This window comes from Rhipicephalus sanguineus, chromosome 7 (assembly GCF_013339695.2).
Source record: "Rhipicephalus sanguineus isolate Rsan-2018 chromosome 7, BIME_Rsan_1.4, whole genome shotgun sequence".
NCBI classification, from domain to species: domain Eukaryota; kingdom Metazoa; phylum Arthropoda; class Arachnida; order Ixodida; family Ixodidae; genus Rhipicephalus; species Rhipicephalus sanguineus.
The window spans coordinates 133,546,246-134,114,036 of record NC_051182.1 but is presented as its reverse complement, the minus strand read 5'-3'; the positions used below and the strand labels follow the sequence as shown (position 1 = coordinate 134,114,036).

At 46.9% G+C, this 567,791-nt stretch overlaps 27 protein-coding genes across 32 annotated transcripts in view; 16 read left to right on the top strand and 11 right to left on the bottom strand.

Annotated features, from left to right (window-relative positions):
• Positions 1–165,883, top strand: part of LOC119399996 (SUMO-conjugating enzyme UBC9) — a 562,334-nt gene extending 396,451 nt beyond the window's left edge. Inside the window, exons 2-6 of the mRNA XM_037666902.2 lie at positions 159,670–159,724; positions 160,321–160,396; positions 161,210–161,293; positions 162,894–163,156; positions 165,629–165,883. Coding sequence (XP_037522830.1) covers positions 160,331–160,396; positions 161,210–161,293; positions 162,894–163,156; positions 165,629–165,695 — 480 coding nt within the window. The 5' untranslated portion in view covers positions 159,670–159,724; positions 160,321–160,330 and the 3' untranslated portion in view covers positions 165,696–165,883. The remainder of the gene's footprint in view (positions 1–159,669; positions 159,725–160,320; positions 160,397–161,209; positions 161,294–162,893; positions 163,157–165,628) is intronic.
• Positions 4,173–20,600, top strand: LOC119400003 (FAD-dependent oxidoreductase domain-containing protein 2). Its single transcript, XM_037666908.2, has 10 exons — positions 4,173–4,214; positions 5,459–5,663; positions 7,047–7,213; positions 8,523–8,935; positions 9,815–10,033; positions 11,371–11,537; positions 13,003–13,168; positions 15,614–15,864; positions 18,548–18,683; positions 20,364–20,600. Exons 1-10 carry the CDS (start codon positions 4,188–4,190, stop codon positions 20,548–20,550), a joined length of 1,938 nt encoding a protein of 645 aa, XP_037522836.1. The 5' UTR covers positions 4,173–4,187; the 3' UTR covers positions 20,551–20,600.
• Positions 21,788–22,519, top strand: LOC119399054 (tigger transposable element-derived protein 4-like). The gene has a single exon (XM_037665870.1). It carries the CDS (start codon positions 21,788–21,790, stop codon positions 22,517–22,519), a length of 732 nt encoding a protein of 243 aa, XP_037521798.1.
• LOC119400001 (tyrosine--tRNA ligase, mitochondrial) lies at positions 25,964–52,289 on the bottom strand. Its single transcript, XM_037666907.2, has 13 exons — positions 52,162–52,289; positions 51,591–51,707; positions 49,690–49,834; positions 48,073–48,257; positions 46,214–46,315; positions 42,763–42,877; positions 36,969–37,047; positions 35,688–35,797; positions 34,447–34,545; positions 31,868–31,934; positions 29,850–30,044; positions 27,503–27,628; positions 25,964–26,008 (listed from the first exon to the last, which is right to left on the bottom strand). Exons 1-13 carry the CDS (start codon positions 52,206–52,208, stop codon positions 25,971–25,973), a joined length of 1,425 nt encoding a protein of 474 aa, XP_037522835.1. The 5' UTR covers positions 52,209–52,289; the 3' UTR covers positions 25,964–25,970.
• LOC119399999 (uncharacterized) lies at positions 62,652–65,344 on the top strand. Its single transcript, XM_037666906.2, has 2 exons — positions 62,652–64,108; positions 65,015–65,344. The coding sequence occupies exons 1-2, from the start codon at positions 62,684–62,686 to the stop codon at positions 65,321–65,323; spliced, it is 1,734 nt and encodes a 577-aa protein (XP_037522834.1). The 5' UTR covers positions 62,652–62,683; the 3' UTR covers positions 65,324–65,344.
• LOC119399997 (guanine nucleotide-binding protein subunit alpha-12) lies at positions 101,112–114,983 on the bottom strand. Its single transcript, XM_037666903.2, has 4 exons — positions 114,253–114,983; positions 112,501–112,551; positions 111,431–111,631; positions 101,112–104,709 (listed from the first exon to the last, which is right to left on the bottom strand). Exons 1-4 carry the CDS (start codon positions 114,733–114,735, stop codon positions 104,335–104,337), a joined length of 1,110 nt encoding a protein of 369 aa, XP_037522831.1. The 5' UTR covers positions 114,736–114,983; the 3' UTR covers positions 101,112–104,334.
• LOC119400907 (uncharacterized) lies at positions 128,334–133,845 on the top strand. The gene is made up of 4 exons (XM_037667797.2): positions 128,334–128,543; positions 129,342–129,515; positions 132,268–132,537; positions 133,255–133,845. The coding sequence occupies exons 1-4, from the start codon at positions 128,377–128,379 to the stop codon at positions 133,535–133,537; spliced, it is 894 nt and encodes a 297-aa protein (XP_037523725.1). The 5' UTR covers positions 128,334–128,376; the 3' UTR covers positions 133,538–133,845.
• Positions 138,042–139,034, top strand: LOC119400906 (progestin and adipoQ receptor family member 3). Its single transcript, XM_037667795.2, has one exon. It carries the CDS (start codon positions 138,127–138,129, stop codon positions 139,012–139,014), a length of 888 nt encoding a protein of 295 aa, XP_037523723.1. The 5' UTR covers positions 138,042–138,126; the 3' UTR covers positions 139,015–139,034.
• LOC119399053 (progestin and adipoQ receptor family member 3) lies at positions 145,131–146,022 on the top strand. The gene has a single exon (XM_037665868.2). It carries the CDS (start codon positions 145,131–145,133, stop codon positions 146,016–146,018), a length of 888 nt encoding a protein of 295 aa, XP_037521796.1. The 3' UTR covers positions 146,019–146,022.
• On the bottom strand, positions 150,112–152,728 carry LOC119400905 (uncharacterized). Its single transcript, XM_037667794.2, has 2 exons — positions 152,503–152,728; positions 150,112–150,218 (listed from the first exon to the last, which is right to left on the bottom strand). Exons 1-2 carry the CDS (start codon positions 152,723–152,725, stop codon positions 150,112–150,114), a joined length of 330 nt encoding a protein of 109 aa, XP_037523722.1. The 5' UTR covers positions 152,726–152,728.
• A 998-nt stretch (positions 165,884–166,881) lies between the features above and the next one.
• LOC119399994 (protein BUD31 homolog) lies at positions 166,882–171,895 on the bottom strand. The gene is made up of 4 exons (XM_037666901.2): positions 171,650–171,895; positions 170,240–170,362; positions 169,021–169,187; positions 166,882–167,017 (listed from the first exon to the last, which is right to left on the bottom strand). Exons 1-4 carry the CDS (start codon positions 171,741–171,743, stop codon positions 166,967–166,969), a joined length of 435 nt encoding a protein of 144 aa, XP_037522829.1. The 5' UTR covers positions 171,744–171,895; the 3' UTR covers positions 166,882–166,966.
• Positions 171,896–172,169: 274 nt separating this feature from the next.
• LOC119399993 (uncharacterized) lies at positions 172,170–196,716 on the top strand. Its single transcript, XM_037666900.2, has 15 exons — positions 172,170–172,339; positions 173,514–173,680; positions 176,924–177,063; positions 178,634–178,702; positions 182,462–182,622; positions 184,078–184,179; positions 184,728–185,006; positions 186,377–186,520; positions 187,634–187,800; positions 188,517–188,597; positions 192,993–193,295; positions 193,805–193,880; positions 193,982–194,126; positions 195,875–195,948; positions 196,535–196,716. The coding sequence occupies exons 1-15, from the start codon at positions 172,242–172,244 to the stop codon at positions 196,683–196,685; spliced, it is 2,157 nt and encodes a 718-aa protein (XP_037522828.1). The 5' UTR covers positions 172,170–172,241; the 3' UTR covers positions 196,686–196,716.
• A 2,196-nt stretch (positions 196,717–198,912) lies between these two features.
• LOC119399992 (VPS35 endosomal protein-sorting factor-like) lies at positions 198,913–225,554 on the bottom strand. Its single transcript, XM_037666899.2, has 21 exons — positions 225,282–225,554; positions 223,466–223,562; positions 222,389–222,511; positions 221,707–221,872; positions 220,135–220,208; positions 219,261–219,389; positions 218,476–218,560; positions 216,911–216,988; positions 215,913–216,057; positions 214,989–215,082; positions 214,833–214,910; positions 213,718–213,999; positions 210,296–210,412; positions 209,351–209,404; positions 207,920–208,396; positions 206,150–206,227; positions 204,139–204,253; positions 203,109–203,438; positions 201,406–201,524; positions 200,499–200,645; positions 198,913–199,378 (listed from the first exon to the last, which is right to left on the bottom strand). The coding sequence occupies exons 1-21, from the start codon at positions 225,293–225,295 to the stop codon at positions 199,277–199,279; spliced, it is 2,904 nt and encodes a 967-aa protein (XP_037522827.1). The 5' UTR covers positions 225,296–225,554; the 3' UTR covers positions 198,913–199,276.
• A 431-nt stretch (positions 225,555–225,985) lies between these two features.
• Positions 225,986–229,055, top strand: LOC119399990 (mediator of RNA polymerase II transcription subunit 9). 2 transcript variants are annotated; one of them, XM_037666896.2, is made up of 2 exons: positions 225,986–226,083; positions 226,931–229,055. In XM_037666896.2, exon 2 carries the CDS (start codon positions 227,179–227,181, stop codon positions 228,892–228,894), a length of 1,716 nt encoding a protein of 571 aa, XP_037522824.1. In that variant the 5' UTR covers positions 225,986–226,083; positions 226,931–227,178; the 3' UTR covers positions 228,895–229,055. The 2 variants fall into 2 exon arrangements, with proteins under 2 accessions (XP_037522824.1, XP_049273872.1); XM_049417915.1 differs by having other exon boundaries at positions 226,931–227,405.
• A 3,734-nt stretch (positions 229,056–232,789) lies between these two features.
• LOC119399991 (NAD-dependent protein deacetylase sirtuin-7) lies at positions 232,790–246,252 on the bottom strand. The gene is made up of 6 exons (XM_037666898.2): positions 246,023–246,252; positions 245,788–245,925; positions 243,802–243,980; positions 241,975–242,383; positions 236,722–236,909; positions 232,790–236,343 (listed from the first exon to the last, which is right to left on the bottom strand). Exons 1-6 carry the CDS (start codon positions 246,116–246,118, stop codon positions 236,016–236,018), a joined length of 1,338 nt encoding a protein of 445 aa, XP_037522826.1. The 5' UTR covers positions 246,119–246,252; the 3' UTR covers positions 232,790–236,015.
• A 2,537-nt stretch (positions 246,253–248,789) lies between these two features.
• Positions 248,790–259,141, top strand: LOC119399989 (lysophosphatidylserine lipase ABHD12). The gene is made up of 4 exons (XM_037666895.2): positions 248,790–248,899; positions 252,564–252,838; positions 254,849–255,053; positions 256,243–259,141. The coding sequence occupies exons 2-4, from the start codon at positions 252,564–252,566 to the stop codon at positions 256,894–256,896; spliced, it is 1,134 nt and encodes a 377-aa protein (XP_037522823.1). The 5' UTR covers positions 248,790–248,899; the 3' UTR covers positions 256,897–259,141.
• Positions 259,142–262,446: 3,305 nt separating this feature from the next.
• Positions 262,447–308,211, top strand: LOC119399987 (histone deacetylase 6). Its single transcript, XM_037666892.2, has 30 exons — positions 262,447–262,749; positions 264,831–264,989; positions 265,488–265,528; positions 268,345–268,444; positions 269,584–269,655; positions 270,981–271,111; positions 272,061–272,129; positions 272,503–272,629; positions 277,298–277,363; positions 277,441–277,500; positions 281,482–281,571; positions 284,740–284,849; positions 286,022–286,348; positions 287,581–287,668; positions 292,073–292,113; positions 294,010–294,106; positions 295,532–295,603; positions 296,906–297,036; positions 297,472–297,540; positions 299,508–299,634; positions 300,307–300,372; positions 300,438–300,497; positions 301,588–301,677; positions 301,778–301,881; positions 302,776–302,843; positions 303,886–303,925; positions 304,360–304,420; positions 305,190–305,339; positions 307,206–307,334; positions 308,136–308,211. The coding sequence occupies exons 1-30, from the start codon at positions 262,693–262,695 to the stop codon at positions 308,199–308,201; spliced, it is 2,868 nt and encodes a 955-aa protein (XP_037522820.1). The 5' UTR covers positions 262,447–262,692; the 3' UTR covers positions 308,202–308,211.
• A 3,804-nt stretch (positions 308,212–312,015) lies between these two features.
• LOC119399988 (diphthine methyltransferase) lies at positions 312,016–321,620 on the bottom strand. Its single transcript, XM_037666893.2, has 7 exons — positions 321,362–321,620; positions 319,973–320,217; positions 319,673–319,827; positions 319,078–319,147; positions 317,303–317,368; positions 314,903–315,081; positions 312,016–312,938 (listed from the first exon to the last, which is right to left on the bottom strand). Exons 1-7 carry the CDS (start codon positions 321,473–321,475, stop codon positions 312,796–312,798), a joined length of 972 nt encoding a protein of 323 aa, XP_037522821.1. The 5' UTR covers positions 321,476–321,620; the 3' UTR covers positions 312,016–312,795.
• A 363-nt stretch (positions 321,621–321,983) lies between these two features.
• On the top strand, positions 321,984–323,181 carry LOC119399986 (ADP-ribosylation factor-like protein 4C). Its single transcript, XM_037666891.2, has one exon. It carries the CDS (start codon positions 322,142–322,144, stop codon positions 322,745–322,747), a length of 606 nt encoding a protein of 201 aa, XP_037522819.1. The 5' UTR covers positions 321,984–322,141; the 3' UTR covers positions 322,748–323,181.
• A 130-nt stretch (positions 323,182–323,311) lies between these two features.
• On the top strand, positions 323,312–344,818 carry LOC119399052 (uncharacterized; the record flags this gene model as incomplete). The annotated part of the gene is made up of 2 exons (XM_049417516.1): positions 323,312–323,459; positions 342,471–344,818. Coding segments are annotated over 2 exons (897 nt in total), but the record flags the coding sequence as incomplete, so codon positions are not given.
• Positions 344,819–346,952: 2,134 nt separating this feature from the next.
• Positions 346,953–352,764, bottom strand: LOC119399984 (peptidyl-tRNA hydrolase ICT1, mitochondrial). Its single transcript, XM_037666890.2, has 6 exons — positions 352,242–352,764; positions 351,453–351,498; positions 350,058–350,117; positions 349,762–349,844; positions 347,944–348,116; positions 346,953–347,265 (listed from the first exon to the last, which is right to left on the bottom strand). The coding sequence occupies exons 1-6, from the start codon at positions 352,386–352,388 to the stop codon at positions 347,178–347,180; spliced, it is 597 nt and encodes a 198-aa protein (XP_037522818.1). The 5' UTR covers positions 352,389–352,764; the 3' UTR covers positions 346,953–347,177.
• Positions 352,765–353,281: 517 nt separating this feature from the next.
• On the bottom strand, positions 353,282–357,954 carry LOC119399983 (18S rRNA aminocarboxypropyltransferase-like). Of its 2 annotated transcripts, none has more exons than XM_037666888.2 (6): positions 357,690–357,954; positions 357,020–357,209; positions 356,270–356,463; positions 354,548–354,718; positions 354,235–354,277; positions 353,282–353,404 (listed from the first exon to the last, which is right to left on the bottom strand). In XM_037666888.2, exons 1-6 carry the CDS (start codon positions 357,811–357,813, stop codon positions 353,290–353,292), a joined length of 837 nt encoding a protein of 278 aa, XP_037522816.1. In that variant the 5' UTR covers positions 357,814–357,954; the 3' UTR covers positions 353,282–353,289. The 2 variants fall into 2 exon arrangements, with proteins under 2 accessions (XP_037522816.1, XP_037522817.1); XM_037666889.2 differs by having other exon boundaries at positions 357,682–357,822.
• A 1,328-nt stretch (positions 357,955–359,282) lies between these two features.
• On the top strand, positions 359,283–367,599 carry LOC119399982 (40S ribosomal protein SA). Of its 2 annotated transcripts, none has more exons than XM_037666887.2 (7): positions 359,283–359,430; positions 361,258–361,424; positions 362,676–362,875; positions 363,822–364,115; positions 364,671–364,793; positions 366,167–366,388; positions 367,059–367,599. In XM_037666887.2, the coding sequence occupies exons 2-6, from the start codon at positions 361,292–361,294 to the stop codon at positions 366,356–366,358; spliced, it is 942 nt and encodes a 313-aa protein (XP_037522815.1). In that variant the 5' UTR covers positions 359,283–359,430; positions 361,258–361,291; the 3' UTR covers positions 366,359–366,388; positions 367,059–367,599. The 2 variants fall into 2 exon arrangements, with proteins under 2 accessions (XP_037522815.1, XP_049273873.1); XM_049417916.1 differs by lacking the exon at positions 359,283–359,430 and adding an exon at positions 359,993–360,011.
• A 6,916-nt stretch (positions 367,600–374,515) lies between these two features.
• On the top strand, positions 374,516–414,692 carry LOC119399981 (exportin-6). Its single transcript, XM_049417515.1, has 19 exons — positions 374,516–374,881; positions 377,505–377,618; positions 380,307–380,419; positions 382,071–382,259; positions 385,799–385,964; positions 387,673–387,845; positions 387,968–388,140; positions 388,895–389,018; positions 391,171–391,401; positions 392,765–392,928; positions 393,025–393,102; positions 394,219–394,327; positions 397,602–397,748; positions 399,114–399,267; positions 403,041–403,187; positions 405,321–405,586; positions 406,094–406,339; positions 409,092–409,367; positions 410,091–414,692. The coding sequence occupies exons 2-18, from the start codon at positions 377,516–377,518 to the stop codon at positions 409,359–409,361; spliced, it is 2,853 nt and encodes a 950-aa protein (XP_049273472.1). The 5' UTR covers positions 374,516–374,881; positions 377,505–377,515; the 3' UTR covers positions 409,362–409,367; positions 410,091–414,692.
• A 5,170-nt stretch (positions 414,693–419,862) lies between these two features.
• LOC119399980 (40S ribosomal protein SA) lies at positions 419,863–426,257 on the bottom strand. Its single transcript, XM_037666885.1, has 6 exons — positions 426,128–426,257; positions 425,525–425,689; positions 424,376–424,575; positions 423,205–423,498; positions 421,969–422,091; positions 419,863–420,115 (listed from the first exon to the last, which is right to left on the bottom strand). The coding sequence occupies exons 2-6, from the start codon at positions 425,655–425,657 to the stop codon at positions 419,918–419,920; spliced, it is 948 nt and encodes a 315-aa protein (XP_037522813.1). The 5' UTR covers positions 425,658–425,689; positions 426,128–426,257; the 3' UTR covers positions 419,863–419,917.
• A 186-nt stretch (positions 426,258–426,443) lies between these two features.
• LOC119399979 (protein N-terminal asparagine amidohydrolase) lies at positions 426,444–447,778 on the top strand. Of its 2 annotated transcripts, none has more exons than XM_037666884.2 (11): positions 426,444–426,602; positions 430,770–430,854; positions 431,332–431,434; positions 431,787–431,852; positions 434,393–434,501; positions 436,326–436,399; positions 436,920–436,973; positions 437,978–438,031; positions 438,371–438,471; positions 439,510–439,623; positions 447,749–447,778. In XM_037666884.2, the coding sequence occupies exons 2-11, from the start codon at positions 430,771–430,773 to the stop codon at positions 447,761–447,763; spliced, it is 774 nt and encodes a 257-aa protein (XP_037522812.1). In that variant the 5' UTR covers positions 426,444–426,602; position 430,770; the 3' UTR covers positions 447,764–447,778. The 2 variants fall into 2 exon arrangements, with proteins under 2 accessions (XP_037522812.1, XP_037522811.1); XM_037666883.2 differs by lacking the exon at positions 447,749–447,778 and adding an exon at positions 440,457–445,160 and having other exon boundaries at positions 426,445–426,602.
• LOC119399977 (voltage-dependent T-type calcium channel subunit alpha-1G) lies at positions 445,530–523,837 on the bottom strand. Of its 2 annotated transcripts, none has more exons than XM_037666879.2 (34): positions 523,589–523,837; positions 521,857–522,129; positions 512,863–513,148; positions 512,147–512,239; positions 511,328–511,536; positions 510,191–510,381; positions 507,280–507,501; positions 506,250–506,558; positions 504,516–504,931; positions 503,359–503,510; positions 502,402–502,587; positions 497,352–497,469; positions 489,581–489,736; positions 488,884–489,001; positions 488,187–488,302; positions 483,460–483,585; positions 482,355–482,555; positions 476,235–476,434; positions 473,871–474,247; positions 471,877–472,091; positions 471,051–471,139; positions 469,869–470,061; positions 468,277–468,461; positions 466,507–466,633; positions 464,866–464,991; positions 463,466–463,555; positions 462,514–462,858; positions 461,494–461,603; positions 460,584–460,714; positions 459,139–459,288; positions 458,914–459,035; positions 457,265–457,513; positions 455,376–455,478; positions 445,530–454,823 (listed from the first exon to the last, which is right to left on the bottom strand). In XM_037666879.2, the coding sequence occupies exons 1-34, from the start codon at positions 523,813–523,815 to the stop codon at positions 454,090–454,092; spliced, it is 6,945 nt and encodes a 2,314-aa protein (XP_037522807.2). In that variant the 5' UTR covers positions 523,816–523,837; the 3' UTR covers positions 445,530–454,089. The 2 variants fall into 2 exon arrangements, with proteins under 2 accessions (XP_037522807.2, XP_037522808.2); XM_037666880.2 differs by having other exon boundaries at positions 476,235–476,380; positions 523,589–523,829.
• Positions 523,838–567,791: the final 43,954 nt, after the last annotated feature.

Sequence of the window (567,791 nt, the reverse complement as noted above, 5' to 3'; positions counted from 1 at the left end):
AAAGAAAAGAAAGAAAGAATAAATAAGAAGAAAAAGAAAAGCAAGAAAGAAAGAGAAAGGAAAAGAAAGAAAGGAAAGAAAGAAAGAAAGAAAGAAAAAGAAAGAAAGAAAGAAAGAAAGAAAGAAAGAAAGAAAGAAAGAAAAGTAGTCGGTCAGACACGCACACGCAATTGATGCTTCGCTTTTTCCCAATATAGGGCAAGGGTCCTGCATTTTTGTTATACCTCTACCTTGAACCGCCTTGGCATAGGGCGATGACTTTTTTTTTTCTTTTTGTTCGCACTTTGACAAGTGCAACGACAACGCATTCATAAAAGATTCCGCGTAACGAACCCTCATGCCTAAGCGCGTTCGGCTATTCTTATACCACACGCGCGTTAAGATAAGTGTGTTTCGTATATAGATAATGCGATGCAAACCGTTAGCCGCCGCGCTGCAATATCAGAGCCGTTTGGGAGTCCATGGCATGGCGAGATGCCATCGTCCGATATAAGCCTATGTAATCCGATATATGATCCCCCGGAATACTCTGGTAGAGTGTACTAGAACAGGGGTGTGCTCGGAACAGCTTCGAAATGTGAAGCCCAAACAGGGTCAATCCGCTTGTATCGCTGCGATCGGTAGTCTGCAATGTGTCGTCGTTTAAGAGTTGCGCGTGGCTCCGCCGAAGTGGTGCAGGGGTAGAATTCCCGTTTCCCACTCAAAAGGCCCGGGTTCGAATCGCAGCTGTAGATGGTGGGTTTTTATTCGTCACCTTTTATAGCTGTATCGATTTTCCTTTGTTTCTTAAAACTAGCTTCAGCTTCTACGTGTTGCTTCAAAAAGTAACACAAGATGTGAAGTAAAATAGAAAAAAGTTTGCCAGTGAGCGTAGTTAATTGCAGCGCCACCGCCCGGGATTAAAAAAAAAACGTGAAGTATGGCCGCCGAGATTTTTGCGAATAGAGACTCGAAACGAGATTTCACATCTTGCGTGACATCTTGTACCAATGCGTAGCAACAGAAGCTAGCTTTAATAAGCAAAGGAAAATCAATACAGTTACGAAATGTGACACTAAGAATAGAAACCCACCATCTACAGCTGCGATACTAAACCTGGCCTTTTGAGCGGGAAGTGGGCATTCTACCCCTGCACCACTTTGGCGGAGCAGTAGCAATGCGTAGCAACAGAAGCTAGCTTTAAGAAACAAAGGAAAATCAATACAGCTATGAAATGTGACATTAAGAATAAAAACCCACCATCTACAGCTGCGATTTGAACCCGGACCTTTTGAGCGGGAAGCGGGCATTCTACCCCTGCACCGCTTTGGCGGAGCCGCGCGCAACTTTTAAACGACGACACATTGCAGACTACCGCTCGCAGCGCCCAGGGGCGTAGCCAAATTTTCAATTTTGCTTGTGTATATATACACACACATACATACACACGCACGAACATACACAAAGTATGGTTGACCCCTCCCCCCCCCCCCCCCCCACCTGAAAAAAATTTCTGGCTACGCCCCTGGCAGCTCCACAAGCGGATTGACCCTGTTTGGGCTTCACTTTCTGTACATTGGTGCTGCGGCCATTCCGAGCACTCCCCTGTTCTAGTACACTATAACTTTGGATAAACAATACCTTTAACGTTAAAAAAAATACCAATAAAGAGAGTGCTGGAGAGATCGATGCATTGTGCGAGGTCTCCGAACTCTCATGTACCCACCGTGCTTTTTTTTTTCTGTGCGGGGCCTGACGTATAAAATAGAGATACATTTCTGCGATTACTCGCTAACACAATAGATGAAGGACGGAAAAATAACACGTACGTAGCGAAGCGGTCGAGATTATCACCGACACCCCTCGCGAAGTTGCCGAGTCGGCAGTAGATATATAACAAAGCCCGAGTCCTACCGGGTTCCGCAGTCACATAACGAGCGAAACGAGCTACCAGTTACACCAGAAGAGGTCAAGTACGATTCTCTGACGACTCCCTTCGACGCCGCCGTGCCCAGCAAGTCGTCCTCGGCTTCTACGAGGTATGTGTTAACAGCATTGCGTCTTCTGTCGTGACCAGGCCGCCAGGGTGGTATAGTGGTGATCATGGCGCTCGACTGCTGACCCGAAGGTCGCGCGATCGAATCCCGGCCGCATTTCGATGGAGTCGAGATGCTAGACGCCCGTGTATACTTAGATTTAGGTGCGCGTTAAAAAAACACCAAATGGTCAAAATTTCCGAAGCCTTCCACTACGGCGTCCCTCGTGATCATATCGTGGTTTTGGGACGAAAAAAAAAATCCCCCAACAATTATTATGATCTTCTATGTGTATGACCTTTTTCTCAGAAGGCTCCCTGGGCGACGTCATAATCCTCCCAGGGCTGCAGTAAATAGGTGCGACCACTCCCAAAAATGCACTGCCGAGACCAGGCCTTTCTACTCCCGTGCCACAGTATAGAAAGGAGGCGTTTCTTCTCTCTTGTGATAACGGGCATACGTGCAACTACATACATTATCATATGCGTACTTAGGGCACGGCGATTTCGGGTCTCAATGCATTTCCGGTTTTGATGCATTTTAATGCGTAGCCTTATATGACGAAGATGGACTTTTACACCCTCCGTCACCGCCCGGTGCCAGCCTGGAACGAACCGGTTCTATCTAGTTGCCACCCGGTTCCATTCGGGGGCCAGCTTCGACCAGTTGGAAACCAGATGGAACCAGTTTACCCCACCACGTCTTTGCACTGAGTTCTGATCTAAACGCGTCAGTGGGAGGGGGTCGAAGGCGGTAGGGAGGAGGGCTGTGGTAGCACCTTCCCCTCACCCCCTCGGTAACTAAGAACGCTGCACAGGCCTATGTATACATCCAACAAGTTAACTTAACGACATAAGCGAGTGACAAGCCTACTGCATTTACCGCTACTCTTCGCTTCTATCCGTAAATATTTCGCGCGTCAAACAAAACAGGGGCGTAGCCAGAAATTTTTTTCCGGGGGGGGGGGGGGGGTTCAACCATACTTATGTATGTTCGTGCGTGCGTTTGTATGTGTGCGTGCCTATATACGCAAGCAAAACTGAAAAATTTCGGGGGGGGGTTTGAACCCCCCCAACCCCCCCCTTGGCTACGCCCCTGAAACAAAAGTATCAGGCATGGCGGAAACCCCGAAAGGGTTAGTTGTGTAAGCAGCGCGTTCACTCGTATAGAGCACGGCGCTAAGCCTCGTTCAGACGTCAGCGCTGGCTTAGCTCTCACGCAAAACGGGCCATCGAACATGCAGCGGAGGATTTGCGCTACCGATTAGAATATTTACGCCTTGGGATTACGCGTCTGTTGATCTCTATCCACCGTAATACCCGCCACCAACTAAGCTATTACACGGACGATTAGCGCATAATCAGACGTGCGGAAGCAGACGATCGGACAGCCGTGTGCATATGCTTCTGCTGTGCGTGTACGAAGCACCAATAGGGCGTGAGAAGTTGAGTCACGTGTCCTCGCCGCACCTAAGCCACGCGTTAAACTATGCACGATCCGCGAAGGGGGCCTTGTCTCTGAGTTCGCGATCGAATCTTGGGAGGAGCCGCGCACTTCACTGATGTGCCCGTGGCGCTGCAGACCCCACAAGCACATCTGCTCGTAGACGAAGCAGACATCGAAGTCAGCAGCGAAGGTAATGCGACGCGCTTACAGCCATACATCGATTAGCAACGTGAGCAAGCGACATCTCATTTGTGCTTTCATTCGTGCGAGTGATTTTAGAAATTTGCTGAGAAAAGCACAGCACGGGCGAACGACGTATAACGACCGAACTGTCCTATAATTCATGCGCTTCTACTGGTAAACCGTAAAGGCCCAAACTCGGACACATGCGCTCCTATTGGCTCGGCCGTCTGCTGACGTCACTTGGCGCAGATATGTCGAAGATATATATGACAATTCTGAAGTATACTTCCCTTGTTATTGGGGAGCTAGTGTTTATGGACAACAAGCAGGGAAGTCTCTTAAACCACTACATTGTCTCTATAGTTTCGCATTCGTTTGATCCACGCAAGTGTTAGCTTAAGTTTCTGGCAACTTCCGACCGAGGCTCCGGCAGAATTACACCCTCATTTTTGTATTCTTCGCTTGGTGCAGGTCCCAAACACTGTGGCCACTGAACAGTGAAGAGCAAAAAACCGCGGTGTGTTTTACTGACAACACACCGAGATGGCAAACCCCGCGCTGACGTCACGGGTAAGTTGACATCACTATTTCCTGCGTTCCTCGATTCTTGCAGGGAGGTGGAGAACTTATGCGTTGTGTTTTGACTACGTTCCCTCTTGGGGAGCGGAGGGTGGCACGCGCAAATATTAAGGGGGGGGGCAGCCCCCCCCCCCTGTCAATGCTCCTGCCGAACCTCGACGCTCGAGTACGTTCCCTCAATTACGAAACTATATGTGCAGCCGTCGATGTAACCTAGTGAGATAAGGATGATTATCACGAGAAGAGCTTATCTTCGCGTATAACCTCCCCTTCGGTTGATGGCGCGCGGTTGACGGCGCGTGCCTGTCGTAATTACTAACGTAAATATACCTTAAGTGGGTAGAAATAACCAAGAGGAGGTTATCTGATTGGTGGATAAAATCAAGGCAGGGGTGAAATTTAGCCCTTAACTACATAGAGTAAGTACTTCACTGAGTGTTACAGCTAGGTGGCGTGAGCCGCCGCCCGATCAAAAGGGTACAGCCTCATCCATCCATTCATTACCTACACGCCACCAGCACCGTTTCAACAGCCGAGTATTAGCTAATCTCGGCTAAACAAAGTGTTGGCTAATTTACCTTAAATGGCGAAAGGTGATTGCTACTAATGTTGGCTATAGCGTTACCGTATGTCTTGGCTAAATGATATCTATAGTCTTAGCTATCTTCTGTAACAAGGGCAACATCGTCTTACTGGACCAATGCCTTCTCTACAAAGATGCCTGCGACGTGAGCCGAAAAGCTGGTACCCTGCCCTCTCCTATTCTCCTCCTCTGCTTCACAAAGGGGTGCAGGCTGCGAGCGCTCGTTGCGGTGGCCACTCCAAAACTTTGTGCCTCCGAGGTAAAAGCAATGTCTATTGCTTTTACCGGAAGCAGCGTCCGGAAGCAGCGTCCGCCGTCCCGGAAGCAGCGTCCGCCGTAGATGCTGCGCCAGTGGTTGTGGTGGCGTCACTTCCGACGCTACCGGAGGTAGCGGCGGCTGCGAGCGCTCCTTGCGGAGATTACACTGCACTACGAGGGATCTCCCGCCCCAGTGCGAAAGCAAGCGACGTCGCAGGCATCTATAAATCGAACCTATTGATCGCAGCATCTATAAATCGAACCTATTAATCGCAGCATCTATAAATCGCAGGCATCGCAGTAAAGAAGGCATTGACTCGACGTAGCTCTGGCAGATACATAGCCAACAAGCCAAGTTGGTCCATGTCTGCAATTTTATTACGGTTTTCGACAGCACCGCCACCTGGCCGTCCTCCTGGTCGCGACAGTCCTGTCGCTTGCACTGGCCACCTCAGAACAGCAGCAACAACGAGGGTCTAAGGACAAGAAAAAGTTCGACTACTGCGTCATCGGAGCCGGGCCGTCTGGCCTGCAGATGGCCTACTACCTGAAGAAGGCCGGCAGGGACTACAGGGTCTTCGAGAAGAGCAACATGACAGGTATCGAATCAATCGAACCCTCCGAGCAGTTTTAAGAGCGCTAACCTATCGATATGATTACAAAAAAAAAGTGTGCAGCTTGCACTAGGTGCTCAAGGCTGAGTGACAACGGAGCTGGTGGTCTTGTAGTTCCGGCTTGGCTCAATCCCAATTACACCTAATTAGGATTAATTAGTATAATTAGGCCACATGAAACTCAAGTATGTCGGGCGGACTTGGTTCAGTCACGCAAAACCTAATTAGTCTTAATTATGTTGTCTTAATTAGCACCAATTAGATTTAGTTGGACTTAATTAGCTCGACTTGGTCAGTAGTAATTAGTATCTTCCTAAGCTTGGCTTCACTAGCCTCCCTGATAATTCGAATTGTATTGCCCGCTTTCTGTGGCTCATACCCGTTTCTGATGATGATAGTTTTCTGGTGACGCGAGCTGTCAACAGCTCCGCTGGAAAAACGTCAATGAGCGTCTGGATAACTTAACGTGCACCTAAATCAAAGTACACCGGTGTTCATTGATTTCACCTTCACTAAAGTGCGGCTGCGGTGGCCACGGGAATCGAACCCACGTCGTCTTCGAGCCTTGGCAGTGCAACACCATATGTGCCTGCGGGCGACGGGGGTGTAGGCAAGAGGCGCGCGCTCAGTGTGCCTTGCGACACGGCAGCGCGTGGCCGAACGAGCTCCAAGACTACGCACGACTTCTGCTATAGTACTTTCCGTACATCAGTGCTCTTTTATCGATTGGGCAGATGCTGTGCTCAAATTTGGAACAACGTTATCTCATTTCGGGAAATCATGTTCTCTCATTCGGGGAATACTGTTCTCTGAAACGCTGTTATCTCCTACGGGGAAATGCTCCTTTGTAATTTGGGAAAACGCTGTTTCATTCGGCAACCCATCTTCGCCATTTTGAGGAATCTTACTGTTTTCTCTTTAGAGGAAATGCCGCTAATTGGGAGAATGCTGTTTTCATTTGGCGAATAATGTTCTTCAATTTGGAATACTTAATTAGCTCTTCAGGGGAATGCTGTTCTCTTAAACGCTCTTTGCGTATGGGGCAAATGGTGTTCTATCATTTGGGGAAACGCTTTTTTAATCAGGCAAATGATATTCTCCAACTTTGGGAAACGCCTTTCTTTAATTTGGGAGAGCTACCTCATTTCGGGAATGTTGTCTTATTTGAGAAATTGTGGTCTCATTTGAGGAACGCTGTTCTCTGTGGTGAAATACTATTCCGCCATTTGATAAAATGCTACTCCCTCATTTGAAAAAAGAAATGTTTTCTCGCGTGGCCATCACCCCCAACAGAGAGAACAGGGAACCTCCTCCCTTCCCCCTGGATCCGCACGTGGCCGACACGGTAATTGATTTCTTTATGTGCAGGTTACTTCTTCGGCACGTACCCGAAGCACCGAAGGCTGATCAGCATCAACAAGGTACACACGGGTCAGCAGAACCCGGAGTACAACCTCAGGCACGACTGGAACTCCCTCCTCAGCGATGACCCGTCGCTGCTCTTCAAACACTACTCGAGGGACTACTTCCCGCAGGTGAGTCAAACTTGATTTCGGAGCTACGTCTAACAGACGTCTAATGGAAGAGCAATTTCTGATCAAGCACTCCTCCAAGCACTCCTCAAGCACTCCTCCAAGTTAGGACTATGCTTCCTTCACGTATGTCTGCGTGAACTTAACAGGATTGATTTCGTAGCAAGAGGAATAATAGACCTCTACTGGAAGACGAAATTCTGATGCATGTACGCTTACTAGAAGAGGAAATTCTGATATTCATGCGTTTGAGTGTAGATTTTCATAACTGTTGGTTTACGCCCTCATCGAGCACTTCTCCAGGGACTACTTCCTGCACGTATGACTGCGTGAACAAGCCTGATTTCACAACAAGAGGAATAACAGACGTCCACCGCGGAACAGCAAATTCTTATGTCTATACGTTTCTGAGTCAATGTAGATCGTTAGAACTGTTGGCTAACACTCTCGCCAAGCACTTTCCCGGGGACTACTTCCCGCACGGGAGTCAATCTTAATTGCGCAGCTACGTCTAATAGGCATCTACTGGGAGAGGAAGTTATGAAGTTTGTGCATTTGAGTGGAGATTTCTAGAACTGTTGGCTAACGCCCTCTTCAAACGCACTCCTCGAAGGACTGCTTTCTGCACGTATGTATGTGTGAACTTAGCAAGCTTGTTTTCGTGGCAGGAGGAATAGTAGACCTGTACACGAAGAGCAAGTTCTGATGTCTGTGCGTTTCCTTGTGGACGCAGACCGTTAGAATTGTTGGCTCGCCAAGCACATCTCGAAAGACGACTTCCCGCACGTATGTCTGCGTGAACTTTACAAGCCCGATTTCACAGCACAAGGAAGAACTCACAAGGTCCCTTTACATTCGCCTGCGATGACTTGAAGCAGAAAGCCAACGTTTCTTTCTTTTAATTCCCGAAAGATTTCCGCGATCGGCCCACCTTTTGCCAAGCGACAATGCCATGTTATGACGTCATATGACGTGATACCACGATGATGTCATGATGACGTCACTATATAATTTTGGCGATTTGTGGTATCGCAATGACGCTATATCATGACGTCGTCATATGATAGCGAAAACTCACGTCATCACATGATTTTTGCATCACTTCGCGCTTACGCCGCCGACGGACACTTTTCGCGTTTGATGAGGCACCTGAGGCTTTCGCCTTTAGAAGTGAACCAATCACACTTGGTCATTTCTCTGCCCCCTCGTGTTTTCACTGCGCTGCCTATCAAAAGTTTAGTCGTACGTGACCTCCTTTCCTCTCTCTCTCTCTTTACCTCCACGTGACCACCGCGTGCGCATGCGCGCTCAGGCGGACACCTTGGTCAAGTACCTCGACGAGTACCGGCGCAAGCTCGACCTCAGCGTCCAGTTCGACACCGAGGCGCGCAACATCCGGCGGCTTCCGAAGGAGACGCCCACGGGACACCGGTTCCAGTTCGAGGACCAGCGCGGGGAGACGTACTGGTGCAAGTACGCGCTCATGGCCAACGGCATGTCCAGGCCCAACGAGCCCTACTTCGAGGGCCACGCGATGACCGTGGGTTACGAGGACGTGTCCACGGACCAGGCCGACTTCGAGGCCAAGACGGTGCTCATCCTAGGCAGCGGCAATTCGGCCTTCGAGACGGCCAACCACGTGGCCGGCGTGGCCAACTACGTCCACCTGCTGGCCAGCTCGCCGCCGCGGTTCGCCTGGAGCACGCACTACGTGGGAGACCTGAGGTACGTGTACAAAGCCGCAAGCTCGACCCAGAGAGGACATACGTTGTTGCGAGTCAATTCACAACCACCCGTTTGTAGCACGAAGCCGTTATTGTGGTTATATACAATACAACGCATGTCCATTCTGGACATAAGTTGTATATAACTATACAATAACGTGCAAAGCTGGGATGGCTGGTCGATCTTCATGGCGAAAGCAGCGCAATAAGACGGCAACATGAGATGGCATGCACAGGACAGGCGCTTTCCTGTCGTTATTCGCCTCGTGTTGCCGTCTTCCTGCGCTACTTTTACCACGATGTATATAACTATATGATGAGTAACTTGGGGGACGAATTGCAAATCATGATTACTGAATTGTACAAAGACAGCAGAACGGTAGGTCTGAAAATATGCAGAAAACTGGAGTAATGTTCAACAGTTTCGGCAGAGAACAGCACTTTGCGATAGGTAGCGAGGCCGAGGCACTAGAAGTGGTAAAGGAGTACGTCTACTTAGTACAGGTATAATGACCGCAGAGCCGAACCATGAGACTAAATTAACTAGAAGGATAAGAATGGGGCGGAGCGCATTTGGCAGGCATTCTCAAATCATGAATGGTAGTTTACCACTATCACTAAAGAGGAAGGTGTATAACAGCTGCATCTAACCGGTACTTACCCACGGACAGAAACCTGGAGCTTACAGGCTTACGGAGAGCGTTCAACTTAAAGGACGACGCAGCGAGCCATGGGGAAAGAAATGATAGGGACGTCAGAGCTATGCTCTCGATAGAAGATGGCTTGCCACTAGACGTCAATTTCGCCACGCGCTCGCGTGCTCCGTATTATTTTGTGGCCGACTGTTTCTATGTCGTGTAACGCACGAAAAACCTTGCAGGGCTGTGAACAACGAGCTGCTGGACCACTACCAGCTTAAGTCGCTAGACGGCCTGCTCGAGGCCAATCTGAACATCCTGCAGTTAGTTCGCACCCAGTCCGGCAAGCTGGCGCTGCAGTTGCGCAACGACAGCTCCTTCAACTACGCGCCGCCTGATGACGAGTACGACGTGGTGATACGCTGCCTGGGCTTCACGTACAACGACGACATGTTTTCGCCGTGAGTACATACGACAGCACGACGACAAAGCTGACGTACATAGCACAGCGCTATAAGCTGCTCGGAACAATACTTTCTCTTCAGACGTGACATGTGAGAGAAGACATGGTATATTTTAGAGGGCCTCTAAACAGCCTTTAAAAATACAAAAAAAAAACGTGCGCGTTATTCTCTCCTGGTGTTTCTCCTTTTTTCGGCACACTTCTGACGCCAGAAGAGCGATTCACGTGACGTAATTAAGGAGGAATATCACTTGCGATATGCCTCCTACCCTGCTTTGCCATGCAGTCGCGCACCCGTTCTTCCTTGTTTTGCATGACTATCGTGTGCGACCAACTGATTTCATTTTGTCTTGTCCGTTTCCGACTGCGCAAGTTGAGATAACAGAGTGTAGCCGACAAGCACGTAATCCTGATAGGCTCAACGCTCAGTGCTGACATTGCCCACGTGCTTTATGAAGAAACTAGTGGCGAGGAGGTGATAAAGAAACAAATCTCTCGTACTCGGAGCGGTTTAATCAAGGTCTAAAATACTATAAACTACAGAAATAGCCAAGAGTTAAATCGCAATAATTTAAATAAAAATCGCGAAAAACGATTCCGAAACATCCGGCTGATACCCGCGCCGCGCAAGCGAGGGCGCCACCTCCTCGGCAAGCGCGCGATTGCCTAGGAAACCGCTGGGTTGCCCGTGCTACGCACTTCCTCAGGTTTTCACGGGGTAGTGGAGCTGCATTAGGCGCAGGATTTATATATACACCAAGACCTACACGAGAACGACAGTTAGCGCTACGTTAACCGCAGAATTAGCGCTACCTTAAGCGCTGGATTCAGAGTTTTTTTTTTTTTTTGTTATGCTAGATTGTTCGTTAAAGGACCACTAATAACCTCGATCAAACCACTGTCATCAAACTATAACTATTCGGTTGCTGTTGGCTAGATATTGCTTCAAATAGTAAGTGAATATCACGTATCATTTGTCGTAGCGCTGCATAAAGACTAATATTTGAGTAAGTTGTTATGTAAAATTTAATGCTGACAAGATTTACGATGGTTGAAACAAAAGCTGAAGTGTAATTGGGCGTACCTATTAAGAAAGCTGCTACGTAGCTGTTCTGTTGTGTTACTAGTGGTTCCACATTGCTTTCAATTTAATGTCTATTGACATAGGCTCTTGGATATCATGCATCATAAGTTCAAAAGTAATGAGCTTAGTGCCTTGAATATGGGGATCCATGCGGTGGTGAGATTTGTGGTTGCCACTGTGAGCATGCCTCGACATTCCGAATACACGAAGCTTAAAGAGACACGTGGCGTGTGATACACACTTGTGCGCAGGCGCACGAAGCCGGAGCGCGCTGCGGGACGAAGGTCCAAGTTCCCCCTAATCAACCGAGACTTCGAGTCGGCCAACGTGCCGGACCTGTACTTCGTGGGTTCCACGGCGCACTCCTTGGACTTCAGGGAGACCGCCGGTGGATTCATCCACGGATTCAGATACACCTGTACGTATACGTGCACCCTAACAACGATAATTTTGTCGAGATTTTTACTGCACTTCCGTCGCAACTATATTTCCGCACTCGAGATAGTGTCTGTTCAGATCCCATTGAATGTCTTTTTGTGCTCGTTAATGCTTTTTTTTTTTAGCTGGACTAGTTGGCACTGAATGAATGCTCCCCATAATGCTAGCGAACACGCACAATGACTACAAAGACCCTTTCTGTGTGTTCGCTACAATGATGAAACACAACATCAATGAGAACTACAGACAATCAAGCCTATAGGAAAGTATAGGGGATGTTATTTCTAGTAATTGTAATACAAAAGTAAAGAAATTAAAGTGGACGAAATGATAACTTGCCGCCTGCAGGGACCGGACCTGCAACCTTCGAATAACGCGTCCGATGCTCTATACCAATTGAGCTACCGCGGCGGCTATCACTCCTGTTCACTTTATCGGGTATACCGTTCACTTTATCAGATATACCGTACCAGATAAAGTGAACGGGAGGATGACCGCCGCCGTAGCTCAATTGTTAGAGCATAGGACGCGTTATTCAAAGGTTGCAGGTTCGGTCCCTGCAGGCGGCAACTTATCATTTCGTCCACTTTAATTTCTTTACTTTTGTATTACAATTACCAGAAATAACATCCCTTATACTTTTCTACGCTTGATTGTATGTTAGTTCTCATTAATGTTGTGTCTAACAAAGACAAACGAGCCCATAAAATTCCCCTTCTTTCGTTCATTCTAGTACTACGGAAATATATTCAGCCTTTTGTACCCCTGTTCTGGAAAAAATAATGTACCGGCTTTCAAGATAGCTTGAGATTGTTGAATATCCCACAGGAACACTAACAGGCGATGCTAAACGAGTTCGGACAGAAAAATTATTGCACGATATTTGTACTGTCATCAGTTTCGCCACCGTAGATTCATTATATAGGGCAAATATTCAGTGCAGGTGAGGGCTAATGTTCCATTTTCGAATTTCGCGCGGTGACTTCTGCACCTGAATGTCGGTGTCACGTCACAGACTTCAACGTCGTTTCTTCACATTTCGGCTACATAGGCTCAGCAAGATTTCCCGAAACGCCTCAGGTTACGTAGCTAACGCTTCTGGCTTCAGGGGCGTAGCCAGAAATTTTTTTCGGGGGGGGTTCAACCATACTTTATGTATGTTCGTGCGTGCGTTTGTATGTGTGCGTGCCTATATACGCAAGCAAAACTGAAAAATTTCGGGGGGGGGGGGGTTTGAACCCCCCCAACCCCCCCCTTGGCTACGCCCCTGTCTGGCTTCCTTAGAACACAATGCAACTAAGCTTTTGCCGATAGAGAATCATGTAGGCGCCACTGCACCCACGTCCTCTGCGTGAAGCATGGGGTTTCCTCCATCAAACAGGATGTACCTCTTCGCTATTCCTCTGGCTACTTGTCTGCAAGATAGGATGAACTAATACGTGCAGCGCGCGCCCTCCACCGGCTGCTGGAGTGGAAGAACCACGGCGTGCCCTGGCCGAGCGAGCGGCGGCCCCTGGCTCAGCTGATGGACGCCATCTTGACGCGGGTGAACGAGGCCTCGGGCATCTACCAGATGCACCACTTCCTCGGCGACGTCATCATCATTGACCGGTATGCGATGCGCGAATTGACTTTTTAAGGCCAAGCCTTAGATGCCTCATTAAGCGCCAAAAGTGAGCGTCGGCGTCGGCACGCGAGGGATGCAAAAAGTCATCACGAGCTGACTCCGCCATATAACGTCATCATGACGTCAGCGAAAGACACTGTTTGTGGCGTCATCATGAAACCATAGCGTGACGTCACATGATGACGTCATCACATGACATTGCCGCTTGGTCAAAGGTGGGCCGATACCAGAGGCACTGCAAAACCACGTGAGGTACAGAAAGCTTTCGGAGGGGGGGGGGGGGGGATATCAATACAAATGAAAACAGCCTTCGCCTTCGAGTCGTTTTAGGCAAATGCATAATGGACCATGTGACTTTTTTAATGATGCAATTACGTAGTGCCGGCAGAAGGTACGGCGTCAAAGTCAACGATCTACCCCAAATAAATGTGTCACACTGTTGCGCTTCGATTAACATTTCTGTTGACTCAACAGAAACTCATGTCGCGACATTGAACGTCGAGGGGCAAGTGAATCGCATGCAAGGATTCCGCTTCCTGCAGGGTTAGCTTGGGGTCAACCAAGTGTTACTGGCCGGCACACGATGCGCAAGCAAAGTTTTTGATGCAATACGATGTGCATGAATCGGTAGATCCGGTGTCAATTTATAACACTCGCTAGAATTTGTATTATTTCACCATACTGGGGCATTCTAGGATCGAGCTCTCAGACTCACAAGTCCATGAGGCTGGATGGATATTATGATAGGTGTCCCCTTCCAAACGATGTAGCGGCAGATGCTACCATATCAGCTTTAAGAAAACAGCCAAACAAAACGTGGGCAAAAGGGGAGTAGGGGAGCGACAACTCTGCGCTCGCCTCTTTAGATTTCCCTGTGCCCAATGTTTGTCCAAGTTTCATTGCGGCGCTGTTATTGCAATTGAAGCTATATGGAGTTCGTGTCGCACCCAAATAAAATGTTCACTCAACTGAAAACAACCATTTCGTTTAGTACACTCCTGCAAACTATAGTATGTCATTAGGACGTCACTCTTTCAGGCCAGTTGATAAGGCTTGGTAGCAAAAACTCGAGCGCAAATAATGGCGCAACAGAAAACGGAGGAAGAGTGCTGTCCTGTAGTCGTCAGTTGATGTCGATTAGTTCTGACTAAACAATTCTAATACATCAGTCATATCGATCAATCTCTTTCTCTCAGTCCTTGTGTACCAGTTCTCACCAATCTTCGTCAGTCGGTCCTACACATCAGTCCTATCAGTTCCCATCTGTCAGTCCTTCACATGGGTCGGCAAAATATGTGGAGCTCACTCAGATTCACTCATGAAATATGTTTGCCTTTAGGACTCACACTGACTCAGACTCACCAAAATGTTCCTCAATCGGACTCACTCGTACTCACTCACTGAAATTTGTTTTCAACCGGACTCACTCGGACTCAATCTCACCAAAATATTGCTCGCTCGGACTCACTGACTCAGACTCACGGCTCGATCTGAATCTGAGTGAGTCGACTCATGAGTCCATTAGAGCATAATTTACTTTTCCGACCATAGTGTCAATGCTCTTTAACATCAATATCTTATAAAACTGGCGTTCTACTTGGCACGTTTTCATCTCATACCTTCAAATACGAGTTATCAATGATTACATTGCCGTAAGGACATTTTATGAAGGACACGGGATATTTTATGAAGAACTTCCCATGAAAGATATTGCCAGAGGGAGGTCAAACCCCCCTTCCCTTGCCCCCCTCCGTAACTCGCACCTCTGATCAATAAATATTCAGATGGCATATGAACGCTAGTGCTTTGAAGTATGTGTGAGTAGACGTGAGTACAAACGCGAGTCCTCATAAGGATGATAGTAATGCTGAAGTTGAGTAGATAGGGCCATAGGTCGGAAAAAAAATGTGGAGCTCACTCAGACTCACTTATGAAATATATTTTGCCCTTAGGGCTCACTTGGACTCAGACTCACTAAAATTTGCCTCACTGGGACTCACTCGGACTCAGACTCACGAAAATATTACTCAGCCTGACTAACTCAGACTCACGGCTTGATCTGAGTCTGAGTGAGTTGACTCATGAGTGAGTTCACCGACCTAGGGTCCGTCATATAAGTTTTTGTCTACCAGTTCTCATCAAACCTCATCAATCAGTTCTATCAGTTCCCACCTATGAGTCCTTGTCTACTAGTTCTCATCAATCCTCATCAATCAGTCCTATCAGTTCCCATATATCAGCAGCTTGTCTACCAGTTCTCAATGATCCTCATCAATCAGTCCTACACATCAGTCCTATCACTTCCAATACATCAGTCATTAACATCAGTACTTGTCTATCCGTTTTCGTCAATCAGTCCCACCTATCTATCCTATCTATCAGTTCCTACCATACTGAATCGGTCTGGTCCTTTTACAAACCACTTCCAGGAACACACTGGAGTTTGAGTACCTGCAGGAGTTCCCACTGCCGCTGCTGCCCCAGTTTGAAGAGAAGACGGGCCACAAGGTCGAAGGCAAGGAGGTGATCGTGGTGGCGCTCCGCTACAACCCGGACTTCACGGGACCCCGGCTGGACACCTTCCACTCCGACCGGGCGGTCGAGGACGTCGAGAAGGCGCACCTGTCAAACTTCCTGCATCCCGTCATCTACTACTACAATCGGCTCATCCAAAAACCAGGTAAGAGATAAGGACCGTTAAGGGGATTGACAAAGGGCGAAGACGTCTGTGGAAATAAAAACACTGAATAATAGTGACACATTCGAAGCATCCTTTCTGTGATGTCAGTAAGGTTATATTTTTAGACTGTGTTTAAAAGTAACAGCAACAAAAAAAGAACCAGCGCTAATATGTTGCTCTTGTGTAGTTATTGGTGTAGTTCTAGAAAATCCTGCACTAAATGCAGCTCCACTACTATGAAACCTGACAACGTGTGTAGGTGTAGCATGGGGACCCAGCGATTCCCGTTGCGCGGTTGTTAGCCTCTGTCTATGAAAGATCCCTCGCAGGCATTCGTAACACTGACGCCGGTGAAGTACCGGTTGGAGGAGCAATCGGCCGCTTGGCGAGGCGGTGGCGCCTTCTCTTGCGCGGAGCGGGAGTAAGCCGCATGTTTCAGAAGCATTTGTAGCAATTTTAAGTTAATTACTGCGATTACTTCTTGGTTATTTCTGTTAATTATATTATTTTAGTCCTTGTTTGTTTATTTTACCCTGTTTTGAGCATGCTAGCCTTGCTTTAAGGCTGTAATGACCACCTGATTTTGAGCGTGTTCACGCCACATGAGATCTCTGGATGGACAAATGCACTATGGAGTCGTTCCGTTAGCTACATGTAGTCTAATGCTTTTGTGCGCACCATAACTAGTGCTTCATAATTAGTGCATAATGAGTGTGTGCATGTGTTATTATCCATCCCTGCTCTATTCTGCGCTTGCGTGTGAGGTAACACGCAGCAAACTGCAGCACACGAACGCGAATCACTGTCACGCCTGCCTCCCACTGTTTGCAGCACGTGCTGTCGCAGACTGAAAAATTTTCATTATAAATGTTTCACGATGTTTTACGCGTTACCATTCCATGATTAGACGCTCTGACTGGCAAGCTTCCCATTGCCCTAAAGAAAACAGGTACCATAAAAATTTGTTGTGGATTTTTTCCCCTGCAGTGACTGTGACAACTTACAATAAATATCCACTGGACATCCAAATTTAAATCACTGATATCCTGGGAATGTGTAATGAATACGTCTAGTGGGCATCCCCCGCAGAATTTGGCGCAGGACATACCGCATCCTGTGGACATTCTTTACATGTCGGTGAGGAACGTGCTTCGTACACTTCATGGACAGGTCACCGCATTTTCCACAGTGTTTGCTACGAGTAATGTCACGTTTACAGCTAGCAAAGAGCCCACACAGCAAGATCGGATACCTGTGTGCACACGTTTATGGAAGTGCAGCGTACGCTCTTGCAATTTTTTTAGTAACGAGATTTCACACATGATGCACAAGTGCAGAGAACACACTCGTGTGCGAGCACCGCCTGCTACGTTGTATGTTTGCCGGTGCATGCGCACACTCAGCCTTATCCGGACGATCACGTGTTTAGAAAGCCGGTGTGATGCTGATCGTTGTATCGCTGATCTCATTGCTTCTCGCCAATATCAGAAACTACTGTGTCCAAGGGTCAATGCTTGCAGGATATTATTTAGAAAATAGATGGACGTACTTCCGGTTCTATCTAGTCCTACACTTTCTAGCTGCTAGGGTCGGAGTGGTATTATTAACTGACCTAATGTTTCCAAAGCAAATTGCACTACACAACTCGCCAAGTATGACGCACGCGTGATATGCACATATACGATAGCCTCAGACGATAGGCAATTCGAACACATAAGAACTATAATAAAAATTGTTGGGGTTTTGTGTCCCAAAACCACAATACAATTATGAGGTATTTGCGCTACGAGAAAACTTGACGACAAGGGCCTTTCCGAGGTCAGCTGCATCTTTTCAAACAAACCAAGAAAGGTCCACGTTTGATATCCTTGAGACGTCCACCACTGAATGCCCGAAATTGGACGTCCTGTGGATATCCCATCAGTCTCTAAAAAATGTGCGCGAACATGATATGGATGTCCTGCAGACTACTAAGTATTTTTGCTTGGTTACCTCACAGCATCTTCATCTGGAGACACGACTTACCTTTGCCATTTCTGTGCACTATAGACAAGGGAGGGACCACAAACACTGAGCTAATAGTAAACCAAGCATTCTTACTGCCTAAAGTTCCTCCATATCACTCCTGGTTGAAATATTTTGCTGCACACGATCGCTTCGGAGAAGACAGTACTGTGCTTATTAATGAGACGTTTGATGTGGGGCATCTGAGCAGGAATTTCAAAATCTTTTTTATCTTTTTGGGAATGCTCGCTGTCAGCAGATAACTCTCATGTTTAACTTCAGTTGGTTGTTCTATGAAGTCGGTCTATGAAGAAACATAGCATGACTGCCTGTACAATGATTAGATAATTATTTACATTGTAATTACAATTAATTGCTGTAAAATACACTATACATAATTTATTCTAACACTTTCACTTGCTTTCAATTCGGTCTCCAGAACCTTGGCATCAAATAATGCACCCACTTATAGACACTCGAACATAATGTGTGGCAAAGGGTTACACTCTTTACACGATTCACACACCCTCAGTTGTAATGGCCTAGGTTAGGTCATGTGCGGTTAAGCAGCGTGTAAGCTCCTCCTTTTTCTGAGACGTATGAATGGCAATCTGCCAGCAGTAGAGCACGTATAGCATGTTTCTTCAAGACGAATGTGCGCAACGTTTTCAACGTGCAGCGGGCGAGCACGTAGAAGAGCTGGAGAACCGCCACGGCAACCCTAGCATTCCGGTGCCTGACAGGATCCACCACATGCTCGAAGACTTCCTGACGCGGTGGACCTCACCGCACCTGCACGTTGAGCCACTACGAAGGTAAGCATGGTCCCACAAACAGTAGAGATTCAAGAGGGGCAAGGAAAGACAGGGAGCTTGGTTCGCTACCCTACACAGGAGGAAAGGGATATAGGGGGCGAAAAGAGAAAGAGGAAGTTGGTTTATGGAATTTGACATCCAAAGGTGACGCAGGCTATGAGAGACATCGTAGTTGAGGGTTCCAGATAATTTCGACCACCTCGGGTTCTTTAACGTGAACTGAAATCACACAGCACATGAACCTCGAGCATTTCACTTCTGCCTGGTGTATTTGATCCCGACCGCAGCAGCTGGGATCAAACCCATGATATTTGGGTCAGCAGCCGAGCACCGTAACCACTGAGCCAACACGACAGCAAAAAAGGAAAAAAAATGGGACATAGCGAAAGAGCAGTATAAGTCACGCATGCATGAATCAAGGACAGTAAGCCTATGAATCGTCAAAGAGACTTGTTGACTTGATACCAAGGCGTTGGACTGGGCTAGTTGGACCATTGTCAAAATGGATAAAGAAATCAGAGAGGAAACACAGGGCACACCGAGAGGAAACGACCAGCCTGTCCCGTCGTTTCCTCTCACTGCGTCCTGTGTTTCTCGCTGGTTCTTTATCCATTTTGTTCACTTGAGTTCTTTTTTCTTCTTAGAACGTTCTCATTGCTTTCTGCTCCAGTGTAAGTAAAAAACTTACTGCATATGACCATGGCGCATGGCTCTTCGTAAACGAAGGTTCATGCACTATGACAAAAAAACGGTGGTTTTCACTTACAAGTCAAGCACTTCCCATGAAACCACATTGGACCTTTTTCCCTATGCATCAGCATTCCAAAGAAATAGTTCTCTAAGTATACCTATATCGAAAGATGTATGTTCGCAGACGTAGTGACATCAAGAAAACGAGCCAATTGTACCTAAATGGCTGAAGCGCTCATGTGGACTCTCTTTTGAGTAGGATAGGCATGTCTTGGCTGGACAGTTCATCCTGAATTCGAGTTCATAAAGCAACAGGAGCATTACAAAAAAAAGTCAGATGCGCCCGAAAGCCATTGATAGCAATAGCAATGCAGGGCATAAAGTGTCCCTATAATTGGCCGTCGCAACACATCACGCATTCAACCAAACAGCATTCTGGAGAATCTATTTTAGTAACAGGTGGTATGAGATTCAGCACTATCAATACGTTACTTAATAAAAAGAAGTGCTGGTCACGTGGGAGCTTTGTAGATGACTCTAGGGTCAATAAAAGTTTTTCTTCTTCTTCCGCCTCGCTCATCGTCTGCTACGTTGCTGCTCATTGCAGCCACCTGGCACGGCTGCCTACCTGAGTGCACAGTACACAGCAGTATTAAATGCTAAACCATGGCTTAAACGTTACATGGGTTGCACTTTTGCGATTCTTCCACATTTCTGCAAACACCTCGTAAGGATTCAAACTCGTGTAATCTCAATATATCTTCCACTTAATGCGTAAATGTGTGATGTACTGTGCAACAATGTCAATACATGAAATAACATCTCTCTGAAAGTTTGGGCTATACGTTAGCCGTGCTATGAGCTCTTGAATACTAATGAGCCAGTTTCTTGATAAAAAGTAGCTTACCCTGCACACGCGTAGTCGCTGCCACAACGTGTAGAAACGCAACGTGTGTGCAGAAATTCACATGCCCGCGAATTCTTGCACAGGTACCTCGAGTCGTGCCTGGGTGTGGATCTGCGCCGCTACCGAAGCACCGAGTGCTTCGCCAAGCTCCTGGACGGGGCGGCGGAGGACGTGGCATCACCACTTCCGCTGAGTTGTGTGCAGCGGCCCGAGTTCGAGACCAGCCACTTCTTGCACCCCGAGCATGGGCACACCTTTGCGCAGAACTAGGTTGACCTGTCTGCTGCCGATGCTGCACCCGCACAAAGCTAAAGCCCAGAACAGCTCTGTACAAATCACTGCTTCTCCACTTCCCCGTAACCATAAGTGCAGCAAGCGAGTTACAAATTCCCATGTTCGTTCTTGTTAAGCTGACATGGCCAGAGAATTCAGAAAAACATATTGAGAAGAAGATGCAGTGCAGGGTAGATCCTATTAGTACTTAAGTTCACCCATTCCTGTGTCCACCAGAGACGTATAATGTACATGTCATGTGACAAACCAAGTTGCTTTTCTGTATAAAGCAGTGTTGTTGTGACGAATTGGTGTGCGTTATTTCACTAGTACAGTAGAACCCCGCTGTTGCGTTCCCGGCTGTTACGTTTTCCTGGCTGTTACGTCGTTTTCGGCCGGTCCCGGCACAGCTCCCATAGGATCCAATGCATTGGGAACCCCGCTGCTGCGTCGCAACTGTGGGACCGTTCCCGCATCATACGTTGCGAAGTGCCACGACGCGCCGGCCCGAGCGGCCATGTTGTCTTTCACGTAGCTTGGCTTGGCGGCTTGACAATGGGATTGGCCGCCCAAAGTGCCGGGGGCAACACCTATGACGTATTTTCGGTTCATGCCAGCAAAAGCATGACCTTTGAGATCCGTATTTTGAGCCCGATTCAAAGGGTATAGCCCGATCGCCATCACCATCGCCCATGTGTGCCCGTGCTAAAGTCCCTAGATTTTCGAATGGTTCAAACAAGCCAGGGCCGCAGGAGTTAACTTCGACGTTACCATCCTGCGAGAGAAGGCACTCGAGATCGCCGACAAGCTCGGTATCGACGGTTTTTGTGCATCTAAGGGTTGGATCGACCGTTTCAAAAACAGACATGGATTACGCTACCGCACTGTCAACGGAGAGGCTGCAAGCGTGGTGTCTATCATAAAGGACTACGAGCCGAGAGACATATTCAATGCCGATGAAGCAGGCCTTTTTTTCAAGGTACAGCCCTCTAAGACGCTGAGCCTAAAAGGCGAGGCTTGCCACGGTGGAAAATGCAGTAAGGAACGACTAACGGTGCTGCTGTGCTGCAACTCCGATGGTTCGGAAATGATGAAACCGTGGGTGATAGGAAAGTTTCGAAACCCACGCTGCCTTAAAAATGTCCGTCACCTGCCCTGCCACTACAACAATAATACCAAGGCGTGGATGACGTGTTCACTTTTTGAGGAGTTCTTGAGATACATGGACTCTAAGATGGGCTGCCAGAACAGAAAAGTCGTTCTTTTTCTCGACAACTGCTCCGCACATCCCAAGGACACTGCGTCGCTGCGGAACGTAAAGGTAGTTTTTCTTCCTGCCAACACCACAAGCCACCTTCAGCCCTTGGACGCTGGAATAATAAAAAATGTAAAGCACTTCTACCGCAAGTGCATTGTAAAGCGGTCCCTGGCCAGCGTGGAGCGTGGGCAGCAGCCGGCAGGCGTCACCATCTTAGATGCCATGCATTATTTAGCATCGGCGTGGAGCGCCGTCACTGCTGCTACAGTTGAACACTGCTTCAACAAGTGTTTCGGTGTGCGCGCAGATGACACAACAGAAGCTGTTGGAGACGGTGCGTTCACAGACTGCGACGAACTGAACACTGCCATGGAGACTGTTGGTGCCAGTGGAATCGCGTACAGTGACTACGCTTCTGTTGACGACGCCGTTGTCACCTCCGCGATGTTATCCGTCGACGACATCGTGGCTGAGTGCGCCGATCCGTGCGCCAGTGACGAGGAAGTTGAGGAGGAGGTGGAGCGGATACCGGAGCCAACGTTCTCATCGGCCGTAGCGGCACTGGATTTATTGCGACGATATGTGCGCACCAGTGACGATGGCGAGAGCCACATGGCACTACAGGTGCTTGAAAAACGCCTTGTGCTTGTCGGGCGTGAGAAGATGCGCCAGGCAACGCTGCATGATTTTTTCAAGCGAAAGAATTAAAATAAAACTATGTGCAGTTCACCACTACTCTTATTTCTCAATTTTTCGCGTTTCTCGGCTCTTGCGTTTCCCGGCTCCTACGTTTTTTTTTTACGGTCCCGTGAAAAACGTATCAGCGGGGTTCTACTGTATAAATTGTCACATGGTTTTATGTAACCACTCTGTTACATTATTATCGGGTTTTGATGTTGTCCGTTTTATATTTGAAGTAATCGAAGCTCGTAATTTATTGTCAAAAAGGAGCTATGACAGCAGCCGCACTGAAAGGCTCCTATTAGTGGGCACCCACACTGTAGCACAAAAGCACTTTTGTGCCCCATCTGTAGCTGTGGTGACAAGGAGCCGAACGTACGATTAAAGGTGCCCTGCAACACTTTATCAGCATGGTCAGAAAACACTGCCGATTGGTAGTCGAAGCTCCTGAGAATGTGCGAGCCAAACACTATAGTGCAGCACGCAGCCTGGAATTTACAATTAGTTCTCAAAGTCAGCTAAAGATCGCTCACTCTTCTCTCGACGAATGATGCCATAAACCCAAATGACAGCGCCATAAACCCAAATTCCATGGCCATTGGCTGATTTGAGCATTGTGAGCTGCGTAGCTACCGTGGCCACCGCAGAATGCCGCCACGTGGCCGCGTGCTCGCTCGCGATCACACTAAGGTAAGCCACACATTCGAAGAAACAAAAGAAAAGAAAGCGCTCAAGGTCATATCGCGCGCTGGTGAATGGATTTAGCTTCTTGCCCCCTTGACATCCCCACATGCACAGCTTTCAGCGTGTTCGACAAATCCCTGTAACTCCGCTCGTACTTGATGGACTGTAAAAATTTTGGCGGCAGTCGATTCGTGAGGCAATAAACTCATTTAATGAACTCACTCTGTGATTACTTGTAAAAGTGTTGCAGGGCCCCTTTAAGCACTCAAGAACATAATGCCAGGGGCCAGTGAGGCATTACAGTGGGCCGAATCCGATCTTAGTATCAAAGAAGCCATACTAGCACCGGTGCCACACGGGCATTTTTGATCGAAATAAGGGCCGATCAGGGTTCGGTTCGACCCGGATTAGACGCTGCTACAAGGTCACTTTTAATGGCTATCAGGCCCGATCGCGATCTGTATATTGCGATCTGGCTCCCAGGTCGCGATTTGGCTGACGTCTGCACAAAACTCAATTCGGATCGGTTTGCACCGTGCAGTGATGACCACTGTTGACTGCGATCAAGAAATCCGAATGTGGATCGGTCCTGATCGCGATAAAAGGTGCCCGTGTGACACATAAGAATAATTGCTGGGGTTTGACGTCCCAAAACCACGATATGATTATGAGGGACGCCGTAGTGGAGGACTCCGGAAATTTCGATCACCTCGTGTTCTTCTAATGTGCACTTAAGTACACGGGTCACAAGCATTTTCGCCTCCCCCCACTGTGACGCAGGTATAAGAAACAGCCCCCTTTCCCACAACACAGCCATTGTGCATGGATCCTCAATCTCACAAGTATGAGACATTCCTTCATTTCATTGCAATTAGCGTTGGAGAGAAAAACTTGCCAACGTACAAAAGCGAATACTCGATCCGAATGTCGAGATAACCAGATCATGTCGTGACGAATCTGGTCTCTAAAGATAATGTTGCCTCTGATCTACGCGTTCGAGTCGAAATCATGCCAATATGACTGGAACAGGAGACTGTGAAAATGAAGGAATGTGTGTTACTTAGCCCTAAATTGTCCTGTTTCATTCCGTGAGTACTGTACATGTTAATGTTCGTTTGTACACGTCTACAATGTCACTGGCCTGGTGTACTGAGACGCAAAGAAGAGCTTTTCATAGACGAAGTATGTGCGGTTCGTTTTCATTCAGCACATTTAGAGGAACAACCAAAACCTCAATTGCTTTTAGTATGGGTTATTTTATGCCAGCAATAAGACTAGTTGGTCAGCACGGTGCTGCATTCTTGTGTACACGTACATTAAGCTTATTTCGCTCAATGATACATTAAATGGTACTGCATGCCAAAGCCAACATGGTGTCTATTGTTCAGCATTGACTTAACCTCCTTTAACCCCCCGAAGGGCCGACTTTTTTTCTCCGGGAAAGGTGGCAACCCTAGACCCACAATCACTAAAAAAAAAAGTGCAGATAGTTTGCGCCAACCACCAAGGGAGCACCAAGAACGAACGTCACTTAGTGGTTTTCAATGGCTTGTCAAATTTCTATTCAGCTTGAATTTTTCTAATAGGGTATTGCATAAGAGTAGCCTTCTGGCATATCAGTATTGCTGCTGAAAGTGCTACCTCACATCACACCATTTTAGACAATGATGATGATTATGACGAGTAAACTTTATTTTGGTCCAGAGAAGATGCAGGGGACCATGCTATCCTTTCTTTTTTTTTTTTTGTTGTGGTCCCGTAATAAACGTATCTACTGCATACGAAGAAGTTGGAAAAAAAAGAATTGCAGCTTCCTCTTTAAAATACTGCTTATGCAAATCACAGACTGCGAGTACCTGTGCAGAGTTGTACAATATCTTGCTTTATTTACACGTTTATTCTACAGTAACATAATCATGTTTCTAAAAATGTTCACCGGCTCACAACACCACAACACCGAAAAGTGGTCGCACACTACGCAAGCACGCTTCATTAAAAAAATTAATAATAAACAATTTCAGGGGTTTTACCAGCCAGAACTAAGATATAATTATGAGGCAGGCCATTTGATTAAAACGAGACGATTTAAGCTTTCCCTAAAAGGCCAACAATAGTTGCACGTGAATAGCGATTTTTCGAAACCAAATGAAGTACTACAAATCGAGCAGTACCAGAATTGAACCGAATATAAATTGAACAGCTTTCCAATGTAAAAAAGAGCTAATTCTTGCAACTGACAAACTGAATTAATTTAAACGACGTTCATATTGAAGTACAGTTCAACTCTCATAAGATGAATTATTGTATATATCTAGCAGTTGTAATATCCCCTTGAATACATTTTGGATATACATAAAATATTATGTACACTGATTTACGCAAATACATATATAGAACTTTTTTAAGATCCCCTTCGGATCTGATATATCAGGGCTCAACTGCATTCGTAATTCCAGCATTAAAAGCACGAACAGAATGTTGGGAAATAAGCAGATTCTTCACGCGAACAGAACTTGTCACTGAACGCGAACGATCATCACGTAGCCGCTAAAGTATGGCTCCCCAAATAACTTAGCTCTGCCACACTATGTAAACACTCGTGTTCCCAAAGTTTGTTTGACACGTCACTGCATGACGTCACGGGCCTGCTCACTTTTGCTGCTTCCCCCAAAGGCTCCAACAAGGGTGAGCATCTCGACGTCCCTTGACCCTCACGCAGCTTGCGGTGCAGTTGGCAGGCACCGCCAAGAAACAGTGCCGCATTCCAGGTTGCTCACGATCGGCACTTCGTTTGTCAAACGAGCCATTTGATGAGGTAGTAGTTTTTCTTGCCTGGAACAAACAAGTCAGCAAAGAAGACAGTCACATGCAACACATCTGTCAATAATCAGTTAAAACCACGGACGGAGTAAGATATACAGAAGTGCTGGCTCTGCTGCTGTGCAACGCGATTACTCGGGACAAACCGTGCAATGGGGTCACGGGGGCCTAACTCATTCTTTTATTTCTCTCCCTCCACTCCTCTACATGTTTTCGCACATGCTTCCTCTTTTCCTTGGACTCTAAGCCAACCATTCCCTTCGTGTAGCGCCTTCTATTGAGGAGTGTGAAAATTGTCCACCAACCTGCTTTCATGTGTGCATGCTCCGGTTGGCAGAAGTCGGCGGCACAGAGCGGACGACAAAATGGATAGGCAAGCATACGCGGGAACGCTGTCATGCACCACTGCTATAGTAAAGACACAAAGACCCATCCGTGGCTCTGCGCATTCAGAGTTCCAGCATCTCTCCTCCACAGCATTTTCTGATTCGTCGCGCCATCTGGCGAACACGCTGTGAAGTGAGAACCGGCATTGCGGAATGTGTCCCTTTCAGATGAGCGGAGCTGGCGCTCATGTCTTATGTTTCTCCGTGCTTAAACCAAAGAAAAAAAAATTCTTCATCCATAGAACCATTACAGTTCTTCTCAGCTACCTCTCTACAGTGCTAAATAGAACTTGAAGGATCGGGGAGTTATACATTGTCAACATCTGCCGACATTCCTGACATTTCGTGAACGTGACACACCGATAGCTATCGTAGTTAGTCACCTTGATTTTAGACACTGCAACAAGAGACACAATGCTTTCCTTTTCGTCAACCTCTGTCTGTCCCCCAGAAGTGAGCAGTGTAGGCATTCCGATTCAACTCTTGACTCCATTCGAAACCCACGAGGGAGCAGTGGGAAGCCACTGTGCTCAGAGATGGCCCCAGCCACCAGTAGTGGCTGGTGGAGAGAGCCAACAAGGCAGTAAGAGCCAGAGGACTGCTGCACTATACTCCGTTTCATACATCAAGTGTAACGCTCTGGAAGCTGTGCAAGGAGCTCAGTGAACAAAATGTGTAAATCCGTGCGTCTCCTGCTTGCATTTCGTCATTGAAAACGCTCATGTAAGCCAAGCACAAGCTCGCGCGTGAGGCGTCGCGACGGGCTGCAAATGAAACAACAAAATACGAAAACAAAGACACGCTAAGCGATCCGGAACAACTTATTGACAACTGCATAAATAGCGGGGTTTGTTTATTTCTAAAGCACAAAGGATCTTCGTGTATTAGCCTAAAAACAAAGAAAAATCACGTTACGGTTGGTGAAATCATCGAACTATTTCTTGGTGCGAACGCATCTACTGCAAGAAGTCTCGCTAGCTTCTATAGAGTTGATGTATGAAAAGGACCACAGGCAGCCCACCCACATGCTATAAGAAGACTCCGTGTAAATAATGTTTTCAATCAATCAATTCAATCCAGTTCTCTTTATCCGTCGTAAACATCCAAGTTGAGCACTCACCAACTCTCGCTAGTGTGTAGTTGCTGGGCAACACGTGGACACCGGGAACAATCACGTGGTCCGGCGTGCTCACGCGACACTGGTTGATGTAAAGCCCACCGGCTGTTATAATGCGGAGAGCGTCGTCTGTACAAAACGAAAAGGAACTGTTTACTTATAGAACAGAGGATTTATTTGCATAAGGGTAAATCATACACATGACCGTGTTCACACACTCCGTGTTCAAGAAGTTTCCATCTCTTCAAACTTCCATTTTCTCCTGAACTTCTCCCTTATTTGGAAGCCCATAAAAAGTTACAGAGGCACCCAAGTCTCCTTAATTGCAGTGAATGTGAAAAGACGGTGTGATGTAACATCATCACTTTGCTATGTGATGGCGCCATCCTCACGACGTCGTCGCTTGGTCGCATGACCTTTCTTACTATCGGGTGGTAATGCTGCTTGCCAGACAGGAGCCAGATTTCTTGCTACCTGGGGCATATAAAACTTCTGCATTAAATGTTGTGACAGCAGTTCCCAAGATCTACGATGATTATGAAAGCCAACAGCAGCACCCACCTTGCAACAGAGTCCTGAATTTTCACTTCAAAATGTAACTCACGTCATGTTCACTTAATCACTTTCTTTTCAAAAAAATTGATACACAGCAGTAAATACACAGTAGCTGCTGATGAACGCCATTTTGTTAAAGGGCTCCTGCAACACTTTTCCAAGTAACCACTGAATGGCTTTATTAAAGGAGCTTATTGCCTCATGGATTGACTGCCGCAAATATATTTAGAATCTGCCAAGTACGAGCAGAGTTGCAGAGATTTGTTGCACACTGTAACTGCTTTCTCTCTTCTCTCGTCTTGACAAGTGCGCAGGAAGCTAAGCAGGAAGGGATGGCACGGGGCAAAGAAGTTACGTCACGCGCGCTCCGTGACCTTGAGCACTTTTTCTTTTCTTTTTTTTTTCTTTGAACGCGTGGCTTACCTTTAGTGTGATCGCGAGTGGGCACGTGGCGGCCTCCCGCCATGGCCGTAGTAACTTACGCAGCTCATGTAGCTCAAATCAGCCAATGGTTGTGAAAGCGGGCACATGGCACGGTCATTTGGATATGCGGCATCATTTGTAGAAAGAAGACAGAATGATTTCTAGCTGACTTTGAGAAATAATTGTGAATTCCAGGCAGCGTGCTGCGCTATAACATTTGGCTCGTGTGTTCTTGGGAGCCTCGACTACCGAATGGCAGTGTTTTCTGAGCATGCTGAAAAAGTCTTGCAGGGCACTTTTAAGCCTGTGTAACTTCTTCCGTCACGTAAATGCATCTGTAATTGTGCATAATGATAATATTGCGCACGCAACACGAAGACACAGACGAAAAGTTCACAAGGACCAGCGCAGTACTATCAACTGACCTTTATTCAATAAGAAACAACAATATATACTCGCTACACGCACCTCATGATCACTGCGCATGAGCAGAATGGCATAGTGTATTCCTTTACATAAAGAAGAAAAAACATTTAACAGACACGTTGCACTATCACATCTTGTTTAGCAAGTCAATTTCGCTATCATTCAACGCTACGGATGCACGAACTGATGGCTGAACTTTTCGTCTGTCTCTTCGTGTTGCGTGCGCAATATTATCATTATGCAGCCAAACCAACTAGCCCGCCTCTCCGTTTCATTGTAATTGTGCAACAATCATTGCGCAACGATAACCTTATATACAAGTAATTTGTACATGGTCAAACCTTATTGCACAGAAGTTGCATGTCACACAAATGTACTAGTATCTGTTATTCATAAAAAATGTGTATGTGCTACACTATCACCATTGCAACACAATACCTCATGTGTGCTTCATGACAGCGATAATTAATTATATGAAGCGACTTGCTATACACAGTAATTCACGATATACAATAATTCGTTGTATCGAGATTTGGCTGTATTGAGATGAAGATTAAGCATTTCCTTCAGGTAGATGACGTCTCGCACTGAAACGGTGAACTGTTGTATGGTAAAAAAATGCAGCCAGTTCGACGCCGTTAAAACCGTCGGACAGGGAAGCTGTAAGTGCGCGAGATCATGTGCATTATCATATCAAGCATCATTGTCATTTCGTTTTATTTATTTCTTTATCGACTCCCCCCTCTGGTCGTGTGACTTGCCTGACACCTACAACTGCTATGTTACTACTGCTGCTAGTACTACTACTATTATTACTACTACTATTATTACTACTACTACTACTACTACCACTACTACTACTACTACTACTATGATGATGATGATGACGACGGTAGACTAAGACAGTTTTGCTGTAAAAAAGAGAAGAGGCAACCGAGGCACTCACTCATGGTTGGGAAGAGGCGGGCCTTCATGGCCATGTCCAGTATGGTCGTTCCCGCCTCGGATGCGAGCGTTGCGAAACTGGCGTCCCCGAAAATCAGGTGCAGCTCTTCCTCCTTCAGATGCTGCAGCGCTTCGGCCGCAGCGTCTCCACCGAAGAGCACTGCACTGGCACGTTTCGCCAGTTCTAAGCCCTTCTCTGCGTGGAAAAATGAAGCGTGGTCACATCCTCACCGCTATTCTCAAACCACTCTCGATAACGAGGTACAATAACCGCGACAGTTACGCAGCAGCTTTTTTAAAAGCGCAGCTTTTTAAAGCGCAGCTCTTCCGTGCCCATTCCTGCGTTGAGCAGCGTCGGTGTAATCAGTGGAGTGAACGAGGACGAAAGAGAGGGAACTCGGAGGATGAAAGACGGTGATAGTAAGGAGTGTGCGAGGAGGAGAGAACGACAGTGGCGAGGCGACAGGTTCCGCTGCCACCCGTGGTGCGACAGTAGTGCGCGTTGTTGTGTGATCGCCAATGACGTCATCACCAAGGTATGCGGCGAGGGCGTCCACCAATGCCATACATGGAAATGAGGCGCTGCATAAACGGAGGGAGGCCTGTCTGCGGTGGCTGTTGTGGAACGCACCCACGCACTGCAGTCCCTGATTAGCGAGGCAGTCGCGCGTCAACATATCGCAAAATCAAAACACCCAAACAGCTGTGCTCAGAATCTGCACTAAGCAGTATCATACACTCAAACCTTGATATAACGAACACAGATATATAATGAATTATCGGTTATAACGAAGTAAATGAAGACTAGTGTTGTCATATATACAGTGTTACAAATAAACGTTTATAACGAATTTTCGTATATAAAGAAGTTATTTTCGTGGCAGATGTGACTTTGCTATAATGAGGTTTCAATGTAATCGTCGGTGAATTTTTTTTCTTACTGCTCGGTCTGCAAGAAGTGTTGAACAAATTCGAGTATGAAAATATGAGTCAACTTACTTTGATCACTTTCCCTGTGGGAAGAAACGAAAGTATTAGTGTTATATTTTTGACATAGATCTCCAACCCATTGGGATCGTCACCATCATCAGCCTGTCTCATGGCCACAGCAGGATGAAGGCCTCTGCCAATGATCTCCAACCCACCCTGTACTGTGCGAGCTGGTTCTATTTTATTCCTGCAAATTTCTGAATTTCGTAGCTCCATGTAACCCTTTGCCGTTCACGACCGCTTCCCATCTGTTGGTATCCATTCTGATGTTCTAACTGACCATCTGTTATCTGTCCCTTTCATGACATGGCCGGCCCAGGTCCATTTTTTTTTCTATATCCACTAAGACATTGACTTTTAATGTCAACTAAGATAACAACTGCCCTTTTTTTCTATTCCGCTGTCTTCGAATCTCTTAAGGTCATCCCTGTCACTTTTCATTCAATGGCACGCTGGGTGGTCTTAACCCATATATGCCCAAACTCAGAAAGAATAACAAAACAAATATTTTTTTTTCACAAAAAGTGTACTTCTACCTTCAAAAGAAAGCACAAGTTCTTTAATTACTGCCAGGTAAACGTAACACTGTTTTTCAAGCCATCCTATACATATAGGACACTGGGCATTAGGGGTGCTATGTGCGGGTGTGGTAAGCCTCGAAACATTTCATGTGCATACCGACATTGCATTTCTTCAATTCCATAACGTATTTCACACAAAGCACGCATTTGCCCGGAGAAAGCGGTTGGCATTTGACGTGCACTTCTTCCTCTCCATGACATTTTTCACAGGAAGCACACGTCTGCCCAGAGAAAGCGGTCGGCACGTGGCAGCATGAAAAGCAAGTAATGTCAAGGCTTGCACACGTTGAGAATACAAATACGCCTACGAATGGCGCACCTTCGAGGGCGGCCTTTCTGTAAACTCGTCAGCACCAGGTTTTTTGTGTACGACATTGCCGCCACCACCACCAAAATCTGCAACTCATAACAAGCTTCGCTTGAAAAATTTGTAAAAATCTGTGCTCACCACCGTGAACAAGTAGCGTGAGGTCTTCGGCAAGCCGCTTCTGAGCCACTCGTTTCTCGGGAGTTCTCTGCATTAAATTTCAAAAGGTACGACAATGTAAACGGAGAAGATAGACCATAAACTTGCATTTGCATTGAAGTGAAAGACGCTAACACTAGCTCGAAAATGGACAATACTAAGCCTTTGACACTTGCACGGGCTGGTGAACAACACACAGCAAAGCCTCAGTGAATGGAAATCTCTTAAAGAAAATCACTGTTTAAATTGAACAACCACCGCTAACACGACTGTTTTCGTATTTGTATTCTGAACGCCTGTTCATCTCTCAGTAAACGAAGCTCCTGCTGAATGGAATACATTTTCCTGGTCCCTTCAGGTTCTAATTAACGAGAGTCCACTGTGTTCATTGTCAAAAGAACGGAAAATCGGGCGAGTTGGTTATGATTCACTGCAACGCATAACACGAACGATGCAGACTGAGAAGACACAGGTCATCTGTGCTGCCCATAGCAATAAATGTGCGTCGTTTTAACCCCGAACATTAGACCAAGAAAAAATATATTCCATTTAACAGGAGTTCCATTTACCGAGAGATGCACATGAGTGCAGAATTAAAGTGTGAACCCGATCATGTCAGAGGCGGTTGTTCCATTTAAGCAGCAATTCCGTTTAAGGGGGGACATGGCACCTGAAAATTTTTTTTTATTTCTTGATTGATGTTGATGAAACTTCCCGGGTTTATGTATGGTTGTAAGCTAATTTCAAATATGCAACTATTTTTGTAGTGTAATGTGCAGTTTTTAAAATACAAGACATTTCATGTGGCTTTTGGGGTGCAAGCTTTTTTCTACACTGAGTGAGTTACAAAGTAAATCAGCATATCACGATAATATAGAATCAGAACTGTGTGCAGTGCAACAAAAATGGATGTTTTAAACCCATTAGAACAAAAGTTATGGTATGTTGAACATTTGCGAGTGAAATTCCGGCTTGAAATTGACTTACCCGTAAATGTTCAGCATACCATACCAAATGGGTATGTTCAAATTGGTTTAGAACATCCATTTTTGATGCACTGCATACAGTTCTGATTCCAGATTATTTTGATACACTGATTTACTTTGCAACTCACTCAGTTTAGAAAAAATCTTGCTCCCCAAAAGGCACACGAAATATTTTGTATTTTAAAAACGACACATTATAGTAAAAAAATAACTGCATACACTCAAACCTCATTATAACAGTCGCATCTGCCATGAAAATAACTTCATTAGATCCGAAAATTCGTTATAAACGTTTATTTGTAACACTGTAGCTATGACAAGACTATTCTTCATTTACTTCGTTATAAACGATAATTCGTTATATCCGTGTTCGTTATAAAGAGGTTTGAGTGTATTTGAAATTCGTACACAAATATGCATAAAGTGACCAAGTTTCATCAAAATCGATCAAGAAATAAAGAATAATTTCGTTTACTGTTTCTGTTACTGAGAGCCTACTGTAAATAATAATTATCATAATAAATAACAGACAGCCTGTATCTTGTATGTTCGTAATTAATAACAATTATCCTAATGAGTAATGGCACGGAGAGTCTACTGGAGAGTTGGGTGCCTGTTGTTGTGGTGTTGTGAGCTGCCCTTTTCAAAACAAAAGCCACTGCAGGATGATGCGAAGGTTTGTGTCGATTTGAAAAGAAAAGAAAGCATGGCAACTCTGACATTTTTTCGGGACTTTCGAGTGAGACTGACTTCGATCTCGCCGCTGACGACAGCAGTATGCTAGTCAGTCTAGTACCCGTGTCACACGGGCGTTTGGAAGGCCTTCCAATCGATAGTCTATTGACTCAATGGTCAAGCACAAGCTGCTACAAGGGACGTTTCAAAGGCCGTCGAGTCAATAGTCTATCGAGTCAATGGAGCGCCCAACAACTCTATCGAAACTTCGATGGCCACTGAACAACGGAAGCGGAAACAACGCGAACGTGCCCCCTTGTTCACAGTGCGCTCGTACTCACGATTAGAATAGAAGATCTAACCAGTATGCTTTAAAAGCAGTATACCGTATGTAAGCGTTATAAATTATTTAATAAAGTATTTTTGGCACTTAAGATTAGCAAACTGCACATACTCTCGACAACAGCAGCGTGCTTGTCTTCATTGTGCCGTCTTGCCATGTATCACTCGCAACAGCTTCACTGCTCAACAGCTTTAAAATTAAATATGTATTCATAACTACGAACACTTTATTAAAGTGTCTAAACAAAAACAACAGACATATATGTGTTTTTAAGTGGATTTAGATTATTTAACTTTTGGTGCCAGGAATAAGAAAATAAAGATCTGCAGTGCCACGCAATTTTTGCGAGAAACACCCAAACCACTTAACGGCCGTTCAAAACTGCCATGTAGCAGCGCGACTACTCCATCGAGTCAATAGAGTTATGGCGTTTCGACGCCTATCGCCTAGGTGGACTAACAACCCCCATGGAGATTGGGTTATGAGAAACGCTTCCCATTCCGAAGCCAAGGTATCAGAAGCGACACAGTTTAATGAGATGTTGTCACAACACTCACCATTTGTGCTTCGATGAGGGCGTCCAGCTCCCGCAGATCCGCAAAGAGAAACAGCTTCAGGAGCTGCACTGCCTCAGCGTCTTTCAAGCGCAGGAAAAACTGGCAGGGAAGGACAAAAAAAGAAAAGAATAAGAAAGCACAGTTAGCACACGACCCACTGCTAACACGTGCCATGCACTAAGAAACAACTAACAAGAATTCGAATGCGTCACGGTAGTGCTAAGGCTTCACTACATTAATGATGCCATTACTACCTTTGCAAGCTACTCAGCGAACCGAGCACATTTGCGTAAATATTAATTTATCACAGGGCAGAGATCGGTACGCGAATGACCCTTGGCATACTACTTTGCAAAAGGGATAGGGAAGGGTTGTCAGAAGATTCCGAAAAAGAGTGGGACAGAAAATACAACAAAGTGGCAATTTCACACAGTGTCAACAGCAAAAGTCAAAAGAGCTAAAAAAAAGTCTCATAGTGACACTGACCTTTACTGCAATTAAAATTCGAGCAATACAGCCAGAACCACCACTGTCGACTCTGGTTGTGGCGGTAGTGACACTGGCAAAATAGTGAGAACCACGAAGCAGCCCGGCGTAGGCTACTGGCCCACCAGTGACTCGGGCCAATCACTGACACTGGCAAAAAAGCGACATTTGTGCGATGCCCAGCAGAACCTTTTCCCTTACATTCTAAGTCTGGCAGTAGTACGATGCCGTACGTGACCATACGTGCACCGAAAGAATTTTATGGGTAGCAATTCATGCTGTGACGGGTGTCATCCCTAGCTAGGTATGCTGACAAAACCTGATGAGAAACCAGTGCAACCGTGGGGACCATTCGAGGTAGCATATGCTAGCATTGCTTCTTCATTATAGTTTCTGCACACTCATGAACTGCCACTTTTCCCCCCAGCTAGCCATGCACAGGTTCGCCGTAAGAGAGAACATGTGGCATTTGTTTTCAAATTTTCATCCCTTTCACACCGTCCAGTTGTTTTATTTTACGCAGACACGATCGCCGCAGAATGGTCTGCAAACCATGCTTGCTCGTTCGCAATGCCCAAAGTTGGTAAGAGGCCTTCTACATTTCTTGTAGTTGAGTTCAGGTACCGATACCTCCAGGTACTTTTGATGCACAAGACCCTTCACTGTAATTGTGTCCGTCTACATAAGTTTTAACAAAAGACAGGAATACAGCCAAAACTGAAAATCAATGTTTTACAATCTACAGTTTGTCGCACCTGGTAGAAATCGTACGGCGACGTCTTGCGTGGGTCCAGCCACACCGCGTTGCCGGACGACTTTCCGTACTTGTCGCCGGACTCTGCTGTAATGAGCGGAACCAGCAGGCCTGCAAGGGGGCAAGAGGGAGAAGAGGACATGCTCCAGGAAAGCGAGAGAGAAAGAAGTCACAGTTTCGCCGCAAGGGTGAAGCACTGAATGCGATAGCAACAAACTGGAATGTGATGCAAACAAAAGACAGCAGCTGACTCCTTTAACCAACATGGATGCTGCAGCGAGCTATGTGACCTTCGTGGTGTCTACGGCTTTGACACAAACTTTGCAATGAGAGCACAACATGTACAAAGCTGTGAGCCATGTGCTGACACCTCTAGAAATGCCATGTGCTGACACCTCCTCTAGAAATAAATGCGCAATCGCACCCTGTAAGCAGAAGTAAGCAATTCCTCCTTGAGACACGCAGTCACCCCTCCACCTCCTATCTCTATGTGCCTTTCGTGCAACGAAAGATGGGCGGGGCTCTTTTAAGCCCTAGTAGCGATCGATAGCAGCCCCCTTGCACCTGTAATGGGATACATGTGCACTTTATTAATGACAAGAGCCAGATGAGTGTGGGCACGAATGAAAGAAAATCATAGTTTCACCGCAAGAGTGAGGCATGAATGCGATAGCAACAAATTGTAATGTAATACAAAGTAAGGCTAGCAGCTAGCTCTTTTGGATCTGATCTTGCGTAACTCTACAAAACGCTGGTGTAAGCGGATGCGGCCGCTCCAGAGAGAGAAGCGGTTTTCGTGCTGTCTGTCATCTAAATGCGAAGTGATGAAAGCACAGCACGCAGACGAGCCATTTCCTGATGTCTGCCGAAATAGCGCACGCGCTAGTGCTTGCGACTGTGTCCTTATTATGAAAGTTTGCAGTTGCAGCTCGAGCAACGCAGCCCCCCTTTTCCCCAGGTGTCCCTTCATGCTCCTTCACCTGACAAAACATGGGCGGGGCATTTCCTCTCTGCTTGAGAAACAATCGACGGCAGGCCTTGCATGTGTAGTGATGTTATCGCATGTACCTTCTGTGCGACGGAAATAGCCAGCTCGTTTCATCTCTTGTTCAGCTGAATTTGTCCCCAGCGCTCGCGCACTTTTACTCGTGGGTATACCATACTATTCGCGAGGCGATGTTATCGATTTGGATTTTACACGGTAAATGACGGCGACAGCAAAAACCCGTTGAGAGTGTCCATGTAATTGTTACCACTATAAGAGACAGAGGGAGGTTCTCACCATAGGCCACATCCGACCTTGTTTTCTTGATCAGGTCATGGCCCGAATCGATGTTGCCGAGCTGGTCACCACCTCCTATCTGTGATGAAAAAGTACAGTCTTACAGCGTCTGACTGAGTGATTTTGCATCACAACCACAAGGACTGCTATGAGGAACACTTTTGAAAATGCGATGCTGTGAGCACAGCGAAGGTGAGCGAACAATCACAGCAGCTGCACAGGCGTTCATGAAACACTAGTAACTTTGTTCTTACAGTGTTTCTTCAAGAGTTACCGAGGCACTCAAGTTCCCTAATGCACACTGAAGCTCACGGAGACATACAGAGCAGGTTGGCATGGCCGGTGAGGCGAGGGAGTGTCTGGGCGTGCCAGCCATGAGTCATGTGACCTATAGTCTGACACAACTTAAGAAGTCCGGATAGGGAGCTCCGCCCAGACAACCAAAGTGCAGCAACCAATCCCCTCTGTGACTAAAGAAATAGTCTCGCTCATGCAATGCGAAGGTGGGGTCACCAGCCGTCCGTCTTGTGATGTCAGTCAGGAGTGCGCACCCATTGGTGCAGGCTTATGTGCATATATGCCTTTGAGGAGAAAGTTGCATTCGACTGCAGTCTCGTGACACAATGTCTACAACACTGTGTGATAATGTCTCATTACGAAGTGGCATCATATGACAGTCACATGATGTCATCACTTCATCATGTGACCTTGCGTCCTAAGGGGTCAGGAACCACCCCTCGAGTTTGGCGAGAAAAAAACATCCCGCGGATAGCAGACACTGCTACGAACCACTCAGCCAAATCTTACAGCAGTGCACGGCAAGGAGAGTTTAGAAGCGAAGCGCAAAGTTAGCACTTTCTCAGGTGCCTTCTTTTCCCACAGAGGCCTGTGCTCACTCTCTTCAGAGTTGCCGGTGGCTGCTGCTTGGCGTTAAAGAACAGGCAGCATGCTATTGATCAATAGCAGACATAAATCAAGAGTGGCGTTTGGATCAGATGTGCTTGTTGTCGTGGGGTACTGCCACAAGCCCACGCCACTCTCCGTAGTCTGCTAACGTTACACAGTGAGCTACACTCATGCACAGGAATCACAATGGAGAGAGCAATCACGATTCATTACGCATGCTCAAGGTGATGACGCACGCTGACGTAGCTTTCTTCCCCCGTGCCATTCCTTACTGTGCAGCTTCTAGCATGCTCATTGAGATGAGATAAGAATGACAGCACTTAGAGTGCATGACAAATCCCTGTAAATGCACTAGTTCTTGACAGACTCGAGAAATTTATATCTGGCAAACGATTCGTGAGACAATAAACACCGATACTAAGGTCGTTCGATGATTTCTCAGAAAAGTTGTTCTCAACCCCTTTGAGGTTCTTACTTGGCCACATGCTCGAACTGCGTGAAGCCGGTAAAGGACCATGTCAGCTGTGAACACGGGTTGAATGATGCATTGGATCGGGTGCCAAAACCCACGTTTGTCAAGACAAGTGTTATAGCGCAAACTCACGACAACGACAAAAAATACACGAAGACAAACACTCATCTTCGTGTATCTTTTGTTTTTGTCCCGAGTTCGCGCTATAACACTTGTCATGAGCTACCAACTAGCCCAAGTCGCCACCCTATTTTGGTTTGTCGTTACTAGAGGTTGGATTTTCAAGCATTAAAAAAGCGCAATTTAGGTGCCAAAAATAGGCAGGCAAAGCAACGTTTTAGGCCTCCAACATCGTAAAGATAGAGTACAATAAATTTTTTCATAAATACAAATAACTTAAAACGAAGACGCGCGCCACGTGTATCTACGACAGGAAAACAAAGATGTTATTGTTTATGATGGCACAAAGGCACCAACAGTTGAACACGGCTGTGCAATTAATCGTCCCTGGTCCCACAGGGTTCGCATGTTGAGTCAAGTGTCCACTGTCCAATCAACACACTACTGGGTGTCCTTATTTTTGGCGTGGCTGAGAAGGGCACAGCAAGAACAGATAGCTATACCGCTAACGGATCAGAAGGGAAGAAAGCCTCCTATTGGCCGGGTTAAATTGCGTACAGCCAAGTCTTCCCCTGGCAGTGAATACCTTAAAAGCTAAAGTAAAAACAATACAAAAGCCATGTGCACATCACATTTTTCCTTCTTCTTTTGCTATTCACTCCCCTTTCCCCTGACGGCTCTCCGTGGTTTCGCATTCGCCAACCACCCGCGCCATGTCATTGTGGCGGCGTATGCCGATTGTTGTGTCCCACTTCACTGCTGCTAGTGGTTGTTTTCTGGGAGTTGGTTGAACTAGAGCACTATAGTCGGGTACAACTTTAGAAAAAAGCGGCATTTGCACCTCAAAGGCGGATGCACACGCGCTTCCACCAATGGGCGCGCGCTCTAGACTGACGTCACGAGCCGGACGGCCGGTGGCTCCGCTCAAGGAGAAGAAGCGGGACTATTTCTTTGCCGCGGAGGCAATCTGCTGCCGCGCTTCGGTCATATGGGCGGGGCCTCTCCTTTTTTCTAAAGTTGTACCCGACTATAGGTTTAACCCCACAGAGCTCCGAACAGTCAACGTTGCCCGGTAACATGAACAGTCTCAAACTGCTCCCAAAAGTGAAACTTGAGGCTAAACAGTATTCATACAAGCGCCAAATTTGAAAAATAGGCATTCATAGGAATTTGTAGGCATTTAGGCACAAATGCTAAAATAGGCATTTATAGGTGCTATAAAAACACTGTAAAAGCCCTTCTTAACCTCATGCTCATGCTTAAACTCATGCTCATATACGAGGGCGGTCCGATAAGTACTTAGCCTTCAAAAGAAAAAACGAAAATTTTGGAATGGTGTCGATTTATTTCTCAACGTAGTCCCCTTTCAACTCTATACACTTGATCCAGCGATCCTCCAACTTCTCGATCCCGTCAGAAAAATGCGTTTTCTCCTGAGCTGCAAAGTAGGCTTCTGTGGCGGCGATAACTTCTTCATTCAACTCACATTTTTGTCCGGCGAGTGATTTTTTCAAGTTGGGAAACAAGAAGAAATCACTCGGGGTCAAATCTGGAAAATACGCTGGATGGGGCACCATTTCGAAGCCTAGTTCGAACAACTTAGCCATGGCGACGGCGCAGCTGTGAGCTGGCGCATTGTCATGGTGGAAGAGCACCTTTTTCTTCACCAAATGTCGCCGTTTTTTTTCGCAATTCGGCGTCGAATCAGCCCAGTAATTCAGCGTAGTAGGGTCCTGTCACCGTTTTGCCCTTCTCAAGGTAGTTGACGAAGATCCCACCTTGAGAATCCCAGAAAATGGTGGCCATCACCTTTCCGGCCAATGCGACAGTCTTCGCCTTGTTCGGAGCAGGTTTTCCGTGTGCAGTCCACTGTTTCGACTGTTCTTTGGTCTCTGGTGTGTACCAGTGGATCCATGTTTCATCGACGCGCACAAAACGACGCAAGAACTCCTTCGGATTATGCTTAAACAGCTTCAAACACTGCTCTGAAGTGGTCTCACGGACGCGCTTGTTGTCCGGAGTGAGCAAATGCGGCACCCATCGCGCCGACAGCTTTCTCATGCCCAAAATTTCATGCAGGATATGACCCACGCGGTCTTTTGAGATGCCTACTGTCTCAGCTATCTCGCGCACCTTCAGTCGGCGGTCTGCCAATAAGAGGTCGTGGATTTTTGCCACGTTATCGGCCGTGGTAGCCGTTTGCGGGGCCCCTGGGCGAAGCTCATCAAAAACCGACGTGCGACCATGTTTAAACTCATCGAACCAATTTTTTACGGTTGCCATCGAAGGAGAAGACTCACCGTAGACGGCATCCAGTTGCTCTTTGATTTCGCTGCACGATTTCCCTTCCAAAAACAAAAATTGAATCACCGACCGATATTGCTCTTTTTCCATTTTTAACGGACACACGAACATCACCTGCTTCCTCAAGCGGCCAAAACAAAAGCGCGAGCCCGATTCAACTGGACCTTCGCATGTGTCCCTCTAAGAGAGCGTACTTAACGTCAGTATATGTCTCATGCGATAGAGTCGCGCTCTCGCGGTGAGGCTAAGTACTTATCGGACCGCCCTCGTAACAAAGTGGGGCAACAGGAGCGCAAGGAACAAAATAGGCATTAGCCTAAATTTTGGTCTTTAGTCATCACTCGGTCATGTGAGTCTCCTGGCCATTGGATGTTAAAGACACCAGATGCTGGTTTTTCTGTTTCATTGGGCATATACCGTATTTACCCGCATAATTTGCGCCCTCGCATAATTTGCGCACCCCTAATATTTAGCCAGCTTTGCTAAAAAAAAATATTTACTCGCATATTTTGCGCTCCCCGCCCCGCTCGAGCCAGCTCGCCGGCGCGCGCGCACGGGGCGAACTTTGGACGGCCGCGCCGCCGCGCCCCGCGGCCCTCACCGAGCAGGCGAGCGCAGTCATACACAAGACAGGCTGCGAGTGCGAAGTCCCTTCTTCCGATTACTTCGTTCTATTCTCTGGAAACCGCCGAGACCGTACCAACCGTTAATTTGTTCACCGGTTGTCGGAACTGTTCGAACGTTCTCCCGCCGTGAGAATGCATGCACGCGACACGGCACGGACTACTTTCTGCATCGGAGGCGTGCGAGGGCCAGTCGCGCCAACATTTTCCCTCGCTGACCCTCCTCCTCTGCGTCCGCGCTGCGACGCAGCCTTCGTTGATTTCGGAAGTTCAGGTTTCGCTGGTTTCGCGATCAGCCAGTTGCGTTTTCACTGTTCTCTTGCGCTGAGCTACAATACCTATTCGGCAAAATTCAAGCTCACTGTTATAGAATTTGCCTAAGGAAACGGGAACCGTGCCGCAGAAGAATTCGCTTTTTAATACAAGACCGGGAAGGAGACCGTTCCGAGGACCGAAGCATGGAAAGTTTCCTGCCGTTGGAGAATACCTTTTCAAATATGTGCGAGAGCTTAGGCCCACCGGTATCGCCGTGCCGTGGCACCTCGTTACTCCCAGAATTGTCGCGAAGAGCTTCAACAAGACGCCTCAACGCACTCGACGGAACCAAGGACGACGCGCTTTGGGAAAGCGGTGACAGCGGCCGCGGCGATGATTCTCAGTCGGACTTCTCAACCAGTGATTCTGACTAGACCGCGCATGACCGAATCTGGCTGGTTAAAGTACGTGCTAATTCTGTTAAAAACCCTTCGTTTGCGCTATAATTTATTTTCTTCTTTAATGTATTATATCGTGCGTGTTAGGACTATATATTGTGCGTTATTTCAGAAATCTCCGCGTAATTTGCGCACCCCCTTTTCGGAGCTCCAAATTCGCGAAAAAAAGTGCGCAAATTATGCGAGTAAATACGGTAATGCTTCCACAGTAAGAAATTCCTACAGCTGTATATTCATTGGAGGATGGTAAGCAGCTGCCACAAAATAATGAATTTTGAGCAATGCCTAGTCATGGGGTCTTTATCATGCACCCATTTATAAGTACATGAGCATTTTGATTTTTTGTTGCCGTTCACTTGTGCTGCAATGCGAGTGCTGTGACTGGGAATCAAACAGACAACCCCTCACGCAGTGGCAGAGCGCCATTGTTGCCAAACTCGCATGCCATGTTTGTCTAGCGTGGGTTTCCCAAATGGGCTTTTGTACTGGCACAAACCCCCAAACCAGTTCGCTCCATCATTGGCAGACTTCGCTAACAATGGGGATGCAATACAGTGTAGAATGCCCGTGGCAGTTGCACTCTTCCGACCATCGTGGGCCGCGTAAAACAACTGCAGTTTTAAAACGAAGGAAAATAACAAATACCCGCGGGTTACCTGAAATCGACACTTGTAGTTGTCGTACAGGTGCAGCCAGTCGTATGCCTGGAAGACCTGGTACGAGAATTCAGCCAGGCTGATGCCCTCACTAGAGTTTAGACGTTGCTGTACACTGGAAAAAAAAAAAGAAAAACGAAAGGAAAAGAAAATGATGAAGCAAAAGTAAAAATTGTTTAGATGTAAAGGAGTGATATCCGGTCATGTACACTCAAACCTCGATGTAAGGAATACAGATATAACAAATTATCGGTTATAATGAAGTAAATGAAAAATAGTATTGTGACACATAGTGTTACGAATATACGTTTATATTGAATTTTCGGTTATAGGAAAGACTCGCTCAAGTTTGCCCGCCGACGCCAGCGCTTGCCATTCCCCTGCCGGAAAAAGCGTACACTAGTAGCGTGTTACGACCCTTCCGCTCCCTTTGGCTCCCATACATTTGCGAAGCGCACGCTGCACGTGAAACGCCCCTCGTTCCGCGATTTCACCCCGACAGAAAGGGGGGAACTATTGGTGCGTCGTCAACTGTCACAATGGCCATGCAAACACGAAGGGGTCGGCTCCACCAGTGAAATTCTACCGATTCCCAAACAGATGGCACGAAAAAAGCAGACGACAGGCATGGATGCGAAGCTCACGCTTGAGTGGGTACGACCACGACAACTACGAAAAAAAAAAAAGCATTAGCCGTTGTTGCATGTCCATTGGTTTTTTTTGGCAGATACAGTGAACTATTGTTACTGAGTGTGCAGGTACAACTCGTACAACACGGTGCACTTTCAATAGTGACCAAGATAAAATGCCTTCTAAACAGACAGGGCGTGCAAACACGGACACAAGAAAGAAGTCAGGACACCACAAACGCCGTTTGTGGTGTCCTGACTTCTTTCTCGTGTCCGTGTTTGCACGCCCTGTCTTTTTAGAATGAATACTTACCAACTAGCTCAGCACTCTGTTATTATAAAATGCCTTGACAGCAATTGGCTCTTCCCCCGCAGATTGCACACAAAAAAAAGTTTTTCTGAAAGCTGGGCGCTCGTCATTTCCCTATTAATAATGCTATGTCATGTTGATAGTACGCACGCTGTTCGTGAACTCAGTACCGGCTATGAGAACGGCGATAATGCAAGAAAGGACACGCGAGATAGATGCCAATTTTTGTTGCGGGAAAGAAAGAAGCCCAAAATAGACCATTTATTTTTGGAGTGTTGCGTACCGCACGATAACTCAAATGGTTGCTAGTAAATTAACCCAACTAATAGCAGTCACAGCGCCAGGGCCGCTTAACCTAAAGCATGAGAAGCAGCCTTACCCATGCATCGAGTAACAAACATAGTGAGTGTGTGGTACACACAGCAAACCAAATAAAACAGGTACATAATTATGAACGTACAGAACATTGCGCTAACTTCATGTCGTAAACAGCGTCGTCCTTCACTTGCGAAATGCACTTCGCTCGGACGAGGGCGGCGTCGTCTGCCATCACTTGTTCCGCATCTGCTACGTGGCTGAGCAGACGCTCACCTTTCACCAAATTGCTGCGACACGGACAGAAGCGTGCACATCCTAACTGCGCACGACGCGAAATTGTCAAAAACACATGCAGAACGCGTTCAGCATGCGAGCAAAGCAACATATTTTCAAGGCAGCTTGAAGGGGACAGCGCAGGGGTCAACACTCGAGTAACCAGTTTTCTCCCCACATTGACTGACAGCGCCAGGCACCGCAGCTCCTCCCATGGCGTGGGTCTCCCCTATAACGAAGTTATGTTCGTGTGAGATGAGACTTCACTATAATGAGGTTTGTGTACTATTTTGCCACAAGTACACGACTCAATTTATTTTAAAATTCCTAGCCCATGGCCCCCTTCAGCAAGTCGAGATCATCGGCAAAGTGTGTGTGTGGGGGGCAAAATTCAAGATGGCGGCAGCAAAGTTTTCCTGCCAGAAAAAAAAACCAAGTGTGCATGGACTTCTTCAGAAGTCTTCAGGCCAGTGGAACGGCGCATTGCAATGACAATTCACACACAAAAGAAACTCATAGGAAATGTGATCAGACCATGGGAAGCATGTCATGGAAGCACCTGTGATGATGAGCGCACGCCAATGCAAGAGCTGTGAGTAACAGACACAAATCACAGAGGCCTTACACTTGATAAGTATGTGTGCCATAATTTAAAATACGTCATAGGTACCGCCTTCAAATTGCAAGTATACACATCTCAAAGAGCATGCTTTTGCTTGCGGGATCCTGGAAATCGTCATGGGTGTCGTGCACCATGTGTGGCGTATGATCATTATGTGGTAAAGAAAAAAACATCAAAATTTGATGACAAATTTTAGGCGCAGCCACTTAGAGATTCGGATTCAAGCAGGCCAGTGTCGCCTGAAGGTGCTGTGTGATCAGGGTGCTGAGCAGATGGGAGGGGAGTGGGGGAGTTGCTTTCCCGGAACGGCGTGGAAATTTTAAATTAGCAGTAATGTTGTAGGGGGTGCTCGTTCAGGTGGGAGCACTTGCCCGGAATTTTACGGTAATCGTTTTACAAAAGGACTGAACATTGCTCAATGCCCACTTTAGCCACTTTCTTCAAAACGTGGCAACGTATCTCTCTTTCCTCAGCACCACGATTGTGACTGGCATTGGCAAATACTCCCACAGCTACATCTGGCAGATATATACAAGGATATCTGGCATTTAACAAACTGCAAGTTAAATTGCGCACCAGAAAGTAAAAGTTCTCATCACCTGAACATGGCACGAAGCTCCAATTCTGTAGTAGGCAGCTCAATTACTAAGGCACAGCATGCGTAACGCAGCAGTTGTTGAACGAAATAAAGGATATATTTTTTAGGGGCTCGTTTCTTTGCCGTGCACAACCAAATTTATCTAACATTTTAATTTATGTTTTTATCACTGCCCCACAGTTAAAAACGTTAATAATTAATAGCCGCTAGCCACTGTGCTTTCCCTGGTGCAATTGTCTGTTGCATTCAACTGGTTGTGTATAACAACGTAACAAGCTCATAAAAAAATTTCAATTTATGACACTATTATTACACTACAGTTAAAAAAGTTAACAATTAATGGCCCCTATGCCTTTCCTAGTCTGACTGTCTGTTGCATTTAACTGGCTGTCCATGGCAGTTGTTGGTTAGACTGCTACTGTTTCATTTTCCTGGTTTATTGTAACAGGCAATACCCGTCAGTCTCCCTTATTCTTTTTATAAAGCATTTTAAATGTCTGTTACTAGGTAGCATTGTAAATTATTTTAACTGCAAGTTGTAAACAGCTGCTACTTGCAACCCAATTGTAATACATTTCAAGTGCACTTTAATCAGTTTTAAACAGCTCCAATGAAACCTGTTGCTGTCTGTCCACGATAACGACGAAGACGTCACCAAATTTCAAAATGTCAATTAAAGTAATAACGACAAAGACAATCACCTCGTTCTCGACATCATCTTTCCCAGCCTGAAGTTCCGGCCGACAGTACCGAGGAAGCCTATGACGTCGTGGCCGAGGTACCACTCCGAATTCCGGACTATCCTGCGCAGAACAACACCGCCGGCATCTGTTAACACTTCTTGTTCGTGATTGCGAAAGAAAGGCATTGTGTACGTTTTTATAAAATGACATTTCAACTGAATGAAGGACTCGGTGACAAACTTCAGCACCTTAAGAGGACACCAAAGACATTAAGAGGAGTTATATGTGGCTAACTTAATTGTTCTGCAAAAGTACCACAGTGACACTTTTACTAAGAACAGAAGTGTTTCGTTAGGGAGCTGATTACATGACTGGTAACATCGCTGAAAAGGCACGCAACAAAGTCCTTTTGCATATGTTGTAAATCGTAGCAGCTAAAAAGCAGTCGCTGAAAGGTAACCATCTGTCATCTAACATACAGGCAAACACAGTTTCGTCAGTTCCACTGCCAAAACCGTGCTTGCCCCAAACCACAGCTCACATCCTCAAAGCCTTGTACCAATGCTCAAGTAAGTATAGCGACATGCATTTTCCTTTATATATGGTTTTGTCCTTACTGCCAATCAGTTCGTCGGAAAACTTGCAGAAAGATCACGTCGTACAGTGCGAGATGCTCAAAGAAATATCTGGCACAGTAACTTGCCTGGTTTCTAGCAACAAAAACACGAGAAGTTGCTTTCGTCTGTTGGAAAGCTAGCAGTTGCCTAGGTGGCACCAGCATTTGCTTGCATCAGCAACTGCCTGCAATCGTTTCGGGTTAAGCTGTCCCTTGTACCAAAGGAGTGGAAAACCTGCAGAAGCTATCCCGGAACAGCTGCCTCATGCAGCGTCCAACAGAGTGGTGATGCAACCATGCATTAGCCTTCCTTCTACCCTTTCCCTCATGAGTCTGAGCGCACCCACCATGGTGGTCTAGTGGTTATGGTGCTTTACTGCTGACCCGCAGGTCGCGAGATCAAATCCCGGCTGCGGCGGCCGCATTCCGATGAAGGCGAAATGCTAGAGGTCGGTGTGCTTAGATTTCAGTGCATGTTAAAGAACCACAGGTGGTCGAAATTTCCAGAGCCCTGCACTACGGCGTCACTCTTAATCATATCGTGGTTTTGGGATGTCAAACCCTAAGAATTACTATATTATCACAAGTCCGAGAGTATCTTCCTGTCCACACAGAATCTCCAACTAATCGTCTCTGTGGCCGCTTACAGAGGGCACTTTGTATGTCAAATGACATGACCAATTTGTGCCACAGGCCAAACGAGATCGACGCTGATTTTGCCATACGTCTCACATCTATGGGCTACAAAAGTGACACTCAGCAGGCTGTTAGTTTCATCAGCTGGTCTTCTCAAAGAGGTCAAGTATGCGGCAATTTATTGCAAGACCTTTCAATAATTTACGCTATCCCTCACTGTAATGCAATAATTGTTGGGGTTTTACATCCAAAAACCCCAATATGATTATGAGGGACACCGTAGTAGAGGACTCCAGAGACATTGATCATATGGTGTAGTTTAACATGCACCTAAATCTAAGTACATGGGCCTCTGGCATATCGCCTCGATCGAAATGCGGCCACCGTGGTCGGGATTCGATACCGCGAACTTCGGGACAGCAGTCGAGCACCGTAACCACTAGACCACCGAGGCAGGTTTCACAGTAGCGTGTTCATTTCCCTTCTGCTCTTGCTTACAGTCCTCATTGTGAAAACCTTGCTTTTACATCATTTGTACCTCTTACAAACCCTGCTTTTTAGTCATTATTTTTTTGTTTTGTTTTGTTTCTCGGCACAAAGCTTGCAACCCCTATCGTCACGTCACCTCAGAGGGCTCAGGGTCTTGTTGGGTTTGCTCGGTTTCCAAAAGTGGGTTGCGTGGTTCGTAAACACCGTCTCCAGGTTGTAGCGAAGACCGGCAACGTTCTTTTCGATGACGTCCTCGGCCATTTTGTCGCGCTCCGTGAGCCGACCGCTGGGATCGCCAACTTGAGCCGTTGAGTCGCCAATCTGCGAAAAACGGCCCCCCCCGTAACGAAGCGCTCAAGACTTTGAAAAGACCTACACTCGGTTGCGACCTAAGAAAAAATGTAGGCTTCGCCCACAGAACCACGGTGCCTGCCCTTCACCTGTGAAAGATAGTCGTGCTTGTTGGCTTCCGCTTGAACCGTAAGTACACTACGAATATTAAGAGTTTAAGGCTGGTTGTTACTACCTAAAATGTTACGTTCGGCTTAGCAGCGATGTCAGAATTCCCGACGAAATTTACTAGGATATTCAAGTTTCCGACATACCGTATTTACTCGAATCTGGGCCGGCCCCGATTCTAAGCCGACCCCCGAAATTCGCAAGGCCAGAAAACAAAAAAAACTTAATCATTGTACTCGAATTTAAGCCGGCCCCCCCACTTTCGCACATCATTTTTTCAAAAAAAAAAACATCGCCTCAGGTTCGAATAAATGCGGTGAAACCAGCAAACACGTACGTCTCTCTGTATGGGAAAGTGTAAAATCTGAAACACTCAAGAAGTGCTTGATGTCACGAAAATGAGCCAATGCTACTGGATATAGCCTTTATGCAAATTATTTGTGGGAGATTTATACAAACACCAAACCTTCGTAAACGAAGGTTGTGGGTTCAGATCCCGTCAACAGAAAGGGTGATTTTCCGTCCACTTTAGTTCTTTCCAATTTAGGTAAAAAACCATTACACTACAGTTTAAAAAACAACAAAGACGTCATATTTTTAGCGCAAACAGGAAGAAAAAGAATGAACTGGCTGAGAAGAGGAGAGGCAGAGAAGAAGACAGTGCACAGGGCATTAGCGCTTGCCCTGTGCACTGTCTTCTTCTCTGCCTTTCGTCGTCTCAACCAGTTTGTTCTTTTTCTTCCTGTTTGCGCTAAAAATATGACGTCTGGGATACAACACCAACTAGCCTGAGAAGAATTTTTATTGACGTCCCCCATACTTTCCTTGGCTTAATTGTTTGTTGGTTTCATTACCCAATGAAACCAACAGATCATGAGGCTAAGAAAGGTGCTATAGGGACATTATTTCCAAGTTTTAACAGTAGCATAGTAATTACGACATCAATGGAAAGGAATGAAAGTGGATGAAAAATCAACTTGCCACAGGTAGGGACTGGGCAGACAAGCTTTGAACATGCAACCTTTGGTAGAGCATCGGATGCGTTATCTGAAGGTAGTTGGTTCGGTCGCTACCTGCGGCAAGTTGATTTTACATCCACTTTAATTTGCTTCCATTTATGTCATAATTACTATACTGCAGTTAGAACATACGAGTAATGTCCCCTATGTCCTTAGCTTCATTGTCTGTTAATTTCATTAGGTTGTGCGTAACAAAGAAATGAGCCCTCGATCAATCCCCCGTTTTGCTGCTTTCATTGGTTGTACGTGGCTCAAGTAACCATGGAAACACTTACCACGGCAATGACGTCATGGCCCATTCTCTGCATGTGCAGCATCAACACGATGGCCAAAAGGTTGCCAACATGAAGAGAGTCGGCCGTCGGATCGAAACCGCAGTAGACGCACTGCTTCGTGCACAACAGCTCGGCAACTTTATCGCTGTCGAACGGGAAGAACGAAAAACAGTTGCACTTCAGATGTAAATCAGAGCTAAGCCACGGGTGTGAGCAAAGCGACTTGCAACTCCTTGCGCGACAGCACTGGAACGCGCATGTAACAACACGAAATGTCAGTGCTAAATGGAAGTGAAACTAACGCTTGTTTCTTCAATATCATGCCAAAGATATTTGCTATCCAATGAGTTTACACAATATGCACAGCATTTTGTAGTCTAGTTTCCCATTACATAAGTTTTTAGCTGCACACTGCTACGAGTTTTTATAAAAAAATGGTACTTGCATATGCCATGCGTGTGATTTGCAACACTGGTTTTCTTTTCCTATTGTCCCTTTCACAGACATTTCCACTATGTGTTATTTCTGAAACAGCGCTATCTGTGAATAAATCTGAGTGCTCTCCTTTGTTCGGGTTCCAAAACAATAGAGATGTCATGAATGCCGTGATCACTAAATCAGCTAAAGAACTACCTGCCTTTGAGTTAATCCGGCCTACAGCATCCAATGCACCACACTACAAAGCTACTAACACACGATTCTTAGGAGGACTTGTTCTTGGGCAAGCTAGTGTTTGCTGAATGCTATAGTGTAGTGCAAATACAAAGTCAAAGAAACATACAACACAGACGTCTGCATTGTATGTCTCCGTGTCTTTGTATCTTTGTGTAATGCTACGACGTTTATATGATTCTCCATGTCACCTAAAGTTATGCCAGCAAACGGGGCATTCATATTTTGACAATGAACATAGCAGGAACGGTGCACAACTTCGAAAAGTGCTCTTTCGATTGTTTCGCAGCTTTCCGATCATTGTCGCTGCCATGTTTCAACCACGGTATCACATTCGCCACGTTTTTCAACTCTGATTGGCTGACAAGATGGCACGCTCACGCTGATCGGCTGAAAACATTGCCAGGAGTTTGACACAATATGGCGGAAGTTAGGGGTAAAAAATAACACCAGCGCCGCACCTAATGTAAATGGAAGGGTGAAGGAGCGTAACCAGAAATATTTTACATGGAAAGGTGTTATGAGAACACAACAGCTGATTTTGTTGGCGTAGTTGTCCGCCACCGCCGCCAGCATCCATAGCAGCTAACGCGCACATTGAGAGAAAGAAAAGCAGGGTTCAAGCGGGATTTGAACCCAGGAACTCTGCGTGGCAGTCGAGTATTCTACTATAGAGCAACACCAGTGCTTGAAACTTCTTCACAAAGAGAGCCTATATACAGGCGTCATGTCGGGCAAGGAATCACTTTGACAGATGTAATATAGCGTGCTAGAAGAGTAAAATAACATCAGGGGTCATCACACAATGAGAATTGCGCAACAAGTGGGTGGTTTAATGCTTCCCATCCATTACAAAGGGATCGGACATAATTCATCATCGTCATCAGCTCCTACTTCACAAAATTATGATGATTTGTGACGTAATGGGTACCTTGCAATTGTACTTAAAGTAGAAGCCCCTAGAGAGTCTACAACGAGCTCTAGAAAGGCCGCTCGTCCATGGTTTCGCTATGACTGTGCTGCATGTTCCGCACAGGCTTGGAGTTTTTTTTTTGTTTTTGTTTTTCTTTTTCAGCAAAGGAGGCGACCCCCTTTACGTGCGTATGCCTGTATGTGTGCGCGTGCGTATGCACACAAAAATGTAAAGACTTCGAGGGGTTGGGGGTTGAACACGCCCCAAATCAACCCCCCCCACCCCTGGCTACAACACTGGAAGGGTCTGTACTAACTTTTCGGGTGGATGAACTTCCTGGATGATAGCTCGTTGTAGAAGCTGTTTGAACGCTTCCTTGGTGCCGTGGTTTCGTGTTAGACATGGCCGCGCAAGAGAAGCGCGCTTGAAAAACCTGGAAAGAAGAAAAATTGGACGCGGTCATGACGATTCGACTATGGATTGTCCGTTAGCTGATGTCTCCAGCAAGAACAGTCTTTTCTCGCTGAGGTTAGCGCGGACTGGTTTACAAGAGCACTGTCAAATAAACTTAAGCGTTCGGTTAACCAGTATGCCAGCCACGCAACGATCTGAAACTAAAACCCTCCGAGCTTAATCGGAACGTATCAGAAAAAAATACCAAGTTTGTCGTTCTTCGCCCTTCAGGACAAGTATCAACATCACACTGTACTACGGAATATGCGATTAAAGCAAGGAAAAGAATCGTACACGTGACAAAAAGCAGGGGAAGGTACCACGACAGCTGACGATGAGAGCCCCCACCGAACGTGCACACTTGGATGGTAAGCTGGCCATAACAGAGAATAGGCGACTGCCAGGTGCTTCGAAATACATCTCAGGGAGTTTACCTGAATGTCGACTTCGGGAAAGGTACGATGAGTTTTGTAGTAAACATGGGGACACAACGAGGGAGAAATGTACCGCTCCGTCTCGTCCGAAGTCGGCGATTTCACGCCACACGTGAAGTGCGTAAAGCACGCCGGCTGTTGTTGTGAACAATGTTGACGGACCAAGTTCGGAAAACGTCCGTAACCGCTGCCACAAGTGTCGGATAATGGTAGATTCGCAGTGTCCCGCCACATGCAGAGAACTGGAAAATGACCCAGTTTTTCTAGTGAAGTGCAAAATCAAGTGATTTTTTGCCACGAGACGCCCACACTACGGAAATATGAACATGTTACGCGTAGGCCTACTACTGTGATCACGTTCTGGCCGTCTCCACACTCTGCTCCGAATAAAAGCCTCATGGCCTCATGTCTTAGAGGGCCCCTGACAGCCCATTTCTTGTTTGTGACATTTATGTTGTAATAAGCAGGTCTATGTCTTGTAATCACGGAATGACACCGTAAATGCTCCTACGTCATGTCTAAATAATCCTAGCAGCGTTAATTGTGGTCATTTTTAGTGTACGTTCAAAACGCGCGCTGAAAGAGGATAAGAAACTAGCGCCGCGCCGCGGCGGTCGTGCCTCGGGGCACGCGTGATGACGTGCGCTCAGTATTCGGTGACGTCAGCCACGCGCTTGTTGAACTGCCAGTTGGAGAACACACACACGGAGAGTTCACGCTGCCTGCCGACACGTATCGAAGAAGGAGAAGGTGGGAAAGCAAACATGCTTCGCAATATACCACAGTGCATGCACCGCGCATATTTCTGTCGGTGACGTCGACAACACTTGCTTTACCTCTGCAACGTCACAAGGGGCCTACGTCTACGTCATGCTAGTGGTTATGTTGATAGGAGTTCAAAATTCAGATGAGCGCTCAGGCTTACTTTAAAACCAAATTAAAATATCTTAAAGGCAACGCTCGTCACTCGTAATCGGTCAGAAGTGCCCCCGCATGCAGGACTATCAAACAACACAAGCATCTCGAGTTTCCAAATTCGGTGTCAGGGGTCCTTTAGAGGTGGTGGTCGGGGTCGGGGTCTGTTGTTCCGTTTGGGTTTGTCATTGAACAACTCTGGCCTCAACTGAAGTCCCTATATTTTTCACTGATAGAGAAAAAAAAAAGGCTAGAGACTTTGCTAGAAATCATTAGCGTAGCCAGAACTTTTTTCGGTGGAGAACGGGGGGATCATACATTACTTTATGTATGTTCGTGCGTGTGTTTGTATGTGCGTATGGTTACCAACTCTTCAATGAAGAGAGTCGGAACGAGGGGGGGGGGGGGGGAGGGAGTACACTGACATAGAGAGTCAGTGAAATCAGTTTTCTTTATTGTGGTACCTTCCAGACAAATCCATTGTTTGGCTACGTGCTGCTCGCAACACTTCCTCTTGCTGGAGAATACACTCGTAAAAGTTTTGGCACTTCAAGCGGAAGTTCAGCTAAAGTGGCTAAAGACCCTCGCATCCACCGCAACATTGCTTCGTTGTTCCGAACATTGACGCGCGTTGTTGGGCGTGCTTTGGATAACACGAAAAATTTGTAACTGGGTGGTCCAGAACAAATACGGGACATAAGAGCTGCGTGGACAGGGACGGCGCGGTACTCGGGACGATGTATGAATTGTTGGGACAGTCCCGCAACATCCTGGATGGTTGGTAACCTGCAAGTGTGCCTGTATATATGCATATGCAAAATTGAAAATTTTCGGGTGGGTGGAAAGGGGTTTTAAACTCCCCCTCCCCTGGCGTACGCCCTAGAGACAGGGGCGTAGCAAAGGGGGGGGGGGGGGTGTTCAACCGCCCCCCCCTAAAATATTCAATGCTGCTTGCGTATACATGCACGCACACATACAAACGAACGCACGAACATACATAAAGTATGGTTGGACCCCCCCTCTAACCCCCCCCCCCCCCGAAAAAAAATTCTGGCTACGCTCTAGACATAGCGGGTCGCGTTCAGCACCAAAACTCTGCATAACTACGCATTATACAAGGCCATTCATCCACTACATCTGTGTCAAGCTATTGACGCTATGGTCAAGCATGCGATCTTTCGGCCGTTGCAGGCGCGAGCTGCCGCACTATACGTACCGCGAGTTGCACACGATCGCGTCAGCGACCTTCAGCCTTTGCTGTCCTGAAAAAAAAAAAAAATATCTATCTACCTATATCTTTCATTCTAACGGGTTCACATGACAGGTACGTATAAGACTGGCGGATGCAAAAAAAAAAATCTAAAATAGACTGACATATCAGGAAAAAAATATTGCTCAGATACTCAAGCACGAGTGCACCTCTTAATTTCCAAGAAAACAGGTGTGTGAGCGGTTGAGGTCCTTTCATTCATTCATTCATTCATTCATTCATTCATTCATTCATTCATTCATTCATTCATTCATTCATTCACAAAACTTTATTAACAAGAGTCAGTCCTGAAGCCCGGTCTTTCCAGACCGAGGCGGGCCGCGTCCACGGCGGCACCGTTAGGCCGAGCCTTAGGGCACCATCGTGGACCCTCTGGTGGACAGCCCGTAGTTGATCTTGATATGAAGAGCTTGATACCATCTTCTGCCAGTAAAGCCATTTTTCTTCGGGGTCGGCGAGAGTCGCGGGACAGCCCGCCAGCATATGTGCCCGATTTCAATGATGCCATCGCATGCGTCCCATTCTTTTCTTATTTCACTTTCGGTGTGAATTTTATTTACAATATATGGAGTGGGGTACGTGCCGGTTTGCAGTAAACGTAGCGTGACTACCTGAGCCCTGTTCAATCTTAATTGGTCCGCTATAATTTTATTTCTCCTGCTAAGATGGTGCGCGGTTGGTTGTATTGCGCGAGGAAACGATGATTCCCGTTTTTTTTTTTTTTTTTTTGGCGAGTAGTGGATGAATTCTTCCGATATTTCCTGTATTCTACAATTCCTAGATGCGCTCGCTAATTAACCATTAATTTGAAGTGCCAGTCATCAGTAATTAAATATTTATTGTCCGCAAAATTAAGCAAGAGATTCTTTTACTCGCAATGATATATATATTGCTGAACGGCAAAGAAAACATCCCTGTAGCTGTATCTCAGAGTAGTGGCCCCAAAAGAAAGAAGAACGGGTGCCGATAATTCCAGGCCCCGTTTTCGAAGAGGTGGTGCGAGTATTCTTTTCCTGAATGTATTGTTTGTTGTAAACTGTTGTAAACTCTCATGAGGCAACTAATACAAGTACACTTGCAGGTACCCTCTACGCCATAAATCATCATAATTTTTGTGAAGTAGGGAAGCACCCACAACGCCATTATTCGTTATTCTGCCGGGAAGCGTGGTAATTAATGTAACAACCAGCTAGCGTATCACACAATGCGAATTGCGCAACAAGTGGTTCGTTGAATTCTTCCAACCCATTGCAAAGGGCTCAGCCGTAATTCTTCTTCGTGATCGGGTACACCACTGCGCCATAAATCATCATAATTTTTATGAAGTAGGGAAGCCCCCACTATGCCAATTTTCGTCATTCTGTGCGTGGCACCCGCTACACATCTGTAAAGCATATATATGTGCACTTTGTGCTGCGGCTGATGACGATGAAGAATTATGGCTGAGCCTAGCTTTGCAATGGGTCGGACAAATTCAACGACCCATGCACTCGTTGCGCAATTCAGATTGTGTGGCGCCAGGTTGCTATTTTACTCTCCTATCACGCTAATATACTGCACACGTTAACGACCCGCCACGGTGGTGTAGTGGTTATGGTGCTCGACTGCTGACCCGCAGGTCGCGGGATCGAACCCAGGCCGCGGCGGCCGCATTTTCGATGGAGGTGAAAATGCTTGAGGCCCGTGTACTTAGATTTAGGTGCACGTTAGAGAACACCAGGTGGTCGAAATTTCCGGAGCCCTCCACTACGGCGTCTCACATAATCAAATCGTTGTTTTGGGATTATTACATACGCTAACGCGATTCCTGGCCAGACATGACGTCTGTATAGGGTCTTTTTGAGATGGAGTTTCAAGCACCGGCGTAGCTCTGTGGTAGAATACTTGACTGCCACGCAGAGGGCGTCGGGTTCAAATACCATCCGATCCTGAATAGCGTTTTTCTGATTTTATTTTTACAGCGAAAGCTGTTATCAGATCACAACGGCAGTGGGGTAGTGGATTCTCGGCCACGGATGCACTAATTTGCACGGGGGCGCTTTGTACACTATCGTCCATGTACTTACGCATCTTGGTGCACGTTAAAAAACCCCAGGCATATGTCAAAATTAATCCGGAGTCCGTGACTATATACCTCGTGCCTCATAATCATTTCGCGGTTTTTGACGTAAAACCTAAAAGGTGGTGGTGCTATCAACGTTGCTTGACTAAAATCCCCTGTCCGGCGCCCCAGGGTGGCTCTGGTGGCTCCACGCGGGAAGCGACTCTTTCGGCCCAGGAAACGATGGCCAACTGTTTCTCCCGTTCAGGAGTTCTGACGAATTCATCCCACGTTAATTTTAAGGAAGCCGGTAGGAGCGATTTTGGAGGGGGGGGGGGGGGGGCGCATTCCCACAAGATGTGATCTTGGGTAGCTAGTTCATTTGAACTACAATTTCGACAGTTTGGATTGAATTCTCCGTTCGTGATAATTGAACGTCTGTGAGGACTGGTTAAAAAGTGCGTTTGTGTAATCTGGTGGAGGGTAAAGCCTCCGTTCGTTCTTGCACTGATTCGTGACGTCGTAAGAAATCAATGCCTCACGGGAGAAAGCCGGGCCCGACGGGCGCACCTCCCGGGTTTCGAGCTTGTGTGGGTGTCTGCCCAGTCGGGGAACCCGGGGAATGAGGAGGCGCACCGTGCGTCCCGTAGTAAAACGTAAGAAGTCATCGCGATTGAGACTTTGCCAACGACGAACTAAGTTAAGGAAAATTTTAAACTGCGCAGAGGTGGAAGGACGCAAAAAAGGAACACAGATGCACACAAGTCTGGGCTCCTGTTTTCGCCCTGCCTCGCCACGGTGGTCTAGTGGTTAGGGCGCTCGACTGCTGACCCGAAGGTCGCGGGATCGAATCCCGGCCGCGGCGGCTGCGTTTTCGATAGAGGCGAAAATGTTTGAGGCCCGTGCACCTAGATTTAGGTGCACGTTAAAGAACCCCAGGTGGTCGAAATTTCCGGAGCCCTCCACTACGGCGTCCCTCATAATCATACATGTCGTGGTTTTGGGACGTTAAACCCCAGATATTATTATGCTGTTTTCGCCCTGTCTTCTTTGCGCAGGTTAACATTTTGCTGAATCTGTGAACTGACTAGCCCAACAACATGCCTCGCTTTAGACGAACTACGGCTGGACATGGCAATAGGCCGTTTTACAAGGCTATAGTGTGTGAATATTGATATCATTATAGTCCTTTCTTGTACCTGGCTAAATATTCCCAACAAACCTGCGTGACGTGTTTGACTGCACATGCGCGAACAAAAGCGCATCTAGTATTGAAGACCGCGTCACGTGAGTTTGTGACGAGCAGCGAAGAATTTTGATCACCTTTTACCCTTATGGCGCCAGCGCTGAGACAGTCCATTGTCACTGCCTTCGAAACCGATTATACGTTTCGATTTGCCACCTGCGTGCGTTTCACCATTCTTGAATAGTTCGCTTGGCAAACGAATGTTTACTGTCCCTGTCTGTGTGTCACTGTCTAACTCGTTGTCATAGCTACTAGCGCTTCTCCTATCCCGCGAAATAGAAATAGTGTTTTTGGCACAAGATTACTGTATTTTTCTGACGCGCAGAAGACTTGTATTCAGACAGTGCACCGAATCTGCGCCAAGATGTATACCGACCACGAAAGAGCATTCGCGTGAATGACGTAGTGTTATTTGCTTGCGTTTTCGCATCATCCGATACAGCATCGACGTTTAATTTTATCAAGCTGATCACTTGTCCCGTATGATAAATCTTAAGACTGCAGTACACACAAGCGTTTAGAAGGTAGAGTTGACACGATTGACCATTGCGCATAACTCCACGCACCGGAGACGGTGGCTGCAGTACACACTTCACGCATCGGCACCACAGCGAGCGCTTCAGCTGTAGTACTTGCCCGAAGCACGGCATCCCATGGAGGACGAAGCTACCCTTGCTGAGGTCCTCAGCGTAACGTGCACGCAGGGCGAGAGCAGCGTCTGCGAACTGGTGCGACACCTGTCAGCCTGCAACCAGTTGCTGTGGAACGCGGCCCTTCAACTCCGAGAAGACTTTCGCGACAAGCTCGGGGACCTAAGTGTCCGGAGAGTGCCGGGGATTTGCCGAAATTTTCGCCTCTGCAACGATTGCGCCCACAACGAAAAAGTCGCGTGGGATCTTTTGCAATGGCTGCTCCAATCGCATCGATGCGTCGTCGCAGTAGAGGCGGACTACGACGTCTTGAAGAGGAGCGCGCTGGTCGAAGCACTCGCGTCAGCGACAAGGCTTACAAGGCTCACCGTATACGGCATGGCGAGCGACGAAGGGGAAGTCCTCCAGGAGAGTGTAGACACCGGACTCGGAATCCAGTTGCCGCAGGAGGACTACGCGGAAACGGCGGCCGTATTCGAAATTCCAGTCCGCTTGCTGGAAAAAGACGGTACCGTACTCTTTTCACTGGACTTGACCGCGCTGGAATTGAGTCCTCCCATGGCTAACAAGCTGAACGACGCTCTTCGAAAGAACTGCACCATCAAGGAACTGGCCGTCGGAGCCAACATCTTCTTTTCCAACTTTCGGACGTCCAACTCGTTCGTGCAATACCTGGAGAAGAGGAACCCGACGCTCCAAACGCTGATCCTTAGAGGTTCTCTATTTGTGTTTGATTCTGCGGCTTTGCCGACACTAGCCCGAGCCATCTGCCGAGTGAGGACGTTAACAGATTTAACGCTGGATGGTGATGCATCGCGGCGGAAATGCGCCCAGTTGCTCGCGGAGCTATTGAAAAGCGAATACCTGCTTAGTCTGAGTTTCCTGCTCAAGCCGAGTCGCTCTCTTGTCCACGATTTTCCTCCATGTGAACACTCGCCTGTTCCATCCTGGGTCTCGGCACTGGCTAAAAATGGAAAGCTACAAAAGCTGGAGCTCGACGTCTCGTGGTCCTTCCGAACCGACTGTGGCCAGTTGCTCGAAGTGCTTCCGAGTGAGCACGGTCTTCGAAGTTTGACCTTGCGTGGGTTTCGAATTGACGGTGATCTGACGAATGCTTGTCGCACTATTCGGAAACGCGACCTGGGCGGCAGAGTGCGCATCCACGATTACATCGTACAACCCAATTATGACTTGACCCTTTCTGAGTATGAAGCAGTGAAATCCATCGTGCTCAGTTCCCTCCCCTTCTGGGCAGATTCAATTGCTTTGCGCAACTTATTTGGCGCCATGGCTTCTTGGGTCCACGTCACGTCACTACGGGTGCATCTTGTTTTGTTCGACGAAGATGTTTTCTTGTCGCTGGCCGCTTACACTAAGGGAGTAACTTCTCTGAAGGAAATCGAGCTCAGAATCGATGTCGATGTCTCTGACGACGAGGAAGGCGCCATAGATGTGGACGACGCCGACTCCCCGACACTCCGATCTATATCCAAATTGTGCGACGCACTGTCCTCGAATGTCGGCACAGCCGTGATCCGGCTGCACTCGACGATCGAAATAGGCGACAGCAGTTGTGGAGCGCTCGCGGACGCCGCATTGAACCCACATCATCACGAACTCTCTGTTGAAGGCGTGAAAGATACTTCCGTCCCGGTCTTCCTGGATCGTCTCCTGTCTCGACTTGGAGAGAACTTCAACCTACTTCTGTTGGATATTCCAGTCTGCGTTAAGCCTAACGAACGGATGCGTGAAGCCCAGGACTTCGTGCGGCGTAACCGCGACATCGCCGACCGAGCTACCAGATTCCTGATGGAAGACCGGAGCCCCTGCTGCGCACGCGCCTTCGAGGTAGTCTCCGAGGAGCCGGTGCTCGTCCACAGTGCTCGACGCAAGTTGAGTGAAGATGCCCTGGAAGCGATACGTAGAGCCCAGAAGTTTCTTCGCAGCGTCGACGTGCACACGTACATGAGACTTGCCGGAGTCGTCCAGGAGCGCGTGGTATGCAACGCCCGCGAGGACGGGGCCCGGCAGTTGGACCGGCTGTACTACGACGCGTGGTTGTCCGTTCTTCACTACCTCAGGTTAGACGACGTGGTGCTCCCTTGACGGTCTCTCTCACGAGGTCGTCCTCAGAACCCCTTACTCGTGTTTTAGCACTCTGAATGACCCGTGGTCGCCCCGCCTTCTCCAGAACAAAGAGTTGCTGCGCTGCTCTGAATGCACTGTGGAATATCACAGAGGACGGTGTGCGAGCCGTCCACTGTACTGATTGGATGTACGAGAGGTGTGTAGGGTTGTTCACTGCGCAGGGTAATTGAGCCAATAGTGGCGAATGCCTTTCTGCCATGTTGTCCCTTCACGCAGGATTTACTCTCGGTTTGTTGGACTTATTCCACAACGGCACTGTTTACTGAACTTGGTCTACACAAATTCTTGGTGGCAAGTTTTCTTAAGCCGAAAATGTATGACTTGAGCTGGTTCGCACTGTTTTTGTAATTGATAAAATGATTGTCAAATAAAGTGATTAATTGTTTCATGTAAAACTCTCGCTCGTGTGGAAGTAATCTCTACAACTGGAAATGGACGAGTTGCAAAAGTTACAAGGTAGCAGGGCCGTAACTAAGGGGGGGGGGGGGTTCTGACACCCCCCGAAAATGCTTTAACGTTTTCGGGTGGTACTAAAATACTTTCACGCCTATTGCAGCGACTACTAGTTGCCAAAGTTAGCCGTTCTACACACAAACACCCCCCCCCCCCCGGAAAAAATTCCTGGGTACGGCCCTCCAAGGTAGCTTTCCAGCACAGTCAAAATTCATGCATATTGGCGGTGCGTTCCGTCCTTCCAGTGTAGCATTTTGCAGAGAAATATCCGGACTAAAGGGCGTACGCGGCGCACGCGAATGAGAGCGCGCGTTCCTCCCAGCAAGTCTCTGAGGGGCACGAAGTTTCAGAGAGCCACTTCGAATCTGCAGTGCGTCGCTTGTTGCAACGTGCGGCTGCATGAAAACTTCGCGTACAACATGTTGGAACCGCATTTTCTTATCGTATTTACCGGGCAATAAGGTAGAAGCTTAGGGAGAGGTGGAAGCTGTAGAAAAATCCTTGAAAGTCGGGGTGTCGTTCGACAAGCGGTGTTGTCTTCTTCGAGGCAGCAATTCCCTACAACCTTGGCACGTGTATATCCTTCGTACTTTTCTCCCCAACCAAAACATGAAGACGTAGATGTAATGTAGTATAGCGCAAAGTTCGTAAGAGAAAGGAAACAGAAGGAGGGGATGAAAGAAATTAAGACAGGCTCTACACTCACGACTATTTATTCAGAAGGAAGACTTATTATATACATGCACAATGCGAACAGGTATAGAGTACACCTGTAGCTTTTTCCGCCCCAAACAAACTGCCCCGTCTCTGCCCCCAAGTCACGGGTGGCCTTCCGAGCGGTTTCACGTTAAACGTTACGTGCAATGCTCCGCTGGAGCGGTGTACAAGATTCCGCTCGGCTGTTACAAGTGTTACATCGGCCACACTGGCCGATGCGTTAAGAAACGAATCGGAGAGCGTGCCCATATTTTAAAGAAAGATGCGAGTGCGCTCCTGTCTGCGCATTGCAGGTCTTGTCCTTGTGAACCGTGATTTTCTGACGTCAGGAGGCAGAAGCAAGAACAAAACCGCGCGTGAATTGTTAGAGGCCTATCGCGCAACTAAGATTGTTGACCATTTGAGGGTGGTGACATGTGTATATATATTGCCTGTTTGGCCCCGTTGTCTGGTTTTTATGTGTCTGCGCATGCAGATGTTTGTATGTATTCCAACTGAATGAACAGTTGTGAGTGTAACGCCTGTCTGTCTTTCCTCTCTTTCTTCTGTTTCACTTCTTTTATGAACTTTGCGCTACTACATTACGTTTACTAAAAACCAACTTCGCCCAAGAAGAAGTTATCCAGAAGACGTGGAGGTAGGGCAGGCCAAATGCGAAAACGGGGTAGCGGTTGGGATGTGAGAAGGAAGGGAAAGACAGGGCAGGGGTGGTGGGGATATTGAGATAGGCCGGCGTGCCGAATTTGGCGAGTAAACAGAAGCACATATGTAAAAAAAACAAAGAGTGACAAAACAGGAAGATTTTCTCTCTCCCGTGAAAATGGTAGGTATGTGTAAACGTCTATAGGCCTTTAAATGGGAAAAGGTGTACAGCGATGCCCGTAAGGCAGAGCGAAATCATTTTTTTTTTTGATCACGTCGCAATGTGACGACAGCGCCGCGGCACGTACGTGACGTCACGTTATGTCGCTCACGCGCGCACATATATATCGCGTCTACAGCGAGCATCACCTGTCTCAGTCTTCAACAGCTCAAGACTCTCCCAGAACGAGCGCGGTACCGTTCGCAGGACCACCAGCGAAATGATCGTACGTCTGCCTGCAAACGATACGGTGGACAGCCTGGCCAGATATGTGAACCATCTTAAGCGTGACTACGGGCCAACGGCAGTCAGCGAATTGGACCTCACGAATTGCATTCTTCTCGAGGCCGGCAAACTGACGTCGCTCATCGCCAAATGCAGCTGTCTCACATCCCTGCGGTGCCTGGGCTGCGGTTTCGAGCCGACCGAAATAATCTCGTTGCTGTGGCGGCTTCGCCTTCTCGTCGAAGTCGAGTTTTCACTCATGCTGAAGAGGGACGTGGAGTCGGAGTTACGGCGCATAGGCGACGCCGCAGCGCAGTACGGCGGCGACCCAATAGCTTCCGGCCTTCGTCGCATGTACGTCGAAGTGGGCGATGACCACATCAAATTTCTGCCGGTGCTTCTGCATCACTGCCCTTACCTGCACAATCTGCACGTGCATTTCTCGTGCGGCAATTTATTGAACGCTCTTCGGCAGTGCCACGATGCCGTCCTTGCAGAAGACGTCTCCGTGGAAACCTTCACGTTCACCTCCGAGGTATCGGCGCCCGTACAACGAGAGCACAGGGCGCCGATGGACTTCACGAGCTGTGCTACCATCTGCGCCAACGTCAGCTACACGAAGTCGACCGGCTCGTTTAGTTGCGTCCGGCTGTTCGACCTGGTAGAGGACAAAATTCGGGGTCGGCCGCCCCGAATTCTGCCCGTGCAGGTGATCCTGGTCGCCGTTGAAAACGCCCAAGAAGGCCTTTTCGAGAAATCGATTCTTGTGGCAAATCATGCGCACAACTGGGAGCACGTGCGCCAACTGTGTCTGCTGCTTCTACCGCCGGAGCCTGCTTGCGTCCGGCATCCGACGGCCGGCGTCACGTACCGCGACGTCCTTCGCTTCTTCTTCTCCACGGCGCTCATGCACATCGTCGAGCTTAACGTCAGCTCATTCCATTTCGGCCCTGACCTCGACTTCGGGGACCTCCTCCAGGACGGGTCGCTTGCGTGCCTTCACTCGCTCTCGGCGTCGCTCTGCGGGCTTCGGCGCCCTTCGGTCCTGCGCCGTCTTGCGCAGAGCTGCCCCGAGTTCAAGGACCTGGACGTGCGAATTCTGGAGAGGTGCCGCGACGGTGTCGTCCGGTGTGACGGGTGTGTGGCAGAGTTCCGCCACGACACCGCCGAAGCGCGAGACGACGCCTGGCGCCCCTTGTTTGGCAACGGGCTTCGTAGGCTGAACTTGACAGACGTGCACGATACTGCGTGGCTATCGTGGTTCATCGAGAGCTGCTGCCCGACGGCTACTGTGATGCTCTGCGACTCCCCCTCGAAGCCTGACTACGCGAGTTTGACCCAAGCGCTGGTCAACAGAAGCGTGCCGGCGACCCTCGTTCTTCGACACGACGACTTGCAGTTGAACGACACGTCTGTGCTGGTGAGTTAAGATTGCCTCGTTAAATGTGCATTGAAAAATTCCGCTAGTTATCCGCCGCGGTGGTGTAGTGGTTACGGCGCTCGACATCTGACCGCGCAGTTCGCGGGATCAAGTCCCTGTCGATGGCGGCCACATTTCGATGGAGGCAAAAGGATAGAGGCCGTGTGCTTATAGGTTTGGGTACATGTTAGGGAAACCATGGTGGTCGAAATTTGCGCTCTCCTCTACAGCGTTTCTCATAACTGTATCGTGGTTTTGGGACGTGAAACCTCAACAATTATTGTTCCACTAGCGAGTGCTTCCCTCGCCAGTTCGTTATTTTAATCGTGTCCATGACTTTGGAAGTGTTAGATTTCGAGCTGTTCCTTTCTTTTCTTTGCATAGTTGCTTCAGATAGCAAGTACAGTTACGTCCAGGAGTGGCGTCGTAAGGCGGCATAACCTAAACCAATTCCTGGCGTTGTTTCGATAAGGATTTATCGCCTCTTGTGAGTGTTATAGTATCACATACTTTAGCGCAAGTAAACGCCAGGACGGAAAAGAGGACACGAGGGCACAGCGCTACTACCAGTTGTTAGTAGCGGTTATTAGCGCATGTGTCTTCGTGTCTTTATCGTGCTCGTGTTACCTTGCGCTAAAACATGATATGCGGTACCAACTAGCCCAACAGTCTGTTTTATTGAGTATTCTAGTAATGATCCCCCTGGTAGAACACACGAACAGCTGACTTACTTGAAGCTTGTTGTTTTACTGTGGTCCTTTACTGGGTGCACCGCTATTTGTTCACCTTACTAGAGACGATATCGCCAAGACACCAACTTGACTTGTTTCTGTAATGCATCCCTTGCCATTACCCTATACCCCGAAACACTTACCCCATCGGAGTCTGCGTCTTCTTCGATTGCAGGACGACCTTGGGAAGATCGTCAGCCTCCAGTACTTGAACCTTACCTCGGCGGTGTGCCTTCCAGATGACGCGGTACTGCAGTCCGTGCGAGCGCTGCATGCCAGCCTGCCTCGCCTACTCTGCTTACACGTCCACTACCGAGAGAGCCCCGACGCCCTCGACAAGCGAGTCACGTGGATGAGGGCGCCCGACCACGATGTCCACCAAGACGTCCTGATACTAAACGGTCCTTGCTTCCAGTCCTGTTCGAGAGCAACCTTCATAGGTCTTGCCAAGCCGCTGTACCATGACGTGCAGCCGATGTTTTAAGGTCTCTGCGACATTGACACGACCGCAGTTTTTGTGTTACCGGTGCCGGCGTTCTGCACGTGTAGTAATGCAGTGGACACTTAGCCTTTATTTCTTTATTGGCATATCATCCTTTATTTCTCGTGACTGTCTGTGTTGTACAGGCCCCCGACATCCGAAGATAACACCGTAGCCATAACACAGCGGTGAATTCGGCTAGGTTCATATCCAATTGCCATGCGCGCGTAAACGATGCATGTACAGGCGCGTTCAAAAGTATACGGACCACGGGATCGCGTGGCAGAATGCATCGACGCGCCATCTACCGACGCTGCGCCTGCTGTCGAGAGCACCACTGAAGCAGCGGTGCGCATGCGCGTCCCTACATATCAGACGGCCTCTCATGTCGCTCTGTCTGACGTGGTTATGGCGCTCGTAGACAAAACGTCAACTGGGTGTCGCTTTCGTTGCTCCATCTAATCTGCGCCGTTGTTTTACGAAGCGGCTGCGGCGGGACCGGCTCAAGCGCCGTGCGCGCGTCGCTTTTTACACCGGTCAATCAGCCTAACTAAGCATCGTAGAACCTAGTGAAGTCAAGCATACATGATTAAGTTTCTCAACCCAGCTCGTCTCTGTCGCATTAAGCCATGTTAAGCTTAGATGTGCCTAGTTAAGCCAAAGTAAGTGTAAGCGAAACTGATTAAACCTAGTTGAGCATGGTATCTCGTAATAAAACCAAGCATAAGTAAGTTCATTTAAGCAAATCCCAATTAAGCTTAGCCCAGCTTGCCGTTTTCATGTTAGGCCAAGTTGACCTTACATGAGCGCAGTTGAGTCGAGGAAAGTATAGCCAAATCTAATTAAGCATACTTTATCATTGTTTCACCCGATATAGCCAAGCATATTAAGCATAAACAAGGCAAGCCTACTTGTGACCAATTAAGCCAAGTCGATTACCCCATCAGCCCAATGAAGCCAAGCTCAGAAGGATTACCTTTGACCAAGCTGAGACTAACTAGGATCATTAAAGACTAATTAGCGTTAATTATGACACTAATTAGGCATATATCAAACCAAGCACACCCTAGATACCCGAGTTTCACGTGGCCTATTTCCTCAACGTTAATTAAAGTAATTAACCTAATTAAGCGGTGTCAAGATATGTAGATATGAATCTCATTAGGCATAGTTGAGCATGGCACTTCCAAATTAGATCAGAGCGTAATTAGCTTTAATTAAGCAAATCAAATTAATCGTGTTATTTTCAAGCAATCGAAGCTGATTCTATGTGAGCCCCTTGCAGCCAAGCTCAGGAGCATTACCGCTAACCAAGCTGAAGCTAATAAAGCTCAGTTAATCCTAAGTAGCGGTAATTAGGAAAAGGTTCAATTACGTCTCCTTGTGTTGTGTGAGATCGAACCAAGCTCACCCGCGACACTCGTGTCATGTGACATAACTTCTCTAATTACGCCTAACTCAGCATGGTATTGAAACTTCTTTGCCGCATAGGACGCTCTCGGCAGAGAAGGTGTTTCATATAGATTAATCACGTAAATTTACACAGCACAAACAGGCTGCAAAAGTGTACCGTGCTCACCAGATTCAAACAAGACACCAAATTTTCCACTATAATGACTGGTATTCGCTACTGCTTGAGATAACCACGTCACGTCGCAATGAATGTGGTCCTTCAGGATGATTTTTTGCTCATTTACCAGTTCGAGTTGAATTTACACCGATATAACCCGAACTGAGGACGGTGGAAATGAAGGTATCTTGGATACTTAGCCCTAAAGTGTCCTGTTTCGACTTTTTTGTCTGAAAATATGCATTTGGTTAGGTTACGAAAATCAAAAACATAGCAAATAATGCGCCATCAGGAGACGGCAACTAAATCCTGAGTTTGCGTGTGCACCTTTTGCGACAGCTTCCATCGACAAAAAAGCTGTCCGTTGGGCGCCAGCGCGTATATAGATTGCGCTTTAGGTCTGAGTTTATTCCGCCTGATAATTTCACCCATGAATGACGGGGTTTCCCAGCCACAAATTAGAGGTATATTTTGAAGCCTTCAGCCGCATATGACGTAACAATTCCTTTATTGAACTGCGTGGTCATTTTTCGCACGCTTAGCCCGACGCCCTATCTTCGTGATCACTGGAAGCGATGAGCGCAGACGATAACTTTCATCGACACGCGCTGCAAATAGCTCTTAAGATCGTCTGAATCACAGTTTTGAAGTAGTAGACTGTGAAAGTGGCGTCAGTAGTGGAGCTTCATCAGTAATGGCGCCATACATACCTTGCAGGAAAGAAGACGCATTGCGGAGCTTGACACCGCTTAATTAGGTTAATTAATTTAATTAACGTTGAGGAAATATGCCACGTAAAACTCGAGTATCTAGGGTGTGTTTGGTTTGATATAGGCCTAATTAGTGGCATAATTAACGCTGATTAGGCTTTATTGATCCTAATTAGTCTCAGCTTGGTCAAGGGTAATCCTCCTGAGCTTGGCTTCATTGGGCTGATGGGGAATTCGACTTGGCTTAATTGGTCACAAGTTGGCTTGCCTTGTTTATGCTTAATATGCTTGGCTATATCGGGTGAAACCATGATAAACTATGCTTAATTAGATTTGGCTATACTTTCCTCGACTCAACTGCGCTCATGTAAGGTCAGCTTGGCCTAACATGAAAACGGCAAGCTGGGCTAAGCTTAATTGGGATTTGCTTAAATGAACTTACTTATGCTTGGTTTTATTACGAGATACCATGCTCAACTAGGTTTAATCAGTTTTGCTTACACTTACTTTGGCTTAGCTAGGCACATCTAAGCTTAACATGGCTTAATGCGACAGAGACGAGCTGGGTTGAGAAACTTAATCATGTATGCTTGACTTCACTAGGTTCTACGATGCTTATAGTTAGGCTGATTGACCGGTGTAAAAAGCGACGCGCGCACGGCGCCTGAGCCGGCCCCGCCGCAGCCGCTTCGTAAAACAACGGCGCAGATTAGATGGAGCAACGAAAGCGACACCCAGTTGACGTTTTGTCTACGAGCGCCATAACCACGTCAGACAGAGCGACATGAGAGGCCGTCTGATATGTAGGGACGCGCATGCGCACCGCTGCTTCAGTGTTGCTCTCGACAGCAGGCGCAGCGTCGGTAGATGGCGCGTCGATGCATTCTGCCACGCGATCCCGTGGTCCGTATACTTTTGAACGCGCCTGTATGTGGCGATCGACAGTATGACCTTGTGTGTAACTTCGTCGCGCGTATGCTAGTTTTTTTTTTTTCTTTTTACCTCTGACGCGGTTTCTTGGGCTAAGAAAGTTGATCGTGTTGTCGCTCGTAGCCAGCACTGCATTGACGTATCGGAACCATGTCTAAATATCTTCGATAATACTTACGGAAATGCATGTTCCCGTTGTGCAGCACATTATGGAACATACGTGAACGCCTGCAGAGATTATGCTGGAATGTTCGCCGACCTGCGTATAAACAGCAGACTCATTGTAACCATATAGATCAGATTCCGGTAGTGGTGCTGGCAGCTATAGCGTTTTACATCGAATGTAACTTGGAATTTGTTGGGCACAAATACGTCCAATAAAGAGTTTGATCTTTGACGTTTTGGCTGGTGCGTCTTTACCGTCGGGACAACGTGACAATATAAAGTGCACCTCCCCGCTGTGAATATGATGAGACTATAGATACTCCTTCGGAATGTCAACTAAGATAGCCGCGAGCCGATGGAACGATGGCGTCTCCTTCTCTCGTGTAGGGGCAATAATTTTAATTCAGAAATGTCGTTAGAACTGACTCCCAAAATAGACGTTTAACTGATATAGGGTACCCGATTAAATGGCCTTCCGTTGCTATACGTGGCTACTGGACCTTTATTACAGCAAGTTACTCGGGGTTCACCAGCGAACTCTCGCCAGAATTTAAACATAAGTCGGCGCATTGTGTGACGACGCGACCAAATGCATGCTGCTGACTACTCCATGCAATAAATCACACTATCATTTGTGTTCTAATTAATTGCTTAAATACGCAATATTAACCAACTATATTAACCTCGAAGACCAGGAGTGGGCCGTCCAGCGGGCCAGGGCCGTCGCCGAGGACCTCGGAAGATGTTCCTCGAATGGTGGATCCCTGGAAGCCTAGCCCCGGGCACAATAACAACCGCTGGACAAATAAAGGTTATTTAAGCAACTTTCGAAGAAACGAAGATGGGCAGAAAATTTCAATTAAAAAGTCAGACTGGTTCGCAGAAACGTCAGATTCGACAGTGTCTAACTATGTATTTAATTGTTGGTGTTTTTCTGCTTACTAAAGGCGACGGCGAAATTTAAAAAAATACGAAAACAAAAACTTATTTTTCCTTGCTTTCTATCGCTCTGCGCAATGCTCCGTCCTAACTTTTCCTTACCCAATGCCAGGAATTGGACCTTCACGTAACAGGCAACGGCGTCGCGGTCATATTCAGGCAACAATGAAGTGTGGCAACATGAATTGACGAGTGCCCTCGATAAAAGATCGGATTGCCAGGTCAGAAAAAGCTGATCGCCGCCAAGCTCACGATCGTGAGAGCATCAATTTTTGGGAAACGGCGCATACAAATACGCACCTCCGAGGACCGCATTTCTGTACGCTCGCCGGCGCCGGGTTTTTCGCGTATATAGAAGGCTGAAATGTGTGGGTAGAAAAACTTCGCTGAAAAGCTTTATTTCGTTAGAAAGCTTTATTTCATCGTGCGGACGACTCCGTGTTAGGTGGCCATCAATCCAAGGTTGACGGCGATCTGGGTGAACCACTCTACGACCCTTGTTTGGACGACTGGGTCTGAGCTGGACAACACTGCGTCCCGCTGCTCGACAGAGCCGTCACGCATATTATCCGCCGGCCCCTTACTACAGCCCCACACGATAGGGTCGTAGAAAGGACATGCTCCAACTGTCGCATGTCCTGTCGTCTTTGGCGTCCTGTCTTGCAGGCGTCATTTATAACAGTTCAGCATCCCTGTCGAATCGAAGTCGTCGAGTGTGGACTGTATACCTAGACCCAACGTTTATACACAAGGAGACTTCGAGGAAAAAATTTTGGACGCCTAAGCACCACCAGAAGAAAGACTAAGCACCAGAAACGAGCGTCACTCGCAACTGATTTTATTCTCAGGAGAACAGCAGAATATATATAGGCCGTGCCACCTCGCATACCCGTGCATGTCTTGTTGGTCAGCTGTCCGCTCGATGAAGGTTCACGTGCTGCGTGACGCCATCTGGAACAAACAAACAGTGTTCGACAGTCGCCGCCATAGCTAGGAGCGACGCTGACTGACACTGCACATAATTACCTGATAAGTGGACGAGGGGACAACCGCCGCTGTTGCTCACTTGGTAAGCGCATCGGGCGCGTAATCCGAAGGTCGTAGATTAGGTCCCATGCCGGCGGCAGGTTGTCTTTTCGTCTACTTTACATTCTTCACGTCTATATCCCAATTGTTACGACACACATAAAACAGCACAATTCACGGCCCCTATAACCTTCCGTGGATTCATTATCTGCTGGTTTTCTTATTTGGTGTAATACGCGAAACGAGATGAGTTACAACACTGCGACAAAATGGGCTACGCAATGATAAATCCTTGAAAATGGGTTGTGTCACTGGAGCCAAGGTTTCCACAAATGATTTTGTCTTCTTCAAGGCAGTTGCTGCCTCGAATACAGGACCATTTGTCGAACCGTGGGCTCCAGCGAGACTCCGTGTTCATGGCAGTGGCGCAGGCAGAAATTTTTTTCGGGGGGGGGAGGGGGGTGAGGCACGCCCTTGATCCGACATGGGGTCCGGTCAGGTAAGTGTGGTCGAGTGTCATTTTGTGCTCTGTATACCATGACAAAAAAATCGGGGGGGGGGGGGGGGGGCGGTGTGCCCCCTCCCTGTACACGCCCCTGGTTCACGAAATTCTCATTCCTTCAAGCCTTAATCTTCTCCCGAATTTCCCCCTTATTTGTGCTACACATTGACACAAAGTCAATGACCGCAAGCATTATTCTTCACGAAGTGTAATATTAAGCATGGCGACATAGTATCCAAGCTCAAAGGCCAGCGACGCGAAGACCTCGTCGTCGAAGAATTCGAGACGCACGCGCAGCGACGTGACGTGGCTGCAAGGAGCGATGACGTCGAATGCGCCGCTCAGAGCGGCCAGATCTTGCGCGCATTAACGAGAGCAGACCACCATGGCTCTCACCGGCTCGCACGCAGAAAGCGTCGAGTCATTATCCTCGGGACGAACGGCGTAGCCTTCGGTGCGCACTTTTGAGGCAAGGCTGAATTTCTCTATAGTGTCGCAAACACCCTGCAGACCGCCGTCTATGGGAAAGCTACGCAGGGTCATGCTTTCAAAACTGCGCTTGGTCTTAAGCGCCTTGAGCAACTCGCAGCAGTGTCCGCTGGAGCACCACGAGACGTCCAACTCCAGCTTTTGCAGCTTCTCCTTTTCAGCCAGCGCGGAGGAGCAGGCCGAAACGCCGGAGTCTTCGCACGGAGGCGAGTTTATGACGTCTTCGACGCTCACCCCGAGCAGAAAGCTCAACTTGAGCACGTGCGGGCTTCGGAATACATCCGTGAGAAACGCTGCCCTCCAACGTTAGGTCTTGCAACGTCGTCACTGCGCCGACGTTTCGGGCTAGTGCCAGCAACTCGGCACTACGAATCTCGAAAATGAAGGCACCAGAATGAGGCTTCGGAGCGCCGGGTTTTTCTTGGCCAGGTACTGCATGAATGACCCCAAGACGGGGCTGGAAACGAAGACGTCGGCCCCGAGGGCCAGTTTCTGTACGGTGCCGTTCTCGAGTAGAGCTTCCGCCAGCTTCTTCGCCGTCTCACGACTGATGTACAGCGCCGCCAGGTCCAGCGAAACGAGTCGGGCTTCGTCTCGTACCAGTAAGCACACGGGAACTTCCAGTAGGGGCACGACCTCCTCGAAATCGAAGGGCAGCCGTAGTCCGTTCCCCAAGTCTAGGAACATCCGGCGCACCACAGGTTCGTCCGTCGCGCTGCCGAGGACGGCGAGCCTCGAGCACCCCGTCGACGATGGGAGGGCTTCGAGAAGCAATCCCGAGTTCACGACGCTATAGTTGGCCTCGAACGAGACGACGCAGCGGTGCGACTCGAGCAGCCAGTGTAACAACTCCATCGCCGTGCTTTCGTTGCGCGCGCAGTGCTGACAGTAGGGAAACACACGGCACATGCCCGGCGCTGCGCAGACGCTTAGGTCCCTGTGTTCGTCACGAATATCGTGCCTGAGCTGAACGCCTGTGTGCCACAGCCAGTTCACAAGCGCTGCTCTCGCTTTGTGCACGTTACGTTGAGTAACTCAGCGAGGATGGCCTCGTCATCCATTACAACGGGCTCTAGAAACGCCGCTCTTCCAGCTTTCGCTGTGACTGTACTGCGGTTTCATGGCGTTTTTTAGGAGCTTGCTCGCCAAGCTTCTTATGCTCGCGCCTTGTCTGCCTTGTCCACACCGCTGTGACCGTCGGCTCCCCACTTCTCATGGGTCCCGCCAGGAGCGCAGCTGCGCTCTCTCCGGTGATTTCAAGAATGCTCCCTAGATGGCGCGCCACCGCCAGCCAAGTCCACTGCAGCCCCCTGCTTCCCCGGCAGTCCTACCGGGAGGCCTTTCCAAGGGTACTATCCAGGAATGGTGCAGGCTCCACCGGGGTACAGCCACCAGCACGGCGGAGTTCCACTGCCTTACTCGCGAGTGCACCCTCCGCAGGAGTAACCAAGAATGATGATAGCGCACAGCCCGATACCTTGCCAACAGACATATATGCCTCCCTCACCGGCAGCGCAGCAGGCCAAGTCGTTGCACCCCAGGGCTCGCGGCGACATATATCAAATTGTGGGGGACATGGTCCGTCAACACATGCTAACGTACGGAATGGTGCGGAACTTGGACCGCCCCAACTAAAAGGGGTGCGACGCATACGGAAACACCGAAAGCACCAGCAACTTTGTAGAGTGGGCTTCCTAAATATGAACGGTGCACGTCATATGCTGAAGTGGGAAGAGCTATACCGCACTATGACCGCAGAGCACATCCTGCTCTATGCTGTAGCTGAAACCCATCTCCGCGAGCTCGAGGAGCCACCTATTCATGCCGACTGGAGATGGGAGGGCAAAAACAGAGCTGGTCATGGTCGAAAGGGAGGGGGTGTGGGCTTCCTGTGGAGACGTGAACAGAAATGGCAGCGAGAGGACAGGGACTGTGCTGACCATTTGTGGATGACGGGCGACTTGATGGGGATACCAGTGCCAGTGTGTGTGGTGTATTTCGCCGTCAAGGGTGTGCATTATGAGGAATATGAGCGACTGTTGGAGTGTGTCCTTGGAGACGCGGAGCGTCTGGCGGGCTGCAGGGAAGTGCTCATCTTGGGAGACTCCAATGGACATATCTCTGAGCTAGATGGCTATACAGATGCGAATGGCAAACTGCTCACTCAACTGGCAGAACGGCTTCAGCTGGAAATCCTCAACACTGCTTCACGTTGTGAGGGACAAACAACTTGGTGTGCTAGGGGAAGCGGCACGTCTATCGACTACGCCCTGGCGTCCGATGGCCTGGTGAAAGCCCTCCGACGACTTCACATAGATGAGGAGGGAATGCATAGCATCGGGAGTGACCACAATCGACTTAGGCTGGATTTCTCCAAAGCCCAACACCGAGAGCCAGACTATAAACGCAGATTGACCCCTAATAGGTATCTGCCAGTGAACTCACTTGAAAAAGTGGCGGAGCAATTCGAAAGGAGCCCAGGGAGAGAGAACGCGAAGACATACGAAGAGTATGTGTCAGTACTATGTCACATCATGGAGAGGCATAAATTCACTATTGGCACAAGACCAGCTCGCTACGACCGAAAACCCTGGTGGGACAAGGAAGTTGCCGAAGCATGGCATGCACGGTGGGAAGCAAATCGCTCCCATCGTCGAGCAGTCAAAACGAAAGACGCAGTGCAAACCGACGTCACATGGCAGCGCTACCTTCAACTCAAGCGCGACATGCAGGCTCTTGTGCAAGTGAAACTTTCTAAGTCCAGTGTGCTGTTCCTGCAAAAGTTGAAATCAGAAGGCAGGAACGCGGCCCAGAAAGTCTGGAACTATGTTCGAACATTGGACCGGAGGGAGCAGTCTGTTCAGTTCATTGTAGACAACACTGGCAACCCTGCCCTAGACATGAAGGAGGCCTTGACAAAGCACCTGAAGACTCTGTATGGGCCACTTGGGTGTACGAGGGACCTCCAGTTCGATGACAGGAACTCCCAAGGTGTAGAAGAAAGGATCGTGCAGGGTTCCCCGGAGGAAGAGGCCCCAAAATGGGAATTCAGACGCATCTCTCTGGACCGTGCTCTTTCCCGTCTCCGAGCCCACACAGCCTCAGGGCCAGATGGCATCCCGGCACGCTTGCTTAAGTGCTTTGGACAAGAAGCGAAAGAGCAGTTAGCTGGCCTGTTCAGCAACATCGTTGCGGGAGCGGACATTCCAGCCGACTGGCAACGAGGCAGAGTCGCCCTCATTCTCAAACGTGGAGGCAAGGCAGGGAACCTCCGGGACTACCGGCCACTCACAGTCACCAGCACTATGTACAGGCTTTTTACCCAGGTGCTTAAGGGCTGGATCAGTGGATGGGCTGAATATAAAGGGCAGCTTACAGAGCTACAGAACGGTTTTCGAAAGGGGCGGCGAATTGAGGACAACCTTTTTGTTCTCACACAGTGTGTGGAGATCGCCAGGAAAGAAGGGCGTACGTTGTTATGCTGCTTCATGGATGTCGAAAAAGCCTACGACAATGTCCCACATGACATCTTGTTCACACGTCTAGCCGCACTGGGCATGCCGTAAAAGCTATTGGCGACAGTCAGGCGTCTTTACGCCAACAATAGCATCATTGCCCACTTCGCCAATGTGAAGAGTCGGCCGGTAGGCGTCTGCAGGGGTCTCCGACAGGGATGTCCGCTTTCGCCGATTCTTTACCTGATATACGTGTCAGGCATGGAACGAGCACTGCTCGAGTCCAGTCTTGGATTCCTTCTGAAGTATAGCACAAGCGGCATCGATGAAAATCGGCGGCTGCCTGGCTTTTGCGGATGACGTAGTACTAATGGCTGAGAGCAAAGCAGAGCTGCAGGCACTCCTGGACATCTGTGCCACAGAAATGACCTCGCTGGGTTTACGCTTCAACGCCAAAAAGACCAAGGTAGTGCCATTTGCTGGAAACATGGCTGAAGCTGTAGACCTCAAGCTGGGAAGTGAGAGCATCGCCCTGGAGACTACATATAGGTACTTGGGCGTGCTACTCTGCTCTGAGGCCAGTATATACAACCAGCAGGAAGCCCATATCCGCCAAGCCTCACTGCGGGCTCAGTGCATTCTTCGGCGCCGCATCTTGCGGGGGTGCAACCGCTTCATCATGGTGCGGGACATATGGAAACTTGTGCACGTTCCCTGCCTTACATTTGCCAACGCAGTAGTCTGCATGACAGCGGCCACCAGAGAATGGCTGGAGCGGCGGCAACGAGAAGTTGGCCGCACGGCGTTTGCGTGCCATGGAAGAGTGGCGAACGAGGCAGTCCAAGGGGACCTAGGCTGGTCTTGTTTTGAGGCTCGCGAGGCCTCCAGCAAGTTAGTGTACCGGGGTCGCCTTCAATTCATGTGCAGAGAGCGCTGGGCAAGGCAGGTATTTGAATACCTCGCGGCAACGCGCATACGTACATCTTGGGTGAATCGGGTGTATACCGGCTGGAAAAGAAGCATGTAACTTTCACAGAGCCGGTACAGGCTGAAACTGCAAGGGTCTATACCAAGCAGGTGCGTAAACGGGTGCGCGACAAGGAGGAGGAACTGTGGCAACAAGCAATGAGTGGAAAAATTACCCTCGAACTTTACCGCAGCAGTAAAGGCACCATAGGCTCAGTTCGCATGTACGATAACAGCACCGGGAGCTCACTTCTGTTCGAGGCTCGAGCTGGCGCGCTTCAAACCCTTACGTACAAGAGAACGGTCGACAGGGAGATGGCTTCGGTGCTGTGTCGCGCCTGTGGAAGTGCGGACGAGACAATTGCACATCTTGTGATTGAGTGCGGACAGATAGGCCCCCCCTCGCACGGAGTCATTGCGCACCGCGCTGGGCTTTGCGGGGGAAGATGGAGAAGCTGATCTACAGGCAGCGAGAGTGTCGATGCGGCGCCTTGAACGCTGGAGGGCAGTGGTTGTTGCGCAGCGGTTGAGGACACAGGGTGGCGCAGTGTAGTGACAACATAGTGGCAGTGCAGTGTCAAAGGGCGGGTGTGTTAGCAAGCGTGAACCGAGCGTGCCCTTGTGCTTTCTTCTACTGTGCCCCACTAGTTCTTTTCTGTTTGCTCGGTTTTCTTCCCCCTTGCTGGGCCCGTCCATTGGGAGGGTTTTTTTTTATTCATATCCGTGAGCTAGGGTGTCATTACAGCCATAATTACACCCGCCCGTTAAAAAGGGAACAGCAGCAAATCATCATCATCATCATCTCAAGGCGGCGCACACCACGCTCGGCGCAAGTGGCGCAAGCACTAGTTAGGTGACTCTTCTAGGATACATCTCCGCTTGGATACATCTCCGCAGTATGAACACCCCAGCCAAGGCAGCAGCGTGACGGGCTCGACGCCAAGACCCTGCGGTGAGAGCCCGGGAAGCCGAAGCGAAGAGGGCGCGCCGTCAAGCAAACCCGGAGGTGTGGGCCAGCGACGCGCGCCCGAAGTGCGGGCGCGGGATGCCGCGGCTAAGCGTCAAAAGCGGTTGCTACCTCAAAGTGTATATACTGCATCCAACCGTACATTAATAAACATTGCGTATGTAATGCATATATAAAAACGTTGTCACGTCTATATGTGATGGCAGAGGAATGTGTACGAGCATTCGCGGGTTACCCGATCACCTCCGAGCAAGCTCCTCTAACATCATTCACTTCGTGGATATGGCGGGGAATTTTTAAACGTACTGTAACCGGTGTAGTGCCATCTTGAGCTAATCGTAAGGCGCGTTATCTGCGAGATAAAACGTCGACAGCGGCTGGACGAGGAGACGCGAAATAAGCTATATAGCAAACTGATAACGCTACGTCGTTCACGCAAGTGTTTGTTTGGTAGTCATGACATCTTGGCGCGATATCGGCGCATGCGCCGGCTCTAAACCAGCCTTCTGCGCGTCAGCGACTTCCGATAATCTCGCGCTAAAAGAAATAATGTTTCTATTTCGTGGGATAGGGGAGATGTAAGCAGATAGTAAAATTCACCAAGACATGGAAGAATAGAGTTTTGGGCGAGTTGGTGAGTTGGGCGAGTTGGATTATGAGAGCAACTGCGCAAAAAAAAAAAAAAAAAAACGTGGACAAAGGGAGAACAGAACGGCACTCACAATCGTTGAGACAAGTAGAAGGGTGGACAGTTGGGGTAGTTCGAGGGTAGTCGCTAGACAAGTACTCACGGACGATGAGCGTAAGCACTGGCTTATCAAGTAAATTGTTAAGCCTTGTGACACGCACGCAAGGAAGGTGAAGGGGGGTGGGACGTATAGTGCGTGCGACCACTGGCGTAACCAGGCGTGTGTTCCACTCCCCCTCGAAATCTTTCATGTTTGCCTGTGTGATAAAATGTGGCCCCCTTTCACCCGTTAAAAATTTCTGTCTTACGGCCCTGCACTTGATACCGGTGGTAGTTGGCTGTCACAACACTATGTAGGCATTGCGTCATAGTGCCTGTTCGGTATTCTGGTAGCGACATTTGCTCCGTGCGAAAGCACCTCTACCAATCATGCCTTTGTTTGGGCGAGTTCGTTCACCTTTACAGAGTACATAAAAAGTGCTACCGACGATTACGAAAGAAGAAAAAACTTATTGACCCCAAAGTCATCTATAAAAGAAGTTAGTATCCAAGTTATCGCGTAAGAAGGTATCGCGTTAGGATTTCCGAAGTCTATTAATCACTGAGCCGGGGTTAATTTACATTAACTGAGAAAGAACTGTGGCGCGGGCCGTGTTACGCGGCTATGTGCCACACGTGACTTGCGGAAAGGGTTTCACGACGTTTGCGATAGGCAAGTCACTTTATTCATGTCATGACCGGTGTGACGCGTTCATCATACACTCATGTCTTCCCGTGCTAATTTTGGCAACCACGAGAGCGCACAGACGTAGGCGGCTAGATAAATTTATAGAAACCGTCAAAGCGCTTTGGTTCGCTAAGAAGTGCTTCACATTTTATACAACAGCAGGGTGTGATACAAAACAAAGAATACAAAGGAAGCAACACGTTGTTTACCATGGTCAGTTGAAGGACGGGGACGCGTTCTTGACATGAACGTCCATGAGTTTCCTCGCCAATACAGGACTCACTTCAAGCGCCCTCAAGCCCTTGGAAACGATTCCGGCATCATCCAGCAAGCCAGGGGACGGGCATTTCCATTCTGGCCGCGGAATGCACGAAACCTTTCTGGAACAGCATACCGCGCTCGTGGTCCAACAATCCCTGCGATAACTTCCGGCGAGTACGTCCATCGAGATGCCGGAAGTAGCTGATCGAGCCCTTCCGAGACTCGTCGAAGAAGCAAGATGCCCAAACTGCGTACTCATCCACCGAGGCAGTGCTTAGGTCGGAACTTCCACCGAGACGATGCACCGGTGCAATCTGAGCAGCGTGTGCAGCAGTTCCATTGCCAGTTTCCCGTCGCAACCACAACTTTCATGGTCGGCCGATGAATCGCGGCAGGCACCTGGAACTCTCACGACGCTGAGGTCGCCGGCTTCGCTTCGAGAATCCTCTCTGAGCTGAAAGCCCGCGTGGCGCAGTACTTCGTTGCATAGATCCGCGTGTGCCAGCAGTTGACAGACGCCGGACCGCGACTGAGTGCACCTCAGACGAAGCAGGAAAGGCATGCAAGCCTCGGCATCCACAGGGATCATTTGTCCAGCTGAATGGGCTCCAAAAGCTTTCACCAAAGTGCCAAGGTGCGCGGTGTAATAAGGCCATATATGTCTTGCAGCCATGCGATATGGCCACGGCAATGACGATTGCTTATTATATGCAGGAGCGATCTTGATCTAATCTTAAGCCGTGCGCATGCAGCTGGTCGGAACGTTGGTAATGGACCGTCTTACAGAACATGGTACCCAAAGCTTCGGCAACGCAATCGCCTCGTGTTGCCACCGCTGCGCATGCGCCTTACGTTAACCACTTTTTACAGCGAAGGTCGTCTCTGCACAGTTGACATCGTGGCCTAAAGGCTGGTCACGTGAACTCAGTGGCTCGGCGGAAAGGGCCGAGCCACTCCTGGGGAGGCCTGGCGGAATAGAGGTAGGACAGTGACTTGCCTAGAAGGGCGAGAGTGAGGATCGGCGGCAAAGGCGGGAACCAACTGTGCGCGAAAAGTAGATCCGTGAGGTCAGTAGGCCATTTCTTTGGTGTTTCAGCACCAATGAAATCTGATTAAATAAAGACAGATCTTTTTGGCAATGCATTAATTCTTGTATTAATGTCTCGCTTAAGTGTTACGCCATTAATCTGAAATGAAGAAGAAACGAGTGGCCATGACCGGGTTAGGTCATTGCTCGTCCTCATCCTTGTGCCCTTGACCGTTGCCTCCTTGAACGAGGAGCCTGACACGGAGTTGCACGCTAGTGCCAGCAACATCGGTCACGTGGCTGTACCGGTGAACAAGTGAGCTGCAGAACCTTTAAGTGACTCGCGTCGATCTGGCATAATTCACGAATTCTGGCAGTATCGCCACGGCCGATCAATGACGCTCGTTATCGATCATCACTCTTTACTTAGAAGGCCAATCTTCGACGTCGTTTCGGACAACTTGAGGAATAATGTCGGTTCCGTCAGCCACTGTCGCCTGGTGGTTACACCCGTCTGCTGACCCGAAAGCTTAGACAAATATCTACTACCCACAATTACCATGCTGGCTGAAGCGCCGTTAGTTTCAGCTCCCACAGACACATTTCCTATAGTACGTGTATCATTATGAAACTCGATGGAACACACCCTGTCACGGGTGTACGTCCAGCCACAATGCACACACCGAAGACACCAGCGGTGCACTCTCAGTTAGTCTTAAGCATGCCAGAATTGCCCCCCCCCCCTTCCACCCGGAGCTGCAAACTGATGGCGAATAATGTGACAGAAAAGAGTACGCACTAGTCGTGCGAAGACTGAGGAAAGAGCGGGGCTGGTGGCCTTCCGCTCCAATTCACCCTCCTCCTCACCTTCACTTCCCTTTCCCACCCCTTGCTATACTATACACTACTATGATATGCTTTACCCTCTCCCCCCTCCTTTACCTCCTTATTCCCTTTCCCCCTCTCCCCCCAGTGATGTGTTTAACTCCCCCAGGCCTCCTCCTCCACTCTAACTCTAACTTCTCCTATACTTTTCTCCCCTTTCCCCCCAGGTGTCGCGGTTGTGGTGTCCTCGCCTGAGTTACTGCGTCATTTACCCCCACTATTCACCTAATTTTCCCAAATAAAGAATCTCCTTCTCGCATCACTCCTCCTTATGCTCACTTTTCTTTACCACCACCTTGATATGCTATACCATACAAGGCCATACAAGGCAAAAAAAAATTTTTTTTGTGATGCTTGAGCTTCGCCTTCGAGAGTAGAACGCGATGGCGTAATCGGGCCCCGTGCGCACCGCCTTCTCAATTGCTAGTCTGGCATCGGTTCTCGGTGCATGCATCAACCGTGCCGTAAGGAAACGAACAATTGTTTAAGTTCCCACTACGCCATGATTATTCCTTTTGCGAATCAGCGAATCAGTGCCCACTACGCGACCGTAAAGCAACACGCGAATAACCTATACGCAACTGCTAACTTTGTTGATGCTGTTGTAGCTGATGACAATTAGATATGTCTGAGCGCTTTGAAATGGGTCGGACTTTAAAACACCCACTCGCTGGGCAATTCACATGTTTTCACGCCTGGCGCGAGTCTACGTTTCTGCCAAGCAACACTACATGCGTTGAGGAGACTCCTTCAACTGACATTCATATAAAGCTTTTTTTTTTTCTGGGACAGTTTCAAGCAATAGCGTGCTCTGTGGTAGAACACCTGCTTTCCACGCAAACTGCCGGGGTTCGATTCTCACTCGAACCCAAGAATGTAATATTTATTTTATTTGCATATTTCTTGATTTTTCGGTCACGGACAACATGATGATTTTTCGCTCATCACGAAAGCCCAAGCCTTGCGTTCAAGATCCCGCTCTGCGGAGCGGGCTCTTGAACGCTATCGCGTTAAAATCACGAAGGAAACACAGGAGAGCCGAAGCTCTACTATTTCTGCAGATTTCACATTGGTTGGAAATGGGGTGAGTATTTTTTCCCTTCATGCATGGGTTTGAAACCGAAATTGCGAGTTGAAATGTGCGATTGCAGTTCGGTGTTGTGACTGACTATCCATATTGAGCTATCTATACCCTTAGTTACACTGACAAACTGAGGTCCGTAAGATGAACAAGTATTGAGGGACTATGGATGAACATATCATAGTCCCTCGCAACTCGACGTCCTCGTAGCCGCCATCTCGGCTTACTACAACATCGAGAAGCAGCGTAAGCGCGTGAAAAGTAAGCGTAGATGCGTGACAGCACGTTTTACTACGGGAGACAAGAAGCGATAACCCATCCAGAAGCTAGTGGCATATCAAGCCCAACGCGAGATAGGACTGTGATATTGCGTACTGGCGTCGACTTGGGTACTATATACGGCTACCAGCACGATAAGAAGCTGCTTCCGTGACGTAACGTGCATCTGTCTGTTTCAGTTAACGCATGTCACTAAGTACCGTGAAAAAAGCAGCTCGTATAACAATATCAAATGGTCAAAGGGGACGCTTGGCGATATGGAATCCGTTGAAGGCGAGTGTCCCGCCGCGGCTCGGCCGCTCTGGTGGAAGAACTGTTCACGTTTTCCGGCAGTTATTCATACCAGAAACGCAACCAGAGCGGTGACATATTGAACAAGGGAGCCGAGAATACCAATCATCATCGATCTTTTATCCCGTGTAACTGATTGACGTCATGGCAGAGTGTGTCTTCGGCCCTGCACTCGTACGAAATCAAATGGTCTTCGAAACCGCCAGAAAGTGTTACAGCATCGCCCGCAGGCTCGTGCCGCCCTGCGCTCAAAGCTCTGATTGCCCGTGCGGCTTTACGGAGAGTGCTGTCGAAGACTGCAACAAAGCACTGTGGTGCGTGGGCCTTCAGATTCAGCATTACGTAGGCGACTTACGCGGCAACCCACGCGACACCCGCGTGGCAGTCGACGTAGTCCGTAAACTACGCAGCGGATTTCTGAGGCAACATTACATGACTAAATCGGGGCTCGTGGCGCTGGCTCTGCTGCGCTTTCTGTTCCAGAAGCACCACTGCCTCGTCTCCCTCGAGTTGTTCGACGTGATTGCCAAACACAGCACCGTGTTCGTCGGCCTAGAGCGCATGCCAACTTTCAAGAGGCCTACTATCGTCGTGGACCCGGACGAGCGGCCGTTCGGCATCGGTGTAATGGTCGAGTACAGCGGTGAGCACTGTTAGGGTGAACACGCGAGCGCGTGGACGACGGCACTATCAGCGCCGCGTAACAGCCATCGTTGGAAACATTGCACATGCGCAGCATGTGCTTTGCGATACACTCTTTCCACCACGCGCACTGCGTCATAGATATGCTTGTTGGGGATACGCTTGTGTGCGCGCGGTGGAAAGAGTATTTCGTAGAACGCATGATGCGCATGCGCAATGTTTCCACCGATGACCGTTACGCGGCGCCGACATTACCTCAAGCGGGTGGTCGTCGACGCTGGAGTGGAGCTGCGATTCATCGACGGCGTCTAACGTCTGAATGTCGAGGCGTCGCTTCTGCTCGCCCTCCTGGAACAGCGGGAATTCAGAATTACGGCTCTCGACCTCACAGGCTTGGCTGTAGAAGCAGCGGTCGCCGAAGCGATAGTCGATGCGCTACCGAAGAACAAAACCCTCACCGACTTGGCGGTGGCTTCCTACATATTCGCATCGGGTCCCGAGTTCACGTCGTCCGAGCACTTTGCCTGGTATCTGATGCAAAAGGAGTCACCGATGAGAAGATTGCACCTCGACGCGTACGACATGAACGATGAATGCGATAGTTGGGAGCTGTTGGCCACCTTGCTTAAAGGAGTACTGACACGATTTTGAAGTGCAGCAAAACGGACGTTTTTGGTTTCCTTGGCATGTAGTGTTAACGCTGTTCCCACACCGCATCCGGGAAACACGTATAAATATTTAAGTTTGATTTTAAAGTTTTCATCTCCCAGCATCTGCAAGGCAGCTTCACCGCATGGAGAGCCCTATGACGTTTCAAGTCAGCTTACTTGGTTTGCGAAATCTGGGTTCTGCATGCAGCCTAAATCACAGAAATCGCTGTCGGAGGCACTGGACGACAGTTCACTCATCATGAACCACGTTCGACTGACAGCAAAAGACAGCAGGTGCATATTTCGTGGGTTGCAGTCTGCCCGTGACGTCACGGGCAGACTTGACAGGTCACTATGAAGCCGCCCTCTCGAAACCGAAACCGAAACTGCTCATTGAAAGAAGCGGTATTAAAAATATATGCAATGCCTCCCCAGGCACCACGACACTCTTTTTAGGGTTCTCGACACCCGTGCTTTCATTTCGAGCAACAACCCGAAAAATTTTTAAATTCATGTCAGTACTCCTTTAAGGCCATTTGCGAAATGACATCGCTGGAGGAACTCGAGGCGAGATGGCTGCGCAGGACTGCGGACATCGGGCTCTTCGGCAGAGTCCTCGGCTCGAATGCCAGCCTGCGCGTTCTGGACGTGCGGTGCCGGCCCTGCTGCGACCAAGGGGCTCACCAGCCGCACCTGCTGGCCTCGGAGGCGAGCGTAATGGCATCGTGGGCTTCGGGCTTGAAAAGGCACTGCTACTTGCGGAGGCTCGCCGTTGGCCTCTCGCTCTGCCCCCTCGAGGACTGCCGCCTGTTCATCGGCGCGATAGCGAACGCTCCTGTCGATGCAGTGACGGTGCGGAACGTCGCCGACGACGGCTGTCTTCAGGCGCTCTATGCCACCATACGGCAACACGACCCCTCACGCAAAGTGATCGTCGAAGACCACCACGTGGGACCCGCGGACGTGAAATTACTTCGGTCGTACCCGGAGGCCAGTGTCGTCACGATCAGTTCTTCGCACTTTCACGACCTGCCGTCCCTCTGCGGAGCCATCCGAGAACTGGCCGTGTGCTGTCACATCACTTCGCTTACGGTTCGACAGTTACGACGAGGCCCTGTACAGCGCCACTGCCGACGTCATGTTGGTACTCGCCCCAACGGTGCGCGACATGGAGCTGTACGTGAAGGACTCCCACGAGGAAGAAGACGAGAGCCGCGTCGCGTGTCAGAACCGGCTTATCAAAGCAGTGACGTCGAATCGTAACTTGACCAGGCTGAAGCTGCACGTGGAGTACTTGAACGCCACCTGTTGCCAGTTCATCGCCGATTCTGTGCTGGACAGCTGGGTGCTCTGCGAGCTGTCTATGGAAGCACTGGAGAGCTCGTCTTACTCGATGCTTCTGTGGTGCCTGTGTCCCGGAGTGACGCGCAACCACAGCCTGCTCGTCGTGACTCTACCGGACCGTGATGCCAAACTGGACTTCGAGACGGCCACACTACACGACGTCACCCGTCGCAACAGACATTACGTGATGCTGGCGAGCCGTTTCGTGATCCTATACCCCGGTGGCGACCCGTACGGCAGAGACGTGCTACCGCTTGTTGCCAAACACCCCAAGCTGGCGAAGACGATTGCGCTGGAAGCGGGGGTTACGGAGACGGTGGCCGAATCTATGATAGCAGACGCATTGCAGCTTGCTGCACCCTGCCCGAACGCGTGAAGCATATCTTAGTTATATGGATCTCGTGTGGTGTGTTCAAACTATTCCGGACTGCGCGTCCTGCAGCTGAGCAATAAAGGTGACGATATGTACTTAAAGACAGAAATTTGTAATCTTTTTTTGCCCGATAGCTCGTGAGCGTCGACAGCACGGCATGGGCCTCTTGTGACAACCTGAATGAATGAATGAATGAATGAATGAATGAATGAATGAATGAATGAATGAATGAAACCTTCATTTCAGGCAACAGGGCGGCTCTCGGTCATATTCGGGATTAGGTGTGGAATGGCTCGAGAATAGAGAATCGTTGGATGGACAGAAACTCCAGCGTTAGTCATTATTTCATCATATTCGTATAGTTGTATCCGTTTTCGGTAAAACTTCAATGCAGTCGCTATCGCGCGTGATGGTCGACCTCTTTTAGACCACTCGAAAAGGGGCCACTTTGACTAACATAATTCGCGAGTGCTTTATTATGTTTCATTATTAGGCTGTAGCAAATTTCTTAAAGTTCTAATGTAGTCGTGCTAAAGCTGTTAGATGTTCCACGTTCCTTACGAGAAAGCTGATGATGTGAAGAATCGCGGACATGCGAAGAATCGCATGTCTGCCTCCGATCCATTTGTAAAGTACAAGCGGTGGGTGTGCTGCATTGGCCATGACCTTGTTCAGAATATTCTCTTGCTGGCCGATTATCTGGTCGATTTTCAGCTTCCAAAGATCGTGCAGGGGGCGCTGCCGCGCGCGCGTTTGGCCACCAATCATGCAAAAACCGGTCGCTGAGCCACCCGCCCCCCTCCTGCACGCGCTGTGGACTGGTCGCCGTACACGTGCAGCCTAACGTGTCGCTCCCTCTGAAGGTTCAAAAAGATATCAGAGATGGAAAAAACATTTTCACGGTTTCAATCTGACCAGATGTGAGCGGTTGATAGACCACCTTTGCGGGACCGAGCAGGTCGTCATGGGCGATGGTGTCTCTGCGCGCGCTGCGTGCATGTCTGTAATTATGTTCTGAAATTATGTTACCGGAAAAACGCACCTTCCTTCCGGCCGTCGTGTCTGCTCGGAGCTGTCAGCAAACAACCACAACGCTTTCGCGTGCGTTTGTATCGCGCTCGAGTTTCGATTGCCTGGATGCCAAGTTTGTCGTGAGGCTTTAAACTTATTATGAGCTCGGTGTGAAGAACACGAATTTACGTCTGCCCTGCAAAATCGCTGGCAGCATTGCAATGCGCAGTGTACAGTCTCATGGGAGTTTCACTTTTGCCGAGATTTGTATCGGATGAATAACGTCTGAGATCGCAAGTTTAATGCCACCTTGGATTTTTTACAGCCTCTTTTAACAGCATGATGGGCGCAAAAAAATGCTTCATGCCCACTTCGACCATGCATGTTTCCTGCAGCGGCGTGTCTCAATTTCGAGAGTATTGAAGCCTGATCACTCAACGTGTTCGCTGATTCGAATGTCACTTCGGTTGTTTTGACAGCTCGCTTGGTGAGCATCATACTTTACAATGCCAATGAGTTCAGTGCCACGAAAGCTTCGCTAATTCGAGTGGATGAAAACATTGAATGCTATGGGTACCTACCCGTGAATGGAAATGTCTTCGTTAGATCGGGAAATTCGTAAAATCGGGGTTCGTTAGACCCAGTTTTGAGTGCATAGAGCATTCTAGACACAATAATAATGAGGACTAACACAGAATAATGCCAAGGAAAGTATAGGTGATGTTGTTTCTAAATGTCGTGATATAAATGTGGAGAAAGTAAAGCGGACGAAAAGATAAATTGCCGCTGGCAGGGACCGAACCTGCAACCTTCGAATGTTCGGTCCCTGCCAGCGGCAAGTTCTCTTTCCGTCCACTTTACTTTCTTTACATTTACAACATGATTTTTAGAAATAACATTAATTATAATTTACTTGGCATTATTGTCTGTTCGTTCGCAATATTGCACCTAACAAAGAAAAACAAACCCTCGAAATTTGCCTTCGTCCCATCATTCATATCTAAGAGTATTCTAGGTCAATCTAGCGGAACTACTGGTCGCCGTCACATGCGGCAAAGTCACGTGATCTGAGCTGAAACGTCACGCATGACGTCTTGCCAGCGCCAGCATTTCAATGCAAAGGAAAGCTTCCAGCCTGGCGTTGCATAAGCATCGCCCTTTTGCCAGTGCCAGTGCTTGACCCGTTTCACTGACGGGTTCCAGTGAGCTACGACGTCCATCTCGAAAAGTTTGCTGAACATATGGAGGATAATTTTTCTGGTAACATCACTCTCGACGCATGGCATCCGAATGGCCAGGAAGGGTGGTGTGCCATAACTACTCAGCATATTTTCAAAGTGCCTGTCTGGCCGTGAACGCGTAAAGACGATGTTCTGGTCAAAGACTAGCACTAGACCTTACCGCAAGTTTTGCATGGGCATCCTTCAAGAGACCGTAAGCAACCTGTGAAAATACAAATGAGCGCTTTATTCTGTCCTGGCATTTCCCGTCTTTTCGGCGTAACTCTTGACGCCAGCAGGCTGTATACGTGACGTCATGAGGAACTAAGCTCTCGATTGGTCATATAACAAGAGATATCAGTCGTGAATTTTCTGGAACCTTGCTTTGCGGTACAGTCGCACTGCCGTTCTTTCATGCATCGTATGACTGACGTGCGCCATCAACTGATTTACACTTCGTCTGACACGTTTTAGACGGCGCATGCGGATATTACAGTGTGTAGCCGAGAAGTGCGAAATACTGATAGCCTAAACGCTTAGTGCTGCCATTTTCCACGCGTTTTTGAAGAAATAAGTGGCGAGGGGTAGATAGCGCGTGTAGGACGGGTAATGAAGGCGAGTGGGCAACCGCTCTCTCCTCTTTGAACTCGGAGTTGTTTAGGGGCCCTATAAACTGCAGCGCCCCGCATCATGTGCGTCCAGATTGCTATTAACGGAGCGCGTCGACTTGGAACGCAATGTCGCCTGCAAACACTTCTGTGCTCACGCGCGGGATACACATTAGGTGGGACAACGTTTCAAAATGCAGTCATCAGCGCTTTCAATAGTACAGTCTGCGCATGCGTATAAAGGATCAACGAGCGAGGGAGTGGCAACTCGAGATACCCATATCAATGATCCACGGCCAAGCCATCAGTTCTCAAGCTGCAACCATGGCGGGAGCATCGGCAGTCCTGGCCAGGTCTTCGTTTTCCACTGACGACTATGGCGCTTGCCTCGAGGCCATCCTTCTCAAGTGCACGCGGGGCCAGACGCGAGTATGTCACCTGCTGAGCTACCTCACAGACTTCAACGCAGCCCTGTGGAACATTGGCCTGCAGCTCAGGGAAGACGACGATCGCAAGCAGCCCGGGAACTTGGTCGTCGTGACAGTACCGGGAACCTGCGCCGAGTTTCCGCTTTGCGACGTATGCGCTCACAACGAAGAACTCGCCGTCTCCTATTTGCGCTGCCTGCTTCGAGTGCACCGGTGCATCTTCTCCGCAGAGATGAACTGCGGCGTGGCCAATTCGGCCATGGTGATCGAAGCCCTCGCATCTTCGTCGAGTCTCCGACGGCTAACCGTCCGAGGCACCGAGCTTCAGGACGAACGGGAGGCGCGCCTACGTGGGCCGGTGTCGGTCGGGCACCTGGCCTCCGGTTACGTCTACCCGAACGACAGTTTGGCCACACCCGTAATTTCGCTCTTGTTGCAAAGAGATAGTGACACTGCATTAACGTCGCTGGACGTCGCTGAGCTTGCAATGACCCCCTCGGGCGTCGATATGCTGATCACAGCCCTTATGGAGAACGAGACGGTCGCCGAACTGGTCGTCGGTTACGATGTCTTTGCCAGGCGCCCCAGAGACGATCCGTATGCGTTCCCGTTTGAGCGATATCTTAAGAAGAAAAATGCAACGCTTAAAAAGCTCGCTCTGAAAACGTCCATCCCCTTGTTCTGTATCAGTCACATGCGGGCTCTGGCCCAAGCAATATCTTCGATCTCGACGCTGGAAGAACTGCACGCGCAGTGGCCATCGACGCCGCAACTGTGCGCGGTGTTCGCGACCGCGGTGTTCCAAAGCAGGTCCCTTCGCAGCGTGAGACTGCTACTTCGTGACGTCGGTTACGGAACGGTCGTCTTCACCGCATCCGACGAAAGTGGGCGGCCCACACTTCAATCGTGGCCTTCCGTGCTGCGGCACAACCGCGTACTACGCAACTTGGACCTCGACGTGTCCTGGTGCCTCACCGAACACTGTCTCCGCCTTCTCAACGCACTGGCGCTAAACCGCGGCAGCCTTCAAACCGTGTCCTTAAGAAACCTTCTAGACGAGGGTTGCCTGAAGGCGGTTTGCGAAACCATCCGCAACCGGGGCCTCGGTGACCGGGTCTGCATCAATGACCACTTGGTCGCATTCGGACACGCCCCGATACTTCCTCTCTGTCCCGAAGTGACGGCCGTCACGGTTAGTTCTCGATATCTTAGCCAAATCGTGCGTGTTCTGCGAAACGTCTTCAAAGCCCTGGCGACTTGCCATCACGTGACGTCACTCCAGTTACTACTTCACTCTTCTACATCGCGCACTTTCCGTTTGTTGGCCACTTATATAAGAGGCGCCTCTACGCTCAAGGAAATCAAGCTGAGAATCTACACTGGTTCCATACATGAGCCTGACGACGAAGAGGTCGCAATGGACGTCGGTGACGTCGACGCGTCCGTAACCCAAGCTTTACAGCTGTTGTACAAAGCGCTGTGTTCGAATCTCTACATCACCAAGCTCCATCTGTTCTCGAGGATAACGTTATCCGAAGACGACTGCCGAATGTTCGCGGAGTACGCAACTCTGAACAACGGACGCCTTTACGAACTGTCCATGAAGCACGTCAGTTTTCCGGGACACTTCGCGCGGCGACTTGTGCCTCCGTTCAGGAGGAACTACAGCCTACTCTTCCTGGAAGTTCCGGTCTGCCTGAAGCCCGACCCCGACATGTACGGCGCACAGGACGTCGTCCGTCGAAACTGCGGCCTCGTCGAGAGTGCGACCAAGTTCGTGATGGGCGAGCGCGACCGCTACGGCGCCTCCGCCCTGGAGTTCGTTTCGGAGCACCCCAAGCTGGTCGAGAATGTCCGACGCGAAGCGGCGCTGCCCGGAGATGCCGAAGCCAGGAACAAGATCACAGACGTCTCGCGGCTTCTGCGTCGGATCGACATGCACGAGTTCATGAGGATGACAGGTGTCGTCGAGCGACAGGTCGTGTGCGACTACCGAGAGCAAGACGACGACACGCAGTTCGACAAACTGAACTTTTACTGTTGGACGCACATTCGCCAGTACCTCAAGTTGAGAGACGTGGTGTTAGACTGGGATCTCGTTTGACCGGGCGTTGCGCTACGCACCACCACGGTGTCGAATACCACGCCGTGCCCCATTACAGGTGTACCCGGTCGTTAGATACCCACTTATTATTACTTAGTATAAGAAACATTATTTGCCGCAGTTTTGGTTTTCCTTTTCGTACATACCGGAGGGACCTGTTTGTTGCCGACAGTGGCCAGCACAAGAGCGCAATTTCGCAATCGAGTGTAATGCATCGGGTTGCGCAAGTGCGCTGAACAGGGACGGCTGTCAGTGAATGCGAAAACGCGCTTGCGTGAAATTTCACAGATTTTGCGGATGTGGCGTCCAAATGGGAATGTTCTATTTGTGGACTATGCTGTAGAGCTGTTCTGCCTCCACTTCCATTGCGTTCAATTAATGCCACGCAATAATGTCCTCTTTTCTCAAGTGCTGGCCACGGCACAACGCGAGGGGGCCATCCTCTAAACTTTTATGGAAGAAATTCATTTTGCCCGCCCGTCCATCTTCGCAAGTGGCTTGTCTTTCCGCATGGAAGGAGCGCAAGCTTATCTGCACCGAATGGTTTTATCGTCATCGTCATGTTTCATCCCCTGCATGCTTCAGCGGCTTCATCGACAAAGCTTGGAATAAGCTGCTAGTAATGCCTGAAGGGACAGGCCGCACTTTACAAGTTTTAATAAAATATCCGTTTTCTCTATTATTGATATACAGTCTTCTTGAATATATTTATACACGGCTGGCGCCATGAGCTGCAAAACTGAGCTGTCGTACGACAACCTTGGTTTTACCGCCCACCACCACAGCAGTTGCCGTATTATACAGAAAACCACGTATATCCACCAGCCAATACAGATATTAAGTTGGCCAGATAGCTTTCGCTGGCTAGTTCCTTGTCGATCATAATACGTTCGAACAGCGTGACTGAACTCTCACGGTAAACAAACGTTGCGGTAAACAACATGCGCGCTGACATTCAACTGAAAATGTTTATTTCCATGGGCACGTGACTTACTGTATGAACACGCGAACACGTGAAAATAAAACAAGTAAGGTGGTAGATAAAGACGCAGGCAAGGACCCAAAATCTTTCTTGTTTTATTTTCACCTGTTCACGTATACATTTATATTTGATTACACGAAAATAAGCCATTCCCAGGTTAAAGTCAGCCTGTGTGTGTACGTGTTTTTTTCCCGTCCGCGTTCAGCCCCGCTGTTCGAACTTAAGATTTAAAATGTTGTAGGTATGCAGCGCTACGAACACGGATATAAGTGGTGAAGCATTCAATGCTTCATCATGCCGTCGCAAATTCTGAGTTTCCGTTACGTGCTTTCAAATGTCCCTGCCTCACGAAAGGGAGAAACTGTGCTTACACGACGAGGACAGCGAAGTAACGACACACGATGCATGCGCTGTTCCTGCAACTACACGCCTGTGTGCCGTTTGTCTCTGTTGACCTTTTTTTTATTGATTGTAAATTCTAGCTACAGCTGATGCATTATCAAGACTGTTTTACTTATCCACCACTTCTGGACAAGACAAATAGAGATGACGAAATTTCGGTGGATGCCACGCACTGTGGGAATAGATTTCAAGCGACGACCTGCTTACGCCCCACTACGAGTCTCTGTGTATCTTGAGTAGAACTATGGAAGTGCTACCGCCCAAATATGCACTGCCAAGGCAGTGACGTCAGCCATAGGCGTGAGCAGGGTTCCCCGTCAGGGGGAGGAATGTTTAATCTCGGCGACCCCCACGCCGCATTGGTCGAGTCCAAAGGACAACATGCTTCACAACGGATTTTTAAAAATTTAAATGAAGCGATGCCGTGCTTCTCACAATTGCCTGCCTTGGGTCCCTGCATGGTTTTCTTGAAATAAACATGGGAAGTAAACAGTTCTTGTACAGACACATCAATTGTCTTTGGCCGCCATTATCGTCAAAAAAGAGCTGCATGGCCATAACCCTGCCCTTGATACACTGATGGGACAGGTCCTACTGATTTAACGTATTGGGAAGACCGCCCCCCCCCCCCTTAGGTGATTAGAGGAAGAACACCCCCTTCTGCCCCCCTCGTACCCACAGAAACCACTCTCTTTGAATTCGCAGTGGTTAAGGCGCCCTTTGACGCTACAGCGTAGTTGCCCAGATCATGTCGGTCCAGATTACGGTTGACGGAGCGCATCGAATCGAACGTGCGCACATCCAGTGCGCATATTCGCTCTTCAGTGCACACACCCAGAGAACACACGAAGTGGGACAACGTTTCGAACTATAGCCATCAACGCTCCCGAGATCATGGTCTGCGCATGCGTGTAAAGGCCCAACGAGCGAAGGAGCGGCAGATGCCTATATCAACTGTATCAACCATCCACAGCCTGGACTCACTTATTTCGTGGCTGCCATGGCGGGAACATCGGCAGCTCCGCCGAGCTATTTGTTTTCTACCGACGACGACGGCCCTTGTGCCGAGGTCATCCTGTTCTCGTGCACGCGGGGCCAGACGCGAGTCTGTCACCTGCTGAGTCACCTGACGGACCTCAACCACGTCCTGTGGAACGTGGGCCTGCAGCTCAGAGAACTCGACGCTGGCGAGCAGCTTGGGGACTTGGTCGTCGCCACAGTGCCGGGAACCTGCCAAAAGTATCGGCAATGCAACGTGTGTGCCCACAACGAAGAACTCGCTGTCTCCTATTTGCGCTGCCTGCTTCGAGTGCACCGGTGCATCGTCTCCGCAGAGATGAACTGCGGCGTGGCCAATTCGGCCATGGTGATCGAAGCACTCGAATCGTCGTCGAGTCTCCGACAGCTAACCGTCCGAGGCACCGAACTTCAGGACGAACGAGAGGCGCACCCCCATTGGCCGGCGCAGGCCTCGGTCGGGGTCCCCGGTTATATTTTTCCAAACGACTTATTAGACACGCCCATAATCCCGCGCTTGTTACTAAGAGGCAGTGGCGCTACGTTAACGTCGCTGGATGTCGCCGAGCTTGTAATGACCCCATCGGGTGTCAACATGCTGAGCACAGCCCTTTTGGAGAACGAGACAGTCACTGAACTGGCCGTCGGACACGACGTCTTTGCCTGGAGCCCCGGAGACGACCCGTACGTGTTCCCGTTTGAGCGATATCTTAGGAAGAAAAATGCCACGCTTAAAAAGCTCGCTCTTAGAACGTTCGTCCCATTGTGCGGTATCGGTCGCTTGCGGTCCCTGGCCGGAACAATATCCTCGATGACGACGCTGGAAGAACTGTACGTGCAGTGGCCGTCGAGAAAAGAACTGTGCGCGATGTTCGCGACGATCGTGTTTCAGAGCGGGTCCCTTCGCACTGTGAGCTTGCTACTCCGGCACATCCATGGCGAAACGGATGTCCTCCCCCCGTTCGAGGAAGGCGAGGTGCCCAGACTTCGCTCGTGGCGTTCGGTGCTGCGGGAAAACCGCGTACTACGCAACTTGGACCTGGACGTGTCCTGGTGCCGCACCAAACACTGCATCCGCCTTCTGGTCGCGCTCGCGCGAAACGATGTCACTCTTGTAGCCCTTTCCTTGCGAAACCTTCTCGACGACGGATGTCTGAAGGCGGCTTGCGAAGCCATCCGCAACAGGGGCCTCGGTGACCGGGTCTGCATCAAGGACCACATGGTCGAATTTGGAGACCCCTTGATACTTCCTCTCTGTCCCGAAGTGACGGCCGTCACGGTCAGTTCGCAGTTTCTTATCCAAATCGAGAGTGTTCTGCGAAACGTCTTCGAAACCCTGGCGACTTGCCACAACGTGACGTCACTCCGGTTGCTACTTCATACCTGCAACTCGCCCACTTTCGATTCGTTGGCCGCTTATATAGAAGGCGCCTCTACGCTCAAGGAAATCAAGCTGAGAATCGAGACTGGTTCCTCGTATGACTCTGACGACGAACAGGTCGCAATGGACGACGATGACATCGACGAGTCCGTGACCCAAGCTTTACAGCTGTTGTACAAAGCGCTATGTTCTAATCTCTACATAACCAAGCTCCAGCTGTTCTCGAGGATAACGTTATCCGACGATGACTGCAGAATGTTCGCCGAGTACGCCACCTTGAACAGCCGATGCCTTTACGAACTATCTCTCAAGCACGTCAGTTCCCCGGGACACTTCGCGCGTCGACTTGGGCCTCCGTTCAGGAGGAACTACAGCCTACTCCTCCTGGAAGTTCCGGTCTGCGTGAAGCCTGACCCCGACATGTGCGGAGCCCAGGACGTCGTCCGTCGCAACTGCGGCCTCGTCGATAGGGCAAGCAGGTTCGTGATGGGCGAGCGCGACCGCTACGGCGCTTCCGCCCTGGAGTTCGTTTCGAAGCACCCCAAGCTGGTCGAGAACGTTCAACGGGACGCGGCGCTGCCCGGAGACGCCGAAGCCAGGAACAAGATCGCAGGCGTCACGCGGCATCTGCGCTGCATCGACTTGCACGAGTTCATGAGGATGACTGGCGTCGTCAAGCGAGAGGTCGTCTGGGACTACCGAGAGGAAGACGACCGCACGCAGATGGACAAACTGAACTACTACTGCTGGAAGCACGTTCGTCAGTACCTCAAGTTGACGGACGTGATGGCGGGCTGGGACCCCGTTTAACCCGCGGTGCCCTCCGCAGCGCCACGTCGTCGAATGTCGCCGTGCTCCGTTACAAGTATACGCAGTCGTCAGATACGAACTACGGTTAGACACATTACTTGCCGTAGTTTTGGTTTTCCCTGTTGCTGACAGTGGCCAGCACAATAGCTCGATTTCGCCATCGATTGTTATGCTTCGGGCTGCATATGTGCGCTGAACAAGGACTGCCGTGAATGGATATGAAAATGCGCTTCCATGAATGTTCACTGCGATTTTGCGGATGTGGCGTTCGAACGGGGGCATTCTTCTTTGTGGACTATTGTTCTGTCCCCACTTTCATTACAGTCGATGCCATCCAATGTCCCATTTTCTCATGTTCATTCGCAGGCCACGACATGATGCAATGGATCATATATTTTGTCTGTCGGCCCATCTTCGTAAGTTCGTCGTCTTTTCGTATTGGGAAGGAGCGGGCTAGCTTATAATAACACCGTGGCTTTTATCTTTTATCACCATGTTTCATTCCGTGCATGCTTCAGTCGCTTCATCGACAAAGCTTTAAACAAGCTGCAAGTAATACCTGAAGGAACTCAGGCCGCGATTTAGAAATTTTAATAAAAGATACTTTTGTCCGAATTATTAGTCTCCTGCGTGGTGTTGAGTGAATTTGGGCATGGCTGGCGCCTGCTCCAGCCACTCGAAGGGCTCTATATCCGGCACTATAGTCGAGGGCATGACGGAATCCCGTCTGGCCGGGATTCCGTCATGCATTTTTTTACAATTCCGGCACGATAGTGTCAATGCATGGTGACGTAAACGGCAACGTCGATTCGACGGGCGTGGTCACGCGCGCGCACTTCTACCAAAAGCTAGCGTGACTTTCGCGGAGCGATTGCTTCAGTTTCCCCATAATAAAGCCTACCTGCCAAACAGATTACCGCGTGTGACCACGTGGTATTGTCACCAACAACAGCAATTTTTTTTTTCGGCCATGGTCGACGGCATGTATCCTGGAGGACCACCATTTTACGTCGGAACGGCTATTATGAGACGAACAGTTGCCCTGCGCTGCGACGTGAACTGTCCCCACATCGCATCGATGACCTCAGCAAACCCCACAAAGACTTTGAACGATAATGATCATAAGAATAATATTAATATCTGGGTTTTTTTTTTTACCTCTCAAAACCACGATATGATTATGAGAGAGGCCAATTAGTGGAAGGCTCCGGAAATTTTGACCATGTGGTGTTCTTTAACGTGCACTTCATCGCACAGCACACGGACCTCTGTACCATTTCGCCTCCATCGAGATAAGACTTTGAACGAATTGAGGGGAATTGATCGAGGGCACGCGCGTTTCTTTGTTATGTAAAAGCAGAGGAGGCACTGGTAAAAGCTAATGAACCCAACAGACCATATGCGTCAGAGGCGTAGCCAAGGGGAGGTCCAACCCCCTCCCCCCCCCCCCCGAAATTTTTCAATTTTGCTTGCGTATATATACACGCACACATACAAATTCACGCACAAACATACATAAAGCATGGCTGAACCCCCCCTCCCCCGAAAAAATTCTGACTACGCCCCTAATAGGCGTGCGCAGGATACTCCCCATCAGGGGAGCAAAGGTTCATCGCAGCGATCCCCCACCCTACTAAATCAATGTACGGAGCAGATTTTTCGCGCCCCCCCCCCTCTTAGATGATTAGGGGCAGCCCCCCCCCCCCCCCTGGCCCCCCTGTGCGCACGCCTATGCAACAGACGATAAAGACTTTGGCGTCATGCAGCAAGTCAGTGGTGCATAGGGGACCATCAGATGGCACAGGTGTGGCTGTTGAACCTGTCTGTGCGTCAGCAAAAGTGTATGTACCACACAATTTGGGAAACCTCAGCGACGGTCCACCAAAGGCGAAGGGAACACACGGGCGCCAAACACCAATTAAGATATCGACGAAAAGGCTGCAAGAAGCCAGGCAAGACGAGGCGTGTCTGCGAAACGGAGAATGCGGCAGAAAGACGCGAGTACCATGCTGCTGAAATGGAATGTTTTAAAGGAGTGTACGCTAGATTCAAAAGGCACTATATATACAGTTTCTGGACAGACATTTCGGTTGTAGTTGCAGCGTGTGTGACCGGCTACGGTTGGAAATCCTGTGTCAGCTCTGTGTCATGTTCTAAAAAAAAAATCGGGGAGGAGCGAAGCACGTATACGGTGTTTCAGTTCCACTAACGTGAAACCTGTGCAGGGGCGAAGCATGCAATTTGCGCTGGTGTTTCCCACAGCAAAATCACTGCTAATGGGCAGTGAGTGTCAGAAGAAAGATTAGACACAGAGACCCGCAGTGCGCTTTTAGTTAACGTGCACGCTGCGAATCTTTATTGTTCAACTACGCACAAGAGAAATTTCCCACCGGCACTAGATTGCAGGTCAAGATTTAGTGCGATATATATGCGGTGGCCGGTGAACGGTTCTGCAGCGCGAGCAGTCGGTTTTTTTTTCTTTTTTTTAATCAAGAAACTCGCTAGCAGACGCTGCCTGCGTCGGCGTTGTCTCTCGCAGGCGAGGGCGCTTTCTCGTTTCTTCCGAGGTGGTAGTTCAGATTGCAGAAAGAGCGTTTCCATAGTAAACGCGCGCCGTTCGCGCTCTCTCTCGTCACATGGCGGGCGCTGAGGCGGTTGCGCCCTCTCTTGCGCTCAAGGAAATGGACCGTCACGACAGGACACGACGAGCACGCCGAGACCCTAAGGTGCTTCGCCCCTAAAAGAAGAGAGCATGAGCGTCGGTACCGGGTCAGGGAAACGGGTCAGGAAAACGGTACCGGGTCAGGGAGGACGCTTGGCTTCGCCTTCAAGAGTAGAACGCGATAGCGTAATCAGGCCCTGTGCGCATCGCCTTCTTAACTGCTAGCCTAGCTTTGGTTCTTGGTGAATGCCTCAACCGTGCCGCAAGGAAACGAACGTCTGTGCGCATAACATTGGCCGTTTCAAACCAACCTAAATTCCTACCGCAAGTACTGTTGCGAGGTGCCCGCTACGCTGATTCCCTTTGCGAATCAGCGAAGGGTCCACTACGCGTCCGTATGGCAACACGCGAACCTACGCATATAGGACTCTGCAGCTACTAACTTTGTTGATGATTTTGCTGCTGATGATGATCAAATGTGTATCTACGCTTTGTAATGAGTGGCCCTTTCATAAAACACCCACTCGTTGCGCAATTAACGTTTTGACGCCTGGCGCGATTCCACGCTTCTGCCACGCAATATTACATGCTTTGCGTAGACCATTCCCACTACATGAGATTCATATAGCAGTGATGCTACCGAGGACTGCCGATTTGGAGCAATATTTGGAGCAGCAAGATTTTCATTTTCGAGCACTTTGGAGCAGCAAAAATTTCCATCTTGGAGCACTTTCGAGCAGGCAATTTTGCATCTGGGAGCACTCTGGAGCAGCTAATTTCACATCCTGGAGTACACTTGAGAAGCCAGTTGCGTTTACATTCAAGCACCTGAATAATTATGGGGCTCTCATGAAGAGTTGGAAATATTTCGATTCATTGGAAATCTCATGGAGCAAATCACCTCAGGAGCACTCCGTATTTCACTCGATAATGCAAAAATAAGGGCGTCGTACGGTTAAGTGTTCTGGAATAACCTCGTCAGCGATTATTTTCGACACTAGCAAATTAACATAATATTATAGTGGATCAATAAAATTGTAATTTATGAAAAGCACTCTGAATACATATAAGTGGTTATCATCAGACGTGGTAGACAAATGCCGTGACGTAGTACAACAGTGCCTGAATGCTAGAGTCACACTGTCCTTAATGCATTCGCCTAAGACGACTCCAAGACGAAAGCCAGGTTCTTTTTTCTTCTCGATCGATTGTATTGCTAGGCGCGACATGACGTCACATAACGCCACGTACCTGGGGTGCACTGAGAACGCACAGTACGACGGCCTCTTGCATTTCGCCTCCTGTTTTGTTAACAGGTTTTATCGATGTCGTGAAAAAAAAAGACTAATTGGTGAAGCTTGCACTAAGCCGTGCGAGGCTTGAAACAGCGAAACTGGACGATTCTGAAGACTAGTCTGGTTGCTTCTAGGTTGTTTCGATGCAGGTTTTTCCTAGGTTGCTTCTAAATCGAGGCTTTAGCCAGGTGATGCTAGCTTGTTTCTACGTTGATTCTCAGCGCAGAGAGGTTCGAGTTAAATCACAGACAGCCACAAACACGACACAGTTGTCCTAACGCAAGAGACAGAAACTCGCGCTGAAACCAAACGCTTGCACCTCTCATAGGTGTACGAGCATGTCGTCGTTAGCGTAGGCCTTGCATCGCTTCGGGATCTTCTCGCCGTTGCCTTTCCCATTCCCTAGTATTCTTTCGTTGTACGTACTCGGGTCTTCGGCTCTCAGCCTTCGCTTTGCAGCCACTTGTTGGGCTAACTGTTGCCTTCCGTTCATTTTTAGTGGACCTGTGTTGAGTAGTGGAATCTACCCAATTTCTGTGGCGCATACCCGTTTCACATTGGCGCATACCCGTCAAGATATGATGATAATTTTCTATGATCGACTCACAAGGAACGATTTGCTAAACAGCTTGGCTGTCAAAACATAACTAAAAAGCAACATTATGTGCTGCATGCTTCAGTGCATCAAGCAAGCTGTGAAGGATGTTTGAGCTCTGTTTTTGAACACAGCGCTCGCATCCTACAAGTTCAGCAGGACTGTGTAGGAAATTAGAGGGTGTTGAGGTACTCTATTACAAATCCAATAAAATTGTGTGGATACTGAGGTTCAACATATAACGCAGCTGCTGTTTTTGTGTTAGTGGCAGACAAAACGTCAGAAAACAAAATATCCGGATGACACGCTGAAGCGCGTTTTCAACTCTCCTGGTCGCCTGGCTCATCGCATCGGAGCATAACAAGGAGCCTACCTTGAACACACGATCTTCGTACTTTTTCAGGCTTAAACGTAAAACATAGCACTCAAGCCACGGTGTTCGTCCTAGATACGTCTTCGCGTCGCCGCAAAAATCCTTTAGATAAGGTAAAGCGTGTCATTCGCATCAATTCCTATCGCATAGCGGTGTCTCGGATCGTCTGTATGCTTACTATTTTGATTGCAAAAGGCATAAAAAAACATTGCTGTTCATTCCATGCATAAGTACGCCTGTCTAGCTATGACACTATTTGAAGTTATGCGACGAAACACATGAGGAGGTCCGGAAGGACAACATTATCAGCATCAGGTGAGTTGCACGACCACCCGTCCGTCACCTGCATCAGCCAGGAGAGTAGTCGCAAGGTTTTGAACAGTGAAAATACAACGCTCAATGACGAATGCTGCTCCATTTATTTCGAGATTTGACTCCTCAAAGGGGCGCCAAAGCGCAGGAATGCAGCTAAATGCACCGCGATGTATTCGGGGTGTTGGATTCATCCTATGTGAATAAGCCCGTAATTCCAATCGGTTTGCAAAAACTAGAATGCATCAGGCTTCCTCCAACACAGTATGCCATGCACACCAAAAAATTATTTAACGTGTCATGAGAAACGGAAGGGAACAATCAACAAGTTTTCCATGTACACGCACGACCAGAGTGGCAACTACAGCTACCCATCGCAAAAAGAGCCACGTTTTCGGCGCCAGACGGCACACTACCCCATTCCAGTACACCATAAGGGCGCGAAAGCGTGTTGTACAACACTATGATGGCTAGAACAACACATTTTGACAAATGTGCGACGCCACGCCGCTTTCATTATCCACAGCGTATGGATGGCATAACAGCAGTAAAACTGGGGGGGTATAGGACAGAACGTCAACCTAGTTGGTAAGGAGCAGCCAAGGAGCAACAGACATGGCATAGTAGCATTTCCACATTTATTTTTCCAAAACTTCTTAAAACTTAAAATAACTGCATTCTGTTTGTTTTGCATGAGTAACTCCACTCCTGCACACACCGCACAAAAAAGAAGGGAAAACTGGACCTTCGTTCGAACGGCCACCCATCTGAGCACACACACACTTCGTACATTCATTTCACCAGAAACTGTTGTGGCAATGCCATTTCACAAATAGCAAGTGCAGGAAAAGCAGAAAAAAGGACTCGCTTTTCCAGCTTGAAACAGAAATAACGACAAAGCGTGTTTTATATCAATAACACAGAGGGGCAGTATGACTTGTCAATGACAAATACCCATGAGGTCATACAGGCTTGTCCCCACTTGTAAGGCACAGCAGCAAAAAAGAAAAAAAAAGCTTAGAGGGCAAAATACACATTTAACTGCACACATCACCAGTACTGTACTGTAGAAACGTACAGTACTGGTGATGCGTGCATCACCAGCGTCCACTAAAAATACTGTCAACACGGAGAACAGATTGCCTGGACTACCCCTCCCTGAGTGAAGCCTCCAACAGTCACCAGTGACACCTCTGCCAAAGTGAACAGTTTCGAATGCTCGTCTCTGCATGTGACAATCACGGGACAATGGAGCTGTAAGGCACGTGCAACTCCTCTCGTCTTCGTGCAAGGTCCAGACAGTTCGCATACGTACTGTACTGAGGCGGTACATCCGTGAAGGTTTAACACAGAGACAACCTAATGCGTCAATCGACCGGTGCATCTGAGGTCACCCGGCCGAAAATGCAGAATGTGTTGTAGCCCGGCAACACCAAATCTCTTTTCCTACTCCACACACAATGAACACTCCACCGAGTAAAAAAAGGACGTGTTTTATCTTTACAGTAATATGAAAGGGGGCAACAAAGAAGGTAGCAACGTCACACTTCACAGGGACATACCACCATTTTTGCAACGAGCTACTGCAAGTAGCACCAGTCCTTGAATGAGTGATCATTATAAAGCGAGGTTGTACGAGCTGCCCTGTCAAAATTTGTTCAGCTGCGCGAGGAATTTATAAAAAGGACAGGAAACCTCCAGCACAGACACAACAGATGTTACATAACAAAACGACAGACATGTAAGCACAGTCGTGACGTAAGCTCTTTGTGGTGTAGCACACTGCAGAACATGTGAGGTGAAGAAATAGTATATATAATATATATATATATAGTTTTTTAGGACAGAGTTAGGCATGTTCAGAAAACAAAATAAAACACCCACATCTGAGAAAAATACAAGAAGGTTTCTGGCAAAAGTCGGTTGTCAGCCTTACGCTGGCATATGAGGTGAAAGCTCGACCAGCCGTGCCTGTGGATTTGATTGCACTGTTAGAGCATGTAGGAGAGTTGCGAAGACGTCCAATGCATGCGAGACGAGGCACAGGAACTTGCAAAACACTTTTCTCACATCAGAAGCCGCAACGGCATGCCGCTGCTGTTGCTTCGTAGAAACACCCACTTTGTTCCCATTTTCACACATTACGGTAATATAGCGTTTGTTCAACATCATATATAATATGAGGCGGTAGCTGCCATCAACAGCTCATGCAGACAGGCAGGCATTTTTACAATGCAAACAACAAAGATTCCCAAACTAGCAGAACCGTTAACATCCAATATGTGACGATGAAACTGTAGGGCTTGAACAGAAAAACAATTAGGTGTAGCTCCCTGGTGTGGGGAGGAACTACCACTATACAACTTGGCACACGAAACTGCATTTGGCAAGACAGACACGCAGAAAACGGCAAGAAAACAGAATTGAGTATGAGACCATTACTTGCATGAATCCCAAAATGCGGCCACGGGACGCAGCACCATAAAATCTCCTCAGAACTTGTGCCAAACTTAAATTGTTAACAGCTCTTAACGTAAAAAGCCAGTGAGTACCTATAATCAAAAACACCAATCTTCCAAACTGAGCATCTTTGAGTATTTTTCTAATTAATAAGAAACGTAGTACACAATGTAACAACACCTGTGGAAATTCGGCACAGTCTTGGAAATACGCGTCTCCTCTAAGCTCTAGGTTCGATGTTAGCGAATCACAGCTTGAATAGCATGTCCACGGGTACCCCAGAACAAGAGGATACGCAGTAAGCACCACATTGCATCAGAAATGAACTGACACTAGGCTCTTCCCCACATTGGTTCTCTCTTCTAACCACACATATGACATCCAGCACACAATCAAGAGCATGAGGCAACATTGGGATGTTGGTTTTGCCAACAGTGACACTGCCCAACAAAAGCAGCGTCGTTTCCACTGGCTGCAAACACTTCAAAGTGTATCAATGAAACCATCATGTCTTGTTCTAGCTCACTGTTCATGCGCACATTCTAGTGAATGTCTGCGAAACTGCCGGCGTGTACAAAACCCCAGAAAAAAAGAACGATGTCGCATGCGAGCTCTGCTGGCTGTCAAGAATCTCTTCAACGCTAATTTCCTTTCCGTAGTTTAAATTTGCCTCTTCCCATCGACGTGGAACCAGTCCACATAAACGCCTTGGCAGACACAGCATCGAGTCACTGGCATGTTACACTACGCTGACTCGAAGAAGGTTGAGGCACTTGGTACGTTTATTTACAGTATGTACACTGATGGTTACCATTTGTACTCCCAGACATGCCCCTGATTGAGGCGAGGTTCGTGCCCCAAAAAACAAATAATGTTCAGAGCTGCACTTCACGACTAGAGCAGTGAAGGCACTGCCATAAGAGTGCAGCTCGGTGGGCAGCTGCACAAGCACCGTGCAAAGGCGCCTTCGTTGCAGTGATCTGCATTGCAAGTTTCGCGAACATATGCAAGACCAAAGAAGCTAAACCCACCTTACAGTCAACGCAATCCCTCGCAACTTAAGAGACTATTCCCCTTACCGTGATCAATTACTCATTTTAGAAAGTTTGTTGGTCGTTGCTTAGCTGTTGTTTCGACGGTCAAACTGTCGCAGCAACGAGACGCTACGCATTGAACGCGTAGTCTTACACAACTTATCAGAATCACACGATAGGTTCTTTAAGGCTGGCCTAGTACGACGCGCTAAATCTTTGCTGCCGCGACCAGTTACACCAATCAGACCGGTGCGAGGGCAGTCGACGTTGCAATTTCCGACATAACCTGCCCGATGGATAACCACAGCCACAAACATCCACGCAGACACACGAGGGGGAGTCCGGCCCAACGCTCACTGCAGCATCAGCTGTGTGATGTTTTTCTGCAGAATGGTGTCGCGGACTGCATTGAACACAACCTTGATGTTCTCGGTGTCTACGGCAGTGGTAAAGTGGTGAAACAGCGGCTTGTGTTGGCTGCGGCGGGCCTCGTAGAACCAGTTAACGAGGAAGCGCTGCACATCGATGAGGTTGTGTGGGTCGCCTTTGAAGCCGTCGATGTAGTCGGCAATGCTGGTGGCCCGCGAGGCGAGCTTCTCGCGCAGCAAGTCCGTCTTGTTGAAAAACAGGATGATCGACACCTCGGCAAAGCACCGGTTGTTCACTATGGTCTCAAAGATGCTGCGGGACTCCACCAGTCGGTTGGTGCTGCGATCCTCCAGCAGCGCCTGCACAGTGGTCGTTTTGCACTCAGTATGTTTTTTACGCAGAACTGCAGTCAAGGCCAGATATCTCGCACTTGATATCTTTCACTCGTGAATTTCTTCACAGCCTTTTACTTGATCAATCTATTCAACTGCTGTTTTTTGATCACTTACGTCATTTTCTTGGCCAACTCCTTCACAATTGTAAATTTCATAAGTTGTCATCGCTGTCTTAATGCAAAAAAATGGGGTGCACAAACAGGGACAGAAGAAGAGAAAAAATGATGACACATGTGCACACTCACAACTGGAAGTTTACTAAAGAAGCAGCACATACAGTAAAACCTTGGTGGTATGAATCTCGTGGGGTTACCAAAAATATTCGTATCATCCGAAATTCATATCACCAGAAAACATGGAAAATTAGTATGGGACAAAAGAAAGTTGGCATACATTTTGGTGTAGTGTTTCTCAGGGCCGCAGCGAGGTCATGAACAGCTCTGAATGATTGGCAGCAAAGTTTTTAGACGTCAACACTGATACCTGAACTCGTAAATATACAGTGCATGCATGCGTGTGTGTAAATAATGAACAAGATGTGTTGTTGCCCGTGACCGCTAGTAGCCCCTTCCTAATCTTACTACGCTTTTCTGCATGACACCAGAGTACAGCGGCGAAAGTGACTTAAGAAGCGCTTTGCACACGATAGATGGAGGCCAAGTTCCTTCGCCAAGACCGTCGGCTTCGTCTCTTGGGGTCTTCGTCCACCTTTAATGGGACTTCATGACGGACTTGCAGCCCAAGTTTCAGCCTTGTTTCATAGAACGTCTGATTGCGGGGACATGGCTTGCATTGACGTGCTAACACAGTACAAAGACACTGCTGCGTCGAGCATAGGACCACGTTGTCAACGTGTCAGAAAAAAAAAGCTCGACGTCAACATCATCTGTATTCTAAACGCAAAGGCGCCTAAAGGCCTCCAAGATTCGTGCACAGTATCTCGGAGGCAACGAGGCACCGCTGATGGTCACGCAGCGCGCATGTCCGCGCCTGCGCATGACTGTCACGTCTTCTGCGACAGCGCGGGCAGCACCTGTTCATACCTGTGCGCTAGCGTACGTTCATATCAAATGTCACGGGATGCAAATCGGTTCGCAACAACCATACTCCAATACATTGCAAGCTAGTGGGCCTTGGCCGAGACCACAGAAAAATTCGTATCACCCTGAAATTCGTATGAGCCGTGATCGTATCACCGAGATTTTACTGTATACAGATGATTTTATGTAAGACACATGGGCGCCGTTACCTTAGGCTTTTAAACGAATGTTTTCTTATTTTTGTATACCGCAACGTGAATTTTAATGTCATCAAACATCGAATGCACCAACCCAACCATTTTCATGTGTATACGTGCGCCGTTACGGCGGACGTATACACATGATGCTACCGAGGACTTCTGATTTGGAGTGATTTTCGGAGCAGGAAAAATTTTCATTTTAGAGAACTTCGTAGCAACAAAAATTTCCATCTTGGAGCACTTCGGAGCAGGTAATTTTGCATCTGGGAGCACTCTTCTAGAGCAGCTAATGTCACATCCTAGAGTACACTGGAGAAGCAAGTTGCAGTTGCAGTCAAGCACATGAATTATTATTATGGGGCCCTTATGAAGAGCTAGAAATATTTCGATTCACTGCAAATCTCATGGAAAAAATCATCTCAGGAGAACTCCATATTTCACTCGATAATGCAAAAACAAGGGCGTCAAGCAGTTCAGTGTTCTGGAATAACCTCTTCAGTGATTATTTTCGACACTAGCAAATGAACAGAATACTGGATTAATGAAACTGTACTTTATGAAATACATCTATGTGGTTATCAGCAGGCGTGGTAGACAAATGCAGTGACGTACAACAGTGTCTCAAGGCCAAAGATTCGAAGTGTTCCTAATGCATTTCCCTAAGACAACTCCAAGGTGCAACATGACGTCGCTTAGCTAGCCTCAAAAAGCCAACCTCCTCCGACACTCCCTTCCCTCTCTCCAAGGCCCCTCTGCGCTGCAGGAAGAGCATTCTCGCAATGCTTCCAGAATGACGTTTGCGCATGCGCCGGCTTGCCTGGATGATGGATATCCTCTTCAAGTTGAGCTTCTGTAGAAGTGTCCGAAAGTGCATTCAACAGGGGAACACATGAGATAAGAAACATAGTCTTCCTTTTACGGCGAAGCTGTGAATGCCTAGGACATTCTGTTTGTACGTGGAAAACCCCCTAGTGCACTCTGGGGAGCAGTGCAAAAAAAAAAAAAAAAAAAACTCACAGGGTCCCCTATGCATTCGCATAAGACGATCGGAAGGCAAAAGCCATCTTCATCTTTTTCTTCTCACTCGATGTATTGATCCTCCCCAACCCCCTCTGAAAGCATGCTGCACCTAATATGGTTTTGCACCGCCTCCAGGATCAGAGGCATTGCAAACTTTCTGCACCTCACCTGGTTTTGCACTGCGTCCATGATCGGCACACTGATCACGAAAGCAGTGCAAAGAGACGATTTCGTGTGATGACGTCAGCACGTGATGATTGTTTTTTGCATCAATCGTATTGACGCCGCTGATGGTCAATTTTAGTCTTTGATGAGGCATCTGAGGCTTTTGCATTAATATTGCGTAGTGAACATTAAGAGCCTGGCCATTAAAGGGACACTAAAGGGAAGTGTTAGGTCGATGTTGATTGCTGAAATAGCGTTCCAGAAGTCTTGTAGTGCTTGTTTCGTGCCAAGGAAATGCTTATTTTGAAAGAAAAAGCATTTTAGTGGTCCCCACAGCGTTAACGCACTTCAAATCGCCCGCCTGAAAAGGGCCTCCGGATGTAGCATTTCCCTTGACCAACATTGCTCGTCTTTACTGCCCAACAGCCGACGCTGCGGTTTCTGCCCTGAAGGGCATATTACAAGCCTTGCCCAAGTTGCGGTTGATCTCGTAATCCTCTGCACCAAAGTGCAGTGAGCACAAACGCAGATTTCTTGGTTGTTTAGCACACTGTCGCAGAGGCACGACAATCAGCCACTTCAGCGTGGGTTTATTTGTTGCCCCCATTGGAAAGTCATAACGGTTTCTTTGATGCAGCTTCTGTTGCTCAAGCGGCACACATCACTCAGGCGCCCGGCAACATAACAGAACACGGAATTTACTGAACATTGCTTTCATTACGTGCCATGCAACACTTGAAATGAGCTTTCAGCAGCGTTCCTGGAACACACGACATTCGTCGATGAATCACCGCCACACTTTCACGCTACCGATTGGCCTAGACGTCAGAGCCTCTGCGGAGAGTGCGTTTTGTCATTGAGCCGACTTGCACAACAGAAGCTGCATAGGAATCGTGCATGGTGTCGTCGCTTCCTCGGGACGCATGCGCGAGCACTGTTTATTCAGCGGAATAATTCTTGGTACGTGGTTGCGACTTTGGTGGCTCCAAGATCAAGCTGCACATTTTTGACGCGCCAGTGGTGTGATGTCCGGTGATTGACGCCCCCAAACCCGAGACTCTGGCACAGTATGGCGCAATTTCCGTCGGTATTATCAGGATGGTGCAGTAAATCCAATTTGGCGCACTTTGGCACAGGACTGGAATCACCCTGTTCGTTTAATTGTCAATGATACAAAACGGGAACGTTAACTGCCCAATATGGCGGCACTAAAACCCATTCATAAAGTAGTCTATACTTTAAACATTAAGCATGTGGCAAGGTTTCTCTCACCTAGAAACAGAATGACTTTCCACATAAGACAAATTCTTGTGAAGGCACATGCGTCAAAAACGAAAAAAGGGGGAAGTTAGCGCAGCGTGCTGACCAAATAGAACTACTCCTTCTACGTTAAGGCAACAGATGGGCAGCTGACGCATCAATCCCCACATCTCCTAATGTGAAAAGCTTCGATTAATTAGGCAAGAGAAGCCTTACCACGTGCATAATGAGTAAACTATACGGGGTGTTTTTTTTTAGACAATACAGATTTTTGATAAAAATGCTATGATAGTGAGGCCCCTGTCGTCTTTGCAAACGAACTCTACGCCAACACGGAAAAGCTTAGCCGCACCTAAAGTTGCATTCAAATGAGCAATTAACAAGAATTCACTAATTACCTTTTTTTAATTATGAAATTCAGGGCTGCTGTTTACATGGAAGAGTTGTAGGACGTAAAAATTTATGACATGCCCATTTTTTTTTAAATTGCAAAAAGCACACGTAACTTCAGATGATAATCACCCAAAATTCAAGACCCAATCAAGGCGATACCGAAACTGGGCGCACAGGGCGCGCAGGAAATCAGTCAGCCCAGTTACGTCAGACCGGAAGCTCACGTGACAATTTTTGAAAAAATGCTCATCGCAGCACAATATGCTCCGCAATGATGGCAAATCATCCCAAACACCCTAATGGACTGCGTATTCTTTGCATTTTGTGTGTAGTCCTTATCCATTTCTTTGTTAAAGTTGAAAGACCTCATGTGCTTGTCTGTGAGCAGTAGTGCTGCAGAGGCTGCCACCTAGTTTTAAGCTGTACAGTGAAAAAGTGGAAATGGTGGTTTTCTTAGGTACAGCGCAAAACAAACAGGTAAGCACTACACACCAAACACAGAGAATAAGCGGTCCATCTGGTATTTGGGATGGTTTTCAGTTTTTGCAGAGCATATTCTGCTTTCAAAAACTGTCCCGTGAGCTTCCAGTCTGACGTCACCAGGCTGAGGGATTTCCTGCACACCCGGTGAGCTCAGTTTCGGTACTATCACCTTGACCGGGGTCGTGAATTTCGGTGATTATCATCTCAAATTACGCGTGCTTTTTGCAATTTTTAAAAAATGGGCATGTCATAAATTGTCATGCCCTACAACTCTTCCACATAAACAACGAACCTAAAGAGAGATAAATAGTTAATTAACGAATTTTTAAAATTACTTAATTCAATGCAAATTTAGGTGTGGTAAAGTTATTCCACCTTGACGTAGAGTTCGTTTGCGAAGACAACAGGGGCCTCACTATCATAGCATTTTTATTAAAAATCTGCATTGTCCAAAAAAAAAAACACCCTGTATATGTGTTGCTTCTTCAATAAACTTCCAGTTGTGAGTGTGCGCCTGTGTCATTTTTTTTTCTCTTCTATCCTTGTTTTGTAGTGCGCCCCACTTTGCGTATTAAGATGAGCAAATACCAACAAGCCCAAATGAGATTTTTGCTGTATCACTGTCAGTTTCAGTAATTCTTATCACGCATAAGAGGTTTCATTTCAGTATCCAACTATGGCACCGCCTTCTATAAGATACATCTTTCACAATTCTCACCATTTTATAGACCAAGAAGTCAACTCATTGTAGCAGCGAGCACCTCTTATTTGGCAGTCTCAATGCCACCAGGAAACTGCCAACGCGTTTATTCGACATCCACCTGCTGCCAAGTTCACACGCTATATGCGACACCTGCGGATGACAGGGTGTTCCACCAATGCAGCAACGGCTGAGAATGGTGACAGCTAGCAGTTCACGTGCTGACATTTGCCCTGCTAGCTTTAAGACACCGCAGGTGTACTGAACACAACTTGGGTTCAGCAGGCTGTATTTTCATCTACGTTAGTTTCCCGTTATATAATTTGCATTCCAGTTCTGAACTTCCCCTGCATTTTCTCTGGCCCCATTACCCTCTCTGTGCATACTCAGATGCCCGAGAGCCTTCAAAATTTCAAGGCGTCCTTAGTTTATATGATGGGTAGCGTGATACGGGTTATGTTTAACCTGTCCCACCTACCAATATAGCTACATATATGTAACATTAACGTAACAAGGTACACCAAATGTCCATTAGTGGCTAACATAACAGAAGCCAGTGTACTGCAATGGATGAATGAATGAATGAATGCAGGTTCTTGCCCAACAATCACTCTCCAGCATTTCTCTCAAATCGCTGCCCTCGTCGGCACAGACAAGGGCTTAGTTAACAACCTGCTTGATGATACTGACCGACTAAAATTCGCAGTACAGTTCAAATAAGTCACTAAGAGTCGCGTCCAGTTTAAAACACATGCAAAAGGATGCTGGAAGTGAGAGGCTAGCAAGAACAAATCACAGGCATGGCATTTAGAACCAAACAGCTTAGCCAAGGTTAATCCCATACTTCGGGTGTGGCTGTTGGTTACTCGATCAGCTAGGCTTTGCTAGTTCAGTCTTGGTACATCATCACCCCCACAACGCAGTTTTTCCCCCCCAAGAAAAAAATAATAAAATAAATATATGGTAGGGCCCAGACCACGCATGTATACCATGCTTAAAGGCAACTATGAAGTGAATGAGAAAGAGTTGCTGTACAGAAACCTAAAGGAAATTCGCCACAAAAAAGCCAACCAAAAGACAACATTCAGAGGCATCACAAACCATGTGCTGTCAACGTGGCTGACAACCATGAGGGCGCTGTATCAAAAATAAAGATACTGCTTTTTCTGCTAGATTCGTAGTCAACTTAGCTGATGGTCGTTCAGAGAGGGTCTGAAGTGTATGCTCACTGTAAAGAGTCTGAAATTTTGGACAATCTTTTCCTCTTATTCCTAGAGCCCATTGGCAGTGCCGCGACGTTGCTTTGATAATTAAGCATGTCCGAATTATCCATCGACAATTTTACTTGGAAGCAGCACGTCGATTGCAGCGTGTCTTCGCTTAATCTCAAAAGTGACAGCGTGAGTAGGTAAGAAAACACCCACCTGATCAAATTCGCTGGACGACACCAGGAAGAGGATGGAGGTGACGCTGTCGAAGCATCGAAACCACTTCTGACGCTGCGACCTCTGGCCACCCACGTCGACGAAACGAAAGGGTACACCATTGACTGGCACCACGAACTCCGTGATGCTCTTGGTAGCCTTTCGCGCATGCAGAATGTCCTGGTTGGTGGGTATGAACTCCTGCACAGAGAATGCCACAGAAGTGACGATGGTCAAGTCTTCATTCTTACAGCTAGCAACTACACTGTGCGGGCATGTTCGTATGACATGACTGAAGCTTAAAGCACACAACAAGATGAACTTGAGCTCAGAGCATTAAAGAGGACTGAAATGTGGATCAAAGATGCCCTGCGTTAGTCTATTTTCACTGTAGACCATCCAGCGTGTACATTTCTGGGAACCAAACCTGCGATATGATGAAGCCCGGTAATAACAAATCAGCTTGTTTCTCTGAATAGCTTGATATGCCCAAGCCTAGGTACAATGACTCGTGATGAACACATTACATATAACTAACAGATGGGCCAGTTGATAAGCATCCACTTATAAACGGTAAATTGGACGAAAACCACCTGAAAAAACGCAAGCATCGTACTGTCAAATTAAGTTCATATGTGCAACGCATTCATATACCCATATGTGGTTACACCAAACAAGGAAATGAAAACAACAAAAACTTTAGCCCCTCAGACACACAATTTCTTTTGCTGCAATGTGACAGAGGGACAACTGATTCCCAATTCTCCTTTAAAATGAATGTGTAATGCGTCGACAACATCCTCAGTTGTCTGGTCATGATCCTGCCGACAATTTTGGCTTGGCATAACTCAGGTGCGCAGTAGCGCTCCTCACAGCCCACTGGAAAAAAAGTTTGCCATCAGCTATGTTGCAGAGAAAAAGAAATTGCGTACTTGAAATGCTAAACGTATTGCTTCTTTAGTGGAAATCTAATTGCAGGGCGAATGACCTCCTGGCTCGTATTCTACGGGCCTGTGCATTTCCGTCTGGCGCGTCGAGTGCATTCAAATGTAAATGCCAACTATACTTGCCTTGGTAGCGATTCGGTCCAAGTGGTCGAAAAAGTAGCGAACCCCGTCGCCCTGCGGCAAAGAGGTAACGTGAACACAAGAGCGCAAAAATTTTGCACGACATTTGAGCGCGGTGGCAGCAACCAACAGGCAGGTGTGAGCAAACACTGGAAAATGATTCCTGGGATAAAAAACGCGAGCATCATTCCCCGTTAACGAAAACTGATACAACTTGATCACATGCACGTCTGCAAGAGTGGATGAACAGGCTAGTATTGCAGGAGACCCACAGCGTGACAGTCGACATAAGTCTTAGAAGCAACAGGAAGGGTGCTGACACAGAACAAATTTTACTGTGCACAAGAGTTGCCTTAAAGAGCGGGCCGCTGCACAGAGAAAGGCTAGAAGCCGAGTTTCGATCACGTGTTAACTTCGCGTATCTTCTAACAGCACCACAAAAGCCGTTGCAATCCAGCGCTCTTTCCCGTCGCTTCACAGCCTTCCTTTTCGTAAATTGTTGCGCTGTAGATCTAGGAGTTATTCCTGGTCATAAAGAGTGAATTCATACCAAAGAATGAAGTGTTATTTCAGTTCGTGTGATATTATTAGTTAGCAATTCCTTTGCTGAAATATGCATAGCTGAAACTTCACTCCGGCATGTATAAAACAAAAATTAAGTAAAACTACTATGACCTTTGCGTTTCGACAGCTTTAAGTGAACTGGACTTGTCTCTTGCATTTCTCCAATAAACTTCAGTTGCAAGTCAGCGCTTCATCTGTTGTGTAAGCTTCTCTTCGTTGTGTCATTTCTGCGTTGTCACCTTTTGATATGAATCGCCAAACTTTCCCAAAGAATTGTTGTTTTTAGATGAGTTTTTGGGTGATGAAGCAGCACAATGAACGTGAAACGTTGGTCCCTCTTAACATTGGCATTTCAAAAAGGGGTTCAACCCCCCCCCCCCCCAAATTTTGCAGTTTTGCGTGTATATACACACGTACACGCACAAATGCCCGCATTAACATAAACATAAAGGGTTGGTGAACTATGGAAGCAATCGGCCGTAAGAGACAAGTACTTCAAACTATGATGAAGAAACGCTATCGAATGTCTCAAGGCACCAAAGACCTAAGAGGATAAAAGATAAAACTCCAAGTGTTCATGTCGCGATATTGAGGGCAGCCCCGCGATAAATAATCTCTACACAGTCTACGCAGCTGCTACTCGGTCCATTCTGTCGCAGTAGATCCAGAAACTTCTTTTTGTAACGCGTCAAAAGAGAAGAATGCGGCTCGACTAAATAGAGGGCCCCCCTACAACGTCAATCGTTTCCCGCAGCCAAGCAAACGCGCCGTGTACGCTATGATCGCACCCGTTTATCGCGCCCTTGCCCGGAGGAAAAGAGTAGCGTTTCGTTATCGCGCCCGATAACAAAAACAAGAAAGTAGAAAAACTCTCATTCGGGTCGGCCGGGCAATACACTACGCCGGCGGGGTGCCAGCCGCGCGTCTCCCAGGTGAAAACACCTGTCAAAAGTTTCACGAGCTCTGGCAACACACATTAGCAGCTAGCACGCAATCGCACACCCCGTATCGTAATAGAGATAACGATTAGAATAGCAGAGCTGAGCTAATTGGTAGGTGTTCATGTTGAAAAGACAGGGCGTGCAACTGACACAAGATAGAAGTCAAAGACAAGTCAAGTTTTGGTGTTTCGACTTCTCTACTTGCGTCCGCGTTTGCACGCCCTGTCAAAGAGACATTTACTACACTGACCAGTTGGAACTCGATACGACGCTCGAATGCGGCCCGGATACCGGAGTCTTGCCACAGGACCCGCACCGAAGGCGCGTACCGTCCGAAGGTCTCGGCGTCGGCGGGTTCGAACGCCGAGTCGTATCCCAAGAGTCGCTGCGCGTGGACTTCGTTGTCGGGGTTTTGCCAGGGAATGTCGAGCTTCTGTCGGGCGTCGGCCAGCACCTTCATGCCCCTAAGTACGTTCTGAAATACAACCGAGCGGTACTCCACAAGCTGTTCGGGCTCGAAGCTGTAGTTGTGGATGATGCGCATCTGTTTGAGGAAAGTACTCTTGCCGCTTTCGCCGGCTCCTAGAAGCAACAGCTTGACCTGCCTCCGGATCACCTGCTTGTCCTTTTGGATCATCTTGTCGATCTTGTGGCTGCGTTGCAGTGACTCGAGTTCTTCAGGACCGTAGCGCAGCCCGTAGAGGCAGCCGCACTGCGCCAGCAACCTATCCATGACAGTTGTTGGTGAGGGGAGGGAGGGACAGCTAGTCAGCACCGCTTTTCGGTCGCGGCCCTCTTTCTCCCACTTCGTTGCGGATCTAGCGGGCTCAAAAACATGCCACACCGTGCGAGCGGTTTTCGGTGGTGCTCTCAAAAAGCAGAGTTCGCTGGCCCGCCGTAGCGATGACACACAAACAAGACAGCGGCATCCACAGCCAGGGAAGCCCCACACACGCCTTCCTTCCTTCCTTCAACAACACACGCTTCGGAACAAACCGGAAACCACGTGACCAGAAGTTGCATTTGCGCGTGAGAGGGCGCTGAGATCGGAAGGGCTGTTTAAAATGAGTAGTGGGCCAACGTTGTAGTGGGCTGACCTGCTGGTAGTAGAGGAGTTTCTCACAATAAATTAATAATACATAGAGGGAAATCAAGCGCCACCATCTATGCGAATTTCTTAGAAAGACGTAATGGCGCCCCAAAGCTCGGAGGCCGCAACATGATGGGCGTAGTTGCAGTTGCGGCCGCTCGGGTACCTCGGGAGCCACGGAGCGGAGACTGGCGGGATGGGCAAAAAAATCGCGCCAAATGCAAACAACACGACTCTATCCAATAATAAAAGTACTCTAAATTTTGCTAACGGTGATCCGACTCAATTGCTTTAATCTGTTTTCTTGATCTCTGTGTCTCATCTTTTGGTAAGTTGTTTAGATTTCTCTGAGATCGCTCCGGCATTTTCCAGCAGAAAATCATTGGCACTGTTCATCTGAAACATGAAGAAATACACGCTTATATTGCTTGTAAACGCAAAATGTCTCAAAAAACGTACTTTGAAATTTTATCTCTACACGACCGGGAGTATAATACTTTATTTCATTCGATTAGGAAACAATTCTAGCGGCGAACATTACAGAGATCGCTGACGCGAGAAATAATATACTTGGCGGCAGTGGCACACCGGGCCCGGCTCCCCCGAATTTTTTATTTATTATCAATTTTTCGCCATGGCATACAGAGCACAAAAATGACACTCGATCACATTATGCCTCCCCGGCCCTCCAACTTCAGATCAAAAAGAGGTGCCCCCCCCCCGTTGAAAAAAAATTTCTGCCTACGCCCCTGGAATTAATCTCGGTATGTATCAAAGGAGGATTAAAAAACAATGCCCATCAGTGGAAGCTATCGTACGAAAGTAACCTATCGAGATGAGTATCGATGACTTGATTTCCAAGTTAAATTTGCCCAGACATGAGGACTTCTTAAGGCAGCTTCTAACACAAAGGCGCACGTCCAGCCCTCTTTGTCCCAAACGATTACCCACATTCAACTAGTACGGCATATGAGTAAAACGCTGCGTTTTCTTCGCTACAGGCAACACCCCCGAGATTCCTAAGGCATTTCCGATGGTTGCGTGACATCACCCCATTTCGGGGGGGGGGGGGGGGGGGGGGGGGGGTCGAAATTTTTATGATACAAGGTATTTTACCAAAAATAAAGAAAATAGGCGTTTTTCCCAAATAGTCAAGGCTTTAAGCAAGTGCCCCCCCCCCCCCCCCCCCGAAAAAAATTCCTGGCTACGGGCCTGTATGGGTGCAAAATACTATGTCATGTCTAAGAAATTTCTTGCACACAAGTAATGCACGTAGTTTTACTCTCGTAAGAAGAAACCATGCGACATGGAAGTCGTTAAAAAAAAAGAAAAAAAAAACACGGCACAGTGATACGCTTAGTGTAGCAATCAAACGTAGCTTTTTTTTTTTTTTTTTTTTTTTTTTACGCGACACTATGAAGTTTGAGATCCATGGGCTGGGCAAGTACTGCGCCTAGGATTCTTCGTTTAAAAAATAAAGAAAGCAAGAAAAGGAAAAGTAAAACCACCTTCGGAGGAAGGTTTCTACATCTGCGATGAAAGAAAATTACATTTTTGTTTTTGACTACTTATGTTTTATTTCTTGCATCGCATCATGAGAAAGCCATTTTTATTGTCGCAATAACTTGCTACATAACACGCTTGGCATCGGAGGATGGTTGCACACATCAATATGCAGAAAACAAAACACAGAGACCGATCGAACCAGGCGTACTTTATGGCAGTATGAGCAAAATAGAAGTTATTTTAACTATACTGTGAGAAGGATATCCTTCTTAGCACTGTTCATTTACAAATGCACCCCACTGCTCATTGAATATTCACGAGAAATGCATGCTTCTTCATCGTTGCGTTGAAGTATTCTCATTATGTACGAAAAGAGTATTCCCTTTCGACAATTACAGCTGTTGCAGCTAAGAACGAAGATTCGCACGCTCGATATAAAGCAATGTTACAATTCCTTACCTTCGAATGCACTGTTCGCGTGATATCCTTCCGTGGGATAGCTCGAAGCCACGCTTTTTTTCTGCGCGTTATCACTTGGGAATGAATACACGCGCACTTTTGGCCCACCGTCATAGTTTCCGCGGCACCCAGGAGCACAACACCGGCCTATGTTGCGTGCACGAACTTGCACTCGTTGCGATGCTACGCAATTCGCGCCAAACGTCACGCCGTGCATTAACACGTGTACGCCGAACACACGCACTGACTTGCCTGGGTATTCTAGCCACCCTACCTGGGTGCTGCCAACCTGCAGAGCAACTTTTTCCTTCTCCGGAGTAAAGAAATTCCCTAGATTTCCCTAGCTTTTCGTGGAGAGTGGTTTTTTGAAGACTAATATGTGTTTGTGCTGAGGAAAGCGACTTCGAAGTTCACTTTTATGACATAATATGGTGCATTCGTTTGAAAATATTCACTGAAATCACCTTGATGAAGCTGAAAAAATGTGTCAGTACAAATTGCAAGGCTTTAAACAACATTTTATTCCATGAAATCACAAAGGTAAAGCGGTCATCACATCGGAGGGGGGGGGGGACATGTATTATCGCAGTATTTTATACAAATCGCCAAGAAAGAAGCAGTCATTCCGTCTACACACAACCATACAACACTTCAAGAAACAGTGCATATATGCATTGCATATAAGCCGAAGAAGGGATAAATTATCAAAATATTTGAGGACACTGCTAGCTGTTCAATGCAAAACACGGAAATCTTGCACTACGATACAGTGCACTTGTAATAGCATGCAAGTGACATAATAATAATAATAATAATAATAATAACAATAATAATAATAATAATAATAATAATAATAATAATAATAATAATAATAATAATAATAATAATAATAATAATAATAATAATATAATAATAATAATAATAATAATAATAATAATAATAATAATAATAATAATAATAATAATAATCACCAGAACGAGCATATAATGCGCAGTACATGAGATATTCCGGTGAGCGCAGAAATAATCAGGCGAACGACCCATTTGCTGCTTGAGCAACTCTGCTGCCGCGAATGTTTTTTTTTTTTCCTGTGCACACGAAACAATGTTAAAAACAACAAAAGATTCGCAGTACAAGATTTCATCTTGTACAGAGCTATAGCTCTATTTCATCTTGTAACGCTATAATTCTAGCACCCAGCGACCCACTGTTTAAAAAAATATAAGATAATCAAAGGGAATGACCTATATCAATACAGACTACTACGAGAGTACTGTCTCAGCTGCAAACGCTCAAACTCCTTGTTTACGGAGATGGCGAATCTTTGCTTAAAAGAAATACAGAAATGTGGAACGTTCCTTACTTTCGTACTAATTATGGTTTTCAGATGCTTCGATGTACTCGTCCGCGAATTCTAAATAATTACATTAGCAAAGGTATACGTTTAAGTGTCGCAGAATTAGCGGCTCTTTTTGTTGTATAAACTATGTAGCAATTTATTTAGGTACAGAAGATTGCAGCAGGTTTCTTTGTTGTATAAGCTATGTATAAACCACCTTTTCAGTTTTCCTTTATGACATGATCTTTACGCAAAACAATGTGACAGTTTAAAAAAGTGTATGATATTGTGATGTCCTTCAGCTGCTGCCATTGTTCACAAAGGGGGCGGAGGATCCCTCCAGCCGTCATTACGGCTTTTCCCTCCGCCTCCTGTTACACTGTTCTGTGACGAAGCAAATAAAGCAATCAATCAATCTGTTTCGTGCGAATCATTCCTTCCTGCAAAAATGTTGTGAATGCAAGAAAACAACGTACCTGACTTCAAGTATACGTGCATTAAAATTATTGCTGTTTTTTGGCTGTCATCTGATAACGCCGTGCATTGTGATTCTTTCAACCTAATGTAAGGGGCTGATGACAAGAAAATCATCGACATATCGGAAGGTTCTTACAACACGCGTGCCCGATAGCCTCTCGTTCCACTCAACAAACATGGATGTCAGGTACAAGTACAGGAGGTCAATGAAAGCTCCTGCATTAACTCCTGCCTTGTTTTGAAAACCCAATTCGCCAAAGTCCTTGATACTCTCCTGAACGCGGGGTCGTCTACAGTATCTCTTTGTCGTGTGGCAGGGGCGTAGCCAGAACTTTTTTTCCGGGGGGGGGGGGGGGGGGGTTCATCCATACTTTATGTATGTTCGTGCGTGCGTTTGTATGTGTGCGTGTATATATACGCAAGCAAAATTGAAAAATTTCGGGGGGGGGGGGGGTTGAACAACCCCCCCCCCCCTTGGCTACGCCCCTGTCGTGTGGAGCCTGCTACATCGGCCAGACAGGCAGGTGTCTCAATCAACGTCTCCGCGAGCACGCCGACAATGTCCGAAACAAGACCGACGGCTTTCTGGCTATTCATTGTGACCGGTGCGGCTGCCGCCCCGAGTTTGACAGCACCACAGTTCTGTGGTTCTGTACCGACACAGAGACGAACAAGGAGGTTTAAAAGAAAGAACTCGGGTCATTGTAGAAGCGGCTCACATGAAACGTGAAGGTCGCCCCTGCGTGAGCAAGCCCTCAGTTTTACTTTGTGATAAGGAGCTTGCGTTCTTGGAAGGGGCGGGTATGCGCACACGGTGATTCCCCTTCCCGGTATTTCTTAGCGGGTGAGGAGGGGGGGGGGCAGCATGGTGAGAGGGTAGCACTTCTTCTTGTGTTACTCTCACAGTCGTCTAGACAACTTTCTTTCGTTTCCCAATAAATGTTCAGTTGAAAGTTAGCGCTCGTCCACGTCCGTCTCTGTGTGTTTCTTGTGGTTTAGTGCGCTATCGCCCCCTTGCACCCCCCGGAACCGCTACTGGGCATGGCACAGCGCCTTTGGGTAAGTGTAGAGGGGGTGTAAAAGAGAAAAGGAGGAAGAAGCAAAAAAAAAAAAGGTTGTGGGCGGGAGGTCCCTCCGTCGATCTGCTTGCTTCACGTGGACGCGAAAAATTTCCCTAGATGTTGACAAATTTCCCTTTTCCCCCAAGTACAACCAAGATCCCCTAGATCTAGAGAAATTTCCCTAGAGTAAGGGCAAGCACGCCGAGAACACACGTGTAGCCAGACTACAGTGTAACCAGACGTTTTTCCGGTTTTTCTGTCGCACATTTGGAGTGACGTAGCACGCGGGGAAAGGAGGACGCGAAGAGCCCTGAAGAATTTTTAGAGGGTGTTGCTGCAGGCCAACGTTGTATGGCGGATTCTTGGCTTCAAATTCGAGGCGAAACTTCCACTCCAGCAATTTTTTTAATCATCCTTAGTACCAAGACAATGCAGGAAAATTCCAGGGAAAGATTTTCCCCTCTCTTCCCCCGCCTAGCCTTGAACTTACAAAACATGTGCTGCCTAGAACAAACGCGCGCTCATTAAAAAAAAGGACCGTCGATTATCGTCCAATCAAAACGCATACGAAAAATAATAAACTCTCCAGCCACTTATAGTCCAAAGTTGCTAAAGTTAAACTTTAAAAACTATAAACTGACCCTACGATGGAATTCGATAGAACCGGCGATTCAATTCACCGTGGAACGTGAAAAAAACAACGTTCTTCCTTTTCTGGATGTGCTAGTGAAACGGCAGAAAACGGGGCTGGAAGGACGTTTGAGCTTCTCGGTGTAACGAAAACCTACGCACACCGGACGATATCTGCAGTTCAGTTCTAATCGCCCGACCACCCACAAAACATCGGTGGTCAACACACTCCTGAGTCGCGCAGAGGCCGTCTGCAGCTCCAAAGAAATACGGAGAAAAGAAGAAAAAGCGATCACCACCGACCTCCTGGACAATGGAGACCCAAAGAGCTTTATTCGCCGAGTACGCCAGCGACGCCGGGAAAGCGTCCCCCTCCTGCATTCTTCTGCAATGGGTGACACTAACAATGAGGCCTCCCCCAAACGTTCCTACTAAAGCCCCTCCATGAGTTTAGACGTGATGGAGGGGCTTTAGTTCCTACCGCATCTCGGTCGCATACGTTCCGGGAATCAGTGAGCAACTGTCCAGGGTGCTGGGGAGGGAGGGCGTCCAGGTAGCGCACAAGCGCGTGTCAACAATCGGGCGACTCCTGCTACGGCCAAAAGACCGGTTGCTAAAAGAAAGATGCCCCGGGTTGGTCTACGAGGTTCCATGCACGGACTGTGACGCCACTTACATCGGTGAGACAAAAAACTTCCCCGAAAGGATACGGCAACATCGAAACGACGTGCGTAGCTTCAACGCTGCGCGAAACGTCCTCGTAGAACACAGCGAAAAGATGGACCATCGCATCAGTTTTGACGACGCCCGGGTCATCGACACGGAAAGCAGCCACACAAAAAGACAGTTCTTAGAATCCTGGCATATCCAAACAACACCGGGAAATGTTAACCGCTCAACTGGAACCTTACCGCCGAATGTGTACGTGCACGGTCTACGGAACCAGTGGAAGAAACACCACAGCAACAAGAACGGTGGGAAGAAGGACGATGGAGAGGAGGACACCACCAAAGAAAGTCGCTAGCTTCGGAGCCGGCCGAATCGGTCCCGAAACGTCGACAGTTTTTAAAGTTTAACTTTAGCAACTTTGGACTATAAGTGGCTGGAGAATTTATTATTTTTCGTTTGAATTTTCACCCAGCCAGACAGATCTCTGTCGAATATGTTCACATTTAAATCAAAACGCAGTATGAAGACTATGTAGGGAAATTTCAGGGAATAATTTTTCCCGTCTCTTCCCCGCCTAGGCTTCACCGTGCAAAATGTGTGGCACCTAGAACAATCGCGCGTTACGGGAGAAAGAGGATTATCTCTATCGTGCATTTAAAACGCAGCTCCTGGGTGGGAAAACAGACGTACGACCTGGACGCCATCTGGAGAAGACGTACAGCAGCAGGTGAGATCTTCCTCTCCCAAGTTTGATCTGCGGAAGTCTAGCAGTGTGCCCACGCTTAATTAAAGCAGGTTGACAGCGGTCGAGGCTTTGACGGGGCGGTCTTGATTATAGTGGTCCTCGGCTGCAGTTGCACGGCCCAGTCCTGGAGATCGGCGGCTGTCTCGCGTCAACTCTGCCAATGGTCGACGCGTAGTCCCGTGGATCGCGCGCCTTCCACGGGACTCCAAAAATCAGCCTTCCGCGCGGTAGGCTGATTTCTGGCAACAACTTTTCGGAACTGCTGTCTACTCTGCCGGCAACAGGGCTCCAAAAATCTCTCCACGACTTCGTCGCACCGAAGGTGACTCGACGACGTTTGAGACTTCGTGGCCACGGCCGTTTTTTTTTTCTTTTGTTGAGATAGCCAGCTTCGATAGTTTAGCTTGACTGGCTACTTGCTTTATTTCTGCATCTTCCCGGGCGCTCAACCTCTAGTTGCTTGATTACTGTAGCCAGAGGTCTGCATTTAGCCATGTATTAGAGTGTTGGAACATTTTTTTGTACAAACTAATAAATTTTATTCAAAAGTGCCAGGTTTTTTCTTTTTTTTGTCGGCGACTCTTCGGCGGCCCGATCTCTTTAGCAGTCGGACCTCCTATATGTCCTATGCTGTACGTGAGACCTATAACTGGCCGTATACAGATCGAGTGCTCTCTTTAATCACTGGTTGGCTTGATATGTTATCCTGCTGTGACAAGTGCGCCCTTCTACAAATTGATTGTTAGAAGAATCCAATTTTCGTTGTGTGTAGTTGCAAGCAAAAAGTTTTCCACGAGCTAAAAAAAGCCATTCGTGGTATAACGGAGTGCGCCACCGCCGCCAACTCGTCGACGTTATAATTTTAGTTTATTTATTCATTTAGAATATACTGCAAATCTACATGGGCCCAGGCAGGAGGGGTAAAATTATAAAACACAGAATTCCAAAAGGGGAAAAATAAACAAACACTATTTACATCCCAGTTACAAAGTTAATTAACATATAAAAAATTAATCAGGTCAGTCAAGTCATAATGGTAGTACGTTCCACTCGCCAATAGTGCGACGAGAAAAAAAAATCACACCATCTCCCGCTAAAGAGGACCCTGAGGAGATGCGAAGCAGCGTTTCGGCATGTCGAGCCCGCGTTTCAGAGGGGGAAAGGGAGAGGGGGGAGTGGAGAGGGGAAGTAGATATGGAGAGGGGTAAAAGAGAGAGGGGAAGTTGAGAGCGGAAGTGGGGAGGGGGAGTGGCAGTATGTGGAGAGGGTTTGCACATGCGCCGTAAGGGCGGTCACGCCGCACACCACCGGTTTGAACTCCGCCATAAGATGCTTCGCATGTAAAAAAAGTTAAAGGTGTTAGTTCTTGTTCGATATGGAGTTAAGGATTCAGCGTGATGATTTCTGTTTAGTTCCGAATCCTGCGCTTAGTGCAGCTCCACTATCGTGTAACCTGAAGAAGTACGTAGCGCGGGCAACCCAGCGATTAGAGCTGTGCACGGGCCGTATTTCCGAGCCCGAGCCCGGCCTGGGCCCGCTGACTTTGTCGAAGGCCCGCCCGTGCCCGACGGCAAAGAGCTGCGAGCCCGCCCGGCCCGGCCCGACGTACGGAAACACAATCTCGGGCCCGGCCCGGCCCGGCCCGGCTTTTTGAAGGTTCGCTGCGAAAACAAACATCGTTTTCCGGTAATTTGGCATTTTATTGAGCATATCAAATATGATCAAACGACACACGACGAACAGTCTATTACACATATTACAAATTACAAGTAGACGGCCTCATGCCAGCAACAATGGAGTTCGCCCGCCAAAGCCGTCACGTGTATGGAGTATGCCCATGCAAGCGTCACCTTGCACGAAGGCGATCTACGTCGGGTCGCTCGTCGCTGTCGCGTGCATTTTCACTCATATGGGATTTGGCCTCAAATCCAACGCGAACAAGTCGCGTGGCGCCGTCACTAGCTCAGGTGGTGTTACTTCTCTGTTTGTCGGAGTGCAACAGAGGCAGTGCTTTACCTGCTCCCCTTTTGTTTAAAGTAGTGAATGGAAAGGAAAAGCGGTAAAGGGCGGTCGCGGAAAAGGCGCTGTATGTGTGCTGGAAAACAATTCCCGCTCATTCTCTATTGCGGGCTTGAGTCGGGCTTTGCACCAGGCCCTAGCCCGGCCCGATAAAACTCCAAGTAGCCCGAGCCCGGCCCGGGCCCGAGGTGGAAACGCGTCGGCCCGCCCGAGCCCGGCCCGCGGGCCGGGTCGGGCTCGGGCTTTCGGGCTACCCGGAGCCCGTGCACACCTCTACCAGCGATTATCTTAGCAATCGCTCGCTTGGCGAAGCGGTGGCGCCCTCTCTTGCTCATCGCGGGTATCAGTCGGATGTTTCAGAAGCGTTTTTCGCGATTTTAGGTAAGTTACTGCGATTAATGCTTGGTTGTTTCTGCAGTCTATATTATTTTAGACCTTACTAGTTTATTTTGCACTGGCTTTGAGCATTGTTAACCTTGTTTTAGGCTTGTGTTGGCTGTATGTATTGACCAAAATGCGGAATGAGACGGTGGATGGAAGCCGGGCCCCTAAAGTGCTACGCACTTACGCACTTAGATCCTTAGATATGAAGACAAGCACGTCAGCGCGCGCGCTGCGGCGCGTCTAGTTCGTCCACGTGCATTGTCCACGTGAGCAGCACGCAGCAGCTCCGTGAAGGCGCTCATCGCGTGTCGTAGCGGCGCCGGCTAAAGAGTTTCAGCGAAACGAGAGTCGCGCCGAAGAAAAAGCGCTCTCACATGCGTGTCCGCAAGCAGGAACGACGTGCAGCTGCGCGTGAGACGTGCTGCAACCTAAACGCCGGAGGACAGGATCCCGCAGTTGCTGAGCACAAAGCAGAAGCACATCGCCCCTAATACTGCTAATCTTTCGTATAGTATTCAAGTGTGTTGCTATCGCATCAATTGCTTTGCCCGAGCTCCGCACCTTATGCGCTCGGGCTGTCGGCGTCTCCTGTCGTCGTAGCCCGTCAGGGCGTCTCCTGTCGTGGCCCGTCACGCTAAAGCAAGTGGCAAATAAGATGGCGCGTTCGCTCAGGAACAGCTCTGTTTCTGCGATGGGCGCTAGGGGCGCTGTCTGCGACGCCGTCTGTCGCAATGAAGTGATGCTGTCCTCTCATTGCTATTGACGCGTCCCTATGGGAAACACCGGTGCTTCGCACCTCCCCATGTGTCACGTCAGTGAAGCTGTCTTTTATAGCAGCAAGAGGTGAGAAAGGGAAGTAAGGGTGAGGAGGAGAATCGATCCCCAGTTCACCGATCATCTTTTTTTCAACAGATCTAGCGCAAATTATAGCTAGCCAGAGCGCAAGGGGCGTAGCCGGAAATCTTTTCGGCGGAATGGGGGGGGGGGGGGGTAGGATTCAACCGTTCTTTACGTATGTTCGTGCGTGTGTTCGTATGTGTAAAAATTTTCGAGGGCATTGAACCCTCAACCCCCTTCCTCCGCCCCCTGGCTACGCGAGTGCCAGAGCGGAACCTAAAAAAAATGGAAGTTCTTAAATGGGAATATTTAGGCCACGAGAAAGTGTTTAAATGAGCATAGAAAGCTCACGTACTGGTGATCGATCCTTGAAGTCAGTGTCACCGACAGTAGATAGTCAGACATCAAATGTTATTTTAAAAATTAAATTTCGCTTTGTTTTCTTGTGTATTAACATAATTTCCTTGTTCGATCCTCCCCGAAAATTTTGTCATCTACATATCCTCCACTATTTTTCATTCGTAAGGGCCACTCCCCTCAGGGGTTTTAGGCATGTCTCAAAGAGAACCTGAAATATCATCATATATATCTTATTATTTTATTCGTTCGTTTGTTTATTTTATTGCTATCATTTTTGTAATTCAATACAGTTTAGTCAACACAGGTTTAACTCGTTTCTTATTTACAAAGAAACCGAAATCACCACGCTATATATGGAGCCAAATCGAATAGATACATAAATTGCTAACAATTTTTGTCCTCCTGCCACAATGATTTTCTTGTTTCTTTTATATGTTACGCAACGTGGTTTATGTAGTAGTCTAAAATGGGATTAATTAACAACAACTCTTCTTTCTAACTGACACAGTAACTTGTAGTGGGATTTGAAAATTTTGCAGCAGCTTCACTGACTTAACGCCGCGAAACTGGTTTAACAGCAGAGCTGGATTGTCATCTCATAGCTCGACTTTGCTCTATAGCAGTTTTGCCACCATCTGCACAGTTTAACCAGTCTTCGCGACGTTAAGTCATTGAAGCTGCTTCAAATTTCAAATTCACAACGTTTAGTGAACCGGAGATGAGTGTAGTGGGACTTGCCCAATTCCTGTGGCACGTATACACTCGCTTGGAGCTGCTTGGCACATACCCGCCCGCCAGGTTTGCTATAGACAGCTTCTTAACTTTTATTGGACGGGAGGTGAGTAGTGAAGCTTGCCTAAGTTCTGTGGGCCACACCAGCTAGGAGCTGCGTTACACTCCGCAGGGATTAAGCTTGTGGGAAGACGTGAGGCGTTTACTTTCCCACATATTTTATTGCTGCTTGCTCTCCGATGGGCAACCACAGCCGCTGCCGTTCTTGCGTGCGTCTTCTTCTCTCGCGCTAGGCTCGAACGTGCGGAGCAACTGAGGCGCAACTTCGTCGTCTTCCCTCGCGCTGACGGCTCGCCATAGGGCCCCCCCTCTAGCGAGGTAGCCAGTGCGCGAGTGAGTGAGTCAGAACTTTAATTTGGTCCAAAAGTGGCAGAAGCTGAACGCGACTGGAGGTCCCGCTGGCTCAGCCAGGTTGCTCCACCCAGGAAGGTGCCGGAAGCTGGAGCCTCTCGGCGATGTCCCGGGCCCTCTGGACTGCCAGGAGTTGTTTGTTGAGTTCCATGCTGCGCATGGCAGCCTCCCAGGAGGGTTAGCCAGTGCGCGAAGGAGCGATCCTTATGAGTAGCTGGTAGTTTTTGCTGTTGCGAAGCGCGTTCGTTTGGTGTTGGCGGATGGCTTGTCGTCTGCGAGGACGGCGTCGGTGTCGAGGAAGGCCGGCTTAATGCAGATAATGGAGACACTGTCTTCGCGTCCATCGAGCAGCAGGACAAAATGCTTGGGGCAATTCTTGATGACTTTAAAGGGTTCGTCGTAAGGTGGTTATAGTGGTGGTCTGATTGCATCGTGCCGTACGAAGACGTGTGCAATCCCGGAGAGCACGACTGACGAAACTTGGGCGTGAGAGTTGACGTGGTGGGATAGGAGACACGTCTTTCATGGCGTTCCTGAGGCGACTGGCATAATCAGCAACGTCCAATGGTGATACCGGAGACGCGTCGAAATACTGGCCAGAAAGCCTTAAGGTCGTGCCAAAAACGAGCTCATGCCAGGGGCGTAGGCAGAAATTTTTTTCGGGGGGTGCACCTCCTTGATCTGTAGTGGGGACGAGCAGGCAGATGTGGTCGAGTGTCATTTTCTGCTCTGTATGCTACGGCAAAAAAAAATTTCGGGGGGGGGGGGGGGGGGGCACGGGCCCGGGGTGCCCTAACGTGGCTACGCCCCTGGCTCATGCTGAGGAGCAGGACGCGTCCGTGCGTATCGTGCTGCGAAGGGCGAGGGGGACGAGTGGCAGTCGCTCCGTCCAGGGTGTCAAAGATCGTGAGACCATGAGCGAGGCTTTGAGTTGGCGGTAAAACCGCTCAACCATGCCATTCGACATAGGGTGGTAGGCTGTCGTCTTGATGTGGTTGACACCAAGCATGCGGGACAAAGTCCGGAAAAGCGCGGAGTCAAAGTGACGGCCTCGATCCGTTGTGATGGTCTTGGGTTGCCCATCGGAGAGCAAGCAGCAATAAAATATGTGGGAAAGTGAACGCCTCACGTCTTCCCACAAGCTCGACCTTAAACAGCTGCGCTGTTAAAAAAATTAGGACCATATGATCCCCTCGTGGAAGACCTGAGGCCCGGTCGGCAAAAGTGCTGCAGAAATATCAATAAAGTTGTTACCAAACAAATATGATCCCACAGACTATTGGCCGATTCCCCTGAGTGGGTAGGTGTCAATCATCTCCGGAGCACCATCATCATCAGGCAGGCCATCGGCTGAGGATAAGAAGCCAGCGGGGCGGCACTCAGCTGTCTGGTCGGATCAAAATTGTAATTAATGTAATTATCCTCCATAGGCTATAATACATTTTGTAATTTGATTGCTCTTTATCTTCACGTTTTTTTTTCTACTTTACTAATAGGGAGGTAAAAATTAATGTAGTTATCATCCATAGCATACCATAATTTTTCTTGGCCAATCCCCCAGAGTGGGTATGTGCCAATATTGAAAGGCTTCAATCAATCAATCAAAGGCAGGCTGGTGTCCGTATGCCCCAGGAGAAGAGGAGGATGATGGAGCCATGGACTTGATTCTGGGCGTCATGGACGAGGGCTACCACCTTGGCTCCGCGGTGGCGGCCCTCGTGGTCATCGCCCACACCGTCTACCTGGGCCTTGACAGCGCCGACGAAGTGACCAGCCTCGTCCAGAAGTGTCTCCTGCTCCACTTCCACGTGGTGCGGCTCAGGTGAGCTGCGTGCCGTTCACACTATGGCGGTTTCGCAGAATCGCCCGAAAAAATCACGAACGCGACAAGGAGTGCAGGATACAGACGTGAATTCAGTATGTGTGGATCAATCTGCGTCAATGTACCTTTAGCTGTGACGTATATTGATGGTGTTATGTCAGCCGGACCAGGCGGCCGAACGGACGGACCACGCGACCAAAGTCCAACGCAGACGAGAGCGAACGCCTTTATTCAAACATGTCAAACATGTGACAGTTGTGGTGCCACCTATATATATTTGCAATCCAAGTAGTTACAGCTCGTGATGACACCTAGTGTTAGCGTGCGACGCTACAGATGGCTTGCACGGTTCTTAATGTACCGGTACTCTGCGTCGCCTTTGCAGCAACTGCGAACTTTGATCGAAAGGACGCGGTCATACGCGAATTGGCGCGCGCTATCTAGACAGACGTCAGTATAGATGGCTCCTATACCCTTGTACGTTTTGTCACAGCGGCCGTGGATCCACGCTCTCACTGCTTACTTCGCGTTCAGGTGAAATACGTACTGTACAAAAACCGCTTTGCTCCCTGGTACGGCCGTATTCCCTTACGTCAGCGTGTTCTACAGTTACGCGAGATAGGATCTAAAAGAGTTAGCTGCTAGCCTTATACTTCGCATAACATTCCAATTTATTGCTATCGCATTCACTGCTTCGCCCTTGCGACGAAACGGACTTTTTCGAGCAGTCGCCGACGCGATCGCACACGTCCGAGAACTGCCGGTCTTACAGCAAATGACCCCCTTGTGACGTCACAGGCCCGGCTCCGGCGTGCTGCTCGAGGTGGCCGTCTGGCTTCTGGACATGGCCTTCCACCTGTGGTTCCTCCTGGTGGATTGCACGCGGGTCGTGTCCAGCCTCTATTTCAACAGCAAGCCGCTGCAGGTGCTGCACTGCGCCATCCTCTTTCTCTTCCACCTGCAGATACTCAGGTGGGCTCCCGTTCTCCTGGAATCATTACCTCAGTGATGTACAGCGGCGTGCGCAGCGGCGGAGATCTTCGACGCCGTACAATGCAGCTGCGTTTCCGTGTTCTTGCAGTGTACATGTAGCAACGAAATCATTGAACGCGTGTTCTTGTTATATAAAGTCTAGCTATTGGCCTCGTGGTCGAACATAGTCGGCACCTAGCGGCGAGCGGACGAAACTCCGTAGTGTGGATGGCTGCTTGCGTCGTCTGCCAGCCGGACGTGCACCGTGTTCGCATGTGTGCGAGCGTCATGCACGTCCTCAGAGGGCAGCTGATTCCTTTGTGTTAGCACAATATCAAATACTTGTACGTATGCTTACACGATATACAGAGGCATTTCACCTTCCGAGGCTTGTACGCACTCTAATGAGTGAGTGCATGCACGTGTCGCTATGGCGCTAGGTGTAACCATCCGTACCGTCCATTCGCCGAAGTCATGTCAAGGTGGGTGCCACTTTGTCGTTCAAACACAACACACAGTGCATTTGCCGTCATCCTAAACGAAAGAAGTACTAAATGCTGAAGTGCCGAATTTCAGCGACACCATCTCGTGAAGTGTTGGCGGTTTCAAAATTCTTGTGATTTTGAAACCGCCAAAACTTCACGCCAACACTTGGTGAGGCCAGCACCCCAGTGATTGGCAGATTGCGCTTCTCCCACACATAACAGGAATGTTACGCCTGCGTGGGGCATTAATGTGGCAATGGAGGGCGTATATATCACTATAGACTATAAACCGCTCACAGCGAAGCGCTGCTGTGTACATTTGGACGCTAGCCGCTGACCGGCTATCCACACTAACGCGGCGACGGTGCTGCCACCTGTAGCCCGATCTCGCGGCAAATAGTCGGTTACAACCCAAGTACAAAAATGTTGGCTCCACCCAGAGAACCGCGGCGCGCCTGCCTTTCACATGTGAAAGACAGTTATGCTAGCTGGTTTGCGCTCGAACCGTAAGTATGTTTTCTCGGCTAATGTAAAAAAAAAAAAACACTATGCGTATTAAGTTCCTCGTTACTACCTAAAACATTACCCTTGACTGAGTAGCGATGTCAGATTCCCTGACAGAATTTGGCAGGACGTTCAAGTTTCCCACATAAATCCAGCTACAGAAAGTCTACTATCTGAAACATTAGAGAAGTGCCTGACGTCACGAAAATGAGTAAGCACTATTGGATGGAGCATTTACGCAATTTATCCGTTGGAGGGACAGTGATAGCTGTGGGCGGATGTTACTTTTTTTTCTTACGTTGTAATAGACAATATCGTGTGAACCCCTACACATATGTGCCCTCTGGGCCAACTCTCTGAGATATTGCTCTGGGGCGTATCGATCTTCTCACCAAGCGATAACCGTTATCTGTCCTGCTGACGTTTCATTTCCTGAAAACACAGGGCGAGTATTTTCCTGTCGAGAGTTGTACTTCGTTCTGACAGCGCGCATGCTGGTTATCTGAAAGTACCGTGTGAGCAGCTTTAGAGGTAACAATTGCACTCGTTTAAGGTAAATCACCATTATAGATAAGCCCCAAAGGACACAATCTTCCTTTAATAAAGGACAACCAAAACGCAAACGAATCTTACCGTGGAGACATCTTCGTGAAACAATATATGCCAGGAATAATATGGCGACGAGGATGATGATAGATGAAACGATCATAGGCGTGCGCACAGGGGGGGGGGGGGGCGGGGGTGCGCCCCCCCCCTAATCACCTGAGAGGTGGGGAGGGGGGCGCAAAATTTCCCCATACATTGACTTGGGTGGGGCGCTGTGATGAACCTTCGCCCCCCCCCCCCCCTGATGGGGAACCCTGCGCACGCCTATTAAGACGATCATGAAAAGGGCTCCATCCCAACTAGTGGGTCGGGGAACTTGTTGGACTTACTCAGACTCGCTGTGAGTCTGAGTGAGTCCGTCCGGTTAAAATTTGGTGAGTCTGAGTCCGAGTGAACCCGCGTCTGCCTATAGTATTTGTTTTCAGTGCGGGCTTGTCGGATCGAGCAGGATTTCAGTATTTTGGTGATTCAGTGTCTGATTCAGTGGCTGTGCAGAATTTCGGCATGTTTGAATCCCAGTAAACAACTCTGAAAATGTGTAACTGCATGGGAATCTAACTCGTGTGCTGATTGGGATCAATTGGTCCTTGTTGGAGGTCAACTGGTCCCTGCAATGGAAGCAGCTGGTTACAGTTACAAGCCGACTGGTAACCAGCTGGTACCATCACTATAGTTGTACTGGAAGAAACTGAGCCCCCTTGGGATCCAACTGGAACCTCAACCAGCTCCGCTGGAAGCAAGTGGTTCAAATTGAGGTTCAACTGGTACTTTGACTAGTTGTGTGGTGGGTACCAGCTGGTACCAGTTGGTGTGCAATAGTAATATTTTGGTATGAATCCGCACGAGCTCGCAGCACAAATATCAATTTAAATGAGTGCGAGTGAGTTCTATTTCGGCGAGTCGACCTATGCGATTCGTCCACATGTAAGGTGAACACCTCATTGGTATTCAAGACCTCACATAAGCTGATGTTTAATACATAATTCGTAAAATTCTTACTGTGTTTATCGACACGATGACTAGACATCATGTAACGGACATTTCGCTCTTGAAGAAGCATAAACGTTCTAGCTTCACCGGCTTGAATACTGACGACGTTTTCACCTAAGATATGGTCGACCATGTACACGCGTACCAACGTGTAAGCCTGGATGCAGGCGCTATTGCATGGGCATCCACGTCACGGTGGACAACGCGATCGCCGAGGACGCCAACGCTCAGCAGCAGCAGCAGATACAGGCCGACGAGGTCGTCGAGGTGCCCGCGCCCGTCGCGGCCGCGGCCGCTGTCGCGGCACGACGTGTAGACGTGGACGCCGGCGAGTCGTCGCTGCTTCCCGGCTCGCAGTCGTCGGCCACCAAGCTCACCTCGCAGTTGGCGCCCGCGGCCTTCAGCCACGACGAGCTGTTGTCGCTGGACTTTACCAGGTTCGTGCCGCGGCTTGCTTCGGAACGCTGACGCTTCGCCACAAGCGTTGCGTTGAACAAGCATTGCTGCTCAGCGAAATCAAGCGGAATTAGAGAGCTTTAGGGGCCCCGGCACTAAAGCTCGCTAAAGTACAGTTATCGAGCGTACGTACGTAAGAGCTCCGGCTCTACGTTTACGTTCTGTGCATGCGCAGTGTGTAGCACGCAACGCCAAAGCTACATCCTTGCGTTTGCTGCTTTCCGCTATACTAAAACTCTCTAATCTCATCTCGCGCGCATGGTGCTGTCCACAAGAACACGCTTGTGGACAAGTGCGTCTTGTAAGTATCTTTATGGAGAATAGGCGGCCTGCCGCCGACGTAGGCGTAGCTTGTATACGGCTCGCTTAAGTAGCATACACAGTCTTTTTGTCCCACAACAATAATCGTCATTTATTTTGCCTTCCTTTCCTTGCATTATCGCCGCGCGCCCGGCACTTTCTGGTCACGAACGGCATGTTCGCTATCAGCGTGACATAGCATTTTTGGTAGGAAAGTGGCCAGTGCCGAGTTTTCAAGAAAGGAAACGCAAGCACGCCAGATGACGATTATCGTTGTGAGACTCCCTTTTTACTCTACCTTTTCTGTGAGTGTAGGCGTAGCCATTGGGGATGTTCGTAGAGAATGCCTGGGCAAAGTAAAGAGTCAAAACGCCGCTTTCTATGGTTTTCTATTGCAGGGCTGAGTCGGAGAGCTCGAGTCCCGCATGCCGCTGCTTCCGCCAGCACGCCCTAGACGGCGCCTCGTTGCAGGCGGACGACATGAACCCGTGCCGCGTCGGCTGCGGCTGGTCGCTGGACCGCAGTGCGCAGACCGAATCCGAAGTAGGACCGACGGCCAACAAGCCACTGCCGACGTCTCTGGACGCGGCCATGTTCCTCGAGGGAACGCCGGCCTTGCGGCGGCGCAAGAGCGTCCAACTCGAGTCGCAGCCGCAGCCACAGCCACAGCAGGCCAGCTAGGTGGCGCCACGCGACACTGACGCACGACGCCCTCTACCCGCAGATTAGTGTGCCCCCTTTTTGCGCCCCCTACAAAATTCGGACATCCAGCCGCCGCCCCCCATGAGAAAGTTTCTCGCAACGGACGATCGTGATTGGATGATTAGAAAAAAAAAAAAGGCGTGCCCCAATATTTCAGTGCCCCATGCACGATTCGGCATAACAGCCGAAGCGCGATTGTGTCAAACGGCCGCAGCTAAACACGTTAGCGAAACGCGATGCTATCATGTTCGTAATCCCAAATTGATAGCGATGGAATGTGAAGATTAAATTTTAGATAAGCAACACCGTCGTTTTTGAAGCGGATATATCGTACGGCTTGTGAAGCCAAATTTGATGTCGCTTTCTGTGCCCTCTCTCAATGCACCTGAGGTGGCGCCCTTCGATAAACGTAAGGACGTGGCATAATAGAAATTTCACTTTCCATTGGGCGATGTAGTCCAAACGAGCTGGTGGTATATGCTTCTTGATGTATACAGCTGCAAGAAAACGATTAGACGTACATCTCGGCGACTGCCTTCGAATCGTTTCAATGCCCCTAGATGAGTGAACTGTTGACCAGCGTAAGAAACTGACAAAAAATAAATTCTAGCCAGTTCCAACTTCCACGCATTGAAAACCTTCGGACAGTGAAGCGGCCGCCCCATTTGTCAGGCATTACATTTTCCCCTTAAGATGCGTCAAAGTTTTCACTAAGGATTTCTTTGTTGTTTATTTGTTCATCAGGTTTAGCCACGCGGATCCCGCTTGACGATGTGCTCATTCAGGGCCACGCTGGTGAGCTACGATAACGTCCCAGTGCGGCCGTGACCTATTCCACCCGCCCAAAACGCGTGTTACTATGCTATCACGTCTGCGCGGAACGAAAGCAGCGTCATCATCATCATTTCGAGCATCATCATTCAGTATCAACATCATCATTTTATTTATTTATTCACTCCCCCTCTGGTCACGTGACCTGAGTGACGTCTACTACTACTACACTGTAAGAAAAAAAAAGAGTCCTTTGACTCTTTTCGGAGAGTTCTGACTTGCCACGTATATGACTCTCTTTAAAGAGTCAGTCTTTGGGGGTCATTATACTCTCTTCGGAGAGTCGTGTCACCCACAAGAGAGTTAACGTGACTCTTCAAAGAGAGTCATATACGTGGCAAGTCGGGACTCTCCGAAAAGAGTCAAAGGACTTAGCCTCACCGCGAGAGCGCGACTCTATCGCATGATACATATACTGACGTTAAGTACGCTCCCTTAGAGGGACACATGCGAAGGTCCAGTCGAATCGGGCTCGCGGTTTTATTTTGGCCGCTTGAGGAAGCAGGTGATGTTCATGTGTCCGTTAAAAATGGAAAAAGAGCAATATCGGTCGGTGATTCAATTTTTGTTTTTGGAAGGGAAATCGTGCAGCGAAATCAAAGAGCAACTGGATGCCGTCTACGGTGAGTCTTCTCCTTCGATGGCAACCGTAAAAAATTGGTTCGATGAGTTTAAACATGGTCGCACGTCGGTTTTTGATGAGCCTCGCCCAGGGGCCCCACAAACGGCTACCACGGCCGATAACGTGGCAAAAATCCACGACCTCGTATTGGCAGACCGCCGACTCAAGGTGTGCGAGATAGCTGAGACAGTAGGCATCTCAAAAGACCTCGTGGGTCATATCCTGCATGAAATTTTGGGCATGAGAAAGCTGTCGGCGCGATGGGTGCCGCATTTGCTCACTCCGGACAACAAGCGAGTCCGTGAGACCACTTCAGAGCAGTGTTTGAAGCTGTTTAAGCATAATCCGAAGGAGTTCTTGCGTCGTTTTGTGAGCGTCGACGAAACATGGATCCACTGGTACACACCAGAGACCAAAGAACAGTCGAAACAGTGGACTGCACACGGAAAACCTGCTCCGAAGAAGGCGAAGACTGTCGCATTGGCCGGAAAGGTGATGACCACCATTTTCTGGGTTTCTCAAGGTGGGATCTTTGTCAACTACCTTGAGAAGGGCAAAACGGTGACAGGACCCTACTACGCTGAATTACTGGGCTGATTCGACGCCGAATTGCGAAAAAAACGGCGACATTTGGTGAAGAAAAAGGTGCTCTTCCACCATGACAATGCGCAAGCTCACACCTGCGCCGTCGCCATGGCTAAGTTGGTCGAACTAGGCTTCGAAATGGTGCCCCATCCAGCGTATTTTTCAGATTTGGCCCCGAGTGATTTCTTCTTGTTTCCCAACTTGAAAAAATCACTCGCCGGACAAAAATTTGAGTCGAATGAAGAAGTTATCGCCCCCACAGAAGCCTACTTTGCAGCTCAGGAGAAAACGTATTTTTCTGACGGGATCAAGAAGTTGGAGGATCGCTGGATCAAGTGTATAGAGCTGAAAGGGGACTATGTTGAGAAATAAATCGACACCATTCCAAAATTTTCGTTTTTATTTTGAAGGCTAAGTACTTATCGGACCGCCCTCGTAGGAGTACAAATTAACGTTAATTTCAAGTTAATCAACGTACACTAAATCGAATCGAGACTGATTCAACGTACATTAAAGCGAATGAAATAAGAATCGAGTCTTTTAAATGTGAGTCAAGAACGAGTCGAGTGACTTAATTGTGAGTCAACCAGGGGCGTAGCCAGAAATTTTTTTCGGGGGAGTTCAACCATACTTTATGTATGTTCGTGCGTGCGTTTGTATGTGTGCTTGCCTATATACGCAAGCAAAATCGAAAAATTTCGGGGGGGGTTGAACCCCCCCAACCCCCCCGCCCCCCCTTGGCTACGCCCCTGGAGACAACGTACATAAAGCAAATTAAGATCAAATCAAGTGATCTTAATTGGTATGAATCGAGAGTGAATCAAATAACTTAGGTGTAAACCGAGAGTGAATCAGGTGATTTAAGCGTGAACGAAGAATGAATATCAAGTGCTTTAATTAAATGTGGATGAACGTACGTAAAAGGAATTAAGCCATGCGACTTAAATGTGAATCACGGGGTGAATCAAGTGGCTTAGGTGTGAATAAAATAATGACAAGGGACTTAAATGTGAATGAAGAGCGATTGAATTAAGTGACTTAGATGTGAATCAAGAGTGAATCAGGTGACAAGTTTGAATAAAAAAAAAACAAGTGTTTCAATTAAGTGTGAATCAACTTGCATATAACTAAAGGGAATTAAGCACGAATCAAGTCATGACTTAAATGTGAATTAAGAATCAATCAACTGCCTAAATGTGAATGAAGAGCGACTCAAGTGACTTAGGTCTGAATAAACAATGAATCAAGTGGTTCAATTAAGTGTGAATAAACTTGCGTATAAAGGGAATTAAGTGCGAATCAATTCAATTGACTTAAATGTGAATCAAGAACGAATCAATGGACTTAAATATGAGTGAAAAGCGACTCAAGTGACTTAGTTGTGTACCAAGGGTGAATCAGGTGACCTATAGTTGTAAATCAAGAATGAAGAACGTGGTATATTTAATTGTGAATCAATGTAGATAAAGGTAATTTAGTGCGAATCAAGTCAAGTGACTTAAACATGAATCGAGAGCGAATCAAACGCATTTGGAGGGACTCAAGAATGTAACAAGTGAATTAAAGAGAATCTCGTAGAGCATAGACCTTCGCCTGTGATCTAATTAGCGTTAGATAATGAAACACGGTGGCTTTTATTATCACACTGAAAGACAACGCGGCTATTTTCAGCGGCGGATAGCGACATGGGCCATCAGTATAACGATCACTAGATTTAGTTAACAGCTAGCCGGAAGTGCCGCAGTTGTACGCGCGCAAACACGGCACTTAAAGGTCACCCCCTGCCGTTACATAGAGAGTGTGAAACAGGTTTTTGAAGCCACTAAAAGTGCACTCAGTTGCTTTCACGCGGCCGACCACGCAAGAGATTACGCTAAACGCACGCCGATTCTCAAATCGGGTGACGACGACCTAAGTATATTGTTGTTGTTGTCGCCTATAAAAAACAACCTAAGTATATGAATATGCACCGTCGCCATCTTCGTCTTCATTCACGGCCAATTCATTCGCGCACCAAATGTCACGACCTCCCGCGAACCGCCTGCGGCGATCGCCTTCGTCTTTTGCCTGACCCTGATCCACGTACACATGCGGTAGTGCATAGCAGGTAACGTCGGCCGGTTTCGTAATCGTTCGCCGGAACTGCGAGCGCGCGATAATATGCAAACGCCTCCGAAAAAAAAATGCGATAAAATCGGGATAGAGTCCGCGATTGCTATCAGGGTCACGCAAAACGCTTCGCTTCCCGCATGGCAGTGAGCCTTAGACCTTGCTGCATATGCCGTACACAGCTGATCGATACTGTATACAAGGGAAAAAATGGAGGAGGACGACGACTGATGAGAATCAGTGCGGCTCGCTCACTCGCGCAGATCTCGCGCTTTGAGGGCCTTGGCCAAGGCCGTCGCCAGCAGCAGCAGCAGCAGTAGCAGCTCCTCCACGACCAAGGCAGGAACCCCCGGCAGGAGCGGTGAACGCCGAGGGTTAGCTGCGCAGCACAGCTGTAGAAGCTGCGCACACCGTACGAGCCATGGAGCTCCTGTTCGCGCACGCCCGCTCGCTACGACTGTGGTGGTCTTCGAGTCGCTTCCCGTTATCCCTGCGCTCGGGAACAGGCGGCCAACTGTGCCGCCTCGAAGACCTGTCTCCCGAGCAGCGCCACAACACTCACATCCTGACCGGATACCGGCGCTGCCGCAGCCACTACGAGTGCCTCTTGAGCCTGCTGCAATGGCACAACGAGACGGTGAACATCTGGAGCAACCTGCTAGCGCTCGCGTTCCTCCTCGCGCTCCTGGTCCAAGACCACGCCGGGGGACGCTTCGCGCGTCTGGGCGTGGGACTCGGGCAGCGAGCCTTGGTCACCGCCATGACACTCTCGTACGCCGCCATGTTGCTACTGTCGTCCGTCTACCACACGCTCAACTGCACGGCCGAGGCCCGCGGCTGGTACCGGCTCGACTTCGCCGGCGTCTGGCTTAGCGTCGTCGCCTACGTCGTGGGATTCACGGCGCTCCAGTTTCGTGGCTCCTGGCGCGTGGCGCACGTCGTGGGCGCCGTCTTCGCCGCCGCCCCGTCGTTCGTGCTTGCCGCGTCGTCCCGCTACGTACACCACCGTCACGACGCGGCCAGGGTGAGAGCCATGGGATGGTTCGCGCTCTACAGTCTGCTCCCTCTGGCGCACTACGCCCTTTTCTACGGCGACCCGGCACTCGTGGCTCGCACGCTGCCCGGTCACGTGACGGTGCTGTTGCTCCTGGCCCTCTCCCTGTGCGTATTCGTGACGAAGTTTCCCGAGCGGAGGTGGCCGGGCAAAGTGGACTACCTGGGCTCGAGCCATCAGATTTGGCACGTGGGCGTCGGCATCTGCGTGCTCCTGGCGTACAGGATACAGTTAGCCTACGTGACGCCACTCTAGCCAACACGCCGTGACTGCCGCTTCGACGTACGGTGTTCATTGGCATGTGCGTGAGAGAGAGTTCGCTGTAGACATGATCGTGCTCTCCTGTGCATGTGCGAACCCTGCGTACCCCAGCTGTTCGGCCGAAGATAGTCCATTTTGCTTCCAAGCCCAGTGCTGGAGGCGATGATAATGACTCTCCTTCGGCAACAGCTGTATAGCGGTGTCTAGATCGTTTTATATGTAACTGGCTTTGCAACGAACAATTAGCTTAGAGTCACTCATTTTTTAAATATATATCTTATAAATCATTTTTGATGCGGTACTGGGTCTCATGTCCACCTGTAATTTCGCGACTTAATTTCTAACTATAGACGCGTCGGAATGGCAGGTTGACTACAAACCCTCAATTGCTACATCTCTCATGGATTAAGAGAAATTTGCGAACGACATAGATTGAGTTAATCAAGTGTATCGCGTATAAATACGTGGCGTTGAAGATATTTCAAATCCGTCCTGCGGAATAACACAGGGTAGCGGAAGAGTTAAAGGAAAGTTGACAACCATCCGTTTGTAGCACGAAGCCACAAGGAAATCCATACGGATTCTTCAGAAAGGAAGGTTCTTAGTTGCCGCGAATTCGCCCTTCTCCGGGGATCGACCCCAGGAGAGGCGTTGATCCTGGGTTCGATCTCCGGACGAGGACGAATTTTTCGGCAGCTTAGAAGCTACAAACCGGCGGTAGTCAATTTCCCTTTCTTGCTGAAGATGTTGCTGTACAGTGTTGTCCTGCACTGACTTCATTGAAAACGGGATCAACTCGGCTGTATAGGAGTTGGTATGTGCAAGGCAAGTTTGTGCCGCAGAGTTGTGACCCCATACCGTCTGGGATAGTTCACAGTACGGTTTTCCTGTCGCGGCGTCTCACTGTGATAAATCCGTGGCTTCAACCACGGCTTCGCGAATTCAAGTGCGCTATTATTTCTCTTCTTTTCTTGATGATCGTCTCGAGAAAGAAGAACTTTTAAACTATAACTCATGTGCATCTTTCAGACGCTCACTTCGCATTTGTTCTCCGTTGGTGACACCGCTGCCTCGTAAGTCTTTTTAATTGCTATATAAAATTTGAGATGGAACACTTGCACAAGCTTGTTGTCGGTGATTCGGCGCTGAAATCGTTTCAGTTGTGGTTTAAAGCTGCCCACTCATTACAAAGACATCAGCCATAATTCATCATCATCGCCATCAACAGCATCAACCAACGTTACTAGGTATCTAGTAACGTTGAGCATCAACAAGGTGTGCAGCCACGTAAGTGCGATCTGATTACTTCGTTACTAAATACGTTTCAGTAGCCATAGTTGGTTTTTTAAAGCTGCGCACCAATTGCAAAGGTCTCCAGCATAGTTTATCATCATCAGTCTGAGCATCAACAAAGTGTGCTCAGACTGATGATGGTTCAAATAATGCCTCATAGACGTGCAGTCTGTACTTAGTTACTTGGCAAAGTGATGATGAATTACGCCGTAGGGGGTACTTCGCAACTGCATTACCCACACCTGAACTCTCCAGTTTTCGCTGACTTTTAAACACAAGTTTCATTGACGTTTTCAAATCGTAATAACTTTTTTTCAAATCGTAATAACGTACAATTTCCACGTTATCGCAGACTTGAAAGTAATGAAATTAAGGTAATTAAATTACTTTTTGTCGTAATCAGTAATGTAATAAATTATTTCAAGCGGGTGATTTGCAGAAAATTACTCATTGTTTTCGCAGTTACCTTTGAGTGAGATATAGCTAGGGCTCCGTGTTTTCGGAGTTTATTTTTCTTGAAATTCGGAGGGTGCTTTTCAGATATTATTTTATTTTTTTTTTAGAAAATTTGGCGTTTATCGGAGTTTATTTCTCGTAAATCTCCAATTCTCCGAAATTCGGTGTTTAATTTCGCATTATAAGTTTTTGCAATGTGTTGTTATTAATTTCATTTCCAATGAAAATATGCGTTGCGCTGTTGCTGATAATCTTGTATTCCCATTCCTTCTTTTTTTCTCACTTCCTGTTCATTTAATTACCCTGTTAATAAGGCTGTTGGTGTGCACTGCTGTAGACTCGTCAAAGTGCATTTTTGGGGGGAGCAGGAGCTAGTCAAGCTGCCTCTCAGCTTTTTCTCCCAGCCTCCCTCATCTTCTTGATGAAAAATAAAGGACCTATTATTATTATTATTATTCTCAATACTCTGAAATCTTAGATGAAACTATATCTGAACACGAAAACATGTGAACATACTTAGTGTATTTTAGATTTCTGGAAGGTTTAAACACGCAAACGCATATACATACAAGCACAAATACTTGAATACAAAACACCTACGTTTGTTCGTATTACAGCCTTAAAGCTTGCTGTAAAAGACGCAAACATACTTTACGATGTTGCTGCCGCTAATGGAGCTGCGCTCCTTTCGACTGATGATTGTTAGCTCTTAAAATGCCATTTGAACGTTTGAAATGCCCTAAAATCGGAGCTTATCGGAGAAATCCGAGTTGTCAAAAATTTTACAGGCGGATGTTTATCGCATTTTTTTCGAATTTATCCGAAAACACGAAGATATAGCATGTATTCAACGTTTGAATTGGAAACTACTTTTATTTAAACGCGACGGGGTCCTGCACCAGGCTCAATCAGTCTCACGTATAGGACCGTTTATGCCATAAATCATTGACCAGAATAAGAAAGAAAAGTGACAAACGCAAGTTAATCTGAGTGTCAAACCTCAAGCGCAGGACGTCAGTAACGATCTCTGAGAGTTCGGTGTATACATATGTGCTGTCAATAAAGTGTACATGAGTTGTTCGTAAACGATGAACTTTTGTTATAAGAATATCAGAATCATTTCATTACATTTCAAAAGTAATAGTACTGTAATGTCACTACTCTCGGCGAGCTGTGATTTGTAGTGTAATTACATATGAAAACTTTGGTATAGTCATTAGTGATGTAATTTGATTACTTGTTAGAAGTAATTTTGCCATCTCTGTCATATCCCTTGCAAAAAACGCCTGCAGGAATTCAATTCAGGCTGTACTGACTTTTCTCCATAGAATGCACTGTGGTTAAATTAAGCGCTTATTGACTTTTTCTGATGAGTTTCAGAAGGATATTGCCACCGTGTTTTTTTTTTAATCTTCTTTTGCATGTCAATTAAACGTGTTTTGTGCGAGTAAAAATTAATTATTGACTAGCTATTGACCGCGTTTAATCGGTTTCAATTTAAACATTTTAGGGGACTGGATATTCAACATTTATTGTATTCAGTCAGAAGCATTTGGTATGCAAGCGTCTTTCGAAATTGTCAAAAATGGTGACTAAATTCCTGCGCTAACGGAGGCTATTGGCGACATTTAATGAAACATGCCACTTAAATAGTGTGTTTTAGAAGCGGTACCCAATTTATATGTATTAACTGCTATCAATGCATTCTATAAGCACTTGCCAGCCATAATGTTGATCATTCGAATTTACTTTGCAGAACTTGAATGAAATTATGTATACCGGCTTCAAGACTTGCCATAGCGATAATTTTTCGTTGCGTGCCCTGATGTTTCATTTCTTCAAAACACATTCAATCCTACGAACAAGGTAAAAAATTCACAGCATATCCACGGGTGAATGATGAAGAGCTTGGGCGAAGCTCCTGAAGCAATCATGGTTACACCGTGAAATCTGCAGTGGTTTCGCCCAGCAGTAATCAAAGTACATCCTCAACGTGACAAACACTGCATATATTTATACAAGAAATTTTATTATTCGTAAGTGGTAGCTAGACGTGGCTTCCGTTCCCCCTTCATTATAACGGCTTTATGGTCGGTGAAGTAATGGATCGGTGATGGATCGTAGTGGGATGTTTGCAAAGACGAAGTAGTGGGCAGTTTGCAAAGGATCGGTGATGGGTCGTAGTGGGATGTTTGCAAAGACGAAGTAGTGGGCACTTTGCAAAGGTGGTTATGTCGGACAACGGAGACGTGACAAGGTTAGACTAAGAGGAGCTTCGCCCCTAAAACTTGGCGAGAAGTGCCAAACTGGGACACGGGCAAACAAGTCACATGAATGACACCCCACATGCACATACACAGTGACGCAGGTTGCCAACAGGTTTTAATTCAGTTTGTAAGTTTCACATGATCTTCGGTGTTCTATCAAGTGTTCAAGCAAAAAAGGAAAGCGTGAATCTATTAATATAATCTTATTTTTTACGAAAACGCCAATAAAGACGAATGCCATTGCCATCTTAGTTGGTGTAGCGCCTATTTCCGAATAACTAGGACGAGTCCTACCTGGAATAAACACAAAAAAGAAAATTTTGTTATAAAAATAAAATAGCTAGAAAACAGGACGGCTTAAACACGTAAACCCCAATAATTACGCAGTTTCGTATTCATAAAACATGCGACGCACAGTGCTTTTTTCAGTTTTCATATTATTTGAAATACAACGTGCCAAGGCAATGAAAATAGTAAACTTGCCTTCAAAATTAACAAAGGCGCGTGGCCTGCAGAGACAGCAAATCCAGAAAATGTTGATCACACCTGAAGGTGACTGCGTCCGTCCCAGCAGCTTTGCCGAAAGGAAGCTGCGAAGGAGTCTTACATGTAAGCTGAGGTGTCCATTTCCGCAGGAAAGTTGCGAGTGCTGGGCCCAATGAACAGCCTGGAAGTTTGTTCTGCAGAAACAAACTTCCATGTGCGTCCACAAGTCCAGCACACGTAGCGATGTTCTAAACAGCTGCGTTGGTAGTCTAGTCGCGCCCACGCTCAACGTTTATAGATACGTTGCCCACGCTGACCACGAAATAAGAACAAGAGATATCATAAAGGGGCATTCAGACGGGGGAGAAATGCTCGGGGAAGACGGGGGGATTGCGGATCACGTGACCGCGATGTCACGGGTTAGCGAGTGGGCGTGACCCCCCCGCGCCTCCTCGGGGGAGACGGGGACCTTTTCCCCGACAGGACAAACGATCCTCCGGCGGTGAGGGATATAGCGAAATTTCAGGCTCTTGTTTGGCCACATTGTTGCACTTGCTCCTGCAGAGAGCGGCAGCGGGTGTACAGTCTGCAGCTCCATGCTCGTCTGCAGCTCGTCAAACGGGTGGTGCAAGCCGCCAGAGTAGTCTAGTAACACTGGTCTCCCCCTCCGTTCGCCTCGTCCGTGTGAGTGGGGTGCATTTGTGGAGACTTCTCGCGAGCTGACGTCACTAGGCTCCGCCTTTATCCCCCGAGCATGCGGAACGGAAGGATACACAATATACTTCACTGAAACGTCCGTCAGGTTATTGCTGAAATAAGTTTCAAATCTTCATAATTGATGACGCAGTATTAACACCCTACAAATTAATCTTTTCTCGCGTTATTTTCTCGTGTAAACAAGGAAAATAGGAGGAGGACGAGGAATGATGAGAATGAGCATAAGCTCCATTATCCTAAAGTTCTATAACATTTTATAAAGCCACTCAATTATTGGCCACTCCCCACAGTGGGTGTGAGCCACAGTTAGAGGTAACCAAAAGCAAGTACGAATGACGCACGCTCGCTCGCGCCGATCTCGAGCTGTAGGAGCCAGTCACAGGAAAAAACATTTCGAATATTTATTCAGAAATTTGAACATTCCTCTAGATTCTGCAAATATTCTTTCCCTTGGGGCGTCTTCTCTGGGCCACAGCAATAGGAACGTTTGCATAGCTGTCTGCGAATTTCTTCGAGACACAAGAAGAGTTCCTTATTAAGTTATTTCCTATTGCAATTTGATATTTTATAATTCTTTTCTCTAATTGATTATTTTCAATATTAAGGTTCTTTTCTCATTCTATTGGCACATAACCAAAGATTCTTATTTTATTTTCAATACTCCCTTGTAGTCCGATTAATTCAATTACTTTTGTCTAAATTCTAAATTTCCATGTAATGTTTACCGCCGGTTTCATGGCCAATCCCCCTTTGTGGGTAAGAGCCAGTAGAAGAGGTTCAAGCAAGCAAGCAAGCAAGCATTGGCAAAAGCGGTCACCAGCGCAGCCGCAATAGCAGCTCCTCGAAGCACAAGGCAGGACTCACGCCGTGCGAGCGCACACCGTACGAGCCATGGAGTTACTGCTCGCGCGTGCTCGCTCGCTACGTCTGCGGTGGGCTTCGAGTCGCTTCCCGCTGTCCCTGCGCTCGGGAACGGGTGGCCACCTGTGCCGTCTCGAAGATGTGCCTCCCGAGCAGCGCAGCAACCCTCACATCCTAACCGGATACCGGCGCTGCCGCAGCCGCTACGAATGCTTCCTGAGCCTGCTGCAATGGCACAACGAGACGGTGAACATCTGGAGCAACCTGCTGGCGCTCGCGTTCCTCCTCGCGCTCCTAGTCCAAGACTACGCCGGGGGCCGCTTCGCGCGTCTTGGCGCGGGACTCGGTCAACGAGCCCTGGTCACCGCCATGACGCTCTCGAACGCCGCCATGTTGCTACTGTCGTCCGTCTACCACACGCTCAACTGCACGGCCGAGGCCCGCGCCTGGTACCGGCTCGACTTCGCCGGCGCCTGGCTCAGCGTCGTCACCTACGTCGTGGGATTCACGGCGCTCCAGTTTCGCGGCCTCTGGCGCGTGGCGCACGTCGTGGGCGCCGTCTTCGCCGCCGCCCCGTCGTTCGTGCTCGCCGCGTCGTCCCGCTACGTACACCAGCGCCACGACGCGGCCAGGGTCAGAGCCGTGGGCTGGTTCGCGCTCTACAGCCTGCTGCCACTGACGCACTACGCCTTTCTCTACGGCAACCCTGAGCTCGTGGCCCGCACGCTGCCCGGTCACGTGGCCGTGCTCTTGGTTCTGGCCTTCTCGCTGTGCGTCTTCGTGACGAAGTTTCCCGAGCGGAGGTGGCCGGGCAAAGTGGACTACCTGGGCTCGAGCCATCAGATTTGGCACGTGGGCGTCGGCATCTGCGTACTCCTGGCGCACAAGATACAGTTAGCCTACGTGACGCCACTCTAGCCAACCTGCCGTAACCGCCACTTCGACGAACGGCGTTTTCTCGGCGCATGCGTGCATGGAGGAATCTCCATGCATGCTTGTGAGAGCGGTCGCGGTAGACATTTTGTGATCTCCTACGTATGCGCGAACTCTCCTACGTATGCGCGAAGTGCTCCGTTTTGCTTGGAAGGCCAGAGCAGGAGGCGATGATGCTGACTCTCCTTCGGCAAAAACTGTATAGCAGCGTCTAGATTGTTGCGTACGTCACGGCCCCGCAATGAACAATTAGCTTACTGTCACTAACTTGTTTCAAATATATATATATGAGCAATAGTCTTTCAAGCGATACTGAATATCAAAGCACGTCCACCTGTTATTCCGAGACTAACTCGACGTATCGGACTGGCAGGTTGACTTCAAATCTTTTAACGGCTACATATATATTATGGATAATCTAACAGAAATTCTTAATGATATATATTGAGTTGCTCCACCAATATCTCGGGTATATATTAATACAGCGCGTTGCTGAAGATTCTGGCAGTACACTGTTGTCCTGCCCTGACTTCAAGAAAACTGGATCAGTTCGGCTGTATGAAAGTTAGCATGTGCAAAATGCCGATAGGGTCGGTTAACACTCATGAAACACAAAACCTCTATAAAACGTCTTTGAAACGTTTCAAATGCTCTATATAACACGTTTTACAGAGGTTTTGTGTTTCATGGGCAGTGTGACTTTTCTTTCGCGGTTACTCACTGTGATATATCCGTGGCTTCAACCACGTCCTCGCGGAATTTCAAGTGTGCGATTCCTCCTTTTCTTTTACAGCAGAGCTGTTAAGGTCGAAGATGGCCGGGTGTGGTTGATAGAAAATGATCATCATCATGAACCGGCACGCGCCATCTTCGTCCTCTCCTTCATCACCTTCCTTTTCTGCTTCGCTACCGGATGACGTGGGCCGATTTGTCCGGCGAGTGATGCGATGTACTTCATGGTCGAGAGAGCGAGTACAGAGTGAAAGGAATAAATAGAAGGAAAGAGTGAGAAATTCTTGGCGAAAAAAAATTTAGCCGAGGCGAGGTTCGAACCCGCGTATCCACGATCCGAGGGCGAGCGTCCTAACCACTCGGTTATCCAGGCACCTTTTTTTTTCTTTATATTTAGAGACATTGGCTATCCAGGCACGCTGGAAGAGCAGAGCCTAGTATAGTATAGTGCAGCAAGGTGATGGGAAAGGGACGTGAGGGTGAGGAGGTGAGATTAGAGCGTTGCGAGGAGGAAAAGGAGGATGGGAGAACAAGTACAGAGGGAGAGATAGAAAGAAATAAGCAGCATACCCAGAAATTTGTTTCGAGGAGGGGGTGTACATAAAATGTGCACAACTCATGTACATAAAATATACATGAGTCGTATAGGAATGATGAACTTTTGTTAAATGGATTTCAAGATCATTTCATTGCTTTTCAAAAGTAATAGTAGAGTTATCAAAGTGATCTAATGTCATTACTTTCCACCAGCTGCAATTTGTAACGTAATGTAACTATGCACTTAGATTTTATTCAATTAATAACGTAATTTAATTACTTTTCAAGAGTAATTTTGCCACCTCTGTCATGTCTTAATTCCCAAGCTACCTCTTGTCCACATAAAACTCTATAATTTTAAAGCTGTGATTTTTCTCCTGTTCTTTATACCGCTTCAGTTCTCAATTCGAGGGACAATTGGGGCTTCCCGCGTCATTTAAACTTTTCATCGGTTCTGAACATCGCGAAGTATCGCCTATCCCCATCTTTCATAAGTTTATTCGTATAAAATAAGCCGTGAAGCACTGTTGTCGATACCTCATTTTTATTTCCCTTCTTCTGGCATGTGGTTCACCAGCGGGACAACCATTCAGTAAAAGGTGCTGATGATGAAAATAACGTACAATTTCGTGAACAGGTATGACGGAGAAGGAAGCACTGCGTTCATCGATTACATCGCTTTTTATTCAACTTTCTTTTCACCTACGTCTTTTCCGCAGTCACCTGCGTCCCTCGGAAAACGGTGAACCTTAAATTTGAACACTTCCTGGAGGTTGTAGGCGACATTGTCGATCTTATTGTGTGCATACATTGGTAAAATACTGTCCCGCTTAAGATTACGACAACTTTCACAAAGTGTTCTGCATACACACTTTCTAATCGCGTGGCGTCATGGGTGCGGGTTATTAACGTACACGGTGCTCCAATATGGCGGCTTTGATGACGTCAAGGCCGCATAACCACGTGGCTGTAAACCTGCTTCAACGAGATAACGACGCCCGCCCCTGCAACGTTATTGGGTTCTGTGCCTAGATAACGAAAGAACCTGCATGTGACGTACTGATAGCGCCAACGTGACGTCACAAGCTTCGCGTCCCGCCATGTTGGTGCCCCAACGTTGCTGTCAACGTTACTAGTAACGTTGGTTGCTGTTTCAGTGAGATCAGTGAAAGCCATCTACAGGCTCTTCACAGCAGATGGAGGTGACCTCACGATCTCTGGCAGTATACACCATTTATGCAGGAATGCAAATTATACGATGGCACAGGCGTCCCGATACAGCGCACGATATAGTTTGTTTGGCACTAATACACTGCTGGCAGAGGGCACTGTCGCTCCAGTCTTTTTGTAACATATAAACGCCACTGCCACCACCTGGTGCTGGAGTTCATGAGTGTTTCAGAAGATGAATTACTGTTATGAGGAACACGACTGCACAGAGAATGTACGGTGGACCTGCTGACCGTGCTTTGAGCGTTACAGGGACACGAGCGAAGGAAATGGTCTAAAGAATATTAGTCGGAGGACACGTCCCACTACATTATCTGTGTTGAGGGCATGATGCACAACTAGTGGCTATATAGGTTAGCGTAGAGTTAGAGCCCAGATTGCCCTATGGACCGAGAGATGCGGCAAGTTGGACAGTAGCCGCGGCTACTAGGTCGATATAAGCGCACGCAGTTTTTCTAGTGGCACAAAGCGTAATTGCGATTGTTTGGAATGTCAAAAAAAATGATTATGCGATAAATAGTTAGTGGCCGTCGACAACGTGCAAGAGCCCGCTGCTATATATAGTGCTGTCCTTCTTTATCGCAGCCTGATCAGCGTTTGTTGTGACGTACCTCGATCAGGCTCTATATAGCCCAAAAACGTGGACTCCAAGATAACAGGTAGACCTCGATGCTCCTACTAACCGAAGGGGGAGTATATGGCAGGATAAGAGCTGATATGGTGTAGCGCGCAGCCCAAAGAAAGAGAATGACAATTCCTATCGAAAACGTTTATACGTGAATGCTTCGCTACTTCGCAGCTTAAAAAACGTATCGGTCTAAACAGCTTAAACCGAATTAACCATTCAAATGCAGTATTGTTGACAAGCTATACACACTGCACTGCACTTAGCAAGAACTACTGGCCACTGCCCAAGTCGTGCGTGCCTCCTGGATCGACGCTATATGTGGGTGTCAAGGACAGATCTTGCGATTGAGGTCTTGCGCGTTCTATATATATAAACTCAAACAGCGAGTTGGAGTTGTGTGCAGTGTTTAATATATCTGTGTACCGATTAAACCTTTACGACGTATTCTGAAAATATGAAACTACAGGCTCTTGGCAATGCATGCATTGTCACGTCGTTCACCTAGAAGCACCCTCAGTGGTGCACTAAATCATTCACATTAATAATATTAGTTAAATTAAACTAAAGGTGTTTCTCCACATACTCTGGCCCCGCATCTGTCTGTGTCAAATTACCCATAACTTCAAAAGCAACGTTGAGAGAATGCAGCGCATATATCTCTTTAAAAAATGAGTCTGTCTATAGTTTACGTATTCTTGCGCGGCTTTCTTGCAAGCTACGGCGCGAACACGTGACGTGCTGCACGCGCGAAAATGCCCATTATAGTCAAACAGCATGTCAGTATACGTCACGGTTCCTGCAGGTTGAGTTGATGATGAAGTCCGCGGGATAGCTGGTTAGGCGGCGTGTAGAGTTGTGCGAGGTGCTGTGTTGCGGCTATTTTGTCAACCGGGTGGTACTACGTGTGGTGCGCGCGTGTGGCATTGATGACTTCTTAGTTGAGGGCGTGCGTCAGGCGCTTGGCGTCGCTGAGGGCGCCGATGGAACGTCGGGAACGTCCGTGCCGTCCACGTCGTCGGCCGGTGATGGAGGCCCCCGTACTACGCCGTCCACTGAACCTGCGATACGTATAGATGCAACCACGATAAGAGGAAGTCCGGTTGAGCGCCGACATCATAACACAGGACCGTGGTTCCGTAATTTTATGGCCTTGATCCATCGCGTCAAAGCGCCTCTTTCGTTACTTTCGCTGCAGTACTCCGGTGTCATGGAAAAAAAGCATACTAAAATTTGGAAGGAGCTACTGCTGTGCACCACACGATAGTTCATCATCATCAATTCTACACTTACTATTTTAAACAATCGCGAAATATAGAACGACGACACAAGCATAGAGGGGCGAAGATGTAATAATAATAATAATAATAATAATATCAGGGGTTTTACGTGCCGAAACCACAATATGATTATGAGCCACACTGTGGTGGAGGGCTCCGGAAATTTTTACCATCTGGTGTTCTTTAACGTGCACTGACATCACGCACTACACGGGCCCCTAGCATTTCGCCTCCATCGAAATGTTACCCCCGCGGCGGGAATCGAACCAGTAACTTTCGGGTCAACAGCCGAGTATACCGTAACCATTGTACCACCGATGCGGACGAATGAAGATGCAGTGTTCAGATGATTGACTGAAGAAAATTTATTTCGGTGACAAACTCGGTTACCTAAAATTAGAACATATGCGGCAACATGTGTCCAAAAATATATATGGTGTTGACAGGCATATGGCGCGGTTGTCAACATACTATAGAAGACAATAACGACACCTGAAATTAAAGAGAGTAATGAACATAATTTCTAAAAAAAGTTATGTCGATGGCTGAGCTCCTGCTTCGGTCATGCACCTGACTCGCTAAGGTGGAAAGCCAACCGCGAATTCGTGATTGGCTATCATTCTAAACAGATTTCCTTTTTAAGTCGCAATGAAAAATTACACGGCCAGCGGTGTTGCCCTGTATAGGTGGCAATACACAATGCTTTTCAATTGGCATCACGTACACAGCTTGCAGTCGTTTGTACGTTCAGTTTTGAATATATGTGACAAGACACCTGCGATCTCGCTGGGAGCGCGCGTGAGCTGCTATTGTACGCACCTTTTGCGTACACACTTTTTGTGTCAGTGGTGCATACTTTTATTTTGTACACCCTGCATTAGTATACACTCTAAGAAAAAAGAAGAAGTACCTGCGAATCTTTTTGGGTGAGTATTGACTTACCACATATATAACTCCCTTTACAGATATACGTTAACTCCCTCTTGGGAGAGTCGCGTCTCCCGGCACTCTCCAAAAAAAAGTATAGTGATCTTCAAAAGAGAGTTAGCGTCTATCTTTAAAAGGAGTTATATATGTGGCATGTCAGAACTCACCAAAAGTAGCAACAAGTACTCTTCTCTTTTTTTAAAGGGACACTAAAAAGCAAAGCGATTTTTCTCATATTAGTAAAGTACTCTTCGCGATACCAAAAACACCACGCTTGCGGCGAGAAGACGCTTAGTAAGCGAGAAAACGCGCAAAAGCAAAATATGCGTGGCGACGCCACCTTGAAGTTTCCGCACCATTGCCCGTGACGTCACATGTTTTGACGGCGCCTACTAGGGACTACGTAGTTCCTAATCGGTAAAAATGAAGTACATTGTCCTCTGAGGTGCTGAGCCAATGGCGCCAAAATGCGATAAGTACGCTTAGAATAACAGAGAGCTGAGCTAGTTGGTAAGTATTCATTCTAAAAAGACAGGGCGTGCAAACAAGGACACAAGAAAGAAGTCAGGACACCACAAACGCCGACTAACAACTGAAGAGACGCACAACGGCTGAAAAGAAAGAAGGCACGAAAACTTATCTCCTTAACTTAACTTCGCCTGTTGCATGGGCATGCGCAGATAAGTTTTCGTGCCTTCTTTCTTTTCAGCCGTTGTGCGTCTCTTCAGTTGTTAGTCGGCGTTTGTGGTGTCCTGACTTCTTTCTTGTGTCCTTGTTTGCACGCCCTGTCTTTTTAGAATGCGATAAGTACGCTTTGAAATCCGTGACGTCACGCGAGGAGATTTCGGCGTGAAATTTAAAAATGAAACATTGAAATTGATTTTCTCCTCTATTAATACCTATGATGGCGATGTTAACGGCATTAGAGTTCTCAGAGCACAATTTATCGATCTAAACCAATTGTTTCTCTTTAGCGTCCCTTTAAGATTGTACGGGTGGTGCGTTCGACACTGAAGGACATCAGCAGACACTCGGTAAGTGGTACGGTATAGTGGCAGCAAAAAAAAGCAGTGTTAACTGAACCTAAACACACCCTATATGTAGTAGAGAGGGTGCAAAAGTGCGCATATACACCCACCTCCGGACAGTAATAGTGACGCCTGGTCCTCGCAGTAGCTTGGCCTGCTGCAGGTGTAGTAGCACTTGCGGCGGTTGCAGTTGTCCAGGAAGCAGATGTAGTTGCAGTCGCGACCATTGCCGCCAGGCCGTCCGGGCGGCGGGTACTGTTGCGCCGACGAAAGCGCCACCACCAGGAGAACCACCACCAACAGAGCCGCGGCGAGGGAAGTTCTGGACGTCATTTCGTTTTCCCCTTTCTGCACGATCGAGTTACCGTAACCATGGTGAATACACAATACCGTGACGTCAACGCTTCATCAGTTAACGTCGAGTGTGTACCAGGGCCGTACCCAGGAATTTTTTTCGGGGGCTGTTTGCGTGTAGAACGGCTAACTTTGTTAGCTCGGTCGCTGTGAGGGTGTGCAAGTATTTTAGTGTCACCCGAAAAGTTAAAGCACGAAAAAATTTCGGGGGGTGTCAGAACCCCCTCAACCACCCCTTAGTTACGGCCCTGGTGTGTACTGTCGTCAGCTTTTCACACCGTTGGGGGACATAACTGTTGTTTTTTCCAAGTCGCTTATGTATAAGTGAAATGCTATGTAAGACCGTAGGTGCACGCAAACATGCGTAGCCATGACCCTGAGCACCAAAAAAATAACGTGAAAGGTCCGAGTACTGAGTAATAGAGCACTGCACGGGCCCGGGCCGGCCCGAAAGCCCGGGCCCGGCCCGGCCCGAGGGCCGTCCGAAGCGTTTTCCGGCGGGCCCGGGCTGGGCTCGGGCTTGAAAGTGCGGGCCCGGGCTTGAAGCCGCGGGCCTGGGCCGGGCCCGGGCTTGAGGCTGCGGGCCGGGCCGGACTCGGACCCGCTCATTAAAAGGCGTAAGTCGGGCCTTCGAGCACACGCGAATGTTATGCATTCCATGGTCTAAGGTATACTGTGCCAAGCTGAAGTGACACGTGTATATATATATATATATATATATATATATATATATATATATATATATATATATATATATATATATATATATATATATATATATATATATATATATATATATATATATATTAACAGCACTAACAATGGGCCAGATCCAGATCACGGTTGTTCCCATGGGAGGCATAGAGATTTCGGTCTTGTATTCGAGGTTGACACATACGATACATTTCATTTATATTCCTTGGTATTATGTGCCAAAACCACGATATGTTTACGACGCACGCCGTAGTGGCACCGGATTAATTTCGACCACCTTGAGTTCTCTAACGTGCACCTAAAGATAAGTATATAGACGGGTGTTCTTGGATTTCGCCCCCACCAAATTGCGGCCGCCGCGGCCGCGGGAATCGCACCCGCGTCCTAGGACTTAACAGCGAAACAGCTTAACCGCTGAGCTACCACCGTGGGCAAAGCAACATTTCGATGCATGTACACACCGGATTTTCCGTCCGATCGTCCGCTACAAAGCGCACGGCATCATTAATAATCATCATCAACAACTAATATCCTCTAGCGGGCCCGGGTTGGGACTGGTCATGAACAAGCGCGCCCTGGATTAGTTTAATAATGAACGCCCGGGCCGGGCCCGGGCTTCGAACGACGGGCCCGGGCCGGGCTCGGGCTGGGTACGGTCAATTACGCCCGGGCCCGGGCCGGGCTCGGGCTGGGTTCGGTCATGTACGCCCGGGCCCGGGCCGGGCCCGCGCTTGGAACCACGGGCCCGGGCTGGGCTCGGGCTTCATAAAGCGGGCCCGGGCCGGGCCCGGGCCGTAAAATCCGGCCCGTGCAGTGCTCTACTGAGTAAACTAATGGGGCAGAATTAGCGCCCCCTTTTAGATATCTCCCCCCCCCCCCCCCCTGCGCGCACGCCTATGTGCCATATGCGTGTTCATTCATGGGACGATAGAGGCTTGAAATTATGAAAAAATCGTTTCGCAGAACATGTGCCCACGTCTATGATTGCTCGAGCTATACGATTTAAAAAGGCAGTTCACTCGCGCTTTACGTTCGCGTCTACGTGGGACAATGTGTACGAAATTGGTCGAATTTTTGTAAGAGCTGACTCGAATAATAATACAGAATCACTTCGAACTGCTAAATCACGTTAACAGGAGAATAATTATGAAACCTCGGTGTTTATCGCCGAGATGAAAGCGCTTTTGGTACAGTCGGCGTCAAACATTTAAATACTGCTATTGGTCTGAGGAAACTTAGAATTCCCCAGCAACCAATGGCTGTATTCGGTCGAAATGCACAGTACTTGTTGTTAGCGTGTCTTAGAGTAGGCCGGAAATCAAAATTCAAGGCTGCCTGCTGTAGCAGCGGCAATATTCAACTTCTTCTTGCGTCTCGTGGTCTCTTAAACTTCTGACGCCGACTGCACATGCAAAATCATTTTGTCCTCTCCACTGCCCGCTCTTCTGCATGCAAAAAAATTCTTTCTCAACATTCTATAAAAAAAAAATCGCGTTCAGTTTCCATAGCACTTCGTCGTGCTTCTAGAAAAAGAAAAGTATCGCAATTTCCGTTGAATAGATTTGTGAGGATCCCGCCTGTAAGAGACGACCTTCAGTCATACCGAGGCAAGCTCACCTGTTGCCCCCTCCGGAGTTGTGCACTGGGATGGTGACCGAACGCTGGTGAGCTCAGCTATAAATAGCTCACCTCTTCTCTAACCTCCTCCTCCTCCATCCTTTCTCCCTCCCTCACTGACCAGTCGCATTGCCCGGGCAGCGGTCGAGGCGAAATTTAAAACGATAAAAGAAGAGCAGCGGCGATGGACGCTTCAAGATGCGGAGAGGAGACGGACTCGCAAGTCCCTTGGCAGGAAAGTGGCCGCGCCGCTGCTCCCTGCTCGTCCGGCAGAGCTTTGACATCAGACGTCGCAGTGACCCCTTCAGCTATCGGACAGCGCTTCCGGCTATGCATCTCCAGAGAGAAAGACCGGTTCCCACCCCTTCGCGGCCGGACTCCATGGGATGGTGCAGGGGGGGGGGGGGGGTAGTTAAGGCCGCTGCCCCTGCCAGGAAGGGGTTTCTGTGTACTACGCTACAAATACTTTCAAATTCTCGCGGTGGCGGAAACTTTCTCTGATACGCGGTCGCCCAACAGGACCGCCCTTCCCACACCTCGTATTGGCTGATATACGTCGAAAGATGCGCGTGGATAATTGCAGATACGTACAGCGTCCCGCATACTAGAGGAGTTGTGCGGCAGCCTTGGGCCGTGTCGGCATGTTGCGTATATCTAAACCGACGGTCACGTCTCCGCCGCCCAGAGTTCGTCCTCCTCCGTTTGCATTCAGGACGCAGACTGGAAGCAAAGGCGTTGTCTTTTTTTCTATTTCTTTTTTTTACTCTAAAAGTTCGCTTGGTCTCATACGTGATGAAGGGAACGTATACACATTACCACGTGTTTGTTTACTGTTTATAACTGAGAAGTGCCCAGCCGATCGCGGCCGCATGAACGTTAGTCGAGGAGCGTCGGTTACATGTACTGTTCGGTGGTGACCTACACATCTGCAAGAGAGTACCTTGTAGGGAACAAGGGATAGTGCCTATCACTCTGCCATCGATTCTTGGAATCGTGGCTACAATTTTGGCGAAACGTTATCGGTGCAGCAAATTGGCAGACTGTCGCGAAAATCGCTACGAAAATCTTGTTGTCTTTGAAGTGAATTTGCCTATCCGAAGTGGTGGCCTTGTAGTTATGGTGCTCGAATGCTGACCCGAAGGTCGCGGGATCGAATCCCGGCAGTGGCGGCCGTATTTCGACGGAGATACGGAGTCCTCCTTTCGACGGAGTCCTCCACTACGGCATCCCTCATAATTGTATCGTGGTTTTGGGACGTAAAACCCCAGATATTATTATTATTATAGAATAAAATTTTCTGGCTGCTGTATCGTTTGTCATGTACACACACTTTCTCACTTGGATGTTAGAGCTGTCAAGCCTGTACAGTAGTTGAGGCGATATATACACACCGACTTGGGTCATACGTCAACGTGTCGTGCATGCGAATTGATTTCTTTACCGCAAAAAGACTCAGATGAGCTCAGTCGACAGTTAGCCCATCACTTTCCTCAAGACCCATTTCTTTCTACAGACTTGTCTTTTTAGCTGTGCTGATTCTACGCACAGTACAACAGCAAAGAAATTGATGACAGATCCATTCCCTCTGTCATCTACTACATGACCAATGATATTGTGGACTAAAACACAATGATGGTAGACCGCGTGGTAGGGGCGTAGCCAAGGGGGGGGGGTGTTCAACCCTCCTCTCCCCGAAATTTTTCAATTTTGCATGTGTATATATACACACACGCATAAAAACGCACGCACGAACATACATAAAGTATGGTTGAAGCCCCCCGAAAAAAATTTCTGGCTACGCCCCTGCAGCGTGGGGATTGTGCAGAGACGCGATAATGACAGAATACAGACGGGGCAGGTCACAGACATTATGAAAACAAAAGCATGACAGTTTGTAGGTATCAAAATGACAGTCGAAGAATATACGGAGAGAATGACGACGCACAATTAATATGTTAGATGTGATGACAAACAACACACACATGGGACGCTGGACGTAGAATACTATGCAAACATGATGATATGAAAACGAAGTGTAGACGTAACATATGACAGACAGAAGGAGTTGTGTGCGCAGAAATTTAGTCATAAGTTAATCAAGTTATTAATTAGGTTCTAAATAAAACAACAAACTATGCCCTGCCGGCCGCATAGAAGTATTGCAGGCTACCGAGCAGAAATTTAAAGTCGGTCCCTCCGTCATAGGAATCAGTATAACACGAAAGTGAAACATATCTTTACAAAAGTATTGCAATGTTCATTGTACATTGATAAATGAGATGTTGCACAATGTGTGTGTGGACGCACCTACGTTGGTCCTAGCAGCACATATCCATCCCGATGACTAACGTCAGTGATCGATCATGATGAAACCTTTGTAGTAGCTGAAGTAGTTAACATAAACCCGGACACAGCGTGTGGCGAATCCCGCGCAAAGGTGGCATCCACAAGCACATAATCAATTAATAGTACTCGATATGCGCTCATGGAAAGCGTCGTCATTTGAGGAGAAAAACGGTATGGTGTGCGCTCTCCAGGGATTGGGTGACTTACACTTTTGCTCATGCATACACATAGGCGTGCGCAAGGAGGGGCGGCCGCCCCCCCCCCTATAAGGGGGGGGGGCGCAAAGTCAGCCCTACACATTGACATAATAGGGAGGGGGCCGCTGCGACTCGGGGGGGGGGGCGCAATGTCACGCCATACATTGACATAATTAGGGGGGGGGGGTGCGCTGCGACAAACCTTCGCCCCCCTCTCCCCCCGTGAAGGGGAACCCTGCGCACGCCGATGTGCATACGCTACCACGTACCTGTGGCGTATACCCGCATAACATGAACTGTGGGACTGAGGGAAAGGATTTCATCACGTACGCGACAGGCATTTTGCGTTATTCATGTCACGACCAGTTAATCATGTTCGTCATACACTGATCCGCTGCTATGCCAATTTATGTTTTCTACTTGTTATGGAGACGACCAGGAGAGCGCCCAGACTAGGTGGATAGATAGATAGATAGATAGATAGATAGATAGATAGATAGATAGATAGATAGATAGATAGATAGATAGATAGATAGATAGATAGATAGATAGATAGATAGATAGATAGATAGATAGATAGATAGATAGATAGATAGATAGATAGATAGAAACGGCCAAAATGCCTGAGGTTCGCTAAGAAATGCTTCGCATTTAAAAAAAAGAATTTTTATGCATCATAAGCACTTGCAGTTACATATATGTATATTCTATCACACAATATGAAGCGTTATATTATTTTCTTTCTGTATGTTTAAGTGATAGGGTAGTCCAAAACGCATCGTTCTAGACCTCGGTAGTTCAACCCATATTTCAGAGCTCCCTATATTAGGTGTTTTATGTCTTGGCCCTAAATTATAAATACGCTTTAGGGTGTCGTTGTTTTTTGAATACTGGTTTTATAACTTCTTTTTAATATATTTTCGTAAATGTTGGCCATATGTAGCAAATTCAGTTTTTCGGATAGAGGACTAGCTGGCGTTAAGTAAGGGGCAACAACGCACGGCTTTTTCCTTCAGCAGGCACATTCTATAGCAGTAGTAGTAGTAGTAGTAGTAGTAGTAGTAGTAGTAGTAGTAGTAGTAGCAGTGGTGGTAGTAGTAGTAGTAGTAGTAGTAAAAGCAACAAACCGCCATACAGTTTAGGTTATTTGTTTCCTTCATGGATGTACATAAATATGGTGGTCTTATTTTACGTTTTCATACGCTTAATTTTACATAGTGTCCCTAGTGTTTCGCAAAATTCGGTGGCCTTGGCTTCGAGGGAAATTTAAGTGCGGTTTTCGTTAATGTCTTGCGGTTTGCGTTGCTCATGTGACAACCCGTTTGTGCCCCTCAGGGGACACTTTAAAGATAACAAAATGCGGCCTGCCCGCTACAGGTAGGAACGAAGCATGACAAGATTTAAAATTTTCGAAATTGTTGCTGATCGCTGGCACTAGCAAACAGCAGACGACAAACGCTACGCACGCAGCGCCACTGCCGGCCTTCTGTGAAATCAAGCACAAGCGTTTGTTATTAACAAAAAGAAAACAACTTAAGTCGCACATTTATCGACGACGTGTACGTTCAGATTCCATAAATTTGTATCATTGCTATCCGAGCTAGATATTCTAGAGTAGGTTTACACAACTGCTCTTCTCAAAGGTCATGCTTTTTGGGTAGTGTACGCCATGAGGTTAGCGACTGCCAACGTTGGCGACTGCATATCTAAAAGCATGGCCTTTGAGATTTGTGCTAATAGTAACTCAGAGCAAATCATCGCTGGGATCACAGTTCGATCACCGAACGCAATTCACGGTGCATTTTTGCTTCCACGCGCATCCCCACTTAGCAGCATCTCAGTGATACACGTGAGCGTGCACATTTTTTTTTTTTTTTTTTGCCGCGCTTCCAGTCAGCCCCTAACGATAGCGCTACGAGCGTTTGAAACGGTATTTTGTCATTATTTTGGGCCGCGGTACTCCGGTCGCCTTCTTGGTGGCTGGCTGTATTTTTTTTACGCCACAGCGCCCGCGTTAGCCACCTTACCCGCGTCCCTCGACCTACGAGGCTACGAGCTGGAGGGTTTTCGGCGCAAACTGAGCTGAGCTTGTTCTCGGTCCGCGGTAAGTGTTCTCTCCTTGTCCTATTGAGCCTCCTGAATTGTTTTTTTCAATTCCGAGCGGACCACGTAAGTGTGTTGGTGCGCTTTTTCACGTTCACGGTGCCACCGCTGCCCTTCGCTGAATCACGTCTCGCAGCGGCTAGGGTTAGCGTTTACCGTCAGCATTGGATGGAGCGGTTTCAAGTATGACAGCTGAGAGCATGGGCGCTAAAAAAACCAGGAAAATAATTTTATTGCGACATTTAAAAAAGCTGGCGGGTTTTGCTTCCTTCTACGGTGCCTGTAGCGTGCGACTACTGCTAAGTATGGTTGTTGTGCGGCTGAACAAAAAATAAAGTGGGCCTGTTCCGTCGACGAAGTCTTTCGCCGATGTGCTTGCGCCTTGCACGAGTTGACCGCCATGCATTGCTAATCGTTTGTGCTTTTTTGTGCGCGTGAAGCTTGTCGTGGCCTGACACCTGAGGTTGACGCGAATACCTCCAACGTCGGAATTCGTCCCGTTGTTTCGATATTTGTAACCACTGCTGCGTGATTTTTCCGTACCCGTCCCGCCAACGCACGGCGCTCGATTGTTTATTTTTTTTTTTTTAATTACAGAGGAACTAACATGTCTGGAATCGCCATCGCTAGACTCTCGGAAGAGCGAAAGGCGTGGAGGAAAGACCACCCGTTCGTGAGTAAACGTTTTAAGACGATTTTACACAACCGCGTTTTTGTTTGCTTTTGTGTCCTTCGTGGTGTTTCGGTGTTCGCTGTTTTTTTTTTTTTTTTGCTCGTGAACGTTCCAGCAGTGTTTAGAAGACAGCCAAACCAGCCGCCGCAGTACAATTAACGAACATTTAGACGTGTTTTACCGCTTAGTATTTATGCTCAGGCTGCCGTTCGGAAAGTGACCGAATGCATTGTTTTGCGCAAGGGCGCCGGCGCTGTTGTCGTCTAAAGCGCTAATCGTGAACGCCGCACGAATCGAAAGCCATCGAAGCGGTGCAGATTCTATGAAACAGGACCAGCCTTTGTATGTTCTAGAAACACCTTAGTGAAGTCAGCGCTCCTTGCGTTGGCCGGTGTCCTTGATATCGATGGCGGCCGGACTGCGATGGGAAGTACGAGTTCACGGCAGTACGCGATAGCGCTGGCGGCAGCCCTTGAGAAAACGCAGTGCCTATTCTGTGGACCAGACCACAATCTTGCCATTCGTGACAGAAAACTGACGTCAAGAGAGGTGGGCTGTTCTGGTCTACTACAGCACAGTGTGGTCCACAAAATAAATCTGAACTTTGTCTTGTGGTCTGGTCCAGGAAAATAGACACTGTGAAAAGAGAAACCTTTTGAATGTTTCAGAGGGTGCTGGAGATTGGTTCGTAAGAGCCAACAAGTTGGCCATCCGCATGTTCAACAAAATGCTACGCATGTTCGTTTACTGTTTTGGATTTCTGAGGCATTCGTGGTGGTTTTGACATTGTTCGGTGTTTCAACGGTTTCGTAGGGATTTGTCGCCCGGCCAACCAAGAACTTGGATGGAACGTTAAACCTGCTCAACTGGGAGTGTGCCATCCCTGGAAAACAGGGGGTAAGTTTCGGATGCCCTCTTGTGCTTTCTGCCACTTGTGCAACCGGCAGTTGGTCACGTGTACCACTTAATTGTTAGGACTGGAGATTGCAGTTTTATGTCATATGCAATTGTGGTGACGTCTCGTTCAAACAAGGCAACGCCCAAGCAAGCTGGGTAAACATTGATAATCCACGACTGCTTTTTACGCATAGACAACACATGAATGCTATACGACATCTTGATTTTAGTGCCAAAATCAAGATGTTGTCGAGTATTCACGAACTCTGCGAGCAACAAGTTCTTATTAAACATGAGCGCTAGCTTTTAACATGATGAGTGCTTGTGTTAACCTTGGTGTTAGGACCTTACTTTCCTTGGTGTCATCTTGTTCGAATGAGATGATAGCATAAGTAGGTTCATGACAACAAATGACATGTCACTGCAACAATTGCTAATTGTCACGCATGACAAACTAATGGTTGCTCAAGAAACCTTGTGGGTTTCTTACCCACAAGGTTGTCTGCCAGCAAGTGGAGCTTCGGACACTTGTGGGCAGTTGTCCACTGGATCTCCATACAAACCTTGCCTGTTTTACAATGTCTTGGTCCTGTTGTAACGACAAAGCTAACATGAATGAGTGAAGAGAACAGGCAGTATTGGAGTTTGTGTGGATAGTTTCTGTACCTCGTCTGCACTTTGTTGATGCTTTATTAGTACTTTTCTGACCTGAGTATGAAGCAGTAGTTTCATGCTGACAACCTCTTCATTTAAATAAATCTTGTTTTTCCTTAACTTGCTGCCGAAATGTTATCGGTGAGGCTGCCTGCATTCATTCTTTTGTGTTGTAAAAGCAGTTCTTGTTACCTTACAAGGTTCTTTTAAGCGAAGCTTCTACGAATTACAGATTTCTGTGGCAGTGGCAGCACAATTCACAATAAATCCAGGGACCATACAGAAATGCAGGTGTACACCAATAGGCTCTCGAAAGTGTGCCAGTCGCATGCGTATTCGTATGCGACGTTTTCCAATAACTGATGCTCTCTCAATCATAGGCTTGTTGGAGGTCAGCCATTTCTGATATGCAAATCTGGTCTAGTATCAAGGTCACTTGTCATTTCATGTTGCCGCATTCGATTGTTGCATTTCATTGTTTCAAGCATGAATGTAGTTGTCTTTAGCTACAGGACAACCGGTATTGCCAGAAGGAAAGCCTCAGAGATCAAGGGGCGTTTCGTAACTTTTCCACTAGGGGAAGGGTGTTTGCGCCATGGCATCATGAAAGGGGCGGATTTTTTTTTCCCCACAAACTTTCATCACTTAGGATGACTTGTTCTTTGGCTAGTTAGTTAATACGGCGGTAATCCTAGTACAGAATGAAATGGACATAGCAGTGTGATTGTGGTGTACGGTACAGCATTCCTTGTGTTGGTTTGATTTTGCACCACAGCGGCTTCACCTAATTTCGTTACTTGCATGCACCAGTAGCTGCTTTGTGTGGTGCAGTCATGTGAGACTGGCTAATCTGTCGAAATGTACATCTTGAAGTTGTGCAAGTTAAGTACGTTGATCTGATTGGTGCATGGTTGACTTAGCTATTATTGATACATTCACGACACAGACGCCCTGGGAAGGAGGCCTGTACAAGTTGCGCATGGTCTTCAAGGATGACTACCCCTCGACGCCGCCGAAGTGCAAGTTCGAGCCCCCCCTGTTCCACCCGAACGTGTACCCGTCGGGTACGGTGTGTTTGTCCCTGCTCGACGAGGAGAAGGACTGGAGACCTGCGATCACCATCAAGCAGATCCTGCTGGGCGTTCAAGACTTGCTCAACGAGCCCAACGTCAAGGACCCGGCGCAGGCGGAGGCATACACCATTTATTGGTGAGTCGGCTCAATTTTTTAAAGGGGCCATGACACGGTCGCCCAGAGATTTGTGGTTGTCGGCGAAAACTAGAAGTAGAGGGTCTATTATGCCTATACAGATGTCAAAAGTGGGCCGTGAAAGAACATTTCAGTGCAAAACAAGCCCTAGAAGTCGCCGGCTGTAAACGCCGCCCACCGCCGGCGACCGCCATTTTGCAATGGCGCGTGTGACGTCATGTGCAGCACGGAACAGAGCCGTCGTCTTCTACCAAAGTTTCAGCCGCTGCAAATCGTTTGATTTCAGTGCCAAGCTGAAGAAAGCTAAAATTTCTCGATATCACGTCCAGCTGACCACGGAACAACATCGTTCGCCGCAATGCAAACGCTTGCACAGCTATAGCTGCTTGTTACGTCACGGCTCGCGAGTGCACCAGTGTTGCCTGACTTTCGGGCCGTTTGCGTGTTTATAAAAATATTCGATTCTAAATTAAATGCTCGACGAAATGCGCTAAAATTTCGCCAGATTATTCGTTAATGCACAAGGATTAATCTACATAACACAGATTATGATCGAAAATTGGGTGTCATGGCCCCTTTAACACAAAAGGGTTCTACGGCCAGCTCCACGCGTACACCAAGAATCAACTTAAGTGGTCTCCATTGCCCAACTGACATCAATAAAAGGGCACGCAGGTAGCTCAGAAATTCAGAAAAAAAAAAAACTGGCTGAGTTACCCAAACGGAGAATCGAAGCTCCGATTCCACGGCTTTTGAGCCCAAATTTCGGACGTGTTATGTATGCTTTGTGGGGATCTTTCGCACACTCGAACACCGGACACGGTACACACCGGGGTGCAACAAACACATGGGCATTTATTAGCACCTTTTACGGAACAGCAAGCCCCTCCAGGCAAACCACACAAACAACAAAGGTAACACGACAAATAACACAAGAGAATGTAAATATAAAACTCACAAAACTATGTAACACGCGATACAACTCTGCCATAGATTTAGATGGGATAATGGCCTGAGAACTTTTGACCACCCTATAGAAGTCTTGTCATGCTTGCCCAATGGCAGCACATCTTGCGATTTCTATTTCGCCCGACAGAGCTGCAACTACTACCATGGAGAAACTTCTTTCTTTCATGTTACAATTTCTACTGGCCTGATTTGAAACTTGTTACAGAGCGATGAAAGAAGTGCTCCTTTTGTGGCCCGCTTTGCCATTTCCCCCTTACCATGACTACACTGCGACAAGTTTCAAAATGGAACACCAGCTCGCTTGATCTTCAACACTCGGTGGCTTTCCTTGGCCTCTTCCGCCGAGGTCTCTCTTCATTCCGGACACGCACTATCAGCTTTATCCGTGCGATATGTGTTGAGAAAGCCGGTGCGACGCTGATGGTCATATCACTGATTTTATTGTAGCCGATATTAGAAAGCACCATATCCTGGGGCCAATGCTCGTGCAGTATTGTTGGACAATTGCGAGGGTGTGCATACAGAGGGTGCCCGAGCTATCTCTAGCCAGAGTTTCAAAAATATGACACAAACAAATGCATGTTGCAGACTATTGAATGGAGTAAGTCGCACTATTTCTTGTTTTCTCTTTAATTGTCTAATTATGCATTTTTAATTAACCAACTCCTAAACACCGAAGCTGGGCAATAAATTCCAATCAGAAAGTTGATCGGTTAGCAAAATGTTCGATTAGAAAGTTTCTAGCCCTCTATTTATTAAGTATTAGCATTTTTCTGCTTACTACAGATACCCACGGAGTACAAAATAAAATACCATGTGACAAGCCCGCCAGTGTGCCTGTGCGCGCTGGGATTGCGTGCTCCTTTACATTCTGCGTACAAATGATATGCTTCCGTCACGGTGGTTCGTGACAGCGATAAGCAGGCGCAGCAGTTATCGCTTGTTTCCGCCAGCAAAACGTGCGTCATTGCACAGCCGCCTCCATCGTCCTGTCGAGGCAGCACCCCCTGGCGAAATGTTATGGTCATTTGCATGCGGAACGTTGGAGAGCACTGCAATCACGGCGCGCTAGCGGGCATGTTACACATTATTTTTTTGTATTTCGTGGGCATCTGTAGTAACCAGAAAAATGCTAACACAGAAAGTTAGAAACTTTCTAATGTTTTGCAAACCAATCTACGACTTTTTCATCGAAATCTTTTGCCCGGCTTTGCTGCTTCAAAAGTTATTCAATTTAAAATACCTAGACAATTGAAAAGAAATAGTGTGATAACTCTATGCAATAGTCGGAACATGCATTTAGTCGCGTCGTCATAGAGTGCATCGGCATATTTTTAAACTCTGGCTAGAGATAGCTGGGGCACCCTGTATAATACATGTATGCCTCTGCCCAACTCCATTATATGCTTCTCGCATGTTGTCTTATAGGAAATTTGCAGAGAGTTTAAATTCTTTTTCTGTTTGCTCTAATTCAATGCTTCACTTTTTTTTTTTATCTCGCAGCCAAAATGCCCTGGAGTACGAGAAGCGCATCCGAGCACAAGCGAAACAGATGGCATCGTCAGAGTGAAGGAGATGAAGAAGAGCCTGCCCTCACTTTTCCACCCCAGCGGCCTCTACAATTTCGTCGGCCGCCACTTGCAGAGCTTTGCGATTGGGCCACCCTGCACAACCCAACCTTGCCACTGGTTCCAACCGACATCGATTGGCTCTCTTTATATCTTAAGTTCTGTAAATAAAGTCTTCTCTTTTTTTTTACCATAATCATTCAACACATCGTGCTACGTTGCTGTGCATTGTGCCTGATTCGACGAGGTACTGTTGTGACGCGCCGTGCTAGCCTAGCGGCTAAACAGTCTTCCTGGCCACAGCTGGTGCGTTTCAGTGGGGTCGAAGTACAAAAAACTTGGGAGGACACTCTAAGCTTCACCTTTAAGAGTGAAGCACAATAGCATTATCAGGCCATGTATGCATCGCCTTCTCATTCACATGCCACGCTTCTAGATGAACACCTGAAACAGTGCCGTGAGGAAAGGAACATCTGTGCACGACATTGGCAGTTGTAAATTCTTCTAGGGCACCTACCGCAAGTTCAGGCAATGCAAGCACCTAAGTGACTGCACACACTGTTGATGCTGTGGCTAATAATTATGGTGAACTATGGCTGAACACTTTTTCATTAGTAGGCCTACCACTCAACTCGTTACGCAATTTTCAGGGTGAGATTAAACTATTCGCCCGACTTCATGGCTGCATATTATCTTTTTCCGAAGCATTTGCAAGCACTAGCCTAGCTCTGTGCTAGAATACTACTTGATTGGCACGCAGAAGGCCAGGGTTTGATTCCGGCTCATTGCCAAGTAAAGGTGTCCACGATTATAAACAACACGTCGCACTAACATGAGCACTGTATTTCTATTTCTTTTGCATTGTATTTCTTCCCAACACTGTGCCTTGCACTCTAATGCAGTCTTTGTTGCCGAGGCATTACACAGGCGCTAGCAACTTGATGCTATCTGTTGGCATCGAGTAGCGCTGTGCAGTGTGGTCGCGTAACGTGCACTGCTTCATAAAACTAGATTATTGTGGACGCAATATGCAGTTGGCATTCCAGTGGCGATACCAAGGCCAGTTAAGATTTGCAGCCGTGTTCTGTTGATGGTCAGAATCAACAAAAAAACTTTGACCAAGATCTCGGCCCGCAAGTGCCAGACCTATGCAAGGCTGGCCGGAAACACATTGCTGTACACCCAACCTTTGGCTGTACAAAGAGAACATTTTTTATTCAGCGACACTGTTGATGAACTTCCCTGGAAACGATGGAAATGGGACGGCAATTCTTCATCCCGAACACCCTCTGCATCCGCAGTGGACACACTCGACTATCTTGCCCTGTAAGTAAGGGAAAAAAAAGGTGTCGTTATCAATATACACTAACGAATGTACGTGACGCCAGCGCTTCCTTGCAGATAATGCACTCCACCCTAAAACGTATGAAGGTTTCCCCGGAAACAGGCACGTAAAATATTTGTCCTGGATCTAAAGCTTTGTGGAACCAGTATTGTATGAAAACAGTTTTCACGGGACGCTAAGAGATCAACTGTTTCTCGTGTGTTAGTAAATTACCCTACTGTACCACTCTTGTCGTGAGTAGACGTTTGGTAAGCCACAAAAAACGCAAAAGAAAAATAGGGATAACGACACCACCACACTGGCTCGTGGCGACATCGTAGATGTTGAACACTGAACAAGTTGGTACGGCTGCATACTTGGCCATTTCAGACACCACCTATGTAGAACTGTCTGAAAATGCATCAAATTGATGCAACATTATTTGAAGGCACTCAATATTTTATTTTAACAAAAAACAATGTATGGTATGTTGATTTGTGTGTGTTATAGTAATTAATCCTCATTAAATACTATCTATTCGTCCAAGTCATTCACGCTCTGTTCTTGCACGAGCAGAATCAAATCTCGGGGTAGAAATACAGAGTGAATTCTTTTTCGGTTATGCTCATTGTGAGCAAAGAAAAATTATACTTTTGTCGCGGCTCACGGGAAGTGGCATGTCGAACTATTCGTTGAACATGGAGCAAAGTGACTATACAAAATGAAGTTGAATGAAGACACAGTTATTGCTCGGGTTCAATTCATCAAAATGTGAATGTGTCTTGCGCTTTCTTAGCCACTAGGCGACACAACTAGCAAAAACAAGCGGTGCACACAATTGTGTACAAAGCGTCTCAAAGGGTTAATGTGGGTTCAATCAAGACTAATATCAACTGCCCAAATTCCATTTTTGTGGCTGAAGAAAAAAATCGAGGGAGATGTCAATTAGAGCACTGCACGGGCCGGATTTTACTGCCCGGGCCCGGCCCAGGCCCGCTTTATGAAGCCCGAGCCCAGCCCGGGCCCGTGGTTCCAAGCCCGGGCCCAGGCGTACATGACCGAACCCAGCCCGAGCCCGGCCCGGGCCCGTCGTTCCAAGCCCGGGCCCGGCCCGGGCCCGGGCGTTCATTACTTAACTATTCCAGGGCGCGCTTGTTCATGACGAGGCCCGACCCGGGCCCGCTAGAGGATATTAGTTGTTGATGATGATTATTAATGATGCCGTGCGCTTTGTAGCGGGCGATCGGACGGAAAATCCGGTGTGTACATGCATCGAAATGCTGCTTTGCCCACGGTGGTAGCTCAGCGGTTAAGCTGTTTCGCTGTTAAGTCCTAGGACGCGGGTGCGATTCCCGCGGCCAGGACGGCCGCAATTTGGTGGGGGCGAAATGCAAGAACACCCGTGTATATACTTATCTTTAGGTGCACGTTAGAGAACTCGAGGTGGTCGAAATTGATCCGCTGCCACTACGGCGTGCCTAGTAATCATATCGTGGTTTTGGCACGTAATACCAAGGAATATAAATGAAATGTATCGTATCTGTCAACCTCGAATAAAAGACCGAAATCTTTATGCCTCCCATGGGAACAACCGTGATCTGGCCCATTGTTAGTGCTGTTAATATATATATATATATATATATATATATATATATATATATATATATATATATATATATATATATATATATATATATATATATATACGTGTCACTTCAGCTTGGCACAGTATACCTTAGACCATGCAATGCATAACATTCGCGTGTGCTCGAAGGCCCGACTTACGCCTTTTAATGAGCGGGTCCGAGTCCGGCCCGGCCCGCAGCCTCAAGCCCGGGCCCGGCCCAGGCCCGCGGCTTCAAGCCCGGGCCCGGCCCGGGCCCGCACTTTCAAGCCCGAGCCCAGCCCGGGCCCGCCGGAAAACGCTTAGGACGGCCCGGCCCGCGGGCCGGGCCCGGGCTTTCGGGCCGGCCCGGGCCCGTGCAGTGCTCTAATGTCAATACCTCCTCGAGCTTCGCCTTGGGGACGCGGCAGATGCAGTTGGTGCCGAAGTTGGTGTCCCTGGTCTGGATGCAACGCAGGCAGCACAGGTTCTCGTAGCCCTGCTTCTTCCACTTGGCCATCAGGTTGCGGTCAGCAAGACCCTCGCGGATGCAGTATTCGAAGAGCTCTGCACGTACATGCGTCACGTGAACATCAACAGGACTCTCTACAGTCGAATCTCGTCATAACAAAGTCTCGCGGAACGTAGAAATATTGTTGTTCTATATTAATCGTAAATGCACGTATTAGTCATAAGTCAGGAAAAAAATCGCTAAACAAGGAATGTCGCAGGAGCCAACGTTTCAACATTAGGGCTTGTCTTCGTCAGGGTATCAACTGCCCTCCTAACAGCGCGTCCATGTAGGGTGCTCACAGATTGAAATTTTTCAGAATAACAACTCATACGTGTGATATCTCAAGATAACCGTGTCTTCTTGCTGCGAATCTGGCAACTAAAGGTAATGGTGGCTCTGATGTAAGCGTTCCAAGTCTAAATTTTGCTGACATGACACGAACTAAAGACAGTGGAAACAAAAGTACATGAATTACTTTGCCCTACTTCTCATCCTTTCAAGGATGAAAAGCAGCGAATTGCCGATGAATAGCACACGGATGAAAAGAACACGGGTACTAACAGGAAAGGTCATTCCTGTCGGTACCTGTGTTCTTTTCATCGGTGTACTTGTTCATCACCAATTCTCAGATCTTCATCCTTGAACTGTCACATATACTGGGCCAATGGCTCATGCTTCCCCTGCAAATTTATGTTTCCTCAGTAATGTGATGCAGTCATGGTACAGTAGGTAGTCGGGCGAGTCGGTGCACAGCAGGGAAAAACTATTTCCTGATGCATGTAACCGTTAATCACCTGTATCTTTTGTCATGCTTCTCGTGTTTTTTTTTGCACCCTGGCGAATGGGAGGCTTGATGCGGTGGAGTACACATGCGTGATTTTTTCCATATATATATATATATATGGTTTGCATGAATAAATCTTTAGTCATGACTTAGCACTTGTGTTTCGTTTCTTTCTCTAGTGTCTCATTATTTCCTTCGCGTTGTGTGTAAAGATGCAGTCATTGCAACAGATAAAAAAAAAAAAAAAATTATGCACATATAGTAGTCTGAGCAAAAAGGGAAGTAGAAGAAAGGAGGCGCGCATTAAGAAGCAGCACGCACCTTTACTGATGGCCTTTCGCTTGTGGAAGAGGTCAAACACGTATCGGGACTTCTGGTGGTGGATCTTGAAGATGGGCCACAGCGACTCGACCTTGCGCTTGCCCTCGTGAGACTCCGTCTCGCCTGCAACCAAACGGCTTTCTTAAGGCTCGTTCCACATTTTCGACTAGCACCAACTGCGCGACTATTGGTGACTGGCGACAAAGTAGCAGCTCAAAGCGGCCGATTTGCACAGTGGCTAATGCGACCTACCCGTCGATACAACTAATTCGCGTCTGCTCGCACTCTTCATCACCTCGTAGAATAAGCACACATCCTGTTCCTGCACATCAAATTGGTTCAGAGGTTTGCGACTACAGTCACACACTGAAAAATTGAGCAGCGAGCAACTGAGCCAAAGCAGTCGCTGTTCGACCAAAGCAGCCATTTGCCAATTTGGACAACTTAACCCATTGTCTAGGTAAGGTTAGTCACTTTGCAGAAGCCATACCGTCACGTTTGTTTCTTTCTCTCTTATCACTGTGACGCAGTAAAGGTCACTATGCTTTGAACGGCAGCCGAATGAAAGGTCTGAGCCGTAAGCCAATGTTTTTACAAGAGAATACGCCTTTGTCAGGTTGTCGCTCAGATAAAATGAAGTGCCTCTGTAAGAAGGAATATTGGCTTCAGACTAAGCATTCTTTTGATCGCCCGCTGTTGATTACCTCAAATATCCATCTTCCTGCGAACCCATCTCTCTCTTTTTTTAATTCTGCTCTGAAGCAACACAACTGATCCATTCGACAGGAAATAAATTCATCGAGCAAGCTAACTATGCCAAGATTTCTTTTTTTTTTTTGCGTTTTCTGTGCCTTGATAAGGAAGCTCTCGATAAATACGTCATTTCCGCACGCAGCCTTCGAACGACCAGCACACCGCTAATTTTGTAGCGTCACGTTTACGCATGAAGCCGAGTTCGAGCTTTTCCTAAAGCACCTATAGAGTGCGCATTGCTATAACCTCCGTCATTTAGTCAGGTGATAAGTTTTAGTTCCTTTATGCCCCACTTCCCTAGGAAGCGCGAAGGTATCTATCCTCGATCAAGTGGTGTCAGGTAACTAAACAACGCAAAGACGATTTTTCTTGCGTGTCTGTAACTTGCCACTGAAAAGGCGCGATCGATCTTCTCGCGACATAACTAAACCAATCAACTGTTGAGGGAAAATTCGCGTAGCACAACGCAATCAAAGACACAGCCCCCAGTATGACTACGGTCCGTTACTAGTTGCGTTACTTTCTTACGTGGCTCGTCAGAAAAGCATCAAACGCATTAATGATCGCGAGAGAAACCAATTCAAGCTGCGTCACACTGACGCCGCCGGCCCAACCCTCCCGCAACACAGTAAACAAGCAAACAAGTAAAGTGCTCACATTCGCGCATTTTCTGCTCCAGTTCGTCCAGAGTGGGCTCGATCAATTCCCAACCCTCGGGAGGGGGCTTCTTGCTTCGTCTAACTTTGCCCATGTCTCACTCGGGTTACACAAGCCGCTGCTTTTCTTCGATCGCCAAAAAGACGCACTACTAGCAAAGCTGACCTATTACGCGTCAAAACAACACAAATCGCACTGCCTTCGTAGCTCACGAGCTTGTTACGATCTCAGATGGCAGCTACGGATCGCTATGGCTGCAGAATGGCTATTATTAGCTACAATGCAGAACGGCTATTAATGGCTAAATGTGTATGTGGCTCTATGAGCTTCCAAGATTGTATTCGGCCGTGAAGCACGTAAAAGCATTGCCTCTGAGACTAATAATCAGTGCTCGGCCTGTCATGCGGCTTAAGGCGTGAGTTCGAAACCCCACCTATTTAACATTACCTGATCCACAAGCATCTATACACCCATTCCGTAGCTTCAATAAACAATTACGACCTGTAGACAAGAAGTTAACCGTCACTTTGTGTTCAGCGAGATCACTCGGAAGTTGCAACTTGCCGCAACTTGCCGGCCTCAAACTCAAAACATGGCCGCTCTCATGTGGTCTTCGCGCAGAGCCTTGACCGCGGCAGCGCGGCGATTTGGCGTCGTTGGATCGCAGAAACGGCACAAGTACATCGTCCTGTAAGTGTCCGTGGGTCTTATAACGCAACCCAACCTTGTGCACTGAAGTGAACCGCTGACCTGAGCGTCAGTGCACCGCGAGAGAGATGAAAAACCAACGCAGTTTCGTGCGTCTCTACAGAGAAAGCGAAAACGATACATAGCGCCGCTTTCAGCGAAACCCTTCGTGTGTTAATCGTTGTGCGGAATAGATTACCTCGTTGCAAGTTCTAAGTTGAGCTCGCTTCTCTGATGAACTCGCTCAAAATGTCCGGGCCCTGAAGGAAGGACAACTGTTGAAACCTTGGATGGATCCACCGAAAGTTCTTCACAAACGCTCGCTTGCCGGACTTGCTTAGTCGTTGCTATGATTTTAGCTTTATTGTCTCTATAAGCATTGCCTAATGGACTGCTGGGTATGTTGGGTGAACGTTTTTCACGCTGTCTTACGGGATGTATTGATTAGGCAGTGCGACACGGTGACTTTAGTAACGGTGTCGCGATTTATCGAGGGTGAAGCAAGAACGTACACCAGACAATGCGGTCGGTACTAGCAACAGTTCCATAAAACCACGCCGTGCACGACCTTCAAGTAGTCATCATCGCGAGCTGGCGCACTGCCAACTCGGTGTTTAGAGATATATCCCATGTATAATCCCTATCGAAAAATTTCGCATGCGGATCGCAGATACGGAATGATTCGAACATGGAGGGCCGAATCACCGCATCGTATGGACATCCATATAATGCGATAATACGAACATCCATGTGAGTCCGCAGATATGGATGAACATGTGGATGATACGATGCTATAAGGTCGGTAAAGTGTTCCACAGTTTCGCAGCAATATAAGAAAAATTAATATAATCACAGTATCACATGGACATCCATGTCATGCGGTGATATGAACATCTGTATGAATCCGCACATATGGATGAGCATGTGGATGATGTGATGCTAAAGTATTCCACAGTTTCGCAGCAATATAAGAAAATTAATATAATCGAGGCGGCACCAACACCGTTTTTCTTTATGTGATTTTTCTGGCTTATCGAACAGTCTCTCGAGGCAAGAGTGGTGGTTCTTTTCTTTTTCTTTTTTGGTACTGCACAAAAGGATAGTTTACTGGTACCTGCGGGAAATCGTCTTTCTCAATTTTGTCTCCTTAACGTATCTCTGGCTACCTGCCGCGCAGGGTTCCTGAGGTGCCCGAGGATACAGCCGACACCAACCCTCTGCTGCGGTTCACAGCCGAGCCACCAGAGTATGCACACCTCACGGGAGCACAGTGCTACAATGCCGTTGGCAAGTTGCTCGTGGAGTTCGAGGCCGGCGTGTCGCAGCTGGAGGAGCAACTGCAAGGTGAGGAGCAACTGCAAGGCTCCATTAGCTCACCGCTCCGAGATCAAAGCTTGGGAGATTCGAGTGTGACCTAAAGGGGTCGGTGACGATCCACTTTTAAAGGGCCCCCAAACAACCTCAGAAAAGAACTAGCACACTATTCTTTGCTGGCATTTCTCTTATTTTCGACAAAATCCGTGGCTTCGGCAGTCTGTTCACGGGACATCATGAGGAAATAAGTCCTCACTTGGTCCGCATACAACGGATATCAGTTGTGAATTGTCTCATACCCTGCTTTGCCATGCAATCACACACCCATTCTGCCATGTCTCGCATGACTATTGTGCGCCATCAACCAATCCGCCTCTTTCATTTTCCTGCGCTGCCCTCTGCCGTTTTGGTTAGGGTTTGGTAGGGGCCGGGACAACCGGTATAGACCTTATGCAAAATTACTGCCATCTAACGGCCGCCGTGCGCGTTTCCGCCATGTTGAAGGCTAAGCGCGCTCCGCATGTGCACACACGGAGCGTGCGTATCAACGTGTGGCGACTGATAAGAGCGGCAATGCCGCCATATTTTCTTGTGCCGTGTTGCTCAGATTGAGGAAATTGCGGAGCTGAAAAAAAGGTTTTCAGGAAACTAACCTTCATATTATTAGATTTCCTCACGGCCGACGACAATAAGCAGATCGTTTCGTTGCTCCGGCTGCTGCTTATGACTAACGCCGTGTTTATGCTCGCCGTTCTTAATATATGCGGTATGTGACAGCATCGGCACTCATCAGAGAACACTCTTTCATGTCATGCCAGAACGAGACAGTTTTCGCGCCGTGTGCTAGGCACAGACAAACCCGCTTCGTGTACGAGCTTCAAAGCCGCATCGTGGCTACTCGCGCATGCCTGCACTGCTGTTGACATTACCTTGTTCATTGCATTGCGATAGCAATTACATGTTAGACAAGTAGCTCGTGCGCGTCATTGATTCTCAGCGAACGGACCGATTGTGCTGCAGCGTGTTGTTTGTAGTTTGTTTTCGATTGTGGAGTTTAACAAGGTAGCGTTTGGTGGGATGCTTAGCGCGCGTATTGCTTCACTATGCGTATTTTTCAAGCATTTAATGTGGTATCACTGCCCGATTCAGACGGGTGGCCCGGATATCCTGACCGCCCCGCACCCCTTACTTTTTTTTGTTTAATTTATACCCCCAGAAGAACACATCAGTTGCTCCCAAAAGCTGATCACCCTTCGGAAAAGTCCTGTATCCACCCCCGTGTGCTAGGAAATTTTAACAGGTGCTTCAAGTGCATGGTACTTTTCTTATGAAACTAAAAAAATGCCATTCCGGGAAATGTGCTGAATTCGACCGTGGGTGCGCTACCGCTGGTGGTTTCGCAGGCGTTCATTCGGCGACGCAAAACTCCCTTGCCGCTACTGGTTGACATTGTAAGGCACCAGTAGGCCCCGAAAGCGACGATGTGCACGTGATTTTGGCGTATCGTGTTATATAGGAACACATGTCGGAATGATATTCAATAAAACACCAGCTGATCGCCATCTGCACTGCTTGGAGACACAACACTTTTCATGTTCACTTTTTACGTGCGTGAGATGTGCAAATCTCTTACATTTTAATCGTGCAGTAATTTTATACATAACATACGTCGGTGACTAAAGCTGCGAAATAATTTTTATTTAAAAAATAAAAAGGAGGACCACGCCTTTAATTTAAAGTTAGATGCACAATACATCATCTCGACATAGGCTGTCCCTTACGAAATACGTTTTAAATTGGGTCTACAGCACTTTCTTTCCGTCATCGCTGTGCCTAGCCGTGTCGCACGTTAACGCTTCTTCCCATCCATCCTATACTACACGCATGATATTCAGATAGCTAACAACGCTTTATTCGCTACATTGAAAACAGACAGACCAAATTTGTAACCTAGCGCGAAGTTTCATTCTCGACGACGGCGGGCCTACATGTGACTCGCGGTGTCAAACTTGTATTTTCTTCTCGCTTTGAGGCAGTTCTTTACACCTAATTACCGTCATTGTAATAACTAGGAAATACCGGTAACGTGTACAGGCCCTTACACACTCGTCTGACGTTTTTATGCCCCGATTTCCCACTATCAAAGCAGATACAAGCAAGAAGTTATAGCAGCGACAGCAATATGATTCGGACACAAGCCTCCAACATGGCGCCGAATGGGTAGCTTCGTGAAACCTCCGACAGATGGCAGCAATTTTGCATAAGGTCTATTGCCAAAAGCAAAGCCTCCGAGATGGGGAGACCTTTTGCGACTTTTCTGCTAGGGGAGAGCGCATGTGCATGGGCATCCTGAAAAAGGCAGATTTCGCTTCGTTTTGTACGTTTTCAACTGCGCGAGTGCAGGTAACAGCGTGTAGTCGAAAAGTGCAAAATCCTGATAGGCTTAACACAGTGCTGACATTGCCCACATATCTTATAAAGAAATAAGCATCGAGGAGGAGATAGCGCCTGTAGGAAGGGTAGTAAAGGCGAGGAAGAAACCATTCTATCATCATTGAATTCAGGTGGTTTAGGGGCCCTTTAAAGACTGCACTTAAAGAGTCGACTGTGACAACATTTTAGACTGCATGCAAAGCCCAGTGCTAGATTGTTTGGATGAAAAGGAGCCGCCCTACAGACATTTACGTTTAAAATGCCCAGTGCCCACGGATTGCAACGTGACATTGAAACCTTTAACATTATGACAAGTATGTGCAATTGCTCGAGATAATGGCGTCATGTCGCTACGAATCTGGCCACTTATTGGTGGCTCTGATGTAAGTGTTCGAGTTGTAAATACCCTGATATGACACAAACTGAAGATGGTGAAAAATGAAAGCACGTGCATTACTTAGCCCTAAATTGCCATGCTTCAATGCTTGAGTAACCTGTGGTCTTGCTAAAATTGTGCCGGTGGTGTATGCTATACTCACTCATAACAAATTTAGGCAAAGCAAAATGTCATTAAAATTGGCCTTAAATTATTATTCAAACTAATCTTAATTTGGTCGTGTCTAACAAAGAAAAACAAGCCCTTAACTTCCCCTTCTTTCGTTTATTCAAACTACTATCACTCGAGTGTATCAATTTCGTCAAAAAGAGAAAGACCTCATGTAGTCTGTTGAATGCACCTTCGCGTATAGCAACTTGACCCAAGCGGGAAGGCGCATCCGTACTAACCGAAATTTACAAATAATTTGCACTAAGGTAATCCTGATTATCTTTCCGCTCCAGATGGAGCCTATGTGAAGACCTTCAAGTCCGTCATGGAGCCCCTGGAGAGGTTGGCTGCCCCCTTGGAGTCGGCTTGGAGCGTGCTCCGCCTCATGTACCTGGTCAATCAGACGGAACAGATCGCCCAGGCGTACGAAAGGGTTAGTTCAATCTGCACGTGTTGCCTAACTAACTTTGTAACATGGCTCCTCTGGCAGATCCAGTAAGGGTAAACCCATTCCCCGTCCGCCCTCCATCCCTCTCCGTTTCGTTTTTTGCCTGCCTCTACCAACTTGCCAGAAGTAACGGCATTTTGGCAGTCGCTTGATCATCTGTTATGCTGCTGCACCAGGCGATACTGTAACGTATTGCGAAAGGGGAAGCACAAAGACTAGTTTACCCCTTGCGACACGACGTACTCATGAGGAGACTCAACCTACTTTTGTCACTTCTGTGCTCCATTGGCAAGCAGGAGACCGCAAAAACTGAGCTCATGGTGATTTAAACATTCCTGTTACCTGAAGTTCCTTTATATCACTTCTTGGGTGAAATATTTTGCTACGCACGATCACTTTTAATGAAGGCAGTACCGTGTTTAACGAGACGTGAGGCGTTTCGGCAGGAATTTTAAAGTACTTTTTTACCTCTTTAGGAACGCTCCTTGCTGCAGATAACTGTCACATGCAGTTTGAGTGGGTCGTTGAATTCAGTTTATGTAAGAAAGATAGCAAGGCTGACTGTACAATAATGAGATAATTATTTACATTGTAATTACACTTAGTTGCTGTAGTATACACTATAACTTATTCTAAAACTCGCACATGGTTTTAATTTGGTCTCCAGAACCTTGACATCAAATGTAAATTTCATACATTTATAGGCAGTCTATCATAATGCGTGCCTCAAAGGGCTATTGTGGGCGAACTTGTGCCCAGAAAAGTAGTTGCAATAGGAAGGTGTCCGCTAGAACGTTCTGCGCACAAGTGTCTCTTCTCCAAACACACCTCTTCCGAAGCCTCAATGGCCGATGCTAACTGTCTTGTGCGAGTGACGCACAAGAGGCATGCATAGCGCTGCCACAAGAATGTGTACTCTCAAGCAAGCACGAAACATTGCAGATGCTCTTCTAACACAGCAACTCGCTGGCTCTCATGGTAGAAGACTTACGGGGAGCAGTTTCTGTGGCATTACAGGGAGAGATGCGATTTTCGCACAGTCTCTTTGCGTTGAGAGCATGGCACATAGAAGGGCATACGAGCCGTGTGCTGATGCCTGCCGAGATAGCACGCGCACCAGTGATCGCGACCACACCCTTAGAATCAAAGTTCACAGTTGCTGCTCGCACAACACATCCTTGCCCCCCGTGTTCCTTCATGTGCCTTGAAGACGGGCGGGGTGTTTCCTCACTGCTTGAGAAGCATTCAACGACAGGCCTCGCAAGCGGGTGATATTATCGCATGCGCTGTCTGTGTAACGGAGATTGGGTCGGCTCGTTTCATTTCTGCTCCAGCCGCGTTCGTCGCCCCTGCTCACACGCTTTTACCCGTGGGTAGAACATACGATGCGCAGGGGGATGTTATCGATTTAGACTTTATACGGAACGTGACGGCGACGCTGACAGCAAGAACCTGTCGAGTGTCCATATAATTGCTATTGCAATAAAATACATCCTTCCAGTTTGTGAAGTCTACACCTGATTCTAAACGAAGGTCGGGTCACTGTCTTTTGCAGCTACAGGCACGGGTGCACCGAGCACTGTCCAGGCAGTACCAGAGCCTTCCCATCTACCACGCTGTCAAGGTGAGCCTTCATTCTCGAGTGTGCCTTGCACTCGTGTCACAAGAGGTTTAGTACAATCAGACATCATTATAGGGAAGTAGCAACGTAAACAAAAATGGTTTTGTCGCATCATAACCGTGTATTTGTTACAGTTGAAGCTCGTTATAGCGAACACTGATATATAACGAATTATTGGTCGTAGGGAACTAAATACGAACTTTCGTTGGCTATACTTCATTTCAGTGGCTTAAATTATTATTATAACGAAACCAAGAACGTGAGCAGCACCACAATGTTCGCTATAACGAACATATACAGTAGAACCCCGCTGATACGTTTTTGAAGGGACCGTAAGAAATAAACGTAAGAGACGAGAAACGCAAGAGCCGAAAAACAGGAAAAACGTCAAAATATTTATAAATATATAGTACAGAATTTTATTTCAATGCTTACGAGCAGCACGAAAATTGGCGCGCTCAGCCGCGATCTAGTCGACGGATAGAAACGCGGAGCTGGGGACGGCCTCATCCATAGAAATGTAATCAACGTATGTGATTTTTTTTAACACCAATAGCTGTAGGCATGAAAGAACTAGGCACACGCAATCACGACCAGCACGGCGAGTCCGACCGCGAACCGCGCGCACGACCATGCGAGCTCTAACCAGCTCGAACTCCTCCCGTCCTCCCACAAATAACGATGATGAGTCTACGCCAACGCGATGGCAGAAGTGAATGCCAATCTCGAAGGCCTTGCTTTCGCGGGCAATTACATCATAGACGCCATGTTTGTGCAATCCAAATCTCAAAGGCTATGCTTTTGTTAATAATAAATGCCAATCTCGAAGGCCTTGCTTTCGCCAGCAACTACGTCATAGACGCCATCTTTGCAATGCGAATCTCGAAGGCGATGCTTTTGTTTGCATCAATCGAAAGATCCTGTTGCTTGCGCCTCTAATGCGGCTAATGTTACGGTCAAACCAGGAAAAACTGCGAGAAAATGCGCCATGGCCGCTCTCTTCGGTAGTCACTTGCTCGGCTCCGAGCGCACTTCGCGACGTATCATACGGGAACGGTCCGACAGTTACGACGTAACAGCGGGGTTCCCAATACATTGTATCCTATGGGAGCTATGCCGGGACCGGCGGAAAACGATGTAACAGCCGGGAAAACGCAGCAGTGAGGAACGTAACAGCGGGGTTCTACTGTATTTAGTTTGCCCGATGCTTAAAACTCAAAAGGTAGCATAAAAAGCAAAATAATTATTGAAAGACAGTTCACAACCACATTTCTTTTAAAAAATGTTGTGACGTTAAAAATTTGGCTAAAAATGTGGTCTCATCCTTCTTGAAATAAATGTGAATTCAGGCCTGTTTTGCAAACAAACTTTGTTCTGTTTTAATTTTACCTTCTCGTGTTTCGGTCAATCTAGGTTGAAATGCCGTAAGGAGACAAATATAACCCCTTCAGCGGTGGTGTGTACGATTGTACTCATCAAATATAGAGGCCTGTCACGCACCGCATGTCACTTCACCTGGCTTGAAAAGCAGTGTGCACATTTGTACACACTTCCCGAGTGGATAACTAGCGCTCATTCAACTTAATTTTGCTACTTATTGCTGCAAAGGATCACTTTGCTGAAGACACTAACATGTTCAATGAGCTATTTGATGGCACTCTCATTGTTGTTGCTCGAAATGGATGCAGCCAAAAAGAAATTGTGGGCATTTTGAGCTTAAGATTTCATTCTTTTTATGGGAAAATGGAACATGACTGACTGCAGAATAAAAGGATATTTAATTACATGCTAATTACAGTTAATTGCTGCAACTTGCACAAAACAACATATTACCTTGTTTTGTTTCTAGAAATATAGAGTGCCTTGGAATAATGGTGTGTAAATTTGACACATTTGCAGACAGTCTATTATAATTGGCGCCTGAAGGGGATAAGTGGGATTGAAGTCTTTGTGCAGTTGAAGTTTATAGTGGGGTTGAAGCATAGAATAATTCGTGTTTGTATCTAGGATTTTCTCACGAGCCAGATTGCCAATTTTTTTGTGCCAATTTCTAGGTACTGTTACAACGAATATCGGATATAAGGAACTAAAGGCTCGACTGATCGCAAATGGCCGTTTTGGTCGCAAAGTGACTGCTTTGGCTCAGTCGCTCGCTGCTTGATTTTTCAGTCGCACGACTGCAGTCGCAAAGCTCCGAGCCAATCACATGCGCAGGAACAGGACGTCACCTTATTTTACGGGGCAATGGCAATGCGAGCTATATACGAGCAGATGTGAATTTTATGTGGCGACATATATAGGTCGCATGCAGGTGTGAACATCGCTCACTTTGAGTCGCTTTTTGACCGCCAGTCGCAAACGGTCGCGCGACCATTGCTAGTCGCCGGTGTGAACGAGCCTTAATTTATGGCCCCCGTGCTACTTTATTATAACGAGGTCCCACTGTATGCACTAATGCCAGTATGAAATATTGTGGGGTTTACTTCATGACATCCTCGCTTATTCTGCTATCATTCCCACGGTGTCTGAACGCTCACAGTCCCAGAGTTCGCTCTAATAGTCTTAGTGGGAAACTGTGCAAATCGGCTATACCAGACTTCCCGATACAGTGCACACATGCCTAGGCCTGGCAATCTCATTGGCATCATTTGTTTCGCACTTCACCAGATTGCCAGATTGGGTACGCAGTGCCTAAGTGTGCCATCTGTTGCACTGGGAGAAAAAGAACTTGAATTTTTGCGCCTTGCACATTACCGACACACATGATGTATGCTAATGGTAGATATTAACAGCAAAGATGTTCTTAGTCGAGGTTTCTGTGTTCGTTGATGGCGTAGCGCTGGTCACGTGGCCTCGCGATGTGGCGAGAGTGGAAGTCGGTAAGAAAGGGAAGGGCTGCGCCGCGCCGAGGTGGGTGAGGCTCGGTGGAAAGGGTTAACAAATTAGAGGCGCGCCAAGAGGAGGAGTGTCGAGGCTAAGCAGAGATGGGTGAGGCTCGGTGGAAAGGGTCAACAAATTAGAGGCGCGCCAAGAAGAGTGTCGAGGCTCAGCGGAGACAGGTGAGGCTTGGTGGAAAGGGTCAACAAATTAGAGGCGCGCCAACAGGAGTGTCGAGGCTTAGCGGAGATGGGTGAGGCTTGGTGGGAAGGGTTAACTAATTAGATGCGCGCCAAGAAGAGTGTCGAGGCTCATCGGAGATGGGTGAGGCTCGGTGGAAAGGGTTAACAAATTAGAGGCGCGCCAAGAAGAGTGTCGAGGCTCAGTGGAAAGAGTCAGCAAATTAAGGCGCGCCAAGAGGAGGAGTGTCGAGGCTCAGCGGAGATGGGTGAGGCTCAGTGGAAAGGGTTAACAAATTAGAGGCGCGCCAAGAGGGGGAGTGTCGAGGCTCAGCGGAAAGGGCGAACCAGTGAGAGGCGCACCAAAGGTGGGCGAGGGTGAGCCTGACGAAGGAGGGCATCAGCTTCGCTGTTTCGATGGTGTTCACAAGTGGAGCTGGCCGCATATTTTTTCCTATCATATCTTGTGACATTTTTTGCCTTTTTTATTTTTGTCATGACGTCACGTCTCCTTTACATTCCGTTGCATTTCTTCAATATAAATGCCAGCTGTAAGTCAGCGCTCTGCCAGTCATCTTCATTCTACCTTTGTCTGTGTTTTTTGTGCGCTGCAAGCCATGCTCAGGACGACAAGTTGGAATGACGGCTGCACCGTGGGAGGAAGTTATCGATACGAGTGGACTCGCCACGTCTTTTTTTGTTGCAGGAGTTGATTGAGGACGAGAAGCGGTACACGGAGGAGGAGCAGCGCATCGTGCAGCGCCACTGCCTCGAGGCCCGGCTCATGGGCATCGACCTCCCGACACCTCAGCAGTCGCTGCTGGGGCAGGCCGTGAGCCGCATCGAGAAGGAGGCACAGACCTTCCGGTCAGTGCTCGCTGCCGAAATGGAAAAACCTACCTTTTTCAGATTCGCGTTTCTGCCATTGAAACCTGAGAATCCTGCGGGTGGGTAAACGCCCACAAAGTTTCGATTAACGTAGGGCACAACGCCATATTTTTGATAAAAGAAGGTAGGCGCGCAAACGCGGGTGCAGGAGAAGAAATCAAGACAACGTGAGCGCCGGCATTTTTGTGCATTTCGTGTGTGTGAACAAAAGTATTTTGTTAAATTATTATGACATGTTGGCATACTCAATCCAATTCGGCAGCAACATTAACCCCCATAGTTGAATTTCCTTTGAGGCAGCAGCGAATATTTTAAAAAGACTGAAAAAGTTCTGACGGTTTTTATCAAGTCTCTCTACAGTGTTTGACTTGTCTACAAAACCTTTTTCCTTAACATTTTTGCAGTTAAATTTTTAGGAGATGGGTAAATTTCCACTGTGCTTTTCTCAGCTACATTGTCTGTTAGCCCCACGTGGTCAGTAGCCAGCAAAATATTGAGCCTGTTGGTTCCCTTGGTTCTTGTCACTCACTATAGACGAAGAGGTCATCGGGTGTTTTTTTTCCCTTTCACTTTCATGATGGCTCAGGCAAGTTTCTCATTGTGTGTGTACGATAGAAGAGGAATTTTTTTCAATCTGCCCGTTTCTTCGTCAGACACCACCAAACGAATCCAACCGACAATTAGGCCAGGGAAAGCATAGGGGAAGTTAATTGTTGCCTTTAACTGTAGTGTAGTAATATGACATAAATTGAAATTAATTAATGTGGACAAAAAATCACATTTTCTATCTGTGGGATCCAAATCAACAACCGTAATTCGAAGACTTAATGCCTTCGGTTAGCATGCGAGGTTTTATTGCCCAGCTGCCACCTCGTGCAAAGGTCACGTGCCACATGACATTTTTTTGGCAAAAGGAGTGTTCCACACTCTCCGCCATGGCTACGAGTGGCACTGGCTAACAATCCCAGGGATTACACGTACATAAATACCTAAAATACCTACGGGGAAGTGCCTTCGGTCGTAGCTTAATTGGTAGACCATCGAACATGCCATTCGCGTAAATTCCATGGCCACCGACGGAAAGGGTGACTTTTCGTCCACTTTAATTCAGTTTAAGTCATCATTACTACTCTGCAGTTACAGACAACAATTATTGTCCCCTGTGCTTTTACCTGGCCTAACTGCCCATTGGATTCATTTGGTTTTGTCTGACAGTTGCAGTAAGGCAGAGGGTGGGCAAGCACTCGTACTGTGTAGTCTTGTGTCTCCGTCGTGTTCGCACCGATTTTTCAGGTATGTGTAACAATGTGTCTATGTGACTGGATCTGGTGCACTGTCCCTGCTGGTACACCGGCACCAGCATTGTGGGACGTAACACACCGGTCCGGTTAGATGCACTGGCTGCGAATTCACCGGCCAGTCTGTCTGGTGCAGGCAAAATGTGGCAGCGTCCACCAACGAATTCAAGCACCGTGTCGACGGAGACCTGGTGAAGCACTTGCCCCAGGATCTGGTCAGGAGGATGGCGGTCGACAAGTGAGCCACGTTTGCTTTCGTTCAGACACAAATCGAATGGCGCAACTAAATCGATGACGAAAACTCACAGGGTCTCTTACGCAGTCACCTAAGACGACTCAAAAGCAAAAGCCGTCTTCTTTTTCTTCTCAACCGATCTATTGATCCCCCCCCCCGAAAGCTTTCTGCACCTAACACGATATTGCGCTGCCTCCAGGATTGGAGGCATTGCAGGCCTTCTGTGCCACACCTAGCTTTGCACTGCCTCTGTGATCGGCCCACTATGGTGACGTCACAAATTTTGGCAATCTGTGACGTCATGATAACATAGTCATGTGTTGATTTTTTGCATCAGTTGTGTTGATGCTGACAGTCAATTTTCACATTTGATAACTTATTTCGGCTTTCACCCTAATAAATTTTTGTAAAATTGGTATCTATGAACGAGGACTATCTGATTCAAAAGACAAATCAAATAGGGCGGTGCTGAATTTGTTGTTCGAAAGTTTCAAACATTCCTGCACCATTATGGAGAAGGCAAGGGGCACAAACACAGCACGCTCTTGCAGGAGCCAACCGTCAACGGGTCCCTGGCTGGCCACCCTGGAGGAGGAGACGTACCGGGGTTTCCTGCAGCACTGCGGGGACCGGTTACAGCGGTGGAACATCTGGCAGGCGTACCACTCGCGGGGCACCACAGGAAAACACAAGAACAGCCTCCCCATCGAGGAGATTCGCTCTCAGCGGCAGGCGCAGGCCAAGGTGCTTGGGTACCCGCACTTCGCCGCCCTCTCCATGGAGACCAAGATGGCCGGCAGCACGGAGAGGGTCAACACGTTCCTCGACAGGTGGGTGTCAACGCTTAAGCGTGTGACAGTGTTCTGCAACGTGTTTGTTTTGGGTGTCGCAGTTTGTGTGTTCTCCCGGGCTCGAAGAACAAGGGACACAGTACACAGCAGTGCCACGAAACAGAGCATTCATTGCACCTTCCATACAGCATCGTTTACTATCGCAACATTCTTAAAGAATTGAGAAAAAAAGGTATCACCCGTGAAAGAAGCGTTTCCTTAAAATGTCACCCAAACCTGATATTGATCAACACGCAAGAAAAGTTACAAAATTCATGGATTCTTTTGGGGCTTCTGTGATGCATACTGGCGCAGCGTGCACAGTGCTCGCGGAACGAAATGTGCCAATTTGGGGATAAGTGATGCACTTACATTTGTTGCTACAGTCTTCGGTTTGTGTCACTTTGGTGTAATGTTGGCTCGTGCACTTATGCCAAACACAATCTCACCTCTAATAGCGAGATTTATACTGACACCAACATGTTCATGTCAAGCAGTTGAGCTTACTCTAACAGAAAGCTGAGCTAGTTGGTAAGTATTCATTCTAAAAAGACAGGGCGTGCAAACACGGACACAAGAAAGAAGTCAGGACACCACAAACGCCGACTAACAACTGAAGAGACGCACAACAGCGGAAAGAAAAGACGGCACGAAAACTTATCTGCACATTCCCATGCAACAGGCGAACCTATCAATCCAGCACGCGTGGGAGTCTACGTGAAAGATAACTGTTAAGGCGTTTGATTTCATCTATATGGAAATTAATCGACGGTTGGCTCACGCATTCGCTACCACTACACTGAAACCTCATTATAACAAAGTCACATCTGCCACGAAAATAACTTCGTTATATCCAAAAATTCGTTATAAACCTTTATTTGTAACACTGTAGCTATGACAAGACTATTCTTCATTTACTTCGTTATAACCGATTATTCGTTATATCCGAGTTCGTTATATCGAGGTTTGAGTGTATTCTCAATATGCCATGCCTCAATCATCAGGCGCATTTCTTCATTCCTATACCGGTACAAAACTGCACATTCATCAAATTTCGGCGAATAAGCACTTTTACTGGTGTCACATTATCCATGCTCTGAGGAAATGCGTTGCTGGATGGTTCGCACGCAACATTTTCATGCACGTCGAACAATCGCCACATTTCAATCGGCATCACTTTGCAGCATCACGTTTCGCCCTACCGAAGACGGGTTGTGGTCGGAAACTCGGCCTGTAATCTCGGTTTCGGTGACTGTCAATGCAGTGCCCGGCGTCTGGTGCACCTTTCCCCTTCTAGTAAATTTAGTGCTTCTGTTCAGTGTCCCTTTAATTAAGTCTCGCAAGTCAGCCAATCTCTTTCTCTCTCCCAGTTTAGCGGAGCAGGTGCGGCCAAAGGCGCAGGAAGAGCTCCAGACACTCACAGGTTTCTGTCAGGAGCGGGGATTCCGAGACCAGTTGCAACTGTGGGACGTGCCCTACTGGCGTCGTAAGCAGCGCCAAGCCCTGCTGGCCAGGTGAGGACCGCTCTTGCCTGGCGTCACCGCGTAGCCTGCTGTGGCTTTATAACGGCACGGCAACCATAACACTCCATTGGTGTGTCGTAAGTTGAGAGCTTTCAAAATGGTGCAGAATCACTGGCAAAACTGTGCACAGGGTCTGATATAACTTCACAACACTTCTACGTTGAGAACAGTGTGTTGTCAGAGCTGTGCAGCTATCGTCCTACTTGTCAATGCTCAGATTTAGACTTGTTCAAGAACATTTGCTGTGCTGCGCACAGGCCATCACAAAACTTCTATGTCACGTATAAGCGGCGGGGAGTGACAGAGCTGCTAACTTGCCACACTGGCATGACAGCTATGCCATTGCACTACCATGTGTGAAATCGTGGGTTAAGTTCCCGGCCACGGTGCCCACATTTCAGTGCGAGTGAAAACCATAAACGCCTATGCATGTAGATTCTAGGGAATGTTGAAAGAACCCCAGGTGGACAAAATTCATCTGCAATGCCCCATTACAGCATGCCTCATGATAGAGAACTTTTGTTTGTCCTCAGACAATGTTCTTACGGTTTACTGGAGAAATGTATGTGACTTGCAATGCTGGTAGCGACACCTGGTGACACAGCGCCTAACCAGAGACCCACAAGACTAACACAGCAGCGGCTTACCCACTCTACTGACTCTGTGTGAAGCATTGACAGTGAGATGATCAACTAACAGTACTCTCATTATTTTCTTTAGACACACTGACGCGACTGAAAAAAAAAAATTAAAGTGTACTGTAGTTGGACAAAACACCACAAGACGCCGCTACCATCTCTGCTGCTGCCATCAATGGCTCCAGCGACCAGGTATCCACAAACGTTAAGACACTTAAGGACGAAGTAAAAAATTCTCTGATCATTGTAATTTGGACTCGTCAAAACCATAATTTAATTAGGGTGCATCCATTGAGCTACTTCCTGCTTTTGCATGCGTAAGTTTGCCCAATTAAGGGCTTTTAAAGTTGATTAATTGCATTGCTGTCACCTCGTTTGTACACTGTGTGATAATACTGTCGCTTGCTTCTGCCTGCACGGTTTACACCCGGGACCCTCACGAAGTACACTGCTATTGCATGTGCAGGTTCGACGAAGCAGCGGTGCGGGAACACTTCCCACTGCCGGCTGTGCTGGAGAGCCTCTGGCAGGTGCTGCACGACCTGCTAGGCATTACCGTCGGGGAGTCGTCGCAGCTGGCAGCCAAGGCGTGGCACTCTGATGTGCGGGCTTTTGAAATCCTGCATCCTTCAGGTGGGTGTGGCATGGAGAACCCAGTGCCAGACGTGCTTCGCTCGGTGCATCATGCTTTTCACTTGCGTAATCTGCATTCCATATTTTAAAGAAAAAGTCGCGTGGTCCCTTATGCATTTCCCCAAGGTGACCGGAAGGCAAAAGCCATCTTCTTTTTCTTCTCAATAGATTGTATTGGCATCCCCCTTACCGCCCCAAAGCTTTCTGTATCTCACGTGGTTTTGTAGTGCCTTTGGGATCGGCCCACCTTTGACCAAGTGACGCCGTCATGTGATGATATCGTGTGACGCCACGTTACATGGCATCATAGTGATGTCATCATGAAGTTGCAAATATTGGCGACCTGTGACGTCATGACGACCTTATAGGGTGATAGGGTGACTTCATCACCTGATGATGATTTTTTGCATCACACATGTTGACGCAGACAGTCACTTTTTGAGTTTGATGAGGCATCTAAGGCTTTTGTCGTAAAATTTAGGAACAAGGTGTAAGGTCGGGCAGTCCGCGAATTTCGCCTCCAACTTTACTGCGCCGCGGCAGTATATTCTTGCGTTGCCCCAAAGCACAAGTTATGCACTGAATGTTGCAGTCGGATTTTTACCTCCTGGCAGTGCCGCTCAAGTTGTTTTAATCATCCTGCTGAAATGCAACTGGAAGCAAGGCATGCTCTGGTACGAATAATTATTTTTTTTTATCTGGCCGCGTGCTTGCAGGTGAGCTAGCGGGCAGCTTCTTCCTGGACCCGTACGCACGAGCAGGCAAGCACATGGGAAGCTGGACGGAGCCAGCCAGGGGTGAGTGGAAGTCTGGCACATTCGGCGCATTCACTTTGGGATCCCAGTTTTGATCATGCTACTGGACGTAGCGGCTTGCGTTATCTTAAAGATGTGAGAAGCAACTTGGTGCCTTAGGTCACTTCTGTTTGCACTGTTTGTCACGCCATTGTCACACAAACCAGTATTTGTGGCCGTTGCGTGAGTTACATATAGGTCTGCCTCAACATAACACTCGTTTTAATAATTAGTTCACGAACGTACACTTCAATATAGAAGGCCAGTAAAACTACGTGCCTTACCCTGTGTAGGTGTTGAATGCATTGCCTCAGTGCTTCGCCTTTCAGGTGAGACAGCAATCTTTTTTTTGTTTTTTGTCTCTCTTTTAGAGTGTAGGCATTTCTTTTGACACCTTTGTTCAGGGCGTAACACCCTGCTATGCAGTGTGCCAGTGATGCCTTTGACGCTTCTTTGACACCCCTTCAGGGTGCAACACCTTGCTGGGGCAGCCTGCCATTGACATTCGTGACATTTCTGTGACGCCCCTGCCAGGCATAGCACCTTGCCTGACGGACACTTCCTTCACTTCGATGCCTCTTGTGCAGGTCGCAGTGTCCTGCCGGGCAGCCTGTCGGTGGCCAATGTACTGCTGAGCGATACCTTTGATGCTTCTTTGCGCCCCTACAGTGTACTACCAAGGGGGGTTAAGCGCTAAAAGGATGACATGGACTAGGGCAGACAAGCGCCTGTCGTTTGTCCACCCTAGTCCACGTTGGCGTTTTGGCACTTACCGTATTTATTCGAATCTAGGCCGATGGTTTTTTCGGAATTTCTTTGTATCAAACTCCAGGGTCGGCTTAGATTCGAGGATTTTGAAAAAGGCGCCATTTTTCATTGAGAAAAGTGTTGCAAAACTAGCGCCACCTAGACAGTATTGTAGCCGTTAGTAGCCGAGCCAACACCTGGCTTAAGTACGCACGCGAGGCCGCCATTTTTATCTTTGTGGCGAGTGTTGAGGCGAGCCGTTCGTCAGTTCGAGTCTCGCTTCGAGTGGGCTGTGTGTGGCGTAGCTCAATGGCGCCAAACGAGCGTAGTCATTATAGCAGGGTTGCCAATGGTGGCTACTTTTCGCCAAATTGGCGAATTTGAGAGGCCCGTGGCGACCTAAAATTATGAATGGCGACATGGCGAATTTTTGGTGATTTTCAGCTTAGGTCTCCACTGAGTTATGCATCCTAAGCTCAGTGCCTTCTCAATGAATGAGCGACACTATTCTCTGTAATTTTCTGGGTTTTGAGGTGCACATTACGTGCCGTTCTGTATGTCCGTCCTGTAACTCGTGTGTATCTCCTCAATTCATCTAGATGCTTCTAACTCAATTCATCTAGATTCATCTAGATGCTTCAGAGCTTCGCTAAAGTTTCGCTTCTGAAAGGGCTAGATGACGGGTTGGTCGTGTGTTCCGGCCATTTGTTCCGCCAAAGCTCTTAACTACTCTGAATAGCTTGGCGACCTATTCACCGCTGCGGTATCCCCTAATCGAGCTCGTATAGCAAAGATGGGCGGATACGCGGGTGTTCGTGCAAGAGAGAGAGAGAGAGAGAGAAGAAACTTTATTAGCACTTGGCCGGCAGTTTGGTCTTGGTGGCCTCAGATGGCGGCGCTGAGTCCCTGCACTCGGGCGGCATCTTCCGCCTGCCGGACCGCCCAGAGCTGGTCGTTGAGCTCAACGACCAGCTAAAAAATTTATTTATTCAAGCATTTTCTACTGTTCTCGGTGAGTGTGTGCAATGAAAACAATTGCTATATAACATTTTACAATATCTACCTGTTCAATTATAACGCACTGGATTGACGTGGGTAGATATAAGTGATTATATGTATATGAAAGGGACAGTGGCGTCCGGTATTATATTAGTTCACACTGAAAGGTATAAGACTCACTAATGAATGATACCTGTAAGATATCTGTCTTACTACTTTCAATAAACCTGTTAATCCTTTTTTTTTTCATATGAGGGGATGTAAAGCTGTCTACAAACAACGCCTTCGCGGCTTTCGCCCAAGGTTTACCACACTTTTACCTTTGAAACGAGCGGACAGGGATGGAAGGATATCATGAGCGTTTTATCCTTTCATACTTGCGCCTCCGCGCACATCTTGCGGCTAGTCGGAGAACCAGGTGCACCAAGCACTCCCATGGTGAAGGGGCGATGCGCCTGGCATTGAGAAATGTCAAGATACTTTAAGGGCTTTGAATGGCACTGTATTCTACGGGGCTATACATCAGTGAAAATTCCTATTACTAGGATATGCCGCACACACCTAGAATGGCGACGTTTTTGGCGAAATTTCTAAAAAAAGTGGCGACTTTTGGCGACTTTCTGCTCGTTTTTTGGCGACATTTACTCGAACGTCAGTGGCAACCCTGCATTATAGTGCGGCGTATAAAAGAAAAGTTGTGCTAGCCGCGGAGTCGTCCTCCAACGTTCAAGCCGGGCGGGATTTTGGAGTGGACGAAAAGAATGTTTGTCGCTGGAGGGGCCAACGGGAGAAGCTCTTCGCGTGCGCCGTAACGAGGATGGCTTTTACTGGTCCACGGAAAGGCGGTCACCCTGAAATGGAGACGGCATTGGCCAACTTCGTTCGGACGCAGCGAGCAGCTGCCCTTCCAGTGACAACGGAAGTGCTCCAGGTGACGGCGAGGGTGCTTTCAAGGGAGCAAGGTGTTTCGGTGGCAGACTGGTTAAGCACCGAGGACCACCAGCTGACGCCGACGAGCCGCATCAAGCGGGCATCACTGTCTCAGTTGGCAGGCTGGGTGGCTGCAGCGTGGGACGACATCCCAGGAACTTTGATCATGCGCTCTTTCAAGAAGTGCGGCATATCAAATGCGCTTGATGGCACCGAGGATTGCGCACTGTTTGAGGACAGCGACAAAGAGATCAGCGACGACGACTCGGAATGAGCGCGGCATCTTGATGATAAACCAACTGCTCCGTTTCATTTTCATATTTTCAATAAATGTTTTCTAGAGCTGTGCGAATAGCAAAATTTTGGGTGCGAAGCGAATTCGAATAATAAAGATTGAATGCGAATCGAATCGAATAATTTTCGAATAATTTTCGAATATTTGTCAAACATTTTTCGAATACTTCAAAGTGAAATTACAGAAAAAAGTTGCAGAGAATCTCTAAGCATATTCTTGTGAGATAGCAACATGAAAGTGTTTCTTTTTGCTAGGTTGATGAAGCGCTGGCGGGGTGGTGTTTCATAGTTGTCTTATCAAGAATGAGGCAATGTAGAGGCCGAATCGTATTTATGTTCATGATTTGGTGCAACCAAAGTGTTGCCGACAACACTTTACACGTGATAGGCAAAGATGCCATTTTCTCAGCCTCTCCTTCTCTTTCAACTTCTGTGGAAGCCCAACTGATGTGGCGGACAAGGGTGTGCTCTCTTCAAGTCCAGGGTTCCAAATCTGCCTTGTAGACATTGATATATAAGAATATCTGAATTTTTGGATGCTAAAAAGCTTCGGCGTCCGATTTTTTGGACTTTCAGCCCAAATTTCAGGTCTAAAACAGCATTAATTGAGCCCCCACCTCTGCCACATCTTTCATCTCCATGTTAGAACCAGCGTTTTCTTGAGTTAATACATTTGCGACCGTAGGGTGTGATGAGGTGAAGCGTATTGAAAATCTAGGGACCACTTCCAATCAGACGTTGACTCTTTTGGCCAAGTTCGACCGTAAGGGAGCTTGAAAGGTAGCTTTGCCGCAATACGGGGGTGTGATGAGGTGAAGCATATTGAAAAATCTAGGGACTACTTGCAATCGGATGTTGACCGTGTCTTGGCTAAGTTCGACCGTAACGGAGCTTGAAAGGCAGCTTTGCCGCAATACGAGAGTGTAATGAGGTGAAGCATATTGAAAAATCTGAAGTGGTCACTCTCAATCAGACGGCGACTGTATTTGTTTTTGGGAAGTTCGAATAGTTCGAATAGTAAAATTTCAGTGCGAATCGAATCGAATAGCAAACACTATTCGAAAAATATTCGAAATTTCGAATATTCGCACACCCCTAATGTTTTCTCTTTGTGAATTTTACCCGGCCTACATTCGAGGTAAGTTTTTTTTTTTTTTTCGGGCGTCGGACTTTAGGGGGTCGGCTTAGAATCGGGGTCGGCCTAGATTCGAGTAATTACGGTAACCCCCTCGGTAATAATGCAACACCAAATAGCCCAAACTACCACCCTACAGGGTATTGCGAATCAGTTCTCCAGAATCCCAGTTCTGTGCCTTTCAGGGTGTTCTTCGGCACCGCTTCAGGGTACAACACTTCGTTGGGGCAGCCTGCACATGACATTCGTGACACTGCTGTGACGCCCCTGACACTTCAACACCTCTCACACAGGGCGCAGCGTCCTACTGGGCAGCCTGCCGGTGGCCAACGTAGTGCTGAGCGTGCCGGGACCACCTGTGGCCGGTCTGTCGTACGGGGAGCTGGGCCTGCTGGTGGACCAGATGGGCCACGTGCTGCAGAACTGCCTGAGCCGGTCGACGCACGGCCACATGTCGGGAAGCCGGGGCATCGAGTGGGACCGGGTGCAGGTGTGCAGCAACGTGCTGCGCCTGTTGCTGTTGGGGCAGCACCAGTTTGCCGCACGCCTGGCTGCCCAACCCCTGTCCACCGAAATGCATGACGCCCTGAAGGCAGGTACGACATTGAAGATGCTACTACACTGGCGAACTACATACTACAGTCGAACCCGGATATATCGAATCTGAAGGGGATTGCAAAAGAGTTCTGTACTATATATTGAAAATATATTCAAGAGGATTTTACAACTGTTCGATACACACAATAATTCATTATATGTGGGTTCGATATATGCGGGCTCGACTGTATATCTTGTGCTCAGACATGAGGGGCGAGTATGCCGCAAACAACTATACTGACCTGATTCTAATCAGTTTAGCAAACATTGCAGTCAGTGGCTATCAAGGTTTGGGTTGTGGCTACCCAGTGTGACGTGGTCGAAACACATATGCTAATAAATGTCATATGTGTTTGTTACACTACGGTGTAGACAGCATCCGCTTGCTTCATGCGTCCATATGGTTGATTAGAGGTGTTCCCGTTAAGTTGTCGAGTGAGATGCGTAACCCTCGAACTGACTTGCATCCTTTTTTTTTGCTCCACGTGGCTTCCTTTGCCTTTGACAGCTGACAGGCACCTTGTGGCGTGGGACCTCTGTTGGCAGCTCTACTACTCCAAGTTGGACTTGGAACTCCATTCCCGGTGAGTGCAGTCCAATTCGTGACTTGCTCAGGCAAATGCAGGTCCGTTTGCACCGCCACTCCCACCTCACAGTGCAAACGTCTTATCGGCATGACTCGCAGGGGCGACTTCTGGGGCGACCTGAGTCGAAACCTGTGGCCGCAATTCCTACCAGTGGCAAACGACACGGTTGCCGAGAAGCGCCTCTGCTCGATGAGCAGCTTCCTCACGGCACCGGCCGCTCAATTCTGCCCCCTCTGGGCTCAGGTGAGCTTTACAGTGGAACTGTATATGGCTAGGGTTCCGTGTCTTTTTCTTGTCCGTCAACAAAAACGTCCGCGCTCCGGTCACGTGCTTCGCTGGTTTCCTTCGGCTCCCTGAGGTGGCTGTAGTCATCCATGCTGGAGCACAATGAAATAAATGAAACCAGCAGCTCCCGAGTAGCATACCATTTGTGTTCTGCACTTGCTGTGGTTAGGCCACGTATAGTTGGGTCTCCCAAAGAGTGTATGAGTGAGGGGGCTGAGTGGAATTCTTACAAGTTTGAATGGGAGTCTGGCTGAGTAATATTGTTGTGAGTCTGAGACCACGTGACTTCGGCTTTGTAGAATTTCAGTGGATCTGAGTGTCGAGTGAGCCTGAGATAAACCAATTTGTTGTTCAAATTATAAACCTGGATATAACGAAATTGACAAATTCCCGTAAAAATTTTTTATAAACAGGCTTTCGTTATATCCAGTTTTAGCACGAAAATTCGGAAAACAAACACAAATTAAACACAAGAGGAACTGAAGGTAGAGCTCACCCAAAACATTTATTTGGCAGCAAAAAACTGCGTTATGTTGCTCTGTTGCTTGTTTGTGAGGGATGACAATACTGAACATTCGTAGGACATCAATACGACGCTGCTCCTCATTGTCTAGCCGTGGCTTCCAACATTGGCTCCGGCAACACGACGGCACATTGCCGGAGCCAATCTCTGAGGTCACGGTTTCACAAATCCGCTGCGCGGCGTGAGACAGCCAAGCGCATGACGACAGTGACGAGTCGACCTCCGAAGATCAGTCATCGTCACCGTGGTCGCGGACACTCTGACATCTCTTCGGTAGTGACAACACAGTTGTCAGCATTAAAAAAAATCACAAAAGCTGCACATCGTCAGGGGCTGCTCCATGCGCACACAGTGAAACCACGCACGCGCTCACGGTGTCGAAAACGAATAGCGAACTCCATATGCGGCGCGAACTTGAAACGTAGCGACACGGAGCAAGGATTTTTTTTTTTTTAGTGGCGTCACCTTAACGAAGAGCAGTTCAGAGACTACTGCAACAACCTAATAGTGGTGCTGCCAACACAAAAGCCAATCTTTTTTTTTTTTTTTTTTTTTTGAGAAAGCCGGCTTGGTTAGCTGGTGACACCCATGAGTGGCTGGATGAGGATTGAAGAAACCTCATCCAGCAGGGGGTGGGCACGCCTGCGCCTGCGTCTGCAGCGGCAAGAAAGTTAGCTCAAAAAGCGCAGGCCTCGCCTGCCCGCCTCGCGCGCACCCGCATGCACAAACGAGTGCTCGTTCTCGCCGCGCAGTCGCCCGGGGCTGCATTCTCGGGCGACTGCGACCGTTGATTCGCATTCTCGTCGGCGGGGCAACCACAGAAGATGCATGCGTCTCCTGCTCGTGCTGAAATGACAAAATTCAGGGCAAAATCCCTAGGTTATCGGCGGCGAAAATTCTTTATATCAAGGGTGTCTCCCGCTGCCACTTTCTTACATAGAGGTCGCAAATACGTGTGCTTCTATGGAGTAATGGCGGGGAATACAAAACTTCACAACATCGAGGAATTAGTTGTATGGAGGTTTGTTATAGACAGGTTTAACTGTATACAAATTAAATTTGTTCCAGCAGTAGGAACAATCATCCACCTGTGTTATCACCAGGGTTGGTTAGTTTTGAGGGAGGTTAGTCTTGTCACTTATAATGAATTCCGTCTCATTCGTCTTGTTGTCCTATGCCACAGATGATAGCCGCAGATGTGCTCGGTGAGTTCCAAAAGGCCGAGACCTCATCTGACGTCAGCAGTGTAGGAAAAAGGTAAGTCTGCTTGGTGCAGTCAACGTGCAGTTTCACACCTTTAGCGTCAAACAGCACCAACTCAATATATGGAAACAAAACGTGCACTTTGTCTCGGAACAACTGTCAAATGCCAGGTGTGCTGTAGTAACAGCATTGTTAACCGAGGTGTGAAGTATAGTGTCGGCACGCGGCACCACTGAGGACGACGAATGCACTCAAACCCGTGCGACGCAAGCACTACTTTATTCCGGCATGCACTCGCACATATATACAGTAAGAGGTGGCGCCATCTCTTGATTACCGACGAACACAATTAAAGTCACCTAGTGTCGACGTTCGACACTACATCTGTCCTCTGAAAATGCATATGGATGGAAACAACTTTATTGATGAAAATGCATACCACAATGTTAGACCGTGAAATGAGTGTCGGATGATGAGTATCTGCACAGTGAGAGAACACAAAGCCTATCATGACACACACAAATATTGATTTAAATGACCGAATTACGGACAGCACCAATTTGCAGTGCGGATTACTGGGATTTCCACCGCAAAAGAGTTCACATGGATGGCGTGCTGGACATTGACACACTGTGCGCAGGTTCCGGGAGACCTTTCTGGAGCTCGGAGGCATGGTCAGCGGCAGCGAGGTGTTCCGGCGGTTTCTAGGTCGCGACCCCTCGTCGGACTCACTTTTGGCGGTGTACGGCTTGCAAGAAGAGCAGAGACAGCATACAAAAGATCAATCGTAGTGTAGAACAATAAATATGTATTCTAGGAAAACAGTTGTCTTTCTGAACGTGCTGGAGGTTTTCAAGTTATCAAACGTACTTGAATAAAAGTTCACTAGGTGTTACGCTCTTGTAACACAAAAAGGCGAAAGCCTTGTTGCACTCTTGTAAGACAAGGTGAGCTGCATTGAGCAGTACATGTACTGGGCATTAAAGTGGACCCTTTAAATTGCTCGTGCGAGTCCCTTTTTCGGGTTGTGTAGGTATTTGCATCTTGCGCTCGTTGCACCCGCCGTTCCGCTTCTCACTTCCGCAGTTCGGGATCTCCTTGTCTTCGGCATCATGCTCATGCAGGCATGGAACCACAAGCAGCAACACACTTTTTTCCGCTGTGGCATACTTGTGCAGCTGTCCCCTGCTAGCGCCGCTGGCAACAGCCGATGCCACAGCAACTGCGCCTAGTTTGGCATACACTCAAACCTCATTATAACAAAGTCACATCTCCCACGAAAATAACTGCATTATATCTGAAAATTTGTTATAGACGCTTGTTTCTAGTACTGTATCTATGACAAGACTATTATTCATTTACTTCGTTATAACCGATAATTCGTTATATCCATGTTTCCTATATAGAGGTTTGAGTGTATATTCGCAGTCCACGCACCCACTTTTATGCGCAACATCACCTGTTACTCTTCAGACTAAAGTCAAGAGGTGTCGGCTGCACGTGTGTACATTTTTTTTTTCACTCAATCACAGCTGTTCCCACACGTATCCACATAGAAAATTTTTTTTTCACAACACATTTCACGTTAAGCTATCTGAGGGGACTTCCAACATAGACACTGAAGGCTTTCACCTTAACCTTTTGCGGGTCTGTTGCCGTGCCCCTCCCGACAACACAAAATGGCTGCAGCGGTCTGTAGTCGGGCACTGCTCGTCAAGTTCTTACGTGGTTGATTCGTGCGCATATTTTCTCACTGCATTATGTGCCATCTCTAAAAGAGTGAGTAAACTTCTTTTACCTGAGTTTTTCTTTGCTTAGTTTTAGACTGGAACAGACGGAAGGTGGGGAAAGGTTTCAGACCGCAAAAGGTAACCAAACTTGTCATGGTACTTTAAACCTCTGCCACATGGTCACTTCAGATTGCAATCAGGCCTGATCCAGATCAAATTTGTCAGTAGCCTCCAAAAACTGTTGCTGCTGTGTGGCCAAACAATGTGTACCACGTGCAGTTAGTGCGTCCAAAGCACTTATCAAATTTGCTTAATGTCCTGCAAAAAGCATATTGTAAGCACACGCTTTTTTCTCTGAAGAAAATATTTCATTTGTCATTAGGAACTGCTAATCATCTGCAACCACACATCTTGGAAACGGAATTAATTGCGTGTGCCAACATCAGTCAGATCGTGTTCAAGAAGCTTGATTCATGTCAAACTGAATTCAGATCAGGCCCGATCACGATTGACTTGACACATTACTTGCAAACGCGTGTGCAAGAAACTTTATCTTCAGTACCAGTTGGCACGTGTCCTAAGCTTAATATCCACCCTGTTTGCCTTGTAGGAGTTCACATTGTGACAGTTGCTCTAATAACAGACTCAAAAAGTAAGAGTCCTTTTAGTTCACGCTAAGTAGAGCACAAGCGATAGTGTATACCTTTGTGAAACACTCAGTCACTTCAATGTTCTTAGTCGACTGCACTGTACCCGTCCCCTCTGAAATTTTCAGCACCTCATTCAGTGTTGCACAAGCCCCGGGATTGGCCTATGACAGTGTTGTGATTACATCAGCGGATGACATCACAACATAGTGATTGACGATGTTATAACATGACATCGCGTGAAATCTTGCTTTTGGCATCATGTGATGTGTGTGTGTGAGGTCATGTGACTTTCGGTACTGTTCGTGTTCACGCCGCTGACTGTCGCCAACGCTGTATACCGTATCCTTTTTACTCGCGACCTGTCAAAACTCTTGCGCCGCGCTTGGCATAAAATGTAAGGTTCTCAATATTGCTCAAATATTGCTCAAGTATTCTAAATATTGCTCCAATACTTTTAAATAGAAGTGGGATGCTTCACTTAGCATCGAAGTGCTGCCCCTGTTTAGGCATGCTAACCTGCTTTTCACTTTTTTTTATGCTTATGTCTGAAATGCAAGCAAGTCGCTCATCTTTTCATCTCGTTGCAAGAGTATTACAGAGTTCACACCTTGAACGACACAAGAAACCAAGTAGGTCTGTTGTACACGTTTATTTTCCAATCTCCTGCCAAAACGCCACCAATGTGGCCACAGCAGTTCATAGACTTCGTACAACAGAAACCTCGTTCCCAATTTATTTCTGGGATCGTACGATCGAAGTGAACAACGTCACGATCTCTCCGTTTCGATTGTACGTCTTTCAGGACAACACATTATCTTCGCGTTTCTGTCTTTAGACGCTTTTTTATATAAGCAGGGGGGTTTCTACTATGGTTCATGCGAAACTCTCCTTGCTCAAGCTGCGGGAGGATGACTCATTTGCCGTGAGTAGCTTCGACCTCGCCGGGTCTGCAGAGACTGCACAATTGGCTCTGAAAGCAGAATGCGGAGATGGGGCGGGGGCTCAGACTGGCGAAGGGATCTGCAACTTGATGGCTAGCTCAGCGTAAGGGCCCTTGTTTCCAGCCCTGCTGGCTCGCTTCTTGACAAACTCCAGACAGCGCACCTGAAACAAGAGAGGGCATTAATTGGATGGTGGATTCTGACATTTTTACGAGGTACAGTGAGAGATGCTGCTGAACATTGATTTTAACACTTTATCAGACAAACAAGGCGAACACGCTTGCATGCACATGTTATGCATTTAACCTTACAACAAATACCATATTTGCATGATTTTACTGCGCCCCCTATTGTAACATACAGTTATATTACCGCACAGATATCCAGAAAATGTAGCTTGGTGCCAATTCTATCACACCTACGAAGTAACGAAACAGAAGTCGACACGAGCCGTGTTGAAATGATTTTATGGAACAGACACACATGCATGCACACAGCTGTATCTTAGTGGCTAGTCACTATCAGAGTCTGACATCCCCTATTCACTTTGTATTGACTGCGGAACGTGATCTTAAATTCCATCTAATGCTAGAGGAATGCCACACATGCAGCAAACTAGAAACTGGCAAACAAGCTAAGGCAGAAAAAAAAAAGACATTTTATAGCGGAGAGTAACACTATTGTGGGCCATCCTCTCGGGCACTGGGTCTGTCCCTACCGTGCAGTGCTCATGGATGCCGCTTGTGCTCAGAGTCCGTGAATTGAGCCGTTGGTTGAGCTACCAGTTGATTCTTGCGCCAGCGTCCAATAAAGGCCTTTACAATCCGTTCGATGGCAGTGTGGATAGCTATCTTGCATCGAAGCTTTTACATTTTGGTAAGAATCGCTTTTGTTCTTGATTTTGAGTGGAATTAGGTATGATTGTAATGCCCGTGCAAATATGAACACACTTTTTATTCATAAAAGGTGTGCATTAGAATCATGTACATACGGAATTTTATACAGCGAACATAATTTCATGTCAGATGCAACACTCTTATAAACGAGGCTCAAAAAGCCAATTGCAACAGAACTTTGTACCACACAGAAAGCCTGCATTTGGAGATTGCAGACAACGTGGACGTGATAGTTTATATAACTGCAGCTAGCCAAGATTTATAAAATCTACACAGCGTTGCAGCCATCTGAAACACGTGATCAACGCGAGGCATTGCAGACAACGTTGCACTACATTAGCGATAACACGATGAGAAAGCAAATGTCGACGGAAAGTTGGCACTGACTGAAGCGCGGTGATCAAGGGCAGCATTTCGGTGGGCCAGGCCCCACAGGCTGACCGCCAGGGAGAACAGGGGCCGTCTCTCCAAGTTTGCTCCGATCACCAGCCTCTGCAGAAGTTCCAGGGCCAGACGCGCTTGCCGCTCCACGTGCTGTAAGAGCGTTAGACTCCACACTGTTTCAAACTGCAAGGGTGTGAACAAGCGTACTCTCAAACGTGGGAGCTGTGACTAAATTGAAACACCAGTGCCCTCTAGCAGCCTCAAGTGGAAGCTAGAAACTGTATCATGCTAGCCAGATGAGAAATCGTTCAACAAAGAATTATTATTATTGATTATTTTGTTACATACTGCCGGCCTACTTTGGAGGCCTTAGGCAGGAACGGGAGCAGAAATACAGCACAACACAAGCTCAGTACACCAATGTAAAACTAATTAGAGGACATGCGTAAACACATAGACTCAAAGCAAAAAACAATAGCATAGTAAAGGTCACAAGTGACGTAATGAATACCGCTAAACATAAATAAAAACAAAAGAACATGAAGCAACAGTCTGCAAAGCAATGGCATTGGTAATATATATAAACAAAGACACTGAAGCCAACATTTCGACATGAAGACTTGTCTTTGTTGGGGCAGCATCCAATGAAAACAAGTCCTCTTCTCAAAACATTGGCTCCAGCGACAGTTCTATGTCGACTTTTATATCACTTCTGTCTTGTTTTCATGCATGCTGGCTGTCATTCATGGCCATTTCATAGCATGATCTGTTTCTTTAACCATGAATTTGTGTGTCATTTGCAGTTTGTGTGGCTTGACACTCGCAATGCGTGAGTTTTAAGGCTAACGCACTTCACGAGACATCCGGTAAATTTACGAAACCCGGTCCAACAAAGATACGGAGCACTCACCCCAGATTCACCAAGTGCACGCAGGTGTGAGAGCAGCTGATCCAGCACACTGGTGCACAGCTGCTCCAACTGAGCCCGGAACTTTGGGTCGCCACCGTACAGTGCGTCGTTGGAGTCCACTGCGAAGTTGAGTGTAGGGGGCATGCAAGATGCACCAGACGTTAGAGAGCTTGTTCGCGCACACTGGTAGACAACACACTCACTCACTCACACACACACATTCAACTCATTTGCACAGTTAACAGCAACTCACAAACGCACCGACTCGTTCGGCAGCTTGTGCGTTCGCCCGCTCGAATCACAGTGGAACCGCGTTCACTAAACAATGCTTATACGTCCACATATATGCGTATACTAGAGTGTACTAGAATGGGGGAGTGGGTACACTGGAGCCAGGGGCAAGGTGCGAGAGTGAAGCGAAGAACACTGAAAATTTGTGATGGCGCTGCAGCCACCTTCACCTGAAGCTCCGGTCTGCTCCAGTGGTTGGGTGCGTGGAGCTCTGGTGAGGGCGTCAAACTATCGTCTGCTCAACACGGCATCGTCTTTTCGACGCACTGCTACTCAAGCATTGTTTTTACCATTTGTTCACTAGCTTCTTTCTTTTAACTTTGTTAGTGCGAAAAACCAATGAAACGGAATAAAGGTAATACCCCTGTCACACGGCGCATGTAATGTCATTCGCAGCGAATGTCATTAGGTGTTAATGCCATTTTTTGTTGCTGCTACACGGGCATAGCGAATGACGTTCACACCTAATGGCATTCGCCCGTTGAATGAGTTCACCGAACTCATTCAGGCGCGACATGTGTACTCTCGTCAACAGACGCTTGGCAAAAGATTGCGACATCGACATCTTAAAGCATGTTAAAGCAACATATAAATGATGTTAACGTTATTGTTAAAGGTTGTTGTTAACTTTTCGGTAACTTTTTTACGTACAACGCGATGTTGGAAACAATTTGTGCAGCTATATTCTTTTTCCCACACTCCGACTTGACGCTAGCGCCACCTCCTGTCAGCCATGTTGCAATGTTTACAAACGCTCAATGTTGTTTTTGTGAAGCGACGCCGCGGTAGCCGTAGCGATAGTAGCACGCACGTGTTGGATACTTATCTGCGAGCCATGGATGCGAATCCCGGAAGCAATAAAAAATATGTAAATTAAGAGCACAATTTGTTGTCGCCTGCCGATAAACATTGACATCAATTGCGAATGTCATTTCATATGGCCGTGTAGACCCGGAACGCAAGATCGCAATGACATTCGTTTTGAATGTCATTCGCAGCGAATGACATTACATGTGCCGTGTGACAGGGGTATAACACAGTCGTTATTAGCTATGAGCAGGGCATTTAGCAAGATAAACGTGTTGCCTTCCTTTAGTCGAATTATTCCTGAAACGCGATGTGACGCTGTCCACGGTCTTGAATGAATGCTGCAGCAATACTGTGCGGCTATGCTTGACACAGGACTTTCAGGCTGCTGCCAGCGGCCATAACCATGGCAACCAACAGCGGTAACTATGGTAACCTTCAAGTTAAAGGGAGAGTGGTGTCGGCTAGATTTTCATTTAGGAAATGCCCCAGCGCTGAGCTTTCTGTGGACCCACTCCCTCATTCCAGTACACATTACATATACGTCCACATATTGGTGCATATAAGCCCACATATACGCACATACGTCCACATACACGACGCACCTTTGTCCAAGTGATAGAGGTAGTGCTCCTGCCCCAGCGCCACGAGTAGGTTGAGTGCATTGAGGAAGATGCGTGCCCGTCCGTCGCCCCCCGAGCTGGTCCACGTGGAGGCCGGCCGCTCGTGCAGCACCTGCAGCAGTCCACGCAGCAGCCGCAGTGGCTCGTGCTCCGGATGGTCCGGCACCACCAGCAGCGTCGACAGCAGGCTGCTTGCGTACGACACGAGGAACGGCTCGGTGCTGGTCCGCTGCACCACCGTGCCACCCTCGGGCTCCACAAAGGGCGGCAGCTCCGGAAGGAGCTCGATGGCCGCTTGCAGGAACGCATCGCCTGCAAGGATATCGCTAACATCAGCCCATTTCACATACGCTGTCACCGTGGGACTAAGGTCTCTTCCAACGATCTTCAACGTTAAAAATATTGGTTTATGTCAGATCCAAAGATGCTATACTCCGTTTCATACATCAGGTGCAATGCTGTGGAAGCTATGCAAGAAGTTCAGTCAGCAAAATGTGCCAGTCCATGCGTCTCGCATTTGGATTTTGTCATTCTAAGCGTAGCCTCTGCGACTGGCTCCAGCTGGGCGCTACCGAAACTAATCATGGAATCTACGATAAAACAACAGGACACTAAGCAATCCAGAACAACCTATGGACAACCGTATAAATAGTGGGGTTTGTTTATTTCTAAGGCACAAAGCACCTTCATTTATTACTCTGTCTAAAAAGGAAGAAAAAACATCACAGTACGGGTGGTAAAATATTTGAACTCTTTCTTGGTGCAAACGCATCTACTGCAACAAGTCTCGCTAGCTTCGATAGCATTGCACCTGAAGTATGAAACGGAGTATAATCCCTCGAATGAAAGAACTCGCCACCCAAAATGTGAACTTGCCATCCCCTTGACTGACACTTCTGGTCATCATACACGGCCCCATACAGCTGGTGGAAGGGGCCCAAGACGACAGTCTTTGAAGAAAACGTCAAAAGTGAAAAAATGTCATACAGCTTGTAAGAAAAAGTCTGGTCACCTTGCGAGAGGCACTGGTTGAGATACGCTGTCTGTCCCGACAGCAGGTAGAGCTCGAGCCGTGACTGTACGCTGCTCAGGGACGGGATGGTGATGAAGCAGTAGGCTGCACACGCCTGCGGGTGTGAGCAGGGCAGTGAGGCTAAGTGCAAGAGCAGTAATAGTACAAATGACAAGGCTGAAACCTCTCCCTAATGCTTCACCTCGACACCAGAAAAATCAACTGCGGCAACACCCAACGGCCGAGGTGGCCACTTCGCACGAGTGATAGTCGGCAGAAATTCTTGGGAAGTGCAGTGTTGTTTTCAGTTGAACAGCAGCGCTGTGCTCGACTTGGTCGAGTGAGAAATGAAGTCGAGGCTTGTTTGAGAATAAGTGTTTTTCTGAAAGACAGGCCTTGGGGCGATACCACAGAGCGATGCCTTTTTCGATGCTAATGCCTTTTATGCTTTTTGTGCTTGCTCATTGGCCAGACTGACAGGTAGACCGTCAGCGTGACCCAGTGAGCAAGCACAAAAAGCACAGCACTGGATAAGGCATCACTCCACGACAACACTCCGGACGACTGACGTTTTCCTCAAAATGCTCCGCATTTTTTTTCCTCAGACACAGGAACATGCATATTTCACCTAAACGTGTTTTTAAAAATATTTTGCACTTACTGCTCGACTGCTCTTGTACAAATTCAACAGGGAGGTAGAATTTATTGTCTCGCTAGTTTAATGTAATACTCGCACTATTATTTGCCTAGTGTTTCGGAAATATATTGAAAAGTTGATTTCGTTTGTGGGGAATCTATTTACTGCCAAGATACTGTTAGCATAAACAAATTTATGCAATTAACGTCAACTTTTTTTTGGCGTTTGCCAGCAGGAGCCTTTCCAGAAGGTTTCGCCACGTGTCCTTCTCTTCTTGTGTCTCCGTCGTTTTCATGTTGACTTTTCCTAGTATGCATCGTTTCCAACTCGCCCGCCTCTCTACCTTACTGCAATGTGTTCTACAGCTGCATGCAACACAAGTGGCGTTTACCACATCATCATACGGTGGACTTTTCTTTTGCAAGTCGCACGATTTAAGCACGCATGTTTTCCCACTACAGATGACAAGCCTGCTTGAATTCTCATTTCATGATCGATTTTTATGATACTTGGTGAGTGTATGTATATTTGTGTGCTGATTTCAAATATGCAATTGTCTTTCTGGTATAACCGGTAGTTTTTAAAATACAATATATTTCATGTGCCTTTTGGGGAGGAAGATTTTTCTTCAACAGAGAGAGTTACAAAGTAAATCAGCATATCACAATAACCTGTAATCAGAACTGAGTGCAATGAAACAAAAACTGATGTTCTAAGCCTATTAGAACAAAAGTTATGGTATGTTGAACATTCGCGAAGGAAATCGCAGCTTGAAATTGACGCACTCGTGAATGTTCAACATATTGTAACTTTTGTTCTAATGGGGTTAGAACATCTATTTTTGTTGCATTGCACTCAGTTCTGATTACAGGTTATTGTGATATGCTGATTTACTTTGTAACTCTCTCTGTTGAAGAAAAATCTTCCTCCCCAAAAGGCACATGAAATATATTGTATTTTAAAAACTACTGGTTATACTAGAAAAACAATTGCATATTTGAAATCAGCACACAAATATACATAAACTCACCAAGTATCATCAAAATCGATCAAGAAATGAGCAAAAAATTTTAAGAGCAGTGTCCCCCCTTACCACGTAACTTCATGGTACCTTCATTTGGATATGTTAACTACTTCACGAATCAAACTACTGTTACTAGACAAACCAGCTAGTTCATCATGATACCAGATTTAGATGTGCTTCATTCTAAGACACAAATACTTCCCATCTGTTAATTGCCTTTGTGAGCTGCTCCATCATGTCCCTTTCCCAACTTAGCAGGCTGATATGTTCAGCTTGTCAGCAATGGTAAATGTACCTTGTGAGCCGGGCACACACACAAAAAAACAATAGACCAAGAGAGAGTGTCGCACCCGAACAAAGGCAGCCGTCTTGCGGGTGTGATGGCCCTTGACAACTTGGCGGGTGCGCATGGCCAGCAGGTTTACGTCCTGCACAAGTCGATTCAATTCCGGGTTGTTAACGTGCCAAAAGACACTGACTGATAGATAACACGGTGTCAGGAAACTGCAAGTTACTTCTAACTACCTGAATTTACTTAACGTGGATACAAATCTAAACACGTACAAACATTCTTGCATTTCGTTCCAACAATAAAAAATGCGGCCACCTTGTCACCGATGGTAATTATTGCTTTCTTTTCTAGCATCCCTTGTTAATACTGATGTGCATACTGGTGACTATGCTCTCCAGGTTTTCACTGTTATGAGGTACAAGGTGTGCCTATTGTGTCCAAAATTTCTTGATCATTGTGATCAATCTTACAGCAAAAGAGACATGCATAATCGGCACATGCTATGAACATTGTTGTAAATTCTTGAGCCTACAGTGACTGCAACAGTTAGTTTGGAATGCACAGTGACCCACACACATGTACATATCATACTATAGGACAAAATGACGTTTTAATTAGATTTGACAGCGAACATAGACATCAAATCTAATTTACAAATCATATTTCTTGCCAGTATGACACTGGTGCCACGTACAAATTCACTTAGTAAAAAACATGGCTGATCCTTCAGTCATAGGAATCGGTATAACACAAAAATGAAACGTGTCTTCACAGACGTAGTTGAGCATTTGTTGTGCATTGTTTCACCACGAGGATGAAGGAATGAATGCTACAGCAACAAATTGTAATGTCACGCGAAGAACGGCAAGCAGCTGGAAACTTGCAACGCGCTGCTCAAGCAGAAAGGAAGCACGGAAAGAACACACACAGGATGAGCACAAACTAACAACTGTCACAGCTCGATGCTTAAAGCACGCTGCTCAAACACAAAGGAGGACAAAATATTTTCCTATCCCCAGTGAGCGCCCATAGAATTCAATGCATCTCACATTTCTCACCAACAAAATGTTGCTAACCCCCAATCTCGCAACAACAAGAATTTACAGGGCATTTCCCCACACATTATCTGCTCACTCAAGGTCAGCATACTCTGAAATGCGGTCAGATCTCTTTGCATCACACTTAAGCTGCATAAAGTACTACAATATTGAGCTTGCATGGACGTTGCCATCTTTGTTTACAAAATCGGCCCAGTGCTGGAAGCAGCCAAGTGCCTCGGAATGCACAGAACACAATGCGACATCACTATGGACAACTTGCTGCGTTGCAAAAGAAGATATATGCGTTTTCTACATGGCAAGGGTTGACAAGGCAAGCTAATTGACCTTTGGCAGTAAAATTTAGTTTTTCTGATCGTTTCCCTGTTTGTACTGCATTAGTGTGCGATAAGGCAATCCTCGCGATAACGAAATTTTTTAGTTTCCCTGCTGATTTTGTTATTGCAGGGTTCAACTGTAGTGCCATGTGACAAAGGATGCCCCAAAAGGCCGCAACTGTCTTTAGAGCATCGACTTTACTTGAGGCGTGTTTACACTAGAGCGACAGGACACCGATTTCGGTCTGCCGACTGTCGCCGGGAGTGTCTTTTGTCGTGTTGTTGTCCTATTTACACTGCAGTGACGCCAACAGTCGGCCGACTGTTGGCGTCGTTGCAGTGTAAATAGGATGACGACACGACAAAAGACACTCTCGGCGACAGTCGGCAGACTGGAATCTGTGTCGTGTCGCTCTAGTGTAAACGCGCCTTTATGATGGGCAAAACAAGTACCTGCACCAACTGCACAAGCACGGGGTCAAGCGCACTGAACGCGGCCCGGGCGTCCACGTAGAAGGCCAGCTGCTGCTCGAAGTCTCGGCCGAAGCCGACCCTCTGCAGGAATCCGCAGAGAAGCTGGCCGATGTGGCGCCGCTCGTCCTCCAGGGCGAGCGCGTTGAGCGAGGCGTGCAGGGCCTGCCCTACGTGCATCAGCGCGTGCAGCACGAGGGGGTCGCGGGTGGGCTCCTTCTGTTGGGCCAGGAAGGCGGCCATGACGGCCTTGCAGCCGCGGACCCGGGCGTCCCCCTCGCGGGGCAGCAGGTCCAGCAGGGGCAGGAAGTGCTCCATGGCGCAGAGCCGGCCGAAGTCGGTGACGTGCTGCAGCAGACGCTCGACCACGCGAGCCAGCTGCTGGGGGTGCTGCTCGTACGCTCGGTCGGGCACGAGCTGGCGTACCAAGGCGCCCAGCAGAGCGTCCACCTCGCGCACCTGGTTAGCATTTAAGATGCACTGTTTTACATGCCAACACCACGATAGGATTACGAGGCACACTAGTGAGGAACTCTGAATTAATTTGGACCACCTCAGAATTTTCAAACGCAAGCCTAAACCTATACGTACATGCGTGTTCTTGCATTTCATCCCGATCGTGACATTTCATCCCCACTTTGTGACCACCTCAGCCACTACGCTACCACGTCATGTGCACAACAGGGTTGACTGTCAGATAGAGCTCATGACATAGGGGCAGTGTCCTCGACCATTGAGCTTGAAGGTAACACACTTCATTGTTGTGACATTTAACCCTTTGCAGCCCGTTGTAGGGCCCTGCCGGACAACACAACACGGCCGCAGCGGTCCGTGGTTGGGCACTGCTGGACAAGTTCTTTCGCAGCTTATTCACACACGCGTTTTCTCACTACGTTATGCGCCATCTGTAAAAGAGCGAGAAAACTTCTTTTACTTGAGCTTTCAGTCTTTTAGTTTCAGACCAGAACGAGCAGAAGATGAATAAAGGTTTTAGACCGCAAAGGGCTAACATGAATTTTCAAAAAGTTAAAAAAAACTAAGCCAGTTCCACGCCGTAAAAACCGTCGGACATGCGCAAGTGTATGTGATTGGCTAGCGAGGTCACGTGCATCGTCGTCATCATCATAATGAATGCCCCTAGTGGTGAGGCGGGGAACCTGCCCCAGCGTGACACCAGACAGGCATGCAGACGACGCAGGCTAGTCTTAGAACAGCTGCATTGTTAATACGTTACACAGGGCATTCTGTTATACTTTTGAAGCTTGTTCTACACAGATCCAATTGCATTCCAGCCTACTCCACTGATTTCAATTGTGCTCACATGTGCTGAGAAGTGCCCAAGCTTTCCTAAGCTGAGTGACAAGAAGGCTAAGTGACCATCAAAACAGTGTTTCCAAAACTGTGCACGCTCACCGTGAAGTGTTTGCAGGGGAACTCGATCCAGACCTCCACGCAGCTCAGATAGTCCTGCAATCAAATGTCACTCTCGTCAACACATGGCAGCAGTAGAAGCATGGTTTGGTATTTTTTATTAAAACAGCCAGGGCACCTAATAATTGTAATTTAGATTGAAACTTCTAGGTCCCTGACAAGTTTCTCAATTAGTAGTGTTCTTGGATGACCCTCTTTTGTCTCTTTCTGTGCACACCAAAGGGCATAGTTCACACTTAGTCCCTGAATTGCCACCTGCAGATAACGTAAAGGAGAGTGACAACGCCTCCAGGATCACAGCACAGAGTTTTCTACGATGAATGTTGACATGAAAATTTGTGGCACTGCCTTTGTTGAAAATTTGAGAAGACTAAATTGTACGTGCAAGAAGCCCGTTTTCATTAAACCTGATTTTATGGTTTGTGTGATCGAAAAAATGTTGGGGTGTTGTGTGTAATGCAGGTAGTCCTCATCAAAAGTCACAAGGCTGCTCTGTGAGTGATGACTAGCTTGACTGCTAGACTCTAAGGTGGAGTTCCTGTAAATGACTCATGCAGACACTGAAGTAAAGACCGGAAGTGACGACGACAAAAGTTCAACAGGAACCTCAGCAAAGACCAAGCAGCAAAGCATGTAGTCGCTTTAAAATTTCCTATTAGAACTGTGCATGGCACAGTAGGACTTCATTGTTAAGTTTCTTAGGAGACCACAGAAAATAACACATGCTCTGGGAGAACATGACATCATCTCATAACAATTGTTGGAAATCAGTCCGAAATGGGATTGGCATCTCAAAGTGCAGGCACTGAGAAAACATAGTGAACAGGAAACATATCAAAAAAGTTTTTGTGTATCGTGCCAATAACGTAATGACGATGAAGCAGTCAGTGCGGAAGATACACGTTGGCGCCGGTGCCGACAACTTACGGCAGGGCTGCGCAGCTTGGCGATGGCCTTCCATGCCTGGCTGAGCACTTGTCGTCGCTGGTCCTCGGGTGGGTTGGCCAACACTAGGCACAGCCCCAGCGTGCGCAGAAGCACATGCTGCCAACATGAAAAGAATGCACGATTAAGGTCAAATGGGGCTAAATTTTATTTTGGCTGAACTGGTTAACTTATGGTACAGATAAACCTCGTAACAGTCACGTCTGACACAAATGTACACTCGTTATATCCAAGAATTGGTTATAAATGCATGTTTGGAGCAGTGTGTTAATGTCAGGACTATTCCTAACTTACTTCATTGTAACCAATAATTTGTTATACACTATAACCTCATTATAACAAAGTCGCATCTGACACGAAAATACGTAATACAGCTCAGACCACTTATAACGTAACCGCTTACAGTGCAGTACCGGCTATAATGCGGTTTTTTCTGACTCCCGTTTACTCTCCCATAGAACTCCATGTATACGCATACCGCTTATTGTGCAGACCCCCGAGATGAAAGACCGGTTATAATGCGGCTGCCGGAACATTCTCAGAGATGCGAGGGTGCGAGCATGCTTCTCAGCGGAGATGCGCCGGCGGGGGAGAGAGCGGCGACGGCATTACAAAGGAGAAGGGGACGCCGAATGAATACGCATACCGCTTATTGTGAAGACCCCCGAGATGAAAGACCGGTTATAATGCGGCTGCCGGAACATTCTCAGAGATGCGAGGGTGCGAGCGTGCTTCTCAGCGGAGATGCGCCGGCGGGGGAGAGAGCGGCGACGGCATTACAAAGGAGGAGGGGACGCCGAATGAACGAACAAGGAGCGGGGGAAGAAAAAAAAAAAAGGGATGGCTGTGGGGGACAGCGGCCCGGCGCAGGTGCGTGGTGTGAGGAGGGGGAGCGGTTGCGCGGCCGACGGAGAAGCCTTTGCCCCCTTCGGCCGCTTGACATGCGCGCTTCGTCGTTGCTTCGTCGTAGAGCGCAGATATCGCGCGTGCAACCTCGATTCCCCCGCAAGTAACAATGCTTTGAGACGCGATTGAGCTTTCGCCTTTGCCACCAACAGGCGGACTTACAAGCTTGAGAGACTTTTTCGGGATAGTTGCCGCGGCTGTTCTCCCGATCGCGAACCGAAACTTCGTTTCACGCGTGATGCCCTCGGTTTAGCTCGCGAGTGCGATCTCTTCTACTCCCGATCTCCGTGTTGCCTAGGGCAAGCTTCTCGCGGTGGCATGCCAAGTTGCAACGCGCACGCTAGGCCTAACGAGCGCTAGCTGCCATGTCGGCGGCCGCGGACTACAGAAGTTGCGGTTTGGTGCCGAGTCAATGAAACATTTTGCAATTGTTGCATTTAGAAGGGGTGACTTACATCTTTTACGAAAACGCGGGCGTGCGTGTGAAACACTCGAGTGGTGGTTTGTGGTCGCCACCGTTTTCGACATCGCGGACGCGCAGTGTGTTACCGCGGCGACTTCCCGTGACGGCGCATTTTTTCCGCGTTCGTTATGTCGGCACCGCAGGTCCGCGGACGCTAACAGTTCAACATTTTCAAATGTAAGCAGATGCAAACTTACGCCCCAGTCGCATGCCGCGATAGTCGGAATCGCGCGCCTGCCTGTTGGTCATGTTTTGTACACGTGCAACCTTTCAAAAATGTTGTTTTGGTTATAGTGCGGTACCGCTTATAGTGCGGATATTCGCGACTCCGGCGACTTACGTTATAAGCGGTCTATGCTGTATCCGAAAATTTGTTTTAAACATGCATTCAAAACACTGTATCTAATGACAGGACTATTTTTCCTTTACTTCGTTATAACCGATAATTCGTTATATCCAGGTTTGAGTGTATGAGTATGCTTTATGTTGAGGTTTTACCATGTAAATGTAAATGAGCAGAAAAAGCATGCTACTACTGAACAGATGCTACTGGCGAAGTAGCAGTGTTCGTTGTCAAACTTTATAATTAAGAGACTTCAAACAGCATCTAAGCAGAAAGCACGAGCGTCTGGTGATCGGCGCAACACCAGCAGCCATGAGCATTGCTAATCTCAGAGGTCACAATGGGGAGATTTTGCCTTCGAGGCATCCTAGGCGAATGCATAGGGACCCTGCGAGTCTTTACAGATACGGATGACCAGCCGTCATGTTACGGTTGTCGTCTCGACACATTCAGACAGTCTTGAGCATAGAGCACGAAATGTGGCTTTGGCTAGAATGCACGTATGAAAGGCCTTCACACACTGTACGGGAGTTAAAGGGGTACTGACATGAAAATTTTCCTTTGTCGTTTTTTTTGCACCTAATGAAAGGCAAAGCCCTCATATGAGCCTAGAAAATCTGCTGAAGATGGGTGTGCCCTGAAAAATTAATTACAACATGTTTTTAAAAGCTAGTTTTGGTTCCTACCGTACCCTGACGTCACGACACGATATGAGCGTTGTTATGCCAGGGCTCCCAACCCAAACTTCCTTGCTTCGACAAGGCATTCAAGCTGGTAGAACGTCTGACGCAACCAGCGTCAACATCCGCTGATGCAACGAGGCGGGAGTCTTACGCAATCCCCGGCAACTCCGGCAATGCGGCTGACGCAACCAGCGTCAACACCAGCTGATGCAACGAGGCGGGAGTCTTACGCAATCCCCGGCGATGCCGCTGACGCAACCGACGGAAATTTCTCTCGCAACGTGCGGCAGGCCCTCTCCCCCGCGGATCCGGTTCGAGCCAGCGACCAACGGCGGTTCCTGATTGGAGGCTTCGAACTACTGGCTGATGCAAGGGCTCGGCCAGGGCTATAAAAGAACCAAGCTGCGCGGAGAGAGACAGCGAACGAAGAAATGCCAGGTCATCGTCGCACCTCTGTGCGAGCCCAATAAGCTGTTGGCCCAAGCGCCAAATATGTAACGCCTCTGTTTATATGTACATAAACTTTGCCTTAACTCATCGTCGCCTTGATCGCTCCGTCTATCAGCTCTGCGCAGAAGCAGTCGCAAGATGAGACACCTGTTACCCAACAGCTTCTCATGACGTGCTTGCCCAAGACATCCTGACGTTTCTACGGCCGCTCCACTCCGTGGCTGCACTGGTGATGCACAAGCGCACCATTTTGTATGTTTTGGTACCTGACACCATCGGAACTAGCCATAGTGATGCGTAGTCACCAGAATTGGTACTGTAGCATGGAGACACGCTAGTGTCGATGTCAGTAGGCACACCATGAGAAAGTCGACTTTCATATCAAAATAAAATATCTTATCAGCATTTACTGAGCTTCACACTTGCTCAGAGTCATCTCTGTATACAAGAGATTTGTACGGTGGAGTAAACTCGGCTTCGAAGACCGGTGGCACCCCTTCAACAGAAACCTATTCCAGTATCAAAAAGAAAACACAGGGAGCGGCGCAGACCTACACACCTTGGGGAACGAGGCGTCGTCGCAGTCCCTCATGAGGCTGACAAACTCGAGGGCCCGATTGGCCACAAACTCGGGCCGGAAGGCGGTCATGATGGAGTTGAGCAGCAGGGCACTGTTGCACTGTGCCTTGCATCTTGCCAGCACTTGGTCCAGTAGGTTCTCGGATGCACCGTGGGCAACGCACTGCAGAATCCAGTCCAGGGCCGGGCAGTACAGGGTCAGGTAGGTGGACAAGTCCAGCTTCTGCTGCCGCAGCAGCTGCTGCACCACCGGACGCTCAAGCTGCGCAAGGAAGCAGTGTTGCCAGGATCAAACAGAGTGTCGCGATTAGTTTTCACAAGTACTCTATCAAAGTGCACTTTTGTTTCAAGATACAACTACAACTAAAGGGAACATACCGAAACTTTTGCAGTACAGCTTCATTCAAACTCGTTATTGTTAATAATGAGAAAAGATTTTATGAACTGTTCGGACTTTACAGACTTTCATTAACACAATCATGTAGACTTCACACATTAATTCATTTATTCATTCATTTATTCAATCATTTATTTATTCATTCGTTCATTCATTCATGCTGTACCATTGCCTATTAGTCTTTGCTATCTATACAATACCACTGCTCCAGTCTACTGGCACATTCAAAGATCATTTTTCTTGCCATTTTTGGCAAGAGATTCCTGTTGCTTTAAAAACCCTCAAGCAAGGGCTACACTCCTCTGCTTTCGAGTTTCTCTCTTTCCAGGCAGAAATTACCAACAGCAACACACGTGCCACCGCTGGACATGACGTCACCACTAACCCCTTAAAACTAACACGCCAGGGATGACAAGGCGCCTTTGACAAAGATAGGTCCCCTATCGAAACATCGGCCAGCCTTTTGTGAGGCACTTTCTCCTGTTTGAAACCTATCCCACTCCGTGTATCCATCTGTCAGCTCCCTTCTTGATTTTCAACAATTACTTGGAGTACGTAGACTGAAACTTCTATTCGCGAATTTTGTTCTCAGTTGAAATTCTATAGTCATTCACCGAACTTCAAACTGCCACATTGGGCATGTGGCCCTCACACAAGCCTCTATGTCACATGCTTCTGAAATGAAACCACCGTCTTACCTGAGGATATGTGAGGAGGAATTGCCAAAAATTCTCGAGCACATGTTCCTGGACCTCCGGGGCGACCGACATGCCAACCTGAGTGAAAAACCATAAAGATGCATTAAAAAAAATCCATCTTGAGCCAGAGACAAAGCCACAGACTCGGCAACATACCCTGCAGAGATAGCACCGTGCGTAAGCGGCAACAAGGGGATCGCCGATGCCACAGATGGTGCCCGTCAACCGAAGCAGCACCCCTGAATATTCCCTGGAAAGAAAGGAACCACAGCACTTACGACACAAACCTGTCGTTCAATACACGGGGCGCAGACGTTATTCGAGATGATTCGACATGAGAGGTGGACGAGGGCAGGTGTACAATCATCACGGACTGAAACGCAACAATTTAAAGCTAAGTAATGCATATACTTTCATTTCCACCATGTCGAGTTTGTGTCATACTGGCGTAATTTTTACTCGAACACCTACATCAGAACCAACACTTTAGCGGCCAAATTTGTAGCGATATGACGCAGTTATCTCAAGCAACTGCACATACCAGTTCGTTGTGCTAAAAGTTTTGAAGTTGTGTTTCAATCCGTGAGCACTCTACCGTGTACCATACACTTGAACACGTTTGTCTCACCTGTTTCAATTTTATTTTCATGCTTCAAACCCGCCCCTTGATTGCAGTTTGCCTAAGGGCCATGCACATTAAAGAGTATAAAAGGATGTAACCCAGTCTTTTGTTTGAATGTTGCTGTGTACTCAAAAGAAAAGAGAACAATTTCACGCTATGAGAAACAGTGGCATTCCATCATTTCTGCAAGACATGCCCCCTCACCCAAAACGATCATCAATTATGCAAACCCTTGCCAGAGGTCAGGAGAACTAAACCTGCCTCACTACTAATACTTTAAGAGACGCACATCTAAATGAATATGGGATATAGTGAAGGTATTTGTATATGACTCCGTTATAACAATATTCAACTGCATAGCAATCAAAGCAACAACATAGAATGTTGTAGTAGAGAAGTGGCGATGAGATCGGGATTTCGTTTTCCAGCAGAAGTGTCCGCATGAGGCGAAGACTGACCTTCGGGTGAGGAAGCTGCAGCAGCGGAGGATGGCCGTCTCGACGTAGAAGCGAGGTATGAGCTCCCGCACCGAGGCTATCTTGAAGAACCAGTTGCGGCACGTCTCCTTGGCAGACTCGGGCACCTGGTCTGGCGTGAAGTCCGCTGCGAGCGAGTGCCACTCTTAAAGGCCGAGTAGAATGAAGTTTCACTTGGGCTGAACTAACTGTGGGTGAGTATAGTATATAGTGTCATTGACGCAATCTCAGCAAGTCTGCAAAGCTGGGGATGATATGCCTCTTCTGTTGTCAACGTTCAAGCAGCACCTTAACAGATGACCTGTGCATTTTGTTGTTATCACATAGCTTCAGGCACGCCACTTTCAAGGTGTTTCAACGTCCCCTCGACTTGGAAGCCATGCCGCGAATCCGTGTGCCACTACGGGCCAGCAGTAATGGCGCGTATTTTTTTCAGTTTCGGTGTCAAAATCAGCTATTCTTGCGAACTTTTCACAACAACTCCACGTAGATTCTAAAATTTCAGTTTTGCTCTTAGGAACTTTTTCATGCTCGCAGGGATAAAATATATCACAAGTGCGCACAAATTTAGTGTTTATTTGGGAGCACAAACATTTCAAATTATTTTCAAGTTGTTTCAAAAATATTAACATTCACGAATTCTGGCCATTCGATTCGGTCTTCGAACTAAACAGAACACCATTTGCTTCAACTCTGCGCAGATTCTAAACATTCAGTTTCACTCTTAGGCACTTTATCATGCTTGCAGGGATAAAATATATCATAAGTGCGCACAAATTTAGTGTTGATTTGGGCGCACGAACATTTCAAATTACTTGCAAGCTGTTTGAAAAATATCAACGTTTACAAATTGTGGCCACTCGATTCGGTCTTCGAACTGAACAGAACACCACTCGCTTCTATATATCGAAATTTTCAAATAATTACGCACCTCTATTGGAAAAGCATCGAAGCCGCGAACAAAAGACAGTGTCACTAACCGGGAAGGGGGACGGGCACCTTGCTCCCAGGCTTGAGGTACTCAGCCTTGGAGTGGATTCGCTGATACACCAGCTGGCCTGTACGTGAAATACCAACCAAGCACAACATCTTACATGTCTTTCAATAGTAATATACTGCTCTGAGAGCTAACAGCGCCACCTGGTGAGAGTACAGAGGGCCAGGAGTACAGGAACACTCTGGCTGCAATTTAAACTGTTGTAGTTGGTACCTGCTGTACATTTACTGCTGTGTACGAACAATAAAACTTCAGTTGTTGGTCAGCATCTGTGCTTAGCGTTCCTTGTGTCTGCCTTCGTGAAGTGTGCACTGTTTTTGCCTTGAAGCAATTTAGACGATGCCTTTAATGCAACAGCATCACTGGGCTCTTGCCGAGGTTGTGGTCATCATTTGTCTGTCAGCTAGCCGAAAACTCGACAGTGAGCCAAAAAGGCTACATTCACAGCACAGCATATGCCCCGTTGGTTATCTGAGCTACCTGGATGTTTGAACTACCCCACCTGGGCTACCTCGACATATGCTCTGGTTTCCAGCTTTGTTCTCTGCGCAGCTACAGTGTTCTCCACACAGATACACGTCACAGTGTGAGAAATACACTGAAACCTCGATATAACGAACACGGATATAACAAATTACCGGTTATAACGAAGTAAATGAAGAATAGTCTTGTCACAGACACAGTGTTACAAATAAACGTTTATAACGAATTTTCGGATATAACGAAGTTATTTTCGTGAGAGATTTGACTTTGTTATAATGAGGTTTGAGTGTACACGTCATCAAGCTGCTATAATAAAGAGTACAGCTCCTTTGCTGGGATTTCTGCTTTGGTGTTCTTACTCGGTCGGTCCCTACGGTAAAGTTTCGGTTCACCATTGCAATACCTCCAAAACTGGCTTTTTATTGTCGGCGTGCCAATCATGCAGAGAGTGTGACAGCGAAGTAGGCCTGACACTGAAGACAATTCTGTATATTTAACAAGAAATGCTATCGCATCACATCCACAGCATTTGGAGACAAACTGTGCCTGAATGTTTTTTTTTTCTGAAGCAAATTTCAGCTGAGCACTTGCTGCGAAGTGCAGTTCTTTGTGCATACAGATTACTTTAGCAATCCGACATTGGTTATTTCCACCTGCAAATTCCCGTCTGACGGCGTTTGTAAGTTTGCAAGTCTTTGGACACATTTTTTAAGTGCCAAGGAACACTGGCCAATTTTTATGTTGGCCGATCAGTTACAATGCAACAAAAAAATCAAATACAGCAAAACCTTGACATAGCATACACAGATATAAATAATTATAGCATATAACAAATAACAAATCAAACATAAAAACCTCTCTTGCTGCTATTACAGTGTAATGAATATATATTTATAATAACTGTCAGATATAAGAAAGTTATTTTTCTGGGAGGTGCGACTTTTTTCAATAAAATTTGAAACCATTGCGTATCTAAAATTCCTGACTCGGTGACCTTAAATAATCAGGTGCTGACAGAGAAAAAACACTAATCATGGGCTATGGTGCTGCGTCACCAGGGCTCACCAAAGTTGTCCAGTATGTCAGTGATGAGGACAAACTTGCTCGGGTAGAACTGCACCACCGACGTGTCCACCAGAAGTTTGGAGCACTGCGTCAATATGCACATACATAGGCATACTGTTTGCTTTTGACACCCCGGTGCATATGTATAATTGAACACAGGTATATACTTCAGCACAACATTTGAATGCACAATGCGAGACTAGCACCTCGTACCAGCTTTCCGCTGCACGCAGAATGAGTACTTCACAAAATCTCAATAGCAATATAGCCATGTTCATGTGGTAATACCACACTTAATAATGGTATACTTGAATGTATAGAGCTACCATGAGGCGAGCAAATTTGGGATCACATTCACAAAACTTCTTTCCCGTCTCATCTGCAAGCTGGCCAGGTGAACACAGACCTATCTGCAGCGGTCACATGATGCTCAAAAGCAATTTGGCCAGTTTCGCGTCGTAAAAACCATTGAACAGGGAAGCTGTAAGCGCACGAGTATGTGATGGGCAAGCGAGATCATGTGGCGTTGCAAATTCACTGCTAGATTTGAAATACGCACACTTACATATTTTGAGCAGCATCATTGTCATCATTTGTTTGTTATATGCACTCCCCCCTCTGGTCACGTGACTTACTACTACTACTACTACTACTACTACTACTACTACTACTACTACTACTACTACTACTACTACTACTACTACTGCTACTGCTACTGCTACTACGACAACGACGACAGCACAGGGTAAACTAAAGAAGCTGTAAGAGCCTTCAAACCACATCACCTGAATGGCAATCTTCAGTGCACGCACACGCTGGTCTTGGTCCCACGCCTGGCGTAGGGCCTGGTGCAGCTCCTCGATGCGAGTGGTGTACTCCTGCTGCGACAGGTTCAACATCTCCCGCACCGAGCCCTGCGTCGAGCGAGAACCTTCAGGGCAAAACGGCGACGCTTTGACGCCTCCACACTTTAGATCGCATCTCCATGTGGCTTGCTATGAGACGTGGAATCACCCGAAAACAACCACATCCGTCGAGACAGCTCACACAGTGATAAGCTACCCTGGCATCACGCTTCCTAACACATGTGCCTGCTTCGCCTGAAATTAGAAAGGCAGTTAAGGGAACCCAAAAGTACAAGGACGTACGGAGGCATTTGGTGCGTGTTACTGAAACCAGCGTTCAATGTTTCCCTTTGTTCAAGGGAGAGCCTAACATTGCTCGGGTGGTGCCCCAGTCCACATGGGCTGCTATTATGTATGTATGTATGTATGTATGTATGTATGTATGTATGTATGTATGTATGTATGTATGTATGTATGTATGTATGTATGTATGTATGTATGTATGTATGTATGTATGCACATATGTGTGTGTGTGTGTGTGTATGTATGTATGTAAAAAAGCTTCTATGTCTAAAAAAAGAAACAAGCTCCACATCAGGATGCAGCACCACTTTTTTTACAATCTACACAAACTGGCTCACGGTTGCCGCAAGAAAACTAGGGGGCATTCCCGGCTTTAAAAATTTTTTTCTTTCTACAAAAGTACGAAAAACCTGTTGGGACTGCGCCAAATGTACACTCTGAGGTCAAAGCTCGTATTGGTGCCAACATCGGGGGTGTGGACTAGCACACATTTGCGATACGAGAGACTCACTTCTTCGAAGTCGTCCAGCTGTTCGAGCCGGTTCTTGACCTTGTCCGTCACGGAACTCTGTGTCTTCACCACCACTGCACAGACACAGTCAGACACAGCTCAGAGACAGGGAGAGGGATGAGATAACGTGACAGAATGGTTACTGTATGAAGAGAGGATATCTCCATTTCGATATATGCAAAAAAGTTAAAGAAAAAGGTGGCAAGAAGGAACAGAGGCTATCCGTGTGGGTCGGTGTCCCGCACTGTCGCTGTCACACACGGAGATGTGCGGTGTCGCACAGTCACAACGTGTCAGGCAATCCAGTGCACTACAATAAAGCTGTTAACCAGAGAACCCATAATGGTTTTCATACAGAGGTGACTAAGAGTAATTACATAATTAGTATCACACATCGATCAAAAGACATCAAGCAATGCACCCTGCATCGAAGTTTCAAAACAGGTGTATAATGCCAACGATAGGTTATTGCTAACTACTGTTACTACTACTGGATATGCCACGCCAAAATGCCCCGTTTTACTAGAACAGCCAGGAATGCAGACCTACCAAGCTGTCAAAACACATACGCGGCGAGATGCCATGTCAATACAGCCAGCACATTACAATGTACGGGAACGTGTACTGCTTATAATGCAGACAGTGTTGGTACTAAGCTTGAATATAGTGAAGCATTCGAAAAGGCTTGGGTGCAGCAAGAGAAGTGCCTTTGAAGCCTCTACAAAGTACTACATGTGGTCTTTGGTCAGTTGCAAAGGACACTATTAAGGCATCATGAGGGTGAGAGAATTTCCTTGTATGCCTTCATGATCTCTGATGCATGAGTTTCTCAGAGCGGGAAGCGAATGTGAAAGTTTTTTTTAGGGAGTACTCACCCCAGCAACTAATGGGCATCGAAGGGGGGTGCGAAAGGGGCACTTGACCCCCCTCAAGCTACACCAGCGCTCTCCCCCACCCCCATCTGCGGTGCAACACGGGCTTGCACCTCCCAAGACAAAATCCTGCCGAAGCCCATGAACAGAAGTCTTGTGACCAACCACGACCGGCAACCAAGAAGCATCTCACGGTGACTGAAGTACACACCAGTATGTGCGGGCTACCACCTTTCGCACCAAAACAACTTGCGGGACTGGTGGCAACTGAGATAACTGATATTTATTCTCCAACCAAAGTTACGAAAACACGCAAAAACCCGACGTTTCGGAACCAGCTCGGTTCCTTCCTCAGGGGGGACTGCGGCGGCTTGGCAGCGGCCTCTTTAAGGCACTCTCGCGGCGGTTAACGATCCCACGCATTACCACGGAGCGTAGCCCACGCGCATACACCAGCACGGAATCCCTGCCTTCGTGTGGTATTTCAACATCCCATGCAGCTGACCGGCTCAGTACGATTCAAGCCACGGAACTAAAAAAAAACAGGGCAGCACGGGACTGATTTGGAACATTCACTTTTTTGACTAATCGGAGCAGTCATTCCCAACCAACCTTGTTTTGTGACCTTTACGACTCGCAAGTGACGCAGAGCAGCACACATACATCGCGGATTGCGACGTAGACTGGACAGCACAATTACCTTTCTCGCCACCGGAGAGGAAGCTTGTGGCAATGGAAAGCTTCTCGGCAGTCGAGTACTTGGCCAGAATGCCAGCCTTCTTGTTCTCCCAGGGCTCGAAGCGCGGCGAGACCACCTGCCGGCTACGACCCTCCTCGGCAACAGAGGAACTTGGCACGTCCAGATCCTGCACGGCATTAACAAAATTTCAATTAAATTAATGGGGTTTACGTGCCTTTTATTATAGTATACAAATATACAAAAGAATAACCGTGAAATCCTTAACGTCACATACGGATACTAATGTTCTGACTTAGACCTTAGGAAATCAAACCTCGACATTTGTTTTCCCTTCTGATAATAAATCTCTCGCTGTGAAACTCCTGAAAATAGAATTTTTATTTTATTTATTCATTTCGAAATACTGCAAACCAATGATTTGGCTCAGGCAGAAGGGGCTTCATGTACAATACAAAAGGTTAGAAACAAACAATGCAAGAGATGGACACAGGAAACAAAACATATGCTAAAGAACATTTTGAATTGACAAGTCATCAGTTTAAGCTGGTTAAATATTTTGCTTTGGCATCCCTTTAAGAGACATTTTAAAACTGTTTCAACAAACAGAAAAGAAGTCTTGTATGCCTTGAGACTTGAGAGCATGCAAGAGACTGCAACTAGGAGCAGTGCTTTGTTTATGTACCGGCTGTTCGCTGGCCATGGCAGAAAGCGGATCAGCTCCCTCGCTGATGGACAGAGGGTCGGGGCCGCTCCATGACGTGGTGGGCAGACGCAATCGCTCTGTCGAAGACTGGCGTCGCTGCTCCTGCAAATGCCACAAGGCATATGCGAAACCACAGTTAATATATTTTAAAAACTGCGTTGTCTGCGTTGCCGTCTGGCGACACTATGTTGCCTGCTTTGACTAAACATTGCATACACGAATCTTTACCGCAATGGTCAGAGCACAAGTGTCCATGATAGAACAACTTCAGTGGCATAGACATTGTAGAGCTTTGGTGTTTTTTTCCTAGTGACAAGCATGTCTTCACAAACACAAACTTGCTTCAATGCCCAGCATATAAATATGAGCAATGTAAACATCAAGAGAACAAACAAGAGCTCGATCAAGGCTTGTTGAGCCTGACACAACTGCTGGGCCCCTGGCCTTGCCCACTGAATAGAGGAAACAAGTGGCCGATTCATCTGTTCACTCGTCCTGTTGCCTGCACTGTTTTGGCGCTTTAGCATTAGAAGTGTCAAAGTGAGGAAAAAAAAATGTATGAGCACATGTGAAGCCTACTGCAATCGCTCGAACAACACCGGGATTGCTTGCTAATGTATTATTAACAATTTCTGGGATTTTACATGCCGAAACCACAATATGATCCTGAGGCACGCCATAGTGGACGGCTCCAGGAACTTCAACCAACTGGGCTTCTTTGACTTGCACCTAAATCTAAGCACACGAGCCTCTAGCATTTCACCTCCATCGTAATGTGACCGCTGCGGAGATCGAACCTGCATCTTTCCAGTCAACAGCCCAGCACCATAACCACTGTACCACCACGACAGCTTTGCTTGCTAATGCAGGCTAGAAATTTAGTTAAAGGTAACCGGAGGTAACTAAAGGTAATACTATTGCATTTCTCTCGCGTTTACTGCAAAATCACCACCGATCTTTCTCCCGATAACGAATGCAAACGACATGGCCTGTGTCACAGCCCTTGTGCATTTGTGACAACCGTGGCAAGTTCACTGAGGAAAATGCGCATCTTACTGTGACGACATTGGTCCTCAGTGGGTGGTCCGTAACCTCTTCCAGAGTTCCTCGACGTTCCTTGCGCTCCGTCTCATAGTTGATGACTCTGCTCTCCCTAAAGAAGAAGAGCGTTAGGTGTCGGTGAAATCGTACCAATATCCAGCAATTATTATTGTTATTCCATGTGAAAACTCATACCGAAGTGAAACGTGTTTCATAACAAAGTGCGCAGAACATGCCCCATATGTGCGAAAATCCACATGCATCGACGGGTCTCCTTCGTCACAGCGACAAGCGACAAAACAGGCCATTTGCATGACGTGTCACTTGGTCAAAATCACTCGGTCGCTCGATTTTAGAATTCTAGAATTTCTTGCTCGTTGCCCGGATGTGCCGTGTGTGATAAGCAGCAAGAAGCCAGAGCTACTTGTACCACTGGTTGTCCTCCAAGTCACTCAATGATACGTGAACAGAAAACCAAATGCTGATGCACGTCAGATGAAAAAAAAATTGATGCAAGACCTTCAGAAATATTATCATTCACTTCGTACAACAAAACACATTGCTTTACATTGCATAATGCAGGCATCACACCTGTTTCGGCACAAAGCAGCCACCCGGGCCTCATGCCAGCAGCACAGGAGATCTGTCGTAAAGCTGTCATGTGAATAGAGTTTGGCTGTCTGAGTGATGTCTTGAGTGACGGTGATCTCCGTTGCATGTGTTTTCATGCGTATGAGGCTTTTGCTTTATGCAGGATCCAAGTTAAAGTGGAGGCGTGAAGCCATGAGAAATCGCTGGAAGGGGGAATGCCGCCGGAGCCAACATTTAAAAAAAAAAAAGAAAGACTCGCAGCCCTGACAAAGACAAGTCCTCTCATCGAAACATTGGCTCCATCAACATTTCCTGTTCAATTATTTCTTGTCACTTTGTTGTACAGCTCACTTTGCTATGAGGATCGCACACCGTAACGCTCATAATATAGCTGGGACACAAGGAAGGCTTTGTGGTACGTGTGATATCATTGCAGAGGTGTTCAACTGTGTGATGGACAGGGAGGGAAATGGGAAGAAGTCTGGCAGCTCTTGCCAAGAGGGGCAAAATGCCTGCCTTTGTTAGGAAGTCCATTAAAAAATGCTCTGAACGCTGCACCTTTCCAAACACATCACCCAGAACGAGTTTCACTTTGTGGGGTAATGTACACACACACACACACACATCATATAGCATACGTGATTTTATACAAGATAACACACACTACTTGGTTTGAAGTTCTCCATATAATGGTATATCCTGGTATATTTGTGCTTACTGGATGTTTGCAGTTGCGATCAAACTGACACTAGTTAAAGCCAGTAGAAACCAGCTTGCGTCCAAGTTACATGTTTGGTTTCGGGTGAATTAAACCACACATATCAGCAATAACGGCTTCATACATCGTACGATTGACTTATCGTGAACACTTAAACCAAACTTTAGTGAAGGGTACGGTGAACTGGCCGGCTGTATGTCCTCTCGACGTCTTGAAGTGGCGACACCGGGCTTTGAAGGTATCAATGCGTGGCTGAGAGCAACAGGTGCTTACACAGAAGAGATGGGCCATATGCTACCATTTATACAGGAGAGTAACCAATGGTTACACACAGGCGCCTTCAAGTTACTGCTTGTTCTGCTAGCGCCGCATCTCAGCTCGGATATTACGATCACCGGTATAATACGAACGACTGCAGTCGGTCTGAGTTGTGCGATCGAAATAAGAAACTTCGACGGCTGTACTAACACGTGTAGTACAGAGGCGTAAAAGCAGATCAACTCTGACGCAATAAAAACTTACCAAGTTATTGTCATAGCCGTGCGAAAAACCGATGAAGCGCCGCACACATCGACACTTCAGCAGCGCCCTGCCACTGCGCTGGGAGAGATCGGCTTCGTCTAAAAGGCTGCGCTCTCTTCGTCCAGAAAATCCGCTCGCCGTTGAACAGGTTGATGAACGCCGAATCGCCCGAGCAAGCGACAATCTCGGCAAGTAGTTTACCGGCTTCGAACGTTGCACGCAAACAGAAACCACTTCAGCACACAGAGAGGCGCACCTCCCCCTCAATCGCGCGCATAAGCGATGGTAGCGCCGCTTGAGGTTTAGCATGTGTCTTGAAATGAGCGCATAGGTGGCACTACACGCGTTACTCATAGCCTATGAGATTTGTGGCTAAAAGACTCAGGTGACTCAGGCACAAAGAAACTCTATGGACTCAGGGACGTGGACTGAACATCACTGCCGCATCGGTTTGGCGTTTGGCTACCGCAAAGGCCACCGTAAAGCTTGCGTAACGTATTATTTTTGTGCTATCTTCTCGTCTCAATGCGTGCACTTGCTGCGCCTGGAAAGCACTGCTAAAGGCAACGTTACTGAATGGCTAAAAACGTAGCCTCCGCGATTAGCTTTAATAACACGCCGTTGCGAGCCAATCGCGGAGGCCACGCTAAAGGTTAGCCGTGGCTTTGACGACGTACCCGATCGGCCTGAGCATGATCACCATCGACATCGCGATGAAAATGTGCTAAAGTGTGGCGACAATGGCAACGATTGAAGAAGTAAGCAGCGAGATCTTGCACCTTATTTACGACGTTATCAGAAGGTGAGATTTCCGCGCACTCCTTTTTTTCGCGACGAAGCTGGTAAGAGCTCTGCAACATTGTTTCGTACAGCGTTGATAATAAGAAATGCGAGTACAACCAGCGCAACGCAACTGGTACCGCAGTCCATTGAACTTGTTTTTTCACTTGGCGTCGCATGGTTGGCGCCGGCTCACTTGTCTTTCTTTATTCGTTTCCGCTTTCGTTTGACGCAACGTGCCATTGTTAGGCAGTACATTGGCGGCGCTTCTAAGACACTTAACCGAAAGTTTAAGCGGGACACCCAGAGATCAAACTTGGGACACTACTGTGATTTGCCGGTTTGCCAAAGTCGCCTGTCCTTAGGTCCATGATAGCGGACATGTGGTTGTCGTTTTTTTTTTTTTTTTGGAATGCTACGTCTCTCTTAGCTTCTTTCTCCGCTCAGACAAAGTGCAAAAGTATGCATAACAGTCGCACCGTAGTTTTCGTCTTAGTTTCTTTAGCATCTAATGTTTCTTGTTTTCTAATTCGTTGTCAAAGTGTGCGAACAAAACGCAATTTCCCGGTTTTCGTAAGCACATGGCGACATCACAAAAGTTAGCTGCGCGTGGTGTGTCATCTCTCGTCCTGTACATACCGTTCTCTAATTCTGTTGTTTTAAAAACCCCGAGAAAATGTTACTCCATCAAAGTGGCGGGACTCGCCGCTAGGGGCCCGAGGCTCCCGCTGACATCACTGAAAAGTGCTGTCCACGTGACACACGTCCTGGAAGCGTTATGTTCTGTTATGCTGAAAGCATTATGTTAGGTTGAAAGGCTGTTATGTTAGACTGAAAGCGTTGTGTCCTTGTGTACCTTGCCTTCGCAGTATCGAGAAGGACTCTCACGACCCGTCGCAGAAGAGGGACAGCTACGACAGCGCCGCCAAGATTCAGGAGCTGCGCGGCAAGCTACAGCTGTGCCGTGACATGATCAACAAGCTGCCGGGCATCGAGCTCACGCGTGAGGAGCAGCTGCGTCGGGTGGACGCACTACGGCGCCAGCTGGTGCGAAAGCGCGAACTGCTGGTGAAGTACAAGAGCATGTGCCACTTCGACATGAAGTAGTGTTAACACCATGACAAGACTAGTCCTGTGCCACTTGCTACGACTGCGCCCCCTGGTTTTGGGCATCACCGTTGCCACCCCTCGCTGCTGCCACAGCTATGTGAGAGACCACTACTTCGGGTTCTTTCGGGAAAGCGGTGCCTATCACAGGACCGTAGCGACAACCGGTGCACAGCTGGAGCCTGCGCCAACGGAGACATCCACCCTCTCCGCTCTCGGTGATGACCAGTTAGTTGGTGCTGTACTATCTTGCGGCTCTTTGTCGGCGAGAGGAGGACATGTTCATGCCTTAGAAAGGGAGTGCTGCCGTAGAGTAGGCAAACTAGCACCTGAACTTGCAATTCGTGTCATGGATGCCTGGGCCGCTGGTTCACGTCATTGTGGAAGCACGTACGTGCAACAACTTCCACGTGCTGTTGATGTAAAGCAACTACCCTGGCCGCATCTGGTTCACTTGCTATACCTTTTGGCGCTCAAGAAATGCAGTGTTCCACCTGACTTTGCGAGTGCCGTCGAGGAGCGACTGCCGGAGTTCCAGCGAGAAGGGGATTTCAGAGAACTGGCCGTGCTGTGTAGTAGTCTGTTCAAGTTGAAAATCAGGGTTTCCAATGACGCCTTTCTGCACGTCGTCTCCCAGCGTACAGCTCACGTCTTGGCATCGCACGCAGACAGGTTTGACATTGTGGCGGCGTTGAAATTCTTGCGGCTCTGCGAACACTACAGCGCCGAGCTTCTCGAAAACCTGGCAAGCTACGTCACCGGTTGCAGCCAAGAACTGGTTGTCACCGAATGTGGCCACATGCTTGCTGCCTTCGCCAGCGTTGCTGCGTACGACAGAGGCACATTCGAACGCCTCGAGGACAGAGTTGCTGCCTTACTTCACGAATGTACCTCGAGCAAACGCAATTCGTCTAGGCTTCACCCTTCCTTACGTCCACGACTGAAGGACGTGGCCAAGGTTCTGTGGGCGTTCGCAGCTGTGAACCACAGTGCCGGGAGAGAGAGCCTGCAAGTGGCAGTCCAGTTTCTCGAGCAGAACTTTACGTCGAACAAAGATCTTTACCACATTCTAGATGCCTTGCAGTCGCTCATTTGCCTAGACTGCTACCCGTGGGATCTTATCGACAGGGCGACTTCGCCAAGCGCGGAGCACGCAGTCTCTCTCGACGGCAAGAAGAAGGCATTTCTGCGGCTGGTATTCGTCGCTGCGTCCGCACAGTTGGCGAGGGGCACTCCACTGACCGTGAAGCTGACCAGCAGCAGAGAGCAGCTCCCGCAGCGTGACGGCTTTGGAGAACTGGTGGCCGTGTTTGGGGAGCGTCGGTTGCGAGCCAGCTGCATCTTGCCGCACATCCGTATCGCCGGCGTGGCCTTCACCGTGTGTCCGCGCTCATTGCGCGCGAGCCTTGTGCTGGACGTGGCAGAGCTGAAGCGACAGAAGACGGCTGCTGGAAACCACGAGGCTCGTTTCGTCAGTGTAGAGCTCCTGGACGACAGCGTGTTGGTGCGAGACAGTGGGGGTTGCCTCCGTGGTGTCATGGCAGTTAAGGTGCGCCAACTTCAAGCGTTGGGTGTGCGCGTGATTGGGGTGTCGCCGGAGGAGATCGCACGGCTCGCCGCACTCTCGGACAGGCGGCAGTGGTGGGACACCTTTGTGCGAGCGTGTGCCCTAGAAGAACCTCTCCCCGTGGGTTTTAAAACTGTGCTAGTGAGTGAACCTGCTTGACGCCATCATCTTTAACCGTCTTATCAGTGTTCCTCGACCTTTAGTTACAGGGCATGAATGTAACAAATTGTTTCATCTAATGAAGTAAACCTAAACTTTTGATAACTTTCTTTTAGCGAGTATTCTAGTACTTATAATAAAACCAAAAATGCAAGATCTAAGACAGCGTGTGTCACAACAAACAATATTTGTTCACTTTCAAATTAATATATGTACACCAAGAGCCTCTCGATATGACAAACCTAACAGCACCTGCGCATCTTGGCCAGCGGCACGGCTTGGTAAGCCACTGCCCTGATCATGTATGACCATGCCGTTTGCATATCGATGTTTCAAAGTGCATTTGTTATCCAGTTTTGTGTGCTGGACACGTATCACAAGAGGTCATCATAATTCAAAAGAGTCCATTTGTTACATATTTAATTTGCAGCATTCTCATAACCCCAAAAGCATTTTTCTTACCCTCCAAAATTGGCAACTACACTTTGTTGCAAACAAGCATTGCACAATTTCACTGAATAAACTACGTGGAGAGAGATGGCCGCTCACCTTACTCCTAAAAAGTCGTCATCGTCGGGTGTAGGAATATCGTCACAAAGGAGCAAGCCTAAGAAATTGTACTGCAGCGTGAGTTGGGTAGTGGTTGCATAAACTTTTAGTGCTACTGCTACGAGTCTCCCACAAGATCGTTGAAATGGAAGCATGCTTTTTGTTTTTACGTGCGTGTGTGTTTCTTTTCAAGGTATATAGTGAATTTTATAAGAATTCACGGGCATTTGCAATTGTGCAGAAAATATTTTGTCTGTCTGGTTCTGTTGAAAAGTTATGGTCTTTTTCGTGACTGCACTCAAACCAAAAATGACTTGTTCAGGAAACTCGCTTCTTCTTGTTCCCAAAACCTGACTCACTTTTTTTTGTGGCGCAAAAGCTTGTAACTTTTGAACAAAATATCTTCCAGTGAAGCTTTTCGTGCTTTTTGCTTAGGCGTTAATCTGTGCAATGAACTAGGATAATTGAAAATGATTGAAGGGGTGGTGTCATCAAATTTGTGGCTTGCGCTTTCTTTGTTGCAAACGTTTCTTATTGCTCCAGGAAGCATGATACGCACTCTTGATTCATGTATTCTCGCTAAATAATTTAATATTGCCTTATTTGGTTTCTGGGCGCCGAGTCGGACACTGACGTCACTGTCAGTGTGCAGCTTGAACACGTGGGCCCACAAAGCTGTGATGCACGTTGTGCGCCATCGTCTGCTCTCGCACACACACGCGAGCAACCGTCCAGATGCCTTAAACACTTGCTAAAATTCTCTAATGCAAAATATAAGCGTGTATAGTATTCCAATATACACACAGATGTTTCTGGAGTACCGGGTTACCAGACAATGGTATCGACATATTGCGACGCTTCGTGCAGCCACAATTATAGGTGCGTTTCTTTGTTTTCGCTGAGTGACTGTGGCAAAAAGATGTTTTAAAAGGCAACGAATTTGGAACTACGCCGTTGCCGAGCTATCACACCAGCAGAGAAGTAGAATACATTAAGTTTTGGAACAGCAATTGTGTGCTTGCCTGGTGCATTTTAGCGCCACCAGGTGTCCCCACCTATCCAGCCTTTCACGTTTAAGGCTACGGCAACCGGGTATTCTAAAGCAAAGAAGTGTGCGAATGAACTAAACTTCTCTAATGTCACCTTCTCAGGTTTGCATGACAGTGCGAAGCACTTTGCAAAATACGAGCAAGTTTGGAGACTTCGGCTAGAAGCTTAGAAACAATGAGGGTAGTTCTTCGCCGATGCTCTCTTGGCTTGCCCGGTGCAGCGGATGTGTGGGTCACCGCACATTGCACGTCACTCTAACGTGATCTGATATACCCCAAACATTCGCTGCACTTCCTGCACAGTGACGTCAGTGTCAGTCGCGCTAGCGATGGGTCTCGATCGCAAGAATTAGCATTTAGTCACGCTTTGGAAGCGAATTAAAATATATTCTAAACATTTGCTATGCCCAACACTTCATGCTGATTGTCCTTGCATACAGGGAAAGCCTATAGCAGGCTTTTTATAGCCTCAAAATTTGGTTACACCACCCCTTTAAGTTTTGACATTATAAACCTTCACTTAAAATGCAACCTCCTCCTGAAATGACACAATTTTCGGTTTTTAGGTTATGTTACATCTTATATTGATGACACTGTGCAGATCCCTAGTTCATTGCGCAGCCTACATATGGAGCTATAATGCTGCCAAGCTATTCTCTTTTCGTGTAAATGGATTGGTAGTTATGACTGTTGGCATGATAGGCATGTTTTGGGTAACTTTATATTTATATCATAATTAGTTAGAATTTTTTTACTGCGCACACTTGAGTCTTTTTATTCTGCCCTTCTTATGGCAGACACAAAGCAATCAATTTTGGGTCAAAATCTAAAACGATATCTCAAAAGGTGGAGACATGCCTTAAAGGGTCCCTAAACCACCCAGAGGTCAAAATTTATTTCTGGTGCAGTTGTGTAGAGTCTTCATCAAGCGCGTAGCCGCGAGGAATCTTCGAAACGGTGCTGTAATGGCTGAGTTACACACATTTGATAATCCAAAAGCTCGGAGGGTGCTTGAGCTTCGCCTTCAAGAGTTGAACACAATAGCGTAGTTGGGCCTCGCTCGCATTGCCTTGTCTATCTGTAGCCTGGCTGCGTTTCTCGATGGACACCTCAACCGTGCCGCAAGGAAAAGAACGTCTGTGTGTGTTACACTGGCACTTTGCTCTTTCCTTCGCTAAGCTCCGTCTATCGGCTCATCTCTCCTCCTGGCCGAGTGCTCCTCCACAGCATGCGAGGAAGAAGAGTGGCGAGCGCGTGTACGTGTGAGCAGACAAACAGGATCTTTTAGAGCACAGCTCTTAGGCGCCCATTCCTGCGTTGAGTGGCGTCGCCGTCGGCGTAACCAATAGAGCGAACGCGGAGCGCAGCGAGCCACATGTGTTAGCGTCTGCAATGTCTCGTGCCTGCTCGCGCTTCTTGTGACAGTGCAGCCTCTCGCACACGGGCATGAGAAAGTGGGTTGACCTGCGAGGCTTGGGAGGAGACGACGTGCGTTGGTCGAAGGGACACTTTATGTGGAACACTCTAGCGCACTTAGATTTTACATCTTGTTTTCAGGGCACAAGTTCACCCATAATAAAGTTTTCGAGCGCAGCTCTTAGGCATCCGTTCCTGCGTTGAGCAGCGTCGGCATAACCGGCAGAGCTAATGAGGACAAAAGAGTGCATGCAGAGCGCAGTGGAGGATGAAAGACAGCGATAACAAGGAGAGCGCGAGGAGGAGGGAACGACAGTGGCGAGACAACAGGTTCTGTGGTGCCAGAATAGTGCATGCCATCGTGCAGTCGCCGATGACGTCATCACTAAGGTATGCGGCGAGGGCGTCTACTGATACCATATATGGAAATAAAGCGCTGCATGAACAGAGGCCTGTCTGTGGTGGCTGTTGTGGAACGCGCCCACGCACTGCCTTCCGCGGTCTCCCGGTTAGCGAGGGAGTTGCGCCTCAACTTATGGCAAAATCAAAACACCTAAACAGCTGCGCTCGGAATTCGTATTAGGCAGCATCGTAATCATCGGTGAACTTTTTGTGGCTGACATGACCAGACACAAATGTTGACACCACGGACAACGCTAGATATTACTGAAAGGCCCGGAGAGTAGGAGGGATTGTTCCTTGGAATTTGTGGTGTGCTAGCGACTCGTAGCGCTGCCGCATGTGGCGTTGTTCATCACGACGGCATTCTGAACTCTATGCACACGTTTACTTGCAATGTTAAAAAATTATCGGAGGTGGTTTAGGGGCCCTTTAAGATCAATGAAACTGGTGCACATCATCATGAAATGAAAGAAAGGACATTGTACCAGACCTTTCAGACCTTTTACTGAGGTATGACATCACTCACGCCACATAATACAAAGGATTCTTGACAGAGCACCATGGGAAAGGAAATTGCATTAACGCACTGCATTGTTAACTGCAGCACACGCCATACAGAAAGCTCCATGAGGCTTCGTTTGATGAGACATACGGTCACTGGGTGCGAGTCAAAGTTACGGGGGTGATTTGATCTTGGCAAAAACCTTTACCCCTCTGCGGTAAAGTGCTGCACCAGTAATCAAAGGGCTGCGTGACATCACCGGTACCAGCAATAAAGGTTTTTGCATTTGCCTCAGTCTACACAATGCTGACATGGCTATGGTAAAAAAGAAAACAAAAACACTACCGCGATGACAACAGTGTAGTTAAGGCAACAACGAAAAGACTTTTAGTGTCACTAGAAGCATCACCGCCGTCCAAAAGCTGGGTTGCTTAGCGCATGGCATTTTGTGAAGGTCTTTGCATTGTTGCATATTTCAGATTCAGTAAAAAAATGCACAGGAAGACTATTTCACTGGCCACATAGGTTGCATCACAAAACACATCACTTGAGCACAAGCATCTTATCGTCCTATGCATCTGAACAGTTTGTGGACTGCACCAAAGCACTGTCGTTGCCACGGTTCAAATGGCATCATTTGTCGAATGCACTGTTGAAGTAACGGTGGAACAGCCGTGTGCTGTTGCATTTAATGGAATCTTTCGAGCACCATCACAAATTGTCCCAGAAACTGTAATTCACAGATTCGAGCATCTACTGCGAAGTCTAGTTAGCAGCCAGTGTCTGCCACAGTTCCTCGCACTTTCTTGTTGGTGGCACCCCCGTAATGACGTAGTGCCTTGGTCCTTAGTCTATCATCAAGGTCTATTTAGATGCCTTGCACTTAAAAAAAAATGTAAGCAAAAAGACCCTTCATTCATTGAAACAGATTCTTTTTCTAGCTCCTTTCCATCGCATGGCCAACGAATTCGAAAGGACAATGAACGCCGCCTGTAAACATGATGCAGCATTTCATGTCTGCGATTATTATGTGTTGAAATTGATATCAATTTACGACAGGGCGTAGGAAGGACAACTCTAGCTCAGAATGGCAGGCTGTAGAAGAAACAGACGTTGTGCTCTGATTGGCCGTTTCAAACGAAAGGCCGAGACTGCAGCCTTTCTGAATCAATGACGGCTTAAGCTTGTCAAAATAAGCTGTATAAACTTGGTTAACAATCATGACATTCCCGATGAGCTCAGCTGGTTTACGATACCACTTGTGGAGGGCATCTGCGAGACCTTTTACAGAACTCGTCTGCAAATAGAAAGTTCAAGATGACAATGCCACCAATAATTACATCTGCAAATAGAAAGTTCAAGATGACAATGCCACCAATAATTACATTAATTCACGATTTATATTAATTTACAATGGTGTGCAAAACCAATGAGTTTATCTCTCCACAAGGCAGGCTTCAGAGATCAGCCGGTCTTGGACACGTCTTGCAGAGCACATCTGTAAGACCTCTTTCAGAGCGCGTCTAGAAAACGGGTTTCAAAAGACAATGAACGCCACCTGTAAAATGCCTACAATCATTACATGTCACATTTTGTACTAATTTATTAAAGGGGTACCAGACAACTCTAGTTTGTTTCTGAAAGGTGGGCTTTAGAAGTAACAGATGTTTTCACTCTGATCAGCCATTTTAAATGAAAGGCCAAGAATGCAGTCTTCTTGAACCAATGACAGCTCAACCATAAAGTAAACTGTACAAACACAGCTAATGAGAAGCCTCACGTAACAAAATATGTCCAAGACCTCGGGCGATTTACAATACGTCTCGTAGAGTCCTTCTGTGAAAACTCTTGGAGAACTGTCTGCATAACAGGTTCGAAACACAATAAATTGTACAAATGTAGCTAACGAAAATCTTGACTCGATTAAATACCCCAAAATTTCAGCTCATTTATAAAACACCTCGCGACGCCCATTGTGAGATGCGGAACAAACGAGCACTACGGAATGGGGACATAAACAAGAGGCACGCAGGACAGGCGCTCATCCTGCGAGCGCCTGTCCTGTGTGCCTCTTGTCTATGTACCCGTTCCACAGCGCTCGTTTGTTCCGCATCAAGTATGAACCAACTTGCTTAAACACAAGTCTTGCTCATTGTGAGACTTCTTCCGGAGCTCATCTCCAAAACACATTTGAAAGGACAATGAACGCCGCCCGTAAACATGCTTCGGCACTTCATGTCTGCAATTGTAGCAACTTAGTGTGAGGTGTAAACAGAGCTCTAGCTTAATTCTCAGAGCCTGCAGTAGCAAGAGTTCCACTCCACTCAAGTGAAAGGCTACAAACACAATCCTTTGATGATGGTTCAAACAATTCTAGCTCATTGGAACACTTCACGAGAATCACCCAGAAGCTCGGCTGGCTTACGATACCTCCCAGATAGCTCATCTGCGAAACCTCTTGAAGAAATAGTCTACGAAACGTCTTGCACAGTTCAATTACAAGACGTCTCTTAGATGGAAGCTGCTACTCTGATCAATTTTCATCAACATGTCCGTACAGGAGACGGTTACAAGTTGCTCATTTCTGTGAAAATACATTTGAATCTCAAAAGCGGCAGTAATGCAGAAAGAATATCCAGCATTTTCCAGTCCCAGTGTCAGAAATGCGTGCCGACTTAAAGAATTTCACACTCATTTTTCAACATTTTCATGCAAAATGCTGCAAACATTCTATTCCCACTGCTCACAATCGTATGCTTTTTTCAGCTTCTTTGATATAAAAAATGACCCACGCTATCAAAGATGATGCACACACCGGCTTCTGTACTGGCCTCGATTACTGCAAGCGCACCACAGTTTATCAACACACGATTGGCAGACGGCGCAGGGAAGACCCTCAAAACCAAAACGTCTTGCACTCTCTCCAGCCACACAATCGAGTTGCACCTCGACTTCGCAAGCACAGTTTGTTCTCCTGTTCACGGAACGATTGCACGAACACGTCACGTGGCAGCGCACAGCGCAACCTCTCACGGGGCAGTTGTCGTCCGATGCAGTGCCTCAGCGAAACTGCACTTCATTTTCCGTTCACGGGTGTCGAGCACGGGTACTCGCGGCACGAGGCCAATGTCGCCACAATCACAACCGGTGACCACTGACGCGGGCTACCATCCTTTTCAGGCCAGCACAACGCAGCTCGTCTGCTAACGTTTCCGACGCCACTTGGCGCACCCTTTCCCGTACCAGCCAATGAGTCGGGGTCGTTTCTTCGCATTGTCGACCTCCTCTTCGTTCTCCTCCTCGTCCTGCGCTACTGTCTCCTCTTCTCTTTCCTGCTTGATGATACCCCGCTTGTCCTCGTCCTCACTGCCATTCTCGCTGCCATCCTCGTCGTCTTCTTTTTTGATTGATATCGCGTAGCAGTGGTCTTGGTGGGGGGGTTCCTCGGCCACGACCAGGGGCAACCGGGTGAATGTCTGCATCTCCTTGGGCCGCACGGGCGTGTGCAGCTTCCAGAGCGGGTCGTTGTGCCTGCATAGATGGACCGGTTGAATACAGTCAAACCCTGTTTTAAAGAAAAACGCTTTTGTGGTAAAGACTAATACCCCTGTCACAGGGAACGGTTTAATGTCATTTGTATCTAAGGACATTCGACACACAAAACGACATTAGGTGCCATGCGTTGCTACACGGCAGCAGATAATGTCATTTGCAGACGATGGCAATCGCGATGGGGCGAAGACTGGAATGAACAAAAAAAGGTCACGACATGTTTAAAAAAATGTTTGTAAAATGTTCAGACGCCAACCTCCGTTGGAATCTGAACTACTTGCACACTACGTCTAGCTGCTCGAGCTGGCTCCTGTTGTGATAAATGTGCGGCCAGCAGGCAAGAAACGCCAGACTCACCGCTCGTACTCGGGAACGCAGATCTTTAGATGCTCCATGACAGCCCGCATGACGTCGTCGCAGCGGCCATTGATCTTGAGGGCAGCTGATTCGTCCTTCGGCGTCCACTGTAGGTTTACGATGTACAGCTTCGGCCGATCGCGAACAGGCCGGTCAAGACCCCACAAGCACCGGTACCTCCGAAGCACCTGTAATGTAACAGAGTGTACCGTATTTACTCGAATCTAACGCGCACCTTTTTTCCGGAAAAGCGAGTCCAAAAATCGCATGCGCATTAGAATCGAGTGCCGAAAAAAAAAAAAGAAATTTGGTTATCATATTGCCATCGACATTTCAAAATGGCCGCCTCCTACGCGTCTTGGCCATTTCTGCCATTTTTTCAGTTCGTACGTGTGCCGAGGAGATTGTCATCCCGTTCTGCGTTCGCATTGACGGCATGAGTGCCGACTCCAAATACTCGACGAGTGTACCACGATGCCGTATTTAAAAGAATACAGTCGACGTCCGATTTCCCGGACGCCCGAAATTCCGGACATGCCTGATTTCCCGGACTCATCTGTGGCACCGTCAAGTTCCCCGTAAAGTCAATGTATTAAAAAGTCCGAAATTCCGGACGCTTATAGCCTTCGCCATCTGATTTCCCGGACTTTTTACTGTTAACCGCCGACCCAAAGACACCACCGACGCCGCCATTTTGGTTGTTTTCATTTTCATATCCTTGAGCCCACCATACTCGCATCGCAGGTGTGGCCAGCAGCACCGCCGCACCGCGCTGCGGCTGCCGTAACCTCGAAACCGCACGTGTCAATCCGTTGCCAGCCGTAGCTTAGCCTTAGCTTAGCCAAGCCAAACCTCAATGTGTTCGTTCACGTGCGGCCGTGTCTGCGGTTGATCGTTTGCTGCTGCGCGCTACCTTCAGTGATCACGTTTTCCGACCTTCAGCATCCACCGAGTTCCTAGCTGTTTCGTGCTGCGCTTTTCGTCGAGCGGATTCGCCGTTTACAGCAATGGCACCGACTGCTCCTTCGTCTTCGTCCGCGCCTTCGAAGCGCACAAAGCCACCTCGTAGGTCACGATGATGACCTGCCATCCGCGGACGTTGCCTTCGACGATCTGCGCGCTGGCGGCGTGTTGATTCCAGCCGAGATAACCCTTGAGGGCTTCGCCGACGCTGACAAAGACCTCGAGCTATGCGCGGAGTTGACCGATGACGAAATCATTCATGAAGTTACGGAGGATTCCGATGACTCCGACACCGAGAACGAAGAGCCAGCTCCTACACAGCCAACGAGCTCGGAGTTGACGCGAGCACTGATGACACTGTCATTGGTGTACAGCGGCAACATGACGTGACTGAAATTGAGGCAGACATAATCGCGGGCAAGCGGACCGTGCAAAAGAAAATAAGCGACTTCTTTGCGCCCGACGTGGCCGGCTGACCTATGAGGTAGTGCCGGCCACGTCGTATTTTCTTTAAATAAACGGCTCTTTTCAGAGCCACCTAAACGATGCATTGGCTGAATTGCTACGGGAATCTTGTACTCCGGCTGTGACCCTCTCCGTCAGCGAAAAATACCTACCAAAAAGGTGCGTTTTCACATGCATTCGTTTTCCCGGACTGCCCGATTTTCCGGACGTTTTCGTGGTCCCTTGAGGGTCCGGGAAATCGGACGTCGACTGTAGTTAATACATATGCAGAGAGACGGACGGAAATCGGGCCGCATCGCGGTCGTTCGGATATAGTTCGGAGTTCCCGAAACGTGCGTGCGAGACTGGCGCAAACAGAAGCAGGAGATTTTTTACAGCAAAGCTTCATGAAAAGGTTTCAGTGGACCAAAGCAGGGCCGGTTTCCCGAAATCGAAGAGTGTTGACAGCGACGAGGACTGATCCATTACGCGACTCGTATCGCCGCCGTAGTGGTGACAGTTTTAGCGGCAAGGCCCGCTTTTTGACTTTGTGTTTTACTTTTTTGAAACTTCAGTTCTTTAAAACCCAAATACTTGTTCTTCTGAATGTGTGAAGTTTGACTCCTACGGACTTTTTTTGTTCATTTCTCTCACGAAAAATGGGTGCGCGTTACAATTGAGGTATTATTCTTTTTTTTTTTTGTCGCGGAAAACGGGTGCGCGTTACAATCGAGGGTGCGGTAGAATCGAGTAAATACGGTAAATAACTAAGCCACAAGTACACTCCATGAATGCACGCTCGCACTTTTCTTTCTTGCTTATTCGCACAGATGACGCGGACGAAGGCGAGTCCGCATCGTCTATGCAAACATGAAGGCGAGTCCAGAAGCGAAGCTTTTAGAATTCCCATTCTTGAGAATGCTACCATTGCCAAGTAAATAAGAAAATTTTAAGCTGGCGAATTCCACACATATGTGAGAATCTGTGATAAATTACGCTTTTTTTTTTCGTGTTAACTAAAACAACTGAAAATCATCTCTCTTATTTCTGCATAGGTCAATGCTCTTTGTTCGAAGCATGCGATGGGCATCAATACTGGACAGTCTCCGAAAAAAAAGTATCAGGGATATACAGAGGATGCGATTTGTCTCATGGGGGAAAAGCACACAAGAAAAAGAACCGGTAAAATCAAAGACACGTTTGGTTTTGCAACTTCACATTAAAAAAATTAGGAGCTCTTCCCCTATTGGGAAAATGGGGACAAGTTGGTGTGCGCATGCTTGGCCTACTATGCTCCCTTCTAACCACAATGCTCCCGTCTACCTTTTTCCATCCTCCATGCCGGTAATTGGACCTTCATCCACAGCAGCACAACACTTCTATTGCTACAGGCAATGACGACGGTCACGCATGAAACAATGAAAGGCAACAATGAAATGTGTCAAGTGACCTCGATAACAAGATCTGATTTCCACATCAGAAACGGCTGATCGCCGGCAAGCCCACAATCGAGAGAGCATCAGTAACTGGACACCAATACGCATGTGACCAGCTCCACCTTTAAGGGCCTATTTGTGTACATCCGCATTTCTGTACCCTCGCCAGTGCTGGCTTTTCTTTTGTGAATTATGCTGCTGCCACTGATATCTGTAACTCATAGAAGAGTCGATTAGAAAGGTCTCGCACCTTAGGAAAGCATGCACTTAGGGACAAATTGACCATGCCTGAATGCATGACCCCAGTGCTTGTCACCCTAGCTCTTATGCTAGGGTCACAACTGCCGAAATGTGGAAAACAGGAAAAATTGCCAAAACGGTGACCCAGTGGAAGGTCGAACCATCAAATGGCATCGTGAGACACACACACACAAAATGGCTGTGCCAGTGAAAAAGAGACAAAAATGGCAACACTACCTATCCATAGCATGTTTGTATTTCCCACTGGTCACATAAGATTGATGAATCTGCCTACACAACACACTGGTTTCTCTCACAGCATTCATCATTACATGGGTCCTACAAAATGTCCAGCGAGAAGGAATAACTTTTGCGCTGGCAGGTTTGTATCTGCGAGTATCTCGCAGTCCAGACACTCTTTAAAATATTCTGGGTGTACACGGCAATCTGAAAATCTAATTCCTATAACAGAAACTGGGAGAACGCTTGAGCTTCGACTCAAGAGCAGAACGCGATAGCGTAATCGGGCACCGTTCGCATCGTCTTCTCAATTGCTAGCCTGACTTCGCTTCTCAGGGGACACTTCAACCATGCAAAAAGAACGGGAACGTCTGTGCGAGTAACACTGGCCGTTTCAAACTATCCTAGAATGTCTACTGCAAGTACAGTTGCAAAGTGCCCACTCCGCCATAAGTCTTCCTTTTGCAAATTAGTGATGTACCCACTACACGTCCATAAGGCAAACGTGCACCTACGCAGCTGCTCACTTTCCTGATGCCTTTTCAGCTGATAATGATTAACTATGTCTGAGCCGGGAGGGGGGGGGGTTCAACCCCCCCCCCCCCCGAAATTTTTCAGATTTGCTTGCGTATACACACACACACACACACACACACACACAAATGCACACACGAACATACATAAAGTATGGTTGAACCCCCCCTCCCGAAAAAAATTTCTGGCTACGCCCCTGGTCTGAGCGCTTTCTAATGAGTTTGCCTTTAAACCACCCGCTTGCTGCACAATTTACATGTTGTGACGCATGCTGCGATTCTACGCCTCTGCCACATAACATTACAGGTGTAAGGAGACTCCTCGCAATAAAGTTTCCATATAGAGTTGTGTTTTATGAGAAGCTTCAAGCAATGGCATGGCTCTGTGGTAAAACACCTGGGTTCAATTTTCTCTAGAACCTAAGATTTTTATTTATTTATCTATTTGCATCTATCTAGAATTTTCACTCACGGACAACGCTGACTTTTCGCTCACAACCAACAATGCCGACGTCAAAATTTCTGAGAAACGAGCTCTTTAACACTCTAACGTTAAAACAAGTGGCACACTACATCAGATAAGTTTTGCCACATACAAGCTATTTCTTTCATGGTGTCGCTACACCAGACGCGAAACAAGTCAATTTGGACACGCTTTACGTGTCTATGGTTAATAAAATGAGCATAAGAAATAAGCAAGTCATCACAGGTCATTTCCTTTCAATTATCAGTTGCCTGTCAATTTGCAATTGGCTCTAGACAGAGATAAATAAAATGGGAATGGCAGTGAGGTTAACAGCTTTGTTATGCTGCACCTAGGGTACCACAGGGTACCAGCACCATATTTTGGTATGCAACAGCACACAGAAGCCAGTGTGGATAGAAAAAACAACACACTGTATTGTACAGCCACAGGAGATACTCTTGATGCATCCGTCTAGTGAACTGTCCATTTCAGCTGCTGCTGATTGGCTTTCTCGAGTAAGTGAATACGCTCCGATGAAATAGACATGTCCGTTAAGGCCGTTTCACACGACGCAAAACACAGTGATGTTGAAAGGAATTTATAATAGAAAGTGTTTCTAAATGAGAAAAAAGTGAGTGCTTTTCGCTAGCGTTTATGAAAAGTTAACAATATCATAATGCACAGATTGTTGCACTACATTTGAAAAATTAAGCAGTGCCTGCCACAAAGAGCGGAAGCAAGCAACCTTGCTCGCCACGCCAGTCGCACAACGCAAATCGCAGACCATTCGCAGCCCACATGAAACAAATCTGCCATTAGCAGCGGTTGCAAACAGCAATTTTTTTCACTGCAAGCGCAGCATGTGAAACAGCCTTCAGATAGGCAGTTCGAGAATAGCTCCCCAGCACACACTTTACTGTACAGCCAGTACCTTGAGGCTGCTGCCGAGGCAGAGTATGGTGTCGCACCGGTCGGCCGCGCGTCCCGCGCCCTGCCAGTTGAGCGGCCAGCGCAACCGACCCGTCTCGCCGAAGTGCACGATGGTGTCCACCAGGTCGGCGGAGCAGACGTGGCACTGGCGGCCTGTGCGGTGCCGCCTCAGCGCGGTCCGCTCGGTGACGTCGAAGAGGCGGAAGTACTGCCGCAGCGGCTTGCAGCGCGGGCACACCTCGAGGAACATGTTGCCGTGCACCTCGGAGAGGCGCTTGCGGGTCAGGCCACTCCGCACGTGCAGGCCGTCGCAGTTCTGCGACACGACGTGCTTGACGTGGCCCGTGCGCTGTAGCTGCGCCAGCGCCATGTGCGTGAAGGTCGGGCAAGCCTGGCTCAGGTCCTGGACCCTGAAATGGAAAATAAGTTCTATTTTTAAGCGAAGCTTTTATGAGTTACAGATTTCGTTGGCAGCAGGATCATACATGAGAAACTCGATGCGGGCGAGTGTACAGAAATGCGGCACTCAAAGGTGTGCAAGTCACACGAGTAAAGGTGTGCAAGTCACATGAGTGTGTGCGCCATTTTCCAATAATTGATGCTCTCTTGATCGTGGGCTTGTCGGCGCTCAGCCATATCTGATATGGCATTCTGATCCTTTCCCAATGTAACTTGACATTTCATTGTTGCATTTCACTGTTTCACACATGAATGTCGTTGCTGCCTGTACCAACAGAAGTGCTGTGCTGCTAAGCATGTGGACGAAGGTCCAATTCCTGGCATGGAGAAAGGAAAAAGTTAGGAGGGTGCATTGCACAATGCGAAAGAAAGAAAGAAAGAAAGAAAGAAAGAAAGAAAGAAAGAAAGAAAGAAAGAAAGAAAGAAAGAAAGAAAGAAAGAAAGAAAGAAAGAAAGAAAGAAAATGAAGTAGTAGGTCAGGTATGCACATGCCAACCTTCGCTTGGCCCCATTTTCCATAAGTGTAAGGGCGCCCAACTTTTTTTGCATAAGGGAGAAAAATTTGATGGCATGAAAAAGACGACACAGGTCAGAAAACACAGGACAATGCTCTCTGCTAGCAACTGACCGGCTAGTTACTCGTAGCAACTGAAATGTGATACCCTGAGAGCAATTGGCAGCAGGCACTTCTTATGCCATTGCCAAGTGCTGGATTGCAGTTTGCTGGCAAAATGCAGTCACAATACATTACAAGGGCTCTCACACGTGGCATGAGATCAGCAACGCATGAGATCGATGTCCCCAAAGCTCAACAGCGGCACCCACAAGCTCATAGTATTGCATTTCAACTACTGAGCAATTAATGTACTGCAGCGCTATTCTGCAACAATTTGGTTTCCGAAGAACTTTTATGCCGTCACCTCAGGGGCGCGTGACTGGGGAGCAACGATGGTGTCACCCACTTGCATGTTGGCAAAGCGAGCTCTTCGGAAACCACATACAGCCCCTGCATCAAACCATGGTGTTAAACAAAATTCATCAAACAAATCTAACTTTATAGGAACTTCATAGAAAACACCATTGTGCGAACAGGGACACAAGAACAACACATAGCACTCGTATCTGTGCATGTTGTTCTTGTGTCCTTATTTGCCCAGCGCTATTCTATACAATAATCCTGTACCAATAAGCCCAAGTTTCAACTGTGCTGAACCTTATATGAACTTCAGGCACAAACAACATGGCAGTTGAGCATGAATGGCTCCTTATACAGGGGCTCTCTTATCAATTCAAGATCCTGACGTTGCAAACGCAGCATGCCAAGACAATGCAAGATCCAGCGTAATTCGGCGCAAGATGTGGCACCTACTCGGGAAGTGTCAAGCCCTTGTGCAGCAGCGTCCAGACACCCGCCGGTCCCCTGTAGTCAGGAATGCGTGCTGCTGTGCTGATGCCGGCACCCGTGTACACCACCAGATGGCGCGCCTCAGCAATCGCCGTTGCCAGCGCCTCGCACTTTTCGGCCAGCACTGCCGGTGGATCCTGCACCTGCATGGGCACAAGGTACCACATTCACATGCTGATGCCCGTCTGACAAGTTTCCCAACTGATTTGCAGCAAACAGTTAACACGCATTGCCGACGAACATGATCAACATAAAACATTTGTATGCAAGAATGGCCCTAGACGTTTGATAGATGAGTTAACCATTGGATCGAAATTGAACAAAGATGATCTGGCTGTTGTAACAGTGAAGAGCCAAAATAAGACATAATTCCGTCAACAGTAGTCAATGCTAGCAGTATGCAAGTAAATCTGCATTTGATTTAGTCAGAGATTATCAGTGACATCATTGCGATCACTGTGGACAACATAACCATCACAGAATGTAGGTGGATGAGGCCCAGGTGACCTGGTCTTCAAAAACAGTTTATAAAATCAGGGCCCATAAAATGTGTAGATTTCCACACGACGATTAACACAGCTCCACACGACGATTAACACAGCTCCACACGACGATTAACTTTGATCAAGGAGTTTAAGGCAACAGCAGGGGTGTTGGTTAGCGGCTAATAGTTTTGGCAAATGTAAAGCTTTGTGTATGTTCCCCTGCGTGACTATATGGTGAACGCAGAGGCACATCTGACAACAGCTATTCAATATGCATTAGATAAGGTGTTGATACACTCATGCTACAATTTGCAGATGTAAAGCTGCATCAGATCTTGTGTTGTTTGTACAGCCACATCCTCATAGTATACGGTGTGCTATATTTTCGTTGTATGCGGAGAACGACATATAGTGGCCACTGTATTGTGGAAAACATGCACAAACCACATGAAGACACAACGAAAAAAAGTTCACAAGGATTGTGTGTTCGTGTGGTGTGCGCAAGTTTTCCACAATGCAGCCAAACCAACTAACCCGCCTTTCCGTCTTACTGTGGTGGCCACTGTTGGCAGACCAGCGATACCTTCTACATAACAAGTGTGTTGTATTTTCCAACATACAAATGCGAGTCAGTAAAACCACATGAAACAATCCTGTAACTCTCACATTTCTCACATATCTTTTTATTGGCCCCAAACAATCACATTGTGTAGCGTAGTGTTGCCTTCTGCAGTTGAAACACCGTAATACGGTGATTTCAACAGCTGGTGGTTGCAATGGCTGTTGAGATCACCGTACATTGATCACCATACATTGTACAGGGAACAAATCACAACTATGGAAACATAATCAACTGATCGGGAAAGACGCTGCAACTGTGATAAAAAAAGGCACATGCTGCAGATAGCCGGAACGCTCTGAAGCACCTGCGCAGCCGAAACCAATCATCGGGCTGGATCAGAGCAGCTGGCCGCGCTTCATCCACATCGACACAGAATTCGTGTCGGCCGTTCAACAGCTGGTCCGCGAAAATAGCAGCTGAAGCGAAAGCTGCAGGAGCATCAGCCAATTTCTTTGCAAACGCTCAGAAAGGTTCTCCGCTAGTTCAGGTCCCGTCGCCGGAGGTGCAAAACACTTTCATCCACCTAGTTTCGAGAACGTCCGACGTGAAAACAAAGACAGCGGCGCGAGTCAACCCAACAAATCTAGGGCTGCTTTAGCACAACGTCCAATGTTTGTCGCAGGAATTACCACGAGGAGACATACAAACATGAAGCGTCGGTTAGGGGATACTATTAAAGAGGGGGTTGTTTGTAGATACAGCTCGTATTTGTTGTTGTTGATCACACGTACGAAAACGCCGTGTACGGTGCTCATGGGAACTGTTCTGTCGCAGTTTCGCCACGTACAACAAGCGCTGGGCGAACGCCGCAGACGTTCGTTGGCAAGAAGTCTCATTACGCACCTCCTGTAGACGTTGCTCGTTGCACCGGCGTTTACGCGACCTCTCCTGGAGGAGTTGAACCAGGTCGCGCGAGTTCTCCAAGATGCACTCTTCGTCGGGACTTCGCTCCCAGGCCGGCTTGTTCATCAGCTTACGGATCTGCGCGAAAGCCCAAGCGTCGCGTTTAGGCGAGCCCCCCCGAAGGTGCTGGTTTCACACCCCAGGCGCATCGGAGCCATAAAAGAACGTCACATACGTGTCGCGTTTTGGCCTGCTCCTCTTCTTTGAACAATATCCTCCTCAGGTCCGCCGACTTCCGCAACTCGCGACTGGAAGATTCTAGGTCCGCCATGCTGTTGCTCGGCTGGCGAGGAAAAAAAAGTTGTCCCGAGAATGTTTTGTTAAGCGATCCTGCCTCTCACGACCGCCAAGTCAACAAGAGCTGCCTGGCAGACGCCATTGCCGGACAGGTTTTGTTTATATACATTGGCGTCACAGGCTTGCCTGGCTGCCTTGTTGTTTGATGGCACCCAGCGCCCCTACAAAGAGCGGTTTGGCGCGGTTTTATTATTATTTTTTTTCCGTGATGCTCGTAGAGTATGCCGCCAGCTGCGAAAATGTTGCGCAGCTGCGCGAGATTATAAAAAAGAAAGCCCTCCTGGAAAACGCCTGCACGACTCGGTTATTCGTGCTGCAAGTGAAACTCATCTTTTGCTTCGGTTCGATGCTTTGGACACGATTTCAATAAACCGACCCAACACGGCAATTCGTGAGTGAATGGCAACATGGCTATGCTCTTAATAATATATTTTCTCTGCAATAAATAACTATATGGTTCTTCAAGCAGGCGCTGCTTCTTCCTCCTCGAACGTGCATAAAAACAAATAGACTCTGTCAAGTCAAGTTTTATTCACAACATGCGCAAAGTACGATGGTGTTTTAATCAATCAAGCATAAATGGCCGAGTCGTTTGCGTTCACACGTTTATTAAAGGCGTTCCAGGAACTGCTCGCTCGGTGGTTCTTCCCGCCTTCGTTCTCAACAACGAAGGCAGCACACCCTTTGCGCGTGAACACGAACGGAAAGTAGATCAATCAACACGACACGATCGCACATTTTTCAGGCATCAAACACCGGTAGAGTTGGTTGGTTGGTATCGAGGACCACCTTCCGTTTTGAGTACCCCTCAGTGCCGGTGGTGCCGGTCACTGATGGATCATACCAGAGTCTGATCTACAGTCTGATCATACGAATCGTGGAGGCGGAAATCCCCCATAATACGAATCTACTATCATCATCATTATCATCCTCCGCTGCTGCTGTCGTCGAGAGTAGTAATCGAGAGTTGTCTGCTGGTGGTGGAGGCGTCAAGGTCAATCTAAATAGGTCGCGAAAGTCGGAACGAAAAGTGGTCGGAAACCTATTGCGACAAACATCAACACCCGCGTGACGATTAAAGCGCTACTAGGTGAGGGGGGGACAAATAATGAAAACAAAAAATTAATTAAGCGTTTATTTTCATTAGTTTTAAATGTATTTGTCACGAATTAAATTAGTAGATTACTTTAATAAAACTTCAGTCATGGGTATGTAGTTGAGGGGCCAATTTTTTTCGTTTATTTTCAGAAACAGCGGGCACATGCAGGCAGTCTGGTAACATGGGCCAACGGTTTTGCTCATTTTGAGATGCATTTGGCGTCGCTCGTTTTTGCGCAGTAGGTTTGTGCCTGTCGTCCGTAGATATTTCCTCGCATAACCGTTGTTTCTAGTCGTGGTACTTGGCAGAAGGTAATATAGCCCATCGCAGCCATCGGGAACCGTTTCAGTGACTGTGTTTTGCCAGCGCACGGCCGGCGTGCTGTCGCCCTTCGGGACGATGAGTCCGCCACGCTACGCGAAGAAACGCTGCGCTAAGGTTTGTGTGTGTGATGATGTGGATTGTGTGGCCCGTGACGGGGCGAAGAGGGAACGACAGTTCTGCTCTGCGGTACGCCTTGGAGGGGAAGACGACGAAAAGGAAGCGCGAGCGGGGCGTGCGGCTCGAGGAGTTGGAGCGCGACACGGTTGGAACGGCAGCCGCTGGTCGGCGGTTCGGGTCGCAACATCGCTTAACCAGGCGTCCGGCAGCCATGTGGACCTGGTGAGCCTGATTCCCGCTCTGTGCCCGGTGCTGACACAGAGACCGGCAGCCTAGTCTGTTCCTGGCCTGAGGTCCTGGGGCCGGAGTGGTGTCACGAGGTGGCCGCGGCTCATGTTGGCGACGGGCAAGCTAACCTGCACTGCAGTGGCCTGGTGATCTACCGGCCTGCAGTGCCATCATCACCACCACTACCACCTCGCCACGGTCAAGGCAGCGTGACTGTTGACTGCCCAAGGAGTACCAGTGACGACCGACCTCGCCGCAGCGGCAACAGTTCATAACGGCGAGTAGGACAGTTTGTGTGCGAGGCGCGTAGGACGTTTAGGATGTAAATAAGGAATGCTGTAGTGTGTTGTGTATGAATCGTCAGAGTTATCGGTTGTGTTAAAGTCTGTGTTGTGTGTACAGAATCACCTGACTACCGGTTGAATTATTTCGGATCCTGGGCCCACATTACACCATCACAGTGTGCACGTTGAATTGTTATGCTACTTCTGATTTCTGTGTTATATATTTTGGGGTAATATCCTGTTCAACTGCAATATTTCGCCAATAATATACACCTTATTTATCAAATCTGTCTTTTTGTCTTCCCGTTATCTTGCAGGCTTCCATTATGGAGCCGTCATAGTAATAAGAAAAAGAACATGCAGCTATAAAAAAAAAGTAAGAAGCGGCGTCCTGTCAAAAAATTTCATAATTTCGCGCCCATCGCGTTAAAACGTGACGCCATTTCCGCTTCCGGTTGTGACGTCATCTTTTTCTTTTCTTTTTTAATTCTGTTTGTCCCCTCCTCACATAGATGGCGACTGTTGCAACAACTAGCCACCGGCTTGACACGTGGGCTTCTACGGAAGTTACGCTACCAGTTTACATATACCTTGGAGGCGTTGTCACTTGTGCAGTAAAGTAGTGCGCGGCACGCGACTTTCCTCGATTCCAAAGCGTGCCCGACTGGCCTGACCCCGCCGAACTCGACATTTGCGCGAGAAGGTGAGTTTAAAAGGTCGCGTGATCACTCGCGTTGTACGGCACCGCAAAACGCCGTGCAGCACAGCGTCGTCGCTAACCACTAGTTGCTCGGTGGTCGGTGGTACACCATCGCGCTCTCCCTCCCTGCGGCGGTCAGCTGAAGCTTGCGTCATTCTCAACAGGGGAGGTGCTGAGGTAGTACCATTCTCAACAGCAACTTCCTCGTGGGATGCGAGACGCGATTGTTCTCGGAATCTTGCGTCATGCATGCGTAGAGTGTTATACGAAGCGCGCTCTGACTAGCGCCTTCTCAAGGTCTGAGCTAGACGCTGTCGGATGAAAGGCTCTAGCACAAAATACAAAAAAGGAAAGCAGCAGCCAGGCGCGCTGTTTGTGCGTGTAAAACAATGGGACAGCGTGTGAGCTGGCGCTGTCCGACGCGAATAAGTACAAGCTTGCTACTATAATTTTCGCCACAGACTTTGCGCATATTGTGCACCCGTTGGTCACGCTGATTCGACTCACGTGATATCGACAAAGCTTGGCGAAATTAAGGGAGGAAAATAAAATGCGATCGTGGCATTGATTTGAAGTTTACAAAGCAAGCAGCATAGTCATGCACCCGAAAGAAAGGGGAAGAAATCAACGAAACATAGTAACTAACGCAATTTCGATATGCTTTGCGAGAAACACCTGTTGAGCATCTGTACAAAATTCACGCGACTAAGTATCTTCATTTATTTCTTTGCTTGCCCTTTGCATGACAGAATGCGGCATGCATGACAAAACTCTGGCTTTGATTTATGGGAGTGACTCACATGTCACATGACGAGAACCTCTGACCTCTAATTATTTCTGATCCCAACAGTGTGCTAGCCCCTATTGTAATACTAAGCGCATGAAATTTTAAGATGCACTGCTCTTTTCCACAACATTTTTTTGAGGCAGCAAACGTGGCGATGTTAAGCGATCTTCCCCCTAATCTGTCCTCTTTCCCCAGGAAGTGAATGGAGTCATCGAACTGTCAGCCATAAAATTGCGTTTCTGAACCTTTGCATCGTGTCAGCTTTGTTGGCAAATAGCGTAGTGTGCAGCTGTGCTTGCGTATCGGAACTATTGTGTTGAAGAATGCTCGCGTCAGGAATACTGATTGCATTGGCAAACGAAGAGAAACGCTACGTGATGACACCTAATTGTCTTCATTTTCTATTTTGGACAGTATATATTGTGTCCTTTTGTTTGTGCTGATTGCCTAGATCAGCCACCATAGAAGTACGTACAAATTCTCACGTGACGTGTGCATCGTATGCCTGCTTGCACCTTTTTGCTTCAAAAAGTCAGTGCTTTCACGTTTGTCGAGACGACTTTTGCGAAAGAAATTGTAGATTTTATGTTTGACAAAAACATTACTCTAGGCAGGTATAAGTAAATCGGCAATTTATCTAGGTCGGATAACATGTTTCGTATTGGTAAAAGCATTCTGATAAGGTCCTAGTGAAAAACAAGAAGATGCAAGAGCATTTAACATTTTGACGTGTATTAAAGGACCCTTCGTTGTTAAAATTTAGCTCAGATTTTGCTCTGCAGCCTTGATAAATTTAACTTCGTCAACAATAATTATTGTTTTGATGTAGTATTAATACCACATCAAAACTTTTGTGCTAGAATGAGACAAGGACCAAGGGAAAAAACACAGTGCAAATGTTTGAGGTGCATTTTTTTTTCCTTCATCCTCGTTTGCTCTCAGATCTCCCTTGTTATAAAAAAAAAATACCATAACTCGCAGTATTGTTATTAAGTGACATTTATAATTGTCCATCTTTGAAGTACATATCTGTTTGCCTGTCTCGTTATTCAGCACGTGGTAAAAGAAAGCGGTAAATCTGAAAAGGCGAGTTATCACATTTTTCTTAGACACCTTGTTAGTACTTGTCGAGTCGTCAACTAAAACTGGGATCTAGGTGTACAAAAACTAAAACATAATAAGCGCTTCTGCATGGCTGCTGTTTGAAGTCTCAGAAAAATCTTTAACCTCTTATCCCGATGTTGTGGAAACACTGAGCTTTTTTCTTTTTCTGAACACCATCTGCTCTTGGTACATGCAACATTGGGTTGCATATGCAACGAGGCTTTTCTTCAATCACCATATCTGCACTCAGTTGCGTCACGTTGCACCGAGGTAACATGAAAGACATTGGGGCGCGTGCCTTCTTTTCAGCTCGATTTAGGCGCACTCTAATATGCCGCCTATCTTATCTCTTCCACCATGTCTGAGATATAGGCGCTTGTCGGGCACTTTCTTGCATGGTGGACAATCTACTGCATTGCTCACGTGCAATTTATCGGCTTAATAAAAAGGATTTTACCAAGAGTTGAGAGAATAACTTGCCACCCGCAGAAAGTCGTTCTTTCAGTTCTTATTGGCAGGCTTTATTTCCTTTTTAGTTCCTGTTAATGGGGCATGTTTTCTTTTTTTTTTCCTTTCACTTTCATGGGCCACTTCTTTATTTCAGATTTAAGTGCAAATGATTCTCCCTCTATGCTTTCCTTGATTTCATTATAATTTGGCCTCGTATAGTTGGGCTATAACAAGAATGGGCCCCTGATTTTCTACCTTATGTTCTCTATCTCTCTCATACAAAGATGTGTGTGTGTGTGTGTGTGTGTGTATATATATATATATATATATATATATATATATAATATATAATGCTAATGTGATGCCTTTGGGCCCTTAAGGTGTACTAAATGAACTATAATTTGTGTTAATGTATCGATTGGGAATCTACCTTTATTGCAAATTTTCCTGTCAACATAAACCCCTAGTGATATGTATTTAAAAACAAAGCTTAATGAACCCAGTGGAATATGCAGTTAGGGAAGATGACAGAACCGGGAAACTTAGCTTCATTAACGTTTAACCGTGAGGTGGTCCTGCCTTCGTGAAAGTATTGCACGTTAGTGTGTTGGTATGTTTGTACATATATGTGCAGTTGCATCCACGTTGAAAAGCACATTTTTGGTAATGCTAATCTCCGGTCGAAACATTGAAATTAACTTGATCGTTGTCACTGTGCACTACATCACTGGACCGTACACCTGCCAGCAATGGCTATTTCCTAAAATGCATAAACATGTTGTGAATTGCGTTATGTACAGTACATAAAGAATTTCGATAATGTGCAGTACATAGGGAGTCTCAATGTCGTGTAGACGTTATAATTTTCTCTCTGTAATATGTGAAAGTAATGTCAACAATGTGCAGAAGTTTATTTAATGTGCAGTTGTGGGGAAAGTCCCAGCAATGGGCAGATGCTACAATTCTAGCTGAATAACGTGCCATATACATGGAATGCATGCAACGCCTGGATTTTGCGATTTGTAACGTGAAGTACATGGAGAATCTCAACAATTTAGAAATTTCAGTTTTCATTGTGCGCTGTGAAGTTCATTATTATGTGTAAGTTGTGTAAGGGTTTAAGCTATGTTATGTGTAATGTGCAGTACATAGAGAGTCGCAACAGTGTGTATATACTGCAGTTCTGGCTGCATAACGTGATGTGCGCGAAGAGTCCTGACAATATTCAGGCGATATTTAAAATGTGGTGCGTAAGATAATCCTGACAATGTGGATACGCTGTGGTACATGATGTGCAGCAACGTCCGGAATCTCACTGTTGTACAGATGCTGCGCTGGCGAGGCACCACCACGTCGAATGCGGCCGGAACGCCACCGCAAAAGGATGATGAGAGGCAGACACGCGCGCCCCCAAAACGGAAGCATCGCAGCACGCTGTCTGTGCTTCTACTACTTCTGGTGTTGACAGCCATCGGGATCCTTGTCATAGCGCCTGCCGTGTTCTACGTGTCGCCCTGGATCCGACACAAAACCGTCTTCCTCACCTTCGTCAACCTGCCGCCTTTCCCTCGCCTGAACGACCCCAGATCATACGACCTCAGGTGTGACAACTGTCGGTTAAAAAAAAAATTGTTTCTTTTCTTAGCCATTTCAGATGCCACCTCTGGAGAACTGTCTGTAAATGCGTCAAATTGCCACAACAATATTTCAAGGCACTTGATGTTCAATTTTAACGAAAATAATGTCATAATACGTTGGTTTATTTGTGTTGTAGTAATTAATCCTAATTAAATTGTAATTAAATGTCTATTTATCCGGAAGTCACCCATGCTCTGTTTTTGCATAAGCGGAATCAAATCTCAGGCTAGAAATGCAGTGGAAATTTGTTTTTGGTTGTGTTCATTTTGAGCAAAGAAACATTATGCTTTTGTCGTGGCTCGTGGGAAGTGGCGCGTCAAACTACTCGTCGTACCTTTGTTCACCAAAGTGACTATATTCAACAGTACACTGCAAAATGAAGTCAAATGAAGGCACATTTGTTAGACAGGAGGTTCAATGCATCAAAAAATCAATGCATCTTGCATTTTCTTTGCCACTAGTCGACACAACTAGCAAGAACAAGTGGTGTACACCATTGTGTACAAAGCGTCTCAAAGGGTTATTCTTCCATTGTGAGCAGCATGCGAGTTAGATTCATTGAATCTGTGAACTGCCTATTTAAAGTCCCACTGACACCGAATAACATATAATGTCGTAGTGAAAGGCCAGTGCTTGAGAACGTCTAAAATGTTAATATTATACACAGCAGGGCTTTAGTAATCAAGAAATTAAGCTAAATGCAGGACACTATTTGCACCACCAGTTGGACATTCTGGAACTCAAGCCCGATCATATAGTTGGGCCTCAGTACAATTAATCGCAAGTACTCAACATACTCATGACAAAAAGAACATCTCATTGCATTACAAGACAAAATAAAGTAAAACTTCTGCATTTTAGTCCGATTCAGGCAAAAAACGAACTTGACGTTACCCTTGAGAATGGCGCAACTTCCGTTCTCGCCAGGCTGTGCTCTGCTAAATCCCCTTGCTCCACTGCGCCAGCTGTCAGGCAGTGCAGGCATGGCGAATGACACGTCAGAATGCCGTTCTCGGTGGCGAGCGGTTTGAATTGTGCGAATGGTATGCGGACAACCAAAATGTGATTTTCCTTCAAACTAAGCATTTCCTTGGCATGAAAGAAGCACTATGAGGTTTCTGGAACTCTATTTCAACAGTCCACGTCAATTTAATATTTGCCTTCAGTGTCCCTTTAAGGGTCCCCATTACTTACCTGACTGGTCTGCCGAGGGAATTCTATGTTGAATGGCTGCCGTATCGTACATTTTTCTTTCAGACTTCGCTTTTGGTGCGTGTTGAGATACGTGTTGAGTTTGTTTCACCGTGTGGGGTGCTTTGCTTTACCTTATCTGCGTACTGTTCACATTGTGTCACGCGTCCACCACTTATGAGGAACTGCCGAGTTTTAGCTACGGCGGCGAAGGTGGAGTCGTCCCACCGATGATGATGTATACAAATGAGGAAGATGTATAAATGATGACGATCTCTAGAGATTTTTGTTAGACCTTCATCCAGCTACACTTAAACTGCTTTGTCTTGGTTCTCTTGCTGGCCAAAATCCCAGCAGCATGACATCACTCTTGCAGTCATTCCCAACTTATCGAAACAAGCGAACAGCCAATGGTAATGTACTCCCTACAGCTTCCATAAAGCCTGCACGCATACCATCGAAACGATTGTCGCTTGCCAAGAAGCGCTGTTACAATTTCTTTCTTGGTTAAGGAACGTGTCTATGAATGGTGTCCGAATCCAAGCCCGAATGATGGCTCACCGGACAAGAGAAGCTGATCTCAAAAGCCGCAGTTTTGCCAACAGCATGGGCCGGAAGCATTTACGGAGCCAAAAGTGCGTCACAGATGCCATGTCTTAGACACAGTCTGTACTTTTTTCGCCTGTTAAAAGCATTTCTTTTTCATCTCGATATGTCTTCATATGCCAACTTGCCCTAATGCCAGCGCTCATGAGTAACTGGACTGCGTGTATGCTTTGCAGGTGCGCGCACAACTTTTACCTGGACTCCGAGGAGGCAGGCCTGCGGCTCGGAGCCTGGCACATTCCTCCAGCTTCTTCTGTGGATCGGCTAGGCTGTGACAAGCTAGACCAGGACTGGTTTGCGCACGACAAGAGGCCCGTGGTGCTGTACTTGCACGGAAATGGTGGCTCCCGGGCCGGTGGGCACCGTGTTAGCCTCTACAAGGTATTAACTAGCACTTGAAACAGGGCGTTCATCGATTCTCAGTTCGAGTTCATAAAATGACTTGCACCGTTAAAAGAGGCTACAATTTCGTTACCATATCTGTCCTTGCCATCGATTCATGCCGTGCCGCTGTCTTTGTCCATGTAATCAGTGGTGAATTGTTAATCACTGTAGGCGTGTGAATCTTCCAAAAGTTAAGTACGCACCTTGCCAACCAACAGCCCTTTTATCCACTCACTAGAAAGACGTAGATTTTGTTGAAAGCAAACTGTGGACAGATTAACCAATGGTGACTTTATCAGCAATGTTTAACGTTTAAGTAGTGCAGGAATTGGGTCATTTTGTCAAAGAATGTTCAAGGGACTTTCCCCATACGTGATGAATGTGAAACGTGTAAAATCTGGGCAAGAAAATAGTAAATGTTAATTTACAAAGGAAAATGTGCCAGTCTCGTGTGTTTGTACTGGTGCAACTAGGCATGCACACGCATATGCCTTTTGAAAATCGTTCAGGGTGAGATTGTCCAAGCTTAGAGCCTGAAAGAGGTGGCCAATCTGAGCACTCGTGTGTAGTAGCTAAATGGACTGTGACGGACTGTATGTAGATGCACAAGTGGAGCCTTGCAGCTGGGTCTTATTCATTTCACCACTGCATCGCATTGCACATTCACAGTTTTTGCTCCTTTTCATTATACAAAGCGGAATTAAGCACTTTGCTCACGACTGTTCATACACTCACGATCTTCACCTTTGCCTATACTAACGTGTTGCCTTCTTTTTTTCTTCATCTGTAATTTTTGTCATACGGCCTTGCATGAACAATTTTAGTTAAATGTAAATTGTAGTGGTAGCACTACCTGAAAGGTATCATTCAAGTGACTCGCAAATCCTTTGACAAAGGGTTTCTAACAGCTGCCAGCTGATCGGTTGTATTGGAAATGTTTTCTTGCTTATCTGCACACCTGGGTTTAGTAAAAAGCTGTTCCAAACAAGAATTTTCCTTCTGCAACACTCCTTGTCTGGAGTCATGCCTTCCTAATTCTTAATCAGTGACAAGACCATATTTTATGAAGCGATCGTTCCGCAGAGCTCGTGTACACATGGCCTTTCTGGCCTAGGCCTGCGAAGCGCAAGTCACTTCGTGATTGCTGTAAGTGCAGGAAAAAACTGACAAATGTGGCCGTACACAGGTGCTGACTGGACGTCTGGACGCACACGTGTTGGCAGTCGACTACAGGGGTTACGCCGACTCGGGCTCGGGTTTGGCCGGACCCTCTGCTGAGGCGCTACCGCAGGATGCCCGTACCGCACTGCGCTGGCTCCAGGCACGCACGGCAGGCCGGCCGCTGATCGTGTGGAGCCACTCGCTGGGAACCGGCGTTGCTGTGCGCCTCATGGAAGAGCTGCACCGCCGCGGAGAGCCGCTACCGGCGGGTCTCGTCCTCGAAGCCCCATTCGATGCCCTGCACCACGTCGCCGCCACGCACCCACTGTCACTGCCCTACCGGTGGCTGCCTTACTTCGAGTGCGCCTTCGTCAACAGCCTAAAGAACGACCCTGTCGTCCAGTTCGACAGCGCCGCCCGCGCCCGCCACGTTCCGCCCAAGCTGCCCGTCTTAGTGCTGCACGCGCGCGATGACGCAACGGTCCCATTTCCATTGGGCGAGAACTTGCACAAGGCCCTGCACAAAGCTCGCCAGAACCAGCCTGGTGCGGCGCCTCTGCGGCTGCACGCCTATGACGGCCAATTAGGGTATGGCCACAAGCACATGCACCGCGACCCGGAGCTGATTTCCACTGTGGCCAAGTTCTTCGCACTCAATGTCACCGACGCGCGGCCTTAGTGTGCCATCGGCGACCTGCTGGTGGTAGTGCTCCATGATTCATTGACCACCATGAGCATGTTGGAGGCTATGGTTGCAATCCGGGACCAAACGTGCTTTCACTAACTTGACAATGTGTGGTGGGAACAGATGCGCCCAGTATTCCTGGCATCTCTGCGCCACAAGCTTGTATGGTTGTCACGGCTGCACCCACGAGAGACTTCACAAATTTGCTAAGCAGCAGTGCCTCGTTGGATACCAAGGATTGCATTAGTGGCGTAGACGTTTGAGCGAGCTGGTTTGGTTTCCTGTTGTGTTGACTTCGTAGCGCAAAACTCACAGACTGTGCTTGTCCTGGTCCGTTCTTTCTTCGGTCTCTGTTAGTTTTGCACTATCAATTCAATACAACTTGAAGGATTGTTGTGTTTTACTATGGTAATTCGTACCAACACTGGAATCTTGAATCGTGAAGCAGGGTGTTTAACTTTGGTGTTTTCATTCCACACCGGGTGTGATGCTTGCTGCGAACCGCACCCGAGTCCAAAGAGAGAAGGAGATTGATCCACTTTTGGGACAACTGTTTGCAGCTTGCATGTAAACATGTTGTAGGGCTGAAGCTGATGTCATGCGTAAGCATCTGAATGACACGCGTTTTGCAGACCAGGTTCCAAGGTGGCAAAGACGCGTTTTGACGCAACTAGGCTCGTCGTTCTATACTTGCGTGTTCGGAGGTTCAAAGCTCATGCATAGGTGTTATGGCCCTGAGTTTTACGTGCCGGCAATCGGCTGTGTCGCGTTTCTTGCACTAGACGTAGCATTTTTGGTCAGTGCCTTCGTGATCCCGTTCACGCTTGTTGTGCAATCTGCGTGTTTTGCACGAGACAGTATGTGCGCGGATGTGTTGAACGTGGCAGCGGAGGGATGTATCTTTTTAACTTTGCCTAAAGCCCGTGTGGGCAACGTTTGTCAAAAGTCCTGTGCAGCTCTGTTTGTGTGAGGAGTACAGGTTACTCGAAACACTAGTCGTCTTTGAGGTTGTTGCGGCGTTGCGCAACACTGCCGCTGGTGGCAGTGTTTCAACCGAATCTATACTAGCTCATGGAAATGAATCTGGGTGTGTCTATATTCGTACGGGCATCTCATGCATGTGTTAAGCTATTAGGCAAAGAAAGAGATTAATACTTGAAGCGTATGGTATGCTTCAGGCGAGTAGCTGACATGTTGCACCCAGGTGCATTGTACATTGAGCTCACTGCAGTGATTTGTTGGCACATTTGTTGTGACTGTTTGTTGCACCGCAATACATTACTTTTGTGGGAGTGTTCGCAGATTGCTCTAGGATCGAAGCAATGCCTGTATGATGTGGTCCATTTTGAAAGGGAGCGTCTAGTGAGTATTCTGCCATGTATTACCACCAAGACGTGGCATAAAAGCCCACATATCTGTTCCTTATGCGTAAGTGTATGTCCAGCAATTACATCAGATGCTCCTTTCGATAAACGTGAGAAAAAGTTCTAGCTAATTAGCTTTATTAGCCGTTATGTGTTGTTATTGACAATAGACCATACTGTACTTTGAGTTTCTGCAGCGACGGGTCTATCCGGTTTGCACACGCAAATCTTACACTAGTTTTGTATGAATAACGAAAGATGACAAAATTTAGTTCAGTATCATTTTTTTTTGTCACACATAGGTGGGATTCAAACCCGTGTCTCAAATGACATTGTTCTAGATCCATGCATGAAGATGCAGATCTCGGAGGCAATGTTCTGCTGGCGGCATCGATTGCCATGGCCGGTCACTCTGTCATTGGACGTCAGGTTTTGAACGCCGTCTATTGCAGTCAAATTGCGACGTTTCTATCGGAACACATTAGCATTGTATTGTGCGCCGATAGGATCTGACACAGTCTGAACTGTAAAGAAGCCTTCGGGAAATTGGAACACCAACATTTGTTTCGTTTTAACTAGTACATAGCAGAGTATGTAGCTCACACAATATACATAAGCCCTATGAAATGTGATGGGAGTGCTAACTGCATGGGTGGGGTGTCAACTCGGTGATATATTGAAACTAGGACGGTGGTAGCTATAGGCGTTAACCAAATTATTTGAGGAGTGCCTTATAGGAGGGTGTGCCAAGCGTAATGAACGTTTACTCTTTCAGTGAAATGAATGTTTTACACTTGCTATATGTAATAATGAAAAAAAAAATATTTTTGCAGTGTGTTGGTATAATAGTTAATAAAAGAAAATGCTGCAACTTTTACGTACTCGCTTGTGTGGCTTTGAGCGTTTCTCAAAAGCAAAGCACGTTTATTTTTTTCTGCAACTGTTACTGGCTTGTCATGCACGGTGAGCGAGAAAAGGCGTTCCCACATCAGCCCTCCATGACGTCGGATTTTTTATGTTGTCTTCTAGTGTGTATATTGTTTTTTATTGGTCAAAATGGTTTACATTGTCAAGTCATCATGGCTAGAGTACAGAAACATTCAGGAGTACTTGCCCTATCGGGGGCATGCGAAGCTTAGCCTGTGCGTGTGCCTGATGTACTAGTACCTTTCTTTCTATGGCATTGCGCAATACTCCCCCTGTACCTTTTTCCTTCCTCCACCCTTGGAGTTGGGCTTTCATCCACGTGCTAAGCAACGCAACACTACGGGCAACGACAGTCATGCGTTCCAATGCAGGCACTAATGGAATATGGCAACTTGAAATGACAAGTGATCTCGATAAAAGATCAGGTTGCCATATCAGAAACGCCTGATCTCCGAAAAGCCCATGATTGAGAGAGCATTGGTTATTGGAAAACGGCGTATACAAATACGCATGTCTCCGGCACACCTTCGAATGCTGCATCTCTGTACACCCACTGGCGTTGAGTTTTTTACATACAACGCTACCACTGAAATGTGTGAGTCGTAACTAGCTTAGCTTGAAAAAAAAAAAAAGTTCTTTGCCCTATAGGACATCACTCTGACGTACCTACATCTCGACATCGGCGCGAAGCTCGAGCAATATAACTTTGATCTTCATTTTATGGTCTAATATTAAAGCTATAATCGCAACATGAATGAAAATGAAGGCAAGCAAGTTTATGCATCGCAGAAATCTGGGTGTTCTCGTGTGTCATATAGTATAATCCTTTATTGTATAGTATAGTAATGTAGTGCTCCATTGCGTTATAGAACACTTGCAAGGCAGGATACCTGGTCATACTCTCAGATTGTTGCTGATGATGCAAAGACTCGTCTTTGTTTGCTTGTCTAGACATTAATACACACCCCCTCTCTCGTAAACCCTGAACACATCTTGGTCAATTCACCTTTGACACGTACAAATGCCTAGTCACTGTGGTGCTCGCAGTAGACGACCATACCAACTGCACGGGACAAAGTCTGGAACGTTTTGCAACTGTTCCATTCGCTGCGTTCTTTGGTGCATTTCTGCTTCAGTAGGCGAATCCGGGTAAGCATTCGGAATTGTTTCAAGTCCAAAGTTGCTCAATAATAATGTGCATCTCCTGTTGCACGCTCGACACCTGAACTTCACATAGATCATGTGATAGCAAGACCAGTGTCCTTGGGTGATTTGTCATTTTTTAATCGCTGTGTGTCATGGAAATAGCAGAGACTGAGCTTTCTGGTGACTGCTATGTTGGCAAACGTGGTGATGGTAGCGAAGAAAAAAGCCTGTGTGAAAAACAGAACAGGTTAAAGGACACGAATTGAGCTGTTTTTCAACGTGATGATCGCTTGCCAACTAACTCACCGTGATATTCTACGTACGGTGGTGACACGCCACCGTACTTGTGCATTCAACATGAGGCTTTTGTAAAAGTTTATGCAAAACAATTTCTGCAGTTTCATTGTATTTCAAGTGGCAAGGACTCTGTGACAGTGATGACCATGCAGGAAAGCCTACACTGACTTTAATAGATTTCTAAGAGAACCAACTCCATGCACTTTATCAGAGGCTACTCCATGCTGTGGTGGATGCAAGCATGTAGCCACGACATGCAGGCAAGAACGGGAGAACTAAAAGTTTTTGCTTTCTGAAGAATTCTTTTGGTGTAAAATCCCACTTTCCACAGAAGAATATGTGTTGTGCTTGCACGTGTTTCAGGAGTGTTGTTGAGCTAGTCTGTGCATACATGTATTGACCAAAAAAACTATGGTCACTTAAGCACAAATGGGTGAAAAAAAGGGAGGTAAGAGCAGTAATGTGAGCTCTAAATTTCGACTGATTTATTGTAACATGGTAAACAGGCTATATAGCAACTATATGTTCCTGCACAAAATGTGAAACAACATACCTTCACGCATCACATCACCACATGTTTGCACGTGTTTATCTCACTGTGGTAATATTCTGATACAATTAACTGACCTGATCTTATATTTATCTCATTCAGGATGCCGAGCTGGTTGAATTGGGTGAAACTCCTACTTAGTCTGTTCCATTTTGTCACGCATTTCGCTAATTCAATGAAATTTTTTCATTCCATCTTTTCAGTTGTAATGAAATTGGCATATCAGAAAACCCGCGAAAATCTGTGATGTCACTGCTTGTGTCGCATATCTTTTTCCGGTGCAAACTGAGCTCCATGTGTCTGTGAATGATAGACGGGGACCTGTTTACAATTGGGATACATGCCCAGCATAATTAACAATTTCGGGGACGAAATTGGTGTCAATTTGCCCTCTATATTGCTAGCACAAAGTCCCCGTGAGAAACTCCGTTGACCAAACAGCTATAAACATATGAATGTTTCCGTTGATGTGCAGGCTCTTTTACGACCAGCAAAGCAATAAAGTACTCGCCATATGGCGAAGGCCGTAAATGAGTGTTCTAATCACAAAACCACGTGCGCAGCAGATGTCTTGACTAATGCGTGTGCTACAGCTACGCACGATAGTACAGTGCAGTACGGCACTTAGGACGGAAATGATAATGGCTAAGATTAAGAAAATAACGGTCTATGCTGCAAACAACCTACAGCTAGTACAAAGCCGCCCTACTATGGCTGTGAATCCCAATACTTTTATTAAGGCAAAAGCCTTAGATGCCTCACCAAATGCAAAAATTGACCGTTTGCATCAACACGAGAGGCGCAAAAAATCATGACGTGATGACGTCACCATATGACGTCATAGACGCCAGAATTTGTGACGTCATCACATGACATGGTCGCTTGGTCAAAGGTGGGCCGATCACGGAGGCAGTGCAAAACCAGTTGAGGTGCAGAAAGCTTAGCATGTGTTTTATCCTGGAGGCGGTGCAAAATCACATTACGTGCAGAAAGCTTTCGGAGGGGGCCGGGGGAGGATGAATACATCAATGAGAATAAAAAAAAAAGAAGCTGGCTTTCGCTTTCAAGTCGTCTTAGGTCAAATGCACAAGGAACCCTGCGAGTTAATACGACAGCAGCGCCACCCAACCAGATTTCGACGTCACACATTCTCGACGATGACGCTCGTTGGGACACTCGTCCTTTGACACTCGCCCGTGAAAAATTGTTGATTGTTGCGGTCACGTGTACTGATGTTGTCACGTGCAAGCCGACTGACAGAACGCGTAGGAGAGAGCATCAACCTGGCGAGCTGCTGCAAGCCCTGCGAAGCCCCCGTCATGCTGCAACATCTGTGCGCGTGTTTCGACTCTCGCGTAAAATGCGCGCCGGCGCGCTAGCATCCTGAGGCGCTGTTCAGCGTCATCGCGGCAACGCCTTCGAATCAGAAACTAACGTTGGCCGAGGCACGCCGTGTGATTTCCTTCCTTTTTTTCTTTCCCCACGCCTTGGTACTTCCAGTGAAGGATGGCTGCAGTATCTGACGAAGGAGGAAGCGGCGATCATCATTCCACCAAGTCGGCGGTAAGTTCGCTCGTACGCAAACCGTGCGCCCATGTACTAGTTGCACACGGACATATTTGACAGAACGGCGAGCAAGCGCCCGCATGAATAGCACGGTTGTTATCTAGAAGCTCTCTTTATTGTGGGCTCGAGCGATTAGGCAGCACTGCCGGCGGCTGGTTGCCCCACTGTGTTTTTATCGGCGAACGTTACTACCTTTTAAAGTCATTTGGTAAAGCTTACGTAAGACATCTGGGAGGTGACTTGCGATCTGCTGAGTTTCTTGGCTGCGTTTAGGAAGTAGCGATGTACCGTTTCGAAGCGTTTAAGCAATGATCTACACGATAACCTGTCTCCTCTTATGCGGTCTTCAACATACATAGCTAGTAGTAACGAATATGGGCTGGTACAAACCCCAGCCATCAGATGATGGTGTAGGAACGCGCTAAAATGTGAAAACGGCGTGTTTAGAAACATGCTCAGCGCAACTGGGGCAGCGAAGGGCACGACTTCTTAAAAGAGTGTCCATGTGTGTTTTCATGCGGTATGAATTCAGACGTCAACGAACCGCCGATTCCAGACAACAGTGATCGCATCACCTCAATTCCCCCATGTCAAAGCACACGTAAGTCACACATGTGTATATTTATTCAGCCAACTGTACGACCAACTTGATCTGTTACTTGCATTACACTTGGGCAACCACAATACCTACTTTGACCCTACATCCTCAAATTCACAGCACAGGTTTCAAATCTTGTGTGCTTTGTCGTTACATTCGCTTCGGTCTTTTGCTTGCTCAGTGACAGCATAGCCGTTGACCTGTGTTATCGTTTTGGTGCTGGGAATTGTTTTGTTACTTTGAAATTCATGCGCAACTCGCCCATAAGCTTGATCCTGTAACGGGACAGACCCACCAATAGAAGATCACAGTGCCCCACGTGCAGGGAAAGCTTCACCGTATCTTTGAGGGTACGTCAGAAGGTACAGTTGCGAGTAAAAGTTTGTAGACCAATGCATCAGCATAAACGAAGATGTAGTCTAGCACATAGCTCTGGCAGCGTGGAGTTGCTTGGAGACATCGCATTGGTCAAGACTTGCAAGTAGGCTGCACCACTTCATTTCATCCTGCATGCCAAAAAGATGCCACCAGATCCCGTGCCTTGCAGTGTGACTGGGCGTGCATTGTAGGTGGAGCTTATGCTTATGGCGTGCTGAAATGTATGTCCAATGTGTCTTGCTATTACAGATGATGAAGCATATAAAATAATAAAATAACGGTCTGCTGGTTGAGTTCGCAATGCATCTTGATTGGCCAGCACACACAAAAAAGAAAAAAACATTGAGATAGATGTTCTTGCTTCCTTATTTTTTCACACTGGCCACATCAGAGAGAGCTTGTGCTTGAATACATTGAATTGAATTGACCTTTAACAGTAACAGCCTTGTGGGAGGCCAAGGTTAAAAGCTGCACAGACAGCTTAAGAGGACTTGGCCTCCTACTCACACAAACAGCAGTGTAGTGGCTAACATGAGCATGAAACAAAATGCACGATGCATTTTCGTGGCATGCACGTCTATTTGAACATACACATGCACATTGTACATGTGAGTAGTCTACAGCCAACTTTTTTGACAGATTAGTCCCATCCCCAGGCCTCCATCGTCCAGAATAATGCCCTTCCGTAGCTGCTGTCAAACTTATCCGGTCAGGCAAGTAGTCTAGATAAACACTGCACCCCATTTTTGAGTGCTGCTTCATCATGGGCGATTTCCATGCTCTTGTGCATCCCTGTGACATAACTTGCAGGTTAGTGTATAACGCTTGCTTTACAGACGCCTGTCCGCCTGAGTGGTACAGTGGTTACGGTGATCATCCGTCGAGCCGAAGGTCACCGGTTTGAATCCCGGCAGTGGCGGTCGAAGTTCTGATGGAGGCAAAAGTGCTTGAGGCCTGTGTACTCAGATTTAGATGAAAGAACACCAGGTGGTTGAAATATCCGGAGCCCTCCACTACGGCGTGCCTCATATCATATCATGGTCTGACACGTAAAAGTCCAGATATTATTATTATAATTATAATTATTATTATTACTTTACAGATGCCCTTGGGCGACGGCACGGGCTTGGTCTACGATGAGCGCATGGCAGAGCACCTCAGCCTGTGGGACAGCCGGCACCCGGAGTGTCCAGAACGGCTGACTGCCAGCTACCAGCGCTGTGTTGACTATGGCTTGGTCGAGCGCTGTGTCCGCATACCTGTGAGTTTTGTTCATGATTGCACGATGTGCCACATCTCTCTTGAACCATACTATCGTGCCGCACTATCGCCAAAAGAATAGCCAAAAGTTTAGGGACTGCAAGAGCCGGAAAAAAAAATTTCGATTACCAAGAAGCCTGTGGGTGTAGCTCGTAGTACTATGCCACATCATCTAGTCCTGCACGTCAGTGCATACTGTGGAAATAACCTTCTCTCTAAATACACCTACTGCCTGGGGTTACCATGACACAAGCAGACCGTCCGGGCACACACTTGTGGCTTAGCATTGCATTTACTAGCCCTTAGGCTTTCGTCGAGCCCAGTACCTCCCGCATCGGTGGCGGACGTTCTAGCCACTTCTCCATCACTGCGGTTAGGTTAAACTCCTTTGCCTTTCACCTCTACTCTGTTTCTCTCTTTCTGTACAAATGATATACTGTTCTCAAATCCCACACTGCAAGTTCTATTTGATGCAGGTTGTCCTTTGTTTGCTTTCCAGGCTCGCAAGGCTGAGGAAGCTGAGATCCTGGCCTCGCACGAGTGAGTGTCTGCCGGCTCCTGCTCGCTTGCTTGCCGGAGGTTTTTAGAGGGAACGAAACAACAAAAACTGTGCCGAAGTAAAATTCTTTCGTTGCCGCGCTATTCAGATCGATCGCCAGTGATCGACGATTTCGGTTGTCGATTTCGCCACGTTGATTACATTTCTGCAGTATCTAATGCTCCCCAGCGGTTAGTCGAGGAATTGGGCTTTTAGAATAGGTTCAAGATTATATTGCCCAGTGAAGTCATGATTTTCGATAGACTTTGTTGCGAACTAATGTGCACGTGTTGTGGTACGGTGCAGTTAGAGTGTACTAGAACTGTCGAGTGGCGTGAACGCGCCTCGCCGCCTGATGCCTTCCGCGTCGACCGTAGCGGCGGCGCTGCGGTCGCTCGGTACTGAAGGCGCGCGGCGCCGCGCGCTAGAACGGGCCGCTAGAACTGCTGGACGCGTCGGCGGCACCCGGCAAATCGGCACTGATGTGGCTTTCGTTGCGTGTCTATAATTATTAAGCGTAGGAAACGTCGTCTTAAGCCTTGAAGGACGACACTTCAAAGCTTTTAATGGATGCTTGCTTCATATATGCCTTTGAGAGATACTGCAAATCAGTTCTTGTAGCCGAAGTGACTGCTCGAAAGTACGCAAAATATAAAAATGAAAACAGGCTGACACCGACTGTGAATATTCACGATCTCAGTGTAATTGAGCCGAACTCATTGCTGGGCTATTTAGAACAATTACTCTCAATTAACTAGACGCCGAACGACGGCCAGAAGAAGGAGACAGAGGAAACAAAAAGGGCGTGTCTTATTCTGATTTCTTCTCCCTTAATGCTTTTTTTTGGTGGTGATTCGGCGTCTAGTTTATTCAGAGTAACTGAGCTGCTCTAATAGAATTTAACTGTGCTCAGAAAGCTGTGTGCTGATATTGTGCCGAAAGCACACCGAACATTAACCGCGCGTTGGCGAAGCTGCGTATACGGCGCGTATCTTTACAAATGCGCTGTAAATATGACTTCGACGTTACGAGGGCTCAAAGGTATTGAAACTCAAAGTTAACTCGACCGGTACAAATAACGGTCGTCCTCAGGTTCCTTGCACGGATATTTTATTAATTGCTAGGCGCCGGATGGGGAGGGGATACCTTACTGTACGTATTTGTGCGTGTATATATATATATATATATATATATATATATATATATATATATATATATATATATATATATATAAACATAATCTCGCTTTACAGATAAAGCAATCAAATTATAATACAAAACGTTGTCAAAAAGAAGTTTTTATAATGGCATCAATAGAAGATCAGGAAAAGTGCAATATAAGCTGTCCATTGAAAATGAGAACTGGCTGTAATGAATTTAGGCAGAATAACCGACGGGCTACATTTCCATCTGCGCATTTTAATATGCTTGAGATAAGCCCTGATGCATGAAGTTTGTGCCTCGAAGGCGAACACGCGCCTTCGGCTCGGCTTCCTGGCTCGCCTTCCTGGTATTTTAAGCCCTCAGAGGTCGCATAACCGATGAATCGTAACCGCGGAAGCATGCTGTTTATACAAGATAGCCTTTCGGCATTAAAGAAGCAGCGCAAAACTGGCAGAACTCAGCCGTCACTAATATAAATGTTGCGATAGTCATTTGTACTCAGGTTACTCATGAAACAGTCGAGCGCATTGGAGCTCATACAGAGATCAATGCTCTGGATATATCGTGAGACTGCCGGCAGAAGAATTGTAGGCTTTTTTTCGTCGCTGGTTCGTTAGTTCTTCGTAGTCAGTGGCGGCTCGAAGTGCTGCTTGCAAACCGCACAGCAATCAGTGAGCAGCTAGATGCATGTGCGCAAAATCCCATTGTCGCCTTCATTGGGGGTCAGCAGGCTCCAAGAACAGGGAATATCTCGGCGCAATTTTGGCACGCCAGCATATTCACTCATGCACCATGGCGCGTAGCAGGCGTTGAGACACCGATTGAAGCTCAGTAATGCATTAAACGCGCTCAAAACGCGCATTTACACGCTTTCGTAGGCTGCGACGAGCGCGTGCCAAATGCAGACGCTCTCCACAGCTTCAGTACAAAGTGACTACAGCGCCGCCGCTACTGTCGCCCGTCGGAGCATCACCCGAGATGCGGCGCGGCCGCTTCGTTCGTTCCACTGCCCCCTTCTAGTACACTGTAGTGCAGTTGCCACAGCAGGTAACTGTAACCATGCAGAAAATAGAGCAGGTTGGGGCAGTTTTACGGCAGTGAGTTGATATGTCGTACACACAACGCAAAAAGAAAGGGAGATAGTACAGTTGCCATAGCGCAGTTGGCACAAAGAAAGAAAAGGCCCCTATTGGTTGTTGCAACAGGTAACCAAACACCCTGCAATCGATGCAGAAGGAAAGTAGGCTACTCCAATTTTGTAGGTCTCGTGAGTAACCATTCTGAATGATGCTTCCATACTATGTGACAATACTCCACTGGAGTAGAAGTTCAGGGGACGATGAAAATTTGAAGCAATGAAAAATCCTTGGAATATGGGGTTGTCGCTGGAGCCAACACTTCGGCAAGCGGACTTCTGTTGCAGCCTTGAAGAAGACAAGTCTGCTTGTTGAATAGCGTTGACTCCAGCTACATTCCGTATTCCAAGGATTTTTCATCACTTTCGCAATAGGGAGTTTCTGCCAATTCTTATTTGCCTTTTACTCGTGGTGTAAGTAACGAGCATAAATTGCAATCTGTGGTTGTTGTAGTTAGCGCGAGGCTCACTGATGACGTGAAGGAACGGTTTTGGCATCCATCACTGCTTTGGGTGCAGGTCGGAACACTTGGAACAACTGAAAAAGACGCACGGAGAAACGGATGCGGAAGCTCTGGAGGCCCTTTGTGCGCGCTTCGACTCAATCTACATTAACTCGGTATCGTACTTCTTTGCTCTTTTACAATTTGCCTGGCACTATGAGCCATTTGCCATGGCGCTACACTGGAGCTCGAGATAGCGGTTTTGATGCAGGCAGTGGTGGCTCCATTTTTATGGGGACAAAAAAATGTGGTCACCGCTACCAGAATCAAAACCTCGATGAAATGCGAGTACGTCCATGTAATTAGGGGACCTGTATCGTACCACAGAATACGGAAGAGCATTCCGTGTTTGTCCTTCCTGATTGGTCATTTCGTAATATGTCAGGGCCCCACATGGGCAGTGCCGGTGGCACAAAGCGCGATGACACGGAAACAACAGTATAGTATTTCGTGTTCTGCAGTACGGTATAGGCTCGGAGATTTAGGTGGTTGTTAAACGAATTCTGGGTGGTCAAGAATTCCGAAGTTTCCTGCTATGGCATGTCTCGTGATCAGGTGGTGATGTTTGTATGTGAAAACCTATTATGATATAGAGAATGACATAGCCCAGGCCCGTAGCCAGGAATTTTTTTCGGGGGGGGGGGGGGGGCACTAGCTGAAAGCCTTGACTATTTGAGAAAAACGCCTATTTTCAATATTTATTTTCGTTAAAACACCATGTATGATAAAAAATTTCGGGGGGGGGGGGGGGCCTGGGCCCTCCCCCCTGGCTACGGGCCTGACATAGCCGTATATATTATAGAGATCTATTCCTACCTCTGTTATACATACTGCTACTCTGAGAGCGGTGCTTTTACAAAATCCTCGCGCACATCGTAACAGACCTCTCATAAGCTGTGTAAGTCGTGCCGCCGATGACGCACATATAAACTTGCACATTAGTCTGTCTGCTTGGGAACTCGCCTTCCTTCAATTCTCCGATCGGCATGCTCTAAAAGTGACATCTCGACAAGCGATCCTCTCGTTACACAGCCCCTGGTGGACAAATAAGACTGCTGTTGTGAAAAGTGTGTAGTCAGCATCATTCATTGGCCTATTGTTATGTCCACTGTACAATGTGAATGTCTCTCCCATGTTGCACCTAATGCGCGAGAGCCTACTTGAGCAGTAGTGCAAAAAGATGCGTTCTGTGGAAGGAAGCCTGCAGGGGTTTGCAAAGACTGATTTTTTTTTTTTTTTTAACATTTGCCCACAGAAAACGTATGAACTCGCATTGCTCGCTGCGGGCTGTACTAAAGACCTCGTCACAGCTGTTGTCCAGGGCAAGGCAAGTGTCACTTCAATTTTCAATTGTCATTCTCGCTTTTCTGCTTCTTTGAAAAAGCGCAGAAATGGCTCATTAAGAAAAACAGATTGCGAGACTTTACAGACATGGCGGGGAAAGGTTTGTTTTAAACTCGCCTATTACTCCGTAATATGTGTCGAATGATGTAATGTAGTGCAGATTCGCCTGCCGATTATCTGCGTATGTTGCTCTGTGTTTGCAATTCATCGACGTTGCAGGGAAGGTTGTTTGATGTAGTGAAAGACCTCCATCTCACGATCCCAATGAATTCATTTTAACACTCGTAATGTCACTAAACCTTGCTTCAAGAGACACTAGAAGTCCTGGTTCCAGGATAAAAGCATACCATGCAGGTTTTTGGTGGCACTTCGCTTCACGTCACTTACGGAAGCGCACATGTAACATCAAAACCCTCATTGTGAATGAAGGGACACTAAAGGCAAATGTTAAGTCGACGTCGATTGTTGAAACAGTGTTCCAGAAACCTCACAGTGTTTGTTTAGTGCCAAGGAAATGCGTAGTTTGAAAGAAAGTTAAGCTTAGTGGTCCGCATAGTGTTAGTGCAATTCGAACCGCCTGCCTTCGAGAATGGCCTCCTTGCGAAGCATTCGCCATGCCCACGCTGCCCGACAGCCGGCGCAGGGGAGCAAGGGGCTTTAGCAGAGCACAGCCCATCAAAAACGCGACTTGCATTGTTTTCAAGGGTAGCATCAATTACCTTTTTGCATGACTGAAATTTCAGTTTTACATTTCAGACTGAAATGTAAAAGTTCCATTTTATTCCATCTTGTAAAGCAGTGAAACCTTTTTTGTGATGGGTTGTTTGATCAATCCGCCTCTTTCCTTTTCCTGTGCACCCCTCTGTTGTTTTGGTAGGGGCAGGAACAACCGGTATTGCCAGAAGCAAAGCCTCTGAGATGAAGAGACGTTTCGAGATTTTTCCGCCAGAGGGAAGGGCGCATGCGCCGGGTCATCGTGAAAAAGGCGGATTGTGATTAATTGTATTGAGGCCCTGCTACGTCATCAGGCTTGTGTTCTAAGAATTGACATGTCCAGTTGCGCATCTCGAGTGCACCCGGACACGATTTGCGCCACCCACTGGTGGCGCAAATCGTGTCCTACCTTTACCTTAACTTCTCGATTAGTAATGTGCTGCTGTGTATAATGCGGATGTTTTAGATGTTCTCAAGCACTGAAGTAAAATGTTCTGTGCCTTTAGTACCTCCTTAAACGCAAGAAGGATGGCATGTTCCCGGATGGGAGGAGCTTTCTCTGGGTGTTACACAACGCAGCGTTTTCGCGTGCAGGTGCGGAACGGCATGGCTCTGGTCCGTCCACCGGGTCACCACGCCATGCGCAACGAGTACTGCGGCTACTGCTTCTTCAACAATGTGGCCCTGGCGGCAAAGTACGCGGTTGATGAGCTCCGGTTGAAAAGGTGCGGCCTTGGGTTTCTTTTCTTTTGTACAAATACTCGTAGACACTGAAATTCATTGTGTAAAATGGCACAGAGTATGGTGGGCACTGGTGATACTCTGCTTATTCTAATTGTCATTATCAGCTGCAACCTACAGTGCTTGTGGAATGAAACGAAACTTCAGGATTACGGGTGAATGAATATCAAATTTTCAACTTCGAAGCGAATTCGAATAATGAATACCAAGTTCAAATTGAATTGAACCGAGAAGAATCCTGGGCTTCCTTATTTTCAGACACTTCTTTTTAATTTGGCAATAGCTGCCCGTTTGTTTTGGCGGTTTTGGTTCGGTATAATTTCGGCACTCTTTTGCAGTAACATGCTCGTCCTTATGCACAATGCCATGCTCTGGCCTCTACTCTTGAATACTGGCAAAGCATTTGCGAAAGCGCTCTGAAGGGGACGGGGCAACTGAAGCTATGTTCTGTATTTGTGCATCAAATTTGGCAAAATTTAGCACATGCATGTAATTCTTTGTGCTGATTTCAATACTTGTTATGCAGTTTTGTGGTGTTTCAATATTTCGAATGGTAAAAGTGCCTTGCGAGTTGAAACGAATCTAGTATAAGAACTGACTCAATAGGTGCAGATGCCCTTTAAGAGAATGGAAAACTGGGCAAATTGGAATACCTACGCAGCTTTACAGCGAGAAGCGGCGGGAACGTGCAGAAGGAAGCTCTGTCTTGTAACTGAAAGCGCAACGTGCTTTCTAATAAACCACAACTTACGATGAAGACCTTGTGTCCTCCCTTCTACTCATTGCCACGCTTTCGTGCTACTCATTGCAATGCTTTCGAGTCCTCTGTGAGCAGGTTTTGTTGTGCACCATGTGAAATGACGGTTGATGAGCTGAAGTTGACGTCCGTCTATCTCGACGCTCATGGCCTGTTCTTGGGCACATGCTTTGCAGGGTTCTCATTGTGGATTGGGACGTGCACCATGGCCAGGCGACTCAGTACGCCTTCTACGACGATCCGCGGTAAGCCTCTCTTGGTGTTTCTCGGAAAACTAATCAGTAGTTTTTCTGAAATTGAAACCTCGCCAACCCAACATTTTGTGTGCCATATTTACTCAATTGTAACGTTACTGCGATTGTAATGCGCGGGTGACTTTTTTGCATGTTCACAAGGAGAAAATGAAACTGTAGCTGTAATGCGAGGCCCTGTCGCAAAAAGCAGTCACATGGTCTCTTATGCAGTCTCTTCGCCTAAGACTACTTAAAAGGCAAAAGCCAGCCTCTTCTTCCTTTTCTTCTCATTCGATAGTATTGCCGGCACACGTAGAAGGGAAGAATGTGCCATCCTGTATTGAGAGAGTAAGTGTAACATCGACCTTCTCGCATTTTTGTGCAGGGTTCTCTACTTCTCCGTGCATCGGTACGAACACGGCGAGTTCTGGCCCGAGTTGCGAGAGTCGGACTTCCCTTATGTGGGCAGGGGCGCTGGTGCAGGCTACAACATAAACGTGCCTCTCAATCAGGTAGGTCCCTTCTACGACAATCTTAATTAACGCGATAGTGTTAAAGAGCTCGTTTTGCAGAAATTCCGGTGTCGGGGTCGGGGGCGGTGTTTCCGGTGGTGGCATCTTTGGTTGTTGGCGAAAAATCAGCCTTGTACGTAAGCGAAAATTCGAGGCGATGCAAAGAAAGAAATAATAAAATATCTTCGGTTCGAGTGGGACCAGGGATTCGAACCTGCGACCCCTTACTCCGTGGCGCAATACGTTTAGCCGCTCGGCCACCACGCGTACATCCTCTAGCATACTAAGGATCTTCAGTGGTTTGACTATCACGCATGAGATGGCGCAGAAGGCCCAGGGCCGCGCTTTTAAACGGCATCGCCCCCCCATGTGGCCGTGCTTCATCACACCGCATGCATGGACAGTGGACCCGGAGAGCGTCCGCACCGAGAAGGTGCGGAGACACCGAGAAGCGAAGCCAGGTTAGCGATGGAAAGGTGATACGAGCACGGTTAGATTACGCTGTCTCGTTCTACTCTTGAAAGCAAAGCTCAAGAGTCCTCCAAGTTTTATTTAAATACGTGAGTATCAGGGTGGAGTCTACAAATCTATACATGCGTGCACAGTTGAAGGCCTAGTGCAACACAGTTTTATTTCGCTAAAATGGTAGTGCATGAAGATATATATGCCTAAAATTCTCTTAGAAAAAAATTTAGTGCTGGTAACTGCCTAACCTTTGTTATTAGCCATCTAGTAGTAAGCCCAAGCAGACAGCGCATGCACTTCGTGGTTAGCAGATATGGCGCATGAATAGTGCGTTTTTATTAGGACGATAAAAGCTTTACATGTTTATACTGTACAGGGGAAACTCAAGTAATCAAAGGCCACAGTGAGATTTCCTTTAGAAGTTAAGTTTAGCCAGACAAACAAGAGAGGAGTTGGCAACAGCTTGTGAACAAGAAATAGATGGAGGTTATGTAACATTGAAGTAGATCTCCCACAATGCTTGACAATTCTCGTTCAACACTTATACAATGCAGTATTGTAAATAATATGTCTTAATTGCAGTAAGTACATGTGTAATTAGTAGAGCTGTGCGAATAGCAAAAGTTTTGGTGCGAAGCGAATTCGAATAATAAAGATTGAGTGCGAATCGAATAATTTTCAAATAATTTTCGAATATTTCTCAAATATTTTTCGAATACTGCGAAGCGAAATTACGATAAAAGTTGCAGAGAATCCCTCGGTATGTTCTTACGAGACACGAACAATTACAAGTCACAAACATGGTCAAAGAACAGATTTATTCCAAAGGGGGTATGGGGCTTTCGTATCGTGAAAAATAAAAAAAATCGATTTTCGAAATCACATTTTCAGTTTCTGTAGCCCTTTTCTGATGCCAAAATATGATCACTGAAAACTACATAGAAGTACGGTAAAAATTTTGTTGTGCTTGCCAAGATGGTGAAAATTATCGCGGGAATTGCAAAAGAAAAAAAAAGAACTGTGTTTTAAAGAAATGGTAGCTCCGCAACAGCGCAACCGGGCGCCGTTATCTTGGGCTCGTCGGAAAGAGCATTTCTCCGTCTTCAAATCTTCCACTTCACCTAGGTCTTCCGTTAAGAAAAAAGCGTACAAAAAGCAAATGTTTGAAGTTCGTTTCGAGGCCTTCGATTGGCTGCATCCGCCATGTTGCTCCAGCACGCCTTGCCATTGGTCCGACCTTCGCTACGGGAGTGTGTCGTCTGCTGCTTGCACGTCACGAGGTCACGGCTGTCTAAAATCGCGCCACTTAGTGACGCGTTCGCACTCATTATGTGTTCTTAGGTCGACGATCATTTAGAATATAATTACGCTTTAGTTTGGCAACTGCAAGCAGAAGCTCAAGCATCAGATTATGATAGTGCGCCGCGCTCGTCGCGAACATTGCGGACGTGCGTCTCGGGCCGACTTTTCTGCTTATCAGCATTTCGCACCTAGTGACGAAGACCATCGCGGGGCGACTCTTCATACTCGCGATCGAGCATGACATACTTTGAAACATCGGGTATCGCGGTCACGCAGATCGTTACCGAGCTCGGAGTCATGGCTAGGCCTAACTCCGCTCACGGCACCGATGTACGAGACGAATCTGAACTTTGCGGGCAAGAACATCGTGCTAGCGGAAGAAGCCGCAATGTGTTCCTTTGCAAGCAACGATTCGCATTGCCCGCTAGCTCCTCGGAATCGTGGATGGGCGTTTTACGAATCGGCAGCGCACCCCCTGGCAAGCTCGTCGCACAGCGACCACTCGGTGCACCGGTGGAAGCGGCTAGCGGTTTCACTTGTCGGCGCCCCAAAATGCAAGACCATGCACGCTGCATGCCAATTTATCGTCTTTATATTTATTTGACGTTATTATAAACTGTTATATTTATTTTTCGGAAGTTCGAATACTTTGATTAGTAAAATTTCGATGTGAATCGAATTGAATAGCAAACACTATTTAAAAAATATTCGAAAGTTCGAATATTTGCACACCCCTAGTAATTAGCACATCAAATAAAACTACTGTTGAGCCTCAGCGTAACGAATATGGATGTAAATGGAATAATAAAGATAAGGAAGTAAACGAAGTGTTACGATTAAAAACGGTGTTACTGATATACATTTATAATGAATTATTGGATGTAACGAAGCTATTTTGGAGCCTTTGTTATAGCAAGGTTTGACAATTTCTCCCATAATAAATGCTAAATTAGTTGTACAAAATGAAAACGACACGTGAAATAACACTTACAAGTTATCAGTAAACTAAGCACTAGCAGAGGGTAGAGCGAATTTGTTAAAGGGACACTAAAGGCAAATATTAAGTCGACCTTGAGTGTTGAAATAGCGGTCCAGAAACCTCGTAGTGCTACTTTTGTGGCAAGGAAGTGCTTATTTTGAAATAAAATCACGTTTTAGTGGTCTGCATCGCGTTAGCGCACTTCAGATCACCCGCCTGAAAGCGGTCTTTCTTACGTCACTGTTGCCGTGCCCAATGTTGCCCACCTTTACTTTGTGGCGGCGTGCACCATTCAGGCATCCGGCAACATCACATGCATGCGAGATTTTGTCGAACTTTCTGTCGGAGCGACTTTCATGAGCGCCTGTAGTTCCCTTCCTCACCACCTTCTGCAGCTCTTTGTGATGGCTGCACTCGTCCTCTCGCTTGGTTGTACCCGCCCCCCCCCCCCTTTTTCATTTTTTTTTTCTTTCTTTGCAGCTACCTTGAACTCTGACATGGCAGACCCGAACGTGTTTGCAAACTCTCTTGAAATGTGGCAAGGGCTTTACTCCTCTGCTTCCGAGTTTCTCTCTTTCCAGGCATCAATTACCAACAGCAACAGACACGCCGCCGCTGGACATGACGTCATCACTAACCCCATAAAACTAACACGCCAGGGATGACAAGGCGCCTTTGACAAAGATAGGTCCCCTATCGAAACGTCGGCCAGCCTGATCTGAGGCACTTTCTCCTGTTTTGAAATCTATAACGTGTATCCATCCGTCGGCTCCCTTCTTGATCCGAAACTACCACTGAGACGCGACCGCGTGAGCGAAGCTGAACGCCGGGCGAAGCCAGTTCGGCGAAAACAGAACAGTTGAACCACGCACGCCATTCCCCATGGCAACGCCCAAAGAGGTTCTTTTTTCCATGAATTAAACAGAAACGAACAGGCAGCATTTTATTACGTCTCTTGATGCACGGAAGGTCTTTTTTTTTTATTGCAGCTACTTTGATTAATAGTAATTAATTGTAGTCGGACGCTCTCACGTCATCGGGATCATTTCCAAAATGTCCCACTCGTGGTGCACGTCGTGTGATATATTTAGCTTAATTTCTCGGTAAGTAGGGTGCTGCTGTTGATAATATTGCCGTTTTAGATGTTGTTATACATTGAGCTTTCACTGTGACATAAATTGCTATTTGCCTTCAATGTCCCTTTAAGTTGTTTTAAGTTCATACATCATGCATGTTTTTATTTACAAAGTGACAACATGTTCCTCAAAGTGATGGATGAAAAATGGACATTCTGCTCGCTGTAGTTAGCATGTACTTTGTATAAAGCTACACTGGTTTCGACACATTTGCGCCAAGCTTTTTCAGCGTTCCGTGGTCAGCCACAGATGGTGCCTAATTTTGACCTTTATGCCAAGCAGTGTAGATACAACTTTGTAACCAGAAGCATCCCAGTACATTTTTGAAGTGTAAGGCGCGACGACGACGGTGGACAGAGGGAGATGCACATGGAGTGCTGCTTCCAACAATGTTTTTTCAGGAAAGACCGCAGACACCACGTACTGTCACAGATCGTCAATGTGCAGTCGCATTCAAGTAGAACAGCTCTCTCGGTGATAATGAGATGAATGCTGCGCTAACAGACTGATTACCTGCTATGAGTTGCTCTATTTGAATGCGACTGTCCATTGATGATCGGTGGCGGCGCGTCGTATATACACTGTGGTCTTTTCTGAATAAGCATTATTGGAAGTGGCGCTCAATGTGTGCGTGTATGTACTCCCTGTGTTTGTTATCAGTGCCGTGCCGTGCCTTACACTTCAAAATATGCTGAACCAACACGCCCAGTCAGCCACTCTTACAGCCCGGTGAGTGTGACCGTGAATGACTGCAGTTATGACTGACCATGACCCGTGTTTTGGCAGGTGGGCCTCGGGGACGCCGACTACCTGGCCATCTGGCACCAGTTGCTCTTGCCCGTGGCGTACGAGGTCAGTTCAGGGGTTTCCGGCAAAATTCGCCACCGAGAAAGTCTGCCTTCAAGTTGGTGATTGATCTTTCTTTGCAGTTCCAGCCAGAGTTGGTGCTGGTCTCGGCTGGCTACGACGCAGCCCTTGGATGCCCGGAGGTGAGCATAATCTTAAAGGGGCACTAAAGAGAATAATGATTTTTCTCATATTAGTAAATTGCTCTTCGCGATACCAAAAACTGCTTGCTGCGAGGAGATGCTTGGTAAGTGAGAAAACATTAAAAAAAAATGCGAGCGGCAACACCACCTTGAAGTTCCCACACCAGTCATCGTGACATCATACACTTTCACGGCGTCTACTAGGGCCTACATAGTTTCTAATCAGTAAAAAGGAAGTACATTGTCTTCTGGAGGAGTCAGAGACCTAATATACCAAGTTTCAGGAAATTTCATTGAGCCAGTGTGGCCAAAATACGAAAAAAAACACTTGTAAATTCATGACGTCACCACCGGACATTTCAGCAGAAAATTTAAAAGTGAGACTTTTGACATTGATTTTCTCATTAATAATAAATTAAACCTATAGTTGTGAAATTACCGACACTAAAGTTTTCAGAGCATAATATGGTGGTCTATACTAATTTTTTGTTTCACTTTAGTGCCCCTTTAATCTATTGCCCTTTTTTATAAATTTAATATGCCTAAAAATTAGCACCCTCATTAAGAGCAAGAAGCGTATGCGAGTTCTTCGTCCATGACAGGAGTGCTCCCTAAAGTAAAAAAAAAACACCTAACGAACGTGAGAAATAGGCAAATACAGTAAAAGCTCGTTAATACGACACTTGTTAATTCGGATGATTCGGATGGCTCTATTGGTCCCGGCCAAAGTGCATGTTAATCTATGGAACCAAACCTTCGTTATTTCGTCAGAATTGGGCTCCGCACCGCTTAATTCGGACAAATGCTGACGGCTGCCGCTACAAAAAAGTGTGGTAAAGCAATGCTGGCACCACTGGAGCGAAACCGAAACCTGATTGACATTGCCATCGTCATCAACTAGTGGGGGGCGATCGCAGCGTCACCGAATGTCGGCGTTTTCTTTCTTCGCTCCACTGCGCCTCCGACGCCATTTTCCCTTGTTTTGTGTCGGCACCGTCTCTTCTTGCGGAGTTCTCTTCCCCCCCCCCCCCCCCCCCTCGTTGTGACCGTGTTTACATGTGAGGCCCGAGCATGCGGCAGTAGCTGATGATGGCATCGACGAGGTGTCAGCTGAGTCCACCGACGATGACTGCCCGACTTTCGATGCTGTCCTTCCCACAGATATATGACCCTTTAGGACCACATCGCGATTGATGATTGTGTCGCCACGACTGGTCTCCTGCGCGATCAAGGAATTATTAATGATGTCGCGACCTCATCGAACCTCACGGGAAGTCTCGGAGGCGCTTTTGATATTAGAGGACGTTTGCCTGAGCACTTCCGACAGTTTGCGTGCTGTTGGCCATTTGGAAGAGTTAAGAAAAATTGTAATGTCAGCCGGAATCTGCGCAAAAATGCAGACGACCATTACAAAATATTTCAGCAAATAAAGGTATGCTTCTCCAATTTGATTTTAATGTTGTTTTTTCCTGTTCATTCGTTCATTCGACATTTGGTTAATTCGGACATTTTTTCCGGTCCCGTGAAATCCGAATTAACGAGCTTTTACAGCACTAAAAATATGCGTAGGTGTTATGTCTCTCTCTCATCTTCATGTGCACATACTCATCGTCATAACAAGCTTTATTGTCACCGGCGCACGAGCTGAGAGCTGTCTCACAAGTGGTGTGTTACAAGAGCTGTCTGACAAGAATAAAAAAATAACAATTTAAAAAAGAGCATGTAGGGAAGGGTGTTTCAGCTCCACTAACATGAAACCTGTGGACATGCAGTGTGCGCCAGTGTTTCCCACATCAAAATCACTGCTAATGGGCAATGAGAGGCAGAAGAAAGATTAGACACAGAGAGCCGCTGTCCGCTTTTAGTTAATGTACACGCTGCAAATCTTTATTGTTCAACTACGGACAAGAGAAATCTCCTACAGGCACTACATTGCAGCTCAAAATCCAGTGTCTATATATATAGGGGGGCTGGTGAACGGTTGTGCTGTGCGAGTAGTCGGTTTTTTCAATCAAGAAACTTGCTAGCAGACGCTGCCTGCATTGGTGTTGTCTCTCGCGGGCGAGGGTGCATTCTCGTTTCTTGTGAGCTGGTAGTTCAGCGTTCATTGCAGAAAGAGTGTTTCCATAATCAACGCACGCCATTCGCTCTCTCTCGCCACACGGCTAGCGCTGAGGCGGTGGCGCCCTCTCTTGCGCTCAAGCAAATGGGCCGTTCCAACAGCAGACGACGATGCATGCCCCGAGAGCAGAGACCCTAAGGTGCTTCGCCCCTAAAAAACCAAGGATTCCACTGTGATCACAACCGGGGTCTTAACATAGAAGGACAACAATGTAGTCATTACTCAAATTATGCATGTGTCAGTATGGTTAGCAGGATATACTACTCCGCAACACCTTTAAGTTATCACAAGATGACCTTACTACTGGTCTCTGTTTTCTTACAAATCTCGTGCTGTAAAAACTTTTTAAACCAGGGGAGCTATTTTGTACGCTTTCTGTGACGGAACGGAACATCATGAGAGGACGAGGAAGCAAACAGCCAATAAGGGAGCTTCAACACATGAACAAATATAGAATTATCATAACTGAGCATCAGTATTGGGGGGCATTGTTTTAATTTTAAAGCTTGAAATTGAAGAGTGCGATGACTTTAACAATTTATTTGTGTTAATGTCTTGAGTGGGTGCTAGGTGGTGTCGCAATTTCATGAGTTATTCAGTGGTTGGGGGCTGGCTGCGATTTTTGCAAACTGTCGGCATGGGATTGGAGTAAGCCAGACACAAAGCAGCTAATTCGATTCTCCGGCCCCGGCGCTTACGTTTCAATCCAGTCCAAGTCATCCGGAGACCATTCTGTATTCGTTCTATTGGACAGAATGGTGGCTCCGTCCGTTCTGTGCCTGTTCTTTGCCAAAATTATTGACTGCACTGCCTTTTCCGGTTCCTATTCTCATGTCAGACCGTCGGACGAGCCTCAATCTCGTGTGGCTCTCTCTCATCCTCTTATGACGTTTCATTCCGTTCTGTCACAGAATGCGTACAAAATAGCATCCCAGTCTTGTATAAGCAGAGCTATCACACTGAACGCATGTGGAGGGGGACACTGCTTTTTAAAACTTTTTTTAAATATTTGATCGATTTCGATGAAAACTGCTGTGTTTGTGTGCATTTGTGTGCTGATTTCAACTATGCGATTAGTCTTCTCGTACATTATGTGGTTCTTGGAATATCGAACATTTATTTGTATTTCGGGAGCAAGGTTTTCTCCTGAACTGCTGAATTTGCAAAGTAAATTAGCATATCAGAATAATTTGGAACGAGAACTGTGCACAACAGAACAAAGATAGATGTTGTAAATGCATTTGAACAAAATTTAAGCGATCTTCAGCATTAACGTGTGAGTTGGTGTTAAGCTGGAATTTCAATGACTTTGACAATTTATTTGTGTTAATGTATCTCGATTGGGCTCTGGGTGGCATTGCAGTTTCACAGGACATTCGGTGGTGGCGCTGATGGCCATTTTCGAAAACTGTCGGCATGGGATTAGATTAAGCCAGACACAACGCACGTAGCAGGCTTATTCACTTTTCTGACCCGAGCGCTTACGTTTTGATCCAATCCAAGTTCTCCAAAAACTGTTCTATATTCATTCTATCGGACAGAACGGTGTTTCCACCTGTTCTTTGTCAGTTCTTTGCCTAGCAGACGACAAACTTATTGACCACACTGCCTCTTCCAGTTGCTGTTCTCACATCTGACCGTCAAATTTGTACGCACTAGCTTCGACCAATGCCGTGCGGTGCGTTAGAATGTTCCATCACAGAATGTGAGCAAGAGCGCGTGGCAAGCCTCACACTAGTAAATACATTATGTGCAGTAGTACAGTATGTCAGGCGTGGAGCACAGTGTTTCGATATGTTGCTTTTGAAGCTAGAGGCGAATGTTTCAACACTCAAAGAGTTTGTCGACCACGTATGCAGGGTCTGATGCGATTGTCACCAGCTGCCTACGCTCACCTACTCCACCCGCTCATGGCCCTGGCCGGAGGTCGCGTTTGCGTTGTGCTTGAGGTAAGTGCTTGTCTTTCCATTGATCGATTTACCGACTAATTTGGCGTCTTCGAATGTCTCCATATGGAGTGAGAGCTGTCCGCCACAGATTTGTTTTGACCACTTTTGGGTTTCCAAATGGGCACCTAAATCTTAATGTGCCCCTGACAAGTCCATATCGCAAATTTTTATTACACGCTTTAAATCATAAGGCACTGCCTAGGGGGTGCTATATTGAAAGAATTTATTTCGCATCACTTCATTGATGGAGGAGTCTGAAGAAAATTGCAATTCTATTAGCACGCCACTGCGGGCGCTATTGTTAGGGGAATCACTTACACCCTTTCTTTACCTCAGCTAATGTCCGCAATCGGCATATCCTCCCTGCTTATTACCATGTGTCGGAGCCAGGGGACTGCGTCACGTCAAGCCCTGCCTCCTTTCTATTTAAGCGAAGCTTTCATAACTCGCACATTTTGGCATCATACACGCAAAGCCCGGCACTGGCGAACGTAGAAATGCGGCCCTCGAAAATACACCGGCCACATCCATATTTGTATGTGCCGTTTTTCAATAATCTCTGTTCTTTCGATCATGGGCTTGTCGGCAGTCAGCCATTTCTGATATGGCAATCTGATCTTTTATCGAGGTGACTTGTTATTTCACGTTGCCACATCGCATTGTTGCCTGAATGTGAATGCCTGACTGTTGTCGTTGCTCATGGAGGAAGGAAAAACTAAGGAGAGGCCCTATCCTATCCCAATGCATTGCGAAAAGTGTGGCGGAAGTGACGTCAGATTTATGGGGCAAACAAGCCGATATGGGGCAAACAAAACAGCAGACGCCCCGCGGCGTGCTCTCTGCGGTGGTTCGCTTCTGTTCGGATTTGTAGTCCCGGCGTAAACTTAGCGCGTATTGTGCGGTTCGCACGCAGTAAAATGTTGCAAGCAGACATTTACCAGGCTGTTCGTGCGCGGCAGGCCCGAGCGTTGCGTGATGAAGTTCTTCGAGGAGCGTTTTTGTGCAACAGTACAGAAGTACCGGTACATGCCGTAATCAAAAACATCCAGCCCCTGCCTCATCGTATTCGAACTCACCTAGCAGTGACTTACGCGTTCTGCTGGGCGTTAGGCCTTTTTTTTTTCCTTCCTTGTAGCCCGATTTCCAGATGTATTGCCCGATTAGCGGTTCTTTGCTCGTGTATATGGAGTGAGCGCAGTAGCTATTCGGCGCAACGCCAACCTATAGTTGACGTAACTTCACGTCGAAAAGAAGACACAGCTGTATTGTATACGCGATCGTGCACGTAAAGTTTGTAATTCCAGTGCGCACACAACACAAGCACGCAGCGAGCGCACACCGCACGATACATACATCACGTAGTCTGATAATAACAACAAAAGTTTATTGCCCTTTCGTTGAACGACACAGCCTCTAAAACGTACGCTGCCTTCAGCGCATGTTATGTACGGCGCGTCAGACGCCAAGAACAAAAGTTCACGTGAGTTCTGAGTTGACAGAATGAGTAGCAAGCAACAGAGCGCACATCCGAGAGCTTCGCACGCAAATACCGTGCCTTAGTGATCAGCAATGAAGCGAACGTATATGTACACATGAAAAGTGACACCCGGTACTGTCCGCAGTGCACGCGATTTTCACCGTGTATACGCAACAGCTGGGCATTGCGTAGCTTTCCTAAAGAACACACACAAAGAGCAGCATGTGTGAATCGACTACGCCGCTTGCACGGCGAAAAACAAACAAACAAAAAAAAGGCTGCAAAGTTTCGCGATGCGCGCATGCGCTTGCAAACGTCGCAACGGAAATCACGAAATGTTTCGCTGCGCCTTCGCTAGGAGGCGATGCGGGTGTTTGCGATGTGGGGGCTTCACGAATGTGACGTCAGGGCCTCTCCTTAGTATTCCTTCCTCCATGTCGTTGCTTGTAGCAACTGAAGTGTTGAGCCGCTAAGCACGTGGATGAAGGTTTGATTCCTGGCATGAAGGAAGAATACAGTTAGGAGGGAGCATTGTGCAATGTGATACAAAGAAAGAAAGAAAGAAAACTAATAGGTCAGGCACGTACACGCCAAGCGTCGCTTGCCTCACGATAGGGCAAGGGCCTCTAAATTTTTTTTCTTCTCTTCCTACCTTGCTTTGCAGTGCACTTCCAGTGACTGCATAGCACACTTTACATTAGGTGATGAAACGAAGTCGAGCGCGATGGCCAATGATGATCTGAGTAGTTTGTGTGACTTTGACAACTCCCACTCAAAGTACAGCTTTGTCAAGAAGAAGGGTGGGGGTTTGCTGTTGTGTTTGAGATTTGTACCGTTTCTGCGCCACGGAGGCATTTCGCTCCCCGCGGGTGCAATCATCCACCACTTGATAAGTGTGCCGTGTTTGTTTGCTTGCGATGCTCAAACGTGGTTAGGAGCCTTCTACCGTAAAATCCCGAGCAAGTGCCCCCCCCCCTCCCTAAGGTGAAAGATAATCCGACAAAATTTGGAGGTGGGAGGGGGGGCCTTGCTCGGGCGCGGATCAGAATTCAAAATGGCGGCAGAAGAGCCCCTAAGAATAAAAAATGCACCGCCGTGCTTCTAATGAAATTCTTTATTGAGTACGTGTGCATGCACTCTGTCCAAAATAGTGAATAACACAGCGAAAATGGCGGAAGGGGAGGGTGCCCCTAAGAATAAAAAATGCACAGCTGTGCTTCTAATGAAATGATTTATTGAGTACGCGTGCATTCTCTGTGTTCAAAATAGTGAATAAAACAGTGAAAATGCCGGGAGGGGAGGGTGCGGGGCGCTTGCTCTGTCATTGGCGCATGTTTCAAATCTCTTGAAAAAGCGAGGGGGCGCTTGCTCGAGATTTTACGGTAGGCACGAGCAGTTCGGGTTCTGCTTCCATCTGCACTGCATTGCACCAGTTGCTGTCAAACCTTGACATTAAGGATGTGCACGTAACGAAGTAATTGTTAATTGTCTCATTGCTGTTTGAGTGTGACAGATGCTCATTAATTGGGAGTTTTGGATAAGACGAAGCTAGTTTGGGATCAGATGAGACTTAGTTGTAGACCATACTATGCTTACTTCTGTTGCAGAATGACTGAGTGCTACGTATGGGTGTCAGCTTCGTCGATTAAAAAAATGGAGCTGGACATAGTTGTGCACCATTGTCTGTACAGGGTGGCTACTGCGTATCGTCTCTGGCCGAAGGCGTGGCGTTGACCCTACGCACACTGTTGGGGGACCCCTGCCCAGGCCTGCCTCAACCGCTTGGCCGTGTCAGCGACAGGTGAGAAATGCCTTGTTTTACTTACGCTCAAACCTCACTATAACAAGGTCTCATCTGACACGAAAATAAGTTTTTTTATATCCGAAAATTCGTTATAAATGTATATTTGTAACACCGTGTATATGAAAAAACTAGTCCTCATTTACTTGGTTATTACCAATAATTCGTTATATCCGTGTTCGTTACACCGAGGTGTGAGTGTATTTCAAGAGAGGGGGTGTCTCATGGCATAGTAAAGGAGAAAAAAAAAAGGGGAGATTACGAATGCAGCCCTGTGGCATGTAAAAAGTGCAATAGCCTTGCATAATTTACAGATACCTTGACTCCGCTTTTCGAAATCCTCAAGTCGTCAACCCTTGATCACTGCCTCCACTTCGACCAGAGGATTGCACTGATGGGCCTGTTCGAAAAGCGAGCGGTTTGGTTCAGTGAACGCAAACGGCATCACTGTCATACCGCTCAGGGTGACAATTGAAATTTTCATGGCAAGCCATGGTGGCGGAATGGTTGCATTAGCTTTGCTTACACTGATTACCACAGTGCATTGGACTTGCACTTTTTTTTTTTCACCTTGTCCCGGTCCGTTCGGGCCCCATCGAATGAGATTCTACTGTACATTGTGTGTGCTTCAGATGCCTATGTTTTTCTTGGCCTAATTGTCTCTTGGATTCATTTGATTGTCTCTAATAAAGAAACAAGCCCCTAAAAAAAATTCCTCATCTTTTGTTCATTCATACTGAGGGCCTTCTCCCGGCAGACTTAATGCCTTAGGTTACCATGCATGTGTCTATTGGTTGGCTGCCACCCCGTGCAAAGATCACGTGACGCCTTCTGGCAAAAAGAGTGTTCCACACTTGCCGCCTCAGCTACAAGTGGTAGTGGCTAACACTATCAGTGATTACACATACAGGTACACCCAACGAAGTGGACACTGCCTTCCGTCATAGCTTAATTAATAGAGCATCGGATTCGAAGGTCGTTGCCTCGGATCTCACTGACAGAAAGGGTGGTTTTCTTGGTCCACTGTAATTCGTTTTCAATATACATCATAATTATTACACCAGAGTTAGAGCAACAGTTAATGTCTCCTAGGCTTATTTGGTCTGATTGTCCGTTAATGTCATTAGGTTGTGTCAAATGCCTTAATGTGGCTCGCGCCACTCTTAACGCAGCGTGACGGAGACATTGCTGAACTGCGTGTCGGTGCTGCGGTCCCACTGGAAGAGCCTCCAGATCCAGGGCACCAGTGGCACGAGAAAAGCTGTTGCGGGTTCTACCGAGTACCTGCCGCGGTCCGAGTACCGGGGTCAGCTGGGCGTTCAGCGACCCGAGAAGTTCCCCACGCGCAGCGGCTACTACGAGCACCCGCCCGAGGACAAAGAACGGCTCGAGGAGGAGGTGGCGGCGCTGAGGTCCAAGACCAACCTGGACGTGCCGCCTAACCGAACAGCGCTGGTTTACGACGAGCATATGGCTAAACACCGTTGCCTCGACGAAAAGTGCGTGCCTTCTATTTTGACACTGAGCTGTTGCTGTTGGCTTCATCTGCAAAAGCACTCTTCACAAGCCCCCTGTGCCTTTGCACTCTGAAACCTATACTCTGTTTCATACGTCAGGTGCAATGCTACGGAGAGGCTAGCGAGACTTCTTGCAATAGATTCATTCGTCCGCAGAAATATTTCGCTGATTTTACCACCCGTGATTTGATTTCTTTGGTCGTGTTTAGGCTGAGTAATAAATAAAGATGCGTTGTGCCTCGGAAATAAACAAACCCCATTACTTATACGGTTGTGAATAGGTTGCTCTGGATGACTTAGCGTCTCTTTGTTTTCGTATTGTGGCCTCCGCGATTTGTTCCGGTAGCACACAGCCGGAGCCAGTTGTAGAGGCCACGTTTACGACGACGAAATCCAAGCGTGAGACGCGCAGACTTACACATTTTGCTGACCAAACTTCTGTGATTAGCTCCGTGATTAGCTTCTGTGATTAGCGCAGCCGGAGCCAATCGCAGAGGCTATGTTCGTATTTTGGTGCTTAATTTGCAGCCCCTCGCGATGCCTCATGTGCGGGCTCGTGCTTGGCTCACATAAGCGTTAACAACGGGGAAATCCAAGCGCGAGACACACGGTCTTACATATTTTGCTATCCGAACTTCTTGTATAGCTTCTGCAGTGTCACACCTGTTGTAGGAAACGGAGTATAGTCAGCTTAAGAAGCTATGTCGTATGCCTAGGATAGACATTAGGCAAGAATAGGACCATTGGGGATCCATGATGAATATAAAACATTGCTTAATTAACACACAGGACAAAGGAAAAAGTGACACAACACTGAACATGCAACTGGGTTTATTAAAAAATTGACATGTTGCTTTTTTAAGCAAAAGGCCTAAAGTGAGCGCGTGCTCATTGTCAAAAACGATAAATTGTCATTCCCAGAGGTGCCGCCTCGTGGGAGCTCACTGGTCACCCACTTCTTCCATTGTCCCGTGTGTTAAGTGCTGCTTTATATTTATCATGAAAACCTACCAACTCACCCAATCGTATGGGGATCACTGGGCGAAGCATCTGACCCACTATAAACATAAATTTGCTGATTGTGGGGACAATTTTGTTGTTGAGCGGAACCTGCAAAATGTGTTAGACCACAATGTGCTGCTAAATATGTGGCCTGTCATTAAAGCCACCTAGCGTGTGACGTCGAGCTCAGAAAGTTGTCCTGACTTGTGTAGGGGCCACCCGGAGCGACCCGAGCGCATACTGAAGCCTTGGCACGTGATGGAGAAGCGTGGACTGCTCAACCTTTGCGTCTTGCTTGACGTAAGCCTGCTTCACAGCTTGATCAGCCTCTGGCGGTTTTGTCTTGCATATGCTGTCATGACTAGTCACCTTCTCACATGCATAAAGGTGACTGAAAGTGACAAAAGTGACTGAAACACATCGTTTTGTCACAAAAGGGGACTGAAAGTGACAAAAGTGACTGAAAGGTCACCTTTTGTCACGAAAGCGGACTAAAATTAACAAAAGGTGACCGAAAGTCATGAAAACATTACCGAAAGATCACTTCTTGTTGTAGCTTACTGGAAGTGACAAAAGGTCACGTAAGAATGCTCATGTCATGTGAAATGCACAAGAGGCGAGTGACCTTTATTCACCTTCCGTGTCACTTTTGGTCTCGTGTGTTTCACGCAACAAAATGACACACGACATGTATAAAATTGCCTTTCTCCTCAGGTCATTGTGTCACGTAAATTTCACAGGAGGTGAGTTTCGGTCACCTTTCGGGTTACCTGTTTTCGTATGCACATTTCACATGGCAAAATGTTACAGGATGTGCATACAGTCACCTTCATCATGTCAAAATTGCACACGTGATGTGTCACATTGTCATGTGAAATGGACGTGACAAATTGTCACATGTTGTCATATGGGCATTTGTGTTGCATGACAGTCACCCAAGCAAGCCCACAGAGTGCCATATTTACTATTTTGTAATGGACACCTGATTGGCATGGTCAGAAAGGAAAAAAAAAAAACAAAGTGAAATAGCCTTGATTACTCATTTACCTGATCTCCCAAATTGTTCTCAATTGAAAGAAGAAAAAATAATTCTAGCATTTCTTATGACTGTGTGAACAGCCCCTAGCATCTCATCTTTGGTACCGTCCATATTGTTTGAGGTACACCTCATTTCTTACAGTTTTTCCGAAAGCAAGTAGTGAGAGCCTGGCCCCTTGATTGTGCTCCGTGCTTACCGTTCATTTTTCTTAACACTTTCGTGACCGCGGAAAAATCAGTTCTTTTTGGCTAGTCCAGGAAATATTTTTTTTCCTGCCACAGAATATACTTGATGCTAAAGTGTAGGGTATCAAACGATAGAAGAAGAATTGGTCTTTCCAACAGTATTAATTTCAAGCGACGGATTTATTTCGAATATAATAAAAAAATTATCAAACAAAGAAAAATGCATCAAAAAAAAAAGAAAGATTCATAAAAACATCAATGCTACTCTGCAAAGGTTAAACATTTAAAAAAATCGAAATATACGTTTTGAACGCAAAGCCCTCGTAGAATAATAGTGGAAATATAAGCTCTGTAAGTACAAAGATTATTTACATAAATGCAAGGATATAGGCAATAGTGCCTATCATGCCAACGCGCGATGCAGGTTCTCGACGCGGTGAAACAAAGGCTGGCTGCGCATGTTTCGGGAAAATTTTTTTCTGTTCGACTTTCCTAGCATAGTTTGCAATTCTGGTATTTTTCAATTTTCCTGTGTATTTGTTGAAATGAACAGTGTAGCCTGTTCCAAATCTGCAAAAATCCATAATTGTACCCTCATTTGACCTCTTTCTCGCTCATATACTGCTGAATACCATACCGACCTTCACATTTCACCATTTTCCCATCCACTGAAAGGTTCCGAGGGGGTTAAAAGATAGCGTAGAAAAATCATTCATGTGTTGCAATAGAGAAGACACGTGGTGAAGATTTTCGTGGGATGCGACGGTCGTCTTCTTCAGATCAGAGACACTCAAGAAGCCTTGAACCTTTTCCGTGGCATCACTGACGGTGGACGAAGGCATCGAAATATGTGTCGTCGACACTAACACCAATGCAAGCGCGGGACGATTACTATGTACACATGGAGTGAGACGAACTTGCTCATCTTCTCTTCAGTAACCTCCCTCCATGGATCCGTCCCTCTCACTCTATGTTGGCTTTCCGAAAGTATGCATCCACGCATACTTATCTGTGTGGTTGCATATCTCTCTGACGACTTCTGCGGTAAAAAACAACGCGTAGACGCCGCCGCGCAGCACACCAGAGCGTTGGGTCAAAGTCCGCTCCGCGCCGTCTTCGCGAAGAGAATTGTGCTCTTTCTGCAGCCGGCGCCAAATGCTCCCGCCCAATGAAGTTAACACCTTGCAGATAACAGCTGTTATTTTAAGAACGCACCGGATACGTTTACATCGACGCGCGGCAGCGATAAAACGACCCGAGGAGAAGACGAAACTTACCGGCGGATAGCTGCTGATGTTCCGGGGAGGTTTGACGGACTTTCGCCGTCCGCCTGGCAAATCGAAGTCATCTTCCGTGACTGTGGTGCTACCATCATCCAGAGATTCCCGCTCATATTAATCTGAATCCGTCGAAATTCGCCGTTTCTGTGGAGCACCCGCGAGCGGCGTTGACGCGAAGTCTGAAACAACGAGCGCTCACCTACCCGACTGCGAATGAACTTTAAAAATCGCCCCGCGGTGGAAAAAACAAACTCGCAAACAAAACTGATAAAAAACATGTTATTTTATGCTTTGGATTGCGTTGGCTGTCCAGAACCGCTCAGAGAGTGTCAAAACTTGATCTTGAAGTCATCGATAACATACTATCGATGGGAATAGGCGCGGTCACGAAAGTGTTAAAAAACTTCCGGTAGGGACGTCAAACATTTGTCTGAAAATATAGCTTGTGGGGATTGAGGCTTGCCCGTTGCCATTGCGCGGGTTGTTTTTTTTCGCCCATTTCTGCCATCCTCGCGTCCCATCATATGATGCTCCCTTCCTCCGCCGTCTTACGGTGCTGGGCGAGCGGGGGAGTCACGTTAACCTCCCTCTCCCGGCGTCGGACCTCGACGGGGGCGCTGCGCTCGAGTTTCGCGTCTCGCAAGACGTTTCGCGCAGCGGGGGGAGGAGACTCTCTCTGGACCTCGTAGGGTGAGCACGTATTTTCTCTCCCGTCCGTCGGCTCCTCTTTTGGGCTTGCTCGGACAGAACTCGCTAACGGTGCCTTGCGCCAGCGGCGAGCGCTTACCTTACGTTGTCCTTTTCCGAACGCTAGGCTGAAGAGCGGTGCGGTGCATTCGCGCGTGGTCATACTACGCCGAAGCCGTACCTATCGAAGCCAACGCGAGCGGAGTTTGCCCTCACTCGAGCGATCGGGCCCTGTGGTCGCGGATCGTAAGAGTACGCAGCATAGTCGCGAGGGACCCGTTTTCTCTCAGCGGCGTGTCGCCGTGAGCCCTTTGCCCACGGAGACGTGCTAACGGCACCCTTTGTGTTGTATTTTCGCCCGTGGCGTGGTGAAGCCTGTTTTTGCTTCTCCCGCCGCCTTTGGGAGCGGGCGTTGTACTGCGTTTGTGGTGTTGCCACAGGCAATAAACTGTTGCGGATCTCGAGAGCAGTACTGTGTACTAGCTGCGTTGCGCTCGGCACCTTTGTGCTCGAACGTACGTGTGCAGCGGCGTGCTAGTTCACGCGAGGCGACGGCAAACGCGGCCCTGTGGCTCGCTAAGTCCGAACCCTGTGAGGTACACGAAGCAGACATGTTGCGGTGAGTCCGAGACGCACAGGCATACTGACTCGCTAAGAGCAGTCAAAAGCTTAATGAGCTTTTGATACCGCGTTGGGCGCCAGTGTAGTGTGCACGTACCTCACAGGAGTACGGCCACTAGCGTGGGTTCGGCGAAAAAAAAACCCACGCAATGGAACGGGCAAGCCTCAATCCCCACGAGCTACATATAAGAAATTGTCGGGTAACTATTGTGTAGCTGATTTTTAGCCAATGCAGTTCGAAGACGCTGCTTAAATACCTTGGAGGTTGCGGCGGCACAACATGCATAAAAAGTAGGCGCGCACAATGTTGCAGGTGTTGAGTTGCCTGTGACGCGCCGATTTGTTTGCATCACAGCACTCTTGGAACACCTTGTCACGGTGGCAGTGCTGGTTTTGTACTTGACTCTAACGCGTATGTCATTTCAAAATAAGCTTTTGCAGAAAACAAGCGAGCATTAAGATCGATTAATGACATTACTTTGCAGTTGAATTGACCGAAGTTGGCAGGCTGGGGTTTAAATCCTTGAACATTTAGAAATTGAGGAGGAATTTCCAGGGGGCTCCAAAGTATTTTTTATTTTACGTACTTCAGGCCTAGAATAGGCAAATACAAAAAAGCACAACACTGCAGCAGAGTAGGCAGTACAAAAAAAAAGAAAATAAACAATAATATTTCAGGCCGGTTACACAACGCAAGTTTTTGGTGCATTTTTTACTAGTCTGATTCTTTCTGTTATTGTTCTAGGAAGGAAAGAGTTCCTAAACATATTGGTTATGGCATAGTGAAGTTTAAGGAACCTGGTTTGGTATGTTGTGATAACCTAGTTACTGGTCATCAAATGTACTGGAAGTGAGTAAGAATGTAACGCGGTTTGACACTTTTCTTTTGCAGTCACGGTCAGCCACCGTGGACGAGTTGCTGATGGTTCATGAGTAAGTAAATTGACCGTCCCCTGTGGGTTGGAATTCTTCCTCATACTAACCTAATGTAACCTAACCTAAGCTGCTTATTTCAATTTCTGTCAGTGAACCATCGTAGCTGCATTGAACCATAGCGTGTTCTACAGCACATCACCCAACTTAGCTAAAGGCTTTAGATGGCTGATGGATGCAGTTTTAAGACATCGAAGTGTGTTTTTTTTTGTTGTGTAGATAGTCCGATAGAGTCTTCTTTCTTCCCTGTTTTTTTCTTTTTAATTTTTGGGTTGACTCTAGGGCATTTTCTACTGTCCTGTAGACAAAACAGAAGCCAAAAAGACCTATATTGGGAATCTTCTTGTAACAGTACGAGCTGTCCATACATATCGGCATTATTAGAATGTGAAATATATTTTCTCAGTGGCACGGAATCCAATTTAAGTTTTTTTTTTCTATTTGTTTCTTTATTCAGCTCTTTATATTTTGCATTTCTCACTTGCTCAACATAGAGAACAAAATACAGATGGTGCTGCCCTGTGTTTGTTCCTGCCTTGTGTCTCCGCATTTTTTTTTGCGCTACCCTGTTAAGAGGTTTAGAATAAACACCACAAGTAATAATACACAACACGACAACATGGATGCTGGCGGAAGGGCTGGACATGTTTTGTCGTATCCCGTAATCATTAATTACTGTCGAGTCGTGGTAAATCCTGGTCACACCATGTGCATACGAACATGCGTGTGGTCTATTTTATAGTTAAGGCAAGTTTGTTAATATCACGAGGGCGTTTTTGTGTGGCTCGAAGGATGCCATCTAGCCATCTTGGGCATAGGCGATCTCACCTTCTCTTGCCTTCCACCTTGGCTACTTGTCCGGACTGCTTATTTGCTACATTGAACGTAAACCAACTAGCGCAGGTTAGCACTCTTGTGCAGTATATTTACCACGCATGTTCATTCATTATTCAAGTGAAAAAGCATCGGTAAAGGCTTTTTTGTGGCTATGTTTCTTGTGTCTGCTTGTCTGTGTAGCATGGCGATTTGGGTGAGCTGGTGTACATTCAAACCTCATTACATTAGACTCTCAGTAAATGAAAATCTCCAGAACGGGACTGCTGCTTAAACAGAGCTGCCCCTAATATCGTTGATTTCATACTTGGATTCAGCACCCTTGCTCCCCTCACAGTAAACGGAACTCCTCTTAAACAGAATACATTTTTCTGGTCCCGTCAGGTTCAGTGTAACGAGAGTTTACTGTATAATGAAGTTGCATCTGACACAAAAATTACTTTTGTCATATCCGAAAAATTCATTATAAACTTATGTTCATAACACTATCTATGACAAGGCACTTCTTCATTTACTTCGTTATAACCGATAATTTGTTATATCCGCGTTCAATATGTTAAGGTTTCAGCACATGTTTATCTTGTAGTACAGCACAAACGCACAAGGACACAGTAAAAAAAGGACACACGAATGCTGACAAATTAATTTTTTAATGGTAACCAGTTGTTAGTCGGTGCTCACGCGTCCATTCTTTGCTTTCTCATTGTGTCTTTGTGCCCCAATAATGCGACGAATATGTACTATCGCAATGGAAAGGAACGTGAACATTGCGGCATTTACATGCTCTGCTGTTCGCGTTTCTTTTCAAGCAGTTGTAACCTGGCTGGTAATAAAAAGACGCCAGAGTAATCCATGACATATTTAAGGTTGACTCTAGCATCTCGTTATTGTCACCAAGGTAAGAGCGTGATTAGAACTGACGCGAACAGCAGAGCACTAACGCGCAACGCTGTTCGCGCTTATTTGCATCACCCCTGTACATGCCGTCCTACCCGTTGCTTGTAGACCGTTTACCAACCAGAGCTGCCTCGCAATCTTCTTCAGCTGATTCTTTGTGTGCAGTAAGAAGTACGTGCAGAAGATGCGTGGCTGCCAGGAGATGAAGAACGCCGACCTGATCAAGCTGCAGGAGAAGTACCCCTCCGTATACCTCTGCCGTGTGAGTGTTGTGTCAACTGGCCGGCGCGTTACAGGCCAAATGCAACTAGAAAAGTGCAACTAGAAAAGTTTTAGAAAAGTGCAGCTAGTTGGGCTTGTTGGTCGTACATGTTGTATGGGGTCTGAAAGAGCCCCTCTCGGAACAAGCAGACACAGTAGATACCATAGTGTCACAAGCACGTGGACATTTATTAACAGCTTTTACACAACGGTGAGCTCACCAGCCGAATCGGAATAACTGAAGTGACATGCCGAATAACCCAATGGAATGCCAATAAAACACACAGAGAACGTAACACACACAAACAACATAACACATACAATGTACCGCAAGTGCAGCGTCGCTGACGTTCGTTTCACCATGAGAGTCCGCTGGAACGAGCCGCGGTACCGTGCCCACGGGCCTCCCCCAAGAATCGATCGTCCACGGCTGCGCCAAACACCCCCAAAAGACAATCTAATAAAACTTGTTGCCAGGTTACTGTAGTCCCATATTTAACCCAAAAGACAAAGAGCTTCCCTCCTTATGCTTAACCTTGCTCCCGCCAGGCGACGTCACTGGCACCACTTCGGGAGAGTAGCGCGAACTCTCTCTCAGCTGCAGCAAAGCTAACTGTGCTAACTATGATGCGCGGACATTGTGAGGCAAAAACGACCTTACAGGGGGTGATAGCACCCCCACGGTTCATACAGCGCAAAAGACGACAGGATCTTAGTTTCGGACTATGTAGATATAGAGGAGCCTCTGTGTAGAATTCGACGTTTGAAATAGGAGAGGAAGCATCACAAAAAGCTCACAAAAGTGGCTTTTCTTTTTATACCAAATGTGGCAGGAAAGATGCTGAAAATGCTGAAAATTAAAAAACTCGAATATTCACACACCCCTACTATTATTTTCTTCGTTCTGGGGTCACTCTTGCTCAATACTAGGTAATTTTTGAAACTTGCCATGTTCCCTCTCCGGCCGTTTTAAGTGTGTAGCTACTGATAGAGAAGTCAAACACGGCTGAGTAGATGACCTCAGGGTGCCATTGCAGTCTTTGACTTCAGGAGCGTTGTCGGTGTTTTATTTTGATCTCATTCATAGTATGTAAGGAGTGCTAACTGAAACTGAAGCCAACACAGTCAGCTGATGCTGTCACCACTCGGTTGCTGTGATCGCAGTGTGCGAGTTTGTTATGTATTTGCAGTCTCATCTTTTGCGTAGTTATGGAAATATGTGTATGTATTCCGCGAGTTACCGGGAGCCGCTTTGAATATCTTATTCTTTAACTGGTTGGTTGTTTTCATTGTGTTTTGTACTGCTCTTTTCATTCTTTCTTCACTGATTTGGCTTGGCTTTCTTTTCTTTTTGTATCACCGAGTTCTCTATTCCTGTCTGTATCTTGTGCAGAAGTAAACCAGTTTGTCACTGTGATTCTTGCAGGATACCTTCTCCAGCGCTCTCCTTGCAGCTGGCTCGTTGCTCCAGCTTGTTGATGCTGTCTGTAAAAATAAGGTGCGTGTATTCTCTGAGTATGTGTGCACATGTCTAGTAGGCTTCGTTATAGCAAAGAGATTCATGAAAACTTGCAATAAAGTTCAGCATAGCCGAAATTCGTCATGTAAAATTTTGCCCCAAGATAACTTGAAACCAACGCAACATTTGCGTCCTTCAGACCTTTCTTCCGCTTCTTGAGGTTTTCCGCACAGACGAGCCACGTGCAGCAATGCACGGAAGCACGTGGAACCAGCAGCGCTTGTAGAGCGCCGTGCATTGGCCCAATATGTGCAGCTGTCGGTGGCGTGGTCACTGAGATCTTTGGTGCCTCAGTGACCATCACATAATCTCTGAAGCCATGCATTGAGGTTGACCACACTGCCTAGTGCTCTAACTGTTATCATGAAAACAAATTGCTCGCATTTGCCGGGCTACTAGCAACTCCCGTTGTGCTGAAAAAGACCGTCCTTTGGTGTCTGGAGCAAGCCTGTACTGCTTCTAAAGATTTTCTAGTAAATTCATTACATCCTCTATTGTGGTCAGTTTTAAAATGCATGCAACTCTTTCAAAATTTTAATGTGTCCATAATTTCAGTTTGTCTGTAGTTGGTATAACGAATTTCGACTGTATTTTGCATTGGGTACTATAGTGCTGTCGTCTATTGAGGAGCTGTTGTGAAACAAGGCATCATAAACACATATTGGCAGGCAGGTGAAAGTTTTAGTGTGCTCAGTGTGTGCAATGGCATTAGCGTAATACTGGGTCGTCAGACACTGGTAGCAACGCCATATGACACTTCATATAACCACAATGTATTATAGACACATTTCTCTGTTCTGTGAGTGTTCTTGTCAGAAAAATGTTTAAAAAAAGCCAGGCAACGTGTTCACAGTTTTACGCTGCTGCCAAAAAATTTACGCCAGCGATGAAGTAAAGGGCACTTCACTGTAATAACAGCTCTGTGTTAGCTTAGTTGATCTGTGCACCACGAGATGGCGCCGCTATCCTAGCCACTTACACTTTCACCCCAGTAAATCGGTATTACACAATTTTAAGATGCTTGCAGACAAACTAGATGAAACGAATGAAGTGCATCTGGGTAACTTGCAAATATTGCCGCAAGGTTATGAATTGTCGGCACAGCTTGCACTCTCGCTCGAAGGTTTTTGTTTGTGTGTGGCCATGACGATGATGACTGTCAATTCCATTCTTACTCTGGGACATTTCTGCTGTATTGACCTGTAAATTATTTTATCAAATAATATGATTGATTGATTGACTGATTGATTGATTGATTCTGCTGTCCTTGATTGGATGCAGTGTCAAAATGGCATGGCTCTAATACGGCCTCCCGGCCACCACGCCGAGCGGGACGAAGCCGGTGGCTTCTGCATCTTCAACAATGTGGCCGTTGCGGCGCGGCACGCTATTGAGACGCACGGACTGCAGCGGTGAGCACCCGAAAAGACGGGAAGGCAACCCTGGGCAATGGTATAACACCTGGTAGGCACATCGAAGGCGGGGCGAGGCTTGACCACTTTAATGTTTTTCACGCAGTCACCTAATTACACATGGTTTAACAGAAGTTTCAAATTCTCATTGCGGTGTTCAAGTAGTTCTTGTTAATTCGCTGTTGAGGCCGTTTCTACCTCGAGCTCCAAGAGCCAAGAAACTGTCAGAGGGACTAATAAAAAAAAAAAATGAAGTGCATCTATGTAACTTGCAAATATTGCCACAAGATTACGAATTGTTGGCACAGCTCGCACTCTCGCTTGAAGGTTTTGGTTTGTGGGCGGCCATCTTGCTTGTCCGGTGCAGTATTTCTTATCTGAAGACCTTCTTTTGCACATCACGATATGTGCACCTCACAAGTGAATGTTTTTCAGCATACTAATACTGGACTGGGACGTTCACCATGGCAACGGGACCCAGCACGCCTTCTATGATGATCCCAGGTAGGTCATTGCCCAGCTGCGAGTGCTATTATTGAATGGAAAGTCTACAATGTTACCTTTCTGGTCTAAGCAGCACTCTTGTGTTGAGGAATGCTATAGGGAAAAGTAATATCGCTTTTGTTAAAGGGGCCCTGCAACACTTTTCGAGCATGCTCAAAAAGCGCTGCCGATCGGTAGTCGAGGCTCCCGAGAACACGCGAGCCAAATATTATAGCAATGCGCACGGCCTGGAATTTACAATAAATTCTCAAAGTCAGCTGAAAATCGCTCCCTCTTCTCTCGACAAATGATGTATTAGTCCGCAAAATATGACGCGATTGTCGGCAGTTCCACCATTGGCTGATGTTATAATCACGATAACACCCTCATTATTACTTTCGTTGTTAATTTTGAGTTCAATAAGTAGATAATATGTATGTTTATATTATGTTATCGCGTTAAAAACACCGAACAAACATTAATATTAGCACTTCCGGTCTCACCGACAGCTCGTCTGCTCGTAGTTGCGTGGTTCCGTTTTCTTCGCCATGCGCAGTGCCGAAAACGTGAATATTTCTGTGCTTTTGACCATCGCCGGTTGCCGTTGAGAGTGGCAGCCGTTCGAGTGTTGCCTCGTCAGCTGAGAACTGCATCGTCGGCACGTTCTCACGACCGACCGAGGCACGGGCGCAGCGTGTCTCCGATAACAATGCTGGAGTCCGGTAATGGCGGCGCTTCGGGGTCGTCTGCCAGTGCCGTCTTACGAGGCGGTGTATCGGAGTATGGGCCGAAACCGATCTCAGCTGTCATTCGTTCCAAATGAGCGCGCACGTTTGCTTCCATGGTTGGCAGAGCGATGAAAACACTACGGCGTTCGAGGTGCACACCCAACATTACCAAACCGACGCGCAGTTTTCAAGCACGCGCGACACACAACGCGATCGACTCCGCTCAACGAGAACGACGCAAGCCGACCGGAAGTGGCGGCACAGACCACGTGGTTGCGCCGAGACGCCAGAGAGAAAAAAAATGAAAAAAATGCCGCCGGCGCTGACGTCACCTCCTCGCACCTCCGCCCTCCTTCCCTCCCCTCACGCCGCGCGCAGCTTTCCGCGCGCTCTCTGCGTTGAGTTGAGAGAGAAAGCTGCGGAACGTGATCTCTATAATTTGGTAACACCACTTAGACTTGACGGATTCGAAAGATTTTTGCGGCATATGGCTCGTGAAGAGTCATACGTCAATAATGGGACTATTCCAATATAACAAAGAAAGGTGTTGCAGGGCCCCTTTAATGAATTACCCTTTCACAATACCAAGCGCACACTCTTGCCTGTTGTTCTGACTGTCGTTTGCCGGGTGCTTGCTACATGATGCAGCTATGCATTGTCACAGTATCACACTTGCAAACACAAAAAACTTTTCCAAAGGTTGTCGTATCTGCGTCTTGCTAGCTCCAAGTGTATAAATGTTAAAATGTACGCGCTGTGGTAGCTTGACATCTAAGGCGTTGCACTGCTAAACGTGAGGGCACGGGTCCGGTTCCCGGCCACTGCAGCCGTAATTTAGATGGGGTCGGCATGTAAAAACACCCACGTTGGTTTAGGTTCAAGAAACACAAGTGGTCAAAATGAATCTGAACTCCACGCCCGCCATGGTGTGCCTCGTAACCATAAAGTGGTTTTTGCACTTAAAAACCTAGAATTTAATTTAATTAATGTTAACAGTAAGCAGCGATTGGTAAGCAAAGTGCAAGTTCACATCACTGGCTTTATGTGCAAAAGTGACCTGAACTATTGCAGGCTTTTATCGTCTCGGCTTTGAGAGAAGCCTTTATTTTTTTTTTAATTCTTTCATGCACTGTTTCTCGTAAAATGCTCACGTTACTGAGAAATGAAAGACATCACGAAGTTAGCTGGTGATCTGCATTTTGTAGAACCACATTAAGAAGTGTTAGCTGGTCTTCAAATAGCAGTGTGCGGTTCGTGCAGGGTGTTGTACCTGTCGATCCACCGGTACGACAATGGCTCGTTCTTCCCGTGCCTCCCGGAAGCCGACTTTGGAGCTGTTGGCAACGGTGCCGGCCGGGGATTCAACATCAACATCGCCTGGAATTCTGTGCGTCCCATTTGTCTCCCTGTGCTTCCCACTCGTAGTGCTCCTGGATAACAATGACAATGATTAAAAATTTGTTGTTGTCTTAACGTGAGATGCACAATGTGTTTGTGAAGACATCTGCATCCATATTCAACTATACTCGGTTACAACCTAACAACAAATGTTAGCTCCTCCCACTGTACCGCAGCACACTTGCCGTTCACCTGTGAAAGACAGTTGTGCTAGCTGGTTTCCACTCGAACCATAAGTACTTTTTCGTGGCTAATGTATAATACGCATATGCAGAGTCAAAGTTTCGTTGTTACTACCTAAAACATTAAGTTTCGTTGAACAGCGATGTCAGAATTCCTGACTAAATTCATCAGGACGTTCGTACCTTTCCGACCTAAAACCAGCAACCCAAATGCGTGTCTGTGTGGAAAAGTCGACTATCTGAAACACTCTGCTTGAGAAATGCTTGATGTCACAAAAAAAAAAAGTAAGTGATACTGAATGGAGCATTTATGCAAGTTATCCGTGGAAGTGACAGCGATGGCTGTGGGTGGAGCTGACATTTTTTTTTTTTTTTTGGTTCTAACCGAGTGTAGGTTGTGCATGTGCCCAATAATGAAAAAGCCCAGAATTAGATCAATTTTGACTGCTTCGCTGACGGAAGCCTCACGAAACGTGCAGGAGGGGATGTCGGACGGTGACTATCTGACTGCCTTCTTCCAACTGGTGCTGCCCGTCGCCTACGCGGTGAGTTGCCAGGAATACTCGGTAGTGTGGCCCTGCTTTACATCGTGCCGCGTCTCTCCTTGCAGTACGATCCCGAACTAGTCCTGGTGTCCAGCGGCTTCGACAGTTGCGTCGGAGATCCGCTGGTGAGTGGAGTGGATATCACCCGTCATGAGTTTTGTGGGTTTTTTTTATTCTTTAAAGGATGGGAGTGTTGTGTAAAGCTCTGGTGAATGGCGTATACCTTCCTGTAGTTGACTTCCTGCTGCTGACGCCTGGTGCCATTATAGATGTAGGAACGCCAGTGAGGTTTAATTAACACTAGGAAACAAGTCTTTTGCACGTCACTTTATCTCGTTTCCTCTTGCTTAGTGCTGTGACCCTCTCCAGTAATCCTGACGTAATGGCTAGCCCAATCCACCGCCCTTCTATACGCAGGACTGACTTTTATTGGCAGTGCACGTTGAAGAACCCCAGGTGGTCGAAATTTCCGGAGCCCTCCACTACGGTGTCCCTCATAATCATATCGTGGTTTTGGGACGTTAATCCCCAGAAAAAAAGAAAATACTTTTATTGGTAGTGTTGTGGAAGTTATAGAACTGAAACGCATGCCTGCTAGCGTGCCAAGAAATAGTACCTAACTTTATTGATAATTTTGTCATTTCCCTTGCTAAAAAAACACTGCTTTATTTATTATGAGACAATCAGTTACAGGAAGTCGTAGGTAAAATAAAATTATTGGTTACAAGAATTTATTCTCTTTTCTTTTTTTTTTTGCAATTCTTAGACAGCACCACGTTTTCTGCATGCCTGTTCTCCATAGTGTAAACATCGCGTCCCTGACGTCAGTTGGTCCACGTGATGCAGCAAGCTTGCCATTTAGTTCTCCAAGAAAAATACTACGCTCGAAATGTGACTCTGTACAATCAAAATTTTTCCCTCCCATTCACATTTTTCATGTATATGTATTAACTCTGCGATCAAGCAAAACCAAAACTGGAATTGAAATCAGCTGCAACCTGCCGCTTTACTAATGGAGTAAGACGAATGTGCAGAAGCCCCACCTCCGTAGCCTTTGCTCCACTGCCAAGATTAGTTGTATAGCATCTACGAGGTTATGAAAGTCGCAGCAGATATGGCGTCCCAAGCATCGTTGTTGAACCCAATGTAACGGGGGATCTTTCGCGAGAGACGGTTGTCCAGCTGACGCACATTTGCAACGACGGCGGGGTGCAGGGGTACTGCCGGGTGACCGCCGAAGCGTACGCCCAGCTGACGCACCTGCTGCTACCCTTGGCTCGTGGCCGCGTCATCCTCGCTCTCGAGGTGAGTGAAGAAGTACTCATGATGCTCAGGGGTGACCTTGTAGGCTTGGGCTGACTTTGGCTTGGCTGTGGCTTGTTCTGAATGGCTGTGTCCGCTTCAGGGCGGCTACAACCTCTCCAAGCTCCCTTCGGCAGTCTGCCACTGCGTCAGCGCCCTCCTGGGACTGCGGCCACCTCAGCTGCGACCTGCTGCCCCTTGTCCAAGGCAAGCTGTTCCCTGGTGCAACAACGGAGTGGCACTGGTGTCACACAAATGTTGCACTAGTGTTGCACTGTTTGCTGTAGCTGCAGGCAATGCCACTTAGTTGTGAAAGCATGCTGGTCTTTGCTTACACCGCAGCATCTGTCGTCCCTTTTGTAGAGTTGCTTGTTGTGGAATGCTTGCTTCAGATGTGCGTTTCTCATCAAGTCGACAACTTTATGTAACATGCATGGACATGAACAGTTGACTGTAAGAAGGTAAACATACAATACGGTTACGCTTTTTTTTAACCCACGTTCTACCACTGTGACAAAAATATATACTCGCGAAATATATCACTTGGCTTCATTTATTTATTTGAAATATAAGTTAATATGGCAGTCACGTCTCATGTCCTTTTATGTCTAGGCCACACTGCATTTGTGTTTTCTGCAATCCTTATCTTAGTTGAACATACTTTCTTAGGAGAGAGTGTTCTATGGGAGGCAACAAAAGCCTAGCTTTAAGCTGCAGTAACTCTAGTGGCCTATAACAGTTTGACACATACCGGTGCTCAAAGAGCACTTTCACATCGCTAGGCTTTTATTGCAGGTTTGCGCGATTATGTAGAGCGCTAAAAAAAGATGAGTTTGTGCAAAAGTGTTTGTTGGGATTTCCCAAAAAAGGTTCACAGAGCAGCAGGCCATCTTTGCACGTTGCATATTTAAAATCTTGAGTTGATTGCACTTATTGATTACGTCCGCTGCGTAAGTGCAGAAAGAATGCATCTGATAGGTGCGTCACAGAGGGCTCTGTTGCTTGTCGGTTTGTTTAAGCGCTAGGTTGCCTTGGTGTCGAGACACCACAAGCAGGAAAACGAACATGTACGTTGACGAACGTGCGCAATTTCGTTTACAGTGCCGTCCAGTCCATTAGGCGGACCCTGGGTGCTCACCGGAGCTACTGGCCCTGTCTCCGCTTTTCTGGTGAGTCATTGCCATCTGCTAACTTGCTTGCAAAAGTCCCGAGAGCACAAAGAAGATATGTGAACTGAAATAAGGTGGCTAGGTGGGGCAGGTGCTTCTAAAGCGTTGCATTTATTTCCTGTGCTACTGCATCAAAGGGATACTTCAAGAGGCAATTTATCGACATTTCTGTGTCATTAGTTTGATCACCTAGCCAGGACTGATATGCTATTCATTAGGGATGGGCGAGTAGTGAATTTGAGGTTCAAAGCGAATAGTGATTTGGTCGAATAATTTCAAATCGAATAGTTCGAGTAGTATTTACCGCATATTATTAAGAAAAATGAGCATTTTTGTCATGACCCTGGCACAATATTTTTGAGGATTGCAACTAGGTATGAGTGAATGTCACTTTCTTGGTTTGAAAAGAAGTGGAAGCAGCCTTGAATAGTATCAAGATTTGAATATGGTGCAAGTCATAAGTGGTGCAATACGTTACAATTTAAAAATTACTATACTTAGTACATATAAGCCCATATAACACGCTTTTAAACTTAAACAAATGCGTGCATTGAACCTTAAAGTGTGGCTTCACAGCAGTGCAGACTTCCCCTGGATGGGTTGTTTCAAGGCACAGCAACCAGACGCTGCAGTGAAACCACCTTTACAGGGAGTTATGTGCGGTCAAATGTATACAATATTCGTTCATTTCGAATACTTTGAAATTTCGAGTAATCTAAATTCGTATCGAAGCGAATTCGAGTACTGTAATATTCGTTCGAACATGTGAAATGCCCGAATATTCAGCCGTCCCTACTATTCATGAAAGGCAAGAGTTCAGACCCAGGCATGGTGTTTCTTAGCACTGCCTGTTTTTTGCGTTTGTGCTTAAGACTAATACTACACATCTAGAGTGCAACCTTGCGTGCATTCTGTAGTAAAACGTTTGTCCTGTCGAATAAAATGTGGGCACATAATAAAACGTCTGTGTGTACAGTTGTCACTGCCAGTCTGCTGTGACACCATTAGTGATTGTCTCATTGTTGTGTGCTTTATGTCACAGGTTATGACCTGCCATCAGAGGAGTGGCTGGCATCCAACGGGTGAGTGAGCTTCCTTTGCAGTCTTACTTGCAGAACGTGCTGACCAACCAGTGCGCACAGTGCTGGGGGCACAGAAAGTTCGAATATGGTGCACCTTTGCTTTTCTACTGTCCATGTTCCCAACCTCTTGTTCTTGCTTTGTGCTTCCCCTGTGTTCCTGCTTTGAAGCGAATAGCGTTCTTCGTTTTTTTTGCCCTGTTCTTGGGGTTGTCGGCAAGTCTTTCTCTGCACCTCCTTTCTGAAAATCTGGCTGAAATCGTGCTCCTTTTTGTAGCTTGCTCCTTTCTTTCTTTTTTGAATTGTACGTTTTCAGACTTCATTTTGATAATTTTGCGGTTCTGTGTCGTTATGATGGCAAATGTCGCACAATTCTCGAAACTGGTGGTGTCTGGAGTAATGATTCCTTTGCTTGCACATGTTTGCGTTTCTTCCAGCCTCGTTCCTGACGGCGCGCTGTCATTGGACCTGGCTGCCCTGAGCCTTGAGGACGAAGAGGTGAGACTGCGTCATCGCGATCGTGCCATTTGCAAATTTTTCCCTGCCAATCAGAAGTCCAGGTTGAACCAAGCTCTCAGAGGCATTCTCTCAATGGCATGCATTACAGCAGATTATACAGGATGCCCCAGCTAACTCTAGCCAGAGTTTAAAAATATGACGACGTGACCAAATGCATTTTGCTGACTATTGCGTGGAGTAAGTCACACTATTTCTGTGTTCTGCTTAATTAGGCAAGATTAATTAACCAACTCTTGAAGCAACAAAGTTGGGGCAAAAATTCCAGGAAGAAAGTCGGAGATCAGTTTGCAAAATGTCTGATTAGACAGTTTCTAACTTTCTATCTATTAAGTATTAGTGTCCTTCTACTTACTACAGATGGCCGCAAAACACAAGAATATACCACGTGACATGCCCACTTGCGTGGTATTTTATTGTATGTCACGGACATCTGTAGCAAGATATTAAGATAGAAAGTTAGAAACTGTCTAATTGGGCGTTTTGCAAATCTAAAACTTTCTTATTGGAATTTCTCGCCCAACTTAGTTGCTTTAAAAGTTGGTTAATTACTCTTGCCTAATTAATCACTTAAGCAGAACACAAAAAATAGTGTGACTTACTCCATGCATTTGGTCACAACGTCATAGAGTGTGTTCACATACTTTTAAACTCTAGCTAGAGCTGTAGAAACAATGCGGTTAGTGTTTATGAGTTCATGTTATGTCAAGGTTTTGCACCTAGTACACCTACCAAGGTGTGTGGTGCGCAGGGGGCACCTTTCTGCATCCAGCCAGAGACATGGTGCCCACACCTGGAAGCCCTCCCACCTCTGCCAGAGGCAGGCCTCAGCGATCCCCGCAGCCCCTGCTTGACGTGCGGGGTGCGACGGGAGGTCTGGACCTGCCTCCACTGCTTCAAAGTGAGTCTGACTGACGTCCGCGAAACGTATCTTTCTTCCTTTTAACGCAAAGCAGTCTTCAAGGGGCACTGACCCAGAAATTTTGGTTTGGCGACTTTTTTTTTTTTTTTGTGCTGTGATATATTGCTGGGGGCCTATTAGTCATAACAAAGCACATCGCTTGCTGCAGCGTGCGACAATTAATTTCAGTCTGTTTATTGCCGACCGGCCTCAGTTTCAGTTTGGGAGAGTTCCGAGAATGATAACCCGCGACTAACGCCATCTAGTGTGTGATATGGCACACAGAACTGTGAAGCACTTCTGTGTTGCCTGCATAGTCTGCTGGTGCTCTTTCGCCTGCCGCAAGTGCTCTCCCGTCGTCATCATCGTCTGGTGGCAACAACTTTCTTGAGGCTTCCTTGTTTTCCACACATGCGCCGCGGCCATGGACTCACGAACAGCAGCCAAAAGTAGCCTGCTGGCGCAAGCACGGCAAAAGTGCAATGGCGACTATGACACCATCATACTAGCTGCACCAGCTCGGAGCTCGGCCACAGCAATGACGTCTCGGAGGTTGGGGGCCACCTGGGGTTTGAGAAGCAGTTGATAGGTCACGCGTCAGTTGTTGACCCTTTCACTGTCACTGATGTACCGGTACGTTCGGCATTATGCGTTCAAAAATTCGCTTCAGAGCGCAAAGCTGGTGTATTTCTACTGGCCGTGACATCTGTCGAATCGTACCAGAAGCTCATAATTTTCGCCCCCCCGCTGCTATCGCGTGAAGCCAATCGTTCATAGTTGTGTGCAGCACATCGTCAACTACACTGACACCGTCACTGCCAGGGCACTTGCTGTACCGTACGCATGCGTTTATCATGAAAGTATACATGATGCCCACTCTGTTCTTGACCCCCCATGGGCGGTGGCGATGGTGAGCTGCTTTCGTTTGTGAAGGCAATGTACAGCGCACTTAGCGGTCTCGCACAAAGAAGCAGCATGAACTGCATCGCAGCACTCTCCGGTATATGCATACCGCTGCGCTAGGCCACATCACCGCCTGCCACCATCACGCTTCCATGAATTTCCGGCGCTTATTCATAAAGACATCGCCGCACTGTGACGTGACAGTGGCCCTTTCAGGTTTTCAATATGCTTCACTCCATCACACTCTGGCATTGTGCAAAGCTGTCTTTCGGACTCTGCTACAGCCGCAAACGGATTGACTCACGAAAGCGCTGGTTCGAATCATGAGGCGATAGACTTGGGAGAGGTGGGGGCTTTAATTAATGTCGTTTTGGACCTGAAAGTCCGAAAGGTTGGACGGCGAAGAGTTTCAGCAGCCGAAATTTCAGATGTTCTTATACATTGACGTCTATGGGGCAGATCAGGAGCTCCGGACTCGAAGGGAGGGCGCCCTTGTCTGCCACATCAAGTTGGCCCTCCACAGTTGAGGGAGGAGGAGAGGTTGAGGAAATAGTGTCTTTTCCTTTCACATGTAAAGTGTTGTCCACACCACATTGGTTTCACCAAACCATGTAAATAAATGCTTCTGCATTGCCTCATTCTTGATAGGACAACTAGGAAACACCACCCCCCCCAGCGCTTCACCAACCTAGCCAAAAGAAACACTTTCATGTTGCTGTCTTATACCAATATGCTTAGGGATCCTCTGCAAGCTTTTTTCTCTAATTTCACTTTGAAGTAGTATTCGAAAAACATTCGAGAAATATTTGAAATATATTTTATTCGATTCACTCTCCAACTTTAATATTTGAATTCGCTTCGTACTCAAAATTTTGCTATTCGCACAGCTCTGGTCAAGAATGTTCGGCACCAAAAACAAATGTTTGAACGGTAGTGCACATGTCCTTTTCCGTTTTCGTGCAGGTGTACTGTAGTCGCTATGTGAACGGCCACATGGTGACGCACCATGACGAAACGCAGCACCCCCTGGTGCTAAGTTACTCGGACCTGTCTGTCTGGTGCTACGACTGCAACTTCTACGTCACGAATCCCGTAAGCGTTCCTGCTCTGTTAATGAAACAGCACTAGGCCTCACATCCCAAAGGCAACTGCCGACAATCCTTCGCCAGATTTGCGTGCTACTTGTGCCCTCTGGTGCTGAGTTAGCCAGGCCCATCTGTTTGGTGCCACGATTGACTTTCTGTGTTGTGCATTCCCTAGTCGGGTTTCTGGCACTGTACATAATGATCACTTAAATTTGGAGTATGCCAACGCAGCTACGTGATTGGATGTAGATCTAGTAGAGAGTTTTAGTACTGCATGCATTACGTCCACTAGAGTGTTCTGTACGTAAGGATGCCATGTTTCGCCTAGAGCATGTGCCCAGAACTTCCACTCATGTGCTCTACATGAAATGTAACATTCTTACGTAGGCAACGTAACAATACTAAAGCCTGCAAATGATTACGTGCATTGTTGCATTTGGTTCTTGTAAAATGCAAATTGATTGAAGCACTTTCCATTACTTACATTCTAATTGTTCCCAAGGTCAGATTTGATGCTTCCGGATTGGCAAGGTTTTTTTTTTCCGTTTTCTCGTGGGCTCACCAATAGATTTACGGAATGAATGCCTAAAGAAAAATGCGGTCTGAAGGCCGCAAAAATCTATGTTGTGCGATGAAATGATGAAATGTGCAGGTGTGGTATTGTCAGCTGCCTAAATCCCAGGAGAGGCCTTTGTTGTGAAGTAGACATAAACATGATGACGAAGCTGCTACTTCACGGTGTACATACATGATGCTGTCGCAAAGCTATGGCCATGAGTGTTCATGCTATCGTGCCTTTTGCTTGCAGGTCCTCCAAGCTGCCAAGGAAGATGCCTACCTGAAGAAGTTTGGCAGTGTTGAGTTTGTTGTGTGATTGCTGGGACTGTTGAGTTAAGTAAATGTTTCTACCGCCAGAGTGACCCCTTCAAGTTCCAGGGGCTTTGGAAGGAAAAGCCTCCTGAAGCTTTGTGCAAGGCACTGGCACATCTCACGCTCTTACCATGCGAGCAAGACTTCCTCGGGTGCCATTCCCACAAAGTGCATGAATAATTTGAATTTTTTTTAGAAAAATAAATAGTCACTTCTATTGATTCAAGAATTCCCTGTTCAATATTGTTGAGTCTTTATTTGATCGAAATACGTCGGGGATGACAACCTGACATCAGGGTGTCTCTAAAGAAAGAGAATGATAGAAATCAGCCCAGCTACCGATGACTCAGCTGTGTGAGAGCAGTGGCTGGGGATTCAAGTCACCAGGCAGATTTAATTATTCTCAATAATTCTGTCGTTTAGTAAGGATGGCTTGCTTTCAGGCAGCCTGCACATTCATTTGTGGTCTTGGTTTTACCGTCTGGCCAGCATTGCCATGTTTTCGTTAAAACGAATGCATTACTCTTGTGCAGCGCTTCTCTCCTTCAACGAACATGACATCGTGTGTGCACCTAGGAATATGATGACCCCATGTTTGTTTTATTGACACTGTTGCGTTGCTCTGGATAACCAGAACCAATTCTTTGGCATTTACAAGCTTTTCAATTGTCCGGACGTCCAGTTGCAAACGGTTTGCATACATGCGTCAAACAATGTATAGTACCATAAGCCTCATTCTTTTCTCCAAGTTGACCCCGCTCAAGCTTTTGTATTTTGCCATCTCTAGAAATGAGGAAACACTTTATCTTTCATTCCATATGTTGAGCTCGCTTCCCTCGAATATTGTATCCGGCTTGGACATTTCGCTATTAGAAAATCCCGTACAAGGTGTACAACTCCATGCTACTGTTGTTGTGCCTGATCTCAGCGAGTGAATGGTGCAAGGGCACGCAAGAACCTGTGCTGAACATTGATGACGAGCATATGTTTTTGTCTCGTCAACGTCTTTGTCAGCTTTTGCACTGTTTGCTTATTAAAATGAACCGCCAAATAGCCAAGCCAACCACACTGCGAGTGGGCAGCCCATCTTCACACCCGAAATAGACGTAAATGCACACATCCGCAACAGCGTACTCAACAGCTTTATTTAAATCTTTTCATTTTGTTGCGAGAGGTTTGCACCAACCCTAAACTTAAAAGTGGTGTGTAGGCATTAGCACACTTGCTTGCTTGCTTACCCATTTCACAATCCCTGGGTAATAAATAGGGCGTGCATTTCATAATGCAAGGCGCAAGGCACTTCTTATACAAGGTATCTCGACATCTGTTACACACGTATTATTGCCTAGAACACATTTCACAGAGGGTGTGGCAATGGCAAGTAGAAGCCGGGGCAGCATTCTCAAGTAATTACTTCCAATACGGTGATTTGGAAGTAATCACTTCCAAACTACCATATTGCGAGATTACAGGCAAACCTACACTGAACTTGTCAACTTGTGCAGCCAACAACATTTCCAACGCTGTGGCTACGCTTGTTTCCATAATGTCTGCTGCCGAGTTGGGTGAAATCTCAGTCAAATGTCTTAACAGAGTGCTCTGGACCTTTGGGATGCTTTATTATACAGGTGCGCTTCATTGTAAAGGCTGCAGACCGTAAAGACATGCTTATAGTCTGATGGGCTTGGAGCGCGACCAAGTGTAGGTTGTGTCCAGTCACACTACACTGTACCTGCCATGCCCATCTAAAGGTATCGTCGCGCCGCAAACTGCCCGCTTCAGAAAACGTGCAAGACGATTTCCAATCTGTGCGCAGTTTAAGGACTGCAACTGTCTGTGATAGTACAGCAAAACTGCATGGGTGCGGATGGAACAAGAGCCATCTTGATGCCGGGCTCTTCAACTTTTTCTTTACTGCAGAAAACTGCCCTTTTCGATATGTCGGCATATGTTTTTAATCGAAAACTATTTGGTGCACTAGGAATTGTTATAGCATATCAAAATGCTGCTTATTGATGCACCTTTCAAATGTAGTAAAGTTCAAAGCAAACAGTCTCACATTTTTTTATATTTCTGAAGTTTGAGGAAAATGAAGGAAAACGTACAGGTGCAGATATAAAATTGCTGTTACACTTCACAACATTTAGATTAAAACAAAACTGAAATCTACAAATGATAGTCTGTATGCTAAGGTGCAATAGCTCCAAATTTGAGCAGTCTAGGTCAAAAAGTATCTTAGCGCCCATGATGCATATGCCACTCAGAGAAGCAGTTGCGCGTGGTAGTGAGACAAAGATGCGCTTCGCAGGCGCTGCGAAAACATTTGTTTTCATTTCTTTTTTGATGTTCTCGTAGCAAAATTTGCAGTTCCTTTGGCTGTCAACCTTTTCAGGCTTGTGTCAAATCCAGTTGGGTGGCAGATAAGAAACTCCGACAGGTTGATCATCATCATCCAGGTTCAAAATTTTCTTGATAAGCGTCTCTTGGAAAGAAAAATGGTCAAATCTTGAACTCAAATTTAATTCGGGAATATCGGGGTGCTGTTTGCGATGCTCTTGGAAAAGGATAAAGCTATTTACGCAGGCTATGTTGATTCAATGGAAGAGTGTCTTTCACCATCGGATGCATTTCCGAAGGACATTATACGTGCCAATTATCTGGTCAGATTTGTCAACCCCCAGCATCTCTGCATTGTACTCGTGGACCAACAAGGGCTTTTTATTGTTTTTTTCAGTCAGTCTATTCCCCACTTTCTGACGTCTCTTTGCAGAGACATGTTCATTCGCTGTACGAATCATCGTGCTCATTAGACTAACAGCCTTGCGGTCCTTCCACTGGAGAAACAACACGTTTCTTTCCCTGACCTGACGAATGTCACCCCACCAAGCCTTTTTTGTTCCCATTTTGGTTCTCTCGGGTCGCCAGGAAAGCCTCGGCGATCTTTTCTCGTCGTTCCACATGCCAGCGTTTTGCACTGCAGGAGATGTTCGAAAAAGTGCTTGGAGGTATAAACATTGTCCATGTATATTTTGTATCCTTGTTCTAAATATTTATGAAAAGTTTACTGACAACATTACAAGCCACTCCATGTGGTCCTGGTGTCTCCCTCTTACCTGTGTAAACAAAAAACTGCAAAGTGTATTCAGTTTCAGATTCAGCTAAAACCTACAATTTGTAACCTGACTTTGTCACCTTATCACGAATATATTGCTTGATTCCCGATCTAGCTTTGGATTTTACCGTCCTCTCATCTACTGCAATGGCTTCCCGTGGCTGGAAAAATCGTGCTGAAGCCTCATTGATGTGCTAAAGCAGCGACCACACCTTTCGATTTTCGCTGGAAGGAGACCACTGTATATCAACCCAGTGTTCCAGCATATATGAAGCCATGGCACTTGTACAATACCCATGTAAATGAGGAGTGCAATGAAACGCAAAATCTCCGGGGGCGTGACCTCAAGCCAAGAGCCATCTAGTTCTGCATAGCTGCGTTTTTTTTAAATCTTCATCCAAGCATACTTGTGAGTGTATGCACAGAAAGTTGAGATCATCTCAGCAGTAAAAAACATCATAAACATGTCCAGTGCGCGAGTAAAACTCCACATCTCATTCCGGCGTGTCATGTCCAGGTGTACACTAGGTGTTCGTTTTGGTGAAAACTTCACTCGGCATGGTGCATTTGGCAGAATATCACCCCCATACGTAATTGACACCCTAATAAGAAAATGTAAACAGGTGTCCTCACTTACAAAACACACACACCGCATAACATCGACATCCGAAATTCTGCTTACTTTGCCACACTGGTTGAAGGTCCGGGCTGCGGAGATGAATCATCGCAGTCCGAGTCGAAATCTGATGATCCAACTTCGTCTACAGACTGCTCACTACTGCTCGAGTTGAGAACATGAGCAGCAGAGGCAGCGGGATCACTTTTCTCACTTTTCGGAAGTTTCTTCTTCGGCAATGCGCGACGCGCCTTCGGAGCCATGTTGCAAAACTAGAATCCCCTTTTTTTTTGCGGAAGCTCTCACACTCTTGTGCTAATAGACCGAAACAAAAAAGAAAAAAATGCACAGTAGTTCTCCTATTACTGGCCAGATAGCGCTAGGTGTCCGTAAACGCGGAGTTACTAGTTCTCGTTTTGGCTGGGCATTTAAAACCATCGATCCATAGTGATCGATGCTCTATGAGACGGTAAGGAAAAAGTTAAAGCATGTTGGCAGTTGTCAGGTTACGTTGGCTGCACCAGTGTGCTGGACTATAGACCCTGTTGTTCTCACCGACGTGACGTAGCGCGTGCTTAAGCTTTGTCGGATTATATCCACAACGTGGCACGAACGCAAAGAAACCTTCGCTACAAAGTTTCAAGCACCTGTAATTTCCTTTTGTAGGTGCTTGACTATCCATGAAGGTGGTCGCACTAAAATACTGCCGCTAGAAAGATTGTAGCAAGTAACTATTGTCTCGAGAGGTGCAAGAAAAAAAAAATAGAAAGAAATTAATGCAATGACACGACAATGGTGATGTATTCAGGCAGGTTGTGATGAGCGGGTGGCCCTTAATATTGCAAAGCTACGCTATCTGCGGCACGGCTATCACGCTTGAAGCACATTGTGCCGCCACAGTGCTAGGTGCTTGTCGTAGAAGGAACACGAAGCCAGGGTGTCCTCGCATGCCCAGTCAATGCCGTACGCCATAGACTGGTGACCGGTGTAGGTGCAGACACGCTCCAGGACATCTGCGCATTATAGTAACGTCGTGACTGAAACTAGCAAAGTCGTGACTGATGCTTGTAAAGTACGCATGAAAACTTGCTTAAAGAAGCACTGACTGGTTCACTACAGATACACCCAAACTTGGAAGCCGTCTACATAAACGCATCAACGAAAGTTTAAAGGCACGACACCGAAGCATCGCCTATTGGCAACATAACATACAGTAGACTCTCGATAATTCAAACTTGAAGGGACCTCAGGATTTTATTTGAATTAGCAGAAGTTCTCATAAATATGACTCGGGGCAATTCACCAACTAAACACTGCGATATTTATTGTTTTTCAGTGCCGCAGCGACATCATAGGCTGCTCTGCATGATTGCCAGTAAAATTTTTAGACATCAGCGATAGTACTGGTACTTGTTATGATACAAGGCATGCACGGGTGTGTAATTAAGGGATGAAATGTGTTGTGTCCCACGACATTTGCTAGCCCCTTCTAATTCTTAGGACCTTTTCTCGCATGGTATACTGCAGAGAAAGTGACTTTAAGAAACGTTTGGCATGTGATAGATCAAGGCCAAACCGTAGCGTTATTTCTTCCTCAGTCAGCACGAGATTATTGGTGCGCAAGGTTCGGCTAGTTTGGCCGTTTTGTAGGCAGGCAATCAAATTTATTTGCGCCTGTTAGTAACAGAAAAACGTGAATGTTCAGCTAGAAGCAACAAAGGCAGCAGATATTTCCAGACATGGGCAAGCAAAAAGTTTGAATTAAGCGAATTTGTGCAGTGAGGCAGTTTGAATTAAGCAGCTTTAAAATACATTGAAAACATAGTGGGCCAACCCAAAATTTAAGATTTGTTTGAATTAACCGAAAGTTTGAATTATCAGAGTTTGAATTATCAAGAGTCTACTGTAGTACTAGTTAACGCACCAGAATGACAAATGTGCATTAACAAATTTGAAAAATGACACTGGTGCCCGTTTATGCTTGTATATTTGTTTACGTTTGTTCATCATTTAGCAGTAATAATTCACTCCAGTAAATACTAACTAGGTCTAAAACAAGTCTTTTTCAAAACGATCTCTCACGTGATAGATAAAACTACAGCGCGTCATTCTGAAAATCGATTAAGACGTGAGAATATCTATATATGCATGGAGTCATTACTGAGTCTTCACAGCGCATCTGCCGTCCTGTGAAAGTTATTCTATTGACAGCTGCTCTCTGTGAGCGTGCCACTTTCTCCATGTCTCTACACACACATATACACACACTTGTGGAAGAAATGGCAGATACATAACGACTTGTTTATTGTCTTCAGTGAAAGTGAATGTGACTATACCACTTAACAGCTGCTAACCCGTTTACTTAGATTTAGGTGCACGATAAGAGAACCCCATGTAGTGAAAATTAATCCGGATTCCCCACTACAGCATGCCTCACAATCATACCATGGTTTTGGCACATAAAACACCAGAGATTAAATCAGTTGCTACCACTAGCAGCTTGCCCACTTGGTCACCAGTACTAGATGAGTGAACAAGTAGTATTAAAATTGCACTGATCGCCTGCCTAACCCACTGAGCTTTAACCAATTAACTTATTTGAAAAGAGAAATGGTAAGAGTGAGAAATTTATTGGAAGGTAACACTGTCTTCCATTCTCTTAATTCTACACATTATTTTTTTATTTTAATTAATTTTTTTGTGGCCCACCGCATTGTCCTTGGCTACTGAATTTTCGTTTGTTACTCACCAAGTTTTAAAGAGATACTTTATTCATAGGAAAGACAGAATGGTCCAGGTTTTATACTTGTAGGACAGCACTTGTGGACTGCAGTGACTGTTCTGCTTACATATTCAATATCAATAATCTGTTGGTCATAACGTGTTAATGTTTACTACCATACAAGCCACCCAGTTCACTCATTGGCCCATTCGTAATCTCAAGAGAATGGTTCAAACTGTGAAGAGAGAGCGTTACCGGCAGAGCTGTGGGCGAGCACGCACGCTCCTCCATGCATCGCAGCAACAGCCAGCAGCTGCTGCCGATGCGTCGGTCCCGCTCTCCAGCGAAGCCGCCAGACGCCGCCTCCTGCCTGTCCCTCGGCCAAGGGCTTGGAGAAGCTCCGGGTATCCCACAGCAGCACTTGCTCGTCGTAGCTGCAAGCAGTGTCGTCATCGTCATTATCATGAGGACGTGCTGGAGTTGCAATAATATCATCAGTGCCTACTGTCATCGTGGTAACATTCCAACAACTGCCAAACTGCAGTTTTAAAATTCGTAAAAACCAAAACATTTTTGAAGAAAAACGGAAGCATGAATTTGTTGATGACACAGTCTCTTTGGCCTTCTTCCACACTTTTTTTGTAAGAGTGTGAGCACTAGAATAATTTCTGACCAAATTAAACTGCCATATTTACTACCAGAACTTTCTAGTGCTGGGGTTATGTCGGATAATGATAGCGAATGTTTGCTATTCACTTTTATAGCAACACCGCTGTCTTCATTCAATCCCAATTCAATGAATGAGTTGTGTGCCTTTCTTTTTTCTTTCTCAAGCATACATTTTCAATCGCATACACAAGCTTTATATCCGATGATTTCCCTATATGCTGAATGCGTACAGAGAACTCAAACAGCGCTACACAAAGCAACAAGCTGTGCACAGGCACACACACAAAAAGCACACAATAAGCAATAGGCCTTTAGTGCGATAGACACTGCTAACTGGCTCTCATTCACCATGCACGTCTCCCACTACTCTGAGCAAACCTTACGCAAACGTCCAGCAGAATAGAAGTCTTTCTGAGTGAGTACACAGTCATGCAAAAGATATGCAGTTCAGCGAAAGTCATCTGGGCATGGTCGAATGAACTGGAAGGAGCATAGCTGCTGAAGGATGATGAATTTCACCAGTGTGTGAGAGGAAACCAGAACGAAAAGATGGCACTCTCTGTCCTGGCTTCGTCTTGAGCTTATCATCCTTCTCTACGATATGTGCCAACAATGTGTCACACTGCTAACCAAGCTCAGGGTCGCGGGCTCGATTCCCAGTAACAGCAGCTGCATTTCGATGGGGGCGAAGTTCAATAAATCCTGCATACTTAGGTTCAGGTGCTCGTTAAAGAGCCTCAGGTTGGTCAAAATTAATCCGGAGCCCCTACTATGGTGTGCTTCGTAATCGTTTCCTGGCAAGACTCAATAAATTAAAGGGGCCCTCTAACACTCTTCAACCCCCCATTTTTTACTCGTGGATTGCGTAGACTGAAGTACGGACGAACTAGTGCAGCAAGAACGGCAGCGATAGCGGCACGCAGTACGAAGTTATTCAATTTAGAACATTCAAAATACAAGAAAAAAAAATGCCTGCCCTCAACTCGATTTTCGCGGGGTCACGTGACCACATTTCACTCTCTGCTGTGACGTCGGATGGCGCTCCAATGAAATGGGCTGAAAGCTCTTACGTAGGGGAAGCTCGCACACCATTGTTGCTTCTCCTTTCCAACGTATTGTTGACGTCGTTGCCATAGTAACAAACGTGGTTCCTCCTGACTTGTCAGAACTTGAGCGGGCGCTACTGCTTCGTAGCGAGGCTGGGGAGGCTTTGTCTGCTGCTCCTTACAACGACATTCCATGTCATTCCCTCTTCTCATTCTGAGAAGGGAATTTGTGGAGCGGCATGGGCGGTTAAACACGGTCGCCCCTACGCGGGTTGTTCGGTGAGCAGCCCGACGAGTTACAAGTGTGCAGCGACAACAATTCAACGAAGAGGATTACTTGCACCGTTTCAACAACAATCATGAGCCTACCGCACATGCGGAAAGAGGCAGCTCGCAAACGTACAGACGCAAAAAGAAGGAAGAGGGGCAAGCGTTTCATATGGACATCCGACCGGTGCAGGCAAAAAAAAAAAAAAAAAAGAAAGCCAGAGCAACCAGAGGCGAAATGGCAACCGGCGCCTCTGTCGTACTTTGTGGTTGTAGTGATATTTTTTGTTGCGACGGCGGCTACTTGGAGTTTATTGAAAAAGCACAGAAAAGAAAAACGAAACACAATAGTAATCTCAACTTTGATGCAACGCCGTTATTACTTCTAACGTTACATTTATCCAATCATAGGCCAGCGCCCATCTTCGTCATTTCCGCCCGCAATAGTTCTGGCAAGCGCCACTACGCGCTGATGCGGTCAGCAGCGATGTAGCGACTTCAACGCGTGATTAAAATACTAAATAATTTGATATCGGTGCTTAAACTTATGCTAAAATTATCCCCAGCCATCAGTCTACGCAACCCGCAAGTAAAAAATGGGGGGTTGAATAGTGTTGGAGGGCCCCTTTAACGATGTACCAACAGGCTCAATTCACTGCTGTAGTGAGCATACCTGCCCGACGCAAGCACGTGGTCCTGGTGGGGATGGGGAGCAATGGCCGTCACTCCCATGCTGTGCCTGCAACAGGAACAAGTGTCAGTACCGCTGTGTTTGACATCAACTGTCATCAATTGTCATCAACTGACATCAACTGTGTTTGACATCAACTGTTTTCAACTGTCCTTGTGGTTTAGAAAAAAAAAGCGGAAGGGGCATCATGCCTCCTTCACCCACTTAGCATGCTGCAACACTTTTCACAGCGCATGCGTTTGAACCTTGATGTGACGAATATTGATATGACAATGTAAGGCTACATGTTTTTTTGCCGATGTCACGGTGTAACAGGTACATGATTACATTTTGTAATGGATGTAGTAGGTAATCAAATTACTTTTGTGTCGGGTGGTACTTAGTAACATTTTACTCACCCACTGTACCAGCGAGCTCGATTTTCCTACCCATTGGCCATTGACTCGACGCCACCTAAAATGTGTCCAAACTTGGTACCCAGGACTTTGAATGACCTTCAGGTTTCTCATGTCAAACACTTGCCTCAAATTTGCCGTGTAGCATTGATTTGCCTCACTTTGCACATTATTTCTGCCATTGCACAGTTTTTAGAACCTTTACCCACTATTTGCATCCTAAGTCTCTCGAGGATGCAGTGGCCATTAAGGCAGTTACTTCGCAACACCTTCCCAGTGCCCACCACATGGCTGCTCTATGCCCGGCATACGTCCACCCTTCACAGCCTAATCGCAAGGAACGACACAAAAGAAGCTACGCTTTACTTTTACAGTGAAGCCCAGTCAAATCTCAAGAGAAATCTGTGTACTACATACTGCCCATCATTATTGCTATGGTTGAACAGTGACACCAAACATATTTCTGATGTGGTTGGCAAGAAATGCCATGCCTTTGACGCCCTTACAGCCATGTCCCCACATTACACCCTCCGTAGTGTTTGAAAACGTATTCCCACAGACATAATGTTCAGTAAGAGAGATGTTACAGCACAAATTTCTATAGGAACTCTGGTAAGCCAGTTGTACAAATTTCACCGTAGTGATGACACTTGGGACAGAATGGAAAGTTCCATGTGTATACTGATGCTAATCCTTTCAGAGTAAAATGAAGCAGTGCATGTTACACTACACCAGGGGTCTCAAACTCACCTCAGCTAGTGGGCCGCAGCCACGAAATTTAGCCCCACAAGGGCCAGGACAGTCAAGATGGTGGGAACGGGATTCGAACAAGATGTCACCTAACATTGCCATTTTGAAAGAAAACTTTTCCCATATCCCATATGTAGGTAATTTCTGAAGGGGATTTGACGTCAGGTTTCGAAAAACATCTATATTGATTTTCACAATGACCAAAATTTGGATGCAAATTCTGAAATATAGAGTTTTCGTTCCACAGTGATGTTTGAACTCACAGTGACCGCATGGGGTGCCTCATGAAAAAAATACTTGAGACCAGTCCTGTCTCTGTAGCTCACCTGGACAAAACACTATTAATTGCACTAGGTGAGAAAATAATGCGAGTACTACTTAAGTAGCAAAGTCACAAAACTGTGTTCTGATCGGCGGGCTAGACGTTCAGAAATTTGACTCGATGTTTATAAATGTGTGAAAATTTTACCACGAAAGCTAACCTACACGAATAGGAGACGAGTCATTGATGGGATATAAACTGCAGGTTTGTGAACACCGACAGACAACAAGATGGCTGCCTGAATTACTACAAAAACGTGAGCACAGCAGCTTAACGCTCACTTTGGCTACCTGCGCAGTGTGCGAAGAGCCTGTCCGGGGCTTCGCTCGTCCCAGCAGCAAAAACGGCAGTCATCACCTCCTGCAACACAGCAAAAACACAATAGGGAAGGAGGTCCACTGTATGCGAAAGATAAAATACTATGGAAGAGTACATGTCGCTGAGCTAGCTAGCTCACACAGTAATGATACGAAGAGAAAGATTCCCGAGCATGAAATGGAAACAAGGAATGAGGCAGAAGCGGATTCACTCGTTTGAAACCATGGCAGCACGGCTCCGTATCACTTCAACGTGCCAAGTATATTGTTCACGACGGCTCTACTGAAGGCACTACAGTGTCTGATGGAATGTTCAACATGCTTGCTGCCTACTGTCAGCAGGAGCACACGTGTGGTTTTTCCTTCCTCACATTGGGCCTGCTGGCAAAAGCATGCTCATCAACATTCTTTGGGAAAGTGAATAAAGTTCATGTTATGAAAAAGATAAAGAGCTGTACGACTGCCTCGCTGAAAGGCACAGAAAAAATTTTGCTACGACTAGCTTTCTACAATGAGGTCGACGTAGAAGCTTTGCCAAAGTCTCGAGAGGCTTTCGTGACTTCCATACCGGTATAGAAGACGTGTGGCTGTACAGCGTCCCAGGCAACGCCCCAGGCCTCGAAACTGTGACAATGGATTTCCGTGATGGATTCCAAGGAAGCCGAACCACAGCTCAGTATCGACACAGACCCGTCGGAGCAGCTTACAGCCAACTTGTCTCCCCTGCAGTGAATGACGCCAAGTTAGGAAGGCGAGTCAAATGACCTTGTAGTTATTTTCATTGTCCATAGGCAGGGCAACAATAGGCAGACAGACCCCCCGCACCACTTTTAGTGAACAGTAAGGTGAGGAGATGGTGAGCACTCACCTCGGTGCCCAAGCCACAGACAGTGCCAGGCAGCTTGCGGCTTGACAGCAAGCCTCCGGCTCTAGCTGTTTCTCCTGTAGCCGGTACAGCTGCACCGTGCCATCGGAGAAGGCACCTGCCAGTACATCGTCTTTCCACCTAACGTCGAGCACTCCCGGCAGTGAGCCGGAGTGGCACAACTGTTGCACTTCTGCTCCGCCATCCCACTTGAAGGTAGTCAAGGCACCCTGCCTCTCGCCCGCCTCCTACAAAATACACAGCAATGCAAGCTGGTTCTCAGCTGGAACAAGCACGATGGGATACTCGCACGATGAAAGCAGTGCACAGGCACAAGGAACACGAAAAGGGCACCTTCCCACCCATCATAATGTGTCTATGACAGTATACATATGTTGTTCTTTGCAGAAGGTGTATTGGCAGAAAGAGGAACGTACAAGGACATCGTGGAAAGAGACTTGCAACGCCATGCTGAGTAGCATCTCGCTTGTCAGTTGATAACTTTGATAAGCAATGTAAAAAAACCTGCTTTGACGTCAAAAAAAAAAAAAAAAAAACATTTACACAATCTTCCTGCATGTCGTGACAACAGCCTTAGTTTTAATGCGGCATTCCCAAACAGGGGTTCAGCTAATGCTGTTCCTGAATGTGCGTGTAACTATCTCTGACAGTGACATTACAGATGTCTCGTTGCTTGAAACCAATAACATGACATATATAGGCGTGACTGAAACTAGGAACTTCTCCAGCAATTAATTTTTTCTTGCCGATTTCAACATTAGCACGTATTGTGAATGTTCATCTTGTTCTCTTTCGCCATACTTTTTTTTATATGTGCTCCAGTACTTTATCATATGTGAATGCTTTTTGTGGAAGCTGCAGACATGACAAAAATGCAATGGGAGTGCATAAAATTGAGATGGCTATTACTATCCCAATTAATGACTTTAATATTACATGAAAGAAAGTATAAATTGCCCGGTTTAACGATCTGAACCTGCACCGCGGGTTATTATTATAAAGACGCAAGCGCTTTTTTTTCCTTCACTGAAATTCGCTTCAGAATCGAACCCACGGGCTCGCGCCTCCAGCGTGTCGGTCGTGTGTGCCGCGAAAGCTATTCGTACAGGTGTGAACCATGGTGTGTGAACCAATCGAAGGGCGAAATCGCAACGCTACTGGTACGCGAAATCGACTCGTGATTGGCTCGCGCCGTCCAAGCCCGCGGTAGAGCGCAGCGATTCGGCCAATCACGTGCCAGCTTAAACGCGCGAAATTTCGAATTGGGCTTCCGGGAACTGACAGGGATGCTGCTATGATCATACCGTACAGAAGGTCGTAGGATATAGCTACCAGGGATTAAAAACGCACTGTGACACTTGTGCGGCTTACTTCATCCAACTTATACATTCCAACGACGAACAGCTGGGGCCTGACTGGGCAGAACTCGACGCAATCTGCCGGCAGGCCGAGCTCAGTGGACCACAGTTTAGTTGCTTCGATCATGACTACGAATGCGTCAGTCACGGACACTCACAATGATCACGCATATCGGACATGTCAAGTGTAAACAGTTCTGCTAAACGACCACGCAAACGCGGCGGCGTGAACCAAACGAGGCGCGCAATCCACGCAATCCACGTGCACCAGCACCATGCGAAGCAGCGCAGCTGTCTTGGCTATACGAACGCTGTGATTGGTCAAACTGAACGTGCCTACTGCAAAATCAAATGTGGTGTTTTGTTTGTGGAGCTTGTCGAGTCATCTATGACTTTAAGTAGAAGTAATGGAACCATATACGTCTAAATATAGCAGAAATGATGTACATAATATCGCCGGCAGGTGACGCATACATCCGGGAGGTTCAAAACTTACATGCACAAACTGGTTGCGTTTAGCACAGCCTTTAAGATTTGGGGCCAATACTCAGAGATCAGTGTCGCTTTGGCGGCAGTGCGTTTCGACCATCTCAGATAGGAAAAGCGCGCGCGCGTCTTTCGCGTCTGGCCACCGTGCTGACGCCAGCCGTGCTGCTGTCATGGCGGCCGCGAGGTCGGGGTGGAGCACTGCTGGTGTCGAAGAAACAGTCTCGAGACGCGATCTCCGGGCGGCGGGAATGCAGCGAGGCCGCCGAGGCCATGGCGACCTCTGAAACGACGCACCGCTGCCGCAATGGGCTCGGCAATGGGCAAGGGCGCCGCCTCGCTATTGGACAGCCTACCGCCCAACCAGTCGCTTCACGTCGTCATGCTGGGCTTGGACTCCGCGGGAAAGACCACGGCCCTGTACAGACTCAAGTTCGACCAGTACCTCAACACAGTGCCCACGATAGGCTTCAACTGCGAGAAGATCAAGGGAACCTCTGGACGCGCCAAGGGCACCAGCTTTCTCATTTGGGACGTCGGGGGTCAGGACAAACTGCGCCCTCTCTGGCGTTCCTACACCCGCTGCACCGACGGAGTCGTCTTTGTCCTAGACTCCGTCGACGAAGAACGCATGGAGGAAGCGCGACTAGAGTTACAGCGGGTCGCGCGCGAAAACCCGGGCGTACCGCTGCTAGTGTTAGCTAACAAGCAGGACCTGCCCGGTGCCAAGGAACCTCGCGTCATCGAGCGATTGCTCGGCCTACACGAACTGTCGGCCAGTCACTTGTGGCACGTACAGCCGGCCTGCGCCATCATCGGCGAGGGCTTAGACGACGGGCTCGAACGCCTCTACGACATGATCGTGCGAAGGCGACGTCAAGCGAAGCAGGCGAAACGCAAGCCCCGGTCCTAAAATTGAGCCCTGTGGACTCCGTGTGTGTGTGTATCTATTAACGGAAAATCCGCTGCTGCTGCCCTCCAGTGACGATGCGTACTGCTGCGTGCATGCCGCAGCGGCGCAGCGCGCCGCTTCGATCCGTCGTTACTATTCGCCCCGTGGGGTGGCGTCACATGACGCATAGCGACTGCCACCGAGAAATGAACAAGCAAAGAAACAAACCGTGCTCCAGTTTATTCTTCGCGAGGGTGTGCTGCGCGTTCCAAGAGTGTGTTCCTGTTCCTTTTTAACGTAGTTGTTTTTGTTCCCTCTTTCCCGACCCCGTGGTAGTAGTCATGTTCATCGTATCCCGGGGGCCGGCGAAGGAAGCCGCTTCCGCTGCAGGTCAGCGTACGCTGCTCGCGTTTGTGTATGTTGTACGCACGATGGTAACGTCGTACCGCCGCCGCCGCAATAAAAGATACAAAAAAACCTCGACTGTCGTTCCATTGATTTCTCACTCTTTCACACCGCTCAGGTCTCAGAAAAATGTCTGGGCACATCACGTGCTGTGCCCCGCAGCCGTGGTCGTTATGGTGATGGGACAACAAAATCTCTGGTCTCCGACTTTGCTTGCTTGCATGTCCATTCGGTGCCTCTACGTGCGTGAGGCGCATACCGTGTTGTGTGCTGTGCCGTGCTATCAACAGGTTTTGGACACGGGCTTTGGCTCTGCGTTCCACCGCCGGTGAGCGAAAGCGCAGCGAAGCGGTCTTTTGATCGCGATTAAGTGCGTGCACCGAACCGCAGCAAGGTCTTCCTTTTTTCGCACTTGCAGCAACACGTTTGCACGTGCTTTCCGGCTTGGTTGTGCCGGATCGTTCTTTGCTAACTCCGAAGCAAAGCTTACGTTTAGTGTGCATAAACTTAAGGTGGCCAAGAAAGAGAACGCTCGCCTGACTGCACTGCAAAGGAATTTGGATACTCAAATTTGTACCATTGTGCGAACGGTTGCACGCATACATTGCGATGCTTATCACGTACAATTTGAACTGGGAAGCGATTAACTTGGAATAATGATCTCGGATATCCGTGGATGTCGGCTGCAATGCAGTAAATTCTGCTGAAGGTTGCGTACGAATTTGATCCTGATTTTACGATTTTTATCGCTTCATCACGGATGATGGAACGACCCCACGAGGATGGTACGTTTCGAATAGCACGTCAGTCGATACCGCGATTCATCTCTGTGTTTACATCAGGAACATTGACAATACCAGAACATGAGGAAGCGGTTACCTTTACTTTACACTCACTTCAGTCTTTTTTTTTTTTTCACACGTGTGCTTGCGTCCTTTTCCATGTGTATGCGTGTAGTCGTTATTCATCGTCTGTGTTCAGGTCTGCGGACGACATGCCAGGCTTCAGGCGATAACCAGCACCGAAACTGAAACACAGGTGCGCAGCGGACGGACCACGCAAAAACAAACAAACAACAAAGAATCTCATTTATCTCTTCCGGTTTAATTGCAAAAAGCGGTTCGCGGAAACCCATTCCCAAGTAAAAGCAACTGTCACAAGCTGCGGCACGCGTTCTCTCAGCTTTCAAATCTATTTCATATACGTACCATATCCATAAGGCACCGGAGACGCTTCACCATGGGCACTCCTTTGGAATCGATTACCGGAATTTTTGTGCATGGTTAACCCTGCGTTGCCCGTGACACTTTTAACACGCCGACGAACGTTTATTGCTGTGACCATGAACATTGCACATAGGAGCGTATAACAGTGAAATGCATTTACAGCTGATGCAAGGGGCGCGCATCAAAAACGCAACTATGGACTTCGCGTAGAATCTCTCTCGCGCGCTTGAATCGAGTTTTGAGCCATCGAACCAGTGACTCGGCGTGGAAAATTTGTCACGTTAACAATTACAACGTTAAGAGCCACGTGTTAATAATTAATTGCTAGCCTGTTTTAGGGGCCTCTGAGCTCGCACACTCTAAAAAAAGGAAGGTGTCATTTGACTCTTCTTTTATACAGGTGAGAGTCACATGTGCAGTACTCTCTTTAGAGAGGCACGTTGACTCCCTTTTAGGACAGTCGTGGGACGCACGACTTTCCAAGAGAGAGCAATGTGACTCTCCAAAGAGAGTGCTACGCATGTCACTCTTACGTGTATAAAAGAAAGAGTCGAATGACACCTTTCCTTTCTTAGAGTGCAGGTGCTCACGCGATAGCACCGAGAAGCACTGCTACGCCAAGGGGGCTCTCATTAGAAAGGCCTGGCCGGTTAATTAATTACCGGCCTGTTTGACTGTTCGCGCGGAATGCCACACACGATGTAGAGTGCTACACGCGGAGTAGCACACACGGAAAGTCACTAAAAGGAAATTCAGGAGCCATTTTGCCCTATCGGGAAAATATGGCGGCAAGCGAAGCTTGGCGTGTGCGTGCCTGACCTTCTTTCGCATCGCGCAATGCTCCCTCCTGACTGTTTCCTTCCTCCATGCCGGGAATCGGACTTGCATCCACGTGCTTAGCAGCGCAACACTTCAGTTGCTACCGGCAACAACGAAAGCCACAGGTTCATATCCAGGCAACAATGAAACGTGGCAACGTGAAATGGCAAGTGACCTCGATAAAAGATCAGATTACCGTATCAGAAAACGACCGATTGCCGACAAACCCACGATCTAGAGAGCATCAGTTATTCGAAAACGCCGCATACAATTGCGCGTGCGACCAACTTGTTACGCAATACAAGCTTCGCTAAAAAAAAAAAAAAAAAAAAAAAACGAACGACGGAATGCAGTCGCTGCGACCAGGAGGTCGAACCCTCGGACCTCGCGCTGCAGGGATACAGTCATATCGCTGTTGTTAATTTGTGCATGGCTTATAGCACAGAGGCGAATTATAAAACAGTCGCGTGAGTATCGAAACTATCAACACCAGAGCGCGTTTAGGTTGCGCTTCATCGACTGATTTGTGGGGAAACGCAAACAACCAGGCGTACAGTACAATAGAACGCAAGAGAGCACAACGCAAAACTTATTCTTACACCGTGACGCAAAACAACGACAGAGTTTGCATTGGAGCTTGCGTACCGGACGCTTGGGTAAACCGAAATCTAAAAACTCTGTGTCAATAATACTTGAAGTCATCGGCAAACATTGAAATTGGGGCTGAAATCAGCAATTCCTGCACGCCACGAAATCCAGTATAGCCCGATTAATTTGGTCAAGCATGCCAAAGTTTATTCTTTAAAGCATGATAAAGTATTCTTGAAGATGTGAAAGATGACGATTTCCGGTCGAGCATCCACATTTCATTTCTGGTCGCGCATTTCTGTCATCTCTGACGCACATAGAAAACGGAAGCAAGGGCGCCTGTGTTCTAGCGCTGGCACTGGAGTTGACGATCTTTGAAGCCACCACCTGTTCAGACTCTGTTTTATATAACCAGGTGGTGGAAGGCACGGCTTGCTGGCGTGCAGGGCTTAAAGTCTCCCTTTATTGAAGGGGGGGCCCTCCTAAAGCGGCAATATATATATATAAATAAATCAACATATATATATATATATATATATATATATATATATATATATATATATATATATATATATATATATATATATATATATATATATATATATATATATATGTAATCTCGAAGAAAAGATCGCCTCGCCACAAAACCGATGCTGCTGGGGCCTCAGCGGCTCTGCAACGCGCAGATCATGGGTTGTAGGAACGCGGTGCAAGCTGGCATACCGAAGAATCAACGCAGGATTTTTAGATATATCGGTCAAGATACACTTTCGCGGTCGTGTTATCCAATGTTGGGCAAAAGTGTGATCGTATTAAACGCATGAAAATGCATTATTTCCAGGGCATATTGGCCGGCTAGAAAAACAAAAACGTATTAGGCTGAAAAACGTCAATGCAGATTTGTATCAACGAGATTCCACTGTATATCTATATATGCTATAGATTAAGCGTTAAGAGAGACGTTTGCGATGATCACAGGGCAGTGAAGCCAACTGTCTCTAGAACTGAACGAATGTTTATGAATGCTATACAAATACATATATTATTCCGAATGTATTTCGGGCATTTATTCAACGTGTCAATCCAATCAAGCAATAAATGAAATAATTTTGGGAATGATTTTTCAAAAATAACTCTCGGGATGTAAAGGCTTAATTATATGTGAGCTCAAAGTAAGTAACATTGTTCACTCAATGGATTCAGTACCTCAGGCCCGACAATGCTATATTTTATTTTCACTACCATTTCCCAAATAAAGTAGGCAAGATACATGCGTCTTTGCACTTACTGCAGACTTGCGATGCACAACTAAAAGAATGAAAATTAAGTGGCAAACTAAACAGACCAAGGTGAATCATTACTGATTCAAGAGCAGGTAGTTTCACACTCAGGTGCCTCGTGAAACAATATGCTGTGCCAAGACGCTCTGTCGAACAAGGTGGTGACCCGTGGTTTCAGGAGGCGTTGCCCGGAGTGTTCAGTGTCTCAGTGAATGGCTTTCAGCAGTACGATGATACCTGTTTTCTTCTGTTTTGCTGACACCCGGTCAACCAAACTTTCGCGATTAAATCATTATTCGGAAATTGCGAAGTATACTTTCCCCGCACAAAGCACTACTGCCAAAAAATTCAACTCCAGCACTTCTCAAATGAATGCTGCAGTGCCACCGTCGGACTGCCTAGGTGGGGCCGGGCCCCTCCTTACAAAATAGAGGGGGGGCCGGGCCCCCCCGGGCACCCCCTGACTTTAAGCCCTGCTGGCGCGGCACGCGCACATACAGTTGATATTTATTGGTTCCCCAGGCGCGCATTTCAAAGGGGTCAAATCGAACCTGTACGCCCGGTCTCTCGAAATGCCCTCTCGAAAACAGTGGGCGGTCAAACAGAGCGGTGGGCGGCGTTTCCACCACCGCCCACCGTGGGAAGAACCCATGTGTACGAGTGAACCTTGCGTGAATAAAAATTTCACTTATCGCTTGATCGCGACAATGATTCATTTCGTGTGCCTTCGTCAAACACACAGCGACTTCGGCTCCAACATAACATATGCCTGATCATTTCTTCGTCTTATCGCAACCCATATCTAAACTCTCTGCACAGCTACATTATTTGCTCCCTGGCCACCACATGCGTTCTCCCTATACCCACAATTCATGCTATGGCCCACTGCATTTGTAATCTCTATTAGAAATTCAGCAGCCCCAGTTTGTTCTCTATATATATAATGTACACTGCTATCATCGTGTCTCCTAACGCACGGCGTCGGTTGATTTTCGTTTCACTGCCAGTCCACGGTTCTTTCGGAATCTTTTTTTAAATCGACGTTGAACATATATTGTGCCCCGTACAGAGACCAATGCCGTCAGAATGCAATGATCGACCTAAGATTTTTTTTCTTTTTTTTTTGCCAGTGATAACGATAAGCTTCCCATTGCATTGTGGTGTGTATAGTTCTTGTCATAAATGACTTGTCATAGTATGTACGCAAGCCGGGTGAAACCTATAGTATGCATCTCCTGTAGGCAACTGTCGCGATTTCGTGACATGGCAAATATGGGCTTATAAATCCGAATGAGTTAGGGGAAGCTTAGAATAAGAGAAATCTTGATTTTGACGGCACGTGTGGTCATATCGAGCAAAAATCCCGCCATCTCCCCGTGGAGGGAACCCTGTGTAGTATGCGAAGCAGCCACGAGTCGACTTAGATTTCTGTAAATGTTTTATTTTCTTAATCACTGTTCATGGTCTTTCTATTCGAGGTTTCCTTGATGTTGTTACTCGTCATACATGACTTTAAACTCAGGGGAACGTTTTCCCTTGAGTATAACGGCCTTGTGGTACGTAAAGTATAAAGTTAATGGCTGTTTCTGCAAATTTAGCTTATTAAAACTATAAATTGCGCTAAGTTTCTTTCTTACAATATGTTTCTGGAAAGGTTGCAGCTTGAAGTTTGAGAATGCGATGTCAACGCGCCCGTTTCACTTCGGCTTCGCGAGCCCGCCGCTCCGGATCGGCTGGGGCACTGGCTACGTCGACGCGACGCCGGGGGGACAGGCCTCGTTCATAAGCTGCTTCGCATCTAAAAAATGTTAAGGCAGTTTCGCACTGGTGCAGCCAAGCCTGAAGGAAGTGCGGATCTGAGTGGCCTTCTTCGTTTCTCTCTATTTTTTTTCTTTCTTTCTTCATCTCTTTCCTTTTATCTCTTCTCTATATTTTTTCTATGTCCTTTTTTGTCTCTATTTCTATTTCCTTCTTTCTCTCTCTCTCTATATATTTCTTTCTCTTTTTCGCTTTTTCGCTCTTTTTATCTTTTTTTTTCTCTTTCTTCATCTTCTTTCTCCCTCTATTGCTGCCTTCCTCTTTTTTTCTCTCTCTTTCTGTCTTTCTTTCTCTTTCTGTTTTTATTCATTTCTTTCTCTCTTCTTTGTCTCTTTTTCTTTCTTCCTACGCTATACTTTACTCTCTCCCCTCCTCACTCTCACTTCCCTTTCCCCCCCCCTTGCTATACTATACCATACTATACTATACTATACTATACTATACTATACTATACTATACTATACTATACTATACTATACTATACTATACTATACGCTCTGTGTGTCGTCTTCTTGTTCCCGTCTTTGTGCGCTTAACGGTTTCATAATGTCAATGTACCAACTAGCTCGGACCCATGCCTCTGATTCACTATACAAGGATATATGGTTTGCTCTAATAGCGTGCCTGGATAGCCGGGTGGTTACGATGGTCGCCTTCGGATCGTGGGTACGCGGGTTCGAATCCCGCCTCGTCCAGACACTTTTGTCGCCAACAATTTTTCTCTTTCTTTGTGTCTATTTCTCTCTCTCTCTCTCTGTACTCGATCTCTCGCCCATTCGAGATACTGCATCCCACGCCGGACAAATCGGCGCAGCGGGAGAGCGCTCGCACCGGGCGCACATGTTCGGGGGAGAGAAGCGGGAGTCGAAGAAGCATGGTGGAATAAAACAAAAACTACAGGAGGGAGCGTCACGTGACACTTTTGAAGCCCAGCCAAAAAAATATGAAACAGGGGCACGCTGGGCAATGAGCACACCCACGTGATTGGGTTTTGGAGTACGAGGGGGTAGCGGCGTCCGAGGAGGTTGGCTTGTGAACGCTAGGCGCGCGCGCTAGTCAAATTTTGTTTTTGTTCCTGAGCCCACCAAGAAATGAAATGAAACAGGAGCATCATGGGAAATGAGCCTCGAACGCGAGGAGCAAGCGGCTTCAGAGGAGGCGGGCTTGTGGACGCTAATGGCGTGCTCCCTCCTATTTTTTTTTCTTTCCTCCATGTGAAGAAGAAGACGAAGAGAGCGCGCGGCGGCCGAGTTAATGCGTTGCGCGCGCCAGAAAGGTATAGAGGCCATTCGTGATGATGATAGTTTATGCGAACGCGTAACGGCGTAACGAAAAAAAGCATGACAGCTGAGCTGTAAAACGATTCAGCGGGTCACCACGTCGGACTCGCAGAAGGCGTGTGATGGCATCTCGACGAGGGGTGAACGAATGAAAAATTCAGGAGCCCTTATTGCCATGTCGAGAAAAAGGGGGCAAGCGAAGCTTGGTGTGTGCGTTCCTGACGTACTACATATTTTACCTTTCTTTCTATTTTCTCCCTCTCTTTCTTTCTTCCTTTCTTTCTCTCTCTCTCTTTCTTTTTCTTTCTTTCTCCCTCTCTTTCTGTCTTTCTTTCTTTTCTCTTTCTTTATTCCTTTCTTTCTCTCTTTCCCTCTCTCTTTCTTTCTGTCTCTCTCTTTTTTCCTTCTTTCTCTCTTCCTTTCTTTTTTTTTTCTTTCCTTCTTTCTTTCTATTGCGCAGCGCTTCCTCCTAACTGTATCCTCCCTCCATGCCGGGAATCGCACCTTCATGCACGTGCTTAGCAGCGCAACACTTCCATTCGTTCATGTCCAGGCAGCATTGAAAATGTGGCAGCGCGACATGACAAGTGACCTCGATGAAAAGATCAGATTGCCGTCAGAAACAGTCGCCGCCGCCACCACCGAAATCTGTATAGCTCAAAAGAAACTTGGCTTCAAAAACATGTGTCTCAGAATACGTAAACTTCGTGCGGCTATATACATCTATTCAGGTGCACGAATTGAGCTCGCCATCTGTACAGTCTGCAATAGGACTGTTTTACAGACTGTCATAAGAACATGAACATATGCACCTGATGGTTCACCTGGACTGGTCTGAGCTTGTTCAGTGCGGTTGGTTGGTTGGTTGGTTGGTTGCAAAATTTTATTGAGGTCCTGCAGGGCGCGCGTTAGCGATGAGAATATAGCGGCATTGTTTACTGGTAGATATCTTTGTGTTAATTCTCTTTAAACCCACTTAAGATAGGCTAATAGTTGGTGAGCCATGATATATCTGCTACCGCACTTGAACTGCGGTTGCTGAACTGCGGCAGCTGGACATCAGTTGCAATCCAGCGCTCGCGTTTGCGTCATTTTTATGTGTACCTTTGTGCGCTGCTTCATCAAATATCTCTTTAAACAATTAACTCCGCAAATCTCACCCAGCTAGGGCGGCTAATGGTGCAGTTTTGAACATTTATTCGTATCTTGCATGCCAACATTTATTTTAAGGCGACAGCCTTATATATATGTGCCTCATCAAACGCGAAAAGTGACCGTCGGCGTTAACACCAGTGATGCGAAAAATCACCATGTAATGACGTCATAACGTCACATAACGTGACGTCACATGATGTCACGTTTATGTGTTGTCGTGATCACGATCATTCGCATGCTGTACACATCAAATCGTGGAAGCCACCTATAGCAACCGTTGACGTCTGTTATTCTAAAAAACTCAAGACCCCAAAGCATAAATCAAAGCCCTCGGAACCGCTTATCGCAAATCATTTTTATGAAAGACCGAATGAATAAATGACTCGTATACGTGAGACCTAATTCTTCGCGTCCATTAGGTATGCACTGCCTTCGCTTCGCATTGACTCGTCCACCGCCTTCTCTTTATAAGCTGCGCACGGACCGATCACTTAGCGCGGGGCTTGTTACCACCAGCCTCGCAGACGTAAGAAAGAAACGGGAAAAACATGCAGCAGACACGGCCGACGTCCTTCAAGATAAGCATCTATATGGTCCTGAGACGAAAGCCACAGAGTGCTTTATACCGCTGTATGTGTTTCATCGACGTGTACACCGCGTGGTTACTACTACCATGCAGCGTCTCTTTGCAATTGACTCGTGACTACGAGACGTCGATACAAGCGCGCCGAAGGGTTGGTTGTGGTGGGGTGACGCGAAGGGCTAGTGCACGAACGGTGCCATATACGCCTTCGACCCAGGTCGCGGCCAGAGTGGGTCGCGGCCCGTATCGTACGTGCGCGCATGCCGCTTCGTCTCATCGAGCGGGTCCTACTACGTACACTGTGCGAAATGCTATAGCTACGAGTATACGTGTCTGCGTGCCTTCTCCTTTGGTTGACGAACGATTTCCCTCAGAGTGCAAAGAATATTGCGGCGTCCGATATGAATGACTCTTTATTCGTAAAAACGCGCCGGCATCTATAGTTGAGTCACGCACCGATAGTATTGCGTGCTGTTCTTTTCTTTTCTCCTTCCTCGTTTTTTTTTTTTTTTTTGAATGCGAGCGCACACATTAGCATTCACTCACAGATTGCGCAGGGTTCCCCATCCATTAGGGGGAAGCGAGTTCGCTAGCAAGCTTCACCGCAGCCCGCAGCCCCCCCCCCCCTCCACCCCTTCCCGCTCTCTTTCCTTCAATCGCTTGAGTCCGGCAAGCTTCGTAATCTACAAGTACACGTTGCTGGGCTGGTCGGTTCATGTGCAATGAATAAGCCACAGAAAATATGGCTGTTCTTGCGCAAAGAAATAACGAGGGAAGGGGTCAAAGGAAGCGCTCCCCTTGACCCGGCCCGTCCCTCGTTATTTCTTTGCGCAAAAACAGCCATATACTTTCTGTGGCTTATGCATTGAAGCTTCGCGATGGGTACACAAGTGAAAATGAAGCTATTACGTGCTTCCTACAACGGCATGTCATTGGTCCCCGGCTTTCTGGGGCCAAAGGTGGGAACTGTATAATAGTTCTTGGAATGTAACATACGAGGGCTCCTCGAGCACCATGATATCGTGATAAACCTGCAGGGCCCACAACCCTGCAAACCAATGGCAGGACACTATAGGTCCTACTCAGCAAAGCTATGAGGCAGACTTGGCGCCACCCTTAGATGATTAGGGGAGGCGGTAGCTCCCCCCAGACCCCCCCCCCCCCCCTTTACGTAAGCCTATGCGTACGCTACAAGATATATTGATAACATGGGCTTGTTGGTTATACATTGTCAAAAAAGCAGCGCGCAATCACTACACAGACAAGATACAAACTTTTCATTCGATACTACCTATAAAACTCACTAGTCGTAGGCGTAGCCAAGGGAGGAGGGATGGAGGGTTCAATCTCTGCCCCCTCCCCCCGAAAATTCTCCCCCCCCCTCCCCCCCGAAAGCATGCACGCGATCAGGTGCGGGCTGAATAGCGACATGAAACGAAAAAAAAAAGTAAATAAGCTTCGCAATGAATGCGAGCATGAAAACGAAGCAATGACGCGCTGCTCGCAACGGCCTGCCTTTGGTTCTTTTCTTCCCGAGGGTAAAGATGGGCAGTAAACAGTTCTCGGGATGCGACATGAGAGGTCTCCAGCCGCTGTTATCATCAAAAGCCTGCATGGCCGCATGGCTTTTGACAGTGAAGGAACAGGTACGACTGAGAATGAATAGGGCTGACTTGGCGCCCCCCTTAGATGATTAGGGGAGGCGCCCCCCCCCCCTCTCGTGCGCATGAACGTGCGTGCACCCGATGAAGTGCACGGTGAATAGCGACATCAAATGCAAAAACAAGAAAGAAAGAAAGAAAAAAAAATATCGTTCGTGTCGTAATATATGTATCGAAGTCTCTCATATCGCTCTCTCATATACGCACAGACGACAAGAGCTGAGTTCGTTATACGCGATCGTTTTCTTTTTTTTGTTGTTGTTGTTGTTTCTTTTTCTATTTTGTCATCCGCTTTTGGGCAGATGCAGACGCGTATGTGCACCCATACCATGCTGGAACGAGCACGTCGACATATGGTCATCAAGGAGCCGCCTAATCGCGGTTGAGTGGACACGAACTGACCGGCGAGTTCTTCCGAGTATATAACGACCCCGTTGCACGCTTCGTGGAACTGTATACGTACAGTACGTGCAACCGCGAATGGTGCCGATGGAAATGTCGATCACATCGATCGCTCGTCGATATTTCGGCAGGTGCAGCTGCACATGCATAAACGCTCTGGATCGCAGGAAGCCCCGTTCGTTAACTTGCACACTACATCGCAATTGCTTCTTACACATTTAATGCCTTGAGACTTAGAAACGCTGCATGTGTACGTGTAGTTAATCACCTGTCAAGCACCCGTGGGTACCGTAAACGTAACAGTTATTTGGATTACCACGGATTGTGGCAGCTCTTATATATGTTGTCAAATATCACACGCTTTGTTGTGACCTCAAGCGCAATTAACGCCTGAATGGCCGCTGATTCGGGCGTAGCGAATTGGCGACGTACTTCCGTTAATTGCTGCTCTCTTCGAATAATGTGCATGGCGGAATAAACCCGACGCTATGTTATTAAGGCGAGAGCGAAACGTGACCGTCGGTGGCGTCGACGTCAGCGCGGGTGACGCAAGAAATCATCACGTGATGATCATCACATGACGTCATCATGGCGTCACCACATGTCGCCAAAATTTCTGACGTCGTCATGGCATCATGTAACGTTCACATAAGGCCACGTCACATGATGACGTCATCACATCACAACGTGACTTGGTCAGAGCTAGATGGTCCTATCCCGGAGGCATTGCAAAAAACCACGTTGCATAGCAAGCAGGCTGCACTTCCCCTGATTGAGGCCTTATTCATCTCGCAAGTTCGGTATATCGAACACGGATATAACGAAGCAAATGAAAAAGTCACAGTTCCATCGCAAGGACAAAGCAATGAATGCGATAGCAAGAAATTCGAATGTTATCGAATTAATTAAGGCTACTGCGTAACTCCTTTGACATCAGACCTGGCGTAAATCAACAAAACGCTGGCGTAAAGAAATGCTCTTGCTGTCTATCACTCCAACGCAAACAGCGGCGAGAACACGTGCGTACAAGGGTATGAGCCGTCTGCCAATTACTGTCAAGATAGGGCGCGCGCGACCGCGCCCGGCAGGTCAAAGCAGTTCTTACCAGAGCCGCGCGCAGCCCTCCCTCCGAGACAACCCAAGACGGCCGGCGCGTTTCATCAGTGCTTGAGCCGCGATAGTCGACTGCGCTCTCACGTTTTCACTCGCACATAGAACATAGGACGCGCGAGCGATGTTATCGCGCTTGGATTTTATACGGAACATCACGGCGACGGCATAAATGCGCCTGGAGTGCCCATATAATTGTCATGGCAATAAAAGTGTTTTGCCACTATTACACTGTACACATTGTTTTAGTCGCATTGATTGGCTCTTTGTCGTTGCTATATGCAATAATATTCGCGTTTGGGATACTCGGGCTTAGTTTTTTCGAATTCATACAGTTCAGGGCGTAATCAGCTGACAGCAATTGACGCTAAATGAAATGCTTGTCACGTAAGCTTTGACAGTGCTAGACTTTTTCCACTAAAGTTACCTTCTTGCTCTTGCAATCTGCGTTACAATGACAAACACGAAAATGTGCAGCAAGACTATGTCATTGTGCAGAAGTGGAGCGCGAACAAAACTGGCAAGCGAGAAGCCAAATAGTTGCTGGAAAACAGAACAGTCTAATTAAGTCGCGTGGGAAGTGTTTTAAAAACTGTGCTTTTATTTCATGCACGAAGCAAGAGGAAAAAATTATGGTCAATGTTTGTCTATGTAGTAACGTCGACGGCGCATGCGTGTGACATCGCGAAATTCCATGTAACTTCGAGTTTTCGCTCCCTCCCCCCTCCCCTACCCGCCACGTTATTTCGTGTTCTGTCAGTGCTGAAACTGCAGAATCCATAAGTTCATGGAAGCTATAGTTAATAAGCTTCAAGATGGCGCCGTAATGTTGGAACTGCAGAGTCCATCACTTTCAAGATGGCGGCCGCGCCGCCAACAGTCTTATCGTTCGCATCGCAATGAGCGCTTTTCCACGACCTTCCTCCAGGGCGTTCGAATTAAGCGAGAAGTCGAATGAACCGAAATCGAACTGACGGGATTCGACGAACCTTTCTCGGTCTTCCCAGAAATTCAATTCGCGTCGGTTCCTTTCCGCTGCGTCATATTCGAACGTATATACACGTTGCCCATCATTCGCCTCGTATCGATGAGAAAATCATGATTCGGAATCTTTCTTTTTTTTCTCCGTCTTCATACTTGTTCTTTGTTCGTGTACTGGCGCCTAGACGACACCGTGCCGATGCTTTTTCAGATTGCGCTAAAAGCAATGAAACTTATTGCAGCAACGAAATCCATGGAGTCGTTCCTTTAAACACTCTTTCCCAACTCGACATTTCGCAATTCTCAGCTCGTTTGATCTCTCTGCATCGACGTAACCTCGATCGCTCGACCGGAACATGGTCGCTTTAATGAAGTAGTGCACGTGAAGACTGTGAAAAGCTTCCAGTGGCATTTTTTTTCGGCGAGTGTTAAACCACGGCCGCTCAATGAAGACCTTTTTTTTATTGAGCGGACGCGTGGTTAAACGCCGTCGGTAAAAAAAAATAATAATAAAAAGAAAGACAGCCTCTGCCCCAAAAAATATCTTTCCTCGGCTTAAAAACAGGCGAAGGGTTAGTTGTTTCGTCCACTGCAATATCTACATTAAAAATGACAAAATACGAGTGGAAAGGAGGGGGAGAGGGGGTATGCAGCGCTCAGTAAATTTCTGGGCGTGTCCTGACACCGCGGACACTGGCCACGCCCCTGAAGACGTCAATTCCAACCACACAACCGCGCTGCACCGATCAAGCTTTCATTAGAAGCTCAGGTATTGTAGTTTGGTTGGTAACAACTTTATTGATGGTCCGGCAGAGCTTTCGCCGACTGGGCTTCAGGGGTATTGTAGTGTATAATTTATTAATTGTCCTTCCTAGGCTCTATGCGGACGCGCTATAAAAAAACAGAAAAGAAAATGCGCCAAGAGGCGCTGTCAAAAGTGCAGCTGCTTTGCGAGGCGCTGTATTCGAGGAATTTCGCAAAAATTGTCGCAATTTTTTTTCTTTCAAGTGACAATAACGCTGACACACCATTAGGGTGGCGTAATGTGGAGCGATCGATTTCATTTTCGCGCGCGCGTGAAAGTTAATGCACGAAGGCGTGTGATCGAGTTCAAAAGCGTCTTACTGGCAATGAAGGATTTATTGATGAATGGTCAAGAATCGAAGTGCACCATTTGGGCCAACGTGGAGTCGGTTTTCTTTTACAGCACCGCTGTTATATGCTCGAGGTTGGCCGTACGTGTGTCGTATAGGTAGAAAATTATCATCATCATGACCCGGCACGCGCGCTCTCTTCTTCATTGTCTTCTGCTTCACGTGCGCCCATTTCTCCGGCGTGGGATGCAATAACTCTGATGGGCGAGAGAAAGAGTACAAAGAGAGAGAGAGAAGGAGGAAAGAGAGAAAGAAAGAGAAATAAAGACAGAAAAAAAGATAAATTCTTGGCGAGAGCAAGCATATAACCATTTATAGTATAGTACAGCAATGGGTGGGGAAGAGAGAGGTGAGAGGGCAAAAGCCTAGTCAAGTCAGGACCAGCTATAAGTGCCCACCAGCTCTGCTGTGACCCAGCTTTGCACGACTTAGCGCAATCTGCGCTTTTTTTTTTAGATGCGAAGCAGCTTTTGCTCGGGGCTGTGTCCGTTCTTCCATCGGCGACCGTCCGCTCGGGAGGAGGAGGAGAAGAGGTTGAGGAAAGAAAAAGGCGCAACTTCTGAAACCCTAATTGGGAGCACGGCTCAGCGGGCCTGTGTAAGATGCTGTGGCCTCTCCCCCTTACACTATCGGGAACCACGTGTGCTGGCACGAGCTAGCGCGTTCGGGCCTATGTAAGGGGCTGAGTAAGATGCTGTGGCCTCTCCCCCTTACACTATCGGGAACCACGTGTGCTGGCACGCGCTAGCGCGTTCGGGCCTGTGTAAGGAGCTGGGTAAGATGCTGTGGCCTCTCCCCCTTACGCTCTCAAGAACCACGTGTGCTGGCACTCGCTAGCGCGTTCGGGTCTGTGGAAGGAGCTGGGTAAGATGCTGTGGCCTCTCCCCCTTACGCTCTCGGGAACCACGTGTGCTGGCACTCGCTAGCGCGTTCGGGCCTGTGTAAGGAGCTGGGTAAGATACTGTGGCCTCTCCCCCTTACAGGGGCGTAGGCAGAAATTTTTTTTCGGGGTGGGGGGGCACCTCCTTGATTTGTAGTTGGGGCCGGGCAGGCAGATGTGGTCAAGTGTCATTTTGGGCTCAGTATGCAATAGCAAAAAAAAATTTCGGGGGGGGGGGGGTGCCCCCCCTGGCTAAGCCACTGCCCCCTTACGCTCTCGAGAACCACGTGTGCTGGCACTCGCTAGCGCGTTCGGGTCTGTGGAAGGAGCTGGGTAAGATGCTGTGGCCTCTAAACCACGTGTGCTGGCACTCGCTAGCGCGTTCGGGCCTGTGTAAGGGGCTGGGTAAGACGCTGTGGCCTGTCCCCCTTAGACTATCGGGAACCACGTGTGCTGGCACGCACTAGCGCGTTCGGGCCTGTGTAAGGGGCTGGGTAAGACGCTGTGGCCTCTCCCCCTTACACTCTCTCAGCAATCATGTAACGCGCGTGCCGTTGATGACCGTGAAGTGCCGGCACCGCGGTGATAACGCGAGGAAAGTACGCGAGGTGGATGCCGATTATCGTGTTGTGGCAGAAATACCCCTCCCCCCCCCGCCCCCCCAAATACTCGATTTTTTCTTAGAGTATACTTGCGTTATCACCGCGGTCCCGGCACTTTTCCGCCAAGTTTTTTCGGGGGGTGTTTGTGTGTAGAACGGCTAACTTTGGCAACTAATGGTTGCTGTGAAGGCGTGCAAGTATTTTAGTGGCATTCGAAAGGTTAAAACATGCAAACGAAAGGTTAAAACATGTGTGTGTGTGGTGTGTGTGGTGTGTGTGTGTGTGTGTGTGTGTGTGTGTGTGTGTGTGCGTGTGTGTGTGTGTGTGTGTGTGTGTGCGCGCGCAGTATATGTCTATTGAGCCGGCCGGCGTTAGGCCGAGGTATTTGCCGGTTAAATCACTTGTTCCAATCTGTGATTGGTTTTAGGTATGCATTTATAATGATGATGATGATAATGCATATCGTACGTTGAAGCAGTGCGTGCTGATTCTTCCTTCATTCCGGAAACTTCGCGATACAATTTCTGTTGCATCTTCAGTTTTTACGCTGATTTGGACTATTGACTCCGCGGCACGCATAGGCGTGCCCACGCCCCCCCCCCTCCCCCCGTTAATCATATAAAGGGGGGGGGGGCACCAATTATGTCTTCAGTCGGACCTTTCACGTCAGTTTTCAATGCGCAGCTGGTTCCGGCTACGCATGTCTGTCGACGATGATGGCGACCCAGAACTCCTGACGTTGCATTCCAAGAACTGTTTAGATTTACCACCTTTACCACCGAAAAGTCGAGGACCAATGGCAGGTCTTTGTAAGAAGCACGTCATCGCTTCATTTTTATTTCTGCATCCATTGCGGAGCTAGTTTTCTTTCGGACTAGACCACTGGGGGGGGGGGGGGGGGGGGGGGGGGGGCTGCGCTGTGGCTTGCCCCGCCCCCTCACGCCCTAATGAAGAACCCCGCGCACGCCTGTGCTCCAGCGTACATGTGCATATGCCACACCAGGTACCCTTTCTGCATTGTCACCGAAATCCTTTGTAGTATATTGCGTGACACGCAGCCGCGGGTCGAACCGTATGGAAGCGTGCACGCGAAGTGGCCGCGGATCGATATATGTCAGTATTGTGCCATAACGGATGTGCACACAATGCAGCCGCGAGCCGTAAGGTCAGACGGCGGCCTAAAAACATGGCCTAGAAAGGAACACTGCCGGTCGCCATGATATAGTGGCGCTGCATTGTGGTTTGGGGAAACGCCCCTTATCTAGCGGGAAAAAAAATGAGACGGTTTGGCTCCGTCGAGCAACGTGCGTAGTGTTGTGCGAAAGCACATTCCGGAGCGGCGAACCACGCCAAACGCGGTTGGAATCTCGAATAATAACAATAATTGTTGGGGTCTTACGCCCCAAAACCACGATATGATTACGAGGGCCGCCGTAGTGGAGGGCTCCGGAAATTCCGACCACCTGGGGTTCTTTAAAGGGACCGACAACTGGCCAGAACGGGTGATTAGATCCTGGTGGAAATGAAAAGGCCGTGAATTATAGTGACAGATTCCAGAATACTTTTCGCGATCTGAGTAGGATTTATATTTTTAAATCGCGTTTAAAAGTAACAAAAACCGGTATGTCGCGCAGCCTAGCGCGAGCGCCATGAACCAGACGTATGCACTTTGTTGTACGTAGTCTAATGCTTTTACACGCACCAGAACGAGGGCTGCTAACCACGCACCACGCACCAGAACGAGTACACGCACCAGAACGAGTACACGCGGGTGTTTTATTGCATTTCGCCCCAATCGAAATGCGGCCGCCGCGGCCGAGAATCGAACCCGCGCCCTCGATGTCAGTAGCGCGACACACTATACGTGCTAAGCTACCACCAGGGGCGTAGCCAGAAATTTTTTTCGGGGTGGGTTCAACCATACTTTATGTATGTTCGTTCGTGCGTTTGTATGTGCGCGTGTATACTATATACGCAATCAAAACTGAAAAATTTCGGGGAAATTTGAGCCCCTCCCCCCCCCCTGGTTACCACGGCGAGTCGCAGAGCCAAGGAGTGCCTGGCCCAGGGGCGTAGCCAGAAATTTTTTTCGGGGGGGGGGGGTTCAACCATACTTTATGTATGTTCGTGCGTGCGTTTGTATGTGTACGTGCCTATATACTCAAGCAAAACTGAAAAATTTCGGGGGGGGGGGTTTCGACCCCCCCAACACCCCCCCCCCCCTGGCTACGCCCCTGGCCTGGCCAGAGCATCGGCAGCCGAAGCCTCGCGTTGTTTTCCGACATTCCCGAAATCTCGCTAGGTAGGGTAGAAGTGCTTTCGTCTTTAAAAACTTCTAAATTCTTGGAGTAAAAAAAAAAAGTGTCTGAATCTCGACTAGGGTGTCACATTTCCTCTGCGAGAAGAAGGTGTAAAAAAGGTTTACACCCTTCCAAATCTCGACTAGGGTGTCGCATTTACTCTGCGGGAGAAGGTGTGAAAAGGTGTACGCCCTTCTAAATCTCGATCGACTAGGGTGTCACACTTACTCTGCGGGAGGTGTGAAAAGGTGTACGACCTTCTAAATCTCGACTAGGGTGTCACATTTACTCTGCGTTGAGAAGGTATACAGCGATTTCAACACACTTGCGCGTGTCACTTCCTTTCCTATTTCTTTCTACTTTTCTTTTATCCCGCCTTACCCCGCCTCTATAAGGCACTGCGCCGTGTCGCCTATTTGCAGACAGAAATTAGGTGCCTTTTTCCTTTTCCTCCCGAACCACCAAGAAGAAGAAGATCCGCCCGTCGCCGTCCCTTGGCTGCCGCTTCTTCGGCCAAGCACGCTGGATCCAGTCGCCGCCGGCTTTGTGATTCCCGTGCTGCAGCACGACGAGCTGAGGATCAACCAGCTTCGCTGTGCCAAGCTTTGTGCAACTTAGTGCAAACTTAGAGTGTATGCCAGAAGTACTCCCTTTCTAAGCCGAATTTACTCCATCACCTGGCCCGCTGCACCTCTGTCCAGAAGCGAAGTTGTTGAATGCTCACGGGAAAACGGTTATCGTCAAATTTAGAGTAATCACACGCACACATACACGCGGTCATAACGCAAAGCACGGGAGACCGACGACGATTATTGTTGTGGGCAGGGGCGTAGCCAAGGGGGGGGGTGGGTGTTGGGGGGGTTCAACCCCCCCCCCGAAAATTTTCAGTTTTGCTTGCGTATATAGGCACGCACACATACAAGCACGCACGAACATACATAAAGTATGGTTGAACCCCCCCAAAAAAAATTTCTGGCTACGCCCCTGGTTGTGGGATAGAAATACGCCCCACGTGCGCTGTTATTTAGAGTCGCCGGCGCATTCGGCATTATAGTCACAAATATCCCACAAAATTGAACATACATCTTCAACAGCTGTTGTCTTCCGAAAATTTACGGCCACAAGGGATATGCCGATGTACACAGCACGCTCCACTTTTAAAGGGAACATCGGAGCGCGTGGCGATCGCTCCGATGTTCCCTTTAAAAGCGGACCGCTGTGTGTGTACATATATACTTTGGTCTTCGTTTTTCAAACCTTTAACTGAAGTGTCAGGACGCGCGAGCGTCGGTTCTCGGACATATATACACAGTTTCTTGCGAGGACTATTGGTACATTATGAATCAAACGTATACGACTAGGACACAAAGAGAACACACGACAACGCTGGAGAGTTCTCTTTCTGTGTCCTGGTCGTGCGCTGTTTCACTCATAATGCTTCACCAACAAGCCCAAGTTCGCACTATTGGACGCTTGCAATACGGGTCGTCCACTTCGCAGGCGCAGCCCTGGCGTCCCAGGCGCCAGGCGGCTTGGCGCCGGGCGCCCTGCCGCCACCGCCTTCGTCGCCGCCGCCAGCGCCGCTGGACCCCAGCGACCCGATCCTCACCAACCCTACGGTGGCGTTGGCCGTCAAGTCCTTCCGCAACATGCGCAGCGCCGCGCTCACGCCGGTCGCCCGGCGACTCCGCGAGATCATGATCAAGCGCCAACAGCTGCGGCAACAGCAACAGGAACAGATGGCGCTGCAGCCGCACTCCGACAGCAATGGGGGCCAGGACTGGACAGAGGTCAGCATAGCATGCCCGCCTCCCGGAACCAACCTGGCAGGCCGAAAGCTTCTCAAGGGCCGCCGGCCACTCATACCTCCGGGTCAGCTGCTTCGAGAAACCCTGGGCGCCGACGTGCTGCTCCTCCTCGGAGCCCTGCTCGCGTTCCTGGGCTCGGCCGTCACGCTGCTCGCGACCTACGGACGTTTCGGCAACCCGGAATCTCGGCCCACCGTTCTGGGACTGGGACCGCCCCTGGTAGGCATCGGGTTCGTGTTCTGTCTGCTCAGACTGTTCTTCTGCCAAACGCAGAAGATCAAGAACGCTTGCTGCGGTTGGCTGCTGGCCGCTCGCGTCCATCCCAGTCGGGGTGGCAGCCGGACGCCGATCAACGTGGCTACTGCCGTGGCGCCTCAGGTGGTGGACCACGGTGTCTCGTACGACGCGACGCGGTTCAGCCAAACCTGGACTATTACGTGACGGTCGGCTTCCATGTGATCATGTGTGTGCTTGCCTTCTCTCTCCAGGTGTTGGTGTGTTCTTTGACTACCACGGCATCTCGTATGACGCGACGGGGTTCAGCCAGACCTGGACTATTACGTGACGGTCGGCTTCCGCATGGTGTTGTTGTGTGTGCTAGCCTTCTTTCCGGAAGGTGGCATAGTGAGTGCTTCGACTTGTGTGCCAACCTATGTTTACTTGACTTTACTCGTACAAAGTGATGGGACTGCATAAGCAGAGGCAAAGCAAAATAAGTGAATAGTGGCTCTTCGAAACGGAGCAACATGTTTCTATACTTCGTTCCATACATAGCAGTGAACGGCCACACAAACAGTTTAGTCAACAAAATGTATAACTTTGCACGTCTCTTAGCTGCATTTCGTCGTTGTAAGTGCTCGTGTGAGCAGAGCAAGGGCACACACATCAAGCGTCTTCGACACTTGAAATGAAAACCTAAGAAACGGAGACAACAAAACGCCAAGAGATATAGAACAACATATTCACAGCCGTTTAACAGAGTTGTTTATCTCTAAGCCACAAAAGCTTCTAATTTATTACTCCACATAATACTGAAAGAAATCAGATTGTGGGTGCGAACACACCAAGAAGTCTCGCTAGCCTCCACAGCATTGACTGTTATGTATGGAACGAAGTATAGTGAAACCTATACTACTCCGTACTCCTAACTGTGGTTCCTTCTTCCGCTACTATGGTCCTTGGTGCTGCTGATGACTGTTCCCAGGGCTGGTGCTTTTTTGTTGGGCCTGTGTTGCCAGGAATGGTAGAAGGGGAACAATGTACAAGGGGACAAAGCCTCGCGAGAAGCAATTCTCCATCACAAACATTTGTCAAATGTCTTTCATTTGTTAGTCATCTTGTCTTTCTGCAGAAAAGACTACAGGAGCTATGATTTTACCATTGCAGTGCCGTCCAACCATTTAACTGCAACCTAACTGCGATACAGCAAAATTATGCAAACGGATTTGGTTGGGATGTGGCAATGATGCACTGTAGACTATCACCATTTCAAACCATTGTAATGAGTTATATATTGGCTCCGAACATTTGTTTCTTACATAAACATCTGCAAATGCTCCTAACATTTCCCCCCCACTTTTCTTTCACATAAATAGAATGAATGTGGTTAAAATTGCGCAGACATGAGAGCCTGATACTTGCATTATGATGGCAGTGTTATTAATAGTGTTGATTACTTTCCGACCGTGCTATCGGATTCTTCTAATGGCACACAAAAATATGTTTGAAGCTACTAGTCATTGCCATGTTGCTTTTCTAGTCATCAGCCGGTGATTCTCCTAAAAAATGCACAAGTTACTATACAATGTTGCAAGAGGAAAAAAAAAAACTAACAATTGATAAACAGCATGAGACTACTGCATCAGTTGCCAAAATAATAGCCCATGCAGTTGACACACACAGATTTCAAGCAGTTCCGAATAGCTGATGTTTTTTTAAAAATCTCACTAAAGCAACCAACGTCTAAAAGCTTTTGCACAATCGAAGTGAATGCTGGCACGGAGTACTTAGTTACACTTTGCTTCGAGGAACGCCTGTGTTCTTAGCTGTCTGATTCACATGTTGCGTGATGTATGTGTCGAGAAAGCGTTGAACAGGAAATGTTGCTGGCACCAATGTTGTAAGACAACTTGTCATGCGGAAAAGTTGGCTCAAGCGACATTACCTGTTGAACGATTTCACAGCACTTAAAGCCTCCATCTTCCCCTAAACTTCCGTCTTGTTTGCAGTAGCCAAACGTTATTTTAATGAAATCGCATCTGGCATGAAAATAACTTTGCTATTTCTGAAAATTCGTTATAAACGCATATTATAACACTGTATTAAAGGCAAGGTTATTCTTCATCTACTTCGCTATAACCGATAATTCGTTATAACCGATAATTCGTTATATCGAGGTTTGACTGTCGTGTGATGGTATAGATGTCGCACTGTGTGTGCGTGCAAAAATGGCGCAGCTGCTACATCATCGTTGCACAGCATAGAATGACTGCGAACTTAGTATTGCTTCACATGGAAGTTGTGATTTCCATCACACATGCAGCATGATGACAGAGCTGCTAAGAAATATCCCCGAATCATGAAGGGATATCTCATTGCTTTTGCAAGTCATGTCGAAATGAAATGACCGATACAGTGAAGTCGTCATGATGACTAACTCCGACAGAAACGGTGCATTTAAAATTTATCACTCCACCAAACTGTCATAAAAGTGAGTTGAACCTGACTGAAGAGAGAGCAAAGTCATAGATGTCCTTTATTTCTCTTAATGTAGTAATCGGAGTATGGGGCACGCGTGCAGCATACGATGAAGCACACAAACATTTGAAAACTACAGTCGTGTACTTTGTATGCAGCGAGAAATTTTTTTCTCACTTTAGTTTATCGGAAATTTTAGTTGACTCTGGCAAATCTGCAAGAGCTGGCAGATGCATTTTCATACTACTGGGAAAAGGAAAACACATGCCACCGAGCCACTACCAAGTGATGACCTTTCAAAGTTTCGTCTACATTCCAATTTGAGACATACGGATTGGTGTACCACAGTGCTGAGCCAGTCACTGTTTGACTGCTGTTCTTAAAGTATAATCTGGGGTGAACAAAAGAGCTTGAGCTCGTGATGGGTTATCACCGACTTCGATGTGCAAATAATGCAATCAGTATCTGTTGGCGGTGACATCATTTCAAGATGGTAATCGTCAATAGATAATCAGTGGAATGAGGAAGTTCTCGAAGTCAGTGCGAGTGTCTCAATTGTGATGCGCAGTCGGTCCACAAAAACATATCTACAACTGTGTTACAACTGTGTGTGTATCTAATTAGTGATGTATTGTTATATCATACATTGCTACTTCATATTGTTACTTCAAAAGACTTTACCAATTTTTTGAATGGCAATGAAAGCTTGAATATTGTTGTTAGTACAGAAGGGAAGTACTTTTACTGTTATTTGAAAAACCACTGCATTGCACTGTATTGTGAGTAATCACAATTGTTGCATTTCAATACATGCATGTTACAGCCACTCATTTTGTAAATGGGTATATTTGTTACGTCAGTGCAATAATCGGCATCTGTAGCATAAAGGAAAAAGCGTTTTAGCTATATATGTGCCATTGAGAACTAGAATGTTTTCAAGTTGAACATGTTGGTTTATTACGTCTCACGAAATGCATTACGGATAAAGTAAAAAGTCGATACATTAGAAATGCTCTGCGTGCTGTCCTGACTTGCTTAATTATTGTAGCTTATATGAAAGAAGATGGTAATATAACTGCTTCATTGCTTCAGTAAAGGAGAAATTACAAGGAAGGCAATTCAACAAGTAGTGATCCGACCATCTTTCGCATGTTGCTTCAGATGCAGTATTTCGGGCAATCTCAGGATACCGAGCCTAACATGACAGACCTTTTCACTGTTGTAGTGACGTGCCAAACTTTACAAGCAGGATCAACATTTCTATTTTGACCTTGGTGAGAACTCCTAATAAGACGTAATGAATGGCTAAAACAGCCGGTGTGGATAGGCCTCCTCAGCTGTCACAAAAAAAATGTTAACGGGTTGAAAAACAAATAGTACATCTTGAGTTTCCATGGCTTTAATTCCAGGCTCATTGAAAACCCCTTTAGATTGCCATGCACGAAACCACAGACATCACAGCGGCAAGGGCTCTGTAGTATTTGACCCAACAACAGGTCTGACTGAGCGTACAGCAGCTTTCAAACTGCCATCAGGCCTGTTGTACCATACAACTATTTCCACACAAACTTCTCTGCGTTAAACCTTTGTGTTAAGGCACTTGTAAATGTGACTAGTGGCAGCACACGGCCCTACAGAAGCCATTGTACACCCGAACAGATGTTCTTCTATGAGGAGAAATCTGCAGAATCCAAGCACTGGCCTAGAGGACACGAGATGGCTCCTTGAAACGCCGCCACTGAGACCTGGCCCGCTTCTCTTCTACTCTTCGAGCTGACGCTCGTGCCCGCCTGCAAAGCAGGGCCACTTCCTTCAGAACCAGTTCAACAGTCGGCGCAGTTAATCACCACAAATCCTGCATTAGCCAGACACAGAAAAGTTGCTAGGTTGATGTGATCGAAAGCCGTCAGTGACAAATGTCGCCACAGCCGTCATTACAACAAGGGGGCCTGTCTTCATCGGCTTGCGCAATGTCCCTTGCTCGACGACTTCTTACCATTTCAGGCCTCTGTTTTTGCCCAAATTTCTGTCTTGTTTGGCTAGCTAGACTGATGGAACTTGTCGTGATGGGCCAGCACTTTAGCCATGAGCAACACTGTAGCAGAATGCATTGGATAATTTCAACAATCTTGGGGTTCATGTGAATGCTTTGAAAGAATCCGCTCATGGGCTGGTTGGTACATATTTTTGGGCACAAAGTTTGTATGGCGTAAATAAATGGGGATGAGAAAACAAAACAGAAGTGACATGGAACACACAAGTGAATGTTAGTACATGTTTCGGTGTTCTTCTGTCTCTGTTCATTCGCACTGCGCAGAACTATCGGCTAATGTCGACTTACGTTTGCTAGCACTGTGTAAATGTCAGCTAATGCTGGCTACCTGCTCAACGCTGTCTTCATTCAATCTTAGGCTAATTAGTGAGTCGGCTACCGAGTGTTCACATCATGCGTACTGATTAATGCCAACCTCTTCTCGTGTAACCGCTGGATGGCCTCGTCGGGACCGGAGGGTGGCGGGCGACAGGCCTCAGTCACTAGAGACCGCAGCCTGTCGAGGCAGATGCGCGTGTTGGCCAGTTGGCTGCGCTGGTCGTCACACTCGAGCACGAGCTGGCCGCGACGATTCACCAGGTGGCCCCACTGGAACGGCAAGCACAGCGTGGTCGTCGTACAGAGTGTCGCATGACCGAGCGTGAAACTCTCCGAAACATCGCTGCATCACTTTTCACTGCTGAATGGGTTCGGAATTTGCATGCAAAATGTTCTACGGGAAGTAAACTGTTGTTTCAGAAGGAGTTTATGGTTAGCGCAACAAAACTTACGAGCTAAGATTGGCAAAGTCTCTTATGATGTAAAGTAGGTCAAACAAATTATCATGAAAAATTATAATCAAGACAATGTGTACACAAGAACATCTGTCAATTCTGAAAACAGATTACTTACCTGCATAATGCCAGCACTGGAAAATGTTGACTAACTGTTGGCTAGTGTTGGTTACATGTCGACTATCCAATCTTGTAACGATATAGTAAAACAATACATGCCTCATCCATTAAATGCTTCATGCACAACAATTCCCGTTAGGCGAGTGTGCCGCCAATACTTTATAGTTTATTTTGCACCAACCTTCAACAGTGTCCTTAAAAGTATGCCTTTGACGAAAATCTCTGAGTGACCCTTAGCAGCAGAGAGAAATCTAATATTTCATAGACTCTTCACCACTATCATCCCTTTGGCACTGTGCGTGTAGGTACGTGCAGTGAAATGCTATACGAGAGCTGCAGGGATATCTGAATCGTGTACTAGTCAGATGTATGATTTGATGACGATTACAAACTTATGTAGTAACAAACTCCGCAAAACTACGAGAAGAAAACGCAGCATCTCATATTCTAGCATACAATGCAAACCACCAGCTAAATGTCACAGCGTCAAATGACATGGGAATTACGAGCTGCGTTGCGGGCCTTGAATCTGCAATTTCGTCGTAATATCTGTCGGCAGGCTACACAGCTAGCACTGTTGTGGCCCTGTAGCACCCAGCAAGGAGCTCAGGCATGGCGAAGTCGAAATAAGCACCAAAAAGAAGTATTTGGAGAATGACTTTGCGAAGAAATCCTGGTGGTGGAATGCTTTGAGAGACTGTTGGAGGAATTGCAATGAAATTCCTCCTGGTCAGACATGTATGTACTTCCGGTTTAGCTGGTTCATCAAAGCAGCAAATGGTGTCGGAGAACACGAGGAAAAAGAATAAGGGACACGATCATGAAGTGCCCCTTGGCAACTGTGACGTGAGCGACGTGATGTCTCATATGTGTGTCATGTGTGCAAAGAATTGGCTGCTCGCGTCATGCAGTGACATCGTCATCAGCAGACACTATCCAACATTGGGCAAAACGTTTGTCAACTTAGACCGGTGCTAGTATTATGCATCCAGAAGCCTGTAACTCCTCATTCAAAATCTGTAACATGTTCTTACTGGAGTTTTCCTTCCAAATCATCTAGTTTCTTTTTCGTCTTGATTGTGATCTAATATGAGTCTCATATGTCCTACTACATTGAATTCAGTGAATTGGGGGAATTTTTCTCACCACAATTTTAGCCCCAAGAATGATGTTTTTATTTGCACTCAACGGTAAACTGCTTCTAAAATGCCAGTCAACCCACCACATGGTGTACTAACTGGGTTGGAGTGTAACTGGTGTTTTAGAAGCAGTTTACACCCCACAGAGTGTTTCGCTGTAGGAAAGAGCAAACACCGCTCATATATATGTAAGCACTTCACCTGCGTCTTCAGACGCTCCCGGCCTGTTGCAGGTATCCAGGTGGCTGTCTCAAGACAGAAGCGAATCTCAACCTTGCTGTTCACTGCACAGGAGGGTACAACAAAATTATCAGCTACAAAATTATCACTGACGTAGAATACAGGTCAAGCAATGCTTAAAAAAAAAAAAAGATTTTTACTGAATATTATCACGATGATGAGCAATTTCATGATAAGTGAGGCAAGGTTACAGGCTGCACTTGTTTTGTTTATTTATTCTAATGACACCGGTTAACGGTATAATGAAAAACACTCACCTTTGTTCACATTCTGACCACCCGGTCCACTGCTCCGACTGAAGGAAATTTCCAGTTCACCTAAAGGCAATACCAGAAATAAGGAGCTGGAACTCTGTTTCAACACAAGCACATTTAGAATTTCAGTTACAAGAGTGCAACTCTCGCCGGTGTCTAGCTATTGTCTCCTTTGCTTTTTATTTCACTGATGCCGTTGCCGAATACATGGATGGCCTGCATCGTCAACATTATGTAGCCTTCTTGATACGAAAGCAGAGGGCGCAGACTTTTCAAGAAAGGAGGCACAAGCAATACAGAAGACGACTGTTATTTAGCGACAAGACGTTGTCTAAACTGTGTAACCTTTCTTTTTTCTGAGTGGTGCCCAAGTCCTACTTCTATGTGTCCGAGTTCGAGACAATTTAGCAGGGTCTGACTGAGTCAAGTCCAAGTAAGCTGGACTGAGTCTGACTTCAATGAAGTGACTCTCAGCAAGCCCCATGTCAAAAATATATTTAAGGAATAAGTATATGAACTCTGTTTACACTGCTGACTCGCATTTATGCGTGAGTTACTACCTATTTGATGAATGGTAACTGCGACTGCTTTCTCACAAGCATTGAATATAATGCAGGCTTGAAACATCACTCAGCAAGTGAGAATAAAAGAGTACGGTAGAATTTTTATTTTAAACTATCTTGGGTACAACGGTTTATTGCATAAATTTCATTTACCGTAAGTGAATCAAAGAGTCACCATAGATCTGTTTGGTTATGTTGAAGCAAGCAAGCACAGAACAGCACAGTGCAAAACAGGTCATTCTGAATCATAAGAGTGCAGGTACAGGAACTAAGATGGCTAAGTAGAATGTCTCGTGTTCTACTGACACTTTCCATAACCTGATTTTTCAGTGGAGACATACATGACGTTAAACTTTCTTAACGTGTGGCATTTCCATAACACAAAACACAAACAAGACATATTTTACAGTTAATACTAAGGGTGCCAATGGTATCCAAGTCTTCAAGATCTTTCAAGACAAGCAGGTCACATTACCGAAACTGTGTGGCCAGTCAGCACACATCTTGCAACAAAAACCTTCTACGCAATTATGTTGATGGCACGTAGCACAAAGATGACGATTATGTACAAGAGATGAAGATGCAAGTGAATTGGTCATGTGTTTCGCTTACACACACACAAGCACACACGTTCGGGTAAATTTACATTCCACCAGATTCTAATACGTCCAATAGGAATTTTCTCAAATGTTCTATGAGAGCTACATAAAAGTGCTCTCCCAGCTGTTCACCTGAGTTGACTTCAGGCAAAACACGGCTCTTCTAGATCACGCCAGCTGTGACGTGCTTCCAATGGTTTGAGCGTTTTATTATCATTATTAGTAGTGTATCTTACCCTCGGGTATGTGCCCATCGAATGTGCTGCTGTCTTCGCTGCTCACCTGTTGAGATAAAAAAATGGCAGATACACCAATCTGTGTCGGGATTAAATGATCACGAAAAAATAAAAGGAGAGTGCAAAAAAGATGGTACATAGAAAGAGAAGACGAGACGAACACTCCTATCGTCTTCTTTTTTTATGTCCCGTCCACGACCTACTGGAAGTAGAGGAGGTCCCGCGTTTTTTGCGCCCTGCTTTTATTAATTGCATAGCACTTTAGGGGCCCAGCTTTTCGTTCATCCACTGTCTCATGTCACATGGTCACGCAGTGGTCAATACAGGCCTAAAACAAGGCTAACAATGCTCAAAACCAGTGCGAAATAAACTAACAAGGTCTAAAATAATATAAACTACAGAAATAACGTAGAATTAATTGCACTTATTTACCTAAAATAGCGGAAAACGCTTCTGAAACATGCGGCTGATACCTGCGCCGCGCAAAAGAGGGCGCCACCGCTTCGGCAAGCGCGCGATTGCACAGGGAGTCGCTGGGTTGCCCGTGCTAGGCACGTCCTCAGGTTTCACGGCAGAGGAGCTGCATTGGGCGCAGGATTTAGAAGTACACCAAGACCTACACAAGGACGATATTAGCGCAATATTTAGCACGGTATTTAGAACTACATTAGCGACACATTAACCAGATAATTAGCGCTACATTATGTGAACTTAGTTTTTTTTTAATGACCATGACCCAACTTGTTCGGCAAAGCATTCTAGTGGGAAATGACCCGCGCTTGTTTTTACCTGTCGATCATTCGGCGTCGTCGTTTCGTCCGGACGCCGATCACTCGATAGACATCGCGCACGACACTGCAAGGCACCACCGACCGCACTATGGTGACCTGAAACCAGTCTTCGAGCCACATCGAAGCACACCAACATCGCACGCATGGTTCAAACTACGTGCTCCCTCGTTAAACGACGTAGTGTTTATTCACAGCACCATACATTTTCAGGGTTACACGATCGCGAGTCCCGCTGGCAACTTCGGTACACTAACCACACCTCACAAACCACGGCTACATGCAGAGCACGGTGTGATCCTGTCTCTCTGGTAACTCCCGTACCACTTCCTCGGAGTCCTCGTCATCCTCGTCGCCGATGCGTTAAACGACGAATCATCTGGTTCACGCGCTTAAGTAATCACGCTTCCCTTAAGCGTGGCGGTTGTCATCGGTGGCAAGCAAGCGGTAAAACAGACAAAATTATACCGGGACCGCAAGCACACACACGCGTTTACCGTTGCTCACACACAGTGGACGGCAAACAAACAGTGCGTAGATATTCTCTGGTGCGGCCTCGTGAATCACTGCTCGCGGCAGGGTCTACGTGGTCGGCCGCGAGGTTGCGCCCCTGACGAAAAGCGTGCTGCGCGCGTGAACCGAGCTGCTAAATTGGCGCTATTTTGAATACAGTTTTTCGCACGTGAAAGGCTGAGCAAAACTATAACCTTCGACGGGCACCATCCTGGAGAATATGGTGCCCGTAGAAGGCGTTGCCATTATTATCTTGGTAATGGTATATGGGATGTATTACTCAGGTGCAGGGCATGACACACATGTAGAGAAAGTCCGAAATTTACATTTAGCTCATCATGGCTGATTGCGCACCAGTTACCTTTACACTCTCTTTAAGGCAATCTTAAACGCACGCCGGGACGCTAACCGCAGATTTACTTGGCGACATGCTACCAAGTGGATCACTTAATCTAAACCAACTTCGGAAAAAAGACCCAGCGCCCCATATATAAATAAAACAAGTGCCACAGGTCGTCTGTACAATATACATGTGTTTACTCTGTTGTTTTTAACCCTGTAAGCATAGTTTCAACTGCAGGGGCTTCGTCGGTGCTCTTCTGTTCCTGGGTCTGACTCGATGTGGACTCATCTGCCGCTTCATCTTCTGAACTGCAAGGACACAAAAAGCAAGTTCTTAAGACGTATGTGTGAATGTGCAATGTCCCAAAACACATTTTTGCATTCAGAATGCTAGCACACTAAACCCCAGTTGGAAGGGAAAAAACTGTTGTCCAGTCGTTTGAAGCACGGTGCTGCACAGGCAGTCTGCATGGACATCTTAGAAAGGAAGCGTTCCAGTTTGCAAAAAATTCATCCTAATCTGGGATTCATATCCGGGACCAAGTCTCAGACCGATTAATGTGTTCATCCTGGGTTCAAATCCCGGTCGTGGACAAAGCTTCTTGTGAACTGATAAGCTTTCTGAGGAACCCATATAGGTTTCCTTCATAGCATTGTGCTACAAACGACTGGAAACAATTTCTTGCTTTCCACTTCTGTATGACTGATTTGCTCAATGTCAGATCACAGTAATTTTGGCTACACAGCATGTACAGTGTTCATGGAACGAAACAAGACATGAAAACATTAAGTATCAGAACTGGTTTGTGCAACTGCTCATGATGACGACGTCACGTCGCTACACATCGTCACTATGGGAGACCTAGCCTCCGATGTAAATGTATGAGCCAATATAACGCTGATATGACACTAAACAAAGACGATGGTAATGAAAGTATGTGCATTACTTAATTCTGAACTAGGTTTCACACTGTGAGTGCTCTACATCACCTTCGGAGAGATTGCACTATCCTACAGAACAAAGTTTCAGGCATCAGCAACAGCCCCTACTGTACACTATTAGAAGGCAAATGTGGCAAGTTCTGTATTTATTGCATTAGGTTCATGTGTATGAGGAATGCATGCTTGAAGCTTCTTACCTGTCAGTGCTGCTGCTGTCGGTTGGCGGTAGCTCCATATCACCTGTGGAAGGAAAGTGCAGCCAGCACAAAATTAGTCACTCATAAACCACCCTTTCTGCGTGTTCATACATGCATTCGTATGTGTGCATGTATACATACAGATGCAAAATTGATTAATTTCGGGGAGGGGGGGGGGCACGCAGTGCACCCCTGTTTCCTCCCCCCCTCCCCACTCCACCTTCTCCGGAAAAGAACCTGGATCTGCACCTGCTTCCAGAAAACCTCCGCTAACCTACTTGTTCTAATAACCCCTGAAAGAAAGAGAGCTTGCCTCGGTTTTGCCTGTCCCACCGAGCCTGCTCCAAGTGTTGTTGCTGGATCTCCAGGACGGCAGCGCCGTCGGCGGCCGTTGCATAGGCGTCCAGCAGCTCCCCGTTGAGTTCCAAGAAGGCGTGTCCCCACTTGAAGGGCCTCAGACACTCTCGGGCTAGCTGCTCAAAGCCTGCGCATCCGCAAGAGGCGGGTTTTGGAGTCAAATACACTCAAACCTCGATATAACGAATTATCGGTTATAACGAAGTAAATGAAGAAAAGTCATGTCATAGATACAATGTTACAAGTAATCGTATATAATGAATTTTCGGATATAACGAAGTTATTTTCGTGGCAGATGGGACTTTGTTATAATGAGGTTTGAGTGTACATCAGGCAGCGAGATGGCTGAAATATGGGCATGTCAGTTAGTGACCTTCGGGTTCCACAGTGCAAAGGACGATGACGACAAGCAAAGAACAACAAGATAACGTACGAAGTGCAAACCTTGCTGGTAGTTACCGCTTTGTGCATTGTCTTGTCCTTTCGTGTGTGTCATTTCCCATGCGCTAGACAATGTGTTAAGACAGCCATTCTGGCATGGTTCTAAGTGCTCAATAAAGAAATGTGAAGGTCCAACTACTATCGTCATCATGTTAAGTAAATTGTTTGAACCCAATGCTTCAGTGCCAGGACTCGCCCACTGCTCTCTTTGTCATAGACCTATGCCTTGCTTGCAAGACGCATGAAAAAAAGACACACACACACAAGTCAACAGGACATGCTCAAACTACAACTGGACTTGGTAGTTGGCACCCACCCCTGCGTGTTTCCTTGTGCCTTCATAACTATATCGCTACGTTGTCACCTCTGAGACTCGAGGAATCTGATCTTGCTCTTTACGACCAAGTTGTTGCCGTGTGACATTCACGTCATCTGTCTCGCAGCACTAGTTGCCATATGGGAAGGATTTAGGTAAGCCCAAGTTACAACACAGATGAAATTTAAGCTTGTTCATTGTCTCTGTTTTAAGTAATGCGGGGGAACAAGGACACAAGAAGAATAAACGATGGTGCTAACTTGTAACATGATGTTCATCTCCACAGCTGTGTGTACACGTTCACTGTGAAGCCATATTCAATTGTTCCATGCTTTCATCTGTGGCCCAATCGGTAGAGCATCTGCCAGAGGCAATGTTCTATAATGCATCTGAAGGCAATGCATGCATGAGTGATACTTCAATTTGTTTGGCAACGAGAAAAGGCTGTTGTACAGCACATTGTAGTGGCAATCGTATTTTTATGGAAAATAAAAAATCTTAATGCTGGGGTTATACATATGACAACCACAGTATGATTATGACTTAATCATCAAGAGGCACCCCATAGTTGGTGATCTCCGGGCAAACTTTGGCCACCTGGTCTTCTGTAACGTGCACCTAAATCAATCGAAATCAGAATTTTTACAGTTCGCCCTCCTCAAAGTGAAACCACCGTGGCTGGGAATCAAACCTGCGCCCTTGTTCTTAACAGTTCTTTTTTTTTTTGCATAGTGAATGTATGCTGCCTTGTGCATCATGCATGCGAAATCGTGTGCTTATACAGTCAATTACGACTGAAATAAAATTAGACGAAAGCTGTGTGCCATCTCATGTTTCTTCCATACCGTCCTTGTCTGTTTGGTGCAACGTCTTTTTCCTAAGCATGATGACAATGTGCAGAGCAGCGTAAAAAATACGCACCTGTGATGTAGCAAGCTGCGGCCAAAGCCTCGACACACGACAGTTGCAAGGGTCGGCCATAGTTGACAGGGTTCGCAGCCACCAGATGAGGCAGCAGTCGCGGATGGCCACCTCGCATCTGGCTGAATGGCACCTCGTCGAGCCGTGCCCACGAGCAGTCTACGAGCGCCAGGCCGTGCTGTGACACCACATGCCTGAAAAATTAATTTCCTGCTCCTTTTCTTCTTGGCAAGGACGGACACACATCAATGTCTCTGAATACGCACTGCCTTCTCAGTTCAACATATCAGGTCTTTGAGTCAGTTCTTAATAAAAACATTTTTATCACGTCATGCATAATGCTGACATTGGTAACGTGGCTTAATTAATTGAAGACGTTTCAAAACACCCGAAAATTAAGAAATATGTGACAGCCAGGCACAATTTTAGGGGAAAATGAAAACAACACCCTGGCGTAGCTTTGCGGTGACCTCATCTTCCTCAATTCAATGCGAAATAAACGTAAAGGTCTGGTATCAAGACTGATGCTGCGTAGAATTCGTTATTTTAAGGTTACTTCAAGGGTCTCCTACCCCTACTTTTTGTCACGAGCGTCAAGAAAAACCGTGAACATGTCGGCACATCGCAAAATTCATGTTTCGTAAAAGCGGGGTTTACACTGTACACAAATCACCCCAAAAGTTTCCGAGTACGGCTTCAATGACTGAGCTTCCGAACTGATATGTACGTTTGTATAGTTTCAAAACTTACATGTCCTCTGGAGACAGACAACGGGTTGCCGAAGGCGTCAGCACGACACCAGGGAACCGCTGTCCCAGTCGCAGCAGCCGCACGAGTCCCTTGCGTGCCAGCTTGCGTCCCGTGCACCGCTTGGGATCGCAGTGTCCCAACTCCCACATAGCCACGGAGAAGGGCCAACGCACCTTCTCCTCGCCTTCATCTGCGAACAGCATGCAGCAAGATTTTTTTTTTTTTTAAGTGTAGCACTTTAGGGGCCCAGTTTGTCATCCATCCAGTCTCACGTCGCATGGTCACGCAGTGGTCAATACAGGCCTAAAACAAAGCTGACAATGCTCAAAACCAGTGCAAAATAAACTAACAAGGGTTAAAATGATATAAACTACATAAATAACCACGAATGAACAGCAGAATTTACCTAACATCGCGAAAAACGCTTGCGAAACATCCGGATGAGACCCGCGCCACACAAGAGAGGGCGCCACCGCCTCGGCAAGGGCGCGATTGCCAAGGAAATCGTCCGGTTGACCGTGCTGTGCACTTTCCGAGGTTGTTTCACGGTAGTGGAGCTACACCAAGACCTACATTAGCGCTGGATTTTTTAAAGTACGGTTCATACTTTCTCTAACGCGAGGCCAGGCTGCTCTCCGATTCGTATAACCTCGCGCGCCTACAATCTCACCGTCGGAATCTCTGCTCTCCGGTCTCGGATCCGAGGTGTCATCGCAGGTCAGCCTCTCTTGCTTGTTAGCGCGGCCCGCCGAATGCCTGGCTCCCCTGCTTTTGCCGTGAAAACGCTTCTTCATGACGGCTCGTCGTTGTCGGGATCGCGATCGCACGCTCACTTCTTCCGAGAGACTGGCAAGGCGCAAACTCCAAGTGTTGTGCCGGTGCTCTCCTACGCTACAGCAGACCACAGTAACCACAGAAATCGGAACATGTGTTCATTGCGAAAGCTCGTCAGACGCATCGACAACATCCTCACTTTGCTTACTTTCAAGAACCTTAATACACAACAAGGTGCGCTCGTATTGAGTAAGATACCTGCGCACAATTTGTTGTTGTTGTGACTATAAATCACGTAAGTTTCTAACGCCTATGAACTAAATTATTGATTGCGCGAAAGTACGTCTTGCATCATCATCATCATCATCATAAAAAAATAAAAGTAAAGCGGCAAATTTGAACATGCGATAGGTAGCTGCTTCAATGCATGTGCTTAATGTAGTACGCACAAAGGTTTATTGTGTGTTCGAGAGTTCTGAAAACTTTAAAGGCACATATGCAGCTGAAGAAAATTCATTCACTCGATCGTAGGGCAACACTACAGCATTCTTTTTTCCACATTAAAAAAAAAATTAGTTGTCTGAGAGGAGACATTTGTATGCTACGTCGCATTATGCATAATGTTTCAACATGATATTTTGCTCGACATGCAATGTTGATACGTGGTCACGATTGTCTGAGAGGAGACATATATGTATGCTACGTCGCATTATGCGTAATGTTTCAACATGATATTTTGCTCGAAATGCAATGTTGATACGTGGTCACGATAATCATACGATGTCACGTGATCTTGGCATCAACGAAGACAGCAGTCGGCGTCTTCAAGATGAAACTGCTTATTTGGCCGAACTTGTGGCCGGGAAATGAAGACTCAAACTACAGCAACACTGTACACTGATAGCGGCGAACAGGGCGTCGGCCGTCAATAAAACTGATGATCGCTGGGACGCGCCGTCTTTTATACATCATGCATCGAACTTTCCAGCCTTATCACTGGTGGTCGCGCAAGCTCTGAAATAATCTTGACTATTCGCGTCATGTGCGCAATCTGAACAAAATGATCTACGTACTACAATCGTGTAGCTTCTCGAAAACTGCGGCGCGGTTAGCGTCGAGCGTTGCTAACCGCCCTTGCGGGTCAAACCCGAATACATCAAAATAAAAAAAGAAGCGGGCGTGGCAATATGCTGATTCGGATAAACAGTTTAACGCAAAGGGGTCTGCTGACACGCCCCTTTTGCTCAGTTAGAGTTTTCATTTAATGCTATGTTGTGCGCACAAGATGAGTGCTTGTTGATGGCACATCGCATGAGGTTACCTTTACAGACTTGATCAACAACGTGCAAGCAGCAAAGGCTGTTTGACGTCGCGTTACGAATTCTGCACTGAAAATGCAACGCGAATAAAAGCCGCTGGCCATGCCATCGCGGCATCGTTGACTCGCCGGCTAGGTTGCGCTCCCACCAGGGGGCGCAGGAGCGCTAGCGATACATTTACCAACGTGACCGCCGTGACCGCGTCACAAGTCGTGGGGCGTCTCGTAAACAGCTCCGAGAACAATTTCTATTAATAATTTTTACTAACTGCTTGACCGGACGCTTCGACTGACCATTCGTTACAACCACCCGTGCCCAGTAAGTATGCACTTGCTTGCTTTGCGCAAAATATCGCGGTAGAGAACTTGGCAATGACAGCTAGCCGGCGGCGTCTCACAAATAAGACGCAGGAGACGTTATTACGCATTGTCGTTGATTTTCCTGTTTACGTTTTGCCTTTCTTCAGGCTCGCTTTCGAAACAGCAATTGAACGCATAGTGCGAGGGATAATCGTTGAGAAGACTGCCCCTGACTGCCCGTCTTATAAAACCCATGGAAAACCTCTTACATGACATGCGCGATCGTGGGAGCTCGCGCACTGCTAATAAGATAGAGCTGGCATCGATAACGTTTTGTGTATATAGTTAGACTAACGTCTAGCTCTCAAGGCATTCAAGTGTCTTCAGCGGCAGTTTGTTTTTGCAGCTGCTCCTGCTGTTTTGTTTGAGGTGCGTCCGAACATTTCACAAGCGTCACTAAACCAAGTGCGTCGCGGTGGCTCCACAAGTGACGTTCGAACGCACGTGCGGTGTTTCTGTGGCGTTTTGTGCAAGTGTCGTGTTCTCTCGGCTCGCTGTTCTTTAGTCATTTACCTTATAGGCAAAAGATTCACTAATAGAGTAAGTATATGTTAGCGGTTTTCCTGTACGCGAACTTCCGAAACTTAAAATTTCGAAAGCGAAAGTAGCGAAGGAGTCTTCTCACTTCGCAGCGTCGCGCATTGGTGTTGTGTTCTCTCGAAGCTTTTCGTTGCTGAATAAGTTACTCTCGGCCGGCAGTATTAATCGGGAAAATATACTGAATCTGTCACCTGGGTATTTTGTACGTGGCGATATGGGTTGTTATGTGTTGGAACTTGAAAGTGGCTGCGTGGTCACCTCTTTTCGGCGCATGTAGCAGTTTGACCCTTTAATGCAGGTCTCTCAAACACGCGGCCCGCGGCTTCACACGGAATAAAGTTTTGTTACTTCGCCAAATAGTACTCGAATTACTTTCTCGCCTATTACAATTAATAGCGCTTTGTTCGGGTAAGCTACAACTGGTCTCAAGCATTTTTTTTTTTTTTTTCGTGAGGCACCTCATGCGGTCACTATGAGTTGGAAACATCGCCGTAGAATGAAAACTCTATTTCAGAAGCAGCGTCCAGATTTTAGTCGTAGAAATCAGTATCGTTATGTTTTCCAAAACCTGGCGTAAAATCCTCTTCAGAAATGACTCATATATGGGATATGGGAAAGGTGTTCTTTCAAATGGCAACGTTAGGTGACATTTTGTTCAATAAAGCCCCCCTTCCTGCTTTCACTATCTTCACTGGTCCGGCCCTTGTGGGACTAAATTTCGCGACTGCAGCCCGCTAGCTGAGGTGAGTTTGAGATCGCTGCTTTAATGGCTTGCTCCCGCGTGTGACTGATTATTAGGGCATTGAAAGGGATGTTATTTTGGTTAATTTTTTTTACACCAAGCGTTGTCACACTTTCAATTAAATGGCATTTTGGCAGCACTTTACTTGACATGTACTGGAGTCAAGCTGGGACATTCGTTAAAAACAATATGGAAAAGCGAATGGTATATAAATACAATAGAGTGATGAGTGCCGTTTTGTATGTTTTTTTTTTTGTTTTGACAATCTATCTTTTACAGCGTTTATGTCAGTGAATATTGTTTTTCTTCCTTTTTTTAATCAAACGTCAGATATTCTGTATTTTTTAGACACTTTTGCATACTGCCCTCCCCCCCCTCCCCATACTCGATGCCTTCCTGGACACTCATACCACATTTTTAGCGAATGAGAAACTTTGCGTATATATATCTTCAAGAGCTCTATATTTCTTAAACGGCACGGCTTGGCTTCTTCTTGGATTTCAGGCGTGTCGTCGCTGCTGTCGGCCGTTTTAACGCAATGTCTGGAGGTACCAACGTGCTGTCCCTCAAGGAGGATGACGTGAGGCGATTCCTAGCCGCCAAGACGCATTTAGGCACCACGAACCTAGATTTCCAAATGAAGGAGTACTGCTTCAAACGACGTTCAGACGGTGAGGCACCCTTGCTTTCAACTGAAGCCATTGTATGGTTTCGATAACAGTAATATTTTCTGCGGTATTACGTGCTAAAACCACTATATAGTTATGATATAGGCACGTCGTAGTGGAGGGCTCTGAAAGTTTCGACCACCTGGGTTTTTTAATGTGCACCTAAATCTAAGCACTCAGTCTTCTAGCAGTTTGCCTCCATTGAAATGCAGCCGCCGCAGCCGGGATTCGATCCTGCGACCTTCGGGTCAGCAGTCGGCCACCTTAACTGCTGGACCACCGTGGTGCGTTCGCTTTGAACCGAAGTCGCTGATGTTTTGCCTTCCTTATTAAGATAGGTGTATGGTAAGGTGAACTGATTCCCATGGTCTCTTCATGTTTGACTAAAATGATTATGTGGTATTCCCGCTGCCGAAAGGCATGTACTTTGTAATGATGAGCTTGGTGTGGGGGATAAAGGCAAAGAAAACTTTGTTTGAAGCAGATGGGACTCGGAAAATTCTTTAAAGTAGTTGTGAACCAGCCGGCATGCTTGGTGCAAAAACACATCCTGTGCAAAGCAGACACCGCTATGAACAGCACAATCAAAACTTGCAGTTCTGCGTGACGAAGAGAGTTTACAAGTGGAGCGCGAGGTTGCCGTTTTCTCAGGTTCCCTCTTTTTCATAGAAAGGCCTGTGCTCTCTCTCTTTAGAGCTGCTGGCGTTTGATGTTTGATGTCAAACAACAGACAGCATGCTATTGGCCAATAGCCAGTATAAACCAAGTGCAGCGTTTGGATCAAATGAGCTTCTTGCCATGGGGTGCCACCACGTACCAGCACCGTGCTTCATAGTCTGCTAACATTACATAGTAGCCACACTAGTGCCTACAGGAATCGCAACGGGAGAGAGTGACTGCATTTCATCACGCGCTCTCAAGGTCATGGCACGCACTGCCATAACTTCTTTCCCCTGTGCCATCCCTCCCCGCGTACCTTCAGCATGCTCATCGGGATGAGAGAAGATTGAAAGCGCTTGAGGCATGCGACAAATCCCTGAAATTCCGCTCGTTCTTGAGGGATATGAGAAATTTTGGGACAGTTGATTCATGAGGCAATAATCTACAATAGCGAGGTCATTCGATGATTACTTGGAAATGTGGTTCAGGACCTCTTGAAGACGAGAATTTAGAGATGCTATATGAAAAGGGACTTGCAGAGATGGTTGTACTAATGGGGGCTTAATACGTGCTGCTGTCTGGCATTCGTTCCAGGCATTCATCTGATCAACCTGAAGAAGACGTGGGAGAAGCTGCTACTGGCTGCCCGTGCCATCGTGGCCATCGAGAACCCGGCCGAGGTGTGCGCCATCTCGTCGCGCCCATACGGACAGCGGGCCGTGCTCAAGTTCGCCAGCTTCACCGGCGCTACGCCCATTGCTGGCCGCTTCACACCCGGCACCTTCACTAACCAGGTATTCCACCTTCGGTGGCGACGTGGACAGTGGTTTTGGGAGCCTTGTTTGCTAAACTGTTCTAACGTAGGCAGCTTGGAATGGTTCTGACAGCTTGCATCTGTATCGGCTGACTGCTATAGTTCCCAATTTCATTCCGTTGCTATGACCGCCGCGTGAAGATGTCCCTGCTGCATTTTCGGATTGACTTGTTTTGATTTATTGTGACTGTTAAGGAAGCAGTATTCCTAAATGACAATAGGAATAGTTAGCAAGGTTAAGGTGTTCGTTTGCAGCATGCTGCACATTTCCTGTTCGTCAGGTATGAAAATATCTATTCAAGAGTCTTGCAGTATGCTAGCTAAGCGTAAACACCAGGTTGTAATTTCGTGAGGTAGCACTGACATGACCTCCTAGTGCACAACTTGGGTGCACTTATGGACACTTATGATGCTGCCCACATACGATGAACGCGTTTCTTCAACTACAGAACCAAGCACCGATTCACAATGCTTTCTGTGGGTCAGACAGCAAAACCTGTGATGAAATAGTGCGTGCTATTTTCAGAGATTTGATTAGGCTTTATGTTGCCACGAGGATCGACCAGTGCAAGCTCGGTAGGAGAACGTTATATTTGTGCTCTGTACGATCACCTAGAATTCGATACTGTATGTCTGTACTGTATGTCTCGAAGTTTTCTTCTGTGTGAACATCAAGTGCGTGCTATATAACATTGTATTTCCCACTCCTGTTATAGCCCTACAATAGGGCTGATGGTATTAACAAATGAATGTATTTGTTACAAGTATTCTCGTTCATCTGCCAAAGAGTGCCGTTGTACGTAATAATATCGTTGCGATCGCTTCATATTTTACGCGATTCGTACCGCATTCACTCTTTGGCAAATTACTGGCATGTCTGTTTCCAACTGCCAAACACTAAAGAAACCTGCTTCCGGTGTCCACAGATCCAGGCCGCGTTCCGAGAGCCGCGGCTGCTAGTCGTGTGCGATCCACGGGCAGACCACCAGCCGGTCACGGAGGCATCGTACGTCAATCTGCCTGTCATCGCTTTCTGCAACACGGATGCTAGCCTCCGCTACGTGGACATCGCCATCCCATGCAACAACAAGAGCCAGCACTCCATCGGACTGCTGTGGTGGATGCTGACGCGTGAGGTGCTCCGCATGCGCGGATCTATCCTTCGTGACATCCCCTGGGAGATCATGGTTGACCTGTTCTTCTACCGTGATCCTGAGGAGGTGAGTATGTGCTCGGCAATGCTGTGCCACACGCGTTGCAAACACAGCGGCCGCGCTGAAGTTATGGCAGTCGCCTTTACAGGGGGTGATAGCACTCCCACAAAGTATAGCATGGCTGTGTGTACAATATTTAGATAATTATGCAATTGTAATTGCAGTTTCTGTAAAATACACCCTAATTTATTCTAGCACTCCCACTAGCTTTAAATTTAGCCTCTAGAACCTTGGCATCAAGTTATGTAAATTTCATGCATTTATAGTTGACCATAATGTGTTTTGCAGAAAGATAATACGAGTTTTGTTTGGGGAAGGGGGAGGAGGGGGAACAATTCTGAATATGTAATTTGCTACCATGGGCGTCAGCAGGGGTGCGCAAAAGGGTCACCTGCCTCCCTCAAGCCGCACCAGCACTTGCACCCCCCCCCCCATCCTGCCTAGATGCAACACGGCTTTGCATCCCCCAAGACAAAACCCTGCTGATACCATGTTCGCTACTCTCACCCTGACAGTCTGAATTGTTGATGACCCTGCTATTTTGACTGTTCTCTCTTGCAGGCCGAAAAGGAAGAGCAGACACAGCAGGCCTTGCCCGAGCGGGGACTGAAGGAGACGGTCGAGTACCCGACTGAACAGTGGGGTGGTGGCGACATCACCGGAGCGCAGCCCGATGTCACGGACGTGAGTGGCCCCCCCTTCCTAGTGATCGTTCGCTACGTCTCCTGGAATACATTATGCCAGATTACGTTCTCTTTAAAAGCTTTCCTACTGTGGCTTCTGCTTGTGCCATTTCGTTCAATAGGTCTCGTACAGGAAGTAACAGTAACCAAGAGTATTTGCAAGTCTGCATTTGTAAACATAGCACCACGCAGTTCTGGGAGTTGCAGATGATTGGCACGCTGTGATCACTTCCTTCTGATCACCCCCTTAATGACAAATGGAAGTTGCTGTGTTCTTGCAAAAAGAGGAATTTGATTAGTGTGTTTGACTGCCTAAAAACTCTCACTGTGCTCAAGTTCTGCCAAGCTCAGTACAAATTGGTGTCTCGTGAAGCAGGGATCGTTTTTGGCCACGATGAAGACTTTTGCTCTTGAACAAGCTTGATAGCGATCAAAAGGGACCGAGTGTCACCGGTATTAGATTTGTTACTCGCACTCGCAGCAGTACTACATACAGTTGTGCACAAATGATATACAAACATGTTAGGGTCAACCAAAACGCCTCGGGTCATTCTCGTTTCTGCCGGCACGCCTAAAAAATGCCTAAAGTCAGCGTGGTTTCGGCCTGCAACTGACTGAGGCCTGAACCGTCCTTGGCAGCCGCATAATTAGTGGTTGGAGATAGCGCTTTTGACTTGTTTACTCGCGAAACCCATTCTACTTTGTAACTCCCTGTTCGCATTTCATTTGTTCGTGACTGTATGTGTCATTATTTGATGTTATTGCAATGTGACACCCTGCACCAGGGTTTGGGAAAGTGTTTAGTGGCAGTTAAGGGAGAAAGTTGGGCTAGTTGGTATCAAGCAACAACAGAGGGCAACAGCTCTGACAAGGAGCTTGATTATCCCTGACGAAATTGATACCATATGGGCTATCAATTTTATTGGGAGTTATAACGGACCTCCCGTGCATAATGCAGTCACCTATTTTTATGTACAGTACGGTCCACTGTTAAAGGGAACACTCCAATGAGCACCTTTCATTTTGCTGGCCCTCTAACAGGAAGTGGACAGGGAAACATTGTTCATGCACTGCACGAGTCTGTCAAAAAGAGGCTGAACTGTCAACCACCAGTAGTTTTATGCAAATCTAAGCCACTATGTTTTTGCAAGAGAGCGATGTCCAGACATGCCCTGCACGCAAGTGTTCCCTTTAACAATGGACCCGTCTGTACATATAGCTGCATGTTGAATGTAATAAAGTTGAGTTGAAGTCCAGTGTGGTCCTGTGTTCCTTGTTCTCATCCCTGTCCCCTTTACGCTAGTAATCACGTTCACCTACGTGTTCTGTGCACTCTCCTAACGCTGTGTAACATCTTTTCCTTCCGCGGTCCAGTGGTCCGCCGCTGCCGATGTACCAACCTTCCCGCCGACCGTCACTGCGGCACCGGTGGTCGTGCCACCTCCTCCTGTGGTGGCCGAAGACTGGTCAGCGGCAGCTATCGAGGACTGGTCCGCCACACCGGCTGCACCGGCTAGCGGGACCGGCACCGAATGGGGAGCTGGGAATGACACCAACTGGAACTGAGTTGGGAAAGAGTGAGGAAAGATGCTAAAGGCAAGTTATGCGACATTCTAAGGCGTGGTGCTTGAAATATGAGTGCTTAACCAAACAGGAACACGAGAAGACGGACAAGCGCATTGTGTCCCTCATGTAGCTACGTGCTCGTATTTCAAGTAAACTCGTCCAATCTGTCACCTTGTGGCGCGTTACATAGCTTTGTTGTTAGTTTTGTTCCACAATTATGTACGGATCGTTAAGAGAGCTGAACGACAGAGTGAAATTGGGCACGAGTTCGGTGACTATAGTTGGTTACAGCCCAAGAAAAAAAAAATTTAGGCTCCACTCGTAGAACTACGGTATGCTTGTATTTCATTTTCGTAAGAGGATCAAGATAATCGGTTCCCGTATGAAGTGCAAGTACTTTCTCTCTGCTAACATGAATACCACACATATTGGAAAATATAAGTTCCTAGTGTCTGTCAAAAATATTTCGTTTGCGTCAGTGTATGGTTCTCGGAATCTCTGACAAAGTTTGCCTGACGTTCAAGCTTTCGACCTCGAAACCAGCAACACAAATGTATGTCTGTACGGCAATGTTGGCTATCTTAATTGAGCACTCAAAAGTGCTTGGCTTCACAAAAACGAGATAACCTTAATTCAGTGTGTTGTTTATGCAAAGATTGTTAATCTTATTTCATTTTCTTTTGTTTCTTTCTAATTGCAGGCCATGATCTCAGAGGGAACAAGTTGACAAGACAGGCCAATGTTTGTCGCACAAGAAATTGTAAAGCATTTTTTTTTTGTTGAACATTGCATCATGACAGTCACACACGCAACCTTAAAAAAAAAAAAAGTGCAATCGGGAGAGCTCAAAGTTTTCAGAACATACTTTCAGGTCTCTCCTAGCTTGTTCATCATGTGTTCATCTAAGTCACTGTTTATTTATTTCTTTTTATATAAGGATCTTCTTAGCCCTGAAAAAAAAAAAAATGAACGTATTGTGCAATGAACTGTTGGTGGTACCAGGTGAACAACGAGGTTCGTGTGCCGGGAACGCTTTCGACCGGTTTCACCCTGAATGGACGCCGTGAAAGCGAAAGAACGCTTGGATCCGAACTCTGTTCGTTACGCACTTGCTGCCAAAGACTTGAAAATCGCTATCAAACAAAAGGGCGGATGTGTGAAAATGTGTCATTTTTTTCACATATCATTGCAGGGTACAAAGTTTTTATTCATGGACAAATGAACTGTTTTTCATTGACATACTCCCCTGTGTTGTCACTTTCTTTCGGGTTTTATATTCGGTACTGCTGATGCGTAGAGGTGCGTCGTGCAAGAGTGCAAGTTGAGGAGATGGGCTGATGACAGCTTCGACAACAGCGAAAAGAAAGGACTGGCGTACTATACACAATTAACCCAGCTCCTTGGAAGCGAACGAAAGAAAGATGGAGGGGCCCTTTTTTTGTTTCTTGAAGCTAAGGAAAGTGTAGGGGGCCAGTTTTTGCTGAATTGTGTTAATCATAAGATAAAAAAATTAAACTGGACATAAAAAAAAACAACTCTCTACCAGTGGAAACTAAACCTACAACCTTCGCAATACTAGGCGCTGCGGTGGCTCGGTGGTTACTGTGCTAGGCAGCTGACCCAAAAGACGCTGGTTCGATCCTGACCACAGACAGTTGCATTTCGATGAAGGCGAAATGCAGCAATTATTAGCCAGCACCACTCGTGGCTATGGCAGCAAACATGGAACTTTCTTTTAAGAGCGGAGCTGGTTAAGGCGGCCGTTAGTCCGTGAGCCACGAACAGAAAATAATCATCGTCATGAACCGGCACGCGCTCTCTCTGTCGTCGTTTTCTGCTTTGCTCCCAGAACACGTGTGCTGATTTCTCCGGCGCAGGATGCAATAACCCTGATGGGCGAGACGAGTACAGAGAGAGAGAAAGAAAGAAATAAAGATAGAGAAATTATAGGGGGGAAAAGATTTCTTTGCGAGGCGAGATCTGAACCCGTGTACATATGATCCTCACTCGGCTATCCAGGCACGCCACAGAGCATAGCATAGCCTTTTTAGTATAGTTATAGTAAAAGGGTGGGAAAGGGAAGTGAGGAGGAGGGGAAAGATTAAAGCATAGCATAGAAAGAAAGGGAAATAGAAAACAAAAGGCAGAAAGAGAAAGAAGGGGGGAGAGAGTCAAAGAAATGGGGAGCGAGAGTAAGAAAGAGGAAGCGAGAAATAGAGAGAAAAAAAAGGGAAGATAGATATATAGACCGAGAAAGACAAAGAAAAAAATCACAGCATATCCACGGAGTGAATGATGATGAGTGGGCGAAGCTGCGGAGGTTCATCGGTAAACCGTGAATCTTCCGTGAATTCTGCCCAGTACATCATCACCGACGTGAGATCGGGCGCGTTTATACTAAAGGTTCGATGAGTTATGACGACTTGCAGCTCACTTTAATTTTACATGTACGCTGTGAATTTTCATTGTTTAGAAAACCATTGCTTTAGAAAACATCTGGCGTCTTTCGTTAAGCAGCTGGCGTCTTTTCGTTTTGCTTTAGAAACATCTGGCGTTCTTTCGTTTTGCTTTTACAAAACATCTGGTGTCTTTCGTTGGTTTATTTCATCAATCAACGGCGTTTTGAATAAAATTTTTACTGTTTAATCACGCACAGGAGAAATCTCACCAGGCACTACCTTGGAGGTAAACAGTGGCTGCTAATGGGAATGAGAGACAGAAGAAGTCGGCTTTTAGCTAACACTTACACTTCTACTAACGTTTCCTACTGGAACATGCCAATGGCTGCTAATGGGGAATGAGAGACAGAAGAATTCGGCTTTTAGTTAACGCGCACGCTGCGAATTTTTTATTGTTCAACAGCGCACAGGAAAAATCTCCCACCGGCACCACCTTGGAGGTCAAGATCTGGTACTAGCGTTACGACTGGTTACGCACCGGTCGTAGTGCGTATGCTACGACTACGAGGGACGAACGGGTTTCGCCCCTAAAAGAGAAGGAAACAGACACAAAGAAGAGAAGAGACAAAGCAAAAATTTGCAGAACTTTGCGAAACAGCAACAGCCAGGACTAGGTGCACATCAGCTCCACTGCCTCTTTAGCATTGTGCCTCCACTGCAAGTTAAGCAAATTTTTTTTGCCAGATGGTGTCGCGTTATGTGGCAGGGCTTGCGTGCCACTTTCTCAGAAGTTTCTTGAAACAATGTGGGTAAGAGTTTCCACAGGAAAGATTTAAAGAGGCACTGCCTCTGAGGGCCAGCCTCGAATATCTTACAATAATGCAAAAAGTTTGGCGGCAATTCAGCATTCAAATGTGAGAGATGTGTTGGCATTAGGAATTACTGTGATAGCAGTTATCCAGTGCTGCTAATACGCGAGTAAATATGATTGGCTTCACACAAACTATGCTCTTTCTGCAAGAGCATACTTGCACCTTTGCAATTTTTGTAATATTGAACCAGCATTGATCCCGGGACGTGTTAGCCTCACACGATTCACCTTGACAGTGCTGATCATCCATGTGCCTATCCGAAAAGGTGAGTTCACAGACTTATTGACGAGCTGAAAGTCTCTATTTTCTGACTGGACTGAAACACTGCAAACTTATGGTCATTATGACTGATGTTGCACGCTGTGCAACATCAGTGAGTGCACCTTGTGTGCGCGCTCCCTGCATCTCTTTAACAACCTCGAACTATCAAACTTCCCCACATTACGATATCATGCGAGTTAATTTAAAATGGTTAACCTCCGTGTACTTCCCCTCTCACCTGTTTCCTTTCTTCTTATCTATCGTAACATCATTTTCTACCGTAAGGTGACCACGATGGCCGCGGTGAACTTGGGCTGGGGACGCCGCTCTCTGCCCTGATTACTTCTCCACTTCCCATCTTTTCGGTCCGCTTACCCCGCCGTGCTCCTCTCTGCGGATACAGAAACAGTCTTTTCCTCTCAACTTTTTCTCTCGTTGCCGCATGACCTTTACTCATTCAAATTTCCCGCCTTTACACCTTTACAAGCGGTGCTGCCCTTCGTCGGCAATCATGCGGAACAGGTTCATTAACGCGACGCGGTCTACCGACTGCATGTAGTTTGAGCGTGCGTGTTTTTTTTTCTTGGGTCCGAGTTTTAAAACCCACCTTTGGCCACTTCGGCAACACTGGAGCTCTCTTGCCGGGTGTAGCGTGTGTGCCGGCAGTGCCTGGTGGACGGGGAGGAGAACAAAAGGCGCGACCGTCGGCGCGAGTACAACCGTTCACCGCCAGGCGCCGCCACCCAAACAGGGTTTCGCGGTCTTTCGCTCGCTGGCCGCGCATTACCTGCGCAGGTGCGGCTGCTAGTTTCGCGATTTTCTCGACGTCAGGGTATCTTGAGATGCTGACAATGATCGGTAGAAGTAAGGCCTACTCGACCGCTAAGCTCTTGAGCTCGCTTGCAACAAACACAAGACTAGGCAAAACCCGCAGTTGCTGACTTGGCACTCGGCCGCGGAGCAAGCTTATACAAAACCCGATTCAAAATCAGTCTACGCTCCACCATTACCCAAATCCAACTGGACCAATTTGTTGTCCCAGTTCAAAATATCTCTTGAAATATTAACCCAACGTGAAGAAAAAGGCGTGCTGTTTCTCTGTCCAGGGTACCTACCTGCTGCCTAGGATTAAATCACCAGGTGGCAAGGAAAAAAAAATTTTCTATTGGAAGAAAGCAACCTTTTCGCAGCCTTACATATACTGGCCCGCTATTAAAACATTTGCGTACAAAAAATATATAAAATATATATTTCGTCTGGGACAACCAACGAATTGGGACAACCAATTTGTTGTCCCAATTCAAAATATCTCTTGAAATATTAACCCAACGTGAAGAAAAAGGCGTGCTGTTTCTCTGTCCAGGGTACCTACCTGCTGCCTAGGATTAAATCACCAGGTGACAAGGAAAAAAAATTTTCTATTGGAAGAAAGCAACCTTTTCGCAGCCTTACATATACTGGCCCGCTATTAAAACATTTGCGTACAAAAAATATATAAAATATATATTTCGTCTGGGACAACCAACGAATTGGGACAACCAATTTGTTGTCCCAATTCAAAATATCTCTTGAAATATTAACCCAACGTGAAGAAAAAGGCGTGCTGTTTCTCTGTCCAGGGTACCTACCTGCTGCCTAGGATTAAATCACCAGGTGACAAGGAAAAAAAATTTTCTATTGGAAGAAAGCAACCTTTTCGCAGCCTTACATATACTGGCCCGCTATTAAAACATTTGCGTACAAAAAATATATAAAATATATATTTCGTCTGGGACAACCAACGAATTGGGACAACCAATTTGTTGTCCCAATTCAAAATATCTCTTGAAATATTAACCCAACGTGAAGAAAAAGGCGTGCTGTTTCTCTGTCCAGGGTACCTACCTGCTGCCTAGGATTAAATCACCAGGTGACAAGGAAAAAAAATTTTCTATTGGAAGAAAGCAACCTTTTCGCAGCCTTACATATACTGGCCCGCTATTAAAACATTTGCGTACAAAAAATATATAAAATATATATTTCGTCTGGGACAACCAACGAATTGGGACAACCAATTTGTTGTCCCAATTCAAAATATCTCTTGAAATATTAACCCAACGTGAAGAAAAAGGCGTGCTGTTTCTCTGTCCAGGGTACCTACCTGCTGCCTAGGATTAAATCACCAGGTGACAAGGAAAAAAAATTTTCTATTGGAAGAAAGCAACCTTTTCGCAGCCTTACATATACTGGCCCGCTATTAAAACATTTGCGTACAAAAATATATAAAATATATATTTCGTCTGGGACAACCAACGAATTGGGACAACCAATTTGTTGTCCCAATTCAAAATATCTCTTGAAATATTAACCCAACGTGAAGAAAAAGGCGTGCTGTTTCTCTGTCCAGGGTACCTACCTGCTGCCTAGGATTAAATCACCAGGTGGCAAGGAAAAAAAATTTTCTATTGGAAGAAAGCAACCTTTTCGCAGCCTTACATATACTGGCCCGCTATTAAAACATTTGCGTACAAAAAATATATAAAATATATATTTCGTCTGGGACAACCAACGAATTGGGACAACCAATTTGTTGTCCCAATTCAAAATATCTCTTGAAATATTAACCCAACGTGAAGAAAAAGGCGTGCTGTTTCTCTGTCCAGGGTACCTACCTGCTGCCTAGGATTAAATCACCAGGTGACAAGGAAAAAAAATTTTCTATTGGAAGAAAGCAACCTTTTCGCAGCCTTACATATACTGGCCCGCTATTAAAACATTTGCGTACAAAAAATATATAAAATATATATTTCGTCTGGGACAACCAACGAATTGGGACAACCAATTTGTTGTCCCAATTCAAAATATCTCTTGAAATATTAACCCAACGTGAAGAAAAAGGCGTGCTGTTTCTCTGTCCAGGGTACCTACCTGCTGCCTAGGATTAAATCACCAGGTGACAAGGAAAAAAAATTTTCTATTGGAAGAAAGCAACCTTTTCGCAGCCTTACATATACTGGCCCGCTATTAAAACATTTGCGTACAAAAAATATATAAAATTGCACACACAATGATTTTCACACCCTTACATCCATTGGCCTAATAGTGAAACATTTGGTGACAAAGGAAAGTTAACTGCACAAGGAAACAATATTTCACAGCCATACATACATTGGCCTAAGATTGAGACATTTGCTGACAAGAAAAAAGATCATAAATTGCACAAAACTATTTTTCAGAGCCATGCATACAATGGCCTAAGGTTAAAACATTTGCTGACAAGAAAAAAAGATCATAAATTGCACAAGAAAATATTTCTCACAGCGTTACGTAAAATGGCTTGCAATGAAAATATTTGTTGACAAATAAAATATCGCATATAATAAACAACGACACAACCTTTCTCAAATCCTTACATACTTCCTTGAAAGTGGCTTCCTCGCGAAATATTTGCAAGCATCCTGCTTGTCAGTCACATTAAATGGACACTAAAGAACAAAACGATTTTTCTCATATTAGTAAAGTACTCTTTCACGATACCAAAAACACCACGCTTGCTGCGAGAAGACGCTTAGTAAGCGAGAAAATGTAGGTGGCGACGCCACCTTGAAGTTTCCGCACCATTCGCCGTGACGTCACATGTTTTGATGGCACCTAGGGACTGCGTAGTTCCTCATCGGTAAAAATTAAGTGCATTATCCTTTGAGGGAGCCATAGACTTAACTTATCAAATTTGACGTATTTTTGTTGATCCAATGGAGCCAAAATGCGATAAATACACTTTGAAATCCGTGATGTCACGCGGGAGATTTCGGTGCGAAATTTAAAAATGAAACTTCGAACTAGATTTTCTCCTCTATTAATAAACCTATGATGGCGAAATTAACGACATTAGAGTTCTCGGAGCATAATTTATCGATCTAAACCAACTCACTGTTTCTCTTTAGTGTCCCTTTAAACGCATAGTCCGAGAGGAGTGGCCTGAGGAAGTAAATACATATGAAGTTCACGAGTCGCACCCTGCGGTCATAGCTGCCATCACTCTGGCATTTAAGGAGCCTTGATGCACAGAGGGCTGGAACTGTGTACTTTGTCAAGGTACTGAGTGGCTTTGCCAAATTTGGGTTGTCTTTGAGCGCACCGTCTGCAAAAGCTCGCAAAGTATCAAGGACAAAAAGGAGCTGGTCAGATGTATAGTCCAGGCACTTTCTTTTTTTCGTCCGACTTGCACAGCGGCACGCAGCAGTACGACATCGCAATTCATGCAAGCTGCGTGGTCACGACAAAGGATTAAAAAAATCTTCCTTCGCATTCAACTCGCTAAACCCAACCGCACGTGTGGTGGTGGTGGTGGTGAAACTTTATTGCCCAAAAAGGGGTCCTGAAGGACACTCGGCTAGGTGCCAGGTGCAGAGGGCATCTCCCACGTTGGGACAGAGAGCCCGAAGCTCTCCGCCGCCTCGCGGGCCTCCTGGACAGCCCGAAGTTGATCTAAGGCAGAGCAAAGCAAACAAGCGCTCTAGGCCGCGCCCGCACCAGCACTACCGGCTCAGCGCCCGAGGCGCCCGACCCTGTTTGCACAGCGCCACCACGCAGTCGCGGCGAGCGGGGGAAACGCAAGCGCCGACGGCCGCGGGAGGGTGTTCTACCAGGCACTGCGGCTGAACTGAACCGGTGAGAGCCGGGAACGTATAGTCTTAATTTGTAATTAGTGTACTCGAAATTAGTTCGTTTCGTTAGTACTACGTGTTTGTGCAACGCTTCAGTGGAACGCGAGTGGCTCAGCGTAGTGGCATCGAAGGTGTGGTGTGCGGTGCGGTTGGTTTGTGGGCAAACGTCGATGCAGCGCACGGGAGAAGAAGCACGGCTCTGGTGTTGTGAGAAGTGAAACTTGTTCTTGCGGCAGTCGACTTGGCGGCACGCTTGTATCGCCGATGCGGCCAGGACCGAGATTGTCGGACGCGGTTACGACCGTGGCATCGTCGGTGACTGTCACCACACCCCCGGAAGCATAGGTATTAACGCCGCGGTGGGTCATGGTTGCATTGATAGAGGAACTGCGACTTCACATCGTAACTCTATACTCTACATGCTAAAAGACTGGGCGTGCAAACACGGACACAAGAGAGAAATCAGGACGCCACAATCGCCGTCTAACAACTGCAAAGGTGCACAATGGCGCAAAAGAAAGAAGGCACGACTGTGGTGTCTTGACTTCTCTCTTGTGTCCGTGTTTGCCCGCCCACTCTTTTAGCATGAATACACACCAACTAGCTCAGCTCTATGTTATTCTTTGCTATATATTCACAAACACCGGCTAAACCATCGGTGCACGAAAGTGTGCACTACGTGTGTATCCGTGTGCACAGTTTATCAAGACGCATATGAAGTTTATATGAAAGCAAAACACAGTTTAAGTTCACTGTGCACCTATCTCGAATCTACGTAGGGTGGAATAATATAGGAATTACTGCTCGAAGTGAACATGTAGTGCGTGCACCTCGAAGAAATTAGCAGAATGGCTTTCGCAGGTCAGAATGAATTCATTAAGCTATTGGTGAGGACAATTGTAATTGAAAGAAGCCCGTTGTACACAACTGCATCATTAATTTGCACCGTAGCTCCAGCGTAACGTATTGGACTCACCTCATCAGTGCTGAATAGTCTGAGTAGTTGGTGATGCAGTACTCTGCCTCACTAAAGGCAAAACCATCTTTAGCTTGGAATTAGAATAATTAGTGCGGTCTCTCACCCCCCCTCCCCCTTCACACGGCCAAAGTCACACGGCTTTAACATGGCTATGAAGGGTGGAAACTGGCATGTTGTTTGGACATAATAAATATAAGAACAGCACAACAGACAAGGACCGGCAAAGAATGCACACACAGCGCTGACTTTCAACATTATTTAATAGACAAGCAACAATATTTACAGTCATAGATGCGGTTGATAACTGCACCCTCTTCTAATAATAATAATTGTTAGGGTTTCATATCCGAAAACCATGATATGATTAACAGGGACACCGTAGTAGAGGACTGCAGAAAGGTTGAGCATCTGGTGTTCTTTAATGTGCACCTAAATCTAAGTCCACGGTCCTCTAGCATTTTGCCTCCATCGGAATGAACCCCCTTCTATGAATGCTTCCATTCTATATTTATACATATATATACAGGGTGCCCCAGCCATCTTTAGCCAGAGTTGATTATGACTCAGTGACGATGCGACATTTTTTGTGTTCTGATTAATTGCTTAATTAGGCCATTTTAATTAACTAACTTTCGAAGGAACAAAGTTGAGCGAAAAATTCCAATGAGAAAGTTGTACATCGGTTTGCAGAATGTCCGATTAGGCAGTTGCTAACTTTCTATCCATTAAGTATTAGTGTTTTTCTGCTTACTACAAATGCGTGCGAAATACAAAAAAATACCACCTGACGTGCCCGCTCGCGCGTCTATGCGCGCCGTGATTCTAGTGCTCCCTAACGTTCCGCGTACGAACGATATGCTTCCTTCGCGCCGGTTCATGACAGCGATAAGCAGACTCAGTGGTTATCGCTTGTGTTGCCGCTAGCAAAACGTGTTCGTCGCACAGCCACCATCACCGTCGCTGCCCTGTTGAGGCAGCACAACCGGGCAAACGCTATGGTCGTTTGCATGCGGATCGTTAGGGAGCACTAGAATCGTCGTGCGCATTGGTGCACAAACGGGTATGTCACGTGGTATTTTTCTGCATTTCGCGGGCATCTGTAGTAAGTCGAAAAACGCTAATACTTGATAGATAAAAAGTTAGAAACTTCTTATTTGGATGTTTTGCAAACCAATCTACAACTTTCGCATTGGAATTTTTTGCCCAGCTTCATTGCTTCGAAAGTTAATTTATTAAAGTGGCCTAATTAAGCAATTAATCATTGAGACTTACTCCATGCATTAGTCAGCAACATGCATTTGGTCGCGTCATCATTGAGTGCGTTGGCATATTTTTAAACTTTGGCTAAAGATAGCTGGGGCACCCTGTATATATGGTTAGCTCGGTGTGTGTGTTCATTGCCACTCCTTGTCTGTGGCACTGTTCTTACATTTACTTTGACACTGGACGCAACCCCATTATTTAGCACAGTGATTCTACAGTGAACAGTTTTGTCAGGACCAAGCTTAATTAACACAGCACATTAACAATGTTGTGCTGTATTTTTAATTTTTTCACCTTTACCGCCCTCTGATACTTCAATTGCAAATCTATGCTGACCTAGTTGTTTGACTTACAGACCACTTAAGTACTCATGGCATAAGCACTTTTCTTGCGTTTTTATGCACCGAAAAACTTCCTTGGCAGCACGATATTTGCGTGCTTGGCACGCCTGAGTAGTGAGTGTATTACTGAAGAATTTTACGTCGCACACCGCTTACAGTACAACTTCGGCATTTGCTGCATGTTTGCAGTAGACACTTTGCAGTGTCTGTTGCGTAGTTATGTCAACCACTGCAAAGCTGGTCCCCTGGAAAAAAAAATAAAACATTTGACTGGAAGGGTTGCTGTTGGGTTGAAGACTGCAGTTGTTGTGGAAGTTTCTATTTATATTCTGTTGCGGCAGTTCTTGAAGTGTAACGGTTCACGTTGCATCACCCGGGCACACAGGTGGCGCTGTCATGGCCTGCGATGCGCTTGATGGAGCTCTGTGCCAGGAAGTGGGATCCTTGGTGAACGAGTTCTTCCGTGATGGCACCAGCAACCAGCGCAAGCATGAAATAGGTGCGTCGTTCTTGTAAACGTGCACGTTCAATGTAGGTTTTCAGCCTAAAGAAATCTAACCTAATCTGGACTGAAACATCTAACCTAATTTCGAACTGAATAAAGTCAGCTGCAAATGCAATGGTGATGTCTTTCCTTTTCCATATCTGCATCACCTATACCTGCCATGGTGGTCTAGTGGTTATGGTGCTTGACTACTGACTTGATGATCGCAGGATTTTAATGGGGTTGAATGGAGGGATTTCAATGGAGGGATTTCAGTGGAGGGATTTCAGTGGAGGGATTTCAGTGGAGGGATTTCAGTGGAGGCGGCCACATTTCAATGAAGGTGAAATTCTAGAGGCCCGTGTGCACGTGATTTAGGTGCACGTTAAGAGTACCCCAGGTGGTCAAAATTTCTGGAGCCCTCCACTACAGTGTCTGTCATGATCATGTTGTGGTTTTGGGACGTAAAACCCCAACAATTATTATTATGCACCATTTGGGCTCACTGGCAGGGAAATCAACCGAGTAGGCCCGTACTAAGTGGATGGATGGATAGCGAAGTCAAGGAAAGTACCTGTAGCCTTTATTTCATTTATAGAAATTATGAGACACAAGGGTTGTGAAAGGCGGATGAAAAAGCAAGAACTTGCCATCTTTGGTAACCGAACCCCCAACCTCTGCATTACATTACATTTAATTTTCTTTATTGTTTCCAACGCATTACATGTCAAGGGAAGTATGGCTAAAATAGACTCCCCGACAATGCCCTTACCACCCATGCACTGTTCACAAGTTGCATGAACATTCATTAAGATATTATTCGATAGAAAGCGAATGCATAGTACGGTGAAAAAAAAAAGGAAGACTAAATACAGCACAATGAGCGACAGTTTATAACACACACAAAAACAAATTCAATAAATTTTTTTTACACGGATGTGAACTAGTGTAGTGCTATGTCAGTGGCTGTTCTCGCGTGCTTCCTTGAGTGTTTGTGTATGCGTAATCCTAGAAGTCTGGAGTTTTCTTCTGGAATCGTCGCGTGCGGCATTTTTTAATGCCTAAGCGTGCCAAGCTTCATTACGAGCAAGAAAGCGTAGAAAAAGCATGCGGGAGTTGTCTGTCTACAATGACTGATTCTCCTAATGGAAAAAAATATGTTGTAAAAAGAAATAAATGAAACGTAAAAAAAATTCGGGATGTTTACACTAAGTCGTGCAGAGCTTGGCACAGCAAAGCACGGGCCTGTTGCCGCTCGTACTCCCTGTCGACCGACACGTCTAGCTTCGAGATGCGTGGCTTCCTCCTCGGGAGTATGCACTTTCTTAGGACCTCCCATGGCTGTCTCGGCACAATTGGGCACAGCCAGGCTATGCACTGTAAGGCGGAGGTTGCACGCAATGTCTCCGTCGGTGGGCATGGCTTAGCTGCTGTGCATACATGGCTTGGCCAGGTGGTGCGGTATCTGGTCGCTAGACGATGCGATGCTTGCTTCCGCTTTCTTTCTATCCTATTTTTTCTCTCTCAATTTCTTTCTCTTTCTTTCGTTGATCTCTCTTTTTCTTTATATCTTTCTCTCTTTCTGTCTCTCTGTTTCTTGCTCTCTTCCTTTCTTTCTGTACTCGTTCTCTCACTTGTCAGGGTTATTACAGGCCACGCTGAGGCGGTGAGTAGTGGGATTTGCCCAAATTCTGTGGCACATACCTGTTCGTGATGATGAGAGTTTTCTTTGGAGCACGGACGTTTCTCTCCGAGCTTTAACAGCTTCCTTGTTATGTTTGACGTGGACACGTAAGCCCCATCACCAGCTTGATGCCACATCTGCATCTCGTGCTGCAGTGATTCTATGCACAACGCATTGCCGATTGGTAGCGTGCCCGGTAGAGGGCATGCTATTGAAATTCTGCATTATGCTTAGGCTATTCAGGTTGCTTCACCAAATGAAGGACCTGTAATTTTTAAGGTAATTTATGCCATACCTAATAGGTAACCAGTGATCTAAGCGTGCAAATACAAATTGCTCTATGAAAGGGCATCTTCACGTGTAGCTCAAGCACAGGTGAGCCGGCCGACTCTCTTATTTTCTTTATTGATTCAACATTTCATAGTCCGCTCGCCTTGCAGGGGTGGTGCCAGCAGGAAGCATGGGTGGGTGGTACTCCCCCCTTCTCCCCCCATCTGCTAAAACAGAAATTTTGCCTCACCCTTGCCAACAGAATGCAAATGTTCTCCACCTCACTCGTCCTGGGTGCCCCTCTCCAAATAAAAAAATCCTGGCACCACCCCTGTCTGTAGTTGTAGTTGGATGCAACTACAACTACAGACAGGGGCAATCTGTAATTGTATGGTTTGTAGTTTGATACAACTTCAGAAGGCAAGAGAAGTCTTGCCCAGATGTCAGAAGTGTGGCAACTGATTGTCTTTGTGGCTAAAAAAATAGTCCAGTTCATCTACTCGGCGATGTTCTCCCACAGTGGTGTCACCGACTGTGCCACTTATGATGTCAATCTAGAGCATGCGCTCATTGGTGCAGGCTTGCGTGCATTATCCACCTTTGAGCTGTGAAGGCCGCTGCCTTTGATAGTTGTACCTGATTATTAGTTTTACTGCGCGTGAAGTACCGTCACTCTCTTCTGTTTGTCTCTTTCGAATGTGCGTGTACCATGCCGTCGACTGTGACGTGCCCCCTTGGTACTTCCGCAGAGTGCCGCCTCTCTGAGCTGAATCGGCAGGAAGGCAGCTGGCGACACTGGTTGCGGCTACTCTGCTGCCACAAGGAGCCCGGTCTGTTGGCCTTTGCCTTCTCTGCCCTCCAGGTGAGTAGCCGTGCCAAAACAAAAAGTTGTGCTTGGTTACGTTACAGCATCTTGTAGGGCACCTCTACATTAAAAGGGCCCCGTGATGTGAATTAAGCATGTAGTTTTCATCGCTGCTTGTGGAATGCATTGCTGTGGAATGCAGCAATATCGTTTCGCAAATGGCAACTCCGAAGACAGTGTAGTTACAATTTTTATTTGAACGGACAAACCGCTTCCTGTTCAGACTACAGCGACAGAAAACGGGGATTATTGGCATGGGAAGTGACACTTGGTCACATTACAGTAATAATGCCAGTGGTCCTGTCGTGACCAGTATGTCCATAACAGTGACTCGCTTGTCCTGTTGTTTTTTTTCGCTGTTCCTTGCAGTCTGTACAAATGACAAGCCCGATTATCTGCACTTTTGACGTTAGTGGCTGTGTGTTCTGATTGGTTTGACAAGCCAAGTCTAGTGTAACATACCTGTTATCCCAACCAGTATTGTGTGCAAAAAGAAATTATAGCTCCGTTCTTTACACTTCACCAGATGCAATAGGATTCCTGTTTTGAAATATCGCGTTTTGAAAACAATTGCTACACAACACTACTAGGTGCGCTTCACTATGGCCACTATGAGGTGAGATTTTCGGTATACACACAAACCTCGATATTAAGAACACAGATATAAAAATTGTCAGTTATAACGAAGTAAATGAAGAATAGTCTTGTCATAAATACAGTGTTAAAACTACGTGTTTAAAATGAATTTTCAGATATAACAAATTAATGGAGGAAGGGAATCTTGAGGGCTCATGTCTTTGTGTGACACCACCTTAATGAAAACCAGCAGAACCTGCTGAATGAAAACCTGATGGTTTTCATTCAGATATAACAAAGTTATTTTAGCGTCAGATGTGACTTTGTTATAACAAAGTTTGGGTGTATCTCTACAAGATGCGTGCACTGACTGGATGCTACCGGTGATGTCGCTGGGAGGGTGAAATGTGAAAATGAATATTTTTTTTCTCGTTGTCTGCTCGGGTTTCGAACTTTGAATGCTAATAACTTTAGTTTTCATGCACCAATTCTTACAATTTTTTTTTTCTGCGTTCATCTCAGTATTCAATACTACACACACTCCATTGCTACGGAAGGCAGTGAAAATGACATTTCAGGACCCCTTTAACGTGAACAAAACAGTTGGTAGTAGCGCTAGTCTGATCTCTCTCGTCTTGCGATTGTCTCACTTCGCACCCCTCGGGCTAGAGTTGAATCCAGAGGCACACGCTGCTGAAGCAAACGCCAAGTGCCGTGCACCATCGAGAGCACCCTGCCGTTTGCACATCGCAAGTCCAAAACACTCAAACGGCAGTGCTTGGATTTTGCAATAGGAAGCATCGTAATCATTGCCGAATTTATTTTTCGTTCGTGATTTCACACAGGAGAGAGAAGCGCACGCATATCAAATCTTGCGGCAGACTTGCAACACCACGTGATCACGCTAGAAATCACATGACGTGAGGCATTCGCTGATACACCATTGCCAGAGCCGGCAGGTTATGTGATCTGTCTTTGACCAATAAGGTATAGAAGTTTCACGAGCAGTAGTGTTTCGAACATGGATGGGAGTGCTTGCGTTTCTTTCAAAGTTCCGTACGGCCCGTCCCAGGATGCCATTTCGAGGCAAAGTCTGGACCTCTCTGCCCGCCGGGAGCTCCGCAGCAGCCTGCAACACCTGCTGCTGTCCGCACAGCAGCAACCGGCCTACGTGCGCAACAAGTTGTCAAAGCTGCTCGTGGACCTCGCCTGCGTCGACTGGCCGCACAATGAGCCCAGCTTCTTTGATGACATTGTGCAGGTGACTTCAGATTCTTGCACTCTCTGATTGTGAGTGCCCGTACAGGCATTAGTCTATGCTCAAACCTCGACTTAAAGAATACTGATGTAGTGAATTATCTGCTATAATGAAGTAAATGAAGAATTGAAGCGTTGACTGTTGGGCAAGCTGGTGCGTCATTGTGAAATCGTTGAGTGAAACAAAACACAGTCGTTAGGGAAGTTGTCGAGGCTGGCCAAATGCACACACTATCAGACATGCGTGTGAATACACCGTCAGTCGCGCTGACGGGCAAAGAACTGTGCTATCTAGCAAGGCATTAGTATATCAGAAACTTTTCAGTGCGTGCACATATGAGCTTTGTTTGTGACGACGTGTGCGCGCCCACTCCGCTTTCGTGGAATCTTTCCAATAAACTTCAGTTGTAAGCGAGCATCTGTCCTGTCCACAACGTTTCTTCCTGTACTGTGTTTTGTTTCGCTCAACGATTTGAGAATGAAGAATAGTTCTGCCATTCACACACTGTTGCAAATACAGTCGAGCCCGACTATATCGAACCCGTTTATATCAAATTATCCCGTATATCGAACAATTTCTAAACACGGTAAATCTACATTGAGAATATATAGCAAAAGTTACTGTTACATCGAACGAAAATAGCAACGACAACCGATATATCAAACTCCATGTGCCTCAAAAGTGCCCCAGCAAGTTGGCTTTCCCTCGCGGTGGCGGGGAAAACTGCCGGCGCCACCCTAGAAAAAGTGGTTTAGACCCGGTTGTGCACGGGCGAACACCCCCCTGCAAGAAATGATCCTGGCCCGCTCGCAGCGCTTACAGCCAATCAGAGGCCGTTGTGCTTTCTCCGAGGTACAGAGGCGGTAAAAGTGACCGCCATTTTTTCTTTCTTTATGCTTGTGTGCCTGCTGCTGCCTGTTTTCCTCGAGTCCTCATTCAGCGTGGTCTGTGCTGGTGGTGTTGCCTGTTGGTGCTCTGTGAACCTTCGTGTCGGCAGGGAGCTTAAGATCGACTTGCTCGGAGCTCTTTCTATGTTGAGTAGATCGTGGGCAGATGTCACGAAGGAGACGATCCAGAACTGCTTTAGGCGTGCCGGCTTCCGCATGCCTGGTGACGACACCCCAAATTCCGATGACAGCATTGAAAACACCGCAGGTGTTTCCGCCGAAGTTGGGAGCGAGCTGGCAGAGTTCCCGGGAGCTATCGACGAATCGACATTCGACGAGTTCGTCAGTGCGGACGATGATGTCGCCATCATGGGTGAGCTACAAGATGAGGACTACGTTGCAGACGTCGTGCCGACCACGAGCCAAAGCGACAACAATAAGGAAATTGACGATGGCCCATTGCCTACATCCTCCGAAGTGATTAGTGCACTTGCGTTGGTCCGGCGCTATTGCGCGAATGTGGAATGTGGAAGGTTCCAGCCTCAGCTGCTCCGACTCGTTGGACAACGTGGAGGCGTGTGTGCTGTCGCAGGCAGCGAAGTCATTGACACAGAAGAAAATCCAGGACTATTTTGTTCCAAAGTAGGGCACGCAAGTAAGCCACCATATTAATAAAGTACTTTTCTTATTGTTATGTGCCTTTGTGTCAAAATCCTATAGCGGGCCTATATCGAATTATGCCTTATATCGAACTAATAAAAGTTTTTTGGCGAGTTCGATATACCCGGGTTCGACTGTATATGTTTATAGCGAATTTTTGGATCTAACAGATGTATTTTCATGCCAGACAACAAGGTTTAACTGTATTTCTATGAGATCGAAGCAAGATGTCGTACTTGGACGCCGGGCCTGCAACGTTGTCGCCCCCACGTGGCAATGCGTCAACCGGTACTATGTAGCCACACAAAATCTTGAGAGAGTGACTAGATTCCAGGGGTGTAGCCAAGGGGGGGGTTGGAGGGGTTCAAACCCCCCCCCCCCTAAATTTTTCAGTTTTGCTTGCGTATATATACACGCACACATACAAACGCACGCACGAACATACATAAAGTGTGGTTGAACCCCCCCCCCCCCCCGAAAAAAATTTCTGGCTACGCCCCTGCTAGATTCGCTAAACTGAATAATGACTGAGGATGCCACCCTATTTGTGTTTTCTAGTCAGTCTTGGTGGCATCGCCACAGCTCATCGATAAGCATGCTGTGTGAAGCCTAATGTTCATGCATTTCTGGTAAGCGGAGGAAATATGTGAAGCCGCAGTAAGTCAAACCTCAATATAACAAACACGGATATAACAAACTTGGTTGTTATGAAATATTAGGTACATGGAACATGGATGCAATGAATTAGTGAATGTAACAAATATGGATCAATGAATGAATGAATAAATTGGCAGGGATATAATTATTAGCAGGGCAGGGATGTAATAATGTGGATGTAATTATTATCGGACATATTGAATAGATGTATAACAAATTGGTTGATAAACAAGAACGGATGTGTTGAACATTAATATAATTAACAAATATGTAACAAATTATCAGGTATAACAAACATAGATATAATGAGAATCTAATAAACATGGATATAGTAATGAGTTATTGAACATTATAAACACACAACAAATGATTAGATATAATGAACAAGAATATATCCCCTTCTGCGGCTGTGTGTACAATCGTACATATAAACTACAGAGGTGCGTCACGCACTGCGTGTTTCTTCAAATGGCTTGAAACTCAGTGTGCACATTTGTGTAGGTTTCCTGAGTGGACAACTAGCAGTCATTTAACTTCATTTTACTGCGTGTTACTGCAAAGGATGAGTTTGCTGGAGACACTGCCATGTTCGACGATCGTTCGACATGCCGCGTTCCGGGACCAAGATCAAGAGTATTATTTTCCTTTGCTCGAAACGTATACAACCAAAAAAAACTAACTGGGCATGCAGTTTGGGCCTAATATTTGATTCTTTTTATGGAAGAATTTAAGCTGAGTGATTGCAGAATAATTAGATATTTTATTACACGACAATTAACATTTGTTACTGAAGCTCACACAAAACACATTCCTTCATTTTCTTTCTTGGAATGTAATATTGAATGACTTGGAATTACGCTATGCGAATTTGACGCATTTGTAGACAGTGCGTCGTAATTCGCGCCTGAAGGGGATGACGACGTGAACAAAAAACTGGTATAGCAACTAGCACAATGTAATGAATCCGTGTTTATAACAAATATTGGAATAACGAAGCTACTCTTGTGTCGGATGTGACATCATTATTGTGATTGGATTCGCCGTTTGATGTGTGTTCACGCATGCCTGTGACATACTGACATACTGAGTAAAAGTAAATGAAGAATAGTCTTGTCATCATACAGTGTTACAAAAAACGTTTATAATGAATTTTCGTATATAATGAAGTTATTTTTGTGGCAGATGCGAATTTGTTATATAATGAGGTTTGAGTGTAAGCTAGTTGGTAGTGAGTGCTCGTCCCGTCTTCTTGTCTCTCTTGTCCCATCTTTTTTGCGCTCTGCTTTTATTTTAGGATTACGGCTAGGTTTGACTGTGCTTTAATGCTCCACTTCACAGCTGTGCCAGTCCGAAGATACTCAACCGCTGGGGCTCCTGCTGCTGCAGACGACGTCGGAGGAAGTGGCCACCGCACCGCGCGGAGGAAGCCTAACCGCCACCCGCCTCGACGAGCTGCGTCTCCTGGTCGTGCAGCAGATGCCCCGCACATGGGCATTAATTACAGGTGCGGTCGATGGCAGAGACAGGTTGCGACAGTTAGATGGGTCGGCTGTTGCCCAAATAACCGTTTCAGACATGACTTATAGGGAACTTCCTGTAAATGCGTCAAATTTACACAACATTAGTTCAAGCCACTCAGTATTGTCACGTGGTCATGTCGTCGATGCAGGCAGTAGTCAGCGCGTTCAAGATCAAACTCTTTATATTTGGGTGAACTTGTGCCCGGTAAATGAAAGCAGCAAAGTACAAGCAATTGAAGCTGTACACTGATAGCGGCAAGGACAGTGTCGGCCGTCGAGTGATCTGCCAAGCGGTAAAGTGCGTCGGCATCTATATTGTACGTGTCATCAAAGATTCCACCGTAATCACTAGTGGCCACGTAAGTTCCAGAATAAATTCTAATGTTCGCATTGTGCGCGTAATCTCACTGGAAGGTTCTAAAATAATTTGTAAGGTTCCCAGTTATTCGGGCTTAGTTTGCACAAGGCAGTAAGTAGTTACATGTGTGATAAGGTGGTAACATAAAAAATAGAAAGAAAGGAGTGCGTGTGGCATTATTCTGTTGCAACAAAAATGTCATAGTACGTTGATTTGTGTGTTTTATAGTAATTAATCTTAATTAGATTGTAATTAATTTTCTATTTATCCTGAAGTCATTCATGCCCTGCTTTTGCATAGGTAAAACCATATCTCGGGCTAGAAATGTGAAATTTTGTTTTTGGCTATGTTTATTTTGAGCAAAGAAACATTTTACTTTTGACGTGGCTCGTGGAAAGCGGCATGTTGAATGACTCGTCGAACATGTTAGTGCCTTAAGTAATGTGATCATATGCAACAGTGCACTGCAAAATGAAGTTAAATGAAGACAAATTTATTATGCAGGAGGTTCAATTCGTCCAAACCTCAGTGTATATTGCTCTTTCTGGGCCACCAGTGGACACAAGTAGCAAGAACAAGCTGTATGCACAAATGTGTACTAAGCATCTCAAAGGGTTAACCCTTTCTCACCGCTGGTGAGTGTAGTCGTAGTGAACAAATATACCACACAGGGTGGATGGGTCATGACTGTAACCGTTGTGCGGTGAACGGCAAGGAGTGGTAGAGGGCACCTGCACCAGTAAAGCCGGCATTAGCGAAAGTCTAGTGTCGGATACTAGTTAAGAAGGCGAGAGGGCCGAATGCCCAGATGACCAGATGTCATCTGCCCAAATGACCAAAAGCCCATGACCTCTGCGACTAAAGAAATGGTCCTGCTCATGTACACGGTTATGTTCTCAAACTGTGGGGTCACTGATCGCGTGGCTTATATGTCCGTCCTGATCGTGCACTCATTGGTGCACGATTTATAATGATAATAATTGTTGGAGTTTTATGTCCCAAAACCGCGACGCCTTTCTGGAGGGCTTTGGAAATTTCGACCACCTGGGGTTCTTTAACGTGCACAGGGGCTATTCGAAGTACACAGGGGCTATTGCATTTCGCCTCCATTGAAATGCAGCCGCCGCAGCTGGGATTCGAACGCTCGACCTTCGGATAAGCATTCGAGCACTATAACTGCTAGAACACCGCGGCAGGTTGGTGCAGGATTGTGTGCACCCGCCCTTGAGGTGGAATTGCCGCTGCCTTCGAAAGTTGTAGCCGACTATATATTCTATATAGCCGACCTATATTCTATGCTGTTGCTTTTCTCACGCTTGCATGCGTGGACCCAGGTGTACTGAAGAGCAGCTCCAGTGGTGGTGGGAGCGCGCACCAGGCACTTCGGTGCACGGAGCACCTGTTGAGCTGGTTGCCCCTGTCAGCTGTTGACCCCAAACTTGTGGACGCCCTCTGCTGCTTCTGTGCTACAGCCATGGCCTCGGCGTTGCAGGAAAGGCAAACACAGGTAAGCCTTCTCGTTGTTTTATTTTACTGGAATTAGCAGACTGCAGTGGCTGAAGAGCAGCTGTAGTTGACAGCAGACCCCGCTTGCTGTCAATATCTTTTTCCTTTTTTCTATTACTACAGGTAGACGTTGAAGAGCTGGGGGTCTTGTCCCTAAGCTGCCTGTGTGAGGCCCTGTCAAGGGCTACGGCTTCTGACCTGGGATCCGACTGCCTTCGGCTTCTTCAGCAGTTTGCCATGGGTGCCCTGCAGACTGCCATTTCTTCCGCTTCCGCTGCCACCTCTGCACACAACAGGTGGGGAGCATTTAGGCTTGGAGGTGTACAGTGCTCATGGATTAAAGCGAGAAAATTGAGGGCTCAGTAATGCACATACTTTTGTTTCCATCATGTACAGTTTGTGTCTTGTCGGCATAATTTTGACTCGGAACACTTGCATCAGAGCCAACATTACTTTTAGTGGCCAGATTCACAGTGACATGATGTAGTTATCACGACCCTGTTGCTCATAGCAGTCGTCATTCTAAGAAAAAGATGTTGCGTTTCAATCTGTGAGTACTGCACAGCATGTTACAGATAAAGAGTCGCTCTTTAGTGGCACTGCAATTTTACTTGGACTGCCGCACACTTGGGCTCGGTTTTTATAGATTAAAACAGCAAGCTGTGAGAGTTAGTAAATCAAAATGTTCGAAGTAACAGTGCAGAGCAAATAGCGGAAAGGGTTTCAGGCAGCATCGGTACTGCTTTTTTTATTTTTTGACAACAATTAGGACATGTGGTGCATGTCAGATAAGCAGGCGAATCAGGGCACGTTACTCGTGAATTCAAGTTCTCTGTAACACAGGATGATGAAGGCTTAACTAATGTGTGAGGGACAGTATTGGTGCATATAACATGGCTCAACTATTGCGAGGTTCGTTTTGGTTTTTGCTCTAGAACAGGACCCTTTATTACGGAACAGAGCAGCAGTCACCTTGTCAGAATCCCAATCCACCATTTACGTCGTGTTACTATGTACAAAGACGTTTGTTTTGCGGGGTGTGGTCTGCAGCTACCTCGACAAGCTGATGGAGTTCCTGCGCCTCTTTGTCGGTGCCAACCTGCCATGCTTCGAAGGCAACAACCCTGCGCTTCCTCATCTGCTGTCTCTCCTGTACGACTACACTTTCCGAGAGGTGAGTCAGCCATGGCTTCCTTCGGAGCCTCAGTGCAAAATGTTGCTCACAGTGTTTGTGAATTGATGACGATTTAAGCAAACAGTGCAGGAATCAACAGTCCCAACAAGAGGTCTTGTCTTTGTTATGGGCAGCAACTGCTTAGTCAGTGTCACAGGTAGCGACGACTTAGTCATTGTTGTGGGTAGCAACCGCTTAGTGTTGATGGTAGCAAGTGCTTAGTCATTTTATTGGTAGCAAGTGCTTGGTCAGTGTCACGGGTACCAACTGCTTAGTCAGTGTCATGGGCAGGAAATGCTTAGTCAGTGTCATGGGCAGGAACTGTTAAGTCAGAGTCGCAGGTAGCAACTGCTCAGTCAGTGCCACAGGTAGCAACCGCATTGTCATGGGCAGCAACAGCTTAGTCACTGTTGCAGGTAGCAACTGCTTAGTTACTGTCGTGGTCACAACTGCTCTTAGTGTTGCAGGTAATAGCTGCTTAGTCAGTCTTGAGGGTAGCAAGTGATTGGTCATTATCATGGGTAGCAGGTGCTTAGTCATTGTCACAGGTATCAACCGCATAGTCATTGTCATGGGCAGCAACAGCTTAGTGTCATGGGTAGCAACTGCTTAGTCACTGTCGTGGGTAGCAACTGCTTAGTCAGTGTTGAGGGTAGCAAATGCTTAGTCAGTGTCACAGGTACCAACTGCTTAGTCAATGTCACGGGTACCAACTGCTTAGTCACTGTCACAGGTAGCAACTGCTTAGTCATTGCCACGGGTAGCAGCCGCACAGTCATTGTCATGGGCAGCAACAGCTTAGTCAGTGTCAGGGACAGTAACTGCTCAGTCTGTGTGAGCAACTGACTGGTCTCTCTCATGAGCAGCAACTGCCTAGTATCACAAACCGTATCCTGCTACTATTGCACTTTACCTGCCATGCTAGCTTAGCAGGTAAGGTGTCATGCTGTTAAGCTCAAGGCTACGGATTCCATTCCTTGTCATGGATGTCGCATTTCCAAGGGGATGAAACTCCATGTGTTTGAAATTTCAAATTAATCCGGAGGGCCTCCACTATGGTGCACTTCATAGTCATGTCGTGGTTTGGATACGAAAAGTCCCAGAAGTTATTTATCCTACTGTCACACCCCCAAACCTTCCTTTGTTCCTTGCTTCCTCCTTTCCGTTTCTCATCCCTCATAATTTTCCCTTGCTTCAATAACTTTTTTTTTTGAGGACACAGGCTTTAGTTACCATTCTTTGTCATGGAGGAGAGAAAAGTGAGGAGAGAGCTTACCAGAACAGGAATGAAGTGAAAAGATAAAAGGGTATCTACAATAATCTTTAAAGGGACCGACGACTGGTGAGAACAAGTGATCAGATGCTGGTAGAAATGAAAAGGCCGCGAATTATAGCGACAGGTTCAAGCATCCTAGTCACGATTTGAGTAGGATTTATATTTTGAAATCACGTTTAAAGGTCACAGAAATCTGGTATGTCACGCAATCTAGCAAAAGAGCCTTGATACTGCACTATGTAGTCGTCCCATTTGCTGTACGTAGTCTGATGCTTTCATGAGCAACGTAATTAGTACTCAAGATTAGACTATGTGTATTATTATCCATCCCTGCTCTATTCTGTGCTGCTTACGATGCAAAAGGAGTTGACGCTGAGAAACGGTGCTGCTTTCGTGACAGTTCGTGGCACACGTCAAGCCACAGCGCATACTTGTGGAGTGTGCACACATGCGCAGCGAACAGTAGTGCACAAATACAAACTACTGTTGTGCTCACCTCCCACTGTTTGCTGCATATGTTTTGTGTACGACTTAATAGTTGCCACAGATAAAAAAAATACCGATTATAAATGTCTCATGTCGCTTTCCATGTTACCATTCATGATTAGACACTCTGACCTGGTAAGCTTTTCACTGCACGAAAGAAAACAGTTTACGAGAACTAATGCGGAGAAAACAGGTACCACAAAAACTGGTTGTTCGGCCCTTTAAAACGACTTTAATTTAGCTCTTGGTGCGTCTGACTATATATCTGGGACGATTACATAAGTTAATCGATTCATCGTTGATCTCGAAAATGATTGAAAGCATGGTACGCAATGGGGTACCGTGGGAAGGTTACGCTGCGCAAGCAAAGATGTGCCGCGACTGCCGCAGTCGAGCGCGGAGCGGTACTGCGTGTGTCTGGAGATGTGGGGCACGCTGCTGGTCCGGCTGGCGGCGCACCGGTCGGCTGACAATTACCGGCCGCTGCTGCAAACGCTGGTGGCCCAGCTGTTGGCCCGGTGCTGCCAGGCGGAGGGCGCGGCCCGGTCCCTGCAGGAACCGCAGCTGGCGCTGGTCGCCAAGGCGGCCGAACTGACACCCCAGGACGTCTGTGCACAAGTGGTGAGTGCTGCTGGTTCTTTCATTTTAATGTGTTAATGGTGACTGTAAAGTTTCTTAAAAAGCCACTGACACAAAATTTCATGGCTGAGATAGCCTGAAGGATCGATTCCTGTGAACTTGCGTATATAATCAACCAAATCTTAACAGCAAGTATAGCTTGGAAGGCAATTTATATGAATTTTGAAGTTCGCGTGCATGATTTAGCACTATACGCTACACCTTGTGACATTGGCGTCACCTAATGTGATCTGAAGGTGACCCCCAACTTTTGCGATGTCACCACTGTGTCCGATCTCCGAGCTGGCGCAGCTAAATGATGACGTAATAGTCACAATTGCCCTTTTGTCGTGGTTGCGCCAGCAGGCTACTATTCGGTGGCTGCTCACGAGCCCGTGCCCGTGGCAAACATGTGGAAGCCTCTAGAAGGTTGTTGCCATCAGATGACGACGACAGCAACGACATTGCGTAACACATGCGGCAGGTGAAAGCATGCGAGTAGACAATATGGGTAGTAGCGCGGTAGTGTATCACAGTTCTGTGTGCTGTTTCAAACGCTAGATGGCATTAATTGCACACAGCAGCTTGTTGTTCTTGGAGCTCTCCAAAACTGAAACTGGGACTGGTCGATAATAAATAGACTGTAACTACTGGTCACGCGCTGCAGCAAGCGATGTGCCGGGTTATGACTACTAGTAGGCCTCTGGCAACATATTGCAGCAATAAAACGGCAGACGAAAATTTTTGTATCAGTACCGCTTTAAAGGGCCTCTAAACAACCTCTGAAAATACGAAGAATGAGCGCATTATTCTCACCACTAGGACGGAAAGATGAGCTATTGTTACATATGCTTCATTGAAATTTCAAGCATGAACTGGGACAAGGAAAAGTGAGGGAATGACACGAGGGCTTACTGTCAACTATACTATACTATTATGTACTTTATTAAGCAAGAACGAACATATATACCCAACCAGGGCACATGACCCACTGCACATGCGCACTGTTCCTAGGTGCAAACACAGGCCACTATCGCACCATATCTCTTCACTAACCCATTTCCTTAAGGAGTGGCACTTCTTTGCTGGAAATAGTTAATGACGGGGGACTGATACAGGTTGACCTCCTTATGTTAATAAAAAATGCCTCAGCAAGCTCCCATGTGGTGCGATCATGGCGTTTGAACTGAGCGACTGTCTCGGAAATTCAGTGTGCGCGGTGTGGTTGTGAAGCACACGTCACAAAGTTGTTTCTGTATCTCGTACGACTTTGTTATAACGAGGTTTGATGGTAGTTGCGCATGCTCTGTGTGCACAGTCAAGCACGTTAGTTTGTGGAACTGGTGTGTTGGCCGTTTGTTTGCAGCTGGCACTGCTGGATCCTGAGCTCAACAATTACCAGTCACCTCACGGTGCCGCCGCAGTTGAGCGGTTGCACAGCCTGTCCGCTGTGCTGCAAGCTCTAGGGCGGTTGGCTCCTCACCTGGACGTTAACCTGGCACACACGACTACCACGAGGCGAGTCCCAGGGTGCACTCCCAGCTCCTTCTTTCAAAAATGAACGAGTGTGGAAACATATTTTTCTCGCAACTTGAAGCTTCCACTAAAGACATGTTTGAATTGCAGGCTGTGCCATGCTGCCATCTATGGACGCCAGTTACTTGCAAACGCAAATGCTGTGAGGGCGGCTGATGTCGCAAATGTGTGAGTGCATTGTTGATAGTTGCTAAGGTTCTCCATCTTAGCACTTGTAGTGTCATAAGACTTAGCTTAGGGAGTTGAGATTTGGACTAACTCCTCTCTGCGTGAAAGGGTGCGAAGGGCAGATGTTAAATTGGGGCTAGGCTATCGTCTTGTTCTTCTGCGAGCTGGTGATCTTAAGTGGGCCCTGATCAACACTTTACCAAAGACACGAAACACTTTGGAGCAGGCAAAGTGCCTCCCAGAGATATATTACCAGAGTAACGTAGTGCGAGCAGAGACATGAAGAGTGCAGTGTTTACCTTTCCCATCTGTTCCCAGTGACCTCTGTTCAAAGGGAGCGTTCCGTTTCATTCTCATTTCGAGGGCACGGCCGAGGTTGAGTTGGTTTCTTTTTGCAAATGCACGATCCTTATCATATCTGTAGCAGATCTTTGGCTACTAGTGCAGCCCGTTTAACTCATGGCTTCAATGAATATCCCCTGGGGATATTCATTGAACTTGCCCAAGTAGAAGTTTTAATTGGTGTCTTGTTACTCCAAGTGCTTGGCTATACGTTTCATGTGACACGAGAAATTATTGACGGTGGGTAACTGCATTTTCGTAGTGGAAGCACCGGCTGTGTTCCGCGTCGATGTCATTTTCTTGTTCACGAAAGGTCTGTCCTCGCTGAAAGTAGCTGTGGGCATTCATTCTCTCAGCTCTAAAATAAACCATCTGAAGCACCAGCTCCAATGGGGTCTCAACTGCTCTAGCAACAAAGTATGCAGTAGACAGTAGTGCAAAGAAAGTATGACCTTGTCACTTAAGTAGGACCTAATTTTTGCGTTTAGTGTCCCCCTTGTAAATTCACTTTGTCAATTGCGCTGTGCGAAATGGAGCACCATTCTTTGTGAAGCGCAAGTTTAGTTTAGATGCGAACGTCTGCTGTGCTACATGGGATGTTCAGGATGAGAGTGCGTAGTTGGGCTTGTTGACGATGTATAACTGCTTGGGTAGAGCAAAAAATTTGACGCAGGACAAGATTAGCTCTCGTTTTTGTCCCTTCTCTTGTCCTGTGGCAAATTTCTTGTGCTAGGCGAACAGTTATGCGATCTTCCCTCTTTCTTTGTGAATCAGGCAGGCACATTTGTTGGCTTCCCTGCGATTGCTCTGCACCTATCTGGGCACCAAGGCCCCACCCACGGAGCTCCTGGTTGAGGCCGCTTTGCCTCCCATCCTCGAACAGGTGAATCAACGCGTTTAGCATCGCCTGCCTTCATGTGAACACTACTGGCGTTTTCTTCGCTACTTTGATTTATTAGAATTAGAATACAAGTGATACATTGCATGTGATAAATAAAGATTTAGAAGGTGAACAGACTGTTGGGCGAGTTGGTAATGCATTATGTGAAAACTGCATGAAAAACGTAGACAAAGGAAGAAACGGACGACACAAGCACATACTGACAACTGAAAGTTTATTGAAAAAACACAGAATATAAAGAGCAAAAGCAACCATATTATATGTGAAATCGCCGAAGCTTATTTTATCTTCAAAGCTGGAGATAGTTGTGTTGCCGGGCCATCTGTGGCATTGCACAAGGCGAAGATTGCGTATCTTGATGCGCACATGTGGTTCTTGTCTGCTGGTTAATCTTGCACACGTGGTTGCTTTTGCTCTTTACATTCTGTATTTTTTCAATAAACTTTCAGTTGTTTGTATGCGCTTGTGTCGTCCATTTCTTCCTTTGTCTACGATTTTTGCACAGTTTTCACATAATTCAGAATGAGGTCTCAAAGTCGTGAGACTGTGAGTGAGATTTCCTATAACATCATACATCAGTGATACAATGCTATAGTAGACAGTGGGAAAGATAGAAAAAATAAGTTGTATAAAATGCACATATAAGCACGAAAAATAAACATAAGCTAAACAAAATGTACAGATAAGCGCGAAAAACAAAGATGCACTAAATTACAATAACAGTTACTCTGAATAGTATGAAGCATTATGAATTTAATAAGTGCGAACGCAAGGTTTTTTGAACACTTTGAAGAATCCATTCTTGACATACAGAGGCAAAGAGTTCCACAAGGATACAGACGAAAATTTTGTGATAAACTTGCCATAATTAGACCTGGGTTTAGGTAATAGTAAGTTATTAGCCTTTGCAAAATGTGTCGATGACGCCTGAGAAAATTGACTTGAGTGTAGTAAGATTGAAGCGATAAAAAATCCTTGGAACACGGGCTGTTTCTGGAGCCAGCATTTCCACAGGCGGTCTTGTCTTCTTCAAGGTTGCTTCTGTTGCAGCCTTGAACAAGACAAGACTGCTTGTCGTAATGTCGGCTCCAGTGACGCCTCGTGTTCCAAGGAAATTTATCGCATATAAAGAAATTATTTTCGTGTCAGATGTGACTGTTGTAACGATGTTTGACTGTAACATTAATCTGACAGTAATTTAGTCGGTAAACGAGTTAAGTCATTCATAACTTCAGAAAGACTGCGCAACGAAAACACACGGACAACAAAGAAGACACATTCAGCGCCAACTTTCAACTAAATATATTGTGCGACTGGATCTGTTTATATAGTGACACAGTAGCCCCGCCACGGTGGTCTAGTGGTTATGGCGCTCGATTGCTGACCTGCAGGTCGCGGAATCTAATCCCGGCCGTGACGGCTGCATTTTCGATGGAGGCGAAAATGTTTGAGGCCCGTGTACTTAGATTTAGGTGCACGTTAAAGATCCCCAGGTGGTCGAAATTTCCGGAGCCCTCCACTGTGGCGTCTCTCATAATCATATCGTGGTTTTGGGACGTTAAACCCCATCAATTATTATATATAGTTCTGCCTTGTCTCGCAGCAATCAACTGATTTCACTTAGTTTCATGCATTTTCGAGAGCGCAAGCGGAGATAGCGTGTAGCCGAAAAGCTCGAAATCCGGATAGGCTCAACGCTTAGTGCTGACATTGTCCGCACGTTTTATTGACATTGTCCGCACGCTGACATTGTCTCCACTACACTGTCTCTTGTAATCATATCGTGGTTTTGGGACGTTAAACCCCAGATATTATTATTATTATTATTATTATTATTATTATTATTATTATTATTATTATTATTATTATTATTATTACTACTATTACTATTATTATTACAGTAGAACCCCGCTGATACGTTTTTGAAGGGACCGTAGGAAATAAACGTAAGAGACGGGAAACGTAAGAGCCGAAAAACAGGAAAAACGGCAAAATATTTAGTGGTACAGAATTTTATTTCAATTCTTACGAGCAGCACGAAAATTGGCGCGCTCAGCCGCGATCTAGTCGATGGATAGAAACGCGGAGCTTAGGACGGCCTCATCCACAGAAATGTAATCAACGTATGTGATTTTTTAAACACCAACAGCTGTAGGCATGAAAGAACTAAGCACACGCAATCGCGATCGGCGCGGCGAGTCCGACCGCGAACCGCACGCACGACCACGCGAGCTCCAACCAGCTCGAACTCCTCCCGTTCTCCGACAAATAACGATGATGATGAGTCTACGCCAACGCGATGGCAGAAGTGAATGCCAATCTCGAAGGCCTTGCTTTCGCAAGCAAATACGTCATACACGCCATGTTTGTGCAATACAAATCTCAGAGGCTATGCTTTTGTCAATAGTAAATGCCAATCTCGAAGGCCTTGCTTTCGCGAGCAGTTACGTCATAGACGCCATCTTTGCAATTTGAATCTCGAAGGCCATGCTTTTGTTTGCATCAATTGAAAGATTCTGTTGCTTGCGCCTCTCATGCGGCTAATATTACGGTCAAACGAGGCCAAACTGCGTGAAAATGCACCATGGCCGCTCTCTTTGGTAGTCACTCGGTCGGCTCCGAGCGCACTTCGCGACGTATCATACGGGAACAGTCCGACAGTTACGACGTAACAGCGGGGTTCCCAATACATTGTATCCTATGGGAGCTATGCCGGGACCGGCGGAAAACGACGTAACAGCCGGGAAAACGCAGCAGTGAGGAACGTAACAGCGAGGTTCTACTGTATTATTATTATACTGACAGTATACACCATGCATGCGCGCACGTGGTCGCAATGAGGAGTGCACTTGCGTGTACATTGAATACAACAAAAAAGTTACGATTTGCAAGATGCTGCCTCCAAGAAGACACGCTCTTTGTCGGTGAGGGCCAGGGATGGTAACTAACACACTTATCACCTTAACACAGAAGCCACAATCACCTCGGCCTCTGTGACTTCGCAAATTAGCTGCATTCTGCCACGGGAAACAATCGTTTGCGCTGAGTGTGTCTTTTTTGTCGTCTGTACGTTTTCGTTGTGTAGTCGCTCTGAAGTTACAAATTATCAACTTGCCCAAAATGCTGCTCTCATTAAATCATGCAAAATCAACCGATTAATCGATCAGTTAATAGCACTGTCTTTTGTTTGTGGGGATAAAAATTTGATAATATCCCAGCAACTGGCAAGGATGAGATCTTTGCCTCCGTCTTGCAGTGCCCTGAGAACGTGTGTGAAGCAGCCTGCGGCCTACTGCTGTCGCTGAGCTCTAGTGTGCGGCCGGCGCAGCTCCTCTCTCTAGCACCCATGCAGCGGCTGTGTGAGCACCTTTGCCAGGGGAGCCTCCGGCCACTTAGTTTTGAGGTGTGGTGCGAGATCCTACGTTTCCATCTTTTCATCTTTGTGTACTCCTCTTACGAGTCTGCACAGGAGGTAACGAGGCTGATTACGGAGAATTCGTTAACGGAACTTACTTGTCTCTCTCAAGGCACTTTGCAATCGCCCAGTACGTAGATTATAATTTTTCCGTGAACAGAACCTCCCGAATGTGTTCAAGGGATGGACTTGAATTGGGGTCCCCTATACTCGGTTACAACCTAAGACAAAATGTCAGCTCTGCCCACAGTCATCGCTGCCCATCCGACAAATAGAATTTGCATAAATGTTCCATGCAATAGTGCATAACCATTTTCATGATGTCAAGCACTTCTCGAGTGTTTCAGATACACTCAAACCTCATTATAATGAAGTTACATCTTACACGAAAATAACTTCGTTATATCCAAAAATTCGTTATAAAGGTATATTCCTAACACTGTATGTATAGCAAAATTATTTTTCATTTACTTCGTTATAACCGATATTTCGTTATATCCGTGTTCGTTATATTGAGGTTTCAGCGTAATTGACTTTCCCATACAGACACACGTTTGCATCACTGGTTTTAGGTCCGAAACTTAAAAGTCCTGGTAAATTTTGTCCGGAATGCTGACATTGCTGCTAAGCCAGACATTGCGTTTTATGCAGTAATGACGAACCTTTAGCTCTTAATATGCATAGTACTTACATTAGCTGAGAAAATGTACTTGTGGTTTGAGCTAAAACCAGCTAGCACGCCTGTCTTTTTCAGGTGAAGGGCGGGTGCCCCGTAGTTCTCTGGGTGTAGCTTACATATTTTCTTAGGTTTAACCGGGTGTAGTACAGTAGCCTAATGTCACAGACTTGTCATGAAACAAAAGGGCGGCGAGGCAGGCGACACGCTGAAAGTGCCACAGTATGGATGAACGGTACGGTACGGTCAACTCTCGATATAAGGAAGAGGGGAGAGTTGTCAGCTTTCCCTTTCATAGCCTGCCCACCACCTTGTGGGTTTCGGCAGAACCCATTTGCAATATTCTGTGCCCATGTGCTTCGAGTTCTTGATCAACTTGCCCTTGCGCTGCCAATTGCTAGCTTCCTGGTTAGCTCAATTGGCTAGAGCGGCGGCCCTGAAAGGCATTGGTCCCGGGTTCGATCTCCGGACTGGGACAAATTTTTTGGCAACTAAGAGGCTCTCTTTCTGAGGAATTCGTATGGATTTCCTTGTAGCGTGGTGCTACAAACGGGTGGTTGTCAGCTTTTCCTTTCATTCTTCACACGAACCTGTCTCCGGATCTGGTGGGTCGTCGTACTTGCTAACATCTGGTTAATAGAAGGCAATACAGTGTTGTGCGTGTGTGTTGTGTGCAGTGTGAACAGCTGGTGGTACAGGCGGCGCATGCGGCCCTGTGCCTGCCCTGGTCTGGTGTACCAGCTGCGGCCCAGTGCTGGGACCAGAGGGCCGTTGCGCAGAGCAGCCTGGTGAATGCCCTAGCGCAACCATTGCTGCAGAAGCAACGACCAGGTACCGCTAGCATTTGCTTAAGGACACTCTTGTGGTCGTGACTCGGTCATTTGTGGCAGTAGTCGGAGCACAACTCTGACTCACCTGGTCAACTTTGTGCTTGTGATGAATAGTTGCTTGAGAAACGCCCCTCTGCAACAGCTTTATTTTTTTCTTTGTTATTTAGAAAGCCTGCCTTTAGGGATAATAAATATTTAAAAGTATACAAATTAGTCTCATGTTGGTAGTCCACGTGGAAATGGTAGTGATAGTAATGTGCAGTACTCATGGTTTGAAATGCGACATCTAATTTTTAGTACAACGACTGGTAGGCGCGATTTCTCGAGATAACCACGTCATGTCGCGATGAATCTGGTCTCTAAAAATGATGTTGGCTCAGATCTACGAGTTCAAGTCAAAATTACGCTGATATGACTCAAACTGAAGACGGTGGAAATGAAAGTATGTGCCTTACTTAGCCCTAAATTCTCGCGTTTGCCCTTTGGCACGTTTGCGACCTGTCGCTATCACGCCTCCGTGCATTTCCGCTGCTTATGCGTAAAGACATCGCTGCACGGCACCGTGATAGCGGCCCCTTTGAATTTCTGGTCTGCTTCACCTCATAACACTTCGGCATAGCGGCAAAGCTGACTTTCGGACTCTGCTACTGTCGCAAGCAGATTGTCTCGCGAAAGCACTGGTTCGAACCTACGAGATGGTAGACACGGCAGAGGTGGGGTCTTCAATTAACTCTCGCACCCACAATTTGGTCAGAAAGTCTGAAAAATCAGATGCCAAAGAGTTCCAGCGTCGAAATTTCGGACGTTCTTATACATTGACGTCTATGGGACTGATGACGGTGCCGTGAAAGCATCCGAATTTTCGAGCATGTCCGAAAAATCGGCAGTTGACTGTATTTACGTTGCTGAGAGTACAGGAAGAACCATTTAATACACTCGGTATGCACTTAGCGTGCCTGAACAGTAATCTGTAGCCAACGAATCACTGAGCAGGCATCATTGAAAAATCACAACAGTTTTGGCCGAGAGTTCAGTCTGAGCTGAAACGCATTCTTTAACGAACATGAAGTCAAGTGTAGTGGAGGGTTGCTCGCATTCATTTTTTTTTCTGCACCAGAGCTGTTATGCCTGCCATTTGTCCAGTTTGCGATGTAGACAAGAAACTATCATCATCATGCTGGCTTGTGCTCGCTTCGTCATCTTGTGCTTCGCTCCCCGAACACATGCTCCTGGTGCGCACTCTTCCACTGCGCCGATTTGTCCAGCATGGGATGCGATAACTCGGATGGGCGAGAGAACGATTAGAGAGAGAGAGAGAGAAAGAAAGAAATAGGCAGACATAAAAAGAAAGAAAAAGAAAGAAACACAGACCAAAGAAGACATTTTAATTAATTATTCTACCTGGTGCTTTGATTGCCAAGTGATACCCATTCGAACCCGATCGATACCTAGCCAATACTCGTGATTTACAATGTGATCACATGAACACTTCGTGCATTGGTGTGCGAATGCATGTGTGCCTAGTTACACCAGGGGGGCTATTTTGTAAGCGTTCTGTCACAGAATGCAGGCGGTCCATTCTATCGGGCCACACGCGATTGGTGGACGCTAGTTTGATGGTCATGACGTGAGAATAGGCAAGAACGATCATAGAACGATCTCCGGCTCCGTTCTATCGATAGAACAGATTCTAAATGGTCTCCAGACTACTTGGATTGGATCAAAATTTGATTCTCCAGCCCCAGCGCTTACGTTTCTATCCAATCCAAGTCGTTCGGAGACAGTTTTGTGTCCGGTCTATCGATAGAATGGAGCCGGAGACCGTTCTATGACCGTTTTTGCCTATTCTCACGTCTTGATCGTCGAACAAGCCTCCACCAATCGCGCGTGGCCCGATAGAATGGACTGCCTCCGTTCTGTGACAGAGCGCTTACAAAATAGCCCCCCAGGACCAGCCAAGTGTCGACCAGCTCTGCTGCGCCATAACCTTGCGTGACTCAGTGCAAGCTGCGCAATTTTATTTTTCAACAGCGAAGCTGTTTAGCAAATCGTTCCTTGTGAGTCGATCGTCGAAAACTATCATCTTAAAGGGGTGGTGCCATCAGATTTGTTGCTTGCACGTTTTTTGTTGCAAACGTTTTTTATTGCTCTAGGAAGCATGATTCCAAGATTCATGTACTCTCGCTAAGTAATTTAATGTCGCCTTGTTTACGTGAACGACTTTCGGTTTTGGTTTCTGGGCGCCGCGTTGGACGCCAACGTCACTGTGTTGGAAGCTTGAACACGTGGGCCCACAAAGCTGTGACGCACGCAGTGCTGCATCGTGTGCTCTCGCACGCAGACGCGAACAACCATCCGGATGCCTTCACAACTCGCTAAAGTTCTCTAATAGAGAATATTAGCGTGTACGGAATTCCGGTATATGCAGAGATATTTGCGGAGTACCAGGTTGATGATGGTATCAACATCTTGTGATGCTTCATGCAACCACAATTATAGGTGTGCTTCTTTGTTTTCGCTGAGTGACCGCGGCGCAGAAATGTTTAAAGAAGCAACTCATTTGGAACTACGTCATTGCTGAGAATTCACACCAGCAGAGAAATACAATTACATCAGATTTCTGCAACAACAATTTTGTGCTTGCCTGGTTCATCTTAGTGCCAGCAAATGGCCCCACCTATCCGGTCTCACGTTTACGGCTACGGTAACCCGGTATGCTAAAGCAAAGAAGTGTGCGAACAAACTAAAATTCGCTAAAGTCGCCTTCGCAGATTCGCCTGACGATTCGAAGCAGTTTGCAAAATGCGAGCAAGTTTGACTACTTCGGCAACACGCTGAGAAAAATTGAGTGTAGGTTTGCAGCCGATGCGCTTGCCTGGTGCAGCGGAGCTGTGGGTCAGTCAGGTCAGTCACCGTTCATTGCACGTCACTCTAATGTGGTCTGACGTCACTAAAACTTTCATTACGCTTCCTACACAGTGACGTCGTTGTCAGTCGCGCTAGCGATGGGTCTCGATCTCGAGAATGAGCATTTAGCTCACGAATTAAAATATATTCTAAACGTTTGCAGAGTCCAACACCTCGTGCTGAGTGTCCTTGCACAGAGAGAAAGCCTACAGCAGGCTTTTCAGGGCATCGAAATTTCGTGGCACCACCCCTTTAACGGGTATGTGCCACTATGCGGCCTGTCAGAAAACTATCATCATCTTAAACGGGTGTGTGCCACAGATTTTGGGCAAATTCCATTTCTCACCGCTGGTCCACTAAAAATGAAGAAGGCAACAGTTAATCCAAGAAACGGCTGCTAAACGAAGGCGGCGAGCCAAAGACCCCGAGTACGTACAACGAGAGAATGCTAGGGAACGGGAAAGGCAGCGGCGGCTGTGAGAAGACCCTGAAGCGATGGAAGGCCTACACCAATGACGACGTGCCCGTAGATCTATGAGAGGTGTGAACGCTTGGTTTCAGCGCGAGTTTCTGTCTCTGGAGTTTGTACAACCGCGTCATGTCTGTGACTGTCTGTGGTTTAACTCGAACCTCACTGCACTGAGAATCAACGTAGAAACAACCTAGCGTAACCTAGCTAAAGTCTAGCAACAACCTAGAAGCACCCTACAACCTGCATCACCTAGCTAAGGCCTAGAAACAACCTAGAAGCAGCCAGATTAGTCTTCAGAATCGTCCAGTTTCTCTGTTTCGAGCTTTGCGCTGCTTAATGCTAGCTTCGCCAATTTTTTTTTTTACCGTGCTCCTGTTTTTTTTTTACTGCCGCAGGCAAGGTGTTGGACCGTTGCCTGAGGTTACTGCGAGCCTTGGTGGAAGTGCTGGAAGGCTCAGGAAGTCGGTCGAAGCAGGTCGCCAGCGCGGGACTGGCCCCATTGTGGCCCCTCCTGCTAGAACGCCTGCCACCGACCCTGCACTGTACGTGGCTGCCGCCCTCTTTGCAAGACTGTGTCCTGGCTTACCGAATACACTCAAACCTTGATATAACGAACCCGGATATAACGAAGTAAATGAAAAATGATCTTGTCATAGATACAGTGTTACAAATATACTTTTATAACGAATTTTTGGATATAATGAACTTATTTTCATGTCAGATGCGACTTTGTTATAATGAGGTTTAAATACTGTGGAACCTTCTTAAGATATTGCAGCGCTACATTTGACGAGGACAAGACCGAGTATTACATGACAAGACGGGTGATGACTCCAATAATTTTTATTGAAATCGCACGCATTGCATTTAAAGAAGGCAACGAACGCACGCGGTGCAATCATAAGGGAACAGTAGATTAGGGGTGGGCTTTGTGCAAAACTATCAACTTTTGTCTAGTATTTTATATTCACAGACACGCAAGGATATAGATGGGGTGCTGAAGCACGTGTCGCCCTTCTGTGTGATAAAAAATGCTTCCGATAGTTTGCAAACTAATCTGTCCTACTTCTGCTTAAGGTCTTGATTTCCTCAAGTCATGGTTGACAGTTTCTGCAAGTGCTTCAATGGGCAAGTAGGTTTTGGAATGACGCCGACTCATCTCCTAACGACCATTCATGTTCCTTGGCACGCCGATAGATTTTAAGTAAGAATGTATCACCAACTAGCCCCGCAACGTGTTTTGTTCAATGGAACCTCTGTAAATGGAAATCGCTCAACCAGAATTACTGCTTAAACGAAACAGCCACGTTAGATTTGGTTGGTTTTGTGCTTGACTATTGTGCCTGTGTAGAACCGCCCATTAAAAAAAACGTGAACGCGTGAGCGTCAACCGTTGAGTCGATAAGTGCCGTATGACGGAGCACAGCGGCAAAAGGAGCGATAATACGCACAAGCGCGCAGTAAATAGTCCGGTGCAGCTTTCGTCTGCCAAGCTGTTATGTGAAACGGACCCAGACCAACCTGCTTTTTTGATCTACTTCTTCTGGCTTGCAGTGGCAGATATCTTTTTGCCTCAGCATAGTGCTGCACAAACCACGGGAAAAAGGGAAAAACAAAAAAAAATGCTGATACGCTGAAGTATAATCGGTGGGTAGTATAATCACATCCCATCCATCTCAAGAGCGACCACTTGACCTCTTTTTTATAACCTGATGGCAGCATTCAGAAGAGAAAAAAAAAAGATGATAACAGTGATCAAAAGAAGTGGTGGTGGTGTCCTATTCCCGACAAAGACTAGCAGAAGACAGCTGCACAGGACTGATCATCACACACATGTGTGTATTCTCATTCATTTTTACAGTGTGCTCCATTATGCGGTGCTTATCGACTCGGCAGTCGACTCTCGCGCGTTCAGGTTAAAGCATTGGGCGGCTGCACATCTTCGTCAATACAGTCCGACCCACATTTATCGAACTCTGATATAACGAATTATTGTGTACATCAAACAGTTGTAAAATCCCCTTGAATATGTTTTCGATATATATAAAATATTTTATATATTGAATACCTATATATAGACTCTTTTGCGATCCCGTTTGGATTCTTTATGTCTAGGTTTGACTGTGAATGTGTTCATTCAACTCTTGGCTGGAGCGTTACTGCAATTCATGTGTACACGTGTCATAGGAGGTTGTTTTGATACAACCTTAATGAAAACCAAGCAGAAGACAGCTTATTGGTCAGCTGTCCGCATGTGAATGGTTCACGTGCTACGTGATGCAACCTGGCAAAAAGAAAGAGTGTTCCACACTCGCTGTCATGGCTGCGAGCGGCGCTAACACTTTCAAGGTTTGCATGTACATAAATACCCGATAAAGAGGACGAGGGGACGGCGGTGGCCGTAGCTCAATTGGTAAGAGCATCGGGCGTGTGATCCGAAGGTTGCAGGTTTGGTCCCTGCCGGCGGCAAGTTGTCCTATCGTGCACTTTACTTTCTTCGCATCTATGTCACAATTACTGCAGTACACTTAAAACAGTACAATTAACGTCCCCTATACTTTCCTTGGCATCATTATCTGCTAGTTTTCATTAAGGTTGTGTCAAAACAAAGAAACGAGCCCTCAAAATTCGCTTCCTTCCTTCATTCATTCATAGGAGGTTGTGTACTTCTGCAGGTGGTGGGGAGGACCCGGTGTTGGGCTTGCTGGAGGCCCTGGTGCGGGTGATGGCGGCGCAGATGGGAGCGAGCAGGGTGGGGCCCCTGCTGGCTGCCCTGGAGCAGCGGGTGTCCCGAGATTCCGAGGAGGTGAAGTCCGCCGCCAGCGGACTCGAGTGGCTGCTTGCACTCCTGCTGCCCCTAGTCAGGGAGCCCAGCCTCGGCGAGTTCCTGCCCGCCATTCTGAGGCTCTGCCTGGACCAAGTCCACCCGCGGCTTGCTCAGGTCAGCATCGGAATGGGAGTTGCATCATTATCATTATGTACTGGGTTAGAAATGGATTGAAGTATTCATCAAGCAGATGAAAACGTATTTATGTAATAGACATTTGTTCATTGTTTTCTTGATACTTTCAATAATTTGGCACCGGTTAATTCGAACATTTTTTCCGGTCTCATGAAATCCGAATTAACGAGATTTTACTGTATCTCTCACCCACTGTCTCACGTACCCTTTAATGTACTCACTATCGCTCACTTATACACAGTCCCACCCACAATCGCTCACTTGCTCACCCGGTCATCCACTCACTCAATATCCCTAACTAAATCGTTTATTCATCCATTCCTTGTATATCATTCACCTCGCCATATATAATGCATGTTCGCAATTCCTCATCAGTTCACCCTTCGTGCCGCCCTTTACTCGCTTGCTCACTCACAAGTTCACTTGCTTTCACTCACTCACAGCTTTGAATTCACGGCAGCTACACGTGTATTTCCCATCACACAGTGTCCCGTGCTGGTGCCCGTGTTGGGGCCGCCCCTGTTCGAAATTCTGGAGCAGTGCCTGGTGTGCCACTGGCGCCGGTTCTTTCCCGGCGGTGTGGCGGCCCCCGAGGAGCTGCACAATGGTCCCGAGTTCGGTCGACTGCTGTCCGCGTACGGCTGGTCCCTGCGGATAGGTGAACCGGGCCTCGTGCGCCAGAACCTGTTGGCCCTGTCGGCGCTCAACCGCAGGTGTCGACTCTTCCACAAGGTAGGCTACGGAATATTTTATTGTGATACGAAACGTGTTTGATTCGCCTGCACCACCCTGAACCAGTTCACGGCGGGGCTTGAGAATTGTGCAGCGTGAATTCAGAGGTGCTAATACAATGCAGCACCAGAAATTAACGTGGAGCTTGTGAGGGAAGAAAGGAAAGAGTACTGGCATAAACCGACCAATCCTACAGGGGTAGGATAAAGAGGGCGAAGAATGCGTGTGTTGAGTTCGGGTCTCGGAGGCTGAGTGTGTGGTTGTCTAGTTGCCGGGAGGTAGAATGCGATGGCGTGAGTGTGGTGTGAGCAGTAAGGGGACGTGTGTGTGTGTGTGTATGGGAATACACAAGAAGAGATACCGAGAGGGACGCAGGGTGTTGGACACGTGGAGCGTAGAATGAAGATGTGTGTTTGGAACATGTTGGTCGATCGTCGATTGTGACAAGTTCCAGCACAAGCTTCATGTCTTCAGCTGTTCATTCCCAGTTAGTCGCCATTCTATCCCAATGCTGTCCCCTTCTTTTTCCACCTTGGGCAGTCGTCTTTCTCATTGGCAGCATTACTGGAACCGTGACAGCAAATGTTGAGGTGCCAACATGGTGCAGTGCTTACGCTACATCTGCTTAATGTGTGCTATTCAGGTAAGATACCGAGGTCTTGAACCATGGGTACAGTTGACTTCCGAGGTGCAAGCACACCCCATGTCACACAGACACAGTAAACACGTGTAAGTGAGGTTTCAACGGCACACACACCCATTTGCTGAGCCATCCGCTACGCTGCTGCTACACATCCTCATGTTTGCACCAGTCCGGTACCGTTAGCAATGAAGATGCAGAAAAAAACGTGAACGAGCCCTGCACCTTTTGAAACTAGCGATATGGTTCAGACAATGACTCCTCTATTTTTTTCAATGCCAGTGTGAATGCTTGCTCCTCAATGGGAACAGTTGGTCAGCCTTAGTTGAGAGAGTTGTTGTGGTGCGATGCCACCTAAAGGGTACGACTACTTGCATCACACTTGTGTCTGAGTGCGTTCCCATGGAGATGTGGTAGATGCGCCGTCCCTCTTCTATATCATGCGTCTGTCAGATTTGTTCCTTTGTACTCCTTCCTGTGTGGCTCGAAGCAATGCTGCCGCAGCCTCACAGCGCTCGTGTGGCACATCCTAAAGCCAGCGCATGCAGCAGAGTCGCAGTGACGCATCCCCATTGGTAGCCCGCATAGCGCCACGAATGGAGACGCGCCATCTAAAAACGCCGCATCTCTTAGAGAGCCAGCGTGACAGCCAACATTGTGATCATGAGGGATGCAATACGCCGCCTCACAGGTATCAGTACAACTGAACAAAAATCTCTCATCGGACTTCTGTTCATCTAAACAAAATTATCTCATCCAACCTCCGTCGTGAGGCACCACATAAACCTTCCCATGAACGTAAACCAGGCACAAAGGCTAGCCAAAAATGGAGAGTAGGATAGGACTAGAGGAGAGAGGGGTGAATGGTCGGATTAGGCGCATCTGACTAACATTGAAAAAAATAGAGGAGGCGCTGGTTCAGAGGACACCATTGCCTCCGCATTAAAAGAAATGGCGGGGCACAGCACCTCATCAAATGGTTCAGGTAATACAGGCGAATTGAATGTAGCTGAGGATGACGTAGGCACTTTTGGGCCATTGCGCTGTCATGGTCAACAGTGCATACGCACTCCTCGTGCGCAAGGTAGCATTGGTTGTCAGAGATACTTAGCACGTTGTGCTGTAAAATAAGTGAGGGCAGTGTTCTTTCTTACGCTGCTGGCATAAGCTTTGTGCATACAATCTCTGGCGTTCTCACTTTTCAGCTATGTGCTTACCTTGCCTGGCACATGCAGTAATTGCGCAGCATGTTTGCACTTGTTTGTTTATGTTGTCGGGGTGCTGTCACCCCTTGTCAAGTCATTTTTGCCTCGGCGCACGTGCGTCCTATGGATTAGTCGCAGTTAGCTTAAACAGCCCCTGAGCGAGAGGTGGCGCTGTGCTCGCACGGTGTAAGGTTAGCGCGGTGGTGCCAGCAGCGCTACCTGGCGGGAGAGTGGTTAGGCCGGTGCACAGGGAACAGCAGCGAGTCTCTTCGGGGTTTGGCAGCGTGCGTGGAGGGATGGCTCTTGGCGAGGTCTGTGGGTACGATTCTGCGGGTCAGGCTCACGGGTCCTTGTGGTGAGTTGCACGTCGGCGACGCCGCATTTGCGATACATTGTATGTGTTACGTTTTCTGTGTATTGTATTGGCATTATGTATCTGGTTGGTTATTTAGCATGTTGCTATAGTTATATATTAGATTCGGCTGGCGAGCTCGCTGTTCTAAAAGCAGATAATAAATGTCTACGTGTTCTGTTTCTCGACGGCGTGACTGTGTGTCCGTGTGTTCCGAGAGAGCAGTTCTGTTCAGACCCCATAGCTTAAACTGCTGAAGTAGCAGTCAGCACGGAACACATTATGAGCTGCCTCAGTGTATAATTTAAGGTCATACAGCGGCGAAATTTTAGGCAGCATGAGAAGCCTACTTTCAAATAGCATAGAACTTCAGGAGCCTTTGTGAAAAATCTTGCGTTTCAGTTATGAGCGGAAGTGTCGTAAATAACTCACAGTAATGGCCACTCTTCTGGCTTTCTAGGTGGGGTTTGGCTTTGTAAGGTGTTTTGTTGGACACTTCCAGATGTACTATAGCAGAAGAGTCTTTACAGATGCAGTCCTTTTTTTTCCGTGCAGGTAGCCTTTCGAGAGTGCCTTTTAGCGCAGTTCGTGGAGGCCCTGCTGAACTGCCTGGTGTCGTCGCCCGTGCGTGATCTGCTGAGGGATGAGTTTCAGCAGCTGCTGTTCGAACTGGCTGCCGTGGATTTCGAGGCATTCTACGGCCACCTCCTGCCGGCGCTGGTCCCGCCTGAGCCGCTGGCAAGACTTGCCTGGGAGCGCGACCTGCCCTCTTTTTCTCGACAGATGGAGCGCCTTGTCGGCGACCTGCGGCGCGCTGCTGGCTGATGACAGGTGGGTTCGGTAGGGCTTGATTGACGTGTAACAGCTTAACGATTCTGTATGTAAAAAACTTTATGTTACGAGGACTAGGTTTGAGTTGCAGTAAACATCATGATTTACATTTCACTAGTGCCAGATACTATGAATTACTAGATATAAGGACTGATTTTTAGAGAGCTTGTATTACATCTACACGAGAGAGGCTAGTCAAGCTGTGTAAACTACATTTAGCCTAGCATTTCCTGACTGTCTTTTGGAATAAATAACTTAATATGTACTGATGGGCTAGTAAGTGAGCCATGATAGTTGATGAAGCAGCACACAAAGGACGCAGTAATGAACACATTTCAAAATAAACACACAGTCCAGCACTTGCGTTTGTGTCATTTTTATGTGTGTGTGACTGTCCTTAGTGCGCTGCTTCATCAAAAGGATGACTACGGTTACTCGATTGATTAAAATAGAGTTACTTGAGATAAAAAGCTGTACTTCTTGCTGGAAACGCTCACAAAATGCATTGCAACATCACAAAATGCATTGCTGTACTGGGTCATACATTTCTGTACTTCAGGAAAACATTACAACTACTTGTTGAACTAAGCTAACACTGCGCATAGAGCAGTGTTAGGTTTTAATAGTTTTCTGCTTCGCACTTTAGTCAAGCAACGCTTGTAAATCAACAACACTACCCGATGCACGAAGTGGTTGTTCAGGGCCATGCTTGCTGCTTTTCAGGTGGAGCTTTGCACGGTCGAGAGACTTCTTGATTCGACGGGTTCGATAGCAACGAAGTCGGTCTGCCGAAACTGACCGACCGATCAAGACCCCATGACGTCTGAGACCAAATCAGGTTCGGTGGTGCACATACGTCTCATGACTGTACGTTGTGTCACATGGAAATCGCAGTGTCGCAACTTCCGGCACTCTCACGACCGATAAGCCGGTGTATTTCGCCAATCCCCGCCGAGTGCAAATCCAAGTTGTGTTACTTGCAAAGGATGCCAGTGAGTTTACTGCCACGTGAATGAAGAAATGAGAACTTCTGTGCATCCAGAGCGCAGATGAACAGGAGTAATCAGCGACGATGTGAATTTTTCAAGATACGTTAGTGCCGCCTCACCCGATGTGCGGTGTGACGTGTGCCTTCTGGTCAGAAAATCAATCCTGGCTCGTTTCCTTACAAGTCGTGGCAGTCGCTTTGCAGAACTCGTTGCCGTCACGGCATTTCTGTTCACTGCGAGACTCGTTCACTGCTTGTGAGGTCAGTCTTGTTTCTTAGCCTTTGTGTTCTGTTATCATTGTTATTGTTACAGCTAAACCTTGTTGTAACAAAATCACATCTGATACGAAAGTACCTTCGTTAATCCAATAATGCGTCATAAATGTATATAACTTGCAGTGTACAATGGTAAGGCTATTTTCATTTACTTCGTTATAACTGAGAATTCGTTATATCAGTATTCTTTATATCGGGATTTCACTGTATGTAGTGATGAACTTGCTTATTCAAGATCTCAATAACTTGCTGTGCATGCTTTGAGAAGCCAAAAATGACGAGGCATTCACAGAATGTTAGCATGTCAAGCCCACTGAAGAAGCTTCGCTTCTTGCATGGGCACATAACCGTGGTGAAGATATGTACCGTTGTGCCAACTTTTCTGTGCCTGCACAACTTGAAGTCGATGCGAGCTCTTCGTAAAATGCGTGAAGTTGGTATGCTTTTACATTTTCTCATGGTGTGGAAGGGCTTGGCTGTACAAATACCATACCACAAAATACGGAATGCCATTCTGTTTACTTCATGTTGCACTTCGTGCCGCACATGTGGGGTCCGTGACGTTTTCCGAAATGGCCAAAGAAAAGCACTTGTAGAGTGTTTCTTGGAATAGTTATTTGTATTCTGTGGTACAGCATATGCCCACATATCTTGCTACCAGGGGCCGTGATTCGAGACGATCATTTTTCAGGGATGTCAGTTTTGGTGCCTGCTGATTAGCTGGTTTGGTGAATGGCAGGCGAGTAGTCGCTTCAGTCATTGGACAACTGGGATTGTACATCATGTGAAGCGATCGATCATTGGACACTCGCGATTATATGTAGCACAATGCAACGCGATACTGTCGCCAAAAGGGCTCGTCTCTGAATATGCCCCCTGTATTGTGCCTAATATGTGTTTTAGTTGTCTTTTTGTGATCTGTGGAGACGGCTTTGCGTGAGGCCTACCTTACGAGCAACAGGCAAGAAAGGGTGCGACACCGCTCTGCTCCGAAATGCACGAAGGGCACTATGGCAGGCTTTCGTCGACTCTCTTACGTGGCACAGACAATGCGCCACAGCAGGCCGTCAGCAAACACAGGTTTGCTAATCCAGGAAGTGACATGGCTTGCAGGCAAAGCTCACTGCAGTGAGTTCAGTGTGCCAGCCATGTCCACCGTGTTGCCACTGGGGCAGTGATTTTCGGAGACTCCCATCATACGGTGTGATAAAACGCTTTGCTTGGCGTGTTGATTGATAGTATGGAATAGATTGAGCGCAAGAAGACGGAACACAGGGAGACAAGACAATGAACGTTCAGTCGTCTTGTCTCCTTGTGTTTCGTCTTCTTGCGCTCAATGTAATTCAGACACGGTGTATGAGCTGAGGGTATCAGGTGCTGGGAAGAAGGCACCTCGATCTCCACAGATTGTGCCGCAACTGCTGGGATAATCAAGAATCGAATAGCAAGTTAGTTTGCTGTGGTTATAACTTATTACTTTTGTCTCTCCTTAGATGACTTTATAAACAAATTTATTGGCACTGCACGCACTGTTGCGATTTGAAACAAAATCGTTTGACACGATTATGAAAACTAGGAAACTGCTTGCAACTATTACTGCATTCTGTTTATACGTACTGCATGAATTCATGCCGCACCTGTGCTTTCTTCATTTAGTATTTCAACAGATATCGAGATGTCAGCCGATACGGTGCCAGTGTCCCTCCCTCTTTCTTCTCTGTGTATGAAATGTATATTACGATGTTACAATGAAAACTGGCCTGTTGTCGAGCAGTTAAGCTACGTTATAGAAGTTGCATGGACACAACTAAAAAAAAAACTTATACTAACCATGGCTTCATGTGGCTGACCTGGGTATTTTGTTTCTTTTTCTGCGCAATTACTTTCATCACCCACTGAAGTACAATGCATATGTTTAAAGGGTTTTAAAATGGCATTTTAGAAGTTTCATGTTCAAAGAGTGAGATGCGGGCTACACACGTCAGTTTGAGTAAGAGGTATGTGTGCATACATATTTCCGAAATGTCTGTGTGTGCATGTGTGTGTGATTTGACGCGTTGAATGTCATCAACGAGCATTTTGGTTGTGAAAACTGTCCGCGCGCATGCCAAACAACGGTCTGTATGCAGCTGTATTGCTATCGGCACCCTGGCGCAGGCTTAAGAAATCAGCTGCAGTTTTTGGGGAAGGGCCGGAATTGAAATTTTGGAAAATGTTTGACGGAAAATTATATACAGTAGACTCTCAGTAGATGGAAATCTTTTAAACGGAACTGCTGCTTAAATGAAACAAGTGCTTTTTATGAGATTGGTTTCGTACTTGTAATCTGCACGCTTGTTCATCTCCCAGTAAATGGAACATATTTTCCCGGTCCCTTCAGGTTCTGTTTAATAAGAGTCTACTGTAGTTTGATCAAGATTGAAAGAGTACAATGTTGCATCTTTTAGTTCTTTTTGAAGTATTGGCTGCCGCTGCATATTGAAATTTGAAAAATTTGTATATTCTCTTATTTTGTTGCGCTGTAGTTATTTTGTTTGTTTACGTCCCGCTTTCTTGCTGCTCACTTCGATCGGAAATTATCGGACATTGTTGTACCCCATAACAAAATGTCGTTGGTAAAGGGCCAGACAGGCATTATACAAATTGAATGTACCATCGCTGGTTACTTCTGAGGGTTCCTGTTCCACTGTTGTGCCTCGGCAGGGGTTTATCAACAACATTTTGCAGCATGGTTCACTTGAGTCATCTTGTCTGAGCTCTGCATCCAGAATTGCAGTGCTCGCGTACTACGAGCTCACAGTAGTGAACGGCTTTGGTTACAGCACAGATGTTGCTTCTGATCAATGCGTTTGAGCCTCAAGAGCTGAAGCTGCGATGCATGTGGACTGACACCTTGTAAAGAACTGTTGCACCAAAACAGTAATAAACTAAATTCTTGTCGTACTGTTGTTACGATGCCGAGGTTTAGTCACGGGCTCGCAACCAGTTGAGGCATCTTATGGAAAAGTGCCAAACCGAAATGCGCTAAATCAAGAGTGGTAAAATAGTTTGCTCCGTGACCATGTTTTACTACAGTCTTTAGTCAAGTTGCATTTCTATGAGGAAAAAGCACCTAGCATACGTCATAAAATCTCTCTGTTCCTGTACAATGCAGATGGCACGAGGCGATAGGCTAACACTGTTTGTGCAGTTGATGCGGCTACATCTTGCGGCTTATGTATGCACCAGTCAAATATTTTACTTTTGCTTGAGGCCGATCAGGATTCAATTTTTGAAACACGATTGGCCCCTTCGTGCAAGCTGCAGAACAGAACCAATCGCAATGGAAAAAACCGGCTCTATCACGATTCGAAGTGCTCGTCTGACATTGCATTGTGTCATTCGCAGCTGTAGATTAGTGGGAAATTTATGTAAATGACCATGTCGTTATAGTCGCTTTCTTGCACCGAGGATATTGAACAAGGCCTGAATTCTACTTTGGAAAGCGCGTCCTATCATATCGCTTTTGAGTTGTGTGCCACTCCAAAGAACGTTGCTAGTGGCGTCAGTTGTTCTAACGTGCGAGAGGTCAAGACTAGCCAATCCGGGTTTTTACTGGTCTTTCTGCTGGGCGCGTGTGAACTATTTCTCTAGCGTGAGTGAAATGCTTGTCTGTTGATGTGCGGATATTTATAAGCCAAGCAACTGTGGAGCAGTGGTCGGTGCATTCTTGATTTCTTTCACAGCTGTGTAAACTGTCTTAATTATTACTCTGGAGACTATTCAGTTGTACATGTACATGCACTTACAACCAAACGGACCTTGAAAGTTCTTGTGTTATTTTCTTTGATGTCATGCAATCCACTCCCTAAGAAGCTCAATACTGCTGAATGCATGTTATCTTCAAACTAGTCTTTCAATATTTTGCTGTGTGTGTTGTGCAATCTCCTTCTATGACCCCTTCATCACTCTTGCATAACTAACAGTTCTTGACTGCGTACTGCTTATGTGATAATTTTTTTTATACGAAGGTATTGCACTGTGCTGCCTTATCAAGTGGCTTCTTGATAATAAACCACGAATGTGTGATGTTTATCATGATTCTAATTTTACTGCTGGTGTAGCATGCGCGTACGTATGGTTGGAAAAGAATAGTTTGACTGCCACGACTACAGTGGAGTGCTACGCGACGTGAAGGGTTTTTTCGGTAAGAATACGGACACTCACGAACCATTATAATTTCCTGAACTGAAACATACACCGCAATTTGTCAAGACGAAATGTTTATACTATGCCATTGCATTGTTAAAACGAAAGAAGGGGAATTTTAAGGGCTCATTTTTCTTCGCTAGACCCAACATTACTTATAACTAACAGACAAGAAAGCCAAGGAAAGTATAGGGAACGTTATTTGTTGTAATCATGATGCAAATGTGAAGAAAGTGAAGTGAACAAAAAGATAACTTGCTGCCGGCAGGGACTGAACCTGCGACCTTCGAATAACGCGTCCGGTGTTCTACCACTGAGCTGTGGCAGCGGTCATCCTCCTGTCCACACTACAGTCAACTGCCGATTTTTCGGACGCCCGATTTTCCGGACATGCTCGAAAATTCGGACGCTTTCGCGGCACCGTCACCAGCCCCATAGAAGTCAATGTATTAGAACGTCCGAAATTTCGGACGCTGAAACTCTTCCGCGTCCGATTTTTCGGACTTTCTGCCCCAACTGCAGGTCCGAAAGGCATTATTCGACGCCCCCACCTCAGCCGCGTCTATCATCTCGTAGGTTCGAACCAGCGCTTTCGCGAGACGATCAGTTTGCGACATTAGCACAGTCCGAAAGTCAGCTGTGCCGCAATGCCCAAGCGTTATGGGGTGAAGCAGACCAGAAATTCAAAGGGGCCGCTATCACGGCGCCGTGCGGCGATGTCTTTACGGATAAGCAGCGGAAATGCGCGGAGGCGTGATGGCGGCAGCTGGCAAACGCGCCAGTACGGCTTAATCACTAACAACCCTTACGATAAGCATCTTCAGTTAACTGCTCGGTAGTGCACGAGGTCAAGCGCAGTTGCAGGCATACTGCACGCATTTAATAGACGAGGACTCCAACGCGCCACGCCGCCATTCATACTGCCTCTTTGTCCGAGGCCGCTAACTGCGCCGCACAGACGCGTTCCTTCACGAACGAAAGCAGCTCGACATTGCCTCGCCCGTGTGCGGTCAGGAACGGAGCGGGCATCACGAACCCTTTCATGACAAATGCATGCGTACGGTACAGCAACAGTACAGTGACTGAGTCAGCTTAGTTGGCGATGTGCTGCACACAACTAGAAACGATCGGCTTCACACGGCAGCAAATGCTGCGTATCGGCGGAGATTCGGCGATGTGTGTACGCATCGTTTACATGCGCACACGCATCGGGAAAAGCCGGGCGAGTCGTCCGCTCTTCCGCCACAGTCTGTTTTCTGCGTCATCGCTTCCAAACGCTCCATGCGAGAGAGCCGTAATCTATCCCGCGCTCATGGTATCAGCGGCGCTCATCACGAGATGCATTCTTGCAAGTGGCGGTTGGCACGTAGTTAAGCGGGGTTCGCGACAAGTACCAAATGTATTTGCGAGAGCCTGGGCGCGCACCAAAATGCCTGATAATTGTACTGGGAGGCATTAAAGCTATTTCAGACATGGCTGTGGCGATTTCACCGCTTGAGCGGAATAAAAGCGCATGAATTCGTTTTTTCGGACTGCCCGATTTTTCGGACGATTTCGCGGTCCCTAGGGAGTCCGAAAAATCGGACGTTGACTGTATGTGGTATATATGTGCATTTAAAATACCTAGGAGTGTTAGTCAGTGCCGCTAGTAGCCATGGCAGCGAGTAACAAATACCATCCCCCATACTTTCCTTAGCTTTCTTGTCTGTTAGTTCTAATTAATATTGCATCGTTAGAGAGGATGATAACTTTTCACATTGTTTAGAGTTTGTGCAATTATACCTACGTGTGCCACGTCCATTGGTTAGCCGACATTGGTTTCTACTCCGGTTTGACTGGCAACATCACTGGTGGTTTTACCGTTTAGGACGGCACAAGATCAATGTGCACGTTTGTGACAATCTAAATGTGCAGCAGATCATGCGTGAAGGGACGAAGGGTTGCGCGTTGTTCCAGCAGCACCCTGAAAACGGTTACACCGTTTGGGGTATACCTTTGCCACAGACACACTCCAAGAAAAAAAAAAACGTATTTTGGGCATCTTTCTACCACATGATAATCGTCTATCTCGCATGCTTTTCTTGCATTATTGCTGTGTCCGGTCTCGCCATTCACGAATGCCATGCAGCTGTCGTCGCGACAGGAAAGTAGACAGTTGCCACGCATCGCGTTTTTCGCAAGTGAAAACGTGCTATGCTGTTCCTGCTTTACTAGAGCTGTGCAAATAGCAAAATTTTGAGTGTAAAGCGAATTCGAATAATAAAATGTGAGTGTGAATCGAATCGAATATTTTTTGAATATCTGTTGAATATTTTTTTATTACTTCGAATTGAAATTACAGCAAAAAAGTTGCAGAGGATCCCCAAGCATATTCCTATGAGATAGCAACCTGAAAGCGTTTCTTTTGGCTAGGTTGGTGAAGTGCTGAAGGGGTAGTGTTCTCTAGTTGTCTTATCAAGAATGAGGCAATGCAGAAGCATTTATTTACACGATTTCGTGAAACCAATGTGGTGTGGACATTTTACACGTGAAAGCATAAGACGCTATTCCCACAACCTCTCCTCCTCCTTCAGCTTCTTGGTCTAGTGGCTATGGCCCTCGATTGCTGACCTGAAGGTCGCAGGATCGAATCCCGGCAGCAGCGGCTGCATTTTCGATGGAGGTGAAAATGTTTGAGGCCTGTGTACTTAGATTTAGGTGCACGCTAAAGAACACCAGGTGGCCGAAATTTTCGGAGCCCTCCCTTACGGCATCCCTCATAATCATATCGTGGTTTTGGGACGTTAAACCACAACAATTATTATTATCTGACCGTGCAAATTACGTCGTCTGAGCAGGCTCGTGTGCTTCCGCCTCTGCCTGCTATAGTGGCACCAAACTACAGCGTGCTAGCTTACTTACATTTTCGTCATGGAAATGTCAGTTACAGCAAGACGTAATCAGTGAAGGTTCTTATTAATGACTGTTGTTAAAGGGAACGACAACGGGCCAGAACGTGTCATTAGATCCTGGTAGAAATGAAAAGACAGTGAAATATAGTGACAGATTTCAGCATCCTATTCGAGGTGCGAGTAGGATTTATATTCTTAAATCATGTTTAAAAGTAACGAACAACCATTAAGTCACATAGCCTAGCGGAAGAGCCCTGAAGCTGGATTATGCAGTCAATCACTTTGCTGTGTGTAGTCACGTGGTCTGATGCTGTCATGCACACCATAATTAGTCCTGAAAATTAGAGTACTATGTATATTATTATCTATCCCTGCTCTATTTTGTGCTGGTTATGAGGCGAAAGGAGTTGCACGGTGAGAAGTGGCACTGCCTTCGCGGCAGCCAATGGAACATGTCGAGCTGTGGCGCATGCGTGCAGAGTGCACAGCAAACCACTGCGCTCGAACATGAACAGCTCTCGCGCTGTTTGCAGCATGGTTTGTCACTTGTGTATACGACTTGATATTCGCTGCAGATAGAAAAATTGTGATTACAAATGTTTCACGGCGTTTTCCACGTTACCGTTCTGTGATTAGACACTCTCACCGGTAAGCTCTCCGTTGTGCTGAAGAAAGTAGGCACCATAAAAATTGGTTGTCGGTCCCTTTAACTTTTTGACGCACAGCGCGGTAGTTTAAGCATGAATTTATGGAAATATTATTTTTCCCAGACTTCGACACAATGCCAACGCCTCCTTTTGGCCACATTTACAAACTCTCATCTGTTTCTTCTTTTGCAATTCCTCCATGTCGTTTTGGTGAAGTGGTGGCAAGGTCGGAATTTTGCACCATGATCTATTTATGTTTTGTCAACAGATAAAAGTGGAAAGCGAAAAAGGCACTGCGCTGACAAACATCAATTGCGAATGCCATTTTACACACTGAAACCTCAATATAATGAACACGGATATAACGAAGTAAATGAAAACAGTCTTGCAATACAGTCGAACACGGATATATCGAACCCACATGTATCGAACTCGTAAGTTATCCCCTTGAAAATCCTTTGTAAAAGTTATAAATTCGCACGTTTATATCGAACGGTATTTTTACCCGCCATCATATATATCGAACGGCGCACGAGCTGGAAGGTGCGCTTGGGCACTCACTGCACGCGGCACCGCGCCTCTGCAGACACCCGAAACGCTCGCAAAACGTGAGGGCTCGAACTGTACTCCTGTTGGGCGCTTTCTCCAACTTGCGGAACGGCTTTTTTTTTTTCTTTTTTTCTCTCTCGCTTTATGCTTTCTCTGCAATACTGTCGGCTCGGAGAGCAGGAAGGAAAGAGCCGGCGGCCTCCTCCTTTTGCATTTTCTTTCTTTTTTGTTGCTGTTTTGTGAGTTTTGATCAGCCAACCACAGCTCGCACCTTTCGTACATCGCTGCTGTCCTCGCAGGTAGCCGGGTAGCCCGGATAGCCATCGCGACTGATCGCGAGTGCTTTGTTGGCGGAGAACACTTCCGTAGTTCTCATACCACCGCATTCCTCTTTTGCAAGCGTACTGTGCAGAAGCGCTGCGGACTGCTTGAAGAAGCAGGCCAAAATAAGAGATTTCTTTTTCACGCAAATAAAACGTTCTGTTGCATCGTGTGTGCAGAATTAGTTGCCAATTCTTGAATGCGCCGATTGTAGGTGATTGTCTGCCACTGGTAAGGTCTCGGGGCCTGTATTTTTTTATATCGAATTTTTCATATATTGAACTAATTCACGATCCCGTTTGATATATCCGTGTTAGACTGTACAATGTTAGGAATGTACGTTTATAACGAAGCTATTTTCGTGTGAGATGTAACTTTGTTACAACGAGGTTTGAGTGCATACCCATGTAGACCAGGAATGCAAAACTGCAGTGGCATTCAAAATGATTGACATTAGATGGGCTGTGTGAAAGGGGTCTTACAGTGATGTTACACTCCGTGAACCTAATGATGCACAAGTGAATGGGTGCTATGCCCTCGTGAACTGCCCGTAGGATGTCTCTTTAGCTTAACCATGATGGCTTTGTCGTCTTCAATGTCTTCGAGTGAGTGCACAAATAAGAATGCCCTGAAGCAACTGTACAGCCACATGGGAATCTTTATTGCCCTCGTGTTGGACAGAGGTGCAACTCAGGCCCAGTTGGAGTCTGCACCGGCACCCCATTCGGTGGTGGCAGTGGTCGGTGCGGCCGGCGTTGCAGACCAGTCCTCGACCGCTGGGGCAGCGGTGGACCAGTCCTCCGCTGCGACGGGCGTCACGCCCACACCCACGGCAGCAGGTGCAGGTGTGGCGGCGGCAAAGCTCGGCACTTCGGCGGTCGCGGACCACTGCAAAGAATGCACAAGAAGTCCAGTTTCAGATAGCATAGGGACGTAGAGAAGCCTCAGAGCAGAATGAGACGTTCGAAATGCGTGCAGAAGTGCCATGAAAAGCAATCGAACATAGGTGTTTCTAACATCGAAACTACAAAATGCTCACACTATCGCACACCAGAAGCGATGCAGAAGGACGTGACCTAAGATGCATAACTTCTGTGATAAAGGAGACATCTTGAAGTCGACTTGGAACTCTTGTTCACATTACCAATTGTCTCAAGAATGTACGTGCACATAAATGAGAAAAAATGGATGGCTAGACGGCTGCTCTAAGAGTATCGCATTTTCTTGCATATAGCCCACACCCATAAGTACTCTCTCATGGTACCACATTTTCTCATGTATAGCCCACATCCACAAATACAACTCGCAGAATATTTTTTTAAAAAAGGATCACTGTACATCAGTGTGAACAGTACACCGATATTCACATATAACCTGCACCCAGACTTTATCTCTAAGTTTTCTGTAAGTCTTGCGCAGGTTGCATGCAAGAAAACGTGTAGTTCAACTGGTACGGTGCTGCACAACATGCATTGCACAGCAGCTGTGTTTTCGGCTCCCACAGGGTCCACCTGTTGCATTTTGTCCATTTCTTTTTTTTTTTTTCCCACGACAGTGATACAGTAAAAGCTCGTTAATTCGACACCCGTTAATTCGGAAATTTGGATGGCTCTATTGGTCCCGGCCAAAGTGCATGTTAATCTATAGGACCAAACCTTCGTTAATTCATCAGAATTGGGCTCCGCACCGCTTAATTCGGACAAATGCTGACGGCTGCCGCTACACAAAAGTGTGGTAAAGCATCGCTGGCACCACGGGAGCGAAACCGAAACCGGAGTGACATCGCCATCGTCATCAACTAGTGGGGGCGATCGCAGCGTCACCGAACGTCGGCGTCTTCTTTCTTCGCTCCAATGCGCCTCCGACGCCATTTTCCCTTGTGTTGTGTCGGCACCGTCTCTTCTTGCGGAGTTCTCTTATTTTTCCCCGTTGTGACCGTGTTTACATGTGAGGCTCGAGCATGCGGCAGTAGCTGACGATGGCATCGACGAGTTATCAGCCGAGTCCACCGACGATGACTGTCCGGCCTTCGATGCTGTCCTTCCCACAAATATGACCCTTCAGGACTACATCGCGATTGATGATTGTGTCGCCACGACTGGTCTCCTGCCCTATCAAGAAATTATTAATGATGTGACCTCATCGTCGCACCTCACGGGAAGTCTCGGAGGCGCTTTTGATATTAGAGGACGTTTGCCTGAGCACTTGCAACAGTTTGCGTGCTGTTGGCCGTTTGGAAGAGTTAAGAAAAATTGCAATGTCAGCCGGAATCTGCGCGAAAACGCAGACGACCATTACAAAATACTTCAGCAAATAAAGGTATGCCTCTGCAACTTGATTTTAATGTTGTTTTTCCTGTTTATTCGTTAATTCGGCATTAGGTTAATTCGGACATTTTTTCCGGTCCCGTGAAATCCGAATTAACGAGCTTTTACTGTAGTCACAAAGTACAGCCGCACCCAATAGGAGTTGCAATGTGGTGCCCATGGTCAAAGTGGTGCCAATACTGCGCGGTGGCATCGACATAGAAAACAACCAGTGACATAAACACCGTTTCGACTAGTAGTATTTGCAAAACCAACTTCCAATTTCACGTTTGCTGTTGTTACAGGGTAGGCTTGGGTCCCTTTCAACCACGGCCACCATGCTGCAACTCGTATTGAATGCCACTGCACATTATGACCTTAGGGCCGGCCAACAGGTCTGCAAGACAAAACAGGGAAAAAGAAAATGTGACTCACGTCGGTGACCTCAGCGGGAGCCGCAGTCACGTCGCCACCACCCCACTGCTCGGTCGGGTACTCGGCGGTTTCCTTGACGGCCCGTTCGGGAACCACCGCCTGAGCCTGCTCCTCCTTCTCGGTCTGCAACGACAATAGCGTGGGGTTAAGGACTATCGGTTTGATGACACTTTACTGGTCGGAACGAGAGCGCCAGCAGCAATCCAGAGTCAGTACAGCAGAAACCTCATCTTTACGTTCCCATTTCGTGCAATTCCTCAGTGGGAACATTTGCGATGTTTATCAACGTTTTAGTGAATTCGGATTGTACGTTTTTTCTGCATTTTCCCCCTTCAAAAATGTATGAACGAGGTCCAGCTGTGTAACCCGGCAACTCTCTTTTTGCCTTACACCAGTCGTGACTGGCAAACAGACAGTTAACACAAACGGTGCCGACCGAGATCATTGCATCATCTTGGTCCTGATTACAGCCTCCAAGGCCTTTGCCTGCTCTCACTGTAAATGCGAGCAAACAGGTGAAGCAACTCATTCCTCAGATAGAAATACCAGAACGAGAGTACATACGAACGCAGAATGTGCCATTCATATCACACTACACATTCAGAATCAACCCGCACCACGTACTTCAACTATGAGTGAACCCCGACAGTTTGAACTGCACTTATGGGCCTGTCAATGCTCGTTTCCCTAGCCGCAACGACAGATCTTGGACTATGCTCCTCGACCAAGTTGTGACAGGGCGTTTTACTTTGCCACTGGTTCTGCAAGTCACAGATGGCGAGCGAGTGCTGGCAAGCACGAAAAACGGGCACATGCTTCTCGAAAACGCACGAGTGAAGAAAATGATGGGAGAGTGCTTGCATCACGAACAAGTAGGTTATTATATTGTAGCAACGCTTTCAGTTTCTCGCTACGCCGGTTTTGTCAACCACGTTTAACGCTGGCTGATCGTGCCGATACCACGAGCGGAACTTTGCTTTGACCACTAAAGAAGGATCAAAAGGAACAGCAGCGGGAAAGACATCACCCCAACTCAAATGAGGTAGAAAGTTCAGGGGGAGATAGAAGCATGAAGCGATGAAAAATTCTTGGAACAAGGGGTGTTGCCGGAGCCAACGTTTTAACGAGCGGTCTTGTCTTCAAGGCAGCACTACAGTTTGCGACACAAGTTTGTGCAGCACGTGGCACATTCTTCAAATACCTGTCTGCAACACTAACAATCCTGCGAACACTCACCTCCTCAGGATCGCGGTAGAAGAACAGGTCGACCATGATCTCCCAGGGAATGTCGCGGAGGATGGATCCGCGCATGCGGAGCACCTCACGCGTCAGCATCCACCACAGCAGTCCGATGGAGTGCTGGCTCTTGTTGTTGCACGGGATGGCGATGTCCACGTAGCGGAGGGTCGCGTCCGTGTTGCAGAAAGCAATGACGGGCAGGTTGACGTACGATGCCTCCGTCACGGGCTGGTGGTCTGCCCGCGGGTCGCACACGACCAGCAACCGCGGTTCGCGGAATGCGGCCTGAATCTGCGATTGACGCAAAAGATGCACCGTTCAAGTCTCTCTGGGTGACACCAGGAAGCGCAGGGATAGCATCTTGCGGCTTTCTGAGTTAGGGAGAAATTAAGAGGACCAGAAGAGACTGCTTGAAGCCAATGGGGGTTGCATCCACAACCTTTGCACCCTGCATTGCTATGTGCTACAGAGAATGTCGTTGTGTGTAAACCATGCAAATGTTAGCCAGTGCCACTTGTGGCCATGGCAGTTAATGTGCATTGGTCTTTTCGACAGATTGCATCACAGAGCATGTGAATAGGAGGTATCCATGAAGCTCAAGCCCGCCAGGCAGTGCCAGCGATGGCCTACATCGGGCCATCATAGCAGTGGTCGTTCAGTGATGCAGCATATGACAGCCTGATCTCATGTGAACATGTGAAAAGACATCAAAACAACACGCACGGCCAAGCACCTTAGTCGTAGTCCTATGATGACGACCACATGCTTCTGCCGTACTAGCGGCCCTTGCGGATGACATCATGTGAATACCTCCTAGAGGGGGTATGCACTGGGCCTCGATCCTCAAGGTTGCAACGCCATCTGTCAGTGCTGTCTGTGCGTCGGCGTGCAGGAGGTGTTTTGGAGGTCCCTAGTCATTCGTGCCGTATGGATCGTTGACGCAGCGCGTGCGCAGACCGTCAAAATGGCGACCCCGCCGCTACGCTCCTCGCGGATGACGTCAAGTGCATATCCCCTATACAGTGATTAGTTTGCTGACCTGTAAACCTTCACATGCTACCTAAAATGGGGCATACATTGCACACTGCAGAGCGTAGCAACCTGAGCAATCCAAAGCCACTTGTAACTGAGCGCTATGCAACGACTTTGAGTAAGCCTTTCTATGTACCTGGTTAGTGAAGGTACCGGGCGTGAAGCGGCCAGCAATGGGCGTAGCGCCGGTGAAGCTGGCGAACTTGAGCACGGCCCGCTGTCCGTACGGGCGCGACGAGATGGCGCACACCTCGGCCGGGTTCTCGATGGCCACGATGGCACGGGCAGCCAGCAGCAGCTTCTCCCATGTCTTCTTGAGGTTGATCAGATGAATGCCTGCGCAAATTGAGTCACAAAACGATTATTTGAGACTTCGAAATCATCATGTCCACGCAATATACAACGCGTATGCTTTCCTTTGGGCAGAACGTCTTCTGGAGGTAGAGTGAGTGCCTGAAACAACATCCACGCAAGAGAAAAACACAGAGCATGAGGAAGTCCTCTTCGCAACATTATCCTGCACGATTCTATCACGCACGTTCACAGATTCTATCCGTGTAATGTCTGGCAGCACCAACAACAAGCTTACGAAGAACTGACATTTAGTGAAATAGTGCGCGCCCCCCAGCGTACACTTTGCGAACATCTGCAAGTTGGATTTCCTGCAAGAATATTTTCCACACGAAAGCTCTCGTTCCAAAGTGCCTTTCTCACTCTAAGTGCATTCCCTCCTCCACATTCCTGCAAAGGGGCGTGAGCACCACAGAGGTTTTTAAAAAATTCCTGCGGAAATTCTATGGTGTAAACAGAGAAGCCAAAGGAAAGACAGGGACGAGTGTTCAATGGAAAAGAACTGTTTGCCTGCTGGTCTGGTCGAGGATGTTGGTGTTGGAAAATAAACTTGCTCGCGCATGCGCAGTAACTAATTTTGCAAGGTGTCATTGAAGTCTGGGGCTTTTACGTGCCCAAACCGGGACAAGATCACGTGGAACGTCGCAGAGGCTGCCGAGTAATTCTCACATATGGTTCTCGTAACATGAACCTAAATCTAAGTAAAAGGCCAGCAAAACTGAGAGTCGACTTCTGACCTATTCAACTTGCAACATGACTGACGAAGCGCGTATTCAAGAACCAAACCTTTCCCGCCTCGCGACCTTGTGTAGCCAACAGGTATGCAACGTTGCTGTCTAGCACGCAAGTTGTGACCGCTTCGCGCCAACACGCGCACATATAACTGTACTAACGTTACAGCGTTACCTAAACCGGTAATCCTAGATGCACTCACCATCGGGCCGGCGCTTGAAGCAGTACTCTTTCATCTGGAAGTCCAAGTTGTTAGTTCCCAGGTGGGTTTTTGCCGTCAGCATACGCCTGACGTCGTCTTCCTTCAATGCCAAAACACTGCTGCCTCCCGACATCGTGGTAGGTACCGATTAGCAACGACGGACTCCTACGAAATGAAGATGAACAAATCACACGTGCGACACACGATCAAGAAGAGAGACGTTAGGCCTAAAAGCCCTCCACAACACGTGGACCCACACTGTGCACACGAAATCTCTCGTAGTCACGCTAATCTACGCTCGATCTCGGTAACCAATCTTCAACGTCGCTGTCAGAAGAAAAACTGACGCGATTATACCCCGCGTAACTGATTACAAGCGCTACGCACAGCAAATACACTCGTTTGCGATCCTAGCAACAAGTTGTCCACGCCGGCTTGACTACCGGCCTACAAGCACGGCTTATGAAGCATTTTACGGCAGCAAATACCGCGCTTGTGATATCGCTCAGTAGTAGAGACATCGATCTAAGTTTCCGGCAGCTCCGTAAGAAGAAATTACGCGCGTAAATTGCAGAAAATTAGCAAAACAATGGGACCACGTACTGAACAGATGCCACTTGGGAGGCGATTGCGATGTGAAAGACCGTAACGGAAGTTGAAAGCGCGCTTCTCGCTGTTTCCGGTTGAGTCCTAATACGTATACTCTAGCTTGCGAAGTAAAACTAAAAGGACGAATATATAAAGAGCAAACACGATTCTCCAATTACGAAGTCCTTAAAATTAACGTAAAACACCTCCTTAATTACTTATTCGGGTTTTTATGAAGACATCTACAGATATTTAGGCGTACAAAGAATGCAGGACAGGTGTAGGTATTAGTACCAATCTTACAAGAGAGAAAGAGGTACACAACAGGTTGAGTGGGGGAGGAAACCGGAAGTGGGTTCGGAGGACAGCGTGGTGCATGTCAATCTTGCTGGTCGCAGCGAATTACGGTGGGAATTTGTTTACATCGGTGGCAAGTACCAGGGACTCCGCATACTTCGAGTGATGAAGACGGCGTGAACACAAGCAACAGGTGCGTAGGTCCAAACCGCTGTCAACCTTTGATATGTACGCGTTTCAGAAATCCCGCAGTTGTGGAAGCGTCATCATCCCAAGACCTCTCTGAGAGGGGGACGCTTTCGGTCCTTTGGAGGCGTGACCAGTCGGTCGTGCTCGCGCTGTGCCGTGCTCGTCAGTTGTCACTTGCCCCGGCTTCATTCAAGATCGCTTCCCGAAATCTGACGCTTGTTTGCAGCGACGTTCGCGTTTTGACCTTGCATTCCGTTGCTCTGCGCGCTTCGCAAGGAAGCGAGTCGTCGAACGAAGAAAACCCATCGTGTCGTACCAATTACTTCAACTGGCGCATCTCTTGTCGACTGATCGATTAGCGGCTGTTTGAAAAACGTCGTTAGGATCGCTCCACAATCTCCCGCAGTTCCCCATCAATTCGCCAAGTTTGCGTGGCGTTGTAGCGTCGTTTCGCAGAGCGGGCACTTAGCTATGTTGCCTGCCTCCTCCCCCTCCTTTCCTTTCTTTCAACCGCCGAGTCAAAACAAAGAACTGTATCGGCTACGCTGCCTAGGCCTAATTAAGGCGCTTAATTATCGCTTAAGCGCGGGCGTGACATCATCGTCGCTCGGGTATCCGACTCGGAGAACAACTCCGAAACGTCGCGGGCCCCAAAATGCGCATCGGAACGGTAGTTATTTCTTTTACGGCAACATTTTTTTTTTTACTTCAGAATCGTACACGAACGTCGGATCCGCCGCGTTTGCCAACAAGTGGTGTGTCTATCTTTTAGCGTGTTCTACACTATTTCGACTGCATACCCAACAAACTGCAGTGTTCTTGTATTTACATAACTCTCACAGGAACAATAGGTTAATTAGAAAGATGTGTTTGGGTAAATACGTTCGATTCCGTGCTCGCTAGACAGCGAGTCAATTACAAGCCGCGGTTTTCCCGGCTGTAAATCGAAGTTTTTTAAAATGGACTACATGTCATTTAAGCTGAAAAACGCTACAAATAAAAGAGGGTAAAGTGCGTTGGGGGTGCTAGTCGCTGCGTCATTGAAACTGAACTGAAACTGCGCACGGAACACAAGTAGACTGGACGAGCGCTGGCTTGCGCTCGTCCCGTCTACTTCTACTCCTGTTCCGCCCCCTGCGCAGTTTTATTTCAGTTTCAAATGAAAAGAGTGGACGTGGCTTCCCTTGGAAGCGCTTCGCAAAATGTGTAGTAGTCTATGAACATTCGACGCAGCGGGAGGGTTTACACTTCCTTGTAGTACCACCAGCTGATTCCTTGCGCGACCTGGTTCCACGACGGGGGCACCTGTTGACCCTTCATCCTCGGATAATAAACCGTCTCTGTATTGTTTCTTCTTCTTGTTGCTGCTGCAGTCTTCGCTGCGTGGCCTAGCTAGCTCCTTCGCAAACGACCCGTTGTTTTGTGCTGCGTCGGGCACCCGCCGGTTTTTTGCCTGCCTGGTGCATGTTCGGAGCAGCGCTTCTCGAATGGGGTCGGGTCGCAGTGATGAGGGGTGTGTGTGACATTAAGCGGAGAGAAGTACGGCGGTGTGTGATATTAAGCGGAGAGAAGGAAGCGCGCGTTTGGCGTCATTTTCTTCGTCGCTGCTGCTTGTTTTAGCCCATGGTACTGGTTTTTCTTTTTTCGGGAGAGCCTGGCTGGGGAGCTCTCGGGTCGTTGCTTTGCTGGCATTTGCCTCGCGCTGTGCTGCCATCGGCATCTTATTCTCTGGCACTCTTCTCGGTTCTGCGAAGATTGGGAAATGCACTGCGTGTAAAACACTTGAATGAAGTAAGCATGCGAAATAGAAAAAAGAAAAGGAAATAGAAAAGAAAAGGAACTTACCAACTCTAGCCAACATTTCCCACACAGGTACAAGAAATGACGTTCAGTAGTTAAGGCCTTCAGTTCCTAACTACATTTTTTCTGGCGGCACTGCTGTACGTCTGAATTCAGTGGTGTTTGACTTAATGGTGTCGGTAAACTAGCGTTTTTTAAAAGTCTAATCTGCTTTCAAGGCTAGCGAAATGTAGGAATTGGCATACTGCAGTGCCATTGGCCTGAGTTTGTGGCTGTCTAGCTTTTACGACATTGCAACCAACGACAGAAACTTTGGCCGTTACCTGTATCCATGTAATGCAGAAATACCGTATTCCTTGTCACGTCCAAGCTGTTGCAATTCTGAATTGAATTTTGCTAAGTGCAACATGCGACACGTTGAAAGTCGTGTATGAAAATTTTTTTAACATGATAGACGTTATTTCAAATGTTCCAAGTTTTCCGTACTGTGTGACCTATGACATCGAGGGTAAGCATTTCACAGTCGACTGATTTCTGGCAAATGCATTAAGTATTGAATGACATTAAGGCAAATTACATTGTTTGCCAGTGTGGCACCATGGAAATGGCATTAAATCTTAAGGCATTAGGGAGTTAGTGCCATCTTCCGTGCCCGTGTTTCACGGGTGTAACGGATGCCTGTGCTTTCGATCACTTACGTAAATGTGATGAAACAAGACAACAAAACGAGAGAAAAAAAAGATAGTTGCTCATGCGCACACGGGGGAGGGACTTGATGCGTTATGCGTTTGTTGTGTACGTGTATTTTAGACCTTTCTCCCCCCCCCCCCCCTTTTTTTTGACAAGCTTGAATTGCGAGAGGAAATAACGATTGAATGTCTCCAGTAATAAAGTGGAGGTGTTATCGGAAATTATTGGGACACAAGGCAGAGCTGAGTAACTTGACAGCCATGCTTTTCTGAACAAAAAAAAAAAAAATATATATATATATATATATATATATATATATATATATATATATATATATATATATATATATATATATATTATTTGACCACATGCTGGCCTTATTGGGCCAATATAACAGCTACTGAAAATGCATAGAAACTTGAACTACAAAAAAAGAAAAAAGCACTTTTCCTTATTTGTAGTTTATATTGGTTGCCGGTTGCTGCCTGCTTCGAGAGATATCGCCACACTGTGTGCTGTGCACCAGCCTGGTGTCGCATCGTGGCAGCATCCGCTAGGCAAAGCCCAAGGTTTATGTCACACAGCAAGGGCAAACAATTGCATCCTAATGGACGAGTGCACAGTGTACGAAGGTCGCGCAATCGAATCCCGGCCGTGGCGGTTGTATTTTTGGTGGAGGCGAAAATGTTTGAGGCCCGTGTACTTAGATTTAGGTGCACGTTAAAGAACCCCAGGTGGTCGAAATTTCCGGAGCCCTCCACTACGGCGTCTCTCATAATCATATCGTCGTTTTGGGACGTTAAACCCCATATATTATTATTAAATTATTAGAGTGCGCAGTGTAGTGTGGTGGTAGTTTGGTGAGGTGTGTCCTTGGGAACATGCACAAGATTGTGGCTGGTATGATCTCCAAGCAATCTGCTTTGCTTTTAGCCATTTCATGCTTAAATCTACTCTTGAGTACAGGAAAGCGAGCTATTTGTTTAGTTTCTAATCTGTTTATGCATTCTCCCGCTCCTATGTGATGTCCGCGAAAAGTCCCTTTGGGTAAATACAGAAAAAATAAGAGAAAAAAACCATATCTGTGGACTTTTCCGATCGGATTGTTCACATGGCATGAGAACATACTGTGAGACGTCTGTAAATAAGAGAGATTTGACCCATCGGTTTAGATTTGACTACCGACGACTGTTGTGATCCGAGTGTTCTTATCTTTACACGCTCCCAAAGTTCAATTCTTATCTAACACTTCTGGCAATATTTGGTTCCTCACTGTTGCTACGATGTGACGACAGGAGCACGTTGGCGCGAGTTTCGAAAACGAGAACAATGCAAACAGGTCGCACTAATTTGGATTGTTAGTTGTCTGCGTAATATACATTCGCCAAATCTTTAACTAGCATGCACGAGCGGCAATTTTTTCTGTGTGTCTTCATTATATGACTGAATTAAGTTCCAAAAAGATTGAGGGCAAACGCATGCCCACAAAATGATCTTTTGCAACTTCGTTCTATCATATGGCGCTGACACACAGAAAAGTCGCCGCTGCGCACGCTAGTTAAAGATTCGGGCGGCTGTACCTGTTCGGTCTTCCTGTGCTGTTATGTGAGTGCGTTGCTACGGTTGTTAAATCACTCTTTACTGAACTGCCCTGCAACTTCTTGCCTTTGTCTTCACCCAGGATGCCTCTAGTGATAAACGGGGCCGTGGTTGACCAGCTTCCACCCGACACGAGGACGCTGTTCGAGACGTATCCGCACTTCAAGGTGAGCATTAGGACAAAGCTCCATCGAAATGACACTCGCATATGGAGAGAGAGTCAACTTTGATAAATTAATACGCAAAGAAACCACGCTAGATACATTACGATTATTATTGTCTTGTTTTTTTTAGTATGTACTGGCTCTTCAATGAAATAACCGGGGATGTTCTGGTTGCCAGTTCCGTTCTTTGTTCTCTGTGCTGGTAAAGTGTTGCCATGCACGCTACTGGCATTAGTATCGTGCAGTTTTGCTGGTCATCAAAAACTGCTGAAATATGCCGTTTTCGCGAACCCATATCCCACAATCCATCAGCACCCACCACTCACTCGCCCATCAAGTGGGAATGTTATTTGACATGAACATTCGGAAATGATACTCTCCAGCAAAGTGGGACGGAAGCTGCCTTGTTTATAAAAGTTGTTAGTTTTTAGCGTCATCTGCGCTTGCAGTAAGGGTTCGCAAATAATTTTTTTCTCGCAGGAAATCGCGGCAGCTCTGATTTCCCAAGTGCCCAAGGTCATCGGCCCTCTTGGTCTGTTGTACGTCCACCAGCGCGAGTTTGCCGTCACCGTACCGCAAGACAGTAAGTTCTCACTTATGGCGTTTCTCGCGTGTAAATTTGAAACTTGTAAAATTTGGTTGGCAAGCAGTTTTTTTGATGTTGTTCCTTCTGTCCTTTTTATCCATATCTGCGGTTTTGCCAATATTGCTGGCTAACTAAAAACAGAGCACAGGTTGCTTAGAATCTGGACAGAAACTATTATTTTTTTCTGATTGGAGAAAACTGTGGATTTATAGAATCAAACGAGTGTCTACATTTGTAAATTACTTTTGGTGTTTCTCTACGTTCATTTCTGTTGCAGCTCCTGATCTCGTGTGTATAACTTCTCATTTTTTTTTTGTCAGCTGAATCTCTAAAATGTTTTTTGTTGCAGAAAATGTCAGCGTCCTTGGAACAGATGAAGCCACTACATGCACCATGGCTATCATCCGGCACACAGGTAGCGTGACACTGCTAAAAGAAAAATCCGAAAAACTTTTCATTTTTGTCGTTTGAGAATGGTTCTTGGGTGTGTGAGAATATTTACACAGGCACATTTCGTTGCGTGCAAGCAGTAAAATCTAAACTGTCACCTTTTTTTGTTACCACTGCCATTGGTTTTAATGCCAGGTTTATGAACACCACATGAACAAACAAATTTTTTTAAACAGTTGTAAAAGTGGTTGTTCAATATTCGTCCAGTATTTGATTCACTTTGCTTCTTGCACTATTCGATTTGTACTTGCTTGTCTGAAAACTCGCTAATCGCACACCCCTAGGGCAGGGTAGGCAGAAGCCAAACATCATATTGATTAAATTCTGGGGTTTTACATGCCAAAATTATGTAGCGATTGTGAGCAAAAGAAGGCAAATTTTTTCTGAGGGGCTTGTTCTTTTGTGAGACACAAATTAATGAATCAGACAATTAGGCCAAGGAAAGCATGGGGGGGCATTAATTGTTCTTTAACTGTAGTGTAGTAATTAATTGAAATAAATTGAAGTTGGACGAAAAATCATTTACCAAGGTTGTTGCACAAATGAGACTGATGAGAAGAGGACGGGCACACTTTAAAGTCCAGTTTCAAGTCCTTCAAATCCGGTGGGATTTGAAGGTTGTGGGATCGAATCCCACCGATGGAAAGGGTGATTTTTCGTACACTTAAGTTTATCTTGGTTTACATCATAACTACTTCACTACAGTGAAAGACAGTAGTTAATGTTCCCTATGCTTTCCTTGGCCTAATTGCCTGAAAAATTCATTTGGAAGTGATTATGAGGAACGCCGTAGTGGTGTGACTCAGCATTAATTTTGACCACCTGAGGTTCTTTAAAGGGATACTGAACGAAATTTTTGCCGCCAAGATTTTTCAGCCAAATTGAAAGATTTAGTGCTGAAATGGATAGACACAACCTTCATTTCAGGCAGAAACTAGAGGAAAATAATGAATTTAATGCGTTTTTCAGAAACTGCTGCGTCTAGCAGCCACGCTGTGAACTAGAGGAGGTGACTGTTGGTGACGTATCATGCACCGGAAACAGGCATGCCAACAATGCCAGCCGTCACCCCTGTCTCAACTCGCTCAACCCCAGCTATGGTTCCTAGAACCACTACGAACGGCACCGGCAGCGAACAATGCTCCCGGCTCGGGTAAAGCCCCTAAATGGTGGCGCACGCCTCAGCGCCTTTGTGAAAGAGGGAGAGTGAGATGTGAAGGTTAGGTGGAGAAAAAAAGTCAGTTTCGCAGCAACGGCGAAGCAATGAATGCGATAGCAACGAATTAGAATGTGACACGAAGAACGCCATGCAATTAGATACCTGCACCGCACTGCTCAAACACAAAGGGCTCACGAAAAGAACACACACAGGATGACCACGAAGTAAAAATGAGCACAGCTTGACACTTGCAGCGCGCTGCTCAAACACAAGGAAGGACGCTCGAAAATAACTCACAGGTATTCACAGGACGAGTGCGAACTAACAACTGTCACATCTGTTTGTGTTTGAGCAGCGTGCTACAACCCAATGCTCTTAGATTTTTTTTTTCTTGTAAACTACGGTGGTGGGGAGTGACCCCTCTGCATTTTCTGCAGTGTGGTTGCGTTCGATGGATTGTTTAACTGGTGTTCCACATCATGAGTGAGTACAGAAATGGGCGCACTTTGTGCGCGTCTCAAGGGCAGTTTTCAAACTGAAGGAAAATGTAGGAGCATTGCTTTAAAGAGCGCCCTTCGGGCAATCTTGCAGGTGATACTGCACACGCTGAAGCACCTCTGAGCTCTGCGTGCCGACAGCTTTAAATGATGTATACAAATTGCTCGTCGTTGGTATGTTAAACAGGTGGCGCGTGGCCGAGTTGTTTAAGGCGTCTCGCCGCAGAGTGAGGGGTCGCAGGTTTGAATCCCGGTGGCACGCTTCGGAATTTTTTTTCTTCTGATTTATTTTTCTCTGTGTTTTTTGTTTATATATACATGCGTATACATATCCGGGACATGACGGCGACAGCGACGACAAAAGCCAGCCGAGAGTGTCCATGTAGTTGCTGTCGCAATAAAAGAGGAGGAGGACAGGAACACTTGCACCCTGCATACGCCGTGGTGAATGTGACGTCACTGCTCCTGTTGGTGTGCAGCCGCTGCGCGCTGACAATCTTCCAAAAATACAGCCACATGTTCAAAAATGTGCAAAATAAACTGTTTATCGGAACAGTCACGCTTTCCGAGTAGAATTTAAACGTTTTCGGGAGTTTTTCCAGTTTTTGTTCAGTATCCCTTTAACGTGTGCTGAAATGGGAGTACGTGAGCGTCTTTGCTTTGAAATTTGGCTGCTGAGGCCGGGAATCGAACCAGCATTCTCGGGCGTGGTGGCGTAAGCCCTTAGCTGCTCAGCTACTGTGGCAGGCAGGTCAAACGTGCCATGGGTTTCATATTGCTTTTGTTCTTTTGCCACTGGAAACTTCACTCTCTTCTTGGTCGCTGCCAGTGAAAAAAATTGTGTTCCAGGTTCGGGAGCTGTGTCGCTAGCACACTTCGATGGCTCGGGCCTCGAGCAAGGCGTGGCGTCCATGGTGCGGAGAGTGCAGGAGCTTTCGCTTCCCATTCCAGAAGGAAGGTGGGCATTTTTTTTTAAGGAGTTGTTGGCAATCTCTAGATTTCATCCTTTAAATCTTTTATCTGCTCTAATAAGACACCTTACTACATGTCATTTTCGTCGAAGGCATAGTCAGTGCACTTTTATAAGTATTAGTAGAAGTAGGTACCGACTTATAAACAGTGAATTCATGGTATGTCAAGTGGAGCAATTTGGGCAGCTCTGGAAGGATGCAAGGATGAATTAACATGCCAAGACAAGGATAGCAGAAGATGTAAATGGGTCTTGGCATGCTGATTCATTTGAAGTCTTGCATTAAGTCGCCAACACATTCCTTACATCACAGTGAAACAGTTTTAGTTATCGAGTAAAGGGCCTTGATGCTTTTGACGTGAGCAGCCACTTCGGCACTCGAGGAAATTTCTGCGATAACTAAGTGTCTGAGAAGTGCCTTTCAGTAGCGCTATTGGTGACTTGTGATGAGGAATAGCGTGAGAGATGTTTGTAGATAACACTTTTGGTGATTGCTGCAGTAAGAAGTGGCTTAAGAATGAGGAACACCTTACAGTAATTGTGAATCCTGCAATAAAGAGTGACTTGAGACATGGCACTCAATAGACTTCTTGATGACTCCTACAAGGAGAAGTAGCTCGTAAAGCAGCTTATTCTCGTTAGCTGCTTACTTTTGTGTCTAGCAGTAGTTCAAGAAACACCTTTACTTTTACTGGCGACTCCTGTGATGTGAAGCAGCTTGAGAAACACCCTTGAGTAACTTATTCTGGTGACTCCTGTGATGAGAAACACCCCTCAATAACTTTTTTGGTGACTCCCGTGATGTGGAGTATCTTGAGAAGCACCCTTGAGGAACTTTTTCTGGTGACTCCCGTGATGAGGAGTTGCCCAAGAAACACCCTTGAGTAATCTTTCCTGGTGACTCCTGTGATGGAGGAGTAGCCTGAAAAACACCCCCCAATATTTTCTGGTGACTCCCGTGATGTGGTGTATCTTGAGAAGCACCCTTGAGGAACTTTTTCTGGTGACTCCCATGACGAGGAGTTGCCCAAGAAACACCCTTGAGTAATCTTTCCTGGTGACTCCTGTGATGAGGTGTAGCCTGAAAAACACCCCTCAACTTTTTCTAGTGACTCCCTTGATGTGGAGTAGCCTGAGTAACTTTTTCTGGTGACTCCTGCGATGTGGAGTAGCCCGAGGAACACCCTTGAGTACATCGCAGGAGTCACAGGTGACTCCTTTGATGTGGAGTAGCTTGAGTAACTTTTTCTGGCGACTTGGGTGATGAGTAGCCTGAGAAGCACCTCTTGGCCACTCTTGGGGATTCCTGTGGTGAGGGATTTCTTGAGCAGACACCATCATCTGAGGGGACAGGCTTGTTAGAAGGAATGCTTAAGTTAAATGTATCGGACAAATTACAGATGAATCCTCGTGAAGGAAGGTAAATTGTACAGACAGAAGCACGAGAGGTCTGTTGTATGATTCTCTTGCATCCATGCCGGTGCCCCTAGCCTTCTTTCATGATGAATCCCTGTCAACTAGCTCAACTTTTGTTTGTTATGTGGAATCAGGTGCAACAAGCTCAGTTGAGGGGCGGTTCGTGCTTTTGCTGCCAGTTGACAATGTGGCACATTGAGTTGGAGGGTTGTCACAGGTGAAGCCCTTTAAAGATTGTTCAGTTCCAAAGTTAACGACCTGTCAATGGAAGGTTGGAATGTTGAGTGAAAGCAGAGTTTTCAGCTCGTCGTTGTTTTGTGTACGTGAATTCCTATTGTCTTATGCGTACGAGCCTGTAATGAGTCATTGTTAACATGGAATGTGTCCTTGACACAGGTTTGAAGTCTACCTTGTTGGCGGCTTCCTGGACCGCAGGGGTTACTCTGAAAGTTTGGCCAATCAGCTTCTCTGTGAGTATTTTCGTGGTTTGCGTACCGCTCACGTTAGCTTTCTTCTTGTGTCTACACTGTGTCGATCACATTTTGTGTTAGTCATAGCCTTACTTTTTTGCCAAGAAACACAGCCATGCAATGAAAAAAAATTTAACAACTCAAGACAGCAATACAGCAATGTGGATTATTGAGGGAATGGGGGCAGCCAGGGCCTGAGCTGAGGTTATGAAAAAGTGGAGTTAGGCAGGCAGTGTCACATGTGGAACATAATGATCACCATTAGTGTATTAGAGTGATGGATTCTGCGCCCAGGGAAGAGAAAAGCAATTAATGGCAGGGGACTAGGTGGTGTGTTGAAATTGAAGAATTTGCAGGCGTAGGAGGGTGTCCGCGAGCACGAAACAATGCCGGGTAATCAAAGATTGGACTCGCAGATGGGGTGACGGCTATGTTGACACCGGTAGTTAACATCCAAATTTTGTCTGTTTCTTCACATGTAAGTAGGGTTGAGCTTACAGACGTTTCTCTTTTTTTGCAGATGCCTTGCACAAGCAGCCTGTCAACCTCCACTTGGTGACTGCCTGTGTTTGTGGTAAGAGTCTGAGCAACTCTCTTGCTGAGCTCACTACTCTGCGTCAGTCTTGCACTGTGGAAGTGAACATGTTTTCACTGTTGTGTGCAGTGATACGGTAGTTTTTGCTATCCCATGTGTGGACATCTTGTGGTTCTCATTCCTGTTGACTCAGCTGTGACAGTGGGCTTTGGGGTAGTGACAGCAGGTGTCTGTAGTTAAGCTTAATGACTGTTTTTTCCCCCTAAAAATGGAAGCACTGGTGGATGAGCAATGCGGTGTGTGTGGCGAGCACTTTGTACTATAAGTACAAAGTGCTACGAGCACTTTGTACTATGTATGCTATAGTACAAAGTGCTAGCAGCACTTTGTGCTATAGCGTAGGTGTTGCATGTTACGTCATGCCTCAGTTCTGAAACGAAATTGCTGATGAGTGCACATTCTCGAGTTAGGAAAGTTCACCTACTAAGGAAAATTGGTGACTTCGCACCAGTACTGATAAAAGGATGTGTAATAAGTGTGCACATAGTTTGTCACATTAAAACTGTGTACAGTGTGCACGGAATGAAATGCGTCAATTTAGGGCTAAGTAGCGTGCATACTTTCGTTTCCATGGTCTTCAGTTCCTGTCACATTGGTGTAATATTGGATCGTACACTTTTATGAGAGCCCACATCACATTTTGTGGCCAGATTTATAGTGACTTGATGTGGTTACCTTGAGCAATTGCTCATACCTTTTGCTACGCATAAAGTTATGATGTCGCCTGTCATTCCGCAACCGTACACGTGGAAACAGGAGCATGAGTATGAAATACTCACGGTCATGTGGCAGACCAACGTGTTGGAGGCAAAAGTGTGTAGCCTTTTTTAAAACTCCAATACTCTGGTCCACCAACTCTGTTAAAAAAAACTGCGATATTGCCAGGGAGGCATTTGTTGAAGGCAACTTCAGGGTTTGCTTACACATGTGGCTTACATGTTTGGGCTTCTCGAAGTAATCTTAGCGATTCCCTTTCGTTGCAGAGCTGAACAACGTTCTCCGCGGGAACCTCAACTGGCCGACCATCTACGGCATTGGTGAGCAGGCGTCTTTGTCTTGAAAGTTTAACTCTGGTTATATTCTTGTCTTAAGCTATGTTGGCAGGCTCGTCAATGCCGCATTGCTGAGTGCATCATTTCCTAGCAGCTTTCCGATGCGCGTGTTCCGAGAACGTCTGTTTTGCAGTGGCCGCATGTTTGTGCCTCGGAATCTGTCATCTTGCTTTGTGCCTTATGCAACATCCTAGAGACTTTGCAGTGTTCCCTGCAAATACAAAAAGGTGCACATTCCTGTCTTGCGATGACCACGATCACTCGACCTGCGTTTCATAACCCATCAAGATAATCTTTTTTTTTTCTTTTTTTTTTTAAATTCAGGTGTAAACATCAAGAGCGGCGAGATCTTCCCAGCCACATTCCCCGACAAAGGTCCCGAGCTTCCGCTTCGTTCGGCGAGACACTTCACCGGCTGCCACGAGGCAAGTGGTCGCCAAAGCCTGTTGCACGTTTTAAAATTTCGCGAAGTGCCAAACGCTTGCCGCCCTTCAGCACTTTATTACCATGAGCTTGAAAGCATGGATGCTTCCACTTGTTGGTCTCTGCTTTTTGTTGTTTTTATTGTCGCATCATTTTTGTCATTGGGTTGCCACATAACCTCAGTTTTCTCCCGTAGTGGATCGAACGGACGAGGAAAGAGAAGTAGGATTTCGTGTGAAAACTTGCCGCTTTCACAACCTCAGGAACCTCTGAAACTATGCACTGACATTTTTTTCTTCACTTCGTGTAAACATTTCACAGCCTCCTTCACTCATTGGGAGACTTACAGCAGTTGGTGTGTATGATTTCAGAACAGGCTTGTTGGCGAGCCCTTTTGATACTGTTATGCAGTACTCACCTATTGGAATGCGACAACATTATTTTTCTTTAGTATAATGACTGCTGTGAGCAATTGCTCGTGATGTCATGTCACTCGAAATCTGGCCGTTAAAGTTAATGTTGTCTCTTACACAAGTGTTCGAGTCAAAACTACGCAGGTATGACGAACTATAGACGCTGGAAACAAATGTGCGTTCATTACTTATCCCTAAATTTCCGTGTTTCAATCCGTGACTGTACATCGCAAACGGAATTTCGATGCATGAGTGGGACGTCAAACATGCTTGCATAATCAGCACCGACTCCATTGTTCTAGGGTTGAACGAGTGAACGAACTGTGGCGCCTTTTAGAACTTCACTTAGTTTTAGAATTGTTTTAAGGAGCCCCCCGGTTCAGAGCTCTCCTGGTGAAAATTTTCAGTAACTACTTGTAGATATAGTCTTACCAGGTTGTGCCAGGCCTTAGCTGGAATGAGCTGGTTATCTTTGCGCTACGCAAGCCTTTCGAGTTGGAAGTCTGCGGAGGTTCTTCGAGGCTTCCACTGTAAATGGGCTGCTTTGGCTTGGAGTCGGTAGCGTTCACTTTGCAGCTGCGGCTTCGGCGCGTTCAGCGACCTTACCGAGCCTAACGGGCATTGCAGATGTGCGACATCTACGACTGCTCGTTAGGAATGATGCGCATCGGGCCTTTCAACTACGAGCCGATGCGAGGAGTGGACCTGTGGCTGTCGCAGAATGATGACTTCATACTGCAGGTATGATTCCTCTTTCCTGTGTCAGTCTTTAATGCCAGTGACAACAGCTCGCCACTGTCACTGCCTTACTGAAAAAGTGTCATTGTCCAGCTTCCAATACAGTAAAACCTCAGGTGATATGAATCTCTCAGGATCATAATGTGTTTGTGTCACCTGAAATATGTATCGTAAAAAAGTGAATGTGCTTGTCGCTGATTTCTAAGAGTTTAAAAAAAAATAATTACCAGTTTTAAAAGTCTGAAAGCCACATGGAACTGAAAGGATGAAGCTTAGTCAAACCAATGTACTACCCATCATTCCCATGCTGGCTGAAATACCATACGTTGCAGCTCCCATAGACACCAGCACCAGATTTCCCTCTAATGTGTTGTTATGAAACTGTCGTTTGGAGGGCCGGCGCAGCCACCACAACTGGACTAGAGCAAACACGCGCTCGCCTAACATTGCCAATTCGTACCGCACTGACATTCATACCAACCGTGATTGTATCACTGGGTGTCTACTGTACTACCCTAAAGCTACAAATTGGTTGTTTTTAAGGTGCGAGGCTCATCTGGGACCAATTACTGTCAGGTGTTGTTGCTCTACCATTTGGGATAACTTGAAGGCAAGCTGGTAACAGAACAAGGGCTTAGGTAACTGCCGACCCAAAGCACGAAAAAGCTTATCTGCCATGTTCATCTTCTACCTGGTTTCGTATTCACTTCTGAGCTGCATGACATACAGTAAACTTTTTTTTTTTCTCCAGAAAGAAAGAAAAGACAACAAATTATGTTTTAATCGAGCATCTCTGGTATACATGCGGCTGCACTCCGTTTGCACTGTTGACGCAGCACCTGTCGACATCGCCCGAGGTGGAGTCGCCCATGTTTGTGATGCAAGTGCGGGCCGCCCTCAAGTACATTCAGCAGCACCCGTTTCCGGGTGTCACCGTGTTCCCCGACAACCGGCCGCACTACTTCCGCAAGGACGAGGGAGGTGCCTGGATACCGTTCTGCTACTGAACGGTGTTCCGCGCAGTCTGTCACGCTGTAGCGAACGCAGACTCTCCCTTCGTGCGCACTGCTGGGCTGCACTGTTGCCCTCGGATGCTGCTGCGACGCCTTTTCCAACGTTGCAGATTAGTATTATGGGCGGGATGGTTTGCGCTTTCTTGACGGAGTTCAGGCGGTTTGGAGAGATATCTTGTCTCTCGAGTGTTCCAAGTTTTAAAGGAGTGGCATTGAGGTGAGGGTGGCCACATCCATGGACTCAAGATCCAGATACTCGTGTTCCACATAGTGAAAGTTCATGCTTTGAATCTCTCGTTTGTTGTGCGGTACGTTTCCAGTTGTGCCGTACGCCCAACGGTTTGACCGTCGGCGTGGCATTTTACAGAAAACGTGTTCTCTGTTGTTTCGAGCAGTTTTTCCTCCGCTTGTTGAGAGCTCAAAAAATATTTTTAATAGTATTCCCCACAAAGAAGATGGGTTGGTGAGCACGGGTGAGCCGGCGTGCGTTTGATTTTATTTTTTTAACCGCTTACCTCGCAGTGCAGAGGCCCAGTGAACGGCATTGCTCACGTGACCACGTCACTCTTGCCGTCGGCCGTTGCCGGTGATGCGTTTGCAATGACCCCCTAGTGGCAAACTTTGCAGTTAGGTGAGAAGTGACTTGTGCTTTTTCATGGTTGTTTCGATGGCAATGTAAACTTTGCCAGAGGTGATGTTGTTGCCGATGTACCAACAGATGGTGCCATATTTACATGAGAGAAAAAAAAGGAGGCTTTTCTTCCAAAATTTTGAGCTGAAAGTGAAGGCAAAGTATGTGAGGCAGCTGATGAATGTATTTGCAGTTGGTGATCTTTATTTTTCTGAGCTTTTCTTTTAATAGCATGGGGGCTTTAACCCGTACATATGTCGGCTGATGTAAACATTCAAGTCCATTTGGGCTTGCGGTTTTAATTGAGTACAAGGTCTGTATGCCACAAAGTTCAAGAGGCTGTATTTTTTAAAAGCACTTCCCAGGAGTATTTTTAGCCATCAGACCTAAATGTTTGTTGCCGTGATGTATTGATTGCTTGGTCTTAATTGAGCAGCAAACATTTGCATGTTAAATGTTCTGCACATAATCGTAGACAACATCCTTTTATCTTGCTCTTGAATGGTTGCTGTTCACCCAACATTTTGAATGTGAAGTGTATTAGACGAATATTATTCCGTAATGAACTGATGCACTTGTGATTTGATGCTTCTCAAGCCACAAGCAGACTGGTTGTTAATGCAGGTGCTATGCAACTCCCATTTAGGCATGCATTAAAGTAGCGTTCAGCCTAATGCATTGAAGCATGCATTAAGACGTGCCCTTTGCAGTAGTGTCGACTTTAAAGACACAAAGCGATCTGATAAGCCAGCACAAGTAGTTGTATTGCTTGAACTGCGTATTTTTGCTGACAACCCACCCATGGCTGCTTAGCAACCGCACAAGGATGCAGTTTGATTTCCGGCTAAGCTGGTTGCGTTTTTATCAGGGCGAAATGTGAAGACACTCGTGCACTTAAATTTTGGAGGACGTTAAAAGAACCCCAGGTGGTCCAAATCGGTTCATAGTCTTCTGTAACAGCGTGCCTCATGATGTGTCTATTGTGGCACGTAAAACCTCGGAAATTGGTCAAATTTTTTCTAGTAGATGGCTGGCCCCTTTTTACCAGACTTGAGGGCATGTGAATGCTTCGTTTTCGTTTCCATTTGCATCTGCTTTCTGTATTAAAACATTTAGTTAAAAGTGAGGAGTCCTTGGACTTGTTGGCAGGCATCCCTTTACGTTGCTTCAATGTAGAGCGGCATAGTGGAGACGTATTAGTATATATGTATACTGTAAGATGTAGGGTGTGTGCACTAGTGATGCTGGTGCCACCTGGTGGAGCCGCAAGTTTTAACTGTGGTGCACAGAACTTTAACGACAGGGACTGAACTCCAGCTATATGTCACTGATTCACTGGCATGAATGTGTCGGTGACTCCGTAATTTAGTAAGTACATCCTCAGACGTGTTTCTTATAATTATGTATAGGCGATGCGCAAAGCGCCTACGACGCCATCTGCCGCCACGGCTCGGAAGCGTTGGTGGGTCCGGGCGACAAGTGTTCCCGCGAGAGTGTACGCGAGTGCACGGATGGATGTGTTTTCATCGTGATTTAACGACTCTGTCGGGCTTCAGCGATGTCTAAAAATAACTGCTGCGTTGTCGGCTGCTCAAACACACAGAAAAAATCGCCAGGAACGCACTTCTACAGGTTTCTGGTGCTATTTCATGAGTGAGAGCGACGGCGGTGGTAGGTTGCGGCTGTACGACGCAGAAGGTAAGCAATCGCGCTTTGTTTACGGCAGTGTTAGAACGATTACTGTTTTTATTTCTCCATTTATGTCGCTACGTTTTCAGCAAATGCTACTACGTTTACACTTGGTCGCCTCGCCTGCATTGTAGACGCTACAATGCACATGAGGTTGTTATTACTGATAAGACGCGATGCCTAGGCTCTCTTGAAAAATGAATGGCGCGAAGCGCAATGCCAGAGAATGTGGGGCAGGTGACGGCTCCTTTACAAAAGCGCCGTGGAATCACACGTGTGCTGCACGAAATCGGCTGCATTCTACCTATTGATGGCACTGGAGTGCGATCATCGGTGCAGAATGTTCGCTGTGCGCTTCTGCACTGATGATCAGTTTATCGTTTATTTTTTTCACAAGTTTATCGTGCTGGTTACAAAGTTTTACCAACGCTGACCCTTCGTGTGGCCGCACCTCTGAAATCTACACGCCGTTGCGACAGCGCTCCTTCAAAATCTACTATATAAACACATGGCACGTAAACGAAGCTACTGTGTCGAGAAAAAACGTTGGTTCACGTGTCAACGTACGCAGGCATTAGTGATCGGGATGTTAAAAAGAAAGCGATGTACTTACGATGAGCTCTACTTCGTAGGGAAGCTTGTTGACGCTTGTCTGTGGCAAATCACTTGGCGCGTATGGTGACATTGTCGTCCCACACAGCTGTGACATCGGACACATGTCCACTATTATAAAGTGCCGCTCCTTTGCGCACACTAACGCCACAAAATAATTATGTGGGACGCGCACAAGCGGCAAATCGCACGCGCGAATGAGGCGTCTGCTACGCGACCCACCAGCGGTTCCAACGGCCGCCGCAACGCGGGTTTCAGTGGCGCCCCTATAGGCGCTGCGCATCGCGGATGGTATTGCCAGGTTGGGGTTGACGCTGTGTTGTTGCGAGATGTTGCCACCAGTTCTTCCATACTTGGACGTGTTGTCTGCTTTTACAGCTCGCCTCTGCAGTGGACTTATTTGATACACTAAATCCTCAACCTGGTTTCAGGAGTTGCAGTATCATTGTGTTTCCGTTTTTTACGCTTACGAAGCCTGTCTGCATCCGAACATGACAAAGCATCATGTTCAATCATTGGATTCCCGTTTGTTTGTGGAATCTGGTGTGGTGGTTCTGTTTTTATGAATGTATGTTTGCGACGTCACTGTGTCACGAAAAAGGTCACATCTCTACAGCCATCTGATTAGTTCAACTTTATTGTTGCACATACTAGTGGTTTTTACACTTGTCATTTTTTTTCTTGGCAGTAGAAGAGACTGTTGTTGGGTTATTGTCTTGAGGTTGTTATTCTACTGTTAGTTTTCGCTTAAAATGGTGGATCTATTTTTTTTTGTCTTCTTGTGGAATAGTATTCTTGCTTCAATGTTTTCTCACATCACTCATGATGGAACAAGCAGTTTGTGCGATTTTTAATGAAAAACAGGGCCAAAACATCCGTCGAGCGGTGTAGTATTATTCCGAGTTGTTGACAGCAAACTGGTAATTCTTTTCATTTGCATACCCTTAGCTTTTCACGTTCAAACTTTACATCCTGAGCAATTCCGCCAGTATTCGCGCAAAAGTTTTAACATCGATTTGGGCCATTGACGCCCGCTGTTTGTATTATATATAGATGATATTTGTCATGTTGGGCGGGCATTCAAGACACCCGTGTCATTATTTTACATTAAATCAAACGTTAGAAGGATCACCATCATGACATGACCGAGCGGTTCTGATGGTGTAGCGCGGCACTTCACTTTTTGCCGGTGCCTATGCTCTAAATATATCAACATTTTAAGCATTGTACGTGAACTTCAAATGTATTACTATGCACTGGCGCCGCTAAGTTACATAACCCACAGCTGTTATTGCAAAACATTCACCTCGTATATGTGCCTTGGCTTCGGTGGATCACGTTATATACCTGTAGTGTAGTACACATCAAGGGAAGTGGCCTTTCTATTGTTGTTACTTTCTTTTTATTATGCTCGTATATTTAGTCGAGTTTTGCGGAGCTCATTTGAAGCTGGTGCGTTTGTCGTGGCCTGCTATTGAACTTGCTCTCATCTCTGTTGGTGCTCTTTGGTGCAATGAATCAAATTACGTGGAAGATGTTACCGTAGCGTCACCTTTTCTTTTACACAATAAAGTTCCTTTACACCTTTCTGACAATCGTGCCTGTCGCGTTTCTTTCGTTTTGAATGTTTGCACACGCCAGAGACATTGTTAGCTGCTTTCAAAACTGCCTAAACTCTACTGCATGCTTTTCGTATGTAAAAATGTTGCTTTTAGCACTCGTATAGGCTATGGGAAGCACCTATGAAAGTCTTAACTTGACACTAGTTCGTGTCGAAATGCTGGTCCTGATACTTTGCATGATGTGTCTATTACATGTTTCTTGGCGGTGCATCCGTAAGGTGATGTGCCCGTAATGCGATGTATGCGTAACACAGTGCATCCGTAACATGGTGTGTGCCCAACATGGCCAAAGCCTCGTAGGCTTTCGGCAAGATATCGAAGAAAGCCACGCAGACAGTGAGCTTGTGGAATTTGTTATTTTAATAATGACATAACAAAAAGAAAAAAAAGGCTTGTTCCCCCAGTGACACATCTCTCGTTTGAATTAACAGGATCACAGCTTACTCGCTTCGGCCACAGAGCGAGTCGCACCTTCAGACACGCGATTTTCAACACTCGAGCCGCTGTCACTGCTATGGCCAGCGAAACGGCATTATCTTGACTGTTTTTCAAATAGGCTCGACACTTGTTTTTCGCCGTGACACCCCTCCCCTGCAGAACTACAGGCTCGACAGAAGACGTCTCTTTTTCAACAAGTAATGCGTGCTTCTGCAGGGGGGCAGTTCTTGTGTTGGTGCGCGGGAATTCTTGCGCCAGACCGGGCGTCGCCCGTCGGCATGCAGCTGAACTTCTCGGCTGATAAGCGGGGACCATTGAGACAGTTGAGGAACGGGGTTTGCAAACACCAGTTGCCAGCTTTGCGAGACGTGCAGCGAATAGGCTAAAGGCAGTAAGGCAAGTTAATGGTGGCGGGTGGCCCTTTTTCGGTATGCAACTTGTGTCGAGAGAGAAGCTAGTCAAGTGACATTTATGTGAAGCGAAGCAACGGCACTGGGAAACGGTACATGAAGATGTGAAATACCTGTACAGGAACTCTGCATCTCGCACACCCAAGCACTCCGACTAGAGAGTATGTTACATGTGCACTCACCAGACATCGTAATACTGAAGACGTATATTTTTCTTGCAGAAAGGGGGAGGTGGGGTCTTGGTTGTTGATGAGAATCTGGGTCACCTTGCCTAATGACCTTTCACAGCACTTCGATTATGCTGGCACGTAAATGTGGACGCTAAACACACTGCACAATCATCTGGTCGTCTCGCGACACAGTTTTGTTTTGGAACTGCACATCAATGAGCCGCTTTTTCGCGCTTTTGTGGCGGATTTACATGAAGCTAATCTGTGCAGCTTGTTCCATACAGATTCCATACAGTCCTGGAATCTGCACGGAAGTTCTGGAATCTGTATTCTGATTCCCAACTCCCGGAGGCAACTGGAGATTGGTCCATTAGGCTGAAACACTAGAAATACGGCTACTGTAATGAGAAATGCTGGCTCAGTGGCGCTGGCATATCCTACAAACTTTGGGCTGTCACTAGCCACTGCCACATCCTAAAATAATCTGGGATCTATTAACCCATTGGCTACCAAAGGTTGCGTGGCCCTTTTTCTGGATTAATTTTGCTTTTACATGCGCTACATGAGCATCCACTGTTGTGTGGTGCAATTCTCTATGGCCGTAAATGTAGAAATTGTGAACAAGGTATTTTTTTTTTTTGCTGTATGAAGCACTGCGTTTCCGTTCTGAACTGTAACTGCCAATCACAGATTTATTATCGCGTTGAAAAGTTTGAAACATTTGGGCATATGGAAAGATGGAAAGCTGCACTGCACCTTTCCCTGAAACTCTCCCTCCATCCCAGCCTACTTTTCAAATTTGTTTAATTTTCATACTGCTGTTTGAAATGCCATGATGAGTAGTGTTCTTCAGAGCTTAGCGGAATAATCTGACATGAAAAACGCCCACAGTGCCACTTCGAGATGCATTGGTGTTGAGCGCGTTCACAAGGTTTTACAAAAAGAAATGGCAACCATTTCTTAAGACACCTAGTGGCATCCGCTGACAACACTTCTAAACTCATCCAGCCTATGTTCGCTGTTGTCCCATCTACAAATAGCTTCTGAATCCAGTAATGCTTCGTACCTTCCGAATTGACGGCTTCAGCAATGTCGCCCGCCCCTTTTCTTGCACCCGGCGGTTTGCTGGTTTTGGCAGCCAATAGGCTAACGAACTGTCTCTCAGACGCGATATAACTGATATGGGGGTGTCTAACAGATCCTACTTCTGCAAGAAAATGCAACACTGACAGGTAATCTGTGTTGTTTGAACAATGGTTGTCTCTGAAGGCAATCTTACAACAAAGAGTTCATAAAGGTTTCTGAAGGAAGGATTGTTAGAACATTGGCTCCACTGACATCTCTTGTTCAAGTTCTATTGATGACTCCATCCTCTTGTGAACATTCATATTGTTAAAAAGGCTGCTATGATTACATGGAAACTACGTCTGCGAAAATGATTCTAGAACTGTTTCGCCTAACTTCTTTCTATTCTGCTTTAGAAAATTTCGTTGCGTTTATGGAAAATAGTCGAGCGCTTGTTAACAGAACGATTGTATTGCAGAGAGACGGCTACTGAAAGCTTGGTAAGATGGTGCGACGTTGACGCTTTTACACTTTTCGCGGTGCGCCGTGAATGGGCTCTGTTGCCTGTGCCGTGTCAGCCAGTCGGACCGCATGTCCGGAGGATTGCTCCACAGGGATGGAAATCGGACTACAGCCTCCAAGTTGTACAAAGGCAAGTGCTGGACACACTGTGGACAATTTTGCCTGTCACAATATTCATGTACCGAAACAAAAAATGCACTGTCTAGACACCAAATGACAGATCAACAGCAACAAACAAGGCGTTCACAAAACACATTTTGAAAAGCTATTCACGTCTCGTCACGATGAGCTTCAAAGTGGAGTTCGCCTACGTGCATGACGTCTTCGTAGTTTGCTACCCTACTGTTGAAGAAGCAAACCCTGAAAAGTTGAGTCTTTATCATGTGCATGACACCACACATTGGAATTCAAGTGAATAAGCAAACATCCATCAATTTACCGGTTTTACTAAATGGCTAGATTTCCAAGGTGGGGCAGCTTATTTACAATTGACGGCGTACGACAGTTGTCAAGCGCTTTTCAGTTGCAGCTAGACTGCACACAGTATCGAACATCACAGTTGGGGATGTAGGCAGTGAACACTATGTACAAATAGGGGGCTACAACAAAGCAGTTTCACACAAGAGTTCATTCGAGGTTTCAAGGATGTTGAGGTCTGGCTACAACAGTGTGCGACACTTAAAATGTGATTCAAGCACCTGTGAAACTTCCCGAGGTGTGCGCGTTTGGTGCGCACAACTCTCGACAATTCGAACACCAGTGTTGCATAGCAATGAGCTGTGTGAAAATGTCTTCTTAAAGTGAACTTTTGTGCATTGTACTCGGCACCTAGATATTTCTTGCTCTTTATCTGTCTCTTTGGAAGGAAAGAGTATAAATTATAGACAAAAAAAGGTAGCTAGTAAAAGGAACAAAGAAACAAATTGGCGATAAAAGCACCAAGGTGTCATTTTTGTCGGGCGAAATTGGCATGCTATCAAAGGTTTTACTTGCAGTGGACTCGTCACGTTTAAAAATACTGGCTAATTTGAACATTATTCAACATGTTGCTTGGCCTTGTGTGTATTTCATTTATATTGAAATTGCCTAATTTAAGACTAATGCGAAGTTAACAAATTTCTCAGCCACAACATTGCGGCTGGAAATGGCGATACAGGCGGCATTTCAGAAGCTCTAATTAATAATGCGTTCATGTTTGATGTTAAAATCTGTGCACACTGATGTGCGCAACTATGATGATCAGTTTGCTGTGTACGTTGGCAGGCATGACTGCAAGAAGGTGCCAGTGATTCAGCCAAATGCATGCACCATTTAAATGCTGTGTCTTCTGAGAAATCCATGAGTTACACACATCCATTTCCGTAGTTACGATGAGAGAGGACAAGTTTTTACTGCATGTAACTCCAATTGCACTGTAGCTCCTAATTTTGCTTGAGAGAGCACCATGTTCACAGACTTCAAATGGAACTACGTGGCTTCCAAGAATGTTGAATTAACACGAGTCGACTTAAGTTCAATGCCTTCATCTCTGTAGTGTGCTCAACTGTAATGAGAATCAACTCTGGATTTGACATTGAATGGACGAAGACGGTTTTCACACCCGAGGCATTATGACGAAGTGGTTTGTACAAATAGTAATGGCATGGAAGAAATAAAACGGAACATTGCATGCAACACTGCTGTGACATGAAAACATAGCAGAGCTGGTAACGATGTTCGAGCCGTGAATGTTGTATGAGGCACATGGGGAATTCTAGCATCACGTAGCGAAAGCCTGAAAAAAGTGGCCACGCGGTGTTCAGTGAGGCTCGTGGTTCTCTCTCAAGCCCTCCCAAAGACACCAACTGAAACGTGCCGACAAGGATGGAGTGGTCCCTAGGAGATGTATCATTGGCGCCAACAATAGGAAAGGCTACATTGGCCCAAGGCGTATCCTTGCATGGACTGAAAGGTTGGGGTCGATGTTTCGACGATGGAAAACAAGTTGCATCGAACAATTTTACAGTGAGCGACAACAGGCAGCGCTTTTTAACTAGGGAACACTGCTTAAGTCTGAATAAAACTAGAGCTCCCATGCGTGCAGGTCTGAAAGGATGCACTTCCAGGTGTAAATTAAAACACGAAAAAGTTTTAAACAATGCGCACGCATTGCTTTGTTTTGGGATTGCCGGATGCTTTGAAATTTCAATACGGAGCGATTCCACGTCGCACATCCATGTAAACGTGGATAGCTGAAGTTCTGACAAGCTTTTGTTCTAATTCGAGCTTCAGTTTTCACAGATTGGTAAACCTTGGTTTCCAGCTAGCATATTGTGTTTCAATACCCATTTCTTGTGTTCAGTGTCTAACATATTGTCTAGGAGAAAACAGTCAGTACTTTCTCGCTAAGTACATGCTCATGCAGAAACATCGCAGAAACGGCCTATGTGAGACGAAAGAGCTTAGTGTCTCCTGTGGTCTTTTAGATGGCTATCTGTGTGTATTGTGGCCGTCCATGCCATTAAGTTCTTGCATGAAAGACCACACTTCCACACAATTGTTAACAAGACAGAGACCATGCGCGATTGGTTTGTGAAGGGCGGGCGTCGAGACAAGCCACAAATCGCGTATGCGCGCGCATAAAACTGGCGTGGCATTTTTGCCCAGCGACGCAAACCGTGCTCCGGAAAGCACCGAAAATTGCACTTGCCGCATAAAACAATACTCGCTCCCTAAGCATTCTTTGAAGGACATGCGTATGTTCACACGCTTGGAGAGAAAGAAAACAAAAAATATTTGAAGGCAAGGTATGGGAGGTGCGCGCTCCGTTTGCGTCGGAAGTTCAGGAAAACCGCTTTCCTTCGCAATGCTTTGCAGGGGTCAAGCCTGGTTGATAACCCCGAACGCACACGTCTGCGATTTCAGGATTTGCGGCGTGAGATGAACAAAAAAATGCAGCGGCACCGACCCGCTGTTGGCGGGTGACGGCGGCAGCGTCAAACCTAGGAAGGCAACGACACGCAAGCGACAACAGCGCGTAGAGTGCACGACACACGTGCTTTGCTGGGAACCAGCAGGAGATAGCGGGGTTGGTTGGGGGGGGGGGGGGTGATGGAATAACGATGATAAACGTACACACACAAAAAAGGGTGTTGGTGTCCTTCTCGGGAAATTCCTTTCCTCCCACGTTAGAAAGCGACTTCGCTCTGTGGCCTTGGCTTGCATATCTTCTTCTACGTTTTGAGTCACCCGACACACCACTGTGGGATTTCGGCAAATGCTCATATATAACAACAGCAGCTCAAACGAAACTAGAAGATACGTGTCTTTTTTTTCCTTTCATCATCGCTACGGAGACACCTATAAGCCTTTCTTCGAGAGGAAGGGGGGATTTCACAGTGTTTTGTTTTACAGCAATTAAAAGACTCGTTTGCTTCCTGAATATTTTTTAACATACTCGGCATTTTATATCAAACTTCTAGAGACTCAACGTGCACCTTTTGCTCCGATGAGGCAAGGGGGAAAGCTCCTCTTTGTTTTTTTTTTCTTACAGAATGTACATGATGAGACGAGCTAGTGTACAGTTTCATTTTAACTCGGTGGCTGGATGCCTCTTCCACTTGCCTGCGCGTGTGGTTACACGGTGAAGATTACGAAAGTGTTGGTGTGACATCCAGGCTGCGGTGCATACAGGTGCGCATGAGGCGGAATTATACAAAGTAGTGTGCGGTGTATTCGTTTGATTTTTTTCCGTCATGGCAACGACCAACTTGGGTTTGGAGTTGGGAAAAAGAAACGCTGCTACACGGAGTCTAGAAACGGAGGGACCCAGATAATGGCACCTTGGTTTCACGGAGATAGACGATGGCTGGCCTTCTAAAGCTAATTTTTGTCTTGACGTCTATAAACTCGCTAAGTTGTTGTTCTCCGAAAATAATGAAATTGGCACAGTCATTTGTGAAGTTGTCGCTCGCTGTTTCCTCATTTTTGTGTGCTGTTTTACGGCTGACAGAAGCACGACAAAGCGCTAACTCTGGACGTGGCAAACTGAAACTGTTAAAAGGAATCCTGCTTCCATTTAGCGCATTATAAATTTTGAAAATGTCTGTGCCAAATGTATTGCTTACTTGCGAACTCAAGCCACAAATTTCTACGCATGAAAGAAACAACGCAGGTGTGCAAGTTGGCGAGGCTTTTGCAATATCGCGAGATCGAGAACCAAACATTTGATCGCAGAGCTTTACTGGCGTGCCCAACTTTTCTTTGAGCCTTGAGTGAGTTGCCCAGTCGAGCGATGGCAATGTACTGCGGGTGAAGTTCAGCGTTGAGAGATGTGCTTGCCATTCGGTCGATTGTTGAGTGCACGACTGGATACTGTTAAACATCATGTTAAAACCATGTACGACGGTGTCAGAGTCAGCTGAGCCTTTTGGTTTTCTATTTGTGATCTGCGCTGCTCAATAGAGCTACAACACTCGACAGAAGTGTCGAAGTTTCGTAAAAGACATTAATGGCTTGCTGCTGCTATTCTGTTAAGCACGTCAAACGAGGCGGTGACTCCTCCTAGGCAAACCTCGGGCTAACGAAAGTTTTTGTTTCTAGACGGTCGTCGAAACATTCATTCGGTTGGATCATAGCGGTCCAGAGCATTCCGGACCCCTGCGGGTCCCAAGCAAACATGGCAGCGGAACATTTGAAACAAGATAAACTCTCGTCTACTGTACACGGGGCGTTCTACCACTTGCGATTGCAGGCACACTACCGACTTGGTTGTGCACCATTTGCTATCGGGGCAAACGAACGGCAACATTTATAAAACTGCCTAAAGCTTTCGCATCCTTGATTAACGTACGTAATTCAGTGTCTCACTAAAAACAATGATGTTACTAGTTGATTCCACACTACTTTTAAAGAAAACAAAAAGACGATAGAGATATATCTTATATATATGTATAGTATATATAAATGATTGCTGGTGAGTGTGACGCGGGGGCAAGGTCAGCACCATTCTCGGGACTAGCCTTACCTTAGATTGGCAGAAACAGACATCTTTTTTTTTTTAACCTAGTGAGTCGACTCACTTATAACATGGCACATGTGGGCTGGTTTTAACAACACGGGTTGTGAAAAAATACAAGCGGCTTCAACACGCAGGGTTTGAAATCTAAGCACACCTGCCTTCTCCTTCTCCTGTTGGCTCTACGGTGTCATCTCTGTCCACTATTTTGCCACTCCTCTACGGAAAAAGAGTACGGAAACCAAGATGCCAAACCATATTTCTTCAGGCTTTGTTCTAAGGAGCAAGAAGACACTGCCGAGCTTGCAAGAAGGTCGACTGAAGGCCTACTAGTTATTTAGCGTTCATAGTTGAGCAGATGAAACACATACGAGTTGTAGAACAGTTCCTAAGATGTGCAGCTGAGTGGTGCAGCAAGGGTCGACAACGTAATTACGTTAAGCCCGGTGCGACGTAAGCTACGACACAAAGTTTTTGTTTCCGGCAAACTATCAACCCTCCACTAACGGCTGCACAAATGAGGTGTCGGCCAGTTTAAGATAGAGCGAATGAAACGTCACGCCTCTGGCATTTCTTTGTACGAAAACTGCTGCGACAATTGGGCCTTCGGACAAATGCATCTTGACACAGGTGAGGCGGCTGCGAAAAAAAGAAAAAAAGTCACTCGTGGGCGTGAAACTATAGTGGAGCTGCGAATGTGACTATGACAGCACAGAAAGAGGAAAATTCGCAACAGAAAACAAAAAAAATTCCGCTCATTGGCTGGACAGAAATGTCTGTGTCACCACAGCTCACAATAAACAACAGTCAAACGAACAAACAAACGAAAACAGTTGAAACGAGGTTAACGTGGCAGGCACCTCGCATGGCTCATTCATACGACTCTCGCATGCAGCTTGGTCAGCAAACGGTTCTGAAGGAGAAGAACACTATGGAAACGAAGAATGTTGATAGTGGAAACACGAGCTTGGCTTATCAAGAGTTTTCCCTCGAGGTTTTTTTCTTTTTTTTGCACGGAGCAGCAAGCCAAGCTTGTGGCGTGGCCCGATTAGTGCCACGCATGTTTTCACCCGCGCAGAAGAGCAAGCGTCGTAGTCGACAAACAAAACCGTTCTGAGAGCACTGTGCTGGGGACAGTAAATGTGCTGTGAAGGCGTCTTCCTGCAGAAACATGGCTGCGCGTGGCAATCCGCCTCGAAGGCGCATCCCTATGCGCCCACTCGACCAGGCGACGCAGCAGGTACTTCACACGGCACGAGATAATTACAACTGGTTCTCTAAGAGGTGAGACTGCGCCACGGTCACGACACGGAGTCACTTCCGGGCTGGATTGCAACGAGGTCGCCATTGTTCTCCTCGGCGACAACAACAACGGGCGCCACAGTCGCCGCGTCGCCGGCAGCGGTCGCTGTGGTCGTTGGCGTTCGGGCGTCGGCGTCTTCGTTCTCGTCGTCGGTTGCGTCCGCACCCACCGTCGTCCGCAGGGACGACGGAAACTCGGCCGAAAACGTCCAAGACGTCGACTCGCTCGAGTCGGGGTCGACGACCTTGCTCAGTTCGGGGTAATTCGGGAGCAGGTAGCGAAGCTTTGACGTTGATGTGCTCGTTGTTTCCGACTCTTCGTCGGACGGCGACGTGCTTCCGCTGGTCAGGGTGGACGCCTGCGGAGGCTCGCCGGACTGTTCGGAGTCGAAAGAGCCGCCCGACCCCGGCTCCGTGGTCCCCTCGTCGGGACCTTTTTCGTCGGTCGGCGAGGTCGTTTGCAGGTTTTCCGATTCGAGGGCGCACGACCGCAAGTCTGCAACGGCCACTTTGTCGGTCGATCCGCTGTCGGGTGATGCGCGTCGAAGGTTGATGTCGGGCGGAGGAGCCGTTGTTTCGACACAGGCAAGCTCAACGTTGATGACATCGATGTCTTCAGGTCCGACTCCTGAGGATGATGACGATGAGAAGCTCTTTTCTCTGGACATGACGTCCGGTTGGTCTGGAATGCAGATGTTGATTACCGGCAGCGTTGATGACGTGGACTCGCCGCCTGAAAATGTAATAACATTCACGCCGTCATCTGTCCTTAGTTGGTCGCCAATTATCAAAACAATGAAAGTGAATTGCGCACGACTGCTTGCAGGTGCTCCGAATTTGGCTTGTGAAGAAAGGTTTAAGTAAAAAATTTACTCGATCGTCGGATTCTTTGAACTTACACGAGCGAATGTAATATATGAGAATTTAAACTTTTAGCGAAACCTCGATATAACGAAGTTTAGTATAACAATATTCTTGACGCAACTAAGTGTTTCAATTGATGTCCATAGAATACCACGTACTTTCGTAATGTTAGGGCGAGCCGCCACCCTGTGGTACCACGCTGCAGCTTTGCTTGCTACCACTTGACACTACCGCAATAAATCAGTTGCCGGTGCCTTCATTCCTTAATTTGTCGTGAGCTAGTGCTGTTATATGTTTAGTCATAACTAATCACAGCATCCAGTACAGGACAAACATTAGAGCTTTCCAAAGGCGCTATTAAAAATAGTTGGGATGAAACTAGTGGCAAATTTAACATTTATTCCATGAGAGTCCGACTTACCAGCGTCATCGCACTGGAAATAAAACGTGAAATTGGCTGGCAATGATGACATCTTCACAATGGGCCTGTGGAACTCTAACTTGGCTTCCATTGCCAGCTTGTTCTGAAAAAAAAAACAACAAACAAACAAAAAACAGAATTTCGTTAGCATGCTTTCACACGTGACACTCCCAAAGTTATCCAAACTAGGACCAAACTTTATCCAAAGATAAAGGCCAGGATAGGAAATAACATGCATTGTGGTGTAACAAGACGTGAAGCAATGTGAAATAAGAGGACAAGAAAGCATGGTATGTGAAACAACATTGAGTAAGACCAGGACAAGAAAGTGTGACGTTGCTGTGTGATTGGATGTGAAGTAAAGACTGCATGGGACAGGAAAAAGGGTGTCACTACTGCCTACTACCTAATAGGATGCGAAGCCAGATAAGTAAGGCCAGGCTAGCAAAGTGCATCTCTTCCAGCGTAACAGGGCGTGAAACAAAGTGAAATGAGATCAGGACAGGGAAAAGCAGTGGATTTCTCTCTAGGCTAACTTCACTCCAACTTGCCCAGCGACTAGTAAAGTCACTTACAACCTAAGAATAGATACAAGCTCCGCCTGCAAAACCACGGCGCGCTTGTCACTCACGTATGTAAGAGTGTCGTTGTCGCGCAAGCTGCTTTTCATTCGAACCGTACTTCTTCTGTGCTAATGTAAATGCCACGCTTATTAAAAACTAAAGGTTTGTCGGTGGTGCCACCAAATTTGTGGCTTGCGCGTTCTTTGCTCTAAGCGTTTCCTGTAGCTCCAGGAAGCATGATGCAATCACCAAGATTCATGTATTCTCGATAATTAATTTCTTTTGATGTGGACATCTTTCGGTTTCGGTTTCTGGGCACCGAGGTTGGGCAGTGACGTAGAAGTGTAGGGGGCTTGGTCACATGACCACACAAGGCTGTGACGCACTTAGCCAGGAAGCGATCGAAAGTCGGCGAGTGATGTAGCAACCGATGCTTTGCCGGTTCTGTAGTGAACTAGAATATATTCTAGTTCACAACAGCCGTACGTACATTGCGGAAGTGGCGGAGGTCCGGAGGTCACTCGCGTCACTACAGCAGATCTGGTGTGACGTCACTACAACTTTCGTTGCCCATCCTACAGAGCTACGTCAGTGTTGGCGCGCTAGCGATGGGTCTCGATCGGGAGAATGGGCATTTAGGTACACTTTGGAAGTGAATTAAAATATATTCTAAACGTTTGCTGTGTCCGACCCTTTGCGTGGAGTGTCCTTGCATACAAAGGAAACCGACAACAGGCTTGATGGCACCACCCCTGGATGGAACGTCCATGCGAATTCTCTCTGGGTGGGACTTTGATGTCAGTGGATGTCGCTTTATTTTTTTAGGTTGTAAAAGTCTGTAGTCGGTTACAACCTAAGAAATAATGGAAGTTCTGCCCACAGAACCCGCCGCACGCCTGCTCTGTGAAAGACAATCGTGTTAGCCAGTTTCCGCTCCGAACTTTACGTGCTTTTTCTCGGCTAATGTAAATGCTACGCATATTAAGAGTTTAAGGCTCGACGTTGCCACCTAAAGTCCTAAAACATTACGTTTGTCTGAGAAACGATGTCAGAATCCCCGATGAAATTTCACTAGGGCGTTCAAGTGTCCGACATAAACCCAACGACACAGACGTGTCTCTGTATGGGAAAGTCAACTATCTGAAACACTCGAGAAGTGCTTGACGTCACGAAAATGAGTAAGCGCTATTGGATGGAGCATTCATTCAAGTTCTCTCTGTGGGAGGGACAGCGATGGCTGTGGGCGGAGATGACGTTTTTTTTCTTAGGTTGTATCCGACCATATACGTGTGATATTCAGTAACTGGAATGACTATAGTCACTTGCCTTGGCCTCAAGGAGTTGCCTCTCCTCCTGTTCCATCTCCTCCTGGAGTTCAGCTTCCATGTCCAGCTCGTCGTCGGCCTGCTTGTGCGACTCTTCCAGGTGCTTCATGAGCACCGCCACCACTACGTTGACCAGCACAAACTGTGCCATCAACACAAACACCACAAAGTACAGTGGCGCAATCACCGCCGACACGCAGCAGTTGCGGACGCAGTCACTCCTCGAGTCACACTCATCGCGTAACGTATCCTGCACATTAGGAGAAAGAGAGATTCGCGGGTTATAGTTCGTGCCACTGCTTGGGCTTTGAAAGGGACACACTGTTATGATTGAGTCTCCTAAGTCGCCGACCAATCGTTGAAATAAAAAAAAAAAAACGAAATGCAGCTCAACTACTGTGAGACCTGAGGAAGTGCGTAGCACGGGAACCCAGCGATTCCCTTTCGTAGAGTTCTCACTGCTCAGTTTACCAAACCGTCGATGACGTCAGTGTTTGAGGCAAGCATGCAGGGTTTCCCCGGCACGAGTAGAATATTTTTAGGGAGATTCGCAAACTCGGTGTGCGACATGCGGGCTACTTTTTGATGCGCTTTATCGACTTCCTGCTTGTTACGGCGGTTGAGATACGTGTCATCTGCAGCGAGTTCCGTCAGATTGTTTCCCCTCCAGATGAAGCAACTAAGGCGCCGGCGAAGCGCCGGTGGGAGGAGCATTCGCGTGCTTGGCGAGGCGCGGGTGTCAGCCGCATGTTTTCGAAGCGTTTTTAGCAAATTTAAGTTAATTATTGCGATTACGTCTTATTTATCTCTGTTAATTATATTTAGACCTTGTTCATTTATTCTAATCCGCTTTTAAGCATTGCTAGCCTCGTTTTAGGCCTGTATTGACTGCTTTATTTTGAGCGTGATCACGCCACATGAGATATACGGATGGACGACAAGCCGGGCCCGTAAAGTGCTACGCGCTTGAAAACCCGTAGAACAAAAGCTTTCGGCGTCGCCTCGTCACCGCCAATGCCGTTTTCACATGTGTCACGATACTCGGCGGAAGCCTTTCCTAGCAATCGCTGTGCCCCTTTGTCTCGTGACGTAGAGATCGTGCTAACGCTGTTATGGGCAGCTGCCCTTTGGACTCGCTCTGGGACGGACGCGTGTCGCTCGCTCGGGGGGAAGAACAGCGGGAATCGAAGGAGCATCTACGCGCACTGAAGCTTGAATGGGCGTGAAAACGACGTGAAACCGCTGCCGCAGAATGTGCAGCCGCAGCCGCTGGCCTCGCTGGCTCTGATTTTTTTCTCATGGGCTTGCTTGCCTTGTTGGGGCTGCAAATTTTTAGCGTTTAGCGTCGAAGCTTTACAGACAGAGATAAGAGAGGACACATACTTCTTTTCTAGCTCCTTCTAAAGTTTCTGAGCTAAATATTAGTCAAGGTGAGAGTCGACAGATGGAAATACAAAGTGCGGATATGTCGAACGAGCAGGAGAGAGTGCCTCAGACAGGCTGGTCGACGTTTTGATAGGAGGACCTATCTTTGTCGAAGGCGCCTTGTCGCTCGTTCGACATATCCGCACTGAGCTAAACATTAGGAAGTTTCGTTATACTTATGTGAGGTGTTGAAGGGCGACCACACACACACGCACGGACACACACCTTCATGATGCCGTTCCAGTTGTCTCCTGTAGCGACTCTGAACAAGGTGAGGAAGGCCATTCCAAAGTTGTGGAAATGGGCATGCTCTCCGAGGCCCTGGCATGGGTGGCTTTCGTCGCACTCTGAAAAGGTTAGGTCAAGCGCAGATGGGGTCAGATACAAATGGACTCTATGGCAGCATCTTAAGTGTTTTCGATTAGAGTAAAAAAAACTGCGTGTACTGACCGAGCCTGCCAAAGAGCTCGACGCCAAGTGCAGCGAAGATGAAGAATAGGAGGAAGAAGAGAAGGCCGAGGTTTCCGACCTGCGGAAGCGCTTGCATCACGGTATCCAGCAAAGCACGGATTCCCTTGGCCATCTTCAGTAGTTTCAGCACTGCGTGAGACAAGGGGCAGTGGGTTTTGTGAAAGGGCCTCCGCAGAGCTTCGAGAAATCTTGTCTCTGCCATTTGTTACTTGTCTGATCTCCTCTGTCTACACTTTCACATATACCATTCTGCTTCAGTCTGAAACCTTTTCAGTAAATCAATGAGTGATGGGACATGTCTTGACCACCCTGTAACATGGCATAGCTTGGTGAGGGCCTCTCGGGCTCTGACAAACCTTGTCGCTGCCATCTTTTATACGTCTGGTTACTACTAGTCTACACTTGAATTAACGTGCTCCAGCGTCTAATTTCCTTTTCGAGAAATTAATTAGTGGTAGGGCATGCTTTCTTGACTGTGTTGTGACATAGCAGTGGTTGGTGAGGGCCTCTGGAGCTCTGACAAATCTTGTCTCTGCCATTCGTTACTTGTCTGGTCTACCACTACTACTATACACTTAAACATATCCTACTCTGCTTTATCGACTTACTTCCTTTTCAGTAAATTAATGAGTCGTGGTACATGTGGTCCTGGCCACATCGTAGCGTAATATCGAAGAAAAAAATAATGACGCACCAATTACGGAGACTTAATTGGTGAGGCCAACAGTGGGGAGAACAAGCCCACTTCTCAGGTTAACATTGTTTTCCAATGCTTTCATTTTTTGCCCGCTGTTGATCACGATCACGATATGGAGAGAAGACACGGCAGCAACGTAGCTGCCGCTGCTATTCGGTTTTTGCTAATCTGCTACGTTTTCTATGTCACAAGTCCCGACTCTGGGAAGTTTGCGATATCCTTAAACCTAACTTGTATAGTTATAATTATGTTAGAAGTTAATTTGACTTACGCCGATTGCAGGGGAGTTCGAGGTTAGACTAATTTGCTAGCCTGGCGTAATTCAGTGTACCGCGCGGAGAATATGGGACAAACTTGCAGATGATGGGAGACGACTTGCCAGCACTGTTTTTTCATCTCCTAGTTCTGGCTGTTTTGCCTTGTGCTTTCTACACCATACAGTGAATTACGCGAGGGTGAGTTTTCTCAACACGGAAGTTACTGCATCTCGAGCTTGCGTTGAACTTGAATATGGTTCAAGTTTAAAAGGAAATATGGTAGTGCATGTTACTTATGTAATAGCTGCTTACATAGCCTCGTATAAATACACTTGAGCAGGCTGATAAGAACGTAACTGTAAACGAAGCGCAATAAAGTTTTGATGATGATGATGCAGTTTGGCTGTTTTAGTGAAGGTTAGACAGCGCTACTTCACCCGAAAACTGCGAGCAGTACAAAGTGAACTTGCCTCGGGCAATGCGCAGCACACGCATGACACGTATTATGGTCGGGTTGATGGGAATCAGGTCTGACTTCATCTCCTCCAGGACAATCCCCATGATGGACAGGATGACGATCAAGATGTCCAGTTGGTTCCATCTGGGCCACAAGGACAACGTATATGCGCGTTGATGATTGGCTGAGTTTGTATAACAAGCCATAGCGACGACATTCAGTTTGTTAATTTACTGATTACTGAGGTAGTAAAGTATTACCTAACCTGTCAGGTCCCAAAGTCCAAGAACTGCCGGGGACCTCCTCATTCAGTGTTAAGTGGCGATAAAATTGCAGGCGCGACAACTGGCAAGAAAGCTATGTTTAGAATGCTGAACATTTAAAAAGAAAACGACGCCGACAGGAAACAGGAAGCAAGCACAAATGAAACTTCCTGCTAGACAGCACAATAATTCACACAACCCTATTTATGTAGATGTGCCTCTCCTTTTGTGCAGTTTAAGTTATCGTGATATCTGTCGGCAAAATTATGTGAGATCCCACATGTTTAACATTACTCGTTGCGGGACTAGTTCGTGATTCTTATTTTTCGTCGTGAAAGTGATCCGGCGATAAATTTTAGGAAGAAATGCACATAAAGACATGACAGAATGGGTGCTGTACACCAAGTTTACTTGGACAGACACACGCTATACTCAACATGTAAGAAGATCCTGGGCGCATGCGCATGCTGTGTCCAACATGTCCCACATGTTGGACACGCAGCATGCGTACGTTCTGGGATTACCATCATCAACCCGAATGAGCGTTCGTGAAAAGACTCGAAAAAATGGCCCGAAAGGTGGTAAAAGTACATTAAATCAGTGAACGCCACTCAGAAACCACAAGACGAGCCGGTGGGACAGAAGGGAAAGTCCACTCACTTATCAGTGAGGTATCGAGGGATGCCCAGTGCAACCACTTTCATAGAAAGTTCCAGCAGGAAAACGGCGGTGAAAAAATAGTTGAAGATCTTCAAGGCATACTCCAATTCCTGCGTTGGTTGGGAAGAACAAAAGGCACCTGAATGAGCGTATGCAGCGTCACTCGCAGTGATTACCGAGTAACTATATGGCCGCTTATATTGGATGCTCTTTTGCGCTTGGTAAATGATTGAGTGGGGTAAAAATGCCGATGCTAGAGGCAAACGATAAATGTAATGATGAGAAACAGGTAGCAATACAAAGAATACCGAACGCGGCCTGTCGTGCTCCGTAGCATAGGCGTGCGCCAAGTCTCCCAAATTATACCTCCCAAATCATCTAAGGGGTGCGCCAAAAGGACCTGTCCCGTCGTTGTCTAAAGTTCAAGGTTATGGCCAACAGGGGCGTAGCCAGAAATTTTTTTCGCGGGGGGTTCAACCATACTTTATGTATGTTCGTGCGTGCGTTTGTATGTGTGCGTGCCTATATACGCAAGCAAAACTGAAAAATTTCGGGGGGGGGGGGGGGTTGAACCCCCCCCCCCCCCCCCTTGGCTACGTCCCTGATGGCCAAACAGGTTTTCGGTGGTAATGACGACCAAGGACCTTTGATAGTGCATTCCAAGAACTGTTTACTTCCCATATTTACCCCTAGAAGGAAGGGGACCAAGGCAGGTCGTTGTGGAGAAGCACGCCATTGATTCGTTTTCAATTATGCATCCAGTCCATTGTGAAGCTTGTTTTTTGTAAGACTCGGCAAAACCGAAAGGGGGGGGGTAGCTGCAGTAAAACTTGGGCCCTTCCCTAGTGGATAACCTTGTGCGCGCCTATTAGTACCCACAACACCGAGTGCCATGCCGGGATATACCTCTCTCCCCATGAGGAAAAAGCGGTGGGTACCCTGTGGTACTTGGGGTGACAGTGTTAGTTCGAAGAAGGAATAGGTGTAGAGAGGGGGGGATATAGTGCGCGCCGCGCTCACCAGGGGCATGCGGTAGAACTCCATGGCCATGGTGACCACGTTGAGTCCGATGACGGCGGCGATGGCGAGGTCAAAGTACTTGCTGGTGACGATATTGTGGGTGAATAGGCGCGGGCGTGAGTAGCCCGCGTAGTAGGGCGTCTCGCGCATGCGGCGCCGCTTCTTCTCCAGCTTGCGAGCCCTCTTTGCGGCGCGCAGGGCCCGCTCCTCCCGCTCTTGCTCCTCGCGGCATCGGTGGAAGTTCTCCACCACGACGCCCACAAACATGTTCAGCACGAAGAAGGCCACCAGGAGAAGGAACGAGATGAAGTACAGCAGCCGCCACTCGTTGTAGTTCTCGACGGGCTGCGAAGAAACGGAACTCGTCGCGATTGCTATACGACGCATAACACGAGTGATACATGACATTTACCTTACGCGCAATATTTGCCCGAGGGGAACTGTCGGGCGTGTGAAGCACTAGCTGCTCATGTCATGATGCACCGGCGACACTATCCAGCAGCAGCCAACGGTTAGCCATCATTAGGTCACAGTTCGGCCGGTGATGATATGTTTCCAGGGCCTCTCACTCCTCCTTTAAGTGTGTAACAGCTTGCTACTGAAGTCCTCCTTCAAGATTAATCCATCTTGTACTTTATATTTCGCATTGATGATATTTTATCTGTTAGTTTTTGTTATACTTAAGTTTACCCAGCATGCTTTTCAAGTTAGAGCTCTGAAAGTGTTGTTTTCTAAGCTAACCCAAAAGCTGCTTCTGAGAAACCCAGTTTGCTTCCATGAAATGCTGCGCTGCATTAAGAACCACATCCACAAAGTTAGGATAAATGCGTGCTCTAACCATCATTTCCATGACGCAGCTGAACGACCGCAGTGTCGTAGCTTGATACGTGTAGTAATTTTGGTACGAAGCAACATGTCCTACTCAGCACATAAGTATGTCGCACACACTGACCTGTATGCCTTCTCCGACGGCGTCCAATCCTGAGTACATGATGTTCACCCAGCCGTCTTTCGAGGACAGGACAAACAGAGCCATCAGTGCCTGCAACAGAGAAAAGAGCGCAGTACAACGTTGAGACGCCCCACGAAACGTTGTGTCGCCTTCTACGCTTGTACTTTTTGCAGAGGCAAGCCGAATTCGTTTATTCAAACTATGACGTGATGCGCCATCTCACAGACCGTTTGTCTGTCAACGCTAGGATTGCTGTCTTTTATTGGTGATGATAAAACCTCAAACGGGACAGGAAATTCCAATAGTCAAGTTCATACAATACCCGCTAAAGACAAATTAAGCATAGCGTCGTGTTTTAACTTCGCTTACTGATGTGCCGGATAGACTGTTTGTACGTGCTATGTACGTACGTAGAGGAGCTGCGTGCATTGGTCGTCGCAGGGAGCGTTGCTTTTTCATACTAGCATTTGTGGTAAAAGGACTGATACGCTGCAGTTGCACTCATCTTTAGTATTATAAAAAAGAGGTCACATGAGAAAAGGTTAAGTCACTTACTGAACGATACAGAAAGACAAAAGCTAGGCCTGTTACGAAGGAGGAGGAGGAAGCACGGAAAGAACAGCAGGGAGGTCAGCCAGACGTATGTCTGATTTGCTACTCTGCTCCGGGGGAAAGGGATTAAAGGACGAAATGAATGAAGATGTAGAAAAGTAAACTCTAAGAAAAAAAAAAGAGTCATTTGACTCTCTTTGGAGCGTTCTGACTTGCCACGTATATGACTCTCTCTAAAGAGGCGCGTTAACTCTCTTGTAGGTCACACGACTCTCAAAAGAGAGTATAGTGACCCCCAAAGAGAGCTGACATGCCTCTTTAAAGAGAGTCTTATACGTGGCAAGCCAGAACTCTCCAAAAAATGTCAATGTCTCTTTTTTTTCATAGAGTGTATTATCGGTTAAAGCTCGTGCAACTGTCCATTGCGTATACAATTGGCCACAAAGCCTGTTATGAAATGTTTGTTCGGAAAGCAATCAAAGCACGTCTAAGTGCAAAGAATTAAAAGTTGTCAGGATAACAATCCGGATCAGTCACCGCATTCAGCAATTCCTTCAACGAACCTGACTCAAACGACACCTATGCATTGTTTCGTGCACGTGTTACTTTGACAACTCCGAGATACTGCATCCTCAAAAACATGCTCAAGAGAGCGAGAGAGAGAGAGAGAATGTTTTTGATCCGAAATAAAGGTCTCTCCTTCGTGGATACTGAAGAAGAAGCGAATGAAGTGATTGAATGATACTGACGAGAAGGACAGGTAGAAAACATAACTTTGGCGAAGGTTACCTGCGTGGTGGTTGCAAACGTAAACGTACGGATCGAGCCATGCCGACTCTCGCACAAACCTGGCCCAGATGGTCAAAGTTGTATTTTCTGTTTGTCCACACCATGCCTCTCTCCAGGCAGTCTTGCTTCGTGCGCACGCCTTTCACATCCGGCCCTTCGCAGAAGTAAAAAGAGCCCTTGAACAGCTGCAACGGAGGAAGCAACAGGAAAACACGTATGAGTGCGTATCTTCAGATGGCTGCAGGAGTGCATATATGTCCATTTGACATCAGGGGCTCTATTTAATGTGGTTTCATTATACACGCGCACTATTTCCAGCCACACCACGAACATCGAAAGGTTTTCAAGTAAACTGGCAGACCGTATTGTGGCACTCCACAGTAATTCCTCACCACAACACAATATGTACGCTTCACCGCAGAACAAAACTATATTGCATGCTGTGAAATAAGATGCTTCACCGCAGTACATTGTGTGTGTGGTTCACCACATTGCATGACTGTATAGCGGAACTGCACAAGAAGGCTTCACCGCAATACATTGTCTTTGCTTCACTTCACAGCATCACTGTATTGCGGCACTGTACAAAAGTGCTTCGCAGCATAACACGGCTGCATTGCCGAACTGCACAAAAACGCTTCACCACAGTACAATGTCGTTGCCTCACTGCGCAACACTACTGTATTGCGGCACTGCAAAAACATGCTTCGCTGCATGACACGACTATATTGCGGTACTGCACGGACTTCCAGATTCTGTCTCACACGAATGCACATCGAGTCTGTACTTCTAAAAATTGATTTCATTTCCGATTCTGTTCACTGCATATCTAGCGCTAGGTGGCTTGCGGTTGTGTCGCTGCTACTGCAGGGGTCGGCCGCTGAGCATGACGAATAATAAACAACGAATAATAGTAAATTGAAGTAGAAAAGTTCCGGAACACGAGCTCTATGCAACATCACGTGGCACAATGAGGATATACTCGTATATGTCGGCATATTAGAGTTGGTATGCGTTAATGGTCAGTCGAAGAAATTAACGAAAGTCTGCAGGCTTCCGCGAATAGGCACACCAAAAAAGCAATTACTCTCTGCCTACTCGTTTCCACAGAGCCAAATGCTGTCATAATCAATCAGAATTGCTGTTTTTTTGCCTATCTTGGATTGTTCTTTCTTCAATTCGGTTGCGCTTCAAAAACTTGCGGGCCGAATGGATTTGCTCTTCACACAAGCATTCGAGAATATATGCATTCATTTTTTTTTGCGAACGCTTCTCTTCAGTCGTTAAGCTTTCGTTACCAAAAACCTTCATGAGTTTCCATTGTAGCTGTGTAAGCTAATTTTAGGCAGGGACCAATATTTTATTTCACAAATCTAAATTTACCTTGCAGTTTTATATGGACACTATTCGGTTGCATTTAATTGCACTAACGAGTCAACCAGAGTCAAGCTAACACAAATATGTCAAATTGGGGATGTTACTGTGGTGCAAGCAAGGCGCACACTAGAAAAAAGAAGAGATGGAACAGCACGGACACTATTCTCCTCTTTGTGTCTGTTACTTTCATTTGATATGTGGTACATCTTGTGTACATCACAGTGACTTTCACAAGTATCCGCCAACCTTCGCTCAGCAATTGACGTCGTTTGTAAAGCTGCGCGCAGCCCCCTACCGGGAAACTTGGAAGTTTTGTTACGCACCTGGACTCCAAGGATTCCAAAGATGATGAAGAAAGTGCAGCAGATTAGGACAATGTTTCCGATAGGCCTCAGGGAGGACATGAGGGTCTGGACCACCAGCTTGAGTCCAGGTGCACGGTTGATAACCCTGAAATAGTGCGAACATCAGTAGCACCGGTAAGTGGCAGTCACAGGTGTTCTCCATAGCGACCATGAGTCAAGAGGGCTTGGGCTATAGTGCTACCAACACAGGGCGTAGACACAGGATGCCGTAGACACACCAACAGCGCTGTGATCTCTGAAGACAGTGATTACTGTGATCTAAAGCACGTTGTAGATATTGTCACGTGGTTGTGACCGTGAAGAAGGCAGCAGTCGGCGTGTTTAAGACGAAACTTTATTTGGGCGAACTTGTGCCCGGGAAACAAAAAGTCAATGTACAAGCAATACCAGGGGCGTAGCCAGAAATTTTTTTCGGGGGGGGGTTCAACCATACTTTATGTATGTTCGTGCGTGCGTTTGTATGTGTGCGTGTATATATACAAAGCAAAACTGAAAAATTTCGGGGGGGGGGTGTGAACCCCCCCCCCCCCTTGGCTACGCCCCTGAGCAATACACGCTTTACACTGAGAGCGGCGAACAGACCGTCGGCCGTCGGTAATCTGATCATCGGCGGAGGAAGGCGTCTCTTATAAAGCAATCATCGAACCTTCCAGCGTTGTCGCTGGTGCTCGCGTAAGCTCTAGAATAAAATTCACTATTCGCGTCTTGCCCGTAACCTTAACAAAACGATCTCAAATAATCGCGAAGCTTCTCAAGCATTGCGGCGCGGTCTGCGCCGAGCGTTGCTAACTGTTTTTATGGCCGCAGCCCGGACACATCAAAATAAAGTTTATAAACGCGCGTGGCAATATTGAAAATGATCACTATGATCGCAGTGATGTTCAGTTGAGTGATGTGCCTATGGTTTGTGTTCCTGCGTTCTCGTGTCCCTTTGAAATTTTTTCAGCGCACACCACCTGGCGTTTGTACCGACTGTAGCCCGATGAAATTCCCTGTTATGCTTTTTTGAGGGGGTCATGAACCACCCCTCGCGCTTGATGAGAAAACATCCTGCGGAAAGCAGACACTGCTTTGTACAGCTCAGCCAAATCTTGTAGTCGTGCGTGGAAAGGATAGTTTAGAAGCAGCGCGCGGTTATCATTTTCTCGAGCGCGTTATCTTCATACAGAGGCCTGTCCTCAGCGTCTTCGGAGGGTCTGCTGTTTGACGTCGAACAACAGGTAGACTGCTATTGGCCAATAACCGACATAAATAAAAAGGGGCGTTTGGATCAGATACGCCTCTTGCCACGAGATGCCGCCACGTGCCGGCGCTGCGCTTTATAGTCGGCCATCATTACACAGTGTTCCACACTCGTGCACACGAATCAGAGCGGGAGGGAGCGATCACGTTTCAGCACGCGCGCTCAAGGTCACGGCGCGCGCTGACGTTACTTGTTTCACCCTAGCCATCCCTACCTGTGTAGCTTCCTGCGCGCTCGTCGGGACGACAGCAGAGAGAAAGCGCTTAAAGCGTGTGGTAAATCCCCGTAACTCCCGTCGTTCTTGATGGCTTCGAGAAATGTTTGCGGTAATCAATTCGTGAGGCAATTTGATGATTACATTGGAAAGTGATTCGGAACTTATTTAAGCACCAGCAAAACGTACGCGGCTGCTACTGCCGTTCAGTGCCCGCAGCTATATACTCTATGCAAGCTCAAAAAGGAAATGAGTGGTCGCGAATGTTCACCTGAGGGGTCTGAGTGAGCGGAGCAGCCTGAAGACGCGAAGGATGCCAAATATGCGGGGGCTTCCGTCGGCAACGAAGGTGAGGAGGAAGTCGACGAGGGAGATGGTGACCAGCACTCCGTCCATCTTGTTCCAGCCGCTCTTGAAGTACGCCTTGTCCCCGTACCAGAGGCCCTTGGCAATCACCTGGTTAGCAGTTTTAAAAATCAAGTCACGGGCCGTTTAACATCGCAACAGCAACGCGTTATATGCAATTATAGCAGTGAGTTCCCCAGATTATACTTTTAACGAATCCCATCAAGCACTTAGTCTGCTGTTGCAGGGCTAACTGTGGAGTACGCCGTCTCACCTTACTAGAGGCCCTTGACCATCACCTGATTAGCGATTCCGAAATAAAATCACGGGCCGTTGAAACACCAAAAGCAACGCATTACGTGCCGTTGTAAGAGAGAGGTCCCCTGATTACAGTTGTGACGAGCTCCATCATGCACGTATATCTGATGTTGTAGGACTGACTGTAGAATACACCTTGTCGCCACACCAGATGCCCTCGGCAATCACCTGACTTGCAGTTCTCAACATCAAGTCACGGGCCGTTTAACACCGCAAAAACAACGCTGTATATGTGCCTTCACAACAGAGAGGCACCCAGTTTACAGTTGTTACGAACCACACCATGCACTCATATCTGGGTACATTTGTTACTTGTTGGTCTTGCATTATCCTCCTCATATCCCAAAGACCTGCAGCCATGAACATAAATGCGCTTCGACTCAGTTATCATACTAAATGGGACGTTAAGCGAGCGCAGAAACCCATTTTTTCGTTACATATCACAGAAGCTAAAGACAGGACCTTCACGTATATGGAGAAGGTAACCGAATCCCCAAATTGTTTGTAGTAAAAATAATTTTCATTGGCCGAAACACAGAGGTGAGGTTGCGAAATGACGCCATAGGCCCGCGTGCTGAAGCTGCATCCTAGGGTTTTGTGTCTACTTGCGTAGTACGAAAAATCATAATTTACGGTCCCTGTTCGTCGCCTGTAACAAACAATGGTGTAGACCAAGTGGATGTCAAGATTTGCTAAATCTGGCACCAATTATGTGCTTAAACCACTTCCATTCGTTTTCTCTTGCATCGAACTTTATATCCAGGACGATTATATTAAATGATGGCTTCCGAATTTACTTGTAAAATGCTAAAAAGCACGGTACATAATTGAGATATACTGTAGGACTGAAGAGGTTATCGTTATGTTCATTTCAGGCAACAAAAAACAAAACAGAAATGAACACAAATGAACAAAGCAGAGAAGGACGGGCCCTCGGCTTGGGGTGCTATTCTCGACACTGTCGAATTGAGCCATGTTGTCCAATTCGCCATCTTGTCCATCTTGTCAACTGGGTCGCTATCTTGTCAACTGTGATTCGTCCAGAGGGCTGGTGCTACAGCCTCTCTGATTGGCTTATAATTTATAAAATGCCGCCATTACGGAATTTGACAATATGACGGAATTTAACGACAATGTCCAGCATAGCGCCGCTGGTCTGCACTGGACGTCAGTGAGTCGAGGAAAGAGCGCAGCGCTCACCTTGACGAGCATCTCGAAGGCAAATACCACCGTGAAGGTGTAGTTTGCAGCTATGAGCAGTTCCCGCTCGAGGCTACGTGGGGGAATGTTTGGCCGCTCCATGGCCAGCGTGATGCAGTTCAGTGCGATGAACACCAGAACCGTGTAGTCGAACCACCGGCCGTCCGTCAGCCGATTGCAGTACACGCGCACCCTGTAAAGAGCGCGGTGGTACGTGTCAAAGGGATTGATAACAGCGTGCCTGATAACGAAGCGATAAGAATGATAGCATCTGGCGATATAAGCGCTTGGTCCAGCTGGTGCGTCACCTTTAACTGTGTGTGCTTACTGCGCAAGAGTTGAGCGGAAGATGGAAGCCCGAAAAGATGAAAAATTCAAGGTGTCGGCGACTTGACACCTTGAACGGAGGGTGTCTCTGGAGCGAAGGTCTCGACAAGTGTTCTTGCCTTCTTCAAGGAAGCTGCCTTGAAGAAGGCAAAACGACTTGTCGAGGCTCTAGCGATGCCCCGTGTTCGAGGATTTTTCATCTCTTACAGCGCAAGGTTACGCGTGAACGAAAGAGACGAAACGCTGACTTCCAAATTACATATTGATCACCTAAAAAACAGTGATACGCTTTCTTTAGGCACCAAAATTGAAAGTACAGAAGCACTGCCGTCATCTAGTCGCGCGAAATTTGATTCTGCGCGATATCCAGGACTTGGGTAACCATTCAACTGGTGAAGTTCTTTATCAGTTAGGGAGGATTGATAGCGCACCAACGCACACTTTTCGCCATCTTGCACGAGGTGAATAATCGCATTAGGTGGCGGCCTCAGTTATTTACAATGAGGTCATGAAGCAAACGGGTGCGTTATCGGATATTACGTTTTCTCGGATCATGCGTTTACTTTGTATGGTTCTCTTAGAAGAGTTTGAGAGTTCACGAGAGCTGCTTGTCGGCCGAGTTGGTGCTTGGTTAGACTAGAAGAACGGGTAAACAGGAAGAAAAAAAACTGAGAGGCTTGGTTAGAATAGAAGAACAGGTAAACAGAAAAAAAAAACAACAACTGAGAGGCAGAAAAGCAGAGACAGTGACGTCCAGTGAGATCCTGGTGACGGTAGCGTGTCAGTGAGGTCGCACTATACTAGGGCTAGTATATAGAACTAAAACAATTCGAGAAATATATCACTACTACTCACTTGCTGTCTGGTGGAAACAGAAATAGTGCATAGTCCTGACGATTTTCGAAGCACCACCTCCACCACTTCGGCTCAAAATACCAGCACAACTGCAATAGCAAAAGAGTGGTCGATCAGTTCATCACTCGTGATCAACTGCGCGATTTGAGTAGACGAGTGAAGTATTCGCGGCTGCGATACACTTACGTATCACCAACACTGGTCCAGAATTTAATAATCTTTTTTTTCAGCCACTGCAGCGACCCTACAGCCAGTTACAACCTAAGAACAATTGTCAGCTTCGCCCCCAGGCATCACTGTCCCTCCCACAGAGAATTTGCATAATGGCTCCATCCAAGAGCGCTTAATTATTTCTGTGACGTCAGGCTTCTCGACTGTTTAAGATAATTGATTTTACCATACAGACACACGCTTGTGTCGCTGGTTTTAGGACGGAAACCTGAACGTCCTGGTAGATTTCGTCGGGGATTCTGACATTGCTGCTCACTCAAACTTAACGTTTTAGGTAGTAACGACGAACCTTTAACTTTAATACGCGTAGTATTTACGTTAACCAAGCAAAAGTACTTACAGTTCGAGTGGAAACCAGCTAATACGACTGTATTTCACAGGTGAAGGACAGGCGCGCTGCGGTTCTGTGGGCGGACCTTACGTTTTTTCTTAGGTTGTAGCTGATTGTAAAATAATGCAGCTGCAAAAGATTGGGTGGATGTCATTGACTGCAATAGGGGAGCTCTTTCAAAGCTAGCGAATGCTAGGGTCGGCTTGCAGTAGTGTGGTACGTACTGTTGTGATCAATATGAGAGTGAGTACGCGTAGTACTGACCTTAGGCACGTGCACGACACGTTCGCCGTAGACAAGGGTTGCCGCCGCTGCGGCAGCGTTGTCCACTTTGACGTGAAGCACAGCGCCACCTTCGGTGCTGATCTTCTTGCCGCTGGGTTTGACGAGGAGCGAGTTGTGCCTCGTCTCGGCGTAGGAGATTCCCGAGCCACTTAGCGAGTTGTGGCGACTCGCCAGGACACTGGCACCGCCTCCTCCTGGAATTGGTGTTTCACGTTAGTCAGTTGTCACGCCTCGCGAAGACAATAGCGAAGCCACCTCCTGGGCTCATGTTTCGTATGAGTGAGTTTTGGTGACTCGCCAGGACACCAGCAAAGCCGTCTCTTGGACTAGTGTCACGCATTAGTGAGCTGTGACTACTCGCCATGACACTAGCACTGCTTCCTCCAGAAATGAGACATATGTTAGCGAGCTGTGGCGACTCGCCAAGACACTAGGAAAGCCACCTCCGGGACTCGTGTTTCATATTAGTAAGTTGTGGTGGCTCGCCAGGACACTAGCACTGCTTCCTCCTCAAATGAGGTTTATATTGTAGAATTGTGGCGACTTGCCAGGACACTGGCACCGCCTCCTCCTGGAATGGTGTTCGACGTTAGTGAGTTGGCGCGACTCGCCAAGATACTAGCAAAATCACTTCCTCGACTCATGTTTCATATTAGTGAGTTGTGGCGACTCGCTAGGGAACTAGCACTGCTGCCTCCTCAAATGAGGTTTATATGTTACCGAGTTGTGGCGACGCGCCAAGATACTAGCACCGCCTCTACCTGGAACCATGTTTCATACTAGTCAGTTGTGGCAACTTGCGAAGACACTAGCACCGCCTTCTATTGGAAGGATGTTCCGTATTAGGCCGTTGGGCGACTCGCCAAGACACTAGCACCGCCTGCTCCTGAAATGCTGCTTCATGCTTGCCAATACACTTGTACCTTCTTAGCTGGAGAAAAACAGCGCAATAAAGGACGAGGACGCAGGAACACAGTAGACTGGTCAGCGTTCGTCCAGTCTACCGTGTTTCTGCGTCCTCGTCCTTTATTGCGCTGTTTTTCCCCAGCTAAGCACGTACCAACTCGCCCAAATCAAGGTCACACTTGTACCGCCTTCTCCTGGAATGATGTTTCTTATTAGTGAGCTGTGGCAACTCGCCAAGACAGCTACACCTCCTGCTAAAATGATGTTTTGTATTAGGGAGTTGTGGCGACTCGCCAAGACACAGGCGCCGCTTCCTCCTGTAACGATGTTTCATATTTGCTAGTTGTGGCAACATGCCAAGACACTAGCACCTCCTGCTTTTGGAACAATGTTTCACACTAGTGAGCTGTGGCGACTTGCCAAGACACTACAACCACTTCCCCCACAAATGATGTTTAATATTAGTGAGTTGTGAGGACTCGCCAAGACACTAGCGTCCAGGACACTATAGCACTGCCTCTTCCTGGAATGCGGTCTCATACACCAGCCACAATTTACTCCTGATTCGCCACGCATCGTGTTATATCAGTGAAATTAGACGAAATAAAAGATTCCGTTTGATGCAGATACTGGAACGACGACGTATGGGGTGTGTTGTCCATTGGTCATCGTTCATCGTCGAAGTAAGTGGTGCGGACAAGGACTCAAGCCAAAAGAAACAGATCACACAAAAATCTTCTGTTTCCGCTCTGTTCTTTTTTCACTCCCCTTCCCCTTAGCCTTCCATCACGACGCAGTGTTGGACTCCCTTACAGCTTGCTAAAGTAAGCGTCAACCTAAGACTATTATCACTTTCTTCTAAGATGACTCACTACCAACTAACCCATCTTTCTGTCGTTACTGCCGTCGCTCATAGTTAGGAAAGGTTCATACTCATAACCACACTCTCGTGGACTGTCTTATCCGAAGGCATGTCTTTGTATTTGTCCCTGGACACTTCATGAATTAACAACTTGCTCGGTCACATACACACTCTGCCTGTGACGTCACAGAACACTCGTACTCACCTCCATGTTGGCTTTGTATAGAGTTCTGCCGACTCAGCGGCATGTACGTTGGTCGTCCACCGGAGTCACTAGTGATGACGGTGGGTGATTGGGCCAAGTAGGCCGCCGCCTCTACCCGCTCGTCGACGGACTCGTGGTTCCGAGGCGAGCCGCTCGTGCACCCGGCAGCCGCCATGTTGTTCTGCTTGGCGAGCACATTGGGGCGCTTGGGTAGGCTAGTTGGTCGGTGGGCGCTGTTGTTGCCGTGGTGGTGGTTGTTGCTATTGTTGTTGTTGTTGTTGGTGTTGACGGAGGCCCCGTTGGCGCCATTGTTGAGACCCGGGAGCACACCGCCGTTGCAGTGACTGTGGTCAGAGGCCGATGCGCTTCCGCCACCGCTGTACCAGAAAAAAGAGGAAACGAGTTTTCATAATGTATTGCTCTGGGCTTGCTGGCATGACATCATGAGGCTTATAGAGCAAGTAAAGACGATGACGTGACACACACAGACGCTATCTGTGTGTCACGTCCTTGTTCGTCTTCGTCTTTGCATGTGCTATGAGCCTCATGAGTTTGCATAACACTAGCGTACGAATGGCGAAGAATGTGGCACGGGGAAACATTCTGGCTTATTTATGTTGGAATCTGTAAACGAGGAGTGTGCGATGCGAACAGTAAATTATGGGATCGAATCGAATCGCGTAAGCGTATCGAATCGAATCCATAAGCGTACCGAATTGAATCGAATACCTAGTAACCTCAATTATGCTTTTCAATGGTTCGCCGTCGCCGCTGTCATGCACCGTATATGTATAAGCATGCATATATATATAAAAGCCCCAAAGAAAAATAATTCAGAAAAATGCTTCCGAAGCGCGGAATCGAACCAGGGACCTCTTGCTCCGCAGCGGGAGGCGCTAACCACTACGCCACGAAACGCACATCCTCCACGTAGCTAACGGCGAGCGTTATATACACACCCTTTACCGCTGGACGGACTCAGAGACGGCAGGCGCTTATAAGAGTTTGTTCATTACCAGCGAGATGGCGCTAGGAGCGCGACGGGCGCATTTAAAAGTCGTCGGCGAGCTCGCTCGCTTCTTCTTATATTTGCGCAGGGAGAACCTTGCCCTTCCGCTGTCTGCTCGCGCGGTTTCCTCGTGGTGAGGGGAAGAGGGATGTTTCACGCTTTCACCGTGATGTCCGCGCTCATGTTACGGAGCGTACGAAAGTCACTCGAGCTCAAGGGACGCCGCTAAACGAACAAACAGAAGATGAGCGCGAACTATCAAGTGTCACAGCTCGACACTTGAAGCACGCTAGTTTCCTTCCCTGCTTCGGCCGCCTTTGCAACAGGAGCGCTGTTCAAACTGAGAGTATCCATTGGCGAGCCTCACTTCATATAGCATTAGTTTCTTGCTATCGCATTCATTGCTTCGCCCTTGCGGCGAAACTATGACTTTTTTATCCTTTGGGGATCGCTATGGTAAACTTTAATAAAAACGGCAAGTCAAGAGGTTTTCACTGATGTCCTTGGCGAAATTCCTGCGGTAAATGCGAGCACAGAGAAAACGTTCGCGGGGTTTCCAGAAAGCATTGTAGAATTCCTGTGGCACACTCGGTACGGGCATTAAGTCGATGGGCTTTTCCTGATACCATCGGGAAATCCTCACGGTGGTCATTATAACAGTCGTTAAGCTAATCATTATTTTGCCTTTTCTGATGTCAGTGGGGAATTCTTGCGGTTAATGTCGGTACAAGCACGATTTTGATGCGTTCCCATTAAATGTCTTTCAGAAATTCCTGCGGCAAAGCTCGTTATAGGAAGCGAGTTGATGACGTTTCCTGGATAACGTGACAAAGGGAAACAATTTGGCTAGTTCGTTGTTCAAATTCAAACTGGAAATATCGCCAAATACGAGGAGGCAGGAGAGGCGCACAGAAAACCGCACATGATTTTTTTCTGCGCCGTGTATGATTTTTTTGCCGTGTCGTCGTGTTTTGCTATGCTTCTCGTTATCCTTTGATAATATTGCTGAATTCGATGACTGTTTTTTTCCGGTTGGAATTTTTTCGTGGTGGACACTAGGAGCTCCCATAAGTTGACGGGTATTCCTAGATGCCATTGCGTTATTATTACGGTTAACGTTTATACGGGCAGCATATGCTGATGAATTCCTCCCGATATATAATTTGAGATTGTTGAGGTGAAGTCTGGTACAGGCAGCATGCATTCATTAGCTTTTTTTGCTGATTTGTATGAGAAGCTTTTGTGGTAAACGTTCGTACAATCAAAATAGGGGAAGGGCTCATGAATATTTGAACTATGAACGTTGAACTCACGAACTTTGGAATACGTTGGTACGAACAGCACGTTCGACTCACTTCTGACCGACGATCACATTGTTGAGCGGCGGCGAGACCACCAGCAGGCAGGATGAGTCCTGGGAACCGGTCAGCTCGGCGTCCAGCAGGGAGTCCGTGTCGGAGTCGGCCGATGACCGACGCCGACCGTTCGCTGACCCGCTTCCCTGGCGGTGGAGTTTGATTAGGGGGCTGCCGGGAGGCGACGGTGGAGGGGAGCCCTACAGGTAAGGGAGGACCGGGAAGGGATGCGTGCGCACAACGCCAGTGGCGCCACTCAGTCGTCCGCACTCTTCTTTCCAAGGAAGGTGGTCGCTTTTGTTTGTGTGTTTTTGTTCCCGTGGGCACCTTTGCCTCTTTGCCGCACCTTAGCAGGGGCTGGACTAGCAGTCGCACACTTTCGGCCGGACATATGATTGTAGCGCAAACCAGATGGTCAGAGAAGCAGCGCTCGAATGAACCTTGGTGGTCCTTGGCAGCCCGATTTAGAGACTGCTAAGGGGAGAGCGCAAAGTCTTTCCCATACTTTTACGTGGTCGGGCATGTCCCGTTATTGCTTAAAGAGTAAACTGCGGTATGGGGATTGAACGGCAGGCATTGTTCTGCCCCGTGAATATTCACAGCAGTTGCCTCAAAATACATTTCTGTCACATCTGTATTTTCCCTGGAGCTGTATTTGGCGTGATTAAGTAAAACAAAACGATGTAAAATGACCTGGATTCTTATTCCGCCAACGTGCGACATTCGTGGTCTCAATTAGTAACGCCATACTTTTTGATGTTAGCCTCCGAGTCGTTAACCTGGACTTTGTCACTTCGCTGATGCTCAGGCGCCCAGCCGTTCATGGCTAAAGACTACGAACTTGGAAGAAACTTGGCAATACGGTGTGACATTTATGTTCATGCTATTTCTCTGAATTCATCTGGTTTGTGCTACGGTGGTTAACCGATGCATGTTTGATGTTTCCCACGTTCGTGGTTACAAGAAGACATTGATGACCGATGAACAAAAGTGATAGGATTTCAAGTGTCGTGATGCCTTGCTCTATTTCAACACACTAAAGTAGTACAAAACAAGAAACTCACTCAAGCGCAGAGGGTTTCAAAGCATCTACTTGTCTACTGAGTGCCGATACTTGTGCTGCTTCTACATTGACGAACAGGCGCAGCTGCCTAAAAACACGCTGTCACGGCTACAAGCTCTGTCACATTCTGAACTTCAAGTTACGAAAATTACAAGTCGACGTTACAGAAAATACAAATAGCCTATCAAGTAACTCACAATACCAAACCCAAGCTGTAGCTCTATATACACTTGCTAACTTACTCCAGTCATAACAGATACGCATTTAGCGAATAAACACATAACCAACTCTATGGACGCAACTTGTATTAGATTACGAGACACATTTAACAAAGGTTCCATCTTACACTTGTGACTGATTTTATGGCCATCTTATTAGCTCATTCCTGTGAAAGTGTACTTAATCTGCATAACGCTAAATGTAGGTTTTAGACACATCCAGCTTATTAAGGAATTCAACCAATCAAAAGTTACTTCGAGGGATAACCTTTAAAATGTGAGCGAACTTTTGCTACAATTCTACAGTGTAAGTGAAGGAGTTCACATCTTTCACGCGAATTTTTCCACAATACACAAGTACCCGCACGCAATTAAGAGAAATAGAATAAATAAAACTGGTATAGCCGGATGCTCTGGAAATGCTTCTGTCATGACTTCTATGCCTCAAAATGCGACTTGGTAACCAATGAACATTGAGCTGCACAGGATTTTGTAGTCTTACCTATAAGCATACTTCCTCTTTTGGCAAAGTCATCTTACTAAGTCACTATGTTAGCCTGTAGTGAATATCGAAACCAAAGCTTTCTCGCTCTTGTCAGTCTGTTAAATTCAAGTAGAGTGGTTTTCACCTTACTTGCTTTCTATGCTCTGTGTCAAAGCAATAACTGATGGGCAATCTTTGCACGCCTAGTTATGCTGAATTTTAAAGATGTAAATTTTGTTATTTGTGAACCTGCTACAGTCAGCAGCAGTTCTAATTAGCAATAACAGGTACTACTGACACTTATACAAGTACCTCTTATAGAACTCCTCCTGAGTTATCGTAAGCTGCATGCAGTTTTTCACCATCATTACAATGCAGCTTGGTTCTATGCGAACGCATTACAGCGCTACAGAAAGCCACATCAAAAGCACACAGACAATGCCAAAGCTGCAGAGTTAGCAGCCCAACTTGATAAAAAAAGCGAGGTCAAAAAGAAAGAAAAATATGCAGGAAATATAGAAAAGTTGACGCGATGAAAAAAATGCAATGCGAAGAAGATATGAAGAGCGACATGCACATGACAGTGGACGTGAACTGCCTTCCTTGTCGATGCATTGACAGATTCACATAAGCCTGGAGGAGCACAAAGATGCCTCCAGGCACACATCCAAAAAAACGGAGAGAGAAAACACCACACACCTGAAAATGCACACAGCAAAAAAAAAAAAGCACAAGCAGAAAAATGAAAGCAGCAGACAAAATGCAAAAGTTGTTGACGCCTGCGAGTTGACGGAAAACGTAGGCGTTGAGGTGTTCTCGTGAGGAAGGTAGCACAGGTGGCGTACGTGTGAGCAATGTGCGGAGCATCTGAGAAGCAGAGTGGCATTAATTAACATGCGCGACTGCAGTGCATCTTCCAAACTAATTAATTCTTTTTTACGTTTGGAAGCTCGTGATGAGTGACAAGGTGATAAGAACTCTGAAGCCAGGAGGTTTTGTCTAGTTTACGGCACTGTCAAGTTCAGCACCGGACAGGCTTAAACCGCCTGCAAACTGGTCTGTGTTGGTTCTGGGACAGTGAAGAAACAAATAGTGCTGGGGTCCGTGTTATTATGGGTTGAGAAGGACACATCAACTGCTACTGGTTCATCTTGACAGCTAGGACTGCCAGCAACATCTTACAGTAGGTTCAGGTGGCCAACCTGACTACACAAAGGACAGAACAGTACTGAGCACCTAATTTTTGGCCTGAGGAATAATGGCAGGTAAGCAGAAGCCGAAAGCCTTCAGCACATGCTTGTAGCTAATCTAAGCACACTATGTAACTGCGCAGCAGCTTATTCCTAAGAATGAAAAGGTGATACGTTACAAAAAAAAAAAAGGTTGCGCGATGGAAAGTAAAAAACGACAATGATTAAACCAAGTATTTAATAATGAGTAAAATAGCAAAGTGAAACCTTTACAAATGTTGGGAAATGTGAAGATTAGGATGGTTTTTCAGAAAGGTCTTAAGCTACGAAGGACACTGCTTCAGGAACACAAAGTTCAAAAAATTTCAGGTGGAAGTGTAGGCATGGAGCCCGGCATCATTTTCTGACATTGGTCGCTGCGGCGAAAAATGAACGGTGTAGGTGCTTCAAGTGGCAGTTGTAACAGATCTGTCTCTGTGCGGATAAGGTGGCGCCACTAGCGTTGTGCTTGTGTCCATAACTAAAGAAGAGCTCAAAAGGAAAGAAGGCGATGGTAAAAAAAGGGCACACAAGGCACACATGCAAGGCATACAAAGATAAAACTCGAAAGCTGCACCACAAGATATTTCAAAGACACGTGCTGCACTGCTGTGGTGACCACGCTGGTTACGTGCCCCTCTTGTGGATGATGGACCATTTCGCTGGCATCAAGCAGCTGATTATTACACAACACTGCAGTAAACTGATTGATCGATGCAATTTAATGCCCAGAGCCACAGTTGGGCCATGAGTCTTACTAGGGTGCTGCCGATTTATCTTTACTACTTACTATTCTTTAATCAGCACCTAAATAACTCATAGTAACATTGCTGCCTTTGTAAACGTGATTATAACACTATGACGTTGCGTCTATTGCTCAACTTTCAGAGCATTTGGCGTACGATGCTTTCACAGCTTCACGTAAAGCACCGAATCGGGATCGTACTTGTTTTGCTGTAAACCTGTCATGGGAGTAACAACTTCCACCTTGTGACAGCAGTGCACCTCTACCGTAACCTGGGCTGCTGATATTAGTTACAACTGTCGCTGTAATCGTTGCATCAGGGATTGGAATATCATCTAGTTGTCAGAGTAGAAAACGCTGTACCTTACATTAACAACGCGAGCTTACGGTTTCACTTAATGCTGTCACTTAACCGAAGCGACTGTGATAGTTTATCCACTGTTTCACCTGAAGTGCATATGCGCATATTAGCATCCACTGCTAAATTATGCGTTTCTTACGTCTTGTCTTCTGTGACTGCGGCAGCTGTTGCAGCAGGCAACAGTGCACCCTGACATATATATTGCTACGTCTATCGCTGTAACCGATGCAACAGTGATAGCCGTAGCAGCCCCAACAGCTGTAACTGTAGAAAATACCAGATAAGAGCCATGATGTGGGTACCAAAAGTGTGCACTAGACTTACATAGCAGAATTTTTGTGCTGCCTTATAGGGGAAGAAAAAAAAACACCTGAGGCCATTGTATATCCGCTTTAGCTAGGCAAATGATAGCAGCTGCCTGAAACCAGATGGTGCTTTTCAACCAGCATGTTACTATTTGATCACAACAGCGGTGCAGCTGCACTTGGTGTCAACAGAACTGTGCAGGCATGGTGTAACCACGCGCGCTCATGCAAGCATCTGCACAGGTTGACACCAGAGGCTTCAATTCAAAGTTTATCACCACTGCAGAAAAAACAAAACAATCAGCGAAATAAGAGAACACTTACAATTCACACAGCCACTGAGAATCATGCAGCAGCAGAAAATAGACACGCAAAGAAAAACCAAAGGCACGCAGCCAAGAAGAAATGAATGCCTTTGCGAACAGGCAATGCAGATTCAAGTGGCAAGAGGCTGTACTCACATTCATGTAGTAAAGCTAGCCAGACCAGAGTGGTACCTACTTCTCCTAACGAAGTTTCGTTGTATGTATGTCGCTACCCAGCTGGGTTACAGCAAAGCGTAGTTGTTTTGATAGTCTGAATCTAAATGCAAATGCGTCGATACTAATCTGAATTTCACCAACTTGCCAAGGTTGCAAAACCTGCTAGTCTAAACTTCAGCCATCGCCACATGTAGCAAAACAATTTGAAAGGAAGGACCTTCCGACTGTAGCTCGCTAAGGCATGAAAAACTCAGTGTCATCATTAAGTATACTTTCCTAAACCATCAGCCATGATACAGTCAAATTTCAAGCAATTTTGAATTATTTAATATATTTGTTAGAAAGCACGAATTTCACAATGTGTAGCTGCGATTCTGCAATTAGTTTCTCTCAGTCACATGGTTTCCATTTTGGGGCGGTGAGCTTACAAAAAAAAAACATGGCTGATCCCTTCATCACTGTTAGCCATATATGGAGTTCACTAAGAACAATACATTTTATCTAGAATGCTTCGCAGTGGCTCCTCAGTACGTGAGTGTTCAATGAGTTCTAATTGTGATGCGTCAGCGCACAGACATTCTAACTTTTATGTATTTATCAATAGAACTTTTGCTTTATGTGAGCAGCCAATTAATTAATCCGTCTTCACTGAACGACACCCTGCGACATTACATACAGAAAGTAAAAGCGTTGTTATCCAAATATGCAATTTCCTCAGTGTTCTTATGCATCTGTCTTGTTGACATATTGACAGGCCCTGGCCTGTAGGCCTAATTACATTGCCTGCTTGTGATCTGCGGAGTACCACGCTTTGCAAGGTAAAAGGTGTCCTTCCCACTGCACCTGTCGGGCTAGGCTATTCTTGGGGCACTTATTCTGGTTTCCTTTGATCACTAGAGCTGCAATTTGGAAGACTTGTAGGTGCAAATTGGTGAATTGAACAAGATCAAAAGGAAAAAAGAACGTTAAACTGAGAAATGGTGGCTGTACTAGACGCAGGGCCTTATCGCAACTTCAAGTTTCTGTCCCGAGCATACCTATACTTGACAGCAAAGAGTCTGACGCTTAAGAGCACTGAAAAGTGATGACTGAATACCGGTGTAGAATCTCTCGCGACTGCATCTTTCGAGTGCATGTTCGAAACATCAGTATTTCAGACTGCAGAGCCTCAGGCGAGAACAGCCTTTGCACAATCCTGTTCTGGCAGGGTGACTGCTGTTGTGGCTTACTTACCCTGCGTGCCAGGGGCGGGGCTGGGCTGACGCAACTGCGCCTCCGACGCCGCCCATTGCTCGGACTGGGTACGTCGTTGCGGATGAAGCCGCTGGCTGGTCGGGGCACGGGCAAGAGAGCTGCCCCGCCCCCTGTGGCGGCCGCGCCGCTGGATGAGCTGCGGTTGCTCGGGGAGCGGGACAGTCTCGGCGTAGGTGAGGGCTGCAAAAATGGATGAACACGTACATCAAAGCTCACTTTTTACTTCGCTTCTGGTGTAAACCTTCTGGCAGCAAAGCGTGCGTATTAGAGCGGGTTGTTTCATACTTTCTGGGGAAAGAGCGTGATAAACAAGACATCAGAAGAGAGGGCACAAAGCACAGCGCTTTTCTGAACACGCTGGCTTTCTAAACGTCTCTTTTTTTTAAGCGAGAACATCCACAGAAAACAAAAAATGTACCTGCAAGGCATTGTGGTTAAGCGAAATGTCACAAGGCGTAGCAGCCGTTATCGGGAAATCCCTAATTATGCGCCAGCACTACTGCCTCTACCATAATAAGGACACATTAAAACTCTGTGGTGTCAACGTCACCAACATGCCAACAGAAATACTGAGGGAATAGTTCGTTCGACCGAAAATACCCTACGGGCGTTTTCGGGACATCAGATGGTAAGGCATTAACAGGGTGGTTAATTGCGTTAGTTGTTCATATGTATCCTAAGGTGTACTAGATGAAGGTTGTACGTTGATGGAGAAAAGGCGGGCACCAAGGCAGCTTAAGGTATCAAACATTCTTCACGTGAATCTCTCACATTTGCAAGACAATTGCTTGCGGATATGTTTGAAACGACGTCAGAGTGATGTTGAAAATGGCACTTGAAGCGCTAGCACTCTGAAGGAACAATGTAATTGTGGCAACCTCACAGAATAAAAGCATAATCATCCTCACGTACTACCACCTCACCTGTCGCGTAAATTGTGCGTCGTGGCGTGAAACACGCGCCTTGCCTCGTGTTTAACGGTATTGTTCTACTGCTGTGACTATTACAGAAAAAAGCATTGGCCCGTACGTATACTATTCCTTAAATGCTTGTTTCTTTACTGCAAGAGAGTAAGATATACTACCGTCATTCGTCCAGATGTTTCAGATGAGTGAGTTGACGATGAGGGCAGCACGTGCAACGCAGTAAGTGGTGACAGGCGGTTGCCAAACTCCCGCAAGGGCATCTCCAGGGTGGCGCTTGGGGAGCCCTGGATGTACGTGATATCCGGAAAAAAACATTGTGTTCATGTACAAAATAATATGCACAACAAAAAGGGTAACTTTCTTTCGTTCTATTTCTACCTGCAACTCCTACAGCCCACACAATGCACACGTGTATACTATAATGAAAACAGGGCCTTCTCGATCACCAGCCAATAAAGGTGTTTATCAAAAATGTTTTTGTTGTAAGAGAATCGTCCCATGTGCAAACATGCTTCATTCCTGTACGTGAGTCATTTAAAATGTACTGTATATGGAAATATTATTTTGTTGTTGCGACAATCTTTATGCTTACTTATGTGTAGGGTGGCCAGGACACTCTCAAGCTGTTTAACAAGGTTTTTTTCCCTGACCTCGCAACATTGTGTATGCATACTACATTGCGAGTACAGTCAATTCAATTCAGTTCAGTAACCATTTGGTGTGATAACACTAGCGTATCGATATCTTGGCTTGGATTTGCGATATGCCTACTGATGCCTTCAATTGAGCCCCAATAAATCATCAGCGAACCAACCCTTAAAGGGACTGTCTACCGTCCTTCATCGCTTTTCTGTTTTGTACCGCAACAGAAGGCGTACCGTCTGAAGTGTCCAACCTTGCAGCGGTTTCTCTGGAAAGTGAGTAGAAATTTTTAAAAGAGAATTTTTCGATCTGCGTTCGGTTTTCTTCCATTGGCGTGAAACATGCCCACAACACTGCTTGGTGGAGGTGATGACGATTGTAGTGCCGTTAAAAATTAAAACCGAAAGCACATGTGATTTCTGTAGGATTACTTTATTTTCACTGAACAATATTGTAATGAATGTAATAGTCGTTTTCTGCACGCTAGTGGTTAAATGAAGCCTTATTATACGATTACAGAAATATTGTTTTGATGTAATCGCAGTATATGCGTTTATTTTAGCACTGCTGCCGCAATCCAAGCCAAGTCGATTCATCAAAACGAGACGATAAATGCACGCCTTCACAGCGCAGCACATGTGAGACATCCTAACAACAATACAGCGGCACAGTACGACCAGCGCGGAGAGCCGCATGGCATAGCGCATGAGTTGAAGCAATTGAAGATGGATGGATGGATATATATATTCCTTCTCTTCTTAATGTTGGCCTAATGTCTCTACTTCAATTAACTCTATCTTACTACAGGAAAAAAAAAAAAAAAACGTAAATTCTCAGCCCAGTTCTCTGCCCTTTACGGCAGAATGTCCTTATTTTTTTTCGAATATTTATTTTTGTCCTTTAAAATTTTCCGCCACCAATACTCTAACCGTCTCTTACTTATTTCAATCGCGGGTGTGTTCAGCTTTCCATTGTCCCTAAAACCCAAGCCTCCATGAAGGCTCGTGCCCAAGCGTACACCTGGGTGGATATCTCCACATTCAATCAGAACATGCTCCGCCATTTTCTTATCTTAGACGGCGCCGCAAGCAGCGCAACCGGGTGCTTTTTTGGATGCGTGAGAGAAAAAAAGCAAGAAATTACTCCCTGACGCAGCCGAAAGCTGCCTCGAGTGCGTAAAATACAATTTCAACTTATACATGTTTGTTTTTCAGCAGAACAGCAGCGCCAGTCCTTTGTCTGTTCTCCTCTTTGTGTGCTCGTCAATTTTAGCGCTTATTCTTTCAGAGTTCATACATGTTTGTGTTTAAACAAAATGAGTCTACCTGCGAGGATTTCTTGTTCTACCAGTAGACTGACCACATCGCTGTTGGGTGACGCTAGCGGTCATTCATTCACGATTTTCAACATCAAATTAAAAATATAATTCCTTTTTTATGGGACAAAAGCACACTCGTTGCCGCCGATGTGACAAACGAGCTTCTCATTTTCACCAAAATCAGAAAAATTTTTCGGAGCGGTAGACAGTCCTTCTAATTCCTTTATGCTGGAGACGCATGGAGATCAGTTTTCCGGAAACTAACTAAACGCTATCTATTGCGAGGATGCTCTCTTCCTTGATAAGTTGTTTTCACCGCACTGTGACCGGGCTTCCTGCGGGCCGACTTCACCGCGAGACACCAGCCTAGTCCACTTCAGCGTAGTCGTTTCCGTGCGAATGATGGCGCTGTGTTCCCGTAGAGTCGCCACTTAGCGGCGAGGATGTCCGGGGCCTTAAGGAACGACGCTCTTGCTCTTAGTGCTTGGAGCCAGTTGCGGACGAGACGATCGCGCGCTTGATGAGGAGCTCCGTGGGGACGATTCCGCAGATCGTCCCCACAGACTATGTTCCTCGGTGAGTTGAATATCGTCAATAGACCATTTTCAAGCACACGAGCGCCACCAACGGACGCGCAAGCGCTCATGGGAAAAGTGTGTACGCCGCAGCAGCCGCCACGACGAGCGCGCGGGCCTCGCGCTGTCGCTTTGCGCTTGCGCCGTGCCAGGACATCATAGACGCAGTGAATTTGGCAGGGTGCAACATGTGACTGCGCAATTCAATCACGAACTTCAGTGTTTAGCTGCGACGGCCTCTCGACGATTTCCATCTGTCCCACTATTGGACCAGCTGAGCGGCTCAGAAGCGGCACCTTTTACTTATTATTTTTTTTTTTTGCGCCGGTGCTCCTTACGGCATAAATGAAAAAAAAAAACACACAACTCGGTTGCCTGTGAAGTGCAGGAGCGGTGTATGATTCGCAGATGCATTTAATTGGAATCAACGTCTATCGACATCGTGTAGTCGGCATTTGGAGAAATGAGATACATTCCCTGCGTCGCTCGCACCATATATGTAAAGAACGATAACTGCCTACTAAGCTTCGTTGGTACTATAACTACAAGTTGGAATAGTACTTAGAACAAAGAAAGAAAAAAGTAGTACAAGGAAGAAAACGCACAAACCATCTAGCACTCACCCACAACTGAAAGTTTATTTAAAAAAAGCATATATACAAAAATGGGGGTGCATTGCGCATGTCATAATGAGGCACAAATAGTCAAAGAACCAAGGCGCGTGTTCACAGTCGATTAATAAAGCTGAATTCCTTGTGTTTTAATGACTGAGATGGTTGATTGACACATCGTGTCGCGTTGTGACATGATATGCCTCCAAAATTTCTCGCGTTGTCTGATTAGGTTAATGGTACAAAATTACTGTGCCTTCGAAGATGGGATTACATTTGCATGACTGACATAGCGAAGTAAGATGACACGGCTCCATTAAATGAATTTTGACGCTTGCTGAGGCGCATGTTAATACATCGACCAGTCTGGCCAATGTACATGTGGACACAAGAAAGAGAAATTTGCGGTGAACTCCTACACAATTGACAAAACAATTGGCATGCTTCTGACCGCATTTTTCTTTGCCCCCTGCAGAACCCTGGCGACATTAATGCGACTAAGCTTATTTGGGGCGGCAAACACAACCTTCACCCCCACATCGCTTCCCTAAATTCTTCAGGCCATGCGACTTCTTGTAAATAGGTGGAATAACTGCAATATTTATAGTTTCTTCATTATTCACGGATGGAGGACGTCCGTATTACTCTTTCTATGCCATGAGAACCGATTTTCGCAAACCGATGCAACGATACGCAGGATATCCCGCCTCTTTAAGGCAATCACTTTGCAGCTGGAAACTATTGCTCATCTTATGTGCGCAAGCTTTTTCCAATGCCGTGCGTGACCACGACATCACGATTCCTCGTTTACAATATTCTAATGCGACGACGCGAAATTAAACACCGATTTCGCTGAACGCGGACTATACTGCCCGCAGACATGATCCGCAGTGAAACTTAGAGGCAAGAATCAAGAAACAGCCAATTATAAGAGTAAGGCATCTCGCAAGTGAATTCTAGTCCATGCCTTTTCCTTTTTCTTTAAACACGTTTAGAATGTGCTCACTTCTTTGTGCATCGCGTGACTTGTCAATTAAAATCAAATAATCATCTTATATCTGAACACCGTAAAACCTCTACAGTTTGGTTAAAACCGGTCGCAAGCCGCCATGGCATTAAATGTCATAGCGGCTTGTGAACAGTAATCATTGAATAAATACGAATTCGGTGTTCCAGCTCACATTGCTCACAATAGCACGTTTTGACTGCATGTATCAGCACGTGATAACTTGCATGCCGCTTAACTGCTACATCCGGTATACATCCGCTCGGTAACGCCTACACTGACTGAATCATTCCTTTCGCATTTCATGCGTAGAGATACATGCAGGTGCGTTCAGACGTGTAGTATTTAGGATTTAATAATAGTGAGCCATCAGCGACGCGTTTTTTTCGTTTGGTGCTCCCACGGCGCCAACGAGCAGCGAGCGACGGAACAGCCGGCGGGCTCGCCGTACACACTTTTCCCATAGTGCTTCGCGCGCCCGCGGGGGGTTCTGGGATTGCTTGAAAATGGTCTATTTCGCATCGTGTGGCATTTGTTGTGTTACACTGGTATTCTATTTTATTGTTTGTGTAATTCGGCTGGCGGGCTTGCTATGTAAAAGGTGCAAATAAGTGCCCGTTCGTTGGTTTGCACTACTGTATATTGTCCGTTGTTTCTTGAGCGAAAGAAAGTCTACACTATCAATTGTTAACACATAATAAAGTGTTGTCCCATTGAGTGCATCATATTTTACCTGGGGAGTGGCTGCCGTTCTCGTGATGATGGGTGGCACACATGGCAAGGGTCCCGGTTCGTCATTTCCGTCCGTCTTGCAACCGCACGCTGCCGGCTGGGACAACATCCGCGTCTCTGCAATGCACGGCATTTATTGAGTTTCAAGCGGATGTAACTTGGTAGCGTCAAACTTTTAGACTAGTTGCTTTTGCACAACTCAAGGGCTACAGAGTAAATTTTTAAAACGGGGGGACTAACCCGAGAGAAAACGAGCAGAACAAACGTCAACTTGAAAGCTTAGCCCACTGCACCAACCTCGGTGTAGAGGGTCATTTGAAAACTTAACACAGTACACCTACCTTGGTATAGTGGGAACATGGTGGGAATATTGTGGGAGTATTGGGAACATGGTGGGCACCCACCCCATACCTGCCGCGTTTCCCATCATGCCCACCACGCCCATCATACCCAGCATGCGCATTATAGTTTCCAGCAAGTCCACCATAAAAGTGATGATGGGTACGCTGAGATTTGGAAATATATTGCTGTAGTTGGCTTTTGGCGATGAACGCTTACTGCAAGTCGTTTTCGTGTGACGACGCGCCGTTTACGTCAGCACTTTTCTACTGGTGGTGATTTTCTTACCACTGATCACAGAAACGGGCGAAAGAACCCAAAGTCATTCGCATAAAAAAAGAATGGCCAATGCAGTATACCCTTCATGATGTTGTCCTTTGGGTCATCTTCAGCGTCCTGTGAGGCGCACTTTTTATCACCGTCTGCCTCTGTGTCAGCAGTGTCCTTCAAAGCCTCCGTGCTCTTCTTGCGGTCACCCTGCAGTCCAGTAGAGCGACACATTGAACTGAGTTACAAAGGCAGTGCAATTAGTGCCTTTCTATGCAGCTTTTGTTCGCTCCACATTAGAAGTCTCCTAATTTCAGTAAAGCCTGCCTTGCTTGAAGATATCACGCTTAGCACTCGCGTAGACACAGAATTATTGGCTTAGGCAAAATTCTACCTGTTCAAACATTGATTAGATATGTAAGAATGGCTGACTGGGCGTGTTGGTTAGAAAAATAGCTTACATAGTTCGCGAGGCATGGTATTTACAAAAAAAAAAAAAAACTCGGAACTCCTTTCACGCCATTTCGCCGCGTAGACAACAACTCAAATAAGCGTGCGCGCGTCTTGATCACACTCACTGTGAAAACGTATTGGAACGTTACAGAGTGTTGCTGCGAAGGGGCACAATAAACACTTCCAATGTTCTGTTCGAATGTTGTGGAAAAGCTTCCCATATATCTTTCTGTAATGACACACGTACAGGTAGGATATAAATGGCCCTGAATAGGATACAACACACCACTGGGCTCAATACATGCAGTACATAAATTGCCCAGGATTGGGATGCACCTCGGCTGAGAATCCTTCGACGAGGATAGCAACGAGAAGATTGAATAGGACATAGTTCCCGAACGTCATGAGCGCCACAAAGTACAGGGCCGCCCAAGGAGAGGTCTTCTCCATGCCGTTGAACAGCACAACGTTCCAGTCCTCCTGAGTCAGGATCTGGCCAGAGATCAAAAGAAAGGCTTTTTAATATAAAATACACGCGCCAGGTTTGTGGCAGCAGACTAAAACTGTACGTGTAGTACGCATTCGGCATTCAGGCCGTTCAGAACGACAGCTACGCAGTACGTGGCATTTCACGTGCTCTGCAATGTGGTGCGGCTGAATATAGCTAAGGTTGAAAAATAGTGATTTTTCACACAAGGAAAGCAGTTCAATTGAGTGCTGCTGCTTACAGGAGTCATTGGTCTATAGTTCCTTAGGGGGTTGCGTGATTTATTCGTGATAAGGATTTAGCTTCGTGTAAATAGCTTAAACTACACCAAATCTCACTGGCTTACAATTGTGTTAATAAATTCGTGTTAAATCAGACCTTGCTAAAATGAATTCGTGTTAAGTCAGACCTCGTTCAAACGAAGCTACATTTGAGATAACCATACACTTCTTATATGGAACATTTATTGTATTCACGTATTAAAAACACATTTTCATATCAAGGAGCAACTTTGTAATAACATTTCGTTCTATCTTATGATTTTGTTATGTCCGTGCTAGTTATAGCGGTCTGTATTGTATTTCTTAACTATAACGTTGATGAGGCTGTGCCTCATACAGCATTAAAAATGTTTGTCTCGACTAAACAGCCTGGCCTTTCGGCCATTCTCGTTCTGGTGACTAGAAAAAAGCATTTAATTTGAACTTTGCTGAGCTTCTTGTTTGCATAACACATTAGTTCAATTAATGATGGACAAAACAAGAACAGGAACATTAATTACTGCCATGTTTCTTGCACAATCATGCTTAAGGTCCGGCTAAACGCATTTGAGACGTTACCACATATTGATGTTTTTACGTTGTTATTTTAAAGGGGAATTAACCGTGCAAACAATGCGCAGTGAATGGTCTTACAAAACAAGCACGCACATCAGCGAGAGGTATGGAGTGTAAAGTATACAAGCAATGTGATCCCTACCGCCTACAGCAGGTGGTACTGTTAAATACTCTGTTAATGCAATGTTATGCAAGCGTTATAATTTGTCGGGACATACAAATGTCACACACATTTACAATAAGAGTATCTCAGCTGTGTACTGTGCAGTGATAACTACACAGCTAGACGACCTGACAGTTATCTTGCTTTCCCCCATTGCCGATTCTAACATAAGCTACACAAGAGGAGACAAATCAGTGCTTACCGGATCAGATTGCATCAATTTAGTGACAGACATAAATATCAGTCATGTGTTCCGAAATTTTCAGTCGTCGGCAACCTAAAAAACTTGCGTAGAGAACTCAACCTGAGAAGTGTGCATTTCAAACAGGGAGCTGCCTTGTACTTTTGAAGATATATCACGTTATCTTATCAGCTGAGCAGCCACGCCTGCGAACGTGTGCACTGCTTGGTTAACATGGAGAAAATACAGACATACAATGTTTAGGTGAGCATAGCACTGTAAATTATGAAGGTTGACATCTCCGTTATAAGACAGTCGTAACAGCAGCAGTGCTTCAGTTGACTGTTGGGAAAAATTAAGCGCTTGATAGATGAAGCGTTAGGCAGGCAGTTACGTGTGCATAGTCATCAGGCCTTCATGTCACATCTTGGTTTTGACTAACCACAGGGTAATGATTTTGGTGTTTCCTTTAATAGTGGATCACTGTACAAAGTAATGTTCAGCTAAAGAGAGTTGCTTAGCATTTTCTGTCTCATTCATGCAGTTATTTAGCAAGTAAATCTAAAAGATACACGATGTTCCTTATTATAGCAAGAAGATGGGGAGAATGTTTAAGGCTGTACAGGTTTATCCATCTAGTGAGCTTTAAAGCTATGATGACTGACGTCTCAATTCAATCTTTCTAGTCAGAGCACTAAAGTTTAGAGCAATAGTTTGTACGTTACGTAAGATAAAAGGTGTTGTAGCACCTTAAAAGCACAGAAATATAGACATTTAATTGAATCCTATATTATTTATTATTTGTTGCAGTTGCTTAAACATGATACTTTTCTTTCCCGCACGACGGAAGACATTTAGGAAAAGAAATTGGTTTCAGGCATGTAAAAATCGTTTAAGTAATAATATCTCAGTGATATTCATTGCATGTGAAACTGGACAGGAAGTTGACAACAGCATGTGTGAGCCAACACCTGCGTTATCATGCCTTCCATCTATAGCTTGCCTTTCTCGTCCCTGAGTTGGGTTTTCTACTTGACTAAATTTGGCTATCCCAGTGTGGGCCTCACCTGGAACACGGTGACCGTGGCCCAGAGGAAAGAGTTGAAATGCTTCCGGTCGCAGAAGCACTTGACGGCCGGGTTGTACAGGTCAGAGCACGTGCAAAGCGTCGCCTCGTCCGTCCGCACGCAAAACTTACCGCCGAACAAATGCATCCCCAAGCAGCTGCGTGTACAGATGGGGCGCTCAGACCTCCCCCTACGGAACTGCTACTGCCACAGAGCAGCAGAGTTCCTTTCCTTGCCAAAGCCACTATGTGCGTGTGTGTGCGCCTAGCTCACCAAGACACCACCCTCGCATATTGTGGCCTGCAGCCTACACCTACCTCTCTAAAGCACCTGTTGAAAGTCCAACAGCACCCAGCTCACCCAACGTCTATTAGCTAGCTGCCTGTATGCGTGTAATATTCCTAAAGACACGTTTTTATTGGGCCTCTTCAGTCATCCGTCCCCGACAGCACCGTGCTTCGATCCTCGACGTCAGCTAATTCCGTCGTACTGTAATATTTTCTTAATGGTGGCATTTTGAACTGCGGCAATGGCAGCCCTCTGGGCGAATCAGAGACGACAAACTGGCGAATTGGCAGTATGGCCGGAATTTCCCGATCCAGAATGGTGCCACAAGACGACCCTTCAGCCGAAGAGCGTGAAGTCTCCTGGCCTGCCGGAGACTACAGGGGACGGATAGTCGAAGAGGCTCACTAAGCAATGTCCAACATTTACTTTGCCCGTTGGGTGTATGACTATACTGCAGCTGATGTTTTGCTGGAGTTCTCAGTAGTACTATGAACACTGATGACTAACTCAGAGGACGAGTTATGCTCTGTCGAAAAGGCAGTGATTCTTTGAACCTTGTGTGCTGTGCGTGAGTTGTGTTTTATGCAAACGTGCTTTTCTGCACTGCAAAAGCTGTCATGGCTTTCAACTTGGTTTTATACTAGCGGAAGCTGACAATGGCGGAGTAAAACTAGAAATGAGGATCTGCTTCGCTGTGAAAGTAACCTCGATAAGTAGTTTTTTTGTTTGATTTCATCGTCTGAAGATTAGCGACTTGTGTAACGACGTAAGGCAGCAGCGCGAGCAGAAAGCCATGACAAGCCGTTGTAAGCCACTCACACAAGACAAAAAGAAGTCGGTTGCACACGAAACACACATAGAGAGTGAAAAAAGAAAAAAAAAAGAAAGTCCTGGCTGGCGCCTCCACAAGAGACCACAAGCGGACACACGTCACGAAACCCACCACAGACACGGACCACGAAACGATGCCTCTGCCTTTTTTTTTGTTTGACAAGGCGTTAGAAGAACAGAAAAGTGATTGACCAATGCTGCAACGTGCACGCATTCTCCATCAACTCCACTTTACTGACAGGAAAAGACAATCTCTGGGATGTGTGCTGTTACTTAGAATTACGTCGAGCTGGAAACAAACTGTCTAGGAGATATGACTACCATATTATTAGAAGTGTTACCATGTAAATGAAGTTCTTAACGATATCCGTGCATTAATTTGTATGATTAATCAAGTTTTGCAGTTCACACTGTATCGCAACATGTGAAGTTGTGTTTGGAACTTTACGAAACAGTCATTCGTGAACTAGCGATGCTGTTTTATCTACTGCCTTATCCACCAATATTATTGAATCTGATCTTAGCCATCTGATATTATTAGATGCAACGATTTGCTTAACCAATTCACAAATTAGTTGTAGTGATTAAAAGGAAGCAGGTATGTTAACTACTTCCTTAAATTAAGATTTTTGTAAAGTCATTGCGCTTGCTCCTGTGCGTTAATTTTTGGGTGAATACTAGATAACGGTAACACAACTTCGTGAATTTGTTTCCACGCCTTCGAGTTGAGAAAGTGAACCTTACCAATCTTAATAACGTTAATATATTCATTTACTTTCCACATTTTGCTTCTTTCGACTGTCTCCTTATGACGAGGTGGTAGAGTTGATGAAGAAATACTGCTGGCTTCTTTTTTTTTCTTAGCACAATACATAACCACGTCAATAGACGACCAATGTTTGCACCTTTCCACAACAAGAAGCTGCTGGCTTCAGATTTGAGCGTAATATAAAGTAAACGAAAACGCAAGAGCCGAGTGAATGCCAATAACTTCCACCAATCAAAAGAGATGAGAATAATAGAAGCAATAAGGAAGCGAAAAAAAGTAGCGACAATGAAAGAAAAGAAAGTGCCAACTGAAAATGAGATAAGGATGTTGCAGAGAAAGCCAAGGCCAAGCCGGCAGCAGGTCAAGAGGCATACGACAGCAAACAGGCAGACACGTCTCCGAAGCAGCGGGTGGCTTGCAGGCAAGCTAGCACGTTGCCAAGGAAAACAGCCCAACAGACAGGCAGCAAACAGGTTGGCGTAAGCCAAGGCACATACAGACACACGTATGGAAGCACATACAGAGCACACGCACATTCACCCGTGCGAAGAAACAAATGTGGTCGTTACTAAGCTTTGGGCAGTAATAAGAAAAACTGCAACTTGAGGTTCGGGCCCTGAACCTTATAGAGGGCTACAGGAATTATTTAACCACTTTAATGTGGTCAGAAAAACATTATGCCAATGCATGTGAAAAAATTCACATATTTTTTTCTTTTCGTAGAGACTTTTTTCCACTGTGCAGTGATATTATTTCGCATCTTACTCTGAGTACGAAACCACGCGCCAAATATTTGGCGTGTTGTACCACCGAAAAGAAATTTCAGCTTTAAGAAATTTCTTTTCCGTGACAGATTATTTGCTTAAAATTTCTTGCTATAGGCAGCCACTGTTCATGGTTGCATTTACGAGGCATTAAAAGTTTATACATGAAATTTATACGTAAATATAGTGTTCCTAGACCAGCTTTTGGGCCTAAATTTCACAAGTTATGAAGAACCTTCCTGCTTTTTTTTGATATTGAGAATGCCTCTGCGTGAAATTTTCGGCTGTTAAGGCTGCACTCCGATAAACTCCTCAACTATATTTACACAAGTGAGAGGTCACGTGTTAATATTTTGCGAACGAATCATTGTGCACTATCTTTTGTAAGAATCCTGAAAGGTCTTTGATGTGATGAAATTTTGCTGCATGACACCGCACGGAAGACGTAGTAACATGCGCAGTAGTGCGTTATACTCGGGCATAAATTTTATTTCCAAGGAGCACATAACTAGCTAAAGAGCCACTTAAGAGCCTGCTGAGTCATGCCTTGTCTATCTCAAGTGTAACTACAGTAACTAGACATAATCGACACTTTTTTTTGTGCAGCAGCAATCTGACACAAGCGTTTGCCTAAGTCGAAGTCACTACTTCAATGCAAGTACTGTGATATCATGGCTTTACGCGTCGGTAGTACTCTAAGCTTCACGAGTGAATCAGACTTTTCTATAATAAATTCACTATGATTCCCTATGCTTGCAGCTCTTCTTCACTCGCTTTAGAGAATTTTACAAAAAGCTGCATTTTCCGCTGTAGTTGGTAGTTCCTCATAGCGAACACGGGTACAGTGAATTACTGGATATAAAAGTAAATCTAGAAGTATTGTCACCAATATTATCAATTAAAAATATGTGCTTATAGCTTTTATTTTTCCAAATAGGGACTCTTTCGTGAGATGCGACATAGAACGGTGTTCGCATTAACTGTTGAATGCTAGCCACATTTGTACGCACTGCTCACGGATGAGTGCATGCTCTCTTCAGTGCATTCGTTGTCTTAGGCCACCTGGTCAAATGCGGCTAATGGAGAGATGAACACGGAACAGGCATCCATGATGACACATAGACATACATACATAGAGCAGCCAGAGACAGCCAAGACACACACACACACAGAGAAAGAGAGTGTGACCACAGGCCTGGAGAAATGCACTCGTAGCTGCGAGGGGTCTGCATTTGGTCTGGCTCAGAACGAAGGACATCATCACCTCTTTCTTCTACGGGGTAAACGGGACCAACAGGTCGCTGGGATGGTCGCACGCCTACACTGTGCAGTTTGACACAACACCGGTGCGGGTTTTGCCACAGAGGGAACAGATGTGACCCGTCCGAATGTCGGACGACTGCAGTGCTCGGGCCTCCTTGTCCGTCGTCACTGGCTTGGTCGTGAACTTAGCCTGAAGTGGGCTTTGTTCTCATGTCAAATTTAGTGCGGCATTCCTTGCATGATACAGGCGGAGTGAGTGGGCACACCGAGCCCGTGGTATTTGGCTGCTCTTTTTTGTATTGTTAGTAGGCGTTTACAAAATGAAGATTAAAATTTTTAGTTTTCTTTGTCGACATGGTACAACAGGACAGGCCGGTTCAGTACAGGCGCAGCCAATTGCGCCCATGCCAATGCCAGGTAGATGCCGATTATTAACAGGTCCGGTGCATGAATTAAATCTCAGATTTAGACAGCACCCTGGTGATTATTCCACAGTTAAAACGCCTGAAAAACTTCGCCGAAGGGCACTCTTGTGAATGCTTGCTCTAGTCTCGGCATACTGCCGAGGTTGTTGCAAACCCTACTGACTGCAGTGTCAGGGAAACTGTCTTCGCTGATCTTTCGTTTTAGTTTTAGATTTGAGATATGTGCATGCAAATCTGCTTGATGCAGGTACTGCAACAACGTGCTAGCGAATTTGTTGTCAGTTATCGAGCAAGTAAGTTAATCTTGGGAACCATCGTTAAAGGCGCAACACCACACAACACAAGAGAAGACCAGACGAGCACAGGCTCTTGTGTTGTGTGGTGTTGCGCCTTTAACGATGGTTCCCATGTCTGAACACCAACTAGCCCAACAGTCAACTCTCTTAAGTTAATCTTGAACATTCAATTTTTTTTTTGTGAACTATGAGAAGCGCCGTATATTATAGGGATGAGGCGTCGTCAGGAACGTAGCAGCAGTCAATGTTCTGATAGGGCGACTTGTCAAAAACGTTGGCTCTAAGGACATCTACGACTTCTCACCACATCACGCCTCCATCTTTCTCTGTGCTTCTCTTGTTCGGACACGTTATAGTAGGTAGTCACTGTGCTGGACCGGACCACAGAGATATCAATAAAGACCTAACCAATGTGGTGCCAGGTACACTGTGGCCAAGTAGCTTCGCCACATGGACGTGGAGCGCGAGCACTGCAGCCACCGTACACCTACTAGGAAGGCTTGCCAAGGTACGTACGCAGCAGGTGCCCACCCCCACCCGAAACGCACGGCTACGACTCTGACACTCTGGGCAACGGCTTTTCACCGCAGCCTCTCTGGGCATTCTCTCACCACCTAATTGTCTCCTCTTGGTGGCTCGCCGAGTTCCTCCACCCAAATGGCAATCGACAGATGCTTAGGCAGGCAAGAGAAAAAAAAAAAAGAAAAAGGAAAAGAAGAATGCTTTTACGGGTGTACCTGGAAAACGGTAACTAGTGCCCAGAGGAGGGAGTCAAAGTTCTTGCGATCGCACTGCACGGTCCCATCAGGTTCCTTGACACAGAATTTGCAGCCGAAAAGGTTCATGCCCAGAACGCTGCAAGAAGGTACAGTGTTGCACGCGCGTCCATGGGCGCGCACAACACGTGACGTCACACTTTTCGGCCATACGCTTGGCTTTTCGTTTCATTGTTAGTGGAGAGTATGGTGTATGTCTTCAACAATGGTGTACACTGTTTGGTTGTCAATGCTTCGGTATCTATATATGCGCGTATTAAATACTGCAGAAAACACCCCCTATACTTTCCTTGGCGTTATTGTCTGTTAGTTCTCATTTAATATTGTGTCTAACAAAGATAAACGAGCCCTTAAAAATCATCTGCTTTCCTTCATTCACAGCGAGGGTCTCGTCCTGGCAGACTTAATGCCTTCAGGTAGTATGCGAGGGATTATTGGTCAGCTGCCAGCTCGTAAAAAGATCACGTGCTACGTGACGCAAACAGGCAAAAAAGAGTGTTCCACACTCGCCGCCATGGCTGCGATTGGCGCTAACACTCACATTTATATTCTAAATACTACAGAAAACACCCCCTATACTTTCCTTGGCGTTATTGTCTGTTAGTTCTCATTTAGTACTGCTTCATAGGCACTCAACGTAGCTGCCACCGATATCTAGCACGAACTGAGGTGCCTGCTTACAAGCTTAACGTAAAACGAAGCAATGAATTGTAAGATGAATGTAGATAGCTTGCGTCTGTGCGTGTTGCTTATCTACAGTGTACCCTGCCGATGCGAAACTGGCTGCCTTGAAGATAACTTTCATTTTACGCCGATGAACTTGCGACTACTCTGTGTGCAAATATTTTAAAAGGTTTCTAGAATAGATGGGTAAAGTGTTGTAATACACGCATGGACTCATATTACTCGGTGACATTATAACCATTGACTAATTTCTCAGATACCAACTCAGGTGCTTGTCGGAATGATCTGAGGATATGTTTAATCACACGTAGCCGACATAAGCGCATAAACTGAAGCAGACTGAAGCTGAGCACTGCAGAATATACTTTACTTTATATGTATTTGCATACTACTGAAGAAAGATTCAATTTTTGCAGCTGCGTTAAAATTGGGGACATCTTTTAAGCGTTATCTCAGAGTAGCCTCATCTCGGCTGGCAATAACTGTTAACACAAATATACTCTTGCGAACGTGCAAAAAATGTACTGAGACATGTGCTGCCTTTAAAAACGGAGCAAAAAAAGAGTGAGATATGCTTGCTATGACTCCAGCTTAACAGGCAGTATGACCGTCATATGCAGCTGCTCCTCAAGCAAAAAAAAGAAAAAAGAACAGCCTCAGTGGCAGTGCTTCACATGACGGCCACCATAAAGCTGGAGAGTGTACAAAAAATCTACGGTGAATGTGCAGCCTAGCTGCCAACGTAACGGCTTGCTCTAACCAAAACTAAGCGTGATAAATGTGCGATACGGCACGCGATGCGAGGCAGCTGAGCTCGACCCGAGGTTTAAGCTGAAATCACATAAGTTCGGGCATGTTTTATTCCATTTCAGCGTCTAGCGCACAGAACAAGACAAGGACCGATTGACCGAGTTTGCCAGTTGTCACTCGGTCCTTGTCTTATGTCGTGCGCTAGATGCTGGAAGAGGTTTAAGCTGCGTGTGAAGATGCACTGTGAGGCGCATTGTGGGTAGCAGCCGCAGCAACCGTAGTGATAGGTACAGCAATGGCGTAAGTGGCGAGAGTGCGCGGCCCAGTGAAGCTCACCCTTAGTAGTGAAAAAAAAAAAGCGTAGTGGGAAGGTCTGTACACAGCCAAGGATAGATGGGCAGGTTCAACACCAACGTGCAGTGGAGTGGTTTCAGAAGAGAAATCAAAGCAGCCCTCATGCTCACACGTCTTCGCCCGTCGTTTGACTGATGTGTCTATAGAGGGTTTCACTGTTTACTAATGGACCGCTTCCGGTTTCCTGCGCTGGCGTAGGCTAGCAGGATTGGCGGGGAACAAAAGCCTTGGCGAGTAGCCCGTAGAGTTTCAACACTTTTCTCCCTGTGTCTAGCAAAATATTTGAATTAAATATTCTTCTAAGCTACACACAACATTAAAAGAGTTAGTCTTTAACTATAAGCGCCTTTCTTTTATGTGAAACTGGAAAAAGAGTATTCCCTTACTCTGACAAATATTAAAAAAAAACGCTTTACGCTTCGGTGTTGCAGAATAATAAATGAGCTGACCGGAAGTTTCTCGGGGTACACCACGTGCTCCTGCTATCGCAATCTTGAAACCGTCTATACGCTATCTAACGGACGGGTTTCGGTGCCACCGTATTGGGATGTAGTCTTGCCGTTTTGTATTTGTAACATCCAAACGAACAGTTGTGCGGTAGACGCATACGCATGAAAATGGTTGGTTTGATGCATTCGACGTTTCGTGACCTTATTGATTCAGGTTCATCGACATATTGATTCAGGTTCATCGACATTTCATCACTTGAAGCCGCCGTCTTCCCTTGAACATTTGTCTTGTGTAGAAATCTACATACGTCTTTGGACATTAGAAACGCAAGGACGTGTGCTCCAAAGAAAGTTCAGTGCGAAAGTTGAACACGTCGGACTGACTCTAGACTACGACGGCAAAACAGGTTTTCGAAATATCTGGTATCCCTCTAAATTAAAAACGCCCTCTGAAAAAAAAAAAAAGCCTCTCAAGCTGGTGTAATCAACGTGGCGACGCTAACCTGGAACGTTCAGTCTCCTTTATGGCGTAATTTATAGTCCCATTTTCAGGGTAAAATCTCCGGGGATATGATTCAAAAGTGCTAAAAATCAAGGAAAATGACATTTTGCTTCTTTATGCATGCTAAATAATCTGTAAACTCATTTTATTTGAGTTTATCTTATCTATCAGTTCTCGCGGTTCATTTACATAAACAATAGTCGTTGTAAGCGAGAATTTGGATGCCATTTATAGACACACCAAGCAAACGATGGAAATACCAAGATTTCCTTGAATGTTTTTTTGTGTGTGCATGAGCGCGCTTTTCTTCGAAGCCATGTATTCTTTGAGGCACCTCGGTTTGTGTCTCGTGAATGCAGGAGACGAGGATTTATACACTGTGGTGAGAGTGTGAGGCGAAATAAGGAAAAAAAGAAAGAGAAGAAACAAAGAAAGCAGATAGATATATAATCTGTCTGTCCCAAAGGTCGTGCTTGCAAGTCTGTTGTGCACGTGACGTCAGTTGGTTGTGGTCTGCTGCTGTAAGCGCCGATTGACCGTGTCCGCGGTGAATTCTCAATCGTTATCAACACAATTGACTCCCTTCGAAGCAAACATTACAGTATCTACGCTTTGTTCATTGAGCGCTGCAATCACCGCTCAAGTAGATGCTCCCGAATCTGCGGCAACAAATGTACTCGGAATGTGCAGGTATATCAGAAAAGTAGGCTTAGCAGAAACATTCTTTCAAAAACATTCCTTTAAAAGGATTAAACTCCTTACAGGGAGTAAGAAGGGAGTCTACTGAACTCTTCGCAGGTTGCAACAAGGGAGTCCATCGCATGTTTCCCGCATCACACATGGCGCAAACACGTCTCTTGCACATATTGTGTTAAATCAATGAACGAAAAATTTTGCTTGTGAACTGTGGTTGGCATCTTAGATTGTGTTAAAGCGATAACTGTATTATCTGTGAAGGAGTGAATAAATCGACGGCAAATAACACGAAGTAGGGCAGGGCTTGTGTTGGTGTCAGGTGCGATGCAGGGTGTTTGCACTGTTGCTGCAACTAATCGAGAGACATCGTTACTAGTCATGATGAACAGTTAGTTTTGTTTTAGCAAGTTGTTAACTAGCAACTACACTCATAACTATTAGCTAGATATAACCCTGAAGATTTCTTTTCCCCCTTCTATTGATAGAGTAATTTTACTGCTGCAGTTAAAATGCACTACATAAAAATCCACGACAAATAGATATTCAAAAACTAAGCAGCTAAACATTCTGTCTAAGACTACTCGGGAACCATGAAATCGCACCATTCGTTGTTCGAAGAGTGCTTACATAAGAGAACTCTAGATACAAACCACTAACTTGCGGGCCACGCCTCTGAATCTTCATGGGAGGTTTCTTGATAAAAGGTAGTCGTCACCCTGATATTGTAACGTACTCAAGGCGCTAAATTGTTTTTCACGCGGAAAGATATTAGGTACATTAAACATTTCCGTGCGTACTACCTACCACACACCATGCGCCCTCAGGACTACTCATAAATTTGCCAGTATGAACGTTGGTACGGGGATACAGTCGGCTAATCTGGTGGCATATCGGAAGCATTTACTGAATAGATAGCCTTTGCAGCATCTGTAGCCTTACGCAGTATATCCTATTGTTTGCACTGAGTGTAGATGCGCCTGGACAGTTGTCGGGAAGTTTGAATGCGGGGTTTACAGCAATTGAGGCTACACGCTCGTTAAGGCGGCAGGTTGTTGCTCAAGTTCTCGTGCCTTCATGTTTAACGAGAATCACGTTATAATACGCCGCAGTGTTTCGGCATTTCACGAAGACTAAATTACGCGTCCGTGCACGTCGAAAAGTACACGGTACACCCTAATGTGCGGAAGATACGATTACCAGGATTACTGGACAATGTCCCGTAGTGATTGTTTATAAAACGTAAGGTGTATAGCACGCAGAAGGTTAGGTTTTACTAACTCTGTTATCCTGATTCGAAAACTCTGTGAGCGAGCAAAACCGATACTGGAGTTAATATTACATACAAGGTGCCGTACTACTAGCAAACGCGAATGTGATTAAATCCCGCCTCCGTAGCCTTCGCTCCACTGCCAAGATTAGCTGTCCCCGAGCGTAGCTGTGCACATCTTCAAAGCGTTTCACGTAAGCTGTTTATACAGTTCACATCCAGAGCACAAAGTCATCAGTTGAGAGACAAAGACAAAAAGAAGACCCTAAGAATAGTGATAATGAGAAGAAGACGAAGTTCTTGCCTTACCTAAAGATGAAAATAAACAATATCAGAAGAGCGAAGAACACGGCCACGTTGTCCATTGTCCGCAGCATGATGAAGAGTTGTCGTCGCAGCGCCGGCATAAACCGGACAAGCTTGAGGATTCGCAAAAGTCGAAACGTCCGCAGCACCGAGAGACCACTCCCACTGCTCTGGCAGAGCTCCACTATGCTGCCGTCGGACGGGAAAACAGGGCACGGATAGGTGGAACGAAGAAGGGGCCTAATTAGAATGGGTACCATATCACCGCACATCTGCGTACTCGTAATTTGTGATGCTATTGAGGTTGTATGACCAAGTATTAGGGGCCTCAGATAGGCTGGCTGACGTATCGATAGGCGGACCTATCTTTGGCAAAGACGCCTTGTCATCCTTGGCGCGTTAAATTTAAAAGGGCGTTAGTCGCTGACGTCACGTGACGTGGTGTCACTGTCGGTACTTGCTATCTTGAACAGGTAGCGAAATCGTTTTGATGGAATAGGCGTACTCACAGACACGGACCGAGGATAGAAAAAAACGACGTAACAGGCGCCTCTGTCGTCGTTTCTTCTATCCTTAGTAGATGTCTGTGAGTGCGCCTTCGTCATCAAGATGAACACATACCAACAAGCTGAAATGACTGCTTTTCTAGAGCTGCAGAAAGTTTCGGAAAGGCGGGGGGACAAAGCAATCGATTGAGAATGTCGAAGCAGTTTAATGAGTGTCTCGTGAGATCACACGCCTTGTCCTTCGCTCTCCTTAGCTTTAGCTGAGGAGAATGTCAATATTTGAGATTCACGAGCTCGCGTCATTTGTACATATACCCTTTTAGGGTAATATTCCTTGATTGCCGTTTGCAAGTCAGTCAAGGAAGATTACCACGAAGAATATTTGTCGAATAGAAGTAGTGCAATTGAGTCAGGCAAGCGTGTAGCTAAGATGAGAAAAACGATAGGTACTCACCTAAGGATGACAATGACACCATCGAAGAGGTTGAACCCGCTGCTGATGTAAGAGAGGAATCCCTCAGCTAAAATTTTGAGCAACATTTCCAGGCCAAAGATGCCCGTGAAGATGAGGTTGCTGATTTCCACAGCCAGGGTCAATTCTTGCGGCTGCAGCAATAAAAAAGGGTGCGAGTTTTCACCAACTGTTTACGCCCACAGAGGAGGGCTCTCGTTCAACATATCAAGTGTAACGTGATGTTGTAAAAGAAGGCTGTGCCATTATCGCGGGACAAATTCAACGAACTCAAACTCTAGCGACTCCTCGATTCCACTCATTAAGTTGCTGTAAATAGCATTCTGAAATGGCGCAGTACGTAGATACGTGAGCATGGTCACGTTCCCATATGCTTGAAAACCACGCAGACCCCCCCCCCCCCCACACACACACACACACAAACTGTGTGTGACTGCACAGAAGCTTGAAGTTTAAAACGCACAAAAGCACTAAATAACCACCGACACTTTAAGAGGAGTCTTAACTGCCATAATATAAATGAACTTGCGCAGCTTTAACGCATTTTTCGACGGTGCATAAGAACTCCCCACGAAACACAAAACCTCTATAAAACGTTTCATAGATGTTTTGTGTTTCATGGGTCGTTGCGATGCCAGACAGTGCTAGTCCCAAAGCAAAGCTGTGCAAAGCACACTACTAAAATTTCATTGCTGCAAATGTCTGTTACTAGGAGGCCGCTACTGTTTTGCATATATTTTGCAGCTTGGTCGGCGTTCGCCAGAGTTTTCGCCAATGTTTTCATCCCGACCAGAGGAGATTTCGTAAGACCCTAGACTTCATCTCCGGAGTGCGCATTGGTCACAAAACTCACCCATGAGTCTACTCACTCAAACTCGGATCGAGCCGTGAGTGTGAGTTGGAGTGAGTCCAGGAGAGTAACATTTTGGTGAGTTTGAGTCCGAGCGAGCCCGGTTGAGAAACATTTTAGTGAGTCTAAGTCCGAGTGAGTCCGGTTGAGAAAAAATTTTGGTGAGTCTGAGTTCGAATGAGCCCTAGGCGTGAAATATATTTCTTGAGTAAGTCTAGCTGAGGTCCACGTTTTTTTGCCGAACTAGGGGAGTACGTGGTACCCGCCGTTTTTGGGGCACCTCACCCACCTGGTCATGGTACTCGATTCCCATGCTCAGCGTGTTGACCAGGATGGCCGTGAGGATGCCCCTCTGGAAGTACTGGTGTCCCACCAGGCGCCTCAGCTGGGCCTGGCGCGCTTTCCAGAAGCGGCAGCAGGGACCCCGGTAGCGGACCCGGGTCGCCCCGCTGCCGCAGGAGAGCTCGTCCTCGTACTCGGAGTACCACGAGTCTTCCTCGTCCTCCGTGCCGCTAGAGGACGAGTACGACGCGCGGTCGTCGTCGTGCGGGTGGTGCCGATGGCGATGGTGGTGGTGCCGGGAGCACGACGACGAGGAGGAGACCGAGGAGGACGATGACGGGGACGGAGAGCCGTTGGCGCGCCGGTGCCGCGATGCCCCGTGCGAGTGGAAGGTCAACTGCGGTGCTGAGTAATGCTTCGTACCTGCAGAAACACCGGAAATGAGTGAAGATTGGACAGAGACCCTGATAACGAACACCTCAACAGCAATCATTTACACCAACAGTTAAGTATAGAACGTGCTGTTCAGCATAGGCGTGCGCACTGGGGGGGGAGGAGAGCCAGTGCGCCCCCTCTAGTCACCTAAGAGGGGGGGGGTGCAAGATCTGCCCCATACATTGACCCCCTCTAGTCACCTAAGAGGGGAGGGGCGCAAAATCTGCCTCGTACATTAACTTAGTAGCGGGGGGGGGGGGGCGCTGCGATGAACCTTCGGCCCCCCCGATGGGGAACACTGCGCACGCCTATGCTGGTCAGTGTAGTGTAGTGTAGCTTTGTAGTCTACTAAAGAAGGCAGAAGTTCAGGGGAAGATGAAAACTTGAAGAGATGAAACATTCGCGAACACATGGTGCCGCTGGAGGCGACGTTTCGGCAAGCGGACTTATCTTCTTGTTAATCTCTCTGCCGGTTAGCGCTACTGAATGTCAACAGACACATGCTGGCTCCACGCTATGCATGACGAACGCTTCGTAAATCCTCGAGTTCGAGAATCGCGGTAACTGCGAGCGGTGCGCGTCAGGTGGAAATGGGGGCCATGCGACCGCACCTAGCGCAATGGATCGCCGAATCGCTTCCGGTCTTCGCTCCAAGGTTGCTGGCGTGCTCTCGCAGGCGGTCATTCACACATCTCGGTCATTCACACACCTCGTGAAGTCATGAAGTCCCATTGCAGTCATGAAGACATACCAACAAGCTCAGTCACATACCCTTTTAAATTTATACGGTTTTATCATGTAGTAAGCTTCTTAGTTGCCGAAAAAATCGTCCTGGTCCAGGGATCGAACCCGGTACCAACGCCTTTCCGGTGTGGTCGCTCTACCATAGCGACCGCTCGGGAAAGGTGTTGGTCCCGGGTTCGATCCCCAGACCAGGGCGGATTTTTTGGGCAACTGAGATGCTTTCTTACTGAGAAATTCGTACGGATCTCCTTGTCGCTTCGTGCTGCGAACGGGTGTTTGTCAATTTCTCTTAATAATATCTGGGGTTTAACGTCCCAAAACCACGATATGATTATGAGGGACGCCGTAGTGGAGGGCTCCGGAAATTTTGACCACCTGCGGTTCTTTAACGTGCACCTAAATCTGGGTACACGGGCCTCAAACATCTTCGCCTCCATCGAAAATGCAGCCGCTGCGGCCGGGATTCGATCCCGCGACCTTCGGGTCAGCAGTCGAGCGCCATAACCACTAGACCACCGTGGCGGGGTCCTAAAAACAAAGACAAAGTACGCCCACGTCGCACCTTTACTGAGCGTAGAGTAGAACCGGTGCATAGCAAAGTTGCTGGCGAAGCTGGCGGCCAGCGCGGCGCTCTGGGCGCCGCTGAAGGCGAGCAGCTCGGCGCATGTGAGCGTCGCGCCGCCGCCGCCAGCGGTCGTCGTCGTCGTCGGCAGGTGGTGGGACGACGAAGAACCGCTGGCGACCGACCCGAGCGGTCGCAGCTCGCTGCTGCCTTCGGGCGTCATGGGCGCTTGCAGGGATACGCTCTTCCCGGAGCAAGTCCTCGTGGAGCCCGGATGCTCGATCGTCACCGCAGTTGCGTCAAGCATACCTGCGCGTGTAATCAATCAATCAATCAATCAATCAATCAATCAATCAATCAATCAATCAATCAATCAATCAATCAATCAATCAATCAATCAATCAATCAATCAATCAATCAATCAATCAATCAATCAATCAATCAATCAATCAAAATCTTTATTTTCAACGACAGTTGAAGGTCCGATCACTTTCCCATCGTCGTTTTTATCTCCTGTTACTGGCCATGCACTCGTGTATTTCATGACTGCAAACGGCACATTGTTCACTCTATGAGAGAACAAGATGTCGTTCTTTGTCGCCCCCCGCCCTTATGTAACACCTCCTTCTTTAGGGGCGCGTTTAAGGCAACAAGTCCGAATGAAATTTTTAGAACTTGCCGAGCTGTTTATGATGCCACCGATCTGACGAAAGGGTGATACGCGGGTGCCATACGCTTTGCATTGTAAGACTAATTTCTAAATAATGTACTCTTTGTTTGTTGCCTAACTATGTATGTAAGCTATGTAAATTGCCTATGTTAAGTATGTATGTTATTAGCTGCTTACTCATGTAGGGCCACCTATGCATAAACTGTTGCGTACATTTACATTTTTAAATTGGTATATCTTGATTTCTTGCTTTTTTCGTTGTAAGTGGACCCACCCCTGCAAAAACCCAATTTGGGGTTGACAGTACACCGAAAATAAATGAAATAAATAAATAAAATATAGATCCGGCAGAACGCGCACCAGGTGCATTGTTGTTGGAGGTGCCGGCGTTGACCCTGAGGCAGGAGGGCCTCCTGGGCGACGCGGCCAGGTCGACGTCCGAGACCTCGGGGCTGGCGTGCGGTGGCAGGGCCAGCATGTGGCAGCACTCGGTCGCTGCCGCCTCGTCGCAGGTCTCTTCGAACAGCGCCGGCAGCGCCGCCGCCGATGAGGTCGGCGACGAGGAACAGGACGATCCCGACTCTGCGCAGGAGCCGATTTTTTTATTTATTATTTGGTTCGAATACATAGAAAACACGAAGACACACAGGAAATAGGGAGGGACAACTGCCACCTAAAGGGGCACAACTCCTGCCTGCTCATTTGAGAAAGGGGAAACACAGAAGAAAGGAAGATGGGGGGAAAGAAAGAGGAGGAGGAGGGGGGGAGGTTTGTTGGAGGTTCTAGCAAACGAGCTGCGCTCCACGCGGCAACAATGCGTACAGAAGGGCTTGTATGGGGGCTAGTTGGAACATACTGTAGGGACTACACAGGGCCAAAGACAGGGACTACACGGACGGGGACTACACAGACGACAGGGATGCAAAAAGACGGGCACTACACAGACGAAGCGCTTCGTCTGTGTAATCCCTGTCTTCTTCTTGTTCTCAACTCTGCAGCGCTACCTTTTTTCCTACAACAATGCGTAATCTACGAACTGAAAAGGTGAATCTATCATTAGAGTAATCAGCTTGGCGCAGCACGGACAAGTCCAGCGCTCTGAAGGGCCCCCTAAACAACAACCTCTGAAAATGAAAAGAACGAGCGCGTTATTCTCTCGTGGCGTTTTCCCGTCTTTTTCGGCGCAATTCGTGACGCCAGCAGTCTGTTCGCGTGACGTCATGAGGAGATAAGCTCTCTATTGGTCCATATACGAGGTACATCAGTAGTGAATTATCTCCTACCCTATACAGTGGTCTAGTGGTTATGGTGTTCGACTGCTGACCCGAGGGTCGCGGGATTGAATCCCGGTCGCGGCGGCTGCGTTTTGACGGAGGCGAAAATGTTTGAGGCCCGTGTACTTAGATTTAGGTGCACGTTAAAGAGCACCAGATGATAAAAATTTCCGGAGCCCTCTACAACGGCGTCCCTCATAATCAGATCGTGGTTTTGGAACGTAAAACCCCAACAGTTATTATTATTATTATTATTATTATTATTATTATTATTATTATTATTATTATTATTATTATTATTATTATTATTATTATTATTATTATTATTATATCTTGCACTGCTTTGCGATGCAGTCGCACGACCATTCTGCCTTATCTCGCATGTGTATATGGTGCGCGATCAACTGATTTCACTTTGTTTCATGCGTTTTCGAGAGTGCAAGCGGAGATAGCGTGCAGCTGAAAAGCGCGAAATCCGGATAGGCTCAACGCTTAGGGCTGGCATTGTCCGCACTTATTATGTAGAAATACGTGGCGAGTAGGAGACAGCGCCTGTAGCAGTGGCGTAGGCTGAAATTTTTTTTGGGGGGGAGGGGGGGGGGGGGCATCTCCTTGATCCGACATGGGGTCTGGGCAGATAAGTGTAGACGAGTGTCATTTTGTGCTCTGTGTCCTATGGGGAAAAAATTTCGGGGGGGGGGGGGCACGGGCCTGGTGTGCCACCCCCTGGCTACGCCACTGGCCTGTAGGAAGGGTAAAGAAGGCGAGAAGGAAACCACTCTCTCGTCTTTGAACTCGGTGTGATTTAGGGACCCTTTAAAGCTGCGGCAATTCAGATATGTCCTTGTTGTCAGTTCCGTCTGTTCTTGAGGATACGCCTTTCGGATACGCGACGTACTTCCGGTGGCGTGTATTGGCTGTCGCTGTTTTATAAGCGTTGACGTTTTATAAGCATGTAAAGAAATTCAGGCCGAAGCGCGTGGGGTTGTTGCCTTTGCATATGGGAGCGCATCACTACATTTAAATGGAAGGTAATGTCGCTGTTACATCAGCAAATATCTTACATTAGCCGGCGTAAGTGACCACCATAGCCAATACTTGCCGTCATTTAGCCAGAATAGGAGACCAACAAGCGAAATTTGCGAATGGTAAGTCAACACAAAAGACCGTTAACGGTCATTTAGCAATATAATAATAATAATAATAATAATAATAATAATAATAATAATAATAATAATAATAATAATAATAATAATAATAATAATAATAATAATAATAATGATGATGATGATGATGATGATGATAGCTCCCGTTTGACGTCTCAAAACCACGATATCACTATGAGGGACGCCGTAGTGGAGGGCTCCGGAAATTTCAGCCGCCTGGAGTTCTTTAACGTGCACCTAGATCTAAGTACACGGGCCTCAAGCATTTTCGCCTCCATCGAAAATGCGGCTTCGATCCCGCGACCTTCGGGTAGCAGTCGAGCACCATAACCTGCAATATATAGCCAACACTAGGCAAACGTTAACCGGCACTGTAAATGATTCTGGTAGAATTGCCATTGCAGACTGTGGTCCAGGAGACCACCGTTCGCTGTTTTATGTTCCCAAATCGTGGGGGAAGAGTACGCTGACATATGTGCTCAGATATGCATGTGCTGCAGCAGAATATAATTGCATAAGGAGCGACACTCAATGTCTCTACACTACATGCACAGCGAGGGCACGTGATTTAAGATTCTTGGGACAAAAAGCTTCCTACACAAATAAATAAAAAAAGCGGCCTCGGTCGTGTTGATCATTCACAGGGAAGGCTAGTTTGAGAGACTTGGGAGATATCTCATAAGATATTTTAAGCAATCATTCTGGCGATACAAATGGTTGGTTAAAACATTTCCATATTTGAATTAGAAATAGGTGCTTTTTGGACGTACTACTAGGTCGTCCTAGTAGTACGTCTAAAGACTACTAGGTCGTGCCGCGTGAGTTACTCACCAGACGAGCAGTGACTGTGGCATTCGTCCAGGGGACACCCGTCGTCCGGGTGGTGTCGGGACGAGTGGGAGTGGTGAACGCCCGTGGCGGATACTGGAGAGATGGCCACTTCCGGTCCCGCTAACTGCACTTCCGGGTGGCTACGCGGAAGTGCCCGGCGACGCTTCCGCCGCCTGTACCACCGTAGAAACCTGCGCATGCACACCGCAAACGAGTGAGTGAAACAGTATAGGAGCTGCAGCAACAACCACGACAGCAGCGAATACGTTATGCGCGATAGCGTCAGCGTCCTCGACAGAGTACTTGTCTCAGGGAATAAAATGCTTAGACTATGGGCGCGACCTGATAGGCAGTGGCGTTATGACCGCGTGGGAGGATCGGCCCTGACCATTTCTTCGCGGGGTGTGAGAGAGAAACAGCTTCATTGGAATAAAGGCTGCTTAGTTGCTGTAAAAGAAAAGCGTTCACGTTGCAATGTTCGAGAATATTTTGCTGGGTCTTTCGGCTTTGTGACGTGGATGCACAGGGGCGTCGTTCACGTGGAGGCACCGTTCATGCCCCCGGAGGTGAAGTGTGAAACCTGCGCATCTGTGAACGTAGACAAGTTTAGCCGGTATTGGGGTATTGTCACATTTGTGAGAATACCGCAGCAGATCTGGGCTATTGGTTGGTCTACTTGAGAATCGTTCCAGCATTCCCCGACAACTACGCGCGCGTGTATGCACGCCTATTGAGTCGTATTTCGGTAATTTTGGCACGCCGGCGTAAACGAATGCAACGGAAACGACAGTGACCCCGCTGCCACTCGCACAGTTCCCGAGTCGAACTAACACAGACAGGCGTCATCCCAATCCTGCAGTGTTTCACACTATGACAGCTAGGGGAAAATTGTGGCGCTGCAATCGTTCACCTTTCATACATACGGGAAGGGAGGCTACGGGGATGTAATTCTGACTTTTTCTGCGATAATAGCTTACATTAGGTACGTTGTTTTGCATTCAAGCGTTAGGTATGTTGTCTTGCCTGTACGTTGTCTTGCATTCAAGTGCTAAGACGTTGCCAACGCCACATCTGTGGCCAACATCTCGAATTATACCAATGAATAAATGGAGGCAGTGAGTTACGTAGGGGTCTCACCTCCGTTTGGCCCTCCGGCCTAGATGCGTGAGGTACTTGATGATCTGCGTGTAGCAGCCGGAGTCGGAGACGGACGTCGAGGCCAGCGTCGAGCTCGAGTGGTAGCGGGCGCGCTCCAGGCGCATGCGCTCCATCTCGCGTTTCTTGGTCTCCGAGAACTGGGTCGCGATGACGACCAGGCACAGGTTGATCATGAAGAAGGATCCGATCTGCGCACGCGCCAAGGAAGAAAAGTGAGGTATCAGCCCTGCATGGTGGACGCCTACGTCGGTGGCCCTGTTGTTTACGCATTGGGCTATAACCCTTGATTATACCGCCTGTACTTCAAGCTGCCTCCTTTTCCAGAGGCGTGGTGAACGTCGGGGTCACGTGACAATAGTCACTGTTAACTTAATAGCGTTTGAAAGCGAGACACTTGGTCGTCATCGATTTTAGCCTATCTTTATTCCAGTACAGGGCGAAGGCCTTTCCCAACCGTCCCCAGTTTATCCTATCCTGTGCGAGCAGGTTCACTTTTATGCCTCCGAACTTCCTGATTTCTTCACTCCGTCTTACCCTCTGCCGTCCACGGCTACGTCTCCCATTCCTTGGTATCCATTCCTTAGCACCAACTGACCAAAGGTCATCTGTCCTTCGCATTACGGGGCCTGCCCAGATCCTTTTTCTTAATGTAACCTACGGCATCGGCTACCCGCACTATAAATGCGGACAAGTAACAGTACAGGTACAGCACGAGTCTTCTGTCCTTATCTGTCCGTGTTTATATTGCGCTGTATTTTTTAACTATGTATCAGTCACTGTACTTGGAAGAGCACTCACCACAATGAGCAGCACAAAGTAGATCCAGTCCCAGAAGGAATGTGCGTCCTGTACATAGTACATGATGTCGGACCAGCCTTCCAGGCTGATCACCTGCGGGGAAGACGAGGGAAGGAAATGTTGGAGCGGCGCCATCTTTTTTTTAAAACATGAAATGCTTTTAGCTCCCGTCATCGGTGACACTCGAGTGAACTTGAGACGAATGCCAGCGCCGTTATCCGGGCACTCGCACCACACCGTATACGGGCACTCAAGACGAAACATCCGGGAACTCACACAAGGACATACGGGCACTCAGACGAGATCATGCCGGTGTCGTTGCGAGACCGAAGCGAGACATCCGGGCAATCAGCCCAAAAGTTTTAAACAGTGCGGTCCTTAATTTGCAGTCAACCCTTCGTACAGGACCGCATTCTTTTTTGCTTTACCAAATACGCAGTTGTACTCGTTCGTGCCCTTCCAGCCGATCACTGCGACACTTTATTCTGCGTTGATAGACAATTCAATGTGGTTAGTGGTAGTGAAACTGCAGCGACCAATTTTTAGCTATCTCTTGCCTACAGTTCATATCACGCGCAATATAACAGCAGCGAGCTCGTACGTGGCACCAAAAACACTGATCCTGTACTGTGCAGTTTCTTCTGAGCTTCCCTACGTAAGGTGATTTAACAGTATGTTAGGGAGGGAGAACAGCGATCGAGGTTATATCGGCTCACCAAGAATATGGCGACCCAGGCTAGGCCGATATTGTCGAAGGAGATGGACCCCTGGAAGGGGTTCTTGTCCCCCGCCGTGCAATTGTTGTAGTACTGGTTCCAGTTGACGCAGGACACGTTGGTGGGCGCGTTGGCGCTGTGCGGCTGCGCCGACGCGTTGCAGATCAGACCCGAGGGCAGGACAAGCGGGGGCAGCCCGTTGCAGCGGTGCATCCCGTTGTCCTTCTCCGTGCTGCAGATGAAGTCCTTCTCGGCGTCCAGACCCTGGTAGTACGATGATATTGGACTGCGCAGCAGCCGGTGGGGAAAGGAGGGAGCGAAAAAAGAGTAAACGGAAAGCACCATTAGAAGCACGATAAAAGACTCTCGTCTCGTTGACGAGGGTGTTTCGAGAAACGTTGACTCCCCTTTGATTCCATCCTGTGTCCTCCCTCGTGTACCTGCATCGGCAACTTAATCTCCAACGGCAAAGAAAGCTAGACAGCTTCCGGGGGCTGAACACTCCCTTTAGGTGTAAAAAAAGGAGTGCTGGTGACTCTCTCTTGGCATTTTTCTCGTCCACTTTAGGGGTTCCCGCTTGCGCGTCGTGCTTTTCGAACTTTCATCAAGCTCATTACCCGAGTAAGTTCGTAGAGGGGAGATAGTGAAACGACTAGATCAGGAATCGACGCTCACGTACAAGGAGAAAATATCACAGGATGACCACTGTCACTCCAACTTCTTTCTTGTCATCTTAGATTTTTTTTCTGTATCTTTACTTGTCGTCTTATTGTGAACCAATTTTTCGGTGTGTAGTTTGCTACGCTTTATGCTTACAATGAACTGTCTTTAAGAATGTGGCTTTTGATAGAAAACGAAAGCTCCTGCGGCTGAGGCTGCGTCAACGACACACGCAAAATTAAAAAAAAAAGATAAGCCCTGGAAGATGCAAACTACCAGCGTACCTATAACTCTCGAGGGAGAACGCAGAGGAAAAAAGAGGGAATCTTCATTCACGTACAAAATTGTGTGGATGATGCAAAATGGGAATCGGTTAGTAGCCGTAAGATGGGTTATCCTCCGGACGCAGCAAAGAAGGTAAGTGTTCTGGCCATATCAGTAAGCAGGCGGGCAGTGCCACAGAAATCAGAGGTTACAATTTTAAAATAAGTAACGGAACTGGTTAGTTTGAGCGTGATGCTTGCATGGGCAACGAATAGCGGTACAGAAGCGGTGATGCCAAGTAAATGACAGGACGTGTACAATCTCCAGGTTAGTGCTTCTCCTTGGACACTTTCGGCATACCGAATTGTGTCCACATTACTCAACGGGTTAGACGCATACAGTGACGCACGTGGTGAAGTTTGTTACCACAGAGCACGTGGTTAACCTGTTAGTGATTAGAAACAAAAAAGAAGGACAGTCAACAGTAATTATATAACACCCATCTATCACTCGAAGACGCCATTTGTAAACGCTCGTCATTCCTTTAGTAAACACTTGCTTTGGGACATCTATAGACCTATTCGTCACGTGACATGACGTCATCCATGATGTTGGCGTCGTTCCGCCTTCCAAGCCGACGTCATGATTTCGTTCCAGCTGTGGTATGGTCGCATTGACCTTTATTTTTATTTTATTGCGAAACTTGCCACGTCACCTACCGTCCTACATATTACGTAATGCCACGTGCTCACAGGTCGGCATCCTCGTCACGTGACCCCGGAAGGTGGCGTCACTTTCCTTTCCTATGGGTGAGATCTGTGGGCATCCAACATGGACACCTTAGTGCGTTCGCCTTCCCTTTGCTTCTCGAATTGCATCTCGCAACCGGAGCATCAGCTTTCCCACGGATGACGTCATCATGCCACGTGACTTGCAGGCCACGAAGTTACTTGCAAGGTGTTAATTTCAGAGCGAGACATCACAGCGCACGTGCAGCGCACGTGCAACACAGCTTCAGCCCCGAGAGAAAAAAATAAGGGCAGTCCTTTCGCCACGCTTTCGGAGTTTAGATGACAAAGAGACGGCCGCCATCACATGCAGTGAGTCATGTGCGTACGTTGGCGGCGGTTTGGACCGCCCTGTGCAGCCTGGATAGACACGCAAACAGATCGAGCGAAGCGATTCGGTCACGTACATACATACACACGAGCCGGCAGCCACAAAATGGCATTCACAAAGAACGCTGCTTACTTAAACGCTTTGACCCTCTCCGCGTAATACGGGTTGATACTCCTGCAAAGAGGTGGAATGAGAAGACGCACTGCGAGCAAATACACACACGGAATCAGCGGCATCACACAAACACACACCGCGCACCAGGCGACCACCCCGGGTGCCTAATGCACAAACTGTTCGCTCTAAAAAAAAAAAAAAAGGTCCATTGCGGATGCAGTGCAACTGACACAGACGAAATGCAAAGAAAAGGACGCGACACGGCAGCGTGTTGCGCCCCTTAATTTCTTTGCCTTTCATTCCTGCGTGTCGAATTGAGCTCAACGAGGGCCGCTTTCCTGTGCATGTATCACAGCTGTTGCAGCATTCGCTACTCAGAAATAAGCACAAGATTTCTTTTAAATTTGTGGAAATCCAAACAAAACAGAAGTTCAAGAGAAGATGGCAGCTTGAAGAGACGAAAAATGCTTGAGCAGGGGGCGACGTTTCGGCAAGTGGTCGTGTGACCGCTTTTCGAAACGTTTGCTCTATCGCGACCCTCTGTTCAAGGATTTTCTCTCTCTTTTTTTGACGTATGAGAGACGACACCATGAACGCTTTTAGAAGAATTTTTCTAGAAGGTGTTCTTCGACTGCACCATATGTATAACATGACATGACAAGAACTTTATTGGAGTCCTGAGGAACTCGAATCTGGGGAGCCGGAGGCCCCCAGATCAAGTTGGAAAGCCATATGTATAAGAACTAATTTTCTTTCTTTAAGTTCTGACCCCGTCGGAACGGGGTCACCGTGACGAGAATGAAGGCCAGCACTTCGCGTTCGGTCACAGCTGTACCGCAGCACTCCGGTACGTGGTTTGTACTTCCTACAGCCTTTCAATCTATGCACAGTAAATCTCCAAAGAAATAGAGCGCGCTGGCAATCTCAGGTAGAACGGCAGCCCAGTAAGCGACAAATGAGCACTGCCGTCATAGCATGCACAGATGTATAACATTTTTATTGCATAAGTACACGCAAAAAGCCACGCGCTTAGTCGCTTAGTTCAGCCTTCCATATCAACCGATGTGTTCGGAAGTCGGGTTAGTGTTCATCAGCGGAAATAATATTGATAATCGATGTTACTCTTTAATCGGTGAGGCAGCACACTTTGAAGGGAGCCGATAAGTTTGCTACATGTAAATGTGTGGCAGTTATAATTGAGATTAGCCCATGGGAGTAAAAAAAAAAGAATACGAATTAACAGCAGGAATACATAGGAATAAGTTGAACTCCCCACCGAAGCTGGCGGTGTAACCCTTAAGACACTATTGTACTGCATTACTTTCAAAACTTTCTTCATATGTTATTGTTTTAGTGAGCAGAAGGTTACGTGCCCATTCAAAAGCTGCGGAGCTGAAGATTTTGGTCGTTTCGCCGCCGGCTACTCGGAACATTTGAAATTAATTTACGTCTGCGTATGGAGGCACCGTGACCGAAGGAGGATAACCAGTAAAACAAGTTAGGGTTGCAGCAGACAAGGTAGGGAGGGAAGGGCCAACACACAACACCTGTAGATTTCGTTTTCCTCGCGTCCTTGTCTCTTCACGCCAGACGATTTCTGCTATGAATTCTCACCATTTTTACAGCTCAATGTTCTCACAGTTGATGCAGCGCTGAAAAGACGACGTAGAACCATAAAGTACACTACAAACGCTTTCTGTTTCTACGTCTTCTTGTTTCAGCGCTGCATCAACCAATGCAAATATTTTAACTAGCTCAACTGTCCATTCCATAGCTGTACGTTTTGTCGCTCTAAGTAATAAAAAAGGCGGAAAGAATCGCAACGTTCAGTCTGCCCCTCTCCCGCCATACACATCGGCAGACTCGCCATCCTTAAATCTATGTACATACAATCACATTAGCAGGCGACGTCGTTTATATATTAGCTCGCTCGTTCATTATCCAGCCATACGGTCGCTAACGATGTTCGCCACCGCTGTTTTTGCAAGAGCAACGCGTCTGCTGAGACGAGGTCTGCTCAGTTTGCAACAGGAACTAAAAGCAGAATACATCCACACAAGTTCCACATCAGTGACGAAGGCTCGCGGCAAACCAACCGTTTCCATCACTTCAACGAGCCTTACGTATACACTACAGCGGTTGCTGTCGAGCGAGAAGCAGTTATACGTGATGCTGTGGCAATGCCCACCACACCCGTATCACTATGGCAACCGTAGCGGCGAAAGTAAGGGAGACGTAACAGAAAGAAATCGGAGAGCGCTACGTGGTGGTGGTGGCGCTTGACGTAACGAGCGTGGCCGCCGGCGCCGCGGGAATATGAGCTCCACGAAATTATGACAGCGCCTCCGTTTCCCTGCCTTTTTCTGCCGTCCCTCTATACGTCTCATATAGCAGCACACACGCTCGCTCGTCCCCTCCCCCTCTGCTCCTCTAGGAGCGCACACACACTTCAAGTACTAGCGTTGCCAACCCTCTTTTTGCCACCTGCCGCGAGTGTCTTCTGTTCTCCTATACGCGTTATAACGGCCCGGCTCACAATGATGCGCTGTTGCAAGTATCGAGGCGGCCCTCTTTTCTCAGGCGCCAGCCACTCTTCCGTGCCACAAGCGCGTGATGTGTCGGCTAAACAACCAGCTACTGCTGGTGTTGGTGGCCAGTTTGTTGGCGTTATATACAGAGGAAGGTGTTCGCAGCGCCGCTCTGGTGGCCGTTTCAAGCAGTTGCCTCCTCGTTAGTCTCGGCAGCACGATATTTTTGCGGGTAGGGAAGAAAGGTTGAGAGAATATAGCTAGCGAGGTCTCCAGACTTGTTCTTGTTTCGCCAGTTCTGTGCAGTGCGATGAAAACTACTAACAGATAGCGTTCTTTTTTTGTGTGTGTGTTTGTTCACCCTTATAGCGCACACTAAAAACAAGGACGGAAAAGAACGATGCGGACACAGCGCTTTCCGTCCTTGTTCTTATTGTGCGCTATAAAAGTGAACATGAATTACCAACGTGCCCAAGATTGCACGCTTTCAAGTTGTCTTTGTTTTGCGCGTTGCATTGATCTTAGCATGACCATCCCTCTCCGCTTGTTATGCTCACCTGTGCCTTTTGGCGCGATGTAGAAGACCTGACTAAGGAGAACAAAACACTGTTGCCTCAGTGTTACCTTTTTATTGATTTTTTTCGTACTCTATTTGAGATGCAAGCGAATATCGAGCACATTCTTAAACAAAGGAAGTTCTCGCTGCATTTTAACTTCGGTAATCCTTGCGCGAGCCCTCAAAAAAATGCCCCCACCTCCCCGAAGGGAATCGTGAGGAAATGCGAATGCATTTCTTGCGCCGAGAGTACACGGCGCAGTAATTTTAATGGCGTAAATTAATGACGAGACGAGGATTTGTACCGTAACCATTTATTTACACATTCATCAGCACCTGTTTGTGTTGTCATTGTACCTGACGGCCATAATCTCAGCCTTGTGGTCGCCGTTGGCGTTTCACAGCGGCGTCTCGAGCACACATTTCTTCTTGAGAGGCGCCCAGCCAGCGGACGGGAGAGTGGGGCGCAGGGAGGAGAGAGAGCGAACGGCGAGAGAAGGAGCGGCGAAGCACTGCACCCAATGCCACCTAGAAGAGCGGTGCGGAGCCGGCGCGCGCCCGCGCGAACCGCGGTGAGGAGGCGGAACGCGCGCAGTCACGTGGGGTGTGACGTCGCTGCGCCGTTGCTACAGACGCTCCTCGCCGCTCCTCGCGCCGTTGCTATGGGACGGCGGATTCAGGGTCGCTTATAAAGTGCATTCGCACTTAATACAGGATAGCCACTGAGTTTGGTCGTAAAAGCAATACGTTACAGAACACGAAGCGTCGTCGCTGTTCAGTTGACTGTTATTGCCTTGAAAGCGCTTGAAAAAGCCCAGTCACCCTTTTCTCTCCCAAAGTATTGCTACGACGCTCCTGAGATGAACAGAGTACGGAAGAAGACGACGCCCAGTGATCTCTCGTGCAGACTGGGCTCCATTTTGTATGCCTGCTTTCGAGTGCTGTACATACATTGTAAATATATTGTGCAACACGCTTGCTTTGTGTAACAGCATTTACAAGAAATCCTGCCGCGATTTCATTGACTCAGCATCGTAATCTTAGACAATCTCCGCGGAAATTCGGTTCATCATTGCGCCCAGTGTTACGAGGGTGGGACCATCGTTGCGAGTGCCGTAGCATTCGCTACGCTGCATGGAACTCTCGAGGAACGGAGCAGGCGAAGAGGGAGTTCAGGGGGGAGAGAGGCCATACGGCACCTGGCGACGATGACGGACAGGCAAGTTCTGGAAGAGACACGAGGTTCCTTCTTCCCAGGAAGAGAGGAGCTGAGGAACAAATACGAGCGCGTGAGAGTGGGGCAGCTCTCGACGCCGAGATGAATGCGGATGCTCGCGTCCGTTAAGGGGTATTCAGACGGGGGAGGAATGCTCGGGGGAGACGGGGAGATTGCGTATCACGTGACCGCGACGTCACGGATTAGTGAGTGGGCGTAACCCCCCCGCGCCTCCTCGGAGGAGACGGGGACGTTTTCCCCGAAAGGACAAACGATCCCCCTGCGGTGGGGGATGTGGCGGAATTTCGGGCTCTTGTTTGGCCACATTGTTGCACTTGCTCCTGCAGAGAGCGGCAGTGGGTGTCCAGTCTGCAGCTGGATGGTCCTCTGCAGCTCGTCGTCAGCAGCTCGTCAAACGGGTGGTGCAAGCCACCAGAGTAGTCTAGTAACACTGGTCTCCCCCTCCGTTTGCCTCGTCCGTGTGAGTGGGGGGCATTTGTGGAGACTTCTCCTCGCGAGCTGACGTCACTAGGCTCCGCCTTTACCCCCCGAGCATTTCTCCTCCGCCTGAATACCCCTTTAGGGGGCGCAACGAACGATCTGAGTGAATTAGCGCCGCGCGTGCAAAAGCCCCTCTCCTCATGAAGCGCACAGCGGTTCAGCTTACCGCCGCTGGCGCCAACAAAAGAGAGAGGAAAGCGCTTATCAGATTTATTTCACGCAGGACATTACGCTGTCTTCGTAAACGTCACCGTTTCTCTCGCAATACAATACCGCTGTCAGAGATGAAGTTCACCAACGCGGCAGTTTGGGCAAGTTGGTGATCCATTTTAAAGGGAAATAAAAGCTCACGGAAAACATGGACGAAAAAAGGTACACATATGCATACACACGGACGCTACTTCCAAGAAATTTATTGTTGCAATACCATCGCTACTTATAGCATTACCTGAAAAAAAAATTTGATTTTATGGATGTGACAACGACATTCTGTGTCAGTTCTTAGTGGTTTCCAACTTTTGCGCATTGATGCGGCCACATTTGGTGATGCCGTAAGTAATGACGGTATCGCAACAATAAGTTTGTTGGAAGTAGCGCCTGCGTGTGCGTATATGGGTGCCTTTTTCATGATTTCCATTCTGCTTTTAGTTCTCGTCTGCCAGAGAATTCAGGTTCGAAGGCGATAAATGCCACCTTACGAGACCTGCTTTCCATGCACTGCGTTCGCGTCACCACTGCTACGGTGGTAATCCGGACATGATCTTTCCAGCATTTGCAGCTTTTATTTATTTAATGAGAAGATTCTACAGCGCCAGGATAGTGTTAGAGTTAAAGGGAAAAGAAAACACCCACGTGCCTGGTCATCGCGCAAGTAAACATGCTAATAATTCAAAGAAGTATCACTGTTCAATATATCTCGCCTATAGTTTCGCATTCCCGTTCCCTAACGTTGGGACTACGATTTATTTACTAGTTGCATCGCTCGTCACGCTGTCTTTGGCATCATTTTCATGTTATCTTCAAAGTTTCGGCCTCATGGGCTAATACTTGGAAGCCTCACTGAGATGTGTTTTCCTTTAAGCATACTGGCGAGTAGTACGAAGACTGTGATGAGTCGCCGTAACGGTGCTGCCTTCACAAATAACGTCGAGCTAGTGTGGTTACAGCACCCGCGCTCAAATCTCGGTACGCTAGCGCATTTTCGATTGCCGGTCCACGTCGGAATGCGACCCGTCATTGGCAACCCAATAGTCTCATCCTTGACAGCGAAACGTAACCTGTAGATTACGGGTATGTTTCCACTACTCACCGTATACGTCTAAATAGACAGCTTAGCGGACAGCGGCCATCTTAAGTCCCATTTCAACTCTCACGTAGCCGGCAAAATAGACATATTCGAGAAAGCTTAATCGAAGGCGAATACGATGCTGTCCAGACAAGATGGCCGTCGGACAGAAGGCTGAGAACTCTTCGAATAGGTCGCCAGCTCAAAGGAGGACGTTACCAGGGTGTGTTACGCGATCCATTCGATATACGTTGAAGTTTTTACAGGTTTGAGCACGAAAGAAGCTAAAAGCACCGCGATTTTACTGGGTATTTTTGACCTTCTCCTGTCGACGCGAGGTGGCGTCACGTCGCCCAGTCGTCATGCAGACGCGTTCCGCTACTCGAGCGACTCGGGCTCGGTGCTGTCTTCTATGATGTCAATGTAGACTGTTCACGATGCAGTCCAGAATTGGAACGCAGCATATATCACGGATGGGTTTCGGTGCCGCCATATTGGGCTGAAGCCTTGCAATTTTGTATATCTAAGAACTTAACAAACAGTGCTGCGGTGGACGCGTACGCATGAAAACGGTTGGGTTGGTGCATCCACGTGTCATGATCTCATAACGCACGAAAACACGAAATTAAGAAAATATACTAACATGCGAAAATAGGAAAACACTCGTTTAGCAGCCCATGGTTACGACGCGCATGTGTCTTACGTAATACCGTCCATATATAGCCCAGTGTGAGGCTAGCGAGTCTCATACCTTGGTATCGAGATGTTGTCGTCGGGCAGCACGAGATAGCAGCGCTGTCGCAGCAGGCCAGCCCACAGCTGGACGCCGACGATGCCGAAGATGAAGAAGACGAAGAAGCAGAGCAGCAGCACATTGCCCAACATGGGCAGCGTGTCTAGAAGCAGCATCACCAGGATGCGCATGCTCGGTATGCGGTTGATGGCCCGCAGGGGACGCAGCACGCGGATGGTACGGATCGCCGACAGGTTGATGTTGCCCACGTCCAGAACGTACTCCAGGGCACTGGGTTTGCAAGCAGCGCGTTATCTATCTATCTATCTATCTATCTATCTATCTATCTATCTATCTATCTATCTATCTATCTATCTATCTATCTATCTATCTATCTATCTATCTATCTATCTATCTATCTATCTATCTATCTATCTATCTATCTATCTATCTATTCTATCTATCTATCTATCTATCTATCTATCTATCTATCTATCTATCTATCTATCTATCTATCTATCTATCTATCTATCTATCTATCTATCTATCTATCTATCTATCTATATTTTCTATCTATCTATCTATCTATCTATCTATCTATCTATCTATCTATCTATCTATCTATCTATCTATCTATCTATCTATCTATCTATCTATCTATCTATCTATCTATCTATCTATCTATCTATCTATCTATCTATGTATGTATGTATGTATGTATGTATGTATGTATGTATGTATGTATGTATGTATGTATGTATGTATGTATGTATGTATGTATGTATGTATGTATGTATGTATGTATGTAACCGCGTTGGTCGCTACGTTTCGGGTAGTCATGCTTTGAAGGAAAGGAAACTTGACACTTTGTTGACTCTATGACGAGCAGACTGCCGTCGAATATATTCAACAATTATCTTCATTCAACAATAAATTCAACAATTATTAGCGTACTGGATGTGTTCGTGCTTTCGGCATTTTTTCCTGCTCATTGTCGACAATATTTATATATGACTCTTTGACTTCCGCACTAATCCTATGTCTACTTTGGAATTCGCGCATTGTTGTATGCAAGGAAACGCAGTTATTTTTCTCCTGTAAAGGGTGCACCGCCACATACATAGCCTTGTAGTGGCGAAGCAGCTACAAAAAGTTGTAGGGGCCTGAAAATGATTTTTTGCTTCGCGCAACATAGATAAAACATCCCGATAAATAAATAAATAAATAAATAAATAAATAAATAAATAAATAAATAAATAAATAAATAAATAAATAAATAAATAAATAAAACTCTATGCTGACGGAATGGTGGACTGCTGATTGTTTACGTATTGTTGGTTGATTGTTTTGTGGTCAAGCTAACTACTGCTTGGGTGACTGTATATTTCGCGCATTTTGTATTTCGTTCATGTATGGCTAATTAAGCACTGCTGCTGTTACACCCAGCGCGAGCAGGACCACGTCAGCAGAGCCACTTCATTTTGTTCTGACCACGGGCATGCCTTGGATTGTCCGAAAAATGAATAAATAAAAAAATAGCGAATTGAATGGCTGATAAGTGGTTGATTATTAGATAGATAGATAGATAGATAGATAGATAGATAGATAGATAGATAGATAGATAGATAGATAGATAGATAGATAGATAGATAGATAGATAGATAGATAGATAGATAGATAGATAGATAGATAGATAGATAGATAGATAGATAGATAGATAGATAGATAGATTATGGACTGCTTTTCTCACCCCGCGATGACGATGAAGAAGTCGAGGCGGTTCCATGCCTCGGCCAGGTAGGCGCTGCGTCCCAGCAGTCCCATGGCGAGCACCTTGATGGTCATCTCGATGGCGAAGAAGGCGAATATGAGGTCGTCGAATACCTGTAGCAGGCGGCACCGGGCCGAGACGCAGCCGTCGTCCGCGCATGGCTGGTACATGCCGAGCGTGACGCAGTTCAGCAGGATCACCAGCATGCTCACCCGCTCGAACCACGTGATCGGACGAGGGCGGTTAAGGAAGTGACGTGGGCACGCGTGGATACACATGGACACACAAGCACACGCGGCAACAGTGCAGCAATGGCTGCAAGAGATTCTAAGAGCTATATGCTTGCGTTGTCTCTCCTTCCAAGGTATATATATATATATATATATATATATATATATATATATATATATATATATATATATATATATATATTAAGACGGAGGAAAGGCAGGGTGGTCAACCAGAATTATTACATCCGGTTTGCTACCCTACACTAGGATGAAGGGGAAAGGGAAAGACAGATGGAAAGAAGAATGGGGATAAGAGCCGGCCCGCGAAAACAAACAAACAAACAAAAAAAGGAAGGTGCGGAGCGGCAGTACCATAGCATATCCAATAGGCCACTGTCACGCAAAAAGTTCAATAAGGCCTTAATAGATTTCCGGTGGCACGACAGTTAGGGTCGATATTCTAGTATTGAAGATTCCGACAAGGGCCTGCGTCCTTCCAAGTACTTTCACATAGATGGGCTGCGTAACCTAGAACTGCGCGAACAGAAGACTTGGCGTGAATTCCAGATTTTTTGCGTGTCAATGCCACGACATCATTACGAGGCACACCGGTTTGGGGTACTTTGGTTTGATCTTGGTCACGTGGGGTTGCTTAACGTACGCCTAAATCTAAGTGCACGGTAGTCTTTTTCTTTTTTTTTTTTGCATTTTGCACCCATCGCAATGCAGCCGAAGTGGCCGGGAATCGAACCCGCACCTTCTAACTCAGTAGAGCCTTAACTTGCTAAGCAACCATGGTGGTCCACTGAACGGAGTAGTGACCCTCAACTGGACTAACTTACGCTTACACACACACGTGGCGGCACGAAACGCACGACAGCAACTCATTGTTTCGCGAACCAGCTGCTATAGCGATATGATTTTCCAAAGGCTTCATTGTGAGCGTCTAGAAAAATAAAGCCTACAAATGTAAGGCTCTTCAGTTGTGAGGGAGCCGATAAATGGACATATTAAGCTAACATAGAGATCTAAACCTTTCGATGACAGTGTTTTGCTGTGGCTCTTCCACCGTGCTTTTTGTAACGGATTATCATGTCGATAAATACAATCCGTTAACAAAATCAACTACCGCATTCACTCACCACTGCCAGCACGAGCAAATGTTGGTTAACACTGACTTCTAATGTTGGCTAACTGTAGGCTAGCGCTGGTTTGTTTTGGCTAAATGATTGCTGTTCCTATCTAGTGCTTGCGAATTTTCGCTTATATCGGCCAGCCCCAATCCAGTGATTGTCTGCCTATGTTCTTGAAACATATTTCTGATAACGGAGCTGAATTACAAAATGAAGACTTAGCGAACATATTTCTTAATTATTAAGGCGAAAAAAGCTTATATGCCTCATCAAACTGACACGAGAGATGCAAAAAAATGATCATCACGTGATGACATCACCACATGACGTCATCACGAAGTTACAAGTCGCCAAAATTTGTGACGTCATCATGACGTCGCTATGACGTCACATAACGTGACGTCACATGATGACGTCATCACATTACATTGTCGCTTCGTCAAAGGTGAGCCGATCACGAAGGCAGTGCAAGTCCACAGAAGGTGCAGAAAGCTTGCAATGCCTCCTTTCCTGGAGGCAATGCAAAACCACGTTAGGTGCAGAAAGCTTTCGGAGGAGTGCGGGAGAGCATCAGTACATCGATTGAGAAAAACAAGAAGATGGCTTTCGCTTTCGTATCGTGTTAGGCGAATGCATAGGGGACCCTTGCGAGTTTTATTAAAATGTTACGTGCATTTTATAGTGCAACGCATTACAGAGCGAGCGTCGCCCCAGCCGCGCCTTCTTTTTGGCGTCTCGAAAGGTTGTCCGGCAGCACTTGTACGGCGGCGGCGGCGGCTGCGGTGGCTGATTTCGCAACAAAACGCAAGAGGTGCGGAGAACATTAACACTGTCTCTCCATGGCAACGGGCCGTTTCGAGTGTCGCAATCGGGAACGCTCAAACCAGACGACCATGGAAACAAAAGAATGTAAAACAACGCAGCAGGATATCGACCGTTTCTGACACTTTTGTTGTTGTACCTCTTAGCAACGATATCGTTTAAATAATGACCGCTTTGTTACATTGTACAGTGAGGCTAGGCAATGTTTGCAAGGACACATGAATAAGGTGCACGCTGCCAAACAAGTGAAACTTAATTGCTCTGTTGATTCCAAGCCGTCGCAGAAATATTGAGGCCTCCGTTGATTGGCCCTTAACTTATGTCGTGGCTACAGTCTTTGCTCTCTGACCGTTTTGAGTATGTAACAGCTGATCAAACTAACTTCCCTTAATCTTCATTGGGCATCCAAGAACTAAACCAAGGTTCGGGTCTAGGGCCTTTACTGTTCCTCGCTAAACCTAATGACTTGCGCAGTAAAACTGTTCGTGATATTTTGTCCACTCACTTAATTCACCTACCCTGAGAAAATATGTCGTTTCGCTGAAGATTCTATTATTAATTGCAAAATAACCAATGTCTATCATTCATCTGTTCTTAAATCTGACATTAACAAAATTTTGGAATGGTCTGACTTTCTGAACGTGGAACTGATTAAAAAGTGTAAACATATGCGTCCTTCCCGACGCAGAGCCGGAACAGCCACATATGAACCTAACGACACTTCACCCGAATACGTCTCTACGTACGAGTACCCCTGTGTGCATACAACTTCTAACATTTCTTAGAAACAGAACCTCGACACTATTGCTAGCGACGCTGACCGCACGCTAGGCTACCTGCGTCCATATATCTGCCTTTCTCCTAGTCAGGCAATATCGCTTCCTTATAAGGCGCTCTGTGTTCTAAATTAAACATACAGCATCTGTCTGGGACCTTGGAATTGATTCACTAGCATCAAAACTTTAATCTGTCCAAAACCGAACCTCACGTTTCAGAATTTGAAACGTCATGTTCAATTGGGAAACGAGCACTTCCTCCGTCCGGCAGTAGCAACCCCGTTGATACACTGGTTACGGTGCTCGGTTGCTCACCCGAAGGTCACGGATTCGAACCAGGCCGCGGTGGTCGCATTTCGATGGAGGCAAAATGATAGAGTCCCGTGCACTTAGTTTTAGGTACACGTTAAGGAACCCCAGGTGGACGAAATTTCCGGAGCCCTCCACTGCGGCGTGCTTCGTATTTATATCGTGGTTTTGGCACGTAAAGCTCGAGATAATATTGTTATATTATTCGTCCGGCAGTGGACGTAGAGTAGGCCGTCGATGATGATGGTGACGATGAGAGTTCGTGGTCTGGCGCTTCTGTCAATTGTGGCAATCTTTTCAGCGCAGGGTGCATATAACGATTAAGCCACCACGGCGTGTGACAGGTCGGCCCGGCAGCATAAGCATCAGCTCTTCTCAGAAGCCAACATTTTGCGGAGTCGAACGCAGTCCTGGACGTTTCGGCTAGGGGCGTTTGACTCACGGCATTGTCGAGCAGCGTGGCCAACCAATCACGGTAGCGCTGGATGCAGGACACGACGAAAGAAGTAATGCTGCGAGGTGGCCGGTAAAGGGAAGGAGGGAAGAGGGGAGAGGACAAAGGGGAGTGGTAGGCTGAAATGAAATGCTCTGTGATAGCTACAGGCAAGGGGGTACCGACAAGCCTTTACATAAGCGCTATACTGATATCGAAATTTTACGTTTTGTATAGTTTAGTTTCTTATCACGCTTTGCATGACGTTTCAATTTTTTCAAATGTATGCACCTATCTAAAAGATCTTTTTACACGGATATATATAACACCATCTGTCATAGGAACGCCTTCCACAACTCACGTTGAGTCAAGGGTTCCCAATGGTGTAAATACGATGCACTGTATTCTATTTTGTTATGAATAATAAACCGATGAATTGTTCGAAAAACAAAAGGTGCATTGAAACGCGACATGAAATCAATTAGGGTCTCAACGAAAACTCAATAGACTTACTAGGAACGGTTGCTAATGGGATGGCTTGGTTTTTTTTTTTGTATCGCCCCGAAGAAGCCCACGGGTGTCGGTAACTCCGAGTAATTATCCGCCCAGTCTGCGTGCTGAGCAAGTTCTGAAAGCTTACCAGACTGAGCCAGACTCAGTGTAACGTCCTTTTGGATTGTAATGGGACCTTCGTTAATTGACAGCCAATAGTACCGAGGGGAAAGAAGCTATATATGGTGGTTAGGTCACAGAGAGCGAGTAATGCGTTTCCTTCGAGGTGACACTGGCCATTTGTCATTACATTTTGCTTATATTTCCGACTCATATTTCCGCCATCCCACATTGTGTCACTTGTAGATCGTGCTTAACTTGTGGTTATATGACGACAATTTATTCTTAACTACACGAGGATAATCGACCCGCGATTGATTAATTTCCGATAAAAGTCGTTGTACAAACTTCTACTTGCATCCGTTGACTGTTGGTTGTTTTCGATGTCTCTTGAGGTTTCAACGGAATATTAGCGCTAATTTTTTTTTCAGAAATACGCGTGTGTGGACAGGAGGAGGTACGTCCTTCCATATGAAGACAGATGAATAAGGAGCAGAACGAGAGAGAGAGAGAGGAAGAAGGGAGGGAAGGGGGGAGGGGCTTCTGTCGTTCTCTCTGCATCCACCGTATCCACCTGCAAAACACAAAAGACAAGAATAGTTGCGGTGTGTTACTTGTATTGAAACGCTTCGACGTATAAAGACACGGAATGCTCTCGCGAAATAACTTAGTTGCAAAACGTTATCTGTGAACAGGCTTAACTGTTCTGAACCTTCCCTCTATTTCGTTGGCGAAAGCTTTAAGTACTTTATATAAGTGGCTCATAATTACCACAATACAGTTAAAACAGTACAGTTAACGTCCCTTATACCCTCCTTGGATTCATTATCTGTTGGTTTTAATTAAGGTTGTATCACACATAGAAACGAGCCCTTAAAATTCCCTTCCTTCGTTCGTTGCGCGATGACGTTCAGCGAAACACGGTAAACGATAGTGCTGGTAAAAAAAAAAACACGTGACTGACATCATCAATGACGTCGTCGGGACGTCAAATATCTTAGCAATTTGTGGAGTCATCATGACGTCATTACGTGACGTGGCGTTTATGTATTTAGTTATTTATTTATTGAATTATTTATTTGCAATACCTACAGAGCCCGCGTCGTCGTTAGTGCAGGAGGGAGGTAATAAAACTGAAATGCAAACACAGATACATAATAAAGTGCACAAGAGTGACACGTCATTAACGTTGACGTGTATTAACATACAACAACGACAAAAGCCAAGCAAATATGGCAAAAAAATGAAGCACAGATCGCAAGAAGGAAGAAAAGAATGTATAAATAATAACTATCAAGTGTGATGCTGTCACCACAAGATATCGTCGCTTGGGCAACGGTGGGCCGATCCCGGAGGCAGGCGCTAGACCTCGTGAGGTGATGGACCTGCCTTCGTCAGTGTATCACAGGAGTTGACTCTCTAGACTGTTTGCATATTGTCTAAACAACTTCTCAGTGGTGGACGTCTACCCACTAGTTTCCCGTCACGGCTCGAGGCTTCTAGGAATATGTTAATGCGGAGAAGCGCTAGTCGACGTATTAACAGTGTAATGCACCAACAAGCTCAACCGTCAATGCTTCTCGGAATCCTTCGCTTTGGATTATGCGGCTGGCGTTGGTGAAACACTTTGGTCTGCTAGCGATGGCCATAATGAGAGAGAGAGAGAGAGAGGGAGAGAGACAGAGAGAAGAACCTAAGGGACGCGGGCGTTTGGTCAACTAGGCGTGTTTTTTCCGTCGGGCGCTTGACCCTTAATGATCGCTGTGACGTAGTGTCACGCCTCCCGGGGCTGGCGAGAGAGATGGATAGGAGGGGGGAGGGGGCTGGCGCGAAAGCAAAGCACCGCACGGATGACCACTGTTCCGCAAGCGGCGTTGTTTCGTGGTCCGATGATTTGTTGCCGAGTTTGCCGGCACTTAAGCGGCGCGCTGTTGTGGAATCGTATAGAGGAACTGCCGCAATGTTGCTCCCATCGCAGTGCACTACGAGTAGAGCGCGCGCGGTTCTCGTGGAAAAGCTTATGTAGCCGCAATTTCGCGCTCGGGAACTGCGTACTAACACGCACACGCACACGCTGCACACATCGAGTCTTATGCAACTTACGTGCGAAATCATGCACGCTGAGACCCATGCATATGTATGTATGTATGTATGTATGTATGTATGTATGTATGTATGTATGTATGTATGTATGTATGTATGTATGTATGTATGTATGTATGTATGTATGTATGTATGTATGTATGTATGTATGTATGTATGTATGTATGTATGCATGTATGCATGTATGTATGTATGTATGTATGTATGTATGTATGTATGTATGTATGTATGTATGCATGCATGTATGTATGTATGTATGTATGTATGTATGTATGTATGTATGTATGTATGTATGTATGTATGTATGTATGTATGTATGTATGTATGTATGTATGTATGTATGTATGTATGTATGTATGAACGAACGAACGAACGAACGAACGAACGAACGAAAGAACGAATGAATGAATGAATGAATGAATGAATGAATGAATGAATGAATGAACAGTAGGTCCCTAAAGTAGTCGATAAATATTCCAACCAGGATATCAAGCATCAATCTGGACATCGCGACAAAAGAACTGTTTTGCGCATTGCGCAAGTTTGCATGTATTGCTAAGCTATACGTACATGCACATGCAAAACCTGGAAGGTCCGTTCATTTAGAATGTGCTGATCTCGCTTTCCACCAAAAGAGGGGACCGTTCCGTACTGTGTGGTGACGTAATCGGCGCGTAATTTTCGATCACATCGATGTTCTTAGTTTACCAGCGTACTCTCGGTGCATTAGCACACTTACTGCATTGCAGTGCACTTGTATTAACCTAATGTTATATATTGCACTGTATTTTATATATATTATGCCGTGGTTGGTACGTAATAACGCGCTGTATTTTTGTAGGCATAGTAGCGTATCGCATCTCATAGAACACGGTATCCTCATTGTCGTACTGTATTTAATCTAGCGTGCGTCATTTCGTTCACGTATTTGAACCAGCGCAATGGATAGGCGCAGCATACATGTGGGTTGCGCGTGTGTGTGTGTGTTTGTGTTTTTCCACACACACACACACACACACACACACACACACACACACACACACACACACACACACACACACACACACACACACACACGCACGCACACACACACACACACGCACGCACGCACACACACACACACGCACGCACACACACACACACACACACACACACACACACACACACACACACACACACACACACACACACACACACGCACACACAACAGGCTGTCCCTTGAGTGCTCGTTCAGCGACATAGCAGTGATATTCCGGCACACGCGTAAAAGAAAGAAGGGAAAAGGTTTTCTTTAGACGAATAAGAGAGTGCTTCCTGTGCTCAGGAGGGAAATACCTGTTTGTGTTTTTCACTCAGTGAAAGATTGCATTTTTCTCTTTCGTTTAAAAGCGTGACATTTGTAGGTGTACCTATGAAATCGGAAGAAGTGTTGGGAGTTTTCTCGTAATGTGTTTTCTCAGCAAAGGAAAAAAAAGAAAAACAAGTTGTGCGGATGGCTCCATCTGCAGCGGGAGCAAAGTGCCTCCGACCATTTTGTTTTGTTGAAGCTCTCGAAAAGGTAGTGATGATGACTCTTGTTGCGGCATGAGTAACTGCCTGTGTTATGTTAAATTCTTTAGTTCTTTAAAAAAACGAAGTACTAATTACTTCCTCTTCGTAGAAAGTGAAATTCTCCTCCTATATGTATCTCTCTTTTAAGCGTTAGCGAAGACGAAACAGGAGTGACTCCCTTCATCACCAACGCGAGCTCTTTTTCCTGGTCTTGTCGAAAAAGCGACTGCCCTTCGCTTCAAGAGTAAACTATATTCAGTGCTATAAGAGAAAATATATGCTCCATACTTTTACTCCATTTAACCATTCTTTATGGCTGTTTCACAGGCTCCTACTCCAGTTTGGGTGCTTTTCAATACGACCGCTAAAGAAACAAAAAGAAAAATCACACCATCTCCCGCTAAAGGGGACCATGAGGCGATGCGAAGCAGCGTTTCAAAGCGGTAGTGGAAAGGGGGAGAGGGGGAGTGGAGAGGAGGTGTGTGGAGAGGGTTCGCGCATGCGCAGTAAGGGTGGTCACGCCGCACACCACCACCACCACCACCGGTTTGAACTCCGCCATAAGATGCTTCGCATCTAAAAGCTCTGCTCATGAAAGCGTTGATGCATCAAAGCATCAAAACATTGGTGCTGATACTTCAGCCTTTTCTTTATCAAATGTAACCTATCTCATTATTAACTGTTCGGTGCATACATACTATAGAAAACGACTTTTTCTTACTATTAAATAGGCAGGAGTTAAATATTTTTCGCTGAAATGTTAAAAATGTAGTTATCAAGGATCGAATAAGCCTCGCTCTCTCTCACAACAACCAAATGTAATTCATCAAAGAGGGAGCAAACTGCGGCAAAAGAAAGACTATTAAAAAGACGGCCGGAACGGTCCTGGTGAATTCAAATCTGAGCGCCCGCTCCCGAGACTGTGCTGCGCCCACGGAAGCTGCATGTCCGACCGCAGTGTGTTTGCACTGCGCACTGCCTCGCGAAGCTGTGTTTGCGCAGACCTGTGTTTATGTTTACCCCCGCCCGCGAAGTGGTCTTTTTTCGATGCGAGAAGGAAGCCTGCCTGCCACCCGTTGTGTGTTTGTTGTAGGTCCGGACCACGACTTTGTTTATAGTCGTCTTTCGTGGTGCTTTGTTTCAGTCTCCACATAAAGTCCACATAGACTTTTCCTCTTTTCCCTTTGGCTCCTGCCGCCATCTTGTCTTTTTTGTTGGAACAGACGAAAGACAAATGCAAGCGGAGGATACGTGCAAAACCGAGGTATCACCGCAGCCAATATTTGAACAACTGGGAAGGAAACATGAAAAAAAAGCGTGCACATGTAAACGACGCGAGGTTGACATAAGGCAACACAACGTAGCCAGACATTGTAGGCTTGCAAGCGGCGTAGGGCTAACACACACAACAAAATACAAACATAAAGGAGCATCGCCGTAATGTCGGTCACTGTTGTACTTCGGGCAAGCTAGAGGATAGCGAAGTGTTGTGCAGTATAAAACTAAACAGAAGACAATAGGATCACTGTACGGCACTTGACTCGCGCCTGCCTGTCTCAATTTGCAACCCTGCTAGCACACTATGGCGACTAAGACAAGAAGGAAGAACAGAATGCAGCGCTGAACTTACAAAGATTTTATTAAACGCACTTTTTTCTTACATATATAGGCAATCAACCACATCATTGCGCATGTCATAAGATTAACACTCTTCCGTTAGCTTCTAAACCCTAGTTAGCATTTAGAAGTTGATGGAAGAGCGTTTATGTTGCGATATCTATCTATCTATCTATCTATCTATCTATCTATCTATCTATCTATCTATCTATCTATCTATCTATCTATCTATCTATCTATCTATCTATCTATCTATCTATCTATCTATCTATCTATCTATCTATCTATCTATCTATCTATCTATCTATCTGTCTGTCTGTCTGTCTGTCTGTCTGTCTGTCTGTCTGTCTGTCTGTCTGTCTGTCTGTCTGTCTGTCTGTCTGTCTGTCTGTCTATCTATCTATCTATCTATCTATCTATCTATCTATCTATCTATCTATCTATCTATCTATCTATCTATCTATCTATCTATCTATCTATCTATCTATCTATCTATCTATCTATCTATCTATCTATCTATCTATCTATCTATCTATCTATCTATCTATCTATCTATCTAATGTTTGTACACATGTTCCAATAAAAGGCGTTGTATCTGAGCGCTCAGGACCCACTGTTCAACGAGCATCCAAAGCTTGGTACAGGAGCATTATTGCAACCTGTTGTTTCGTGACTCCATGGTCGTGGATCGAACCGGCAACCTCGCGTTTCTGTGACAGCGATGGAGCATAAAGGCTCAGCCGCCGGAGTGCTGTCTGGTTATCAGGTGCGCCGTTGTGTGTATTACACAATCAACAGTCAATCCGCTGAACACAACAAAAAGACAATAAAAGCACGACATTCTTGTATTGAGTCCTGCAAATTTGTAGAGTCAGGAATAGCAGGCAAAGGACGTACCACTGCAGATGACTGCTCAAAATACAGCGAGAACGATTGATCGATCGATTTTAAATTCTCAGGAGCTTCGTCCGGTAAACACGGCACGCTCGCTGTTTGCATACCTGCTGTAAATAAACACGCTATCTAGAAGGTTAAACTTGTGGAAAGGCGGCAGATGTGCCTCCTTTTCCTTTTTTCAACGCGTAGCTTGTTGACTACTACAGCGTTTGCCGATTCGCCTCACGTTCTGCATGTGTACGCACGTGCGTGCGGGCGGTGCAGAAGGGTGGCCTGTGGCGACACCTTGCGGCCGCCGGTGAGAGCGTTCGCGTGGCTGTTGCTCCGGCTGTTGCTGCTGCTACATGCCCAGAGGCTGTTTTTCGCGCACGGGAAAGACTCACAACGGCGAGGTGGAATCGCGAGGGGGGCGTGAAGGAGCTTTAGTTATAAGCGCATCGTCTTCTCGTCCCATTTCCATACGGTCGGTGCTGTTTAGGGCGTGTCCAGTTATAAAAAGGCGTGTCGGCGCATCAGAATGAGCACGACCCGCTGGTAATCATCATCGTCATGAGCCTGACTACGCCCACTGCAGGGCAAATGCCTCTCCCATGTTCCGCCAATTAACGTGGTCCTGCGTTTGCTGCGGCCAGCGTTATCCCCGCAGACTTGTTAATCTTATCTGCCCACCTAACCTTCTCTCTCTCCCTCGTGCGTCTGCCTTCTCTTGGAATCCAGTCAGCTATTCTTGATGACCAGCGGTTACCTTGCCTACGCGCTGCATGCCTTGTCCATGCCGGTTTCTTCTTCTTCATTTAGACTAAGATGTACATAACACCCGTTTGCTCCCTGACCCACTCTGCTCTCTTCTAGTCTCTTAAGGTTACACCTATCATTTTCCTTTCCATTGCTCGCTGCGTCGCTGATACTCTTGGCGATATGTAACTGTTGGGGTCTTACGGCCAAAACCACGATATGATTATGACTTTATAAGGGACGCCGCAGTGGAGGGCTCCGGAAGATACTTTTGGCGAGCGCTCGATGATAGCAGCGATTGGGTGCAAGGACGTCACTGCTTCTCGCTGGTTTGCCACCGTTGTGTCAAAAACGAAGAACATACAAAAACGGCAGCTCTTTATGAGGTTTCTAACGCGGGACTATAAGATGGCATTATTAAGAGACCTTATCATTCGGTTGTAATCTATAGTCGGCCTATTTGAAACAAGCAGCTTTATCACCGCCCTTTTTGTCATTAAGCTGCCTGCGCCACACCGCGTACAACTCTGGCGAAGTATGACGAGGCATCAATGATCAACTTTGTGTCTGAATACCGTCGATTGCAAGAGGCTCAGTCTTCCCATTTTCCAGGGAAGCTTAGCAAATTGAGCGCATTGATTTATGCATGAAAAAAAAAAATCAGCTTAAGGCTCGGTCACAGCAGAACTGGTGGCACTTAGAGTCACTGTATATGCTACCTTTAGGTAGCATATGCAGTAACTTTAGTGGCACCTAGCTCGTCCTGACTTGGCTAGGCTTTTACTTTCTCACCTGTCTCTTTCCCACTTCTTGCTATACTATACTATGCTATACTATACTATACTATACTATACTATACTATACTACACATGGCTATGCTTGATCTCTTTTTTTGTGTATTTCTTTCTACCTGTTTGTCTCTCTGTCTATTTCTTTCCCTGTCTTTCTATCTTTTCCTCTCTTTCTTCCCTTTATTTCTCAATATCTTCATCTTTATCTTTCTTTCTTTGTCTTTCTCTCTCTCTCTCTTTGTAGTCGTTCTCTCGCCTTCTTTTTTCTCTTTCTTCCCTTTCTCTCTCTCGGTATTCGCTGTCCCCTCCTCCTTTCTCTCCTCCTCGCCCTCACACCTGTCCCCCTCACTCTCACTTCCCTTTCCAACCCCCTTGCTATATGCTATACGAAGCTATGCTATGCCCTGCTAGCGTACCTGGATAGCCGAGTGGTGACGACGCTCGCCTTTCAGGTCGTGGGGACGCGGTTGAGAGCGAGCCGGTTCATGATGATGTTGATAATTTTCTATCTACGACACGCGGCAAACCTTGACCGTAAAAGCTCTGTTGTAAAAAATGTGTCATTTTTGTCAAGGTATTGAAGTGCAGTTACGCGTGGTTCATAACAGCAGTGTAATTACATGTCTGGAACAATATGAGCTCTTAAGTGGCGCTGACGAGGTATGCATTTCATAGAGACGGAGCAGTGGCGTAGCCAGAAGGTGGCACACCGAACCCGTGCCCTCCCTTCCCCCCCCCCCCCCCAAAATCTTTTTTGCCATGGCATACAGAGACCAAAATGACACTCGACCGCATCTGCCTGCCCGGCCCCTACTTCAGATCAAGGAGGTGCCCCCCCTCAAAAAAAAAAAAAAAATCTCTGGCTACGCCCCTGGGACGGAGGGTGACTCCCTATTGTCGAAAAATCTTGGAGCACACCCCCCCCCTTCCCCCGCGACTGACGCCTCTGTTGAATGTAACGTCCTACAGTTCTTGAACCGAAGGAAGGTGGATGTCCTGCTTCCTTAAATTTCGACGTGAGACATGACACGCTTCATCGCCCTTATGTGGAACTCGTCTTATGTTTCAATCGCTTCAATGCCGTTCCAGTCTTTGCACCGTTAAGCAACACCATTATTAGTAATAGTGATATAATGACATATTTCTATTGATTGCTTGTCGCATGCAATCGGGTTTCTATTGGCATACAGTTTGAACGTTAGGCGTGGCTTTTACGAAGAAAACTTGACAATTATTTCGCTTATGCAATGTTTTCGTCCGCCATGGTAGTAATTATTTTGGGTTTCCCATTAAAATACTGTTGCATACAACAGAGCAGCTATTGGTATACTATTGATCCGAGCGCGTGTATCTGGAAGGACAAGGTGGCCCGTTTACCACTCTTTTTCTGAGGTCTTTTTCGTCTTTCTAGAAGCCTTCAAATATACCTTTTCAAGCTTATATGTAACAGTTATGTTTCACTTGAAAGGCTATTGCCCTCAATAGAGTTCCTGTTGAAAAACTGTTGAATTTGGTGCGTTTGTCTGCAAGGACAAACTAACCCACTTCGCCACTTTTTTCCGGAGGTATTCTGGCGCCTTTAAATACACCTTCTCGATCGGGCCCCTTCCAGTTGCTTCGAGCCTAATACTACTACATCTTCTCGACGGGTCTGCCTGGCGCCTCGATAAGTCGGTGGCTGTCACTTTGAAAAAAAAAAAAAAAAGATCTGCCCCCGTCGTCTCTTAACCACACGATCCGAGAAAAAGGGGGGCTCACTTTCAAGGACGCAAGCCGCCGCAAAGCCGCGGCCGCGATTCTCGGGGCTCAAGTCAACAGGCTGCCGCCGAAATCTGCGCTCAGCTCACGTCTTCACCGGCGGATGGCAAAGAGAGAGTGAAAGATAGGGAGAGAGAGAGAGAGAGAGGGGAGGGAGGGCGGGAGGGGGGAGGGGGGAGGGGGGAGGGAGGGAGTCGGTGGTAGCGGCAATTCCTGTAAAGCGATCTAAACACCAAGGACAGGAAGACGAGGAGAAGGAGCGAATCGGAACGAAACGAATCCGAAGGAAGTGTAAGAGACGTTAGAGAATTTCTCCTCTTTCCTGTTTCCCCCTCTCCCTTCCACCCCCACCCCCCCCAGGAGTCCGAGTTTTTGAGCGAGAGTGAAAAGAACTCGAATCTGCTGAGGCGCGTTTGTTGTTTGCCCGTTTTAACTTCATTGGTCAGTTTTTCTTTATTAGTTGAGAAGAGAACGTAGTCTTCGGACGCCCGCCGGACTGATGGACCCGACTGGTGCGCGAAGAACGGAAGCAATCCCGAGGCCGAAGGCACGCGCGCATTGGTTGCCATGGCAACAACGGATTTCGGGAGCCGATCCAGCTTAAGGAAGTGCACGGACGTCGATCTCCTTTCGTCCGAAATTCTTGTGCAGCGCGACTGGGCGGCTAGGCGGTCGGGGAAAACGCGTTACTGCTTTGCTGTAGTGAGTTAGCTGACTGGGACACTTGGCTGTTCATACTGAATTTTTTGTCTCTTGAGGTGTTTTGTTGCGGTTTCTTTGTTAGTGCAACCGTTTTCTTTGTGACTGTTCCCACACATGCATAAGTAATGAATTCATGCCAATAAAATAATCAGTCGGAAATCAGCGGTTGTCCAGTGTGTCCGCTTTTTATCCCCGTGTTGTTGTTTTTTTCAGGCTGTTTATTTGAGTATGTTTTGCTGTAGTTCACCCAATCTAAATGTAGGGAATGGTGGAAGCGAATGTACGTACATGCATGCTGATCGGATTATATGAACTCCATTTTTGTTTTTTTTTATTTGCGACCTGCATCCGGATTTCGTGTTTCAGTAACCTGATTGCAACCTTATTGCGCATCCTACCTTTCTAATTGCTGTAATTTGCAGTTGCCTCACGATTTGTAGTCATACCATGCCCATTGCTAACTACTGATATTCCTGTATCGATTAATTTAACTTTCAGCATTGTATAAATGACTTCAATGTGATTCTTTTGTATTTGTATGTATGCCCTCCGTGCTATGATCTCTTGTGAGGTCTGCAATATTGATCAAAAGAGTCACACTTTTGACTCAAGGGCGAGGAAATGAATGTGACAACAAAAACTGGAACGTTATACGGGGTAAGGCTAGCAGCTATCTCCTTTAGGATCTGATCTGGCTTATCTCTACAAAACGCTGGCATAAGGGAATATGGCCGCTGCAGTGAGCGAAGCGGTCTTCATGCTGTCTCTTTTCGAGTTTCGACGCGAAGTAAGCGGAGGGAGCGCAACGTATACAAGGCTATGAGCCGTCTACTGATCTCTGTAGACAAGCGAAGGCGCCCTTTCGATCAAAGTTCACAGTTGGTGCCCGAGCGACGCAGCCCCCCCACCCCGCCCTCCCCGCCGGCACCACTTCATGCTCCTTCGCCTGACGGAGCCGGCCGGCGCGTTTCATTTCTGCAGCGCCCGTACGCAGATTTCCCAAGGTTTCACGCGCAGATAAAGAATTATATATTATCATCATCATTATCAGCCTATATTACGTCCACCGTAGGACAACGCCCCGTCCACCAATGTTCTTCAGTTAACCTTATTTTACTCGAGCTGATTCTATCATTATCTATCTATCTATCTATCTATCTATCTATCTATCTATCTATCTATCTATCTATCTATCTATCTATCTATCTATCTATCTATCTATCTATCTATCTATCTATCTATCTATCTATCTATCTATCTATCTATCTATCTATCTATCTATCTATCTATCTATCTATCTATCTATCTATCTATCTATCTATCTATCTATCTATCTATTTATCTATCTGAGTCGGCCGGTAAACCGAGATTCCAATGTCGTATCGTCCCGTGTCGCCCGTGGTCGAGAAAAGGAAACAAAAACAAGAATTACAGGAACACAAAAGTTTGTAAAAAGAAGGAAAGGTGCGGAAGGGTAACAAAACAAAAAAGCGAACTACTATTTGCTCCTCTGTCTCCAAAGTTGGTCGCCTTCCATCCTCTTCTGTCCACTCCACCCTCTCCACTGAAAAATTTCTCGGACGACCACGAAATAAACGCTTGCGATCCGTTCTTTTTCGTTCCTCATCATGTAAGTTTTCGTTATCGCGGCTTCGATCTCTCTCTCTCCTTTCTTTATAACGTTCTGTCACTCTCTCTTTCTCTCTCAAACCACCCGAGTCTCTCGAAAGACGTAAAGAGAGTCGTGCCTCCTGAACCCTTTCCTTCTTCCACCAGCTCCTCCTTCTCTCTCCCCTCCTTCCTCCTTCCTCTCTTCCCCCCTCCCCCCTTGGTCGTGCTCCTCATAGAGCAAAGCTCGTGTTTGAATGAATGTTCGTTCAGTCCCTGCAGCATCGAGTGCGTTGTTTCCCGCACACTCTGCTGGAGTGTGCTTACCTTTTGCTTGTATTTTAGAAACTCTTTCCCCTTCGAAATATATTACCACTAGCGCGACCGAGAGACCGGCTCTTCGAAAGCTAGGTAAAGAAGAGCGAATGAAAAAAAAAATTACCTGAGGACATAGGTAGGGAGATTTCTCTATCTCTCCCGTTTCTTTTCTTTTTGTTTTTCTTCGCTGCGCCCAAACATGCGTGAGATCGCGGAGCGAATTTCGACGAAAGAAAGAAATAAAAACACGCCGGTATGCGAGTACGCCACTCTCTCTCTTTTTTTCTTTTTTTACATCCTGCCTGATTCGCCTTGCAGAATAAAATCGATCGCTTTTGAGAGCAGGAGAAATGTTCGGTGGAAGCGCGCGCCATACGCACACGCGCAAAAAAGAAGCGGCGAGACATGTGTTTCTACGTCAGCGTATTTCCGAGAGACAAAGTATATATCTGGCCTGTTGGAGGGAAGCGGCTCGCGGTGTTCCGCTACACGGCTTCGAGGAAGTGGCTTTCGGGTGAACTGTAAGCCTGAACCTGAAAGCAGGGATTGCGGAATCTTTGTATACCAATGTTGATCAATCTCGGCTCAACCTGGATGCAGATATAGCAATGCCTATGTATACCCAGTGTTAAATTTAAGGTTGCCCAAAACATTGGCCAACCTGGAATGTGAGCTTGCCTGAAGCAGGTAGAGCAGTACGATTGTAAGCCAATGTTGGGCCATCTGGAATATAGGCTAAAATAAGAGTAATGTTCGTAGAATCATTGCACATCGACTGACGGACCGTCTAGAATGTAGCCGAACCAAGAATGCAGGCTTATATAGAATCTAGGCTGACTTGAAAGCAAAGGTAGCACAGCCATCGTATGTCCACTGTGGGACAAGGTTAACATGGAAGTTATGACAGCAGAGCCTTTGCATACCCATTGTTCAACTATCTCGACTGCAGACTAACCTAGATACAGGGACAGCAATGCCAGTGTACAAGCATTGTTAATTACTCGGGGCATTGGTCAACTTAGAATGTAGGCTAACACGAATCAGGGATGCCACTGTCATTGCATAGTCAATGTTCGACCGCCTGGAATGTAGGCTAGCATCGTAGTAGAGCCACTTTACTTCCATTGTCGGACCGCCTAGAATATAGCCTAACCAAGATTGCAGGCTAACCCAGAACGTAAGCTGACCCGGACCCAAGGATAGCATAGCCAATATATGTCCAATGTCGGACTAGGCTAACCTGGAAGTTGTGACAGCAGAGCCTTTGTATTTTTGTCGTTTAACCATCAGTACCGTGGACTAACATGGAGGCATGTGTAGCAGTGTGAGCGTACAGCCATTGACGAGTACTGGTAGCGTTGGCGGACCTAGAATGTAGGATCACCTGAGGCAGGGATGGCAGTGCCATTTCATAGCCAACATAGTAGCTTTAAATATAGCCAAACGTAGAATGCAGGCTGACGCGCAAGTCAGGACAGCGTAGATATCGTGCGCACAATGCAGGGCCGTACGAAATGTAGGGCAACCTGTAAGCAGGGATAGCAGAGCCTTTGCAGACCCAATGTTTAACCATCTGGACTGTAGGCTAATTTGGACGCAGGGCTTGCAATGTCAGCGTCCAGTTAAGTTACTTGCAACGTCGATCAGCCCAGAATGTTGCTGCACCTAAAGCAGGGACGGCAGTGCCATTGTATGTCCAATGTTCAGTCATCTAGAATGTAGGCTAACCCAGAAGCAGGGATGGCAGAGCCATTGTATTGTCGATCCTCAAAGGCATGTTTTGATATCGTTTAAAGACTCATGACCTTACGTTGATGCGGTTGTGTGTTAAATGGGGTGAAAACCTTCGTCACGCCTTAATGGCCTTTTGCTTTCACCCTACAGCATCACTGTTGTGACTGTTGTGTTGTCTCCTCTGATGTTCAAATAATCTGAATTTAATTGAATTGTACGTTCATTGTCTGTTCCCCTAGAGCGTTGCCTAACCTAGAATGTACTCTCCAAGATTAAGGTTCTCCTCGTTTCGCCTTGTAGCGATCGCGTCTATATATGTGGCAATTCTTAAACGTATACGGCTCTAGGCGAAAATGCTTGCGAAGTTTCGACTCGTCAACGAAGACGAGCCAACAGAAAAAGAAAGATCGATCGATGCCCCCCTTAGCTCTTACCTTGTTAGCCAGGTCTTCCAGACGACGCGACTGATAGACGCTCGGAAAATGTGATAGAAACACCGAACGAGACGACAAGAACGAAAACACAAAGAACGGGAGAAAGAAAATCGGACATTGCCACTGTGTCATCGCAATCTGAGCATGCGAACGAAAAAGAAATACCAGAGGGTTGATTCAATTTGACTGGCTGGGTGCGTTCTCTTGTGAGGTAGTACCGTCGAAAGCAATTGGATGGCTGCAGAAGAAGACTGGATTGGTCACAATGAGTGGAACGAAAGAAAAGGAGCCATATCCAGAACAATGTATAGAACAACCTAAGCTGTATCGAAGGGGCTAGTCATGTGGTAAAAAAAAGCAAATGAAATGCACTAGTTGAGATCCTTCAGATCTGACATAAGGAGCCAAGAGCGTAAGGAGTAGGTTAGGTTAGGTGCGTACGGAGCCGAGGGCGGGAGGGGATCCGTCGGTCAGATTGAATTTAGAAGCCGGGCGAAACAATCTACCAATGTGAAATGGTGGGGTCGCCTGCTGTCCACATCGTCTCGTCCCACGTTTGTCATGGACGCGGATACTGATAGATGCGTCGGCGGACACGTTCTTTATACAGTGAAGGTAACGTCTGCATCACCAAAACGAAGCCACAGAAGGAAAAAAATAGAAAAAAAGAATAGCCCGAGACCGTTCCACTCTGTGAAGGTGGTTGACCGGCGTAGCTGACGGGCGCACTCCCGTGTCTACTCTCGTAGTCGTTCTTCGCAAGCGTACTGCTCCTCGGGCGTTCTCGCAAGGCGCGGCCACCCATACTTGCTGCGGACGACCATGACAACGCAGCGCCTCGACACGACTGACGTGGCGAAACGCGTACTCTGTTTTGCAGCGAAAGCTTCTGTTATGAAATCACAACAACAGCCGATGTATGTTATATAGCGTGGTAGAAGAGTAAAATACCAACCAGGCGTCATACAATGCGAATTGCGTAACAAGTGGATGGCTTAGAGCTTCCAACCCATTACAAAGGGATCAGCCACAGTTCTTCATTGTCAGACTTGGTCTTTCCGTTCCGACGTGAGAGCGGCCCCGCAACGTGCTAGAGCGCGTTCCGACGGGACCATTTGTCCATCCATCCATCCATCCATCCATCCATCCATCCATCCATCCATCCATCCATCCATCCATCCATCCATCCATCCATTCATCCATCCATCCATCCATCCATCCATCCGTCCATCCATCCATCCATCCGTCCATCCATCTATCCATCCATCCATCAGCCACAGCATCAACAAAGTGCACATAATGCCTTGCGGATGTGTAGCGGGTACCTCGCTTCGCCGCAGAATGACGAATAATGACATAGTGGGTGAATTTATGTCTTAGTGGGTACCTTGCAAGTGTACCTGTATTAGTTGCCCCATGAACGTTTACAGCGGGCTCTATTTGAAAGGCCGTTGCTCTCCCAGCTTTCGCTGTGACTGTGATGCATGTTCAGAGCAGGGCTGGCGTTTTTTTTAAAATCTGCAATGCACTAGTACTTCCACTGCTCTCTAGAGGGCACTAGTTCTTTTTGCATACGGACTGCGACACGAAAAAATCAAGCAGGTGTGCCATAACCAGCAGCATCTACGGCACTTAAATTGAACCTATTGGTAATAATTACAACTGTAGTAAGTAAGCGCATACTGCCTACGGAACTAACTTATTTGGCACCCCCAGCCGCGACAATGGCTCCAACTGTAGCAAGATTTCGCCCATTTGGAAAGCAACGAAATAAAGCCGTGAAACTTCTCATTTCAATTTACAATGAACAGTTGATATTTCAGGATTGCTACGAAGTATATAGGCGTTATTTAGGTGGGAAACGATATGTCACAGTGATAGCAAGCAAAACAGGAGCAATCAATTGTAAATCATTCAAATGAGATATTACTTAGCAGGACAGCTCTTTGGACTCTGTAAAGATCTCAACGGCCGGAGAAAACATGTCTGTCGCTAAAACCCTACATTGTGGAGGTTAGCGCAGAGTGGACGCACGGTAACCGCTTCCACAGAGACACTGCTTCAATTCACACACGACACATGCCTCACAGCACACGTATAACTCAGCTATACACATCAAGCACTAAGTCTTAATGTCAACTTTGCATCGCAATAAAAAAAAAAAAACCAAGGACTTAAGAATGACCACTTCTTCTGATTCAAAGCCGACTTCGAAGAGGTGCTAGTCCCAATACTAATTTCCCTGGAACAATGCAAGCGGTTTGTATAAGGTAGAAACAAGTGATTAATCGCTCTCTCCTAGTCTGTTTCGTCCTCCTAGCGCTCACTAAGACCTTTTTCTTCGCATCCCCCTAGCGGCCGGTGTCGGCGACGTTGGGATGATAAATGAGATCGTCCGTGGCGCCCTCTGGACGGCGCTAGGAGCCCGTTAACGGCGCCCCAAGTGTTAGTACAGCGCAAATACTCGTCCCAGGAGCAATACTGACACATTGCTGCAGTTTACCAGGGGCGCCGAGCACATGCGTCGGCGCAAATTGCTGCTGTCGTGGAAGTGGTGTACGGGTCAGCCATTACGGCAATCGCCAACGCGCTCGGCCATCCGGGTTCTTCCGCCGTCTTCCTGCGCAGATGCGAAAAGCTGCGCCTGGTGCTCTGTACTGAGTCGGTCGGCATACTCGTAATTCCTACGCCGTAGAGTGAAGCGAGTGAGAGAGCCAGAGAGGGGAACCGAAGAGGGCAAAGTGCACCGCATTCTTTCGTATGTAAGGCGCGCACGACAAGTCAGATCGTTGCGTCAATCGAAGGTCACGTCCCAGAAAGACAGTGAATCGAAACGACCGTCTGTGTGTCCATGTATATTTTAATGCGAAAGCCTTAGCTGCCTTATCAAACGTGAAAACTGAGCGTCGGCGTCAACACAAGGAATGAAAAAAAAACATGTTATCACCTAATGACGCCACCATGTGACGTCATCATGAAGTGGCAGATCGCCAAATTTGTGACGTCATCACGAAGTTGCTATTACGTCACATAACGTGACGTCATGAAGCCATCACACGACATCGCCGCTTGGTCAAAGGTGAGCCGATCACGGAGGCAATGCGAAAACGATGTTAGGTGCCGAAAGGTTTCGCAGTGGTGGAGGGGGACGATCAATACATCTACTGAGACAAAAAAAGATGGCTTTCGCCTACGAGTTGTCTTAAGCGAATGCCTAAAGAACCCTGTGAATTTTTGAAAACTATGCGCATTTCTAGACTACACATAAACTAATCAAGCTCTTCCTTAAGCATAAATGGAGAGGCTGGAAGCCATGGGCCGCCTGGAAGTTCCACTTGTCTCAAGTTTTCAGACAACAATAGGACGCTGACGCTTGGAATTGCGGGTGTACAGACCGCTGCTGGTGAAACTTATGTGAAAAACTACGAGAAAAACGACACTTCTCGGTATATTCTACGGTAGAGCTGTTTCCTTTGTATTTAATGTAAGTGTCACGTGGTTTATTCGTGTATAGTCGGTTCACTACATAAGTAATAAGCATTCGCGTTTTACGTCTCCAAAACCACGATATGATTATGAGGGACGCCGTAGTGGAGGGCTCCGGAAATTTTGACCATCTGGTGTTCTTTAACGTGCCTCTAAAATACGTTTACATACGTCTAGCATATCGACTCCTTCGAAATGCGACAGCCGCGTCCGGGATTCGATCCTGCGACCTTCGGGTCAGCAGTCGATCACCACAAGCACAAGACCACCGTGGCGGCTTTTCCTTGCTGTCATCTCGAATGCCAGCGCACTGTCCAACATCGGTTCACTGCCGGACAGGAGGACGAAATAGAGTGGGGGGATACATTCGAGCAAACGCGGTATACAGGAAGACACCACATCTAGAGAGGAAGAAGAGGAGAAGGGCGCGCGTGCGGTGCCCACCAGAGTCGAGAATTAATCGTCGCTCGGGCGCTAATCTCCCAGGATGAATTAAGGGCGGCCCCAACGGGAGGCGCAGGTGTTCCCGACGATTAGGCGCCGCCTAGCGGACGCCGCAGTGGCCGAGTTTCGCGGGCGGTTGGCAGCTCGGACGAGGACTGCCACCGACTGAATTATACCCGCCAACTTCCTGGACAGGGCCTAGAGAGACGCCCAGGTTATGTGGCTGTGTATACTTTCATTTAAGACTGAAGCAGTGCAGACAGGAAAGACGAAGACGGACACAACAATCGCTTACTCGACGGTGTGCGATGTATGTCTTACACCGTGGCTTACTCACAATTGAAAGGTTTATTGGAACAAAACGTAATGGGAAGGAGAACTCAAGCCAATTAACTGCCAATGTCAAGACAATCTTAAATGGAACCGTACAATGTAGCCCAGTTGTCGACATTTCCTGTGTATATTTTGCATATGCCAGTCGTTGTGTGACGATAGATAGATAGATAGATAGATAGACAGATAGATAGATAGATAGATAGATAGATAGATAGATAGATAGATAGATAGATAGATAGATAGATAGATAGATAGATAGATAGATAGATAGATAGATAGATAGATAGATAGATAGATAGATAGATAGATAGATAGATAGATAGATAAAAACTGTGTGACTTATGTGGCAGTCGTTCGTGTGACAAGGCATTGTTTGACTTAGTCATATCTCGAACATAATTTACTTGACGTAGCAGCCATATGCCCCCACTTGTACGAAACACACAAGAAACAAACTCATACACGCGTTTCGTATTCACGCGAGTGTTTTCTCTGCTGTATGCACACAGAGAGCGGGGCTCTGTGATACCATGCTCGGAGAAAAAAAAAACTGTACAACCGTTGCTCTCCATTAACTTAAGCAGGATTCGTACAGACTGGTCGAATAGACGATCATTGGCGAGTGTTTTTTAAAGCATCGGCAGAAATTTGTGATTGGCTAATTGTTTTCAGACGCCCTCCATCGTGCTTGTGCAGACAAATAACTAAAAAAGCGTGGCGAGTTCGTCACTTGGTTCCTCGTGTCCACTACAATCGCTTAGGACTGTTCTTAAGACAAAGCTTTAGCGAATCCAGATAGTGGACGTGCAGTCAGCAGAAGGCATCTGCAGGCTAATTCGCTTCTCCGCTCCGAGCGCTTACGTTTCGATCCAATCCAAGTCGTCAGGAGACCGTTATACATCGGTTGTATCGGACAGAACGGTGTGTCCGTCCGTTCCTTGGTCATTATTCGCCTAGCAGATGACAAAACGATTGACAGCAAAGCTTCTTTCGGTTGCTGTCCTCATGTCTGACCGCCAAGCGTATGCGCCCGAGCCTCGACCAATCCCGTGCGGCGCCATAGAATGTTCTTTCACCGAACGCGTACAAGATCGCGCCAGTGGCCAACGTTTGAAGAAACCTATGAATGTTAGGTTTTCTGAAATGAGCCATGGCTCTGCAGCCCCCTCAAACAGGCGTTAGTCACCCCTATGGAGCTGAAGAAAGCGGCTAAATAAGACAAATAAAACAAAACGGGAAACAAGGGGCCTGGAAGGATTGATTGCTGAGTCTCGACGGTACAAGTCCACACCTCGAGCGAGATTGATGGTGCTCAGAGCTGTCGCAGCAGGAACACTTCATCGTGTTTCACTCCTTTGCCTAAGGACAACAAACAAACAAGCAAACAAACGAACTACGAGACAACGTAAAGACGTTGAAAAAGGTTGGTCCTTCTGGCAAACGGCCAGCCACTGTCCGTGACAGACAATGCGACGCGATCGCCGGCCCGTTGCCGACGCGGTAAACGACCGTATACTTGAACAAGCGGGGGCCCGAACTGTCCGCCCACGTGACTGTCACGTGGCGACAAGAAGGGCTCGACGTAGATGAGTCGCAGGAGGGCTCTAGTCTTGAAGGAACGAAAAAAAAAAACATGACGGAAATCCAAATGAGGTAGAAGTACAGAGGAGGATGGAATCTTGAAGAGATGAAAAATTCTTCCTCCGTGTCGCTTGAGCCAACGTTCCGACAGTTGGTCTTGTCTTCTTCAAAGCTGTAAGTGCCTGCCTTAACGCGTGCATGTGCATGTTTCCTACCCAAACAAAAGAGTAAGAAAACCCTTTCCCCCTTTTTTTACAGAGAAAGTTGTTAAGACATCACAACAACAGCCGATTTTGGAGCCGTAGTTGTCCGCCGCCGCCGCCGCCGCCGCCGCCTGTGTCCGTAACCACTAACGCGCGAAATAAGAGAAAAAAAAAATATCCAGGATCAGATTGAATTTGAACCCAGGCCCTCGGCGTCAAGCACAGAGCGATGCTGGTGCTTGAAACTCCTTCGCAAATAGAGCCTGTACAGGCGCCATGTCGGGCAAGGAATCAGGTTAACATACCTAATTGTGATGAGGTGACTTGACGCCGCTCAGAAGACGACGAAGCGGCGCCGAAAACATGCAAGCACGAGCACTAGAATAGGAGTGTTCACCCAGCTTGAAGACGCCTCCCTGCACGTGCCCGCGTGGCGCGAGAAAAAAAAAGAAGAAAAGGAACAGGCCACGTCGACCGATCGGACGGAGCCAGAAGCTCGAGCGGAGAAGACGCGTTGACCTGGTCGGACGTCAACGTTCGGGAGGCCAACATCTGTCGGAGGGACCCGGTCGAGCGTCAACGCCCGAGGGACCTCGCAACGACACGTCTTCGGCCCCGGCGCCCAGCGGACGCAGAGGAACCTGCGACATCTCACCTGGTCCTTCTCGCCCAAGAGCATCAACGCCGTTTCGACCGCTGAGTCAAGCCCCAAACGCGTGAGCGCGTCGTTTCCTTGAACTTTTTCCAAAAGACGCTTTGCATTTCTTTTTGATTGCTGTGCTTTGTATTTGTGTCGTTTGTTCTTTTGATGTCAGAATATATGTTTGTGTGCCGTGCCAGTCGCGTCCTCTTCCTTGCGGCCCTCACAAGCGTCTCTGACACCACGCATTAAACCTGCTCCCCGAACCAATATCATAACAATGGTGGCATAACAATGGATAACAATATCATAACAACAATATCATTGTTATGATATTGGTTCGGGGAGCAGGTTTAATGCGTGGTGTCAGAGACGCTTGTGAGGGCCGCAAGGAAGAGGACGCGACTGGCACGGCACACAAACATATATTCTGACATCAAAAGAACAAACGACACAAATACAAAGCACAGCAATCAAAAAGAAATGCAAAGCGTCTTTTGGAAAAAGTTCAAGGAAACGACGCGCTCACGCGTTTGGGGCTTGACTCAGCGGTCGAAACGGCGTTGATGCTCTTGGGCGAGAAGGACCAGGTGAGATGTCGCAGGTTCCTCTGCGTCCGCTGGGCGCCGGGGCCGAAGACGTGTCGTTGCGAGGTCCCTCGGGCGTTGACGCTCGACCGGGTCCCTCCGACAGATGTTGGCCTCCCGAACGTTGACGTCCGACCAGGTCAACGCGTCTTCTCCGCTCGAGCTTCTGGCTCCGTCCGATCGGTCGACGTGGCCTGTTCCTTTTCTTCTTTTTTTTTCTCGCGCCACGCGGGCACGTGCAGGGAGGCGTCTTCAAGCTGGGTGAACACTCCTATTCTAGTGCTCGTGCTTGCATGTTTTCGGCGCCGCTTCGTCGTCTTCTGAGCGGCGTCAAGTCACCTCATCACACTAATATAGCGTGGCAGAAGAGTAAAATAACAACCAGGCGTCACACTCTGCGAATTGAGTGACGAGTGGTTCGTTGAGTGCTTCCAACTCATTACAAAGGGCTCAGCCATAATTTTTAATCGTCATCAGCCACAGCACAAAGTGCACATAAGGCCTTACAGATGTGTGGAGGGTACCACGCTTCTCCGCAGAACGACGAATAATGGCATAGTGGGCTTCTCTGCTTTGCAAATGTTATGATCCATGGCGTAGGGGGTTTCTTGCAAGTGTACCTGTATTAGTTTACAATGGGTTCTACAATGGCCGCTCTTCCAGCTTTCGCTGTGACTCTGCTGCGTGTTCCGCGCAGGCCTGGTGATCTTTTTGTTTGGTTTGAAGGATAGGGAACGAAGCATGTAGTACAGGCACGTGTTAAAGTAGACAGTTGCAGCCCTGAAGAAGACAAGTCAGCTTGACGAAACGTTGGCTCCAGCTACACCCCGTATTCCAAGAATTTCTTATCACTGTGAGGAAGAGTCACGTGACAATGTCGAAGCTTAGCTATCGAACAATTTAAGGAAAAATTAGGCCCTAGTCACGTGACGGGGAAGCGCTGCTATTGGTCGGCTCGCCTCGGTTGCGTCCGCTGCGGGCGCACTGGGAGCCTCATCCTACCCAAGAGGCAACGCGCGCTGTGGCCCGGAGAGCGGGAGGGGCGGCGTCAGAGGAGACTGAACTTCTGAGGCTAGCAAGAATCACGTGACGCCTCCTCCAAGTCTGTTTCCCTTCCCCCATGCTGTCACTAATGTAGCACAGCTGGCACTGTATAGCCGTCACAGCCTTTCAGGTTGCACGGGCACCTCGCTGATAAGCTACGCATACGACGTTATCCGCAAGTTACTTATAATATAGGTGACTTGCCCCGGTCAGCGTCGCCACAGCAGCCATGTTGGAGGTACACTACGACATTAAGCTGCATGAGTGACACCGTGTGGAAGCTTTTATAACCCTGATTCGTGCGAAGGGCCTTTGCAGCGGTTCATGTAACAACGCGTTTTGGAAGAGCTGTCTCGACAAAACTCACATGGTCCCTTAATACATTCGCGTAAGATGACCGGAAGGCGAAAGCCGTCTTCTTTTTCTTCTCAATGGGTCGTACTGATCCTCCCTCCTCCCCCCCAAACGCGTTCTGCCCCCAATGTAATTTCGCACTGCCTCCGGGAGCAGAGGCGTTGCAAGCTTTCTTTACCTCACCTGGTTTCGCACTGCCTCCGTGATCCGCCCTCCTTCAACCAAGCAACGTGTCGCGTGTAGGCGTCACCATGTGACGTCGTGACGTGATGTAACAAATTTTGACGATATGTGACGTCATTGCTCGGGCAAGGTCACGTGGGTTTTCGATGAGACCCTTGCGAGGACAGGCTCTCGCAAGGTCTCGCGCAAGTCTCGTACACTGGATCACCAGCATAGCCACTTCAGGCTTTCACCTTAAATATCTCCGTAACGCCGCTGCATAGCCATTCCCAGCGTGCGATAATGCATTACATGTGATAGGAGTCGACGTATGCATAAACTCTATCGTTGAGTTGATTTAGAACTTCACTTTTGCCGCTAGTCGCGCAGCGGTCAGAGAAGCTAGCTCGCATCCCTCTTTCTTATACTAAGTTCCCCAGGCTTCGCCGAACATCTTTCATGACGCAATCTAGCAAAGAGGGGCGTTGCTTTCGAAACGAAAGAAAGAGATCGACTCGTGAACTCTCGAAGAGGGGGAAAAAGAAGGAAATGAAACCCAAGAAAAAGGCGAAGACGCGGCAAGGTTGATCCGAAGATTAAATAAATAACTAAAAACCCGCCCTCATAGAGAGACCGTGTGCGGTGCCGCGGAGCGGCCAACGAGCGTTGAAATCTCAGCGCCACCCAGCGGTCGAAGATTCTCCACGACTCTTTACTTTTTTGCGCCCTCAAAATCTCGCTCCTTCTTTTTCTTTCTTCCCTACCGGCTGGCTAGGAGGGAGGTGGAAGCACCATAATTTAGTTAATGGAGCCCGAGAAGACCGCCCTCTGGGAGCGAGTAACATCGACTCGTCCAAAGAAAGGGAAAAAAATGATAGAAACAAGCAAAACCAACGCGAGACGGCGAGCGAAAAAGAAAACACCAGCGTCGCCGCCTAGCGGCCGAGCACTGAGAGAAATGACCGGAGGTATCTATCTGTATATTCCGGAGGCGCTGCGGGTTTCTCTAGTCCAGGTGTGCTACGCCGTTATCGGCCTCATCCTCCGTCTCTCACTCACTCTCACTCTCAGCGGCCATCGCAGCAGCCCGTCGACCTCGGAGGCCGTTCCTCGATCTTCGCTTTCTTTATCTTCTTGCTGTCTATGGCGTCACAACTTTGAGTTTTGTCTGTTTATTTCGCGTCCCTTTTCGCTCTTTCCAGGGCCTTCTCCTCCCTCCTCAACTCTCCCTCTCTTTCTCGGCCACCCTCTCCTTCTCTTTCTACACAGTTTCCTTTCCCACCCGGGCCCCGAAATTGGACCAAGGGCATTAGGGAAGAAACACCGAGAGCCAGGCCAGGTGAAAACGAAACAGCTAAGAATGGTAAGAACGGGAGTGCTAGGGAGCAAAAAGGTGCAAGAGTGCACAGGGAAGGAATATAGGGTGTAAAGAGGGTGCAAAAACGATGATGCAAGGGAGCGAAAGAAAGGGGAATAGAAAGGAAGCAAAATGAAGAAGCATGAGAGGAAATTAATAATGATGTAAAAGGAATATGATGAGAAGGTTGCAGGGGAGTAAAGATGCATGTAGGAGATGATGTGGGAGAAAAAAAAAAGAATATGGAGTAAATAGGGAGTAAGATGCGTGCGTAGTAAGAATGGCGGTGCTGGGGAGCAAGAAGGTACAGGAAGAAGAGTGCGAGAAGAAGTAAAATATAGGGTGCAAAAACGATGATGCAACGGAGAAAAAAAAGAAAAAAGAGTAGAAACGAAGGAAAAAGAAGAGGCATGAGAGAAGAATTATTAATGGTGTACAACGGAATATGATAAGGAGGTTGCAAGGGAGTAGCGATGCGTATAAGAGTTGATGCAAGAGAAAAGAAGAGGGAGTAAATAGGGAGTAAAGAGGGGACACAACTTAGTATCAAGGAGTTAAAGGGAAGGAGGTGTGGGAGATAGAAATGCATTGGAAAGGAATTAAAGAGAAGAAAAAAGTAAAGCCCACAACGTAGTAACAACGTGTCACGAAGAAAAACAGCAAATAGGAAGTAAAGAAAGAGGCCAGAAAAGTGGAGTCGAGGTTTCAAGAAAGGGGACAAAAGAGAGAGTAAAGGGAGAAGTAAAGGGTTGACACAACGGAGTAGAATGGGGAGCAAAGGGGAGGTTTCAAGGGAGTAAAAATGCATATAACAGATGCGGGGGAAAAAAGGAGAGGGAGTAAATAGGGAGTAAAGACGGGACACGACGCAGCATCTAGGAGTTACGACGGAGGAGGCATGAGAGACGGAAATTAGATAGAACAGGAATTAAAGAGGAAAAAAGTGAAACCCGCAGGGGAGTAAGAACGTGTCAGGAAGAAAAAGAACCCGGACACGAGGGAGTATAAGAAAGGGGTTAGACCCAGGCTAGGAGTCGAGGGATCAAGAAAGGGGACATGAAAAGGAGTAAATAGAGCAGCAATAAAGAGAGGACACAAGGGAGTAGAACGGGGTGTGAAGAGGAGGACGCAAGGTAGCGAAGCGGTAATAAAAGAGGGAGTAGAAAAAAGAACGCAAGAGAGAAAAGCCAAAGCCCCAAGAGACGCAGAGGGGGAGATTAGAAACGAATCGCGAAGAAAAGTGGTCGTATGTGTATAGCGCCTGGGAAGTAAAGAAGAAGTAGCATATTGGGAAAAAAAGCAACTAAAGAACCGAGAATTTCTTTTCGCTGACAGTTTCTTCCGTGACAATAAAAACCTCACCGAAGAACGGGTCGCTTGGGACGCAGTCGCGTTGCGCGGACGCTAGGACACACCTTGCAAGGGAGCAGACCGCGGGACGGGAAGGATGTCGTCGCTCCAATTGAATCACACCGAGGAAGACGCAGTGCGAGAGAGATGGTCGGCAGAGATTATCCGCTTTTTCCCCTTGTTACAGTGGTGGAAGGTCTTCCAATTTGTCACTTAGTTAATTTGATCCGTTTCTGTAACTCTGTCTTTACGTTTAATCCCCGTAGGCCCTCCGTACAGTTGCCCTTGCGTTCACGCTGTTATGCTACCGTTCCTCTCGCGTGCTGTCACGATTGGCTGTCACGATCCCAGCAGACCAAGGACGCACGGTGAACGGCTAGTAACGGAATGAGCAAAATAAGTACCCAATTCTACAACCTACAGCTCTGACAAACACCGCTGTTGAGGATTCGGCAGTGGTTTTTGATCACGTGGTAGTCTTTACCAGGCATTCTAAGCCCAGAGCACAAGTATTTTTGTTCCGACCCACGTTATTTTTAAGACAGGCTACTTTAGGAGTGGAGTCAAACCCATAACCCCGTGTGAGGTAGTCAGTGAACCACGGAGTTCTGTATAGCCTAGAATCAACAAAAACAGAAAGAAACGTCTATGCATAGGTGAGACAGGCAGAAAGGAAAATGAGCTACGTAGGCCGGCTATGCTAAATCTAAGGGATCGAGAAGAAATCACAACGTACCGATGAATCGAATGAAGAACTGATTGAAGTATGCAAATTGAAGAAACAAAGTAACCCCAAAATGGTTCGATCAAATGTAAGCATTGAAGAACAAATGATTTAAGCAAGAAGAACGAGAGGAAGAACGAAAAGAAGAAGAAAGCGAATTAGGATAGAAATATATAGAATATAAATTTATAAAATAAGGGATCGCAAACAAAGTTGACGGAAGCAGACTCAGTATAGGTAAGGAAGAGAGGAGGAATTATTCGACGATCTACGTAACTCAGGGGAAAGAAGTGAATGAAGAGAAAAAAATAATGAGTTGCGAAGAGGCAGCACCAAACGAGAACGACTGAAAAACAATCGCAGAAAGAAATTAAAAAAAAAGAAGCCCTAAAGGTCAATGCGAATGCAAGCCATGACAGGAATGTAGCGTCAAGGCGAGCGAGAAGTGTTCGAGAGGTAAGCGTAGCTAGGACGCGTAAAATAAACGAAAAAGAAACGGGAAAAAAAGGAGTCGGCCATTCAGGTGCGTCTTCTTCCCCGGCCGCCGGGTCACCGCGCGCGGAAAAAAAAAAAAAAAAAAAACTAACGGTCGAAGAGCTATCGGCACCCACCTCTTGAACAAGGTTCAACTAATGGCCGGCAAAAGGGGATTGCACCGACAAGCGCGGCGCTGCGCGACAAAGATGAATAGACGGCGCCGGGTGCGCCCCCTGAGAAAAGCCACGCGAAAGAAGAAAAAGGTACCAAGACAGACATAGGCACACACACTCACTGAGCCTTAACACACAGATGTAGAAAGGAGCTATATAGACACGAATGTGGCCGTTCTCCGTGGACACAAAAGACTACACGGTCCGGCGACTCTAGTGGACAAACAGAACGGTCTCGGTGAGGGTGCGGCTGTCCCTCTCTCGTTCCAAAGAGAATGCGAGCGAGAAAACGCGTGATAAAAGAGAATTAGAAGATGGGGGGGCGCAGGAAAGGGAATGAGGGAGGACGAGTCCTCCCCGACTTAGTCTGGAAGAGTGAGGAACCGCGGGATGTAGGGATGTGGCGGGAAAACGGGAAAGGCGGTCCTTCTTCTTCATCTTTCCTTCTTTCTCGTTCCTGCTTCTTTTTCCTCGCCGCGTTCGAAAGAATTCACAAAACAAAATGTCGGGAGAAGAGGTGACGGGAAATAAGCAAGTAAGGAAGAAATAAAACGTGAGAGAAGCCAGGGAGGTTAACCAGGCACATACCAGGTTGACTACCCTACGCTGGGGGAATGGGAAAGGGGAGTATAAAGACGAGAGAGAGAGAGAAAGAGAGGGAAGGAAAGATGGGAATGATCAGTAAATGCGCTGACGCGTATATGGCGGTGGCATTATAGAATAGTCAAAGGCGTTCCCTTAGTGCCCGTATTCCTCAAAAAGCACAGAAGTCCTTTAACTGCCTTGTGAGCCGACGACCGATGGGGACTCCTGGTGCTCCAGCAGCATCTGCATGTAGAGCGGCCGATCGTCCAATCGTCGCACACGTGTCAGAAAGAGTTCATCTGCATGACATAAGGGATGCAATAGGGAAAAACTGGTACAACTTCTTTCCCTAGGTTCCAAACTGCGAGGAATGGCTGGACGAAATTGTGGGGAATCGCGGAGGGGTAGGAACGATAGCTTCCTCCCGCACGTACTGTGTGTTCGCACTTTCTTTGCTATTCGAGCGAAGCCTGTTATGGGTTACAGAAGATTGTTATGAGTTACAGAAGAAACCCGGCGCAGGCGGGTGTAGAGAAACGCGGGCATACATAAATGCGGTGCTCGAAGGTGCGCCGGTCGCACGCGTATTTGTACGCGCCGTTTTCCGGAAACTGATGCTCTCTCGATCGTCGGTTTGCCGGCGATCAGCCGTTTCCGCTATAGGAATCTGGTCTTTTAACGAGGTCACTTGCCACTTCACGTTGCCACACTTCATTGTTCCGTTTCATTGTTCCATTTCATTGTTTCACGCATGATAGTAGTTGTTGCGTGTAGCAATAGTAGTGTTGCTGTGCTCAGCTCGTGGATGAAGGTCCGATTCCCGGCATGGGGGAAGGAAAAAGTTAGGAGAGAACACTGCGCAATGCTATATAAAGAAAGAAAAAAAGTCACAGTTTCGCCGCAAGGGCGAAGCAATGAATGCGATAGCAAGAAAAGCGGCCCGTTATGGACGCGCTTACAGATCTTCCCCTCGGCAGCAACTACCGCGCGAGCAGACAGCGGAAGGGCAAGGTTCTCCCTGCGCAAATATTAGAAGCGAGCGAGCTGGCCGACGACTTTCAAATGCGCCCGTTGCGCTCCTCGCGCCATCTCGCTGGTAATGAAGAAACGCTTATAAGCGCCTGCCATCTCAGAGTCCAGCCAGCGGTAATGGTTGTGTATATAACGCTCGCCGTTAGCTACCTGAAGGATCTGCGCTTTGTGGCGTAGTGGTTAGCGCCATGCGCCGCGGAGCGAGAGGTCGCTGGTTCGATTGCGCGCTTCGGAAGCATTTTCCTGAAATAATTTTCATTAGGACATTTATATATATATATATACACATACGGTGCATGACGGCGAGGTAAATGAGGCACACACTCCCCAATTTTTCTTGCTCCCCATTTTCCTGATAGGGGAAGTGCTCCTAATTTTTTAGAGCGCAGCTCATCGATGCCCGTTCCTGCGTTGAGCGCCGTCGCCGTTGCCGTCTGTGGCGTAACCGACAGACATGAAAAAGTAACCGATAGACACGAAAAAATAAAAATGAGAAAAAATACCCAGGACCGAATGGGATTTGAACCCGGGCTCTCTGCGTGGCAGTGGAGCATTTTACCACATAACCACGCTAGTGCTTAAAACTCATTTGCAAAAGACCCTATACAGGCGTCATGCGTCGGGCAAGGAATCGCGTTAACATATATAATATAGCGTGGCAGAAGACTAAAATAACAACCAGTCATCACACAATGCTAATTGCGCAACGAGTGCGTGGTTTAATGCTTCCCACCCACTGCAAAGTGCTCAGCCATAATTCTTCGTCGTCATCAGCCACATGTAGTATCAACAAAGGGCACATAATACCTTACGGGTGTGTAGGGGGTACCTCGCTTATACACAGAAAGACGAATAATGGCGTAGTGGGTGCTGTCCCACTTCACAAAATTTATTATTTATGGCGTAGTCGATACCCTGCGGAAAGGCAAAACTTAAAACACAGTTTACCTTTCCCCAACACGAAGCTGCGCTCAGAATTCGGATTAGGCAGTATCATAATCGTCGGTGAATTTTTTTTCTTTTCGTAGAGTAGAGCACGGGACGAATTTTGTAAGAAAGGTGGGGATGCGACGGGAAGAAGGCGGTCACCTTTTCCCCTTTAGTTTCGAACTAATGTGATCAAACGCTGGATAAAAATGGTTACGAGCCGTTGGTGACATTGAAGAGAAAGGGAACGCGGTCCTTCTTCCTTCGCTCACCTGCAGGTGTCCGAAAGAGTAAATAACGCTATAAAAAGTGTAGGGAGGTGGGGAGAAGTTGGGGACGTTAGGGAGAGCAAGAGGGGAAGCAGCTTTCCGGTGACCCGGAGCGGTGTTCAATCTGTCGCGCCGGTGGATTTGTCTGGTGCGGACAGGGGGCGCCCGTGAGGGCTACGGCCAGCGTTCCCGGATGCCCCTCCTTCCTACATCATGTTTTATTTGTGTGGCTTTTACTTTATGGGACCGGGGTCGAGAAATGGCAGCGTCGTGACGCCAGGTTTTATATATCCCTATACCTCTTCATGTACACCGACGTTTCTTATATCTTTTTTTTTTTTGTTCTCTTAGTCGAGAAGCATGACCGGTTGCGTCGTGACCCCAGACGGAGATGTTTCCAGTGACACGTGTCTATTGGACGCTGGGGATTTGGATTGGCTTTTGGTTCAGAAGTGGATATTTGTTGGCTTCCTATAAGGTACGTGTTGCGAAGACGGACGACCGATGTCTCGTTGGTACGGTATCGCGTTAAAGACGCGACGTTGTTTGACGTTTGCTTCGCTTATAATGGATGATTATTGTCGCGCGGTGTCATTACCCGCAATATTTTTGTTTCTCATACGCAAGCGCAGTCTTTTTTACATGTGTTGACATATGCGTTCAAAATTAACCACGATTTCGCAGAAAGTATTTCCTGCGATGTGGCTCCGACGAGTGATAATGCGGAATAATGGTGGCATGCGATTAGTCGGTGACTTGGAAAGCACATGGTTCACACATTGGTTCGTATTGTTTGCTAGAAATATGTCTCAGCTTGTGACACACGGTGCTTTATACTCACTCGCACATGCCTTTAATTTAGTAGCATGCTAATTTGAGAGGTTATCATTAAAATATGTTTTACGTTGTGCGAACATGAGAGTTACATTCTTACATGTGACATCTGATTCATTGAAACTGCGTTTCGGCTTGCGTTACTGCAACATTTCTCAAACTCGAAGGTTCTTTTGCACGCAGACTGCTTACCGTTTTGTTACTACTCGTTACCAAAAAAGTATACACGAGCAACAACACTGGTAGCGATATCTGGTACTGCAGAGCCTAACCAGGGAGACGATGCATGCTAATAGACAGTTTTAGTTTAGCGTTAGCGTCATAGCGGGGGTTAAGGGAATAGCGTTACCGTGCCGCAAAAGTTCGTTGCGGACAGCGTGTTTTAGTATAACGGGATAGCATTTACGTGCCCAAGCTGTGACTGCGGCGTAGGTGGATGATGAATGCGTGAACAATAAGAGAGAAAAAAAGAAAGACAGTGCTCGCTTGTATCCCCGCGTGAAGCAATTTTACTACTTTTTAGTAAAAATAAAAGTAAATAAATATGAACCACACCAAAAGCGAAAATTTATGTGTTGCAGATTTGTTTGCACCGACGTTCTTCTTAGGCGTAGGAACGTTCGAAATGGGAAGCGATCTCAAAAACTCCTTTAAGTTATCCGTAATACTTGGTCGTCGAAGCTGCCTGAAGGCAAGCGAAGGCTTGCCTTCAGGGATACCCCAAATGGGGTTCAATCCTTGGTGAAGCTTGCCTCGAAAGTTCATTAAACGGCACTTAATTCACAACCGACGTCACTACTCTCGTAACCTTGTTTCTTATATGGTGCTGAAATTAGTTGACTTCGTCGAAACTGCATGATAGTGTCCAGAGAGACACTCCAGACAGCGTTCATGCGAAGCCTAAAAATGTAAAAAAAAAAGAAATGTGGGCACAGCGTTCTGCTAATAGAGAGCGAAGACGAAACGCAGACGACCTAGCCGTTCACCGCCCTTCTATCTCATCTCGCTCCATGAGGCACCAATTAGGATGGGTAATTAAAACCTGATATGTAGAGGGAGCACACGACTCCCCGGGTTTGGGTTTTGCCAAACAGCCTTTCAGATGATGTAGGTAGCTTACAAAGTATCTGGTGAACCTTCGACACGGATTGTGTGAAATTCAGTTGTTGGATGTGCAGTTTTCGTTTGCTAATTTTGTCGTCAGTAATGAGTCGCCCATTTTAATTCGAAACGTGTTATAGCAGATGAACTAAGATTTCAGAAGCACGTTGCTTCATCAGAAAAGAATAAATTTTGGGAGGTAAAGTTACGAAAAGCTTACTAAGGTTTGGGAACATTAGAGTTACTGTGTTCTGCGCAACTCTGCTACATTTAGGCAGCAGAGTTGCGCGTCTCTCTGACAAAAGCCACTAGCAAATATGCGTTGTGGAGAAGATGACGTTCGGGACAATTTTTTCTATTTCTTGAAGCCGCCACTGCGGTGAACTGGATTCACACTATTCACCGACAGTGAAGCTTATCACCGGTCTTCGACACGCCAGAACATGTCGATCGGCGACATGGTAGGCATGTCACCTGCAAAAACGGAGTGCGGCTTCGCCGCACAGCTATGGTTGCTAGCCAGACCTACGCGCAAAATTGCTGCCTAAAGGTAGGAGAGTTGCGCACATTAGAGTTACTGTACATGCTACCTTTAGGTAGCACAGCTGCGCATCTGTCTTCCAAACGCCGCTAGCAACCATGCATTGCAGAGAAGCTGACGCTCGGGCCAATTTCTGCATTTTTCAACGCCGCCGCTAAAGCGAACTGAATTAACACCATTCATCGATAGCCAATGTTTATCGCCGGTATTCGACACCCCAGATATGTTAATAGGCGGCACGGCAGGCATGTCGCCTACAAAAACGGAGTGCGACTTCACCGCATAGATGTGGTTGCTAGCCAGACCTATGCGCAACTCTGCTACCTGACGGTAGCATAAACAGTAACCAGTGTTGTAGGCGTTACCGAAAAAAAAGTAACTAAATACGTTACTCGTTAAGCTAACAAAAAAGGAACGCGTTACCGCCCTACGTTACCTCTTAAAAAAGGTAATTCGTTACCGCTACAGTTACCCTAAAAAAGTAACGGACGTTACTCCTGCCGTTACTCTGTCAGAATTTTTATTCACCGCATTTCCACTGTAGGAACCCCAAATACCAGTTTTACAAAGCTGATATTTATAATTCACACAAAACTCCTATCACACAAACGACAATTTTTGCGCGAAGTACCGATTTAACGAGAATAGGTTGCACAAATGTGTCGTAGCAGGGCAACAGCAGCGTAGCCAGAAATTTCTTTCGGGGACGGGGCGGGGGGCGTTTAGCCATACTTTATGTATGGTTGTGCGTGCGTTTGTATGCGTGCCTGTACATACACACATGGAAAATTGAAAGATTGTGTGGGGGAGGAGTGGGAGGAGAGTTGAACCCCCAACCTCCCCCTTCCCCCCCCCCCCCCCCCGGCAACGCCAGTGCTTGGCAATAGTGGAGTGACCTAATGTCACCTGTATAGTTGCATGTGGTGGCTGCTAACTCTGTGGCACATGATAAATCCATTTGCTCAGTGTGACGTTAAGCACAAAATTAGATTTTATCATCAACGCTTTCCTTAAAGAAAACACCACAGCTCTCAACAAATTTACAGTAATTCTGACGGTGCGCTTCTACTAAACAGACAGAGGATCAAATAGTCATAAAAAATGCTTCAACAGCTTAGTTTTGAGGAAAAAAGATTTGCACACGTATACATTTTCCCCCTTTAAAAATCTGTATACTTGCCTCAAAAATTGTGAGCGTTTATGTGAAGGTGTTCAAGGTCAGCCTCGTTCGCTGAAAAATTGGGTGACTATAGAAACGTGTACTCGTAGTTGCCGATAGAAAGAAGCAAATTTCATTTTGAAAACAAAGTTGACAACGATCGCTAGATTATTGCAAGGAGAATTTTCTAATAACTACAGCCTCTTGTAAAAATAAAGCAACAGCTGCACTTCAAAGCTGTCATCGGACAGACTGCCTCTCTGCTTAATGAATACGTCCGCACCTACACTAAATAGGCACTCGAAGAACACATTGGATGGTACTCTTAACGCCTGATGAATGAAAATAGCGCGACAAAAATGTAGGACGAGACGAAGAAGGCTAAGGCGCATGTGCTGTAGCCTTCTTGGTCTCGTCCTACGTTTTTTCGCGCTATTTTCATTCATCATGTATTACCAACTCGCCCAACAGTCTATTCTTAACGCCTGGCCGGCCGATATGAATACGCCACTGCGACAGTAGAACGTCGGGGCGAGCTCTGCAATAGTGACGCCTATGAGACGAGGGAATTTGTGTAAAACTTCCGGGATAATTGAAAAAAAAAGTAACGAGTAACGTGACACCTCACGTTGCCGAAAAACGTTAACGTAAGTACGTTACCCGTTACAGTTCCTAAATAGTAACGAGTACGTTACTAAGTTACCGAAAAAAGTAACGCGTTACCAGTAACGCGTTACCGCCAACAGTGACAGTAACTCTAGCGCACATTTGCACGTAGCGCCATCTCTCGTCGGTGGCAGCGGTGGCCTGCCGTAACTGAATGGGAAATAGCCGAAAAAAAGTCATATCTGACCAAACAAAGTAGTTATCAAAAAGGACTTCAGGTTGTGTACAGCAGATACTCCCTGAAAAATTCTGTTAAACTTGCAGTATCGGAATAAAGACAGTTGAAGGAAACTGGACGTAATTAAACGTAACACTGACTTACGTCCCTCGCTTTTAACTATAAATAGGCAGTGACGTTTTTAGAGCACTCATTCTGCTTTCCTCATTGAAACGACTTTCGATACCGCCATGGAAAGCATATTCGTAGCATATGCTGTTATTTAGAAGTGTACGGAATGTTTTGCAGAAATCGATCTATCACAAATCGTTGGTAGAAACCTTTCTTTTTAACACGAAAGTGTTTTATGCCGGGGTCCACCAAGATTTCAATGACGTATTTCCGTGACGGAAATACGTCCGCAAAATGAACGCCATCAGATGGAAAAAAAAGAACTATAAGAAAAATTGCCGTCGACAGGTGTCGAACCCATGACCTCTCGGTCCGCGACGATGGCTGGCGGGCGTTTAGCCCTCTGAGCTACCGCCAAACACATAACGGAGCCTACATGAACGCGCCTTTAATCTTTCACACTTTCCTGTCGCAGTGCTCTTGCATGGATGGATGGATGGATGCTATGAGCGTCCCCTTTATAACGGGGTGGTGATATGCGTGCCACCAGGCTCGAAAAAAAAATGGCGCCGTTGCTGCGACCGTCCAATTCGGCGCGTTTTCAATAGAAGTGTAATTTCGTTTAACACACCGCGAGGTGGTGGCTTTTGCCCACGCCTCGCTCAAAGCATTCATCCATATCGAAAAATAGCTCTCCGACGCTCGCCTGGCTGTCGCACCGCGTTCCCCGCTCGCCCTGTGAGAATTAACTGCCAGGCTAGAGGGAAGACAAAACGCGCGTATATGTGTCCACGTATATGTTAAGAACTTCAGCTACCGCAAGGGTTAAACCACGATCATGGGCGTTAGTCGTCGGTACGGAGATGTGCCACTAGGCGTCAACGTGAGTGCGTCCACGTGAGGCGGTGCTACATCTGCCAAACAACAATAGGCATTATACAAGCTCTGATATACCAATGCACGAAAGCAATCAACTACTTCTGTGACGACACTTTTCACTTTCGTGTTATACCGATCCTATGACAGAGGGATCAACCATCTTTTTTTTTCTGTTTGTAGTTGCCGTAGAGTAAGCTGTCCTGTACACAGTGCGTACCGCGTTTACAGCCTATACGGGCGGTCTACCACTATGCAGATCTGTTTGCTCCCCAACGTAATTGAGCCCGAACCCTCGGCTAACCCTGATCCGGCTAGTTTCCCGCATCTGTGTGATCCATTCCATGCGATTTCGCTCGCGAGACGCCATTACCCCGAACGGAATGAACCCGGATATTACGAACCGCTCTGTATCCGCGCCCCTTATTGTTTCGGGCAAATTACCCTCTTCGAAAGCTACCCGGAAGCGTATTGCGTCAGGGTGTGTTTACAGTGCATCCGTCTGGCCGGTGCATTGCGCAGGAGCCGCATTATTCTCTGGTAAATTATGCAATTTGTGCAAATTGGGTTCTACGCTCGCGAGCAAATGTTTCGAGGAGGCGGCATCACTGAAGATATGAAAATTTCTACACGCGCAGCAACGGGAGAACGTGAAACTGCTTGGCAAGATACGTACGTCGGTAGAGCACTTGCTATGTATGTATGTATGTATGTATGTATGTATGTATGTATGTATGTATGTATGTATGTATGTATGTATGTATGTATGTATGTATGTATGTATGTATGTATGTATGTATGTATGTATGTATGTATGTATGTATGTATGTATGTATGTATGTATGTATGTATGTATGTATGTATGCATGTATGCATGTATGTTATGAACCATGTAATGCGGGTCTCAGAGCACAACACGAACACAAGCCACAATCAGGTAGCAGCGTAAAATCTTCAGCTGTGATGTCGCAGTGCGGACTTGCTGCAGGGGTGTGCCGGCTTCTCCTGCGTCTTTGTCTGAAAGTCGACTAGCTAGTCAGCCACTCTCGCTCCTGCTCCCCCCACCCCTTGTCCCTTAAGACGGCACTTTGCCTGCGGCCGCTGTGTGGGACTGCATGCTTTCTTAAGGCCGAACAAGAACCAAACCGCAGTTCTTCGTCTATTGTAATAATGCGCACACGTTCTTTGCCTTAGGAAGTCTCTGCCTGCCCGTTATTTTACATTTAGGCTAATGCAGCCAAAGCGAAAAAATAAAAGAATCTATAGAAACCAAGAACAGACCCGCGAGCAATACGCTTCTTGTTGCAAGGATCGGTTTTCCTTCGCTCGTCGTGGTCCAAGAGAAAACGTTTCCACACAATATCATCACCGATCTGAACCCCGGAGACAATCCACAGAACTAGAAGTTTCGTCCATCGTCTTTAAGCATTGTTGTGCGTACGAGAATTGTACATATATACAATACGTTCGAAATATCGCACACAATAGCGCGTTTTCTATTTCCTACATTTTCTTTGACTTTTTTACGCACCGCCCCAGTGCTCCAACTCGCTCAAAATTGTTTTTGAGCTCGAATGTTACAGATTACGGTCCAAGAAAAGAAAGCTGTCTACAATAAGCCATCCAGATGCAGCAGGGAGTAGAAGACTTACTACTCGTTTGGTTCATTCAGCCTTCTTGCAACTCCTCATCAACCCCTAGAAAGTCATTTTTTAACCTCTACACTATTGCAGTGTTGCCACTTAAACCCTCCCCCTTTTCTTCTTGGTACTTCCGGCTCGCATCCCGCTTTTCCCGGCAAGAAAAGAATCTCTTCTTCCGCGGGAAAAAAAGAAGGCGTTCTCTCTTTTCACGTTTTTCCTCCCGCGGGACAGATCGGGAGCGATCCCGAGCCGCTCGGGACCGGAAATGCGTCGAGGAAACGGAAGCGCTTGATGGTCGAGCGCCCCTGAACTTCCGGTTGTGCGGCGACGACTCCCTCGGGAAGCGGCCGCTTTGTCCTCCCCCTCCCCTTTCCCCCCGGGAAAAGCACATCACGCACACCAGACCTTGTGCCCCGACGACGACGACGACAACACGAGCTCGTACTCCTCTCCTTCCTCACGTTTCCTCTTCTCCCTCTGATTTTCCTAGCTAACCTCTTTCCTACTACCCGTAAGACATTCTCAGTCTTCCTATTTCGAGTTTGTGTGCCTTTATCATGTTTTTACCCTCCACCGTTCAAAGGTCATCTTCTCCAGAGTCTGGCTTGTGTTCCCCGATAACCCTAAGCTCCCTCTTTTTTTGTGGGAGGTCGTATCTGGATCTGAACCGCCTTCGTCATCCTGCGTACGGGTGAGCGTTTACAACGCTGACCTACTAAGCTTTTACGCTCGTGAAGCGGGCATTGCAATTGTTAGAATCTACAGTTTTGTAATGCTTCCCTGTTTTTCATATTCCCTAACATTTCCAAGCGTGCCTCGTGTCCCCGGAACTCTCGATGAAACAGCAGGCTTCCTTGGTTGTTACGGCTCTCTCTCTTTTTTCGCACAATGCACACTTTCTCCCTCGAACCTTTCTTTCCCTATTTTAAACGTTTTCCCTAGTGCTATCTTTCTCCCATCAGAGTTTCACCCCCCCCCCCCCCCCAAGCTGAGGTCACACGTCCCGCACATCCCCATTTTTGTCTGAAATCATAACTGGGTCATAACGTCTGACTGCCGACGTTTTACAATGCCGGCCCGCCCGGAGCTGGCTTTCTCACCAGCGATGCGGGACGCAATCACACTGCCTTACAGCCTTACCACGTATTCCCCATTCCCCAAACAGAGGTTAGCGCGCTACCATATCGTGCCCCTTGATGAAGTTATAGATTTAGCTCGTCTCTTCCCTGCGTCTCCGTTTTCCCTCGTCCAACACACACACACACACACACACACACACACACACACACACACACACACACACACACACACACACACACACACACACACACACACACACACACACACACACTCACACACACACACACACACACACACACACACACACACACACACACACACACACACACACACACACACACACACTATCACTTCCCCATTGCAAACTTTCCTCCCTCATCTATCAATCTTCCCCGAATCGGTCAACTGCTCGGCCTGCCACTCCCTGTTTTGATGGAGGTCGTATATGTGGGTACCACTGGTTACGTGTGACTGCGTACGGGGGCGCGGTTGCAGTGCCGGACCGCCGAGCTTTCTCTCCTGTTATGCGGGCATCGTCGGGAGTGCATAGCTTCCCTATTCAGAATGGTATATCCCTACTCACAGCGGTCCTTAATACAGGCCAGTGTGTTTTCATCAAGTCCCTACACAGTTTTGTTTAGTTCAGATCTGCCACGCCACACACGCTCACACAAACACACACACATACACGCACCCCCCCCCCCCACACACACACTCTTTCTCTCTCTGAACCAATTCCCTATTACTTTTGTGGACACGTGGGAGCAGCTCCTCGCCGCTCCCTTTTTGATGGGGGTCATAGCTGCGTTTTCAGCCGGCTACGTCTGGCTGCGTATGCGGGTATACGTTTGCACTGGGATTCGTTACGTGCGACATCGCTCTCGCCTTCGTCGCGTTTCTGCCGGGTGGTCGTAAAGCGGAGCCGGCCGTTCGCCCTCGTTCGGCTCTCGCATAAGCCGGGAAAGCACGCGCAGCGGTGACCGGCCAAACGTATATGGGCGGAAGGGCCTGCTAGTTGTCCGTAACGCGCTAATTGGAGCTTATGCCTGAACTCTGCATCCTGGAAACGTAGTTCCGCGGGACTCGATCAGTGAGCGTTGGCCTGTAGCGTAGTTTCTCGCAATTAACGGGCACACTGTTTTGACAATACGGCCACATCTTCCTTCTTTTTAGAGGGTCGTTTTCCGTGACATCAGGATGAAGCGATTCAGCGCACGTCCCGTCATCTAACATCATGCAAGTAGTCGCTTTATTGCAACGTCGAATCATTTCATCAAGTAAGAAGTAGACGAGGAGGGGCAAGCAGGGCAGTTGACCAGAAGCAAAAGTGCCTTGCCCTGCTGTGTTTCGTTTTCTCGGGGTTTTGTTGCGCTCTTGTGTACGTTCTTCGAGAGCTACAACTACAGTGTGCATCATGTACGTGACGCCATACCAAAAAGGCCATCATTCCGCCTCTCCTTCTGAACTTGCGAGGAATGTCCGTCATTTGAGGAAATGCATCTGAATAGCCTCCGGGTTCTGATGCGCTTATGTGTTCTTTGTTTCCTAAAGACACTTGAATGACCTTTGCATTACGGCGTACTTCATTGGACTCTGGCCCCGCCACGGTAGTCTAGTGGTTATGGCGCTCGACTGCTGACCCGAAGGTTGCGGGATTGAATCCCGGCCGCGGCGGCTGCATTTTCGATGGAGGCGAAAA

Excerpts from the sequence above, each read along its gene's own strand:
- LOC119399989 (XM_037666895.2), top strand. The coding sequence starts at position 252,564 with ATGCTGCGCTGGCGAGGCACCACCACGTCGAATGCGGCCGGAACGCCA. Across the intron at positions 252,839-254,848 it reads CCCAGATCATACGACCTCAG|GTGCGCGCACAACTTTTACC; the intron begins GTGTGACAACTG and ends TATGCTTTGCAG. Across the intron at positions 255,054-256,242 it reads ACCGTGTTAGCCTCTACAAG|GTGCTGACTGGACGTCTGGA; the intron begins GTATTAACTAGC and ends GGCCGTACACAG.
- LOC119399993 (XM_037666900.2), top strand. The coding sequence starts at position 172,242 with ATGGCCGCTCTCATGTGGTCTTCGCGCAGAGCCTTGACCGCGGCAGCG. Across the intron at positions 188,598-192,992 it reads CTGGACGGAGCCAGCCAGGG|GGCGCAGCGTCCTACTGGGC; the intron begins GTGAGTGGAAGT and ends CCTCTCACACAG. Across the intron at positions 193,881-193,981 it reads GACTTGGAACTCCATTCCCG|GGGCGACTTCTGGGGCGACC; the intron begins GTGAGTGCAGTC and ends CATGACTCGCAG.
- LOC119400003 (XM_037666908.2), top strand. The coding sequence starts at position 4,188 with ATGGCAAACCCCGCGCTGACGTCACGG. Across the intron at positions 10,034-11,370 it reads AACGACGACATGTTTTCGCC|GCGCACGAAGCCGGAGCGCG; the intron begins GTGAGTACATAC and ends ACTTGTGCGCAG. Across the intron at positions 11,538-13,002 it reads CCACGGATTCAGATACACCT|CGCGCGCCCTCCACCGGCTG; the intron begins GTACGTATACGT and ends TAATACGTGCAG.
- LOC119399990 (XM_037666896.2), top strand. The coding sequence starts at position 227,179 with ATGACAAGACTAGTCCTGTGCCACTTGCTACGACTGCGCCCCCTGGTT.
- LOC119399054 (XM_037665870.1), top strand. The coding sequence starts at position 21,788 with ATGGGCTGCCAGAACAGAAAAGTCGTTCTTTTTCTCGACAACTGCTCC.
- LOC119399997 (XM_037666903.2), bottom strand. The coding sequence starts at position 114,735 with ATGGATAGGTTGCTGGCGCAGTGCGGCTGCCTCTACGGGCTGCGCTAC. Across the intron at positions 112,552-114,252 it reads GTCGTATCGAGTTCCAACTG|GGCGACGGGGTTCGCTACTT; the intron begins GTCAGTGTAGTA and ends TCTTTGCCGCAG. Across the intron at positions 111,632-112,500 it reads TGGACCGAATCGCTACCAAG|GAGTTCATACCCACCAACCA; the intron begins GCAAGTATAGTT and ends TTCTCTGTGCAG.
- LOC119399986 (XM_037666891.2), top strand. The coding sequence starts at position 322,142 with ATGGGCTCGGCAATGGGCAAGGGCGCCGCCTCGCTATTGGACAGCCTA.
- LOC119399991 (XM_037666898.2), bottom strand. The coding sequence starts at position 246,118 with ATGGCGGACCTAGAATCTTCCAGTCGCGAGTTGCGGAAGTCGGCGGAC. Across the intron at positions 245,926-246,022 it reads AGCAGGCCAAAACGCGACAC|ATCCGTAAGCTGATGAACAA; the intron begins GTATGTGACGTT and ends GCTTTCGCGCAG. Across the intron at positions 236,344-236,721 it reads TGCGTTCCCGAGTACGAGCG|GCACAACGACCCGCTCTGGA; the intron begins GTGAGTCTGGCG and ends CCATCTATGCAG.
- LOC119399981 (XM_049417515.1), top strand. The coding sequence starts at position 377,516 with ATGGCCTGCGATGCGCTTGATGGAGCTCTGTGCCAGGAAGTGGGATCC. Across the intron at positions 377,619-380,306 it reads CCAGCGCAAGCATGAAATAG|AGTGCCGCCTCTCTGAGCTG; the intron begins GTGCGTCGTTCT and ends GTACTTCCGCAG. Across the intron at positions 399,268-403,040 it reads GCTGCAGAAGCAACGACCAG|GCAAGGTGTTGGACCGTTGC; the intron begins GTACCGCTAGCA and ends TTACTGCCGCAG.
- LOC119400906 (XM_037667795.2), top strand. The coding sequence starts at position 138,127 with ATGGAGCTCCTGTTCGCGCACGCCCGCTCGCTACGACTGTGGTGGTCT.
- LOC119400905 (XM_037667794.2), bottom strand. The coding sequence starts at position 152,725 with ATGACGTCCAGAACTTCCCTCGCCGCGGCTCTGTTGGTGGTGGTTCTC. Across the intron at positions 150,219-152,502 it reads GTCACTATTACTGTCCGGAG|GTTCAGTGGACGGCGTAGTA; the intron begins GTGGGTGTATAT and ends TACGTATCGCAG.
- LOC119399053 (XM_037665868.2), top strand. The coding sequence starts at position 145,131 with ATGGAGTTACTGCTCGCGCGTGCTCGCTCGCTACGTCTGCGGTGGGCT.
- LOC119399999 (XM_037666906.2), top strand. The coding sequence starts at position 62,684 with ATGATCGTACGTCTGCCTGCAAACGATACGGTGGACAGCCTGGCCAGA. Across the intron at positions 64,109-65,014 it reads TGAACGACACGTCTGTGCTG|GACGACCTTGGGAAGATCGT; the intron begins GTGAGTTAAGAT and ends CTTCGATTGCAG.
- LOC119399983 (XM_037666888.2), bottom strand. The coding sequence starts at position 357,813 with ATGAAGAAGCGTTTTCACGGCAAAAGCAGGGGAGCCAGGCATTCGGCG. Across the intron at positions 356,464-357,019 it reads TGTCTGTCTCCAGAGGACAT|GCATGTGGTGTCACAGCACG; the intron begins GTAAGTTTTGAA and ends TTAATTTTTCAG. Across the intron at positions 353,405-354,234 it reads GACAGCAGCAGCACTGACAG|TTCAGAAGATGAAGCGGCAG; the intron begins GTAAGAAGCTTC and ends GTGTCCTTGCAG.
- LOC119399977 (XM_037666879.2), bottom strand. The coding sequence starts at position 523,815 with ATGCTGGTGATCCTGCTGAACTGCGTCACGCTCGGCATGTACCAGCCA. Across the intron at positions 513,149-521,856 it reads GACAACATCTCGATACCAAG|TCCAATATCATCGTACTACC; the intron begins GTATGAGACTCG and ends GCTGCTGCGCAG. Across the intron at positions 510,382-511,327 it reads GGCCGGAGGGCCAAACGGAG|GTTTCTACGGTGGTACAGGC; the intron begins GTGAGACCCCTA and ends GTGCATGCGCAG.
- LOC119400907 (XM_037667797.2), top strand. The coding sequence starts at position 128,377 with ATGGACTTGATTCTGGGCGTCATGGACGAGGGCTACCACCTTGGCTCC. Across the intron at positions 128,544-129,341 it reads TTCCACGTGGTGCGGCTCAG|GCCCGGCTCCGGCGTGCTGC; the intron begins GTGAGCTGCGTG and ends GTGACGTCACAG. Across the intron at positions 132,538-133,254 it reads TTGTCGCTGGACTTTACCAG|GGCTGAGTCGGAGAGCTCGA; the intron begins GTTCGTGCCGCG and ends TTTCTATTGCAG.
- LOC119400001 (XM_037666907.2), bottom strand. The coding sequence starts at position 52,208 with ATGTTTACTACAAAACTCATCGTACCTTTCCCGAAGTCGACATTCAG. Across the intron at positions 35,798-36,968 it reads AAGGTCGGATGTGGCCTATG|GCCTGCTGGTTCCGCTCATT; the intron begins GTGAGAACCTCC and ends GCCCCCTTGCAG. Across the intron at positions 30,045-31,867 it reads CACGCTACTTGTTCACGGTG|AGAAGGGCTTAGAACTGGCG; the intron begins GTGAGCACAGAT and ends TTTTCCACGCAG.
- LOC119399980 (XM_037666885.1), bottom strand. The coding sequence starts at position 425,657 with ATGTCGGGAGGCAGCAGTGTTTTGGCATTGAAGGAAGACGACGTCAGG. Across the intron at positions 424,576-425,524 it reads CTTCAAGCGCCGGCCCGATG|GCATTCATCTGATCAACCTC; the intron begins GTGAGTGCATCT and ends CAATTTGCGCAG. Across the intron at positions 420,116-421,968 it reads CTCCCGCTGAGGTCACCGAC|TGGTCCGCGACCGCCGAAGT; the intron begins GTGAGTCACATT and ends CATTCTTTGCAG.
- LOC119399994 (XM_037666901.2), bottom strand. The coding sequence starts at position 171,743 with ATGGGCAAAGTTAGACGAAGCAAGAAGCCCCCTCCCGAGGGTTGGGAA. Across the intron at positions 170,363-171,649 it reads GGAGCAGAAAATGCGCGAAT|GCGAGACGGAGTCTCACGAG; the intron begins GTGAGCACTTTA and ends GTTTGGTTGCAG. Across the intron at positions 169,188-170,239 it reads GCGAAAGGCCATCAGTAAAG|AGCTCTTCGAATACTGCATC; the intron begins GTGCGTGCTGCT and ends ATGTACGTGCAG.
- LOC119399988 (XM_037666893.2), bottom strand. The coding sequence starts at position 321,475 with ATGATCGAAGCAACTAAACTGTGGTCCACTGAGCTCGGCCTGCCGGCA. Across the intron at positions 317,369-319,077 it reads GCTCTTCGCACACTGCGCAG|GCACAGCATGGGAGTGACGG; the intron begins GTAGCCAAAGTG and ends TTCCTGTTGCAG. Across the intron at positions 315,082-317,302 it reads CACGTGCTTGCGTCGGGCAG|CTACGACGAGCAAGTGCTGC; the intron begins GTATGCTCACTA and ends CACTGCTTGCAG.
- LOC119399982 (XM_037666887.2), top strand. The coding sequence starts at position 361,292 with ATGTCTGGAGGTACCAACGTGCTGTCCCTCAAGGAGGATGACGTGAGG. Across the intron at positions 361,425-362,675 it reads CTTCAAACGACGTTCAGACG|GCATTCATCTGATCAACCTG; the intron begins GTGAGGCACCCT and ends CATTCGTTCCAG. Across the intron at positions 364,116-364,670 it reads TCTACCGTGATCCTGAGGAG|GCCGAAAAGGAAGAGCAGAC; the intron begins GTGAGTATGTGC and ends TCTCTCTTGCAG.
- LOC119399987 (XM_037666892.2), top strand. The coding sequence starts at position 262,693 with ATGGCTGCAGTATCTGACGAAGGAGGAAGCGGCGATCATCATTCCACC. Across the intron at positions 272,630-277,297 it reads TAAACGTGCCTCTCAATCAG|GTGGGCCTCGGGGACGCCGA; the intron begins GTAGGTCCCTTC and ends GTGTTTTGGCAG. Across the intron at positions 284,850-286,021 it reads CTTGGCCGTGTCAGCGACAG|CGTGACGGAGACATTGCTGA; the intron begins GTGAGAAATGCC and ends CTCTTAACGCAG.
- LOC119399979 (XM_037666883.2), top strand. The coding sequence starts at position 430,771 with ATGCCTCTAGTGATAAACGGGGCCGTGGTTGACCAGCTTCCACCCGAC. Across the intron at positions 430,855-431,331 it reads AGACGTATCCGCACTTCAAG|GAAATCGCGGCAGCTCTGAT; the intron begins GTGAGCATTAGG and ends TTTTTCTCGCAG. Across the intron at positions 438,472-439,509 it reads ACTTCACCGGCTGCCACGAG|ATGTGCGACATCTACGACTG; the intron begins GCAAGTGGTCGC and ends CGGGCATTGCAG.
- LOC119399984 (XM_037666890.2), bottom strand. The coding sequence starts at position 352,388 with ATGCGTGCGATGTTGGTGTGCTTCGATGTGGCTCGAAGACTGGTTTCA. Across the intron at positions 351,499-352,241 it reads CGACGCCGAATGATCGACAG|GTGAGCAGCGAAGACAGCAG; the intron begins GTAAAAACAAGC and ends TTATCTCAACAG. Across the intron at positions 350,118-351,452 it reads CGATGGGCACATACCCGAGG|GTGAACTGGAAATTTCCTTC; the intron begins GTAAGATACACT and ends TATTGCCTTTAG.
- LOC119399992 (XM_037666899.2), bottom strand. Across the intron at positions 222,512-223,465 it reads TGAGGACCAATGTCGTCACA|GAGCAGCGACGCCAGTCTTC; the intron begins GTAAGATGCGCA and ends TGGCATTTGCAG. Across the intron at positions 214,000-214,832 it reads TCCTCCTCACATATCCTCAG|CTTGAGCGTCCGGTGGTGCA; the intron begins GTAAGACGGTGG and ends TTCCTTGCGCAG.